The sequence below is a fragment of the Canis lupus genome, chromosome 7 (assembly GCF_048164855.1).
Source record: "Canis lupus baileyi chromosome 7, mCanLup2.hap1, whole genome shotgun sequence".
NCBI classification, from domain to species: Eukaryota; Metazoa; Chordata; class Mammalia; order Carnivora; family Canidae; genus Canis; species Canis lupus.
In genome coordinates this window covers 8,387,312-8,845,795 of record NC_132844.1, presented here as the reverse complement: position 1 = coordinate 8,845,795, position 458,484 = coordinate 8,387,312, and the positions used below count along the sequence as shown (strand labels likewise).

General features: G+C 41.7%; 4 protein-coding genes and 5 long non-coding RNA genes across 19 annotated transcripts; 5 read left to right on the top strand and 4 right to left on the bottom strand.

Moving 5' to 3' along the window:
* Positions 1 to 31,593: 31,593 nt before the first annotated feature.
* Positions 31,594 to 184,374, top strand: LOC140636369 (beta/gamma crystallin domain-containing protein 1-like; the record flags this gene model as incomplete). The annotated part of the gene is made up of 3 exons (XM_072831611.1): positions 31,594 to 31,871; positions 115,020 to 115,158; positions 183,811 to 184,374. Coding segments are annotated over exons 1-3 (969 nt in total), but the record flags the coding sequence as incomplete, so codon positions are not given.
* Positions 184,375 to 184,587: 213 nt separating this feature from the next.
* CRYBG1 (crystallin beta-gamma domain containing 1) lies at positions 184,588 to 232,378 on the top strand. Its single transcript, XM_072831903.1, has 20 exons — positions 184,588 to 185,186; positions 190,110 to 192,393; positions 195,226 to 195,273; positions 195,359 to 195,477; positions 197,167 to 197,332; positions 199,926 to 200,065; positions 206,092 to 206,218; positions 208,735 to 208,770; positions 209,761 to 209,915; positions 210,769 to 210,895; positions 210,989 to 211,134; positions 217,924 to 218,050; positions 218,255 to 218,287; positions 219,286 to 219,398; positions 221,156 to 221,285; positions 224,408 to 224,547; positions 226,096 to 226,219; positions 226,482 to 226,640; positions 228,236 to 228,398; positions 230,839 to 232,378. The coding sequence occupies exons 1-20, from the start codon at positions 184,603 to 184,605 to the stop codon at positions 230,925 to 230,927; spliced, it is 5,010 nt and encodes a 1,669-aa protein (XP_072688004.1). The 5' UTR covers positions 184,588 to 184,602; the 3' UTR covers positions 230,928 to 232,378.
* A 1,282-nt stretch (positions 232,379 to 233,660) lies between these two features.
* On the bottom strand, positions 233,661 to 279,227 carry RTN4IP1 (reticulon 4 interacting protein 1). 7 transcript variants are annotated; one of them, XM_072831913.1, is made up of 10 exons: positions 279,089 to 279,226; positions 278,394 to 278,694; positions 271,876 to 272,027; positions 271,007 to 271,075; positions 269,986 to 270,110; positions 258,380 to 258,428; positions 251,666 to 251,802; positions 246,763 to 246,959; positions 242,893 to 242,985; positions 233,661 to 233,788 (listed from the first exon to the last, which is right to left on the bottom strand). In XM_072831913.1, the coding sequence occupies exons 1-9, from the start codon at positions 279,158 to 279,160 to the stop codon at positions 242,921 to 242,923; spliced, it is 1,167 nt and encodes a 388-aa protein (XP_072688014.1). In that variant the 5' UTR covers positions 279,161 to 279,226; the 3' UTR covers positions 233,661 to 233,788; positions 242,893 to 242,920. The 7 variants fall into 7 exon arrangements, with proteins under 7 accessions (XP_072688014.1, XP_072688009.1, XP_072688010.1 ...); XM_072831908.1 differs by having other exon boundaries at positions 246,776 to 246,959; positions 279,089 to 279,224; XM_072831909.1 differs by having other exon boundaries at positions 246,776 to 246,959; positions 279,098 to 279,126.
* QRSL1 (glutaminyl-tRNA amidotransferase subunit QRSL1) lies at positions 279,188 to 311,843 on the top strand. Of its 3 annotated transcripts, XM_072831907.1 has the most exons (12): positions 279,216 to 279,344; positions 281,203 to 281,310; positions 287,780 to 287,939; positions 288,342 to 288,440; positions 289,671 to 289,767; positions 294,145 to 294,321; positions 297,644 to 297,819; positions 297,909 to 298,021; positions 299,817 to 300,009; positions 300,534 to 300,651; positions 306,460 to 306,665; positions 309,802 to 311,843. In XM_072831907.1, the coding sequence occupies exons 4-12, from the start codon at positions 288,431 to 288,433 to the stop codon at positions 310,020 to 310,022; spliced, it is 1,311 nt and encodes a 436-aa protein (XP_072688008.1). In that variant the 5' UTR covers positions 279,216 to 279,344; positions 281,203 to 281,310; positions 287,780 to 287,939; positions 288,342 to 288,430; the 3' UTR covers positions 310,023 to 311,843. The 3 variants fall into 3 exon arrangements, with proteins under 3 accessions (XP_072688005.1, XP_072688007.1, XP_072688008.1); XM_072831904.1 differs by lacking the exon at positions 281,203 to 281,310 and having other exon boundaries at positions 279,188 to 279,344; XM_072831906.1 differs by lacking the exons at positions 281,203 to 281,310; positions 294,145 to 294,321 and having other exon boundaries at positions 279,188 to 279,344.
* A 15,127-nt stretch (positions 311,844 to 326,970) lies between these two features.
* LOC140636566 (uncharacterized) lies at positions 326,971 to 331,310 on the top strand. Its single transcript, XR_012033766.1, has 3 exons — positions 326,971 to 327,494; positions 329,461 to 329,507; positions 330,596 to 331,310. It is a non-coding gene; the product is annotated as an uncharacterized lncRNA (long non-coding RNA).
* Positions 331,311 to 374,799: 43,489 nt separating this feature from the next.
* Positions 374,800 to 383,558, bottom strand: LOC140636561 (uncharacterized). Of its 3 annotated transcripts, none has more exons than XR_012033763.1 (4): positions 383,448 to 383,539; positions 379,377 to 379,605; positions 378,555 to 378,843; positions 374,800 to 375,519 (listed from the first exon to the last, which is right to left on the bottom strand). It is a non-coding gene; the product is annotated as an uncharacterized lncRNA (long non-coding RNA). The 3 variants fall into 3 exon arrangements; XR_012033764.1 differs by having other exon boundaries at positions 379,385 to 379,605; XR_012033762.1 differs by lacking the exon at positions 379,377 to 379,605 and having other exon boundaries at positions 383,448 to 383,558.
* On the top strand, positions 383,556 to 385,173 carry LOC140636560 (uncharacterized). The gene is made up of 2 exons (XR_012033761.1): positions 383,556 to 383,875; positions 384,804 to 385,173. It is a non-coding gene; the product is annotated as an uncharacterized lncRNA (long non-coding RNA).
* Positions 383,998 to 396,620, bottom strand: LOC140636562 (uncharacterized). Its single transcript, XR_012033765.1, has 3 exons — positions 396,317 to 396,620; positions 384,515 to 384,671; positions 383,998 to 384,270 (listed from the first exon to the last, which is right to left on the bottom strand). It is a non-coding gene; the product is annotated as an uncharacterized lncRNA (long non-coding RNA).
* A 34,865-nt stretch (positions 396,621 to 431,485) lies between these two features.
* On the bottom strand, positions 431,486 to 432,995 carry LOC140636225 (uncharacterized). Its single transcript, XR_012033520.1, has 3 exons — positions 432,803 to 432,995; positions 432,280 to 432,344; positions 431,486 to 432,189 (listed from the first exon to the last, which is right to left on the bottom strand). It is a non-coding gene; the product is annotated as an uncharacterized lncRNA (long non-coding RNA).
* Positions 432,996 to 458,484: the final 25,489 nt, after the last annotated feature.

The window sequence follows — 458,484 nt, the reverse complement described above, 5'->3', positions numbered from 1 at the left end:
GAGTAGACAGTTTGAAAAGTACCGAGACGCTGCCCCCGTAGGGCTTGACCGCAGCATCCCTTTCCCGGCTTCCCAGGAGAATGTTAATCCGAGATGTTGATTTTCTTTTTTTTTGTTTTGTTTTTAATAATAATAAATTTATTTTTTATTGGTGTTCAATTTGCCAACATACAGAATAACACCCAGTGCTCGCCCTCAGTGCCCGCCACCCAGTCACCCCCACCCCCCGCCCTCCTCCCCTTCCACCACCCCTAGTTCGTTTCCCAGAGTTAGGAGTCTTCCATGTCAGATGTTGGTTTTCAAAGTGTTTTCTCGTCTGTTTTCGCGTTTGAGCTTCTCAACTTTTGTCAGACCCACGGCAGGGATTAGTGGCCGCATTCAGCAGAAGGAGAGACTGACTGCACGTGAGCAGGGAAGCCCTACTCCTCCAACCACCAGGGCACACCTGTATCTTTCTGTTGGTGGAAACAAGAGCAATTATCTAAAAAAAAAAAAAAAAAAAAAAAGAGCAATTATCTTTAATTTAAGGCTTGCTCCCAAAGCCCTGTTGGAATTGCATCTATTCGTAAGGCTTAACTGGGCAATCGACATCTTTCTCTTAAATATGCAGGCCCTGCAACATGGTTCTGTACGTGCTGGGGACAGACTGTGCTGGGATTCAAAATAGGTTCCCGACCATTGGAAACTTTAAGGAAATCCTAATAGTAGCCACAGGATCCTCTTAAAGCGATGAAACTTCTTGTAGATGGACTAGCCCAGGGATTTTCAAAGGATGAGTCATGACCCCTTGGTGGTCACCAGGTCGAGTCAGGGGATCTGACTGGCATAAAGTAGAGAATTGGGGCATACTTCCCACTTTAAGGGTAGATGTTGTTTCTCGAAATTTGTACTTCGGAATGCATGTGGATAGGAATGTGAAATACATTTCTTGGTGTGGATAGCAGTCCAACAAGTCTGAGATGCCATAGTCTGGTCCGCTCTACCTACCCAATGAAGAAATCCCCCCAAGAGTCGGCCATTGGCCTTTATTTTTAAGAATTTTTGGAATTAGGGTGCCCCACTGTGTGAACCAGACTAATCTCATCTAGGATGAATGGGCCATGAGGAGCACCCTGTGACCTGAAGCCTTCTGGAGCACATCCTCCACACATATATTCTCTCTTTTTGTTTGCTCACTCTGCGCAGGTCTTACCAGAGATGGGGTCTTGCAGCTACTCAAAACACACTTCTGTCGGTTAAGTCCTCTTTTTTTTTTTTTATGAAAGTCTTTTTTTTTTTTTAAGATTTATTTATTTATTTATGATAGACATAGAGAGAGAGAGGCAGAGACACAGAAGGAGGGAGAAGCAGGCTCCATGCCGGGAGCCCGACGTGGGACCCGATCCCGGGACTCCAGGATCCCGCCCTGGGCCAAAGGCAGGTGCTAAACCGCTGAGCCATCCAGGAATCCCCTGGTAAGTCCTCTTAATACATCATTCTCATTAGGCTGAGCCTGTGGCCTTTTTCCTTTGGTCTTAGGACTCCTTCAGCCTTTGGAGGTCATCTGCCTATACCTCCCTTTGGCAGAACACTCGCCTTCCCAGTGGTAGCCAAAGCCATATGGAATTGACTCAAATATATTCAAAATATTAGATGGACTTATGGGTGGACAGAGGAATGGGTGGATGGACAAATATGTGATAATGCATAAAATGCTAATAGAATCTGGGTGGTGAGTATAGAGGCATTCGCTGTAAGATTCTTTCAACCTTTGCTATATGTTTGAAGATTTGCTTAATAAAATGTTGGGGGGGGGATTAGGAGAAACCCAGTAGGAAGAAAGTTATTACATTGAGCTAAAATACAGCTTCCTATATCTTTTAAGAACTGACCCTATTTTCTTCCCTTCTCCCCTTGTCCTTTCCCAATTATGTGACTTCAACCTACAATAGGAGGATCTAACCCCTGTTCTGATAGACAGCACTGCACATATGAAAAAAATAGCTCTCATGCTCCATAACTCACGTGGGGCCAACGACTGTCAGTTCTCTCAGCCAATGACGTACCAATGGTCCAGTTCTCAGTGTCCCTATTAAAAAGCTGTATTCTTTCCCATCTCATGATCATGCTCCTTGAGCAAAATTTTGAAATTAAGAGGGATCCTCCATTTGTTCTCTATCATTTCTCCTTGTTAACATTATGTCTTATCTCTCAGTCAGTGGCACTATAGCTCTCAAATTCTTGTTCTAGGAAGGTAACTTTGAAAGAGCTCTTTTTAACTGACCATTTCCCCCAAGCCTCAACTCATTCTGGGTTATTCTCAGGCAGCCATTTGAGTTGTGTGAACTTGCTTATAAAGTTCCTCCGAAAAAATAAAATAAAATAAAATAAAGTTCCTCCGAAATTCTGGATTCAAAGGAGAGACTCCAGACAAGTCTCTGTTAATAACATGCTTTCTTCTCTCCTCACTATCATAGTCTATACTTGTAAAGTCTGGTTCTTATTCTTGCATGTCTTAGAGCTCATAAGACTCACAGCTCCCACGGTTTTCTTTGCTCTGAATTTACTTAAATTGGCTTTCCTGGGAATCCCTGGGTGGCTCAGTGGTTTGGCGCCTGCCTTCAGCCCAGGGCGTGATCCTGGAGCCCCGGGATCGAATCCCACGTCAGGCTCCCTGCATGGAGCCTGCTTCTTCCACTGCCTGTGTACCTGCCTCTCTCTCTCCTCTGTGTCTTTCCTGAATAAATAAATAAAATCTTTTTTAAAAATTGGCTTTCCTAAACTCTAAGATGTCTCTATTATCCCCGTGAACTCTAATATGCCATTACTTCCAGACCCAAAGGTCTCATCTACTCTCTTTTCTCCTCCAATCTGATAGTTACGGAGGATGGATTAGTTAAGCCAAACTTGATTCTTCCGCTTCAGCTCTAGCTCTTCTGTGCCCCAACCATTAAACCTGTCTCCCCAACATCCCTCACTTCTGGTTGGTTTCATTCTGCAGTTTATAGACATGCTGACGTGTGCTCTCATCCTATTAAAATCCTTCAGCACATTTTTCTTAAGCTATTAGGATAGCCTCTTAACTGATCTTCCTACTCCAGCCTTTGCTCCATCTATATTGGACTTTGATTTCAACCAGTATAGTCATCTCCACTTATCCACAGAGGATATGGTCCAAGAGCCCCCCACTGTGGATGCCTGAAACCATAGACAGTGTACCAAACCTCTATATATACTATATTTTTTCCTATACATCATACCTATGATAAGGTTTCATTTACAAATTAGGCACCATAAGAGATTAACAACAATAGTAGAACAATTATAACAATATACTATAATAAAAGTTATATAAACGTGGTCACTTTCAAAATATTGTGGTGCACTCACCCATCTCATGATGATGTGAAATAATAAAATGCCCACATGATGTGATGAAGTGGGGTGAATGACACAGGCAAGGTGATGTAATATAGGATGTATTGACCTCATTCCTGACAATGTATCAGAAGGAAAATCATCTACTCCCAGACCTCAACTGACCACTGGTAACTGAAACTGCAAAAAGTGAAACCATGGGTAAGGGAGCACCAGCATGCAATATTATGCACTCTAACCATGTCACTCTGATACCTAGACCTTTAACAATTCCTTCTGGGAAAATTCCTCGTTTATCCACATGATTACTTGGTCCCTCCCTCTCCCAGTACTCCCTGTTTCGCACTTCAAACTTTAACAGTGTCAAGCATTTTGCACTTCTGAGCACCCAGACTATGCCGTGCTTCTGTGCCATGGATCCCTCTGTCCTGTTGCCTGAAATGCTCCCCTTCACCACACCCTTCTTCCCTGAAATGTTATCGCCCACATCCCTTCTTCCCCATTTGGCATACACCACTCGGTACCCAAGACTCAGTTCAGGTATTAGAAAGTTTTCCCTGATCCACCCACTCTGGGTTAGGTGCTCTCCATGGTTTCCTCAATCTTTTTTTCAATCCTCGGTGCCAGTCAGGCATTCAATAAATGTTTGCTGAAATAAACTAACCTGAGCATGAGTTTTCTTCCATGATTTCCATCACTCTCAGGACCTAATTCTTCCTCATAGTGTAGAGTTTAAGCAGGGAGCAGTGATTTCCTTTATTACTTTATCAATTTCAAAATTAGTAGGAAGGAGGGCAGCCCCGGTGGTGCAGTGGTTTGGTGCTGCCTGCAGCCTGAGGTGTGATCCTGGAGACCCGGGATCGAGTCCCACATTGGGCTTCCTGCATGGAGCCTGCTTCTCCCTCTGCCTGTGTCTTTGCCTCTCTCTCGCTCTCTCTGAATGAATAAATAAATAAATCTTTTTAAAAAAATTAGTAGGAAGGAAAGTTGAAAGGGATCAAGGTAAAGTGCTGTTAGCAGAGTGCATATCCCCCAGTCACCCAGCAGTAAGGGTCTTCACCACTACTCATCCTGTCTCTATGCCAGTTTTCTGATCTGTAAGGGGGAAACATGCCGCTGCTTCTTCCATCTAGCTGCACGCTCTCTAGTGTATTCCCAGATCACAATCATATTTCTGTTCTTCTGTTCTTTTATCCTTATTCAAACAACTCCTCTCAAATGATGCTAGAATGAAAACTTCTAGAAAGCAGGTATGAAGTCCTACATGTGCTAGAGGCTGGAACTGGATGACTGGGATGATGCTAGAATGTACTCTCACCTACTTTGGCATACACACTGTAACACTATGCATGTGTTAGGTTAAGCTTCAGTTCTAATTGCCCAAACTGGGAATTCATGCTCCAAAGGTGGTCAGGTACCAACATCAGAAAGATCATACTCCAGAAGCAGCTGTCACAAGGATGTCTGTAATCACTATGTTTATCCACACCACATGCTTTGATAGCCTAGTGAATGTCAGAGATGGGTTTTTATTTTGGCTTGCTCAAAAGTACAATAAATGTTAGAAATGGGATCTCATTTATGAAATTGGCAGTACTTAAAGATTTCCAGATTGACTAAAATATTTTATAGAGATTCTTGACACTCCTGCATGAACAGAGTGTAGAAATCCATGAAGCCTGCAGCTTGATCTCTACATTTTCTTATGTCTTCTATAAAAGTTATAGAATTCAGCCTCAGGAATGGTATCACACCTACCTTAAGAGAGAACCTTTCTTGTAAGGAGATATGAGAGCAACTTAAAAGGGCAAAGGTTGGGGTATCATCAACCCTATAAAGCAGGTTATATGAACTGTTTTGTTTAATAAATGTCCACATGTACCCAGAAATTTGGTCTAAGACTGGCTTCCATTATAATCTCACATCCGGATTATGGGAAAGTAATTAATCCTTACCCTCCTCAGTTTCTTTGGTGGCTATGGTTATCCATGGAAAACACCTAAGACTTATACATGATCAAATGAGTCTTGGTCAGTTAACAAGAGTGGCAGATATATTCTCTGATTCCCTTAAAGTATTTTTAAGACTCTAAAAACAAATTTGATGCTAACAGTTTTCATAAAACAATTTGGATTTTTGGCTTATCCTGGAATCTGATGACTGTAGGCCCACATTGCCACTTGGCAACCATGAGCTGGAGGGGTCAGCAGCTGCCCCCTTTTAGGCTAGGCATGCCCTCCCCATTTTGCCATTGTCCCCACACTCTCACTGATTTGGACATCAGATTACCTACCCAGACCAGAGGAATTGGAGCTTAACACTCCTGTATAACTCTTCATATTTCTAAGGCACTGCCTACCTCAGTTTTTTGCACATAGATATTACTGTTGTTGAGTAAGAGATCAAAAAACCAGTCCCAAAGTGTTATACTGGAGAATTTAACAAACATTTAAGTGTGATTATGATCACATTAATGGTTTTAAGATTTTACTTTTAAGTAATTCTAAAGACACATGCTGAAAGTTGGGTTATGTATCTGTGTGTGTGTGTGTGTGTGTGTGTGTGTGTGTGAGAGAGAGAGAGAGAGAGAGAGAGAGTATGCTTTTCTCTCATGAAGTGAGAGAACATTTGGAAGATCCAAATATTATTTCAGGACTTGCAGTGATCAATAATCATAGGAATTCCATTTGTATCTATTCAGTTGACATCCTAAAAATCTATCCAGGAGCTGAATAAAATAGACTCTCTTAGATACCAATAGCCTTTCCTATATTGTGTCAAGTCTTCATTCAACTATTTCTTGAACCCACATTGTTATGTGCTTGGGAAAATGAAAACAACTCTTAAGCAACATCAAAGGAACCCCCAAATCTAAATACATGCATGAAAATGTATTTTAAAATTACAATTTGGGACAGTTTTCTTATGACTGCTCTGTCAACTATAAGTATCATAGGGGCACCTGGGTGGCTCAGTGGGTTACGTGTCTGCCTTTGGCTCAGGTCTTGATCTCAGGGTCTTGGGATCCAGCCCCATATCCAGCTCTATGCTCAGTTAGTTGGGAGTCTGCTTCTGCCTCCCTTCTACCCCTCCCTTGCCTCATGTGCAAGTGTAGACAAGCTTAGGCTCTCTTTCTCTCACACACTCTTTCAAATGAATAAATAAAATATTTTTAAAAACCCACTATGAGTACCATATATAATTCTATCACCATTACAGATAAAATGCAGGTTTCTATTGTAAATACTGTATTATAAGACTATTGGATTCTGATTACTCAGAATGTGTATTTGTCTACACATATGGCTTCTGTAGCCATGAATTAAAGCAATATACCAAATATTCCTTGAAGAATATATATGGGCAGCCCGGGTGGCTCAGAGGTTTAGCACCTGCCTTCAGCCTAGGGCGTGATCCTGGAGACCCAGGATCGAGTCCCACGTCGGGCTCCCTGCATGAAGCCTGCTTCTCCCTCTGCCTGTGTCTCTGCCTCTCTCTCTCTCTGTGTCTCATGAATAAATAAATAAACTCTTTTTAAAAAAGAATATATATGTATATACATTCATATTCTTATATATTTGTATTATAATTTTTTACTCGTATAAACTAATCTTATTCCAAAAAAAATCTTCGAATTAGATTATTTGGCTCTTCCCATATGAAACTTTTTTTTTTTTTTTTAAGATTTATTTATTTGGGAGAGAGAGCAGCAGGGAGGGACTGAGGGAGAGGGAGAGAGAAACTCCAAGCAGACTCTGTGCAGACAATGTAGCCCCACGCAGGGCTCCATCTCATGACTCTGGGATCACAATCTGAGCCCAAACCGAGAGTCAATGATCCCCCAACTGACTGTACCACCGAGGTGCCCCCCCCAGATGAAACTTTTTGTATAGAAAGTTCTTATTAATAACTGGGACAAGTAGATCAAGTGGTTTTTTAAAATCTTATTTTTCAGCGAGTACAGAAGGAAAAATAGTCTGAGAAGAGTATAATTTAAGGGAAAGTTAGAAAAAAAAAAAAAAAACACAACCTGATGCTTCAGACCCCAAAATAAATCCTTGCAATAACACATTGTTGTCACCAGGGGTCACAAACAACCTGATGTAAAGCTCAGAGCTCCTTAGCCACTAGGGCCAATCATGAGCACCCTCAATGATGTTACCGGGTTACCCAGGAAACCTCAGATTAGCTCAAGAGATCTTGTGAAATCCTAAAACCATTCTCACAACAAAGTTATTTTCATTTGGAAAAAAACCAGCTTATAAACTTTGTCAGTCCTAACAAAAACTCTTTCACATCTGTTCCCTCTCCTTCATATTCTATTTGTTATTGGATCATAAGCTAGTATAGAAAAGCACAGTCACAGACATAAGCTCATAGATCCCATATCCTACACCTATTGCCTGTGTGGCCACAGACAAAATTATTTAACCAGTACTGGCTGCATAATTTGCTATGTCTGGTGCAAAATGAAAATGAGGGCCCCTTGTTTTAAAAAAAGAATTACAATGGGATCCCTGGGTGGCGCAGCGGTTTAGCGCCTGCCTTTGGCCCAGGGCGCGATCCTGGAGACCCAGGATCGAGTCCCACGTCAGGCTCCCGGTGCATGGAGCCTGCTTCTCCCTCTGCCTGTGTCTCTGCCTCTCCTTCTGCCTGTGTCTCTGCCTCTCTCTCTCTCTGTGTGACTATCATAAATAAATAAAAATTTAAAAAAAAAAAAAAAAAAAAAAGAATTACAAGGTAGCAGCAGCAGATGGTTAAGCCAAGGGATGTGCAATTGAAGGGGTCACACACCCAAAAACCTGGCGCTTATGTAACTTCTCAAAGCTTCCACTTCTCCATTTTCCTTGCTGTGAAATGAGGATAATGATAGCACCTGCCTCATAGATTCATTGTGAAGATTAAGTAGGATGATGCACATAAAACATTTGCTACAGTGCTTGGCACAGAGTGAGCTCTCAGTAGATGGGAGCTGTTGTTTTTATGTCCTTCGTCGGACATGATACCTCCCTTTCTCCTGGCCAACCCATCTTACAATCCACTGCCAGAGCCATCTTCTTTAGTATAGTTCTAATTATGCCCCTGCCTTATTTATTTTTATTTTTATTTTTACAAAAAACAAATCCTTGCTGCCGATAGATTTAAATCCAGATTTCTCAGTCTAACCCCAATCCTGCTTTCCAGCTTCATCACCTGTCTGGCTCCCTGGTTTCTCTCTATTCTCTCTGTGCCTTTGCTTATCCAACTTTAAAGAGCAGGCAATATATCTTTTTTTAAAATAATTGACTTTATTTTTTTAGAGGAGTTTTAAGTCACGGTAAAATTTAGCAGGAAGTCCAGAGTGTTCCTATATATATGTATATATTCCCTGTCTACACACACACAACCTCTTCCTTATCGATAGATAGCCCACATTCTAATGATATATTTGTTAGAATTGGTGAACCTACATTGACACATCATTATCACCTAAAGTCCATAAATCACATTGTAGTACACTTTTCGTGTTGTTTATCCTATAGTTTGGGCCAAATTTATAATGACATGTGCCCACCATTACAGTATCATACAGAGTGGTTTTACTGCCCTAAAAATCTTCTATGCTCCAACTATTCACCCCTCCTGCCTCTCAACCCTCGGCAACCACTGATCCTTTTTTCCTCCATAATTTTTCCTTTTCCAGAAAGTCATACAGTTGAAATCATAAAGCATGTAGCCTTTCCAGATTGACTTCTTTCATTTAGTGACATGCAGTTAGGTTTCCCTCGAGTCTTTTCAGGTGCCTTGTTTTCTAAAATAAAATTTAAAATTTTTAAATGTAAGTCCTATTTACTAGACAAAACAGAATATTCAGATGGTTTCTCCTTTTTACTTTAAAATGCGATTAAGGGCAGCCCGGGTGGCTCAGCGGTTTAGTGCCATCTTTGGCCCAGGGTGTGATCCTGGGGTCCCGGGATCAAGTCCCACGTCAGGCTCCCTGCATGGAGCCTGCTTCTCCCTCTGCCTCTGTCTCTGTGTATGTGTCTCATGAATAAATAAAATATTTTTAAAAATGTAATTAAAATTTAATACAGATGTATCAACAACTATTGTGCTGGGGAGCGTTCTGGGGGATAATTTGCCCACAACCTTGTCAAAATTACCATCCCAGAAATGTTCCTAAAGACTCTCTAAATTTTAGGGACACGCAGTGTGGTTTAAAACACCTAATTTGTTTTTTTGTTTTGTTTTGTTTTGTTTTGTTTTTTAAATAAAGATATTCAGGTTTACCTAAAAAAAAAAAAAGTTTGTTTTAGCTTCAGTGCTGTTTTTTTTTTCTTTTTTTTTTTTTTAACCCATTTTATAATCATTACCTTTTGGCATTCACCTCCCAAATCCAATGGCAGAACCAGCCCATACCTTCCTCCTTTATCTTTCTCCATTACCTTTCTCAGAGTTTCTAAGATCCACCTATTACCTTGGACTTTAAAGACTGGCATGGATTAGGAGCCTGAAAGCTAAGGGAAAAGCATAGGTACTTTGGGAAAGGGATAAAGAATGATCAAAAACAGGGACAAAGTAATCATGTCCTGCTACAGTGTTGTGATCCTATTTTCTTCTGCAAATATAAGATACTATATGTCAAGAAGTTAGAAACATTAGCATGTATCCACTATTTGGTTAGTTAGTTGACATACATTGAGTATGCTACGAGCTGGGTACAATTCTACAACATTTTTCTATTATTCTAACCCGAGACTCAAGACTCGTACAATTTGGGAAGTCCTCTTTAGTAAGCACACAAACTCACAAATAATTTACAAATATGAAGTCAGATGATTTCCGAAAGCGTTCATGCAAGTGTAGGACTCTGAAAGTTTAGCTTCACGGTAAATCAGCTTTGTGTCTAACCATTGAGACTGAAGTTCAGAGGTAGGCTTCAGGGAGCTTGACACTTCACCTGTCTCAGGTATCCAAGACTGCTTCTGGCGCATGATGTAAGCGTCTCCCTAGAAAAACTGTTCACCTCAGTTGCATTGCCATTAGAACAAAGGGCAAAGTTCAACAGGAATCTTTCACACTGCCTGCCACCCATTTCCACACACCATTTATGCATCCTTTTCTATTCACTGCTTATCCTGGGCAGATTTTCTAACATTCTTTTCATCCACTAACCGTAACATGACATTTCTATGTTCCTGAATGACAGATTCAGATAAGGCATCATTTTCTCCCCCCACAACCCTTTCCCAGCAATTTATAAAATGATTAGTGTTCTCACAGAATAATGTGTTCATTCATTTAGTAGGCTTTTATGTGCACAGCTGTGCAAGGTACTCAGGATACTAAGATGCATCGGACATAATTTCTTCCTCAAAGAACTCCCATTCCAGTGTGGCAGAGAATGGAAAGCAAACAAATGGCCATAACAGTCACTAATAGGCTGTAACAGAACTATTTGCAACTGTCACTGGGACCTAGCTTCAAGGACAAACCAGTAGCAATGTATAAAAGGAATCTTGGAGGATAGATAGGATACAACAGGTAAACAAGGAAGGACAGGACTTTTAAGCCAGGGGTTCTTTTTTTTTTAATAATAAATTTATTTTTTATTTTTTATTGTAAGCCAGGGGTTCTTTTTTTTTTTTTTTTTTTTTTTTTTAAGCCAGGGGTTCTTAACCAAGAGGTCCACCGTTCAAATTCAGGGGTTTGAAGAATTTGTATGGGAAGATAATTACATCTTTATTTTCACTAACCTCCTCCCTTTGAAATTTAGAATTTCCTCCAATCATAAATATAGGCCAAAACTGGCGGAGTATTAGCAATACTTGTAACTTGTCACTGATGGAAACATAGGGAGAGTCAACTGACATTGCAGTTGACTCATATTCTTGAAATAATGTTCACATGTATCACTACTTTGAAATTAGGTATTAGGAATTAGGTATTATTAAGTAGGTATTAGGCCCACTGTATCATTTATTGCATTAATAAAGAAACATTCTATAACACAAAGTTGCTTTGGGGATATTTGCATAATTTTACATGACTGTAATCAGGTATCTTTGTAATAATACATATGTTTGTGCATTTTAATGCATTTTTCTGAGAAAGATTCCATAGACTTCACCAGACTAAGGGATCTACTGCAAAAATAAGAATAAATAAATAAGATTAAGAATCCATGTTCTAGGCAAAGGAAACAGAAGAGGCAGCAAGTGTAAATGAGGAGGACTTGTTCAAGATTTCTATTACCAGTGCTGTCTTTTCTTCCTCCTGACTCTAAATTCTTTCCACTTGTCTCCTCTTACTCACTTACTGACACTACCCTGGCTTGGGGCCCCTGTCCATCTGACCTTCCTCCAATCCATTTCCCACACTTCCACCAGAACATTCTCTATCAAATGCTACAGGGAAGGAAAATTTTTTCCTTTCTAGTTCTCCAGCTGGACTAAAATTTACATGAGGAAAATTAACAGGAGGAAAAAACCAAAGTCTCATTATGTATGCATGGAGATTAAATCATGAAGTTGAAAAAAATAAATAAATAAATCATGAAGTTGAGACCTAAAGAAATGACCACGCAGACAATTCTTACACTTTTTTTTTTGACAAAGAAACAATAAATTAATGAGGCATTGACAGGATAAAGAAAACAGGTGTTTGGGGGTTTCAATAAATAGGAATTCTAACTAGAGTTTGGGCTTAGGTGGTAGATTAGCAAAAAAGTGACAAGGTTGGTTTCTGTAGCTTTCTTTGAGTCTCCTACCTCTGGTGACAAGGCTGTCTTTTTACTTCTTGGCACGGAGAGCATATGTTTTATATGGAAGATTTCCTGCTTTCAAGGAGGGCAGAGGAGGGTCTGAGTGTCCCTGAACTAGTTGCCTCCCAGGTAACTTCAAATCAAAATAATCAGTGCGCTATTATGGTACATTTTGGGTGGCCTGCCCTCAACCCCTACAATGTTAATAATATGCCACTGTTATTCAGGTTGAAGAGGATAAGGAGAACCCAACCTGCTTGACCTTTATTTGTGGCTTTCTATGGGCCCCAAGGCACCTCTGTGGAACCAGTGGGATCCCTGAGACAGATCTGAAAACCCCTGGCCTGAAAGAGCACATGTGGCTTTGAACACCCTCTATGGATGGTTCAACACCTCTCCATCTTCATCTCCTACCATGTGTTCTTGGGCTCTGTCCTCCAGCCTCCCTGAAACACTTTTCATGCTTCAAAAATGTCCTGTCCCTTTCGTCTCTGGGGCTACAAGCAAGCTATTTCCTCTGCCTGGGACACTACCCACTGCTCCTTTTTCCTGATTAATTCTGACTTACTTGCTAGGTATCTCTTCTTTTGGGAAGTCTCTACTCCCTTGGGAATGGCCAGAGTACACCTCCTATGTGCTGCCCTAATATTCTGTATTTACCTTCATTTTATCATTGTTTATTTTATTTTATTTTAAATTTAAATCCAATTTATCAACATATAGTATAATACCCAGTGCTCATCCCATCAAGTGCCCTCCTTAGTGCCCATCCCCCAGTCACCCCTTTCCCCCTATTATTAAGTATTAATAGACTCTTCACAAGTGTGTGTTTCACAAAATACTTCACTCTCTTTTCTGGTTGGCACCGAGCCTTTACTTGCTGTTCAATTCCCCGCACAGTGCCTGACAGGTAGTGGGCATTTGGAGGCTCACTATTTACTGGTGAGATGAATAAGTGAATGAAGCCAAAATCATTGTGGGAGGTTTATCAGGGCAAGCCTTGGAAACCAAGATAAGGAATTTGGGTTTTATCCTGTGGACTAGAATTTTTCAAATTGTAAATTATGACCTATTAGTAGATTATGAGGTCAATTTAGTGGTTTGCAGTACTTGTTTTTGTGTGGAATCGATTTTCTAGAACAGAATACAATAGCATAAAACAGAAGAAGCATAAAACAGAAGATATCAGAGTGCATCACAAGTAGCAAGAGTAAATTTTTCTCATAAAACTTCTACTTCAGATATGTATATTGTGCATATACATGCATCTCCTATGTAAGTATGTGTGCATTGTGTTGTGATGTAGAATTTATTTTTTCCTGTGAACCTTCCTTCAGGAGGGTTCTGAAGCTCCTGCTGTAACCACAGAGGAGCCATTGAAGGGTCTCAATTAAGGACATGATATGATCAGAGCTGTGATTTGGAAGCTTCCTCAAACCACAACATGAAGGGTATTTTGACAGAGATGCATCTGGAGGCAATGGGAGCAAATGACTACTTCTCAGTCAACTGAGAAACGATGAAAAAGATAGCGGTGGGATGGGAAGGAGAAATAGTTACTGATTAGATGGAGAGTGTGGGGCTGGGGGGCTGGGATTTTAGTTAATGTTCACACCAGATGGCATACAAAACAGAGCTTGCTGAGAAGAATCCTTGTGGAAATTTCTGGTAACATCTAAAGAGATCTATAATTTGAAAGAGAAGTCCAGACTGAAGGCATTTTTTTTAGTGAATCATTTATCACTTGTGTTAGTCTGGATCCTGCCCGAAGCAGATGCCAAAGTGATATTAAACTTGCAAAGATGCTATTAGGAGAAATTTCTATGATAGAAAATGAGGAGGGGGACAGGGAGGGTTGGGAGGGCCATCAGTCAGCTAGTGCAGCCTAAGGAAGGTGCAGCAAGGAATATCGAAGAATCCTCAACCCAAAGTCATCTATCAGAGGAGCGGGTGTCTCCCAGGATCAGGACTGCCTTAGAGTCTGGGCCACACTTTCTCATTGGCCTTGGCCACAAGCAGCATGTGAGAAACGTGGATTTCAGAGTCCACCCTGGGCCCTTGGTCAACTACTTTCACTCACACATAAAGTTCCTTGAGGTGTATTCTCCTGGCCGCCACTACACTTCAGTGAACAAATACTGTTGTTTAATGCATATACATCAGTGTAAATACAAGTTCAATTTTGTACCTGCGCTCTCAGTCAAGAAATTCTGGGGGTGCCCGGGGCAGCTTAGTCAGTTAAGCATCCAACTCGTGGTTTCAGCTCAGGTTGTGATCTCATGGGTCACGAGACTGCACCCTGAGTTGGCCCCACAATCAACAGGAGCCCCTCCCTCAACTCATGCGCTTGCACTCTCTCTGTCTCTCAGCTAAATAAATAAATAAATAAATAAATAAATAAATAAATAAATAAATAAATAAATCTAAAAAAAAAATAGAAGGAAGGCTTTCTGAAGGGCTTTGTCCTTCCTGGTGACAATTTCAGACCACTCCTCTTCCCTTTTCGATTTCTCTTTCATTCCTGGCACTCATTTACTAGGTATTTAGGAATTAATAGTTAAACCTGTTCATCATGAATTGCTTTGACCTTACTTTTGTTACCTACATATCATAGCCTGATATTCACTTAGAAAGCAGAATGTTGTTTTGTGAGCTAATGCTTTCTCCTCTACTTACCTTTGGGCAACTCTCTTCTGCTACTACTCCTTGCCCACTTATTCCTAGACTAAGTCAAATTCCTATCCTGTCCTTCTGATTTGGGCATAATCTCATCTGGGTATGGAGTCAGTGATGGGAAGAAGGGAAGATTAAGGAGAGGCACAGCATGAGGTTAAGAATCCCAAGCCAGTTGAAAGTCTAACCCTCAGCACCTGAGAATGTAACATTATTTGGAGATAAGGTCTTTAAAGATATGATTACGTTAAAATGAGTTCTTTAGGGTGGGCCTTAATTCACTATGACTGGTATCCTTATTAGTAGAGAAGAGTAGGACACAGACACATGGATGACATGTGAGTATCCAATGAGAAGGCAGCCATGAGAGACCTTGGATAGAACTGACCTGCTGACCCCTTGATCTTGAAAAAACAATCAAACGAACAAGCAAAAACTGGAATTAGAGCCTTACTATCAATTAGCTGTGTAACTGAAGGCAAGTTATTTAACTTTTCCAAGCTTCATTCCTCTTACCTGTAAAAGAAGAACAACAATAATTGCCATCTCCATAGGACTGCTGTAAGTAATAAGTGGAATATACAAACATGTAACACATAGCATGGTGCCTGGCATATAGTAAGCACTCAATAAAGATTAACTATAATAATTATTAATATCGTTACTTTTACCTCACTGCTTTTAAATTGTCTCACCTGTTATTTTAATGCTCTTTTAAAAAAAAAAATGTAGGGCAGCCCTGGTGGCGCAGCGGTTTAGCGCCGCCTGTGGCCCAGGGCCTGATCTTGGAGACCCAGGATCAAGTCCCACGTCTCCCTGCATGGAGCCTGCTTCTCCCTCTGCCTGTGTCTCTGCCTCTCTCTCTCTCTCTGGGTCTCTGTGAATAAATAAATAAATTCTTTAAAAATAATAATAAAATAAAATAATAAAAAAAATGTAAAGTAATCTCTACACCCAACAAGGGGCTTGAACTCACAACCCTGAGATCAAGAGTAGCACACTCCCTACACTGAACCAGCCAGGTGCCCCTCTCTCACCTGTTTTTCTGTCAAATTATTAATTATAATTAAAACTTTCCTAAAATATTTCCTATTCGCCAAATCTCACATAGAATAGTTACTGGTTTGCTTTATTTCTGTTTGGGGGAGTCTTTGGGGGGGCATTTTTATAGTCTGTATAATTTGCAAATGGCAGAAAACTCAACCAAGATAAAGGCGTATTGGTTTTCACATTAGAGACCTAAAGGTAGGTAGCGAGGGCTAGGGTAGTGGTCCATGGTGGTATCGTTGTCCCAGGATGCTTCTATCTTCCTGCCCCACCTTCCTTTGGGCCATATAAGATGGATTTGGCTTCTTTGGCATAACATCCACATCAGGAGAAAAGAAGAAAAGAAGATGAACAGGATGGAAGTGTGAGACTTTCTCCTCTTAAATGTTTACTATTTTATTTAAGGAGGCAAACCCACCCCAGGGGCATGTACCTTTATCTCATTGGCCAGATGGTGTCAGATGGATGCCCCTGGTGGGAAGAGAGACTGGAATATCAAGTATTTTTAGTTGGGCACACTTCTTACTTCATATATAATCTGGGTAATGTTTTAAAGAAGGGAAAATGGATATTGGAGTGGAAAATTAACTATGTCTGCTACATGATCTCAGTTAATTCTACTTTTTTTAGAAAAATATTTTATTTATTTATTTGTTTATTTAGGGGAGCAGAGGGGAGTAGGGGGAGAGAGAATCTCAAGCAGACTCCACAGACTCCACACTGAGTGCAGAGCCCAACTCGTGGCTTGACTTCATGACCTGAGATCATGACCTGAATTGAAATTGAGTCAGATGCTTAACTGAGCCACCCAGGCACCTCATCACATAATTCTACTTTTTAAAAATGACAATCTGGAGTGTCTAGCTGGCTCAGTAGGAGAAGTGTGTGACTCTTGATCTTAGAGTTATGAGTTCAAGCCCCATGTTGGAGACAGAGATTACTTAAAAAAAAAAATCTTATAAAAAAGTGACAATCTGTTTCAGACCTGATACCATGGGTTTGAATCTAGAATTCAATAACTTGGGTATTGGGTACATTATAGCCAATGTCAATTCAGTGAGAGAAAAATCAATGACACTGATATTCACATTGAATTGACTATTTCATTTAGACAGAACAATTAGCCCACATTGATATAGATTGCTCTGGATACTAAATATAGAAACTCACGGCCTAGCTTGTCTCACATATAAATTACAACTATCAAGTTAAGCAGCATTTGAATCTGATTGCTTAAACAATTAAGCTACTATTATTATGCTATTACTATAGTGTACAAACTTATATTCTGAATTCTGAGTAGGGAAACCAACCTATACAGTCCATTGCTTATGTATTATCTATATTTTACTCACCTGCCTCAAATCCTTTTTCAGAACGTGGAAAATATGAATTAAAAATCCAGAAATACATAGTTCATGCAAGTTAGTAAGCATTGCAAACAAGAAAAAAAAATTATTTCCATTTCTTCATATAATAATTATATCCTCTCTTGCAATGTCCTCACTCACCTGGAAGAATTATCTAATGATCTTGATTTATTATGGAAGGACAGTGGTTAACTTGTGTGGTATGTAGATCTATCTTGTCTTAGTTGCAGGATGGGATCTCATCTAAGCAATTTGAATGTTTCAATAAATAAGGTATAGGTGTTGTCCTGACTAGTTATTTAGGCCACAATAGGAAGAAAGGAGGAGGAGGAGTGGACTAAGGTGCAGCCAAGGAGTAGGGGAAAATAAAATGTATTCATTGTATTCATTAGATTAGTAAGCTAATGATAAAAGAATAAAAACTTACATCAAAGCAGCAACTTCTTTATTTTTTCCTCAAACCATTGGCTATTTATTAGTCTTCTGTGTTAAATTCCTAAAGGATATTTTGGGTCCTACATAGCACTTAGCAGTGCCCTGAGCTATGCTTACTGACTGACTGAGGATGCATATATTAAAATCCCAGTGTTAGCTCTCAATTTTCAGTAAATTCCCTTTATAGTCAAAATGAATTATTTGAATTAAGGCCATTATCTTAAAGATATAACTATAAGGTTGGATGACCTTTTTATTTTTTATTTTTTATTTTTTGGATGACCTTTTTAAACAAACATAATGGAATATAAAAAATTGAAACTCCAAAAGACAACATACTTGTTGAACAATATGAAATTGCTCAGAGCATCAACAAAACTCTTTTGCAATTGTCTTTTTTTAAAAGATTTATTTATTTATTCATTCATTTATTTATTTATGATAGACATAGAGAGAGAGAGAGGCAGAGACACAGGAGGAGGGAAAAGCAGGCTCCATGCTGGGAGCCTGACGTGGGACTCAATCCCAGGACTCCAGGATCGTGCCCTGGGCCAAAGGCAGGCGCCAAACCCCTGAGCCCCAGGGATCCCTTGCAATTGCCTTTAAAACAAGTTAAAGAAATGCACAAGAAAAACAATTCATATTATTTTATAAATACAGCTAATTTTTATACTCTCCCCTCTGGAAAAAACAAAAAAACAAGAAACACCAACCTACTTGGACCATCTACATTATTCACCATTTTTGGCTTTAGATAACTCATTTGTGTTAAAAAAAAATTTGTCTTTGGAGGAAAATTTGCCATCATTAAATGTACTGAAATAAAGATGATGTATGATCATTCTAACACATTAAATCTCCATATTGAGAAACTAAATTCTGTACCCAGGCCTTATTTATGTAGTGAGTACTGTTTATAATTAACTAATAACCCTCATTCTCTAGGCATTCTTAAGTTTGTTCAAGCTTTAATATTAAATATACAAATTAAGGAGAGAATGTGTCTCCTAGGATTCAAAGTCGGTTAATGGCAGTGATGTTTGTAGCATAACCAGACACCATAGAGGTTGGGTTGGATGTAGATTTCAGAATAACTAAATTTTGTGACCACAAACAAACATCTAGGTACAAAAACATGTGTTGAATATGGATATATAATTAGCTCAAAGCAACATATTTGGCTTTATCGGTCCACTCTGATAAAATATAATAGATTTAAAGGCGTTTGCAAAAGAGTTTTGTTGATGCTCTGAGTAATTACATTATTGTTTGACAAGTGTGTAGCTTTCCAGGGTTTCAAAAACTTTGAGGAAGGACAATGTATTTTATATTCCATGTTTTAAGGATTGTTAGCTTATATCTTTCTAAAACAGACTAGGGGGATCCCTGGGTGGCGCAGCGGTTTGGCGCCTGCCTTTGGCCCAGGGCGCAATCCTGGAGACCCGGGATCGAATCCCACGTCGGGCTCCCGGTGCATGGAGCCTGCTTCTCCCTCTGCCTGTGTCTCTGCCTCTCTCTCTCTCTGTGACTATCATAAGCAAATAAAAATTAAAAAAAATAAAAATAAAAAAAAATAAAACAGACTAGGATTTAGCTGTTAACTAATTAATTAGTTGTTTCCTACAGCTTGAGGCTGACTTCATGCAAGGGTGTGATAAAGGTGGCTCTGACTCTTTGGCTGACCTCTGGCTTCTGCTGCTTTTTCAGTTCTGCAACTCTTGGTAGAGAGGGTTTTGGAAATCAGGAAGACCAGAGGAGAACCAGGGTCTAGTTACAGCTACCATCTTGTCAGAACTCTAAATAAAGCCATAATGCAGATAATCATTTTATCGGTGAAACTTCATGAGAAGCCACACGAGGACAGAAAATATCTGGGTGTGACATGTCAGGCAGGCACCAACTCCTAAATTTTATCCTAGAGTATTTCTAGATACAAGTGACTAATGGAGTCCTTAATTTTAAAATGAAGTTAAAACTCAGACCAAGCAAGTATTTACGGCCGTATCAATGAACCAAAAATGTACTCGCCTTAATCCTGTGTAAAAGGAAAGTGTAATTTGACATAACATTTATCTTGCAATTTCATTTACTATATTCTTGGTATTTTCTAAAGGTTCACTTTAATTTCCTCTTGTTGTCACAGCATTAGGGTCTTTTCATTATGTAACAAAATGGGAAATTCAATGCTGAACAAATGGAGTACCATAATTAATAATGGCATACCGAGTACTTGAATCATGAGATTTAGAGTTGACAGATCTTGGGTGGTGTCCAAGCTCTGCCACCTATAGTGTAACCCCACCTAAATTACTCAATTGCACTTTGCCTTAGTTTTCTTCCTTCTAAAATAAGAATGGTAAATATGAATACCTAAAAAAGTAGCTAGGAGGATTAAACAATATATGTAAAAGGGACATAAGAGGATGTTTAGGGTGATGGAAATTCTCTGTGTCATGATCGTGATGATAGTTACACAACTAAATACAGTTGTTAAAATTTACAGAATTAGGGATGCCTGGATGGCTCTTTGGTTGAGCGTCTGTCTGCCTTTGGTTCAGGTTGTGATCCCAGGGTCCTGGGATCTAGTCCTGCATTGGGCTTCCCCGCAGGGAGCCTACTTCTCTCTCTGCCTCTCTCTGTGTCTCTCATGAATAAATAAATAAATAAAATCTTTAAAAAATAAATTAAATTAAAATTTGCAGAACTATACGCCAGAAAGGTAGGAATTTTACTGAATGTCAGGTATGCTTCAATAAATCTGACTTTTAAAAATAAAATAATAAAAACTTAAAATGCACGTAAAGTATTTACCACAGTGTTTGACACTTAGGAAGTTTTTAGTAAATGATTGCTTTATGGGGCCTTATTGAAATTATGAAAAATTAATTCTTCCATGGCCATAGAAATAAGTTCTCTCCATAGTTACTAGATTCTTTCATGTTGGTGTACTGAATTGGAGATGAAATCCAATATTCCTCATGTTTCTCTTCCGCTCTCTAAATGTTAAAGGAAAGCAAAAAAGGAAGAGTGAAATTGAACAGTTGAATGTTCTCATTTAACAAGGATCCTGTATAATCCCACTGGGGGTCCCTTCAATGGCATGCAGAGACACATAGAAAAGATCCTGGTATTTCCCCAACTTAAACGCTTTGTCCATTCATTCACTCCCCAAATACTTATTGGGAAATATGCATACATCAAGGACTTGCTAGATTCTGGGAATACATTTGGGATTAGAGGGAAACAATCCTCCCCCCCACCTCGTGAAACAATCTTATGAGAGAAGCAGACTTCAACCAGAGAATTACCAAATTAATATCAAGTCACAGAAATAAATGTAAAAAGTCATCTGACTTGGAAACATTCACACCAAAGAATAGCTGACTGAGATTCAGCAGAGATGAGAATAAACAAAGAATTTTCTTTTTCAAACCAAGGTATTGGACAGAATCATGAAAGAGATAATCCAAGTGCTAGGGAACTTCTTTTTCAGTTTTGAGTTCAAATCATATGGTCTATAGACTCTTGAGGATATTTACTATGGATTTATATTAGATGATGGTATTATATCAATGTTACATTTTCTGAGTGTGGCAATTATATTATGGTTCTGTAGAAGATTATCCCTGTATCTAGGAAACACACTGAAGGATTTATGGGTAAAGCATCTTGATGTCAGCATATTATTTCCAAATAATGCAACAAAACAAATGTTGAATTACATATAAAAGAGAGAGAGAGAAAAATAATTAAAAGTGGCAAATTTTTAATAATTGGCGAGCCAGAGTGAAAGGGTGTTCACTGTATTTTTCTCTCTCTCTCCCTTCCTCTTTCCCTTCCACTTCCATTTCCATTCCTTTGTGCTATTTTGTCATATCTTTTACTTTTAAATATGCCATAAACTTCTCAGTACATCGCTAATATTTTTACTCTAAACAGTCAACTCTCTTTTAAAATTTTTAAAAAGAGGGCAGCCCCGGTGGCGCAGCGGTTTAGCACTGCCTGCAGCCTGGGGTATGATCCTGGAGATCCAGGATCGAGTCCCACATCGGGCTCCTTGCATGGAGCCTGCTTCTCCCTCTGCCTGTGTCTCTGTCTCTGTCTCTCTCTCTCTCTGTGTCTCTCATGAATAAATACATGAAATCTTAAAAAAAACAAAAAACTTTCCTTTAAAAAAAAAGATTTAAAATTTTTAAAAAGATTTTATTTATTGACAGAGAGACAGAGTGCAAGCAGAGGAGTAGCAGAGGGAGAGGGAGAAGCAGGCTCTCCACCCAACAGAGTCCGATGTGGGGCTCAGTGTGAGGCTCGGTCCCAGGACCCCAGGATCATGACCTGAGCCGAAGGTAGATGCTCAACCACTGAGCCACCCAGGTGCCCTAAGATTTTTTAAATGAGAATGAAAGGCCTTTTGTAGATACCTAAATATTTATCATTTCTAGTACTTTTTCATGCTTTCATATAGATCCAAGTGCTGTCTGATATCATTTCCTTTAGCTGAAGAACTTCTTTTAATATTTTTATTTTTTATAATGCAGGTCTACTGGGGATGTATTTTCTCAGTTTGTTTTTCTCTAAATGTATCTTCATTTTCAAAGAATATTTTTATTGGATAAAAAAAGTCCTAGGTGGATTTTCTTTTCCTTTTTGCACCTTTTTTAAAAAATGAGTTTTATTTATTTGACAGAGAATGACAGCGAGCACACACAAGCAGGCAGAGAAGAAGGGAGAGGGAGAAGCAGGCTCCCCACTGAGCATGGAGCCCAGTGTGGTACTTGATTCCAGGGCCCTGGGATCATGACCTGAGCCAAAGGCAGATGCTTAACCAACTCAGCCACTCAGGCACCCCTCTTTCTGTATTTTATTTTTCTTTCTGCACTTTAAAGACATTCTCTTGTCTTCTGACTTGCCAACAAATTGTATTCACTTTTTTTTTTTTGTATTCACTTTTATTTCTGTTTCCCATGCACAATGTATTTATTGTGTTTTTGTTACTGGTGTTTTCCTGACTGCTTTCAAATTATCCTATTTATCCCTGGTCTTCAGAAAATGTATTATGATGTGGTTTTCTTTGTGTGTATTCCACTTGAGATTCACTAAGCTTTCTGGATCTGTGGATTTATAATTTTTTAAATTTGGAAAAATATTGCCTTGTTTTCTTCAAATTTGTTTCTCAATCTCCTCCCCCACGCACCCTCCCCTGCCCCCACTCTGAAACTGCAATAACACCTTCACAGACCACTTGATATTATCCCAGAGTTCACCAAGGCTTTTCTCCCCCTCCCTCCTTTTTACCTCTTCCTCTTTTCTTTTCTCCCTTCCATCCTTCCTTTCTTCTTTTATTTTTCTTTTATACAGAAACTATCTGGAGACTTTCTATTGCTATCTCTTCAAGTTCACTGATTATTTCCTCTGCAGTGAATCATCTACTGTTAATCACATCCAGTGACATTTTTTGTTTGTTTTTTAATTTTGAATATGACATTTTTTCACCTTTAAACATTTTGTTTGCTTCTTCTCTGTATTGTCCTTTTCTTTCATTATGTTCATGTTTTCCTTTAAATTTTTGGGCATATTTATAATAATTGTTTCAAGTCCTTGTCTATTATTTCCATCATCTCTTTCATTTCTGGATGATTTTCTATTGATCGAATTTCCCCCTGCTTACTTACCTATTTCTTTATCTGTGTAGTAATTTTTATTGGATATGGAGCATTTTAAATTGTACTTTGTTGAGTGCTAATTTTTTTATTGAAGTAGAAGTGGCATACAATATTATATTTTCAGATGTACAACATAGTCATTCAACAATTATATATATTACAAAATGATCACCATCATAAGTGTAGTTATCATCTATCACCATACAAAGTTATTATAATATTATTGACTATATTCCCTGTGCTATAATTTCATCCCCATGATTGACTGATTGATTAATTTTTTAAAAGATTTTATTTATTTATTCATGAGAGACACACAGAGAGAGAGAGGCAGAGACACAGGCAGAGGGAGAAGGCTCCATTCAGGAAGCCCAATGTGGGACTTGATCCCAGGACCCTGGGTACCACGACATGAGCCAAAGGCAGACGCTCAACCACTGAGCCACGCAATTGCCCTGTTTTGTTTTTTAAAGTCCACATATAAGTAAAATTATATGGTATTTATTTTTCTCTGACTTGTCTCACTTAGCATAATACCTTCTAGGTCCAGCCATGTTGTCGCAAATAGCAAGATTTCATTCCTTTTTATGGACTAAAGAATATTCCAGTGTGTGTATATACCACATATTCTTTGTCCATTCATCTATTGATGGACACAGGTTACTTCCATATTTTGGCCTTTGTAAATAATGCTGCAATAAACATAAAGGTGTATATATTTTTTCAAATTAGTGTTTTCATTTTCTTCAGGTAAATACCCAATAGAGGAATTGCTGGATTGTATGGTATTTCTATTTATAATATTTTGAGGCATTTCTGTATTGTTTTCCATAGTGGCTACACCAATTTACATTTCCATCAACAGCGCATGAGGGTTGCCTTTTCTGTTGACTGCTAAATTTTGTTTTCTTCTTCCAAAGAGTTTCAGATTTTTTTTCCTGGGATGTGGCTAAGTTACTTATAGGTCAGTCTTCCTGCAAAGAGTGTTGGGCTTTGGGGTCCCTGAGTGGCTCAGCAGTTGAGCATCTGCCTTCGGCTCAGGTCGTGGTCCTGGGGTCCTGGAATCCAGTCCCACATCAGGCTCCCCACAGGGAGCCTGCTTCTCCCTCTGCCTATGTCTCTGCCTCTCTCTGTGTATCTCTCATGAATAAATAAAATCTTTAGAAAAAAAAAAAAAGGATTGTTGGGCTTTGTCTTGTTAAATTACTTGTGGATCAGTGTGATGCTTTTAGGCTTGTTTTTAAGCTGCTTCTTTTTTTTTTTTTTTTTTTTTTTTTTTAGAGTGGATTCTCAGTAGACTTCGCTTTGAATGAGGTATAGCCCTTCTATCATCTCTATTGAATACCTAGGTATTCAATGAGGACTCATCACTTTGGCTTGTTAGAATTTGAACATCTCCCAGTCCTGTGTGAGCTCTGGAAATTATTCAGCTGATTGGTTGTTATTTGCTTTTTGCCCACTTTGTGGAATTTCATCTTATACATGCATAGATTAGTATTGAGCAACAAATTCAAGGGATTCCCTAAGCATATTTCTTGATTTTTTTTTCTGTCCAACAGTTGTTTCTACAATTCTCTGCTCCACAAAAACCAGCCACTTTAGCCTCCTTAAAATTCAACCTCTGCCTCTCAACTGAGTAAAAACTGCTTTGCACCTCTTAGGAACATTCACCTTCTGAGGCCTTCCAGAAAGCGCCTCCAGCCAGAAAGCAAGGTCAATTGTAGTGCTTACCTCATTTGTTTTCTTCTCATGGATCATAGTCCTACACTAGCCATTGCCCCAGTATCTGCATACAGTATATTTTTTTTTCATTTATTTTGTTCTGGCTGCTAGCTGTTTATGGTGAAGGGTCAGTCCTGTTCAAGTTACTACATTATGGTCAGAAGAAAAATTTCCTTCATTGTTCTATTTTGAGATTTTTCTATATGTGTGATATTTTTCAAAATAAAACATTTTGGTGGGGGGGGCAGTAGCGGAGTACGTAGCTAAGGATGGAGGATCCTAGTAGCGGAAATTCTCATTTTGGTGGTTTTGGTATCTAGTTGACCCCCATGTCTGAAGGTTCCAGGCCACAAGAAAAGACCCTAGACTCAAAAGAAATTGAAAGTAAGCTCAGGTCCTCCAGGATCTCAATTTCTCCACTCAATCCTTCTGGAACTGAGTGATGGGGAGAAGGCAAGAAGAATTGGTTCCTGGTCTTACTGCATCCCTTTTTTTTTTTTTTTTTAATAACACTTAATACATCATCTCATAGAAACAGTTTTACAAACGGTAGTAGAAGATCCGTGGGCAAACCCACACAGTCAGCACTGTTAATGAGGGAATTATGTTCTATGGCTTTGCATTACAATAAGGTATTTGGGCTCTGCCAGATGTTAAATTAACTCCTGTGGGCTAGTCTATGAAGTGGCCCTCTAACTAAATCTGTTTCTGAGAAAATTTATTCCAAATTTCAAATAACTAACTTACAAAGTATAGCTCATTTGTACTTGGAAACTTCATGACTATGACTTGACCTAAATAGTAGTTGAAGGGAACAGATCTTAATCCTCTAGTATCTGGTTAACTTTCTATTATTTATTGCTGTGTGACAAATTGCCCCAAAATTACATGGCTTAATTGAACACTATCTTTCTGATATAGTACAAGTGAACTATAAAAATGGTTGATATTAAGGCCAGTTTGCGCATTCCCTGTTGCATCTATCTAAAGGATTTTTAAGTAGATTTTAATTCATGTAGTTCGGGTAAACACTTTACAAACTGCTTTGGGCTAAGGTGCATTTTATTATTAAGTAGTTTGACTATAATTGAATCTTTATGTGGTAGTTTAGGATTTTCCCACTGCTTCCATTCATTGTACATCTGTGAGGTTAAAATAAAATGGTGATTGCAACTGAGTTGGCTGTTTATTGGCCTAATGCCAGGTTGCTGTTTTTTTTTTTTTCTCTCTCTCTCTAACAAATATTTTTAGACAAAAAAACACTAGTGACTTAAAGCAACATTTAGTTGGCTCATGATTCTGTTGGACAGTTTTAGTCTGGGACAACCTCTACTACTCTCTGATAGTCTCTGATCTGTCAGGGACCAGTTGGTGATTTAACTAGGGGCTGACTAGTCCCAGATGGTCTCAACTCATATTTGTGATGACTATCTATACCTGTTGGCTGGGGCTGATGGGGGTGACTCGGCCACACACCTCTCATCATCTAGCAGGCTAATCTAGTCATTAGCAGCAAGATTCCAAGAGAAGCAAGGAGGAAAGCCCCATGTGCAAGCTGTTTTCGAGTGCTGCTTGCATTATTTGTGCTAATGTTTCTGGCCAACCCAGGTTTACGGAGTGAGAAAATAGACTCTGCTTCTTTATGGAAAGAGTGGAGAGTTGTGGGTATTTTTACAATCTACCACAATATTAACTTAAATTCAGATAGAAAGTGTAATAGAAGGCTAGAGAAAGAAAAAAAATCACTGTAGGTTAGAAGGAGTTGGCCTCTTGGAGGATGAGGAGAGATTGGAAATGGACCTCAGATTGCTGATAGAGGGAGGGGAGTGCAAGGGGCATTATAAGATAGAGGACCCTACTCTATCCATCTATTAAAATCTTAAAGATAGAAATCACATGACCTTGCCAAGGGGATACACTCTGTACCAGATATCCTCCTACCTCTTCAAGTTAGTGTTACTTAAATGTTAGCATTACTCAGAGTTTTGTCCTTGCTCCACCTTTACCCTTATTCTACACATTTGCCTTGGGTGATCTTATTCAATTCATGGCATGGTCTCCCACCAATTCAATGACATGTAGCTCTGACCTGGAACCTCCAGAACCGTATTTTTCAATGGATTCTTAGAAATCTCTGCTTATATAGCCTCTAAACACTTTAGCCTCAATATGCTCAAAACCAAACTTATTTTTCACTTGTTTTGCTGTTTTTATTTTTAAAGATTTATTTATCCATTCATGAGAGACACAGAGAGGCAGAGACACCGGCAGAGAGAGAAGCAGGCTCCACGCAGAGAGCCCAACGAGGGACTCGTGAGGGACTCGATCCCAGGACTCCAGGATCACATCTTGGGCTGAAGGCGGCGCTAAACCGCTGAGCCACCCGGGCTGCCCCTGTTATGCTGTTTTTAGCTAATGGTTTCACCTCCATCCATTTACCTAACCTGGAAACCTAATTTCGTAGTCATCCTTGATTGCTTCTCCTTCTTCATTTGCCATAATTCCTAATAGCTCCATCTCCTACATATATTTTATAACCATACCCTCCTCTCGATTCCCACCCCCCTGCTTTGGTATGGGCTCCCATCTTTCTCACCTGACCTCTTACAGCAACCTCTTAATGGGTCTTCCTCAAAGAGTAGGGTAACCCTACTAGTTTCTCCCTATTCCATTCCATTCAGGATGCATCTTATAAAACACAAGTCTGTTTATGTCATTCCTCTACTGAAAAATGTAACCTCAGCCCCTATTGCCTACAAAGTAATTCCTTAAAAGCATGGTGTATGAAGCACTTAGCAATCTGGCCCCACCTGATTTTACCATCATCATCTCCTGCCACTCTGCCCCACCCCATCCTCCTTCTCTCCAGTCTCACTTAACTTCTCACTATTTCTCACCAACAACGCAAGCCCTTTCATAATCCTGGGACTTGGCCCATGTTGTTTACCCTTCCTGGATGGCCAGCCCTCTCTTCTCCATCTGGCAAATTCTTACTCATTAGCATAGCTGATTAACCTGTCACTTCCTTGGCTGATGACTTCCCTGAGCCATACAGAGTTAGTCACTTCTGTGTTCTCATAGTCTTTTGCTCTGTGCTATGGCAGTGACCATCTTTCATGCTTTTGGGGGCCTAGACCAAATTTTATGTGCTATGGGGTGTGCTGTGTTTGGCAAGTTTTTAGTCCATTTGAATTCCATCTCTCTGAGGTAAAACCACATTTCCCCTGCAGCTAGGAAGCTGTTAAATGACCCAGGCTCCCCCAATCAGATGTGCCTTCATAAAACTCTTCTTTTAGAAAGGAGCAGTATGTGTATAAGTGGGGGTGAGGTGAAGGCTGATCTTGCATCAAGAGTAATTAAAACAGACCTTTGATTCTTGGGGCAGCAGTAGCAGCACTGCCTGTGTGAAGTCCCTAGTGCTGAGAGGTGAGAGTGGAATTGCCAGACCACTTCTTTGGGGGTGGCTGGACATGTTTAGATTTCAGAGTCTGGCTCTCTGGCTCTGTGGCATATTCTATGAGCCACCTAAATGCTGTGATAAATTAATTTATTGCCCAAACAAGCCTAAGTAGATCTGTTTTTGCAATGACTGAAAAATAGTGAAACACCTTGGTTAGAACACTTACCAAGTTTTATTGTACAAGGTGTAAATAATTTGATGAAGTTGTATTATATTTATATATTATATATATTATATTTAGGTGGCCTGTTTCCCTCATTAGATTCATCACAAGTACTGTATGTTATGCTCCTATGTAGAACTCTGATTTTTTTATATAATATAAAATATAATATATTGTTTATATAATTCATCTAAAAATATATATTGAATGCCTACTCTGTGCCATGCACTGTGCTGGTCACTGGGGATATAATAGTGAAAAAGACACACATGATCTTTGCATTTATAAAATATACAGTCTAAAAGATCTCTGCCTGAAACATTCTAGGTATTCAATTAAGTTAGTATACTAATGTATCTGGTTAATTATTTCAACTAATGGACATTTATGTGCTAAAAATATAAAAATAGATAAGAAATGTTCTTAAGTTTCTCTCAGGCTGATGTGGGACACAGATATGTAAATACATAACATCCATGCAACGTGAACAGTGTGATACCTGAAATATGTTCCAGATTCACTGGTGGCTTAAAGGGAGTGGGTGGCAAGAGGAATTCTGCTTGGAGGAGTCAAGAATGAAAGACTGAATTTCTGAACTTGTAAATATTTGAGTAAATGTGCATAAAACTTCCTCTTTTTCCCTCTTCCTTTTCCCCCTCTGCTTCTCTTTTCTTCCTCTTTGCTTCTCTTCCCCATTCCTTGCTGTTCCCCCTGCCCTTTAAGGGTCAACTCAAGGGCCATTTTTATAATAAATCTTTACTAACGGCTCCTTTTCCTTCCTCGCAAACTCCCAGGCTGGGGTAGTAGTTTCCAAACTCCCATAATGCTTTGTACATTCCTGTACTAATTCTCTTCCCTTTTAATGTATATTATCTATGTATCTGTCAGTCATGCCCAACCCCTGCCACATCAGGGCTGGGCACATAATCAGCATACAAGAAATTCAACAAATGTTTCTTGAGGAAAATATAAATTAAAATTGCAATAAGAAATAAAATTGCAATGAGATACCACTACATCCTCATCAGAATGGCCAAAATAAAAAGGATTGATAATATCAAGTGTTGATGGGCAGCGCGGGTGGCTCAGCGGTTTAGCACCGCCCCCAACCCAGAGTGTGATCCTGGAGACCTGGGATGGAGTCCTACATCGGGCTCCCTGCATGGAGCCTGCTTCTCCCTCTGCCTGTGTCTCTGCCTCTCTCGCTCTCTGTGTCTCATGAATATATAAATAAAATCTTTAAAAAATATATCGAGTGTTGGTGAAGATGTAGAAAAATTGGAGACTCCAAACATTGCTGAAAGGAGTATAAACTGACACAACCATTTTGGGAAATTACTTGGCAAAATTCGCTGAAGCTGAACATAGGCAAATGCTATTACCCAGAGGCTGAAGTCTTGAGTATATATCCAAAAGAAATAAATGTGTATGTCTAAGAAGGTTCATATCAGCTTTATTCTTTTTTTTTTTTAAACAATTTTTATTAAGTAAACTCTATCCCCCTACATGGGACTTGAACTCATGACCCTGGGATCAAGAGTTGTATGCTCTACTGACTGAGCCAGCTGGGTACCCTCAGCTTTATTCTTTATTTAAAATAGTCCCAAACTGGAAACAACCTAAATGTCCAACCAGAGATTGGCTAAAGTAATTGTGGTATATTCATATCACAGCATAGCGTACAATATTTTTTACTCAAAATTAAAAAACTGCTACATTGTAAGACGATAGACGATTCTTGTAGACTAATATTGAGTAAAAGAAAGTGGACACAAGAAAAGCACATATGGTGATTCCACTTATATGAACTTCCAAAAGAAGCCAATTTAATCTCTGGTGATAAAGCTCAGAATAATGGTTATCTCTTATAGAAGGGGGAGATAAGTCACTAGAAGAGGATAGAAGAGAGATTTCTGAAGTTTGGGAAATACTCTGTATTTTTATAATGGATGGTATATTTAAAAGCCACACATGCAGAAGGATTTTCTGGAACAACGTTAACTGCCTTTCATTAAAACCATTTTATACCGGCAACCACATAAATGTTTAAATATGTAAACATTTGAGTTATATACTTATGACCTGTGCATTTGACTTACTGTGTGTAGGCTAGACCGCATAACACTGTAAGTATGAAAAATTAAATAAAAATAAAAGTTCCTTGAATGAATGAGTGAATGGATACATGAATTGGGTCATTAAAGAGAAAAGAATGTATTGCAGTATAAGAGGGACTTGAAATGCACTTAATTCTTGGCTCTTGAGCTCTTTCTACTCCAATAATGCCCCCAAATAATTACTCATCTACTTCCTTTGCTTAAATATTAGTTGCTTTTGCTATTTAATCACAACTGTGAGGTTAAGGAAAGAAAGTCTTTAACAGTAAAGGAGATAATGAGAACCTCGGGACTGGCATTTAATTCACCGCGAGGGACCTATTAAAAGCCCTTTGGGAACTGGGGGGGGGGAATGCCTAATCCCTTCTGTTTTTTTTATCCTTTTGCACGTTATGAGCCGCAGATACAAAGGAATTATTTAGCCCCTGGAGGAGAGGAGTTTTGCCAGAAGGAAGGGGGGCCTCCCAGATGGGACATGGCCCAGCCCACCCGAAGGCCAGGTGGCCCCGCCGCGGGGTGCGCCCCTGCCGCCCTCCTGGCGGGGCTCACGGGGAAGCCCCTCCCCGTGCCCGCCCGACCCGGGCCCACACGCCGCCCGCGCCCCGCAGGCCCCAGGCGCCGCCGCCGCCGCCACCGCCCAGCCCCGGCTCCGAGACGCAGTGCCCGGGGCGCCCGGCAGGGGTCGGGCCGGGCCCCGGGGGCGTGGCGGCGGCACCTGGGGCGCGGGGCGCGCGCCTCCCCTGGCTCGCCCCGGGGCCAACCTGGCCGCGTGCGGACCCGGGGCCGTGCTGCTCGCCCGGCGGCCAGGGGGCGGGGACCGACGGCGCCCGGGGGGCGGGCGAGCGGGCGCCCGGGATGTTCCTTCGCGGCGGCCGGGCGGCGGCGGAGCAGGAGCGGGAGCGGGAGCAGGAGCGGGAGCAGGAGCAGGAGCGGGAGGAGGCGCGCGGGGAGATGCCGCTGCCGCCGGCTCGGGGCGACCGCGCGGAGCCCGCGCCGTCCAGGGCCCCCAAGAAGCCCACCGCCTTCCGCATCTGGCGCTCCAGGAGGAAGCAGCGGCCTCCGCCGCCGGCCTGCGGGGTGTTCGTCCCGCACCCGCCGCCGGCGCCCCCCTGCGCGCCCAGGTAAGCCGCGGCCCCCGCCCCCCCCCGCCCCCCAGCCGCGCCGACCCCGGGCGCCCCGGCGGCGAGGGCCCGTCTCTCCCGGCGCCCAGAGGGGGCGCAGCGCGGCCTCAGGTTCCGCGGGGCTTCGGCGGCGTCGGCGGCGTCGGCCCGGGCCCCGCACCTGGGAACGTGCGCCCACCTGTGTGGCTCGTGCTCCGACCCCCGTCCACACCCTGCAGCCGCGAGGGAGCGGGACGCCTAGCGGGGATTCTTGCCAGAACGAATGGCAGGGACGCCATCTACCTTGGGGTCATACTTTTTAAAGATTTTATTTATTTATTTATTCATGAGAGACACACAGAGAGAGAGAGAGAGAGACACAGGCAGAGGGAGAAGCAGGCTCCATGCAGGGAACCATGTGGGACTCGATCCCCGACCCGATCCGGGACTCGATTCGAGACTCGATCCCAGGACTTGATCCCAGTATTCGATACGGGACCCGATCCCAGGATCCGATCCCAGGATTCGATCTGGGACACGATCCGAGACTCGATCCCAGGACTCAACCCGGGACCCATCCGGGACTCCATCCTAGGACTCGATCCGGGACCGATTCGAGACTCGATCCCAGGACTCGATCCGGACCCAATCCCAGGATTCGATTCGGGACTCGATCCTGGGACTAGATCCCGGGCCTCCAGGACCACGCCCAGGGCAGAAGGCAGGCGCTCAACCGCTGAGCCCCCCGGGGAGCCCCCGTACAATGGTTTTGATGGCGGTGCCTTTGCTGTGAAGACCTCCACTCCCCCAGGCCTCCGCTGACCTCACGGGATCCGAAGGAAGCAGCGAGCGGCAGGCTTGCTTACCCCCATCTTACGGGTGGAGAACCTGAAACCAAAAGGTGAATGGCTTGTCCCCGACGGGAATGGGCGTCAGACCAGGGCAGCCCCGGGCAGCCCCTGGTTGTTCAAAATGCGATTGCCACTGCGCTCCTTAAATTTTGATCGAAACTTTGTATTATTCAATTATACTACCTGAATGGATACATCCATTGAACACTGATCAATTTGAAGTACCCATATATTTATGTGGTTTGGAGGTATAGGACATTTTTTATGAAGGGCAGTTGGCAATATCCAGTAAATCCTGCTGCGTGTATTTTTAAACCACACCCTATGAACTATGAGGGCCAGAATAAAATAGTGAAAAAATCTGCATTTTAGATGGATTTCCCTTTTATTTCCAAGAGAGTCTTAATTCTGCAATATGTTTTCATTCGCTTAGTAAAATTTTATTGGGCACCTTCGCTAAGTGCTGGGATTTTAAAGAACAATGAGCATGGTCCCCGAGATCAAAGAATTCTTACTTTCTTGAGGAGACCAACAAGTACACAGTGGGATGAATCCTGTGATAGAAGTTAGCACAGGGGCGCCTGGGGGGCTCAGTGGTTGAGGGTCTGCCTCTGGCTCAGGTTGTGATGCGGGGGTCCTGGGGTGAGTCCCACCTCCGGCTCCCTGCAGGGAGCTCTGCCTAGGTCTCTGCCCCTCTCTCTGTATCTCTTATGAATAAATAAATAAAATCTTTAAAAAGAGAGAGAGAGAAAAAAAAAGAAGTTAGCACAGAGGAGGGGATCCAGGGAAGCTTCCAGGAGGAGGAATGCTGAAGTAGTTTAATCAGAAAAGGAGAGGAGTCAACAACTTCCCGGTTGAGATTGCACTACGAGCATCACCAACACTGGGGAGAGCATGGTACATCCTGAGAAGCACAAGTGGTTCAGGATGGTCCAAGTATGTTTGAGGGGATGGGAGAGGAGTGCTAAGAAAGAAGGCTTTTTATTTTTTCTCATATTTTTTTTTTATCAACCCTGGTAATAATTGGTTGTAATAGAACATACTTTTATCTATTGAAAGACTTACTGTGCTTAGTCACCAATTGAAATTTCTTCTTCCTCCTCCTCCTCCTCCTCCTCCTCCTTCTTCTTCATGATTTATCCATTTATTTTAGAGAGGGGGGACACAGAGAGCGTGAGTGGGGGAAGGGGCAGAGAGAGAGAAGCAGATTCCCCACTGAGTGCGGAACCGCCCTCATGGGGCTCCATCCCACCACCTCAAGATCAAGACCTGAGCCAAAATCTAATCCGATGCTTAACTGAGCCACCCAGGTGCCCCCAACTGAAATGTCTTTTAAAAAATGTTACTTAATAATGATGTACCCATCATTGAAGTATTTTTCCTATTACCTCCATAAATAATTTAAACCCTTCTTTGATGTTTTTTTTAATCCGACTTACCCCCATCATTTCCTGTCTATCAAAATGTAATCATACACAGTTATAGGCGGTATATCCAAATCCAAGGACATTTTAGACTAAAAACAGGAGCTTTTGCTTCTCTCCTCCAGTGTCTTGTTGCTCAGTCTTGAAGCACTCTATTCTTTCCTTCGGAATTGTGATGAACTTTGTACTAACACATGTTCTGAAAACTAAACATACAGGTCTGCCTTTGGGATGTTTTCCCAGTTAGATCATCTTCCTAAATATTTTGTTTACTTCTGAGTGAGTGTACCTGTTTCTAGTCTAAAGAGTGTGGCTACAGCACACTTAGGTGTCTGGTCCATCTTGACCAGTGTGGCTCTCTGGAGCCGACTGACCATGTCCAATCACCTCTGTCCAGGACTTGGGCTGGTGGAGCTAGGCAAAATGCACAGCACTCCCTGTGGCCTTTGTGTCTGTGTGAGGAGCGGACAGTCAGTGGCCACATGTTTTTGCTGGCCGTACATGATTAATATTATGGGCTTTTAGAGCAAGCAAAAATGAATTTCTATCCTGGCTGTGTGACCTTGGGCAAGTTACTCTACCTTTCTGGGTCTCCGTTTCTTCATTTCAAAAATGGGAAAAACAGTGACACTGACTCTGTAGAGCTGTTGAGAGTCTCAAATGATTATGTTTTTTTTTTTATTGTTTATGTTTTAAATGTAAAACTTGTATCAGACTTTTGGGCACAAAGTAGGAACTTAGTAAGTATGAAATCATCATCATCATGGTAAATGCAAAGATCTAATGGAAGAAACAGAAAAAAAAATAGGGTTGGAAGGGGGGGAAATGCTTCTCTTCCTTGAAGAGCTTACTACTCCAATGATGGTTTATTTATTTTTAAAGATTTTATTTATATATTCATGGGAGACATGGAGAGAGAGGGGCAGAGACACAGGCAGAGGGAGAAGCAGGCTCCTCGCAGGAAGCCTGATGTGGGACTTGATCCCAGATCCCAGGATCCCGTCCTGAGCCAAAGGCAGATGCTCAACCGCTGAGCCACTCAGGCATCCCGCCAATGATGGTTTAAAGTTTATTGAGGTCAGATTTCTGTATTCTGCAAATATTTGCAACTTTTAGTGTAGATGTTCTAAAAATCAATGATGGTCATTCTCTTTATGTAAAATTGAACACAGCTGCCTCTCTTCCTAAAATTCACCCTTGTGGTTTTTTTTTTTTTTTTTTTTTTTTTTTTTTTTTTTTTTTTTTTTTTTTTTTTTTTTATTTTTTTTTTTTTTTTTTTTTTTTTTTTTTTTTACCCTTGTGGTTTTTTTTCAGCTTCGTCTTGGTAAACATGTTATTAATGTTATTTTTTTTTTTAATGGAAATAGGGCTGTTCCCTCCTCAGCAGCCCATCTCCTGTCTTGTCCGTTATTCTCTTGCCATCAGGGAGCCCAGTGGAGAGGACATGGATTGGGCATGGTGAGCTGTGGCCCGACTTTTCTTAGGCGAGCATTCGTGGCACTCGTTTATGACGTTTTGAATGATACTCCATTTTTTAAATAGTTTGCTCGGGAGCATGGATTCTCTATCTGGGTTTAAATCCCTGTTCGTTGAATTACTGTGACAGCTGTGTCATCCTGGGCAAGTTATTAACCTTTTTGTGTCTCGGTTTTCTCATCCATAAAAGGGGCATAATAAGAGTCATTATAAAAATAAACAAGTTAATGCTTTTTGAGTGCTCGAATAGCGATGGGCACATTGTCAGCGCTAGTAAATGGGAGATTGTTTCCCTTTTTCCTCACTGGTATCTTGCTTACACCTCCTTTTCAGTAATAATTTCGTGTGTTTATTTTCTGCTACGTGATGGAAATGGTGCTTTCTTTTCTACATTTCCTTATTTAGCTCTTAGCTAAAAGTCAGTGCAGTGAAGTGAAAGTTATTACGCTCAAACTAAACTGAACCCCAAACCTAGAGAGCGAGCATTAATGCTCTCTGCCAGAGAGCCAAACTCAAGCGGTGGGGAGCCTCATAATCCCCTGAAAATCAGCAGACCTCATTTTCTTTGGAGGAAAAAATGTAGCCAGTGCCGGAGGGCAGAGCATCCTCACTGGGTAGACAGAGACCTACCTTCAGGTCTGGGTTTGTAGGCTCAAGTTTCTGGACTGTACACAGTCCTGTATTTCTATACTTCAATGGACCTTTCCTTTCTCTGAACAGAAAACAACTTACTCCCTGTTTATTTCACTAGAATATTGTGAGGATAAACTGCTGCTTTATTGCTTTAGAAAAAGAACAGTTATTTAAAATGTTATTTGAAAGCATGCTGGATCTGTAGAGTGTTAGTCTTCATGACTTAACATTGATTCTAGTTTTCAGTCTTTTATGGTTGGTTTAGTGTTTAGGACGTTCAACAGGTTGAATTATTTTCTAGCATAAGGGACATAGCTAGATAAGTCTAGTTTGGTTTGGTTTAATCTAATGTCACATCTAAACTATTAGCACCGGGTTATCTTTCTTATTAAGCTTATGCCAAAGGAAAGAGTTTGAAAATTTAGCTTTTATATCAGTACTGATAAATGAGGAATTTAAATCTGAGCTCTGTCATTTACTAGCTGTGTGCTCCTAACTGAAGTTACTTCAGTTTAATGATCTGCAACCCACCTCTAAGCCTTGTTTTTGAGACGTTTAAATATATATTTAAAACAACTAGCGTTGTGCCTGGGAGACAGCAGATGCCCAATAAATAGGGTCTCCAAGGTCAGGCTGCAGGGAAAAAGGCATAGACGGTGGTGTTGGACAAGCTCAGTTTCAAATCTGCCTCTGCCATTTGGCTCCAAGTGTCCTTAAGCCTCAGCTTCCTCCCCTGTAGATGGAGATGCCAGCACTTCCCTCTTGGGGCTCTAGGAGGATTAGATATCACATTTGTAAAACACCTGGTGCAGAGCCTCACCCAAAGCAGATGCTGGGTAGATGAAAGGTGGTGGAAGCAGGAGTGACAGGAGCCGTGATAGCTGTGGTTCTTGTCTGATGGCAATGGTGGCAGCTTTAATAGATATGCTTTCACATCGTAAGTGGAGTCAAACAACTTCAGGGGCCCGGAAGTTGTAACCAGGTCTGTGAAGACCTGAAGTACCTGTGAGAATCTGGATATGCCTGTTAGTCTATAAAAGAGTGGCCCTTTATGCATTCGGTGACTTAAAAGTCTTCATACATATGACTGGGGAAGGGAGAGGTAAACTTTATACTTGGAGTTAGAGAAGTTTCTCCTGAAGTGACTTTGGAGTCTGAGTTCAGTGGAGGCTGATCCTTTGCTGTTTCTCTGTCACCGTATCACCATGCACCCCCCCTTTCTACATTTTCTGTAATGATCTTCTTAGTCTGGATACAAGAGATATACACACTCTTGGAGACCTTTAGAACTTCTGGGCTCAGGTTCACTTCTTTTTTCTTCATCTTCTTCTTTTTTTTTTAAATTTATTTATTCATTTTAGAGAGAGCATGAAAGCACAGGGGGCAGGAGCAGAGAGAGAGAGAGAGAGAATGAGCTCCAGGCAGACTCCACGCTGGTCACAGAGCCCAATGCAGGGCTCGATCTCACAACCCCAAGATCATGACCTCGAGATCAAAACCCAAACTGAAACCAAGAGTAGATGCTCAACTGACTGCACCAGCCAGGTGCCCCTTCTTTTTTCTTCTTTAGCTTTTAATTATAAATCTTATTCGTAAGAGACAGTAAATCACTGCTTTACTGTTCACCCATGATTAAAGCAATGCAGCAAAAATATTAGATATTGAAATTTACTTTCTGACTCCCAGTGTTCTTTCAAAATGTCCATTGAACACTTCTCTGTCTTAGAGTTGACTTAATGGGTTGGTTATGATTCAGGAATGTCCATGCAGGAAAAAAAGTGATTTATTCACTTAGAAAAATTGTTTCTGGTAAGACCATTTAAATCTTGAAGTGTATGTATTTCTATTTACCTTGAATATTTTATAAAATAATTGCTTAGTGTCCATTTCATGTTGTATTTACTGTACAGAAGATTTTAGAGATCTTGTTCATGAAACGGAATGCAATCTGACCTATAGAATCATTTGGATTCTATAGGAATCCTATATATAGGATTAATGATAGATTATCGTATGGCACAAATTCCTTTCTGTATCATTTTACTGAAATGTTTATCAATCAAGTTTTAGAGAAGTTTCTTGTGATCAACAAACACAGAGCACTTGTGCTCACTTCAGCAGCACATATACTAAAAACACAGAGCATTTATTCTGTGTTAGGCACTGGGAAATAAAACAGTGAAATCAGAGATGATCCCTGCTCCTAAGAAACTTGCACATTAGTGGAGCGTGGAGCAAACAGGTAAAAATGAATAAAGTTGCATATGATGCATGAAGTGTAGAAATAGAAGATTTAATCAAATGTACTGAGGTCAGTAGAAGGATTATCTTGAAGAAGCAGAATTTTTTTTCTCTGATGAAGAAGTTTTACCATAATGAATAATTAATGAGAAATTTTCTTCTCTGATATAAAGACCATCAAAGGCTCCAAACCTTCTTGAGGTTATAATCATCTTAAACTATATCCAGTGCTCACGGAAACTTTTATCTGTGCAGTGACACTTAAATCAAAGAGAATCATGTATTTGGGATTATGCCTAAATAATTTTCTGCAGTTTCTTAAAATATCTAGAGCCCAAGACCATATTATTTCAGCTCTTCTGTCATATTTTGACACCTAGGAAGAAAGATTGGGCTTGGAATGTGACATACTCATTTCAAAACCTTGGCTGAAATTTTAAGTAAACATGTTGACATTCTAAAATTATAGGCTGAAAATAAGTGGTTCTTAACATTCTTTAAATAGGTTTACAAATCCAGAGAGCTTACTTGTGTCTACTCAATCTTTGTGAAAAGATTCTGAAGTCTCTTTCAAAGAGTCCAGCATTGCCTATCTTCTCAAAGCAAGGTGATCTTCCTTAAAAACAACTTATCTTTATTTTCATACTAAATTGTCTGGCACAGGGGCAACCCTGGTGGCGCAGCGGTTTAGCGCTGCCTGCAGCCCAGGGCGTGATCCTGGAGACCCTGGATGGAGTCCCACATCGGGCTCCCTGCATGGAGCCTGCTTCTCTCTCTGCCTGTGTCTCTGCCTCTCTCTCTCTCTCTCTGTGTGTCTCTATGAATAAATAAATAAAATATTTAAAAAAATAAAAAATAAATAAATTGCCTGGCACATCTCACAGGTGTCTTTCCATACATTCAACTGCAGAAAAATGAATTCTCAGCTTTTACCCAAGATAGAATTGAAATATGAATTCAAAATCTTGTCCCAAAGCAAGTTTTTAAGATAAACTGTGTATAAATGTCTGATACTTGTGGGGTTTGGTAAGAAAAAGCCAGTCAATTGAGTTTTATTAGCTCATTTGTAGCTCCCTTAAAATACAGTTGCATTGGGCTGACTCAAATGCCTCATAAAAATACCTCTAAGGATTCAGATTTATGAGAAGTCTTCATTCTAGAGATGAGCACTTGTTTAGTGCTGTCTTTACAGCACTGAACATCTCGTGGATGGCCCTGATCAATGGAAAGGAAGCAAGGACAGAGACCCTTCATAATAAGGGAGCATTTTGACAAAGTGCCAGGAGACCCAAGGACACACAAGTGACTCAGAGAATCCAGAGTCCATTGTGGTGTCCCTAGTTTCTCTCATCAACAAGTTATAGAGAAGATGAGTGTAGGCTGAACCTGTAGCTAACCCAGAAAAATGAGCACAGAATAAACAAGTGCCTTTTGTTTTTTACCTTCCCATGATGGCAACTGAACAAGTAAAAGTAAGTTGCTCTTAAGCTTGGCAAGTTATTCTGTGGTGAAGAAAGTTGGCTGATGTCTGTATTTATTATTGTTATGTGCCATTTCAAACCAGCCATCCTGAGTCTCGTCTATTAGAAATTACGGTTATGGCATCCTGAAGTTAATATCAACAGCTTGTAGAAGAGATTTGTCCAACTGGTACACCACATGTAATATACCTTCTATTTTTTTTTTCCAAATTAGTTAATAGGGAGTAGCATAAACTTCTAATAGTTCTTTGGATTCTCTAGTTGGATGGTTCTTTATCTTGTGATTGGGGTCAAGAGATGAATAAGGTCAGAAGGGATGAGAGGAAGCATTTGGTTTAGAATAACAACTTCAGACCAGGTGAAAACACTGTCTTCTGTTAAGATTTGATGGAAAGTTGCAGTTTATTTAACATACTTGATAAGTATCAGACACTGTTCTAAGTGCTTTACAAATATTAACTCACTGCAATGAATTCATAACATCCCTGGGAGGTAGGGACGATTATTATCCCCATTTTGAGGAAAAATGAGGCACAGTGGGAAATGGTAATTTAGCCATTGTCACAGAGCCCATAAGGTCAGGGGCTGGTAGTCTTGAGTCCCGTGGTTAATCACTGCAAACTGAAATCACTGTAGTTAATGCTGCTTTCTTTATATTCCTACAATGAGCATATTTAAGCCTTCAGTTTCACAATGAGAAATTATAAAATATATAGGAAATCAAGTTAATTTTTGGCATTAGACAATTTTTGTGTTAAGTAGTGGAGAGAAAAATATGTAAATTCATAGAAATGTAAATACATTAAAATTTTGGAAGAAAAAAATTTTAAGCAGAAATTCTTTTTTTTTTTAAGATTTTATTTATTTATTCATGAGAGACACAGAGAGGGGCAGAGACACAGGCAGAGGGAGAAGCAGGCTCCCTGCAGGGAGCCTGATGTGGGATTCGATCCCAGGACCCTGGGAATATGCCCTGGGCTAAAGGCAGACTCTCAACCACTGAGCCACCCAGGTGTCCCTAAAGCAGAAATTCTTAAGTGTATGTAATGCAAAAGTAATGTGTTTAGATCCTGTGTTTGGGGCATCTGCCCAAACTTTGTCAGGAAACAGCATAATCAAACCGTGGGCCTGGTTTGTATACCCTCCTTCCTCTCCTAAAGTCTTGGCAGCAGACGGCACGACAGGTTGCCCTTAGAATTTAGAGTTGCTGCCCAGGCTAAATGGAAATATCAGAATTCTTCAAGCAGAGCTGCTGGGAGCAGTTCTAACACTAGGTCTCTAAGAAGTCCTGCTGCTTAAATCCTTTGGTTTTACTTCCTGATTCATTATTGAGGAGTCCCTGACGTTGAATACACATTTTACCCGATGTTGGCCTTACACTCCAAGGATTCTAAACCATTACTGACATTTTATCCCACTTGAGACTCATAATGACTCTGTGCAGAAAGACCATGCCCTCATTTTATAGATGAGGAGATTGAAGTTCAAAGAATGAAATGCAGTTGAAGGAAGTAGTGCTAAAACAGGTTTTCTGATTTCTGGGCAGCTATTCTTTTTAGGTTCTCTTGGATTATAGACTGTGCCTCCCTGTTCCTGGCCTAGACCTACCTTTGACGGGAGCCCAGGTGATTCATCTAACTTCCTGGTGACTATTCCCCTGGAAATCTTCCCCCCATTTCATAAGCCAACAACTATGAGATTGATCACAAGATTGAGTTATTAGCTAATTAGCCGGTGTATACACTATACTCTGGTTACTGATATATCTAATACTTTCAGAGTTTCTTCTATAATTAGTATTTTACCTACTGCCCCCCACCAAAAAAAACCCCACCCCACTAAAAATAACTGAATTCGTGTTTAAAAAAATTGTTTTTAAATTTAATTTTATTTAATGTCAATTAATTAACATATAGCATATTTTCAGTTTCAGAGGGCAAAAAAGTGTTAAACTTGCACAGCTGTATTTTATAACAACAAAACGTCTGTTTGAAACTACAGGGTCTATCCATACTGTACTCATGCAAGAACTCCCTTTACGGGGCTTGACGTAATGCTGCTGCTATGACACATCACGTACCTTATTTATAATTTGTCATTTAAATGTTTTGGTAATACTGATGGATTCGTTAATATCCTGTGAAAGCACAGCTTGATTATTTTTGCATCTGCTATTTGGAAAAGATATGACAGTCTATGGTCATACCACCCTGAACATGCCTGGTCTTGTCTGAGAAAGATATGACAGTCGAAGCAAACTGTTGACATTCGTGTTGAAATACAGTACCTCCTTTATCATGAATGCCATGTGCAAACCTAAGAACTGGCCCCTTCCAAGCTTGTGCAGTGGAGGCTCCCCCAGTGCCAACTATTCTTGGCTCTACCACCTTGCAAATGTTGGCTTGCTTCTCCACTGTTGAGCTCCCACAATCTGAGAGGTTGTTATTGTCTGCAAAACAACACCATGGTAGTTGCTTCAAGGTGGGATTACAAAATTATTCTCTTTTGGTATTAGCTACCCAAAACAATTTTGTCTGGAAGAGATTCAATTATTGATCAGAAGTCCCTTAGTGGAGCACAGTTTGGATTGAAACAAGAGCATTTATATTCCTGTGTGTGTCAGTAAACATGCTTAAACAAGCTAGTGTAAAACTAGGTTTGGGGTTTTTTTTTCAAGATAAAAGGAAACTACGACTGAATGGCATTTGCTCAAGTTTTGACTTTTACCAATTTGCATTTTGTGATTGTCCCAATTTCATCCTATGAGAAGTTTCAACTATTTTGACCAGGAAATCCTAGTAACTGGTACATTGCTGGCAATTAGTTGTACCCTTCCTTGTTATTTTGTTAAAAGCTTTTTTTTTTTTTTTTTTTTTTAATATACCCATAAGGGGACAACCAGCCCTAGATCTAGGTGATAACTGCTGAAGATGCATTGGGTCCTTCATCACCCTGTGCTTTCTTCCTACAGAGAAGCCCCTCAGGAACTTATGCATTGACTTCCTCACTTAGGACAGGTTTCCTGGTCATTTTTTTTTCTATGTGTAATCAGACCCTGCTTACAAATCCACAAATTTACAAAGCTAGCTGATGAGACGCAAAAGGGAGTACCAGTTTTTGTCTAAATGTCAGTCAGTAAATGATCAACAAACAGCAAGTTGATTTTGAGCTTTCTACATTTATTTGTTTGTTTATTTATTGCAGGGCCAAAGAGGGGGCATGTTTTTTGAGGAAGATGAGTGTGGCCTGGGGGAGTGGGCAAGGAGAATTCTTTTCAGCCACCGAATTCCCTACCTCTCTTTTTTTTTTTTTCCTACCTCTCTTGTCAGTAAACACAAGAAAACTTCTGTCAAAAATAAATAAGACAAAAGGCACTAATGAATTGAGTACCTATTATGTGACAGCTGCTTTCATATTCGATGTATCTCATTTTATCTTCATAATAGCTCTAAGTAGGTATGGTAACTCCCATATTTATAATTGAGAAAACAGAATCTGATAGTGTTAGTAAATGACAGAGCAGTATTTGAACCCAGGTCTCTCTAACTCCAAAGCTGGCAATATTTTCACCAAACCATGAGAAAACTTAACGCTCACCAAATGAGTAGTTGAAGGTGTGCATGTGTATGGTAGCTAGTTAGCTAAAGAATGGAAGTAGCCAATACAGATATAGTTACCTATTGCTCTCAGAGCTGTCATTCTTTCAAAAACCAGGAGAAAGGGGCACCTGAGTGGTTGGTTAAGGGTCTGACTCTTGATTTCAGCTCAGGTCATGATCTCAGGTTGTGAGATGGAGCCCTGCATTAGGCTCTGCACCCGCTGAGCATGGCGTCCACTTGGAATTCTCTTTCTTTCTCTCCCTTTGCCCCTTCCCCCCACTCTCCCTCTCCTGCTTCAGCATGCGCGCGCGCACACACACTCTCTCTCTCTCTCTCAACAAAGAAACAAACACATGAAAACAGAAAAGAAGCATTCTCCTTGAAATGTTTGCCCCAGGATAGAGAAGGGGAATTTCGAAGAATGAAGACTTCATACATTTTGGGAAGTCAGTGGGGCACCCTTGTTTTTCCTGGGAACCCTTGAGTTGAGATATTCGGCCAAGAACCAGTGACTCAATACCTGTAGTGTTAACTAAACTTGTTGTTCCTGATTTCCAATCTCTTCCACAAGCCAGAGTCTTACTACCTATTGCTGGCATGATTCACAGAGTATGTAAAGAAATCTGAGATGCAAATGTTGAGGATTTTTTCACTCCTCATAAAAGTTAATCACAGCACTAAAAGAGGAAAGAAGCTGCTGATGACCCAAACTCCAAATTTATGGGAGATACTCTTGGCTTAAAAGACATAGATCTAGAGGGTTTGAAGTAAAAGAATTATGAAAATCCTCTAAATACTTTGTCTTTATAGGAAATAGTAAGTTTGTCATCAGTGCGCATTTCTCTGAAAATTGAGTATTATTTTAACATTTATGTATTTGAAGGATTAAAAAAAATTACATTTCAGAAAGCTCATTAATTTCTATGAGGATTATTGAATGCCCAGAACTAACTCACAGTAGGTCATAAAATAGAATAAATTTCTTTTTCCATTATGCTAGACTAAAAGCATGCTCTGGCATAAATTACTATAGTCATTAGTACTACTCAATTTCTAGAGTACAGCTGAAAATTTACTACTTTATCTTAAACCACAGTTCTGCTTATTGGAGACTTTCTCTAATTTTAAAAACAATTACTCAGTGATAATGGTATTTGAAGCATCAGGTTTGCTCCTTTCGTTTGTGACTCAAGTAACTTAGCAGATGTTACCTCTCTCAAAAGCAGTCTTGATGTATGTCTTTAGCGACTGTGTCTTTCACACTCAGGAAGGTAAGTAAATGTGAGTGTGAAACTGCACCAGTGTAATTCATTTTATTTATTAAACAACATTATGGATACCTGCTGTGTGGGAGGCCTGGTGCTGTGGGCTAGCAAACCAGTTCAATCTCTCTTCGTGGGAACTGAGTCTCACTTTCCTGTCTTTTAGAGAAGCTGCAATATTTACCATTAAAATAATAAAAAGTTTCCACATTTACTGTTATAATAAGGATGAAGAGAAAATATTCAGAGGTAAATGAAAAGGCTGAGAGATATAGGAGGTTCAACCTCAGAGAGGTTGGAAAATTTATAATCCTTGAGAGCTCTCAACACTGTCACCGATATACTGGTTAGGGCACATAAAATCTCTAAATTGACGGTTATATTTATATTTGTACACACATACATTCTAACACTAAAATACTTTATTTATACAGATGGCCCCTAACTTACCATGAACAGTTCAACTTATGATTTTTCAATTTTATCATGGTGCAAAAGTGATGCTCATTCAGCAGGAACTTTATTTCAGGTTTTGAATTTACATCTTTTCTGGGCTAGCAGTATGGGTGTGATGTCAGCATCTCTCATGATGCTGGGCAGCTGTAGTCTCCCCGTCAGCCACATGCTCACAACCCATACACTTACAACCGTTCTGTTTTTCACTTTCAATACAGTATTCCATAAATTACATGACACATTCAACACTTGGTTATAAAATAGGCTTTCTGTTGTTAGATGACTTTGGTTAATGTAAGGATTCTGAGCACGTTTAAGGTAGGCTAGGCTAAGCTATGATGTTCGGTAGGTTATGTTTATTAAATGCATTTCTGATGTGATATCTTCAACTTATCATGGGTTTATCAGGACATTACCCCATCACAAATTGAGGAAGGTCTGAATCTGTATTCTGTGCTGGATTGCCTACTTGTTAAATTCAGCATGGGTTTACAACATCCAGCAAAGCAGGGATGAGAGAGAGAAAATAAATCCAGAATATGCCAGGAGATGAATGCTATTTCAAGATATTTAAATTTTGTTTTAAGATTTAGAATTTGTTCTTATATTACATGATATATTGGGGTGGAGAAGGCACAATTTTTTAAGTGATTTGAGTGATTATAAGACAGACCTCTCTATATATGGGGGAAATGGGACAGCATGATTTGAAATATGGAAAATAATGGATAAACGTGCCCAATTTTATTCTCATGTCCTTCCCATGCATTAGATTTCAGGTTCCAAAGTATCACTTTGTCTTCCCTGAAGAGGTTTGATTGGTTGATGCCACTTTTATTTTTATCTTATTTTATTTTTGAAAAATATTTTAAAGATTTATTTATTTATTATATATATATATATATAGAGAGAGAGAGAGAGAGAGAATGAATGGGGGGAGGGATGGGGAATGGCAGGCGGGAGAGAGAGAGAGAAAGAATCTCCAGCAGACTGAGTGAGGAACCCCCATGTGGGGCTAGATCCCACAACCCTGAGATTGTGATCTGAGCCAAAATGAAGAGTCAGACCAACTGAGCCACCCAGGTGCCCCTGATGCCACTTTTAAAATGTCCTGTCCAGTTCTATAGGAGTGGTCAGACCAGTGAACATTCCAAGGGACTGTTCTTTTGTAATAGAGATTCTCATTTAATTGATTGATATAGTAGTCTATAGTTGCCTTAGCTATTTTGGCAGCTTTACCATATAGTTATAATAATCCATAATCTCACTATCTGTGAATAATGCTATTAATATTCTGTTCTTTTTCTGTGCATATTTTCATATAGATAATATCACAAAGGCAGCAATTTAGACGCCTTTATTTTTCACTGAGCATTATCATTAGCATTTTCTCACCTCATTAAGGTATGTAAAATTTTTTTTTACCTTGATGGACATTTAGGTTCTTTCTCATTTTTCTCTTTTATGAGTAATACTTCAGTGAACAGCCCAGTGGGCAACCTCAGCCTCTGGATATTCTGTTTGCCCTTCCAGAGCCACTCTTCACCCTCCTCGGTGCTCCTCAGAGCTGTGTTTAGAACCTTCATGGACCAAGCTCTCTTGCCCTCTGGTTTCTAGTTTGGTTCAGGTCATGGGAGACTTTAGAGGAGCAGGAGCAGGAGCTTATGCAGGAGCAGGAGCAGGAGTGTGCTGGAGGGTTCCATCTGCCATTGAAGGCTAGAGCCTCTGACGGGTGGACCTCTTTCACAGCTCAGACCTTGCCAGTTCCAGCATGCCCTCCCTCCCTCACCCCTGCATTGGGGGAGGGGGGTTGTAGGCTTCTAACTGTGGAAAGCCCTGACTGCTCCACTCTTCCTATGATACCCTCTGACCTGCCCATATCCTGTAAACTGTCGGTTCTTGAAACACGTCTCAGTCACCTCTTTTGTGTGTGCCATCTGTGCCCTGCCGGGTTTCCCCCTGATGGTCAGTCAGCTAAATCTAAGTGGTGTGCTCTTTGTATTTTGTTTTGTGCTCGAGTCCTCATCCTGCAGAAGTGTCGGGTAAAAGGCCATTCAGAATTGGGTAGGGGAGTTAAGTTAGGTCAGGTCTGAGCTAGTCTTAGGGAAGCATGGCCATGGATTGAATTAGAGTTCTCTCATGGAGATATAAACAAATTGCTGTTGGAACAGAGAGAAGGGAGCAATAAACTCTTCTGTGCAGCTGTGCAGGACACCTGTGCTTCAAAGATAGGGAGGATACCCTTGCTGCCAAATGTTCCCAGTTTTGTTTCATTTGGGAATTATTCGTTCAGTCATTTCATTGCTCTTCTCATTGTGGCTAACCTCTTGTCCTGTTCTTGGAAGTTTGCATATTCATATGTACCAGCCCTCCAGATCCACTTATATGTATATTCTTTCATCTACATATTTGCTCAGAACCTCTTCCTTATAGAAAGCACAATCAGGATTTTGTGAGCTGAATGGTTACTACCATGTTTTGGGCATTCCTCGATATGTGACTGATAACTTTCTCTTAGTCTTTAAATGAAAAATAAAAAGCTCATAGCGAATACTTAACCTCATTCACTTTTGCTTCAGTTCTAGGTATCAAAGTCCATGGTTTTCCAGAATAAGTGCCAAAGTAGTCAAAGCAACTAGGAGTTGTTTTCTACTTCACAGGCCATTTAAATCGAATGATAATGTTTTCTATGTTTACTGGGTCATCACTGACAGGATCTCTGACTGATGGAGCATGGAGGCTTATCCAAGGACTCACTCGATTGCCCAAAAGGCCTAGCCCTTGTTGTGTTTTTATTTATTTATTTTTATTTATTTATTTTAAAAAAGACTTATTTATTTATTCATGAGAGACAGAGAGAGAGAGAGAGGCAGAGACATTGGCAGAGGGAGAAGCAGACTCCTCACAGGGAGCCCAATGTGGGACTCGATCCCAGAACTCTGGGATCACACCCTGAGCCGAGGGCAGATGCTCAACCACTGAGCCACCCAGGCATCCGTCTTGTTTTGTTTTTAAATAAATTTTATCTGTTTTAGGAAATGTTTTCGTTGATCTGATTTTCAGATTGTATTTCTTATAATGTGAATTACTATGAGTATATTCTACTGCAGGTATAAAATGAGGATAATTCACTTAAAATGGGGGCACCCGGGTGGCTTGGTCAGTTAAGCATCGGCGTTCAGCTCAGGTCATGATCCTGGGGTCCTGGGATCAAGTCCCAACTAGTGCTCCCTGCTCAGTGAGGAGCCTGCTTCTCCCTCTGCCTCCTCCCATCCCCCCTGCTCGTGTGTACCCTCTCTCTTTCTCTGTCAAATAAATAAATTCTTTAACAAAATTCACTTAAAATTTAACATATAAAATTCTCACCAATTACCAAATAGCAGAAAAGAAAAAATGAAAATGAAAACCTACCAGTAATAGAAATGAGAGAGCTTGGGTTTTAATCCTGGATTTCTCAGTTACAAATTAGGTGACTTTGGGCAAATCATCTAAGCTGTTTATGTCTTAGGGTCCTGATCAACAAAACAGGGATGATACCAACCTGCCTGGCCCCTGACCAAGCCATCCAGAGGCTCCTTTGAATGAATGTGAAAGAGCAGTGAGAACCATCACCCCTTGACTCAGCTCATCCTCTCACTGCTTTTTTTCTGGGTGCCTGGCATGGCACATTTCTTTTCTCTCTTCCTGTGGTCTTTTCAGATTTTCTCTCTACCTGTGGTCTTTTCAGAAGGGAGTAGATACATGGCAATATTTGCTTTTCCTCGTCTTTTTTCCACCTTAATCTCGTCTCTGTGCATACCTCCTTATCTCCAGAATTCTGGTCTGAAACCTGGTCTGGGGCCCCCTCATCCATGTCCCTGCACAAAGCAGTGGGTTAAAAGAGAGAGGTTCTGTGGGTCCTGTTGCTTCTGCTTTGCATCGCCCCCTCTTCCTGGCTTTCTTCCCCACCTGCCTGAGTCTTTGCTACCTTAAATGTCTGTGGGAATTGTTTAGCTAGATAGACACACCCATATTTCCTCCCAGCCCATGCCACCAGGTTGCCTTCTCTTAAAGATGCCACTTATTTCATAGAAGAAGCTCCTACAAGCTTCCCAGAGAATTCAGGGAGGTAGTTAGGTTTGATTGTCTCCATTTTGCAGATTAAGCAATCGAGGCATTAGGTTGATTAATGAGAGGACTATATCCCAGGAATCTTGAATTTTAGCCAACAGTCTTTCCATTGTAACACCACACTACAGAATAGATAGAAATTGAAAAAAAAAAAAGTTTTGTAGTTTTCTTGGTTTATTGCAGTGTCCTTTATTCTTCTTCCCTTTTTAAAAAAAAAAAATAACATGGGCAATGTTAATGAAGTAAAATGACATGGAAGTAGAAGAGGAAATTGAGAAGTATTTATTTGGTAAGTAGAGTAAGATATTGATGTATTCTAGTTAAAGATCACACTACTATGAATATTAAAGTTTTAATATATTTCTAAGAAAATTCTATATGTAAAAAAAAAAGCAGATTTTTGCCAGTGGTGTCCGACTATTGAATTATCAAGTTTGACTCTTAGCTACTTTATGCTTTTTTGAGAGACAGTTGTCTTTAGGGCATTTCAGTGTTTGGAGTTTGATAACCAAAGACACTGTCCAGACTTGTATGACTTTGGTGGAGCAAAACCCCAGCATCTGTTACCCCACCAGACACCTTTCCCATCAGAGCTACTCATGTTCAGGTCCTAACATGCACACACCTTTCAGTTTTATCTCTGAAGTGGAAATTTTAGTAGCACTGAGCACAATTTAGGAATTGCATATTTAGGAAATTTAAATATTGAACAATTAAAAAAATATTTCTGGAGTAATTTGCTTTTGGAACTTGTGATTTGAAGGAGTCTCTGATTTAATGCTCAAGAGTTTCTGGTGCCCCAAAGCCAAGGTTTGGGCATGGACAGGAACCCAAAGTAGCTACAGTCTAAGCTCCCTGAGGCATCAAAGCTTGGCGATAGATCAGAGGGCTGAGGGACTAGCCACCGAACTGGGTGGTTTATTAGCACAGAGAGGAAAGTGTGAGCAGGTGATATAACGGTTTCTATCAGAGAGTCATAACCTTTTGGGATTTTTGTACCAATAATATAGATGACTTCAGAAAAGAATGTTGCTAATAACCATTTGGGGGAAAGAGCTAAACCAGAAATCTGAAGACTTGGATCTCTATTAATTAGCTGGGTTAACTGAGTAAAATCACTTGACCTCCCTAGGGCTTAGATTCCTCATTTATAGTAGGAAGGATGATTTGGACTTCTGTCATAAGATTTGATCTTGTTCAACTCCTCTGAATCACAAATTTGAGTTTATAAGTTTTCTAGCAAAGTTGGTCAAGGTGTAAGTACAATAAACAGTAGTGTCTAATACATATGGAAACTGAACTAGTTCTAATGCTAAGTAGTTCTTTCTACCCTTTTCAGTGGGAGTGTCTGTTGGTGAAAAGTAGAAAGCCATCAAGGTCTCAGGGAAGGTTGGCAGAGTTAGAGTTTTTAAACCCCCTCTGAGTAGAAACCTTGCTCCACTTGGACAATTGCAGAAGACAAAAGAAGAAAACTGTAAGAGTTATTTGGTTTAGATGTATACATGCTGTTTTGAATAATCTCTTAAGATTTATTCATATATGTCTTTATGTTTGATTATCATTTTACTAATTCAGCCTAGGATCATAAAATTTAAACTGAGTGTGCAGACGCTCCTATTTTGCAGCCTAGAGAGCCTTATTAATGAGGAATATTTAAGGGGAAAAGAAGATGTAGAAAAAGATGCCTGGGGACGCCAGGGTGGCTCAGTAGTTGAGGTCTGCCTTCAGCTCAGGGTGTGATCCCAGAGTCCCTGGATCGAGTCCCACATCAGGCTTTTCACAGGGAGTCTGCATCTCCCTCTGCCTGTGCCTCTGCCTCTCTGTGTCTCTCATGAATAAATAGTCTTTTTTTTTTTTTTTAAAAAAGATGTCTGGCTTCTCTGTAGTCATAATGTAGCTTTGATTTAAAAAATTAGCATATCGGTTTCTTTACAGGTTGGAAGCACAGTGTCTTCAGCCCTTAGCTTGTGGCCACAATATCTAAATTCTCCTAGTTCAGACATTCTCTGATTGTGTTACCTTAGGTAAATCATTTTACCTCTTTGGAGCTCAGTTCCCCTCAAATATGAAAAATAAGTGGAGGGGTGAAATGATATTTATCAATATCTTTCCAGTTTTTATATTCTATTTGGCTAGAAGTTCTAATTTGCTACTGGGGAGGTTGAAGGACGTGAACAAAGACAAATGTTATATCCAATAGTTACATATCAGCCAATCCTGTTAACCACATTTAGTGTGGGGACCTGGCTGGCCCAGTCAATAGAGCATGTGACTGTTGATCTCAGCTCAGGGTGGTGAGTTCAAGCCCCACGTTGGGAATAGAGTTTACTTTTTTAAAAGACAAACCATATCCAGTAAAAGACTGTTTTAGTGAGAGAGATGACACCCCTGTCTTAGGTGGGTTCCCCCAGAAGCAGACTCTATGACAAGGATTCAAGTACACATGGAAGTTAGGAAATACTTGTAGGGCATGAGGAAGTGAGCAGGTAAGGGAAGCCAGCCAGTAAAGGGCTAATTATCATGCCAGTTTCCACTGTGGTTTTTTTTTTTTTTTATTTATGATAGTCACACACAGAGAGAGAGAGAGAGAGAGGCAGAGACACAGGAGGAGGGAGAAGCAGGCTCCATGCACTGGGAACCCGACGTGGGATTCGATCCCGGGTCTCCAGGATCGCGCCCTGGGCCAAAGGCAGGCGCTAAACCGCTGCGCCACCCAGGGATCCCTCCACTGTGGTTTAATGGAGGTTAGTCCCCATGGGAAATTCTGCACGTCACTGTAGGAGTCAGAGCTATTCCATCCCTAGGGGAGAGGCGTAGGGGTGGTATTAGAACCCTTAGTTTAGACAGTCATGGGTTGAGGGCTGCTCGCAGAGGCCACTGTTCCCCTGGCCTTTCCTGCCTCTGACAGTGTGGGCTCCTGCTGGCCAGGAAGCCCCCACATAGTTGGAAGTTCAGCAGTCCCAGGCTACCATGTCCTGAGCAGATATGGACAGCGTGGTGCTAGTATAATCTGGTTACAGCAGTACTGCCAGAGCAGTACATCCAAACAACTGCACTGTGGTGCACCAACTAAAGGTAGATATGCATTCACTTTGAGAAGGAAACACCACGAAGGGACCCAGAAGCAGAGCCCCAGGAAGCAATGAGCAGTCTTCAGCTGCAGCAACTTGCTGTCTATCTCTAAACACAGGTGGCATGTAGCAGCCAGGGAGGGGCGGGCTCCTGAGTACCTGTTAGCCTTAGCTCTGGGAGGCAGGCCATGGACATTGCAAAAAAAAGGCATGTTGACAGTACACGTGCAGTCAATGTAGTCAAAATTGCAGGCTTAATTGCTGGCCATATCTAGGGCATAGCACTTTAAAGGGAGTAGCAGCCATGACGACTTTGTGTTTGTGATGAAAAAGGTGATACTCCAGGAAGAGTATGGTTGTGTTTTGTAGAAATTCTTTTTATAGAGAAAACAAATTCTCTGATGTATTATGAAAACATGTTAGCAGATGCAGAATTTTCTATCAGTGTCTCTGTAGAATCAGACCAGCTGTCAGCAGCATCCTTGATGGATTTTGAAATGTCTGAGGTTTGAAACAGAATGTTTGGTGTGAGCACTGAAGTTTTGTTCCTTCAGGGTCACACAATGTTCTATGCAAACTCTACTGTTTGTACGTGAAGTTGGCTTCTAACAATCAATCTTTCTATGTATTGCTGTCTATACGTAGAACATATATCTACACGGTGGAAAACATATACTAAAAATATAGCAATATTTCTGTTAGAAATATAACTTTATTTTTAATGTTTCATAATAATTTAGACTTTACTTTTAATATTTATGCCACAATTAAAAGCTTAGTGTTTAGAAATAGTTTTTGTGCTACTGGTATGCAGAAGCTAGCAGAAGACCTTTAATAATTTGTATACTTGTGATTATTACAAAAAGGTATTATTAACAATAATATTACCTGGTGAATCATTGTTCTTGAGTTAGCCATATTGCAAAAGAAAATTATAGTTAAGGCACCATGACTATATTGCTATTAAGTAATCCACTTACTACAAAATTGTTGATATCCAGGAAGGCTAATGGGAAATCCTGCTATCATTTTCTTTTGTCTCCATGTCCATGAAAGGTAGATGGACTCTTTAGGTAATTTTTGAGGGAAGGGATGTTGAAAATTCAACTTGACCTAATCATGGAACAAAAATTTTATGGACCTTTGAAAGAAGAGGTCTAGTGTTTCTCAAAATGTGTTGCTTAAATATCCAAACTGCCTGGAGAAAAAAAAAAACAGATTTCTGTCCCCACCTCCAGAAGTGGAAATTTAGTAGGTTTTGAGTAGGGCCTAGGAGTCTGCTTTTTAACTAATCTCTTAAATTTTTTTTTTAATTTTTATTTATTTATGATAGTCACAGAGAGAGAGAGAGGCACAGAGACACAGGCAGAGGGAGAAGCAGGCTCCATGCACCGGGAGCCCGATGTGGGATTCGATCCCGGGTCTCCAGGATCGCGCCCTGGGCCAAAGGCAGGCGCCAAACCGCTGCGCCACCCAGGGATCCCCTAATCTCTTATTAAGGTCATTAATTGAGAATCACAGGTCTAGCCCAATGGGAATTAGGATTCAGAAATCTCAAAAGAGAGTCTTCCCAAAGGCATCCAGCTGCCTGGTGGTCGAGCTGGGGTGAAACCCAGGTCTCTTGAGTTTAAAGTTCATTTCTTTACATTATGTTTATAATTTTTATTTATTTTATTATTTTATTTTATTATTATTTTTAAATTTATTTATTCATGAGAGACAGAGAGGCAGAGACGTAGGAAGAGGGAGAAGCAGGCTCCCCATGGGGAGCCCGATGTGAGACTTAATCCCAGGACTGTGGGACCTCGACCTGAGCCAAAGTCAGATGCTCAACCACTGAACCACCCAGGTGCCCCTGTTTATAATTTTTTAAAAATAGAGATGCCGGGTGGCTCAGTGGTTGGGTGCCTGTCTTCAGTTCAGGTCGTGATCTCGGGCTCGAGTCCCACATTGGGCTCCCTGCATGGAGCCTGCTTCTCCCTCTGCCTATGTCTCTGCCTCTGTCCCTCACTCTGTGTCTTTAATGAATAAATAAATAAATCTTTAAAAAAATAAACAATAAAAAATATTTGAACCCATATCCCAAATGTATCCTTTGCATAAGTAATGACAGTCATTTACTACAGAACCAAATATACCAGATGTGTAAAGTCTCAAACCTTTTATATATGTAAATATGTAAATGAAATTTGTGCAGACTAGAATAATAAGAATAGTTTTGGGAAGCTGGGCATTATGTCCAGAAAAACAAACATACATGACACAATAAATGAAAAGTTCTAGTATGAATGGATTTCTAATAAATCTCTGATATAAATATACCTTATAATTTGTCATACATATTTTTCCTCTGATCACTTCTTCATTTCCACATCTATTGCTCATATTTGGCAAATCTGTCACAGATAACTTCCTCCTGCCATTCTTCATATTCAGTCTTCTATGTGTTCCAACCAGCGAAGACACTGCTTAGAGCCAGATAGTTGATGACTGTATGAGCTGGTGAGTTTGCATAATTAGTGCTTGGGACTAGTAAAGCCATAATTGTGGTTCTCATTTCTGTTTGTGGCTGGCCAACTTTGCACAAAGAAAAAAAAAAGATACTTCCTTGTTCATCAGGAGCACTTCAGGAAGGCAGGTCTTCCTGAAGACGTGTAGTGCCGACTATGCAGGAACCAGGTGACAGCTTAGCTCAGCACACACACCACCTCTAGGAGGAGGCAACCTGCAGGGCACTTCCTGCTGATGGTGGGTGGTTAGTGTCACCTTCGTCTAAGATGGGAAAAAGCAGTTTAAACTCTGACTTGAAATAAGTCTACAGAGACTCCTCTGTGACCCACTGACTCTTTAGGAGCTGCCATAGGGCACCTGGGCCCTCCTTAGAAAAAGACCATTGGGATAGGGTTGATTTTGAGTTTGATTAAAGTAAAAAATAGAATTTGGAAACAGTAGCTTTACATTTGCCTCCCCTCTTCCTTTTCCTTCTTATTCTTATAACTTTATCTTAATCCAGCAAAGATTTCAGGAGGCTTACCAGAGGGCATAAAACACGCCAAAGTAGTATGATTTGCAAATACAGTAAAACAACAAAGAAAAGACAGTTGGAACCTAAGAAATGAGAGAGAAGCTAAACCTGCTGATCATAACGACTTTCCCACTAGTATGACTGCATCTCAAATCTAGCACTAACTTCTCTAATACTCTCAAGAAAACAAGAAATGGTCTAGGTCACTCAGTGCAGTCTTTAAGATAAACAGAGACCCATCAGGAGAGTTATAATGCTTCGTTGTACTCAGATCAGAATTTTCTCTGGGACACCTTTATGAAGAGAACTCTGTGCTCTCAGGAACAGTGTTTGACAATTTCTTAAAATAGACTCAACAACAAATTCCTTGGGGGTGTTTTTTATAGTCCCTAATATTGACTTGGAATATAATTCAGTTGAGACTGTTTTGCAGGGGGCCAATACGGTGCAATCTAGGAATTAATATGCAAGTGAATAAAATGGCAATATGAAGTTGTAGGGATTTAAAGAATTCATTGAACTTTCATTTTTTATTTTTTTTATAATAAATTTATTTTTTATTGGTGTTCAATTTGCCAACATACAGAATAACACCCAGTGCTCATCCCGTCAAGTGCCCCCTCAGTACCCGCCACCCAGTCACTCCCACCCCCTGCCCTCCTCCCCTTCCACCACCCCTAGTTCGTTTCCCAGAGTTAGGAGTCTTTATGTTCTGTCTCCCTTTCTGATATTTCAAAGTTTTCACAAATAGTGAGGTTAATTATCACTAGAACTGCAAAATGCTTTGAACTCTAAATGGGAAGAAATGTTTTGATGTAAATACCAGGGATAAATGAGGAAGGAAAAAGGCTGAGGAGACAGACTCGTAACCTGCTTCTCACGGGCAAAAGAGATGGAAAAGGTTCCCCTTCCTTCATGGGGCCTGGAGCATAGAGTGAATGTAACTGTCCCCTGTTGTCACAGCTGACCCCTATAGACGCCCTTCTTTCCTCTCATCCCTAGCACTCATTCGTAGCATCCCCTTTTACTCTGAAAGGATCCTTGTTTGGATGGTAAGTTATAAGGTCACCCCACCATGAACCTGGCTGTTCACTATGAATGCCTTTTCTAAGTTTAAAACTCAAGCTTTTTCTGTCATGTTGGTAGAGTGGTAAGTTACATGCACTTCTTTCCTGTGTATATTAAAAAATTGCCCTAGAAGTCTGAAGAACACTTTGTGGATATTCTTGCTGTCTCCATCTTTGCACCTCCAAATACTTCTGGGTCCTGAACTATCTTGGAGCTAATGCAAGAGCATTGTGTGTGTTTGCGCTTCACTTAATTGTGAAGAAGGGAGAGGAGATTGAGCTCTTTTTCTCTACCTACCCCTTCTCTTCAGCCCAGCCCCGGACCTCGGTATTCTTCATGAATTGTTGGCGATTGTTTAATTGAATTGCTTCTCTCTCTGTGTCTGTTATTAGCAATTCAGGAGCAAAGGCTCTTATGGTTTAAAACTATGTTGAGTATATAATTTAATATGTATTAAAAAGTTTCATTGTAAGCAATATCCTCTTAAAGTAAGGGGTGGAAGGGAATATACTTCATGGAGGGAATACAATATGGAGGGAATATATTTCAGTTCTATAGTAGAATAGTCATTTCCGGTGTCAACCATCAGTGTCCAGAGAAAAGTACCATTTGGTATATGGTTTTGTGAATTATGCTTTTCACTTTATAGTTCAGACTGGCAAGTTTATTTCTCAACTCATTTCTCTTTATGTATTCTCTTGACAATCAGAATAAGATGCCACCATATAAGAAATAGTATTGGGGTTGTAGCCATCTTGTAAAAATACTAGCTTTATATCATAGAGGTGGCTAGCTAGGGGAAAAATCCGTCCTCTTGACAGTTTTATCCATTTGAAAAAACACAGAATTCTTTATTATGATAGCTAGGAATATTTAGTACCACTAAACTTTTCTTTTTAGTACTACTAAACTTTTAAGAAAGAAAATATCTAAGCAGAAAAGTAAACAGTGGCATAAAATTGGTACCAATTTCATCAATTTCTAAATTGCCAGCGTTTAGTTTGTGTTTCTGCTCACCGATTTATCCTAGCTCAGTACTCAAGTGGCACTTGGACTTGAAATTCCTTTCCCCAAGTTCCCCTTCATAGTTTCATCTGTAACTTTTATAATTTTAAAAATCTCTTCCACTTTTTTAGGTAAAAATTTGCTTTGTTGCTGTACAATTTGTGTGTGTTTGATTACTATGGGAGGAGTAATAGCTTCGTATACTTATTGGCTATATATTTGTGTTTCTTCCTTTGTGGAATGTCCTTTGCCCATTTTAATATTGGTGTGTTTGTGTTTTCTTATTGATTTGTTGGAGCTCTGGAATAAAACTAAAGTGGGCAGAGAGTGTTAGTTGGCAATATGCTTTTTCTTATGATGGTAAATAGAACTACTTTTTTTTTTTTTTTTCAAAATCCAGGTCTATATGGCAAACTGAAATTTAGTAGGGTTTCAAATTTTTTCAAAATTGATCTATTCTTTCAAAAATATACTATGAAATAAACTGACCAATTGCTTCAAAATTTAAAGCATCCTGGTAAAACAAATCTTTTTTTTTTTTTTTAGTTTGTCTTCTGAAGTCCTATTTTAGAAAATAGTTGTTATTTACCTCTGTTTCAGAAGTATGAGTTTTCTTTTCTTTTCTTTTAGATTTATTTACTTATTTATTTTAGAGAGAGAGAGCACACAGGGAGGGGCAGAGGGAGAGGGAGAGAGGCAGGCTCTCCACTGAGCACAGAGCTAGATGCAGAGCTACATCTCACAAACCTGAGATCCTGACCTGAGAGCCAAAATCAAGAGCCAGGCGCTTAACTGACTGAGCCACCCAGGTGTCCAGAAGTGTGAGTTTTCTTTCTTGAGCAGGAATTTGAAGTAAGTTTATGCAATATATATTAGCTGGATATTTTTGTGTGTGAAAGAGATGATTGAGACTTTTCTGACATTTACTTGTTGAATATATACAACATAAAAGCATATTTTGTCACTTTTACATTTTTTACATGATTTTCTAGTCTAATTGACTCCTATAATGATAGGTAAGTTTCTGTGGCATTGTGATATTTTGGGTTTTTTAAGCTGCTATAACTTTTCATTAATGTGAATATTGGCTCTATTTTATAATAGCTATGAAAATAAATTAGGTGCTCATTCTTTTGGCAGAAGATACATTTTTGAGTAAAACTTTGAGCAAATTGTTTATGTCTGCAATTGATTTTAATAATCAATTAATCAATAATCCCTGGGCCTAGGGAAATAGTTTCATTAATTTTATCCATGAAGTTGGTTATTGTTCAAGGACAAATAGAATTAAGATGAATCACCTGTAGGATGGACCTGTAAAGAAAACTGTGTTCCGCTCACACCTACCAAAGAACAAATGTTCTACTGTTTGGAAATGCTGGGTTTTGGGGACTTGGTAACAAAGCAGAAAATATTATTTTATTATTATTATTATTATTATTATTATAATAGAAATTACCATAGGTTCTTCAGTGCCTCCTTATTAAATCAGAGTCTGATCATCTCACCTTTACCCCACCCTCCCCTTGTCTCTCCTCCTTTACCTTCCTCTCTTCTTCCCTCTTTTCATTTCTAATTGTAGTATAGTATACATAGAGCAAAGTACAAAAATATTAAGTACACAGCTCAATTAATTTTTATATACGCATACACCATGTGACCATAACCCAGATAATACAGAATACGGTCACCCCAGAAAGCTTTCTTGTGCACTATCCTTACCACCTCCCCCATCATAAATAACTATTATTCTGACCTATCTTTCATTATGGGCTAATTTTACTGTTTATATTTTCCTATCATTGGAATTATATGGTGTATACCTGGCTTCTTTCACACAGTATTATGTCTATGAGAGTCGTCCATATTTTGCAAAACAGTGGCTTATTGCTGTGTAATATTCTATTATGCAACTGTGTCATAGTTTATTTTATACACTCTGTTGTCACTAGACCTTTGGATTGTTTCCAGTTTTTCCCTATTGTGAATAAAGTTTCTGTGAATATCCTCACATACGTCTTTTGGTGAACATAAATATGTACTCATTTCTGTAGGGTATACACAGAATTTGAATTGCTGAGACATATGGCAAACATATGCTTCATTTAATGGATACTTCCAAATTATTTTCCAAAGTGACCTTACCCATTTACACTCCCATTAGCAGTGTTAGAGGTCTGGTTGCTCATCAGTCCTTCTAATTTTAGCCATTTTTGTGTGCACTGGTAGGTTGATAGTGTACCTCACTGTGGCTTGAATTTATCTTTCCCTAATAACTAATGTTGTTGAACACCTTTTCATAAACTTTTGGCTATTTGATATCCTTTTTTGGTGAAGTGACTGTTTAAGTGTCTTACCCATTTTAGAAAATGGACTTTCTTCTTTACAAATATTTGATTTATTTATGCACATTCTTATATATATATAACTATATACTTTTATAATGTAAAGAATGCATATACATAAGGAATGCATATGCACATATACAAATAGGGCATAAATGTCCTGTGATTTCTGTGATTTCTCAGTTTGTAGCTTCTCTATTCTCTTGATAGTGTCTTTTATTTTTTAAAAATTTTTAAAGATTTATTTATTTGAGAGGCCGGTAAAGGGGGAGGGAGTTAAGGGGAAGAATCTCAGGCAGACTCCCCACTGAGCATGGAGCCTCATGTGGGGCTTGATCACATAACCCATGAGATCATGACCCTAGCCGAAATCACAACTTGGACGCTTAACTGCTTAACCAACTGAGACACCCAGGCACTCCTTGATAGTGTTTATTAAATTACAGAACTTCTCAATTCTAATAAGGTCTTCTATAGCCCTTTTATGTTCCTCTTTTGGAAATCTTTGCCTATAATGTAATGGACATTTAATACATACATACATACATACATATATAATGTGTGTGTATATATATATATATATATTTTAAATATATATATATATTTAAAGATTTTATTTATTTATTCATGAGAGACACAGAGAGAGAGGCAGAGACATAGGCAGAGGGAGAAGCAGGCTCTTTGCAGGGAGCCGGATGGGGCACTCCATCACCAGTCCCAGGATCATGCCCTGAGCTGAAGGCAGACACTCAACGGCTGAGCCCTACATTTTTTTAGATGTGTCCCTATTTTTTTTTTGGTGTCCCTATTTTATTTTTTTAGAGAGAGAGTGAGCGAGTATGGTGGGGGACAGAGGCACACAGGAGCAGAGAGAGAAGGAGAGAGAGAATCTTAAGCAGGCTCCATGCCCAGAGTGGAGCCCAGTGTGGGACTGGATCCCACAACCCTGAGATCGTAGACTGAACCGAAATCAAGATTCTGACACTTAGCCGATTGAGCCATACAGATCCCCAGATACTTAATAAGTATTTAATAGATGAATAAACTATGGAAACAAGTTCATTGTGAAGCTCACACTTTACAAGAAGTATTTCACGGTGCCATTTAGTTCTATCTGTAGTGTTGTAGCTGTGTTATGTATGTTTTCTCTCCAGTCTTCCTTCATGGAAGGAACTAAGTTCTGTAGGGTACTGATTGCCATTTCCCTCCATCTCCAAGCCACTGCCAAGTAGGAATGTCTCTTGCCCATGCCAGAAGGAAAACTGACAAGTCTGGGTAAAGGGCTGTGTGCTAATGCACAGCTGGAAAAGAGCAAGTGTTTCCTTCTCCCATATTGATGAGTCACCTGAGTCTACCTGGCTCCTGACTGAGCCGCCAGTGCCCTCCATACGTCAGCACTCTATACTTGGGTGTCTTCTGAAAATGTTATCTTTCTTCCCTTCTCTTATCCAGTCTTTCCAGAAACACCTTTACTGGGAACTTCTGTCTAATGTCTGCTGAAATGTTAGGGATCGGAGAGACTTCCTACACATGATCGTAGAGAAATCAAAATAAAGGACTCCATGGTCAGATGAGCTAGAACTGACCATATCCCAGCTCTGTGGTCTGGGAGGACCAACAAGATGAAAATCAGGAGACGTGGAGGAACTGGTTCTAAGCTGCAAAAGACAGAGGATCCCCATTTTAGTCCTTGCTCGATCATAGTAAGTGAAAGAAAATAGTCAAGGAAAACCACATATTTAATAATTCCTTGTATGTGAAATATCTGGACTAGGCAAATCTATAGATCTATAGGGATTCAACACTTCTATACATCACCCAGTGATCACCACAGCTAGTGCACTCCTTAATCCCCATCACCTATTTCACCCACCGCCACTTCTCTCTAGTAACCATCAGTTTGTTCTCAATAGTTAAGAGTCTGTTTTGAGGTTGTCTCTCTCTTTTCTTTTGCTTGTTTGTTTTATTCCTTAAATTCCACAAGTGAGTGAAATCATACGGTATTTGTCTTTCTCTGACAGGCTTATTTCACTTAGCACAATACTCTGTAGGTCTATTCGTGTTGCTGCAAATGGCAAAATTTCATTCTTTTTTATGACAAGTAATATTCCAGTTTATATTTATACTACATCTTCCTTATCTATTCATCAATTGATGGGCACTGGAGCTGCTTCCATAATTTGGCTGTTGTAGATAATGCTGCTATAAACATAGGGGTGCATGTAGCCCTTTGAATTAGTATTTTTGTATCCTTGGGTAAATACCTAGTAGTGCAATTGCTGGATCATATGGTAGTCCTATTTTTAACTTTTTGAGGAGCCTCCACATAGTTTTCCACAGTGGCTGCACCAGTTTGCATTCCCATCAACAGTGCAAGAGGGGTTCCCCTTTCTCTACAACCTTGCCAACACCTGTTGTTTCTTGTGTTGTTGGTTTTTAGCATTCTGACAGGTTAATAACCTCTTTTAAAAAAAATTGTTGTAGGGCAGCCCTGGTGGTTCAGCAGTCTAGCGCCGCCTTCAGCCCAGGGCTTGATCCTGGAGACCTGGGATCGAGTCCCATGTCGGGCTCCCTGCGTGGAGCCTGCTTCTCCCTCTGCCTGTGTCTCTGCTTCTCTCTCTCTGTGTCTCTCATGAATAAATAAATAAAAATCTTAAAAAAATAAATAAAAATAAAAAAATTGTTTTAAATTAGCTATGCAGAGTAATTCCAGCCCTGAAAACTCTGAGTAGCTGAAGTTTCTATAGTATTTATGAAAAATGATTGTTATAATTGTCATCCTTTTATATGCTGAACACTAGTGGTAGGAGATACTCCCCCTCCTTTTTTTTTTTATCATTGACTAGCTTGCTTATATTTACTGCTAGGACTTCTATAGTGCTCTATAATAATTTAATGACTGAATTTTTTGTTTAAACCACATCTATAATCTTTAGGTATCAGGGCAGCAAAGTCTCTGTACTAGAATCTTGGGTGTTGTTTCAGTTCTAGAATATGCTGATAGTGTCTAAATTGCTGATGTTGGTCCAGCTCCTCCGAGTTCTGAGAGAGAGCCCAGCAGAGCTGTGGTCCTTTGTCTAGAAGGCAAAACCTGGTGACATGGAATGATGCTGCCTGAGGGGTGCAAGAAAAATGTCTGAAATGCTCTAAAGTCGTTTTAATTGGGGCAAGTAGCATCCACCTGTGTGCATCTGTGCAGCCTCACCTTTAAGATATTATAACAGTAACACACCGGTGTGTAAGCAGGTGCTGTCCAGAGCCCTCTGAGTGTCCCCCCCTGCACCCCACTCCCTTGACCCTCCCTGAATTGGCACTGCAGTGGGGACTTTCAGTGCCTGAGCCCTGCAAGGATTGGCAGGGATTGCTTGGTGCCCAGTCTGTACCTGGCCTAAATGTTTCGAGTGTTACCACTGCTGTCAGACCTAAAGATTTATCATTCTTTGTTGACCACCTACTTATTACATTTGTGTATAGTAAAACTGTATCTCTTTACGCTGCTCCTCTGTTTCCTCTTCCTTTTTGTGTTTTCTTGTCTATCGAGTGTTAGATTACTGATCAAAAGCATTTTTATCAGCATTTGAGTAGAAGTGTAGCTAGCTGGTCAATATCGGGTTTTAGAACTGCCTGAAATAGTCTCTAATCCATACGAATAAAATTCATCCAGGCCACAGAGCCTTACGTACACTTGATTCAGCTTCCCTGACATCATATTTTGTTGACATCTCTGAACACAGCGTGTTAATAAGTGTCTCTAACATTGTTTAACCTTCTCATTGTCCTCTTTACTGTCATGTTTTCCACAGATTCTGAAGGAACATTTCCCCCTTTTTTTTCCTGCCTTTCTTACACATACAGAACAGCATCTTTACCCTCATGGGGTTTTGGTAACCATTAAGCATTTACTAAATGCCTATGTTTTCTGTGTCTTTCCATTTCTATTCATCACAGATAATCGAAAACATATTGGTAAACACTTTTCCTTTTAAGCCTCCAAACTTCCCTTATGTTTTTATAAGATTATCTTTTTAAGATTTTATTTATTTGTGAGAGACACAGAGAGAGGCAGAGACACAGGCAGAGGGAGAAGCAGGCTCTCTGCGGGGAGCCCGTTGTGGGACTCGATCTCAGGACCCCGGGGTCACGCACTGGGCCAAAGGCAGACACTCAGCCACTGAGCCTCCCAGGTGCCCTTCTTATAAGATTATCTTAAAGTTGTTATCAAGGGATTTTTTTTTTTTTAAGGGGCTAAATTCTAGGAAAATGGATGTCAACACCTTGATTTCATTCCTGGCATTGTTAAGCCCTCTATCCAGCAAAAAGAAATAAAGTGATTTTAAGTTGTTTCCAAAATATAAGCTTGTTTTTGAAAGCAAAGCAATTTCTAACAAGTTAAGTTTGTTTCATAATAGTGCTTCCAAGTTGAATGAAACATGTGATTTCTGCTTATGAATGTTAAGTTTAAAAGCAAACATTGTTTCAAAAAAACTTGACAGGCTTTATCTTTCAAAGAAGAAAAAACACAAAGAGTATCCCTTCATCGGAAGTGCAGTGCCTTAGGGAGCTTATAGCATTAGTGTGTTAAATACATACAGCAAGAATTGATACCAATCACATTTCGAAGTGTTCTTTCTAAAAATATTTGCACTTTAAAGGAAAAGTGTAGAAGCACTTGAGATCTAGCTAAACTCTTTTTTTTAAAATTTTTTTTAAGCTAAACTCTTAAATATAGCTCAGTATATACCTGATGATTTATAAAGAACAATTTAAGGAAAAATCAACTTCTGAAAGGGTAAACCTAAAACGTTTCTTTCCTGGAGTTATTTTTGCTGCAGATATTAAAAATTATTACTCATTATTTTATCATACTTTTACTAGAGCCTTAAATATGGAATCTCCTTTGAAATTATGGGTATGTTGTGAAGTTCCAAAGAGTGCTAATACACACCCATGCCTTTCTTTAAAACTTTTTTCTTTTAAATTATTCAATATGCATTTCACACACACACAGTAGTTTGCTAACAATTTGCCATTCTATGTCTCCTATTCTTTTATTTTATTTTTTTATTTTTTAAAGATTTTTATTTATTCATTCATGAGAGATACACAAGGAGAGAGAGAGAGAGAGAGAGAGGCAGAGAGAGAAGCAGGCTCCACGCAGGGAGCCTGATGTGGGACTTGATCCCGGGACTCCAGGATCACACCCCAGGCCAAAGGCAGGCACTAAACCGCTGAGCCACCCAGGGATCCCCTCTTATTCTTTTTTTAAATAAAAAATTAATACAAATATGTTGTGGAGTTTTTGTTTTTTTTGTTTTTTTTTTTTGAGGGAGGGTGAGGCAGAGAAGCCCAGCACCGAGCCCATGAGTGGCTGGATCCCACAACCATGAGATCACAACCTGAGCTGAAATCAGGAGTCCAATGTTTAAGCAACTGAGCCACCCCCCACGCACCCCACCTTAGATATGTTTTAAGACTCCCCCATGCAATCCATTTCCCTCCCTGTTTTTCTAGCTGTTACTATTAAACTGAGGTCAATGTGTATCCTTTCCACTCATGTTTTAATGCTTTTATTGCATGTGTATGTGCCCATAAGTGATATATATTATTGTTTTAAAATTTTTAAGTTTACATAAATAGTATCATATTGCTTTTATCTATCCTTTTACAACCTGCTTTTTAAAATAGTCATTATTGGGACACCTAGGTGGCTCAGTGGTTGAGCATCTGCCTTCGACTCAGGGCATGATCCTGGGGTCCTGGGATCGAGTCCTCCATCGGGCTCCCCACAGAGAGCCTGCTTCTGCCTCTGCCTGTGTCTCTGCCTCTGTTGTGTCTCTCATAAATAAATAAATAAAATCTTAAAAAAATAATAAAAATAAAATACTCAATATCATGGTTTTAAAAATTTATCTCTGATGATATAAGAAGATCTAGTCTATTTAAATAGGATAGAGATTTACATTTTATACAGTACTTTATTTATCCCATCCCTTATTGATGGACATTTTAGTTTTTTCAGTTTTTGTAATTTTTCACCATTAAGGTGAAAAGACCACCCTATTTGGGTGCAAACACTGAATGAATTCATAAGTTCAGTGGGAAGTAAACAGCACATCACAATCCTTCCACATTTAAACATCAAGTAACATGTGTGTGTTTGACTTAACCAACTTCTAGTAAAGGAGAATTCTACAACTTTGCCAGAATATGTAATTTCAGTTCCAGCATTTCAAGAAGGACCCGTTCATCCTCTCTGGTCAGAAAAACCAGCACCTAAAATCTTTGGCGTGCCACTTCTTAGCATGGATCAGCGGAAAGGTCAAGTTTAAGGGGTTGCCTCTCAATCAAATATGCAAACAACCTGACAGTGAGCACCCTTGTCTAGACTTACTAGGTAATAGAATATGAGAATTTTTAACCTTACTAGAAAGTATGAAATTATTCTCCAATGTAGATTTGTCAAAAGGTGTGAGTTCCCACCTTTCATAGCCTCACCAACATTTGGTATTATCCAACTCTTAAAATTTTGCCCATCTGATGGATGCAAAATGTTATCAGAGTATATATAGTTGTTGTTTTTTATTTAAGATTTTTTTACTTGGAAATATTTTCAAACTTAGGGAAAAATTGGAAAAATAGTACAAAGAACTTTCAGATACCCTTTGTCCAGATTCACCAATTGTTAACATTTTGCCTCACTTATTTATTTATTTTATTTATTTATTATTTTTCTCTATATACATATCTTTCTGAATCCCTTCATATTAAACTGTATGTCATATGTGCTCTTATACCTAAATATTTCAATGTCTATGTTCTAAGAATAAGAACATCTCCTATATCATTCAAGTACAAAGATCCACTTTAGGAAAATTAACTGGACATACAATACTTTTTATCTAATCTACCACTCATAGTTTTGTCCACTGACTAATCATGTCCTTTGTATCATTTTTCTCCCCCATCCAAGATCCATTCCAAGCCCATGTATGGCATTTGATTGTCACATCTTTAGTCTCTTTTAACCTTGATCAGTTCCTCAGCCTTTCTTTATTTTAAAGGATATAGTCTTCATGTTTTAGTAGAATGTTCTTCATTCTGGGTTGTAGTGTAATGTAATCTACATTCTCCTGATTAGTAGTAATGTTGAAGTCTTTTACTATGTGTGTTGGTTATATAAACTTCCTTTTCTGTGAAGTAATTATTCTTTGCCCATTTTTCTTCTGAGTTGTCCTTATTAAGTTCTTTCTATATTCTGAATACTAATCCTTTACTTGATAGATGTATTATAAATAGCCACTCTCCAACTGTGGCATTTTTGTGGTTATTGCTTAACATTTTTCTTTTGGAAATTTTTTTATTGTTTAAACTCTTTAATGATTCCTTATGTAATGTAGAAGTTTACAGTTTTTTGTTAAAGTATAATTAACATACAATGTTGTATTAATTTCTGATGTACAACATAATGATTCAACAATTCTATATACTACTCAGTTTTCACTAAGATTTGCTCTTTTTTTAAAAGATGTATTTATTTGAGAGAGAGTGTGTATGTGTGAGCAAGTGGGAGGAGGGGCAGAAGGTGAGGGAGAGGGAAAGAATCTCAAGCAGATTCCTCACTGAGCCTGGAGCTCACCACAGGGCTCCATCCCATGACCCTGAGATCATGACCTGATCCAAAATCAAGAGTCGGATGCTTAACCAACTGAGCCACCCAAGGCACCCCTAAAGTTTACATTTTTAAGTGTAATGACATTTATCAGTATCTCCTGGTGAGATTTCTTTTTTACTCTTCCCTTCAATTACCTGGGCTATTTTTTGGCCTTTTTCTGTTCCATTATAAATTTAGGATTGATTTTGTAAGTTTGTTGAAAAGATCTAATGGCATCTCTATTAGAAAAGCAGTGGATTTATAGACTAATTGGGAGGAAAATCGACCTCTTTATAATCTGAATTATTCTCATCCATAATTATATCTCTTCATTATCTTAAATCTTGACTCATGTCCTTTAGGAAATAATATAATTTTATTCTTGAAGAATTTGACTGTCTGTTCTTTGAATATCATGGTATCTTTAGTATTTGTTGTAGTGAATAGGATTTAATTTTTTTTTTAGATTTTCTAATGATAATTTTTGGTATACAGAAACGCTGATTGTTATACATTGATCTTCAATGTAACAATCTTGATAAACTCTCTTATTTCTAATAGTTTGTAGATTGCCTTGGATTTTCATAGGCAATCATTTACTCTGTGCATAATACAACCACATAGTTTTTCTCCTTTAATCTATTACTCTCCTATGTTGTATTAATAGTAGCATTGAATGTCTAATTATATGTTAAACTAGGCTGAAGTTCCTGGGGTAAATTCTTCCTGGTGAATATATATTTTATTTTTCAGACATTGAACAATTCATTTTGCTAATATTTTATTTAGCATTTTTTATGACTACACCTATAGTTGAGGTGGGCCCATAATTTTCCTTTATTTTATAACCCGTTCCGGCTTTGGATATCAAGAATATATAAGACTCATAAAGTTAATTGGTGAGATTTCCTTCTTTCTCCATTCTCTGGGACAGTTTATGTAAGAAGGGTTATAAGAAGGAAAATAACCTGAAATTTTAGTAAAGGTTACTTTATTTATTTATTTATTTATTTATTTTATTTTTTTTAGTAAAGGTTACTTAATATAAAAATATCAGGGCCTAGTAACTTTTGAGTAATCTTCATAATATTGTTTAAATTTCCCTAACTTAGTAAGACTTTAATCAATGTCTGCTCATCTTAAATCAGTTTTGGTAATTTATATAGTTTTATGAAAGTTTCCATTCTCTTGAAATTTCCAAATGTATTAAAGTAATATTTTCATGGTATAAAAACCCATTTCTGTTTCTGTAGACAGGTTTTTGTCTTTAAGATGTTTTTAGTTTTCTTTTTCCTCTCAACTATTTGTTTGTTTCTATTTCATTAATATCCGACTTATCTTTATAGTCACTTTCTTCTCGTTTGAGTTTATGCTAGTCTTTTTCTAGCCTCTAAAGTGAATGCTTAATTAATTAATTTTTGGTCTTCATTTTTTTCATATATATATATATATTAGATGCCAGGGTCCCAGTGCCAGCATGTACATTTACTGCTTTTGGTTTGATCACTTTCTTTATTTCTGATCTCAAGGTACTTCTTTTTCTCTTTCTTTTCTTTTCTTTTCTTTTCTTTTTCTTTTTCTTTTTCTTTTTCTTTTTCTTTTTCTTTTCTTTTTTTTTTTTTTTTGGTGCTCTTTTGAATTCTAATCTATTAAATTTTATTTCACATTTCTTTTTTAAAAAAATATTTTATATATATATATATATATATATATATATATATTTATTTATTTATTTATCCATGAGAGACACACACAGAAAGAGAGGCAAAGACACAGGCAGAGGGAGAAGCAGGCTCTATGCAGGGAGCCCAATGTGGGACTCGATCCTGGGACTTTAGGCTCACGCCCTAAGCTGAAGGCAGGCGCTTAACTGCTGAGCCACCCAGGTGTCCCTTTATTTCACATTTCTATGAGTTTATACTGAAAATGTGTCAACATTGTGACACTCTTTCAGTGTGAACATTGAATGAACTCCTAAATTTAAACATCATAATTTTTCCATATTTAAACATCAAGTTAGCTACAATATTATCATCTATGTGTATGACTTCACCGACCTCTAGCAAAGGAGGATTCTACAACTTCTGAATATATAATTTCATTTCCAGCATACCTACCAGAACATTTATCCTCTTTGACAACTTTAGCACAAGAGTCAGAAAAACCAGCACCTAAAATCTGTGACATGCTACTCTTAGCATGGGTGAGTGGAAAGGTCAGGTTTAATGGTATTGCCTCTTGACCAAATGTGCAGATTGTGGGCTTACTAATACCCTGTTCTGCCAGAAAAACAAGACCTCAGACAAACATACACTATTTGAATGCTGACATTTTTGACTGATTGCATCATGGTATTTAAAGACATTCTCACTAAAGTTGCTGTGGTATTACATGAAATCAAATATTTAAAAGCTATGTTTTTTCAAATGACTTTCATCTTGATTCACTTAAATATGAGTGTGACTATAGATTCAAAGAAGACTTGGAATCATTGATTCAGAAATTGCCTCAAATTAGACACATCAAGTTAGAATTTAGGAGCTCTAAGCATTTGGGTACTTTAGATGAGCTCAAGTCAATTATGCAACATAATCCTTTTTATAATGTTCAGCTTTGAGTCCCTCATCTCTGATAAAGGAAAGGGTGTGACCAGGGAACACAGAGTTCAGGAGTGAGGGCATTATGCCCAGACCCAGATGGTTTGGGGTCAGTGGAAGGCTATAGCCATACTAGCCTCTATTAAATCAGTGGGGTGTATCACCACTAACTCCTTGACCACCACTAATCTCTTTAACTGGAACATTTCTAGCAGAGAATTAACTTAGAGATAAATCGTAATAGTCACTTCCTCCCTGTATAATTCCAGGAAGCTCCATGTTTTAACCCTTTTCTGTCATAAACATGGGAATTTGAGCCACAGTATCTCTGTGTCCATCTTTGAAGCCAAAGCTTCAAAGCTTCAACATGGCCTCATGTTCCCTAGCAATTAGTATCATCATGAGAGGTAATCATCTGGCAGCTTATCTAAGTACCAAAATTCTAAGTCTCATTGAACACAATTTACTGTGTTCAATACTCATTGAACAATTTATACACAATTGTTTTTCATTTTTTTCTCCAGGAAGTTTTGAAGTACAACATGTAGATCAAACCTTTACCCATCTTCCCTACTTTTAAAGGTTGTCAGGCATATGAAACTGAGAGAACAGCATAAGAGCAACAACAAGCCAACAACCAGTGGATTCAGAAGCCATTTCAGCAATTGATGGCAAAAAATCAATCTATAAAATATACAGGAAGTACAATCTTTTGAGTACTGAAATGCCTCTAAATATTCAAAAGCTCTATTGGGTGACCTTTTTTTTTTTTTTGGCCGCTAAGCTGTCCTGAACTCATTTATTCATTTTCCTATCCTACTTCTCAATTGCTAGAATGTTATATCAGAGTGCTACCTCTTCTATGAAATCACCCTAGTTTCTTCCAGGCAAAATTGACCCCTTCCTTCTTGTTTCATATTTTCTGTATCCCTCTGCCACAAATCCTATGTTTTTTTGTTTTGTTTTGTTTTGTTTTGTTTTGCGGTTGTCTGTTTACACACCTGTTTCTCTCTATCAGAGTCTAAGCTCCTTAAAGACTAGTGCTACCCCCTTTTCCCTAGCACCAGCATAATATATGGCACCTTGGACATATAAAGATTTATTGGATGAATAAATAAGGAGCTCATCTTAGTATTTTTTACCTGGCTTCTATTGCAAACTACAGTTCACCTTTCATTGACCCTTGTCAGTGAGGAAGTTTGGCTAGAGAGGCTGTCTATTTTGTATGGTAGAAGCATCCAACAAGTGTATATGAATACATAAAGTACCCAATTTCATTCCAAATGGAGTCTCTGTGTTAAAAAAAAAAAAAAAAAAAGGAAGCCTGATGCGTCACCTTACCACTTCCTGTCAAAATCTCTTCACCTCAGAAAAACCTTTTGGTCAGCACTTTGACAGTTTTGTATGTAGAAAATCCTGACATGAATCAGTAGATCAAACATTGCAGTCAATTTTCACAATCTGCTTTAAAGGAACTTTAGTTTTTCGCCCTCTGCCTAAATTGTAATTCGTCACATGCTTTAGTTTGCCCTTCTAATTTTCTAGATCAAAAAATAACTCATCACTCTCATAACTTGTTTGGTGCCCTTGTTGCCTATGAGTCATTGAATTTCAGGAAATTAAAAAGTTCAGTTTCATGTCTTTGTTGGAAAGTTTTAAACTTGTTGAGAGCATCCATTTGAATAACTTTTTGGATGTAAAATATAGACATGGTAAAAATTTTAAAGACCATCTGGGCCCAAGGAAGTAAGCTTTAAGTATTCTCTTATGGTTTAGAAGGAATTTTCTGTGTGATAAATTCAGCTTGGGTTTTCCAGATCTGTCCTTTAAAATACAATATTAATTAAATATGTACCTGCACAATATAGCAGACATTACCAGATCTTACTTGAGGCGATGCCCTTTTTTCTTTCCTTTTTTATTTTAGTGTAATTGTGCTTGTGTTTCCTCCATCTCTTATTTTCTTTATTGGGTTCTAGCAATGGATGGGGAAAATATTTCAGAAGAGGAATAGAAACAGGTGCAGCAGGAGAAGCTTGATCACAAGTTGAGGGCAGAATATTTTTAGGTAGTCATGGAAAGATTTGCCTTGGTGTTGGAAAAAACTGAATGACTTTAGCAGAGCCCTTTAAAAGTAGTCTCTATAAATATGCAATAAATATAGAACACAGAATAAACCCCAATAAGTGCCAGGCACTGTGTGAAGAACCAGAAGTGGAAATAGAAAACATGAATATGCTACAATTCCTGCTTCCATGGACCTCACAATCAAGTGGGATAGACAGACACTGAGCAACTATCTGCAATGCCATGTGAGAATTACAACACCTGTAGGGTTTATTAGGACACAGGGGGATGTGATCGGTTTTTTGAAGGAAAATCAAAGGTTTCACAAAGGAGGCATGTAAGCTAAATCTCAAAGAGAAGCAAGCTTTACTGGGTAGAGAAGGGTGAGGGGAAGAGCATTTGAAGCAAAGAAAACAAAGTGACCAGAATAAATGCATGGTTGTTCTTTTTTTGCTAGCTAGTTGAGATATGGGTCCTGCTGCTGCACTCTGATTGAGGATTGCCTACCAGGCACTGCTTTTCCTCTTCCAAGCTCCTACATCATCTAATGACCTTCTGTGTAATTAGGTTTCAGATAAAAAGAGGTATGAAGGATCATTTTTTTTCTTTATATAAAATGTAAAATTGTAAGGATCCCCTAACCTCTTTTCTACCTGCAGAGCAAATAATAGAGTTGGATTAATTTGTAGCAAGTGATTCTTAAGTTACTCTTAACTTAGGAATGTTTTGGACTTGTATTTTATATGTGCTATTTACTGTGAAAAGAGTTTAGACTCCAGTTTGCTTCCCTTTAATAGGAAATTAGATTCTGAGAATTTTTAGTCATATTTTCTACCACTAATGATATCATTATTCTCTGGTCTTCTGAATAAGTCTCTGAAACTTAGGATCTTTCAGTGAACGGTGGGAGCATGTTAGGGAAGGGGACTCTGATGCCCTTGATCTAGGACCTGAGGAAGAAGTGATCCCTAGTTCAACAGTATGTGGGATGGGGTAGGGAGAAGGGGGAGAAGACTGTGAGCTATATGATGACCATGCCCACTGGTAGCAAGGAGCGGGCTGCATTCAAGTCCTGGCATGTAAGCTCTGTGAGGGCGAGAAACTTCTCTGTGCTATCTCCTGTGCCTAGAACATTGTCTGACACATGACAGGTTTTGACCTGAAAAATGCTGAAAGGGGAATCGAAAAGATCCCAATGTTGCTGGGACATAGGGAGCAAGGGATTGCATGGAATAAAGTGATTCTGAGAGCTATCAGGACCTGTAGCTCACCTTGAAGATGATGGGCTTTGTCCCTGGTGGTGGGACACCATTAAAGGATTTTTAGCTTGTTGAATCACTATACTGTACACCTGAACCTAACATTGTATGTCAGCTATACTTCAATAATGAAACTCAAAAAAAAAAAAAAACTAAACTAAAAAAAAGGATTTTAAGCAAGGGAATGACATGACAGGATTTGCTATACTTTGTTGAGCAGTGCTTCCTAGTAGATCATGACCAATGGTGAGAAACACATTTTGCATTAGCCTAATAAAACACATATACACACACACAAATAATTTTTAGTGAACAGTGCTTAGCCTTACCAAGTGTAATGTGTTACATTATTTTCTGTTCTATTCTTAAAAAGTAGTGGCCAAAGCAGTATAACTTGCGGGTCATAAGTATAGTTTGAAAAACACTCCTATGCGGAGTGGGTGCTACTCCTATAATGATGGAGGCTATGTGCATAAAATTATAGAAACAAACAAGTTCAGGTGATCTAAGAAAGGTTGAATCATGCTAGCTTAAAAGCAACATGCAAAACAGAAATCTGGAGAGAGGGTAGTTCCAGAGGAACTCAGACTGTCAAATGTGGGAAGGAGTTTAGGAGTCACAGAATCCCAGATGAAAAGCATCAACGTAGAGTAAACTTGCTCCAGGGCACATGGGGTACTATTGGAGGAGGACTAGTGCCAGGATTTCTCCCACATCTGCGATCTTCCCATGATTCCCTTCAGGCTCCCCATCAGTACTTTTCACAAGTGTGAGGTACTGTGATATTATCACCAGTCTGTAAGTCTGGAAGCCGGAGCCTAAGGAGGTTACATGACTTCAGTGAGGTTAGATGTCTATGGGGGGGACAGGGCAAGGCTGGACTGCAGGCTTCCTTATCTCTGGCCTGGTGGTCTTTCCATCACACCTCATACATGCGCGGGAAGAAAGAAGCCAAGATATGAAGTGACAGGCAGCATTGTGGCAGGTGTATGTCTCCGTGCTGGAACTGTGAAAGTTCTCCTGCTAATACTAATCGGTCTGGATTAAAATTTTATTTTATTTTATTTTATTTTATTTTATTTTTTTTTTGGATTAAAATTTTAAACTGAGGTATACGAACTGTTTCTCAGAAATGTAGGAGCCTAATTTGTTAATTTTAGAATAGCTAAAATTAACAAGTCAGGAAAGGACAGATGTGGTGAAGATGCAGAGAAAGGGGAACGAACTCTCTACCCTGCTGGTGGGAATGCAAGCTCGTGCAGCCACTCTGGAAAACAGTATGGAGGGTCCTCAAAAAGTTAAAAATAGAGCTGTCCTATGACTCAGTGATTGCCCAAAGATACAAATCCGAAGGGGCACCTGCGCCCGAATGTTTATAGTGGCAATGTCCACAATAGCCAACTATGGAAAGGACCAAGATGTCCTTCGATAGATGAATGGATAAAGAAGATATGATACATATGGAATGTTAGTCAGCCACCAGAAAGGATGAAATCTTACCATTTACATCAACATGGATGGAACTGGAGGGTATTATGCTGAATGAAATAAGTGATTTAGAAAAAAGACTATTTTTTTTTAATTTTTTTATTTATTTATGATAGTCACACAGAGAGAGAGAGAGGCAGAGACATAGGCAGAGGGAGAAGCAGGCTCCATGCACCGGGAGCCTGACGTGGGATTCGATCCCGGGTCTCCAGGATCGAGCCCTGGGCCAAAGGCAGGCGCTAAACCGCTGCGCCACCCAGGGATCCCTAGAAAAAAGACTATTATGTTTTCACTTATATGAGGACTATAAGAAACAGTGCAGAGGATCATAGGGAAAGGGAGGGAAAAATGGAATGGAAGAAATCAGAGACGGAAACAAACCATGAGTGACTCTTAACTATGGGAAAGAAACTGAGGTTTGCTAAAGGGGAGGTGGGGGGCGGATGGGGTAACTGGGGGATGGGCATTAAGGAGGGCTTGTGATGTAATGAGCACTGAGTGTTCTATGCAACTGATGAATCCCTGAACTCTACATTGGAAACTAATGATGTTGGTTAATTGAATTAAAAAAAAAAAAGAAGAAATGTAGGAACATAATAGCTCATCTATTTCAGGAAAAGAATAACTACATCTGAACATCCAAATCTTAGTCGCATAATATCTTCATTGATATCGTGGCTCAAAGAGTGGGGGAGCAAATCAGGAAACATATTCATCATAAAAATACTTATTGTAGAAAACCCCTGGGAGATTTTCATCTTAAGAACCAGGAAGATGATAGATAAAATGTAGTTAATAAGTAATCTGTGTAAATGAGAAAGCATTTGTGTATGTGGATGTGAAATAATAAAGTCAGTGTGAAATACATTTTCTACCAAAGCTGCTGTGTTTCTAGAGGAAACTGTCTTTTTGAACTGTCACAGGGCACCTGGGGCCATAACAAAATGCTCAACCGCTATTGACCTATTTTGACCGGGGAGTTGTTTCTGAAATGAGCTTGTCTGGGGCAGAAGTTGATTTCCAATGGAGTCCTGTGTGTGCCCCCGCCTGTGGAGGTGAACCCAAGAGGCAGTTTAGCATTTGCCTGCAGGTTTCATAAGGACTCAATAATTTTGATGTTTAGTGTAGTTTCTTCACGCAGAGCTACTGTCACCACGTATCTATAGACACAGGCTTAGGGTCTTTGTGTATAAGTTGTTTTTGAATGATTTTTTTTTTTGTCCTACGTTTTCTTCACATCTTGTCATCAGGCCTGCTGGTAACATTCTTCTAGTCCTTATATACAGAAAGGCCAGTTTTCGGCACTTGTACCGGTGTGGGAAGCCTCGTTAACCTTCCTCACTATGAGGATAGGGGCCTTCATACCCAACTTGGTGCTGGCATTAAAGACTCGGTTGCAAGGAGATTATTTTGGCCCCAATACTCCCTCTTCCCCTACTGCAGGCAGCGTTGTGCTGCTTATGCTGATGGTTTGGGTTTCCTCTTCCTTTTTGATACCTTAAAATTTTCTGTCTTTTGAGTAAGATTATGTATTTTAAATAATTCATTTTAATTTATCCAGACTCCATATAATTTGGAATAGGAGGAGAATAGCTTCTTAATCATCTCAACTAAAGTCCTATTACTTTAAATTTTGATTTTGTCAGAAAAAAAAGCATGTTACTAGATTATTGTTTATCCCACACATTTATGGATTGCTGTGGATTGTTACCAAAGGGTGTGGTGATCGTTTTTGCTAGGCTAGAGTGTCTAGAATGGTTTGCTACTGACAGGAACTAAAGAACTTAAACCCTGTTCTTATGATTAGGGATATCTGTCTTTGTTTACGTCAGCCTAACATAAATTGGGAAATTTTAGAGCAAAGAAAATAAGACAAACATTATTATCCTCTATTTTCACCTTCAGCTCTGAACTTGATGGGTCTCCAGATTTCAGTGTGTATTATGTGTGGCAAAGTTCTTACCAGTGGACACATGAAGCCAGCAAGTTGAAGAGGTGCCTTATATCTGTCCATCTAAGAGTAAATTAGACCTTTTGTGTCACTCATGACTTTTTCAGTTGCAAGAACAGAAATCTAGCTCAAATTCTGAAAAACAAACAAAACAAAAAGCAAAAAAGAACTATTGATTCACACACGTGAAGAGCCCAAGGTGGTCCGGCCGTAGAAATAGCTGGTTTCAGAGGCTGAAGTCATACCCTCCTTACCAGGCTCTGTCTTCCTCTATGAGGGCAACATTCTTAGGTAACCATGCTCCCACCCCCTACCATGAAGAGGCCCCCTTTGCTTGGGCTTATATTTATATTTCCTCCCAGCAAAAAGAGAACGTCCTTTTCTATCTGTTCAAACAAAAGATTTGCACTTGTATCTCATTGCCTGGTTTGAGTTATGCCTCCAGGCTTGTGAAGCCAGTATGCTCCATCCTCCTGGTCACAGCAGTCATGCCTATGCCCAGGGTTGGCATAGTCCTAGCAGAGCCACACAGTCAGAGTGGGGTTGGGTGATTCCCTCAAGAGTAATCAATGTCCTGTAACTGGGGGGAAAAAAAAAAACACCATGAATTTCTGGGTCAGCAAAAATAAATAGGTGCCCACTATAGACCAAGCAGATCTTCTTCATGAAAAGAACGTGAATTATTAAAGGATTCAACTTTATCAAAATTTGGCTTCACTCCATCGCAAAAGCCTTATCTAAAGGCATTATGAAAGTTCACATGGCACTCTGGGGTAAAACAAGCAACACTCAGAGAGACTCTGGTGACACTGTGCAGTCATAAGATTTATAGGCTGGTTTGGGGTTTGTTGCAGAGAAAGAAAACTATAATATAATATGGCAGAGACATCTCTTTCAACCCACATGATTTAAAAAATGAAAGAGGATTTATAATCCCTTCCTTTCTGATAGAAGGAACATCAGTGACACAGACCTGAGCAAAGATGACCTCACCAACTTGAGGACAAAAGAATGCAAATCCATTCAACCGGCTGAATTTTGAAGAAATCCTGATCTCTTTTTCCACATAAATTTGCCTTTGACCCAGCATACTGAGAAATGAGAGCGCTGATTCTACCTCTTTCTCCAACCTATATGAGTGCAGGAAGCAGTTCTTTCTGCCCATTGGGTCCTATCCCCGTGCTTTAAAATAAAACCACCATTTTGCACCAAAACAAAACAAAACAAAACAAAACAAAAAAACCCCAAAACCAAAACCAAAAACCCCACCCAACCTATAGTGTCCAGGTTTTCTGCTGTGGTTACCATTAATATGCAAAGTGAAACTGATGGAATGTCAAAGACCATCTCATGATTTCAACTTCTTATTCCAGTTAAATAACATCAAGCTCCTCATTAAAATATTAGTTTATCCATTTTAGATGAACTTACTCGTTTTCAGGAAATAGCCACTGCTTTTTTGCAGAAAAATAGATGACATAATTCTGCATAAAAAATCTTTAGAAACCTGTTTATATAAGAGTAATCTCCAGAGCTCCTTCTCCAGCTTTGCCCTCAAGATTGAATGGGGGTGGGAGGGAAGGTTGAAGGAAGAGGAGCAAAAATCTTTTCTATTAGCTTTCTATTTGACTGTCTTCTCTTAGCCTTTGTATATGGCAGGCATTCAGATGCTGGCTGTTTCTCTCTTGGGTTTTTTTGTTTGTTTGTTTGTTTGTTTGTTTTTTGATTCCTTGCAGACCCCTACAGGTGTTTTCACTGCTTCGTTCCCTGATATAGACAATGATGCAGTTGCTCTCTTAGCATTCCTTTTCTGAACTCTGCCCAGAGCTTACCCCACAGCCTTTTATTGTCAGGTTCCCTTTGCCAGAATAGGCAGGCCTCCAATGCTACCTTTCTCAGCTTCACTATTAGAGGGACTCCAGTTCCTCAGTTTTCAGGGTTCTTCCCACAAGAAGCCAGCAGTGCCCTCTGGGTCCATGTACATCCCCAAACTCCAGAGCATATTGACCAGACCCTTTTAAGAATGCTTCTCCCATAGACCCATAGCAGCTCCAGGACCCAAATCCCATAGTGCAATAAACATTTATCAGAGGAGGAAGTACTGTTTTTCCTTCCTGCAGGGCACTCCTAACTTCTGTTTTTGGTTTTCTTGGGGCTTCACTCCCTTGGTTTGCTGCAGTAGGGGGAGAAGCACTCTCTCTTCCCCTCCATGAAGGACTGGAAGGACACCCAAGCATAAGCTTTACTTTGATGATATTCTTCAGTCTCCACTCAGATATCTAGTCTTGTTTTATATAAGCCTGAGGTAAAAGATGGGGGTTGATAGTTGCTAGACTGGTTCTGCTGTGTTTTAGTGAGTCTGGCTCAGGGTTTTTCTGATACCTTTCTTCAGAATGTGTTGCCCATTGTTCTCAAATGTGGGACTTCAGCTGGAATTTTGAGAAAAGGAGGAAACTTATAAATATTTAAATAAATGAATGTTTATCTCAGAGTGATTTAGAAGAGCAAAAAACTTGAACCATCAAGTATGTCCTTCAATCAAGGGTTTATGAAACAAATAATGATATTCATTAAGCACATGTGTTTATGGGCATAGAAAGATACTCATGATGCACTAAAGTAAGTTAAAAAGAACCATATGTAGAGTCTGATGACAATTTGGTTGAAAAACATATTTGACTCTGTGTGTGCATGTGTGTATGAGCACACACTTAAAAATCTTTATAATGGTTTTCTCTCAGTGTGGGATTATGAGAACTTCCATTTCCAGCTTATTTCTGTTTATTTTTTTCTTTCAGTTTTATTGATATAGTTAAATACAACACTGTATAAGTTTAAGAAATATAGCATAGGGACGCCTGAGTGGCTCAGTGTTTAAGCATCTGCCTTCAGCCCAGGGCGTGATCCTGGAGTCCCGGGATTGAATCTCATATCGGGCTCCCTGCGTGGAGCCTGCTTCCCCTCTGCCTATGTCTCTGCCTCCCTCTCTCTCTCTCTCTCTATCTCTCTGTGTCTCATGAATAAATAAATAAAATCTTTTTAAAAAAAGAAATACAGCATAATGACTTAAAACATTGCAAATTGATTTCTCTAATAAATTTAGTTAACATCCGTCATCTCATATGGATACAAAAAGAAAAAAAAAGTGTTTTTTTCTTGTGATGAGAACATTTAGGATCTACTCTCTTAGCAACTTCCAAATATGCCCTAGAGCAGTGTTAACTACAGCCATCGTGTTGTAGGTTACATCTCCAGTACTTATGATTTCTCTCATAACTGGAAGTTTGTACCTTTTGACCATCTGCCTCCAAGTCCCCCTCCTCCCCACCGCACCCCCTTGCCTCTAGTAACCACAAATCTGATCTCTTTTTCTATTAGTTTGGTTTTTTTCTCTGCTTTTAGATTCCATATGTACTATGTTTCTTGAACTGTTTTATATTAGGCATGCTTCACTTTAACAGAGAAAAAAAGCAATAATGAAATTTACATTTTTAAAAACACACAAAAATTTTTTTAACATAAAAAATACTATTTTAGGAAAAGGGCTACAGGGATGCCTGGGTAGCTCAGTCAGTTAAACGTCTTTGGCTCAGATCATGATCCCAGAGTCCCAGGATGGAGCCCCATGTCTCCCCGCCTCCCTGCATTGGGCTTCCTGCTCAGTGGGGAGTCTGCTCCTCCCTCTTCCTCTGCCCTCCCCATCCAGTGTTCTCTCTCTTGCTCACTTTCCCAAATAAATGAATAAAACCTTTAAAAAAAAAAATAAAGGAAAAGAAAAGGGCTACAAGCTGGCCACTGAGTCATTGAGAAGTGAGGAAGAGAATGCGGCAGCAGAACGGGAACCAGGGCGAGTCAGGAGAGGCATCCGGGTATAAAACACTCCCCTGGCTCCCAGGGTGGTGAAAGTGGCCTTTGAGCAGCTGCCTCCTTACAGTCTGCACCCCAGATGCCCCTCTTGCCTCACCCTGGTTCTAGCCCGGGATGTTGGAAAGAAATCCCAAAGAGCAAAAAATGTGGGAGGTACTGCTCTATCCCTCAGACTAGCACTTAAGGACATGTGTGTCTCCCAAAGTCTAACTTCTTTAAAGATAATCAAAGGCTCTTAGCCTCTCTCTGCTTTTTTATCTTCCATCAGTGGTGGAGGGATGAACTGAAAAGTAGTCTTATTAGTTCTTTACCAGTAACAACTCAAATTTCATTCTAAAGTCCTTTTCCGCATCCACTTTTGTTTCATCCTGCACAGCCTCACTTCCAGTGGACTGCTGTTTTCCAACCCGTTAACTGCCAAGATGACAAGAGTTTGGCAGTGACCGGGGCCTTCGATTATGGATTCAGTAGACATTAACTGCATGTATACAGTAAGCATGGTACTATGAGGGAGATAAAGGACTAAGAATTAACATAAACTCTTGCAAGGTTTAAAGTGACAAGGTGGTTACACTGGAAATTTCAGCACAGAAACGTTACTCAACTAGCTCAAAAGATGGCTTTTAGCAAGCTCAACTCTGATTTATTATCGAAAATCCCAACACAGGAAAAAAAATTCTCTGAGCAGCAAATATAGCTGTTTTGAAGTTTCTAATCCTTTTTTCTGTACAGGATGCTAAAGCCATCCCTAAGGCCAGACCATATCAATTTAGCATTATGTCTACGAAGGCACTGATCTAAAAACCTTGGCTCTCCCATTTACCCTGCAGTTCTTTCTAAGTCTGTAAGATCAGAAACCTTTAACATCAGCTCATAACAAGAGATGAGACCATACAGAAATCTCCCAGCCAGCTCAGGCTGTATAGTGTAATAATTTTGTACATTTTTAAAAGATATTATTTATTAGAGCGAGATAGAGTGTGCAGGGGCAGTGGGAGAGGGAGAAGCAGACTCCCCACTGAGCAGAGAGCCTGGCATGGGGCTCAATCCCAGGACCCTGGGATCGTGACCTGAGCCGAAGGCAGATGCTTAACCGACAGAGCCACTGGCACCCTGATTTTGTGCATTTCCATGATTCCAAATATTAAAGGAAAAGGTGAATTACATTCAGCATACTCTGAGTGCAAAGAAGCACCTACTTCATCTGGCAAAAATTGCTGTCAAAAACCATTACATTTTTTGATAAGCATCCATCCTTCAGTACTTTCACTTATGGGGAAAGCGTCCTTTGCTGATAATGCCAAATACCAGAGGGGTTAGGGTGAGAGGAGGATGTGCTGACAGCAGTGAGGAGGAGAGTGAGAGCCACAGACACCTGCAGAAAGGGGGAGGTCTCCGAGGAGGCTTCCTGGAATCCTGAGAAGTCTTCAGGGCTGGTGGACCTGTGCTGGGCCAGAGGCAAGAAGCCACCAACTTGGGAAAGCCGAGAGAGTCCACACGCCCAGGAAGGCAGGAGTGAGGTAGCCTGGAGGCCAAGGATGGTGAGCATCACAGATGATCGTCACTAGCCAGGCCTTGAGGTAGAAGATCTCCAATTCGGGAGGTAAAAATGCCGTGGAAAATAAGAGTCCTGTATCAGCATGCCAACGGTTGCTGCAACGGTTGATGCAGTTGATGGGATACGGGTAGTGGGAGCATAGAGAGGTAGAAAATGATTTTAGGGTTTCAACTTTGAGCAATGAAGTTCCCCTTGCCATGCCCTTAATGGAACCTGATGTGAAGTCATTTTTGGCCATGGGGGATATGGGGCGATGGAAGCTGTACCTTGTCATACGTGATGAGCTCCATCCGGCAGACATGCACACCCGTGGACGTGCTGTTCCACAGCAGGCTGGTCCCTGCTTGCCTGTAGGACCACTGGAGCTGAGGCTGAGACGGTGGGGCTGCCAGCCTTCAGAAGAGGCCCTCCACAGCAGAGGGCTGTGCACGGCATGTCCTTTGGACCCTACCTCAGATGTGACTCCTTGTCTTGTCCTATTGGTCTGTGCACTTGGATCCCAACATTTCTTCAGTTTCAAGGTTCTGCTCTCACCCTGACACCCTAGATTCAGCTCGCTTTCAATATTCTAGGCCTCGATGTCAGTTTCTGGGTTTTGTGATGTCTCCTCCTTAGAACTAGTGACTCCCTCCCATACCCCCCTGCAACCCATATGTACACACTTCCTCTAGGGCCCCACAACCCCTTTGCACTTAGTCTCCATATGCTTGTCTCCTTTAGATGGCACACTCTTGGGGATGGGAACCATGGTTTCGAATCTCTTGGCACCCAGTATATTTCCTGGCACCAGAGGATTTCAGTGAATGTTTGTTGAGTGACAGAATGGCTGAACGGCATCTGACTTAAGTGCATACCCTGTTCCCATGTTCACTCTTCATCTCTCCGTAGCCACTTCTCAGAGGGGATCCTGCAGGATGACACAGAACAGAGAGTGGGCTCAGCATGTCAGTGAGTGGAGAATGAAGACGAGGAAGCCAGAGGGCCTCGAGGAACTCATTTTGGAGGTGGGAAGTACAAGTGGGGCGAGAGCCTGAAAATCAGAGCTCATCAGCAGAAGAGGACCAGGAGCTGGACCCACAGCATCCTGAGGGCCATGGGAGGAAAGAATTTTGAGGATGAAGTCAATAAGTGCAGCGAATTCAGGAAGAATAAAGACTGAGCAAAGGCACTGAATTTAATGATTAAGAGAATGTTGGGAGCACTTGAGAGGTGGATTTCCGTAGACTGATAGGGCCTAGTGAGAGGCTAAAGTGTGAATAGTCTGAGGAAACAAGGCAGTAAGTAGAAATGATGCATTTTACAAGTTTGGTAATGAAAGAAAGACAAGGAAGACTTTGAAGTGTAATAGTCAGATTCTTCTGTTTTTGGTAGGGAAGAAAAAAAAAAAACAAGAAGCCTGGTGACTGAGACATTTTATTAACTATATTTGTTGTTAACTATATTTCTTCCTTTTAAAAAGAACATCTTCTTGGGGCACCAGGATGGCTCAGTCAGTTAAGTGTCCAATTCTTAATTTCAACTCAGGTCAGGATCTCAGAATTGTGGGCGTGGAGCCTCCTTAAAATTCCTTCTCTCCCTCTGCCCCTCCCCCTCAATCAATCAATCAATCATGTTCTTATTTGTCAAATTGTATAAATGCAGGAAAATGAAAAACAAAACATTCTTCAGGGATAATCACTGAACCATTTTCAGCATTTTGGTAGATTTTATTCTCTAGCTTGTCTCCCCTATGCATATGATGTCTTAAACTTTTGAAAAAGTATTAGAATTATACTATATGTTTGTGTATATGTTTTTGTATATATGTACAAAGTACAATGCTCTTCATTTTTCACTTAAAATATACTTTTAAAAAATTTTTTTTCACTTAAAATATATTATGGGGCAGCCCTAGTGGCGCAGCGGTTTAGCGCCGCCTGCAGCCTAGGGTGTGATCTGGAGACCCTGGATCGAGTCCCACGTCAGGCTCTCTGCATGGAGCCTGCTTCTCCCTCTGCCTGTGTCTCTGCCTCTCTCTCTCTCTGTCTCTATGAATAAATAAGTAAAATCTTTAAAAATAAATAAAAAAAATAAAAATAAAAAATATATTATGAAAAATGTCCACATGATTGTTCCTCAAAAAAAAAAAAAAAAAAAGTTAACAGCTGCAAATTATTTCATTTTGTGCAGAACTGACATATGGCCGTTGCCTGGCAGTGAAGTCTACTGGTCAACTTCCGTTTGAATTGATTAGCTATCTGTTTTAATTAGTTGACATCTAACTGGTTGTCAAATAATTGAAGTATTATCCCTGACTATGTGAGTAGATTATATCTACTTCTATACTATAAGGTATAATAGCTTAACCAAATCCAAATTTTAAAAAAATCATAGGACTTTTCTTATTTCAGCATGATACTCATTTCTCCTATTTCCAAGTGGGATATGACTTGAGAAAACTGATATCTCATATTTCACATTTTTAAGAAGTTAGGTAGATTTTGTACAAGTGTCTTCATGGTTTGGCCCTTAATTAGCTGTCCTATCAACATTATTTTTATTAGTCTTTCACACTGTATTTTTCTGAATTCAAAATTGTAGTAGCCTTTTAAAAATCATTCTCCTTTTTCCAGATAATCATGCTCTTTGGGGTGCCTGGGTGGCTCAGTCAGTTAAATGTCTAACTCTTGATTTTGGCTCAGGTCATGATCTCAGGATTGCAAGATCAAGCCTTTTGTTAGGGCCCACTTAATAGTCTCTCTCTCCCTTTCTCTCTGCCCCTCCCACTTGTGTGGTCTCTCTCTTTAAAAAAAAAAAAAAAGATGATCATACTCCTTTTTTCTTGCTATTCTGACCTATTCCATTTCTTTCCTACCCTGCCTCCCCATTTTTAAATAATGTGGAAGTTTAGAATTCCCTTAGGAGCACTAATTCCTTATTGAAAGGATATGTTAAATATTATTTGGGGAACATGGGCAAATAAAATTGTTCACGTGGCAAGAGTTTAGTAGCTAGATTCTTGTTTTGTTTTGTTTTCAGGAATGAAAAGCATATTATTTCAGTCCTCATTCTACCACTGTAACTTGGGACAATTCATGCATGTCTTCGTTTACTATCTATTCCATAATGTTTGTTACATAAACTATTTCGGATGATAAAAGATGGCCTCAAGTGGTTCCTTTCAAGTTATTGAACTGAATCAACAGCTAAATAAAGAAATGATAATCCTATCAACAAGCACAGAAATTAGGTGCCTAAAACGAATGCCACTCACAATATTCCCCTTTTCAGGCGCTCCATTTCAGAAAAGGATGTTATAGGGTAAGGGAGGCGAAGAGCTGGTGCCTTTGAAAGGCCTTCAGAAGTGGATGGTGGCTAGTATACTCTAAAGTGAGTTGTTCCTGTAGCTAAGCTCAACAGACTCCTGTAGGCTACCAGACTCCCACCTGGTTATTTGCTGCTCTGATGCAGTCCTTGATGTGTGGAAAGAATGCTCTGAACTGCCCCCAAGATCTTCCCCTATATCTTCGTCAGTTTGGGTGCATCATCAAACTCTCTCTGGGGTGCCCCTCAGAGCAAATCCCGGATTTCCCCCAAGGACATTACCTTTCCCCTGTGCCTCTCGGGTATTGGATGTCTGTTCTCTCTCAGTTCTTACTCTCACTGGGGAAGGAGGTGTTTTCCTGCTCCTCCTTGCTCTTTCCACACCGTGGCTCCGCCCGCCTCCTCAGCCCCATGGTGGCGCACACCCTCAAGCTCTCCTTGCCAGTCCTCCTGCTCGCCCCCACTCATCCAGTAAAGATCCAAACACCTGAGTCATCCCCTTTGCTGGCACTGTTCCTGGCATGGCTCTGGGCAATTTCAGTATCCATGTAGATGGCCCATCCTTGCACCATCGCCTCTCAGTTGGCTGGCCTTGTCACCTCCACCATGCCCACTATTACTCCCTAGGCCGTGTTATTACCAGCAATTTCACCACCTCCAAAAATCTCAGTTTATCCCACACCCTGCCTTCACCTTCTACCACTGTCTAGCATCCCACCTCACTCCCTCCAGGAAAGAGTTTTGGTCTATTAAAATCACCCCTTTGCATCTAACCCCAGACACCTTGCCCTCAGCCCATGAGAAAAACCCAATATTGACAAAATACAGTTCTCTAACTAAACACTTTTTCTAACTGAAAGCAACTAGCGAAAAACTCACAACTGTGCTGACTGCTTTCAGATCATGATGACATATACTGGATAAGCCCCGGTGTTGACCCAGAAAGCCTGTTTCTTCCATCCTTCATTCTCCCATATCATTGATGCACCCCAGACCTTCAAACCCCACTGCCCACTCAGCTGGTAACTTTGCTTCTCATTTGAAGAAAGTAGGACCAGTCATGTAGAAATACCACAACCTCCTACCACGAATTTATCTTCATTGGTACCCATATCCTCAACTTTTCCCTTGACACTGTGGATGTCAAACTTCTATCTAAAAGCCAAGCCGGGATCCCTGGGTGGCGCAGCGGTTTAGCGCCTGCCTTTGGACCAGGGCGCGATCCTGGAGACCCAGGATCGAATCCCACATCGGGCTCCCGGCATGGAGCCTGCTTCTCCCTCTGCCTATGTCTCTGCCTCTCTCTCTCTCTCTCTCTCTCTCTCTCTCTCTCTCTCTCTGTGTGACTATCATAAATAAATAAAAATTAAAAAAAAAAAAAAAAAAAAAAAGCCAAGCCTTCCCCCTGGGCTCTTGATCCCATCTTTTCTTACCTACTTTAGGAGTTTGGTCCATGACCATCTCTCTCCCTCCCATTCATTATTCCTCCTCTCTTTCTATGGTGTTGTTCCTATCTGCATGCAAACATACTGTAATACTGTCTATCTTAAAAACACATACATTTTCTGTGACCCTATATCCACCCTCATTTCTCTGATCCCCTTCAACAGAAAAACCCTACAAAATAGTTTATGCCTGCTATCTCCACTTCCTTTTCTCCCACTTTCTTTCCCTTGAAGCCCACTCCAATTAAGCTCCTCTGAAGCACTGTGAGGCTCTTGGTCTCTAAGAGGTGCCTAATCAATAGCACTATTCTACTTTCTTGCCTGGATTCTGTACAGATTAGGAGATCTCAGACCTCCTGACTTGGGCAGAGAGCCTCCCCTGCAGAAGCAGGGAATACTTGCTCCCTGTAAGCAACCAGCTCCCAAGCGGAGGAGGGGTGAAGCAAGTGTCCCAGTTAATTCTGTCCCAATTGGAGAAGTCACTCTCTCCACAGAGATGGAGTGAGGAAAGGAGTGCAGAGGCACCAGGAGCCACACTAACTGAATTCCTTCCACATGGGAGGAAACATCAGATTTAGGTGCTACCATGCTGCCAAATTCAACAATCAAATTGTAGACCTCCTTTGAATCAACTTATCAGCCTCCTTTTGTACACCTCCAGGCTTCCTTCTTATTTAGATAAGTTATTTTTATACCTAATTTCTTGAGAGTTTTTATCATGAAAGGATGTTAAACTTTATCAAATGCCTTTTTCTGCATCTATTGAGATGATCGTATGATTTCTTTCTTTCCTTCTATTAGTGTGGCGTATTGTATTTATGTTAATTTGTGTATGTTGAACAATCCTTGCATCTCAGGGATAAATCCACATGATCTTTTTAAGGTTGTTATTGAATTCAGTTTTCTAATATTTTTTGAGAGTTTTTACATCAATATTCATCAGGGATATTGGCCTGTAGTTTTGTTTTCTTGTGGTGTCCTTATCTGGCCTTAATATTAGGATAATGCTGACTTTGTAAAATAAGTTTGAGACTGTTCCTTCCTCTTCTTATTTTTTTGGAAGAGTTTGAGAAGGATCGATGTTAATTATTTAAATGTTTCGTAGAATTCACCAATGAAACCATCTGATCCTGGACTTTTCTTTGTTGAGAGGTTTTTGATTGCTATTTTAATCTCCTTACTCATTATTACTCTGTTCAAATTTTTTATATCTTCATGATTCAGTATGTTTCTGGGAATTCATCCATTTTTTTCCTGGATTATCCAATTTATTGGCACATCATTGTTCATAGTAATCTCTTACAGTCCTTTGTATTTCTTTGGTATCAATTATAATGTCTCTTCTTTTTTTCTTAGTCTAACTAAAGAGTTATCGGTTCTTTTTTTGAAAGTTTTTATTTATTTATTCGCTTAAGTAATCTCTGCATCTAACATGAACCTCAAACTCATGACCCTGAGAGCAAGAGTTGCACAGTCTTCAAACCTGGGCGGGCCAGGTGCCCCCTAGCTAAAGAGTTATCAGTGTTGTTTATCTTTCCAGAAAACAAAACAAAACAAACACTCATAATTTCATTGATCTTTTGTACTGTTATTCTGGTCTCTATTTCAGTTATATCTGCTCTGATCTTTGTTATTTCCTTACTTTTGCTATCTTTGGGTTTAATTTGTTCTTCTTTTCCTAGTTCCTTGAGGTGTGAAGTCCTTTATTTGTGATTTCTTTTTCTTAATGTAAGCACTTGTTACTATAAACTTACATCTTAGAACTGCTTTAACTGCATCCTGTAAGTTTTGATATGTTGTTTCTCCATTATTGTTAGTCTCTAGATACTGTTTGATTTCCCTTTTGATTTCTTCTTTGACCATTTGATTATTAGGAGTGTGTTGTTTGATTCACATTTGTGAATTTTTCTATTTTCCTCCTGTTACTGTTTTCTAGTTTCATACCATTGTGGACAGAGAAGATACTTGGTTTTACTTCTGTCTTTTCACATTTGCTAAGGCTTATTTTGTGATCTAATATATGTCCTATCCTAGAGGATGTTCTTATGTACTTGAAAAGATGTGTATTCCGAGAAAGATAAATATCATATGATTTTACTCAGATGTGGAATTTAAGAAACAAAACAGATGATCATAGGGGAAGGGAAGAAAAAATAAGATAAGATGAAGTCACAGAGGGAGACATACCATAGTAGACTCTTAACTATAGGAAATGGACTGAGGGTCACTGGAGGGGAGGTGGGTGGGAGCACGGGGTAACTGGGTGGTGGGCATTGAGCAGTGCCGTTGATGTAATGAGCACTGAGTGTTAAATGCAACTGATGAATCACTAAATTCTATCTCTGAAACTAATAATACACTATGTATTAGCTAAATTGAATTTAAATTTTAAAAAATTTTAAAAAGAATGTGTATTCTGCTACCGTTGGGTGGAATGTTCTACATCTGTCTGTTAGATCCATTTGGTCTAAGATAGCATTCAAGTCCAGTGTTTCTCTGTCAGTTTTCTGTCAGGATAATCTATCCATTGCTGAAAGTGGGATATTAAAGTCCCCTACTATTAAAGTCCCCTACTATATTGTTGTGTATTTCTCCCTTCAGATCTATTAGTATTTGCTTAATATATTTAGGTACCCTGTGGTCATCACTTTACCTTCTTATTCCACTTCGTTTTTCTTTGTGGAAATCATCAATACATGGTAATAATTGATACCAGCCTGTTTTTTCTCCTATGTCTCTCTCATTCAAAATGTAAGCCCTGAAGGTATCTTATTCACTGTGGTAAGTCACTCAAAATTATTTTTGTAGATTGAATTAATGAGTCTATCTATTGAATTGCAAGCGTATACTATAATCAATCGGTCTGGAAATTAAATGTCTACACTATTCTGGGTTTTGATGTGTCTGTTTAAATAAACAACATGATATGTAATAATTTTACAGTTTATTTTCTCTGGAAAGCTAGTACACTCATGTAATACATGGTACAATGTTCCTGTAAGGCAGGAGATCTTATAATAATTAAACTTTGTAATAAGTTTCACAGTTTACAAAATGCTATCACAAGTAGCATCTCATTTAAATCATATAACAATTCTGTAGCATGTCATGTAATTATCTTTATTTTACAGGTCAATAATCTAAAAATCAGACGGATTAAAGGTCTCGCCCATGGTGATACAGCTAGATGTAGCAGAGATGGTATTTTAATTAAGGGCCCCTGATACCAAATCAGATTTTCCTTTCACTCTAAGGATGTAGAGACACACAGATGTTGGGTAGAAAGCAAGCCTGTCAGTTCTTCAGTTCATTGTCCTTCCCACACATCAAAGCCTCATCCTAGATTCTTGTGCAATTTGTTTGGCAAAGCTGAGAGGCTGTGAAGATTCTTTGTGGAAGTAACAGATCAGATGGTTTAAGGCTTCTCCAACTTTTTATCAGATAAACAAGAGTATCCTTTTCCTCGGTCTTTTGTAAAGGGAAGTTGCTCACCGAGGCTCTAGAAGCAACTCAAACTAGCCATTCACTTGGTTTTAGAACAACTCTTTTTTATGGCGTTTTAGACTTTGAAGTAGAAAACTGTTTTGTGGAGCAGGCAGGTTGATAACCTGGAAAATTAATACTTGGGCAAAATGATGTTCCCTTCCTTTCCTTCCATTTTTCTGCCTCTGTGTGCAATATATCACCATCTACAGCCTTGCTAATTGAAGGTATTCAGTATGTGCCCTCTCTGAATAATGAAAAGTTGGCATTTATTTGTATGGAGGAGAGTGTATGTGTTTGAAAGAGGGGAAAACAGGTGGGATAGGCAAGACTAGGTAAAGTAGGAAGCAAATGAAATGCCAGAGTTAACAGGAGGGCTGGTCAGGGTAAATCACCAGAATCAGAGAGTTGTGCCTCAGTTCACTCTTTTATATAACAAGCAATCTTGTGGGAAATATAAGATAAACTAACAAAAGGACTGATGTCCCTACTGTATATGGGAAATTTTCCTATATCCTCCCAGAATCACGTAGCGTGAATCTGACCAAATCCCATACTTGTAATGCAAGAGGATGCTGAACTGCATGAAAAATACTTTGAGTCACTTTTTTAAGACCAAAATATGGCTTTATTATTAGCTGTAATTACTGTGGGACATATTCTTCTCTGAACCTAAAAGTCTCTGAATAATGAAACTATTTTATGGTTAAAGGTGGAGGCTATTGAGTACAGTAGATAGTTAAATAACTTTCAAGTCAGGCTGGCCTGGTTCAGAGCCCAGCCTCACAACTTCCTAGCACTGTAACTTTTGGCAAATTGCTTAATCTCTTTGAGACTCAGTTTCCTCATGTGTATAAAATGCAGTAATAACGCCTTTCTCACAGGTTTGTTGTAAGGACTAAATGAGAAAATAGATGTAAAGCACTTAGCACAGTGCTTGGGATATAGCAATCACCCAATAAAAAGTAGTTATTGCTATTATACTACAATTATTTCAAGTTCTTAGTACTGCTGGGTTGATTATTTGTCTTTTCCTGCTGCTCTATTCAGTTAAAATAAGATAAAAATGTGTGTACTATATATATATATATATATATATATATATATATATATATATATATAGTATAACATGTATATTACTGTTAAAAAAAACCCTCCCTGAATCTTTCTACCCTTTCTAAAGTATATCTATTCAAATTTCAGTCTCCACCTAATGAATTCTTAGAACAACTGAGTTTTCTGTGATTTCCGTAAGAAAAGACAGACCATAACATTTTTTAAAAATAGATTTTAGCAGAAGGCTACGTGACTTTAGCCTGTTTCAGGTATTGATTGCTGCATAACAGCTATCCTGACCTGAACTAACAATCATTTTCTTGCCTCTGATGACTGGAATTTGGGCAGGACATGTGGGATCAACTTGTCTCTCTCTTTGGGATGTGTACTGAAGCTAGAACTTCTGAGGTGGCTTCTGCGGGCACACGCCTGACAGCTCAGCTAAAACAGCCGGGCACCGGCAAGAACAGTTCTCCTGGGGCCTGCGTCCTGGGCCTCAGTTCTTGCTGTTGGTCAAGTGCCAAGGTCCTCCCCCGCAATCCCCTCCCCCATGTGGCCTCTCCCCAGGGTAGCTGCACCTCTGATGAGGCAGCTCAAAAGGAAAAAAGAACTCCACCCTGGGATGTCAGAGCAGCATGCGGTCCCATGAGGAGAGAAATTGCTGGGGCCGCCTTTGCAGACGAGCTCCCACGGCCTCGTAAGCATGTGTCCATCCAGCCCGCTGCCACTTAGTCTCCCAATCTCTGCTTTGGAATAAACCTCCCTCTAAATAGTCTACAACCTTCTGCAGTGACGTATAAACACATTCTTAAGTGGACACTTTATTTATTTATTTACTTATTTTAAAGATTTTATTTATTTATTCATGAGAGACCCAGACAGAGGCAGAGACACAGGCAGAGGGAAAAGCAGGCTCCCTGCGGGGAGCCCGATGCGGGACTCTATCCTAGGACCTCGGGATCATGACCTGAGCCGAAGGCAGACGCTCAACCACTGAGCCACCCAGGTGCCCCCATTGCTGTCTTCTTGATGCCTCTTCTCTCTGGAAGCTCTTTGAGAGTGAAATATTCAAATAAACATAGTCCCTTAATTGTACCTCATCACCTAGACTGCTTAGGAGATGAGTCACTGCTAATTCAAAAGGAGCTCTTCTCCCTTACTTTGACTTCCATTAACGTTTTCTGTCAGATTTTGTGCACTTCTATTTTATTTTTTTTCTAAATTTTTTATTTACTTATTCATGAGAGACAGAGACAGAGAGAGAGGTAGAAACATAGGCAGAAACATAGACAGAGGGAGAAGCAGGCTCCATGCAGGAAGACTGATGTGGGACTCAATAAGACTCCGGGATCACGCCCCAAGCCAAAGGCAGACACTCAACCACTGAGCCACCCAGGCATCCCTGTGCACTTCTATTTTAAATAGAGGGAGGTCCATCAAGACAAACCACACAACTGTGTTTCTAATACTTTGTAATACCAGGGCACCTGCTAGCTCAGTTGGTTGAGCATCTGACTCTTGGTTTTGGCTCAGGTCATGATCTTAGGGTTATAGGATTGAGCCCCCAAATTAGGCTTCACACTCAGCAGGGAGTCTGCTTGAGATTCTCTTCCTCCTTCTCCCTCTGCACCACTCCGCCCCCATGTGCTCATTCTCTCTCTCAAATAAATAAATCTTTAAAACAATAAAATACTTTGTAATCAATTGGTTTGATAGGTTGAAGAAACACATATTGTACTTTAAGCTCCTTCTTTATGCCTTTCCTACACAATAATTGAGTGCCTTTTACATGAATTCAGTATAAAACAAGCTGGTGGAGCACAGAGAGGAAGGGTACCCAATACCTACCCTCCAGGGAGCTAAGTTCTCAGGGTAATCAGGAGTCATTGGAGGGCTTGACCAATCGAGGCTCAAGAGTGTAATACTCTAATTCCAATATAGAAATTATTCTTGTAAGTGTACCCTGGGTTCTGAACCAATGGGAAAAATGGAATTCTCTGGGAGACTTCTGGAAATGGATGCCACACAGTACGCCTCAACCTGTTACTCACATGGCTCCTGATTTGGCCTTTGAGGTCTTTCCACTGAACTCCTGGGCTCTGCACATTCTCTGCAGAACATCCTAATTCTTCACAGAGATAACTAGATGCTGTTTTCTACTCTTATGCTAGTATTTTCTCTTCTTCTCTTTACAGAAAATGTCTCCTACTTTAAACTTACAAGTCAAGGTTGCTGTGAGGATTAAAGATTAACACATAAAAAGTACTACTTTTCAAATGACAAAGTGCTACACAAATGTAAAGTTTTTTTTTTAAGATTTTATTTATTTATTCATGAGAGACACAGAGAGCGAAGCAGAGACACAGGCAGAGGGAGGGAACCAGATGTAGGACTCGATCCCAGGACCCTGGGATCATGCCCCCAAGCCAAAGGCAGATGCTCAACTACTGAGCCACCCATGCATCCCCGAATGCAAAGATTGTTGATACCATTCAACTGTCTGGAAGCCGAAACTGGTCTGAGATGCTTGAGGTCTAGTTTGGTAGAGTCTGTTGCAACTTTGGGAGTTTAGTTATTGACAAGTTCTGGTAGGTGTTCAGTCCTCCTAGTGTAAAGGTTGTGTCGTTTCCATGTACCCACACACAGTCTCAGTCATTTCAATCTTTGACTAATGTCACTATGGCAACAGAGTGGCATGCTTGAGAGCTGCTTTCAGGGCTGACGGTTTTTATAGTATAGAGAAAAGTCTCTGATTTGCTTGAAGTACATGATATTTATATTGCGTCCTGTGCTAGATCTAATTCATGGTCCATTTCGAGTACAGATGGCTTTTAAAAATCAGAATCCAAATAAATAAATAAATAAATAAATAAACAAACAAACAAATAAATAAATAAAATAAAAATCAGAAACCACAATATCTAAGTGGTAGTGGAGGTAAGCATATTCATTTTCTATTGCTGTATGAGAAATACCCCCAAGTTTAGGGGCTTAAAACAAATATTTATCATTTCTCAGTTTGAACAAGTCAAGAATTCAGAAGCAGGTTAGCTGGGTGGCTCCAGGTCACAGTCTCTGTAAGGTGGCAATCAAGCTGTCAACCAGGGCTGCAGTCATACGAAGGGTTGACTGGGGCTGGAGGATCCATGTCCAGACTTACTCTTTTTTTTTTTTTTTTTTAAGATTTTATTTATTCATGAGAGACACAGAGAGAGGCAGAGACACAGGCAGAGGGAAGCAGGCTCTCTGCAGGGAACCCGATGTGAGACTCGATCCTGAGACTCCGGGATCATGCCCTGAGCTGAAGGCAGACGTTCAACCACTGAGCTTCCCCGCATCCCTCCAGACTTACTCTTGTGACTGTTGTCAGGAAGCCTCGGGTCTCCCTGGTGACTGGTTGAGTTTCTTTGCCGCGTGGGCCTCTCTACAGGATGACACTGAAGCTGGATTTTCCCAAAGCAAGTGGTGAGAAGAGACAGAGAAAGAGAAACTGTAGTGTTATGACCTAGTCTCAGAAGTGAGATATCATCACTTGTGTGTGAGAGGAAACTATATAAAGGCATAGATACCAGGAGGAGAGGATACTGGGAAACATCCTGGAGGACGTTCTATTTGTCCTCACCTATGCTTTATTTCTTTAAAGTAAGATTTAAAAAGGTAAATATATATATATATATATATATATATATATATATATATGCATATATATTTTAGTAGCCAAGTAAATAAATCAAAGATTTATTCAGATTTAGATCTAAATATAAAGTTGTGGGTGAATTTTTCCTATCTTTGAATTTATCCAGACTTTGGTAAACCTGAGCTTGTGTTATAATTATCTGATAATATCTATTAGAGTTTTAGAAGTGCTTATTCCTCTTTAATGATAGTTATAAATGTTCAAAAAGGAGACACCTGCCAAGCAAGCTTGTAGGAGTTTATAATCCAAAATTGGGGTCAGAAAATTTTGTCTGAAAAGGACCAGAGAATAAATATTTTAGATACTGCCAACCATCCAGTGTCTGTTGCAGCTGTTTAGTTCTGTCATTGTAGCAGCAAATCAGCCATAGAGACTTCTGTATTATACTTACTATGTAGTTGTTCCAATAAAACTTTATTTACAAAAACAAGTTGAGGGCCAGATTTGGCCTAGAGGCTTGGTAACCCTGGATCTAAAAGGAAACTGTAGAATACTAAATCAGAAGCTTTTATCTAGAATCAGCATAAAAGATAAAAGATTTGGACTGAGTCTAAGATGGTGGAGGAGTGGGAGACCTTATTTTTGTCTGGTCCCAAGAATTCAGCTAGATAGTTGTTAAATCATTCTGATCAACTGTGAACTCAACCAGAGGTCTAAGAAAAAAAAAATAGCTGCAACTCTACAAATAGAAAAGCGACCACTTTCTGCAAGGTAGGAGATGTGGAGAAGTGAGTCTGGGGCGATATACAGGAAGATAAAACACAGGGGGCATGGGGTGGCGGAGGGACCCTCCATCAGCCGGGTCCCAGAAAGTGATATAGCGGCAGAGTGCAGAACCAGAGCTTTCAGAAATCTGTTCTGGTGAGAGACGTCCCTTACCTGAAAGGTGCTCAGGTGTTGAAGCAGGAGTGGCATTCTAGGTGGGACAGTGTGGTCTCAGGATCCTTGGGGTCACAGGGAGCCTGAGTGTCACAGAGTTCCCAGGCATCAGAGCGGGAAAGCTGGCTGCATCAGCAAGCCCAGCAGTGGGCTCTCAGCTCGGGGTTGCCATAAACCATGAACTGCAGCACAGTTGGTGCAACTGCTTTCCATGCAGAGGCCCAACAAATGGCAGAACCAACGAGAACCCCCTTCCTCCCCAGGGAGGAGCAGCACAGGAGCATGCCACAGGAGTCTGCAGGGTTTGGAGACTCAAAAAGGTCACGTGCCTGAGACAGAAACACTCGGTCACAGGCTGGGTGAGCACAGAATACAGAGGGAGACCAGGGAGACCGGAGTGACTGACTGCTTCTCCCCGAGGGCGCGCTGAGGAGGGGGGCCCCAGCTTTGGGCACTGGGGCTGGAGGTGGGGAGGCTGCCATTTTCATTCTCATCCTTGCAAGATGCATGGAAACCTTCAGGGAACAGAAGCCACAGAGAGCAACCTGGAGCAGATTACTGAGCCTGGTCCCCTGGCAAGGGAGGTGCAATTCTGCCCGGTCAATGACACCTGAGAACCAGCACAACAGGCCCCGCCCCCAAATCAGCAAGAACATCCAGCCAAGATCAAGTTCACTGATCGCTGAGAAATGCAAAACTCCAGTGCTAGGGGAATACAGCTACAGAATTCCTGGGGGTTTCCCCCGTGATTCTTTAGTCTTTCAATTGTAATTTTTTTCTCTTTCCTTTTTCAACTAATTTTGTGTTTTATCAACTCTTCTTTTAAAAACTTTTTTTTAATTTTCTTTTTTACATTCTATCCTTTCATTGTATTTAATTTTATTTTTGTGTATATGTAAGTTTTTCTTTCTTCACAATTTTGGGGATGCAGTTTCTTCTAACAGACCAAAATACACCCAGAATCTAGTGGATGGCTATTCTCTTCACTTGTCTGATCATATTTGCTTTTTTTTTTTTCTTCTTTTTTTTCTATTAAAGTCTTTTTAAATTTTCATCTTTACAGTTACATTCTATCCTTTCAATGTGTTTAATTTTATTTTCATATATGTATGTTTTTTTCTTACCTTACAATTTTGAGATATAGTTTCTTCTAACTGAGCAAAATACACTTAGAATAGTGTATTGCTCTGTTTTTGTTCATCTGTTTATATTCCTTTCTTCGTCTTTTAATTTTCATCTTTACAGTTACATTCTATCCTTTCATTGTATTTAATTTTTTTGTACATATATAAATTTTTCTTTTGTTACGCTTTTGGGATCTAGTTTTCTAACAAGTGGACCAAAATACACACAGAATCCAGTGTATTGCTCTATTTTGTTCACCTGTCTGATTATATTCTCTCTCTCTCTCTCTCTCTCTCTCTCTCTCTCACGGGCGGGGGGGGGGGATGTTTCAGGTCTCTTCTGATTTGTTTAAATGTGTATTTCTCTGGAGTCATTGTTTCCACTTTAGTATTTTGCTCTCTCGTTGATCTGTTCTTCTGTGGGCAGAATAACAAGATGGAAAAACTCACCTCAAAAAAGAAAACAAGAGGCAGTACTGACTGCCAGGGACATAATCAGTATGGACATAAGTAAGATGGCAGAACTAGAGTTCAGAATAATGATTATAAAGATACAACCTGGGCTTGAAAAAAAGCATAGAAGACACTAGAGAATCCCCTTCTGGAGAAATAAAGGAGCAAAAACCTAATCAAGTTGAAATCAAAAAGGCTATTAATGAGATGAAATAAAAAATGGAGTCTCTAATTGCTAGGATAAATGAGGCAGAAAGAATTAGTAAAATAGAAGATGGAGATGAGAATATAGAAGCTGAGAAAAAGATTGATAATCAACTCCTTATCACGAGGAGAGAATTTGAGAGATAAGTGATATCATAAGCAAAACAATATTAGAATAATAGAGATCCCAGAAGAAGAGGAAAGTGAGAGAGGTGGGTAGAAGGTATATTGGAGCAAATTATAGCAGAGGACTTCCCTAATCTGAGGAAGGAAACAGGCATCCAAGTCCAGGAGGCACATAGAACCCCCCTCAAAAATCAATAAAAATAGGTCAATATCCCAACATATAATAGTGAAGCTTGCAAATCTCAGAAGCAAAGAGAAAGTCCTGAAAGCAGCTCAGGACAAGACGTCCATAACCTATGAAAGTAGAAACATTAGACTGGCAGTAGACCTATTCACAGAGACGTGGCAGGCCAGAAAGACTGACATGATATATTCAGGGTGGTAAGTGAGAAAAATATGCAGCCAAGAATACTTTATCCAATTGGGCTGTCATTCAAAACAGAAGGAGAGATAAAAAGTTTCTAGGACAAAGCTAAAAGAATTTGTGATCCACCAAACCATCCCTACAAAAAATATTAAAAGGAATATTTAAGTGAAGAGAGAGCCCAAAAGTAACATAGACCAGAGAGGAACAGAGGAAATATACAGAAACAGTGACTTTACATGTAATACAATGGCACAAAATTCATCTCTTCCAGTAGTTACTCTGAATGTAACTGGGCTAAATGCTCCAATCAAAAGACACAGGGTTATCAGATTGGATTAAAAAAAAAAAAAAAAAAAAGCAAGACCCATCGATATGCTGTCTGCAAGAGACTGATTTTAGACCCAAAGACACCTTCAGATTGAAAGTGAGGGGGCAGAAAACCATCTATCATGCTCATGGACATTAAAAGAAAGCTGGGGTGGCTATCTTTATATCTGACAAATTAGATTTTATTTTTTTATTTTTTGACAAATTAGATTTTAAACCAAAGACTGTAATAAGAGATGAGGAAGGACATTATATCATAATTAAAGGGTCTATTCAACAAGAAGATCTAACAATTGTAAATATTTATGCCCCTAACATGGGAGCAGCCAATTATATAAGCCAATGAATAGCAAAATTAAAGAAACACATCAATAATAATACAATAATAGTAGAGGACTTTAACACCCCACTCACAGCAATGGACAGATCATCAAGCAGAAGATCAACAAGGAAACAAGGGCTTTGAATGACACACTAGACCACACGGACTTCACAGATATATTCAGAAGATTCCATCCTCAAGCAACAGAATACACATTCTTCTCTAGTGCACATGGAACATTCTCCAGAATAGATCACATACTGGGTCACAAATCAGGTCTCAACCAGTACCAAAGATTGGGATCATTCCCTGCATATTTTCAGACCACAGTGCTTTGACGCTGGAACTCAATCACAAGCAGAAATTTGGAAAGAACTCAAATACTTGGGCTAAAAGAGCATCCTACTAAGGAAGAATAGATCAACCAGGAAATTAAGAATTTTAAAAATTCATGGAAAGAAATGAAAATACAACTGTTCAAAACCTTTGGGATACAGCAAAGGTGGTTCTAAGAGGGAAATAAATAGCAATACAAGCCTTCGTCAAGAAACAATAAAGGTCTCAAATACACAACCTAACCTTCCACCTAAAGGAGCTGGAGAGAGAACAGCAAATCAAGCCTAAACCCAGCAGAAGAACAAATAATAAAGATTAGACCAGAAATCAGTGAAACTACATAAGACTGATGAGTCCCTGACTTCTACCCCTGAAACCAAAAATACATTATATGTTAATCGAGTTTAAGTTAAAAAAAAAAAATAAAAGATTTACTTTTCTCTACCGGTTTCATTTTATGGGTTTACTGATTTGTTCTATAAAATGTACGTAGATAATAAAAAGGAGCTACAGGAGGTATAAAAAGATACCGAACACTGATTTATGAAACAGTGAATGGAATCAGGATACCCTTTGGTTATTTGCACCCTATCCCCTGTTGACGTGGGATAAATGATTCTGAAATCATGCACAGTAAGAAACAAGACAGAATCATTCTCTTGCCAACCTCTGTGTTCTCCTGTCCCCCACCCCAGTCTAGCTGCCAATCCTGCAGAATTACCTTTCAATGGTTGCTTTTTAATTCTCTGACAGACGTCAAAACAGATGTTGATTGCCTTAAACAGAGTGAGGTGTCCTGCAAGTATTTTTTTTCCTTGCAAATTTTTAAAACAAGTAGTGTCTTGGAAAATATCCAAGAAGAAATATATGACTCTCATGAGATAATTGACAATAACCTGGGGTGTTCCAAGATCTAGGCTGGGAATTCTTGGCCTAAGGAATTGGGAAAAATAAATTGAAACTGGCAGGTAGAATCTGTGCATTAATATTTTATTAGATTATGTTGAAAGGTCTGTTCCATCATCTGGGTTTTACCTTCTGCTACTGCCACTCAAAATCCTTATTATTTAGTCTTCCCTGAGGAGCCTATTAGGAGTTTTACAGCTTTTTTTGTTAATTTTTTTTCATTATAAGAAAATGTATAACAGTTGTGGAAAATACAGAAAAGGGATATAAATTATTCATAATCCAACTAGCTGGAAATGACCACTATTAAGATTTTAGGGTAGCCCAGGTGGCTCAGTGGTTTAGCGCTGCTTTCAGCCCAGGGTGTGATTCTGGAGTCCTATGATCACGTCCCACGTCAGGCTCCCTGCAGGGAGCCTGCTTCTCCCTCTGCCTGTGTCTCTGCCTCTCTCTCTCTCTCTGTGTGTCTCTCATGAATAAAATAAATAAAATCTTAAAAAAAATTTTTTAGTGTATTTCCTTTCCATACATTCTTGGATATTTAACATTGTTGATATACAAATTTTTTAAAGATTTTATTTATTTATTCATGGGAGACACGGAGAGAGAGGCAGAGACACAGGCAGTGGGAGAAGCAGGCTCCATGCAGGAAGCCCCATGTGGGACTCGATCCCAGGACTCCAGGATCACACCCAGAGCTGAAGGCAGATGCTCAACTGCTGAGCCACCCAGGTATCCCAATATACAATTCTTTATCCTATTTTTCAACTTGCCATTTTATCACAGGCTTTACCCAATGACCTAAAGGAAAAATGGCACTCTATAATATGAATGTTTCATAACTTAGTAAATCATTACCCGAATTAGTTGAGTTGCTTGAAAATTTTGTTATCATTAATAACATTTCCATAAACATCTTTGTAAATAACTCTTTGAAGACTTTTTTGAATATTTCCTTACAAACATCCTGTATAGAATCACAGGGTATTAATAGGTATATTAACATTTTAAAATCTCTTGATAAATACTAATAAATTGCTTACTGAAAGGCTATAGCGATTAATATATCCCCCAGTAGTATATAAAAGCTTTCAGCGTTATTAATTTTAAAATTGTATCTATCGTTACTTTAATTCATATATTTTGGTTACTAATGAGGTTCGGAAAATGTATCCATTAACCTTTTCTTTCTTCCTTTAAAAATTATTCATTTCCCTTGCATATTTTACTAGGTTTGCTAATATTTTTCTTATATATTTCTATGATTTCTTTATCCAATATGGCTCTAAGAAATTGGTGGATATTTTTGTTGAAAATATTTTCTTGGCTTGTTACTGCCTTTAAAAAAACACATGTGGGGCAGCCCAGGTGGCTGAGCAGTTTAGCGCCGCCTTTAGCCCAGGGCCTGATCCTGGAGACCTGGGATCGAGTCCCACGTCGGGCTCCCTGAGTGGAGCCTGCTTCTCCCTCTGCCTGTGTCTCTGCCTCTCTCTCTCTCTCTCTCATTAATAAAAATAAAATAGAATCTTTAAAAAAAAAAAAAAAAAAAAAAAACCACGGGACTGCCTAGGTGGCTCAGTTGGTTAAGCATCTGCCTTTGGCTCAGATCATGATCCCAGGGTCCTGGGATTGAGCCCCACATCTGGCTCCCTGCTCAGTGGGGAGTCTGCTTCTCCCTCTCCCTCTGCTGCTGCTCATGTGCGCTCTCTCTCTCTCTCAATCTCTCTCTCTCTCTGTCTCTCTGTCAAAAAAAAAAAATAAATTTAAAAATCTTTCAAAACTAAAGTAGTAATGAAAAGTTAAAATTTTTGCCTCGTAAAATTTTTGCCCGGCAGTATTTTTCTTTTTTTGATTTCTTCCATTGCTTTTAATCTTTTTTTTTTAAAGATTTATTTATTTATGATAGACAGAGAGAGAGAGAGAGAGAGAGAGAGAGGAAGAGGAGGGAGAAGCAGGCTCCTTGCAGGGAGCCTGACATGGGACTGGATTCCAGGTCTCCAGGATCAGGCCTTGGGCTGAGCCACCCAGGGATTCCCCCCATTGCTTTTAATCTTAAGAAATTGTTCCCATCCTGTATTATCTTCTATCCTGCCTTATTAGGACTTCCAACTTCTTAGTGATTCGATGTTTTTACATTTAATTCTTTTAGCCACCTGGAATTAACTTTGATATATGGCATGACTTTGCCAGCATCTAAAGGAATGCATGGTATAGACACATCCAATCCTCTTTAACTCAGAGAGTCCTCCTTAGGTCTCCCATTGTTCTTGGCTTTACTTCAGGGATTCTGATTATCCAAAATAGCATTTCTGATCTTAGGACTTTTGGCATCTTTGGAGTGCCCTGGGTGGCAGTGTGCATGCATTCTTTGCATTTCTCTTTCTTCCCTCCACAAGGCTTAGTGAAACGCTCCACTCAGACTAGCCTGGGCCCATACCTCTTTGGAGGAGGCTGGCACATGCTGGGTTTCATTTAAAAGGTACTCAGAAGGCTCACTTCCCTAAAAAATGTCTTCTCTGAGTTTTTATTGATGCCAGAAATACGTGCAATTTCTTCTCTTTGCCTTAAACACTGGCATCTCCTAGAAGACTTTTTAAAAAAAAAATGCACATTCCCCTCAGCAGAGTAGCATAGTGTATGAGTCTCCTGTGGCCGCCAGACCAAAGTACCACCAAGTTGTGACTGGAAGCAACAGAAACGTGTTCCCTCCCCGTTCTGGAGGCTAGAAGTGCATCCTCTCTCTGACGGCTCCAAGGAAGATCCTTCCCTGCCTTTTCCTAGTTTCTGGTTGCTGTCAGCAATCCCTTTGTTGGTGGCAGCTGGGTCCCTCCAGTCCCTGCCAACACTGTCCCATAGCCTCCTCTGTATCTTCGTGTGGCTGAGTCTTTTTGTCCAGGTATCCCTCTTCTTATAAGGGCACCAGTCATTGGATTAGGACCAGCTGAATCCAGTGTGACTCCATCTGAATTTAACTAATTACATCTGCAAAGACCCTATTTCACATAAGGCCACATTCTGAGGCTCTAGGGCACTGCAAATTTGGGGGGGGAATGTTATTCACCCCAGTGCACACAGTAAGTGAATAGTTCTCTCCCATTATTTAGTTTTATTAGATCAACAGTTTTCTGTTTAATAATTGATATGGAACCACAGGAAACTCCTGGGATCCATGGTGAGGAGGCAAAGGGAAAAAAGAGAGAAACAATGTCAGATTCCACCCCTGTGCCTATGGCCAGTCCTATATCCAGATAAATAGTAAATCAATATGTGTTTTGCTTTCTCAGGAACTTGTTTGGCGCTGAAGTGGAGAATCCAAGTGTTTAGTTAGGTTGATCACTGTCTTCCTTGTCTATTAGTGACTTATATAAACTAGTTGATGGGTAAGCGAAAGGATAAAATGAGTAATCCAGGGGTGCCTGGGTGGCTCAGTCAAGTTAAGCTTCTGGCTTCAGCTCAGGTCATGATCTCAGGGCCCTGAGATCCAGCCCCGCATCAGGCTCCGTGCTCAGACTCTGCCTCTCCCCTAACCCATACTCTTTCTTTCTCTCTCAAAGAAATAAATAAAATTTTTGAAAAAATGAGTAATCCATTGGAATGATAAGGTGATGATTCTATGTTGAATCTTTTGGGTTTTCAAAAAATACATTATATAAATTAATAATTTCAGTTATATGATTTTCTCATATTTGAAGTCTAATGACGGTTATAACCACTAAATTTGTGAGGGCGATAAAATACTTCATTTTGACTATTTCCCAAATAGAGGGAAACTCTATGATTCTTTTTTTTTTTTCCTTAAAGATGTTATTTACTTATTCATGAGTAACACACAGAGAGAGGCAGAGACATAGGCAGAGGGAGAACCAGTCTCCCTGGGGAGAGTCTGATGCAGGACTTGATCCCAGGACCCTGAGATCAAGACCTGAGCTGAAGGCAGATGCTCAACCACTGAGCCATCCAGGTGCCCCAAGATTCTATTATTTTAAAGGGAAGAAAGGATGACAGATTGGGGAATTAATTTTGCTAATAACATCATTTTGATTATTTTTAGTAAATAGCAATTGTAGATGCTGGGAAAATGCCAGTAGCCTTTTTCTTCCATTATAACTAATACGGCAAATAAAAAACCCTAATGAAAATTTTGTATCTACTCTTTAATTTTATGAATTGCTCATTTTTGAGAAATCTGTGATATATCACACTATTATCTCGTTTATAAAACACAAGTTTATTTCCTTTTTGAAATATTGGCAATATTTAAATTTTTTAAATTAAAGGCAGTGAAGAACATGAATATAGCTGTTCTTTCTGTTCTCTTGTGCCTGATATCCACAAATATTGTGAAAGTTCCTACTTTTGTGTTAGGTGCAGAAATAAAAATCTCCTATGTGCACACAGCTTGTTGAATCACAAATCCTCTACCTGATGAGTTGACACTCCCTAATTTAAAATTCTATTAAACAAAACAAATACTTTCTTGGAGTAGAATGCTTTGTGGTTTAGTGACTCAACTCTTTCTTGGTGCTAGAAGCCTGGGTTCTCAATCAGTGCCGCAAGAAAAAACTTGTTTTATATCATCCCTGATCAAAAAAAAAAAAAAAAAAAAAAAAGGTAGGGGGTGGCCTGGCTGGCACAGTCAGTTGAGCATCCAACTCTTGGTTTCGACTTGGATGGTGACCTCAGGGACCTGGGATTGAACCGGGCACTGGGCTCTGCACTGGGCGGGGAGCCTGGTTGAGATTCTCTCTCTCTCTCTGTCTCTCTCTCTTTCTCTCTCTCAAATAAGCAAAAGAATCCTTTAAAAAAAAAAAAGCGTTTATTTTATACCTACCAAGTAACTGAGTAGAGGTTATCGGGATACATGTCGATATGGTTCTTACCTCCTAAGAAGCCCATAATTGGACTGAAGAAATAATGTATGTTTGTAGAATACCCAATATGAACATTAACAAATAATGCTAGGTTGGACCTTATTTGACTGTTTTTGACCTATAAAAATGTCACTTCATAGCACTCAGCCTGAAATTCACAACTAGCTCCTATTACTCACCTGAACCCTGCATGGCCTTTAGTTTAGTCCTTTATGTCTGAAGAGCTGTTGCGCACAAAGGCCAGTCCTGAGCCTGGTACCTCAGTGCTCAGCCTAGGATGTGTGGGGCCAGCGGTGTCAATGCAAGAATTCTGTAATTCATATTACCATTCTTTTTTTTCTTTGTTCTTTTTTTTCTCTTTCTTTCTTTCTTTCTTTCTTTCTTTCTTTCTTTCTTTCTTTCTTTCTTTCTTTTTATTTTTTTTGCTAGGGTGTATGTACTATTTTATCTACATGAAATTGACTTTTCATGTAGCTTATCCAGGAGTCAAATTACCATTTATAATATTGTACTTACAAGATAATAAGTCAGTTACCTTAAAAAAAAGTTTTGGAGCACAACCCTTTGGTCAGTTGGGATTTCCTTTAGTTTATACTAAAGGAAGAGAAACACAAGGTTCATTATAATCAGTAGTGTACTGGAGGGAAATGCATTTTGAAATTAGACTTAATAGAATTTGATAGCCAGAGATTCCTAAAAGGAAAGGGGAAAGAATTAGTAGGAGACCTGAGCAAAGGATAAATAATGAAGCCAGTTGCGCATAAGAGAAGAACAAACAAATCCCTCTGACCACAACTGAAGGAAGAATGGGGTTGAGCGGCCGTAGAGTACCCCTTAGTGGAGAATTTGGAGCTTGTTTCTAGCATCTGTGTAAGGACAAATTTATTAAGCTGGGTGAAGAGTAATGATAACCTCTTACACCTTAGAGGATTTCAGTTATGGGAGCCAAGAGTATAACTATCAATCTCTTCTCAGATTCAGCTTCTCATTGTCGTCAGTCAGCAAATCGGTATTTCTAATGTGTCCATAATATGTTTTGCATGATTACTTCCTGTTGGAAAGGATTTTTAATTAGAGTTTCCTTTTGTAACATTAGCACCAGTTAAAGATACTAATTGAACTCATCATTACGTAAATGATGACAATTCTAGTCACTACTGAAGGACATATCTAGGAGGCCCTTAAGCAACTCTGGTAAAGTTTACTTACCTGGTACAGGTGGATGAGGGAAGCCAAAGATGTAATTCAAACAATTAGGCACTAATTACTGATCATTTTACATTAATCATTGAACAACCGCCAGGTATTTGGAAATTGAGGAAGTCAAACATGATGAGATTGACAGTTGAAATTAGAAACTAATGTAGAAACTAACATCTGTAGGAATTATCTTGAAAAAAGTTAAAAAGAAAAAAGACCCATTCTTTTATCTTAAAATAATTTTGTTAGTTTCATCTTATCATCAAAGGGCATTTACTATAAGCACCGTATTGTGTGTGAAAATGTTTTATATGTCTTACAAGGACCATTCAAAGACTCAATCCTGGGCAGCCCCAGTGGCTCAGCGGTTTAGCGCCGCCTTCAGCCCAGGGCAAGATACTGGGGACCCGGGATTGAGTCCCACATCGGGCTCCCTGCATGGAGCCTGCTTGTGTCTCTGCCTCTCTCTCTCTGTGTCTCTCATGAATAAATAAATAAAATCTTTATATAAAGAAAGACTCAATCCTTACTTCTAGATTTATAAGATTTATAGACCACTGTATAGTAACAATAGATTGAATAGAGCCTTTAAATCTCTGAATTCTAGCTGTGAGAATTTTGAGAGTACCTGATTTGTAAGAAAAGTGGTTATCTGTGAGTTCAGGAAATACAATAAATGCTAAAAATTTTTGATACAAGGAACAATTACACAATTTATCTTGAAACTTTTTGCTTCTTAAATTGCTATAGAGGAATAACATTTGCAGCAGTGCAATTATTAGTAAAGGTCAAGTTTGGTGAAGATAATTCTTTGAGGGCCCAGAAGGACCAACTTAGGCAGACAAGTTTGGTGCCAGTTCTTTAGGGACCCTAGAGTTTCATAGACTCTTACTAATTGTGGTCGGCACCAAGGTCATTTTGGATTATTGAGCTAAGGTGTGGCAAAGGTAAACAAAGGAAGCAGATGATACGTATTAAAGGTGCTATAAAGTCAACTTCAAAGTGTGCGATGTCACCATAGCCTTATGGAAAATAACGACAGACCAGCCTAGCTGCAACTACTGTGGTTAGGAAGAGGTGCTTTTGAACCAAAGCTTCATACAGATGTTATTTGAAATAGTCATAAACAGTACAGGCTCTGCAAGCAGCTGCTATAGTCATGAGTCAAACCATCTTTGCAGAAAGGGCTTTGTATTCACCCACCCAGTAAACCCTAACCGAACATCTGTGATGTGACAGGTGTGGTTATATGCCATGACAGAAACAGAGAGAATCATACATACGAGTTCCGAAAGGAACGTACTCTCTGAGATAAAAAAAGAACTTACTCCGCGAGAGTAAAAGCCATCAATGATTATAATGAAAGTACAATATAGCAAAACTGTCTTGAATGCTGGACTATTCTGTACCCAGTGCCGAACCATCTAATGGTTTTCAAATAAAAGAAAATATTAGAAAGACCAATGTGTTTATAATGTTAGAGTGGGTTAGAGGATGCAGAAGACTAGGTCGCAGAGGATAGCTGGAAAATGCTCTAAATTGAAAAGATCATGAAGTTTGGGACTGGGATCATGGTCAGTTGAATGGACGACGGTAGATGGACGTCATTCTGGTGAGGTGCAAGCAACACATTTCATGTATTTATACGCCATCACTGCTTCCTCCAAAGGATTTACAGTTTATATTGAATTAACAATGTAAAAGTAAGGGTCAAAAAACGAAAACAGTAATAATGTGATAAGACCAGAGAGACAATTACTTAAGAAGTATACATTCACAAAGTTCTGTAGCGTAACTAAAATTGATTCATAATCAGATACACAGTCCACATTGTCTGAAAGACAGCAGGTGAGGAAAAGAAAAGCTTTTTTTTTTTTTTTTTGGCACTAAACAATGAGAGACATTTCTCTTTTCAGGCCCTGTTGAGAGACTATTAGGTAAAATGGTGGCTAACACCTTTCTCAGCTTCCCTGCAATGTGTCCAACAAAGAGTTTTCATGTGGCTGCGTCTTTAGGGTCTTTTAAAGCAAACTCAGGTGTGATGACAAAGGGCTCCTTGACCAGTGATCAGAGGTGGGGCGATGAAGCAAGAGAACCCAGGGATGACTCCCCAGGTTGCCCTGGTGATTCAGGGTTGGTTTTCTACACTTGTACCTATAATCATTTTTTGCCAGGCTTCTTGCTCCTTGCCTGCCTCTGGGTAATCTAATCACCACCAGCTTTGTTTTGTGTTGCAAAGGATAGCAATTTTAAAAACTCTCTCTTGCATTATTAATTTGTTATTTATGAGCCTAGGAAGGTCATTAGATAGTCTTTCTTTGGGGATTAGATATGCCATCAAAAGAAAAGCTACATTTGCTCTTCTCTGCCATTAGATTATAGGAACTCGAATAGCCTTAAAAGAAAATACCAGCAATCTAGAAAATCTCTTTCTTTTATATTTTAACAACTAAACGTGTTGGACTTGAGTGTGATAAAGAGAAGTTGAAAAAAATACTGTGACCTTTGGCTCCTCTAAGTGAGTGAATGTGCAGCTGTGTGCCAAACATGAGTCTCCTGCTGAAACTGAGCCCCTCCTTAAGACACAGACCTCAGTTTGTCAGTTCTCCTGGGGTTTGGGACCGTTATTGCGCAGGTTATTTTGGTTCCCTGTCCTCTGTGCTCTTGCCCAGAATGAGATCCTTCCTTCCTCTGTGAACACCAACCAGTAAGAAAGCCAAACTTTGTAGAGCTCAGCCTGGTTCTGGATGGGCTTCAGAGTTTCTTGACCATGAAGAGTGATCCCAGATGATGAAAATTTACATATTATTCCGAGAGAGCTTGATTCTTTTTTTTTAAGATTATTTATTTATTTATTTATTTATTTATTTATTTATTTATTTATGAGAGACAGAGAGAGGCAGAGACACAGGCAGAGGGAGAAGCAGGCTCCATGCAGGGAGCCCAATGCAGGACTTGATCCCTGGCCTCCAGGATCACACCCTGGAACTGAAGGCGGTGCTAAACTGCTGGGCCACCAGGGCTGCCCAGATAGCTTGATTCTATTCTGAGATAGCTTGATTAAGTTTCACAGACTCTGTAGTACCCAAAGCCTAAATTTCACAGAATGGAATTGTTATGGCAAAGGTCTCCAGGCTTCGTTGGAGAAATGATCTGCATTCCAGTGGGATGTGAGGGACACTTGGACATTCTGCTCCAGACAGCAGATTGGAGATGGTCCCAAACCGTTATGGTACTATTTAAAATATTGAGGGGGTGGGCCTGGGTCGCTCAGCGATTGAGCGTCTGCCTTTGGCTCAGGGTGTGATCCCAGGGTCCTGGGATCTAGTCCCGCATTGGACTTATGGGGAGCCTGCTTCTCCCTCGGCCTGTGTCTCTGCCTCTCTCTCTCTCTCTCTCATGAATAAATAAATAAAATCTTTTAAAAATAAATAAAAAATAAAACATTGAGGGGCCCAGGATTATGGAGGCTGATTGGACCAGAGAGTGTTACTTTTTATAGAAACACTTGAAAATATAAAGTAAAATAAAATAAAATAAAGGATGAGTAGATTGATGATCTTGTGCAACCAGTAGATGGCAGAGTTTCTGTGTTAAAAGCTACTACCGTTTGCTGGTGCTCAGTACTTCTGTGAATGTCAGAGTATTCTTTATATAGCTAAAACTCTGAGAATGTTTTAGATTTTTAAAACTTGAATGAATATAGAAAATTATATTTATATCTCCATCCCACTGTGATCATGAAACTCATCTGCGGAGAACTTGAAATTAGTCTCTGACCTGGGGAGTCAGGTGGGTTTCTGTACCCCCATCTCTGCCATTCTTGTTTCTATATTATTTCACGGTTGAGCCTGATAAATATGCTAGCTCAAAGTAACATCTACATGATACCCAGTAAGCTGTTAGCAAGAAATGTTAACTGACATTCATATACACAATTAAAATAACTGGTATTTACTGAGCACCTACTATGTGTCAGTACTAAGCTAATAAGCATTAGTTGATTCTTTTATGAGCATTAGCTAATTTAATTAATTTAATTCAATTCTCACGACTATCTGGTTATCATCCCTATCTTGTAGATGAGGGAGCTGAGGCTTAAAAAAATTATGTAACTTGCCAAGATCACATAACTAATGGCTAGGCTGGTAGGGCTTGAAATCTGAGTGCACACCACAGCTATACTCCATTTCCTTTTTAAAAAAAAATTATTTATTCGAGAGAGAGAGAGAGAGAGAGAGGCAGAGACACAGGCAGAGGGAGAAGCAGGCTCCATGCAGGGAGCCTGATGCAGGACTCCGTCCAGGGACTCCAGGGTCACACCCTGGGCTGAAGGCGGTGCTAAACCCAGAGCCACCCAGGGATTCCCCCCACATTCCATTTCCTATTCAGCTGAGAAAAATAGAAGTCTGAATACTTTGCTTCTGAAAGAAAAACCCATTCTGTACATCTAAAACCCTTGGTTTCCAAGTAAATATACATGCTTGTTTGTTTTCTGGAGATAGGACAGATTTACATGGCTCTATGGTGACACTGTCATCGTTTGCCCCTTTGTGAGCCTCGGCATAGAAGTCAGACTTCCAGTTCCATTCTCATGACTAATCAGCAGGGCCCATAGTTCTGTCAGCCTCATGGTTTCTCAGAACCATTGTCTCTTCAAATCTGCAGTGAGGGGACTGCACCAGGTCATCTCTAGGGCCTTTTCAAGTCTAGAATGTTCTGCTGGTGTGTGTCCATAATAATAGAGAGCTACCATTTAGCAGTTGCAGCAAAAACAAAACAAAACTAAAACAAAACTACACAATTATTAGTTAGTGAATTAAAAGTTTTCTCTCTTTCTTCATGGCCAGGAAACTTATGTAGCTATACAACTACTGCCTTGATTCAGAAGTGTGGTTCTAGGGCAGCCCGGGTGGCTCAGTGGTTTAGTGCCCCCTTCGGCCTGGGGTGTGATCCGGGAGACCTGGGGTCGAGGCCCACATGGGGCTCCCGGCATGGAGCCTGCTTCTCCCTCTGCCTGTGTCTCTGCCTCTCTCTCTCTCTCTCTCTCTGTGTCTCTTATGAATAAATAAATAAAATCTTACAAAAAAAAAAGTGTGGTTCTAATAGCCGGGGTTTTGAGCTCTCATGAGGAAATCATTCAGTGCAGCTGGAAGTCCCTTGAGTAACTTTGAAATCACAGCTCCAAGGCTTACTGGAACACACTGAGTTCTTTCAGCAGACAATAGATGGCAGCACAGCATCAATTTGTACGCTGTAGTTAAACCGAAACTTTACCTAGTGTCCCATTTTATTTTGCATGAACATTATCTCTGAAGCAAGAATTATTAGATAAAAGGGGGGCCTGGTTGGCTCAGTTGTTAGAGCATGGCGACTCTTGATCTCGAGGTCATGAGTGCAAGCTCCATGTTGGGCATAGAGCCTCCTTAAAAAAAAAGAATTATCAGACAACGAAACTCATTTAATTGGCTTGATATAAGGCTACGTGTATTAGAATGCTTGAGGAACAACTTGATGAAGTAGACCAAATTAGGAAAACTTGAACCAGGTTTATAGGAAGCAAATGAGGTTTATGCTTCAAGAGCCACTCCCAAGCCTTTGGGAGAGGTCCCAACGTTAAAAATTGTGAAAATGTAAAATAACTTGTTTTCTTTTTCTTAAAGAGGGTCCTCCAAATTATATAAGCTTCAAGCCACACAAAGCTTGGATTTGTCTGGAAATAGCCTTGTGGCTTTTAACTTAGGAAAAGGTAGACAATCTTGCCATTATTAATTTTCTACCAGCTTAATCTCCAGGGAAAAGGGCAATCTGGTTTTTAAAACCAAGCCAAATAAAATGGAAACAGGGAGAGTTACTGGATGAGCTGGCAAATATTCCACTTATTTATGAGTCTGAGTAAAGTGAATGACCTAATGCTGAAACTCTTTTCATTTCTGGCAACATATATGCCAAAATAAGGAAAGTACAGATTGTAATTAGCAAATTAATAAATCTCCTCCGCTAAAACTCCAGATCAGTATGGCAGTGTTTGGGGGGATTTCATTTTATTTTGTCTTACTTTTTTCTTAAGCCAAGAGATATTGTCCTTAATAAGAGACCAGTAGTGACTATTCACAAAGAAAACTGTACTTCCATTTACAAATCTTAACTTTCTCACCAGGGAGCCAAGCTCAGCCTTTCTTATGATTACCTGTAGCCTACTCAGGATTTAAACGAAAATTTACCCTTAGGAAAAGAAAAATTAGCAACCTTTCCAATTGGCCTTTCCCGTTGCACACACCACTTACTAAGGTTAGCTTGTAGGCCAGGGAGATTTATCATGTCTCACTCCTTGTATAACTATTTTTCAGAATTAATAGTGCCCCCTTAAGGAGCTCCTATGTCCACTAGGCCTTAATACCCTTGAGGGCAGGGAGTGGGTTTGTTGGTCTTATGTACTTTGACAGATGACACAGAGAGATGTCAAAATGCTTGCTGAAAGAATGAAGCTAGATGTTGTTAAAGAGTCACTGTATGGCCTAGGGATCCTCCAGCACGATTCTGGGTCTATTATTTCTGTGTAATAAATTGTGAAGACTGGTTTCAGCAGACAAACTTGCATAATAAGTTTGCTATGAATACAAGTTCCGTGTCTGACACTCTAGAGAGGAACTAGAAATGCTCCTGGGGTGACCTGAGCATCTAGAGTTGGGTGAGAGACTGTCCTGAAGTTGGGCTCTACTTGTGAAACCCTCCCAGCCCACATATCCCGTGGCCTTCTCTAGCTCCTTGATTGAGTCCTGGAGCCAAGTTTGAAATAATGGCACCTGTAACCAGGTACACAGCCATTCTGCCTGTATCTGGGTCAAGAGGGAAGAGAAGTAAGCCAACACGTCATCAGCCTCCTGCCCTCAAGGGAAGGTGAGAGGTTATTGGCTGTACTACAAACACTCAGAATTTCCTGCTTCAGAATATGGATGGAGCAAGCACCACTTCTGGACTATCTATAGTATTCCTCCCTCTATAGTATTCCTCCCCTTCCTCTGGCCATTGAAAAACTGAACCTACCTTCTATTTCTTCTGCAAATTATTAAACCTTGGATTTTTAGTTCTCTTTCCACTTCATTAACATTCTTCACTCAAAGACATTATCCGACTTCAGTATCTTTATTCCAGCCTTAATTCCATGGTTAAGAAATATATCAACCCTTGTATCACTTAGGATGCTCAATTGCAGGTAACCTAACTCAAAATGGCTTAAAGAATAGAGCATTTATAAAAAATAAAAAATATAAAAAATAAAAAAGAATAGAGCATTTATTATGTACCATAGTGAGAACTCTAGAACTAGGGCAGGTCTAGGATTTGTTAATCCAGTTGCTCAACAATATATTTGAAGACTCGAACTCTCATATTTCTGTCCCCTTTCTGCTCCATCTATTCTCCTTTGGCTAATGCCACTCATGGTTCTAAAGTGGCTGTCACATTCATCATATGCAGACATGACACTGGCTTGCAGGGTAGAACTAGTTTTGTTTTGTTTTGTTTTAAAGATTTTATTTATTTATTCATGAGAGACACAGACAGAGAGAGGCAGAGACACAGGCAGAGGGAGAAGCAGGCTCCATGCAGGGAGCCTGACGTGGGACTCGACCCTGGGTCTCTAGGATCACACCCTGGGCTGAAGGCAATGCTAAACCGCTGAGCCACCCGGGCTGCCCAAGAACTAGTTTTTTCTGTAAACCTTCTTTTAAGAGAAAGACCTTCCACTGATTCCTTCAGCAGACCCCCTCACATCTCATTTGCACAAGATAACTCAGGCAAAGTACAAATCCTTTAGAGAGACAGACCTAAATCAATCGGGTAATATTAGCAAGAGAGATGTATAGGCCTATACACCAGTTACTGGTGAGGGGAACAGGACACCAGGAATAGACCAGTTACAATCAACTACTGAGCCAGAAGTGAGTGGCTTCCTCTGAGGCATGTGGAGGATGGATATCTGAACAAAATCAGGGTTATTAGTGAATTAAAAGTATGTGGTGGTGGTGAGGTGTCTGGGAGTTTGAATAAAGGAAATGGTTTTGGGTAGGAAACCACCAGGGTGTGCAAAAACACTCTGCCTTCATTGCTTTGCATTTCTTTGGACTCTAATAGATATTAATCCTGGAATGAATCCTGTTCCCTGGCATAGCCTAGATCCCTCTCCTAATGGATTTATTACTTTATTTCCAATGTTCAAGAAATTTACAAATGACTTTTTCTCTTCTCTTAAGAGCAATGACAGCAGAGAAACCAAGAAATCATAAAATGAAGTTGGATTGCCCACCCCTATCTATAAATATCTATAAATCTACCTATCTAGCTCGGATTTTGTTTTCTGCAAGAGGTTTAAAAGAATTCTGTTGACCACATGGTGAGGTCCTCATGGTTTATTCCTAAATGTGTGTGACACTGCCAAATTATCTACAATCCTATGTAGGCTTTGAAAAATGATTCCTCATTTTGGCTAATTGGAAATATACAGACAGAAATGTACCGTTGGGTTTCTTGAGTTTCCAGAGTTCTTAATAGGTTTTTGACATAACCGTTTCCATTCTTTACAGAGCTTTGGAGGTAGTGGTTGGAGGTCATGTGGCTCCAGATTGCCAGACATTTGCACTGCATCGTGAGGAATCCCAGCTCCTTGACACTACCAGTGCGATACCTGGCCCTTTTCCTATGGAACCTGGAATGTTTAAAAAGGTAATGCTTCATCTCCAATATTTGGCTCCCAGGATAAATACTTTAATGAATTAAAATATGGTAAGATAACCCTTGTCTGAAAAACACACACTTAAAAATGTAAATTTTAAAAAAGACATTATATATCAAAGCACCATGATAATAAATAATGAGTCTCAAGGGATGAGTGTGAATCTTTGCTCTATGCTGCCTTTAGATGTTCTTCCTCATTGTCATGGGTGCCTTTTGCCTACCTTTTTTCTTTTTTCACACAGACTGCATTTTAACTCAAAGGCATGCAAAGTAAAATAGGACATCAATATTTGGAATTCCCATAAAAAGCACTTATATTACTTCCTACTGCAAGGATTTTAGAGTTGTTATTATATCAGCAGTTACTCCTTAATATCTAGATGTCTGTCTAGAAAGTTCTGATTTGATTGTATTGTCTTAAAAAAAAGAGCTTCCGCCGAGGTGGGAGATAGAGAAGTGGATGCATGTTACCCATATTCATTCATTCATAAAAGAATATTACTCACGTTCTTGTCTGCAGCAAGAAATACAATGATGCCTTTAGTCATGGTGTGAGAGCTCGTGTAGCTGCCAGGCTTTGAAGGTTGTATAATACATTTCTTGTTACAACCTATTACTTTTTTTTTTTTTATTTATGATAGTCACAGAGAGAGAGAGAGAGGCAGAGACACAGGCAGAGGGAGAAGCAGGCTCCATGCACCGGGAGCCCGATGTGGGATTCAATCCCGGGTCTCCAGGATCGCGCCCTGGGCCAAAGGCAGGCGCCAAACCGCTGCGCCACCCAGGGATCCCTACAACCTATTACTATAAGAAATCCTCTCCCACCAAAAAAAAATTTGCCTTGGTAATGCTATATCCAAAAAGTTAATTATTGGGACACCTGGGTGGGCTCAGTGGTTGAGCGTCTGTCTGACTTTGGCTCAGGGCGTGATCCTGAGGTCCCAGGATCGAGTCCCACAGGGGGCTCTCTCAACGGAGCCTGCTTCTCTTCCCTCTTCCTATGTCTCTGCCTCTCTCTGTATATCTGTCATGAATAAATAAATAAAATCTAAAAAAAAAAAAGTTAATTATTAGTGCAAGATGAAAAGTTCTGGAGATGGGATGCACAACAATGTGAATATACTTAATGCTCCTGAACTGTATACTTAAAAGGACTAAGATGGTAAATTTTATCTTATGTGTATTTTATCACAATTTGGAATAAAAAAATTAATTATCTAGTGATGAAAGCAGTAAAGAAAAAAAAGGACATGATGAGATTGTTAGTTCATATTTTATATTTTATTAGAACATGATAAAAGTGGGTAGGGAAATTCAATAGAGAAGCTTTGTAACTCAAAACAGCATAATATCAATCAAAGTGCCAGAAATATAAAATTAACTTTTGTAAAACATTGAAGTAAGAATCAAATTTAAATTTCAAAAGTTAAATAAGCTGGCTTTCTGTATTTTATGCTTATATTCAGGCTAATTTCACATTTTAGCCTTCTATCTTTATAATAGTTTATAACTGTAAATTAAACCTAATAAATCCAGTCACTGGTCCTAGCTAGAGTTTCAGGTTGTTTACTACATTTGTCTTTTAATAACTTAAAATAAAAATAATTTTGTCAGTATCAAGCCATTAACTATCCCACGATGTTAACTCAAGTCCAGGAGAAAATGGGTGGCAACATTCAGTGTTGGGCACAAAACAAACCCCCTGAGAGCGATGACCAAGAAGGGTGTATGGGAAGGGCCCTTCTCCCAGATTCACAGCCCAAAGACAGGCCTATCTTCTTCCTGGTGATGGTATGCCACGTAGACATGGTCTCTCCACCCTTGCTTGTTCTCCCAGGGTGCAGTCAGGGAGCCCCGGACACTGGGGAGCCGATGGGGAGAGGCCCCCAGGCCAACGCAGAGCGTTCAGTACTGGGAGGGTGGGCAGGGACAGGGAGGCTTGCTGCCAGAAACAGGTGAACTGGGAACCCGGGGTAGCAGGGAGCCAGAGCAGATAGAGAAAGGCAAGAAGGTGAAGGAGGAAGCAAGCAGAAACCGTCATTCTGGCTACACTGTCTCTGAGTGTCACCTGAGGTGGGGTCAGCCAGGCACCGCCTGTGACTCTACTCTTATCACACCTTCCCCCTAAGCAATGGCCAAATACCCACAACAGGAAGGTTTGGCGCTAAAGTCCACTTCTGGGTCTGCCTATTGTCTCTCTTCCTCACTCTCTGCCTCTCTCCCTCCATCTCCTTGCCCCCTCTCCCCCTCCACCATCCCTCTTTCTTATTCCTGCTCTCTCTGGGCTCTGGCTCTCTTGGTCTTTCTCATCTACATATTCTACTAGGCCTGGACAAAAGGAACAGACTTTCTCTTTCCTGCTGATGTGTTCTCAACTTTGTCACTTGAGATCATGGCTGAGAAGAGTTAAGTGGATTATTCTTAAAAAGTGCAAGACATCCCCCCACACTGACCTGGCCAGTCTCATTAAGAAACAAAAGTTAACTCCACTTAGATTCTGGGTGGTCCATACCTACTGTGAGTGCCTGTGTGCCAGGGCACTTCTCACACTTACCAAAGTACCCTGCTCTTAGTCTGCTCTGCAATGAGCCTGGTCACTTCCTTCGAGAATCAGCACATTTATTAGGCTGGGACATCAGGACTGCCCTTGGCATCTTCCCCAGGCAGAAGGCCATAAATTCTTCTTAAGATTCTTAAGTTGACCTAGCCCTCTTGGTTATATGTATTTATTCAAATGAGTGTTTTAATTTCTATTTGCATTAAAGTTAAGCAAATTGCCTTTCCCCAAACAGCCAGAATCTATTCATTCTCTTTATTTGTTCTGTACATTTTATTATTGCATTTGTTTATTTAACATGCTGTTAAAATTCCTTAGACATTCTTTAGAGATGACAATACTATATTAAATCCTTCAATTAATATAAGATGACATTTACTATACCTGCTTGTGTAAACGGAAATATGGATTTATAATTACAAAGACAGTATCACCTCTCAAATGCATATATACATCAGGTAGAGAAAAAAGCTATAACAAAAATCAAAATAGAATATTACTAGAATTCAAATCTTAGTTGGGAAAAATCACCAGGGATTTTATATTTATTTACAGAACAATCTTTCCTTTAAATGACCACATTAAAAAAATAATAATAATAAATGACCACATAAAATCTTTAGTGCATTTGAAAGCAGAAGATATGTTTATGTAAAATGTTTATATTTCTAACAAACCATTTTTTCGTGTTAGAGAAAAGCATAAGGAAGTGGTATCATTAAATGAAAACATATATTCTGTATATAAGTGACAATCATGTTGAGTCATTCTTTGCATATAAGAGAGAATTTACATTGTAGGTTCTTAAGTGTTTTGTTATATTTATGTACTTACATTTATCATGTCATATTTTCTGCTTACTTCATTTCATAAGTGAAGATGTCTTAATTCCACTACATGGAAGTATTTCTGGGACATGAAAGAACACTCTTTATTAAATTAAAGCATTTCTTTAAAAACAAGTAGAACAAGATACTGAGCAATGTAATGTTAATTAAAATCAGTATCTTCAAAGAAAGCAATTACCTTAATGAGAATTTCTATGATTTCTAGTACAAAAATCATTTAATCCCTTTTCAGTCATACTCACTTATTTTGATCTAGAAAATTCTATGTGACTATAGTGATTATAAGTAAAATTTTAATCATTTTGGAAACAAGTTCAAACAAGTAAAATGGAATAAACAGGTATAGTAATTATTTGATTAATTCAAGCGAAAAACTATTGTACTTTAACCATTTGGATGCTCTCATTCTTGATGACCTGGATAAAGCCTCTATTTCCCATTATCTTTAAGTGTGTTTGCATGTGTACTTTTTTTTTTTAAAGATAGATTTATTTATTTATTTATTTATTTATTTATTTATTTATTTATTTATTTATTTATGACAGAGAGAGAAGCAGAGTGTGTCACAGGCAGAGGGAGAAGCAGGCTCCATGCCGGGAGCCCGACGTGGGACTCGATTCCAGGACTCCAGGATCACACCCTGGGCCAAAGGCAGGTGCTAAACCGCTGTGCCACCCAGGGATCCCGCATGTGTACTTTTTAAAAGAAAAAATAAGGGATCCCTGGATGGCTCAGCAGTTTAGCACCGCCTTTAGCCCAGGGTGTAATCCTAGAGACCCGGGATCGAGTCCCACATCAGGCTCCCTGCATGGAGCCTGGTTCTCCCTCTGCCTATGTCTCTGTCTCTGTCTCTCTCTCTCATGAATAAATAAATAAAATCTTTAAAAAAAAAAGAAAAAGGGATCCCTGGGTGGCGCAGTGGTTTGGTGCCTGCCTTTGGCCCAGGGCGCAATCCTGGAGACCCGGGATCAAATCCCACGTCGGGCTCCCGGTGCATGGAGCCTGCTTCTCCCTCTGCCTATGTCTCTGCCTCTCTCTCTCTGTGACTATCATAAATAAATAAAAATTAAAAAAAAAAAAAAAAAAAAAAAGAAAAAAGAAAAAATAAGCCCCTGACCCCCTCAAAAAAAGAGGGTAACTATAATCTATAGAGGAGAATCGGTGTTTTTCCTTCAGAAGTCACTTGTATAGATTTTAATCTTGTTGATGTTTCTCTGCCCCATCATTCAGGAAACACATGTGAATCTCTGATCTCACTCTTTGAGATTGGAATGCTCCCAAATCATTGAAACAGACAGGTATCTGCTTTAGTCTCAGCTATCTCAGAGATGGTTCTACCACAATCATTTTTGACAGCTTTTATTGCCTAACTCATCTTAAAATGGTTAAGGTGGAGCATCTTCCAGTTTCCAGCCTGGTTATTCTAGTTTAGTCAAAAAGTGTAACAATCCAATTTAACAAGCATTGGTTATGGTAGAAAAGAAAAAGCCATTTTCTAACATTTTCATTTCCATGCTGGTTCACCACTTTGAGAGGTGATGCCCCATTTTCCTGTCTACCCCATTATTTCTCTTCTCTCTCTCTCTCTCTCTCTCTCTCTCTAGCTGCTCCACATGGGTCCACTGATGTTTCTCTGAATGCTCAACTCCCAGCCTTACTTCATTTCTTAGGCCAGACCAAGTTCAAAATATGAATACTCAAGACCTCAGACTTGTTCACTCCACTCCCATCCTGCTTTATCCCACAGAACATTGTATTGTGTCTTGTCCACTTTTGGGTTAGCCTAAGACACAGTATGTAAACATTGATCACTGGGCTCTCACATTTTGTCTCGAGACACCCCAGCTGCTAATCTTACCAAGGACAGTTCTAATATCATCATGCAAAAAGTAGGACCTTCCAAATCCTAAAGTCTAACTTCCAACCCTCACCCTGAGACATTTACTAAGGTTAGACCATCTCTATCATGATTTAAAGGACTTACAAGTATTATCCATCCATTCCAACGCTACATTTCACCTTCCTATTGGCACTTAACCTAAAATCACCTGTTCCATCGGTGTTGTGAATAGAAACTGCTGAGCCCTTGGGCCTTCCTTGTCCTAAATGTCTGCTATCATCACCAGCCAGATCTTACTATCATTCCATCCCACCTTGACCTGGGACCAGTCATATCCGCGCAGGTAGGTCTACTGCCCAGCTTCAATCTCTTACCCTTACCAGACCATCTTAAGAGTCTCTCTGTGTTCTATCAGTACTGATCTAAAAATTTAGATATACTGTTAGAAAACAAAATTAAAGATAGAGAACGATGTGTATAGCATATTACATTTTGTGCAAAAGTTAGGAGATTAGAAATTAATGTCTTTGTAGGTTCATTAAGAAAATATAAAAGGTCAGGGGTCACCTGGGTGGCTCAGTTAGGCGTCTGCCTTCAGCTCAGGTCATGATCCCAGGGGCCTGGAATCAAGTCCCACATTGAGCTCCCTGCTTAGCAAGGAGTCTGCTTCTCCCTCTCCCTCTGCCTCTGTCCCTCCCTACAACTGTGCTCTCTCGGGAACACTCTCTCTCTCCCCCTCTCTCAAATTAATAAATAAATAATCTTAAAAAATATAGAAGGATAGAAGTAAAACTAATTACCTGTGTTAGGGGTGGGGGGAATGAGCAGATAGGGGACATGTTCAGGAGAGACTTCTTGCTGTATACTTACTTTCTCATATTTTGAATTTTGAGCTATGTGAAGGTGTTACGTATTCAAAAAAATTTTAAGCAGAGGAATGAATAGGTATGATTTAACTTATGTGATTAAAGTTAAATTACAGTGGTTTAGGTATACATGTAATTTTTATGATTCTCTGATTTGTTGTAATCTGAGGGACTACTGTCTGAGGGACTGTCTGAGGAACTACTGTTCCCACATGTCCTTAGTGGGTCATTCTACTCCCTTTGCAGATATTTCTTTCCATGCCTACCAAGTCTTTCCACGTTTTGTCTACTCGTCCTTTAGGGTCTTACTCAAACAGCTCTTCCTTTGTGATGTCGGCCTCAGAAAAGTTGTTTATTTTCCTCATTATTGCTGCCATTTACCTTGGACGTCATACCCCAAACTCAGCACTCACCATACCATACTAATTTTACAAGTCTCCTTCTTTACTGGACTAGGAGGCCCCAAGGACCAGACTGTATTCATGTGGCTGGAACATTAGCTACGCATTTTGCATGAATGAAATGTTGTATATTTACCATAAACAGCAATAGAAAAACAATGCTATTGCGAAGGTGCCGCATGTCAGTTAGTTCTAGTACAAATTTCATTTTTACTTAAGCTTTCAAAAGTAGAGCAGGAAAGCTCACCAAACACATGTGTTATATGTACATAAATAGGCCACATGTGGGCAGCAGAAAGAGAATGTGGCCATTTCCAGAGCATGCCTCCACCTTCTCCTTCAGCACTTGTGCTGTGGAGTTGCAAAGATCAAGGTTGAGCTGGGTGGCATAGAAAGCACTTCTTTGTCTCTGAAAAAGCCTGGTATTATTGGGTGCAGCTGGAGCTGCCTTTACCACATAGATTTCATAGCTTGGCCATTCTATAGGCTAGAGAATGTTGCTTTGTATCCTAAGTAAGGCATTACAAACAGCAGGATATGGTATACCAGCTGTTCTTCTCGCCAGAGTTAAATGTGGGGCCTTATATGAAAAAAATCGATTGCCTATGTATAGCTAGCTTTGGAAAAATCAGGGTATCTCTGTGGTACCACGCATTTGAAGGTATCATGGTCACCAGGATGCAGCAGGAAATAGTGAGTAGTTTGTTTTTCTTTTACGTCAAATATATGTGTTGTCTTCCTTTGAGGTAATGACTGTGGATGCTGTTTGTTCACATATATAAAAATAAACATATAAATATATATTAGCCAGTCCATTTCCTGTCCTAATCCAAACTAGAAGGCTTTGACTGTGATAGGCAGGTAGGGTTTTCAGGGCTTTTAAAAAATGTGATAATATATCTATTTTTCTTCTAAAGATTATATCTGCTTGGTGCAAAAACTTTCTGATAGTCTGAAACATACAAGACAAAGACTTAAATTCTCTCATCACCTCTGAAGTTAGCTAGTTTGGTGTGCATCTTTTCAGAATTTTTTCTTAGGCATTTATGTAAACAGAGTTAGTCCATTTGTGCTTTTCCTACCAAAAGAGATCATACACTGCATATAAGTCTCTAACTTGTTTTTTAACTTATCAACCTTTATGATCATCTTTTCTTTTTTTTTTTAATTTTTATTTATTTATGATAGTCACAGAGAGAGAAAGAGAGAGGGGCAGAGACATAGGCAGAGGGAGAAGCAGGCTCCATGCACCGGGAGCCCGATGTGAGATTCGATCCCGGGTCTCCAGGATCGCACCCTGGGCCAAAGGCAGGCGCCAAACCGCTGCGCCACCCAGGGATCCCTATGATCATCTTTTCAAGCTAGTACTATAAATATGCCTTTGAATTGCTACAGAGTATTTCATATGTGTAACAGAATATAATATTACATAATAGGTATACTGTTATATAGTTTACCAATCTTTATTTTTGGACATTTAAGTTATTGCCACTTTTTTTAAAAGTAAATTCTACCCCCAATATGGGGCTCAAACTCATGACCCTGAGATCAAAAGTTGCACGCTCTATTGACTAAGCCAACCAGGCACACAAACCTCCACTTTCTTACTTCTAACAACAAAACTGTTTCTATGGGATTTTTTGGTTAGTATTTGTGTGTTATAAATTCCCTCGTAACAGAATTACTGAGTTAAAACACACTTATTTCTAAATGTTAAAGATGATAATATCTTTATTATCAAATTGCCCATAAAAAGTTTTTATCAATCTAAGCTCCCAACCAAAGTGAATGAATGTGCCTATTCTTCTACCACTTTATAAATGTTATATATAATCAGTCTTCTTCTTTTGCCCATCTGTTGGCATCTCATTGTTTAAATTTGCAGTTCTTCAATTAAAAAAGAGGTTGAGCTCTTTTTTTGCTTATTGTCCATTTCTATTTCTTTGGTGAATTATCTTTTCATGCTCTTTGATCATTTTTGTATTGGATTGGTTATCCTGCTGAAGATATTGTGATAAATAATCATTGGTATCCAGAATTGATAAAAATTGTGTTCTTGTATGGGGCATTTTAATCTTTGTGTATCTTCTTCTTTTTCAACAATGTAGTGTTCTGTCATCCAACCAGGATTTAAATTTGTTGCGTTTGTGGGGGTGGGGGTTTTGTGTGGGAGGAGCTATTAAATGGTGAAAAACCAAAATGCCTTTCTGCCCTTATTGGAGAGGGGCTATCAGGATTGGGACTTCTGAAATATTTTCTGGTCACACATGCAATGGAATTAAATGAAGGTCTCAGAAGAGTAACTGAAATACCCTTTCCTTTCATTCATTCTAGTTCTGCTTCTGTATATCTTTCAGTCTCTGTGCAATTAAATTTCTTGCACTTGCTATTTAAAGTATTGAATTGTCTCAGACTCAAAGCATAGAGGACTGAAAACATTTAAATTAATGTTCTCTGGGATTCTGTTTTCAGCTCTAGTCAAGACAAATCCATTTCCTTCAAGAATATTGGGTGGTTAAAAAAAAAAAAAAAAAAAAAAAGAATACTGGGTGGTGACCAGTATGTGCAGCTTGCTGTAAGGAATCACTAATGATTGTAAAGCCTGGGGCATATACAAAGCTCTGCATAAGTACTAATTACTATTATTGGTCTCTGACATCCTTAAATTTTAAGCTGAATTCCTACCACCTAATGCAGTACAGGGGGAAATTAAAGCTCTTGTGACATCATCCCCATAATAAAGAGGAGTCCCTGGCCAGTGATGCTCATTTGTTTTCGTGAGGACATTTAGAGAGGATCATATCATCATTTTGACTGAAGAGATGAAAAATTGGGGATTTATCTTCTTTTGAATCGATGAAGAGTCTTTCCCTAATCATAGTAGGTCAAAAATCCTTCATTGGGGATCCCTTCTTTTGCTAAGAACAAAGGCTTCTGGCTGCACTCTGAACCCATTTGGGCCAGTTGGAACCATCTGTGGCTGCGTATGTAGCTCTGGACTCCACTTCTCTGCTCCACTTCTGCAATACTTATTATTCTCTCCTGAGGAAAATCTGAAGACTGGTCCCATCCAGAGCCTCGATGGGGGGTCGGACCTGCTGCGGCTGTGGCTGTGGCAGGTGCAATGCATGTGCCACTACTCGGAGCACGAGTATTGAGTATCGGAATAGGTGGCCTGACTCCCGGAGTAGATGTGAAAACTCCAGAAACAGGGACTATGATCGGGATCTTGAGGTAAGTCCTTGCTGAGGGAATCCTTCTGAGTCACTGATTTGTGCGGTGTCTCTTTAATAATGTTTGAGTATGAAGTCTGTGATTGTGAATCAGTATCTATTACTGTTATGCAGGACTAATGCCATTCTAGGCTCATATATTTGCAAGTATCCTGGGTACTATTCATTAATATATTCACTTAGATAACTTTTTATTTATCTTAGGGTTGAACAGCGGTTGGTTAGAGCTTAACCAGCAAAGGAAATGCCTGTGAAGGTAGCTCCTGCTGGGTACTGTTCTCTGAGACTTAGTCCTCTCTCTCCTCTAGCCTTTTCAGAACTTCAGTGCCGGGAAAGCAGCAAGCTACCTTATCTTCTCTCAAAGGCCACTTTCCTTTGGATTGGGTTCATTTGCAGTATGCCAAGTTCTTATTTGAATCAGATATTAATAAATCTCATAAAGGTGCTTTGAGAAGTGCAAGGATTAGCTTAAGATTCCAGATTAACATCTCAGAATTGCTTTTTATGTACCTGATTTGACAGGAGATGTCTTAAGATTGAAAGGTCAGTCAAGGTCAACCCTGATCTTACTCATTATGCCCAGTTCCTGTTTGTAAAAGCCAGTGTGTTGTTTTAGTATTAAATCTTTTGTGCTACTTTGTAAGATGTGGGGTGGCCATCACCGCCAACCTGAGCTCTCCTTTGATGCTTATTTATCCTTCTCTTGTTCACCTACAATATTATATATTTGCTTTGTTTTCACATGATGGCTTTGAAGCTTTTGGAATGGAATGCGTGGAATGTGTATGTCAGACTAGTTTTTGTGATGTGCCCTAAGAAAAGCATGCCCTGGACACTTCTGATCTATTGTGTTTCTTCAGGGTACTGATTATAGTATAACCCATAATTTAATGAAGTAGGTAATAGCTTTAAATATATATATGCATATGCGTTTGTATGATATATATATATGTATGTATATATATGTATTTTTGTGTGTTCCACACAGTACTTTTGAAGAACATTTAATGCTGAAGTGACAGTTGAAAGTAGAGTAAAACATTTGAAGTTGGCAGTTTGCTGACCACATCCGTCAGATGGACCCTTATAGCTCTTCCTTATTTTAAGACAAGAGGCAAGGGACTAGTATATTAATTATTCTGTGTTTATGCCCATGATGATTGATTTGACTATCATTTCTTCTTAGTAAAGCTTTGACTTCTCTCTGTCATTTCACCTGATGACTTTCTCTTCTGGAAGCATCAAATACCACATATAGAGAGAGAAAAAAATTCACTATGCATAGATTTGTGTCCTTTGCTAATTATTGATTCATTATCAGCTACCAGGGGATATTTTTAATGACTTCTCACCAGCAACACGGAAGAAAATGTTCAGAGGGGGAAACAAAGATTGATGACTGGAGGACAAACAGACAGCCCTAACTGAAATGCTTAGAGCATTTGGGTACTATGTCATTTGGAGAGATCTCTGCGATTATGACACATGCAGCCTAAAAAAGAAAAAAGAAAGAAAGGAAGAAAAAGAATCTCTCCAAGGAAACCTGCATCATCTCAGGAAACATTGGACCATCTAATTGAATTCCCTGCAGATTTTGAATGAAGGTCTTAGAAACCTGAACGGGCTATTCGCCAAGATGGTCCCAATAACAACCCTAAATAATGAGTTTTTCACCCATTTGGTTGTTTTATTAGATTATTTTTTAAAAGATTTTATTTATTTATTCATAGAGACACAGAGAAAGAGAGAGAGGCAGAGACACAGGCAGAGGGAGAAGCAGGCCCCATGTAGGGAGCCCGACGTGGGACTCGATCCCGGGTCTCCAGGATCATACTCCAGGCTGCAGGCAGCACTAAACCGCTGCACCAGGGGGGCTACCCGTTTTATTAGAATCATAAAATGAAGAATGACTAACTTAGAAAATGAGGGACGTTGGGACTGTTTGGCATGGATGCTAAAACTCCCCTTAAGCCTCTCCCCGCTTGTGATGCTATCATTCACACCAGCACAGAGGACTTAGCCTTTGGATTCTCTCATAAATTTTGCCTAAAATAGCTAGTCAGAATGTTAGAATACTTGTAGGTTTTAGCAATTAAGTGAAGTTCCACCAAAAAGTATATGTTAATTCAAAATGCTGAATTTTTTCGGGACGCCTGGGTGGTTCAGCAGTTGAGCATCTGCCTTCGGCCCAGGGCGTGATCCTGGAGACCCAGGATCGAGTCCCACATCGGGCTCCCTGCATGGAGCCTGCTTCTCCCTCTGCCTATGTCTCTGCCTCTCTCTCTTTGTCTCTCATGAATAAATAAATAAAATCTTTAAAATAATTGCTGAATTTTTTCAGGTATTTTATAAAATGGCAATACATGTTATAACAATGACAAAGACCCATTAAAAACCCCTCTTTGATTTTTTTTTTCCTCTTTGATTTTCTGCTTTAAACCTGTAATAGTCTGAACTGGCTACGGCAATCTATTAAGTATCTGTGATTGCGAAAAATTATGCCTGACCAACATCTGTCCATCTCTAAAACTGATTAAAGAGTATCTCATTTGTGATGTTTCCCTACATTCTCAGCCGATATCATCTGACATCTCCCATGTTCTCAAGGAATTCCGTAATATCCCAAGTGATTTTCTCCATATTATTATTCAGAAGCCTATGTCTTCATCACTAGCATTCTCTAGGGCAGGACATTCCCATCTCATTGACACCTCATGCGGTACCTGACATTTAGAAGACACTCAACACATGGAAATGCAATGACTCGAAAAGTGAACTAGACAGCCTTGAATGTGGCTGAGAGACCAGAGCTCTGACTTGGGCCCTTCTTTAGACCAGCCACGTTAGCTTTGGTAGGTTATTTACCCTGCCCGGGTCCCAGCTTTTATATTTGTAAATTAGAAGATGGGAGCTGGATTAGCTAGTGCTCTGTGGAACCCTAGGGATGCCCTAAGGTGCCTCAGAGGCTGTGACAGGGAGAAAGGGCTGGATGGAAAAGTGGATGGGAGAGGAACTGAGGCTTCATGCCAGGTCCTCACTAGGAAGCTCACTTCTCTGTTCTCTACATATGCCTGAATCCCTGTGCAATTTCTTTTGCATTAAATGTTCTTCTGCTGGAAAAAAAAAAATCACGATAACAACTTGAGACTAGATTACATATAATGTTCCTCCACCTCCAGTGTCTTTTTATGTAAAAATTGTATTAACTCATCTCATTATCATGGCTTTTTCTTTCTTTTTTTATTTTTAAGATTTTATTTATTTATTCATGAGAGACATAGAGAGAGAGGCAGAGACACAGGCAGAGGGAGAAGCAGGCTCCATTCAGGGAGCCCACCATGGGCCATGGGACTTCTGGGGCTCCAGGATCATGCCCTGGGCCAAAGGCGGTGCTAAACCGCTGAGCCACCCGGACTGCCCGGACTGCCCGCCCGTCATGGCCTTTTCAAAGAAATTTTACATCACATTGCTCTCATTAGCTCCTTATTTGTATGCACCCCCGACACACACACAAGTCTTCTCTGCCCTGTATTTTACCTAGCAGACTTGTCTGTTACATCTTATAGTTATGTTTTAAACCTGAAATTAGCTGATTGTCCCTACTGAACTTTCTTTAGTTTGTACAATTGCTCTTACATTTAATGAATTATTTTGAGTTTTATTCCAATCTCTATGAGCAAAATAGTGACCATGAATATCTCGTTTCACCTACAAATCAGGTAAAGGCATTCTCAATTTACTTCCTTCTGGTCATTTAAAAAGTCAGTGAATAAAATGATATCCATGTTGGAATTGGGTGGGGGGGCAATAGTTGAATAACTGATAGTTTGAGTAAAATGATAGTTTGACCTTTCTGGGCTGCTATGAGTTGCTATGAGTTCTGATCTTGCTATGAGTTGTCTTCTCTGCCTTCACTGTTGTTTGTTGGTTTGGTTTTGTTTTTTTAAAGTAAGCTCTAGACCCAGTGTGGGGCTTGAACTCCTATCCTTCTGAGATCAAGAGTTGTATGCTCCACCAACTGAACCAGCCAGGCACCTCTCTACTTAATTAAAAAAATATATATTTGAGATATCAAATATTTTCAAGTTTGTGAGTAAATATTCATTGGTGGTCATCCAAAGTACTAAACGGAGCATCATATATTTTCACAGCATAAATAGTAATGAAGGAATTACTAGGTAGATTACAGGAGAGAAGGAAACAAGCACTAGAAGGTCAAAGTATACAAAATAAGGAAAGAGACTCAATACCCATGTACTCAGCATTCATTCAAAGCTCACTAAAAGTCCCTAGTGCTTCTGCAATTTTAGTGCTAACATTCTACCAGTGGCTTAAGCTTTGTTCCTTATGTTTGGTACATGTGCTATTTATTTATTCATTTCATGCTTGTTAATGAGGTACCTTGGGAGTTTCTCCTTTCAGTGAAAAATGGAAGGAAATGAAAGGGGAATTGTTGGGAGTACACTGACTAACTCAGTCACACAAATTGCCAACAACTTACCCTAAAATAAGCCTAAGAGGAATGACAAGCAAATTTTATTTAAGACTAAAAAATAAGCAGTATATCAGTTACATTTGGTACCATGTTCTATCTTACAATTCGGAAAGGCATCAGAATCAGGGTGGTAGTTGAACTCATGAGAAGATAAATCAAAGTACCATATGTTTGGTTAGAGAGAATGGTACAGAGAGGAATCTTAGGAAGTTGAACTTTCTTTAAGAATAAATATGGGGTGGAGGGGGCGAGGGAATGCCTGGGTGGCTCAGGGGTTGAGCATCTGCCTTTGGCTCAGAGCATAATCCCAGAGTTCCAGGATCAAGTCCCACATCGGGTTCCCTGCATGGAGCCTGCTTCTCCCTCTACCTGTGTCTCTGCCTCTCCCTCTCTGTCTCTGTCTCTCTCTGTCTTTCATGAATAAATAAATAAAATCTTAAAAAATAAAAAGAATAAATGTGAGGGGAGGGGTGGCACCTGGGTGGCTCAGTCAGTTAAGCATCTGCCTTTGGCTCAGGTCTTAATTCCAGGGTCCTGGGATTGAGTCCCATTCAGGCTCCCTGCTTGGTGGGGAGCCTGCTTCTCCCTCTCCCTTTGCTGCTCCCCCTGCTTGTGAGCCCTCTCTCTCTGTGTCAAATAATAAATAAAATCTTAAAAAAAAAAAAAAGAATTAATGTAGGTAGCGGTCCAATCTTTAAATACAGACAGAGGAAGTGTTGTAAGTCCTTGAGCAAAGAAGCATTCATGATGAATGAAATATTTCAGAGGTAGTGTCACTGATATTCTTGGTGTGATGGAAAGGTGGGGTTTAGGGAAATAAAAAACTTATCATAGAGGGGGACTAGAGTCTCAGAAATTGCCCAAAACACGTTAAAACAGTATGGGTTTGTATTAAGGTAGAAACTTCTACCTGAATGGGCTGAGGTCAAGAAATTTGTTGATAGATTATATATAGGAACAAAAGTGGATGGAATAAAAAGATTCTAAGGTTTTTAGTTTAGGAGGCTTTTAAAAAATAATGTTTCTGGTGGCAAGTGAAATTCTTCAGAAAGGAAGACTGCTTGCAAAAAAAAATCAATTTATTCTTTTTAGAAAATATCGATTGAAGTAGTAACTTGAAAACCAGGTAGAAAGTTTTAGAGTAACAGAACAAACAGTATAAAGAAATAGCCATGAAATACCATCAGACCAAATTAGAGACTGAAAATTTTCCATGTTTCTTGTTTTCTTTCTTTCTTTTCTTTCTCTCTCTTCTTTTTCTTTCTTTCTTTCTTTCTCCCTTCCTTTCTTTTGTAAATTGACATCAAAACTCACTTGGCAGCAAAATCTGACCTGAATTCTTTTTTTTTTTTGACCTGAATTCTTATGAGGCCATTTATTGTCTTTAATTATCCCAGTTAGCACGAATTGTCATACGTTTTTGCTGTAGATATTAATGTATTATGGTATATATGCATATCATCTTTCCCAAATCTGAAGATTTTTACTTTTAAAATACTTCCAGCCCCAGTAATTATGTATTATATTATATCATATATATTGTATTATATAATAATAATCATAAGGGACTATGGTCCTGTAGTAAGTTTAGAGAAAGAGTGCCAGTGAGGGACTTTACAGAATCCTACATAACTGAGAGTTGTCTCTAAGTGTTGAATAAATGAGAGATTTAATGAATGTTTAACCTGAAAAAGAGAAACATAAAGCTCACACAAGGAGAAAGTAAAAGAGGGAAGTCAAGAAGTAGGTAAGTTGAAGCAGATAAAGGATTTGGAAAAGAAAAAAAAAAGGATATGAAGGATATGGTTAAATTTGTGCAATTCTTTTTTTTTTAAATTTATTTATTTATGATAGTCACAGAGAGAGAGAGAGAGGCAGAGACACAGGCAGAGGGAGAAGCAGGCTCCATGCACTGGGAGCCCGACGTGGGATTCGATCCCAGGTCTCCAGGATCGCGCCCTGGGCCAAAGGCAGGCGCCAAACCGCTGCGCCACCCAGGGATCCCCAAATTTGTGCAATTCTTGAAGGTTACAGGAGTCTAGAGACCTGGGCACTGGGAACTAGAGAGGGAGGCTGAGGTTCATTTACTGGTTGAAGGAGAGGCAAAGCCCAGAAGGGGGAATGTTAGAGATGGCCAGTAGCAGCCCAGAGGGCAGGGCTGCCCGCTAAGATCAGACAAGCTAGGCTCTAGTTTTAGAAGCAGAGAAGAGGATAAAGGAGAAGAGAATACTAAAAATGTTTCAGAACTAAGGAATCCTTCTGGGGGCGCAAACTGGTTAAGTAACATAGATCTTCGGACAGGTGGAGGGGACAAGCTTTGGAGGGGAGCAGAGATACATCTTTCCAAACTAAGAAAGTATCCAAATGTAAGGTTGACACAAGAAGAAATTCATACAGGGAGCTTCTACTTTTCTTTGCAGAGAAAGAAATAAAGTTACTACCCCCAAAAATGGGTCTGGGGAAGAACTGATGATTGAGAAGAGGGTGGTTTGGGAGTGTGGAGAAGAGTAAGGAGTAGCCACCAACTAAAGTAAGACAGGAAGTCAACAGGGAACCAATGGCTGGCCTAAAGGCCAGGATGAGTTAAACACCGTAACTCTACAGTCCACCTGTGTGCAAAGGACTGTTGGGCCATGGTTGTCTTGTTGTTCAATGCCGTCTGACATTTCCCAAACCACAAGAATGAGATCTCTTTTCCTTCTCCCAGTAGACATGTAGATGCACACAACATGATCCTTTGTCATTAGTTTTCCCCAAAACAATGAGCGAGTAGTAACCAGAGGACTATGATCATAACTGCAACAGTCTCCTCATGGGTCCCCCTGGCTCTGGCTCTTGTACTCTTTCCCCTACACATCTCTCTGCACAGAGCAGCAGAGTCATCTTCTAAAGGCATGAATCAGATCCTACCACTTCTTTGCAACTCTCCAATGGCTTCTCATCACACTTAGAAAAGAAATCTCCAGTTTCCATGTGGCCTTATGGGCCTTGCGTGAACTGCCTCCTGCCCCTGCCTAACTCAGACTCTCCTCCCTGCTGTGCCCCAGCCACACCAGAGCAGTACCTTGGCATACAGGACTCTTTCCTGCCTTGAGATGTTGACTCTCCTCACTCAGTTGGCCCGGAATGCACTTCCCCCAGTCCTCATGGGACTGATTCTTCCTTCTCCTTTATACCTTAGCTTAAATGTTACCTCTGCACAAAGGCCATTCAGTTATGATCACCTCAACCTACATGAATTATCTGCAGAGTGCTAGTACTATATATTTTCCTGCTCATTTCTTTACTCATTTATTGTCTTTCTTCCTCACAATGTAAACTCCATGAAACAAAGATTTTTGTCTCTTGTTCACTGTCGTATCCCCATTCCTAGCACAATGGCAGGTATATACTAGGTGCTCAATAAGTGATGAATGAATGAATAAATTTTTCTACCTTTTTCAACTTAATTTCCATCGTTATTTTTTTCTCAATGTGTGCTTAATACTTAGTAGGTATTATACAATCCAATTTTCTTAATTTGATTTGCTTTATTAATTTTAGTTTGACACAGTAAGTACAGCACATTGTTTCTCTTTTCTACAGTTCTGCAACCGTTGGGATTATCATGCCTGTGATGTTTCCTAGGGAGCTGAGTCCAAAACCTGTTTTGTTCCCTTGTGACACAACCTTCTCATTTTCTGCCCCAATTAATAGCATTAAAAGGGAAAAAAATCTTTCTTTGTAGCCATTTCATACGCAGAAAGTCAATGTTTTGTCAGGAACCAGTTTGGCAACAAACAGCTTTGGCAACTCTGCCTCAAGGCCTCCAGAGTCTACCCTACACAAGGACAGTAAGCCCTGGCCTGTGCTGGAAGTGGGGGAGTGGGTGCAGCCCCTCTGCAAGAGCACTCAGGCTGCCAGGCTAGTCCTGGACTTCTCCTTAGTGACAGGGAGCTTCCCTTTGGCCCTGAGATGATGGTGTAGCCTCTCTCTCCCGTCTGTCCAGCCACAGCCTGGTAAACACAATGCTCTGTGATACACCCAGAGAAATTGAACTGACTGCTAGGTAAAGAGTTAAATAAGAAATAAAAATGAGGTAATTCTGCATTATTGCAAAGATGAGTCTAGGAGCAGGAAACCAAAAAGCAAGTATATCATCATAAAAATGAAATAGGGTGGATCTCTCTCCTTAGACCACCTTTCTCAAAGTGATTGATGCAGTTTTGCTGGGTTCTCACACAGTATAATTAATATGTGTCACTCCTAAAGGGACATATTACCTGCCTGTACCATGAAGCCTCTTTATATTTAGCACTGTGCAATTATTAATTAGCTCATGCATGAGTCCCTGAGTTAGTGTCATTATCTCTGCTTTGCAAACAAGGAAAAGCAAGGGTGTTGGTGCCTAGACTCCAAACAGTGTGTTGCTGGGTACAGTGAAGAATGTTGGAGGGGTCCCTGGGTGGCTCAGTTGCTTAAGCATCTGACTTTGGCTCAGGTATTTCGAAATCCTGGGATTGAGCCCAGGGGCTCACGCTCAGAAGGGAGTCTGCTTGACTCTCCCCTCTCCCTTCCCCCCACAACTTATGCTCACTCTCTCTCTCTTTCAAATAAATAAATTAAATCTTTTTAAAAAAAGAATCTTGGAATTCCTCATTCTCAGACTGAATTTGGGTTTCCTGAACTGTGGAATCAATGTACTGGATTATTGAAGACGGCCAAATGGAAATGCTCCAAATACATGTTGTTCTTGCAGTATTTTGGCTTCACCCTTGTGCTTTTCCACATGAAAGGACACTGCTCTCTCTGCTTGGCATCACTGGAAGCTGGATGCAAGGGACTGGCAAGAAAGGAGGAGTGAGGGGTGATGACATGGAAGGGAAATGTATCGTATGATTTCTGGTCTTTATTTTTATTTTTTATTTTTTATTTTTTTTTATTTCTGGTCTTTAGAGAGAAGTTACCTGAACTAAGCTTCTGGAGGATGTCCATGAAGTCTGAAAGATAGGTTGCTCATCACAGAGCAAGGCTAATCTGATGCAAATTGGCCTCCCCTTCCAGAGTGTTTCTGGTAAATCCTACAAGCAAAGAACAGACAAATCTTATCCTTAAAGGAAGTATCCCAGGATCAGAATGATAGAACATAAATGTGTGGATCTTCTTTGCAGACATTTCATAGGTACCTGCCTTGTCTGTCAATAGGTAACGCTAGCCTGGTTTCTGCCTTCAAACTTCTATGGGATCATGCCCATTTTAGTCTTCTCTATAAATTATTTGAAGGACCCCAGAAACATCTGCACCAGATCAGTAAAGAAGTACCTGGGGCTTCATTTCTGGAACATCACATCCCAAGAGTCCTCCTAGGGGAGTGCTGGGCATGATCTCTTGAATGCAAGTTACTCTCCTAAGAAGTCGACAGTGCTGACAGCCTGGTGACTCATGGGTTGTGAGGGGTGTGGCTCAGCTGGAAGTAAAGAGGCAGCCTCTGGCCTATTTCAGTTCTCCAAGCCTCCCCCCTCCCAAAACATGTTTCCTCCCTATTGTGCCCTGCTTATGCCAGGCACTCAAAAAAGAAAAAGAGCCCTGTTTATTTGCAGGCCGTGAACAAAAAGGATAGAACAAAATTAGATAATAAGATAGATAAAAAAAAGATAGAATCTTTCACCCCCTATTTATGATCTTTGGTCTGATTTAGGGAGAGAGTTTAATAGTAAGTATCAAAACTTTTTTTTTTTTTTTTTAAATGAAGCAAGCTTTATTCCCAATGTGGGGCTTGAACTCATGACTCCAAGATCACAAGTCCCAAACTCTGCCAGCCAGGTGCCCTCCCCCCTCCAATTTCTTTCAACAGATTGGGCTGACCAATAAAAAGCTCACTGATTCAGGATATTTTAAAGCAAACATATTTACTCTGAACATTAGGCATTATATTACAAAAGCTCCTCTTTTGTAGGGATATAAAAATAACATAGTAATCCATGAAAATTTTTGTGAACATAAGCTGAAACCTGCTTTACATTTTTCATCAGAAATGGAATTTGAAAAAAATATTCCATATATTTTTTCCTTCACAGAATTATTAGGGTAAGAACAGATTTTGTTGAATTTTTGTTTCTTTTTGAGTTAAATCTGAGACTCTCATGAACACTAAATATATGTGTTTGTGAAAATATAAATTACTTAAATATCTCAGGGAATTGGATGGGTTTTTTAATTTTTTTTTTAATTTTTTAAGATTTTTATATATTTACTCATGAGAGACACAGAGAGAGAGAGAGGCAGAGACACAGGCAGAGGGAGAAGCAGGCTCCACACAGGGAGCCCGATGTGGGACTTGATCCTGGGTCTCTAGGATCAGGCCTTGGACTGAAGGCGGCACCAAACCGCTGAGCCACCCGGGCTGCCCAGAATTGGATGTTTAGAGCTGAGTTTCAACACTTAGCTATCTGGAACCTTGGAGAATATGTTGTTCTAGGCAGCTGACTTTTACAGATGATTTAGTGTCTATCTTTGTAGGTTAGAAACTTAGAAAATTTTACTGATTTGAATAAAAACTGTCTAAAGATATGCTTACTTATTTTTGTTTTTCTCTTAAACAAAACATGCTAAACATTATTTAGCTTTTCCTTGATTAAGCGTAATTATTATGAATAACAGCTTTTTAATGAAAATACAGTAGTGTTCTCAGAGTTAATTTAAGTGTGTGTTCTATCTGCAATTCCAGTAAATTATCATTTGTGTATTTTATTTTTTTTTCATTTGTGTATTTTATACAGTTTTTTCTAGAAGTTCCCTTCTTGTTACCTGTAATTTCTTACTTTTGTCACTGCGTACTTTAAAAAAAGTCTTTTAAAATGTTTGAAGTGTTTCAATTAGTTTATGTTTGGAAATTAGCTAAATACTAAAATGTAGTATAAAGGAATAATAAATGGGCTTCTCCAACCTTACCTATTCTTATTAACAAAAGTTTTTCTTGTTATGTAAATTTAAAAACATACTCAAAAGTAAGAGAATAGCATAATGGATCACCACATCATCCTACTTCCATTTACACATCACTCAGTTTCAACAATTACCATTCTCTGGGTAATCCTGTTCCTTCTATACCTCCCCTATTCTCCATCCCCACAGCTGGATTAAAAGCCAGTCCCAAAATCAGTATGAATCCCAACACCATGTTTAGCTTAATACAGATACGGATGGTTACATATAGGAATATTTAGATATATATATCAGTTACTATACATCTTTGTTTCCTTGCTCTGTCCAGCACAGAGGGCCTAGAATCAATACTTCAGTAGCAACAAACATACCTAGAAGCCAGATCTGGGTTTCTAATACCATTCTCCAATTACATGTACCAGGACTCCTTAGAAAAATGGCTGATTGTAGGACTGGAGCCCAAAATATGCAAGATAAACCTGGAGTATCTTGTGGTGCCAGAATGTAAAATGTCTCCCCACAAACACACACACACACCCCCACAGATAGAGGTATATCAAAAGGACATAGGGGCCAGCTGAAAGAGCTCCAGTTGCCAAAACTGGAACAATTAGAGCCACAAAATATAAATAAGTATTGCATTAGAACTCAGAGTATAGAATAAATATCTCTGAGTCCACATTCAGGGGTGTTAGATAGAAAGAAATGATTGAATATATAAGTAAAAGAGAGAGAAGAGATAAGTCTCCCATGGAGAAGATTGGTTTTATCCTCATGATGTCCCTTAACGCTTGCCTCCATCCCCAGTACTTAGCAGTAAATAATAAACCAATGCTTAGAACTTGATTAGATTAATTTTGCAGGAATATTTCACAGCTGATGCTTTACATACTATTGAGTTGTTTCACAAATATTCTTTTTCTATGCTATATTTATTGGCATCAGCATCCTGATCCATCCTTTGCAAAACCTTTCGCCTAACAGAAAGATCCCCAGTTGGGATCTTTGTAAAACAACTTTCTGGGATGCCTGGATGGCTCAGTGGTTGAGCATCTGCCTTTGGCTCTGGGCGTGATCCTGGAGTCCTTAGATGAGTCCCACATGGGGCTCCCCGTAGGAAGCCTACTTCTCCCTCTGCCTGTGTCTCTGCCTCTTTCTGTGTCTCTCATGAATAAATAAATTTTAAAAATAAATAAAACAACTTTCCCACATCAACTTATTCTGAAAAACAGTTCATAAGAAAGGCAGGATAAATGCTTGATTTTTTCCCCTCCTTTATTTACCAGTTTTCAGATAAAGTTTTGTTGCTTTTTAGAAACTTCCAAATGTGGCCAGTTGGTTGTCTGTTGTCTGTGCTGTGATTGCAACTGTGTAGGGAAAATAAAAAGTGAAAAACACTGATTTATTAGGCTTATAAAACACCGGTGGACTTTTTTATCTATAAAAGTATATATTTGTAATATTGTTAAGCAAGTCAATTCCAGAAGAGGGAAGTAGCAGGAAGAGACTTCCATTTCCAGCACCGGTGATTGGCACTGGCAGATATAAGGCCCAAGCAAGAGAGAAGAAAGGAAATAAAAACAGGTGATATATGAAGCAGAAGTGACTAAAAAATGAACAGAAAGGTGGAGGGGATGAACACTGGAGAGATGTCATTGGCAAATATTGTGCGCTCTGGTCATGTTTAACTGCTGCCCTCTGTTTTGCCATCTCTTTCCTGAATTCTTTCTGTAACTTGAAGGCTAACTATTAATGAGCAGAATAAGATTGAATCCTGTTTCTTGACTTTTTTCTTTTACTTATATGGTACATTAGATGATCTTCCGGACATGTGATTTCAAAACATGTGTTGGTCTGTTGTAATCATGGGCACCAACCATGAAGTGGACTTGTCCTACATACACTGAGATGAACATGTATCTGCTTATTCACTGAGGAAGCCAATTCATTAGGAGTTTACATATGATTATATCTTTATAAGAAGAGCTTAGAAAAGATAAAGAATATGGTTACATTTGCCAAACTACACCATGACTCAGAAGCTAATTTGGAGGATTGGAAAAAGCAGAAGGATCTGTCTTGCTGTTCATCAAGTAATGTATCTGTGATCATTTTTTTAAAAAATGGTATGTTCCTATATTACCAATTGTGACTGTGACCTTTGCCAATTAGTTTTTTTTTTTTTTTTTTAACGATTTTTTAAATGTATTTGAGAGAGAGCAAGAACACAAGCAGAAGGGAAGGGCAGAGGGAGAAGCAAGACTCCTTGCTGAACAGGGAGCCAGATTCAGGGACTTGACCCCAGGACCCTGAGATCATCAACCTAAGCCAAAGGCAGCTGGTTTACCCCTTAACCAACTGAGCCAGCTAGGCACCCCAGCCAATGAGTTTTTAGTATAAGCCATCTTATTGTTAAACTATTGGTGTGTTACTAGGAGTAATTATAGTATATAATAATTATACGAGGAATAATGTGCAAATTTTTTTTTTAAGATTTTTATTTATTTATTTATTCATGAGAGAGAGAGAGAGAGAGAGAGAGAGAGGCAGAGGGAAAAGCAGGCCTATGCAGGGAGTCTGATGTGGGACTCAATTCCAGGTCTCTAAGATCACACCCTGGGCTGAAGGCGGCACTAAACCGCTGGGTCACCAGAGCTGCCCTAATGTGCAAATTTTTATAATTTTACTATGTATTTCTCTTTTTATGGACTTATACATTTAAGAAGATAAAACTAAAAAAAATTAACTGATTTTTTTTTAATGTCACAAGGGTTCTTTTTATTTGGTATTTTGAATGAAGAAAAAATTCTGAATGAATTTATCTTAAGAAGTAAAAAGAAAGAGTAGATTCAGCATCTCTGCTTGACCTGGGCAAGAGGCCTCTCTTTAAAAAGGATCCTTCTTTGCCTATCCCTGAGGGCAGACCCTGCTGCCAGGGTGTGTGTCCCCAGGTCTAAGAGGTGGCAGGGAGTGTGCTCCAAGCTTAGAGGTGTACATTGTCCGCTGGCAGACGTGGGAGGCCACTGGTGGTGTAGAATGGAGGCAGAGGAGGGAAGAGGAAGAGGAAAACCTGGGCTTGAGGTCACTTAAAAGGTGTATTTTTTTTTTTTTTAAGATTTTTAAAACTTTACTTATTCATGAGAGACAGAGAGAGAGGCAGAGACACAGGCAGAGGGAGAAGCAGGCTCCATGCAGGGAGCCCGACATGGGACTCGATCCCGGGTCTCCAGGAGCAGGCCCTCGGCTGAAGGTGGCGCTAAACCGCTGAGCCCCCCCGCCCCCCCGGGGCTGCCCAAAGGTGTATTTTTAAAAACAAGACATTAGAATATGCTTTATCTAATAGTTTGTTAGCTTCGCTTATAACTTTAAAACATGTAAATTTATAGCATGTGACCTTCCATTTATATTCTTATTCCCCTTTTACCACTGATGTTGGGGGGCAAACTTGGGTGGGTTTTTACAACAAAACAAAAAAGATTGAGTTCCTCTGTTCTTTTTATGTATTTCTTTAAAGGTTTTATATAGTCATTTGACAGAGAGAGAGAGCACAAGCAGAGGGGGAGAGGGAAAAGCAGACTTCTTGATAAGCAGGGAGCCCAATGCAGGGCTCGATCCCAGGACCCTGAGATCATGACCCGAGCCGAAGGCAGAAGCTTAACCAACTGAGCCACCCAGGCACCCAAGCTCCTCTGTTCTTATGTTCTGAATTCTCTTAACCTATTACTAAATGCTGTAACAGCTTATCTTCAAATTGATTCATCGACTTTTTAGGTAAAAGGTTCTACCTAACGATATATATCCCATAGCTTTTAGGTTTTTAGATAAGTATATAAAATCACCCCAAACGTTTTATTTTTTAAAATATTTTATTTCTATATGTTGGCAAATTGAACACCAATAAAAAATAAATTTATAAAAATTTAAATAAATAAGTAATAATAAAAAATATATTTTATTTGTTTTTTCATGAGAGACACACAGAAAGAGAGGCAGAGACACAGGCAGAGGGAGAAGCAGGCTCCCTGAGGGGAGCCCAGTGTGGGACTCGATCCTAGGACCCCGGGATCACGCCCCGAGCTGAAGGCAGATGCTCAACCGCTGAGCCACCCAGCCATCCCACCCCAAATGTTTTAAATTGCCATCTCTTCAAGAAGAATATTGGGGGAGAAGGAAGAAAACAGAAAAGCCACCAAAAAAAAAAAAAATCAGCTCTCAATACTTGGTTCTTTATATGTTTAAGGCATAGAGGAAATGTTTTTAGTCTAAAAAAATGTTCCCTGCTCTAAAAGAGCTTATAAACTGGATGGGAAAGCAAAAGGAATCTGCGAAATCAGTGTTACCGGTAATAAGTGCTTTCAGAGAAGGATTTCAGGAAGCCTGGGTCACAGGGAGGCCTCCAGGCTGGGCCTTGCCTCGTGACTCAGAATCGGATAGGCACAGATAGATGAGGTGATATCCTGGGAGGGAAAAGCCACATGGGCAAAGGTACGGAGACAGGTGAGCACCACCTATGTTTGGGAAACTGGGGACATACTAATTTGGTCAGAATGGATGAATTGTGTAGGTTCACAAAGACGGGTGGATTTGATATAGAGTGCTGTCTGTTTAGGGTTCTGGAAGTTGGGGTTCTACCCTGAAGAGAGTAGTCACTGAGGGTTTCTGAGATACAGATGATGGGATGAAATCCATGATTTGGGAAGAATGAACAAATGGCTGTGTTCAGAGGGACTGGCAGAGGGAGACAAAGGGCAGTCGGACCATGGCGGTCCTTGGCTCATGGACTAGAGAAGAAGCCAAGAGGCTGGCATTTTGAAAAGAGGCCTGTGTTCTTTCACAGAACTTAAAACATTTCCTGATGGTTTTCAGAGATATTTCCAACAATTTCCAATGGGAACAAATGATTGGTGATGGGCTATAATGGAACAATACAAAATGAGCACCCATGTATGTAGGATACTCCCCACACTCGTATCTCATGTCCTTCTCGTGTTCTCTTATGTTTACCCATCTGCTTCTCTAAAGGAAGAAAAGGTAAGAACCACCTCACTTGTGTTTCAAGCAAATCAAGGATATTCCCAAAATTCAACAGTGGAAAATAATTATGTAAACCTTGTCTGTACAGAGCATAGGAAAGTGTCTTTGGCCCCAAGTAATGAGAACATGTTACTTTTTTATATCAAAATGTCACAAGGCACCTAGGTGGCTGTCGGTCAAGCATCTGAATTAGACTCCGGTCACGGTCTCAGGGTCATGGGATCAAGCCCTGAGACAGGCTCAGTGAGGAGTCTGCTTGAGATTCTGTTTCCCTCTCTCTCTCTCCCCCCCTGCCCTCCCCCTGCTCACACTCTCGCTTTCTCGCTCAAATAAATAAGTAAAATCTTTAAGAAATAAATTTTGTTTTTCAAATGTCAAATGGGGTGGGGCAAGCATCATGGTAAAGCAGAGAAAGATATTGGACCCTGGGAAGTCTGTGAGCTTGTTCTCATGATGTTCCTTCTACCGAATGGCTCTAGGTCCTGGGGCAATTCATGTGTCCTTCTTGGACAGCTTCACTTACGGAGATTAAATTCTATAAACTCCAAGGCCCTTTCCAACTCTAATGTTCTGTAATTTTATAAGTTAGATCTCGCACCAAAAGAACATTTCATAAAATGGATTTCTAATGCACTTTGAGTTGGACTCTCTGGTCAAGTTTCCTGGTGGCTATGACACCAAAGAATGACTCAGCTATGAATTTATCTATGATTAATTTGTGGGAAACTTGACATGGAGATTGTTTGCTTTCTTTTTTATTTATTTATTTATTTATTTAATTTATTATTTTTTTAAAGATTTATTTATTTTTTTCATGAGAGACACAGAGAGAGAGGCAGACACTCAAGCAGAGGGAGAAGCAGGCTCTCTGCAGGGAGCCCAATATGGGACTCAATCTGGGATCGCAGGATATGCCTGAGCTGAAGGCAGACACTCAACTGCTGAGCCACCCAGGCATCCCTGGAGATTTTTTTAAATGCTGATTGTGTGTCAAGGTTATTAGCTCCGTCAGTATGTGAAATTATATCCCCCCCCCCCACCACACTGAATCACTATTAAAAATAGGTTAGCTTATAGATGTAATTAATTAAATGGATAATATTCCTTCTATGAACTTTTCAGGGACTGCCCATGAGGGACAAGAAGTGAGGACAGTTCTCTATGTAGAGCCACAACTACCTTTGTAAAAGCTGAGAGACAGTGTTGGTGAATTGATTAAAAGCATACATCCTGGGGCCACCTAGGTGGCTCAGTTGCATAATCATCCAACTCTTGATTTTGGCTCAAGTTCTGATCTCAGGGTCATGAGATTGAGCCCCACATCAGGCTCTACACTCAGTGGGGACTCTGCTTGAGATTCTCTCTCTCCCTCTCCCTTTGACCTTTCCCCTGTCCTGCCATGCTGTCTCCCTCTCTTTAAAATAAATGAATAAATCTTAAAAAAAAAAAAAAGCATACATTCTGGAGTCAGTTCAACTTGGGTTCAAATCCAAGCTCTGCCCTTCAAAGCTGTATGACCTTAGACTAGTTACTAGTTTTATGCTTTAATTTACCAAATCTGCCTCATTGGATTATGGAGATGAAGCAAGGTTGTTACATGTAAAGTGCTTAAATCCCACCCAGCACAAGTAAATTTGGTGAAGTAGTACAATTATATTTGGTAAAGTATATTATCATTATCATTATTATTAGACAAGGCAAAATTTTACTTTATTAATTTTTTAAGATTTTATTTATTTCAGAGAGAGAGTACATGCACGAGAGGGCAGGAGGGACAGAGGCAAAGGGAGAAGCAGACTCCCTGCTGAGCAGGGAGCCCTATATCAGGCTTGATATGGGGCTTTTTTCTAGGACCCCAGGATCATGATCTGAGCTGAAGACAGATGCTTAACTGACTGAGTCACCCAGGCGCCCCAATATTTTGTTTTTTTTAATTTTTCTTTAGTCAAAAAACTACTTTTTTTTTTTTTAAATGATGATGAGTGTACTTTTAATCCCCATCATCCTTTTCAGCCATCCCCCCCAACATCTCTGGCAACTATCAGTTTGTTCTCTGTAGTTAAGAGTCTATTTCTTGGTTTCTCTCTCTCTCTCTCTCTTTCTCTCTTTCTCTCTCTCTCTTTCTTTTTTCCCCTTTGTTTGTTTCTTAAATTCCACATGTGGGTGAGATCATATGATATTTGTCTTTTCTGACTGACTTATTTCACTTAGCATTATACTCTTTAGCTCTATCCATGTTGTTGCAAATGGCAAGATTTCCTTCTTTTTGTGGCTGAGTAATTTTTATATATATATAATATAATATTAGTATATTAGTACATACAATATATATATATAAATATATACCACATCTTATTTATCCATTCATCTATTGATGGACACTTGAGCTGCTTCCATAACTTGGTTATTGTTGATAATGTTGCTATTAACATCGGGGTGCATGTATCCTTTTGAATTAGTGTTTTTGTGTTCTTTGGGTAAGTTCCCAGTAGTACAATTACTGGATTGAAGGGTAGTTCTATTTTTAATTTTTTGAGGAACCTCCGCACTGTCTTCCTCAGTGGCTGTACTTAGTTTGCATTCCCACCAACAGTGTAAGAGGGTTCCTTTTTCTCCACATCTTCCCCAACACTTACTGTTTCTTGAGTTTTTGATTTTAGTCATTCTGACAGGTGTGAGGTGATATCTCATTGTCATTCTGATTTGCATTTCCTGATGATGAGTAACGTTAAGCATCATTTCATGTGTCTGCTGGCCTCCTGTATATCTTCTTTGGAGAAATGTCTGTTTATGTCTTCTGCCCCAATTTTTATTTATTTTATTTTATTTTTTTAAGATTTTTATTTATTCATGAGAGACATAGAGAGAGAGGCAGAGACACAGGCAGAGGGAGAAGCAGGCTCCATGCAGGGAGCTCGATGTGGGACTTGATCCCGGGACTTCAGGATCATGCTCTGGGTCAAAGGCAGGCACCAAACCGCTGAGCCACCCAGGCACCCCTTCTGCCCCAATTTTTAATTGAATTATTTGTTTTATGGGTGTTGAGTTGTATCAGTTCTTTATATATTTTGAACACCAATCCTTTATCGGATATGTCATTTGCAAATACCTTCTCCCATTCAATAGGTTGCTTTTTAGTTTTATTGATTGTTTCCTTTGCTGGGCAGACATCTTTTATTTTGATGTAGTCCCAATAGTTTATTTCTGCTTTTGTTTCCCCCACCGCAGGAGACATATCTAGAAAAATGTTGCCATGGCTGATGTCAGAGAAATTGCTGCCTGTGTTCTCCTCAAGGATTTTTATGGTTTCAGGTCTCATATTTAGGCCTTTAATCCATTTTGAGTTCATTTTTGTGTATGGTGAAAGAAAGTGGTCCAGATACATTCTTTTCCATATAGCTGTCCAGTTTTCCCAACACCATTTGTTGAAGAGACTGTCTTTTCCCTCATTGGTTATTCCTTCTTCCTTTTTTGAAGATAATTTGACCATATAATTGTGAGTTTATTTCTGGGTTTTCTATTCTATTCTGTTGATCTATGTGTCTATTTTTATGCCAATACATACTGCTTTAATCAATACTGCTTTGTAATATAACTTGAAAATTGGAATTGTGATACCTCTTATTTTTCTTTTTCAAGATTGTTTTGGCTATTTGAGGTCTTTTGTGGTTCCATACACATTTTAGGATTGTTTGTTTGTTCTAGTTCTGTGAAAACTACTGTTTGTACTTTGATAGGAATTATATTAAATCTGTAGATTGCTTTGGGTAGTATGGACGTATTAACATTATTTGTTCTTCCAACCTATGAGCATGGAATGTCCTTCCACTTCTTTGAGTTCTCTTGAATTTCTTTCATCAATATTTTCTATTTTTCAGAGTACAAATCTTTCACCCAGCTCTTTGGTTAAGTTTATTCCTAGATATTTTATTGTTTTGGTGCAATTGTTAATGGGATTTTTTTCTTGATTTCTTTCTGCTGCTTCATTATTAGTGTATAAGAATGCAACAGATTCCTGGACATTTATTCTGTATCCTGTGACTTTCCTGAATCCACTTAACAGTTTTAGTCGTTTTCATATTATCTGCAAATAGTGAGTTTTATTTCTTCGTTACCAATTTGAATGCCTTTTATTTCTTTTTGTTGTCTGATTGCTGTGACTAGGACTACCAGTACTATGTTGAATAAAAGTGGTGAGACTGGACATCCTTGTCTTGTTTCTGATCTTCGGGGAAAAGCTCTCAGTTTTTGTACCACTGAATATGATGTTGGCTGTGGGTTTTTCATATAAGACCTTTTTTATGTTGAGGTATGTTCCCTCTAGACCTACTTTGCAGAGGGTTTTTATCATGAACGAATGTTGTACTTTGTTGAATGCTTTTTCTGCATGTATTGAAATGATCATATGGTTTTTACCTTTTCACTTATTTATGTGACCTATCACATTGTTTTACAAATATTGAACCACGCTTGCATGCCAGGAATAAATCCCACTTGATTGTGATGTATGATATTTTTTATGTATTGTTGGATTCAGTTTGCTAATATTTTGCAACAAGACAATATTTTAAAAGATATTTATTTAGGAAGACACTCTGGCATGTACAGCTATAGGCATGATTATGTGGACCTACATCTCTTCTTCAAAATCAGTTCAGCCACTTTGGTGACTTTTTGGTATTAGTCCTATTATAATATCAGAGCCACAAAAATGACATTGTTCTGGTCATTGTTTCATCCTATTTGCCTTTTACTAGTGACGAATCTTTCTTGTCTGTATGGGGTACATGCTTACTTTCAAAGAGGTATGTTTTATAGTACAGAAAGAGAAGGTTTAGAAGCCAGAGTGAAAAAAGGAAGCGAGTTTCTTGTGGCTTTATGCTTTCAACAGATAATGAATATTCATTTAAAACATGTTTAGTTGGAAAAAAATAAATGTGTTTACTAAGGGACAGTTCTTTGTGCTTCAAGCAACTGAAATTCTAAGTTCAGCTGAAGCAATTGAGTCAAGGTTTCAAAGACTAGTCCCGTTTAGCTGACTTTGTTTTAGATAACCAAATGAGGTGGTCTTCAACTCATAGTGAGTTATCTCAGGCTATCTCAAATTAAACGTCATTTATTTGAGTTGTAGAAAATTCCTAGCAAAAGCTCTGACTCTTCATCACCCCTGATGATCTAAGCTGCAACCAAATAACCAGAAAAGAAGAAGGAGGGATGTTGACAATGGGTCTTCTGTGGCCTCATCCTTGCCTCTGACTCTTGATCCATTGGTGAATGGTTTTCTGCCAAAGTTTTCTGGAAGTTTCTCTCTGTTCCTCAGCTGAGAAGGAACCTTTTTTTTTTTTTTTTTTATGGGCTCATCAGAAATGGGTGTGAAGGGTTTTTTTTGTTTTTGTTTTTTTTCCTATCTGAAAGATCTCAAGCCATGAAAAGGTCTTTTCATTCTGCCTTCAGCTGATTCAGAGCAGGCACTGGACCGTTTGGAAGGGGTGTGCCAAAGCACCAGTTCCTTCCCCTTAGGGCAAGAGAAACTCCACAGAGTTCCTGTCCCAATACAAAGGAGAAGGGCACAGCAATTTTCCCTGGCGGGGAGCCTGACAGCAGCACAAGTGCTAGCTAGGCCTGTGGCCCTGAGCTGGGATGTGGCTGTCCACTGTGTGAGCAAGCTGCTGAGGGACATTGATGGTCTCCACTCCTGCTCCCTCATAGGTTTAGAAAATTTTAGATAACCCTTTGAATGCTGCCTTCCTAGGTTAGATCTGCACACCATGAAGGAGGGCCTCAGTAATGAGGGCGCACAAAAATGAAAAAAAGAAAATAATGAGTGTGTACGTGTTTTCCTTTATGTGAAGTTTAGATATATTTTATCTCTCCTTCTAAACCTAAATTCCAATTATGTTTGAAACCAAATAATGCCAGTAAAACTGTGATTTGGGCTGAGGCTGATGACAGCTATAATCTCAAGACAGATGCACACGCTGAACTGTGAAATCTTGTGCTAAAAGTAATTGCCATGTGAGGCAGTGCCCGAAGGTCTGGGTAGTGCCTCTCTCTCGGGCCTGCTAAGGGTTCAGCATTTGGCAGAGCACAAATCAATGGGCACATCAAATGTATTTTCTAACCCAAACCTACCACTTTTATAGGACCCATGTAACCTCCACCTATCTTCTACTCTGAATACTGATCATAGCCTTACTTTAGAACCACTTGTGGCCAAGGAGACCATGTCTTTGCCAGCTTACAGCTAAAGGAGGCTTTTTCTAATCAGTTTGCACCTCTAATTAGACATCAACACATGACAAGAGAAGCCTTGCCTGGTAATACTTGATGCTCAATAAGTGTTTGAATGAATGAGTGAACACAATCCTCATGGGCTTTAACATCAAGAGCGTATGAATTGAAAATCATTCCCGCCTATTAAACATGCGTATCCATGGTGCTTTGTACATATTCTGTGATTGCACGTTCATTCTCTTCTTCCCATTTTCAAGAAGCAAGAAGGCAGCACAGTCGTTGCTGTAACCCATTGCACAGTTTTTACTATGTTCTATGTGGATCTCATACCTTCTTCCCTTATAATCTAGAAAGTATTTCTTCTATCATTTGTGTGTTTCTCATGTCCAGATCACCCCCTCCAGCTGGACCCCCACCTCAGTGCAACCTCCTATATTTTGAGGAGGGCTGCTTACCTGAGTGCCATTTGGGTGGAGCTCAGTATATGCAGGTAGGGAACAATCTTATTCTTTGTCATCACTGTCCCTTCAAACACATTCTATGGACTATTTTTTTCACCCCCTGGATTTATCACTCATTCTTAGAAAATTAAAAAATAGGGCAGCCCCGGTGGCACAGCGGTTTAGCACTGCCTGCAGCCCAGGGTGTGATCCTGGAGACCCAGGATTGAGTCCCATGTCAGGCTCCCTGCATGGAGCCTGCTTCTCTCTCTGCCTGTGTCTCTGCCTCTCTCTCTCTCCCTATGAATAAATAAATAAAATATTAAAAAAATAATAATAATAAAAAGAAAATTAAAAAACATATATTTAAGTGATTAAAATGTGCAGCCCAAGGTAGTAAGTAAAACTCTAAATTGCATTCAAGTGAACATTTCCCCCCCTTGCCCAGCATTTGGGTGGGCTTAGGTGGGCACTTGCAGTGAGGGAGAGGCACAGTCATTTCTGTTCTGTTCCCCACCCCCCACCCCCATCCCCAGTTTTGCCCTTTTTCTCTTTAATCCCAGATCACACTGCTCACTCTTTGTGGGATAGGCTCAGGAGGAGTTGGGATTTGGTGGGAAAGGGGCATTATGTTGAAGGTGTTCTTTGGATTAAGAGTATATTTATAGGGATCCCCGGGTGGCTCAGCAGTTTGGCATCTGCCTTCAGCCCAGGGCATGATCCTGGGGACCCGGGATCGAGTCCCACGTCAGGCTCCCTGCATGGAGCCTGCTTCTCCCTCTACCTGTGTCTCTGCCTCCCTCTCTCTCGCTCTCTCTCTCTTGCTCTTGCTCTCGCTCTCGCTCTGTGTCTCTCATGAATAAATAAATAAAATCTTAAAAAAAAAAAAAGAGTATATTTATAGCTGCTTCTTTCTCTCCAGCTTTTGTGGTTTTCTCTGGGGCTCTTCTGTTGGACGTATATCTTACTGTGATTCCCAGGATGGCTAATGCCTTGGCCTGACTTTTCATAGACCCTCAACCCGCAGGCATCGAGTCTACTCCAGAACAACCCTATTAGAGTCTACTATCCCTCCTTCCCAACCTCCACCCTCTTGGGCAGTCTCTTCTAAAACTTCCTGGTCAGCTTTCTCCAGCAAGGCCCACATCTGTTCCATGGAAAATTCTCTCAATTCTTTGGCCCTCATCATCAGATCACCAGAGTATCAATGCCCTCCTCTTTCTCTTTGCCTCAGTCCAATAATCTTAGCCCTCTGCCTTTAGACTTTCCAAGCATGAGTCAGACATTTGTCCTGTGTCCCCCAACCTTCAAGAGGCACGCACAAAACTACATTTGTCCCCCCAAGGTTCTCTCACTAGGTTTGAGGGAAGGGAAAAGACCTGTGGTCTCTCTTCCATGAGGAAAATGAGAGTGGGGAAGAAAAAATCAGCTTCCTCCAAGTATAATCTCTTTTATTGCTTCTTTAACTTCAAAGGCTTTTATACTGACTTTGAGGCATCACGCCCTGCAAGTCCTGGCATAGGTGGTCTAGCACCTCACTTTGGAATGTGCAGGTACTTGGCCCCTATGGGTTTTTTTTCTCAGATTTGCAGGCTTAGCAGAAACTGAGCAGAAAGCATTCCATTTTAACATCCTGTTACATATGTATATTTAGATATTTTTACAACCCTTGCTCATTATCTTCTGTTTTGATTTGGATAAATTGCATAACAGTAATAGCAAATTCTTACATAGCATAGCATTTATTATACACAGGCACTGTTCAGTCTTTTTTTTCCTTCAATTTTTTTTAGCAGTATTCACATTTTTATTGAGAGGTATAAAGTATATTGGTCACTGTTGTTATTTTCATATGCAAATAGAAGAGTTCAGAAGTATAAAGACTTGTATTTAGGGCAGCCTGGGTGGCTCAGCAGTTTAATGCTGCTTTCAGCCCAGGGCCTGATCCTCAAGGTCTGGGATCGAGTCCCATATCAGGCTCCCTGCATGGGGCCTATGTCTCTGTCTCTGTCTCTGTCTCTGTCTCTCTGTGTTTCTCATGAATAAATAAAATCTTTAAAAAAAAAAACCCAACAATTTGTATTTGACTTTTTAGTCAAGATAATCTACCATCAAATTACTCATATCCAGGCTTCTGTGGGTCTCGAATTTTCTTCCCTTTGGATAAGGATGTAGTGGGAATCCCAGTTGCTGAAAACATATTTACTTAAAAAAAATCAATTTAGTAAAGTTTCTTAGTCTAAGTTTCTTTTTTTTTTTTTTTTTTTTTTTTTTAGTCTAAGTTTCTTAAGGATTTCTGGATTTTGGATTCTGTTCTTGAGGAGGTCAGGATCTTCCTGAGGCTTGGGTTCTCAAATATTCTACTACTCAGGGGTGGCTCAGTAGGCAAACAACTCTTCATCTCAGCTCAGTTCTTGATCTTGGGGTATTGAGTTCAAGCCCTGCACTGGGCCTCCATGCTGGGCATGGAGCCTACTTAAAAAATTCTTATAGTCATCAAAAGTAGAATCCTTTATTTTCTGTATTGTGACTCCAATGATAGTTTATTCATTTTCAGGTTTGTTTGGTTTTGTTTTTTTCCAATTTAGGATGAATTATATTACCAGTTTATTCTGAAAGGCTGTAACTCAGGAATAACCAGATGGAAGCGGTACATAGGGCAAGGTCTGGGAAAAGAGCACAGAGCTTCCAAGTCCTCCCTGAGCATGCCTCTCTCCCAGTCCCCCACATGTTCACCAACACAGAAGCTCTCTTTAATCTTTACAACAACTCTCTGAGCTAGACACAATTATTATTCCTATTTTTCCAGATGAGAACACTGCAAAATAGAGGTCTCTCAACTTGCTGGAGATCAGTCACTAGCAAGTGTCAGAGCTGAGATTTGAACCCATGTAGTGAAGCTGACCACCATGTTATGCAGCTTCACATGCTATGGTTGTGGTAGGAGCATCCCTTCTGGAGTCAGGCAGACCTGGTTTGGATTTCAATTCTACTTGCCATGTGACTTTATCTCTAGTTTATCTAGTTTATCTGTTTTTCTTATCTCTAGTTTCTTCCTCTGAAAATGAGGGTAAATGCATTTGGCCTTTTTGCATTCATGTGGCTTGCATCCGGTAGGATTTGGCCCTTTCTATTCCTTCTCTACTCTTCTTTTTCCATGATGTTAGCTGAAGACAGTCTCTTCTCACCAGATGTTCCAAGTCCTATAAGATCCATCCAGCTTGAAGATATTAAGTCCTGCTCTAACTTAGCAAGCATCCTGAAGTGGTATTTCTGCTTTATTTAATGTGTGGTCCTCTCTTTAAGGAAGAAGGGAAGGTCCTGCATAGATATTTATATATTTCTGGTCAAAGTCAGCTCTTGATTTAAGTTTCTCAGTTGTATCTCCCTTTTCAAAGTAGTCCTGAAGCTTTTGCACGAGCATGAGAGCTTGCATGGTCTCATGAGGGGAAAGATTTCAGCAGGATAGTAGTTCGGCCAGTAGCCTGGCTGTAAGCAAGATTGTACACGGGGTCCCCCGTGGTACTGGGACCTTGGCACAGGGGGTGCTGTGGTACAGTTATGAGGAGAAAAATCTACATTTCCACCTTTCATCTTCTTTAGCATGTAAAAGTGGCACCATGAGTTTTGTTATCAAATAGACCTGAATTCCAACCCCATTTACATCACTTAATAACTTTGCGAGACTGGTCAACTAGTCAATTCAGCCTTGCTGATCTTCAGATTTCTCATTTTTAAAATGACAATAATATTTACCTCTTGGGGGTAGTTGTGGGCATTAAGTATGATCAGAGCTCCAGAGAAATTTAGAGAGGCCTAGATCACTTTCATTTTAGAAACTCCTAATACATTAAAGCAACAACAACAATAGAAATGAACAAACATCAAAAGTAGGTATTAAGAATAATATGTTCTAAATGCTTACTTTTAACAAATTAATATTCTTAGCACACCACAAATATAATTATGTGATTTACAAGATAAGGACCTGTCCTAAAACACATCAGTCTATATTTCGCAAGATGTCGTTTTTATATTTTTTTAAGACGTAATTTAATAAAAGACAAAAGCTGTTGCCATTGTCTCAATGTACCTGAGTCTTTAACATCATTTAGAAATACAGTACAAGTTTGTATCTGAAGCCCATCAAGAATGAGAGGCCTGGGTTGTGTGCTCTCCCCCAGCCCTTGGGGGGAAGCCCCCGGCTTTGCTGTATAGCTCCTGGTTCAGAGGAGGCACCCATGGACCTTAATTCCCATCCTCCCCTCGTTCCATTCCCCTTTCTATGGTTACTGGAACAACAGTGAAAAGGACTCCCATGGGACTTTAGTTGATTTGGTCTTAGCATTGTTCCAGAGCCCCATAACAGATTTTTATGGTTTTTATTAAGTTTCCTTAGGGTGGTGCAATAAGGAGACTAGAAATAGTCTCACTTCATAATTGCTCATCTTCATTTTTAAGTTGAGAAATTATCCACATACTATAAAATTCATACTTTTAAAGTATACCATGGTTCTATGGCATTTCATGTATTTCCAAGGTTGTACAACCATAACCACTAATTCCAGAACATTTTCATCACTGCAAAAAGAAATTCCAGGTCACTCCCCACCCTCTCTTTCCCCCAGTCCCTGGTAGCCATACTTTCTGTCCTCTGCGGATTTGCCCATTCTAGACATATGATATAAATGGAACCATGTACTATGTGTCTGGCTTCTTTCACTTTGCCTAATGTTTCAAGGTTCTTCCGTGTCATAGCACGTGTCAGTACTTCATTCCCTTTTATTGCCCAACAATATTCTCTTATATGGATATGCCATGTTTTATTTATCTATTTACCAGTTGATGTACATTTGGTTCCTTTCTACTTTTTGGCTATTAGGAATAGTGCTGCTTTAAACACTGGTGTGCAAATTTTTGTATGGATATATGTTTTTTTTTTTTTTTTTTTTAAAGACAGTCTCTTTATTTATTTATTTTTTTTTAAATTTTTATTTATTTATGATAGGCACACAGTGAGAGAGAGAGAGGCAGAGACACAGGCAGAGGGAGAAGCAGGCTCCATGCACCGGGAGCCCGACGTGGGATTCGATCCCGGGTCTCCAGGATCGCTCCCTGGGCCAGAGGCAGGCGCCAAACCGCTGCGCCACCCAGGGATCCCTGGATATATGTTTTTGATTCTCTGTATGGATGTATGTTTTTGATTCAACTAAGGGTGAAATTAAATTGCTGGGTCATACGTTTAACATTTTGGGAAACTACCAAACTGCTTTCCAGAGTGGCTGCAATTTTACAGTCCCACCAGCAATGTACTAGGGTTCTAGCTTATTCATATCTTCACCAATGCTTAGTGTCATCATTTTGATTATAAACGTTGTAGTGGGGTGAAGTAACATCTCATTGTGGTTTTATTTTATTTTATTATTTTTTTAATTTTTATTTATTTATGATAGTCACAGAGAGAGAGAGAGAGACAGAGACAGAGACAGAGACACAGGCAGAGGGAGAAGCAGGCTCCATGCACCGGGAGCCCGACGTGGGATTCGATCCCGGGTCTCCAGGATCGTGCCCTGGGCCAAAGGCAGGCGCTAAACCGCTGCGCCACCCAGGGATCCCTCATTGTGGTTTTGATTTGAGTTTTTCTAATGACTAGTGATATTCAGCATCTTTTCATGTGCTTATTGTATATCTTCTTTGAATATACAAATGTTTAGTCAAGTGCTTTGCTCACTTTTAAATTGAGTTATTTGCATTTTATTGTTAAGTTGTAAAAGTTCTGGATTCTAGACCTCTGTCACATGATAGGATTTCCAGGTATTTTCTCCCATTTTGTGGGAGTTATCTTTTCATTTTCTTGATAGTCTTCCTAGAAGCACAAACATTTTATGATGAAGTCCAATTTATCTTTTTAAAAAAAGTTTTTGGTTGCTAGTGCTTTACATGTTATGAGAAACTATTGCCAAATTCATTTACAAAGATTTGTGCCTATGTTTTCTCCTGAGAGTTCTATGGTTTTTGCTTTTAAATTTAGGATTTTGATCCATTTTTAGTTGTATTTTGTGTATGGAGTGAGGTAGGAGTCATCACCACCCCACCCACTTCTTTTCTGCTAGAAATACAGTCTGTTTGCCCAGTGGCATGATGCCAAAGAAGACATTGTTGCAGAACTGATGACCAAGACTTAAGAGAAGTATAAAGCTCATAAGGCCTTAGGGGCTCTGGTTCTGATTAGGTACAGTATGGCAGGCCATAAGAGGCCCCGGCTGACACTGTGACCAAGCTAGGCTTGCTCACTGCAGCAATGGAGTTATCAAGACAATTTGGATATCAAAGAGAAATGTGGGTGCTACAATGAGAGCCAAAGCTCAGCTTAGAAGAACTCTGTCAGTCTGACAAACTAAATTTATGAAGAGAATAATTAGCAAACCTTACCAGCTGGTAATTCCACTCACCAGCCAGTAGAATTAAATCATGACTTGTCTGTCTACAATACACCAGGCTGGTGTCCATGGTGATGAGGCCTCCAACACTTCCTTTCTCTAATCTCATCTGCATCTCCTTAGGAAACAGCAAGAGGCAGAGGCACAGTTTACTCGTGTCCCTATAGACTACTTTGCCTTCCGCACTGGAGAACCTCCATTTGTCTCTCCAGCTCACTCTCCACTCCTCTTTACCCTGCTCTGTGTCTGGCTTTGGCCTTTTGGCTTCTATTGGGTTCAATCAAAGGGAGTCCAGACCACTTTCTTATATCGTACACAAAAATAAATTCAAAATGGATGAAAGACCTAAATGTGAGACAGGACACCATTAAAATCCTAGAGGAGAACACAAGTAGTAACCTCTTTTACATCAGTTGTAGCAACTTCTTACTAGATACTTCTAGTATCTGCTCCCTCCTGTTACTAGCCCTGGAGTAAGACATTGCTCTTGGGGGCTATCCTCCCCCAGTGTACACCTTTGTCCTTTTATTAGACTCATCAAGTCATCCTACTTTTCCTATACTTTCCTTCTTGCAGACCTGACTCATACGCCTTCTCTCCCAGTCAGGCATTTATGTGTTGAACAGGCCAGACTCTAAGCCTTTCACTTTAGAACAAATCTGTGAAATGCGTTTATTCACTCAGCAAATGTCTTTGAAGTACCTATTATGTGTGTGAGATGCCTATTACGAGCCAGCTCTTTAGAGACTAGAGATTTAGGGTGAATGAGATCATAAAATCCCTGCTCTTGAGGAGCTTACATTCTGACAGGGAGACAGACAGTAATATACATTATATGGATTGCTAGTGATAAGTGCTGTGTGAAAATAACGCAGGTGATGGAAGTAGAAATGATAGTAGGGGATACTATTTTAGGTGGGATGTGTGGTTAAAGAGAGCCTCTCTGAAAGGACTTGAATTAATGAAGAATGCCTCTGTGGCTATCTGGAAGAAGGGCGTTCCAGAAGAAGGGCATGCACAAAGATCCTTTGTGCGGGATTCTGGAGTGGCGAAGAGACCACGGGGCTGGAGAGAAGCAAATGGGGCAGAGTCTAGGCAAAGGCAGGCAAGGCCAGGTCTTGCCAGGGTTTGGGAGCCATTGTAAGAACATGGAATTTCTTTCTCAGTGTAATGGAAGCCAGTGGAGGATTGGGGTGGTGGGGTGGCAGGGAGGAGTGACAGGATAGAACATTTATTTAAAAGACTCACCATTCAGTGTGACAGGGAGAAAGGGTCCCTAAATAGCACTGTCAGAGGGTAAAAATAATATAATCCCATAACAAATTTGATGTCCTTTATTCAAGAGAAAACAATCCAGGGATTGGGGGGAGTACAGTGCCTCACAAGCACCGAGCACTCTTCACAAGGGATTTTGGGTGAAACCAAGTTGTATACAGTGAGTTATACAGAGAAGCAACACAGACACAGGGCATGATTGGATAGGAAGGTGGGATTTCCCTCTAAGGCCAGGAGGTCCTATTTCCTAGGGTAAGGTCAGTTAGCTAAAGATGAGTTGGAGGATTGTGATTGGCGCGTGTTAGCTCTCCTTGACAGGTGTTTCCTGTAAATGCAGGCAGACTTAGGTTTAAATGTGTGATGTGGGTTGCCTCTATTTTGTGGATCCCCATGTACAAATAACCATTATCAGCAACTAGCTTGACCTCTTCCTGTGTGGACTCAGCCACATCCCCTAATATGTTCCAGAAGGCTGAGAGTCTCACCTATACAAATGAATATGACATGGTCTCGATGGCATGGGAGCATACCAAGAGGCAAGGTGGCTGGATACCCCCAAGAGATAGCAAAAAACTACATTGGAAGTAGAGGTGGAGATTTAAAAAGAGAAAGATAAGCAATAAGGTTGTGAGAGAAGACAAGAGGGAACCCAGAGAAACAGAGAGGGTCATGGTAGAGCGGTGTTGTGGAAGCTGATATAAAGAGAGGTGGTTAAGAACATGTGATTTGGAGCCCAGCAGCCTTGGATTTGAAACTGGGCACCGCTGATTAGTTCTACGCCCTTGGACAAGTTATATACCCTCTCGGAACTTGTTTCCTCACTGGAAAATGGGGACAGTAACAAGTACTTCTTCAGATTCAGTGAGTTATGAATATAAAGTGCTTAACAAATTGTAGGGGGCATAGTTAGCCTTATGGTCAAAGCTCATAAAAATATAACACAAATATTTGCTATATAGTGTCCCTCGAGACTTCTAACCAAAGGAGGGCACCAGTTCTTTAACATTCAAATAAAAAGATGGAAGTCCTATTCCACATGCTACACAAAGCCTACATCCTCCTTACCCTTTGCCCACCATTGTGGCTCTGATCCTTCTCTGGGTGACCACTCTCTCTTTCACCTCTCCGCCCATGGTTCCTTGTGCCACAAGTCAGCCAATTCATGGAACCCAGGCCCCTTCTTCTTGGTTTCCCCAAAGCATCATGATCTCACCCAGTAACATACAGCAAACTTTTCCTAAGGGCTTTGCACAGTACGGTTAACAACTAAAAACCACATATCAGTCATTGGTGTCATTTCCTCAGCCATTCCACATACTGGGAATGTCTCATTGGCCTTTTAACTTTAAGTTCTAACCTCCTCTCACTATTTCTCGAGGCCAGTCTTAAGTCCCAAAAATTCTCATTATTTTTTTTTCATGAAGGTCTGTACTTCCTACTCTGAACCTATTTTTTTGGATACATAGATATTTTAAAATTTCTTTTTTTAAAAAAGATTTTATTTATTTATTCATGAGAGACACACAGAGAGAGGCAGAGACAGAGGCAGAGGGAAGAGAAGGCTCCATGCAAGGAGCCAGATGCAGAACTCGATCCCAGGACCCCAGGATCACGACCCAAGCCAAAGGCAGATGCTCAACCACTGAGCCACCCAGATATCCCAATATTTTAAAATTTCTCTGCTAAACCAAAGGTTATCTTATTTTAGATATCTATCTACTAAAATGCACATATTTTGAAATTATCTTCTTTTTTGCATAATCAAATTTTTAGGTAGGCGTCTCTTAGATGGGGAGAGCAGTACAAATGTATGGATTGTGCTGCTACATGTCAGCCCTCCATTCCCTGCAGAAATAGACACAGTTAGTGTTTTGTTGCAAAGAGCGGAAATTTCCTGTTAGTAAACAGGTCACCTGGATATTACAGGGGAAAACAGCCATAGTGTTTACTGAATAGAAAAAGTGGGTGGCAGGGAGATAACAGTATCAACATCTGGAAAGCAGAAGTGGGAGGGGGAAGCAAAGAGTCTGTACCGAGAGAATAGTCCACTTTTCAACCCAGAATGAGAGCCCAACACTTGCTACCTTTGTTGACATACAAATGTGCTTCTCCTGATCCCTTTGTTGGGGGGTGGGGGTGGGGAGAAATTTTCCTCTGTCCAAACTGGATAAAGAATAAAACTTACATGAGACAGATTAACAGGAGAAAAATCTGATTTAATCTTGTACGTACACGGTCTCCACACAGACGTGATATTCCAAAGACAGTTAGGCAACATGAGGTATGTATGTCATTTTGAACTAAGAGAAGAGGGTAGAGGTTCGGGACTTCAAGGGAAGGAATACAATTCATAGGAAGATGAAAACGGGTAAATGGGTTTTTAAAAAAGATTTATTTATTTATTTTAGTGTGTGTGTGTGTGTGTGTGCACGCGTACACACATGGGAGAGGGAGAGAGAATCGCAAGTAGACTCCGTGCTGAGCACAGAACCCCACATGAGGCTCAATCTCATGACCCTGAGATCACGATCTGAGCTGAAACTGAGGGTCAAATGCTTAACTGACTGAGCCACCCAGGCGCCCCAAGAGTAAATGTTTAATAAACAAATGTTTGCTGGGCCCCATAGTTTCAATGGGAATTTTAACGGACTTTACCCCTGCCCCCCACTTCATATGCAGGTGTAGTTATTTATGTGATCGCTCTGTCCAAATTCTTTTTAGGCAGTTCAGGGAAGGTCGGAGTTTCTTCATGCATCTTTTGGGCCTTGATTGTTTTCAGCTGAAAATAATCTACACGCCATGGTGGCTTGTCTTGGGAAGCCCTGCCCTTGGCTTCCACACCTTCCTGACTGCCTACTGGCCACCACATAAAGCCCCAGGCAGCCCCTATGGGAACCCTGTCTCAGCCAGAGAGTTCCACCAGCACCTCCCAAAATAGACATTGTACTTTTCCATCTCTGCTTTGCTCATGCTCTTCCTTTTGCCTGGGATGTTGTTCCGCCCCATTTCTACCTAACAAAACTATTCAAACCCTGGCCTGTGCCACCACTTTCATGAAGCCTTCCCCGATTGTTCTCTCCCTCCCCATTGCTAACTCTTCATTGCTACAACTAATATAAACACATGCTACTTTATTTTCTCCTCACTTAAATACCTATGTTATGGTCCCCAGTGGATTAAAGTTCCTCAAATGCATGAATTCTTACACCTTTTTTTTTTTTTTCAAATCCATGGCAAAAATGTACTCCAGTGCCTAGTGTATGAAAAGTGGCCAATAAATATTTATTGAATATTGAATTAGTTTTCTGTTGCTGCATGACAAATTATTAAAAATTTAGCAGCTGAAAGCTATATATATTTTGTTATCTCAGTTTCTATGGGTCAGTAGTCTGGACAAGGCTTAGCTGGGTTCTCGGCTTAGGGTCTGACAACCTACAATCAAGGTATCACCTGGGGCTGCAGGTTCATCTTAGGATCAGTCCTCTCCCAGGCTCCTGTGGTTGCTGGGAGAATCCGTTTCCTTGCAGATATAGAACCCGTAGGCAGCTTGCTTTTTTTGAGGCCATCAGAAGAGAATCTCTGATGCTTCAAATTTCTGACCTATGAATGCTCTTTCAAAGAGCTCACCTGATTGGGTCAACTAAAGCCAACTCATTAGGGAACTTAATTAAATCTGCAGTCTCTTTGCCTTTACTTCATAATATAGGTGACATCCGATATGCTGGAGTAGCATCTGTCATATTCACAGGTCTTGCCCACACTCAGAGGGAGAGTACACAGGGAGTGTACACCAGGGCTGGGAACTTGGGGAGTCATCTGGGGTTCTTCCTACCACAAATACCTGGAGGAGGGCAATGGTCTTAATAGAGTATTTTTTATTTGACTGTGTCACAAGACACCAAATTGCTTCCAAATAGTAGGAAAAACTTTAAATTAATTACTATTTTAGATTTAAAGGTCTTTAAGTAATGTCTATGATAGAAGACTATCATATTTTTTGGTATGTTGGAAATGAAAACAATAATTATTTTGAATCATTTTAGTTTGCTTGTAGTCCGTGTTATTCAGAGTTGGTTTCAGTTCATATTGTTCAGTCTGGAAACACACAGAATTACTCTATGTATGTGACAGAGCTAAATTTGTTAATTAATAGCTGGGCAAACAGACTAAATGTTTGCCTAAAAAATACATAGATGGAGGAACATGTGAAGAACTGTGGGAAGGTTCTGTCGGCTGTGGAGACACTAATTCCTCCAGCAGGGCACAAAAAGTACAGGAGGGCCCTAGTCTAACGGGCTCACATTATAGTGTCATTTTCTTCCCAGAATCCTACCGAGGTTTCAAATTCAAATGTATCTACTAAGTGGCTTTTCTTAGTACAGCCAGGAGAATCCCTAGTTCATCCTGGCATGTGTGAAGGAAACTAACTGTTTCCCCCCTAGGAGTGTGAGTTTAGGGGGAGAGGGCAACAACTGGGACATGCCCATCTTTAAGTCAGGTTTGTGCCTGGCCTGAGGTTTGTTAAAGGAATAGGGACACAGAGAAAAAAAAATCTATGGTTCAGTTTATGAAAGGAACATCTCACCAGGAAAGAGGAACTAGTCAAAATAGAATGCAATGGATTGGGTAGATTAAAAAAAGAGGATGGCAATTTAAAGATGTGTTGGGGAGAAAGATTTCCTCTGCCTTTCAAAGGTCCTTCTAGCTGGACTTAGAATCAACATGACATGAGACAGATTATCAGGAGAAAACCAAATTTAATAGTGTACATACGAGGAATGCACAGACATGAAGGCCAAAGATAGTGAGGCCATGACCTGCTTATATGAGCTAAGGAGAGGGACAGAGTTGGGGGGACAAAGGAGAGAAAGGCCATTAACAGGGAAGTGAAAAGAGATGTTTGGAAAACAAAGGCTACCTGTTATGCATATAAGTTTCTTAGGAAAAGAGGAGTCTCTGTTAATAGCTCTCTTCCTGGTACAGGCTCTTCTTTTCAATATAAATTTAGGCCTTTGAGGACCAAGAAAAGAGCTTTTCCTGAATCTTCTGGGTTTTGATTACTTTTAACTCGAAATAGTGTTCATGCCAAAGTGGCCCATCTTGGGACGGCCTGCCCTTGGTCCCTACAGATGATTTTTGGGAAGAATTTTGAAGTTGAAATATCAACGTTTTGCACTGGGAACATTTGTTGGCCCTGTGAACGTATGTTTTATATTTATTCAGATGCACATTGTCTGTGACTAGTAGTTGAAATATGTTTATAGGAATGCTTTCCAATGTGATAGAGACGGGCAGGGCCAACAAATGTGGGAGGGAAATCAGCATTGGCAATTTTGCTTTCTTTTGCACCGGGCCCCACCTCTGTGCTCTGCAGCAACCTAGTCATAGTGTCAGGCACAGGAACTTTTTACCCTATTCCTGCCTTCGTGCTCCAGAATACAGATTCACATTGGCAGGAAAAGAATGAGCGAGCATGGGAGGAAAGTCTCCAAAGCTGAAATGACCCCTGGGGAATTTGGCTGAGGGAAGGGTGGGGGGAAGGTGTGCCAAATTCTCATGTCTTTGCCCTCACCTGTGAAAAGTCCTGTTGCTTGTGCTGAGCACTGGGCCAGTTTTCAATTTGTACTTTAAGAAAATGGGTACTAATGAGGGGTGCCTGGTTAGGCATCTAACTCTTGATTTCAGCTCAGGTCATGATCTCAGGGTCCTGGGATCAAACCCCAGGTTGGGCTCTGCTTTCAGTGGGGAGTCTGTTCTAGGATTCTCTCTCTCCTCTCCTCTTCTTCCCCCCCTTCCTTTCCCTTTGTCCCTTGTGCTGCTGCTCTCTCCCTCTCTCTCAAATAAATAAATAAATCTTTAAAAATGTGTACTGATGAAATAGTACAATACCCTGAGTGAGGCTGAAAAGTAAATAAAACGGGCAACTCTTCCTCTCATCCCTGTATGATGTTAATTTAATGACATCTCCTCCTGCGAGAGGATTTCATTGGTTTGTTTAAAAACAAAACTACAGGCTTGCTATTTTTATTTCATTCATTATGATAATCACAAAGCATAACCTTTTTTTCAAACAAAATGATGAAATACCCACAAGTCGTGGCAGAGTAGTTATTACTTATGCTTATTAACGAACTTCTCACTACAAAGGTGGCTCTGCATGAGCCACTGTGGAGAGGCTGCATGCAGTGCTGACTCCTGATCAAAAACTATAAAATGCTGATGGTGGCTGAAGACAGATAAACGTGTCCTTTGTCCGTTTTACAGGGAGTAATAGCACTTATTGCCTGATAGTAGAGCCAGTGATGCCAATTAGAAACTGTCACTTGTATTTTTCCTACCAATTGTGATCTACCATGTGATGGATTTTAGGAGTCAGGTAGAGTATAAATGTATAGCTTTGAGAATGAAGATAGATTCTCTACATGGTTGGTGGACATTTCCACTTGGAAATATTAATTGACCCCTAGCCCTAGCCCTCTGATGGAGCTCCCCAGTGTTTTCCTAGGCCTCGAAACTGCCTCGTGGAGTTCTTTGGGCTCATCTCTCACTTTCAGGGGCTACTTTCCCTCCGTCCTTTCTTTTCTTTTCTCTCTTTCCACAATTGGTGGTCACTTCAGCCTCCTCGCATGTAGCACTGCTATCTCCAGGTCTCTGTCCACTTGGGCCCACCAACAGCTGCCATGTTCTTTATCCTCCATCACTGTTTTGAATCATGTCAGTCCCCTGCCCAGAAACCTATGAAGAGCTCCTATTTCCCACAACATCACACCTACACTTCCTGGCTTGCTTTCAAGGCCCTCCTCAAACTCGATTGATTGGACTTACTCAACTTTCCACTTACTTATTTCACTGACAATCATGCCGAGCCCCGAGCCCCCGTATGCCCATTGTCACCTCACTGCCTTCCTTCAGGCTGTTCCCCTTGCCTAGAATGCCATTCCTCGATCCTTGCCTCGTTAAATTAGGTCCTTCCTGCACTTTTCTGGTACACCTCACTGATCTCTTCCTCTTTGAACTCTTAAAGCATTACAAATGTCTCTTCTGTGCATTATAGCATTTAATTATATGCCTGCCTTCACACTGGTGGTTGTTTTATAGACAAGTCTATAAGCTTCTAGAAGTCAAAATAAGACTTACAGTCCCGATCCTTCACACAGTTGAGTATGTGGTAGGTACTATAAAGAAAAGATTGTTTCATAGTGTCTCTATCCAGGTCGATACAAGTAGAATAACTCTTATTTTGAGACTGTGTTGTCAAGTATATGTATAGCCAGGGACCAGATAAATGTTTTTGATATAAATGATTGCTACAGAGTTGACTAATATTACATTAGAAGGTTTTTATCTGTTACCAGCCATAATTCTTCTTTAGAAAGATAGAAAGGATCAGTGACCTGGGTGGCTCAGTTGGTTAAGTGTTGGACTCTTAATTTCAGCTCCGGTCACAATCTCAAGGTCATGAGTTGGAGCCATGCATCAGGCTCCACACCAAGCGTGGAGCCTGCTTAAGATGATCTCTCTCCCTCCCCCTTTATTGCCCCCCCCCCATTCATATCTCTCCCTAAAAAAAAAAAGACAGAAAGGAAGAAAGAAAAAGAAGCCCAAGGCTGGGATACATGACTTTTAAGTATTATTCAATAAAACACTACTTTTTCTACATGGACCATTCATAATGGTTGCTATCATCATATGCTCGCTGCATCCTTTATGTACTTCTAAACAATATTGCCTTGCACTGTCTTCACACATCTGTCCTCCCTCCTTCTCTTTTCCCCAAACCGTGAGTTCCTTGATGGCAGAGAGTATGTCTTTTAATTCCTGAATCTACAGAAACTGACAAAGAGCTGGTAATCAATAAATGCTTGTTGAATGAATAAGTGAATTATAAGAGTCTTCACATAACCATGAGTGTGACATTATTTAAATACAGTTATGGTTACCAAATGACCATTGAGTCTTTTCATAAATAAACATATATATGTGTATATATATATATTTTTAAGTTTTAATTAATTAATTAATGTTTAAGTTTTAATTTCTTTATTTATTTTAAGTAATCTCTACATTCAATGTGGGGCTCGAACTTACAACCCCAAGATCAAATGCCAGCCAGATGCCCCAAACATCTTTATTTTTTTTTAACATCTTTATTTTTAAGTGATACTTTAGATAACATTTTTTTTAATTCTTTGGAGAATTTAACTTCCAATATTTTCAAAATTTATCTTTTTTTTTTTTTTTTTAATTTATGATAGTCACACAGAGAGAGAGAGAGAGAAAGAGGCAAAGACACAGGCAGAGGGAGAAGCAGGCTCCATGCACCGGGAGCCCAACGTGGGATTTGATCCCCGGTCTCCAGGATCGCGCCCTGGGCCAAAGGCACGCACCAAACTGCTGTGCCACCCAGGGATCCCCAAAATTTATCTTTTTTTACATCGAAAATTATACAGGAAATTACAGCTGAGTTTAGACTAAGAGAAAGTGGATTGTTCTTGCCAAGCCTAGAGAAATTTGTAATATATTTTTTATTTTTAAAAAAGATTTTATTCATTTATTTGGGAGACAGAGAGAGTGGGGAAGGGGTGGATGGGAAGAGGGAGAGGGAGAAGCGACTCCCATCGAGCGAGTGGGGAGCCCAAAACAGCACTCAATTCCAAGGACCCCAAGATCATGACCTGAGCTGAAAACAGACACCCAACCAACTGAGCCACCCAGGCACCCCTGTAATATATTTTTAAAATAGGTGTAGCTATCTACTTCTTACAACCTTTCTTAAGGGTAGTACTCTTACTCAAAAGCAAAAAAAAAAAAAAAAAAAAAAAAAAAATCACCTGATTTTAAAAATGGGCAAAGGACTTGAGTAGACATTTCCCCAGAGAAGAGGTACAAATGGCCAAACATATGAAAAGATGCTCAGTAGCCCTTGTCATTAGGGAAATGCAAATGCAAACCACAGAGAGATACCACGTCTCCCACGTTGGGATGGCCACTATCAAAAAAGCCAAAAAATAACAAATGTTAGTGAAGATGTGGACTTGTGCACTGTTGGTGGGAATGTAAAATGGTGCAGCTGCTGTGGAAAATGCAGGTTCCTTAAAAAATTAAAAATTTTAAATTAAAAAAAATACATTAAATTAAAGATATGATCCAAAAATCCTGGTTCTGGATATATAGATCCAGAAGAATTGAAGGCAGGATCTTGAAGAGAGGTTTGCACACCCGTGTTCATTGCAACCTTATTCACAATAGCCACGAGGTGGAAGGAATGCACATATTCATTAATAGATGAATGGAAAAGAAACTGTGGTACATACATAGAATGGAATAGTATTCAACTTTAAAAAGAAGGAAATCATGTCATATGTTACAACATGGACAAACCTTGAAGACATTCTGAGCCAAGTGAGATAAGCCAGTCCGATAAGACAAATACTATAAGTTTCCACTTATATGAGGTATCTAAAGTAGTCTAACTTATAAAGACAGAAAGGAAAAAACTGGTTTCTGGGGGCTAGGGGGAGAGGAACTGGGGAGCTGTTCAACAGGTATAGAGTTTCAGTTTTGCAAAATGAAAAAGTTCTAGAAATCTGTGGTACAACAAGGTGAATATACTTAACACTACTGAACTGTACACTTAAAAATGGTTAAGATGGTAATTTTTATGTTGTGTGCTTTTAACCATAACTTAAAATAAAATCTAAAATAAAAAATATATATATATATTAAAAATAGCACCTCACACTCATACATACCATCATCAGTACATGCTTGCTTATTGACCTAAGCCAGTAGATACTTAATAAATGTTTCCAATACTAATGGTTATGATGAAAAACATAGGAGAGCATTTCTTTTTCTGATTTACAGCACCTAATAATAAAGACTTAGGAGGTCTAATAGTAGTGTGACTACTGTTCCATGGAAGGATGGAATTTGTTATCAAGTACTGAAAACTTCTGATCAGATTCGTGCAAACTATTGGAGCAAATGTTATGGTAATTTATAGGTATTGAATTATTTGCATTGATGAATGTATGTGTCATTTGTGTTTTCATAAAATAGATGTAATTTTGGCCTTTTTTTTTTGGCCTTTTCTATCATGTTGCATGCTTACATTTTTTTGTAATGCTACATGGTATGTGGCTTACGGGATATAATTTGTATCTTTTAAAATAATAATAATAATAATAACATATCTCTTTTCAAAAGCATACATAAATAAGAGCTGGAATCAATGTAAGACATAACAAAAACCCAACGTTAGAGAAAATTGCCCTTGGTCACCAGAAAAAGAAAACCAAAACTAAGGTATCCTTGCTCTCGCAGCTTCCTATCTCCTGCAGCCAGGTTTTCCACATAACTTAACGCATGCAGGGCTACTTTCCCCAAACTACCTACGACTTCTTCTGTTGGCTTTTCAGCAGTTTGGGTTCAGTGTCACACCCAAAAAAGGGCGCACCTCTTTAACCCTTTCAACTCTTGAATCAAACACACCCTTATTAAATATGCTTTTCACGTAAACAGTCAGCATCTGTCATTCAGCTCTGGCTCTGGCAGAGAGCGGCAGTGCCCGACGGTGAGCTGGTGAGGGTGAGCCAGGGGAGGCTGGGAGGAGGACGAGACCAAGCTAGCGTGGGAAGGAAGAAGATTGACATTGGTGATGCCCGCCGCACAACTACATGTCCCTTCCCATATCCGCCCGGCGTTTCCATAGAAAGCAAAAATAAGGAGCAACATCATGGTAAGCAACTAACTCAAGTTTTGTTATCTCTTCATTGACTAGGACTTTGTTTTTAATTTATAGAGTATTATTATTATTATTTTTTTATGGAGTAGTATTATTAATGACATCAATTAGCTTCACAATGGGTTTATTGTCTGGAACTGGCAAATTCTCTGGGCTCAAAAATCTGTAAGCCATTGTGAGTAGAAGAGATCCAGTGGGAGGCTGAGTATCTTGAGGTTGAAATGAAAATGCCTCTTATGGGATCTACTGGGTCTGCCTTTTCCTAGGCTCTTGAAAATGTTGCAGGTCATCATCGACAAGCTACTCTCGTTAAACACATTTGAGTTAGTTCCATCAGCAGCTCTAACAATGCCAAGTTTATAGAGCTGTTGTTAACTCTGTTCATGGGTTCTTTCCCCTGCTCCGCCCCTTTCCCAAATTTCAAAGGGGAACTGCTGTCCAGCCCCTCTGAAGACACTGGTTGGGAAACATTAGGCAGAGAGTAAGGACGGATTTTTCGTTTTCTTCATGGCAGATGATGGTAGAAACTCTATTACAGTCTTTTAAAATGTAGGTTACCTCTCAAATGTGTTCTCCAGTGGGTGTCGGCTGCCGCTCTTACCAGCCTTGTCCCCACAACGAGCTATTATGTGTTGCACATACTTTCCCCAAATGAGATTTTATTAGGACACGGAAATTTATGGGACAGAGTTGGCTTCATCCAACCCCATCACTCGAGAAATCCTATGGCTTAAAATAAGTTATGAGAAAAAAAAGCAATCTTGCAAACTTTTAAGAAAAAGCAGTTTATGTAATGTCTATTAGACTTTGCTTCACTAGTTTGATCATGGAGGCATAAATATAAGGCCCCGAGTAAGTGTTGGCCATTATCGCTGTTTTCTTTGTTAACATTGCACGTGTGCCCCCATCTTTTCATAAGCTAGACACATGCTGAATAAGTACACTGCAAATGTCCTTACCCTAAGATACGAGCTCCTAATCTTCCTCTCGAAGTCTTAACAGAATAAGTACCTGTGTTTTATAAGAAACGCCTTTCAAAAATGATTTATCAGATTAAAAAAAAAAAAGAAAGAAAGAAAAAGAAACCTCTTGGCTAAACACCAATATGACTAGGAACCTTCCGGAAGCATTTTAAGTTGAGTAAGTGGAATTTCTGATATTTTGGTCAACCACCTTATGAAGATAATTGTAAATATCTAAAAAATGTACTCAGCAGATGAATTTAAGCATAGCCTACATACCTTGGTGAGTGAGCGTTGGGGTGGGGTGGGGGAGAGCTGGGAGAGGAAGTGTATTGGCCAGGCTGATGGTCCTGAAGGTTTCTCCCTTAGGTTTCTCTGATACGAGATAAAGGTCCACGGGAGACACTGCAGATACTACTGGTGTCCTGGCTAGTAAGACCACATTTTCATTTTAATTCAAATGTTGAAATGGGCAGGAACCTGCTGCCTGTGTCTCCAGGCATAATCAGGATTAGGGCAGTGCTCAACCTAGGTGCACAGACTTGTCCTTCTCAAGCCTGTACAGGCGTAGTGTTTGCAAAACGCAATCCAAACGTGCAAGCCGAGGCAGAGAGAAGGCATCCAGGGCTCACGCTGCCTGCCAGGAACAGAGTGGTGAGAGGTGATGAAATGCTTTACTTTTCAAACTGACGGAGCAGCCCCTTTCTCATGGACTTCCCATCGCCAGCGTGCACACGGTCCCAATCCCTGAAGGAGACCAAGTCTATGGAGGGAGTGAGGAATAAGAGCAAGTTCCGTGGGAGCAGAAATCAGAGGGGTCTTTCTGGGAATAGAAAAATATCCAAAGTGGAAAAAGATAGCAAACACTGAATGAAAACTCATCATTTTATAGGCTCTGGCGAGTTCAAGTACGAACTCCTCCCCAATTTGGTAATTCTGATGCTGTTTTCTGGGCTCCCCTGGGGCTGCTCCAGTCAGCCCCATCCAGCCCGGACTCCTGGGTCTTCACTACCCACTGCCAGTCCTCCACTTGCTCCTCCTCCTCACCTTCCTTAGCAGCACACTTTGCTTCTCAGCTCTTTCTCTAAGTGACCTTCCTAGTTTATCCCAGATTTTGTTTTAGGGTGTGTGTGTATGTGTGTGTGTGTGTGTGTGTGTGTGAGAGAGAGAGAGAGAGAGAGAGAGAGAGAGAGAGCTGCAGGCCCAAGAGAGAGTCAAATGCAGCCAAAAGGAACAGAGTAGGAAATGGAAGGAGAGAAAAAGCATTGTTAGGCATCTTCTGGTCCCACAAGCTACAGGTGACCTTGAACAAATCACTTTCCACACCCCAGTGAGATGACAATTAGCACCTCACCAGACTGTTATCAGGTACCTGGCACATGGTAGGTTCTTAAATAATGTTAACTGAAATAAGTCACAAAGCATAAGTTATAAAATATGTTCGGTGCCATTAGAAACCAAAGAAATGCATGTTTACCTAGCGATTGTAAAATACAGCGCACAGCAGAAAATGTACAAAATATAAATGTAGGGTATAATGAATAATTATAAAACAAGCGCCTGTAAAACTAAGCACAGGTGAGGAAGTAGCACATTGTTGCCCTGTCTTAGGTCTCCTGTGGGCCTCTCTGGTCATACCTCCCTCCTCTCCCTCACTGCCAGGCCCAGTACTAGGGTGAGGGGAGTCAGGCGCTTGCCTCAGGAGCAAAGTTTAAGGGGTGCCAGAGAAATTCAACAGTCAAGGGGCGCCTGGGTGGTGCAGTCAGTTAACTGTCCAACTCTTGGTTTTAGCTTAGGTCGTGATCCTAGGACCATGGGATCGAGCCCTTCATCGGGCTCTGTGCTCAGTGTGGAATCTGCTTAAGATTCTCTCTCCTTCTCCCTCTGCGCACCCCCCTGCTCTCTCTTTCTCTCTCTCAAATAAAAATAAATCTTTAAAAATAACCCTCAACAAGTAATATTTTATTTTTGTTTTATTTTTTATTTTTAAAATTTATTCATAGAGATGCAGAGAGAGAGAGAGAGAGGCAGAAACACAGACAGAGGGAGAAGCAGGCTCCATGCAGAGAGCCTGACATGGGACTCGATCCGGGGTCTCCAAGATCATGCCCTGGGCTGCAGGCGGGGCTAAACCGCTGCACCACCGGGGCTGCCCAACAAGTAATATTTTAATGCAATATTTTATTATAATGTTTTGAAAAATAAGTTAATACAAAAAAATGCATGATGAATAAAATATCAAAATTTTATTTTATTTATTTATAAGATTTTATTTATTTATTCATGAGACACAGAGAGAGAGAGAGAGAGAGAGGCAGAGACACAGGCAGAGAGAGAAGCATGCTCTATGCAGGGAGCCCAATGTGGGACTCAATCCTGGGACCCTGGGATCACAACCTGAGCCAAAGGCAGACGCTCAACCTCTGAGCCACCCAGGTGTCCCAAAATAGCCAAATTCTAAATATAGAATCTCTACCATAAGCAGTAACCACTCATTTAACTGTTATAATCATCACATCTCTGGTTTTTCTGCGGTTTACCACCTATGAATATATCCCAAGACAATGCAAATCAGTTTTCCCATTCTTGACTTTCATATAAATGGAATTATGTACTGTGTTCTCATCTGTGTCTGGATTCTTGTGATCAACTTATATTTATAAAATTCATCCATTGGTTGTGTGCAATTATGTTCACTCATTTACATTGCTGTATTCTATTATAATGAATGAACCACAATTAACTTATTCATTTTACCATTGATGAGGCCTGGGACTGTTTCTCGTTGGGGGCTATTACAAGCAATGCCGCTACGAACATTCTTATGCTTGTTCTGGAACAATGTTCATGAACTTCTGGAGAACAGTAGTTCCCAAAGTGAGGTCTGGGGATCTTTGGAGGTTCCCAAGATCTTCTGGGGGAGGCCACAGTGTCAAAACTATTTTCATAACAAAGCTGAGACATTGTCTGCCTTTCAGTCTCTTGCTCTCATGAGTGTACGGTGGAGATCCAGAGGCAACATGATGTGCAGGGATGTCTTGTTCTGCTGGCTGATAGAAAATGTCCTGAGTGTTGTTGGACTTTATTACTCAGCTTTAATTTCTGACCTGATAAGTGTTGCTAGAGATAACCTATATATTTATATAAACAAAGGCTCTTGGGGTCCTTAAATTTCGGAGTGTCAAGAGGTTCTGAAGTCAAAATTCTGAGAACTGCTGCTCTAGGGAGTGTACTGAAGAGGAATTGCTTGTTCACAGGGCAGACCTATCTTCAAATCTATCAGATAATGTCACAGTGTTTTCCAAAGCAGTAACACCAATTTTTTAAGATTTTATTTATTTAGTCATGAGAGACACAGAGAGAGGGAGAGAGGGGCAGAGACACAGGCAGAGGGAGAAGCAGGCTCCATCAGGGAGCCCCATGTGGGACTCGATCCCAGGTCTCCAGGATCAGGCCCTGGACTGAAGGTAGCGCTAAACCGCTGAGCCACCCGGGCTGCCCCAGTAACACCGATTTACATTCCACTCACCAGTATATAAGAGTTCTTATTGCTCCACAACCTCTCTTATATTTGGAAATGATCATTCTCTATCATTATTTTCCAATCTGAATGGTGTGTAAGGATAACTCATTGTGGTTTTTCTTTTTCATTCCCTTGATTTCTAATTAGGAATATATCCTACAGAAATAATAAAGAATATGTGGCAAGATATGCTTTCTGCAGACTGTAGTGCTTTGAAAATAACACTAAATTATTAACATTAGTACAATGTACTAATGTTACATTACACTAGTTATAGTGTAGTGTTATAGTGTACATTAACACTAAATGTACTACAATCCCCACTAACTGTGGGGATTGTAGTACATTAACATGATGGGATTCAATGTAGCCATTAAAAATTTATTTTAGAAGTATATTTATTAACATGAATTCAGTGAAGAACAATATGTCAAAAAGCTAATATCAAATGATATTGTATAATGCCCTGGAAAAAAAGCCAGGAAGAAAAAAAAACAATAATAGTGATATCCTGGGATGAAAAAATTACGGCTCCTTTATATTTTCTTCATTGCACTTGGTTGTATATCCTGACTTTCAAATATGAATATGTATTTATTTTTTTTATTTTTTTTATTTTTTAAGGTTTCCTTTTCCATCCATCTCTTCTCCAGAGACGGCGCTAGATGTTTTACAAACATTTCAGTTGATCCTCCAAAAGTCCAGAGGATGAGCATTTCAGAAACTGCATTTGGGGAGGAATCATTTGAGAACGGGGCTGAGGCTAGGCACAGGCCTTTGCTGTTGTTTGAGGGTGGTTCACTGAGGGCTTCAGAAACAAGTCATTGCCCCCAAACGGCTTAGCATCCCAAGATGCACTGTTGTCTGGCTCTCAGTTGTTGATGGGTGGGTGAGTAAGGGATCTCTCGAAAATATGGTTGATGTCTTCACTTGACAAATATTTGAGTGCCTACTGGTACCATGCATTGAGAAAGGGTTAGGGACACAGTGGTGAGCAAAGCTACATTATTGTGCTCATACAACTTAAGTTCCATAAAGAAAGACTGATAATAAAGCATACAAATAATATGAAACAGAGGTGCCTGGGTGGCTCAGTCGATTAAATGTTTGCTTTCGGCTCTGGTCATGATCCTGGGGTCCCGGGATCGTGCCCCATGTAGGGCTCCAGCGGGGACCCTGCCTCTCCCTCTGCCTCTGCCCTTCCTCCCACTTGTGCTCTTTCTGTCTCTCTCTCAAATAAATAAATAAAATAAAATAACAAATCAATATGAAGCACAGTTCAAGTAATGATAAGTGCCATGAAGAAAAAGAAAGGAGGATAAGGTTATAGAAAGTGAGGTTCTGGGGGCAGCCCCGGTGGCGCAGCGGTTTAGCGCCGCCTGCAGCCCAGGGCGTGATCCTGGAGACCCTGGATCGAGTCCCACATCGGGCTCTCTGTATGATGCCTGCTTCTCCCTCTGCCTGTGTCTCTGCCTCTCTCTCTCTCTGACTCTATGAATAAATAAATAAAATAAAAAAATATTAAAAAAATATTAAAAAAAAAAAGAAAGTGAGGTTCTATTTTACATTGCATGACCCAATGGTGTCCTCTCTACCTAGTGGCATATCTTCTATACATTATGACCTGGAGGAAAAAAGCTCTAAAGAGAAAGGGGTAGACATCTGTTTGTTCGCTTTATTCTGCTCATGACACATTGAAGGCGAGCACTCAGAAGCAACGAACGATACTCCAAGTTCTGCAGACACGCTAACGCGTTTAGAAATTACAGTTGATACGGCTGTTCTCATCTCCACCTCACCAACTGAGAGTCATAAAGTAATCTTATTATTTACTCAGTTTCTACAATTTCAACTTGGGCCATGAAACATCAGACTATCCATTATGCCGGCCACCACTGTCTTCGGTCACTTTGGGCTTTTCAAAGCATGTTCATGTGTATCATTTCATGTGGATTTCTCAATAATCCTGTATGACAGATGAGGACTTTTTTGAGAGGGTGAATGATTTGATCCCTATATGGTAATATTCCTGAGTTCTTTTCATGAAAGCATGCACTGTGCTTCTTAATTTGGAGCATATTGCCAGCAAGTCAGTAATTCTCACTAGAAATTATGGAAAAACTGAGAAATTTGGGGGGGGATATATGTACATGAATTGAAAGATAAACATTGTACCATTTTCTAGAAATACCTCCATTATTTTCCGCCATACTTTTCAAGGTGGTTAAACTAACCTTAAGCCTCAAGGTCACTAGAAGTCTCAGAGACAGCGTAGGTGCATAGGGCTGTGTTGGAGAGGCTTCGTTCTTGATGGAACTGCCAGCTCCAAGTTCCTTCTCTCTTCCTCCTCCCTCACCTTCCAGTGGGCTTGACCACTAGCTGTGCCTGGTGGGGGGAGCCAGGCATGCTGCCACAGGCCTCTCCGGGGCTGCTTCCCACTCTTCTTCCTAATTCATTCCCTATCTTCTTCATCACATCATTTATATATGGGTGACCTAACTGGAGGTTATTCCTTGGGATTTGAGTACTTGGATTCTGAGACTCAATAAGAGTTTTCTAGTGTTTAAAGGACTTTTTTTTTTTTTAAGATTTTATTTATTGGAGAGAGAAAGAGCAGGGCGGGGGGTGGGGATAGAGGGAGAGGGAGAAGCAGGCTCTCCGTTGAGCAGGGAGCCCAATGTGGGGCTCGATCCCAGGACCCTGACATCATGACCTGATCCAAAGTCAGACGTTTAACTGACTGAGCCACCCATGGACCCCAGATGTTTTTTTTTTTTTTAATTGAGGTAAAATTAGTACCTATGGTATAAGTTTCAGGTATGCATTACAATTTCCTATGTACATATGCTGCAAAGTGACTGCCACCGTAACTCTAGTTACTGCAGGGCACCTTACAGTTGTGACCTTTCACCCAGTTAGCTCACCCCCACCCCCCCCCTTCCCCTCTGGTAACCACCAACCTAGTCTCTGTATAGATGTCCTTATTCTTGACCTTTAACACGAGCTATTGTGCGAGTCCTTCTTTTTCAAGTGCATAAAGAACATGTTTTTTTTAGTTCTGGGTCAATAAAAAAGGAACTAATTTGACTACTTCACAAGGACATATTTCCATTTTCCCATCTGGCTAAGCTTCTTCACTCCAATTAGGAACTAACTAGTTGGTGTTTTGATTATGCTAATTGAGATACACATAGAGTCCAGGAGGTGGTAAGAAATACTGTGCTATAAATTTCAAATTCCGTAGTCTCCTCCTAGTTACACGTTGTGCATAGGGGGAAAAAATTAGGATTAACCAAATTAGGATTAACTATCTCTACTATAAAGCAAATCAATTCAGTGTGATAGTTCTCTTCACCTTTGGGAGAAAAAGAAAAAGTTGGTCAAACTCTGATCAATTTACACACAGAGAAACATCGTGAGTTATTTGTGTCCTGTAATCGGGCACACAGTGTCAGTGAGGATCCCGGCCCAGAGATCAGAGCACCGGGAGAATTGAGGAAAATACTGAGGGACTATTTACAAACTGTGGGAAAGGTGTTAAGGAAACCTAGAGAAGTGAAAGAAGCTTAAGCTTCCCAGCCCTTTGCTCACGTGGCCTCTTCCAAAATCCTGTCCCTTAATCTGTAATCCAGAATTTGGGGTTCTTTGTCTTAAAGAAACCTCTCAAAATTTGTCCTGCCCCACAGAACCTGATTCTACCCCAAGCAGAGGAGAGTCAAGCACTCCCCTGCAGGCACCAGTTGAGAGCCTTCCCACCCTAGGCCTGACTGCGCAAGAGGAGGAAGCAGTTCAGTCATTGGGAACTGCAGAGAAGTATGGCTGCAGGGAAGGCTCCCTGACAGAGGCCACAGGGTCACACTCGGTCACACCTGGCCACACCCAACCCAGAGCACAACGAGGGGGGTGGGGGGTAAAAACACCTGAGCGCACCCCAGTCCCTCTGTTTTATGTCCCATCAGTGTCTTACACTGGCTGAACCAAACCAAAGCCAAAGGGTAAGGGGGTCAGTTTCCATATTCCAGCATAGTCAAGGGCTTGGGGCACAGACAAGGGTGAGGAAGGGTGGACAGACAGAAATATCCACTGTTTACAGAGTTGTCTGATTCTAAAGACAGCAGCACTCCGTGATAAGTGAGAGCTTATCTGCTGCTGACTGGATCATGTCCATTTTTGTATTGCAAAGCAGTACAGGTTTAACGTACTACATGCAGTCAGACATTCCTCAAGTGGTGTACAAATCATATTCTAGTAAATAAAATCTTATTTTTCTATGATATAACCTCAAATGGGAAAAATTACTAAACTAATTTTTTTATTTTTATTTTTAAAATATTTTATTTATTTATTTGACACAGAAAGAGAGAGAGAGAGAGCACAAGCAGGGGGAGCAGCAGAGAGAGCAGGAGAAGCAGGCTGGGCAGGGAGCTCCATGTGGGGACCCTGAGATCATGACCTAGGCCAGAGGCAGATGCTCAACCGACTGAGCCCCTCAGGTGCCCCTAAACTTTTAGAAAGCCTGACTTGTGTCTTAGGAAAATTACTTAGATTCTTGGGGTTATGATTTGCCTCTTTAAGGAAAGGAGAAAATTCTAATACAAAGCAGACTCTCAAGAATGATTAGTGGAACGAATGAATTAAACAATCCTGCAATTTAAACATTCTATGATTTTATCTTCCTTTCTGGTTGATCAAGTGTCTGTGGCTTTAAACAATTAGGTTTCACTCTGCTTCTGTCAAACACTGAATATCCTAAGATCACTTATTTTTTGTTTCTTTGTTTTTAAATATTTTATTTATTAGAGAGAAAGAAAATGAGCAGTGGGGGAGGGGCAGAAGGAGAGGGAGGAGTAGACTCCCCTGCTGAGCAGAGAGCCTGACAATGGGGCTGAATCCCAGGACCCTGGAATCATGACCTGAGCTGAAGGCAGATGCTTAACCAGCTGAGCCACCCAGGCGCCCGCTGAGGTCAATTTTTACCTGGAACCAGGAGTCTACTTTTCAAAAGAAACTTTTTGCTTCTTCATCAAACCCTCTGGAAGAGCAAAACATACTTTTGGAATAATGAACATTTAATTATTTTATTAATGATGGTTTTCATATTCAATAATGCCTCTATTTCAGGACACTGTTGAAAGTCAAAAAAAAACAAGCTGTCACTTCCTTGACCCAGTAGTATACCTATGATTTTATACAATGGGATGTGATCATTGTGTAGCTTGAAGCTAGAAAGGAAAACAAACAGAGACACCTGGGTGGCTCAGTGGGTTGAGTATTCAACTCATGACTTTGGCTCAGGTCATGATCTCAGGGTCTCCGAGATCAAGCCCTAATTTGGGCTCTGTGCTCAGCAGGGATTCTGCTTGAGACTCTTTCTCTCCTTCTCCCTCCTACCCTCGCCCCCCACCACTTGTGTGGGTATTCTCTCTCTCTCTCTCTCTTTAAAATAAATAAACAAATTGATCTTTAAAAAAAAGAGAGAAACCAAACATATTGTGGTGGAAAGTAGAGAAGTACATATCACCTGAAGTTGAATGGAAGGAGAAGAGATCAAGAACAACATGGAGAACAAGAATGAGCCACAGAGACAGGGTGGGGTGGGCACTGGGAGTGCTGACATCCTGGAAACAGCGCAGGGCAAGTAAGTGTCCCTCCCGAGAGACAGGGGAGCCTGACAGCCAAGAGAGGCTCTGAAAGCCTAATGTAAAATATATTTTTTAAATATTTTATTTATTTATTCATATTCATGAGAGAGGCAGAGACACAGGCAGAGGGAGAAGCAGGCTCCATGCAGGGACCCTGAGGAGGGACTCGATCTCGACCTGAGCCCAAGGCAGATGCTCAACCACTGAGCCACCTGGTGCCCCCACTAATGTAAAGTATTATTCATTGCACCGTATGAAGTCATACTGTAGATCAAAAATGGTTGATTTCACATGTCTTTCGGCCAAAGGCCTGCTTGTTACTAACCATATTATAGTCTGTGGGTTGTTTAGTGCGAAGCCGTGGTCTTCACTCATTGTAACAGCCCGGGAAGAAAGCATTATCACAGCACAAATGGAATAACCGAGGCCCATAGTTCTGTCTCCAGAATCAGTAAGAGGTAGTACTTTATATTTAGCACGCTCTGCGAGAGGGAACTGTATAACATTTAAAGAAACATTTATTTAAAAGGTTAAAATGAAAAGCTTGAGTGCTCAATAGGTCAAAGTGTATTTATGTGAACATTTCTTCTTTTACATTTTGTGTATTTCTTTTTTTTTTTTTTTAAGATTTTATTTATTTATTCATGAGAGACACCGGGAGAGAGAGAGAAGCAGAGACACAGGCAGAGGGAGAAGCAGGCTCCATGCAGGGAGCCTGACGTGGGACTCGATCCCGGGTCTCCAGGATCACACCCTGGGCTGAAGGCGGCGCCAAACTGCTGAGCCACCCGGGCTGCCCCATTTTATGTATTTGTGTGTGTGTGTGTGTGTGTGTGTGTGTGTGTGTGTGTGTGTTTGGGGTGGGCCATATTTATTAGCACAAGCAATACGGGAAAGAAGAACACAAAATGAGGGATAGAGAGGAGAGTAGGTAATTTGAAATGCCTCTTCCAACCTCGGTCTGTAGTATCGGGATCCATCTCTGGATCCTCCCTTAGATGTACCTTCTGGGGTCCTGGGGCTGGGATGATAATTTGCTGCATACACATACAGTGGCAAAATGCGATTTTACTTTTCACTCTAAAAGTCTTTAGCATTGTGCAGCCCCAGTGGCTCAGCGGTTTAGCACCGCCTTCAACCCAGGGTGGGATCCTGGAGACCCGGGATCGAGTCCCGCATCGGGCTCCCTGCATGGAGCCTGCTTCTCCTTCTGCCTGTGTCTCTGCCTTTCTCTCTCTGTGTCTCTCATGAATAAATAAAATCTTTAAAAAATAATAATAATAAATAAATAAAATCTAAAAAAAAAGTCTTTAGCATAAACCTCCTGGAAGTTGTAAGAAAAGAGTAATATCTCCTCATGAAAGTCGTTCTTGCTTTTTGTGTGTTTCTCTCTCTTGCATCCTGACGCTACATCAGACTGTCCCTGACTGTTTCTCTCTTTTTTCTCCCCACTCCCCGTCCCCATTCTCCATCTTTATTCTTTAGCTGTCATGTGTTTCAAAAGCATTTCTCTCTTATCGAACAGAATTTTCTAGCCCTTGCCCTTACTTTTTAAAACTGATGGGTGGGGCACCTGGCTGGCTCCATGGGTGGAGTGTGGGACTCCTGATCTCTGGGTCATGAGTTCAAGCCTCAGGTTGGGTGTGGAACCTCCTTAAAAAAAAAAAAAAAAAAAAAGTTGAAGGGTTTTTGAAAGTTGAAGTAGCTTAAATCTCTATATTTTTTAAGCCACACAACTAAAATGATTTTTTTAAAAACCTATGCAGAAAACAAAGTTCCCCCCAATGCAAACACATATGCACCTGTGTTGAGAGCCGGAGGTATTATCAAAGTAACCTGCCATCCTATCATTTACAATAATGTCCATGAGACTCCTTCCTCATCATGGCTAAACTGAAGGAGCTACTTTAAGGCATTTTTTTCCCCCAGAAATCAAAGTGAGTGCTTAGGGAATCACAGGTATTCCAAAAAAGAGTCACTTGTGTACATCAACGACCATGCTTTAGTAGGAGGCACAGGTGAGTACATGTTAAAAGATCTTGACCTGCTTTCTCGAGTCAGATTTGGGCGGGTAGCCAGCAGTCACCCTGAAGAAAATGCAAGTTTGTCTACCAGCAGCTACATTGCCCTGCAGAGTCCTCACTTGGGCAGAACAGAGCTGCAAGTTCTTGGCCACACTAAGTCCTGTGCAAAAAAAAAAAAAAGATTTCTAGTCTGTTTTGGTTTTGTTTAGACCTAATCCTGTTTCTCCTTATCTCCAAGAGCGTTGGAAGGGAGAAGGGATGTTGCAAATTCTAGTAGCAGCAAATGCTTCTTGTCCACCTCCCCTTGTAAGTCCCCGTGCTAAGTGTTCGGAAAGCAAGAGAAGCCGGTTTTCCTGCTCCTAACGGACTTATATTCCACTGGGCAACAAAAAGGTGGGAAACACGTGAAAGACTTATTTTGAAACAGTATGTTAATTACATTTTCATGTAATATGCTCAACATATTTTTCTTCAACCTCCAAACCTGACTTCGGGTAAAGTGCTTCTAAATTTAAAGCAATGACTTCAGTAGGCAATTAGGCAGTTTGAGGGGTGGGGAAGTCTGGGGCCTGAGATGTCCAGACATTTTCCTACGCTAACAGTTTGTAAATTGTAAATTAACAATTTATCCTGTATTTCCTGACCTTTCACCCCCCACTAGTTGAGAAGATCGCAGAGATCTCTGAAATTGTGTGCAACAGTACAAGGCGACTTGTACTAAGTGGCAGCTGCTCAGAGCAGGTGTTGCTGCACCGAGGTTGGGAATCACAACACGGCTCCGCAGCCACTGTGCCTGGGCCTCTACTCGCCCCTGGAGCTTGGATGGGCTTGTCCTCGACGCCTGCACACGCCCCTCACGAGCTCCATTTGACATTAGCCCACAAGAGCTCTCTAGAACAAGCCCTAGCACACAAGCCACGGACCATCTCTGAGGTAGTCCTGTTGTGGACTGCACCCCTCCCAATCAGGCAGGGGTGACAGGAGGATTCGAATGCAGGTTCTGCGCAGTGAGGTGTGCAGGCTGCCTTAAATAAGGCGGGCACAGAGTACGTGGGAAAGGGCTAAGTGGGAAGGAGGCGGCGTTGGGCTTGCAGTGCTCCCTGAGATCTGTGAACACCCAGCCCAAGAACTCCCCACCTTCTGACTGGGAGAGCCCGGGGAGGGGCCTGGGAGAGCAGGAAAAAGACTGATTGGCCCTCTGGCCTCTTTGCAAAACACTCCCCTTCCCAATGGACAGTGGGTAGGTGCTGGGTCCCCTCCTACCATTAGCACTCCCCGTGCGAAGGCTCCTAAGTAAGAAGGTCCCTACTCTGTGGACAACTCACTGGCCATCTAGTTTTTCATTTTCCACCTGCCACGCTCATTCTTCCTCCCTAAACACTTGGAAAGAAAAATCCCTGGCTGAGAAGAAATGCGCGTCCTATTTTAAGAAGGAGTGTTTCTCAAAGATAGGACTGGGAACTGTAGTTCAGATGAACGGAGCGCCTTGCCTAGAGATACGCTGGCGATGCTGGCGATGCTAGGGACCTGGCTCCTGGGGGAGGCTGCATTTTTTGTAAATGAGGACCTAGCTCTTAAAATGTACTCGGGGCTCCCATTGTCTAAGAACTATGAAATGTGCATCTGAGCCAGATGGATTGTTTCTCAGGGGTTGTTTTCTTTTTTTTTTTTTTAATTTTTTTATTTATTTATGATAGTCACACACAGAGAGAGGCAGAGACACAGGCAGAGGGAGAAGCAGGCTCCATGCACCGGGAGCCCGACGTGGGATTTGATCCCGGGTCTCCAGGATCGCGCCCTGGGCCAAAGGCAGGCGCCAAACCACTGTGCCACCCAGGGATCCCGGTTGTTTTCTTTTTAAACCAACTTGATTAAGATATAATTTATATGTAACAAATTGGACCTATTTCAAGTATACAGTTTGATGATTTTTGAAAGATAGGTACATGTGTGTGACTATCACCACAATTAAGATATAGAACGTGGCCATTACCCCCCAAGTACCTTGGCGCCTCTTTCCGGTCACACTGCACCCCTCCCCACCCCCTCCCTACCCTCAGGCAACCACTGACCTACTTTCTGTGATTATATATTAGATTGGTATTGTCTAGAATAACATATAAATAGAACCATACAGTCCGGAACCTTTTGAGTCTGGCTTCTTTCACTTAGCACAACATTTTTAAAGATTTCTCTGCGTCATTACACGCATCAGAAGTTCAGTCCTTTTTATCGTGGAGTAGTACTCTGTTGTATGGATGTACCACGGTGTGTTTCACCATTCACCCTTGATGGACATCTGAGTTGTTTGCAGTTTTTGACAGTTGTGAATGAAACTGCTGTGAACATTCATTGTAAACAAGCAAAACCCTGCAAGTCTAGGAAGCTGAGTACACAGAACAGTAGCCTGACAGGTGATAAGCTGCTGCCCTTCTCAGGGGAGGAGGAGTCAAGTGGTTGATGAGGCCCAGCTACCAAGAGCAATCGGTTTTGTGAAAAGCAGCTACAGCCAAAAATGAAAAAAATGCCAGCACTGAGCAGAGAGGAGCGCTGACCAGGCACCCTTCAACCCCATGGGAACAATGGGCTGCACCATGAGGGGCAGGACAGAGCGATACACTTAGCGGTTTTCCTTTGACATGGGCTAAAACTGAGCCAACAGACTCAAACCTTTTTTTCCGGGCACTTCTTTAGAGTATGTGTGAAAGCCTGTCCAGGCAGTGGAGACACAGTGCTGAGTTTGTCTCCGGAGTTAGAAAAACTACTGGCTGTGCAACCTTGGCCAGAGCTAAGAAACCTTGGCAAATGGGCAGTTAAAAGAGCACCTCCCTCAGGGGCTGTTGGGAAGCTTAGATGGGATTCTATGTAAATCTCTTTGCAAGGGTCTAGCACCTTAAGGGCTGAGTAAGCATGAATTATGTTTAAAAATCATGTAATACCTTTGACTTAGAGTTAAGAATCCAAGTATATTCCTTGGGCAGTTGGAATGTTTATTTTTCTTCCTAAGTTGCACAAGGAATTCTTCTTATATTCTTTATATAACTGTTGTAGGATTGAATTATTAATCAAAATCTGTTAGACTTTAGAAGCGTTCCAGTTCAGTCACAAAAGCTCCCAGTGGCTGCAACACCTAGCTAGTTCCCAAGCTCCCTCCAGGTGCTCCTCAAACCCAAAGGGTCACTCAGGGCTGGTCAGTAAATGTGATTCATGAGCACTTCTCAGGAGCCGATTCCGGGGGTGTAGGGCCTGCTACAGTCTCTTCCTCTGGGCTGACTCTATCTCAGGGGTGCCCCCCACCCCACGTCCTCAAAGGGTCCCCGCGGTGGAGCTGAAGGAGCTCCGGGTGGAGGCTGAGGACTTGGGTGTGATCTTGTGGCTGTTGCCCGCCTCCCACCTCACCCCTTGGTCCCTCCGCTGCCCTGGCTCCCTCCCCTCCTTCCTGCCCGGGGTGACCCCACCTGGCTAGGCTGTCGCGGAGTTACCCTGCTGGAGCTGCCTCAACCAAGGCTTGGTGGCCCGTGCACTTCCAGGCCCGTCCTGCCCGAGGCCCGCGGCGGGATGCCCCGCAAAGCTAACGCAGCTGCTCGTAGGTGTGACTCGGGAATCTCTCTAAACAGCTAATATTGTAAAAAAAAAAAAAAAAAAAAAAAAACCAAAAAACTGCCCTGAAGGCTCGCCCTCCTTTAGGAAAGGCGCCCACTGGCAGGTCTGCTTCCATGGGGACGTTCGAGCGCCCCGCGCTTCGGGCGCGCCAGGTGCGGGCCGTTGGGCTCCAGGCTACGGAACAGGTGCACGTTTTCCCCCTTCCCGGACCCTTCCCACGGGGTGGGGGGGATGCTGCCGGGGCTCCCCCCTGAAGGCCTGCGGGACTGTGAGGCCCCCTCCGCCCCCGCCGAGGTCGCTCCGGGGCGCTGGGCGCCCCCCGGACCGGAGGGGAGGATGCCCCCTGCCCCCAGGTACTCCCGGGTGTGCGCTCCTAGGACCTCCGCACGGGGTCGAGGCCTCTCGGGTGAGCCCCCCCCCCCCCGCAGCAGCCGGATCGCGGGGGGCCGGGGGGGGGCATCGGGCGTCCCCGGAGCTTCTCCCATTGGGGGAGCGCAGGCCCGCCCAGGTGCTGGAGCCCTGGGTTTCTTAAGAGTTTTCATTTGCAGTTCTGTTGGACCCAGGTGGCTTCTTTTTGTTCTAGAAAAGACCACCGGAGCTTTTTACTCGTTTTCCTTTCTTCCTACAAAAAGAAAGGGCGGTTTTTTCAAAACAAAGCAAAACTCCCCTTTCTTTTTCTTTTTTTCTTTTTTTTTTAAACTCCCCTTTCAGATACTTTGGGGGCACCTGGGTGGCTCAGTCGGGCTGAGCGGCTGACTTGGGCTCAGGATCTGGGGGCCGGAGATGGGCCCAGTGTGGGGGCTCCGTGCTCAGCGGGGAGCCCGCTTGCCCCTCTGTGTCTCTGCCGCCCCCACCGCCCCCCTCACCCCCATGCCTTCTCTCTCTCTCTGTCTCTAAAATAAAATCTTTAAGATACTCTCGTGTGTTTACTGCTGCCGTGTAGTCACGCGTGGCTGTTTTGAAATTGCATCTTTATTGAAGGAGGCAAAAAGCAAAAGCTGGGGCGACCTGGGAACTGTTGAGTTTGTAGGCCTGAGTATTTGGACCTTCTGATTTTCCCTTTAAAACACAAGGATTCGGGCAGCCCGGGTGGCTCAGCAGTTTAGCACTGCCTTCAGCCCAAGGCCTGATCCTGGGGACCCAGGATCGAGTCCCACGTCAGGGTCCCTGCATGGAGGCTGCTTCTCCCTCTGCCTGTGTCTCTGCCTCTCTCTCTCTCTCTCTCTCTCTCTGTGTGTGTCTCTCATGAATAAATAAATAAAAATCTTTAAAATAATAAAACACAAGGATTCTAGTTGCAGGAAATGTTATCCCAAGTAGCGCCAAGCATAGACGGGGCTTAAGAAAAAATGTGACAATCCGAGTTTATTTTGTTGGAGTGCATGTAGCACATGCAAAAACCACAGGTCTCTAATTTTCCAGGTGGGCTGGTCGCTACCATTTTGGCTTGTCCTTCTGCCACGTGCTTACTCCTAAAGGGGGGGTGGGGGGTGGGAAACGCAGATTCTCATCGTTTCTCTCCCCCCCACCCCCAACCCCTTTTGTTTTCCAGTCCAGGGCGCAACCACCCGAGGAAAACAGACGCAAGCCGGTGTTGGGGAAGCTCGGCACCCTGTTCGCGGCCGGCCGGAGGAGGTCCGGCAGAAGCGGGGTGGAGAGCCCCTCCGGCTCCCACGCCAAAGCCGCGTCTCCCAAGGATGGGACCTCTTCCAAACCCCCGGAAAGAGAGAGTGACAAGAGCCAACCTCAGGGCAGCCAGCCGAAGCAAAGGGACCCGGGCGAGGAGGCTCCCCCGCAGGAGAGGCCCCCGGCGCGGGAGCCCGGGGGGCCCTCGGACAGCCGCGTGCGCGCTGCGCCCCCCGACGCCGGGCGGGCCCCGTGCGCCAGCGGACGCGGGGCGGCGGGGCCGCGGGGCCCGGGGCGTGATGCGCCCCAGTTAGAGCCTCGGGAGGCAGAGGGAGGGTCCGTCCCAGGGGCCGCCAAGCAGCTGCCCTCCCCGCTCGAGAGTCCCTCCGGGCAGGGGCGCGCGGAGGCGCGGGCGGGCGGTCCCGGGGAGGGCGCCCCCCGCGGCGCTGGCGGCGAGCAGGAGGCCGCCCCGGGCGCCGGGGCTGCGGCGGGGGCGCCCCCCGGGTGTGCGGAGGCGGGCGGGGGCCCCGGGGCGGCGGCGGGGGCGGCGGCGGACGGCGGAGCGGGGCCCCGGCGCGGCCCCGGAGAGCGCGCGCGGCCCACGGCGCTGACCCTGGTCGTCTCCCCGGGCGCGGGCGAGGGCGCGGGCGAGGGCGAGGGCGAGGGCGCGGGCGAGGGCGCGGCCCCCGGGCCGGAGGACTGCGGCGACCCCGACGACATGGAGAGGAGGTCGTGCGGCCGCCGGGCCGGCAGGCGGCGGAGGTCGCAGAGGTCCGCCGAGTCCCCGGGGCCCGACGCGGCGCCGCCCGACAGCGCGGGCGGGGACGGCCCGGGGAGCGGCTGCGAGCGGGCGCCCGACGCGGCGGGGAGCGGGGACTCCCCGGCGGGCCCCGACCCGGGCGTTGCCGCGGCGGCGGGCGCGGAGGCCAAGGCCGGCCCCGGGGCCAGGGGGCAGCCCCGCGGGGAGGCGGAGCGCGGCCCGGCGCCCCCCCCGCCGCCGCCCGCCGCGTCCCCGGCCAAGAGGAGGGGCCGGAGCCGAGGCCCCGAGGCCGCGCCCGCCGGGGAGCCCCCCGAGGACCGCGCGGACGGGGCGGCCCGGGGCGGGCCCCGCGAGCTCACGGTCAAGAGCGCGACGCTGCTGCCCGAGATCAGGCCCGAGCACAAGAGGGGCCTGGCCCCGGGCCACCCCGACGGCCGAGGCAGAGAGCCGGGCCGGCCGGCCGCTGCTCCCGACGCCGACGGAGGGAAGCCCAGGAACCATCTCGGCGCCGGCAGGTCCACGGTGACCACGAAGGTGACCCTGTAAGTGGGGGCGGGGGGGCGGGGGCCGTCCTCAGGTGCGGGGGGGCTGGGGCTGTCCGCAGGTGCGGGGGGGTGCTGGGAGGGCTGGGGGGGCTGGGGCTGTCCACAGCTGTGCAGGGGTCTGCTGGTGGAGCTCTGGCCGATGTGCGGGGGACGGGGGTCTGGGGGGCGCGGGGGTCTCTGCATTCGGGGCAGATGGGTCTGTGCACGAATTTTCCCCCTCCACACCGTAACTAAGACAGTGAAGCGCTGGTTAGCACAGGTTTAAGAAGAGGACACTTTGGGAAGCCCAGTCGGGTTGCTCATTCCTGTTCTGATAGAATATTCAGTTTGGTGGATGTAAAAATCTCCCGAGACTCAATGTTTACTCGATTGAAAGAAGACCCCTTAGCCTGATGTGAGCTAATCCTTTTTTTTTTTTTTTTTTTTTTTAAGATTTTATTTATTCATGAGAGACCCAGAGAGAGAGGCAGAGAGACAGGGGCAGAGGGAGAAGCAGGCTCCCCGCAGGGAGCGAGCCCGAGGCCAGACTCAATCCTGGGATCCGGTGATCACAACCTGAGCCAAAGGCCCATGCCCACCCCCTGGGCCACCCAGGTGCCTCCTGGGCTAGTTCTTTTATTCAAAATGCACCCCCGCATTCCTGGGTAGGGCATTCTGTGCTGCAAATTTGGAAACCGGGAGCAAACCGGCTTACGTTCAGTGTGACCCTGGAGCTTTGACACCTGTGAGTCTAAGAGAACTCACAGAACTTTTTCTGGAACTCAGTGTGGCTTAAACATCCCCCCCCACCCCCATTTCTCTCCTTAGAATGTTAGGGAAGTTAGTGATATTTTTGCTCCCAGGTTGAAAAGTAATTCTTAGTTATTCAAATGAAGAAAAAGCAGTGTCCTGGGGGGGGAGGGGTGTTGTTAAATGAAAGGATACCATGCGTTGGAAGAATCAAGCTCAACAGGCTGACTACCTACTGTTAAATTCATTGATTTTTTTTTTTCCAAATATTTATTGAGTGACTTCTGTGCATGGATGGTATTGGGCCAGGAGCTCTGAGGGGAAACTCGCAGTGTGACTCAGTGTTTTGTCCTTGAGGAGTTTCTGGCCCATTCTGGCTTGCCAGATGCAGACAGATGCTACAGGAGGTGATGGCCCAGGGAACTGCTCGCTGGGTTGTGAGCTGTAAAGGCTGGGGAAGTGCAAAGTAGGAGAAGTCAGTTGGCTTTTTGGAGGTGAGCTTGGGCTGGGGTGCTCAACGTGGTTTGGGAAGGTGGCTGGGGTAAGGAGGGGCCCCTGTAAAGCCCCAGACCCTCTCCCCTTCCCACAGGCTCACTGCCCCACCTCCCAGGGAGCGTCTGTGAAACATGAGCATCTAAACTGCCCAAGTCGAAAAAATAAAATAAAAATAAAAATATAAACTGCCCAAGTTGTTCCTACATTTATTCCTTATTGAAAGAGCCAGGATTTTCACAGCATTTTGATCTTTAAACCAAACGGTTTCATTCTCTCTGAATTCTTGGAGAAGTAAGGCTCTAGAGTAGGAGGTCTGTTTGGTAAACACGTGAGGGAGAACCTGCTTAATGAGTAATGTGAGCTACCTCACCAGCTGCCAATCTGGAGACCTTTGATAAAGTCAGCTATTTATTCTGTAACGGCTGTGTCAGAGGAGTAATCGGAGTGGGTGATGCCCATTATTTGTAGAAGGCCAGTGTGACTGCACACTCAGACCTCCTAAGTGTGAGCTTAGAGAAATGTTACTGCGGAGCTGTTTAAGGACGCCCTTACCTGCCTTACCTGCCTTCCAATCGGAGAACGCCAGTGGAAAAACCAGAAATGTTGCAAGGAGTAGGGTAAACAGACCTGGGGAGCGATCCTGCAACGAAACTCTGCACGTCCTGTTTTCTGTGAACTAAACCACGTCTTCTTCTCTGTGCCCATCACTTTCTACCTAAAATTTCTCCTCGGCAAGGCATTTGGCTTGATTGTGCTTTCCACCAGGCCTCACGCTTGGTGAATTGGCAGTCTGTGGAAATGGGAAAACTAATTCCTTCTAGTCTTTTTCTGTTTGATGGATTTCCTTTCCGGTTTTTTTCCTCTGATGGTATTTTAAGAAGGAACGTTACCGATTATTTTTAAAAAGCAATTTGCATCTGAAGTTTTAGTGTAAATTATTTTGTATTCCCTGAAGAAGGACTGTGCAGCAGCAAGTTTCTCGATGCTGTTAGAAAAATTATGTCTTCAGTTCTGTTCCAGGTGTTGAATGTTGAGATTAGCAATGGTATGTTTAGAATAAGGAGAATTTTCCTCTCCTAGCCACAGCTTTTAAGACATCAGATGATTTTCCCTTCTCCCATTATAATAAAGGCATTACACAAAGCATGAATTAGAGAAGCCTTCCTTTTAATCGGTATGAGCTAGGTTAATTGTAGTGACTCTTGGTAGCAGAACTTAATAGCACAGAAAGTTTGGTTGTAAAACATATTTTGATCTCGGCGTAAATCTTTAATGTGCAGATGTGTTTCCTGTCCTTAAGGTAGCTTGTTGGCTAACCTGTAGTGTTTTCCATTGACATCATAAGATATACTTTGATGTTTGACTGTTCCTTGAGCTGATTAGTGAGATTTTTTTTTTTTTTTTTTTTAAGATTTGATTTATTCATGAGAGACACAGAGAGAAAGGGAGGCAGAGACACAGGCAGAGGGAGAAGCAGGTTCCATGCAGGGAGCCTGATGCGGGACTCGATCCCGGGACCCTGGGATCACACCCTGGGTCGAAGGCAGACGCTAAACCCCTGAGCCGCCCAGGGATCCCCTGAGAATTTTTTAAAATGTGTATTTACTGGCATGTGAACATCTTTCATTAACTGATGGCATTTGTAAGCTCTCCATTTCGACTCCACTGGTTTTAGAATTCAGTCTTCAAGGTAGTGTGTGTATGTTAATTTTCCTTTTAAATTTAAGATATGGGCCCACCATGAGGGAGCCTAGCTATTTTGTGGAGCTATTGGAGAGAGCAGTGCCTAAGAGAAATTCATGAGAGTATATGAAATTTAGTATTTAAATCAAATTCCTAAAAATAAAAATCTAAGTTCCTAATGCTATATTTTGGAAAGACTTCTCAAGTCTTTTCAGTGTTCTCATTTTATCCAGAAGGATAAGGTGTCTCACCCAAAGTCATATTGCCTGTTCCTTCAAAAAAGCCCCTCTTTCTTGAAAGCCAATGAATCCATGTGGAGGCAGCAGTGAGATTTCTGTGCTTCTCCACTTTTCATGATCAAAGTAGCCTCCAACGTTTGATCGCTTAATCTTACAGCTCTCACGATAATTCATTGACCTCTTGAATATATCAAGCTGGAAAGGACCAGATTTAGTCACTGAGGTCTGGGGAAGCAGAAGAGTAGAGTGGTCAGGAGCATAGCCTCCAAAACCACAACCCCTGGTTTCAAATCATGGCCCTGTCCCTCACTAGGTGTATGACTTCTGGCAAATTACCTGCCTTTCCTAGGCTTCAACTTCCTCGTTGTAAAAGAGAATGTTTAAACTAGTACATTAGGCAAGTACACTGTTTCTCAAGTGTGTGTCAATCAGTGATTCTTAGTGGTTATTATCTCCTCATTTTAGAAACCACTAGATGTATGGTTTAGACATTGTGTTGTGTTTAGCTTCAGAGCCCATTCTTCTAGGAAAGCTTAAAAGTGATATATACAATAGACAAGTAGAAGTGACTTTGGTCGAGAGGAGGGTGGCTGGCCCCAGCCCTCGGTCGCTCTTGGACCCTCGGTCACTGTTGGAGAGAACTCCCAAGAATTCCTTCGGCCATCACTTGGGAAAGGTGTGGTGGGGAGAGGATCATCTCTGTTCTAAACTATCGATTTGTTTGTTTTTTCTAGATAGGAAAGGTAGTGAGTCCAGTGAGTTAACTTGACCAAGCTCACACATTAGTGTAGGAGCCAGGACCAGAGCTGGCTAATGTCAAACAGAAAGAAAACAAAGATTTATGATTTCCAGTAGGCGGTAATAACCAAGAAATATTATAGCTTCTTTATAGAGCGAGGGGAGATGCCTTTTGCCCCCACCAGAAGGCAACAACACCAACAGTTGAGTAACTGATAAGTAAATTATGGTACATCCATATGATTAAACTTTTATGCAGACATTATGAAAAACTTCAAATTTTTAGTAACATGAAAATGTTAAAAATGTGAAAGATAAGATTAATTTATCTTTTTTTAAATATAAAATCTGAAACACTATGGAATGGAACAATTCCAATTTTGTTAAAAGTATTTTACCATGCATACAAAAAGAGTACACTAAAATGTTAACAGGGAGATTATTTGAGTGGTAGGAGTATGAGTGATTCTTCATTTTTATATTTTCCATATGATCTGTAGTGGACACACTTGTATAATCAGAGTAAAGTTATATGAAGGAAGATGAAGGGAATAAAATATTCAAAGAGGTAAATAACAGATAAATATTTTTATAATCTAGCCTTTTGAAATAATGCTTAAAAATTATGATAAAATAAAAATACACAGCTGCTATTTGGGGAGATCATTTACATATTCAAAATAAAGGAGTACATCAAATATATAAATTCAACCTCATGTTCTTCAAGCCCTAAGCTGTCTTCTGAATTTAGTGTCAAGCACCGTGCTCACATATTAGGTACTCGATAAACTTGCTAACCTCCCACCTCTTGACTTTCTTAGCTATATAATTTTCTCATCCATCCTACAGAAGCAAAACCTCCATTAAAAATAGTTGAGTGTACTTAGGATTGTTTTAAAATAGTCTCATAAAAAAACAAATGTTACTTACCAGAGAGATGTTGGCTTTTCATAATAATAAATGTTTCGTAGTAAATTGGTATGTTGGCTTTTCAAAACTAGGTCAATAACTTTATCTTACTGCTTTATTTTTGCAGCCCGGCCAAGCCCAAACATGTGGAACTAAATCTTAAAACTCCTAAGAATCCTGACAGTTCGGGAAACGAGCATAATCCATTTAGCCAGCCGGTTCATAAAGGAAACACTGCCAACAAAATCTCCTTATTTGAAAACAAAAGGGCCAACAGCAGTAGCCCAAGACACGCTGATGTTCGAAGTACAAGGAACCCTCCTGCCTCCTGTAATAAAACGTTTGTTGGGAGGGCGAAGCTGAATTTAGCCAAGAAAGCCAAAGAGATGGAGCAATCTGAAAAGAAAGTACTGCCAAACAGTCACCAGAATGGTATGCTGGCAAAGGAAACCTCGACAGAATCCAAAGTTACTGAGGAGGAGATCCCCCCAGCAGCCGGCAGCCCCAGTGCGGGGGGATCGGGGGGCCAGCCTCCCCAGGGCCAAGCTCCTGGCCCTCCACTTCACCCAAGTGCTAGAGCAGAAGTGCACACAGACGCCGGCTGCCCTCCCGAAGCAGTGGCCGCAGCTCTGAATCCTGTCGAGGACCACGAGGCCTCGGGAGAGGATGACTCAAAGGCCGCGGGGAGCAAAAGACTTGCGCTTGAAAACATGACTGATCCAGCACAGGACATTCCCGCCACTCTTGATACCAAAGAGCCCCCCCCAGCGGCCGCACCAAAGCCACAGGATACGTTATCTGACTCACAGCCCCCAGCTGAGTCATCTAACGGGCCTTCTCCCTCCCAGCCTGCACCCAAAGGCGCGTGTGTTCGAGCTCCCATAAGCAGTCTCCCACGAACTGATCTAAAAGCGTCAGAAAACCATAACGGCTGTGTTCTGCCCCCGCCGCATAAGAACGATGGGGCGGTGCAGCCCTCCAAGCTTGAAGGAGGAGGAGGGGCAGCAGCGAGGCCTCCTCCATCGGCAGAGCACGGCCCGGAGGCCGTGGGGCCCGAGTGCCCATCCACGGTCCTTGTCCACGTCCGGTCTTTCATGCTCCCCGTGGAGAGCACCCACGATGCAGGCGCCCAGGTCATCTCCGAGGGCCCCGAAGTCAGAGGAGCCCAGCTGCCAAGTTGTCAGAACGATCCACTCGAAGTGGTTTCTGTCGCAAGCTGTGCTCCCCCGAAAGAGGAAGGCCCGGGCCGCGAGGGCACGGCGCCCAAACCCGGCCATCGCAGCGAGGAACCCGCAGCCGAACCTGGCCCCCAAGTCACGCTTCCAGAATCCGGGGAGCACCTGCGACCCGCGACCCTGCAGGGCGACCCCAGCGCGGGCAGCCCCCCGGGCGGCGCTCCAGGGCCCCACGCGACTGCGGCGAGCAGCCCGGACAGCCCTGCCAGCCTCGGGAGCGGCCCCGCGGGGGGCGACGACAACCTGCTGGATTCTTCTTCCGACATGGAGAAGTTCACTGAAATCATCAAAAACATGGACAGCACAGCCTGTGTGCCCCAGAAGAAGAAGAAGGCCAGGGTGCCCAGCTGCCCCGCCCCTCCCTTTGTCATGCCGCCCATCCACGAGGACCACCTGGAAAAGGTGTTAGATCCCAACGTGTTCACCTGTGGCTTGGGGAAGAAAAAGGACAGCCCCCCAGAAATGTCACCGGCCCTGCACTTGATGCAGAATCTTTACACAAAATCCAACCTGAGGAGCAAACGCACGTCTACGGAGCAGAGCGTCCCCTTCGGGTTGTCGGTCCTGGACCCGGACGGGAAGGCTGAGCCTCCCACCGGCCCCGAGACCGAGGACAAAGAGAACAGAGATGTCCCAAGCGGCGGCGTGAAGAGATCGAGGCTGGAGAAAAGCGCGCTCTTCTCCAGCATGTTGCCTTCAGCACAAGACAGAGTCTTTTCTCCGTCGGTGACGTCGGTGAGCACCATGAGCACGTGCTTCGGCGCTGCCCGGAGCAGCGGTTCTCTTGCTCGGCCTCCGAGGCCCGGGGCAGAGGGCGCCCCGCCCTGCCGGGCAGACCAGGAGCGGCCCAGCCTCCCACCCGGCAGCCTCAAGGTCTTCGGCTTCGACGCGACAAATGCATCCCTCCCGGGTCTGAAAAGTCCAGGCTACATGGAGAAATACCTGCCCAGGGAGGAGACCAAAGAAGATCCGGGGTCGCGGAGCAACGGACACCTGCCCGAAGCCAAACTGTCCGAGTTTCCTAAACCGAAGACCGGCAGCGATCGCGCCGAGAGCGTCCTGAAGTCGAGCCTGCCCAACCCCGGACACAGCGACGCGGACTTCATGGGTCTCTTCAAATCCAGCCGGTTCGACCCAAACGTGTCTTTTTCTGCAATGTCATTATCAGATGCAACCGTGAGTAGCCACGCGTTACCATCTGTTGGGTGGGTTTGTAAAACAAGAGGGGAGAGGGACGGTGAGCAGTTCGTGGTGTTTTAAGTGGCCGTGCGTGCGATGGTTTCTGGCCCTCTGTCCCACTGCAGTCCCACTCTGTGTACAAAGAACTGGGGGCCAAGAAGAGAGGTACTAGGATTTCTGTCCCCAAGGCATTGCTACTCTAGTGGGGAAAATATGCTCTAAGTATCTTAAGGTGTTGTAATCTGAAAGGTGTAGGTAAGCTACCTCGTCTCTACAGACAAGGTTATTTTTTTATTTTTTTCTTACCTAGTTCTGGGTAAGAATGCTCAACGCTCTACTTAGCATTTTGAAGATTTGTAAAGCTGCTTCATTTATTCAGAAAAGCCCCACCAAGAAATCTTGTTCCTAACCCTTCTCTTACGATGTGTAAGATCCACTCTTTCTTTCCCTAAGTAACGAGGTGATTATCCCATGGAACTCGGGAAGTAATTTCTCTTTATTTGAAAGTTTCATCAGGGAAACACTTTTTCCTACAAGCTGCTGGGGGGCATAGAGAGTTTTGGTCCACCTCGGATCTTTCCTTGAATATCATAGCGAGGGCAGCGAAATAGGGTTTTGAAGGACGGTTATGATTTCTCTGTCTTCTTTTATCTGGCTTCCAGAGGTTGTTTCTTTTTAGGGAGTTTTTGGTGTGAATTTTGTGGTTTTCTGTTACGGAGCTTCATACTCAAGTGGAGGGAGGAAACTGAGGCAGGCAGAAAGTAAGTTCTAGAGGGCAGTTCCGCTAGCCCCGAAAAAAGAAGTGGACGGACCAATGTATTCCTATTGCCCACGCTGTGGACTGGGCTGTCAGGCAAGTGTAGACCATCATGCGGCACAGCGTAGTCCGTCAGAAAATACCGTGCCCTCTTCCTCATTTACACAGACACTGCAGTGTGTTTCCGTTTGTTGCGTGGGCTCTTGCTCAAGCCTAGCATAGGATATAATTTTGGAAGCTCTTTCAAAATGCACGGGTGGGTGTCCAGCAGAAGCTCAGATCCCTCTTTTCAAAACTTTTCAAACTTTTGGTCTCAAGACACCTTTGTTAATTAAAAACTACTGAGGACCCCAGAGGGCTTTGGTTTACATGGGTTATGCCTATTGAACAAATTTATTATATCAGAAATTAACACTAAGAAAAACTTAAAGCGTGAGAACACAGGAGCACGCCTTCCATTAACCATCAGAGCAATGATGTCATCAGATGTCCTGGACTGTCTGGAAAAGTCTGTTGCACGCTTGTGAGGGAGAGACTGAAAAAGGAAAATACCCTCTTCTTATCATGAGAACAGTTTTGACCTCGTTGACTTCCTGGAAGGTTCTTGGGGATCGTCCAGGGGACCTAGGACCACACTTTGAGAACCACTGCTGTAAACAAACAACACTGAATCAGCCCATAGCACTCAGAAATCATAAGATTTTTAAGTATTCCTCTCAAGCCCAGTTTCCACTGGGCTACTTGCCATTTCAGTACAGCCTTATTTTCTCTTTTTAAATCATTCTTAGATCACTTCTCTTACTTGACAGCAATCTGATGAGTCTGACAACAAAATACACAGTTTCCCTATGGAATCCCTTGAAAAATTGAGCCAAATGGAGTAAAAAGGAGAAACAAAGTGTTTTCTACTTTCTCTAGGTCTTTTTATGTTTAAATTTTTGTTGTTGTTGCTGTTTTCTTAGGTCTTGGGCTTTGTTTATTCTATAGCTATTCTGTCTTTATCATCTTACCTGAATTTTGTTTTAAATTTCAGGCCTTCAGCTTATCCACTTCTAAATAAGTGCATATATAAATAAGTAGATGCCATTTTGATTTTTAGTAATGTTTGTAGTGAGGCCTTTCTGTGGTCTTGGACATACTGTGCTATGGTTTGGTGCGAGAGTGATTAGATCAAAGGCAGTCCTTAGAATAAGCATCCTGGTCAGCATTGGAAGTAGTCCATGTTTTATAATATTTTTTTCATGTGTGATTACTGTTTTTATTATCTTACGCATTTCTGGTTCTACTGGTCTCGTCAGATGTTCTTGAAAATGATTAGGTTGGGAGCCATACAAAAATGTATTTTGTCCACCAAGAAGGGAGAATCAAGTATACAATGTGCAATGTCTGTTGTGATATATTCCATAAACACCCCTTTACTGAGACTAATACTTATTACGTGATGGTCAGATGTTACAATGAAAAGATAATATTTATAGTTTCAGACGAGGTGGGTCTATGAACACATGAAATTGATGCAGCTCCTTCTAGATCCATGATTAATACTTTATAGTTTCTCTTTACTTGACGTTATACAGAGATCATTTGACTTAAAATTTCTTTGCTGGATTCTTACTCTGTGAACTGATGTAAAAAATAGTTCCAACCCTTGGGCCCTGAAGTTTTCTAGATTAGTGGATATATTCCAGGCATTTAAACGAGGAGAAATAGAGGGGTGGCTGGGTGGCTCAGTTGGTTAAGTGTCGGACTCTTGATTTTGGCTCAGGTCACGATCTCAGGGTGGTGAGATGGAGCCCCGTATCCCTCTCTCCTCCTCTCTGTAAAAACAGACAAACAAATGAGGAGAAATTAAAATGCCACATTTAGTTAGAGGACCCAGACCACTCTTGATTTAGTACTGTAGACTCAAAGAGAGCTTTAACATAGCTTTGGCACAGATCAAGGCAGATTGTTTCAAAATCGATATACATTGTGAGGCAAATAAATATGATCTTAAAGGATCGTGAGCAGAGAAACTCCGGAGAGTATTACACAGAGTTTAATTTGTTGTGTTTTTGTTCATCTGATTACAGACGCTTAGAGGAAGTCTTACAAATAAAATCAATCCCCGACCCGGAAAGGTAAGATGATGTTCTGTTTCTAGGCCAGCTTTTATTTTGATCTGATAACGTTCAACCATGTGCTTCCACTTTTGTTTTCTTGTAGGTAGTGATCTACAGGGACCCGGATGTCTCTGAGGAGTGCATTGAAATTTTCAGTGACATTGAGGATTGCAGCTCTTGGAGCCTCTCTCCGGTGGTAATCATCAAAGTCGTCAGAGGATGGTAAGAATGGTGCTTTGGATTCCTGACTTAGAGGGTTTGTGGTTTACATTTTTAATTACCTTTTTGGTCTTCAGAAATTATTTAAAATTATGCCTTTAGTAATGGAAAGGGCAGAAAATCCTACTCTTAGTGAGTATTACCAGAAATTCATCTCTAAGAAATTACAATTTTTAACCATGCTTCTGCTTTATAGAAGTGATGCCTGTTTGTTTATGCTACAAAAGTCGGGCAAGTGCAGCAGTACAACTGTCTTTTTCCCATATATCCCCACATCACACTGGCTGGCCCTACTGAACAGCAGAGTCCATACTAACACTTCTGGTTTATGAATTTTCAGTGAGGTTGGAAAGAATTGCACGAGTCATGTTTGCAGAATTTTAAATGGTTTTTAAGAAAAGACAAATTGTGACTAGCCTAAAATTTATTTCCCAACTTTTTAGCAACTGATGGTTTTGATAAAGAACCTGGTGAAAAAATTATTTACCAGGTTGACAGCTTCTAGGAAATACACAGGAAGTTGAATTAAGAAAAGACATTAAAAAAAAAAAAGACATTTTTAATAAATCACTTATCTGGCATAAAGACTTATCTTTGATACCTTCTTTGAAATAGAGAAGGTTGGGCTTTAAACATTTGTGGTTTAGAAAATTAGTAAGGTTTTTTTTTTTTTCATTTGGTTAAATATGCAGCATCTTTCCTGTTAGGTTTTAGATATTTTAACATTTTTCTGTATCTTCAACACATTCATTACAAAAATATAATTAGCTTTGGCTCTTAAATTTGGAGACCAAAAATAACACTAAAAACAAATTTTATATAAATTTATAAATATAAATTTTCTCATATAATAGTGCTTTTTTTTCCCAACTTTTGTTAGCTTTTCTCTTAAAACCATAAGCATCTGGGCAGCCCGGGTGGCTCCCCAGTTTAGCGCTCCCTTCAGACCAGGGCCTGATCCTGGAGACCCGGGATCGAGTCCCATGTCAGGCTCCCTGCATGGAGCCTACTTGTGTCTCTGCCTCTCTCTCTCTGTGTGTCTCTCATGAATACATAAATAAAATCTTAAAAAATAGCGTAAGCATCTAAGAACAGCATTGTCATGTATTGACAGATTTTTTTTTACTGTTTCGATGTCTTTTGTTGGGAAGGATATTTTTATTTTTATTTTATTTATTTTGGGGGGGAAGGATATTTTAAAAATACTCTCCATTAACATGCATATAGTACTTTATATCAATATGTCCATTGATATGGCTCTAAAATATAGGTAAAATGCCCCCCCCAGAAGTGTTTTCTACATGTACAAGGAGAAAAAAGAATTCTAGAAAAAGTCCATTCATCTGATGTATTAGTATTTACAACTGTTCACCAACTGAGTTCTATAGAACATTAGTGGCTCTACGATGTTCGAATGGATAGCCAAAAGTTCTTTAAGATCCTGATACAGTTTTTGGATTTTCAGAGGCTTAATTATGCCCAGTAAATTAAGTCTTAGAATTTATACACTTAATTACTAGAGAATTGGCCACAGTATATATATAATAATTGGTCACAATAGAGAGAGAGAGAGAGAGGAGAAGGAGAGGGAGAGAGGACAGGGGCAGGGAAAGGCTATTAGCTAGAATATATGAATCATCAAAACCTTTCTCACCAACACCAGCTAATAGTTTCACTGTGTTTTACTCTTAGTTGGATTTTATATGAGAAACCAAATTTTGAAGGGCACTCCATCCCCTTAGAAGAAGGAGAATTGGAACTCTCTGGTCTCTGGGGTATAGAAGATATTTTGGAAGGAAACGAGGAAGCAGAGTCCACTAAGCCTGTGGTGATTGGTTCAATCAGACATGTGGTCCAGGTAGGTTATGGGAAAACCCAGGATGATTGATTTGTTTACCAAATATTTATTGAATGCCAGGGGTGATTCTTTCTTTGAGAGAAAAGTTCATTTTATGAAATAAGTGGGGAAAAATACCGATTGGCGCTCTATAGATATATTTTCTATCACTTAAGTGTTCATACACTTGAATTCAAAAAGGAACATTCTAATTGATGGGTCATTTTTTTTCATAACAAATCTTGTAGGTTAATTTCTCACTCTTGTCCCGCTTCCCCATCTCCAAATGTATTTTACTTAATAACTTGATTTAGATGAATTCTATGTGAACAGATTTTTCTTCTACTTACTTTTTTTTTGGTTGCTGTGTGTGTTCTGATTATCTTGAGTGGCTTATAGGAGCTCCATGTTGGAAAAAATAAATAATCCCCAAATAATTCAGTTGCAAGTCAACTCTGGGGTTTCGTGTGGGTTTCAGAAGAGTGGATACTTGTGGCCACCTTAGAGATTGGCTAAAATTTCTTGGTCCCTTATTTGTTGATGAGGAAATTGTGTCAATCTTTCTTTCTGGCTGTTGGGATTTGATGATTCTTTACTTTTAAAAATGTAGTTAATGGTATCTTCCAACTCGAAGATTAAAACCCTATTTGTGTAACAGAGATGGGCGTTTGGGTATAATAGGGAGATTAAGATGTTGTAAAATGAGAATGAGTAAGAGTGAGTAACAGTTTTTGGCAGAGGAAAATGCCACTTGATTCTTAAGTCAACATTTCTGAGTGACTTCAGTGATCATTGGGATTCCAAATGATTTATCTTTCAATAGTTTTAAGTAGATAATGTGATAAACCTTAAGGAAGATGTGAGGAACCTTGTTTAAAAATATCATAGTCAGTGGGATAATTTACCTGCACTTTTTATTTATTGCTCAAATAATATTGGTAATAAAGCAGTGTTTAAACATATCCCAATCCACCATCATGAGATATCCTTTCTTAATTTTTTGAAACCTCTGCTCCATCTTGGCCATAGCCCAGTCTGCTTTTTTTCTGTAGTTGTAATCATGATAATCATGATAATCTCAGGGTTGCGAGTTCAAGCCCCACGTTGGGCTCTACTACTCAAGGGAGAAACAAAACAAAAAACTGTAGTTCTCAATCCTTTTTCTCTCTCCCTACCCTTTTCCCCTGAAGATCCTTTGATCAACATCTCTCAGTGACGTGCAACTGTGTCAGATTCTGGTGGGTGGGGATTTAGATGCACTCAGGAGGAGTAGGGTAAGGAAAGTGAAGCATATTGGTAAAGAGAGGCCTCCTGTTTTGTCCAATAACCACCACCTTAATGCCATTAATGCTTTGATGTAACTACACGGTTTGGGGTTTCCAAGAAATCATTTATTTTACCTTCTTTCCATGGAACTTAATATTGCCTCCAGATGCTTTGCTATTTCAAATAATGCTGTATGTGCATTTTTGGGGTGCATTTCATTGTTTATAAATTCCTGATTTATTTGGGGTGAATTTTTCTGAACGGTGTCATGTTAAAGGATAGGGACATTTTTAATGTTTTTTGATACATTATGATTTTTTTTTTACAGATTATGTTTATGGTTGCTTGAACCATGAACACACATCACAGCATATTTAGGAAGGTCACCTTTTTAGTTCATTAAATTTATTCCTTTTGGTAATGTTTGCGAGCCTCACATAAACCAACCCGTGTGTCATTTCTTCTGTATCTCAGTTCACTTAGCTCAGCAAGATTAAAGTTCAATATATGTTCTATTAGCACTTAGGCACTGAGCCAGGAGAGGCCTTTTGAAGAGTGCTTGGTGGGCAGGATGTTCAGGGCGTGGTACACTGACCATAGTACAGAGATTTGTAAATTGTCATAAATTTCTACCATTGCTTTAACAACTTAGACCAAACCAATGTCATAGAGGTTTGGTCATAGTCAAGGAGAGTAACCACAGGGGGTTTATGGACACAAAATAGCAATTGAGGAAGGCCCCCAATGTGGCCCCTCTATGGACTATAGAGCCTCTGGACTTGGATGGTCATGTCCAAGTAAACCAGCTAAAACTCCAGTCACCAAGGAAGGCCAACAGTTTTTTCAGTGAGGATGAGGGAAATAAATATGTTCCAGAACTCTAAATAAATGCATTTCTGGGGATTTTTTGCTTGAAAGTAACACTGAGCTATATGGCTAAAGCAACATGGCTGCCCTGCAAGGCCACATAATATTGAGTCATGGGTGAAAACAGGGAAGGGATGAATGGCAGGTGCTCTGTGAAATGCATGTGTATATTTCAAATTTATTTTAAAAAAAAACTTATTTTAGTTATTTGAAAAAAAAAAAAAAAAAAGAGGGGACACCTGGTTGGCTCAGTGGTTGAGTGCCTGCCTTCGGCTCAGGCCGTGATCCTGGAGTCCCGGGATCGAGTCCTCCATCGGACCCCCTGCATGGAGCCTGCTTCTCTCTCTGCCCTCTCTCTCTCTCTGTGTCTCTCATGAATAAATAAGTAAATAAAATCTTAAAAAAAAAAGATAATGAGCTTATTGTAAAGTACATGGCATCATTTTTATTGTATATGTATACTTTTTTTTTCTTTCTTCAGGATTACAGAGTTAGTCAGATTGACTTATTTACAGAACCAGAAGGGTTAGGACTCCTAAATTCTTACTTTGATGACACTGAAGAGATGCAAGGGTTTGGTATAATGCAGAAGACTTGTTCCATTAAAGTACATTGGGGCACGTAAGTATTTCGTTTTAAATACAATATTAATGAAGCCTTTTGGTGAGTGTACTACTGGAAAGACTTAAGATACTCTGATCTGTGGTCCTACTAAGTAGTTCTTGACTAAAAGAGGTTGTTGTTGTTTCATTAAGGGCCATAAAATTCTGACTGTTTTGCATCTGTGTGACCATGATTCAGTTCTCTTATAAACAATAACGATTTCTTGGGGGAAGTGCCAGGGAGGAAAAAAACCTGCATGTTTACTGTTGGGATTTCCTTATCTCAGAGGAACCTGATTCATTCGGAGCTGAGTTACAGCTTTTACTTACCTTCATGGTAATTCAAAGGAGGTAATTCAGAGCATGTGTTCCTGATATAACAGAAGGGCTGGAGGCCAGCACACATGGTACTTTCCTTCCTTGAACATTTTCACACAATGCTGTCTAGAGCCCCTCAGATGTTGGTTTCATAAATCACAGGAAACTGCAAGAGTATTTTGAAGGAAGTGGGAATATCTCAGATAGGGGAAATTAGAACAGAGAGTGCGGGTGGCGGTCCTGGGTAAGGTAGTCTCTGAAGGGGAGCTCCCAGCCCAGATCGCGTGAAAGATACCCACTGAGATACAAGGAAAACACACTGAAGCTTCTTCTTTTTTTTTTTTTTTTTTTTGAAAATCTCCTCCTTTTAAGATTTCCGTGTGTGGAAAAAAAAAGATTTCTCTGTGTGTGTGTGTTTTCTATTAAATTCATAATATATTCAGTCATAATGTATATCATTTATAAACATATATTCAGGGAAGGCTCAAAAATTTTTGTCGATGGGATATGCATAAGATAACGCCTGTGTAATGTGTCAGATGGCAAATACTACAGGAAACGTGAGTTGGAGAGAGGAGCAGTGGTAGCGCCATTTTGGATAGGATGGTCAGGGAGGTGTCTGTTGACATTTTAAGTGGAGGCCCAGAGGAAGTGAGGGAATCAGCCTTGGGGAGGCCTGGGTGGGGAGGGTCAGGGGGCGAGTCACTGGCAGGAAGCGATTGCAAAGCCCTGCTGGGCGGGTTTGGGGAACTGTCAGGAGGTCAAGGTGGCTGGAGCAGTGAGTTGGGAGGACCGGAATGGGAGAGAGGCCTCATGTTAGGCCTTGGGAGCGATGTTAGATTACTCCACGTTACATGGGTGATCATGGGAGGATTTTGATCTAACTTGTGCTTTAGAGAGCTCACTCTGGCTACTATGGAGAAAACAGATTATAAAGAGGCAAGGGTGGAAACAAACCAGTTGAGAGGTAAGTGCAATTGTATAGGCAAGAGGTTTTAAGGGCTTAGAAGGTGCGGGTGAGAAGCGGTCAGATTCTGGATACATTTTCCTGGTAGAACTGTCAACATTTGCTGACAGACTGTATGTGAGGTGTGAGGGGCTGAGCTCTATCTAGGGTTTGGGCCCTCAGCATTTATTGGGATGGAGAAAACAGGAGTTCGATTTTAGAGAGGTGAAGTTGGACACGCCAACTGTACATTCAAGCGAGAGGACACGAAGGCGACCGGAGTTCAGGAGGGAAGCTGGAGATAGAAATCCAGGAGTCATCGGCCTGGATAAGGTATTTAAAGCCTGCTCTGCACAGATCTCAAAGGCAGTACAGGAGCTGTCTGAGCCCTGGGCATGTTTATTTTTGGCAGTTGGGAAGAAAAGGAGGAGTCTAAACAAAGAAAAGAGCTTCATCTCTTGCTGCCTTTAATTATTTTTTTCACATCAAAGAGATGTGTATATCTCATTTCTCAAAGTATTCATATTAAGTTGAGAATTACCACTCTCCTTGGAAAAGAATGAAATCGTCGTCTGCTATATGTTCATCTTGGTGCCTGGAAGGTTTCATGACTCAGGCTTGGGTTCTGTTGAAGCTTAATGAGTTACACTGAAGTAATATTTCTTACCTTTAAAGTTACTTTAACTCGTCTCACCATGGGTCGTCACAAACCTGCGGTGGTGTCCAGTTTATGATGGCTTGCATGGCAGTGGACATCTTTTTTTTCCTGGTTGTCATTTCTGTTGCCATTAGGGTAATAGAAAACTGCTTTGGATGTCAGTTCAAAGTTGGGGTCCTTGAACTTGGTTGGTCGGCTTTGGGAATGGTCACTAGTACTTTTATAGATCTGCCGGGGGAGTCTTGCTGGGTTGGGAGAATTCAAGTGATAGTAAACACCTGTGCTCACTTTGCTTCTAATGGTGCACTGGTGCCCTGAACCAGTAGAGAGAAGTCTTTGCTTGTGAGGGACTTCCTTAGATTCCATTAGGAGATTTGTTCCAGGGCCCATTTACTGTGGGTTAAACTCTTCTACACGTACACAAAATAAGGGTATGGCTTGTCAAATTCTTAACTTGGAAACAGGAGTAATTTCTAAAATTTTCTTTCAGAAATTCTTTTCTATCGAATGTAATTTTTTTTTAAACTTCTGTTTTAAGACCTGGCTAATACTATACCCATCCTCCTGGAGATGAGGGTATACCTTTTGGTGGTGGTGGTATGTGGGGGGGGGGGGGGTATATTTCTAATAAAAACAAAGAATTTTAGAACTTTAAAGGGAGCATAAAGAACATGTGTTTAAGGAAGACTGGCTTTAGTCATATTCTCGGGGTTAGGATTAGTTGTTAGCAGAACAGGTACTCGAATGCCGGTGTTCTGAAGTCAGGGGATAGTTTTAATAGCCAAATATCCTTTGATCAATTTTACTGTGAAGTATTTGATATACACAGAAGATGATATACATGTGTGAGTTATGAAGCCTGGTAGTAAGACCCATCCCCGTGGGGCCACCACCTGACTTAGGACCTCACCATTACCAGCACTGCCACAGCACCCTGCGTGGCCCAGCCTGAGCCCATCCCCCTGACTCCTCCACACGTGTAGCCTCTCTCTGGAGTTCTGTGTTATTCTCATACCCTTCTTTTATAGTTCTGTCCCTGCAATATTTTAGGTCGGCTGTCATAGGGAATATGCCACAATCTGGTTTTGTCTCTGAGTGTTTCCTGGTATCATTTAACTTGTTCCCGTATTGCCTGGATTTTCTGTATTGTATGGGTTAGGTCTAGAGGCATGATGAGATGCAGATGTGGGAAAGACCCTTCTTAAAAGTAATGCTACATATTCATGTTGCATAAAAGGTGGCATGTGCTAACCAGCTTCCCATTAACCATAACTGAGTTTGGTTGCTTGGTTAAATTGGTGCCTCTTACAACTCTCCACCCTAAAGGGACATTTTCCCCTTTGAGATTCATAGCTCCCCCTCTTTAGAATAACCTCAAAGTTGGCATATACATATTCAATCTTTTGAACATCCAGTTGGTTTCTGTAGAGAGCCAGCATTCATACGTAGCCATTTCTGGAGAGTAAGACTGAGGATCCAGCTGGAAATACTGTAGGTGTTTTTTGTTTCTTTAAGAACAAGTGAACAAGACCAATTTTTCTTGTGTGGCTAGAAGGTATTTCTAAAAGAATAATCACAAAATATTTTTTTCATAAAATATTTTTAATCAATATATGGATAACCATTGTAAACATACAAATGGCTATTATTGAAATAATAACATTTTTAACACTATTTTTTTAAAAAAGCTCATACTTTATAGTTATACTTTATACACTTTATAGTTTAATAATCATGTAGGTAAAAGCTCATTACCTAAGTACATGGGAAAATATGAGCACCTTTAGAGACTGAAATAAAACTGCCTGAAGATAGTTTCCCCCTTTCCTGCTGGCCTCATGAATAATGTAGTTTGTTGGAATAGAACTTAGGAAGAATGAATCATGCTGTGTATGAGTTTTCAGATTCCAAAGTCCACCCAACATTGATAAGTGTGGGTTTGAGCTTCCCCACAAGCCTTTCATGCTCACCCAGGACGCTGTCTTTTCCGCTGTGTCAGTTTGTGTTCACTTTTCAGACAGATCCCCCTTTACCCCAATTTACCTTCCTTCCAGAAATGTTACGTGACTAAATCACATGCTGCAAGAAAAGTGAAGTGTTCAGTAGCAGATGAATAAATGCCCTCAACTCAGACCGTAGAAGGGAAGACCTCCTGAAGGGGTCCTGTGCTCAGCGACACCTCTAGTTCTCATAAGCACTTGCTTAGGCTGCTGAGTTTACAGAAAGTTCCACCCATTTACTTGTGAGGACTCAGACTCCAAGGCCCTTGGTAGCCTAATAGCACCATTTCTGATGAAATGCCACTATTTAGTTAGGGTGTGGAGTCCATGCGTGGTGTTCCTGGGAGAGCTTTGAGCTCTCAAAACTGTGTAACGCATCCCTACCTGTCATGCCTCAGATGTAGGGAAGTTTAAAGGACCCCACTCTTAGCTCTGTTTTCTTGTGGTTTAGGGCATTGCAGTGCTTTTTTTAAAAAGATAAGTCTTTCCCCCCACCTTAATTTTTTATTGAAGTCTATGTAATAATATTTGTACAAAAAACGGTGCAGGACAAATCGTAAGCATATACCCTGAGTGAACTTTCAAAGTGTAAACATCATCTAGATCAAGAAAGAGAGCATTACAGTATCTCAGAAGCTTCCTCCTGCCATCCTCTTACCCCCCACCCCCGGTACAACTATTACCCTGACTTCTAACCATGTGGATGAATTAGTTTTGATCACCCACACATACACCACTCTGTCTGTCAACGTGTGTGTGTGTGTGTGTGTGTGTGTGTGTGTGTGTGTTGAGGGGTCTTCAGTAGGATTTCGAGCGTAAATCCCTGTATAATTAGTGAGTTTAGAGAAGCAACTGATTTATCCAAGGACGTCTTTAACAAAAACCCATCACCCAGAATGTGCATTGGGCCAAAACTGGGAACCAGAAGAAGGCAAAGAGGGAGAATCGAGCTCATTTTGCTGGTAACAAATGTGATTTACGGCCACTATCTTCTTGGCGCCGTGTTCTGGGGAAAGTGGAATTCTCCGGCTAGTACGATAGCGAAGCTACCAAGGAATGGGAGAGGAGGAGTGATCACCATCCTTGTGAACGAAGGGGGCGCGTTACTACCTCCCGTACCGGAAAAGTCCCATCTCCACCACCTCGCCTTCCCCAGAATTCTCCCCGGAACTAAGAAATTACAAGACTGCTAAAGAGGCAGTTCTAACTGGCATGATTCTCTGGTTTCCTGCTTTCTAGCACATTAAAGGAAGGTGGGGGCTGCTGGTTCTCTGACCGCAGCAGAAGTGACAGCTGACAAGCCTGATAAAAGGGTGTGGTATTGAAAAGCCGTAAAAATCAGATGCAAGAACTCGGAAAGCTTTTGGGCCTGGGAACAAGCAGCCCTCCCGCCCTGCAGAGCCCCCAGGACACCACTGTGCATTGTCACACTCCTGGTGATGATCCTAAGTCGTTGTAAAAAGCATAAATTATGTGCACTTTCTGGCATGAGAAAAACTGCTACCAAAAACCAGTTAGGAGCCTGGCTCGGGGGCAGCGGGGCTCAGCCCAGCACCTGGTACTTGCAGCTGTGTGGCCCTGGGCAACTTAGCCTCATCCGTAAAACGGGGACAGTAGTGTCCCTTCCTCATAGCACCGTTGTGTGCATTGGATCAGATTCCAGGTGACATTCCGTTTACGCTCTGGGTAGATGCTACCGGTTAGTAGTTTTGGGCCCTGTGACAAATGAATAGGTGAAACATCCGGTTCTGTGGTTACAAATGACATGTCGCCTCTTAAAACAAGGCTCGAGTTTCCTAGCCAGGGCCTCTCTACGTCCGTATGGGGCCACAGAATAGCTACTTCTCTTACTGGGAGTGATAGAGACATTTACGCTTTGAAGCAGCTAATAACAAACATTGAAGTAACTGGACAAAACCATAAGGAAACAGGTAAAAGGTCAAGAGGAGGAGGAGCAGATAATGGCCTCTTCCTCCGTGAATCTAACGTTGCTCTGGTGTCCGAGCGTAGGCGAACACGGTCCCGACACATCATCCCGTTCTTTTCCTTTCCCCTCAGTGGGGTCCTGCAGGCCCTGGAAACAAATGATGAGTCCTCTCTTTTCTCTCTTGGTTCTTATTTAGGTGGCTCATTTATGAAGAACCTGGATTTCAGGGTGTGCCTTTTGTCCTGGAACCTGGTGAATACCCCGACTTATCCTTCTGGGATACAGAAGAGGCGTATATTGGGTCCATGCGGCCTCTGAAAATGGTAAAAATGAAATCTAACACCATGTTCTGGGGGGTCTGATTCTTGGTCAGGTTGACCCTGAGAATTCACAGGCTGTGACTTCGAAGCAATAAAACCGACTCTTTTTTTAAAGAACACAGCTCTGTAGTAGCCAGAACCTTCCGCTAGACGGAAGTAATAGGAAGGATAACTTGCTGGACGCTCTAGATGAAAACCTGTGGCTAAGCCCGGGTTCTCTGCGTTCGAGGCAGTCCTGGCCTTGCAGAGCCGTGGGCAGGTGCACAAAGCTCCAGCGCAGGGGTGGTTTAGGAAGTGAAGACAGTGAAGAACTAAACCTTTATGGAAAACTCTGGAAGGATAGATGACATCCACCTTGAAGGTGATGTGACCCGGAAGGGCCATGATTAGGAGAGCTTCATGCTCAATCAAGTTGGGTCTTAGAAAGCAAGCAGGACCGTGTTAGATGGAGATGTGGGGAGGGTTCTGCGTGAACCTGGGTGCAGCTGGGGAAGGGCAGGGCAGGCTGGGCACCGGCCCAGTCGTGGCGACCAGAGGCGGGGGTGGACGGCAGCTTTGGGGGCTTTGGGGCTGGATGTCCAAACATCGTCCTCCCCAGTGTCTGCCTTAGAAAGGAGCCTGTGCTCGCCCGACCCTATCCCTGTCTTTTGTCTTATTCTTTCTACCTCTTCTTCTAAACCCGAAGCCTTGGGAGGATCCAGGCTGCACCTGTCTCGTCCTCCGCGTTGAGCATGGTGCGTGCCACATGGTAGTAGGTGCTCACTGACTACCCCGGGCACGAGTGAGGCTCTTGTCCCAAACATGTTTTTGAAATTGCACTTTGCAGTTGTCTTCTGGAGTCAGTTTGAATCAAATTAGAAAGTCATGGAGGTGATTTTTATCTTAATTTTACCCCTCCTGCCAAAGCCTGTGGTTTAGTTACCTCCGTGTTTGTGGGTCCACATGCAAAAATCATTTGCGCTATAAATGACTTTTTCATTATAAATGATTTGTTTCTAAAATTCACTTTCAAAGAACAAAGTTTAGTTTTGGGAATATATGAAAGAATTGTCCCAGCTTTTGAAGGCTGTTTGAAATAACTTACAAAACTGTGACGTTTATGGCATTGGAAAAGGATGCCTTGGAAAAGGGTGCTTAGTGGTCTCCTCCTCACCCCCAAACCACAGCGGACACCTTCCAAGACCCTCAGTGGGCTCCTGAAATCACAGATGGCACGAAACCCTGTATATACTAGGTCTTCTTCCTATAGGTATATGATAAAGTTTAATTGATAAATTAAGTTACAAATTTATTATAATTTACAAATTAGGCCAAAATTAAATTAGAGATGAATAGTAACTAATAATAATAAAAGAGAACAAGTATAACAATACACTGTAAAACTTAGTGAATGTGGGGTCTCTCAAAATATCTTCCTGTACTGTGATCGCCCTTCTTGTGATGAGGTGAGATGAGAAAGTGCCCGCCTGACAGCTGAAGTGAAGTGAGGGGCTGAGGCAACCCTAGGAACGTTGGGCTACTCCTGACCTTCTGAGTCATGTCAGGAGGAGGATGGTCTGCTTCCAGGCTGTCCTCGACCTGGGTAACAAACTGCAAAGTGAAAATGCAGATAATGGAGGAGGGGCTACTGCACTTGGTTGGTTAAGCTCTGCTTTGTTGATAAAATCAGCAACATTCCTTTATAATTACAGTTCTTTTTGGTGCATTTGAGCATCTCTGGCTACACTTTTCTAAAAGCTGTTCTATATGGGTAGAAAATAACCTCCTGACTTTCCCACTGCTGATTCTAACTCTTGCCCTGTTTGTTATTTCTGTGTAATAATACCTTTTTCTGTGACTTATTTTTAGTGAGTTTCTTTTTATTTGGTGGGGGGTGCATTTAAAAAAAACCCTAATATAAGAGTGTAGCCACTCCTCCCACAGACCCCTCCTTTGGGCTACTTTCAATTCTATCTAACAGTTCCTCTGATTACTTCAAGAGTCCTCCAGACCATATTGTGTTGTGAACTTGTGTGAACTCAACAGTTTTGTAAGCCGTGGGTTGCAAAATCAAGTACCTGCAGGGGCCAGACAGCAAACAGACCTGAGCGAGGGTGGCTGGGAGTTGGACTGAGAGAGTGGTGCAGACAGGCAAACGGGGCACAAGCCCTGGCTGGAGAATGAGCCCAGTGGAGAGGAAGTAAGTGCACAAGGGGAGGGTCGCTGCCTCTCAGAATCTTCGTCTTAAGAGGAATGAGAGAGATGCATTTTTGTAAGACATCTTCTGAGTTAAAAACAAACTACACAATGCAGCTTATTGGGTTAAAAAACAGACCTACCATGCAGATTCAGCTTATAGACCACCTCCGCTGTACACGGTCTTCCTCATTCTTCCTCTGCACCGTTGGTGACTTCAGAGCTGTTGCAACAGAAATTAAACCAGATGCACTCACGCTGGGAGGTTCACCGCCATGAGTGATATAAAATGGGAACCTGTCAATGGAGAACCGTTTTTCTTACTGTATTATTTTTCTTTTCAGGGTGGACGTAAAGTCGAATTCCCTACAGATCCAAAGGTAAACATGTATATACTTTAAATTTTATTCCCATGCCATCCCCATGAAGATCATATTTACGTGATTTTACGTAGCAACCTCCATAAAACATATCTGCAGCTAGAGGAAGTTATCCCAGCTGACACATACCATCGCTCAGACTGGAAGATGATACTTACTAATGGCACTAATAATCACTCACAGTATGTGTAGCCATGGCCTAAAAGGTTCATTGGTGTATTAAGTTTATAATTTGTGGTTGTATTTACTAATTGCGGGGCCTGCTGCTGCTTGCCAGTAAGCCAGAAAAAACTTAGTTCTCAACACAAGATCTCCCTCTCTGCTATTTCTACTTTGCACATTTATGACATTTATATTTTGTCTTTTTTTTTTTTAAGTAGGCTCCACACCCAACATGGGCCTTTAACTCATGACCCTGAGGTCAAGAGTTGAGTTGCGTGCTCTACCAACGAATCTAGTCAGGAGCCTCTGGATTTCATTTTTTTTTTTTTTAATTTTATTTATTTATTCATGAGAGACACAGAGAGAGAGGCAGAGACACAGGCAGAGGGAGAAGCACGCTGCATCCCGGGAGTCCTATGTGGGACTCGATCCCAGGACTCTAGGATCACACCCTGGGCTGAAGGCAGACACTCAACTGCTGAGCCACCCAGTAGTCCCTGGATTCCATTTTTAAGGCAATAGGGGAGTCTCTGATTCCTTAGTTTGTCCTAAGCAAAATCCTAAATATGGGTTTTCGACATTGAACAAAAACCAATTTTTTTAGACCAATTATTTATAATCTATCATTTGAACCTGTCTTTGGGCTGCACCACATCAGGAGAAAAATTCTGAGCTTTAAAGTGATAAAATACTGCTATTTAGTTAATTAAAAAAATATCAGAAAGTTTTGTGTTCTAGGATGTAGTGGTATTAAATGACTGATTTAATGTTTAGCTGTTGAGATCTTTAACTTCTTACAATTACTGGCATATCTCATCTTTATTATAGGTAGTTATTTATGAAAAGCCTTTCTTTGAAGGAAAATGTATGGAACTAGAAACAGAAATGTGTAGTTTTATCACGGAAGCAGGTGAAACAGAGGAAACGACAGATGACAGTTCATCATTTACGTCTGTGGGCTCAATGAAAGTTCTGAGAGGAATGTAAGTAGATGGGAGGAACCAGAGGGGTTTCTTTTTTATCCCTTTAGTGAAGTAGTATCACATTCCCACCCCCCCACCGCCGCCACCCAAAAACCATTACAAATAACATGGTACAGTGAATTTTAAACATGTTTTCAGCTAACTGTGACCCGGATTTCACATGGCAGTTCGAGGGGATGGTTTGGGGCCAGTCAGTTGAACAAGGCTGATAAATTAGTCCGGACTGATCATATTTACATCTTGTTTATTAATATTATGCTCCATACTATAGTGAGCTGTTAGTTTGCTATTTTTATGACATTTTATACTTTATAGATCTTACGTATTTCCTTTAGAAGTATACACTAAAAATGGTCTTGTAAATAGACAAAAATATATAATAATTACTCATTGAAGAAAGTTTATCCAGTTTTCTTTGCTGCAGTTCTTTTTTTTTTTTTTTAAAGATTTATTTATTAGAGAATGAGTGGAGGCAGGGCTTGATCCTAAGACCCTGAGATCATGACCTGAGCCAAAAATCAAGAGTCAGACACTTCACCTACCGAGCCACCCAAGCGCTCCTGCTGAAATTCTTTTGAGTCTTTCTTATTAAACATACACACACACACACACACACACACACACACACTCCCTATACTCCTTTACAGAACTTTGATGTATATTTCTTAGGTTGTTCTTTAGGGGGCCATTCTATTAGTCTCTTAAATTTCAGAAAAGAATTCCGATGGTTGTAATGCATGAATCTGTGTCTAGCTTCATAACTATTAGAAATTGTTAATAAAACTGTTAAACACATGGGAAAAATGTTAGCACTAATGTAAATTACTACTCCTTCATGTTCTTTCTGTTGCAGTTGGGTTGCTTATGAGAAGCCTGGATTTACAGGTCATCAGTATTTGCTTGAAGAAGGGGAGTACAAGGACTGGAAAGATTGGGGAGGTTACAATGGAGAACTTAAGTCTTTACGACCTATATTAGGTGTAAGTTAAAGAAAAGCTGATGGCTAATACTTGATATTTTTTGAATAATAAATGGCTAGCCTTTGAACTTTGAATTTTTTTTTTTCTTAATAGGATTTTTCAAATGCTCACATGATAATGTACAGTGAAAAAAACTTTGGATCCAAAGGTTCCAGTATTGATGTGTTAGGAATTGTTGCTAACTTAAAGGAGACCGGATATGGATTGAAGACACAGTCTATTAATGTACTGAGTGGAGTGTAAGTGAAATGACCCTGTTGGGATCTTAAACACTTTTACCTTGGGTTGTATTAAACTAATAGTGTCTCGGACACAGAGTAGACACTCAATAGATAAACATACCAACATTAAATCAGTCATTTAATACATACTGCCACAATATTTTCATAACTGCTTTTTAAAATCCTTCTCATATAATCTTTTTCTTCATGTGTAATATAATATTGCAGTAGACTTTTGGGTTTCATGATAGTAGAAACCCACAGATTTCACTTCTCTTATCATTCTGCAGAATGGAAGAGCTCCTGGATTTCTTATGATGGGAATCAAATAAAAAAATAACGATCTAACACCAGAAAACAGAGGTTAGGGTAAAGTCCCGTTCAATTTTCCTCTAGTCCTTTCAGGGGAGGAAAAATTTTCTTATACCATCAAGATTCTTCTAGCTGGTGTAAGAATTAAATTGACATAAGATAGATTACATGAGATGACAAGAGGAAAAAACCCCACCGAAGTTCATTTACATGCTCACGGAGGCCCAGTAATGAAATTGAGACCCAAAGAAATGACCAAGGCAGGCCGTTTTTATATGTTTTAGACAGAGAGACAATATATTTTTGAGGAATTGACAGGATAAAACTTGTTTGGAAGCTTCAATTAGTAAGGAATTCTAAACAGAATTTGGGCTAATGTAAATTATTAAAGGTTTGTTTTTCTGGCCTTCTCAGCTCTAAATCCCTGTTTCTGGTGATGAGGGTGTGTCTCTACCTCCAGGTACAGGGAGGGCACCTTTCACATGGGAGATTTATTTCCTGCTTTCAGGAGGACAGAGGAGGGTCTGAATGTCTTTACACAGGCTGTTTAAGCAACTTTACTTTGAAATAATCAATATGCCATTGTGGTACTTTTTGGGGTAGCCTGCCCTCAGCCCCTACATCCTACACCTGCTTCATCTTATTTCTTCACTATTATTTTGACAGAAAAATTACTGTTTCAGTGTACCTGGAGTTAGCCATTGAATGCTTTATTAATGTAAAGCTTTTATTTAAATTTATTTTATTTTATTTAATGTAAGCTTTTATTGAAAGATGATCAGTCAAGATTCTTTGGGATGCACACAACTACAAGCCAACCTAAATTGGTGTAAGTTTTAAAAAAATGGAATTTGGGATCCCTGGGTGGCGCAGCGGTTTGGCGCCTGCCTTTGGCCCAGGGCGCGATCCTGGAGACCCGGGATCGAATCCCACGTCGGGCTCCCGGTGCATGGAGTCTGCTTCTCCCTCTGCCTGTGTCTCTGCCTCTCTCTCTCTCTCTCTGTGACTATCATAAATAAATAAAAATAAAAAAAAATTAAAAAAAAAAAATGGAATTTATTGGTCTCCATAACTTAAAAGTTCTTGGAAAGATTTTGCCTCAGTCGTGGCTGGATATAGGGTGTAGACGCTGTCATTAGAACTTGCTCTCTGTCTCTTGATTGGGCTTTTCTTCTGTGCTGGCTTTGATGAAGGCAGGCTACTTCCATCTGGTGCCCTAAGGCAGCATCATCTGCCTTTTGCTCTTCTCACTGTGTCCAGTGGAAAGAGCTTCTCTTTGCCACAAAGTTTCCAAGTTTAACATTGATTCTCTCAGCTTGGGTTGTATGTACCTGCCTGAACCAAGCACCATAGTCACAGAGATGATGGTACCTGGGTTATGTGCCCAGTCCTGGAGCAGGATAGGCTCCATCCCACAGGACGATTGGGGTGAGTTGATCCCCGGAAATATCAGAAAGAATGGGGACAGATATCAGATGGGCAAAACAGGTGTCTATTAAGAGAAGTTAAACAATCGTCCTTATTATCCAGGTTGACGTCAGTTATATATAAGGGAGAGTATTCTTAAATAATTCTATGAAATTATTTGACATTGGTTCTGTTGAAAGTGTTTGATGTTAAGTTTTTTGTTTTGTTTTGTTTTGTTTTATGTCATGAGTAACCTAGGCTATTGGGATCATTCTAACCTCAATTGTATCATGTTTCACGGAGCTTCCCATAGGATCCCTGGATATCGGAGTTGTGTTTATGATGTAATATGCTTTTACTGTTAGTGATATTCACCAAATCCTTGTGTAGGTTGTTGCTTGTGGCACCATCTTGGCAGGGTGACATCTGGGACTTCTCGGTCTTCATTCTTAGCAGGAAATGCCTCCTAACTGGGTCCTGCCATGGAGCCCTAACATTTTACAATCTGCTGTAGACAAAAGATATGGTACAGCAGAAGTCATCTGAAATGTTGCCACGGCCCTCTAGTATTTGAGATTAGCTTTAAAGTTCACTATTTAGAAGGAAAATAGTGACCGACTCAGTCTCGAAAAACAGTTGTACGTTTTGGAGCTCACAGGTGTATCAGTGGCATGAGTCCGAGTCCAGTCATGCTAGCAGAGGAAGCAGAAGGAAGCCGGGTAGCGTTCCCTTAGGGCATTTATGTACATTATGCTTGTGCCCAGAGCCAGTCTTTTTTTTTTTTTTTTTAATCCAGTTTTTGTTTACTTGAAGTCAGTTTCCTTTATAAAACGTTGTTTTTATAGGTTTCGATTTTTAGTCCTTTAGCGTTGTATTTCCTGCCAGGCTTTCTCTCTGGTTATAGCAGTTGAGTTGTGGTATTGGGGGAAGTTGAAAGGAGGTGTGCACACATCACTCCCCCATCACCACCACTTCCTTTTAAATTGTGTGGTTGTAGAAGGGCTTCTGTAAACCAGAACCAGCTGCTTCCTCGCGGTTCACTGGGTTGGTTATTGGACAGATACTTACTGAGGTCTCTTATGTGCAAAGCATTGTATGGTGTCCTCACAGAGGTTACAGTATTCATATAAAACATAATCATTGCTACAAAAGACCTGGAGATTACGTGCTCCGGGAATCTACTGAGCAGAGAGAGGTTACTTTCCAGTTTGTACACGGGGAAGACTTTGGCCCAAGAGCTGGCGTGGGACCTGGTCCTTGTGGGCTGGGAGGCTGAGGTGTGCCAACACGAGGGAGGAAGACTAGCCTCTTTGTTTTTAATGGTTTCAAAGAAGAATGATTTCAATGACTTTATTCTTCTTGGTAAATAAGAATTTTACTTTGGTTCCTCACGTCTCAGGATGGAACCCGAAAACTTTTCAGGAAACCTTTTTGAGGTTCTTGTTCTGGGTGTCTCCCAGGAGGTGCACTCTCCTATCACACGGGCAATAAATTCCCCGGGCAGTCAACTCATGTTTAGCTCAGAGACCAGCCTTCGGGAAGGATGCTCATGAATCCAACTGAGGTTTCGAGAACTGGATTCCGCTTCTATTGCAACATCAGGAGACACTCCCTGTTCAGCTCTACTCATCATTTTCACGTTGTGCTATCTCGTTCAAATGGCGGAAACAGAGCTAACTTTTTTTGTTTTAAGATTAAGAACAAAAGGAAATATTTCTAGAGTCCAGCTTAAAAAATTAAAAGTGCTGTTGTTTGAATTTCTTTTTCCTTTTCCCTTCCACGGAAGGGCCAGGCTGCCCTGCCGCCCTTAAGCTCCGAGCAGTGATTGCAGCAGCCTGGGACCTGCTGGTACTTGTACTCGCTCTCTCCCCACCACCCCCATCAACCTTATAAACGAGAAGTGTTGATTCATGTGTACAGAATATGTTTAAACAAGGACAGTAAGGAATCTTTTTCTTACAAGTCTCGAGTATAAGTTATAGGTATACCCAAGAATCTCAGATCTGAGTTTTCTTTTTTTTTTTTTAACCCTCCTATTAATGGGTGATGCATCTGGGGCTGCATCTTGGAAGGAAAAGAACACTACTGTCAATTCAAGTAACATCCTAATAAGTGGTTTGTTTGTTTCAACCTCCATGAATTAGATGAGTTTATGTGGTGTTGGGTGTTTCCTTACAAGTGATTTATTTTAGTTTTATAAGGAAATAGAGCATTCTCACTTGTTAGTGATTTGAAAAAAAAGAAATCTGGATTTTTGTTAAAGGACTAAAGAAGCTGGATTAAAGCTTCCTCCCAGGCTTGCTGAACTGCCTTCTCTCCTGTGTTCCATTCCATCTCTTCCCATTCACAGCCTTTTCCCCTCCAAACCGGAAGTCAATCAAGCAAAAAAAGGCCTTTTAGCCCTCTGTTAACCCTGGACAAGTCACTCCCCACTCAGAACAAACAACAAATAATTCCATGTGATACTTCTCAGCCACCTGTAAATTCTGTAACTTATTACAGATACAGAGCCTGCCAGGAATACTTTTTTTCTGATATGACTTAACCTCTTTTTTTTTTTCTCTCTTCTCTTCTCTTTCTTCCTTCCCTTCTTTTCCTTCCTTTCTTTCATCCTGGTTTTTGTAGATACTCTTGCTGTGCAGATATTCCTCCTCACACAGTAGGATTCCATGCTCTTACTTAGTTGTCACTTCTTTTCACAAGCCAAAGGCCATGTGAGCAAAGGCAGCACACCCAGGCTCCCAGGAGCTGTATAACCTCACACGATGTCAGCACTGGGATCCTGGCCAACCTCCTTACCTATAAATGAAAATACGATCTTTCACAAAGATTAAGTGACCCCTTCAAAGTTATCTGGAAGTGAATGTCATGACCATAGCTAGAACGAGGTCTCCTAACTCCTCGCCTCACCATGCTAAAGGATAGGTCTTAAAAATTGCTAATGAGGTTCTGAAGTGGGGGAGCAGTATTTTCTGAAATGGGCTGACTGGTCTTCCAGCACTTACTCTGTTCAGATGGTCGGAAGTGCACATACAGACGTTAGCTGTTATAAGCTACTTGATCCTAGAGATTTTTGCAGTGTTCTTTTTCTCCTTGGTTGCTGTTCATTTCCTAAATACCTGTATTTGAGTTTTTGTCTAAGGTCAAGCCCCTTTGACAGTATAATCATAATCTGTTCTAGTTATGAAGTGTGTGGACTGTTTTAAGTGTGGCTCAATGGAAGAATAAATGAAAGGAAACCTGATAAGGGAAATGGCAGCCTGGGTCATGAAAGAGCATGGGGAGCCTTGGGAAACACAGTCCTGGCCCAGTCATCCTTGGTCACTAATCAGCTGTGTCACCCTGGACAAGTTATTCCCCACTCAGGAAATGCCAACAAATAATTCCTTGTGATACTTCTCAGCTGTCTGTAAATTCAAGGGCAAGGATTGTCTTTTTCATCCTTGCATGCCGAGTGCCATCTAGTTCCTGGCACATGATGAATGGCCAGGTGACGTTTGTTGAAAGAATCAATGAATTCACTTTTCTGTGTCTTAAGGTTTTCCTTTCTGTAAAATAGATTAAGTGGGGTCATAGATGTGAAAGCATTTTGGAAAGTTTTGAGTATAAATGCAGGCATATACGTATTATTCCTTTCAGCGGTGAGCAGATCAGTAGGGCAGCAGATGAACTCAGGAGGAGACGCTGAGTTAGCTCTTGAATATAACAGAAGTGAAAACCTTTTAAAGACTATCTTTGGCTAGAAAGTAGCATCACATCAATAAGTTGGTTTTGTTGATTATCCTCTGAGTGTAGGTCACTTGCGAGGCAACAAAAGAAAACATCCCAGAAGAGATTTTAGTATCTGAGTGTTTGTTCAGTTTTGCTTACTGTGCATAGACACATCACGACAGAAATCCTATTCCAAATAAAATTTTAATTACTTAGCTGTATTTTTTTGTTTGTTTTTTTTTTAATGGTAAATTTGGAGCAATTTTTTATCATGCAAATGGACGGAAGTCCACTCAGGATACGGAGACTTTTGTTTTATAATCAGCTTGGCTAAAATCGTTAATTTTTGCATAAGAAACAAAACTTATAACCCAAATAATATGATGACCTTGCAAAAAGGAGGACAATGTGTTTATAAAGGTAACCAGTTCTTGAACTTCAACCAATGTACCATATAAAAAGATGATTACATATTGATATCAAGGTAGCATAATTACTAATCATCTTTATTTTAGTGTTTCAAATAATATTTAAACTCAAGGGTAGTTCACTACTCACGTTGGCTTGAATTTCCTGCACACAGTGTTAGAGTTCTTATCTCTCTGTGTGTACATGCCAACCTGAAGAATGTGTTTTTCACTCAAAGACTGAAGTTGCCATGATTTGTAATAGAGGTATTATACTTCTGTTGTGCCTCTGATCTTTTCTTCCCTTCCAGCTTCAGCCCCTCCCCCACTCAGTGTCTCCTTTTCTCCAGTAATTCCCAATTTCTTAGAGTTTCCCAATACACCAGAGTCTGTCACATTTCTGGACCTTGGCACATGCTGTTTCCCCTTGCTGTACTTTTTCCAAAGCATTTCTTTGGTCAACTTTTTTTTCAGTGTGATTTGTTGTATAACAGAGAGGAAAAAAAAAAAAAACACACACACAAAAAAACAGAGAGGTAGTTTCTTGTAATCTTTCTGGAAAAATACAGATGTCGATAACAAAAAAAAAAAAAAAAACTCTTGCTTGCTTACTAAGAGAACTTTACAGGTACTTCTTGGAAGTCCAGATGGTTTCCTCAGAATAGAATTAGAAAGAAATACAGACAAATATCCCCCACTGGGGCTTTCTCAGGGACTAGTATTTGATAAGTGAGGACACCAAAAGGTTCAAGTAAAGATACTTTCACTTGTCACTTCGATTTGTCATACAGACAAGTCTCCAAGAGACTAATAGAGATTAGAAAAATTAAGATGGCTGATTATGAAAACAAATGGAAGTTTCTTATACATATTTACCTAAGTGGGTTGGTAATTTTATTATACATAAAAAGTACAAACTATATAAAAAAAAAGTACAAACTATAACAAGTCAGTGTTTTTGTTTCTTTAGGTGGGTAGCCTATGAGAATCCTGACTTCACGGGAGAACAATATATACTGGATAAAGGCTTCTATACCAGTTTTGAGGACTGGGGAGGCAAAAATTGTAAGATCTCTTCTGTTCAACCCATATGTTTGGTAAGGAGTTATACTTTCATATGAGAATATTTAACTGAATTCTGGATTTCCTCAATGTGGACTTCTAATTTATGTAATACATAACACGATAGAAACTGTTCTGAGATTATTTTTAACAGTAATTGCTCATGAGCTGGAAGAAAGAACTTTTTTGATATGTCCAGTCTATTCATGTCCTTCTCTCTTCCCTTTAAAAATTTTTAGGATTCTTTCACTGGCCCAAGGAGACGAAATCAGGTAACTTAAAAAATAATCTATTATAATTAGGGGCTTCTGCTGAAAAGCTGATCTTATGTGTAAAATGTGAGGCATTTGGGACATTTTGTTAGTTTTTACCCATTTTTATACCAGAGAGCATAAGGATATTTTAAAATAGATTTTGGAAAAAAATAAATAAATAAAATAAAATAAAATAAAATAAAATAAAATAAAATAAAATAATAAAATAAAATAGATTTTGGTTTCCTTTATAAATGCTTGATAGCACTTACCCATATCTAAATGTCTTATAAAATGTTATTTATATAAAGTTGAGTTTGATATCATTATACCGATCGGTTTATATTAGTAAGCTAGGATTAATATTTCAAACAATACATAGTTATTGTGATAAACAGTAAAATGAATTTTCATATTTGCTGTGTCTGCATTAGACAAACATTTTATATGGTCTCTTTTATATGGTCTCTCATGCAAGCCTTTGAGTGCTGACTGCATCAACTGAAGTGTTACATTTGTCATTTAGGCTTTTTAATGGAAGTGTTCAGAGTTCAGACAGCCCTAATTACAGAGGCACAAACACCACTGTAGCCTCCTTTATTGGCATACACAAGATTCTAATAAGTCAGCAAGTATCTTCCATTGAGAGGGAGGAAAACTATACTATGTTTCCAAAATAAAGTTTCTTGTAAATGTTAGAACTGATGAACAATTACTTTTGGCCACAATAAAGCTTTAAAATGCCTCACCGCTTGTCGCAACAGGGTGTTCTATAGAAACCGGCCTCTATTGTTGGCTTGTCCTTTGATGTCTCTGAATTAAGTAAGCCTGAATGGTGCGGCCAAAGTATTTCTAATTGATCATTAATGTAGAAATAGAAAATTAAAGGATTTATAAAATTCATAGTAGTTTATTGTAACAAGAGTTAACAGGTCATGTTTGCATCACTTCAAAGGCTGAAGGAGTTAATGTGTTCAGGAAAATAATTTCACGTGTTTCTGTTTACTTTTTCAAAGATTCAGTTGTTTTCAGAACCAGAGTTTCAAGGTCGCAGTCAAGGTTTTGAAGAAACAACAAGTCAAATTGATGATTCGTTCTCTACCAAGTCTTGCAGAGTTTTAGGAGGGAGGTAAGTAAAACAGTGGGCTGAAGGAGCCTAATTGCTGCGAAAGGTTAGAATTCACGTATCAGCAAGTATTTAGTGACACCTTTAGCTGCTTGATATTATACAAAACCACCGAACGAGACAAGGCCCTGTTAGTACTAAACTGTACTTTGCAGCATCTGAGTGCCGGACATCAGAGGGTGACATGGCATCACATCACCGGACAATGTGATTCAGACCCAGTTCTCTGCTCTCTAGCCTGTCCTGTCACCTGTACCAGGACTCTAAATAATCTCTAAGATGCCTCTCAAGGTAGATTTTTTTTTTTTTTTTTACCGGTAGATGGGAATAGGATAGGCATTCTGCATGATAGGCAGTACATGGCTGGCGTGGAGCTGGTGTGTATGTGATCAAGGAGCACGACACCCCAGAGCTGAGAGGTCTTTGTACTGTGGAGAAGGTGGGATCAGATCATGAAGGCTACCCCTGAGCGTAAGAGATGGATGCCACAGAAAACACAAGAAGGGAAAGGCAATGAGCTCGAAGTGCTGTGCTGAAAATAGTTTTACAAAAGCTTTAGAAGGAGGGGAGAGCCCAAGGTCATGGAAAGTTGGTCAGGAAAACTCTTGAAGCCATCTGTGCAGATGATGAGGAATTAAGTCTAATAATAATAATAATAATAGTAATGGTGCCTTTAATCATATAGTTCTTTATGGTCTCAACAGCACCAGCCTATCATTTAGCATTGCACAGTGGAAACTGCACTGGCTTAGCATTCAAGTGCACAGATTTACAGTAAAAGTCCAGTTTATTAGCACACACCTCCATCTCTGTCCCAGTTCCTCGTTATCCCCTGCCTGCTTCACTTATTAGTACCAGCTAGGTACTTTTGTTGTTCATTTATTGTCTGCCTCAGCTAACTAGAGTGTAAACCTGATGGTACCAAGGATTTTATCTTCTCTTCTGTCCCCAGCAATGGAAAAGTACCCGACGCACACAATTAATCCTCAGTTAGCACTTGTTGGATTAAAAGAATGAACCAAAAAACCCCATCTCTTCTAGGGAAGCATGGTAAATCACCATGTTACTGACACTGGTGAGGCCCAGAGGGGCTAAATGACTTGTCTAAGTCACTGTGGCAGGGAACCCTGGGTGGCGCAGCGGTTTAGCGCCTGCCTTTGGCCCAGGGCGCGATCCTGGAGACCCGGGATCGAGTCCCACATCGGGCTCCCGGTGCATGGAGCCTGCTTCTCCCTCTGCCTATGTCTCTGCCTCTCTCTCTCTCTCTCTCTCTGTGACTATCATAAATAAGTAAAAATTAAAAAAAAATAAAAATAAAAAGATAAGTCACTGTGGTATTTGGACTCCTGGCCCAGTACAGAGGTGCTGGAAATGAGGATAAAAGAGAGAAATTTGGGGAGGAAATCAGTAGATCCACTAGCTGTGGAGGTTGAAGGATTACTCAGAGAGGACTCAGGGGCTGAAGAATGGTGGCACCCAGGAGAGGGCCGAGGAATACTGGAAGGTATACAGGTAAAAACACGAATAATTTCATGGAGGAAGAAAAAAAATTGTTTCCCAAATGCCAAACTGACAGCTGACTTATGAATATTAATTTGCCAAAGATGGAAAACAGTAAATAGGCCTAGATATTTTTGAAGAAAGAACGGTTAGCTATACGCATTGTGCTTTATAACAGGCTACCTCTCAAAATGATGATATTCCTGAATAGGAATATTCAAATTACATATTCTACATATATGTGGTTTTTCCTATCGTAGCTGGGTTGCATATGATGGAGAAAATTTCTCTGGTAATCAGTACGTGTTGGAAGAAGGCCACTATCCTTGTCTCTCTGCAATGGGATGCCTGCCTGGAGCAACTTTCAAGTCTCTTCGTTTTATAGATGCTGTAAGTATGTCCGTGTGAATACGGTGTCACAGAGATGTGGGGCTCACACAGCTGATGGGGGCACAGGCAGGCTTCCTCAGGACTTAAAAGTCAGATGCAGAGAAAACAGTTGTAGTAGAACTTTGCTTCCTGTGATGTTTTGGCCTTTTTTTAGATCTTTTTTTTTTTTTTTCTTTAAGATTTTATTTATTTGAGAGCAAGTGAGAAGAGAGTGAGCACAGTGGGAGAGGGAGGGGAGAAGCTGACTCCCCACTGAGCAGGGAGCCTGACATGGGGCTTGATCCTAGGACCGGAGATCACGACCTGAGCCAAAAGTAGGTGCTCAACCGACTGAGCCACCCATACGCCCCTCTTTTTAGATCTTTGGCATAGAAGTTGATTTGGTTGGCTGTTTTCTCAGACTTCAGGTGTAGAGTGTTGAGTCAGCCATGGCACAGTCATCAAGGATTAGTTCAAGGTCCCTTTCCTATCTTGTTTTTTTCCATTGCATGCCCGATTCCTATTTCTATGCCTCTCTCCTTTACGGGCACCCATTCTGATGTGTATGGGATACAGCTCGGATATTCTTATTAAGTGTATTTTTTAAAAAACTATTGGCTTTTAATTTATATACAGTATGATACTATAGTTCTCATCATTATAAACCCAATACTTACATTAAAAAAATTTTAAGAGCTGCCCATTATGCTGAACGTACATCCAGTTTATTGATTCTAATTGGCTAAAGTATTCATCATCATATTTTATTTTACTTAATCCTCTCACACACACATATATCCCTGTTGACCTGTGTGAAGTCTCCTGGGGGTATGTATTTTAAAAGAGTGGATCTGGGACGCCTGGGTAGCTCAGCAGTTGACCATCTGCCTTCGGCTCAGGTCTGATTCTGAGGTCCAGGATCGAGTCCCACATCAGGCTCCTTGCAAGGAGCCTGCTTCTCCCTCTGCCTGTGTCTCATGACTAAATAAATAAAATCTAAAAAAAAAAACAAAAAAAAAAACAAAAATAAATAAGAGTGGGTCTGCTGGATTTCACGTGCATGAATTTCTCTAGGCACTGCCAAATTCCACTACTTGAGATCCTTACTAGGAGAGCATGTGGGTTCCTGGTTTCTACGTCATTACCATTACTGGGAATTCTCTCACTTTCATCAATTTGAAGAAATTGGGTTGAAAGTATGTTTCACTGTTAGTGAGACTGGTATCTCACATACGAATTAGTCACTTGGGTTTGCTGTTCAGTGAACTGCCTGTTTTATATCCTTTGCCAAGGTCTTATCTTTTGTTACAAGGTCTTGTGTCTTTTGTTGTTGTTACTGAGTCGCAGAAAGTCCTCATAGTTTTATTTTTTATTTTTTTAAAGATTTTATTTATTCATGAGAGACAAAGAGAGAGAGAGGCAGAGAGACACAGGCAGAGGGAGAAGCAGGCTCCATGCAGGGAGCCCGACGTGGGACTCGATCCTGAGTCTCCAGGATCACGCCCTGGGCTGAAGGCAGCACTAAACTGCTGAGCCACCCGGGCTGCCCCCCGTCTTGGTTTTTAAATCGCTCTGTTGTTTTAAGGACTTGCAATCACGTCTTCTCCCAGTGCGTCACATATGTGCTAATTCAGATGATAGTGTCCCTTTTTGAACAGAAACCTTTCATTTTGATGTAGCCCAAGCAATGTTCAGTAGAACAAAACATCAAGATAGAGTGCAGAGGTTCAAGTCCAGATATGTCTGTCTGTAGTTGTAGAAATACTTGTCTTTTTGTAGCTGATCTCTCATAAGAAGCCTTAAACACATGTAGTTGATGACTTGAGTTTTAAAAGTAGGAAGAGCATACAGGAGGTGGCTTTAGCTCGTCCTTCCCTGCCTGTTCAAATAACTAAAATGCTGACCTTTCTTGAGATGTGAAAATAGTAGCAGAGAAACTTGGAATGATGTGGAAGATTCATTAGCTTATAAACAATAAAATATCTAAAACGTTGATATTTAATTTGCTTAGGAGTCTAAAAGCTATCTCCAAATCTATATTTAAGTGCACGCACACACACACACACACACACACACCCCAAACACACGCACATCAGTTGTCAAGTCTTCAAATCAACTAGTACTTGGAATATATGCTCACGCCACTTTTGCTACTTATGTCGTTTCCTTATATATTTTATATAACCTCATTCTTACACGTACAAACCACCTCTATATACTCATCTGCTCTGTTTACTGCTCGACAGAAATCTTTGTACACGTCGGGGCATATCCACGTAAATGAAGCAGTAAGTTGACACACCCTAACCACAAAACTTTAAGCGACTAGGGAATTTTTGATGTATTATTTATGATCTTAGGATTATTATCATTAGAGCTTAGACTAGGGTCATAAGGGTCTGTAATTTGGAAAACAAGCATAAGCTGCCAGCTTTTTATTTTCTGAAAATCAGTGGACGTCTGTGCTCTTGTCCTCTTAAAAATGAATGATGGCTTGAACAGGGGGCTTCCACCCTGGTTTGGTTTTGTTTTCTCTCCTAACAATTATTCCTACAGGAAAGCTTGGGAACACTGTTGTCTTACAATTAAAACAACAACAAAAAAGGCATTTGAAAAATGCATACATACTTGATGGGATGAGCACTGGGTGTTATATGCTGCCAAACTGAATTTAAATAAAGTATTAAAAAAGAAAGAAAGAAAAATGTATCCAAGGGGAAGGTTCCTTGATTAGGTCATTGCCACTGTACCACTAGCCTCCAGATTGCCACTGCCCTCGCCATTTCCGAACATGGCTCCCTAGCCCCTCCTTATCCCCAATAAAAAAAATGGCAAAATTGGAAATAAATGACAAGTGTTGATGATTCAAATACCCATATTTTTGTGCCTAGGATATGTCCTCCCCGCTTTAAAACCCCATTATATTTACCTACCTTCCTATGCAGTAGAAAACTTTCCTGCCCCTCCACCCTTCGTCCCTGTTGTTTTGGAGTACAGGAACACCCGGACCTCCAGGGAAAGGCGCTTTAGGACAGGCTAAGCCTGGTCCCACCTTACAAGTTGTCCTTTAAGGAGATTATTTCTGTAGAAGTCCAAATTATTGTCAAAGCTGAGTGATAGAAACTATTTTTGTTCCTTGACAGGAATTTTCTGAACCAACAATTATTCTTTTTGAAAGAGAAGACTTCAAAGGAAAGAAGATTGAACTTAATGCAGAAGTAGTTAATCTCCGATCCCTAGGATTCAACACACAGATACGCTCTGTTCAGGTGATTGGTGGCATGTAAGTGAGTTACCTGCTTTTTATTCAATAAACTATTTGATTTTTACCAATTAGGTTTGATCATTTGTCTTTCCTGCGCTACCTTAGCAAACTGAAATAGAACCTCTTATCCCTTTATTTTCTGTAAGGGTTAATAATTATGCACCTTCATAGTATAGTTTTTCCATTGAGAAAAGCCACATGTGAGGTCACTTTCCTCTCTTCATCCAGATTTTTAATTTACTTAAGGTAAGGACTTTGTCTTAAGCTCCTCTCAAGTTCTTAGGGGAATCCTTTGCAAACTAGTGCTCAGTAAATATACTGAGCACTTTTTTTTTTTTTTTTTAAGTAAGAAAAGGAGCTGATTTTTCTTATTCCTTTGAAAGACCAAGTCCTTTGGCTTTGGAGTAGGGTTGGGATTTTCCTTGACCTAGGAATGATTAGCAGATGCTGTAGACAATGATTAAAGGTCAACGTGGGAAGATTTTTCTGAATTTTAAATAATTTCGAAATTAAGATATAAAAATGAATAAGGACTATCCATGTAATAAATATTTTTAAGAAAGCATTTTTCTTTCCCCCATAAAAACAATAGGTATAATCTACCTGTATGCATCAGGTATTGGAGGGGCCGGCCTAGTTATTTAAAAACAATTATGGGGCATCCCGGATGGCTCACCTTCTGCCCAGGGCCTGATCCTGGAGACCCGGGATCGAGTCCCATGTCGATCATGCATGGAGCCTGCCTCTCCCTCTCTCTCTCTGTGTGTCTCATGAATAAATAAATAAAATCTTTTAAAAAAAATATGGATTACTATGGTGGTAGAATTATGGGTGATTTCCACCCCCCACCCAGAAAAGTTTTATATATTTTTTTTTCCCAGAAAAGTTTTAATTAATATTTTGTTTCTATGATAAAATGTCTAAGATGATAACATTTTAGAGTTCCAGGATTAAGAGTAGAGAACATTCCTCATTGATATCATAAATCAGCCAAACAGGAAAGGTTGCTGGCTTTGCCTGCATGCCAGTGTGTGCCAGAACCCATACTTCTTCAGATGTGGACGCCAGCATCTTCAGGCAGAGAGACCAGAGTATCCTCAGCAGTTTTTTGGACTGAGGAAGATTACACTTGTTTTAAATAAACCTTTGAGTTATTTTATTTAACCCTTATGTAATACTTAGCATGTGCCACACACTAAGAATTTTACAAATAGTAACTATTTAAATAAAGTATTACAACTGAAAATGTTTTGACAAAAGCCTCACAGGAAGCATGGGGCAGCCCTGTGGAAAGGACTGCATGTCATTGCCTTATTAGAGGGAAAGACTCACCTGCTTCCATTCAGGAGTGGATCTTTGTGGCATAAATACTCATGGACCAAGAATCTCCTACTTGTCAAGAAATGAGTGCTTCAAGTGTTTTAGAAAATAAGATAGTTTCCTTTTCCACCCCAATGTATATTTAAAGAATAAAGTTCAGTGTAAGAATGGGAAGCACTCTAAAAATAATCGAGGCCAATTGTCAAATGGATATTGCCACTTACTCTGGTTTTCTTTTTTTCCCAGATGGGTTACTTATGAATATGGCAATTACAGGGGTCGACAGTTCCTACTGTCACCAGCGGAAGTCCCGAATTGGTACGAGTTCAGTGGTTGCCGCCAGATAGGTTCTCTACGACCTTTTGTTCAGGTATTTATTTTCCTTTTCCAGGCTTTGAATGCTTTTTTCTGAAATGTTTTTCTTCTTCTTTTTTTTTTTTTTTTGTAAATGTAATTCAACTTTTTAGTTTCAGTTTTAAGTATGAGATTTGGTCGCCTCCCAATCTCTGAGGGATGTCGCAATTATCCCTAGTCCAGCCTCACCTTTGATTCCTTCCCTGCTGCTGATGCTTATTCTGTGCTCCTCACAGTACTTCCTGTGTGTGACTATTGCCGGGGTCCTTGTCTTCCAGAAACGAATATATTTCAGACTTCGAAACAAAGCAACAGGCTTATTCATGTCCACCAACGGAAACTTAGAGGATCTGAAGCTCCTTAGAATACAGGTCATGGAGGATGTCGGTGCTGATGATCAGATTTGGATTTATCAAGAAGGATGCATCAAATGCAGGGTGAGCTTTTAGGATCAGATAAGGGTTTGGAATAGCATCTTTCTTGAAGAAGATGCTATTTCACAATTCCTGGAACACTTTCAGAAATAAATTAGGTTTTCCACGAAAATATTTTTTTTTAGCTGATAGAACCAGTCTAGGAACTTAAAATGGAGGAGAATCTAGTACTGATCCAAAATGGAATATTTACATTCATGCCTGATTTTTATCTGGTGATAGAAGGAAGCGTCTGTGTTATTCTCGCCTTTTCCTGAATCTTCTTAATTATAGTTTATTTCAGTAAGCCCCAGCACTGTAAGTGCAAATCACTCTTGGTTTATTTCGGAAGACCCCGCAGACTGGGGCAAAAAAAAAAAAAAGAACACCCTTTGTATAACACTTCCTAATGTTAGGAAATGTACAATTTCCTAATTGTCATACCATGTTAAATGGAAAATGGTCCATCTCCCTCTTGCATCACTCCTGCTGTACAAGACATGGTAAAGCTGCATGTAGTAAAAGACTTTATTAGAGAAGCTCACACTTCTGTTGTAGATATTCTTTTTAACTCCTTCTTGATTTTATGGGCTTGACTATTCACTCCCGATTTTTTTTTTTTTAACTTGGGGCCCCATGAGTCAGCAGATGGCCTACAGCCTGGTGGAGGGGAGCACAGCTTATTAACTGGGTCTGCTGTGCTCTGTGCTTGAGGGACAATCATTCTTTCAGTCAACAGAAGTACTGTTTAGACAGGCATAGAAGAAACAGCGGGAGAAACAAGTAACTGGACTACAGAAGCATAAAAGCAGCCAACTTCTGTCTTTGAATTATCTTAAACAATTCAAGAAAACTGCCTTTCAGCAATCCTAAGAAACATTTTAGTGATGTTACCTGTAAATTCAGTAGGTCAGTGAGAAAAAGTGTCCTAGATGATCCCTCTTTTTATCTCCTATAGAGTGTATTTTTCCTAAGCATTTTCTGTAAGCAAGATGTATTAATGCCATGTGAACCTATGGCTATCCACTGCTTATATGTAAAGGGTAGATTCACTTCAGAAAAGGACCCTTAAAATCTTTACAACACTCCACTGCATGTGTATTTTATCCTTGCTATTTTTATAGTTGGAGTGCAGGCCTTTTTAGAAATTATTTCTATAGACATTTCTCCAGAAGGAAAGACAAGAGTAAGTGGAATTTCAAGTTTTAAAATAATAAAATGCCCTTTAAGCCACTTCATTGTTATGGCAGCCTTTCAGATTAGAGATGCAGTCCCCTACCAGAAGGGGCAGGCTGATCAGAGATGGCTAGGTCAGGGAAGATCTAGCAACAGACGCAGCCTCTGATGGTGGTCATTTCTGAAAGAGACAACTAGTGTTCTAAAGGTTTCCCCGACTCACAAAGGGCAGAAATCTTACAAAGGACAAGAATGGAGAACTTTCCAGCACTCATGTCACCTGAAATGAAGGCATAAGTATTTGTTGTTTGATCCTAGTTCCTCTGGCTAAAGCTGAAATGTCTCACGTGAGGTAAATGAAGCTAACAGTTAAGACAACTTGAATAATCATGATCCCTGAATGCGTCTCCGCCTCTAAGCTGCCTTGTCTTTTCCATAAGCAGATAGCGGAAGACTGCTGCCTCACGATCGTGGGGAGCCTCGTGACCTCTGGCTCTAAACTGGGCCTAGCCCTCGACCAGAATGCCGACAGTCAGTTCTGGAGCATGAAGTCGGATGGCAGGATCTACAGCAAGCTGAAACCAAATTTAGTTTTAGATGTCAAAGGTAAGAATCGTTTCCTTCATTTTCTGTTTGTGTACGTAACAAAGATTATATATATATTTTTAAATGAGCATATTATTAATATAAGAGATCCCTTCCTGTGTGCCAGCCACTGTGCTGAACACTCTACATACATCGTATCTCCCGGGATCTTCCCAGCAACACTACCAGCCCCATGTAAGTCCCTCCTCCCCTGTCCCAATTTACAGCCCAAAAGTGAGACTCAGAGGGGCCAATCGCAGTCCTGTATCTAACTCCTGAGGTGGAATCTGGACCTAGGCTGACTAAAAATTGGTTTTATTGTAATAGTGCTAGACTAAAATCACAAAAGGCCCTGACCTCAGTGAGTCTAGTTGAGGATTCTCATGCATATGCATGTATCACCTTGTTGAACTAGAGCTTCTTGGTCTTACAAGATAGTTTCAAAAACAAAGAAATGTGACTAAATTGGAAACATCCTTTTTAAAAAAAAAAAACAACAACATGGAATCCTATTTCTTATGTAGTCAGTTTCCTGTGTCAAGGTTAAGAGGTTCCTATAATCCTTATGAACTAGTCTCTAGAGCATTCTTTTAATTCTCTCAACATGTTCTTTTTGGGTACCCACGCTTGGCTAGGCACTGGATCCCAAAGGGGAGGAAAAATACTATCTTGGCTTCAGAGAGCTTCCATACAGAAGCTCCAAGCACATCAGTACTTGACAAGGAGTATGGATGCCTGGCTTTGAGTCGTGACTGACAAGAACTGTGGAGCTCCAGGAGCTTACTCCTTAGGGCTTTAAAGCTCGAAGGACCCTTCCTCATAAAATGCATTATAAATTAGTCCAGTGCCTTTTGAGTAAGGATAGAGCTCTGTATGTTTGTGAACGCTCAGTGTATCTATGCAGGGTGGAGGCACTAGTCTCCTACTTTGGTAAACTGAATTTAGATTTCTCAGAACGTGGGCGAGTGATGCCATCTTGTGGGCATGAGGGAGTAGGACTGCACAGCCCCCATTGGTGCAAGGGAAATACAAATACCTCTCTGGTACACTTAAAGGAGACTAGGATTTTCATCAGCTACAGCCTTTGAACCCTTTGTTACCTGCTGCTGACCTTGCCCTAAGATTTATTAGATTTCTTGTAACTTAGCTCCTGGGTCTGGGGAGGGAGTTGTTTTGGCAAACATCATGTATTACTTCAGACCCCTGACATGACAGCAATAGAAACTAAAAACATCAAAAGGTTGGGATGATCTCCATCCTCCCCAAAGGCAGAAGAATGAAATCAGAGGATTTCTCTAGGACTTTCTTCTAGGCTTTCTGATTCTAAGATTATGGTATAAAGAATGAAGCAAGAAGACACTGTGATCTTAATACGTCCCCAAATCTCAATGGAATATAGTTCGTGTGTCTTACTAGACACTAGACTAGGGATTTACTGGTGGTAACTCCCCCACCCCCACCCCCCAGTACACACTTACACATAAAGGCCCAGGCACCTTGCTCTTATATTCTGTCCTACACCTAGATGTGTAGAGGCTCTAGATTATCAATGATGATAAATGGATTTCTCGTAAGAGTCGTCTAAGTTTCCTGGATAATCCTCCTGGATATTTTGTAAATGCTTAAAAGAGAAAAGAACATTTAATTTTTCTTGGCTTGAGGATGCAGTATGATTTCAATACCAGTCACACTGCCTCATATCTAGAAGAACAGATTTTTATTTCGATGGAGTCCCTGTAATATACCTTGGTGCAGAGGCTTATGCTAAGAAAGGATAAGGTATTTGAAATGCTATTTATTCTACACTGGGGGGAAAAAAATCAGATAATCTTTTCTTTAGGATACTTCCCATCAAAAGAAAAGGCCATGAGGTTGGTTTTTTGTTTTGTTTTGTTTTAAACACTCAACTAAGCATCTAGTAGACACCCTTGGAAAAAATTCTTATGTTCTGGTGAAAGGAGTTTAAATTACAGTGAAACTCAGTATCAAGTGCTATGAATCTTTATATGCCAAGTGGGTTCCCAGGATCTGGGTGTCTTTCAAACCTCCCCTTTGCCTTGATATGGCCATTTTTCATTGTTCGTGCAAAATCTGTTCCATCTACTCCTAAGCCCTGGTGTATCGCGAATCCACGATCCCATCACTGAGTGTATTTCACAATCTCTTTGTTCCTCTTCCCTTCTCTAGATTCTTCCATCATCTTCCCCACCACCCCCCTGCCCGTTTCAGACACCTAAAGAGTGGGTGTAGACTACCTTTCAATAAGACTTGAGTAGGAAAAGGAGCCCTGGGAGGTTCAGCACATCCTGTGTGGAGTTGCTGGTACCCATATGATGGGATTTTAACACAACCCAAAACTGAATCATCCTCTCAGCCCAGGGACGGGTTCCAGGGCTTTCCTCCCTGCTTTGTTTCCTCCAGGCACATTTCCTTTTTATTATTTTCCTTTTCTTTCTTTCAGGAGGTACGCACTATGACCAAAATCACATTATCCTCAACACTGTGAGCAACGAGAAGCTAACACAAGTGTGGGAAGCCATGGTCCTGTAGACCTGACTGAAGAACACAGGAGTACTTGTGTACTTATGGAGGTCTTCCAGCTGCTTCACACACACACACAACTGACAGAGAGCAAGACGAAAGCGGGCCCGCTGCTCCTTCAGAAACTCTAAATCCTCCCCTGAGTGACACTGCCATGACCAGGACTACCGTCTCATCTTTTTTCAAAAGACTGTAATAGCTTTAAACCAACAGTTTGTCCTTCTTTCATTTCCTGCCTTTCGTTTCCTTCAGTAGCTGCTTAACAGGTTGCCTCATTAGCAGCTTTTGGGTGTTTTTTAAAAAAAAACGTTATATCAGGACTATGTACATTTTAAATTATTTCCAAAGATAGCGACAGCAGAGACTAGGAATAGACTTTGGACAGGATTTGTGGGCCCACCAATCTTACACTTTAGAGGGAAGAATAAAAGCTCAAGTCTGCAAGGCAGAAGACTGGTTAGCACTGAGAAGAAATAACAATAATTTTGGTCCTTCTGTTTTCTGGAATTATTAGTTATGCTATAGAGCAAAGTGGGGAAAGGCTTCTAGAATCAATAATTTTAAGAAACTAAATAAACACAATACTATTTTCTTTGTTAGTACTAAACATTAATTTAGAAGATTTCACATCATGTCCGCTAACATTATTAGCAGGATTTGGATTATTTTAACCCACCGTGTGCTGCCCTGAAATGTCACAGTTCTTAGGGACACTGCGGGAACAGCATTACCGTGACCTGGTTTATCAGTCCATCCTCACTCCTCTACAGTTCGTTCTGAAGCCACGTCCTAGGACCCTCTGCTGGGCTCAGGCCTGCAGCCTCCTGAGGCCCGTGCGGGGCCACCTCTGCTCTGGTCGCAGGCCCCGTGGGCTCCGACAGCAGAAGGGAGCCATGTGGGAGGCTTAGGAGGATGACCGGCACTTCTCCAGAACCGAAGGAAAGGAGGCCTGAGGCAGTGCTCATTCAAATCCTAGAACTCGGGGAAGCCTAAAAATGCAGCATTTCAGTGAAAAGTGACAGAGTTTAAATGCCGACAGTACACGGGCCCACGTGGTGCTATTCAAACAGCGCATTCTGGTTTTGAACAAAACTGCTAGACCTACTTTGGATAGATTCCTCCTCTTTTTTGTCCTTATTTCATTATTCTTGTTAACACTGGTGCTCTCATCACAAGAACAAGCCTGGTTTCCTTCTTAGCTGTTCCCAGTGTGTTTCCACGGCTAAACTGTTGCTCCTCTCTGGAGGCTCGGGTAGGCAGTTGTGGTCAGGAGCTTAGCTCCGGTTTTAAAGTAATGTTTGCACATGTGCACCAGCTGCCAACAGGTCGGTCTTGCTCTCAGATGTATAGCTCTGAGTTTAGGCCTTTGTGCCCATCGCTACAGGGTTCTGGGGTCAGACATTCTACAGTCGCCTGTGTTGAATTTCTCTCTTGAATAAACTTGCTTCTGGCTAACTGTACAGAGGAGATCTGCGAGAGTCCTTGCAGTAGTAGCCCTCACATCACTTCAAAGCGAGTCAGGGGGCAGATTAGAACTGGCTGACTGATGAGGAAGAGGCAGGTTCCAGGGGTGCTGGACACTCAGTGAGAGGGTACACTCCACTTTCCCAGAGAGGACATCAGGATAAGTGAGGTCCTCCCTCAGGAGTGCTGCTCCCTCCCTCTACCACCTGGGAGCCCTCAATCGTGGAGACTGTTCAGATGGAAATCAAAAGTGGCTGTCCTGACGACGAGAGTAATGTTTTCTTTCTTCGGAAATATTTGTACTGGTGAGACCAGCAATGCCAGAGGAAGGCTCTCCTCCTACATGACCAAATGAGCGTCTAACAGGAATAAGCCAGGTAGCGAGTTACTCAGACAAGTCTAGGTCCAAAGCTCCAAGCCAGCAGTTCAGGTGCGGCAATGAGGAGGAACCCATCAGGAAAGAAACCCTACTTTGAGTGAATGAGGCCCTGTCACAGGCTACAGATTCAAAAGCTGCAGTGGGCTTACTGGTGAAATAACTAAGTGCAGGCATTTACGGGCGGAAACTGGAAAGGGCTCTCAATTTCCACCGAAAAGTCCTCAGAGAAGCAGGTTTCAATTGCTGGAAGAGGCCTAGCCCTAATGCAAAATGTAAGGCTTTTAAAAGGTTGGAAACGCTAGCATCACCTTTTACAACCAAATCACCAGCCAGACTGTATATAGGACCCTAAGAAGAGATTCAGAGCTCTGAGGGTGGCTATGACCACAGCGGAGCTAAGGAAACCTTGCTTGGCAGGATTCATCGAGCACTTCTGAAGAAGGAAGTAGCTTTAAAGGAAGCTCTTCACGCTGCCATCCACCCATATGCCAGAAGTTTTAGTATCTCACATGAATAGAGTTTGAGCTACTGGAACAGAAGAGGACACAACAATGAGAAAATCTGGTGTGAAAACAGCTTGAAGAAAACTTGGCCATCTTTACTGCAATTTATAGACAAGGCCAAGCGTGGATATTTTCATATGTCTTACTTGTGTATCCCCTCTGCTTGATTCCGAGAACTCTCAGCAAACAGGAACGATGGCTGTCGGGGAGGGTACTAGAAAGCACTCTGGGTGGGGTAATGTGCAGATGGTGGCGGTGACTATAAAATGAATCTCTGTGCTTAGTTCAGAAGATAAATTACTGCCAAAAAGGTGTCTTTTTTATACTTTTATCATGGAAATTAACGGTTACAAAGAAGTCTGGGCCCAGAGGCACTCACCAAATAAGAGCCAACAGTCACCACACTGAGTATTTATTTAAACGACATTAATTACAGTCTTTCCTCTTGCATGTCCTCTTTCTACCTTCAGGAAGGCCTCTGGAACTTGAGAAAAAGGAAAGGTTTTTTCAATAACGGGCCGAATCTGTAAAACACAAGAAGAAGTTGACTGGTAGGGAGGAAAGAGGCAGGTTTTCAAGGCAGATCCATCCATGGGGTCCTCTCTGCCCCGACCACCACGCCCAGCCGGCTGCCCTGTCTCCTCCCCACCTCACTGTAATGCACGCAGTCAGGCTGACCATCGCTCAAGTCTGTCTTCTGTCCTGTGCTGGTCCTGTCACCCACCTATGCAGAGCTCTTCCATGGCCATGACCATGCCAACCTCGGCCCTCAGCGGACTCTATGCTCTACCGAAAAGGCCTACTTATCGCTGTCTGAACGTGCTATGTCTGGGCCTCTCTGCAAACTACCGCCCTTCCAGGCCAGGTCTCACACTATACTGCCTGAGCCCCTGGTTTGCAGCATGCTCTCGGGACTGCTAGGGGACCTGGCTGGCCCTCTGCACAGACGGCCCGCTCCGGCAGCACACACGTCTCAGCCACCCTGTCGTGGAGGGTAAACACCAAAGGGGGCATCCTGAGGTTTTGCTGGATGGATCTCTGGGGCCCCCCCATAGGCATGTACCGAAGGCGTACGGGTTGTTTTTTAGAATTTGTTAAATGTCTGGCCTATCTACTCAGCCAGAGTTTGAGTACCTGTGATACAGGCCGCCTCTTTCGTACCCTGCCCCATATCCACCACTAACACTCAGTGCGACCTGAGCACAGGACAGGAGCTTAGTAAATGCCACTTAGGTGAAAACCAGTAAGATAACTGGGAAACAAGAGTCCTATGTGGGCTCTTTGGGTGTCTGGAGAACTTGTCCCAGGGTTTGCTAAGTGGCCAAGCAGCTGGTTAGAATTTTTTTTTTAAAGATTTATTTATTTATTCATGATAGAGAGAGAGGCGCAGAGAGGCGCAGAGACACAGGCAGAGGGAGAAGCAGGCTCCATGCCGGGAGCCCGACGTGGGACCCGATCCCGGGGCTCCAGGATTGCGCTCTGGGCCAAAGGCAGGCACTAAACCGCTGAGCCACCCAGGGATCCCCCAGCAGGTGGTTAGAATTTACAGGACAGCCAGCTCATAAATGCTGGAAGGCTGCTGGGTTTTTTTACTGTATCATTAATACCGCCTTTTGTTTTTTTTTTAAATATTTATTTATTTATGATAGAGAGAGAGAGACAGAGAGAAGCAGAGACACAGGCAGAGGGAGAAGCAGGCTCCCTGCAGGGAGCCCCATGTGGGACTCGATCCCAGGACCGCAGGATCACACCCTGAGCCGAAGGCAGGCGCTCAACCGCTGAGCTACCCAGGCATCCCTAATACTGCCTCTTGAATGCAGGTCCCAGTTAGTACCCTCTCTCCCAATGCAAAAAAAAAATCAGTGGAACTCTTCAAGATTGCAAGCCAACATCTGTAATTGCCCCCTGGGTATCTCAGTGGCCTGCCTCCTACAGCTCGACAGACAAGGATAAGATCAGGAGGCATGAGCCACTGCACACATCTCCCAACCCTTCTCCTTTCACAAGAGAAATGCATGTCCTTGCGGGGCTCAGAGGCACCCGATGTACCCTCCTTCCGTGTGAATTTCACAGCCCCGTCACCAGAAGAGCATCTCAGACTCCAAACATTCTCTTCTCCAAAGAGTTCAAAATTCTTCTCTACCCACAAATCACGGTGAGCTCCTGAGAGAAGTAACGACTAGCACGTATGGTCCTATGTGCCAGGCACTCTACCAAGTGCTCTATGTATTTTACCTCGTTTCATCCCCAGGAGGGAGGTACTATTATTATTTCCATTTACAGATGAGGAAGTTAAGACCCAGAGTTAAACCAGCTGCCCAATCTCCCACAACTGCTCAGTGGTAAGGCAGGATGACCCAGCCTGGCTCTGGGGTCTGTGCTCTCACCACTCCCAGCCTGAGCCTGTCTGCTGTTACTGGCTGCTTCCAACATCTACTCCTGAAATCTAAAGAGGAGGAAAGGTAGCCACGGATTATAAGGATTTATCACAATGTAGATCTTGGCTGGCCTGCCTTGTGCTGAGAGACCGTGCCAGCTGAGGACCTGTGTCCAGGCCCCCAATATGGCAGGTGATGGCACATATGCCCCCACTCCCATCTGCATCTGCGGACGACATCACTGATTATTAACCACGCTCCTCCCCAGCAAGCTAAGCATGACCTCAGAATCTTCTTTAACACTGCAGTCACAGTCACTGTGAACAGATCTGAGCTGACCTGTCAAGTGAAACCTGCCTTCTCCGGAAAATTAAAATGGAATGCACTGAGGTGGTTTCCTGCCCATCCCACAGGAAAGCTCTGAACCCATCACTCTCTTTAAAGCTCCCAGGACATTGTTTTTTGGATGGTAATTACCTGAAAAGCGATCACCTGAATGTACACTTAAAATGCAAAGTCCCTGGTCTCTGGTTAGAACAACTACCCCAGAACCTCCAGGGGGTGGGGTGGAGACCACGTATTTTCAGTAAGCCTTCCGGGTGAGTTTACTGCACACTGGTGTGGGAATCACTCCCGCCTTCTGCCTTAAACTCAAGGTCCCTGATTCATAACAGACACATATTCCCTCATCCCACAAAGATGGACCAGCTGTCTGCCTTTTAAGTGCCAGGCACGGACCGAGAGCAGATACACAACAGGCACCAAAGGGTAAGCCACGGGAAGAAAGGAGGCAATCACATCAACCTTTCAGTGAGTTTGGAACGCCGAAAATGAAAGCACCACAGCCCCGGTGTTACCAGAGGGTCAGCAAGGAACCGTGAAGCCACCTGTTCCACTCTACAACGAACTGCCCAGCTCACCTAGCTGTGTTCACATTAGAACTCTGACCGGAGACACAGATCCTGAACTGATGACACAGCCAGCCTGCAGTGACCGCACACTTTAATCTGGCTGGTCAGGCCTATTGTGGCGAATAACCCCAGAGGGCTGACTGGGCCATAATGAGTCATTCAGCTCTTCCCATAAGTGACAATGAAAAAAAAGGCTTTCGATTAACAAGCAGGCAAATGCCACTGTTGGCTGAATAGGTGACAGCAAATGGAGATTAACTGGATAATGAAACAGTGTCTACATATAGCCTCACATCAGACCCCGAATGCTTGTTTGTTACGGACAAAGAGATCAGAGTAAAAATCCAGAGAGGGGAAAGAAAGGTTACTCACAGTGAGGTGGGGACATTTATGTGATGACACTGCTATAGTCCGCCCGGCACAGGGAGCCCCGTTATAAAGCAGGTGGGCTCAGCACCACACTTCCCGCCACACAGAGGCACGGGGCTGACAGCTGACTGGGAGATGCTCATGGCAGCAGCGCTCATTCCGCTCTTGGACCCAGATTTGGGCTCTCCTGGCTGGGCCTTACCTTCTTAAACAAAGGCTATATCAAGCCAGGCCCCAGGACATGGCACCCGCTGCCTGACACCCCTTCTATGAGAACACAGGGGCAGTGGCAACCTCGGCTCCCCCGGTGCGGCCTCAGAACACTGTTGCTTCCAGCCGCAGGGCGAGCCTCCTTGCCGCTGAGGGAAGAGGAAAGAGAAAGCCTTTGCAGGAGAGCTGGTGGAGGGAGAACACCATCTATGCAAGCAGGGCAGCAGGCACAGAGGTTTCCCTCAATCCCCACTTTCCCAGCAAGAATAGCACAACGATGGAGCTCCAAAGGGAACTAAATATCTGAGCGAGGCCGCTGGATGGATCAGGAAACCAAAGTGCAAGTGGCTAAGTGCAGGAGGAGAGCTTTTAGTAGAGGAGCTAGTGCGAGGGTCCAGACTCCGACCGCATTACTGCATGGCATGGGTGTGGTCTAGGGACAGAAGTGTGAGTCGCAGGCTGTCCCCCTCCTGACCTAGACCCTCTACTTCAGCCTCTGCTGTGCACTGCACCTGCAGATCTCAGAGGGTGAGGTGTGTGGAGAGAGAGGACAGACGCAGGGAGACCTAAGGTCTCTGGGCATAAGTCCAAGTCCACACACCTGTGCTGGGCACCAGGGATCCAGGGTAGGGGCGGCAGGGATGCAGTTCCCACACTACTTCTGGGACACGTATGCCCCTGACCTCTGAGATGGGTTCAATATTCCCAGGCAGAAGGGGACTTACACTAAGGAGATAAGATGACACAAGGAAGAAGTGGGCTTTGCTTAGATTTGCTATTTCTGGAACTTCCTGGCCCCAGAAAACTCAAAGCTGGAAGACAGGTGGTAAAAAGAGGGTGGGAGAAGGATAATGGAGGGTACACTCCCAGGGAAGAAATGTGCCCATTTTGGAAAGCATCGAGGACCCTGTCCCTAGGTCCCCCTGAAAAAGGCACTCCTCCAGTCAGAAGATGAGAAGAGAAATTTGGCCAACATTTCCCCACAGAAACAAGCAGCAGCATTTGAAAAACTGCAGTAGCATCAGGGGGATGGGCTCCATGAGGTACTGGTCATATCTGGCAGGGTAACGCTCCTCTTGTAGTCCTAGGGCTTCCATCCCTAATCATTACATCCTCTCTAAGAAAGGAAAAAAATCCAGTTACAAATAAGGAGCTCAAAGCTTTAAAATGTAATTCATTGCTAAACTAAGGCCTCAGATCTCAAGAGGGGCCTGGGAAATTGCCTGCCTCAGAACTTAGTACATATTTTTCTAAAGCTGCAGCATCCCAATATGGTAACCTGGAGATGCAAGAGGCTATTTAAATTAATCAAAGGTAGGGGCGCCTGGGTGGCTCAGTCAGTTAAGCATCTGCCTTCAGTTCAGGTCATGATCCCAAGGTCCTGGGATCGAGCCCCACATCGGGCTCCCTGCAGCCTGTTCTCCTTCTCCTGCTCCCCGTTTGTGTATTCTCTCTCTCCCTGTCAACTAAATAAAACTTTTAAAAATTAGTAAGTTAATCAAAGGTAAATAAAATGAAAAATTCAGTTCCTCAGTTGGACTAGCCACATTTCAAGTGTATAACTGCCACATGTGGCCACTGGCTACCATACTGGATAGCATCTATGGAGAACATCTGAATTACTCCACAAAGTTCTAGTAGCCATCCCTGGCTCCGAAGGTAACTCGAGCTGGCCAACACATCTTTCACCCTACTAGGCAAAGCAGAGTGCTAATGGGCCCTCAGCAAATGTTTCAAATTAAAATTTAAAAGAAGTTACATAGGAACTATTCTGGTGCTGGCCAAAATAATGAAACTGAGGTCTTCTCTATATTGCTCAACCAAGAAGCTTGGCTGGTCACCTAGGATCTTAAACAGATCTGTGAATAATGTTAAGAACATGACATCAAAAGACTTGTGTAGAGATAAACATACTTGAAAAAGGAAAGGATACAAAGAAAAATCTCCCTCCCATACTTGACCCCCAGTCATCTGTTCTCTGGGACAACCAATAGGTCAAGTTTTTTTCATATCTTTTGAGATACTTTATGCATTGTGATAGGTAAAATAATGGCTCCCTGAGATGTCCACATTCTAATCCCCCAAACCCGTGAATACAAGAACCTACAGGGCAAAAGGGGCTTCGCAGACATGATTAAGTCCAGATCTTGGGATGGGCAGGATTATCCAGAGGGGCCCAAAATAATCACAGGGGTCATTAGAAGAGGGTAGCGGGATGGTCGGAGGGAGATAGGATGACGGAAGCAGATGTCAAAGTGATGCAAGACTGAAACACAAGTTATCTCTAGAAGCTAGAGAAGACCAGGGAGCCTATTCTCCCCTATAGTCTGCCCTCAGAAGAAACACAGGCCTGCTGATCCATTTTAGACTTCTGGCCCCCAGAACTATAGGACAGTAAGTTTATGTGGTTTCAAGCCACCACATCTATGGCAATTAGTTGCAGCAGCAATAGAAAACGAATACGCGCATAAACAATCAAGTACGTATATACTTTTACCCTCACAGTGTAGTCATTTTTATCAGTAGCTGATAGTCTAAAAAAATCTGCCTTCCCACCTCCTCTCGGAGGCCTGAAAGACAGTGAAAAATACAGGTAGATTTGTAGATCGAACTCAAACACCACCTATCTAAATGTTTAGATGACTATGTAAGCAAGCAGAAAACCATGAGGGCTGTATGAGGGATTTATTATTATTATTATTATTATTATTAACTATTACTGCCTCGATCTTAAAGATAGAAACAGTGGTTGAAGGAACTGTCCTAGAGGCCAAGAGACCGGACCCCTTGAGCATGTCAACCTTTTGGGGCCTCTGTCCCTTCAATGAAACACAATGTGACAGGAGGAAGGTATGGGGAGGGGAGGGGAGGACAGCAAACTAGACACGTGCTAGATTTTCCTCTTTCCAATCCTGGAGTATGCTAACCCAAAAGAGTTTCCTACGTAGTATAAAAACAAGAAATGTTTATTGTGCTCAGGAAAAAAAGTACAAAAATAACTCTAGGCATAAGGCACAATATCGGTGGCAGGTCACTACGTTCAGCGTGAAAACTACAAATCATTCTTTTCTGTCACCCTATGGACACACAGAACCTCTCTGGACTCCCTGAGAAGCTGGTAACAATGGTTGTGTCTGACAGGGACAATCTCAGTGACTGGGGGGACAGGGGTCAGAGGAAGATTTCATGAAATAACTTTTCCTATCTTTTGGATTTTGAACCTGGTAAATGTATTATATATTCAAGGGGAGCCTGGGTGGCCCAGCAGTTTAGCGCCGCCTTCAGCCCAGGTCCTGATCCTGGAGTTCTGGGATCGAGTCCCACGTCAGGCTCCCTGCAAGGAGCCTGCTTCTCCTTCTGCCTGGGTCTCTGCCTCTCTCTCTCTCTCTCTCTCTCTGTCTCTCATGAATAAATAAAATCTTAAAGAAAAAAAACAAAAAACTTAAAGGATTTCAGAAGAGCAGGTTCTCTTGGTTCATGGCTTCACACTGCCAAAAATAACTATGGCTCCTCCATCAGATACCTGCCGATTAGATTCACCAAGCACTCAGCCAAAGCTTGGAACGATCTCAATGTCCTCGTCCAATTTAGTACTCTCTACTGGCTGCGTAACAGAGGAGATGTGCTCTGTCACTTGCCCTGCCTTCCCAGCATGGACAGGCACCCTTTCACACCCATAATGAAGCAGAAGGCACATGAAGACAGCTGGCCTTATCATGGCACCCGGTGTCAGTCACAGAGCCACTTCTACAGTCCAGACTCCTTCACAGGCAGAAATGACTCCCGAGTCCAAAGAACCCTGGTCAGGAGAGAGAAAAATCAAAGGCCAAAAGAGTATCTCCTCACTCTCCGTTGTTGGAGGACACATCAAGGGCATCTTTATTTCCACCTTGTCCTCTTCTAACCGTTGTACCAGTTATCTGCCAAATTGAATAGTTACATATACACAAGTCACCTCTCTTCTCTGTTGCATAAATAGTCATTTCCAGGCAGAGAGAGAGGGAGTCACAATATTTTGAATACAAAAGAGCAATGGTAAGCACGTGGACAGCCTGGAGCCGATACCGGGATAAGCACAGCCATAATGCTTCTGGAGGATGGGGACTTCTCTAATAATGGGGCTCCAATCACATGAAAGACTATGTAAAATGATGGGCCACATGATTTAAGGAGAATTCATTTCCTTCTTCTCAGAAATAAAATAAGCATTTTATGGGGGTGTGAGAAGAACCCTATAAAGCAGCACTTACGTACAGTCGCGATAAGGCTGAGACCGTCTACCCAGTACACATTTAGAAGTCTGAGAAAGGGCACACAAACCTGAAACCACAAAATTTGGGAAAGAGCAGCAGGCCATTTTCTATCATATAGTGATATGGCTGTAACAGAATAAAAGAAAATCTAAATGCACAAAAAGCAGCCAGTAGGTCCTGAAGACATTCCTTTCCAAAATCAAAGTGGAAATATGAAATGGGCCAGCAAGGGGCAGCTGCCAGCCCATCTCAAGGGGCTCTTTCCAAGTGGCCCAGCATGAATCATGCAGTGGCAAAGCTGGCCCTACTCAATCCCTTTTCCCTGCCTATTGTAAAATGACAATGACCAGACAACTTAAGCTAAAGTCCCAGATCAGCCTCAAGCACCAAGGATGCAGGGGAATGATGGAGAGGGAAAAGCACAGAGCTGGGAATCAGGAAGTGTGTGTTCTGGTCCCACTTCTGCAAACTTGAACATGTCCCTTTCTCTCTCTGAGCCTGGTTTTTCATCTGTAAAATGAAAATCATTTTATCTATGGCCTCATGCAATCCTCCAGGGTATATAAGGGTCTCCACCCTATAATTTTATACAGCCTCTTAATAAAATCATAAATATCAGCACCACTATTTGAGTTTTCCTTCCAGGCTGTTCTTCCAGAGAAAGAATGTCAGAGCTGTTAAGACCATGCAAAAAACAAAATAAACAGTGGTAGCTAAGGAGCCTTTCAACCACCCGCCCCACCCCTGCTGCCCTGAAAGGCCTTTTGACACCCAGAAAGGGATGATCCAACTATAGGCAGCAGTCCCTTTACCACCGAGTCTGTGCAGGACAGATGCGAACCATAAGAAACACCAACCAGTCATCCCCACCAAAATCTCCATCAGTCTTCACCAACATCCTGCCCCATTGCCCTTCTCACCTCAGACATACCATCATTTGCCTTCCAAGTGTGTTACACTAGCTGGGCGACAGGAGACCTGGGGACCTGGCTCCTGGTCCAGTTCTGTTATTGCTGATATTCCACAGTATTTGTTTACCTGGCTCATCTGGAAATCTGCTTCCCTCCAGAGCAGCCTCATCCCTGGACTCTAGTGCTCCAGAGCAATTCTATTGTAAATTCACAAGTGTGTCCCTCCCTTTGTATAGAGATTACTTTTGTGGTCCCTTTTCAGGACCATTACCAAGATATTAGCAGCCTAGCTGTAAATTCCAGCTCTGCTAACCATCTAAGGGTGTTTGAGAAAATCACATAACCTCTCTGGACCTGTCTCCTTGCCTGTGAAGTAAGGGAGCTGAACCAGATGGTGTCGGCTCTTTTTCTAACATAGCAGTCTAGGTCTAGGATTCCCATGGAGACAGAACCAAAATATGGCACTTAAACTTGGCCGTGTAAAGCAGCATGTGTACTGACCACACCTGCCCTGGAGAGTTCCCACTGACTAGGCTTGGTGGGCAGGTGGTCGAGATTCCAGGAGACGCTCTAGCGATACAAAGAGCAGCACGTACCTTTCCCTCATCCACCAATTTTGCAATGTCATCTAGATACAGACCACTGGCCATGAAAAAGGCCCAGCGATAATGGACTCCTTGCCAGAAATGCTAAAAAGAAAAGAAAACACATTAAATATAGGAAAGGATAAAATCTCACTGAATGCAAATTTAGGGGAAAGTATTTTCTAGGTAACTAAGACATACATACCGATTTCCTATTCACTATGAACCAATGAGCTGTATGTCCCACACAGCCCAGTGATCGACAGACAGTGGATGCTTCATAAATTTTTAATAAATTAATGAATGAACAAAGATATATCCATGTGAACTCAGGCTTTTCTACTAAATTGTGAATGGCAAGCAAGTAAGCACAGGAAAGCTGTCCTTAAAATGAGATTCTAAAGAATCTTACTCAGTTTCTTCCCTAGGGAGAAATCAGGGGCTGAGACCTCTAGGCTTTCTCTACTAGGGTTTAAATGAAGCTCAGAGGCACCAGAGAGGAGCTTTTAAACCTAATTCAAGAATGCTTAGGGGGCAGTAAGGCACCAAAATATGATCTCAGACAAAAAAAAAATCCAATCACAGACTTCGTCCCCCTTGGCTCTAAGAGGAACAGAATGGCTTTAAGGGTAAAACAAAGTGTAAAGTTCCCTATGCATCATGGTTGGGGCTTCCCCCTACAGCTGTAACAACTCCCAAGCCACCTAATCTATTATGGGACAGTATGTCCCCAGACAAAAATAAGCAAAAATCTTCTAACCAAGAGGGTTCAAGACCACTTTGCCATACTCACTTTTAACTGTTAGTCTTTCTGTCAAAGGTAGGGTAGGCCATTACCAAAACAACAAGCATACCGAGGTTCTCCATGATACAACAACCTGCCTAACTGAACTTCCTCAGATGGGAACTATCCAGAGGTATGGGATTAGCCAGTACCAGGGGGCCTCCCTCCCTGTACCTGCCTGTCTCACAATCCCTCAGCACGCTGTAAGTTGTCAAGTGCACAAAGTGGTCAAGTGTAATGGAACTCCCCTGCTACTCTAGCTCAGGCACTTAATAGCTGTGTTATTTAGGTCAAGCTACCTCTTTCAGCCAGTTTCCTGGCCTAAAGAATGGTAATACCACTACCTTGCTCACAGGGCTGTTGGAAGGATTAAATGAGAATGAATGCAAAGTACCTGATACAAAGAAAGTATCACTCACATACATATTTATATTTTTATTATTAGATAAATATTTATCTAGTGCTGAAAGCAAACTTTATTGAGGAAAGGTTGGGGCAATACTAAATTGGAGTTTAGGATTATAGAAACACAAACAAAACCAGGCTGCTGTCTGGCAGAGCTTTGCAATGGTTGTATGAGGAATGGCTTACTGGTTTGGATGAGTGACCCTGTAATTTATTATCTAACCTGGGACAGTCCTGAGAGTTCAATGAGTCATCATTAATAATTATGCCAGGACCTCAGCTGTAAACAGAGCCAATTTCACCCTAGAATAGATGTGGGAAGATTGAGTCCCCTCAGCCCTCAGGGTAGCAAGACAGAGCCTGGGCTGGCCTAAACCTCCAGAGAGTTGCTCTTGGCCCAGAACAGCCTCAACATCTATTCAAGCACTAACAATTTTCTATGGGTGTCATAGCATGAAAGAGGCTTGGGAGAGCACTGCTCAGGGCAAAAGAAGTTAAACAAAAAAAGGGGAAAAAAAAAAAAGTACCATTTGAAGGCACTGAGGCCAGCCCAAGTTTACAGCAGGCCCACTTCATTACAATCACAAAAGACCTGTTCGTGTACTTCTCCCTAAGGCCTGGCCTCAGACAATTAAAACATTCTGGTAACTACTTAAGGTTTTAAAAAAAAGAACAGCAATGGTCAAAAATGCCATGTCTATAATTCTTTATAGCATGTTGCCCCGTAAAGTGAAACTTTCTGGTCTGCAACAGCAGAATTTTTATACTCTGCTCTAAGGGGCCTGTGTATTTTTTCCAGACCATTCCAGGAGAAAGTAAAGCAAAGCAGGCAGGAGTCTGGAGCATTACAATGAGGCTTTAACTGTGCACATTCTCAGAAAGACATCAGAAACTACTTAAAAGGTTTTCACATGAGATTACCACTATCCTCTTTCAAGTAGGAGGAAAGAGAAGATGCCTGTTCTACTCTCAGAGGACAACTCAGAAGGTTAACTTGGAAGAGGTCTCACTGAAGTACAAACTACGAAACCTTATGGAAAAGTTAAACTTAGATCTTGAAGCACTTGGAAAACCTGGGTTTTCTGAAAAGCTAAAGAAGAGACAAAGAACAGCTAAGATTCCTTTCTCCACACCAAAGCACCCTGTGGACACCGTTTCCGGTTGCCACCTGAATCAGAGGAAAACAAAGCACCACGAGCACAGGGCCCTGTTTGTTCACCTCTGGTAACAGACCTGCTTCCTAAGGACAGAGCAGTGGTCTCCACTGTCACAGCCCTCTCAGTATGTAGTCCACAAAATTCAAGAGGCTAAAGTCCTCAATTTCACCCTCAAAAAGGTCCCAAATTAATTTCTAGAATAAAAAGATGCTAAAGATAAACACTGAGCCATTGACTCCATACAAAAGGGTCAGGCGTTGGTTAGCTTGACATAATAACTCACAACCTTTTGGCCCACTAAGGAGACTTCTACCGTCTTTTTTCTGAGTTTGAAGATCTTGTCTAATTAAAAAAATAGAATTTTTTTCTTTGCCTATCACTTACATCACTTACATCATTTCAACTTCATACAGATTTCAAGCCAATGATCTAGAATCACCAAGAGTGGATAACATGAAATGATATAAGCCTGTCCCCACCATGGGGACGACAGGCTATAGTGTTAATTAAAGAGCACAAACTCAAGCCCTGCGGTCAGCCCTGCAGCTATGGCTGCAGTGTACTCGTCCTCAAGACCCACCACACACGGCCGTTGTTGGGTCGGGTGATGGGGGCTCCTTATAGCTCTGTTAACAGTGGCCACAGTGGCAGAGTCAGATATACTCAGCAAGTCTCAGAAATGCTCAACAGCTAGAGTATTTGATTCATGTGGGATGTGCAGTGTTAGGACAAGTTGATAAAATTCCAGAAAAAGCATGGCTGTTCTATTTGCCTTTGTGGTCTCACTAAAGGAAGAACACAATTTCCTCTGGGTTCCTGATATTCAAAAAAAAAAATGCCCATGGACCTCTACAGGTCAAAAGGCCCCAGTCTAGAAATCACTGGTGTGTTCCAATGTGACTACCATGAAAACAACCAGCTCTATGCTGTCTTTTTTTTTTTTTTTTTTTTTTTTTTTTTTTATGATAGTCACACAGAGAGAGAGAGAGGCAAAGACACAGGCAGAGGGAGAAGCAGGCTCCATGCACCGGGAGCCCGATGTGGGATTCGATCCCCGGTCTCCAGGATCGCGCCCTGGGCCAAAGGCAGGCGCTAAACTGCTGCGCCACCCAGGGATCCCTCTATGCTGTCTTTTTAATAAAGCTTCCGCCCTTCCATATGTGAGCCTGGTATAGGCAAGGAGAAAGCGGAGGGTCTATCAGATGGAATCAAGAAAGGTAATAATTGCTACTAATAAAGTCTAACATTTAAATAAGAGTGTTTAAGTCTTGGGCCAATTCTTTACATGGATTATCATTTAACCCTTACGACATGCAGTAAGGTAGCTGCCCTATTAGTTTCAACTTACAGGCAAAGATACTGACGTTTAGGGACATTAAGTAACTTGTAGGTGACACAGCTATTAAGTGTAGACCAGAATTGGAATCTGGTCAGTGTGTGACTCGAGTCCATACCACAGCCACCGTGCCATGCTGCCTCCAAGACAAAAGAACCTGGCTAGGTGGAAAGCAATTTCCAGAAACAGGAGGCGCTCACTTGCTCTCACTACCTTTAATGCCTTAGAACCCACGGTGACTCCGGTCTGCAGCATGCCATCCGCTATGCCCAATCGGTCCATGTTTAGGAGAAAAGGAGTCACCAAGGTCACATACGTGGCTCCTGACCATTTCTTGAGAAAATTTAGAGCCCATGTTTCAGTGGATCCACCAACATTATCAAGAATGAAATCAAACCTGGAGAGAGAGAAAAAAAAAAAATCAAATAAAACCATCCTTGTCAGTCTTTACTACGGCTCCAATCCCCCTTCATTCCCAACACCAGTTAGCCATTGGGTTTATGTCAACGACTGTTCCCAAGCCTCGCTGCACCATGCCACCCAGAAGAGATGGTTGCTCTGACAAAGGACAAGAAGGCACACCCACTCACTGACTCTGGCTTTTCTCCAAAATAGGTCAAATGTGACTAATTTTTTTTGTCATAAAATTGTATCATTTTTCCAATACTTAAAAATGACCTAAACAAGTGGCTCTCAACCGAGGGCATCTTTGGTCCGCAGGGGACACGTGAGGCAAGATTGAGAGACATTTTTAGTTGTCACTGTTGGGAGAGGTGGTGTGAAAGGGCCACTGGCACCAAGAGGCCAGGGGTGATGTTTATACCCAGAGTGCCCAGAACTGCCCCTCACAACAAAAAAATTATCTAGTCCAAAATGTCAATAGTTCAGAATACAAGCTTGCCAAGGTTGAGAAACCCTGACCTAAGCTTTATGGAAAACTGCAAAGCTACCCATTCAATATAAGTCAAAGTATTCTTTAGTGTGCTTGAATACTTGCAAGTATGAAAGGTTTTGACCAACAGAATGATTTGCTTTTATTCCCCCCATAACCGGAACTGCCAGTAGAAGCATCCTCTTCGTGTGGAATTTACTATTTTCCGGTTTCACGTACAGCATCAGGACAATGTGGAGAGAAATCAGCAATCTGCTCCGTCTTCAATTCTGTTCTAATTTGCCCCCAAACCCAGTCCCACGGTATCTACAGGAACTGACGGACTCTCCACTCCTTACATCTAATGCAAACCTGCTATCATCACCGCCCTCCCGCTTACAGGGGAGAAAACCCCAGAACGCTTTTCAATACTTTTGTAAAAGTATCTATTTAGAAAATGCATGCTTATCTGTTAAGTAAGTTAATAAATGAATTCCATCTTGGTAAATCCTTTTTTCCTTCTAAATTCATCTGGACGAAGTCAAACATCAAAGCTTCTAAAAAACAAACAAAAAACAGCTTTGGCCAAATTTGTGGATCTTGAGCCTGCCTTTCACAGAACCAAATTCAAGAAGGACAAATGAGAACTGACAGAAAGGGGAGTGACCTTATTCAAGGACTACTCTTCTTATTAGGAGAGAACAAAATTATTTTTAGGGCTTGAAGCTTCTACTTCATTCCCAAGTTTTGAACAAACATGAGGATACTGCATTTAGATAAAACTTACAGGCAACCTGGCATTACAGAAATGGCAGTGCTTGAAAGAGCCGTCCAGAGGCAGACTGTAGTCTCAGCTCTCCCACTAGCGCTTAAGTGGCACGACCCTGAACGTGAGAAAACTCCCAAGTCCCCTGTCCCTTACTTTCTCAACTATAACAGGACAGAACAGGATGGAGGGACTTCAAAGCCCCTTCCTAATGTAAAAGTCTAAAATTCAAATCTACGAAGCTGCTAAAGGAGAAATAAATGTATTCTTGGTGGATTCAGAGGCCAAACTCCAGGCAAAAGTTACAAAGATCAACTGCAACGAAAGCAGTCAAAAATAAAGTCACAGCCTGGCATCTGCAAGCTAGAGATTCCCCAGCCAGAAAAGGGCAAGCAAAAGCAGCGAGTCCACGGTGAGGGATGGAGAGGGGCAAACCATAGCGAACTTTTGGGGGCCAGCCTGAGTATACTGCAGCTTTCCATCAGCAGAGTCTCCGTTCCCTCATGACAAATTCTAGACACATATAAAACTTAAGGTAGAGGGGAATGGGTTGGCGTAGGCCTCAGTCTCGTGCTGCTATTCCTAGAAGCAGCGGAAGACATGAGAGCAACAGAAACTCTACTATCTAGAAGCCAGCTGTCAGAGACCTAGAGAGACCTAGGTGCTGATGCACAGGCAAGAAGTAGCTGACAACATCTCTCCAAGAGACAGTGCGATTCCTCAAATATATCAAGTGTGTTCCTGACATGGTGGCTTTGTATTTGCTGTTATCTTGACCTGAACAAGTGCTCTTCCCTTTGATTCCCTCAGTAATTCACTGAACAAATTTTTATTGAGCATGTATCATACGTTACTACACTGCTCCAGGTGAAGGGGATACAGCAGGGAACCAAAAACAAACAAACAAACAAACAAACAAACAAAAACACAAAAAAAAACAAAAAATTCCATTCTCCTGGCTGGCTCTGCAAACCTTCTGCTCCAGTGCCTCAGAGGCCTTCTTAAACCCCCCTTTTAATTTTTTTTAAAGATTGTATTTATTTATTCATGAGAGACAGAGGCAAAGACACAGGCAGAGGGAGGAGCAGGCTCCCCGTGAGGAGCCTGATGCAGGACTTGATCCTGGACCTCTGGGATCACACCCTGAGCCAAAGGCAGACGCTCAACCGCTGAGCCACTCAGGCATCCCCCAAACCCCTCCTTTTTAAAAAGGGCCTCCCTCGATCATTTTTCCCCTCTATTCCTGTATCAGTCTTCTTGAGAGCACTTACCACCTGAAACCTTCCTGACTAGAATGGAAGCCCCATGGGAGGGTGGTGGGGTGGGGGTGGGGGGCATTTGTCTTATTCACCACTGTATCTGTATCACGTGTCTGGAACACTGCCTGGCAGGGCTGGTGCTGCAGAGTTGAAGGAGCAGGGATTCGCTGGCTCTTGGCTGTACCACTGTTGGGGAGTGGGCACTGCTGGCTAAGAAGGGCTAGGTGGTGTCCAATAGGGCTTCCCCCTTTGTTTTTTGTTTTTAAAACCCATGAAAATATAATCGACCCATGAACAGGTTGTACTGCACAGGACCACTTATACCCAATTTTTTTTTTCAATAAACACAACACATTGAAAATGTATTTTCTCTTATGATTTTCTCAGTAACATCTTTTCTCTAGCTTACTTTATTCTAAGAGTGCAGTATATAACATACAAAATATGTGTTAACTATTATGTGTTATTTTAAGGCTTCTGGTCAACAGTAGGCTATTTAATGAAAGTAAATGTTGGGAAAGTCAGAAGTTATATGCAGATTTTCGATTACACAAAGGTCAGTGTCCCTACCCACACACCGTTCAGGGGTCAACTGTATACTTCTATTCAAAGTGGGCAAGAATAACTGGCTTCTGAAGACTAACAGAAAAAGAAAAACCTTTGAAAGAGAAGCAATAAAACATCTTTCCAAACACTCCTCTGTTGTATTCTCAGCTGCAGTTCTGTCCTGGTAGATGAAGACCAGATTAATAAGCACCCTCGCTATTTCTGCCCAAACCACAGTCAGAACCAGCAGGGTCTGAACAAATCACTGAGTCTGCTTCTGTTTGGTACATTAAACCAAACCACAACCCGGCATTCAGATGTACTGAGAACATCCACAGTACTCTGGTCACCAATATTTTCTACTGCCTTTGTTTCTCTGAAGCCCTTTTTAAGCCAAAACACTGAAAACATGTTTAGCGCTAATCGTATATTTTCATACACTGCCCTATTTGTTCCTGCGGTGACAGATGCCATCAAACAGAACATACCTTCCAATTTTGTCTTCAGACTTCTTACAAACCAACAATAAAAGTTAACTTAAAAATTAACCAAAGGCCCTTTCACGAAGATGGCACCAAAGGCGAAGAAGGAAGCCCCTGCCCCTCCCAAAGCCGAAGCCAAAGCAAAGGCCTTTGAAAGCTAAGAAAGCGGTGATGAAAGGCGTGCAAGTCACACAAAAAAAGAACCGTACGTCACCTACATTCTGACAACCCAAGACCCTGCGTCTCCCAAGGCAGCCCAAATATCCTCTAAAGAGCACCCCCAGGAGAAACAAGCTTGATCACTATGCCATCATCAAGTTCCCCCTGACTACTGAGTCAGCCATGAAGAAAATAGAAGACAACACCACACTTGTGTTCATTGTGGATGTCAAGGCCAATAAGCACCAGATCAAACAAGCTGTGAAGAAGCTCTATGACACTGATGTGGCCAAGGTCAACACCTTGATCAGACTGGGATCATCTAAACTGAGTCCAGCTGGCTATAAATCTATTGAAATTTTTTCACCATAAAAAAAAAAATTAACAAAAGACTGGGGCGCCTGGGTGACTCTTAATAGTCTGCCTTCAGCTCAGGTCATGATCCTAGGGTCCTGGGTTCAAGCCCTGCATTGGGCTCCCTGCTGAGCAGGAAGCCTGCTTCTCCCTCCCCCTCTGCCTGCCATTCCTGCCCCCCCCACCCCACCTTGTGCACATGTGCTCTCGCTCTCCTCTGTCAAATAAGTAAATTTTTTTTTCAAAGATTTTATTTATTTATTCATGAGAGACACACAGAGAGAACGAGGCAGAGACACAGGCAGAGGGAGAAGCAGGCTCCATGCAGGGAGCCTGATGTGGGACTTGATCCCGGGTCTCTAGGATCACGCCCTGGGCTGGAGGCGGCGCTAAACCGCTGAGCCACCCGGGCTGCCCAAATAAATAAATTCTTAAAAAAAATTAACAAAAGACCATGAAAGCAAAATATCTTCCTCAGTATATATATATGTCACTGTGCTGTATGAACACCTGGAATTAAAACAGAAACCACCCCAAATGACTCCTTACGGGGTATTTAAGATTCTAAGACTCCAATGTAATTACAAAGTCACCAAACTATTCAAGCCTGTATGATCATACGTCCTCGTCCCCACTTCCCAAAGTGAACACTGTTCTAATACATACGGTTTTAAAGATTTCAACTGTTCTTCCACATTTCCAGATTTGTAATCAATTACGTCATCTGCCCCAAGCTTCCTTACAAGTTCACTGGCATCCTGAGAGCAAACTGCTGTCACATGAGCATCCCATGCTTTCATTACCTGTCAAAACAAAAACAAAAACAAAAACAAAGAGGGGGGAAAGTAGAAAAACCAGCTATGGTTTTTTTTTTTTTTTTTTTTTTTAAACGCATGGCACCCTGTGTACATTTTTCAGACTTCTCTCTAGAGAACTCTAAGTGCTTCATCTTAACAAGAACTACAGGAAGCCACCTGTCAGAGACCTGGTAAAAATGATTAAAATTTATTCACCAAGAATAAAAATAGGAGGTCTTTTAAGTCTCTCTTTGAACAGCCCTTCACTTTCTTATAATTTGTGGATGAATCCAGGCCATTTGACCTGCAGAGTTTCCCACAGTCTGGGATTTCCGATTGCACACTCAGGGGGCAATTCCACATGCTGCTTCATCCCCTGTGTTTTCTGTTTCAATCTCCTTACAAGACTATGGATAGTGGCTAGCAAAATCATAGCAGGCACATAATGCGTGGTCATTGCTCTTTTGTCGTTTCTTAAATTTTATTTATTTATTTACTTACTTATTTATTTATGATAGACCGAGAGAGAGACAGGCAGAGACACAGGCAGAGGGAGAAGCCTGACGCGGGACCCGATCCCAGAACTCCAGGATCTCGCCCTGGGCCAAAGGCAGGCGCTAAACCGCTGAGCCACCCTGGTTATTGCTCTTAAGGTCTTACTAGCTGTTTAATGGTGGATGCAAAATAGTGATATTCTTTTTTCATTTAGTAGTTGGAATACTTTTAAAATTAACACCTCCCATCATATATTATTTTGCTTATTCAGGTGTACAATTCGTATAGGAAAGGCAAGACAAATAATTATTTCCCCTTTACCAGTTTATAAAATAAATTAGTTCCCCATCATTTTCCAAAAGTGACCATTAAAAAAAAAAAAATGAACTCATGGCTTTAAATGTATTTGAAGGGTTTTAATTCATTGTATTACTATACTGGAACTCAACTTGTCATATCTTTGAGTTTCTTCAAGTCGACTCCTAAGTCTCTTTGATACGACTCAAGTAGTCTGATAGTTCTCTTGCTGTTGAATGTATTCTCAGCTCATTCTTGTACATTTTGTGCCCTAGTTCTAGAATCTGCCATTTCTCCAAGAAGTCCTGCATTCTTTTAGTGAGCGATGATCTACCAAGAGGTAGCTTTACATACATAAAGTCTCTCGAGTTCATATTGATACTTCAATTCAAATTTAAGACTACAAAGCTTTTACTTAACTTCTGTCTATCCTTTCTTCCACACCTAAGATCCTGGCTGTCAGAGACACAGGGTGACAGAATTAAAATATACTATAAATAGTCATCTGTTCTATTGTATATTACACACAAAATGATCTCTGAGTAATACTAGGGTTATTATTACTACTACTGAACTGATTAAGGAAAGCATTAGAATTATCATATATGCTCTCCCAGTTCCCTCCACCCCCTTTTTAAAAAATGGTTGTGCTGCATTTACCTCATCATAGGATATGGCTGTTATACAATGTGCTCTCTTTCTAAGCTCATGGTTCTACAGATAAATTTACATTTCAACATTTACCAGCAGTCCTTAATTTGAGGTCTCTCCAGTCATTTAGCTGTCAGAAGTTCATGCTCTAGTACATTTCTCAGAAAAGGGTAAGACCGTATTCCTTAAATTCCTACAAGTTATCAACAGTTCGTATGTGACCTTTATACATGAAGGCCAGTTTTGCTGTATGTAAAATTAGTCTTCGTGTACTCTTGCTTGAGTGTCTTAAATATGTTACTCCATTCTGCACTGCACCCCCCCCCGCCCCCGCGGCTTTACAGCACTGCTGTCAAAAAATCTGATGCTAATCTAATTTTACTTCTAGTCACACGATTTTTTTTTAAGGTGTCCCAAGGATCTTTTTTTTTTTCTTTCTTAAGTAGGCTCCACTCCCAAAGTGGAGCCCAACACAGGGCTCTACCTCATGAGCCTGAGATCATAACCTGAGCTGAGATCACACAACCAATTGAGCCATTCCAGCAGCCCCTTTTTCTTAAAAGCCAGTAATTTTACTAACTAGGGTTTTCCTTGATACTGCTCAATCCAGGTCCATGTTCTTAGATAAGTGCTATGGTCATCTAGTATGTAGCTTCAAATCATTTAATTTCAGGAAAATAGAGAATCTTCTTGAATTACAGATTTTAGTATTTGTTGTATTCCCTTGTTTTGTTTTCCTCTTCAGAGACTCCTACTATCCATACATCAATCTTCTTTACTGTTTTCAAATCTGACACTTCCTCTTGAATCTGTTCTTGTTGGTTTCTTTTGTAATTAAAAATTCTTCCTATTTATATATTCTATTTCTCTTTAGGGCATTATGTGTTCTGTTTATTTGCTATTGAATTCCTTCTAGTTTAGTCTTCATTGCTAAATAATTGTGTTTGCTTTTACTTTTTTTTTTTTTTTTAAAGATTTTATTTATTTATTCATGGCAGACACAGAGAGAGAGAGAGAGAGAGGCAGAGATACAGGCAGGGGAGAAGCAGGCTCCATGCAGAGAGCCCAGCATGGGACTCGATCCTGGGTCTCCAGGATCACACCCCGGGCTAAAGGCGGCCCTAAACCACTGGGCCACCGGGGCTGCCCTGCTTTTACTTTTTTTTCCTGAATTTTTCCAGTTCCATTTTATCTCGGGTTTTTTTTTTTTCCATGTCTTGTATACTTTTAATTTTTTAAACTTGTTTTGAAATTGTAGGTTACATTTGGGGATGTCTTCTTGGTGCAGTGAGTAAAGCGTGTGAGTTCAAGACCCATATTGGGTGTGGAGCCAACTTAAAAAAAAATTAGAAATTGTAAGTCACATCTGATCTGTCTTATGGGCATGTTTTATGATGTGCTGTTACTGTCTACAGATATGTTATTCTACTCTTTATTCTCGTAATAACTTTGTATGACTTTGTATGACCTTGATAATGTCCTATTACTGTAATTTTGTTAAGATATTTTTGTTGTAAAGTATAAACACGCACAAAAAAGTGCATGGAATATAAACATATTACAAAGCAAACAGTATTCTAAGCATCACTCTAGATTAATAACTAGAACATGCACCATGTTCCTGAGCATCCTTACTTTCCCCTTCCCAAAGTTCTCTCACTCCTTTAGAAGTAATACCACCATCTGGACTAGTATGGGACCCTTTCTGCCAACTGCCTCCCTCTACCACCCGCACGCCTTTTTTTTTTTTTTTTTTTTTTAAGAGTTTAACTCTTTACGTCGGGATCCTTAAACACTACTGTTTAGTTTCACCTGTTCTTGAATGTCATTAAATGGAATGACACAGGCTCTGAATTCTTTCACTATTATTCTGCTCATGAGATTCATGTACCTCACTGTGTGCAACTATAGTCTGTTTTCATGACTATATAATATTCTGGTGTATGAATATACCACAATTTACTTGTCCATTTCACCGTTGTTAAACATTTGAGTTGTTTCCAGTAGGGGATGATATCTCTAATTCTGGTACATATCTTTTGGTAAACATGCACATTAACTGTGCATATAGGGTATATACATAAAAGTGGAACGGTTGAGTTAGCATAGGGCAATTTATAATGAGATTTAGGGAAATCATTTGGCATCATCTACTACGTGCTTGGACTAATTCATACTCTAACCAGCAGGATATGGTATTTCTCTTTTCCTTCCACCCTCTCTCCTTCTTTTCTTTTCTTCCATCTAGTTATTAATTAACTGACATTTGCTCTGTCTCTGGACTAGGCCCTGGGTGTCTAAGTCTGGGCTGTTCTAACAAAATACCCCAGACTGGGCAGTATATAAACAGAAATGAGTTTCTCACAGTTCTAGAGGCTGGAAGTCTGAGATCAAGGCATCAGCATGGTCACATTCTGTTGAGAGCGCTCTTCCTGATTCATAGCCAGTGCCTTCTGTGTCCTCAATATGGTGGAAGGGCTATGGAGTTCTGCTGGACCTCTTTCATAAGGGCATTAATGTCACTCATGAGGGATCTGTCTTCATGGCTAGTTATCTCCCAAAGGCCGTCCTCCTAATACCATCACACTGGGCATTAGGACTTGAACATATGAACTTGAGGGATACAAACATTTAGACCATAGCAGTATCTAATGGTGAATGAAAATGAAGTCAAGGGCAGCCCGAGTGGCTCAGCGGTTTAGCGCCGCCTTCAGCCCAGGGCGTGATCCTGGAGACCCGGGATTGAGTCCCATGTCAGGCACCCTGCATGGAGCCTGCTTCTCCCTCTGCCTCTGTCTCTGCCTCTCTCTGTGTCTCTCATGAATAAATAAATAAAATCTTTAAAATAAAAAAATCTTAAAATTCAAAATTTAAGCAATTTAAAAGCACACAATTCATTACATACATTCACAATGTGTGCGACCATCACCACTGTCTAATTCTAGAACATTTTCCTCATCTCAAAAATAAACCCCATACCCATTAAGCAGTCATTCCTCCTGCCTTTCGCCCCCAGCTCCTGGCTTTCTATCTCTATGGATTTGCTTCTTGTGGACAGGATATAAATGGAATCTTACAATGTGATCCTTTGTGTCCAGATTCTTTCACTTAGCATAATGTTTTGAAGGTTTATCAATGTTGTATTCACGCTTCAGAATTTCATTCTTTTTAATGGCTGAGTAATAGATCACTCTTGCATATACCACATTTTGTTCATTCATCAGTTAATAGACATTAGGGTTGCTTCTGCTCTTTGGCTACCATGAATACTGATGCTGCTATGAACATCCGTGTACCCATTTTTGCCTGAACATGCATTTTCATTTCTCTCAGGTATATACCTAGGAATGGAATTGCCATGTCAGATGGGAATCCTAGGTTTAACATTTTAAGGAACTTCCAGGTTGTTTTCCATAGCGACTGCATTTTACATTCCCACTAGTACATTCAGTTTCTCTGCATTCTGGTCAACATTGTTATTTTCCGTTTTCTTTTGCTTTTTTTAGATTTTATTTTTAAAAAGATTTATTTATTAATGAGAGACACAGAGAGAGAAGCAGAAACACAGGCAGAGGGAGAAGCAGGCTCCCTGTGGGAAGCCTGATGTGGGACTCAATCCTGGAACTCCAGGATCACGCCTAAGCCAAACGCAGATGCTCAACCCCTAAGCCACCCAGGTGTCTCCGTTTTCTTTTTTTAAATAGCCATTTTAGTAGGTGTGAAGTGATCTCTTACCATGGTTTTGATTTGCATTTCCCTAATAACTAATGATGCTGGATATCTTTCCATGGGCTTATTATCCATTTGTATATTTTCTCTGGGGAAAAAAGTCTATTCATGTCCTTGGGTAAATTTTTAATTGGGTTGTCTTTTGTTAAATTCTAAGAATTCTTACATTTTCTGGATATTATACCCTTATTAGAGAATTGATTTGCAAATATTTGCCCCCTGTGTTTTGTCTTTTTCCTTTTTTAACAGGGTCTCTTGATGTACTAAAGCTATTAATTTTCAGAAGTCCAATTTGTCGGGTTTTTGTTGTTGTTGTTTTACTTCTGTTGCTTGTGTTTTGGGTGTCATACCTAAAACTCTGTTGTCAAATCCAAAGTCATGAAGATTTACTCTTCTTTTCTTCTAAAAGTTTAATAGTTTTAGCTCTACCCAGGGTGATTTAGTTTTCACATATGATATGAAGTAGGGGGCCAACTTCATTCTTTTGCATGTGGATATCTAGCTGTTTCAGCACCATTACTTATATTAAAAAGACTACTCTTTTCCATGTTTAGTGGTCTTGCCTTCCTAGTCAAAATTCAATTGGCCACAGGTGTATGGTTTTATTTCTAGATGCTCAATTCTATTTCACTGATCTGTATGTTTATCTTTATGCCAGTATCATATTGTTTTGGTTGCTATAGTTTTGTATTGTTTTAAGATTGAGAAATGTGCATCCTCCAACTTTGTCCTTTTTAAAGACGGTCAATTCGGGTCTCTTGCAATTCCATATGCATTTTAGGATCAGCTTGTTCATTTAGGCAAAACAGGCAGTTCTCATTGATAGGATTGCACTGAATCTGTAGATCACTTTGGGGGAATACTGCCATCTTTATAGGATTTTGACCACTGCATGTCTATATACATTCTAGAAACAACTTATCCATTTCTACCAAATTGCAAATTTCTATCTGCCTGCACTACCCCTAGGCTTCCTCCCTAAAAGTTTTCCTATAGTTGCTATAGAGGATAACCACAAACTAAGTCATATATTAAACTCCTAGAAAAGTTGATGCTTTCTTCCACATTAGGAAATTTCTTCTTAGAAGAACAAGCTGAGGAGCACATAGGTGGCTCAGTGGTTGACCGTCTGCCTTTGGCTCAGGTTGTGACCCTGGGGTCCCAGGATCAAGTCCTGTATCAGGCTCCCTGCATGGAGCCTGCTTCTCCCTCTGCCTGTGTCTCTGCCTCTCTCTCTCTCTGCATCTCTCATGAATAAATAAGTAAAAAAGAAGAACAAGCTGAAATTATGATGAATTTACTGAGCCTACCTTCCTCTCAACTATTAGGAAAAAATAATTTATAATATGTTAATTTATAAATTCATGGAAATCATCTTTCTAATCCTAGATTTTAAAAAAAACTGTCTTACCTGTATGGCAAAAGTACCAACTCCGCCTGAAGCACCCAAGATTAAAACACTGCAATGCAAAAGAAATCACAATCAATGAAAATATTAAGTTAACGTAACTGGATAAATAAACAAGAGGTTTTCACCATGAAGTGGTTCAAAGATACACGATCCCAAAAGCAAATAATCATTCACTTCCTAAGATTACTCAAGGATTTTAAGTTCTCCAAGAATCTATAAATGCTTAAACATTCTATGAACTCTTTACCAAGAATACCAAATACCAAAAATACCAACATATTGCATTTTTTTTTTAAGTCACTCAGACGGTTCTTGGTAACATCTGCCTCACAATTTTTCCAGACTAAAATTACCATAGCTTTCTTTATAGGACGGAGCTTTGGGATCCTTTTTAGTGTGTTACAGTAGATTCAGTAGCTCTCTAAGAAAAATCATATTCCCAACCACATTCCTGACAAAGTGGAATAAATGTCTTTTGTTCAAACCTGTCCCGACAGGCGCATCTACTTTCATAAATGGAAATCAATCTTTTCCTCAATTTGGCTTCCTGTTAAAGCAGATGAATCTGTCCTCTCAGTACAAATAATGTTGGGCTCCAGGTTTTTCTATCTATGCTTACTGCAGCCTTCTTGTTCCTCTAGACCAAGGGTAATCAGCTTGGAGTTTATGGATGAGTTCGCATACAGGTGTGAACCCTCTGAAATTGTGAACTAATTTGAACTAATTCTAATAACATGCAAAATTTGGTGTGATTCTATAGGCATGCACTGGGGAGGAGAGGGATCCAGACTAATTTTCCCAAAGAAATATGTGACCCAAAAGAGAATCACTAGTCAAGAATCACTACTTTACACATGCTTACATTTCCTTATTGAACAGAGCCAGACCACCAGAGAATTGCCTATTTGAACTGCAGTTTCAGGTCCCTAAAAAATAATTTGTACTGAACTGCACTTTGGTGTTATGCTACCAGCCTAGAATGAGGGACGTTATCAAAAGCGTTTTGACACCACAATAGCTAAGGAGATACTGTTGAGAGAATTCTTCATTCATTTTATGAGTATGCACAGAAAAACATTTTTCTAAAGCCTACATGCTGGGAGTAGCTGAGCTTCTATTTATGTCACTATAAACTTCATAACTGCTGGTTGTGGGTCCCACTTCCCTCTCTCTTTGCCCCCATCTCAACTCTGTACCTCACTCCACTCTAGCCACACTGGCCTCCCTACTGCTCCTGAATGTGCCAGACAAGTCTTCCACTGCAGTACTCTTCAGAGATTTCTTTTGTCTGATTTGCTATTCCTCGAATATCCTCGAGGCTCTCTCCCTCACCCTGTCTGCACTCTCCATCTTACCTTATGTTCCATTTTATTGCCACTATACCATTTAACATCCTACATCGTTTTACTATTTTGGGGGTTTGGATTCCATGCCTCTCCTACCACCCTTAACATGCCAGTCCTGGGTTCCCACCATCTGGGTCCCAGCCCAAAATGACTTCCTCTCTCTCTCTGCTCCAGTTTCACCAAATTTGTGGGTCCCTCTTCAATTTGGCGACTAGAAAAGTGCAGAAGATTTTGTCACCTATCTCTAGCCAGTGCACAGAACCTCAGGACATGCATTTTGTCTACAATCTTAACCCTAGTTTCATTTTGTGTTTTTCTCCCTTACCCAAATCACAGAAGGTTTGTCACCCCTTTAATCTTAAAAGTTACTGCTAAAATCTGAGCCAGCTATTATTCCCTTTGAAATTAATACCACTAAATTTAATTAAAACAGGTCTTATAAATTGTGTTCCTTCCAGAAAAATTACTTTTAATTTTTGAAGAATTGTAAATTGCATAGAATGAGGGAAAAATTTAAAGATGAACTCCTCTAAAATCCTTTGATTTGGGGCACCTGAGTGGCTCAGCAGGTTACAGCCTCTGCCTCTGGCACAAGTTGTAATCCCAGGCCCTGGGATCATGCCATGTTGGGCTCCCTTCTCAATGGGGAGTCTGCTTCTCCCTCTGCCCCTCCTCCTGCTTGTGCTCCCTTGCTCTCAAATAAAACCTTTAAAAATAAAGATAAAAAGAAAATCCTTCAATTCATACAGTAATAGCTCAAGTGCTTACTAAATGGGGGGTGGAGGAGGTGGAGGTAGGAAGCATGAAAACTGCCTCACAGCTATATCCAAAACTTAAGTCTTCCAGGGACACCTGGGTGGCTCAGTCAGTTAAATGTCTGTCATCATCAGGTCATGGACCCGAGCTGCACTGGGCTCCATGCTGAGCAGGGCATCTGTTTCTCCCTCTGCCTTTGCCCCTTCCCCTATTCATGCTCCCCCCCCCCCTTCTTTCTCTCTTTCTCTCTCTCTCCCCACACCCTCCTCCAATAAACAAAATCTTTAAAAATTTAATTTATCCATGAAATATTCTACTCTTTCACTCTGGCCCATTCCTATTTACAGAAACATAGCAAGTCAAACACTCATTTAAATCCTTCACAATCTAATCTTTAGCTCAACTCGACTTCTCGCCATTTCCTGAACAGAACTCTCCATCTCAGCCCAAGTCCTGTACACAATGGCTCAGACCTCAGATAACTTCACTGCCTGCCCTTGAAGCCCAACTCCAGCTTTCCTGCACAACACCCCTAAGAGTGCCAAACTGGGAATCAATGCCATGTGGCATTAGCCGCGTTGTTAACTTTCACCATACACTTGCTTCCCAAGCCATTCTGGAAGCCTTCGAGGGCAGAGACCTCACATTATGCCCAGCATTGGGCATATTACCCTGGATATAGCAGATGGTGGATGTCTTCTGACTTTAAAAATCATCTGAATCATCATATCCTGCAGTCAAGATAACTGCTACTACCTCAAGTGAGGGAATCACCTAGCTATTTGTGGAAAAAAAGCCTGAAATTCATATCTACTTTTCTCCCTGGTAAGGCTGGATTAAAAGGATATAATGGCTGCTTAAGGATCCAACTGCCAGACACATCTCCAACCTTATTATTGTCAGTTCATCGTTTCCCCATAACTCTTGATCCAAAGCAGGCTTATTCCCCCAAATAATAAAGCAAAAATGTCATACAGCAGCGCTGGGCAGAAGAGGGAGTGGTTCTACAGAGGCAGCTTCAGTTCCTGATGTTGCCACTTGATGGTGCCCCAAGTGCAAAACAGGCGAGGGGCAAGCCCATTGAAGTACAGCATACAGTCAGCCAGCTCGTAAAGACCTGGAGACACGTCATTCTCAGGTCCTGCAAGCTCCATGTTTTGTGCAGATTCAACTAGAGCCCGCACTTTTCTTCAAAGAAAGTCCCCCCAAAAAGGACAGCAGGCAAAATGAATTTTCAAGCCAGCAATAGGTCGGTTAGTCCTCCGTGGTTTGAAGTCCCGTGGCTGAACTAACTATTCTTGTACTCTTCAAAGCACTTCCGACACAAAGGGAAAATAGCTGCTGTTGCTTACCCCCAGTGGCCCTCCACTGAAGTGCTCTAGAGTGGAAAGGCTTTCTACCCAGCTTGCTATAATGGTCACACTGTATATATTCAAGTTTCATTGAAGCAGAAGTCTATTTGCTAGAGTGAAGAATATTGCTTATTGTATAGAACAAGTACCCAGGAAATACTCTATTTGGAAAAAGTACTACAATTCAAAATTGCTAAGATTTTTAATCATGTTCCTCCCTTACTTCCTAAATTCACATGTGAAGCTCTTTTTGAAGGCCATGAGATTCACACTGTGGCAGATATTAAAAATATGGGAGAAAGTACGAATTGACACTGCATATGCATTCTGAAGCCTTACAATCTGATTTTCTCTGTCACTGTCCAATCTCTCAATTCTGCCTAAACTAAGGTACTAAGTCAGCGGTGGCTTCTTTTCCATGACTAAGTCACTTTTAATCCCATATCTGGGTACCTAAGTCCCTCTACAATCACATTTTCAGTATTCCAGCCTTAAGAGGCAAGGCATCGACTGCCTTGTGAATAAAAAAATATAGGAAACATACTACAAAATAGGCTGAGATCCAGAAGTAAAGAATAATCTTTCAAATTTGTATATCCTGGCCTAGCCCCAGAAAAGTGGAATGCCAGGGCTGGGGATCTAGAGACCTGGGTTCTAGTCCCAACTCTCTCACTAACGAATCTGCAGGCCTCATTTTCATCTTCTGTGAAATGATGATTACCCTAGGAGTCAGTGAAAAGGAAAAGTTGGCATTTTCAATCTTATTTAAGGTTTATATTTGCTTTCCCCATCTTTCTAACATAAAAGTATAGAACCTTCAGGATTCCCCCCAGACCACGTACTCGTGGGAGGAAAAAAGCCACATCTCAAGATTAGAGTGCCCTCTATTTAAAGTCCTAATGGCTCAAAAAGAAAGATGAGTTAAATATGGCTAACTCTTTAGAAATAGTCTTTAAAACCTAAGGATGATGCTGAAAACACCTAATTTCATTTTTTAATTTCTCACACTACTTTAAAATCTGGGGGGTGGGAGAGGTGGTGAAAGAGAGTAAAATATAACATGCTAAGTTTACTCCCTAAAGTGAGAAACTTAATCTGAACAAGTAGAATAGAACTACAAAACAAATCAACCTCACTTGGCCGAGATAGCCGGATTGGTGTGTCCCCTTCTAAGCCTCCGTAATTCATGTAGACATCCCCCAATTTGCAGAAGAGTTCATGTGTGAATTAGTTGTTTGGAACTTTAAACACATTTTCCCATGAAAACAAAGCTATTTATATATGTTGGCTCAGTGCCCAGGGTAGCCATTTATTAAGGTTTAGTTAACCCATAATGGACCAAGAACCTCATACACAGTGTAACAATGATTCCGTGGGAAATGAAACTCAGAATTTTAACCAGGAGTACTGGGAATGCATTTCCCTAAAAGGACAGGCAGCGGGAACCATACCAAATCGCCAGTTCCTTCAATCTGCTGTAGAACAGAGAGAAGAAAGGAGGACAGGAGGAAGGAGTGTTTATGATGGCAACCCTAGGATAGATAAGGGGCAAAAGGAACACAGGCAGAGAAAGATTTACCACGGAGCTGATGGGGTTCAGGATACCACACCTCAAAACATGGCACCTTGGCATACTTAATCTTTTAAGGTAAAGGCAGTTGAGAAGCAGCATGTATAGGAAGGACTCCCTGACCTTCTCCCCTGAGGCAGGTCATAAGATCCTCATATGAGAAGTGTGCTCCTATACCTGGAGGACAGGGACATCCTTATCTCCAAGACAGAGGATACAGCAAGGAATCTTAATGACTAGGCCTTGTTAAATTTCCCAGTTAACTATGCTCAGCTCATACCTTCTAATCTAGCACTTTTTTTTTTTTTTTTTTTTTAAAGACTCTTCACTCTTTATCAAACTAGCCTAAAAAACACTCGGGTTTAATCACTTCTTCAGATCTTCATTTCGTTATGAAGGTCTCAGGTCACATAAAACTTACATTAGATAAATCTGTGTGCTTTTCCCTTTTTAATCGGTCTTTTGTTACTGGGGTTCCAGGCAAGAACTTGGAAGAATAGGGGGAAACCATATTTCCTTCCCTACACGGCCAATGAAGTTTAAGATCCAAGCCCTTTAACTTACACAAGGCCCTGAGAAAAGCCACAGCAAAATATTTGTGTGGACATAGATTTCTGTAAAATTTGCAAAAGATATGCTAATGAAGGGTGGCAAAATATGCCGCCCCAAAATATACCACTTCGGCATAAGGATTATTTTGAGCTGAAGGCAGTTAAGAAGCAGCAGATATAAGAAAGCTCTGCCCCCTTCCTCTATCAGCCTAAAAGCAGGACATAAATTTATAAAGGTGCATCTCCTCTCCTGGCTATCATGAAAGACAAAGGTTAAGGTTCTAAAGTTACCTCCAGGGATTATCACTGGAAAAGGCACCCACTGAAATCTGTATAACAAATTTTACCTTGCTTTTCCCGGTAACTTCTTCACAACTGGCCTCCCCTACATGTTCCTCTCCTCTGTCTTTAGCTAAAGACAGTATTTTAGCCTGAATTGGAAGCTACCCATTTGAGTGTCTTGTTTTCTCCTGGTAGCTCATGTACATGAGGTATACATGTTAATAAACTCCTGTTTTTCTCTTGTTAATCTTTTATTACAGAAGTCTCAGCAGAGAATTCAGAATGGTAGAGGGAAAATGACTCCATTAACCACAATCAGTTAAAATTTCTGTCTCTTTCCATTTCTACACCCTCCATTATGCTTCCTCTCATGACAAGTAACACCAGATTTGGTTGAAGGGAAGCAGATTTGGAAACACATTTGCTTTGGGTTTAGCGGAAAATACTGATGTGGTTCATAGTCCTTTGAGTAAAGTTCTTGCCGGCAACCCTGGCTTAAGATTGCCTTCCAGGAATATTCCTACTTCCCACCAAAATGACACAACAAGGCATCAGGAAATTATTGTTTTATTGTGAGACGGCTAAGTATCATGGTTCCTAGCACTAGATTATGCAAATAGTAAAGGAGAAAAATGGTTAAACAAGGTTTGAGATATACAAAACCAGAAGCTTGTCCATGAAAATTCTTCCAATTACGAGACCTGTAAAAACTTACAATACGCCACACTAGTTAAGTTAATTCGTATAACAGGACCCACAAAATGGAGGCTACCCCAGTGGCCAGGCCCACGTCATAAATCTAAACCCAAGTCAGTCCGCACTACAAAGAATGCCTCGCTGTCAAGGAAATCTAACACCAATCACAACCCTCCAACTCAGCTTGGCTAGCTTACCTTAACATAGCAAACAGGCCCTGCTAGCCTTATAAGGAAATCACTGACCTCCTAGGTAATCATGCCATTTCCGTGCTGCCTCTTCTAATGCTCCATAAAACTCACTCTTGCCCAAATCCCTCAGGAAGAGTGCTCCCCTGCTTGAGGCACTGTGCTCCACAATCTGTGCATTGTTTTTCCCTTGAGTCAAGGATAGACGCATTATTACCTTGTATTAGTTTTGTCATTTGATACCACCACTGGGAAGACATCAACAAACTAGTGAAGGAGGGCTGTTGATTAAAATGCGTATTTTAGGCCTATTCACTGCATAAGAAAACCTGAAATGCCTTGAGATCTTAGAGCCCCCACGTTAAAGGAAACGTGGAAGACATTTTCCCTGGTTTGACAACCATCCTAAATTTCCTGTGACACCAACAATGAGTTGTGCTGTGGAGGGGGAGCAGAGTTTGGAAACAGTATCTGGTTTTGGCTTAAGGGGAGTGCCAGTTAGCGGATGTTCGCAATCCAGAGGACTCAGGGTGGCGGTCAGCCCATCTTGTCTGGCACCAGTTGAGCTTAAAACTCGAAGGGGGCTACTAACTGAAACTCAGCAGAGAGGCTAGGGTGAGAAACAGATCTGCAAGCTACCAGAACAGGCACAGAAGCTGGGAGCAGCTAAGAGACCTCTGGGAGACCGAGAGCCGTGACGGAGTGGACCCTGGGGCCACGGCAACAGTTCAGGGCTGGAGAAAGAGAGGATCCTCTGAAGATTACAAGAGATGGCCAAAAAGGCAGGAAAACTAAAGGAGTCTAGTATCCTGAAACCATGGAAAATACGAGTCTTAAGGAAGGGGTCTGCAGTGCCATATACTTCAGAGAGGTAAGATGCTAAGAACTGAAAAAGGTCACGTGGTTGGCCACTTAGTCAGCTATGACCTGGGGGGGGAAGGGCAGCTGCAGCTTGCAGCAAGTGGGCAGGGCTGGGTGCTAAGTTACAGCGCCCGCCCTGCAGAGCACAAGGCTTCAGAGCTCCCCCCAGAAAGCTCACTGGTAAAACACAAAGTGCCAACAAAGTTTTCTGCTATTCCTTTAACTGAGCCCTCCTGGGGCCCCAGACAAATAGGTCCCAAGGCAGAGACAAGGTTCATTTGCATCACACTGGCCAGAGCCTCCACCCTCCCTCTCCTCTTCCTCCCAGCCAAGCGAGTTTCTTCCTGCAAGCAAATTGAGGGGCTTCTTTCTTCTTCCTCTTACCCCTCTAACCACACCACGCGGTCAAGTGCAAATGAAACCCCGAGGTCCACAGAGGTGGTGGGAGCAGAGTGCAGATAAACAGGTGGGTGGTGGGGTACAGAACAGGGTGAAGGCATCTGAAGGAAGGAAGCTGTGTTATAATTACCGTCTAAGCACAGGGGTTGGGCGGGGTGGAGGTGGGGGGTAAACCCAATGGTTTCAAGCTGGAGCCTAATTCTGTAACAATTAATCAGACACCCAAATTACAATTATATGACAATTTTACTGTCATAAAGCCTAATCTCAAATAACAAACAAACAGCATTTCTAAATTCACTGCATTGAGTTTCAAGGATATACAATTTAAAAGTGAAATTTATTTTGTAGAAGAGGAATGGTTCAATTTCTAACACTTTCTAATACTTCTGTCAAACAGAGTGAAGTACAACTTTCCCAGTAAAAGATGAATTTCAGGTAGATCATGAAATATTCAAGATGTACCATGACACTACCAATAAATATAACCATCAGACTAAACCGCTTTCAAAACATATCTGGCGTAACTGCTTTTTATAACATTTCTATCATCTTGAGAGCCCCAGGTTATCTGTTTTCCAACTTAATAAATCATGAAGAAACTATGGATGGGCTACTAAGAAAAAATCATTTCATCTGACAGTTTCTAGTGATATCAAAGTGTGAGCAAAAATGATATATTATGTGACATCAGTATTTTTTTTACATCAGTATTAAGCTATCACCTTGGTTAACATGCTCAGTTATTGTAGAAATACAATTATATAACAGAAAAAGAAAAAGTAAACACATTGAACCCTCATTTTAGAAAGTTCTGTTTTAATTTCAAAACACTGTTATAAAGAAATCCTGTAAAATCTTCCAAAGTGCTTGATGGGTATTTGTGTCTTTTTGTTTAATTAACTAGTTAGGAAAACAGACTATTAGCCCTTGTTAACAGACACTGACCAGCTTTATTGCAGACTAAAACATGTCTTAATGTCAACAGTTAATAGAATAATTATGGCTTAGAGAAACCAAAATATGCTCCACCATTCACTATGAATAGTCAAACTGGAAAAAGCCACTTTGGACACTACAACCTCTGAGTTTATATATAATAAAATCCCACTTTAGTCATAATTTCTTCATGTAAAATTATTTTTTATAGTATTTTAAGGTACTCACATCTCTCATTTGATTCTCACAAATAAGGAGTTGGGAGATCTAAACTATTATTACCATCCATGTATAACCGCAGTAAACAGATTTCCTAGCACCACGGGCCAAGTTCTCACTGCTAATTGGAACAAAGGCATCCTACAGGTCAGGTGAGAATGCAGGAGATTCAGGATATGAGTGAGTGAAGCTCTTTATAATGAATTTCCCTCCAGTTTGGTTAATATGTGGCTAAATCAATGAATACATCAACTCAATACACTATATAAAGTAAAGTATAAAATTCTCCACTTCTCAAAGCTCCCCTAACAACCTACATTGTCTTCCACTCAGTACCCTGGAGGAAACTGCAAAGACTCCAGAAATGGCATGTAAAGGGCTCACCTGATGAGTCGGCAGCAGAGTGGAGAGTAGGACCTCAGGTTCTATTTCCCCAGATCCAAGTTGTCATTGCTTAAACAGAAGCTAACACAGTACCAAGGAATTACTCACAAAGCCAACAATAAAATAGGGGCACAGATCCATGTACCTGAGAAAGGACAGCTAGAGTGGTTTTCTAAATTGCTTCTTCTAGATACTAAAAACAAACATGCCTGGAGCCCTGAACTGGCAAAAGGAATGAGAGCTCTCTGACCATAGCAAAGTATGGTCACATGCAAGCATGGAAAGTGTAATATTTTTAAGGAAAAAACAAAACAATAAAGCATCAATGTCAATGCAGAGCCTACAATAATAATAAAGGTCTAAAAACCCTGAATTTTACAGGGCTATTAATGAAGACAAACCATTAGAAAAATCTATGTGGCCAGACTAATTTAAACAAAGTAGGTGACCTAAATGGTAACTTCAAAAGCTTAAAAAAATAAACAGGGCTGACCTTTAGAATAAATATTTGCTTTGAATTCTACAATAAAGGGTAGCACCTCATTAGATGAATCATCTTCACACTGCTTTCAGAAATACAGCTATTAAGCTTTCATTAAATCCAAGCCTTTATAACCCAACACATTAAGTGTAAAGTGTAAGGTTTCACAACAGTGTAGTTATCTTACCTGTGCTAATCCTTAGTAATCAAAAAACTCATTTTAATTTATTAAAAAACTGACCTCCAGATTTCTCTCCTTTATCACAATCATTAAATGGTTCTTAGTACCTAGTTTTCTCACCAAAAAGTAAAATCAGTTTTCCCTATCACACCAACTCTCTAAGATACAAGGAATATAATCTCACTGCTAATAACAGTAGCCACCATTTACTGAGTGCCCTCCGTGAGCCACAACCTGTGCTACTACTTTTACTTGTGTTATCTCCTTTATTAAAACTCAGAGAAGTGTGGGCCACCCAGCTAGAAAGCAGCAGAATCTGGATATGGACTCAAGTACACCTAAGACATTTCTATTCACTGTGCTGTTGCTAACTAAAACAGTAAAGGCCTTGAAGTACAAGAATTGACCCAAAGGATGCCAAGCAGTAGGCCTAAGAGAACTCAAGAACATTCATCAGTGTTTGGCAGTCTCTTTATATCTAGTCTTCAGAGAAATTTGCAAGTCAGAGAACAAATCCTAGCAGAGGTAGGGAAAAAAAAAAAACACAAAAAACTCCCACCAGTACTTTGACATCATTCTTTAGAAAAGGTAAAAAGGTAATCCTTAAATCTTTTAAGAATCTAACCAAAGCTATGGATCTTTTTTTAAAAAAGATTTTAAAAAATCTTTTAAAGATTTTAAAAGATTAAAAAAAATTAAAAAAATAAAAAGATTTTATTTATTTATTCAAGACAGACACACAGAGAGAGAGACAGACACAGGCAGAGGGAGAAGCAGGCTCCATGCAGGGAGCCCGACGTGGGACTCAATCCCAGGTCTCCAGGATCATACCCGGGGCTGAAGGTGGCACTAAACCACTGAGCCATCAGGGCTGCCCAGCTATGGATCTTCTTTGCAGAGATTCACATACAAAATTTTGTTTTATAAAGTTCAGACTCCTGAAATTCACCTACATGTTTCCATTTAAAAATTCCCATTTGCTTGGGCTAAGAATCAACACAATAAGGTTAAGAAAGTACAAACCCAGGGCACCTGGGTGGCTCAGTTTGTTGAGTGTCCAACTCCTGATTTCTGCTCAGCTCATGATTTCTGGCTGGTGAGATCAAGCCCCAAGTCAGGCTGCCCACTCAATGTGTAATCTGCTTGAAGATTGTCTCCCTCTCCCTCTGCCCCTCCCCGACCCTGCCCCACCCCGTCCCTGCAGTCTCAAATAGAATTAAATCTTAAAAAAAAATAAATAAATCAAGCTGACACAGGTTTTTTTGGAGATTGTTCTAAATGTTACCACAACCCTGTTCATGCAAATGATCTGAGTTTTAATATTCTTCTCATAAACCAACTGCAAAGAAATACCTTACAGAAGGAAAAAAGAGAGGTGGAGATGCCACAGTTGATACTTACCGTTTTCCTGTACAGTTCTTGTCATTCAGGCCACCAACCTTGTTTATGGCAGACCAGGCTGTGAGAGCCACATATGGCAAAGAGGCAGCTTGAGTATGAGTGAGTGATTTGGGCTTGAGAGAGACCTAAATTTGAAGACAACAGTTTACAAATAAGCAATGACCCGCAAACCTATACACAATTAAATATATTTATCTGCATAGGAATCCAACTACTTTCATAGATAAGTCTGTAACATTCCACCACGTTCAGGGTTTACTGCATACCCTACTGCAGGTTTATCCCGAAGGAATATCCTACTAATGATTCAACCTGCCTCACAGAGGTTCAGTAATATTTTATAGGCTATATTATCAGATAAAGCTGCTTAATTCTTCATAAAGAGACCACATTCAATAATCCCATTAGTTCTGACTATACCCAGAAATAAATCCAAATAAACCTTGAGCCCTCATAAACACATTCTAATTTGTTTTTGAGATCAGCTGCTTCCTTTACGCCCATTTAGTGGAAGATAATCTTTCCAGACTTTCTCTAATCTCAGTAATACCCCTTTTTCCCTTCCTGCCCTCCCTTCTGTAGCCAATTTCCTCAATGTTAACCCCTTTCTCTCTATTCAAATTGTCAGGCCACCTGACTGTATTTGATTAGACTGTTTCTAAAGTTATTTGAAACAGCTTGATACTCTCATGCTTCTGTTGATGATTAACCGGTATGCTCCATTTAGTATATTTGGTTTCAACTGCTTCTTCTGGGTAAAACTGAGAAACACAGCAGGGTTTCTAGATCTCACTCCAAATCCCTGCTCCAAGAGACAAAGAACCGCTTTGGCAGGCAGTGTAACTAAAGGACATCAAATACTTTTTTACTCTTTCAAAAGTTCCTATTCTCCTTCTTAGCTCTTTCAAAACTACCCATAAAACACAAACCCGATGTGAAAAGCAACCAGTTATTTCAGAGATATTTGTCAGTCTTTGTTTATCCTTTCTAATGGCATTTCAGCATGGAGTTGGTGAGTTACCTCATTCCCATTGACTACAACGAACTCTGACAGGGTGCCTTGTTTCCAGGGAGGAACTGCAGCCCAGACCTGAAACACACAACTTCATTAGAAACATATTTTCTGACCAAAGCACAGCATGAGGGCTTTCCCGTTACAGACCCCACCCTGTGAAAAAGCACAAGTCAGCAATACACCAAGTAAAAGAGTTATTTTCACATAATGTAAAAATGGTACTTAGTATGACTCTGGATTTATCAAGTCAAACCACACTGGAAGTAGATGCTACTAAATCCTACTGTATTTATGGACTGCTTAGAGTACCAGTAAGAGCACAGTCTCTTGGGGCTTGAATCCTGGCTCTAGTACTAACGGTGGGACCTCTTTATAGATTAGCCTCCTCATCTTGTAAACTGTGCCTAACTGTACTTACCTCATAAGAATTAAATGTGTTATTTTATGAAAAGCAACTAGAATAGTGTTAGCTATTATTATGAGCTCACTTTACTTTCTTGATATAAAAGTTCAAAGTGACAAGTGACAGGTGATTATACCCAACTAGCTATTTTAAAACCATCTAACCCATAAGGTAGAAATTGTCATTTAAAGACTTCTGCAAGAAAAAAAAAAGTCCCAATCCTACATATTTTAAAGCTTTGCAATTCTTTAGTACTAGATTTATAAAGTTTAAGTACAGTCAAGTTATTTAGGAATTGTTTGTGAAAAATGTAAAAACAGAACCAAGAAAATGAGAGTTCTAGCCAAAGTTTAATATACTTGTTGAAAAGATGGGGGGGAAAAAAAAGTCAAGGATACAGGTATATTTCCAAAAGAAGCAAAATGAAACTTGCATATTTAGAAAAAAGGAGTAGTGGCATTGCATAACTCACCTCATCTCCCGGCTTGAAGTACCTCACATCAAGTCCACATTCCATCACCACACCAGACACATCTCGACCCAGAGTCAGGGGAAATTCTTCTCCTTTGGTTTTAATATGTAAAGGATCACGTTTCATATTTAAAGCCGTAGCTCCATAACCACCTATGAAATACAATTTATCTGTTTCTTCCAAAAGAGTGAAAGGATTTAAAAACTACTACAGAGTTACATGCCAGATTCTAGATCCTCAAGACATGGATTATAAAATAATCACCCTTACAATTTTTTATCATCACAATCCAAAACACAAAAACAAGGAATGTTCTTTCCAAAGAAAATTACTTGGAGAGTTAGAACCACTCATTAAAGCTACCACTGCTCAAAATGATTTTTGAAATTCCAATTTTGAAACTGCCTTCAGAACTTTTGGTATTTCCTTTTATAGCCTTACTTTATCCTTTGAAGACAGTTTCTTTTATTCATTTGTGAACTTTTTAAACAACAAAATCATTTGGTGCCAAATCTAGGGAAGATAATGTTAAAGCATTTTGAGGTTAACAAACAGTATAAAATACTATATCCATGCCTAAATGGGTCTAGGACGAATGTTCCCCACATCTCCAAAAATGCTTCTAAAACATCTCTGAATTAAGTGCATAGATTCATGAGTAGGAAAAAAATTTGTGATTACCCCATTCTGATAAGTTAATTGCTTTATTATGCATATCTTTATTTTTTTTAAATATTTACCTAAACATTAGCTAAGTAGAGCTGAAAACATTCTTTCTTTTTGTTTTTTTTTTTAAAGATTTTATTTATTTATTCATGAGAGACACAGAGAGAGGGGCAGAGACACAGGCAGAGGGAGAAGCAGGCTCCATGCAGGCAGTCCGACATGGGACTCGATCCCGGGACTCCAGGATCACGCCCTGGGCTGAAGGCAAGAGCTAAACCGCTGAGCCACCCAGGGATTCCCCATTCTAACTTTTTTATTTCAAATTGACTATCTACAGTAACCTACAGTTTATTACAAAACTTCAACATATAAAATGACTTTTTTAAGACACAAAATTATGTTATTGCCACTTCTGCTTGACATTTTTCTGAGAACATTTCTGCTAGGTGAAGCTACAATAAGCATTCTTTCCACCTTCTAGTGTCATACACCACAATTTATGCTCCCAAATCACTAAACCACCTCATACATCTCCTTTTTCCCCCACCCATCCACCCTCAGAGGTAGCACATTAGATCTTCAGGATGTGGAGAAACCAGAAAAGGAGACTGAGAAAGGCTAACCAGGGAAGGGGCGGGTTCTGAAGGCCAAGGGAGAGGGTCATTTCAAGAAGTCAAATGCTGGGGCGCCTGGGTGGCTCAGTCAGTTAACTGTTTGACTCTTGGTTTTGGCTCAGATGTCAAGGTTGTGAGACTGAGCCCCAAGTAGGGCTCCATGCTCAATGGGGAGTTTGCTTGAGATTCTCCTCTGCCCTCTGTCCCCAGCCCCCGCTTTGAGCCATTCAACTCTCAACTAGTTTTGCTATGAAGGGGAGAACAGAAATGAAGCAGTGACTGGAGGGGCACAGGTGAGAAGGAAAGAGGATTTTTGAGTGGTTCCCCCCCCCCCCTTTAAGGGGAAAAATAACAAGTTTGTGTACTCATCAGAATGATCCAGTAGAAAGGGAAAGTGATGCTACAGGAATTTCTAAAACAGTCTCCTGAGCTGAGGAAAGGGGCTGGAATCAGGAACCTACCTGGAGGGATGGCCATGGACAGGAGTAAGGACAGTTAATCCATATTGTGGGAGGGAAGGTGAGGGTTACAGGGAGAGAGGACAGGTAGGTAGGTAGGTGGCTTACATAAGTTGTTTTTCTAATTAAAAAAAAAAAAAAAATCAAGATACACAGGAGAGAGTATTTGAGAAGTTGGGATAGTCCCAGAAAATCTAAGCTGATGGCCATCATGGCAATTACAATTTGCCATCTGGCTAGTAGCACATTTGCCACAGAAGTCATGTCTCACTTTTCCTCTTACATTCCTTTTCCATAACTAAAACACAATTAAACAATTATTCACCAAAATTCCCATGTGCTGTGGGTAAAAAAAGTGGGAATTTAGCCATTTCAAGGTGTAGCTCTGTTTCAGAGCTATAAAAAGTCTTCAGCCTTTTTGAGGTACCAAGCCTACAGGACAAGGTTGCTCAAGTTTTGGACACCCTGACATGCTAATTCATCAACCGAGTAGCCCTCACTGGTACTAGCCAGGCATGCTCCCAATCCAGAATGCAGTTGGTAGTGAGAACTTGCTTGTGGACACAAATAAATGGGGGGCCTCTGAAGCTTAACCCCACTGTAGGAGGTTGCCAGTGAAACTGACCCAGAGTTGGGAATTTGGAAAGTCCTAATCTGTCATCAGTTTCAGAGACTTTAATCCCATTTAAAGAAATCAAACATCGTTGGTATGATGCTGTTGGGTATATGGCCAATATATATATTTTTTCTATTTTAAGACTATTCATTTACTTAGTCATTTATATGGTTTATGATTCTGTGTCCATTAATAATGGCTATCTCCAGAAAAATAGCTTGGCTTCATCTTTCAGAACAGATATTTCCCTTAACAAGAATGCAAGGACCTAACTTCTTCCTACAGTTCATTATCTTCTACTCGTTATTTTATTTCCCCAAGCTACCATTTGAGATATCTTCTAAAACCACCACCCTATGTTCTCAAAAAAAGCATCCATGAGCAGTAAATATAACTTAGAAATAATATTATGCAGTTAAGTCATAAAAAACTAAGATCTCAGATCCCTGGGTGGCTCAGCGGTTTAGCGCCTGCCTTTGGCCCAGGGCATGATCCTGGAGACCCAGGATCAAGTCCCACATCAGGCTCCCTGAGTGGAGCCTGCTTCTCCCTCTGCCTGTATCTCTGCCTATCATGAATAAATAAAATCTTAAAAAAAAAAAACTTAGATCTCTCAAGAATACCATATACAAGTAAAATATATCACAATATTAGGTTGTAAAACAGCAGCCAAGAAAGTGGAGATCCTGGCACTTTCTGAAATTAATATGTACACAAAAATTGTGCATGTGCATTCAAAGAAATTAAAAGTTAACAGATCTAAAAGAAGATAAAATGTATAGATTACTCAAGGTTAAACCACCACTAACTTTAGCTTGCAATCTTAAGTTAGAATGAAAATATAAAATGATGCAAAAATAAAGACTGAATGACAACCATATATGTGGAGCACTGAAACCAGTAGTAGTTAACAGAAATGGGATCTGCCTCCAAAGGATTTACAGTCAGAGATGAACCTATGGTAAACCTACTATTTGAAGACATAGCCTATAAAAACTAAGGTACTTCACACCCCAAATAAATGAATAAAGTAAAACACTATATCCAACTAGTTGTGGCAACTCTTACTTCAGAGCAAACAAAAAGAATACAAGTGTGTATTTCATAGGACAATCATAGTAATAAAGACATTTCAATTCATCCTTAATAGAGTGTTTGGCTATAAGCACTTTAAGAGTCCAAGTTTTTCCTCAAACCCCTTCCCCCCAAAGACACGTGTAATAGCTATTCCTCACACTGTCTAGACTGGCACAGTCTAATAAAAATACTATGCAAGCCACAAACCTAATTTTATGTTTCCTAGTAGCCAATAAAAATAAATAAATAAAACAAAATTAATCTTAATATTTTACTTAATATATTACCAGGTCAATATGTAATCAATATAAATTATTATTTTTTTAAAGATTTTATTTATTTATTCATGAGAGACACACACACACACACAGTGAAGGCTGCACTAAACCACTGAGCCACCCAGGCTGCCCTCAATATAAATTATTAATGAGATGTTTTATATTCTTTTTTCTAAGTGTTCGAAATCCAGTGTGTATTTTATACTAACTGAACATCTCAATTCAAACTAGTTATGTATCAATTGCTCAACGCTCACCTGTGACTAGGGGCTACTATATTGGACAACATGGGTCTCAACATAGTCACTAAGTTAAAAGTAGCAACATTAAAAATTGGAGTCAAAAGACCTGGGGGATCCCTGGGTGGCTCAGCAGTTTAGCACCTGCCTTTGGCCCAGGGTGTGATCCTGGAGACCCAGGATCAAGTCCCACATTGGGTTCCCTGCATGGAGCCTGCTTCCCCCTCTGCCTGTGTCTCTGCCTCTCTCTTTCTTTCTGTGTGTCTCTCATGAATAAATTAAAAAAAAAAAAATCTACAAAAGACCTAAAGACCAAGAGATGCCTGGCTGGCTCAGCTGGTAGAGCACATAACCCTTGATCTCAGGGTTATGAGTTCAAGCCTTTTTTGTGTTGGGTGTAGAGATTATTTAAAAATAAAATCTTAAAAAAAAAAAAAAAAAAAAGACCTAAAGACCATGACACTGGATTTTATTTCCCTAATCCAGCAGTTCTCCAAGTTTTTACATCCCCAAGATCTTTTTGAGAAGTCTAAGAGGTCCCTTCTTTTCAACTACCTGTACGAGGCTGGATATTCTTCACTAACTTCAAATAACATTGCAATAGATTGAATACAGAAGTTCATGAAAATCCATCTGTCTTATTAAACCAGAAAACAAAGAGATAAGTGAAAGTGTAAAACAATGCTAGTCTTCCACTAATTTTTTTTTTTATTTTGGAAAATAGTTATTTTCCATTTTAAGCACTTCAAAGTAGATCCTATGATCTATCAACTACTATCTGTTTCAATGCTTCATATTTGTAGTCTCTCATTTTTATGTCATTTTAAGATTTATTTATTTGAGAGAGAGAATGCACAAGCACATGGGGGGCAAGAGGGGGAGAGAGAATCCTCAAGAAGACTACCTACTGAGCATGAAGCCAACATGAAGCTCGTTCCCAGGGCTCATCATGACCTGAGCGGAAATCAAGAGTTGGCTGCCTAACTGACTGAGTCACCCAGGCACCCCTTTAGATCATTTTATATTTCTATCCTGATTTAATTTTGTAATATTAACACCAAAGGAGTTTACGCTTTTCTAAATGAATAAAAATCTTAAGTTTTCTCTTCTAATTTCTAATAAGGTAAATATTGATAGCTATAACTCACATAAATAAAAGCCCATTGTAATTATTAAGAGGCTAAAGGGATCTTAAGACCAATAAACTTGAGAACTGCCATCCTAATCATCACACAGCTCCTGGAAAATAGAGGAGGAAAAATGAAAACACGTCAGTCTCAACTTTCATGCTTCTCCATAAATCTTATGAAATGATTCATTCTATCGATTCTAATTTTGTAATTGGCTTATAGGAACTTAGAAATGTAATTAATCATGCATAATTCACATACAGTAACTGTTATGAAGCAATCTGGTAAGAACTCTAAGTTCCACATAAGGCCTTCAAAACACAAACCTATGGTTAAATTGAACTGCATATGACAGCTTATTTATGACATGGAGATTAACCATCCCAAGGGATTTTTAAAATTTTTTCAGAAGACACGGGTGAGGAGTATTTTTGTCATTATATTCCAAAGTTCATAAATAGTAATCCTTTTTTTCAGCACTATAATAATTGCAAGATGCATATATTTTAAGGAATACAGTGCTCTCCAAATTTTGTCAATATTCCCCAGCAGAAATTAATATGGTTAACATTCCCACTTAGGATGAAGAAGCACACAGGAAAGGGGATTTTAACTGTCCAGGGCAAAATGCAACAGAGGAAATGAGGAAAGTACCTTGTCCCTATCCTGGCACCCATTCAGCTTTGTCCATTGCGCCAGTAAATAAAGTTGTGAATAGTGGGAGAGCAAAGAATTATGATGAAAATGCAAATCCTTGGGGCAGCCCCAGTGGCTCAGAGGTTTACCGCCACCTTTGGCCCAGTGTCTGATCCTGGAGACCCAGGGTCGAGTCCCGTATAGGGCTCCCTGCATGGAGCCTGCCTCTCCCTCTGCCTGTGTCTCTGCCTCTGTGTGTGTGGGTCTCTCTCATGAATAAATAACTAAGATCGTTAAGAAAAAAAAAAAAAAAAAAAGCCAACCCTGAACTGATGTGAAAACAATCATACCTCCAAAACCTGCGAGGGCCCTCAGAATATCACCAAGTTCCCAGGCGAATATACTAAAAAGCTAGCTGTGGAACCCAGATTAGCTCAAATTCCAACTTACATCTTAAAACGTAAGCAGGGAAACATTTCAAAAGGTAGATTTTGCTTACACGTTGCAGAAGACTAGGAAAGTATACCCTGAACGTGGCCGTTTCAAAAACTTGAGAAACAGTATCCGAGATCCTGTCAAAAACCTAAACGATTCCTTTGGGGGTTAAACCAACAAAGTGCAGTCCAATAACTGAACTTTACCTAAACAATTCCTTTGGGGTTAAACCAACAAAGTGCAGTCAAATAAGTGATCTTTTAAAACCGATCCTGGATGAAATTCTGAATTACACATTGGGGAAAAAAAAAAAAAAAAAAATCAAGGGGAAAAAAAAAAGTTAAGGAGGAAGGTCTTTCCAAAACTTACTTCTCATATTAACGTCTATAGGATTGACACTTGCAGCGTGAACTTTGATAATAACTTCATTCGGATAGTGTATGACAGGGATCATCATGTTCTGAGTAAACCGAAGCACCTCATTCTTCCCATATTTATCTATCACCCAAGCGGGCATGACAGTGCTCCTCGGGCAGGTGGTACTGATCTCTCTACCTGGAGGCTGTCGCGCGGCCTGGCTTCTCCAGAAGCCCGCCGCAGTGCGAGCATTTCTTCTGAGCATACAGCTCTTGAGAAATTCCATCGTGAAATTTCGGTTGGATGGCGTCTCCTAAGTAAAACGCATTTTAACAGGGCATCAAACTTGAACCCCTGACCTGGGTCAAGAACCAAACCTGCCAAACGCACGGGCCAATTCAACAAGGTTGAGGATTCAAAGAGGAAGGCCGCCTACGCGAACTGGAGCCAGGGAAGGAAGAAGACTTAAGCCATCACGCTGCTCGTCCGCATCTGATAAAGCTCCAAATAACGTTCAGGTCAGCAGTCTGCTCTTGGCCCTCCTGCCTTACACACCCTCCGCTTTGGGGTGGGGGGGGGGAGGGGGACAGAACTCTCTCCACCCCCTAGAATCCAACCCCGGCCCGACAAGAAAAATTCCGCTCAAGACCCCGACTTAAAACATCCGAGGCTCCCCGACTCCCTCCCTGCGAGACCCAAGCTCCGACCCTCCTTACGACCCTCTCTCCTCGGCCGCAGGCGTCGCTGCGCGGCGCCAGCCAATCGCGTGCAAAGATCATTCCCCGGGGCTTGCATTTCGACCAATCGAAGGGCTCGGTGTTGAAAAGCTCCGTGACGACCAAAGATGGCCGCGCCCATGTACCCCCGGCGCGAGCGGTGACCTCTCTTACTCCTCCTGGTCACCTGGGCCCTGCGGCGGCAGGCTGGGCACGAACGACCATGCTGGGCCGGACCCTCCGAGAAGTGAGTGGAGCTGGCTGCTGAGGGCCCGTGGACAAGGAGCCCCCGGGTCTGACCGCGCGTCTTGGGTCAGCGTCTCCTTTCTTGGAACTTGGGGTGAGGGGTGGCTTCAGGTCGCTGGAGTTGGGACCCCAGCCGGGGGGCCTGGCGCAGCGCGGGGCTGTGCGGCTGCCCTCAGACGCTTGCCAGGGCCTGGGTCGGACCCCCCGATGGGTGGGGTCTTAGACGGGGCTCCGCGGGGCCACGCCCGCCTGGCGCCTTCTCCCCCCGACGCTCGCTCAGGGGCTCCGCAGGTCCGTGCTTTGCAGGAACACAAACGAGTCCTTGCTTGGTTTCACCGTCCCCCCCGCCCCCCCCCCCCCCCGCGCCCTGGTGTATTCCCCAGACTCGAGCGGCCGCCAGGGTACAAGGGGTTCTCTCGCCCGGGTCTCCACAGCCGGACATCATTTTTTTTTTAAATTTTTTTTTAAATTTATTTATGATAGTCACAGAGAGAGAGAGAGAGAGAGAGGCAGAGACACAGGCAGAGGGAGAAGCAGGCTCCATGCACTGGGAGCCCGACGTGGGATTCGATCCCAGGTCTCCAGGATCGCGCCCTGGGCCAAAGGCAGGCGCCAAACCGCTGCGCCACCCAGGGATCCCAGGACATCATTTTTAAACTTGGAGGCTGATGCTTGTAAATGCCCCCCTAACCACCTCCGCCTAATTTAACCAAAGTTAAACTGACTTCTTAACCTCTCAACCTCCATCTTCAAAAAACAAACCAAACCTGACTTCTGAATTCTCGTTATTCTCTTTATTATTATTATTTAAGATTTCATTCATTCATTCACTCATTCATTCATTCATTCATCAGAGACTGGGACAGAGACAGGCAGAGACCCAGGCAGAGGGAGAAGCAGGCTCCACGCAGGGAGCCCGAAGCGGGACTCGATCCTGGGACCCCTGGGTCACCCGGGGGTCCCCCTATTCTCTCTTTAATGGCACAACTTTTACGCCCCCCCCCCCTTTTGCCCTTAACATTCTTTCTCATCTGTCATACCCAGTAACAATCACTAACTAAGCCCCGTTAATTGTGTTTTCGATTTAACACCTGGAAGTTGTTTTCTACACTTTCCTCTCTGCTGCGAGAGCTTCGCTTCAGGCCTCCTGGCCTTCTGGCCCCCTACGTCTCAACCTCGGGAACCGTCTGCAGGCCCACCCTTCTAAGAACCACGCCAGGCCCTTGTTAACACCACAGCTGTGTCCGCACTTTGGCTGCTCTGTGATTTGAGGCCCAGAGTAGATAGTTTAAACCGGAGCTCCAGGTGATTCTGCTGATAAGTAGGGGTTGAAGACCCACCCTGCCTTCTGCCTCCCTGTTGTATCCTCACCTGGGAAAGCTCCCGCCTCCCACCTTCATGTGGGGGGCCTTTCAGAGAGCTATAAATTACAATAACTTAAAATTGACAGGCATTAAATAATAGTGCTTCCCCCAAATACACTAGTATTTTACCATCTTGATATGGTTCTAGCCTCTGCTACATAGTTCTGTACAGTAAATTCCTCCACTAAAGAATCCAGTTTGTTCTTTAAAAAAAAAAACCAAAAGCTTGTTTTTATTTTTTTATTTTTTAAAATATTTAATTTATTTATTCACGAGAGACACAGAGAAAGAGAGCGGCAGAGATACAGGCGGAGGGAGAAGCAGGCTTCCTGCAGGAGCCGATGTGGGACTCGATCCCAGGCCTCCAGGATCATGCCCTGGGCTCAAGGCAGCGCTAAATCCCTGAGCCATCCGGGCTGCCCCAAAAACTTGTTTTAAAAGGAAATGCAACTTATAAAAATACAGTATTCCTTTTTCTGCCCTTTCCCCCTTCAGCACCACCTCTTTTCGTGCCACCGCTTTGTGCTGTCGTTGAATGAGCCCCTGTGAGAAACAACTTTTGCCTCAAGCGGGAGAAAACTAGTTTAGGAGAGCTGACCTACGGTACGCAAGAGGTTACCTGAGCGGGATTACTTTCACTTAATCACTCTTTTAACAAATATTTGTTGGTGCCTACTGTGTGCAAAACATTATTTGGTAGTCATTTTCCCAGCCCAAAAAACATCTCCTCTCCACTCTATTATTTTTTTTCCCACATCACTGTACTGATGTCACAAATTCTACCAATTAGAGATTAATTAATTTAGTACACGTTCTCTTTTAACTATGTAAGCATACCTTGTGGGGGGGTCAGATGATTTATTCACCCATTGTGAATTACAGTAGTTCAGTAAAATTTCTCTTCATCACACCCTAGTTAATATAATCAATTGAAAGAAAAAGGGAAAATTTGCTGGGGAGGAAATTTGGGAGAGGAGCTGGAAACTAGAGTTTTGAGGGAATGTTGGGAACCTAAGTGAGGCTTAGAGTAACCAAGGAACCCCTAGAAGGAAGCACTAAAAAGAAGTAACCTGCCAAATAGGAGGTAAAAGTCCTATTTTTAAGTGTTATACAGGTACATTCAGGAAAAAGGAGGAACCTCACTTTTACCTTCCTCTTTTGTGGTGTGATCCCAGTGTTTCTAGGAGCTAGACACCAAGATAATATTATGAATCCTAGAGTTATTAATTATATATTCAATAGGCTTGTTGGGGGTCTACCTAAGAACACTCAATTATTCTATGGGAAAACAGATTCCAAATTTTATAAACAACTCAGTTATTCATTCATTCAACTAACATTTAGTGAGCACCTCTGTGTTCCAGACACTGGGAATTAACACTGAAGACAGAAGTTCTTGCCTTCAAGAAGCCTGCATTTTTGTGGAGAAACAGGCATTACATTAGTTGGCTTTTTGTTTTTTTAGTAACTAATATAATTGCAGATAGTGTAAGTATGAAGAAAGATTAAGCAGGCCACAGTGTGAGAACTATTTGGGGGAGCTAGGTGCCTTGGAGTGGTCAGGGAAGGTTTCTCTGACTGAATATATATATAAAAGACTTTATTTATTTATTTATTCATTGGAGAGATGGAGAGAGAGAGGCAGAGGGAGAAGCAGGCTCCATGCAGAGAGCCCGACATGGGACTCGATCCTGACTAGATCCTGAAACATCCTGAGCCAAAGGCAGATGCTCAACCACTGAGCCACCCAGGGATCCCCTGACTGAATATATTGAGTAGAGACCTAGCGGATATGAAGGATGAGCCCTGGGAAGGCCTAGAATAGTATTCCAGGCAGAGGGAACAGTCAGTGCAAAGAGTCTGAAGGAAGAGAAAGCTTTATATATTCTGGAGTTGCCAGAAGGCCAGCATCCCTGGAGAGATGTGAATGAAGAGAAGAACAGTGGGAGATGCCGTTAGAGAGTTAAGTGGGAGCCAGGTCACGGAAAATTCTTTAGGCCGTGCTGAGGAGTGTGGATTTTATTCTAAGTGTAACGGGAAGCCTCTGGAATGTTGTAAGTGGATATGATCTGATTTAAAACTTAAAAGGCTCCTTCAGGCTATTCCTAAAGATATGGTCTACAGGAAAGCAAGTGAGGAAGCAGGACGATCAGTTAGAAGGCAAGAGATGATGGCAGCACAGATGGGGTGGCCATATAAGTAATGTGTAATGGGTATTGTTTTTTCAGTTAGGGTTTGCTGATGGATTGGATACAGAGTTTGAGGGAAAGAAAAGAATGAAGGAGGATGCTTAGGCTTTGGGCCTGGGCAGAAAATGGTAACACCAAGATGGGAAAGAGGGTTTTTTTTTTTTCCCCACTTTTTTTTTTTTTTTTTTGAGGTTTAATTGATATCTTAGTTGCAGGTATACTACATAATGATTTGGTATTTGTATATACCACAAAATGATCACAATAAATCTAGTTTTTCTTGATTACCATATAAAGTTACATAATGTATAATATTGTTGACTGCAGTCACCCCATGTATCCCCATGACATTTATCTTATGTCTAGAAGTTTGTATCTCTTGTACCTTCTCCCATTTTGCCCATCCCCCGGCCCCCCTCCCTGCCGGCATCTACCAGTCTGTTCTCTGCATTGATGAGTTTTACTTGTTTGGGTTTTTAGGTTCCACATACAACCAAAATCATACCATACTTGTTTTTCTCTTTCTGACTTGTTTCACCTAGTATAATATTGTCACACCCATATTGTCCACCCATATCGTCACAAATGGCAAGATTTCATTCTTTTTTATGGCTGATATTCAACTGTATATATATGACATCTTCTTTATCCATTCATCCATCAATGGACAATTGATTATTTCCATATTTTGGCTATTGTGAATAATGTTGCAGTAAACATAAGGGTACATGTACCTTTTCAAATTAGTGTTTTCTTTTTTTCAGATAGATACCCGGAAGTGGGATTGCTGAATCATATGATAGTTCTATTTTTAGTTTTTTGAGGATACACATATAGAAGAGACTCTTAGGAAGCATATTTGGAAGGAGAAAGTTATCAAGACTTCTTTTCTGGGCATGTTAATTCAGAGATGCCTGCTGAATACCCAAGTGAAGATGTCTGTTAAGCAGGTGGATATGAGTTTGGAGATGAGGAGGAAAGCAGCTAGGTATGAGGATATAAATTGGCCAGAGTATAGAAGATAATTAAAGTATGCAGCCAGATAAGAACACCCAGGGAGTTGAGCACAAAAATAAAAGAAGTCCTGAAACTTTGCAACATTTAGAGGTCAGCAACAGAAGCAGAGCCAACAAAAAAGACGTGAAGGAATGGTCAGTAAGGCAAGAGGAAAACCAGGTTTTGGTGTCCTCAAATACAAGTGAAGAAGCTTCAAGAAGAGAGTGTTCTCTTAATTGAAGGCTGCAGAGAAGTACTCCTAAGATGAGGACTGAGCAGTGACTGCTGCATTTAGGAATGCGAGGTTGCTAGTGATCCTGATGCAGTTTCTTGGAACATTGGAGACAAAAAGCACGAATGGAGTGTGTAAATGGGTATTAGTCAACTGGACACCTTTTTTTTTTTTAAGATTTTATTTATTTATTCATGATAGAGAGAGAGAGAGAGGCAGAGCGAGAAGCAGGCTCCATGCACTGGGAGCCCGACATGGGATTCGATCCCGGGTCTCCAGGATCGCGCCCTGGGCCAAAGGCAGGCGCCAAACCGCTGTGCCACCCAGGGATCCCTCAACTGGACACTTAAACCACAAGGGTGCTCCTATACCTTCAGCCTTCATCAAAATAATTTTTTTTTTAAAAGACAGTTCTTTTCCTAAGTGAACTTCTGATGTTCTCTTTAAAGTGAATAGTATAATGGTCCAGAGCATAGGCTTTGGAAACAAGAACAGGCCTTGGTAGCATCTCAGCCCTGCTTTGTGACCTCAGGCAGGAACTTTAGTTTTTTTATCTGTAAATTGGAAATAATATCAGTCCCTCATAGTGGATGTAAATAATAAATGAAATAGAAAGCATCAGTGGGTGGGGGGAGGGTGGGTGAAATAGGTGATGGGGTTTAAGGAGTGCACTTGCTGTGAGGAGCACTGAGCAATATATGGAATTGTTGAATCCTACGGTACACCTGAAACTAATAGAACACTGTATGCTAACTATACTGGAGTTAAAATTTTAAAAATAAATCTTAAAAAAAAAAAGGAATATAAAGCATCTAGAATAATGCCTAGAAATAAGTGCTATTATTGACATTAATTTTGTTAGAGGGACATTTATTAAATTACATGTATTTACAGTGATCTCTTCCCCTAGTTTCTAAGAAGAGTGGCTCCTAAGGAAGAGCTCTTATTTTTTTTTTAAATTTTTATTTATTTATGATAGTCACAGAGAGAGAGAGAGAGAGAGAGAGGCAGAGACACAGGCAGAGGGAGAAGCAGGCTCCATGCACTGGGAGCCTGACATGGGATTCGATCCCGGGTCTCCAGGATCACGCCCTGGGCCAAAGGCAGGCGCTAAACCACTGCACCACCCAGGGATCCCCTAAGAGCTCTTAATTTTTCTAAGAAAGTATATTGTTTTTCTATTGCTGCCTAACAAATTAGTATAACCTTTTGGGCTTAAGATAATCCTATTATCATCTTACAGTTTTGTGGGTCAGGAGTCCAGAAATGGAGTAGCTGAGTTCTCTGCTCACAAGAGTCTCACAAGGCTGAAATCAAGGGGTCAGCCAGGGCTGTGGTTTCATCTGAAGCTCAGAGTCATCTTTCAACCTTGTTGGTTGTTGGCAGACTCAGTTTCTTTGCGGTTGTAGGACTGAGGTCCCTGTTTTGTTTTTGCTGACTATGTGGGTGTTTGTGTAAATGAGCTGAGCGGACAGGAGGTGTAGGATAGCTAAAATTGAGGTTTCAGAGGTTATACAGATACTGGTAATGTAGTCTGGGCTGAACTGGTAACTGGGACAAGGTGAAGGAAAAGTTTGCCCAAAATGAGGTCAAGAACTGAGAGGCCAGGTGTCAGTGTACTTTACTTGAAGTCTGAAGTCAACAAGAATACTGACAGAAGCCACTCTACAGATTAAAGGGAACAAAGTGCTAAAAATCTTCAATGAATGAAAAGGAGTACTAGGGAGACAGTGGATTCATACCCCAGGGAGAGTGATATAAGCTCCTCCAAGCCCTGTACTTCAGATGAGTCGGGATTTTTAAATGAAGAGGGATGAGGAAGGCACTGAGGCATGAGGAGGATGCCTGTCTACACATTCTCTCCTCCCCCACTGGACTCTGGTCTCATGGTGGATAGAAGCTAAAACAGTCATCTCTTGAGAAAGCTGCAGGAGAAGCAGTGACCTCAAGGAGAAGCCTACCCTGCATTAGAGAAAAGAAGTGAGGGAGAATGAATTTGGTCTCTTTAATAAAACCTTTTATAGTTGATTTTGTCTTATATTCAGGTAAGACCTTCATTTTTGTCCCAGGAAAACTGCACTGTTCTGTTTCACTCACACTCCTTATGCTCAGGCCATTCTAGCTAGTGAGCATCTTTTGTTTTCATTTCTCTCTTCAATTCTCTTACTGACTTTCTCAAATCTGGATTTCCTAGAAACGGTCCTAATGAAGATCAGCACCATTTAAAACGAGTGCTCCTAGACAATCTCATTTCTTGCCCTTGTAACCACAACTGTAACTCCTTTCGTTTCTATTCTTGCACCAGCTGGCAAGTCAGAAAGCAGCCCGAGGATAGTAGGCATTAGGGGAGGCAAAGAAGGCAAGAGAGACGTAATTTTCTTGATTATTACAGTTTAGCCACGGGATAGCTCAGCTGCCCCTGCCCCTCCCTGAGTCACTCTCCCTGGCGCCCGCACTCTTTCTTCCTCTTGAGTCAGCCTTAGGGGTCTTCTCCGTGGCCCATTCACACTGCTTTTCTCCTCTAAAACCCTCAGCCCCAAGAATACCATTGCTTTGATGATTTATTCAATAGCTGAGAGCAGACGATTTGCAGAATTTCCCCTCAAATGCAAACCTCAGTTGCTTGGTGGATGTAGGACACCTGCAAATGAAGTCAACTCAGAGGACAAACTAAGCTTGTGCTAGTGCAGAGAGAAATGATCAAAGAGCACAGGTTATATATGACATTCCCTCTACCCTGTACTATGGTGTGGCTTCAGACAAATCACTAACCTCTCTGAGCTTCAGTTTCTTCATCTGTAAAATGAGGTTAATACTGTATAACTTACGTGGTTTTAAGGTTAAGTGAAGTAATGCATGTAAAGCAACAGTGTCTGGCTCTTGGTAAATAATACATAATATTCCATCACCCATCCACCTTCTCTCTCAGCTCCCATCTGATCCACCTCTGCTCATGTAATCTGCAAAGTTTTGGTGTCATCTTTAACTTGCTATTCATTGCTTTGATCTAATTAGTAAATATTACTTCCTCCAGGAAGTATTAAATAGTCATCACTTCAAGCTTGGCTTACGATAAACATATAGATTCTGGTTACTTGTGGTGTGATTTAACACTTTATTTACTAGCCTTTCTAATGCATCAAAGACAGAATTTCAGAGTTTATTTTTAGTTTGCTTGTGAACCCATATTTTATAAGCATTTCTCTCCATTTGTAGTGGCTCTTCCTTGAATTCTACAATATTCTAAGTAAGATCTCACTTAGAGCCATAAGGTCCTACAGGGCCTTGTCTAGTCTGTTTTTATCACTCTGGATTGCCTGTGTTCCAGCTAAGCCACCCTCTGCACAATCTCCCCCAACCCACGCCCCGCCCGTGCCAGGCCTCTCCTCTAGACAAGATGGTGCACCTAAACCCCTGCCCTCGGTGCAAACCTGACTTAGAAACAGCAAGTACCTCCACTCAGTTGACGACTGTCCTACTCAAGCTGATCAGTGGGTTACCCACATTCAGTACACTCCCTAGGGATAGGGTTCTGTTGGTTTTGAATCCAAGCTTCACTTCAAAATTTTAGACTTCATCGCCCTGTCTGCCCACTGAATATAATACTTGAAATTCTGCAGCCTCAGTGAAAGTTTTGGAATTGTGTGTTTTACAGGTTTCTGCAGCACTGAAACAAGGCCAAATTACTCCAACAGAGCTCTGTCAAAAATGTCTCTCCCTTATCAAGAAGACCAAGTTTCTAAATGCGTACATTACTGTATCAGAAGAGGTAGCCTTAAAGCAAGCTGAAGAATCGGAGAAAAGATACAAGAAAGGTAAATGACTGTGAATTACACTTAATTGGCATTTCCCTAGGGAAAGAATTTAATTGAATGTAGCAGTCTCCGTTTGGCAAGTGAGGCTTTAAACATAAAACATACCCTTATTTAAAGAACTTTTAAAAAATAGAAAAGAAAGAAAGAAAAAAGAAAGAAAGAAAGAAAAGAAAGAAAGAAAGAAGAAAGAAAAAAGAAAAGAACTTGCCATGAGGTATAATAAAAATAGGGTGATGGGTATGTGATGTTTTCTAATGCCCACCTGTAATAATTTCTAACATCAATTTGATTTATGAAGAAGTATCTTTACCAAAAACTAATAGTTATTGTAATAACTAGTATTAACGTTTCTTTGTATTCTGAACTGGATACAGCACCTGATCTTTTGGATTTTTACTGCAGGTCATTCACTTGGGGATTTAGATGGAATTCCTATTGCAGTAAAAGACAACTTTAGCACATCAGGCATTGAGACAACATGTGCATCAAACATGCTGAAAGGTAAAGTTTAATTGACCAGAGCACTAATAATTTTATAAAACTATTTTTTCAGTTTAAATTAAAGATAAGATACTAAAGCACCCAGGTATTCTCAGACTAATTATATCTGCAAAAGAAGTACTTAGGCTAGAATATTTTTACTATGGGCTCTTTTGGAATGCAAAATTATTCCTTAGAGGTAGGCAACCTTAATGGATGTATCCTATTTAGGATGCTTTAGAAATCCTACTTAGGAAGATTTAATGACTGACCGCCACACACACACTCAGTGCCCTCTGACACCCACTTATCAATATCACAGGACTGGTGGGCAGGGAGTGACTCTCATCGCTCCTTTCTTGAGGGTGGTGTGAGGATTTGCTTCTATTGTCTAGTTGATTTTTTTTTTTTTTTTTTTTTTTTATTTATTTATTCATCATAGTCACAGAGAGAGAGAGAGAGAGAGAGGCAGAGACAGAAGCAGGCTCCATGCACTGGGAGCCCGACGTGGGATTCGATCCCGGGTCTCTAGGATCGCGCCCTGGGCAGAAGGCAGGCGCCAAACCGCTGCGCCACCCAGGGATCCCTGTCTAGTTGATTTTTGTTTCCCAATTACTCCCATCTTTTATATCACTATACTTACCTGAGTATAGTGATGTTTAGTTTTATTCTTTGCAGTTTAGTAGGTCAAAAGGAAACCCATTTCTCAAGATTTCTGGATCCTAAAAGGAAAAAGACATGGCCAAAGCTTATCCAGAGTGCTACACACTGAAAGGAAATCTATGAGGAATATGCCCCAGGTTCTTCTGATAGGTAGATTGTTAATTGAAATACACACAGATGAAATTTTAATTGAGAATAAATATCTATTTCTTACTGGAAATAGGTAAAAAATTACTATGGGATATAGCATTACAAGTACAATGAGCAAAATAATGATGTGTTATTAGTTTCAAATGAATTGGGTGCATCTCTATCACTCAATATTGTGTAGTACTAACTTAAAAATCAGTATTTTTAGATGATAAATAATAGGGAATATGCCAACTGTCTTTGGAAAACATAACAATTAGTAGTAGAAAAAATAAAATTAACTTTTGCAAGAAAGGCCAACCTATTACTCAAATTAGGAATAATTAACACATGTCAATATGAATAGCTTAGTTGTAGTTTAAAATCTTGTTTCTTGCATGTGATTTACATGTTCACTGTTTTCTCTCCTATAGTAAGAATAACTGAAATTTTTTTCAGGTTATGTACCACCTTATAATGCTACAGTAGTTCAGAAGTTATTGGATCAGGGAGCTGTCCTGATGGGAAAAACAAATTTAGATGAGTTTGCAATGGGGTAAGTAAAATTAAAATTTTCTTCTCTTATATTTCTTTCATCATTGTCTTTAATTTCCTTAAATGTAGGTACCAAAAAAGCAGTGCGGTGATTTCTTGAGGACTCTAATGTCAGTTCTCAGTCCCTCTGTGAGAGTATATTCGATTGCTTAATGGGTATATGGTCAGATCTCATTTTGGTTTTCGTTTGCATTGCCCTGATGACTAATGATGTTAAACATCATGTGTTTATTTTGCTACCCATATATCTTCTTTGGTGAAGTTTTTATTCAAATCTTTTACCCATTATTTTTTTTCCACTTATGTTGTTTGTCTTAGTGAGCTCTAAGAGCTCTTTTATATATTCTGGATTCAAGTCCATTGTCAGGTAATTTGCAAATATTTTCTCCAGGTCTTCTTACATTCTCTGAACATTCCTTTCAAAGAGTGAAAATTCCTAATTTTAATGAATTCCATTTCATCTTTTTTCTTCTTTTATGATTAATGCTTTTTGTGTCTTTTTTTTTTTTTTTTTTTAAAGATTTTATTTATTTATTCATGATAGTCACAGAGAGAGAGAGAGAGGCAGAGACACAGGCAGAGGGAGAAGCAGGCTCCATGCACCGGGAGCCCGACGTGGGATTCGATCCCGGGTCTCCAGGATCGCGCCCTGGGCCAAAGGCAGGCGCCAAACCGCTGCGCCACCCAGGGATCCCTGCTTTTTGTGTCTTAACGAAGAAATTTTTACCCACCGAACCCATAGTCACAAAGATTTTCCTCCTAGAAGTTTTATAGTTCTTATAGTTAGACTTATGATCCATTTAAGTTAATTTTCTTGTATAAGGTGTGAATAAAGCCAAGGTTCATTTATTTGCATGTGTGTCCAATAGTTCTAGCATTTCTTGTAAGAAAAAAAATTTATTCTCTCTTCATTAAATTACCTTGGTTCCTTTGTCAAAAATCAGTTGGATATATATGTATAGGTCTCTTTCTGGATTCTGTTCTGTTCTGTGTATCTCTATTTACTTTAATAACATGATATCCTGATTCCTGTAGATTTAGAGTAAGCCTTGAAATTAGGTAGTGAGAGTCTGTTCTTTTACTTTGTTTTTCTTTTTAAAAATTATTTTACATTTGCTAGGTCCTTTGCATTCCCATATAAGTTTAGACTGAGCTTGCTGAAGGACGCCTAGGTAGCTCAGCGGTTGAGCTTCTGCCTTTGGCTCAGGGCGTGATCCCGGGGTCCAGGATCGATTCCTGCATCGGGCTTCTTGCAGGGAGTTGTTTATGTTCTATGTTTCTGCCTCTCTCTCTCTCTCTCTCTCTCTCTGTGTCTCATGACTAAATAAATAAATAAATATAACTCTTAAATAAATGAGGTTGCTGATTTCTATAAAGAAGCTTGATGAGATTTTGATTATGATTGTGTTGAATTTATAGATCAAGTTTGGAAGATTTGACATTTTAATATGTGTCTTCTGTTCCATGAATACTTTATCTATCTTTCTATTTATTTAGATTTTGTTTACTTTTTCTCAGTATTTTTACGATTTTTCTGCGTATAAATCTTATATGTAATTTGTTTGATTTATTCCCAAATATTTGTATGGTCTTTTTTTATTTTCTTTATTTGAAAGAGAGAGAGAGAGAGAGAGAGAGAGAGAGAGCAGGGGTGGGGCGGAGGGAGGGGCAGAGGGAGAGGGAGAACCAGACCACCAAGCAGGAAGCCCAGACGACTGGGGCTCTATCCCAGAATCCTGGGATCATGACCTGAGCCAAAGGCAGATGCTTAACCAACTGAGCCACCCAGGTGCCTCCTCCCCACCTCCTGCCAGGTATTTCAGTGTTTTAATGCTATATAAAATGGTATTTTTTTTCAATGTTTGTTTATTGTTGGTATATAGTATGTAGTATATTGATAGTTCTAATTGATTTTTCTATGTTGCTCTTAATATCCCATGACCTTGCTAAGTACTCTTTTATCAGTTCTAGTTTATTTTTTCAGATTCTTTATATATATATTATACATAGATGATCATGTAGTCTACAAATAAAGACTGTTATTTCTTATTTCTCTTTCTTACTGTGTTGGTTAGCACTTCAGTACAATACTGAGTAGAAGTAATAGGAGCAGATATCCTTGCCTTGTTCTTATTTTTGGGGGAAAGCATTCAGTGTTTCACCAAAAATGCTTTCTATTTTCCCTTTTATTATAACACTTGTCACATTTGTAACATTTGCTTGGTCTATGCTCTCTGTTTCATAGAAGCAGAATCTTTGACTCTTATTTATGGTGCTGTCTCTTGGTACCCAGTAAATATATGTAGAACGAATTAATCCATTGGAGTAAATTCGAACATAGGTTATTAGGACATTGCCTTGAACAGCTGATCAAAATGAACATCATCAGTGAGGGTAAGTGGACATCATGTACCACTAGATGTGATTCCTTGAGGACACACCATCACCTATACAATATTCAGCTGAGAATGTGAAACCTGAAACTAATAGCAAGAAAACAAAAGATAAGTCTGAAATGAGAAACATTTTATTAAAATATGAATATCATAAAAAGGAAAGCCTGTAAAAATATTCTAGATTAAAAGAGCCTAAGGAAAGCAAAACCTAAAACTTATAGAAGAAAACATAGGAGAAAAATCTTTGTGACCTTGAGTTAGGCAAAGATTTCTTAAATGGGAATCATAAAGTACAACCCACAAAATAAAAAGCTGATAGATTGGACTTCACTAAAATTAAGAACTTTTCTACTTTAAAATACACTATTAAGAAACGAAAAACGACCCACAGCCTAGGAGAAAATCTTTGCAAAACATGTCTCTGAGAAAGAACTGGCATCTAGTATGTATATATATCCTTACCCAACTCAAAAATAAGAAAACACCTTAATTTTTTTTAAATGGATAAAATATGTGAGCAGATATTTCATCAAAGAGGATGTAAAGTTGGCAATAAACACATGAAAATATGCTGAACATGGTTAGTCATTCAGGAAATGCAAGTTAAAATCACAAGAAGATATATACACTGTTAGAATGGCTTAAAAATGACAAAACAAGTGCTGACAAGGACCGAGCATTTGGATTTCTCATACAATGTTGGTAGGAAATGCAAACTGGTATAGCCATTTTGGAAAATAGTTTTTCAGTTTCTTTTTTTTTAAAGATTTCATTTATTTATTCATGAGAGACATAGAAAGATAGGCAGAGGAAGAAGCAGGCTTCATGCAGGGAACCCAGGGTGGGACTTGATCCCAGGACTACAGGACCACACCCTGAGCCGAAAGCAGACGCTCAACCACAGCCACCCAGGCATCCCAGTTTTTCAGTTTCTTGTTAACATCATATGATCCAGCAATCTCAGTCCTGCATATTTATCTAAGAGATGAAGACTTATATTTACACAAAAGCAATGGCTAGGGTCTTTTAGTACAATATTTTGTGGCTTTATTTATAACTGCCAAATACTGGAAATAACTCAAAGTCCATTGGCTGGGAAATGATTTAAAAAGAACAAAAAGGGCTAAAGAGACGATGATAATTAAATGCAATACTTGACTCGAGACTCAATCCTGTACTGGGAGGGGATAAAATGCTATAAAGGACATTATTTGATCAGCTGGCCAAACTGGATTACATAGATTAGATAAAAGTATTACATGGATATGAAGTGTACCGAGATTGATAACTGTACTGTGACTGCATGAGGGAAGACCCTTAGTGTTAGGAAATGCATACTGAATACATACTAAAATATTTAGGGGTAAAGGTCCATGATATACTTAATTTACCCTTAGGTGGTTCAAGAAATAAGTATTTGTATATGTTACAGACATACACAGAGCACACAAATAGTAGAACAAATTAAGTGATTTGTTGACAATAGGTGAATCTGTGTAAAGGGTATAAAGTTCTTTTCATATTATTTTTATTTGTGCAATTTACCTGTAAGATTGTAATTATTTCAAAACTTTTAAAATAAGTTATTATTCAACTTATGCTTGTCTCAAAACATCTGATTAATAGAGGGAATCCTTCAGAGGACTTCTTGTTAACTCTTTGAATGTTTATGACACTCTTCAACTGGAAGACCTTGATTTACAAGGGAAATAAATCATCATAAGCTGAATTGGATGATCAACTGGGATAAAAATCTTTTTTCTTAACAGGCTAGTTTTCTCTGCTTTCTCCCACATGATCTCACCTCCCATCCTCCACCTCCTCAACCATCTAATTAATGAAGGCTACATCTAAGCAGGCTCCTTGCCTTTTCCAATTCAAGTTCCAGTGGATTATACAGTGTTAGAAGCAAATAATCAGGAGGTGAAATTTTCATCGAAAATGAAAGTTTCATTAAGATATCTTGCTTCACTTCATCTCAGATCTGGAAGCACAGATGGTGTATTTGGACCAGTTAAAAACCCCTGGAGTTATTCAAAACAATATAAAGAAAAGACGAAGCACAAGGCCCATGGTGAGAATGAGGATTCAAATTGGCTTATAACTGGAGGAAGCTCAGGAGGGAGTGCGGCGGCAGTAGCAACGTTTACATGCTTTGCGTAAGATGCTTTTTTCTGTTTGTCCTGTAAAGCCCAACCAAATATAAATAGTCATAAACCAGGCTCAGTATCCAACAATAGAGTAGTTCATACCGTGCTATTTTTGTTTCTTTTTAGTTATTTGTGCTCGGTGGTACATCAAAATTATATCTTAAAAATACACTCAACTGTACAGTGTGTTTATTGTGTATTTTCTACATTTAACTTGAAGATAATCTTGAAACTCTCCCTCTGTAGTATCTGCTTTTCTTAAAAACATGATTTTATGGATCTTGCAGAATAAACCAGTTAGCATAATTGAATTTCATTTTTAAAATAATTTATTTGGGGGATCCCTGGGTGGCGCAGCGGTTTAGCGCCTGCCTTTGGCCCAGGGCGCGATCCTGGAGACCCGGGATCGAATCCCATATCGGGCTCCTGGTGCATGGAGCCTGCTTCTCTCTCTGCCTATGTCTCCGCCTCTCTCTCTCTCTCTCTATCATAAATAAATAAAAATTAAAAAAATAAATAAATAAAAATAAAATAATTTATTTGGGTATCTGTTCACCAACTGTACTAATATTAAAGGACTAATATACCATGGCTTTAGTTGAGTGCTGCTGAGCTGTTAATGATGGTTTATCCTTCAGCTAAATCAGGCTTTTGTTTAAAAAAAAAAGGTAAAAAAGAAAAAAAAAAAAAAGAAAAAAAAAAGAAAAAAATGCCCCTGATAATTATCAATAGGATATTTAAAATAGTGTTTTTGTACATCTGTGACTAAAAATGTATATCATTGAGTAAAGTTTTCAAGTTTGTTAGGAGCTGACTTGTTCAATTGTCCTGTTTGTATTTGGGAAGAATCCATCCATCATGCTTTATGTTTTAAGTCCCATTTGTAAAACATTTACAAAGAAGAGTAAATAAATACCACTTTTATTTATTTTCTCAGTTTCAGTATAAAATTGAATGTGTTTCTTTAGTAGTACTGTGTGTATTTTATTTCTCCTTAATTATCCGCTGAAACTAAGCTCTTTTCACAAACATTGCAACCAATAAATTATTTATATTTTTTAGAGCTATGGAGATTTAGATTCTTCAGGGGTTTTCTTGGTTTTTGTTTGGTTTTTTAGTTTCTCTGAAATCTTATTTACAAGTAAAACCATTTCATTTTATCTCTGTGGAATTTTATAGCATTGCATTAATATTAATGAGAGTTCTGACAAGTTAGGACTGCAAGATTAGGTGCTTTTTTTTCTATCCTCATCACCCTACTTAATGTTCATCTTTCTGAATGTACTTTGAGAAGATGGCATTTTGACACATAATTCCTATGGAAATATAGATTTTACTTTTACACAGCCGTCAGTGAATCCTAATAAGAAAATGTGTCCTTTTAGAAACCATGAAAGCAACAAGCTGATTTGTAGCTTATATGGACTTGGTAAGAAAGACAATCTAATTTGCATTTTCTGTAGCGCTGAAGGGCCATGTGACCAGTAGGAGCCTTGTTCAGTCCAAAGCTTTATTCTGAGTGGAGTCAAGAGAAGCACAGACAGACCCAAAGTAACTCCAGATTGAATGGGTCCCAAACTATCAAGTTCTGCCTTGTTTTTCCCCCTTTTGATTTATTTTATAATATTTTTAAAAACAAAAAGGTTCCTGGAGTATTATGCAGCCACTAAAAGGAATGAGCTGGAGTGCTTTGTAGTGTCAGGGAAAGACCTCAAAGATACACTGTTAAGTGGAAAATGAGCTGCCGAATACTATGTATAGTATGACCTGCTTTCTGTTAAAAGGAATAATTACATAGGTATATATGTTGGTTGCATGGAAATATCTGGATGAGTATATCAAAACTGATAAACAGGATTTTTAGGGAGGCAGTGATTATAAGAGAAATCTTAAAAAAATAAATAAATAAAAATTAAAAAAAATAAAATATATATATATAAGAGAAATCTCACTTTATACGTCTTATGAAATATTTTAAATTTTGTAATTGGCACATACACTTTTCTAATCAGAAAAACCTTTTTTCTCTGAAACAAAGTTTAAAAAATTTTAATTATGGTAAAACATACATAACCTAAAATTTAGCATCTTAAGCATTTTTGAGTGTACAGTTCAGTGTTAAATACATTCACATTGTTGTGCAGCCAATCTCCAGAACTTGGTTCATTTGCAGAATTGAAACTCAGTACCCTTTAAACAACAGCTTCCCATTTGCCTGTCCCCTCAGCCCCTGGCAATCACTTTTACTTTTTGTCTCTATGAACTTGAAGACTCTAGGTACATAGAGTGAAAATTATTCAGTATTTGTGCTTTTATAACTGACCTATTTCAGAATGTCCTTAAGATTAGGTTTTGGTTTTGTGTTTAATAAAAATATATACTCTATAGGTAAGTGAGCAAAGAAATGGGCACTTCATAGTTGGGTAATGCAAATACAAATAAATGTGAAAAATTATTCAAAAATGCACATTAACAAAGCTTTCTGGTTATTCAGATTAACCAGATTTTCAGAACTGCTAGTCCTCAGTGATGATAATGAAACATAAGACCAAATCTGATTCACTGCAGTTGGAAATATAAATTGGCAGAGCCTCTCTGACAAGTCATTTGACAATAAAGATTAAGAACTTACAGGCAGACCCTGTGGCTCATTAACTCTACTTCTTGGAAGCCAGCCTAAAAAATAATCAGACATATGGGCAAAGATTTATGTTTAAAGGTGTTTATTACAAAGTAATTTATTAGGCAGTTATTATCCTATTTGGCAACAACATAAATGTTTAAATAAATTAAAGTACATTTCTATCCATGATTCTAAATGAGGTAGTAGAAGGTTCTGTGTATGAATTTCTGGGGGAGGTATGTTTAGTTTATAAAAGCATACTGTAAAACTGCCATTAAAGGAAGGTATAAGGTATTTGTATGTATAGGAAGATGAGCTTTAAAATCCTGGGATCGCCAATTGATATGATGGAATATTATACATATTTTAAATTTTCAGTAATTTTGATGACCTAGCAAAAGGCTCATGATAAGCAAAAAAGAGATGGAAACGTATAATTACAGAATGACCTGAACCATGAAGAAAACTGCATTTTTTTAAAAGTCTTGAAATTAATATGCCAAAATGTTAACAGTGTTTGTCTAAGGCAGTAGAATATTTTGTTACGTCTTTACACTTTTTCTGTATTTTCAGAGTTCTCTGAAACAAGCATGTCTTACTTTAGTATAACCAGGGGGAAATAACTTTAAAATTATACACTTAACAATAGATTCCCAATATAATTGGAGAGATGTCATTCTTCTAAAGAAAATTCCATTTACATTCCAGGGCTTTAGGATCAGATACAGGAGGATCAACCAGAAATCCAGCTGCCCACTGTGGGGTTGTTGGTTTCAAACCAAGCTATGGCTTAGTTTCTCGTCATGGTCTCATTCCCCTGGTGAATTCAATGGATGTGCCAGGAATCTTAACCAGATGTGTGGATGATGCAGCAATTGTGTTGGGTATTTATATGATTCCATAGAGTTTCAAAACATTATAAATTTCACTGTAAAACAATGTGTCTGTTATTCATAAGTATTTTTCCTTACAGGTATGCTAGCTGGGCATGACCCCAAAGATTCTACCACAGTTCAAGATCCTGTTAAACCATTTACACTTCCCAGTTTGACAGATGTGAGCAAACTATGTATAGGAATCCCAAAGGTAACTCTTCCCTTTTATTACTTTACAGAAATACTATCAAGTCAAATCTCAGAAAGTAGTAAGGTTTAAATTTGGTAATCATTGTGCAGATGTAAAATACAGCAGGTGACTATAGTTAATAATACCCTATTACATATTTGAAAGTTATTAAGAGAGTATTTTTTTTTTTAAGATTTTATTTATTTATTCATGAGATACGCGGAGGGAGAAGCAGGCTCCCCATAAGAAACCCGATCTGGGACTCGATTCTGGGACTCCAGGATCACACCCTGAGCCGAAGGCAGATGCTCAACCACTGAGCCACCCAGGCATCCCAAGAGAGTAGATCTTAAATTTTTTATCACAAGGAAAAAAACCTGTAACTGTGTAAAGTGATCGATGTTAACTTAGACTTACTGTGGTGATCATTTCTTAATATATACAAATATTGAATCATATATTGAAACTATCATATTGTATGTCAGTTATACCTCAATAAAAAAATTAAATGATCATGTTAATTAGGGGTCTGTATACTTTTTCTATAAAGGGCCAGTTGGTAAATATTTTAGGCTTTGTGGGTCAGTGTCTTTATTGTAACTATTTAACTCTGCCACTGTATTGTGAAAGCAGACCATGGACCATATGTAAATGAAAGAGTGTGGCTGTGCTCTAGTAAAACTTTATTTTCAAAAATAACTAGGAAGTTGTGTCTGGCTGGTAGACCACCATCTGCTAATCCTGGATGTAACAACTGAGCTTAGGGCCATACCTTGCATAGTAAAGGCTTAATACATGACATGTTACCTTCTTTACTACTATTATTAGTATTACTACTGCATTTATTACTGTAGTAACTGAGTAATCATTTATGAAAGTAAATATGTTAAAGTACTGACCTTTAAAAAACTTTTTAAGTTTAGCAGTAAGTTTTTGGATAATTTTTTGTTGTGGGACGCTGTTCTATGCATTATAAGATGTTTAGCAGAATCGTTGGCCTTTACCCTTAGAGATAGTACCCCCACCACAGCACCACCCCGCAAACAAAAATGTCTGCAGACATTACCCAATGTCCCCTGGTTGAGAGAAGGATAAAATTGCCCCCATTGGAGACCACTGCTATAGAGAAATACTTTCTTTAAAATTTTCAGTTAAGATAATAGCTGTGCCTTCTTTTATGGATTTAAAGAGAGCACAGGTTGTAGAAAGAGACCTATTTTAGAACCCCAGATCCTCTACTTACCTGCTATGTAACTTTAGGAAAGTTACTTGTCTAGTCTCAGTATTTTTCATTAATAAAATAAAGGATAATACATGCATCATGGAATTGTTAGAAGAATTAAGTTAGGAGGCATCTGGGTGGCTCAGTCAGTTAAGCATCCAGTTCTTGATCTCAGCCCAGGTCTTGATCTCAGGGTTGTGAGTGCAAGACCCATGTTGGGCTCCAGCATGGAGCCCACTTGAAAAAAAAAAAGTTCAGTCTAAGATACCTTATAAAAAAGTTTCTGCAAAAGCATTAAGTGAGAGGACCTTTGAAAAGCATCTAGCATAATGAACATTTAACAAATATGGATTCTCCAGCCAGTTCTCTAATCTTTAATATTGTTGTATCCAGCTCACAAATAACTGGTACAGTGATAGTCATGCCATAAACACTCTTGAGTTAGTTCAGCCTTTCTAGCTACCTACTAGCAATTTAATCAGATTTTCTAATGTATTGCCAAACGTCCTAAAGTATGTATTTTTTAAGTACATAGTTTTATAAAACCATCTGTACAGATGTTCTAATTTCTGCATCTTGACTTTTTCCAATAAGGAATATCTTACACCAGAACTATCAAGTGAAGTGCAATCTCTTTGGTCCAAAGCTGCTAACCTCTTTGAGTCTGAGGGGGCCAAAGTAATTGAAGTGTCCCTGCCCCATACCAGTTACTCAATTGTCTGCTACCATGTATTGTGTACATCAGAAGTGGCATCAAATATGGCAAGATTTGATGGGCTAGAATATGGTAAGATGGCTGTGTTTGGGATTTTTAAGGTAGTTATCTTAAACATTTGGAAGTTTTACTTATTAGTGACAAAAAAATTATCCCCAGAGTGTTAATGATTTAGGCAAGTAAACCAGTGAATCCTCTTACCTTTGTCATTTAGTCTACTGTTTACACTATTCATCATAAACATCTCTGTATGTTTGGTTCCCCTATCTGAACTGTGAATATTTTACAGGAGCAGTATCTTTTCTTTGTATTCTCAATCTGTCAAATATAGTGCCTGGCATATGGTAGGAGCTCAACAGATATTTGGCTGGATGGAGATGGTGAAGGATAGATGGATGGATGAGGGCATGAACAAATGAAGTTTCCCTTTTGGTTATTTTCTTCTTTCTCCTTGATTCCTGGCAGATAAATAAAAGGAGTCACTAAGGATAGTCTTCCAGAATTTTAGTATTGGTCACAAATGTGAATCTATGCTTGCTTTTCAGTGAAAACTTTACTTCCTTTTCAAATAATGTTTACCTCTTTTTTGTTTTTAGGTCACAGGTGTGACATTGATGTGTCTACTGAAGCCATGTATGCTGCAACCAGGCGAGAAGGGTTTAATGATGTGGTGAGAGGAAGAATTCTCTCAGGAAATTTTTTCTTATTGAAAGAGTAAGTAATTAATTTAGGGGTTTCCCCATATTTGAAAACTCAAAAGTACATTAGTAGCATGTCTTTCAAGTCTTATAAGTTGAGATATTTGCTAAAGAAGCAAAATCCTTATGATTTTAATTAGAAATCATAATTAAAGTCCTGATTATAGCACTTCTAGTGTCTGGTTATTCAAATGCAAAAAAAAATTGACACTCTTGACAAATGATTAGTACAAAACTAAGTAGGAAGCCCTGAAGAATTTTAGCCTCATTAAATGTCCCCTGACTATTATTGCAACATTGGCTTATTGTTGTTAGAGACTTAAGCAGAAAGTTACGTTGGTGTATCTTGAAAAATTTAGTAAATCAACTTAGTCTTCCCCTACATTATGTATCTGTTTACTCCAAGAAAGAAATCTAAATTATTAGGACTCCTACTTAGATTGTCGTCAGTATAAGTTTATTCATCATCTTGTGAATAGGATTCATCTTGCATACCTCCAAGTCTGTCTAAGAGGACATGAGAGGTGTGAAGAGGCAAGAATGAGTGTTGTAATGAATAGCTTCATGGAGTTTTTCTACATTCCCTAAGGACAGAAAGCATTATTTTTCATCTGTGTATCCCTTCAGGACTAATACTTAGGATTACTTTTTCCCAAATTCTTTGAATAGCCATAATGAAAAACAGCATGGAGGTTCATCAAAAAATTTAAAAATAGAACTACCATATCTAATCCAGCAATCCTACTTTTCAATATATATCTAAAGGAAATGAAATCACTACCTCAGAGCATTATTCACAATAGTTGAGACATGAAAACAACCTAAGTGTCCATTATCAGATGAATGGATTAAGAAAAAAATGTGCATATATATACAATGGAATATTAACCATAAAAAAGAAGGAAAATTTGCCATATGTGACAACATAGGTGGATGCTAAAGTCATTATCCTAAATGAAATAAGTCAGAGAAAGACAAGTACTATATGATCTCACTTAGACGTGGAATCTAAAAAAGCCAAACTCAAAGAAACAGAAGGAATAGTGGTTGCCTGGGTCTAGGGGAAATACGGAGATGTTGGTCAAAGGATATAAACATGAAGTGATAAGATGAATAACTTTTAGGGATGTAATATATATCACAGCATGATTACTATAGTTAACAGTACTGTGTTATATATTTGAAAACTGCTAAGAGAGTAGATCTTAAATGTTCTCACCACAAAAATATTGTAATTATGTAAGGTGATAGATGTGTTAATTAACTCTGTGGTGGTAATCATTTCACAATATATACATATATCCAATTATATTGTACACCTTAAAGTTACACAATTTTATATGTCGATTATATTTTAGTAAAGCTGGAAAACAAAAAACCTAAAAATATTTGATTATGTATCATATTAAAAGACTCTTCTCCTGTAAATCAAAACTATAATGCAATATTACCTCACACTTGTCAGAATGGCTAAAACCAAAACATAAGAAACAACAGATATTGGTGATGTGGAGAAAAAGGAACACCCCTACAATGTTGGTAGGAATGCAAACTGGTACAGCTATTCTAGAAAACAGTATGGAGATTCCTCAAAAAGTTAAAAATAGAACTATCCAGCAGTCACACTACTAGGGATTTACCCAAAGAATACAAAAACATTAGTTCAAAAGGATACATGCATCCCTGTGTTTATAGCAGCATTATTTACAATAGCCAAGAAATGGAACCAGCCCAAGTGTCCATCAATTGATGAATGGATAAGGAAAACATAGTGTATGAATATACAGTGGAATATTACTCAGCCATAAAAAAGAGTGAAATCTTCCCATCTGCAATGACATGGATGGAACTAAGAGTATAATGCTATGTGAAAGAAGTCAGACAGAGAAAGACAAATACCATATGATTTCACTCATATGTGGAATTTACAAAACAATACAAAGGAGCAAAGGGTGGTGGGTGAGAGAGAGAGAGCCAAACCAAGAAACAAACTGCATTATAGAGAACAAACTGATGGATACCAGAGAGGAGGAGGGTGGGGGATGGTTAAATAAGTTAAATAAGTGATGAGGATTAAGAGTGTACTTGTCATGATGAGCACCAGGTGATGTGTGTAATTATTGAATGACTATATTGTATTGTACACTATATTGTACATATGGTAATTAATGGAATTAAAAACTTAAAAAATAAAAATTAAAAAAAAGTCTCTTCTATATTGACCAGTTGATTGTAATGATTTTTGGAACAGGAAAAGAAAATGAAATGTTGCCGATGGGTTTTCTAAGCAAAGACTTAGTAAGTGGAAGATGTTACATTTGCCAAATATATCTGATTAGAATCAAGTTGTATATCTCAGGGCACAAGTTAATAGACTGTATAGGTCACTGGTAACAGCATATAAAGAAACTGAAGGAGAAGAGTCTGAAAGCTTTTTCCAAGGTCAACAATTGGGGATACTGACAAAAGGAAGTGAGAATTTCTGTTGATATCCCTATTTTCTGAGTCAGGGAACGTAAAGTCAGTTTTGTTTGGAGGGAGCCAAAGGCCAACCTCTGAGCCACCCAGGAGTCCCTGAACATAATTATGTTTGAGCTACATTTAAATCTGATTTTTACTATTTGTCTTCAATTTGTCCTATCCGTTCTTTCTTTTAACCTCTTTTCATGCCACCTTTTATTTTTTCTTTAATTAATAACTTTTCTCTTAAAGAGATTTAAAACAAGAAAAAAAAAGTCATTTATTATTTTCCTAAATATTTACTATTTCTGGTGCATTTTATTATTTTGTATAGATCCAAATATCCATCTGGTGTAATTTTCTTGCTGCCTAAAGAACTTTAATATTTCTTGTAGTACAATCCTGCTGGCAATGAATTCTTTCAGCTTTTGTTTATAGGCAAAAGTCTTTCTTTATCTTTAATTTTGTTAGATATTTTCTCTGGGTATAAAATTCTAGATTGATAGTTTTTCCTCTTAATACCTTAAAGATCTTGTCTGTGTCTCCTGACTTGCATAGTTTCTGAGAAGTCTATTGTTATTCCTGTCTTTATTCTTTTGTGTATAACATCTCTTCCCTCCCACCACCACCCCCCCAGCTGATTTTAAGATTTTATCCTTTGTTTTCAGGACCTTGTCTGTTATGTGTCTTAGTGTGATTTTCTGCATATTTCTTCTTGCTTATGGATTTGTTGAGCTTCATGGATCTGTGAGTTTATAGTTCTAATCAAATTTGGAAAAGTTTTGGCCATTGTTTCTTAACAATATTTTTTCTGACCTCCTCCCTTCTGGGACTCCCTTCATATGTATGTTAATCTGCTTGATGTTGTCCCACAGCACACTGATGGCTCCCTCCTTGTTTGTTTGTTTGTTTTTCTTTCTTTTTTAGTCTTTTTCTCTGTGCCTGCTTTTGAATAGTTTCTATTACTATCTTCAGAATCACTGATCCTCTGCTGTGTCACCTGCTATTAGCCCAGTCGGTGTTGTTTTTATTTCATATTTTGTATTTTTCATTCCTGGGCAAGTAGGTCTTCTGATCTCTTCAATTTCTTTATGATATCATGTTTTCTACTATCTTCTTGAACATATGGAAGATATTTACAGTAGCTGTTTTAATGTTCTTATCTGCTTAATTCCCACATTTCTGTTGTTTCTGGATGTCTTTTGTTTGTTTTTTTAAAGATTTTATTTATTTATTCAGAGACACAGAGAGAGAGGGGCAGAGACACAGACAGAGGGAGAAGCAGGCTCCATGCAGGGAGCCCGATGTGGGACTCGATCCCAGGTCTCCAGGATCACACCCCAGGCTGCAGGCGGCGCCGAACCGCTGCGCCACCGGGGCTGCCCTCTGGATGTCTTTATATATATATAACCATAACTAGGGGGTAAAAAGTAATCAATATAAAGGCTTCCTTTTAAAAAGGCTTTTTGCGGACAAGTCCAAAAGGGCCTTTAGGTTCATTTAACTCAACTCTACTTGAAGAATTTCGCCAGATGCCTCATGTATTATGAAGTCTTTCCACTTTGGCTGTTAGGAACACACACTATGGCTAGTCCTGTATGAGCTCTTGCAATTGTTTGACTTTTCAGTGATTCTTTCCCCAACCTTGAGAATTTCTTCTTCTATGTGCATGGATCAGCACTCAGCCAAAGACCTAAGGGATCACTCTGCAGATCTCTTGAGGTCTCTTTATGCTCTTTTCTCCTCTCCAGTACTCTGCCCTGCAAATTCCAATTGTCTTTGCCTCCCTGAACTTCCAGTTTTGGTCTCTAACATCTTGAGAACTGCCCCCCCCTGAAAACTATGCTTAAGTTCCAGGAGTCTGGGCTGAGGCCTGAAACTGCCTCCAGGCATGATGCTGGGGAAATTAAATGGCTCACTTATTTGCTTCCCTTCTCTTAGAACTCCCTCTCTTGAATGCCTGTTGTGTAATATCTGAAAATGATTGCTTTATTTTGCCTAGTTTTTTAGGCAGAATAAAGCAGGGTAAATTACTATGGGTAAATACTAGGGTATATATATATGGCAGGTAAATCCCATCCCTATTGCTCTATCATTAATGGAAGCAAAAGTTCTGTTTTTGAACCATATTTAAAGTAGGAAGAAATTTAATAAAAAATTTTTGCTTCTGTTAGAATAAAATTGAGGTTTGGGAAATGCTGTTACTGACATCATTTAAAACATCAAATGTTACTGTTGTATAACTTATAGGAAATACCTGCATTTCTCTTTCTATAGACCCTGTGATTAAATGACAATAAAGACATTTGATATATCTCAGGACACCTGGGTGGCTCAGTGGTTGACCTGCCTTTGGCTCAGGTCATGATCCTGGGGGCCTGGGATGGAGTCCCACATCAGACTCACCCTCAACCGCAGGGAGCCTGTTTCTCCCTCTGCTTACATCTCTGCCTCTGTCTATGTCTCATGAATAAATAAATAAAATCTTTTTTAAAAAAGACATTTGATATTTCTGTAGGATTCTTTTAAGGTAAGAAAAGCTAGCACATTTTAATCTTTATTATATTTGGTCCTCAGTAAGACTGGAGTAGTTACGTCCATTTTTACAAGTGAGGAAATTGTATCCACTTCAGGAAGATCTAAAGCATGCTTTCTTTTTCCCTTTCTTTGCATCATTGACTTATAGTTACTTTTATAGGTGGCTAATTCCTCAATCTTTTCAGTAAAGTAAGCATCTTTTCTTGAATTTCACATTTCCATTCCTGGGGTATGCCTATCCATAAAATACAAAATTGCAAGCACTGCATACTTTCTCTAGTTTCTGTTTCCAGAGCCTGTTTCCTAGTGTCTAATTATGATGGCATATTAGAATTTTGCAAAACTTCAGAATCCTTAAAATAACGAGTTACCATTATACTACAGATGAAATAAAACATTATAATAGAAGGAGGATTAGAATAAGCCTCCAAAGACCTGGTTCTGGTCTTTCCTTTATCACTGCCAGTCTTTGTAACCTTTGGAAAGTCATTTAATTGCTTTGCACTTGATTTTTTTCACCTGAAAATAAATGGTCTGGTTAATGATACCCCTTGAAGTGGAAGATATCCACTTATTTAATGATATCACTATTATGTGATTATATGTATAGAATTGTATCAGCAGTGAATTCTGATTAAGCTCCTCATGTAAAAAATTCTAGAATAACAGCACAATTGAACAAAAATCATTTATATGTGTTGTCAGGAATCTTAGTGGTGCCTACTTTTAAGGGTCAAGAAGCTAGTCATTCTTTAACAAGCCATATGTGTGAAATTGATTCAAAGACATAAGAAAAATCCTTAAAATATCATCTATTTTTCCACAGAAACTATGAGAATTATTTCATTAAGGCTCAGAAAGTGAGACGACTCATTGCTAATGATTTTGTGAATGTTTTTAACTCTGGAGTGGATGTCTTGCTGACTCCCACCACCTTAAGAGAGGCTGTACCATACCAAGAGTTCATTAAAGAAGACAACAGAACACGAAGCGCCCAGGATGATATTTTTACACAGGCTGTAAATATGGCAGGTAAGGATCCCTCTGGCTTTTTTTCAAATTTTTAAATAGGCGCCCTGGCCTTCAACTGCGGTTCTAGCTAGATTGTTGCCTGAAGGCAACAGCTTGTTCTTCTGGAATGCTTAGGAATCTGTGTATGTATGTGCGTGTGTGGTATGTGCACATGCTTAGGCATGCATGCACTTGCAGTTACCATGCACACACATACTCAATCTACTTAATAGCATAATTTTAACTTTTATTTTGGAAATTATCAAACCTACAGAGAAGTTGAAAGAATAGTATAATGAATACCAATATGCCCTTTGCCTGGATTCATTCATTTTGCCTTATTATATGCGTTCTCCTTCCTCTCTTTCTCTGTACGTATACACACATATACACACACACACTTTTTTAACTGAATAATTTGAATGATTCAGCATCATGGTACTTCACCCCTAAATACTTCAGCATAAATCTAAAAACAATGACATTCTCCCACATAACCAAAATTCCATTATCACACCAAGGAAAACTAACCATGAATATTATAATATTGTAAATATAGCCCATATTTAAATTTTCTCAATTGTACCAAAAATGTCTTTCATAAAATTGTTTTTTCCCCTAACATGTTACATTTGTTTATGATTTTTTTAAAATTTAGAACAGTTCTCCAGTTCTCTGCTTTGAGTTTTTGTTTTTGTTTTGTTTTTTAACATCAGACTGCTTTGTAATTTGTGTTTTGGTCATCAAACATAATATAGAAAACTCGAGGAGAAGGAAAGCCTATTGTATTTCCCTATACTTTGTTTACTATGTTCATTTCTTCCCAAAATCTGAAGATTCTTTGTTTTATCATATACTTTCTATTTAAATTCCTTTAGCCATTTTTTTGAGGGTTAACCAGTTGTTAACCAGTTTTCTTAAGTTTCTTTCAAAGAATGCTTGATTTCCTTTCATGTTTAAAGATTTTGTTCACTGGATACAGGATTTTGACTTGACATTTCTTTAGCACTTAAAAAAAATGTTATGCTACTTTCTTTGGCCTGTATAGTTTCTTTCTTTCTTTCTTTTTTTTTTTTTTTTTTTGCCTATATAGTTTCTGATAAGAAATCACCCACCTTTTAAAATTTTTATTTTAATTGACAATGACTTTTTTTAAATTTAATTTTTTTATTGGAGTTCAATTTGCCAACATATAGCATATCACCCAGTGCTCATCCCGTCAAGTGCCCCCCTCAGTGCCTGTCACCCAGTCACCCCAACCCCCCTTTCCACTACCCCTTGTTCGTTTCCCAGAGTTAGGAGTCTCTCATGTTGTGGACAATGACTTTTTTGAAGAGCCTAGTGCACTTGCCCCATTGGATGTCCCATCCATATCTGGATTTGTTAGATTGCTTCCTCTTGATTGTGTTGAATCAGATATTTTTGGCAGAAATACTACATACTCTTCATGTCAGGAAACAGTTAATGTCAGTTTGTTGTACTTTCAGAAACTAAGTTGATCCCTTAGTAAAGGAAGTACTGCCAGGTATTTTCCGAGTAAAGATACATTTTTCCTTTCATCAATTATAACCAATAGATGAGGCAATACCTTGAGATTGTGTGAATATCATATTCCCCAAAAATCTTGAACCCAGTTTTAGATCTTTTGGTGCTCCTTGCCTGAATTATTTCCTAGAGAATTACAAAATGCTGATTTTTCTGTCATTCTTTCTACATATATTAGCTAGCAGTCTTCTCTAAAGACAGCTTCATTTTTTTTAATTCAACATATAATAAACAGTTACTATCATTATTGGTTTTGATGGTCAAATTGTCCTAAATTTGGTCAATAAGAGCCCTTTCAAGTTGCACATATCATTTAGCCCTATCCCTATTAATTTTTTTTTTTTAATTTTAGGTATTTATTCATGAGAAACACAGAGAGAGAAGCAGAGACATAGGCAGAGGGGGAAGCAGGCTCCCCGCAGGGAGTCCAGTGCAGGACTCCATCCACAGACCTGGGTCACGCCCTGAGCCAAAAGCAGATGCTCAGCCACTGAGCCACCCAGGCATCCCTTTACCCCTATTAATTTCTAAAAACTTCCTCATTTTATGGCATAATAAGATATCCCAGAGTCTTGTACTTTCTCTGCCCCAAACCTGGAATTAAAACTGAGCTACCATATCTTATCTAACATATTGGCAAACATTTGAAACTTCAACAAGGATCCCTGGGTGGCGCAGCGGTTTAGCGCCTGCCTTTGGCCCAGGGCACGGTCCTGGAGACCCGGGATCGAATCCCACGTCGGGCTCCCGGTGCATGGAGCCTGCTTCTCCCTCTGCCTATGTCTCTCTCTGTCTCGTCTCTGTCTCTGTCTCTCTCTCTCTCTCTGTGTGACTATCATAAATAAATTTAAAAAAAAGAAAGAAAGTTCAACAACATGCTCAGTTGGTAAGGCTGTAGGGAGAAAACGTTTTGCTGATGGGAGTTCAAAATAGTACACCTTTTTTGGAGAGGAATTTGGCAATATATAATTACATATGTATTAATCTTTTAGTGAAGCAATCCCTATTCATCTGAGAGACTTTTAATACCAAAAAACATGGGATGCCTAGGGGGCTCAGTCAGTTAAACATCCGACTCCTGATTTTGGCTCAGGTCATGATCTCATGGGTGATGTGATCAAGCCCTGTGTCCAGCTCCACGCTCCACAGGAAATCTGCTTGAAATTCTCTCCCTCTCCTCTTCCCCTGGTCACTCGCTCCCTCTCTCTCTTTCTCTCTCAAATTGTTAAAAAAAAAAAAAAAAAAGAAGGAATACATAAAACACATAGACAAGGAAATTCACCTGGGTATATTGTGAGATAGCTCAGTACTGAAAACAACCTAAATGTCCAACCATAGAAAAATGAGTGAATAAATCATGGTACAAACCACATAATGGAGTGCTATGCAGCTATAAAAATGGAATGAAGAAAGTCTCTGTGAGCTGATACACAGTGATATCCAAGATACATTGTTAAGTGAGCAAAAGGAAGGTACAAAAGCATGCATATCATACAATTTTTGTTCCTTTTTGAACCTTATCTGTCTTGTACCTACTAGCACTGGAAAGCAGAAGTCTCCTCTTCTTAGGATGGAGAATTAATCAACTAATAGTTGTCTTTCTTTTCTTCAGGATTGCCAGCAGTGAGCGTCCCTGTGGCCCTCTCAAACCAAGGATTGCCAGTAGGACTGCAGTTTATTGGACGTGCATTTCATGACCAGCAGCTTCTTACAGTTGCCAAGTGGTTTGAAAAACAAGTACAGTTTCCTGTTACTCAGCTTCAAGAACTAATGGATGATTGTTCATCAGTCTTTGAAATTGAAAAGTTAGCTTCTGTTTCTCTAAAACAGTAGTGATAAATATAGCATGCAAATTAAAATAACTTAAAGATTTTATATTCTAGAGAAGTCAGTTGATCTTGTTAAATTCCTATAATTTGGTTCATTGTCAACACAATCATTCCTTGGGATCACTTTTTAAAACGCTTGTGATATAGTTAATTAATAAGTTATCTATCAGCATTTATTAAATATCCACTAAGTGTAAAGTACAGGATTTTTCCATTAATACAAGATACATGTTCCTGAAAAATGATGCATTTGCAAAAATGTTCATTAATGGGGATCCCTGGATGGCTCAGCGGTTTAGTGTCTGCCTTCGGCCCAGGGCATGGTCTTGGAGTCCTGGGATCGAGTCCCGTGTCGGGCTTCCTGCATGGAGCCTGCTTCTCTCTTTAGGTCTCTGCCTCTCTGTGTGTGTGTGTGTCTCTCATGAATAAATAAGTAAAATCTTAAAAAAAAAAAAAAAAAAAAAAAGTTCATTAATAAGAACAGAGCTTAGAGTAAAAGTAAGCTTAGGTATAACCCTCTCAAAACTTGTACATCTTATAACCAAAGTGCTAATAAGAGCTGTAATGTGTACCTCCAGAGAGAACCTGAACAGGCAGGCAGATTGGCAATTCAATGGTGGTGGAGGCTGCCTCAGGGAATGTTAAAATGCACAAAAACAATAAATGGGAATACTTGGTTCTGAGTGCAGAACAAAAGAGTCAGAAGAGGAGCTCTGAGCCCTGGAGGAAGTGCAACCTGCTGGGGACCAGAGTCATGCAAGACTGAGGGTGTGTCTCTCTGGGGAAGAGCCCAGGTGCAGACCCTCTTTATTTCTCTAAAAATAGAGCTGCAGTGACTGAAAACTTTCTCCTTTTTTGCTAAAGGTGAAAATTTTACTTCTGCTATCCCAGAACCTCATGCCAAGGAACAGAAGAACTCCATGTTAGACTGACTTCATTTTCCTAGTTACCATTCACAGATGAACTCACTGGTATCCTAGAAACATTTGTTATAACCTAAGACCCCATATTGGACTTGAAACTTGGTAGGTAGTGGAGCATGACTTTAGTGAGAAAGTTTCAAGATATACAAGTACATCCAGTGTGAAAAACTTGTAGATAATTTGGTGAGGATGCCGAAGACAGAAAAGCCCATAGCCTCCTCCCTTACCCTAGAGTCTCTATTCCTTATGGTTTCTTTATCCCCTTAGCTTAGCTTTCTTTACAAGTGCTATTTGGGTCCCTTGAGCTCAGAGATATAAACAATCTGTATTCAATTTGGAAAAAAAATTTATGAAAATCATAGATTAACCCACTATAAGATTTCATCATTGGATTTGTCTTGGCCAGAACCCCATCATCATCCCGTGTTGATCAGGTCTTCTAATTTGGCACTTATGTTACTGATAAGTATAAGTGGGAAACTGAATTATTTTTTAATAAATTCACTTCGTTTAGTAAGGAAAAAGTCTATTCTAGTACATGAGGGGAAAATCTAAGTGGTGGAGAGCCTTCTGCAGAGCCCCTAGAATGTTGCATCATAGGAGGTTAACCTGCCTGTTACTTTTTCTTTAATTTCTCTCCTCCCAGGATCCTTCCACTCCCAAACACTCAGTTTGACAACCTTTGGATTAAATCTTTCAGGCCCACTAGTCTTTTTATAAATCTTGACTCTGAATCGCTGAAAGGAAGAAATTCATAACAGAATTGCATTATTTTATAACAAGGAAAAAACATCTTAGCTGAAGGAGCTAACATGATGTAAAAAGCAAACAAATGATAAAATCTTTGCCCCAGTCTTTTCTTAATGTGTGTATAATATGAAATAAATTTTTTTCAAAGAATATTTATGCAGTTTCTCTTACTCCTCTTATTCCTGTATCTCTGCTTGAGCTGCACTAATGATTTGAAACTGGAAATAGGGAAGTGAAACACTGAGTGTTCTCACATAATACCCAACTAGCATGAAATAATACCTAATTTGTTTTTCTTTCTTCTCCATCTTTACCCTAAATCTAGTAGATCTCATTTTACCAAATCACTGTCTGGGAATTTAAGTGGGAAATGGTTTCTGCATCTCAGCTAATTAAATCCCGAAATTGTTAGCAATTCTGAAAGGCGAAGGTGGCTACAAGTGTAAGATGAGTCTCCTGATAAGACACAGCAAAACAAAGAGAAGTTAGATTCAACAACAAAAGCATCACTAGAGCGAAAAAATGTGATGAGATCACAAAAGCTGGCACCCCCAACACCACCCAGAGCCCAGGGAGCACGTGGAAAGTCAGTGTTCCGTGTTGGCCCACAGTGTTACCAAGAAAATCACTTGAAACCAGGGAGGCAGACTGTTCTCTTTGGCTCTTTGCTACCAGGTCATCAGGAACACAGAGGATCTTGAGCCAGCTAGAAAGGAGCATGATACGGAAGAGGAGCTTCTAAAGATGACAAGGAATAGTGACTCCGATTAGGAAATCACCTGAGCCTTCTAACGCAGACAGGAAATACCTTTAGGATTTTAGACTGGAGGACTGAAGAGAAGCAATACCGGTAGGTATTGAGCACCGGTAGGTAGCGCTCAGGGATGCTGCGAATGGCGTGTCTGTCCTACCCTGCTCCAGTCAAGGGAGGGGAAGAAGCTAATGGAATTTGCACAATAGCCTCTGGTATGAACATTCACTCATTAACTACCTTTAATCTCCCTCCCTTTCCTCAAACATCTCATCATCTATACCAAGGTTAAATGGGTATGGACTGTGCAAGCCTGGGGTAAAATGTGTTCCTTGTGTTGAGAAGCACCAGAGGACAGTTTAAAGTAGGTCCTCCTCAGTTATTTCATCACTTAGGCAGTGTGTACACTCGAACACAAACCTGAAGATTTCATAAAGGCAAATAACGAGAAAAACCCAGCCAATGTTAAATAAATGTAATTAATACAGGATTTCAGGGAGTTTTTTTTTTCCATTTCTTTTTCTTTATACCTCAATGGAATATAAATCCAAAAGGATTTTAGGCAATTTATTAAAAACATTATTACAATAGTATAAAAGTAAATAGTTGAGGAAATCAGTAAAGTGAGAAAAGTAACAAAAAAAGGATAAAACGAGGAATAAGGTTTAAAATAAAAATGCTGGGCAGCCCGGGTGGGTCAGCAGTTTAGCGCTGCTTTCAGCCCAGGGTGTGATCCTCGAGACCCGGGATCGAGTCCCACATTGGGCTCCCTGCATGGAGCCTGCTTTTCCCTCTGCCTGTGTCCATGCCTCTCTCTCTCTTTGTGTGTCTCTCATGAATAAATAAACAAAATCTTAAAAAAAAAAAAAAAAAAAAAAGATGGTCGGAAAGAATGTCCTAAATGTCTCCTTCTAGGACAAGAGAAAGGAAGGAAGGGACGCCTGGGTGGCTCAGCAGTTGAGCATCTGCCTTCAGCTCAGGTCGTGATCCTGGGGTCCTGGGATTGAGTCCCACATCGGGCTCCCTGCATGAAGCCTGCTTCTCCCTCTGCTTGTATCTCTGCCTCTCTTTCTGTGTGTTTCTCATGAATAAATAAATAAAATCTTAAAAAAATAAAAGAGAGAGAGAGAGAAAGGAAGGAAGTGGACAGTGAGAAGCCAGATCAGTTTGAAGTGAAGAATAAGAAATTGAAGGTGTCCATGCTGGACAGTTTCTATTTTCTCCTTAACGTAGTAGCCAAGATACAGCTCTTAAAAAATAAAAATAAAAATAAAAGATAAAACTAAAAATGCTTCTCAAGGTATTTATATAGATGCTTAAAGCTGTGTAGTATGACACAGTGGGAAATTTTCCAGTAGATTACCTAGTGGATAAGGCCACCAGATTTAAAAATCAAATGAACTTGAGTTCAAACCCTATTATTGCTACTTATAAACTGTATACCCTGTCCACGCTTCAGTATCCTGACTTGTAACATAGAGATAATGTTCCAAGGGATGGTTGAGAGGACTAAATTTAAATGATGTACTGAAAGCTAGCATGATGCCTAATAGACTAAGCACTAAATATTTTGTAGCTCTAAGTAAATGCACGCAATTATAAATATAAGTCATTTTCTTATACAGTTGACCCTTGAGCAACACAGGATTGAACTGCGTGGGTCCACTTACATGTGAATTTTTTTAGAAGTATAGTACAGTACTGTAAACGTTTTTTCCTTATGGTTTTCTTTTTTTTTTTCTTATTTATTTTTTTTATTTATGAGAGAGAGAGAGAGAGAGAGAGAGAGGCAGAGACACAGGCAGAGGGAGAAGCAGGCTCCATGCACCGGGAGCCCGACGTGGGATTCGATCCCGGGTCTCCAGGATCGCGCCCTGGGCCAAAGGCAGGCGCTAAACCACTGTGCCACCCAGGAATCCCTCCTTATGGTTTTCTTAATAAAATTTTCTATAGCTTACTTTATTGTAAGACTACAGTATATAATACATATAACATTAAAAAATACATGTTAACTGTTTATGTTTTTGGTAAGACTTCTGGTCAACAGGAGGCTATTAGGAGTTGAGTTTTGGAGGAGTCAAGAGTTATATATGGATTTTTCAACTGCACAGGGTTCAATGCCCCATCTGCCACTATTCAAGGGTCAACTGTAGATACTATGGATACATGGTAAACTAATGACATAACCAAATAAGAATTTGCTGAAAACTTACACTAGAGACCAGTCCTATAGCTCCCCAATGATCTGATTTCCCTGAGGATGAAGTCTAAAATGTCAGGAAGAACTGATGGTCTGCATATTTCTAAAGCAATTTCCATGACCTTTTCTGATAAAGAATTGGCTAACACAGCATCCAAAGACTTGAAGGTCTTCAAAAGGCCTCTGTACACTGCCAATCAAATGAAGAGCAAGACCAACATGTTCTTTTAAGAAGGAATCCTCCCAAAATATGGCTACCACATATTCCTGGGGTGGGGGTGGGGGTAGGCTTTAGACAGAGCCAAATTCTTCCTCATAAAACTCAGCTCCATTCTGGGTGCCAGGGTGGCTCAGTCAGTTAAGCATCTGGGTTCGGCTCAGGTGACTATCTCAGGGTACTGGGATTAAGTCCTGTGTTGGGCTCTCTACCCAGCGAGGAGTCGGCTTCTCCCCTCTGTGCTCTCCTTCTTTCAAATAAATTAATTAAATTAAAAACACCTCAGTTCCATTCCGATGTATAGATAGACATACGTCACTGCAAACTATAACCTCTTCACAGCAATTAATTTAAAATAGGAAAATTTTAAGGTTGATATTACCAATGACCTGCTAGTATAGCCATCAGAGTAAAAGAAAAGTTAATGAAGTACCCATGGGGCATCTGGTAAGTATTTTCCAAGATAAATTTTTTGCAAAATGGACCTACAAAATAACATGATAGAATTGGTGTCAGATCATCTGCCAAGATGGTAATTGACAATTTTAGCAGAGTGCATTTAGCAGGACCAGTTGTCTATAGAGACTAATCATAGTATAGAATTCTTCTCTCTCTGGTTTCTATGATCGGGGTGAGGGGTGGATGCATCTAAATCATCCCAAACTGGTTTCAAGTCATTAACATACAAGCTCAAAGGAAGAGAGACTGCAATTCAGAGTTTTAAGACTTAAAATAACAAAGTAAATTCTAATACAGTATTTTACCAGAACCATTTTATAGCATGCATGTAAAAATATATAGAGCATCAAATTACATGCAAATTATTTTCTTAGCTATACCAGTCTATTTCTTCATGGAAATAGCAGGTAATTGGTGCAGAATTAAGGTGGTGCTAATGGGAAAAGAAGTGAGACATCATAAAGTGAAAATTAGAATTTAGAGCTTAACTCGATTAGAGAGTAGGAAAGAGGGAAAGAAACATTATTTTTATCCTGAGAAATGTTTACAACTAGAAGAACGATGCCATTCTTATTAAAAACAAGGATAGGGGGACGCCTGGGTGGCTCAACAGTTAAGCATCTGCCTTCGGCTCCGGGTGTGATCCCAGAGTCCCGGGATCGAGTCCCACATCGGGCTGCTTGGAGGGAGCCTGCTTCTCCCTCTGCCGCCTCTGTGTGTGTGTGTGTGTGTGTGTGTGTGTGTGTGTGTGTGTGTCTCATGAATAAATAAATAAAATCTAAAAAAAAAAAAAAAAAGAAAAGGAAAGGAGGGGGATCCCTGGGTGGCACAGCGGTTTGGCGCCTGCCTTTGGCCCAGGGCGCGATCCTGGAGACCTGGGATCGAATCCCACATCAGGCTCCCGGTGCATGGAGCCTGCTTCTCCCTCTGCCTGTGTCTCTGCCTCTCTCTCTCTGTGACTATCATGAATAAATAAATAAAATCTCAAAAAAAAAAAAAAAAAGAAAAGGAAAGGAAAAACAAAGATAGGTAGAATAATTTGTAGGGGCTAAAGATGAATTCCACAACCAAGTGGAAATACCTAATGGTGGGGGAAGAGGCAAGTAAAATGGAGTTTAGGGAGTCAAAAGGATAATAAATAGTGAAGTCTTATTTTGGGTCTCTTCTTCCCTTATGTTTTATTTTGAAAAATTTCAGATATAAAAGCAAACACCCACACATCCACCACCTATATTCTACTACTGCAATTTTACTGCATTTCCTTTATCACATATCTATCCCTCTTTTATCTCTAGTCATCCATTACTCTACCTTATTTTAAAAATGTTTATCTCAAGTGCATTTTGCCCTCAGTACTTAAGCATACCTAACATTAACTTGAGTTCAATATTTGTTTATGGGTTGTTTTTTTAGTGTAAAACTCATATGCAATGAAATGCATACATCTTTAGTATACATTCCTTGAGTTTTGACAACTGCATACACCTGTATAAGCCAACCTCCGTCAACACAGTGACCATTATTATAATTACTGTCACTCCAGAAAATGATCTCATGCCTAGTCAGTCCCTGCTCCCACCCCTGCAGAGCCAACCTTTCTTCAGATATTCTTCCTCAACACAATTTATGTATTCTAGAATTTCATGTGAATGTAATCTGCATTAAGTTACTTAAAAGATGATTAGGGGAATGTAAGATCTCCTTTTGATTGTGATCTGAACTGATTTTAAGAGGTTTGCATTTTTTTAAGTTACAAAGGTAATGTATGTCCTCTGTGGTGGTGATGAGAGAGACACACACACACACACAAAATCACTTGTAATCTCACCATCTAGATGTATGTATATGTAGATATAGATGTAGAGATGTGTTTTATTAACAAAATTGTTGTCATATTTCATAAAGCTGTGCAACCATCACCACTAGGTTCCAGAAATTTTTCATCAACCCCACCTCCATCAGCAGTCATACCCCATCCCACTCTCTTCTTAGCTCCTGGCAACCACTGTTTTCTGTCTCTATGGATTGGGTCTTTTCTGGACATTTTGCATCTATGGAATCATATAGTATGTGACCTTTTGTGTCTGGCTTCTTTTATTTAGCAAAATGTTTTCAAGGTTTATGAATATCAATATCTCATTGCTTTTTTAGGCCTAAATGATATTCCAGTGTGTAGACATATCACCTTTAGTCTGTTTATTCATCAGTTGCTGGACATCTGGACTATTTTCATTTTTGGAATGAATAATGTTGCTATAAACATTCATATACAAGTATTTGTGTGAACGGGTTTTCATTGTACTTGAATATGTCTACAGGTCATATGCTCACTCCTTTTTTTTTCCGTACTTAACTTTTTGAGGACTGCCAAACTGTTTTCCAAAGTTGCTGCGTTGTTTTACATTCCTACCAGCAAAATACAAGGGTTCCAATTTCTCTACATCTTAGCCAACACTTAGTATTATCTATCTTTTTTTATTATAGCCATTCCAGTAAGTATGAAGTGGTATCTCACTGTAGTTTTGATTTGCATTTCTCTAGTGACTAATGATATTGGATATCTTTTTATGTGCTTGCTGGACAATTATATATATTTTACATATATATTATATATTAATATATTTAATATATAATTTTATATATTATATACTTATGTGTTACAATTATATGTTTCATATTATATAATTGAGTGTCATAATTATTTAATATAATATATATTAATTATATATTATATGTCACATGTATTATATATCTACTCAATCTTTTGCTCACTTTAGAATTGGATAGTCTGTATTGCTGAATTTGAGCTTTTTTAAAAAAAATTATTTTGGATAGAAATCCCATATCAGACGTATGATTTGTTAATAACTTTTTCCATTTTGTGAGTTGCCTTTTCATGTTCTTGATGGTTTTCTTAGAAGCAGTAAAGTTTTTTATTTTGATAAAGCCTAACTTATCTATTTTTGCTTTTGTGGTTTTTGCCTTTGCTGTCATATGTCAAATGTGTCTAATAAATTTTAGTAAATGGTATGAATAAGGCATCTAACTGTAAAAAAAAAATACCAATTAGCTCAGTACCTGTCTACACTATTACTACAGTCTAAATGCTTATATATAGTTAGGTCTGATTTTGGCTCATTGTCAAAGCTTTGTTAGTTTTTCTTAAGGCGACCCCCAGAGCACCCTGAGTGCAGGATTCAAAAAATAGTGAGATCTACAGTTTTGCTTCTGCCCATGTTTGTAATAGCCACGTATCTCACACTCTTAGGCATATATTAAATGTTTATTGAATCAAACATAATTGAGCTGAAGTGAATTGAATTGGAAAACAGTTTTAGGAAGGAGAAGTATGAACTCAATCATGGAATAGCCAACATTGTGTCCCAGCACTATTCAAGTTGTTTTTCCATTTCTGCTGAGGTCATCTCTGCTCTTGCCAAAACTGCTCTTTCAACACTTTTTTTTTTTTAAGTTTTTATTTAAATTTCAGTTAGCCAACACACAATGCAATAATAGCTTCTGGTGCACAACTAAGTGATTCAACACCTTTCCAATACCATTGTGGTAATCACTAATGCTGTTTGCCAAATATTTCCTAGTTCTCTCCACTCTCAGACACTCCTGTGATTAGGTGTGACTCTGTGCCTAATTCCAGTCAATGCCTTGTGAGCAGAAGTATCATGTGTCTGGGCCAGAGTTTGCCAGGTGGGTACTCTCCAGAATTCTCTTTTCTTTCAAGCAATGTTCAAAATAGTGGCTGCTCCATCAGCCTGAGTCCCTGAGGGACTAAAGTTAGTAGAGCTCCTCTGTCAACCCGTTGGATGGGTGGCATGAACAAAATAAAAAAACTTAAAAACTTTTGTTGTTTTAAGCCATTAAAATTTGGGGTAGAAAGTCAATGAAGCATAACAGCCTGTCTGAACTAATACCCAAGTCCTTGTCCTCCTACTCTTAATTCACTGGCCTACTTTTTTTTTTTTTAAGATTTTATTTCTTTATTTATTCATGAGACACAGAGAGAGGGACAGAGACATAGGCAGAGGGAGTAGCAGACTTCCTGCAGGGAGCCTAATGTCAGACTCAATCCCAGGACCCCGGAATCATGACCTGAGCCAAAGGCAGATGCTCAACCACTGAGCCACTCAGGGGCCCCACTGGCCTACTTTTTTGAATGGGAGCTAAAGGAAGAGCTTCAGGTAGCCCATAAAGAAATTGGGCCTGAAATGACTTCACATTTTTGTCCTCATTCACTCTTCTCAGATTCATAACAACTTCAACTACATTTTTGGGTAAGCCCACCATGTGTATACAGAAGCTGTTTCAGAACCGTCCCAGTGTCCAAAAAATGAAATGCCTGGTAAATTAGCATTTCCATAAAAAGTAAAAGAAATATTTACATAGTTACTTTAAATAGGTCCTAATTTACAGAAGAAAAAAACCTAGTTTCCCATAAGGGCAAAATCTTCAACATGGCCCAGAAAGATCACTATAAAGAAATGTGACATTAATTCACCAAATTTGATACATAGTTACCATTTTCCAATCTATTCCATGGCCTTTTTTTATGCCTCTATTTAGTGAACATTTACAAAACTCTTAACACTGATGTTGTGCCCATTCTCCAAATGTATTAAACAATGAGGCCTCAGCAAAATATACATTGGTATAAACTATGAGCAATTAGTATAAACAAAATGGATGTATATAATTTGATAAATTGATCATTTGGCAAGTTGCTGTCTTGACCTGGAACTTTTATAATAATAATCCAGGTAATGCTAGGGAAAGAGAAAAGAAGTAGCATTATGTATCAAAGAGTTTCAGCACACTTTTTTTTTTTTTTTTTTTTTGCTTGACAGTGATTAATTAGAATTTCAACATTTCTAGAGGAAACAATTTAGCTAAGAGTTTCAAAGGGAATTCAAACTTATCCCATTGGCTCTGTATGGGACATAAAACCCTTGGTATAAGAGCACCTCCACTAAGAAAGGATTAGACATTTTAAGGCTTAATGAACTGCCAGTATGAAAAAATTACTAGTAAAGAAACTAGGACTACTACAGAATTAACTCAGAATTGGAATTAACTTTGAAATTAGTCTAACAGCCAAATCGTATTGCCACCATTATAGGCAGGCAACTTAACGTTTTTATTTTTGTCATGCATTATTTTTTATGAAAACCCTCACACTTTCCAAACATAAATGAAGTTTCAAAATATGCTTGTCAATACGTTGTATAAATATTTGAGCAAATGCCTATAACCGTATCTAAAGAGTAAACATTTTTAGTAAGTCAAAAGAAAAACAGTATTAAAATATTTATAGATGAGTTACTATTTTCTCAGTCTAAAATCCGTATCTCCTCTTCCATCTTTTTCTTTTTCTTTTTTTTTTCAGATTTTATTTGTTTGACACACAGAGAGAGAGACAGAGCTTGAGCAAACACGAGGTGTAGCAGCAGGCAGAGAGAGAGGGAGAAGCAGGCTCCTCACTGATCAGGGAGCTGGACGTGGCCCATCCCAGGACCGTGTGATCATGATCAGAAGGCAGACACTTAACTGACTGAGCCACCCAGGTGCCCCTCCTCTTCCATCTTTTTAAATTTGTGTATAGTTGACACACAATGTCACGTTAGTTTCAAGTATACAACATAGCCATTCCATAAGTTTGTATGTTATGTTATGCTCACCACAAGTGTAGCTACTATCTGCTATCCTGTGACCTTATTTCAATACCACTGACTCTATTCCCTATGTTGTACCTTTTATCTCTGTGACTTATTATTTCCTAACTGGAAGCCTGTATCTCCTACTCTCATTCATTCATTCATTTTGCCCATGCCCAACCCCCCTCCACTCTGGCAACCATCATTTGTTCTCTGTATTTATGGGTCTGTTTCTGCTCTTTGTTTATGTTGTTTTTTGGATTCTACATACAAGTGAAATTATATATTTATCTTTGTCTGACTTTCACTTAGCATAATGCCTTCTGAGTCCATCCATGTTGTTGCAAATGGCAAAATCTCATTCTTTTTATGAGCAAGTAATATTCCTGTGTGTGTGTGTGTGTGTGTGTGTGTACACCACATCTTTATCCATTCATTTATTGATGGACATTTAGGTTGCTTCCATATCTTGGCTATTGTAAATAATGCTGCAATAAACACAGTGGTACACATATCTTTTCAAATTAGTGTTTTCACTTTCTTTAGGGTAAATACCCAGTAGTGGAATTACTGGATTGAATGATATTTCCATTTTTAATCTCTTGAGGAATCTCCATACTGTTTTCCACAGTGGCTGTACAAACTTACATTTCCACCAAAAGTGTATGAGGCTTCCTTTTTTTCCCCACATCCTTATCAACATTTGTTATTTCTTGTCTTTTTTATTCTAGCCATCCTAACAGGTGTGAGGTGATCTCTCATCATGGTTTTGATTTGCATTAGTAATGATTAGTGATGTTGAGCATATTTTCATGTGTCTGCCATTGGTATGTCTTCTTTGGATCTTCTTTCCCCTTTTATATGATTAATTTCAACCTATTCTTTAAGAGTTGGCCTACACGTGCTCTTTCCAAAAGTCTTCTCTTGCTTGTATCTGCACATGCACACACATACACACAAACACACACACACTTAAGGTACTCTCATGCCATTGTGCCAGTCTCTTGCATATCTCTATCATAGGTTTTATTATACTAAGTTATACTTCTCTATGAGATAGTCCTATCACCATACTGCAAATTCTGAAGGCAACAAAGATATCTTAGTTATTTTGTATTCTCCAATATCTAATATTTAGAAGACAATAAATGTCTGTTGAATTAATTCATTAATATCATGAAGTCGTCAATGTTCCACTGTTTCCATAAGTCTAAAAGACAAATATAGGTAGAAGTTGTAATAAATGGAAGAAGAGAGGTAAAATTATCACTTCCTGGGATGCCTGGGTGGCTCAGCAGTTGGGCGTCTACCTTTGGCTCAGAGTCTGATCCTGGGGTCCCGGGATCGAGTCCCGCGTCAGGCTCCTTGCATGGAGTCTGCTTCTCCCTCTGTCTGTTCTCTGCCTCTTTCTCTCTCTCTCTCTCTCTCTGTGTGTCTCTCATAAATAAATAAATGAAATAAAAAAAAACTATCACTTCCAGAGTACATAATTGTATAAACAATCTCTATTTTCCACAGGTCACATGAAAAAATAAACAACCAATAAAGATCAGATAAACTCTAAAAAAATAAGAAGAACTACCCCAGAGTGATATAAATAAAACAGAATAGAAATTCGAGAAACTTACTCAAACACCTATACAATTTTTGTATGTGATAGAGGTGGAATTTCAAATCAATGGTGAACATGAATTATTCAACAAATCAGGTTAGGACTTGATAATCACCTAGAAAAAAAAACCAAATTTGTTTCCCTACTTCACCCCTTACTCCAAAATAAATTCCAAGTGTAGTAAAAATATAAACATAGAGAAAAGTATATTATAGCATTGCTCATAATAGCAAAACACTGGAAACAACTTGATTAAATAATTATGGTATATACTCTATTTAATACCATTTAAGCATTAGAAAAGAAAATTTGTAGTTCTAGTATGTTCTGATATGGATTGCAGAAGGAGTATGTGTGTAAGAAGTGTGTAGTAAGCTACCACTTATGTGGAATCTATGTGTAGAGTCTAAGCCTCTCTGGATGGGGAAGCACAAAAAATTGGTTTCCTCTAGAGAGGCAAACGAGGAGCTCTAGGACAGGGGTCAGAAGAGACTTTATTTCCACTGATGCCTCTTTTGGACTATTGACTTTTGTACAATATATATTAATCAACTCCTTTTGAAATAAATTGAATAATTGATTATAAAAACCCAAACCTAAAATTTGTAAAATTTATTAAAATATTGCATCTCTCCTACCTTCCACCACTGTCCCAAATTTCTTTTAATTACTTTTTAATGTAAGAGCTACAAAAGGTCTAAGGGCAGTAATTTCAGGCTTCAGTGCAGTATACTCTTGTCTCGAAGGTTAAAATCTAGCAAGCTGCTCCATAAGTGTAGGTACTTGTTCAGATAGAATTTTATATTATTTAAAGATCTTCTGAAAAGGGGATACTTTGGGGATGCCTGGGTGGCCCAGTGGTTGAGCGTCTGCCTTTGGCTCATGGGATCCAGGATTGAGTCCTGCATCAGGCTTCCTGCAAGGAGCCTGCTTCTCTCTGTCTGTCTCTGTGCCTCTCTCTATCTGTGTCTCTCATGAATAAATAAATAAATCTTTAAAAAAATAAAAATAAATAAAATAAAAAGGAGATACTTCGGATTACAGCAAAAGTGAAGAGCCAAAGTAGTCTGTGGTCATTCCACAATGTCAAAATAAATGGACTGAATGATGAGATGTGGAATGAATTTGGAGAATCCCAAATAAAAGGGTGTTTTATAGAGTGGAACTAAGATCTTTCCCAATGCCCCTCCCCCCCCCCAGCACTGTGGCATGTATGCCCTGTATACAACTACTGCTGGTACCACTGCTACCCTTGGGAGCCCCCTCCACCTACCCAAACACTCTGGTCCCGCTTTATTTTTATTTATTTTTTTGAAACCGGTCTCACTATAAAGTGTCTAAACTTAAACCCAGTGATCTTTAACACAATTATATCTCACTTGCCAATAGGAATGGAAACGTCTAACACCATTTGCTGTTTGACAGTTCAGACAGTTTAGATCTCTTAAAATTTAGAGTGAGCTTCTCTGGGTATTGACATGATGTTCTTCAAGCCTGAAGAAATTATCCTAGAACAAGTTTATCTGTCAAAGACAACTCTAGGAAACCCCAGGTAGGAAAAAAAAAATCTGCCATGTAACACAATTTTACATTTAACAATTCCTTTTTATCAGCAATTGTTTTTAAAATTCAAGACCATTGAAACAAAGCAAATCTATTTATAATTAAATTTATTGTCCGGTATTTATATACAGATTTTATCGGTAAAACATAGCTCCTCTGGAGGCTCAATCACCTCATCCATTAAATGGGAATAATAATATCTGCTCTACTAACAGTGGATGATTATTGTAAGAACTGAAGACGTGAAAACAACTAGAAAGATGTCAAAACAATTTCAAGTTGCTCATTATCTCTCTTGGTTAAGAAAGAGACAACTAATTCCTTCTAAATATATCAGATTTCCTTTGTCCTGTCTTTACTGCCGCTAAGGTTGTCCAGTGTCTAGCTCTGAATTGGTGATTTAGCTTTCTGTCTAGCAAGATGAAAATGTATGGATTAGATGCAAAAATGCCTTTATCATTAAAAAATTATTGAAAAAGTTTTTAGAAATATAACATTATCCTGGTGGGTAGGCAAAGCGGCATCTTTAAGAAGGGAAAGACAGGAATACCTGAGTAAATTACACAATGTGTGCAGCCTATTTCCCGGACTTTTTTTTCTAATTTTTTAAATACACAATCTGAAGTCTAATCGCTTGGCTTCCTATCACTCAAGGAGATTTTCTTTTTTACATTCCTCAATCTCATCCATACATAAAACCACACACCTCAATGATAGCACAATTTTTAGTTAGATCAAATGTTAGTGTTTACATGATTACAGGTGAGCAGCGAACGATGCTTTGACGAGAGCCACCTTCTTCAGGATGAAAGGATGTAGCCCCCAGCTGCTGGAAGTGACACCCCTCCACTGGCAGCCTGCTTGGAATTGGTTCAACTTCTGAGAGTTGCCTTTCCCACAGTCAAGACCCCTTCCCAGAGCAACTGTCCTTCAATGACTGTTCACCATGGTGGTAAAAAGGCCTTCCCTGTAACTTGGGACAAGTCTCAAGAGCCAGTTCAGCTTTGGAGCTTCCTGTGAGGTAGCTGAGGCCTTCATCATGGCCAGATTCTCCCTCCATGCAATCCTGCTTCCTTTCTTTCCCCCCTTCCCACGGGTACTGATCCCAAAAGTTCTCCCTCATAAGGCTTTTGCCTGCCCATCTCCATCTCCTCTTTCAACATTTTCTGGGTGGGATAGCTTTACCCAAAGACACACAATCTCACTCTTTAACCTGAGGTCAACTGTAAAGACCTCCCTATCCAAAAAGAATTCCTAAGGGATGCTTAAATTTCCATCATCAGCCATTTTTTTCTTTGGAGATTGGATCTTGGGTCACCTTCCAAGGAACCTAACCTTTGACAGTTGACCCAAGGAAAGATCTGAGAAAGCAAATGCCAAGGTGGGACTTTGGAGCTGGATCACCTGCCATCTGGTTGGCAGAACTGCACTGTTGGTGGAAGGGGAGCACACACGGCACAAGGTAACAATCCGATTATTAACCTTTCACTGCTGGTAACAAACACATGAGCCGGCACATTGTATCAGACACTTGAGCAATTTGGGGAAAAGAACAACTAAAATGACAATAGTGGTGGCTATTACCAGACTCATCAGGTGGTTTGGGAAAAGATAACAAGAGACTAAGAGCGATTGATGGCTTTATTTTTTTTAAGATTTTATTTATTTATTTGAGAGAGAAAGAGCAAGAGAGTCTTCACAGTAATGATTTTCTGGTCCTTCTCCCAGAGAATCCATTTCCTTGGGTAACTCTACATCGAGGAAAGGGAAAGATCTAGACGTTCTGAGGACTGTTGGACTCAGGGTCCAGGCTGACATTAATGCCCAGCGCTGGAATATCATCATGGCACCCTGCTAGAGCAGGGCCAAGGCCAGTGTCACAGATGTGGGGGTGTGACCTGTGCACCCACACAGAATTTCCCACTTAGAAGTTTCTAACTGTGGTTTAATTCTTGGTTTGATGTCCAGATGGTGCCCTTTAAAAATTCTTAATAAGTTTTTGAACAAGGGGCCTTGTACTTTCAGTTTGTGCAGGGTTGGCCTCTGTGGGGTTATATAAGGGTCCTGGTAATATATGGGGTGCTGGCTCAGGTGTGGCTTCCAGGCTATTGGGTCTGCAGACCCATCTGTAGTACTTGCCTGGTGTCTCTATGTATACTTGGGTAGATATTCCCAGGAATTGATACAACCCCCCAATGCCTCCTTGGCCTATGAGATAAGGGTTACCATAGTGAAGACAGCCAAATGGAGAGCTCTGAAACTGCCACTCCCATACACACACACACACACACACACACACAGACCCAAGATTGTAAATCAAAAGCAATTATTAAATCACAGAGGGTCTAGCAGAAATTAGTGCCACTCTTAAAACCTAAAAGAATGCAGAGGTATTAAGCAGACCTCATAAGAGTTCTATTTAATTAACCAGTCTGTCTTTTGCAAATAATAATAATAATAGTAATAATTTTAAGGGAAATAATCGACTATTTAAACAAGAAGTAGCCTTGATTACAGCTACAGTGCCCCATGTCTCCAAGCCTGGAGTCTCCAAGACTCAGCTTCTTCAAAGAAGGAACCTCTAGCAGAAGGGATACAGAATGGCCAATCTATCTCTTACACAGATTGTCAGCCAATCCTGTTTCCCACCTGGTACCTCTAGGTCCTGAGCCTTTGGAGCATTCTCTGGCCAGAATAAGCCTGCTTTTGGACTTTTGACAGAGATACGTTTAGATCTTTCTCATTCCTTAAATCTCCACAGGGGCAATTTTGTTCTGGGGGGGGGGGGGGGGCATTTGACAGTAAGTGGAAACACTTTTGGTTGTCACAACTGGGGAGGTGGCACTACTGGAATCTAGTGGGAAGAGGTGGGGCGCTGCCAAATATCCTCCAACACACAGGACAGCCTTCTACAACAAAATATTATCTGGCCCCCACGGTCAACAGTACTAAGGTTGAAAAACCTTGCCCTAAATTGTTTAGTACGAACACTGCCAGCTTCTAGTTTCTTGATGCTACTTCATTTTTTTTCTTTCATTCTCTTTGTTTTTGTGGTTTCATGCCTTTTAAAAACGCTTTACTTTCAGTTAAGAGTCATTTCTAGCAGGAGTGATAGTAAACATCATTGCTTAATTGGCACACTTAACCATAACTCACTTGGTGGAATTTTAATTTATATTTGTCAAAAATATTTCGATTTGTTTCAAGTGTTGACATAGATGAATATTCAGTGTCAAGAAGAATGTGTCACCCAAAGAGTGAAAACAGAGTCCATGTGGAATCCACTAGGAATGGACTTTGGGTCTCATGGAACATCCCCTATAGCTGTTCGAAAGGTAAGCAATTGATGTTGTTGAGTTTTTTTAATGAAAAAAAAAGAATAAAATCTGTAGTCAACGATAACTGCACATTATCAGTTGAAGTGTGTAAATACTTTTTAATCTTCATGGAGGTTAGCCAGAATTTTGTAAGAGACATTTAGCACTCCCCGATACTCCATACATTATTATTTAAACCTTACAATGCTTTTTTAGGAGTTATTGACATTTCTCATCAATAGTTCAGGGCAGTCAAGTTTGCTTACACTGAAGCTAGATACATAGGACTTACTGCATTTACTCTGACGCTTAAGACAGGAGCCCAGGAAGCCAGCAATAAGGGTGATTTTAAGGAACTAAGTGTAGGCATACAGGATGGAGATTCTGGTTTGTGCTCAGCCAGAGACTGTTCTCACGATAGGAACGAACCCCCCATTCTCTAAAAGCTCTGCGTGTCAACAGAAGCTTTTGGGCATATTAGTATATTTTGGTCTTTTATTCTGCATCCTATTTAAGGTATACCATTTGCATGAAATCCCTGACCCATTAATAAAACCACTTACTTATTTACATAGGATCAAAACTGGTTTTGCAGAGTCTAATTAGAAATGCTCTGGACTAGAAAACAACTTTAAAACACATAGTTTTATCATAGTTACATTTCCAATGGACTTTGAGAAACTAATATATGCCTATAAAGGAAAAAAAAATCTAGTTAAGTAAAAAAACTCAAAAACTGGTAACAAGAATGAGTTTTTCATACCTCTGCAAGGTAAGCTTGGTGAGTTTTTGTAGAATTAGATATAAAAACTATAAGTTAAAGTGAATTAAGGAGTTTGTAATTTTATTCTCTATGTTTTCTAACAATAATTTAAGCTTCTTCTTATTTTTAGTCAAGATTTTTTTAAAGACTTGATCAAAATTGCCCCTTTATGAAAGTTAAGTTTTTTGGTTGAAAATCATACACTATTCCCCTGACATTTCTGGATGTGTCCTTTTCCAAGAAAAGCCTCTGTGGTTCTAAAAAATACAAGAGAAATATCTCAGTAAGTATATCTTGATAAATTTGTACATTCAATATTAAATAATTGCTCAATTGTGTAAATAATTTCATTTGCTATTATTTGAAAAGAAAGGTATTTAGGTGGCCTGAAAAGAAATTGTAAGACTCAGTCATCACAGTGTTTATTATAGATAAAATGAGGCTGAAATAAATTATTTTAGTAGTTCTTAACATAAAAGCAAACAAAAACCGTATCATTTCTCTCTGATGCCATTTTCCATTCTCATACAGAAAGTAAAAACAACAGCATTTCAAATCAAATATATTGGTTGGCTAAGATTGATCAGTTTTTAACTATCAGGAAATGTCTTGCTTTTGAAAAATGAAAAAGTCTAGCTATAACTTGGAAGTGAAATATAGAGCTGCTATACACTACACCGCCACCACAATTCGGTCTTCCAGGGCTATGCCAAAGTCACCCCTTCCAGTCACTCCCATCTGAGACACAGATAGTTCATCAAATCCTAATCCAATGGCATCGATGAGCAAAGCCTATAGTCTGGTTTCTACATGTCAGAAAGAGTAGCCTTTCTGTTTGGGGGGAGAGGGGGCATCCTGGGAGAGGATTCCTAAGCAGCAAGGCCATGGCAGCAAGTTGGCAGCATCACATGACAACCCCCTCTAGCCCCTCCTGTATTCATGGCCTTGGCTTCTGATACTACCCAAGACGCTTCTCAAGACAAAAGACTAGAAATGTCCTGCATCCCAAGACTTGTGGAGAAACTGTAGTCAGCAAGCCAATTCCTTGCCCTGCATGCAAATGAAAATACTGTAATGCAACCTCCCATGGGCTTTCATTACCTACAGGACTTCTGAAAAGACTATTAGTAATTCAGTCATTGTTTTCTTGCACTGCTCCTCCCCCCCCCCCCATCCCATCAAATGACTCTGAAATCTAATTTCTTTTTCTCTAACAAACAGAGCAAGGGAAGAGTCAACTGATCTCAAGGGTGACAGAGGGAAAGCAGGTAGGGCCAAAGACCCTTGGAATGCCATCCATATTCACACCCTTGGAGCTCCCCATACAATCCCCTTACCTGTTTGTTTGCCTGTTTAAGATTTTATTTATTTATTTGACAGAGTGAGAGAGAGCATAAGCAGAGGAAGCGGCAGACAGAGGGAGAGGGAGAAGCAGACTTCCTGCTGAGCAGGGAGTCCGACCCGGGGCTCCATCCCAGGACCCTAGGGACATGACTTGAGCTGAAGGCAGAGATGCTTAACCCACTGAGCCACCCAGGCGTCCCTCCCCTTACCTGTTTATAGTCAATCCCTGTTTTCAAGAATCCTAGGAACTGGCAGAAAAAGTGGGTGAGAGGGAGAAAGGATGTCATTATTCATCCAACACACAGTATTTAGCAAACTTCAGTAGGGGAAGTAAAACTTTTCCTCTGCCCTCTTACAGTCTCTGGCTGGGCCTGAGTATTAAGTAGAAGGCAGAGTGACAGGAGAAAGGCACACAATTTAATATTTTCATATGCACAAAAGAGTCTTCCCAGGAAAATGATGACCCCAAAGCGATCAAGCCTAAGTGCTTGTACACTTGAGGTTGAGCAGAAAGTAATAGTTGTGAAAAAGTAACTAAAATGGATGGAGAGACTAAAGAAAGACAAGGATTATTTTAACAAGTCTGTTTGAACAGATTTTTCTCAGCCTCGAGTCCCCATCTCTGGTGAGAAGAATATTTCTTTCATCCTGGTATAGAGAGGGAGGGCATTTTTCATGTTTTTAGGAAGAGAAGATGTCATCGGCACACCCTTCTCACATATGCTGTTTTTCAAGGGCCCTTAACTCAAAATAATCCTCATGCCAAAGTGGTATATTTTAGGGTGACATATTCTGCTACGCTTCACCTCCATAAACAAAGAAGGTGCTGGGCACTGAACTGTATGCCTACCCCTACCCCTGCCCAGAGTCCCTATGTTCTACCTTAGAATCCGACTATATTTGGAGGTAGTGTCAATTAATTAATTTAATCTTTAGTGTCAATTAATTAATTTAATCTTTAATCATATGAGCAGGAAGCCCTGATCCAATATAATTGGCATCCTTATAAAAGGGAACAGATACCCGAGCACACACAGGGGGAGGACCACGCGAGGACACAGCAAGAGGGCAGCCATCTGCAAGCCAAGGACAGATGTCACAGAAGGACCGGACCCTGCCAGCCCACCTCCACCCCCCATCTGAGACTTGTGGCCTCCAGCACCGTGAGGAAAGGACATCTCTGTTGCTCAAGCAACTCAGTCTGTGGTATTTCATTATGGCAGGCCAAGCTGATTAATACACAAGGCGAAAGAATATCACAATAAAACATTTCCCTGAAGAACGATCCAGACCTTCCCCTTGATAAATCCCCTTAGTTCAGCAATCTCACAAAGCACAAGAAGATCTATCTAGAGAAGTTCAGTAACTGCTCAATGATTCAACTGAGAGCCTGACTATTTACAATCGATGCTGTCTTCCAAAAGGTTACGTCTCAAAGGTTCGTGTCCGACCCGTGCGTGTTCTCCCTCCCGGTCCTCTGATGATACTCTCCTGAGTCATCCCTCAGCTCCCTAATTGGTTTCTGTTTTCCAAGTGCCAGTTTTCTGATGGAAGCTGTTTACAGCCTCACCACTTTGGGCAGAGGAGGGGGCGGGAGGGAGACTGTTGACACAAGCTGTTTCTAAGAAACTCATCGCTTGTTGTCCCCTTGGTACAGTCTGTGATGGGAGAAGGGTCCAAAGGGACCGACTTAGGGAACAAAATAGAAAATTCGAAGCTGGGTGTGATTATTCATGCAACGTTGGGCAGCTATGGCCTGAGCTCCTACTCTGCACCGTGTTCTGGGCCAAGCACCGGGGGTGGAGCCCAGAATGAGCTGACATTCTAGCTAAGTGTGATGTCTTAATTAGTGGACCCAGAGACCCATGCTGCTTTCAGGTGAAGTTGTGTATATTTGTTAAAAATCCCACACTCTGAAGGGATCACAGAGAACACTGGAGAGGAGGGTGAGGAAGGGTGGGGAAGGGGTCTGATCTCCAGAGGAGCTAAGTGGCAGGTGCAGGGTGAAGAGGGGCAGGTGGTGACAGAGGGGGGCTAAAGAGGCAGCCTCTGAAGCGAAGGGGCCCCGACCTCCTCTCCTCTGTAACCTCAGGGCAAGCCCCAGCTCCGTACAGAGGCGGATGCCTCCTCTGTGGCAGAAAGCCTTGCTGTTCCTGGGCTCCCCTAGCCCCTCTAGGAGGGAGAAGTTTCCAGAAGGAAGGCCTGAGCTCTGTTTCTGGGGCAGGAGAGGGAAACACTGATGCATCCACTGCAAGCCCCACCTGAGCAACTGCAGTAAAGGCCTTCGCAGTGGCCCTCCACTAACCTCAGACCTTCCCCTTAGCACCCCCACCTCACCCCAGCCCACCCCAGCCCACCGTGGGGACAGAAAGCAGATCCCCAAACAATACCCAGGGTCAACCAAACCAAAAGCTGGTTCTTTGGGAAAATGTCCAGCTCTACCCGCATGGAAAATAATCAGCCCACAGAAAATTAAAGGTTTTACTGCTTCAGGAAACAGAGAAATAGATGGAAAAATTGAGAGGAAAAAATGCTAATGCTAAGTGATGAAGAGTGACCATGGGAATGAACTTATTAAAGACCTGACCCGGAGCCTCTGTCACTGTTGGGTTTCTGTCAGCGGGCACGCCATTTGAAAGCCTGATGCGAGTTCAGTGGATTTGACCTGATGCTGGAAGGAAGAGATTACTCAAATTCTGCAAAGATGACAGCTTCCAGGGATCCTCGTGGGGTACAGGAGCTATTCTGTTACTTCTGAGTTTGAACCTTTGAACCTTGAATTTCTTGTTGGGCTCTTCATCTGTGGCCCCGGTTGAACCAAACTTGCTGATATTCATGCCATTTTAAATCCCCTCCCCTTGAGGCTGGGCTGGTCCTGTGACCACTGGGATGGATAAAAGTATGGTGGAAATGACTTTCTGGGACTTCTTAGCCCAGCTATACTAAGAATGTCTGGAGAGTTCTGCTCTTGCATTTTGGGAGAGGGGGCTGCATTGTAAGGGGTATGACCACTCTGAGCCTAGCATGGAGAGAAGAAACCCAGGCCAGCTAGCCACACGAAGAGGCCCATAGAAAGGGGGTGCCCGGCGAGCCCCACCTCATGTGCCAGGCATATAAGCAAGCAGGCGGTCTTGGGTGGATTCCAGCCACATGGAGCCATGTGGAACAGAGATGGGCCGCTCCTGCCAAGCCCTGCCCAAACCGCAGAATTCTTGAGTAAATAAATAATTATTGTTGTTTAAACAGCTAAGTTTTGGGGTGGTTTGTGACAGTCACTGAAAACCGAGGTTTCGGTTTCTCTCTTCACAAAGTCGTTTCAGTCACTTCCTTTTAAGACTGAGGTCAAGTCATCTGCTCTGGAAACTTACCTGACAAATTATTATTATTTTTTTAAATATTTATTTTTATTTATTTATGATAGACATAGAGAGAGAGAGAGAGGCAGAGACACAGGCAGAGGGAGAAGCAGGCTCCATGCACCGGGAGCCCGACGCGGGACTCGATCCCAGGACTCCAGGATCACGCCCTGGGCCAAAGGCAGGTGCGAAACCGCTGAGCCACCCGGGGATCCCCTTACCTGACAAATTAATGCCATGTGTAGGTCACCTGATTTTAGAACTTGACATAATGTTTAGATTATATAGCCCTATGCCCGCTCTTGGTCAGTTTTATAAACTAACTTCTGAAAATGAATAATGATAACGGCTCCTGTTGAGCATCATGGACCAGGCACTGTGATTGGGAATCACACTGTCCCCATTTTACAGTTGAGGAAACTGAGACGCAGAGGTTAAATAACTTACCCAGAAGGGGCTCTGTAAAAGCACACTTCCAAATTTTATGGCTTTGGTGACATGTACTCTGAGCTTTAAATGCTAAAAAGGAAGCCGACATGGAGAGAAGAGCGTTGCACCTACACTCCAGGCAAGAGGAAGCAAGAAGGAAAGACATTAAACTAAGAGACCAAGAAACTGGATAGTACACGGGATGAGACCAGCAGCGTCATGTAGACTTGGGGATACTGACTGGGCCAGTTTTGTGCTATCTGGGTTTGTGGTGTATACGAGGGGAAAATAAGTCATGAAGCCATCGGGGGGGAAAAAAAAAGCACCACTTTGCTTTTGGAGGTTTCCCAAACCCAGTTGCATAAGGGGTGACTCTACTTTGATTGGAACACACAGGAGATGAGCCGCTGCTTCTTGCTTTTGTTTCTGTAACCAGCTTTCCCTTATCTGAACTAACTTGGATGGGTTTCCATCCTCTGTAAGGAACAGATCTCTGCCTAAGGCCCCCTCCAAAAGAGCACGGCTAGATAACCAAAGGATGCGGCCATAGAATAAGACATTTTAAAATATATTTATTGGCTATGCCATTTTCTACTCAGTGAAACATAGGTTTCCTGACAATTTTATATTAGGAGAGAAATGAAAGACCATGCCAGGAAACATGAAGTTCTCAGGAAGTAATTTGGTTATAAACATATTTCCTTAATAAGACACAATTTGATTCTAACTCTCATTACCTTTTGACAAGAACAGTAAGACACTGGTTATTTAGTAAACAGTTCATGAAGCTTTCTCAAATGTTCACAGTCCAGGAGGGACACAGCAGATGCCAGCATCCATCCTCATTGTACGGACGACGCTGAACTGGAAGGGGTTGGGGAATGTCTGAGATCACAAGGGCAGGGAGTCGGAAGCTGGCCTGGTCTTCGGGTTCCTGGCCCAGGGCTCTTTTTCCACCGTGCGCTATTCCATGCTGCCCTTCCCACTCATGTAGGCATCAAGGAGACTTCTTTCCACCTACACAGATCTCCAGGTTCCACTAGAGCCTCTCCAGAGCTAAGTGTTTTGTAGAGGTCGCTTATTATATCATGGTCAGTTAGGGAGCTCTTCAAATATAATGCTTATGATGAAGTCATTTGCTTGCAGATATTTCCTTCTATGACCCAAAGTTTCAGGACTCTGAGGAGCATTCTGGTTTTGAAGTATTTTATTGAACCTCCTTCCACCAATATTATGAAGTTCATCAACAAAGGTGACCAGGTAATCAAACTTTTTGGCACCGTGAGCAATGGCACAGCATTCAAATGGGACAACAGGGTAATCTTTATTCACTTCCCGTGGACATTCTGGAACATTAATTTGTAAGCTCACACCTGCCTTCTGCTCATAAAGTGGCAAGGTCAGTGTGCCCCTTATGCTGCCATCACCCCCCTCACGAAACCAAGAGGCTTATTCAATTTTTGTATCCCTCTGAAATGTTTTCAACTTTAAATTGCTATTGGAGGACTTGGGCTCTTGGTTAAGCGCTCACAAAATTTAAATGTGAGAAAAGTTCAAGAGGATTTCATAAGAAGGAGTGAGCCATAATGGCAGTTCAAGTGGCGCACCGACCTTCCAAGTCTAATGTGGGAAGGTCATGTGCCATTTTGCAGGGGATTTTTCCAACTTTGCTTTTCCGGTCAGGTATGCCATCCTTCCAACTCCCTTTCTTTAGCCCTGTGACTGGACCCTGCACAACTCAGGCAAATGCCAAAGAGGCTGTGGCCTGAAGGTCTGCTGGGCCTACCAGGCCTGTCAACCTGCACCCTGGAGGTTTTATTTTATTTTATTTTATTTTATTTTATTATTTTTTTTTAATTTTTTATTTATTTATGATAGTCACAGAGAGAGAGAGAGAGAGGCAGAGACACAGGCAGAGGGAGAAGCAGGCTCCATGCACCGGGAGCCTGACGTGGGATTCGATCCAGGGTCTCCAGGATCGTGCCCTGAGCCAAAGGCAGGCGCCAAACCGCTGCGCCACCCAGGGATCCCTATTTTATTTTATTTTAAAGATTTATTTATTCATTTGAGAGAGAGAGAAAGCATGAATGTGAGCAGGGAAAGGGGCCGAGGGAGAAGGAGAGCAGGAGACTCCCTGCTGAGTGCAGAGCCTGCTGCAGAGCTCAATCTCATGACCCTGAGATCATGACCTTAGCCAAAACCAAGAGTTAGATGGACACTCAACCAACTGAGCCACCAGGTGCCCCCAACTCTAGATTCTAGGTTCTGTTGCTGCCTGGCTCTTTCTCTACTAGACATGTGCAAGGAGTGGCTCAGAAGCACATAGGTTTGCATCTCATAAGGACAGAATGGTCCACTGTCCATTGAACTCGCTCCTTGGGGAAGACAGTCACACTTGACAGTCTGTGACACCACATGATGGCAGCTCACTTCTCAGCCTATTTCTCTGCTTTGTCTTTTTATGGTTTGGTCACAAATTGAAGGTAGGATATTGTCAAGACAGAAAGGTACACTTTCTCCTTTGGGGCTATTGTCAACAACAATCTAGAAAGTCTTTAGATCTGATTTGTACAAATTTGTGACAATCACCCACAGTTTAGTGTATTTGTTTGAACCGAAAAAAATAGCCTTCCTAGAAAGATCCAATCTTTATATTTACTTTTAAATAGGGGTAATGAATTGTCAATCAAGATAGCATGTCTGTGCTTTAATCTCAAGACCTCGGTTAACATCAAAATTTTCTTTTGCCACCAAAGTAAATCTTCAGAGTGAGTCCATGCCCTCATTTGTCTAACTCTCCCAGTGGGCCTCTGGGCTCCCACAAATTTGCCCCAACATTGAAAGCCAGGAACAGTGGTCAATAAATACCAGGGCTCTGTCTCTAGCATGAACCACATTCCCTAATTTTCCCCCAAACTCTTTGCTAATGCAGTTGATCTTTAGGAAACTGAGACTTTTCTTTTGTTCTCTTAAGATTTCGGAACACCTGGGTAGCTCAGGGATTGAGCCTCTGCCTTTGGCCCTTTGGATCCTGGGGTCCCAGGATCAAGTCCCACATTGGGCTTCCTGCGTGGAGCCTGCTTCTCCCTCTGCCTATGTCTCTGCCTCTCTCTCCATCTCTCATGAAGAAATAAATAAAATAAAATAAAATAATTTTTTAAAATTTCATTGACAACTCCTTTTATTGATCTCAGGGTGGTGAGTTGGAGTCCCACATTGGGTGTGGAGCCTACTTAAAAAATAAAAAATATATAGGGGCACCTGGGTGGCTCAGTTGGTTAAGCATCTGCCTTCCACTCAGGTCATGATCCCAGGATCCTGGGATCTAGGCCCAGGTCAGGCTCTCTGCTCAGTGGGGAGTTTGCTTCTCCCTCTCCCTCTGCTATTCCCCCCACTTGTGCTCTCTGGTTCTATCTCTATCTCTCTGTCAAATAAATAAATAAAATCTATTTAAAATAGATAGCCTACCTCAGAACACCATCTCATCTCCACACAAGCTTCTGAAAGTCAGATGACAAAAAAAAAAAAAAAAAAAAATTGTTCACATAGAGATTAATACAACTCTTTTTAGAGCCATGAAGGAAGGTATAACCTCTAGACCTAAGATGTCAAAGGGCTGTGCTAGGTCCATTTTTTTTTTTTTTTAACTGTGGCACAATTGGCACTTGAGGGCCAGATACTTCTTGGTTGTGGCAGCTGCCCTGTGCGATGTAGATGTGAAGTAGCATCCCTGGCTTCCACCCACTATTTGCCCGTAGCATCACACACACACAACTCAGTTTGACAACCAAAAATATATCCAGGCATTGAAAATGCCCCCTGAAGGGCAGATCGCTTGCCACTGAAATCTGCTGTGCTTGGAGTACAGAGGAAAAGGCCTACGGGACTTCTCGCATGGCTTTCACGGAACTCTGCCAAAGACGGAATCCTGGTTTCTTTGCAGTAACTCTATTCATGTAGAGTTTCGACAATAAAATTCATTGAGCATTTCCCATAAGACACACCTCTTAGGAAGTGCTTATCACACATTATTTCATTAAATCCTGAAAACAGCCCTGAATGGTAAGCACAATTGTGACTAATCCCTCCATATAAGAAGAGACTTCGGCAAGTCAAGTGACTTGCCCAAGGTCACACCGTGGATCAGCAGCAGAGATCCCTCTTGACCACCGTGCTCTACTGTCTTGTTTCTCCAGGCCATAAAATTGATAGCTTAGGATTCACAATGTTGGCAAAATCCAAACAGATTTTGTGGGTATAACGGCTTTTGAAAACTCTTCAAGTCTGTATGAGTCTGTTTCCTTTCATTTCATATGTTTTTATAAACACCAGGGGAGCAATAATCATTTGAACAGTTAAATTGAGTTACCACGGTAAAATCCACTTTTTTTTTTTCAGTCTTGAAATGACAGTGAATCATTTGCCATTCTCACTGAACTATAGTCCCTCCCTGCCCCCGCCACCCCCTTGCTCCTCTCCTACAGCTCCTCGGGCCCCATTACCTGCACTGCTATTTTTCTTTTAATTTTCCAAACAACAAGATTGTATTTTATAGTTAAGATATTACTCCAAGGGACAATAATGGGGGATTGCCACAGCCAAAATGCTCAGGAAAAAAACAGAACAACAAAACAAGCAAATCAAGAAGGGAAGAGAGTGAGAAAGGAAAACAGCACACAAATATTTTCTAGACCTCTTGATATCAAAGCTGGAAAAACCACAGTGCTTCACAAAATATCACATTCAACTGTCAGGTTAAAAGAAAAAACGTTGGAAGCACCCTTGGTGTGCCAAAGGGTAAGGGAAGCCGTGTCAGCCGGCCTTGGGAACCACACCCAGGTCAGGGCCAGGACCCTGTGGCTCAGGCTTCTGATATGGGTAGAAAGTATTAAAGAATCTCTTATTTTTTTTTAATCAGTAATCTTTCTCACCTTTCCCTGGGCACCAGGAGACCTTTTGGGTCTGATGTCCCTGAGAGGATAAGCCCTGCCTGGTATTAGTGAGTGACATTAAACACTAATTGTGAGGCCAAAGGGAGAAAGAGCCTGTGTAGGCTCGTTGCCAACTCATGATTACCTGGGAGCCTCCTGCCTCAGCGCACCTGGAGCCATATCATTATGGAATGATAATGGTATCTGGGCGCTCACCTGTGATCTCAATGAGATCAAATATTGGGAATAGCTGTGGACTGTTTACAGAACAAGATTAAAATATGAATCACATTTAAAATGTGAAAGCACCATTGTAAAAACAGTTTTAACCATGGTTTTCCCTGTTCTTTTCCCAAAGCAGGGGCCTGGTCAAGAGCCTGTAGTGGGGGAAGGTGTTAGGTACCACCTTTCCTGAAGGAAAACCACCCCGGGCCCAAGTCTTCTTGAACTTTCCTTTTACCACCTGAGACGACTGAGCACAGAATTCTATGACGGAAGAGGCATAAGAATTTTAATATGCTTCAGTTTAGGGAGGACTTAGTATTTGCCAAACTGCAAATTGCAACAGTTTGGAGATTCATCAAATCACTTTGCTAATCTGCAAACAGCAGTTTTTTGGGTTTTTTTTTTTTTTTTTTTCCAAAAGCACTTGACTCTGAGGGCAGGTCTCATTCAAAGCTTTGCAGCGTGAGAGCATATCCGGTAAGGGAGATCTCGAATTCTCCTCTCTGGAGGGAGGCATCATCTCCAAGTCCCCGTCACAGCCACATTTAGGGGCTTGAAGAAGTTTAATACCCACTTCAAGAATTTACTAATCCAGTGGTGACCAGGTCTCTCCCATACTGATCCAACAAAATCTGCTTATAAACAAGTGACACTGGGACGCCTGGGTGGCTCAGCAGTTGAGCATCTGCCTTTGGCTCAGGGTGTGATCCCAGGGTCCTGGGATCGAGTCCCATGTCGGGCTCCCTGCATGGAGCCTGCTTCTCCCTCTGCCTGTGTCTCTGCCTCTCTCTCTCTCTGTGTCTCTCATGAATAAATAAATAAGATCTTAAAAAAAAATAGTAAACAAGTCACACTTAGCCCATAACCTTCTCCACCACAGGTACAGAGAGACAAATGGGCTCAGGGCAGATTTTTCTAATGAGGGTTCTTTGAAAAAAAAGGCTCCTATAGTCAAATATTTGAGAAACGCTCCCTACTGAGGTCCTCTGGTAGATTCCCAGCGCATGTTAGCCTACACAAGAGTGAAGGTTAAACTCTGCTTAACCTGATACAGGCCACATGTATTTGACCTTGGGGCCCTCTGTAAGCCCCTCTATTAATCATTCACCGCCCTGGACCAAGTCCTTAGCCTGATGGCGACACCCTATGACTGCACTCAGCTTACTGCCGCCTAGTGTTGTGACTGTGCTGTTGCAACTGTGGACTGTGACCCGCCATCCCCAGTAGGTCCTCAACGTGTTCCTGGTGGAGATGGGAAGCACAGTTTGCAAATTAGAGAATGTTGGGGACCCAGTCACGAATGTTGGGGACCCAATCACGATGATCGCATGGCAGCTTTTATTTAGAGGAGGATCTCCCACTCTAAGTAGACTTCAACGAAATTACCGTTTAGGGACTTCCAGTTGAATCTGGTTGTGGGTCTCCTGATCACTGTGGGTGAGGTCTGTTTGTTGGCTTTGAGATGATCTTATATTCTTTTCCCTCTCTCTTCACTGGGGTTCTGTGCTATGAAGCATGACCAAAGCACCTGCCCGTGTGCACAGTGCTGTGAACTCAACCGTTCGGGCGCCTTCTTTTTTTATGTTCAAATATGAGACAGGCCACGCTGGCCCGGGCATGTGGACTCTCCCTGGGGCTCATTAATGGACTGCATTTATATATTGTTGCAAAATCATCAACACTGCGGCCTGTTAGAAACAGGTGCCGAGAGGAAATGTTTAATATTTTCCATGTGGCATGGACTCTATCAGTGTTTCCAATAAAACTGGGTCTGTTTGTACAGTTAAATCATAGGCCAAGGCTCTTCCTTTTTGCCTCAGGAGGCTGTCTGGTTGCTGGCGTGTGGCCAGCTTCGCTTTGACCTCATGTCTTCAGTGCCGCCATGCTGCTGTGCCAGCTGCTACTTCAGGGTGACAACCTAGTTCTGGTTCCCTCCACTGTCAGCTGGTCTTGACTATTTGAAAGCTACTCTTTTTTTTTTTTTTAATTTTATTTATGATAGGCACACAGTGAGAGAGAGAGAGGCAGAGGGAGAAGCAGGCTCCATGCACCGGGAGCCGGACGTGGGATTCGATCCCGGGTCTCCAGGATCGCGCCCTGGGCCAAAGGCAGGCCCCAAACCGCTGCGCCACCCAGGGATCCCGAAAGCTACTCTTTTGAATGAGCCCCTCCTTGTCACTTTAGAAACCCTGCTTCCCAACAACCATGTTTGCTGACTGTAGTAGCTGTTTTCTGCCCCCAGTGAGAATCCAGGCAACACCCCCTCCCCGCTTAGGGCCACCCATGCCGGGGGAGACGGAGTGGTGCCACTGCCTGTTCCCTCCCCGTAACCCCTAGTTCCCATCTTCTCTTTGTTTTGATTCCTATTTGTTTTCTTCCTTCACATTTAACCAATGCCGATGGGGCAACCTGGGTGGCTCAGTCAGTTAAACAACTGCCTTCAACTTAGGTCACGATCCCAGGGTTCTGGGATCGAGCCCCGGATCAGGCTCCCTGCTCAGTGAGGAGCCTGCTTCTCCCTCTCCCTCTGCTCCTCCCCCTGCTTGTGCTTTCTCTCTCTCTTTAATAAATAAATAAAATCTTAAAAAAAAAAAAAACAGCTCCAATGAAATAAACTGGATGTGAATACTTTTTAAAAAGATGTTATTATTTATTTGAAAGAGAGAGAGCATGAGTAGGGGAGGGGTAGAGGGAGAGGAAGAAGCAGGCTCCCCACTGAACGGGGACCTCTAGGCTGGGCTCCATCCCAGGACTCTAGGAACCTGAGCCGAAGTCAGATGCTTAACCAGCTGAGCCACCCAGGCGCCCTGGATGTAAATACTTCCTTAGTCGATAGGCTCTAATCATCACGTTATCAAATTCTGCACGTCCCTGCAAAGTAAGGCTCGGCTCTCTGAAGGTTTCATTTGTTCATTTTACCACTAGGTATAGACTGTTAACTGTGTACCAGACAGTTCTAGACTCTAAGGAAACAATAGCGACATAAGCCCTGTCCTGTGCTTCCATGCTTATGAGGGAAGCAGATAATAAACAAAACAAAATATATAGAACGTTAGTGGTAAGTGCTCAAGAGAGAAGGTAAAGCCTGAAGGTGGGAATGGAAGTTGTGGACCTAAGGCAGGGGTGGAGATTCAGGGGGTGGGGGGCAGGTGGCCAGGGTGGCTGCTTTCACAAGATGGGATTTGTGCAAAACCTGAGAGTAGAGGGGAGCTTCTGGGGGTGGGGGGAGGAAGCATGCGTGTCCTAGGCCAAGGGTCCAGCCAGTGTAAAGTCCCCAGGATGGGATATGCGTGGCAAGGTCTGGAGGGAGTCATAGGTCTGCCATGAAGTTTGAATGTCTACGAAGCACCTGGCGTACGCGTAGCACTTAGTAAATGGTTAGCTCTAATGATGACAGTCTCTCATCAGATGCTTGTGGTTTGATGAATGTAAACAGGTGCAACAGTTATCTGGCCAACTAGGCCCAAAGTCTCCTCCCTGGACTCAAGAGGAGTATTCAGTTATGGCCTCACAGATCTCAAAGTGTGGTCCCAGCATGCATCCCGCCAGCGTCCCTAGCTTTTCTCCTTCAGCAGAGTCATAAGGTCATTGCTCCCAGCAAAAAAAAAGAAAAACCATGCTGCTGAGCAGATTTCCCTTGACGACCACAGGCCAGTAGTTCTCAAAGTGTCCCCAGAGCAGCAGTAGCAGCAGCACCAGGAATGTGAAATGCCACGTCTCAAGCTGCACCCGCATCTACTCTGGGATTGGGCTGAGCAGTTGGTGTTTTCCCACCCGCCCCCTGCCATAATGCTGCTGTACACTGAAGTTTTAGAACTAGCAGCCAGAGGTGCTGTTCAGAAGGTGTCCTGGGTGGAGAAGGCTTCACTAGGTCACTCCAGCCACTTCCTGTGCTCTCCATGAAACCACTTCTCAGACACTTTGCTCTTGTCACTGTTATCTCTGTTTGCTGAGATGCCTGTGGCTCTCTAGGGTTGCCTGTCTCCAGGTCTCCAGAGCAAAGCCCACTGCCTCCCTAGACGGATGTCACCAAATTCTGAATGAAAATGACTCCAGCTGGACTCCGAGGGCTGCCCAGAGCACTTGTCCTGCCCTGGTTACTTCCTCTCTAGCACTGACCATTCTGAGAACTATTTCAAGTTTCGTTATAATGGAATTTAAAACAAAAACAAAACCTTTAGAAACTTTAGCTTCAGATTTGCAGACAAGATGCAGCACTTATTTCTCTCCCCACCCCAGGAAGATGTTATCTTGCTGTTTGCTGAGAATCAGATAAAGCAGGGATGCTCCAGGAACCAAGGCCACTTCCAGGAACTTTTCTGGCACTGAGTGGCAATGTGACCCAACTTTTCCATAGGAAATGGTGCGGCTGACTTGAGTATCAATCCTATTAATCCTCTACTGTAATGATGCAAGGATGAGTGGGCTGGGGGGGAAGGAGGAGGAGGAGGTGGTCTTTGAAATGTCCATTCTGTTGCTTCAGTCTGAGCACTCTGGTACCTTCTGTCGGCCTGAGCTGCTGTTCCCAAAGTTATTCCAAAACAGAATTATCTGGGGCTCTTGCTCAAAACATAGACTCGAGGGACCCTAAAACAAGTGCTTCTAATGCAGGTGGCCCTTCCCGTGTTGAGGGCTTTGCAGGAAAAATACAGCTTAAATGTCTTGACCTCACAGGAAGAGAGATTCTTTATGATTTGGGAGCCGCGGCCCTTAAGAACAATCTCCTACCATTTTCCTTTTGCCATTTCGGATAATATTTCTTCTACCTTTGTAGTCGTTAATATACCTTATCATTTTTTTCAACTCTATCATTTTTTATTTCTAATTTACTTAGAAGCTTGAGGAATGTCTGCTAAATAGTATTAAAATGATTTTTATTGTTATGACCATGTGAAGAATTCAGCTTGTTCATATACTTTGGTGATAAATTTTCTGATATGGACTCCTAGAATTCTGATATGGAATTTCTGATATTACATTCTGAGAATAAGTCCTGCATGGTCAAGAATGCTGATCTTTGAATGTATTACTAGATCCTAACTAAAAAAAAAAATGGTCAAATTGTCACATTTTTAAAACTTTACCTTTATTTTTATAAAGGTAAATAGTTTTAAAGAGCCCAATAGTTATATAACACTTACAAAATAGTTGTGCATATCTTTGCCCCTACCACCTCTCAATTCCCACTATCTAGAAGACACAACTTATAACTTTTTTTAAAAGATTTTAATTATTTATTCATGAGAGACACAAAGAGAGGGAAAGGCAGAGACACAGGCAGAGGGAGAAGCAGGCTCCATGCAGGGAGCCCGATGTGGGACTCGATCCCAGGTCTCCAGGATCACACCCTGAGATGAGGGCAGACACTCAACCACTGACCCCCCCAGGGATCCCCCACTTACAACTTTTATATCTGTTCCTTCTAGTATCTGCTTTTCTATTTCTAAATGGCATGCTTATACAGCTATTTCTTGTTATTTCAGTTTTTGGTATTGCGTAGAGACTCTTGATTACTACATAATAGGATTTGGCTTCTTTTACCCTCACACAGACACACACACACAAGCACACTCTTCTCCATACAATGTAGTTGTATCATAATTTTGTTGATTAATACTGTGTTTATGCTGTTATGACTACGTAAGTAATCTCCCCAACTAAGTCATTAAATGAACTACAATTAAATTTTCTTCCTATACAACTTTTAGCTTTTTCTAGAGTTAATAATTTTCTCACTTTCTTAATTTTCTTGGGTCCCAATTACTAATTCACACTCAAACTGTCTGATAGAATGAAAATCTCATCTCAATACTTTCAAACATCAGATATGCTATAAAATTTACCTTTTTCAAATAGAGAGCCCACCTGGAGCCTTCCGTCCTGCTCCATTGAGGCCTAAGTCATTCTCTGGGTTTGCTGTAGCGCTGTCATCTGACATCTCCCTTTTTCGTCATCTCAGAGATTTCTTGTTTCTCTCTCCTGGGGCCCATATCTTGTTTCTTGGTTAACTCTCACAATTTGAGGGAGCACACACTTCAATAGGTTTCTAAGTAAGGGTACTTGGAAGTTAAGTTTCTTAAGATCTTGAAAGTTCTAGGAAAACTTTTATTCTGCCTTCAGATTTGATGGTCTGTTTAGCTGGGTGTAGAATTCTAGACTGAAAATAAATTTTCTCTGAGAATTCAGAAGGCATTGCTTCACTCTTATCCACAGAAGAATTTTGCCATTCTCATTACTGATCCTCTGTATATGGCTTCATCTTTCACTGTTTTGTCATTGGTGTTTTGCAACTTTGTAATGATGTGCTTTGTCAGGGACTTTTTGTCCTCTGTGCTTGGCTCTGGGTAGACTCTCTCAGTCAATTCTTGGAAATTTCTTTGATAATTTTTTTTTATGTTCTCCTTTTTGGAACTCCTTATCATTAAAATATTAGAGTTCCTCAACAAATCCTTGACTTTTGTCCTTCCTTTTTCTTTTTCTTTTTCTTTCTCTTTCTCTTTCTTCTCTCTCTCTCTCTCTCTCTCTTTCTCTTTCTCTCACTTTATTAATCTATCCATCTTTCTCTGGTTTATTTTCTTGGAGATTTCATCAACTTCGTCTTCCATCTGGGGTTACTAGATAAAATACAGGATATCCAGGTAAATGTTGATTTCAAATGAACTAGAGTTGCATAGGACATAGTTACACTAAACACTTATTTGTTGTTTATCTGAAATTCAAATTAAACTGGGAGTCCTGTATTTTTATTTGCTAAATTTGATGAAACTTCTTGCAGTTCTTCTCTTGAATTATATTCCTTTTAGCTATCCTGTTTTTTTTTTTTTTTTTTCTCATTAAACTTTTGTTTTAATGGGTCTCAAAATTCTGTGACAGATTTTTGGTCAAGTTGTTTCCATTAAAGCTATCCTGTTTTTAATCTCCAAGCTCTCCTTCAATTATTCTCTCAGTATTCCCATTGAACCACTTCTTTTGTCTCTTGAATATAATATCTTCTTGTTTCTCTCTGGAGATACTAAGAGCTCTTTCAAGTTTCCTTCTTTTTTCTTTGCTTCCAAATTTCTTTTTATTTATAATCCTTTTGGTTTCTGCTTTTCATGTTAGAGTTTCTTACATGTCTGGTAATCCTTGGTTGTCTGCCCATATTTAAGAGTGATGCGCTAACTGAACCAGAATTCAGAGAATGTGGGTGGAATCTGTTGATTTGTGGGTTTCCCTCCAGCCTGTCTGCTTCACTGAGAGGTTCTAACTGTCAGTATCTTTAGGTCTCCTCTCCTAAGCTGGTCAGGTCCCCAAAGAGGAAACCTCTAATTCCCATACTGGAAGGAACAAGCATAGATACTAGCATTCTGGGAGATGAGGCACAGAAGACCAGGGACCAGGGATCCCAACTTTCTATAACTAATCCACCTTCTAATCCCCATTTTCAGTATAGTATCCTTGCTTCGGTGAGGCTGGTATCCATGAGTCCAGGGTCCCTCTGGTTCAACCTCTCAGGGCACCTTCTTCCAGGAGGCAGTAAATTGTCACTCATCCTGTGTAATGCAAGAGGGGTGACCTGGGAGCCTAACTGCTTCTTATATACTTTTTGAAAATGTATATATATTTTTTTTCTGAAAACAAGATACTATTATCCTCACCGCTGTGCATTGTTTCTCCATAGAGGTGCTTCAGCTCCCTGATGTTCCCTCATTCCAATAAGATAAGAGCTTTATGCACTGGGTGTTATTCTATATGTTGGCAAATTGAACACCAATAAAAAATAAATTTATAAAAAAAAGATAAGAGCTTTAGAATCCTTTTTCTTTCTCTCCTACCTTCTGTAGACCTTTGGAATCTTGTTTATTTCTTTCTATCTTTTCACCAGTTGCCATTTTTTTATTCAAGTTCTTACCCTCATCCCTCCTCCACCCAGACACTCTTCTTCCAGCTTCATTTTTCTCAGAATGTTTTGCTCTTTCTGATTTTCCTCTCTCTGGCTCCTGGCTCTATTTAAAGGAGAGGGTATTTTTCTGCATGGGCTCTTAAGGTCTTAGGGTATGGTGGTTTGCATGTCCCAAGTGGTGGGACTCTCACGGATGGCAGAAGGTGAAGAAATCTCAGTCCCCACAGGCTGAATTATAGATACTGCCAATACTTAGGCACCTGCAGGAACCCCCCACTCCCTGGAGACTTCCCACACTGCACCAATAGAAGGGAAGAGGCCTCAGTCCCCATTTAACTCCTCCATGGCCCCTTGGGGGTAGGAAAACCTGGTGCAGTCACACGGGGCCTATGATGAATTTAGCCCTGACAAGCCAAGTCTTCTCAGGATTTACTGCCCTCCATTCTTTACAGCCTTGGGTGTTATTCTCTAGGACCTTCCCAGTCCACTCAAAGAGAGAACCTCACAATTCTCTCTGCTTGGAACCAAAGCTGAAGGCCTCACCTGCATCCAGCCACCCATGGAAGTTAGCAGCTGTTTGGCCCCTGTGAGGAAGAAATTTTGGGTTTGGGGGTGGGAAAGATAGAAATTGCTTTTGGGTTGCCATATTCCCAGAACCCCCTTTTGGCTCCCATAAATTATTTCAAGACCATTAATCACACAGGGGGAGCCTGGATTAAAAGAGCAGAGTTGGAATGGATAGTTACAGTCTTAGTTTGTCACCTGAATACAGGCCCATTCCATTCCTGAACAACAGGCTGGTACATGTGACAGACAAACACCAACTCCTGTGGTCCAACACCACAGTTTTAGTACCACTGCATTCAGAGATAAGAGAGAGTTACTGCAGTTTCACTGTGAAAACAGGCAATCAAAATGACTCTGAATAAGTCTTTCCTAACCCGGCTTTATCTGATGTGATACCCACCTGCCATGAGGAATCACTGCCAGTCTTCCCTCAGAAAGTTTAAAGATCAAGCTGGTTCTGAAAAGGAAGATTGAGTGGGCATATTATTAACCTAAATGGAATTAGGTTTCTGTTTCGATAAAGATTCCCATTAAAGCTGAAAGCAATACAGCTACAGCAGTGCAGCTGTAACCACCCACTGCCTGTAGGAAGATGTGCTTAAATTACACCTGGCTGTGCACCCCATTATCACTTTGCAAAAGGCAGTAACCTGAGGTGGACCTCTGTGGTCACAGTGTCCTTCAGGTGACGGCCTCAAAGGAATCCTAGCTTGGATGCAATCAATACACTGAACATACATTACTCATGTATCAGCACATGATAAGAGGCTAACAATGATTAATCAATTGATTATGATAGGCTCATTTTATCCCAGAATATTTGACTTACTGAACATTTTCATTTTTGTATTTAGTTGCAGTGGAAAGATATGACAGCAGTATTTCACTCAAACTGTGTCCAGCTAAAAGGGATGAAGTCAGCATCTTTGTGTTCCTTGGCCAGCTATCACGAGGGCCTGCCACGCTGGGGCAAGCAGCAATTCAAGAGTCGCCGTCTCATTTGCCTATTTCCAGTCTGATGAAAATTTCAATTCCCCTCTTTTTAAAAGACTTAGGAAGGAGGTCACACGTTGGCAGCCCACGGGCTGCATCCAGCCCTCAGATGTGTTTTGTATGAGCAGCAAGGTTTTTGGGGAAAAAAAATGAATTCACTGTCAGCCTTTAAAATCAGAAAACTTGACATAAAAGTCTGGACTTCTAGTTTTTCTTGGAAAAAAAAAAAAAAAAAAAAGATTGGCCAGCATGGGCCCTAACAACTGGCAGGGCTGAATAGAGAGAATAGAGACTGCCCTTTTTTTGATGGTGGAAATGCTCTCCTGTTGGCCCCAAACCCAACACTTCTTATGTTATATCTAGCAACTTCTCTCATTTTTATCACTTGCTTGGCTGCTGCCTTAGGAGTACAATTCAGTAGGAAGAGCCACCAGAAGGCCATGTTTCTTGTCCCCACTGCACTGAAAAATCCTGGGAGCCTTACTACATATAAGGGAACAAGGAAGTGATGTGGTCTGCTTGAGGGCATTAGTCCAATGTTCTTCCCTGCACCTGTGATGAAGACCCTAAATGCAGGGCACAGACAAAAGTGCTTCTGTTGTTCAGAGGCAAGGAAGGGTACCAGTAGCTGAAGGGGCAGGTGGCAGGATGCCTTTCAGGCAGGGTACATCTTTGGGTCACCAGATGTGTCTAAAGGACAACTCTAAATCCCTTTTTGTTTCCCCTGTAGAGAAAGGATGCTAATCACTCCACTTCTCAGTCCCTCCACACTTGTTACTTTGGATCCAGACAAGAAGTTCCAAGAATTCCCTCAGAGTCTCCAACCTAAGTGGCTTAGAAAACCTTTCCGGATCTCAGTGCTGATAGGAGTGATGCATCTTGGATCCTGGACCCCACCTGTTTAGTGGGGGAATCCTTCTGATAAATTCAGAGATAACAAGGTCCCAGGGGCCTTCCTGTTGATTTGAATCCAACCCCTGGCTCATAAAAACAGTATCACCCAATTTAGTGGACATGGGAATCACCTGGAGATCATGTTAAAAATGTGAATTCTGGGCAGCCCCAGTGGCTCAGCGGTTTAACACCACCTTCAGCCCAGGGCGTGATCCTGGGGCCCCGGGATTGAGTCCCACATCAGGCTCCCTGCATGGAGCCTGCTTTTCCCTCTGCCTGTGTCTCTGCCTCTCTCTCTGTCTCTCTCTGTCTCTCATGAATAAATAAAATCTTTAAAAATAAATAAATAAATACATATATACATACATATATAGATACATAAATTTAAAAATGTGATTTCTGAATCAAAAGGTCTAGGGAAGAGCTGGAAACTGCATTTCTAACAAATTCCTAGGTGAGGCCAATGCTGCTGGTCCAAGGACCACACTTTTAGTAGAGAGGAGTTATAAAACACATCTTATCACTGCTCATGGCCATTTCTTGCTTTTCTCTCTAGGGATCTTGCCTGGTTTCTCTACTTCATCCTCCTCTTCTCCCCATCCATCCTTCTTAGCCGACTCTTTATTCCCACCAGGCATCTCTACCAACTCCCAGAACTACCCCATCCAAGGATAAAGAAACTCCTGCCCTTTATTCCTCAGACATGCATCTTCCTCCCTCATTTCCTCCATAGTGCCAGAAAAATAAAAGTCACCATTTATCAACAATTGTGTGCCAGCGCAGTCCCAAGTGTGTTATCCATATTATTGTTATTTTTTAAAATATTTTATTTATTTATTCATGAGAGACACAGAGAGAGAGAGAGAGAGGCAGAGACACAGGCAGAGGGAGAAGCAGGCTCCATGCCGGCAGCCTGATGTGGGACTCGATCCCCAGTCTCCAGGATCACACCCTGGGCCGCAGGGGGCACTAAACCGCTGCGCCACCAGGACTGCCCCTATCCATATCATTTAATTCTCATGACAACCTGACAACGCATGTATTATTCTTGTCATTTCAGACATTAGAAAATTGAGACTTGGGCAGTTAAACTATGTCCTCCACTAGGAAATAATGAATTGAGGTTAGAATTTGGAACTAATGCCAAAGTCTACAACCTTCATACTACATTATGCTCATATAAGCGGAAATGGTCTAGAAGTCAGCTGATAGGAGTGGATTGAGAAAAAAAGGAATGAAGTACCCCAAACATCACTCCAGTTATGCATCCTGTATGGTTCTCTGAATGCTTATTAAGCAGACGCCCTATGGAACAGCTTGACATATCAATAATAAGAGCTGATTTAAGAATGCCCAGATTAGCTGGGATGGGACAGGACTCCAAATAGCAGAGTGGTAATATTAAAAACCTAAATTTTCCAAAATGCCCAAATTGTCAATGTAACTCTTTACTAGACCTGTAACTGTACATATAAAACCTATTACCAAAGGTTCTATATATGGATAGATTCCATTCCTATCAATAACCAATCACTCAAAAAAATAAATAAATAACCAATCACTCAACTACATGGAGTCTGAAGGCGAGTGCTAAGCCTTCTATCAGTCCACATAGGGTCCTCCTTGGATATGTAGCCAGCTCCCTTTCTTTCTAGTTTCTCTATTTATTGTTATTGTTATTGTTATATTGATGTTATTATTCTCTGCCCTGTCCTTAAGATCCTACCTAAGCATCCTGGCTTCCAACCCGGGAGCCTATACTTGATCTTAAAACCATTGTATCTTTCAGATTCCTCAAACTGCAGCATCCAAAAGACAAACAAATCCTGCTTGTGTTGGCTATCTCCCTCCTCTGACTTCTTTTTCTCTCCGCACCCCCCCTCCCTGAAATCTCCTTTTAATTCCTTCCAAAAATCCCACAAGATATATGGAGAGGGGAAAAAAAGGCAAGGGGTAGAGACCAGAAAAATTCCATCTTGATATAAAAAAAAAAAAAATTAGAAGTTCTAAATTCAATGAGTGGGGAAGAGTCAGAATTTAAAAATATAGAATGACCAGGGAAATTGGGAACAGAATAGTATGGAGGGAAGGAGCCCTGGCCCAGGAGTCATGAAATTTGATTTCTAAAACCATCTTTGCCACTAACTCAGCGGTACAACCCTGGATAAGCAGCATCATTTTTCTTGACACCAGTTTTTTCTTCAAAGTGAGGGGATTAGGAGAGTCTGGCTGACTTAGTTGGTAGAGCATGTGACTCTTGAGGGCTCTTGAGTTCAAGCCCTCTGTCAGGCATGGAGCCTACTTAAAAAAAATAATTATTATAAAATAAAACAAAAATAACATGAGAGGATTGGATTGAATGATTACTAAGATCCCTTTGATCTCTACTTTTTAGTATTTTCCCTAATACCTAAAACAAAATGAAGCAGAATGTTTTTGTGAAATAATGTTGCATCTAAGCAGAAATTTAAACACAAACTAGGTTGAGTTAACGCATAAAAACAAGAAGGTAGAGAAACAATGTCAATAATGATAAATTAATAATAATGATAAAAGATCAATAAATTAAGACAAAATGGCCGATTCTATAGATTCTATAGTTTTTCTTCATAAAAAGATCTTAAATTCTCCACTAAGTGGCTACCTACTATCTATAATTATCAGTTACTTGTAAAATATGTAATTGGGACAGGCATATTCTATTCTGCAGTATATTGCCATTTTAAAAATTGTTTTCCAATAAAAGCATTGAAGTATAAAGTCAACCACCAACATTTTTACTCTAAACAATGGTAGGTAGATCAGAAATAAAATTAGGTCAACACGAATAATTTCCTTCCTGGCAGGTTATGGAATTTAACGTACATGGTATTTTCCATCTTTGAAGTTAACATGTAATTATGTTTGCTTTATGCCAACTCTTCTGCCCTCAAATGTTTCAAGCTGAAAAAGAGAAAAACAAAGTCTGCCTCTGGCTGCCTCTGGCTGCCTCTTCATACACTTACCAGGGCAGAAGGCACAATTGCTGGGGCATAGGCCCCCACTGGACTCTTGAGTGTGTGTTTTGCAGAAAGCCCTTCCCCCAGTAAAATAAGGGCAAAGATTAACGTCTTTCTGTGCTTTCCAGTCATCTACATCAGTAAAAATATACAATCCTTCTGTGCAGTCATCACTTTGCTTTGTCCCATAACCAAGAGCACCCTCCTGATCTTTCCTAAAGGGTTATTACTTATCTTCTGGGAAACACCCCTCATCACCCCAAACCATTTGTGTAGAATAATGCCTCAGCCACTCTAGTCAGGGGGTATTTTGGCCAGGAGGAACATTTTCTGTATGATGCTGTTGTTTGAAAATTCATCTCATTATCTCCCTTCTGCAGCCCCATCCTGGCCTCAGGTACCATCGGCCTCTATGCCAAAACTTCCATTTGAATATAATATTTTGATTCTTTGCCTTGGACTCCCCAGGCCTGACTTTCACTTACCTTTGAAAGAATCCTTCTTCATTCAGTAACAGTTATCACCTTGGAAAACTCAAGTAAGTCCTACCATTTTGTGCCCACCGTATTCCCAGATGAGGGAAATAAAAGGCACCAATAAGTCTGAAAGTCAGAATCCTTAAGTAGATCAATGGACAAGTCTGAGGAAACATCTTACCTCTTGTCATCCTCCATTAGCCACTAAGACCTTTTTATCTTCATCAAGAACAATTGTAAAATATAGCTGAAGATGTGGGCTGCAAATTGACCTCAGCCAATTTTAACTATTCAGTAATTATTCATTTCCTGTGGTAAATACTGGTAAATACCTGGGGTGAGAAGAGGGGTTGAGCCTCTACATCCTTTTCTTCCACCACCTTACCCCCAGGCAGTTTGTCATGATGAAAGCTAGTCTTAGGCCAATTTCTGCCGCACATGCAAACCTTCATTGGCAAGCAGACAAACCCATCATCGAACACTTCCTTTAATCTTGGTCGAGTCTACACACTCAGATACTGACAGGCATTTTACAAAAGAAGGAGGCAGACAGCTCAATATTCTGACAACAGCTAAGTTGGGCTTCCTACTGGATCAAGCACCAGAGCCTGACCACCCCACCCCCCTCCGCCACCCCATGCAGTGGAAGGAGGCAGCACAAGATGGATTTCTGGACCTGGAGCACTACTCCAATGTGTAAGCCTCATGGGCTTGCTGGAAAGGTACACTATTGCCGTGCAAGGATAGATACCCAATATAGTTTTCTATCTAAGCTCATAGCTGGAAGACTATTCATTCATCACGAACAAAGTCTTTCTTACATCACCTATGCTCACTGGCACACCCTGTGGATTAGATTTCTCTAACAATATTTGTAATGCTTATACAACCACTTGTAGATGGTGGCTTCCTAGTTTCTTTCCTTCACGTGCTATCCATGACTCCCAGAGTAAATATTAGAGTTAATTTACACATATGTGCATTGTGTTTATAATAAATTACTTTAAATTAGCAAAGAGACAACTTTCTGACGTATCCTACCTACAAATTTGACATCTAAAACCCCTCCACCACTCCTATATTGCTGGAGAAATTATGGAAATATGCAAATGAAATAATACCATTCTTTTTGAGTTTGCATCCCAGCTCCATGTCCAGCCATTACAGAAAAGATATTTGAATAGAGCACTGAGAAAGGAAGGCATGTGGGAAAAGCCAAGAGAAGAAATGACCAGGGGACCTAGGAAGTTGTTTTAGCTGAATTTAGTTGTTTCAGCAACAATGTTTACTCCCAAAATGGAGACAGATGGGGACAGGGGGTGGGGTGAGAGAGAGATGAGGGAGGGGTGCTCTTCTCCACATGGATCTTCTCTGCAAAAAAATCCCGAAATATATCCTAGAAAAGGGATTCTTTTTCTGAACTTTGTAAGGTAGACACTGAGCTTGTTAATTATGGCTCGTGGAGCTGCCTCTCAGGTACAGGACGGAGTGAAAGGGGACGTTGTGTGGATTGTCCCGTTGCCTATTTATCAAAGGAGCAAACTGAGTTCTTTACTAGAGTCATTTATCTTTGCAGACAACTTAGACCATTGTTCCCTGGGCAGGACAATGACTCACTTGATCAGTAAGTAGAACTATAAGTACAAAGAAGTTATAATATGCCTCATCCCCTTCTACTCACCACTGACATTTGCTTTGGACTCTAAGTTAATAGATTAAAAGAACAGCATAGTTTTATTTGGAACATGTTAAGTACTACTCCCTATTATTTTACTTAATTATCAGTTATCAGTATTGAGCTTCCATCAATGTGGAGAAGTAGTGGAATGGGAAAACAACAAACCAGAAAAAAAGAGACCTGGATTCTTGCCCCAGCTCTACCCCTCACTAAATGTGTGGCAGCCTGGTTTCTTCTCTGAGTTGAGACCAGACCTCTATGGTCTCTTCTGGAATACAGCATTCATTCCTTTAACAGTTATTTATTGAGCGTCTCCCACATGTGAAGCATTGTTCTAGGCTATATCCAGAGGACACAATAGAGAATTAAAAAGACACAGTTCTTAACCCATGGGACCTACATTTTAGTGGGGTACAAGAAATAATAAATAAGAAAGCATGACACAATATGTCACTCTATGTGAAAACTGCTATGGAAGGAAATGAAATGGAGTGAGGACATGGTGTTGTTTTATGTCAAGTGGTAAGGAAAAGCCTCACTAATAAGAGGGCCATTTAAGTAGAGCTGAAGGAGTAAAGGAGCTGAAGGAGTAAGTTATGTTTTTGAGGGTGAGGTGTATTCTAGTAGAGAGAACGGTAAGTGCAAAGCTCCTGAGGAAGGAATGTGCTCAACACAATCAAAGAACAGCAAGACAGCCAGTGTTGCTGGAGCAGATTGAAGAGAACAGAATGGCTGGGGGATGGGCTGGGGGGTTTGGGTTAGGGGCCATATGGGGCTTATAAGCAAGCTGGGTCTTTGGCCTATACTCTGGGGAACTTGGTCAATCGCTGGGAGACCTTTGGCTTGAGAACTATCATGTTCTAACTTATATTAAAATAGGATCTCTCTAGCTGCTAAGGTGAATGTCTAGAAGGTGATGGTGGCTTGGACCAGGTTGATAGCTGTAGAAATGGTAACAAATGGTCAGGTTCAGCATATAACTTAAGAACAGAACCAACAGAGTTATTAAGAGGAATAATAATAATAAAAAAAAAGCAAAAACAGCTCCAGGATTTTTGCAGTTGGAAGAATGCAGGATTTTTCCTGCATTTGTTTACTCGTGGTGTAGAAGAGTAGAATTAAGTTTAACCTGGGACATGTTAAGGATAAGATGCTTATTAGCCATGCAAGAGGAAGTATTAAATAGCCCATTGTATACATAAGTCTGAAATTCAAGAGAGATTTAGGATAGGCTGTGGCAGTGTCTTGCCCATTATCTATTTGACACACTTTGGAGGTCACCTTCAGCTTGGTAGTTAGGTCTCGAACCTGCTGTGGCAGACAGACTCCTAAAGCAGTCCCCACGATTCCTACTTGGTGTTCTCACTCTTGTGGAATGCCTTTCCTATAAATGTGGGACCTGTGACTTGAATAGAATAGGGGAAAGGTGGCCTGATAAATATGATTATGTGTACACGATTATGCAGTTTCATAAAACTACAGTGCCCATCTTTCTAAAGCCTTTTTTCCCTATGAAAAAGTAGGTGGTCATGTTGGGCAACCCCAAGTAGTAAATAACTGTAGGCATTTTCTAGGAACTGAGGATGGCCTCTGACCAGCAGCCAACCCAAAACTGAAGCTCTCAGTTCCACAACCACAAGGAAGTATGTGAGTAGGGAAGTAGACTGTGAGACTTTTCCTAGTTGTAGAACTGTTCTTGGCTTATGCATGAAGCAGGGCAGAAGTACTAGGGAGTTAATGTCTCCAGGAACAACCTTGAACCAGTGAGTGATGGGAGTTGGTGAACAAATACCCCAGATTCCTCATCCCTTTGTGGGACAAATCTGGAATGTGTAGTCAAAGTCCAAGAACAAACAGACCAAAGGAACAAAAGGGAGAGAGTCCAGAAACAAATGCACACTCGAATGACACTTGATTGTGACAAGGATGGCAATGAAGATAGGGAAAGAATGGTCATTTCAATAATGCTGCTGGTCAGTAAGATATTCATATGGAGATGTGCCTGGGTCTGTTAGCATCTGCCTTCAGCTCAGGTCATGATTCCAGTGTCCTGCGATCAAGCCCCACAACGGGGTCCCTGCTTACCGGGGAGTCTGCTTCTCCCTCTCCCACTCCCCCTGCTTGTGCTCTCTATGGCTGTCAAATAAATAAATAAAATTCTTTTTTTTTAAATAAAGCTATTCATATAGAAAAATGCAAAACCTGACCCCTGTGTCACACCATACTCAAAAATCAATCCCAAGTGGATTGTACACCTAATTTTGAAAGGTAAAACAATAAAGCTTTTATATGCTAATATAAGAGAATAATTTTATATCCTTGGGGGTAGGCAAAGATGTCTGAAAGCACTAACTACAAAAACTTTTTAAAAAAAGATTGACAAATGGACAACCTAAAATAAGGAATGTCTGTTCATCCAGACACCATTAAGAAAATAACCACAGAAAATAACCACAGAGAGGGAAAAATTATTTGTAGTACATATAACAAAAAGCTTGTATCCAAGCTATATAAAGACCTACAAATCAGTAAGTAAAAACTGACAACACAATAGAAAAATGGGCAAAACACTTGAGCAAGCACTTCACAAAAGGGGAAATAACCTGAAAATACGTGGAAAGGAGGATGACCTCACCAGTCATCAGGGAAGCACAAATGAGATGTTACTATACCCACCAAAAGGCTAAAGTTTAAAAAGGTGCAAAACAGTGAATATTAGGGATAATATGGAGCAATGGTTACAACTACTTAGAGAATTATTTGACAAGATCTATGAAAGCCAAACAGACACATACCCCGTAAAACAGCAATTTCACTCCAAGGTATATATGCAAGAGACATTAGTGTACTTGGTCACCAAGAAGGTGCACAAGCATGTTCATAGTAGGATTATTTGCGATAGCCAAAAAGTGAAAATAACTCACATGGCCACCAATAGTAGAATGAATAGAGTTGTTCCATTCACACAATAGAACGTTGCTCAGCACTGAAAATGAACAAATAGCATGAGCCATCGGTGAACCCACAAAAGCAGTGCTCAACAAAAGAAGCCTTTAGGGGAGAGGATGAGAAGTTGAACAAAGAAAGTCAACTCTAAGGAATTTTCTTCATTTTATATAAAACTATGAAATAGGGACAACTGGGTGGCTCAGTCACTTAAACGTTTCACTCTTGGGTTCAGCTTAGGTGGTGCCCTCAGGGTCCTGTGATAGAGCCCTGTGTTGGGCTCTGCGTGGAGTCTGCTTAAAAAATGCACTGTCCCTCTGCCCTTTGCCCTTCATGCTCATGCTCTCTCTCTAATAAATAAATAAATCTTAAAAAAAAACTGTATCTGAAACAAAAGTGAGAAGTTCCAGCATTTTTTATTCTCTGAAATGGGAACACAGGTGCTTATTATTCTTTGTACTTTCCAGAATTTAAAAAATATTTGCCCTCCTCAAAAAACAAAAGTAACCAACCTGTGGTACATGAGTAGAGACGGTAAGGATGTCCATACTAAGGCCTATTTCTCCTCTCTGCTAAAGCCTTTATTTATTTTTTAGACCACATGGTTTAATAACTAATTATTTATTATTTTGCCTCCTTGGCTAGTTGCTTCACACATACTATTTTTGCAACCAAACTAGATCGCAAATTCAGATCAAAGACTCAGTTACATTTCTTTCATATTCCTCCACGGTTCTTTGAATCAAGAAAGGTACATCTTGAAATAATCAATAAACCCCTGAGTGACTTATGGGTTGATTGGCAGGAGTGAATTTGGTGATCTCAGGCAGGACATTTACTTAACTTTCCATTTAATTTCCATTTTCCCCATTCGTACAAATTCTTTCCTGCATACCTGTATATTCATCCCTATTTCCCTAAGGCTTTACTGTACTAGGCATCACTAAATATTTATTGAACAAATAAATTAATTTTAGGGAGACTCCACATGCAAACTTGCATATTTTCCCCATCCGGCAGATGCAAGAAAATCTGTTTTATTTTTGTTTCCTTTCCTAGAATCTGAGTATCGGCAAAAAATCACCTACAGTCATAAGTCCACATTATAAAATCACCACATCAAGTCCTCAGTGAATATCTTTATCTTCGACGGGAGATACAGCTGCTCAAAGAGCAAGATCACTTTTACCGAGAACACATGGGCAAAGTATCTTGTGATTCTGCGAAATTTGCTTCGAAGCTGGCTCAATACATTCATCCTCTAATAAGTCTTGGGCTCTCCAGCCTTTCAAGATGACCACTCCTCCTTCCGTCTCAGGCCTCCAAGACCTGTCCTGCACCGAATCTGACACCTTTCCACACTTTGGAAGCCACCACACCCTATCCCTACCAGATTTTCAGTCTCCTACAAGTTCTAGCAGAATTTTATTAAAAAATACATACGTACACACACATCCATGGGCTGACAAAACCAAGGCTTGGGGTTCTCCTCAACTGTCAGGACCTACTGCATCTTCATAAACCTCAGATTCCCAAGAACCTGCTTCTTTTGTTTGGAAGGTCTGGCTCCTGCGCTGACCCTTCAGCTTCTGTGACCCCAGCTGGCATGGGTTCCTGTGGTCCTTACTGGTCTCTGGCTTCAGGCTCATGGCAGCAGCTCACACTCAATGTATTTCCCCATCTGTAGATTCCTTGGAGGTTGGGAGAGGGCCTAGAAGACTCCCCAAGTGACTTTTGGTAAAATGGACTGGATCCAGCGTCCCCCTCAACTCTCACCTTTCATGGTGCATGCCCCAAGCTCATTGTCTTCATCTAGGCTCCACGACCATGTTGACCACCCTCAGAGCTGTGCACAGAGGCCCAGGCTCACCCAGGCCCTCCCAGCCACCCCCCCACGCCACCCCAGCTTGCAGGCTTTCCCTGCAGTTCTGCTTCTGCTCCTCCGACTCTTCTACCTTAACCAGCTTCACCTGCCCACGCTCAGGCCCTCCACAGCCCTGGCTCATAGGCTCATCAGACACAGGAAGCTTGAAGCTGCATCTCTTCCACTCGTCGTTCAGCCCAGCAAAATGCCAACGCCATCATAGAAATAACACTTTAGTGTGTTATTAGTCAATTACACTTTAGCATGAACAAAAAAATGAAGTTCTGATAGGAGTATCTGAGCCCTTGGAGTCTGAGAGAGGACAACTGTGAGGGACCAGAAAGAGGAGACTTGAAGACATCAAAAAATAAAAATAGCTCCTCTGCAATTTTGCCTAAAACTTCAGAATGTTGGTGAGCAAAATAATAGAGTTTGAACAACTGAATTTACTCCTGTTGTTTGTATTGGCTCACAGTAGTGATCTGAGAAACAGCTAATCAATCATCACTGAAGTTCTTTCCCATCCACAGGTTTTTGGTTGTTTCTACGTACTTCGTCTTGACTTTCTTGGAATGTTTGTTTGGCACCTACCAGACGGCTATAATGGTACCCAGCCCAATTCCCTTCCCTAGTCGGCCTTTTATGGCTGGAGCTGGGAACCACCAGGCAGAAAGAAGACAAAGGCAGAGAGCCCTTGAGGATGTAAGCCGAACCTCCGCCGAATCTCTGGAGAAACTTGCAAGGGAGGTGGTGGCAACAGTGGGGCATTTGTCAGCCCCTTGCTGCTTTCACCTGCTCTATCCTCTGGCAGCCAGTTTCAGGCATTGTCTGGATGAGGCAAGGATGGTCAAGGGCCTGGAGAAGGAAGGCTTGTCTTGACACAAGGAGCTTCATTAATTTGGAGGAGAAACTCAAAGATCACAATGTCTTTGAAACTGGTATGTAATTGGGAAACCCCCAGAGTGGCTCAGTGGTGGAGCATCTGCCTTTGGCTCAGGTCATGACCCCGGGGTCCTGGGATCGACTCCCGCATTGGTCTTCCCATAGGGAGCCTCCTTCTCCCTCTGCCTGTGTCTTTGCCTCTCTCCGCATGTCTCTCATGAATAAATAAATACATAAAATCTTTTTTAAAAATTTAAAAATAAACAAGATGCCTCCAAGAACATGGATTCTGTGGCTCCCCCACACTTTCAAGTATCCAAGGACAATAAATACCAGTTAGTCAAGATCATATTATCCATATTCCTGCCAAAAAATGTGTAATTTGAATCTAATCACAAGGAAACAGGCAAATCCAAATCGAAGGATGTTCCACAAAACTGGCTCGGAATCCTCAAAAAATGTCATTGTCATGAAAGACAACGATAATAACAATAATAAGTCTGGGTAACTGTTCTAGATTAAAAAAGAGAGATATGACAACTAAATGCCACGTATGATCATTGACTGGATCCTGGCTCAAGAAAAATAAAAGATGCGGGACGCCTGGGTGGCTCAGTGGTTGAGCATCTGCCTTCAGCCCAGGGTGTGATCCCAGAGTCCCGGGATCGAGTCCCACGTCAGGCTCCCTGCATGGAGCCTGCTTCTCCCTCTGCCTGTGTCTCTGCCTCTTTCTGTGTCTCTCGTGAATAAATTAATAAAATCTTAAAAAAAAAAAAAAGAAAAGAAAAAGAAAAGATGCAAAGGGCATTATTAAGAATTGGGGAGATTAGAACTTGAACCAAATATTAAATAATAGCACTTCATCAATGCTAACCTTTCTGAGTTAACCTGAGTGTACCATCATTACGTAGAAGCGTATAGAGCACGGATCTCCTAGGAGACACACACTGAAGAAAACTGGAGTTTAGTTTTAGGAGGTCTGTAGCTTTCAACCTCTCTGGCCCATTTCCATCATCTGCAAAATAGGGACAATGATACGTGCTTCGCAGGGTGGTGGCGGGATTAAAGGTGAGGAGAGCGTGTGCAAGTCAGAGATGTGAGCCCTCTTCCTGGGACCCTCGCTGTTGATAAATGGAGGACGAGCAGAGAGAAATTCCTTTTCAGCCTCCTATTTTGTGCTTAGCCTCCTCTTTCAGGATTTCAAGAGTTCCCTGCTCTACTTTTCTAGCTGGAAGCTGGCCTTTAAAAGCATGTAGAGCTGGACTCTGGACTTGGCCTGGAGGCCCTAAATCCCCATCCACGCCTGTATGACAAGGGGATATTGGTTTAAGCTCTCAGGAGGACCTCTTTCTCCTTGCCTCCCTGAAATGAGATCTCTCCCTTTTTCTTCACACCCTCCTGTTTCTACATCTATAATACTAAACACTGGACTTTTGTTCAATTGTAACTCATTGTGCTCTGGGGACGTTTCTAAGGGCTTTGAGCCTGCAGCTCAGATTAAGGAAAACTAGCATGTTTGTGCACTTTGCTGATTGATATTATAAAAGACAACCATACCCTTCTGCACCACTTCTCTCAGGTGGCTCTTAGGGGCAACGGCAAGTCAGCGGGCATTGACTGAGCATCTGCTGGATAACTAGGGCTGTGCCAGTACTACCCGGTACAAAGAAATGGTGGCAAATTGTCTGCCCTCGAAGATCTTACAGGAGGAGGAGACCTAATTTACAGAAACAATGGAACAGGAAGCATCATTCACGGGGAGAGTAAATACTTTAAAATCCTGTATCGAATAGAATTATTTCCTAAAATGAGTGGCACTGCTATAGGAGTCTTGATGGAAAAAAGCCAAAGCCACCTTGAGACATGGGGAATGTTATCATAGTCACTCTTTACCCTTCAGCAGTCTGGTTGAGACTGTGGACCCCTTCCAGAATAGGTTTTTGTTTTTTTGTTTTTTGTTTTTTTTTTTTCAGAATAATACTTTAAAATACAGAATATAATCGTAAATATATAGGATTATGTATTATATATCAATTTGTTAAAACTATCAAAGTAGTTTCAAAAACTGGGGTGCCTACATGGCTCAGTTGGTTAAGTGTCTGCCCTCAGCTCAAGTCATGATCCCCAGATCCCAGGATCCCAGATCTCAATCCCAGGATTGAGCCCTAAAGTAGGCTCCCTGCTCAGCAGGGAGTCTGCTTGTCTCTCTCCCTCTGTCCCTCTCCACTGCTTGTGCACTCACTCTCTCTCTCTCTCTCAAGTAAATAAATAAATAAATAGTTAAAAAATAGGGTTTTTTAAAATTTTTATTTATTTATGATAGTCACAGAGAGAGAGAGGCAGAGACACAGGCAGAGGGAGAAGCAGGCTCCACGCACCAGGAGCCTGACGTGGGACTCGATCCTGGGCCTCCAGGATCGCACCCTGGGCCAAAGGCAGGCGCTAAACCGCTGCACCACCCAGGGATCCCTAAAAAATAGTTTTAAAAACAAATGTGTAACGTAATCAATATATGTTAATGAATTCAAGCTCTAGCAGTGGGTCTCACATCTACCAAAATTTTGAAGTAGTGATGAACATTAATGATGTTCAAGATCAGACCTAACTTGTTCATTAGTCACTGTAGGCACAGTGCCTAAGGGCCCACTGGGGCCTTAAAAATGTTTTCATTTTTTAAAGTCCAAAGAAAATATAAATTTTGGGTTGAAGAAAATGTTTTAATATATATTTATACATTTGTCCTTATAGTGATGCAGTAGCCAAGTCAATTTTCATGGAGCAAGGTACCCACAAAGGTAAAGGTACCTAGAGAAAGGTCTAAGAAAACCGTTAGGTAGCCTGGTTCAAGGTAATTTCAACAACCAAAATGTAATATGAAAGTATCCGTGCTCTCTGTTAGGACCAAGTCACGGTTTCTACTAACATTGCTGGGGCTGGTTGCCTACGTTCCTAATTGAAGGAAATACTAAATTGCAGTTAAATATGCAGTTTTCATGAACCCTGAATTCTATCCCAGGCCCCCTGGGGATCTGTGTCCCTCAGGTTAACAGTACCTGAGTCACTTAGGAAGCTGTTGCCTGTCACTGCCTGAAAACTCTAACTCAGAGAGGCTTAAACAGTAAGGAAATGCATCACCTCACCCAGTGATAAGTGCAGAGATACGGCAGGGGTTAGAATCTCAACACAGGGGCACCTGGGTGGTTCAGTGGTTGAGCATCTGCCTTTGGCTCAGGTCATGATCCCGGGGTCCTGGGATCGAGTCCCGCATCAGGCTCCCCACTAGGAGCCTGCTTCTCCCTCTACCTGTTTCTCTGCCTCTTTCTGTGTGTCTCTCATGACCAAAAAAAAAAATAAAATCTTCTAATTTTTTAAATATTTTTTAATAAAATCTTTTTAAAAAAAGAATCTCAACACAGGAGTTTTTCCACTCAGTCATCCTCAGTGTGATTGGTAGTTTCCCACCTGAGCGCATGATGGTGACCAGTTGAAGCATCCAAACATGGCAATGCCCATTAGTGAAAGAAAGGGAACAGCTTCTCAAGAGTGAGAAAAACTTTTCAGAGGTATCTGGGCAGACTTCTTCCCCTACAATTCATTGTCCACCCCAACTAGTTGTGTTCAAGGGGAAGAGACCATAATGATTGACTTAGCCAGGTAGGACTTACCTTAAGCTGGAGGCAGGTCACCATCCTCTGAGTGGGGGGACAGCTGAACCCCTGAACCGGTCTGAGGTCTTATTTGCCAGGGAGAAGGGAAACACGGATACGGGGAGGCCACAAGATTGGCCAGCTGTGGAAGGGCTGAATCTGAATCTTGACATATTTGGGCAGGTGGAGAAAGAGGGAGGTGGTTAGGGAAAGCTGTATAAACAAGAATGCAAAATAGAATGCAAAAACAAGCTTGGGGTCTGGTGTCCTGGGGGATCAGTAAGATTACAAACTGGCCTAGAATATACGACAGGAGTTCACAGCAGTGGGAGACAAAATTGAAGAGCCTGCTCCTTACGGAGAGTCTTGAAAACCAAAGAGAGTTCTAACCAAATCCAAAGGCTGAAGACAGCGACAGTAGGGTCCTCAGCAGGAACCAAATCCAAAGGCTGAAGACAGCGACAGTAGGGTCCTCAGCAGGGAAACGGTGGGTAGAGAGCAATGTTTTAAGAAAAGCCCATCTGAGTTGAGTCAGGAGCTTTAATGTTTTTAAAAGTTCAAATTCTATTTTATTCTTTTTTTGCAAGCCTGGGACACGGAACCTGGAGACGAAGCCATTTCTCTTTAAATGCGGTGTTGCCAAGCGAAGCTGGCCTGCCAGAGAATGCAACCTGTAATACAGAAGAAACTAGTACATGCGTTCCAGATTGTTCCCGTGGAATGTAGAGGCCACTTGAAATTTGCTAAATCCATGCCAAGTTCTTTTTTTTTTTTTTTTTGGCGCCCCCCTCCCCTTCAGGGAATTTGAGTTTCCCATTGGCTAGAAAAATTGTTGACTCCTAAGTCTAACAGCATCTCTGCAGGATGAGCTGGAAAGGAGCCTCTTTCTGTTCTTCCTCTCTCTTGCCTGCTTCCCCATTTGCCCCCAGCAGACGCCTTTGGCCTCTGGGCAGCCCAGAGAGAGTGGAGACCCAATTTGGAGCAGCACCGCCTGTACCACCTGCCAGAAGGCTCCGCCTCAGCCTTGGCTCTGTGGTCCACCTGGGACTTTGTCCATGGTCGAATTCAGCAGATCCTGAGACCCTCTGCGGGTGGGGACTGCCAGGGGACTGCAGGTATCTCTGCCCAAGCAATTGACTCCACAGAGCAGATTCATTTCATACTGGAAAAATCCATATGCTTCGTAATTATCGAGACTGGGGGGAAAATACTAGTTAAATCGATTGCCACATAAAATAGAATTTAAGAGCCGAGCACAGAGAAAAGGAATCTTGGGAGTTTGACTTCAGCTATTCTAAACCAGTGTTTGCGTAAATCGATCTTCCAACCCGTGCCATCTGCCCGATCCTGGCTGGGCCGCTCCAGACCCGTGTTTCAACCTTGACCTTCAATGGCTCCTACTTGCCTTCCATAAGCCTACAATGTCAGGGTACAAGGTCTTTGCAAGCGAGCCTCACTGAAATTCCCTATTCATACCCCACATGCCAGCCACACACAGCAGATGCCTTGCTGTCCCCCAAAGGCCCCGTGGTCCTCTTGGGCCTCTGCCTTCACACATGCTGTTCCTCCTGCCTGGAACACCTTCAGCTCAGCTTTCCTGCCTGGTCCACTCTGGATCGTCCTCTAGAACACGGTGCACACTCCATCCCTTTATGATATTCCTGGCTACCCTGCACGGTGAGGCTTGTCTGTGCCTTGCCATAGTCCTCACAGGCTGTGTCTGATGTTGTACTGATCTGTTTTCTCATCTTTCCAACACCAGGATTAGTGGGGATCTGGGATCTTCAGATCCCCCTGTGCTCCTGGCTCAGGTCCTTGTTATCTCTTCCAGGGACATGGGCAGATACCTTCATAGCAGGTCTAGGTGCTTCAAAACTCCTCCCATCGCCCACCCCTCTCTTCCCTGCCTCCAAAGTTGTATCTCTAAGACATTTACTTCCCCCTCTCTTCTCTTTAAAAACCTTCTGTTGCTCCTCATTGTCTAAATTCTGTGGCCACAAATGCTCAAGGCTCTTGCCAGTCTGACCCCAAATTTCTCTTCCATGGTCTTCTTCCACCATTTCAAGCCATACTGTCCATGCCACAGTCAAGGGTTCCCCAAAAGGCTCACAAATGTTTCTTCTCTACCGAGGCTCATGGCGTTTCCTCCTCCATACCCGGTAGGTAAATGACCAGTTAATTCCCTCAACTCCTAGGCCAGAATTGATCCCTCCTCTAGGACCTGGTAACTCGATCCCATTCTGCTCAGTTGCTCTATCATGGCAGGCTGAGCTCCTGACTAGAAGCCTCAGCTGCACCAGCAGGTGGCAGCTGGAATTTGCTGAGTTGTCTTTGACCTTGTGCTCTGAGCCAGAGGTGAGTCTAGGGAGCTGAAGCAGCAATGGCTACCCCCCTACACATCTCCTTCTCCTTCTCTCTCTCTCTTTCACACACACGCACGCCCACGCACCCGTGCATGCACGCACATCCCCACACCCCCACACTCACCATTGACTCACAACACACCATGATGGCCCTTTAGAAGGGGTGAGTAATCTATCCTAAGCATTGGCCAACCACTCCATTCCTCCATGTCACTGGGCCTCTGTCCTGAACCCCATCTAGTATGTCCAGCTGTGCCTCCTTGGTGCTCTATCACAAACCCTATCAGCCCCAGGGCATGGATCCACGGCAGCAGCCTTCCCAAATGCTCCTTTCTACACTGCTGTCTTAGTCCGTTGGCACTGCTATAACAAAGCATCATAGACTGAGTGGCTTATAAACAGCAGAATTTTTTTACTCCCAGTTCTAGAGGCTGGAAGTCCAAGATCATGGTGCCCACGTGATCAGATTCTGCTGAGAGCCCTCTTCTGGGTTGCAAATGGCTGTCTTCTCATTGTATCCTCACGTGACAGACAGAAGGGCCAGTGGAGCTTTCTCACGCTTCTTTTAAAGGCACTAATCCCATTCATGAGAGCCTCATCCTTATGACCTAATCACCTCCGAGAGGCCTCAAGTAGCGATCTCTAGATCTCGCTCCGCAGGGGAGAAGCTCATGTTCCTCTAGCTTCTTCCTTTTCTCTGGGTACCTTGCTTCACAGAAGAGCCCAGTGTTTCCAGCTTCCCCTGCCCTTTCAAAAATGCTGGCTGGAGCAGATGAACCCAGCACATTGCCCAGGGCCGTATCCTGGACCCTCAGCCTGCAGAGTGAAACAAGCCCCAGCCTACCCCAGGGACTCTCATGAAGCCTCTTCTAAGCACTCTCTTTAGTGGAAAGGCATTTCCCAAAATAAAATAAGCTGGGAAGTGTTGCAAAATATTATCTCTCTGTAAGTACAGCGGGCTGGTCCTACCATGCCAGAGGCATGGAGACTTCCTGACTCTATCCTCTGGGGTCATTTGCATATTTATACCCAGTGGCCCTCAACCATACAGATAGGAGATTATTGGAGCTAGTTTAGGGATCTGGATCTCCATCACTGGAAGATTACTTTTTTTTTTTCCAGTTTAGGTGAATGTCTCACTATGAGAAAGAATGCTGAGCTAGTATTACCCCTTATTTACCTCAAGGAGCCCAATAGGTGTGGTAACCAAATTGGCTTAGGAGCTGTCAACTTCCCGCTCTGCAACGTTGCAGTGAGCTTCCTCATATGCAGAGACAAGTTCACAGAGAGGCTGATGAAGCCTAAGCTTTGAGGGTCTCACTTGCCAAAGGCCTTTCCAAAGCCCTGTACCTAATTTTATATTCATAATTTCTACTCTTTTTTCCTATCTAGATTTCCCCGAATTATATAAACTTCGAGTCCCACAAATCTTAGTTTGACCCCTGCTCCCACACCACCCTTTACTGGGCATGTGTGAGGATTTCTGAAGACCCATGCCAGAGTGGAATTGCTGAGTCATTAGGTATCCATACTTAATTTGATTGGCTGGTGCCAGATAATTCTCGAACTTGTACTCCTACCAACAGCGAGACGAATCTCTATCCCTTGCCAGCACTTGGCATTACCCAGCTTTCTAACTTTGCCAAGCTAATAGCTGTAAACCTTACAACTTAATACACGCTAAAAATGTAAGGTGATCTCGACCATTACTTTAATGTGCGTTTCTCTGATTACTAATAAGCAGTTTCTTTCCTACCCTTTAAAAGCTTTGGGGTTTCGTCTTTTGTTAAGTTGTCTGTTTACATATTTAACCCATTTTTCTTTTGGCCTACTCTCTCTTCTTGTTGACTCACAGGAGTTCTTTGTATATTTTAGATGCCTTTCCTCTGTCACTTTTAGACATCGTACATCTCTTCTCCCTGTCTGTCATCCGTCTCTTAAATTCAGCTCAGCTGTGGTGTCACTTGTTGAGAGAAACCCTTAATTTTGATGTAATCAGAGCTATCGTTTTGCTTTGTGGTTTGCACTTTTAAAGTCGGGTTTGAGAAACTTTTACCCATTTCAGATTACAACACTTTTTTCCTGTTACCTTTATAGTTCTACATTTTGTATTCAGATCTCTAATCTATTGGAAATCTCCTTTGTATGTGGGGTTAGATGGGGATCCAACTTTATTTTTCTCCATTCTCCTTTTGCCTATTTACCCCCCACCATCTACTGAACAATCCTTCTTCCCCCTGTTAATCTGTGGCACCAGCTCTGTGGCAGGTGAAATTCACAGGTAAACATAGGGCCACCTGTGAGCTCTCTCCATTCCACCCCACTGGCACATTAAAAACAACTTTGTAAGCATCTCAGAATCTGTTAGGCAATTTCCCCCCTTTTTATTCTTCTGTTTCAAGACTGATTCAGCTATCTGTGGAACTTATTTTTTTCCTATACATTTTAGAATAAGTAGATCAGGTTTCAGGGCTGCCAGGCGGCTCAGTTGGTCGACCATCCACCTTTGGCTCAGGTCATGATCCCAGGGTCCTGGAATGGAGCCAGCATGGGGCTCCCGGCTCAGCGGGGAGTCTGCTTCCCCCTCTGCTCTCTGCCCCTCCCCAACTCATTCTCTCTCTCTCTCAAATAAATAAAATCTTTAAAAAAGAGCATGTGTGATTTATTTAAAAAATATGTATCAAGTTTCAGGAAAAAAAGAATTTTGATTGGGATTCCATTGAATTTATAAGTTAATCTGAAGACATTTGACATCTTTACATTTTAAGTCATGTAGTCCAACACCTAATATGTTGGGGGTGAAAAAATTGTGCGGAGGGACACCTGGGTGGCTCAGTGGTTGAGTGTTTGCCTTTGGCTCAGGGCGTGATCCCCAGGGTCCTGGAATCGAGTCCTGCATCAGGCTCCCCGCAGGGAGCCTGCCTCTCTGCCTCTGTCTCTGCCTCTCTCTCTGTGTTTCTCATGAATAAATAAATAAAATCTTTTTTAAAATTGTGAGGAGAAATTAAAATAGATATGAATAAACATCTTTGAGAGGGCCCCTAACTCTGTCCCCACCATGCCTCCTTACTTGCACCTGGGGGTTTTATTGCCCCACCTCCCCAGACTTTAAAATATTGGTCAAGGATGGAGCAGGAACAGAGGGAGCTCCTGCATGTGGGCCGGGAGCTCTGTGCGCATAGAAGAGCTGCCCCTGTCTGGCATGGCACCAGCAATGACTGAGCAAGGGGCCAAGGGAGTGTCTCCAAGACGCCTACTCTCTGGCGAGGGAAACAGAAAGCAGCCAGGTGTGCCCAACTGACCAAGCATTACAAGCATGCAGAGCCAAAGGAAATTGAGACTGGCATCAAGAGAATGCAAATATGTGGGCCTGCTGGCTGGAGACCATGGTGGGACTTGGGGCACGAATGGTGGATGCCAGCCCATGACTGTGAGGACAAGATGTGACAGCTTCTGGCTAAGTAGATGCCAGTGGAGGGGGGAGGATAGCAGAGAGCCAGAAGCTGCTCTCTGTAATGACTAGGTGCTACAGCACCCTCTCCCCCTCTGCATGGGAACTGAGATGGCCTCCAGGGAGAAGAGGGACACGGGACGGGGGAGTCCAGAAATGGACTACTTAGAGGAATCTGAATTTTTATTTTATTTTATTTATTTATTTGTGTGAGAGAGTATAAGCCAGGGAAGAGGCAGAGGGAGAGGGAGAAGCAGACTCCCCGCTGAGCAGGGAGCCAGACACGGGGCTCGATCCCAGGACCCCAGGATCAGGACCTGAGCCAACGGCAGATGCTTACCTGACTGAGCCAGCCAGTGTCCCAAGGAACCTGAATTTTCAAGCAAAGTTATCTTGAATCTATAAGTTCAGTTCTATGGAAATAAATACTTTCTTTTAAAAAAAATTTTAACCCCTGAGATGTCGAACTACGGTGGTTCTATAAAGTCCACATCCACTCTATCACTTTTAGTTTCTGCAGACTGAATTTCAGCAGTAGAAAAAAAAATCTAGGAAGGATGGGCTGGGAGAACTAAACAAATAAATATGACATAACAACAGGAAGGCAGGTAAGAAAAATCGAGGCGTATAGAAATCCAAGCTTTGTCCCTCATCTGAGTGCATTAACAGCCAACAACCAGGGCACTTCCAGGGTTCACTCCAGCTCTGAATGTCAGTGAGTACCTCGAGGGGATTCCAGAACAACCCCCCTGAGACCACGGCCCTGCTCACAAGAGCTCTTCGGTCCAGGAGACTGAACTGCAGGGTGGGGAGCTGGGCTCTGAGGCCTCCTGTCTCCAGGGTGACGTCGCTGTCCCATCGGAAGCCAGCACACTAGGGCTGGCTGGGTTCCTGCTGCCCCCGATCTCAGAGAGAATGGGCAAGCCCTGGGGTGGTCAGGTAACCTGCAGCTAGTCGGGGAGCCCTCCTTGTCCTGGCAAGAAATGGCTGTGGCTTTTAAATACCCTTCCCCATTTCTGACTAGCAATGGTCTCTAAGGAAAGGCAGATGCTGGGAAACATCTGGGGAGATACTCCTTTTTTCAGCTGTCGTGCAGCTGCAATCCTCGGGGACCTGCACCCCAAGTGCTCCAAGAGCCCTTCTCTCCTTCCCCTCACTGGCTCTAGGAAACCTGGATGGGTGGTGAAGGCTGCGTCTCCCCTGGAGAGAGCCTCGTCCCATGAGAGCCTCTGTCTCTGCTGTCCTTACTGAGGGGACCCTGTCCTGCCATGGCCCCTGGTTGTAGGCCCAGACAGCTATCTCTCTCAGCCGGGAGAACCTGCTGGACACCAATCAGCCTCCCTTATCCCCTTCAAATAGGGTGTCAGGAATTTTGACTACTTTTCCCCCATGACCCTGGGTGCCTGTGGCAGGGCCAGCTCCAGGCCTTTCTCTCCAGGTCTCTCCCTTAACCACTCTTGCTCTGAAGCTCCTGTATCATGAGAGGCATGAAATTTCTATAGGAAGCTCACGTCTTCCCAGGACTCACCCTAGGTGGGTGGCCCAACTCTTTCCACCCTGGCCCCCACCCCTGCCACATTTATCTGAGGCATCTGCTCTATACCCTGAACCCCCAGCACTCAAGTGGGGCAGGAAGCAGGGACCTCCGACCTGTATCCCTGTTCTTGTCCTGTTTGGGTACAACCCTCTAGGTAAAGATAGCTCTTACATTTCTCAAGGGCTGAAAAGAAATCAAAAGAAGATTAACATTTTGTGACACACAAAATTATATAAAATTCAAATTTCAGTGACCGTAAATAAAGTTTTATCGGAAGACAGCTGTACTCACTCGTTTACATATTGTCTGTGGCTGCTTTTGTGCTCTCACAGCAGATCCGAGTAGTTGAGATAGAGACTGTAAGGCCTGTTTTACAAAATGTAAAATATTGACCTGGCCCTTTATAGTAAACGTTTGCTGACATTGGGCCTAGAACCTCTCTCTCCCTCCCTCTCTGGATGCCCAGCCAGGGCCAGCTGTGTGTGGGGAAAGCTACCACTGCTCTCAGAATGGCGGGGACAAGCAGATGGATCAACAGCCACCACTAGACAGACAGCCGCCAGAGAGGGCCGTGGCTGTGATCATTGTTAGGGGATCAATACATGTTCCTCCTATGGTTAATAGTTTTCAATAGCTCCAAGTTAAAAATTTCCCTTCATAACCAAACTGATGCCTTTGGAAGAAAAAGTTACTGCTTTCTTATAATAAATTAACTTTCCTTCAAAGTTACAGAAGAGTGAATTGATTAATAACTTCCAAACAGGAAGATGATCTCAAGCCAGTGCTCGTTAATTTTTAGATGAAGAGAACCACAAACTTGGGTACTAAAAATATTAAGGACTGTCCAAAATCAAAAGGATTAATTCCTGTGTGTCTGTTGATCTGTTCAAGGAACTGGGTTGAGAACAAGAGTAGGAGAATTTACCGTCTTCAGGGAGATTTTGAATCTGATTAAGAATTCATATTTTTTTAAAAATAAACATTTTTAAATAAATGTTTTTAAATTAGCATTTTAAAATGTCTAGACTCTCATGGAATAGGAGAGGCTGAAGGGGTGGGACGCTAGGAATTGTGGCCATCCTTTGTTCAACTTTGAGGGCCAGACTGAAGTCATTGCAACAGAAGACAGTAATTGCATGAACCTGACTGTTCATTTGGGCTTTCAAAAATCCTTTCATTCAGTCTTCACTCACTGAGAACCTATTGCTTGCCATGTGTCATGTTGGGGTGACAAGCTACAAAGGTGCATCCCACCATCTTTGCACACACTGAGAATACAGTAAAGCTGGACAGTATTCTTGGCAGCAAGGAGCAGATTCAGGCGGGCTAGCTCAGGAGGGGGATTTTTTTTTTTTTTTTTTTGTAAAACTAAATGTGGAGCATTCATGGAGTCGGTGTTCCACAGCCAGCCAGAACCAGGCATTGAAGGGGGCAGGCTCACAGCTTCACAACACTGGGGAGCTACTCCAGCTTCTGGATACTCTGGGGCTCCATGGCAGGAGTTGGCAGGTCAGACCCACTGACCTAGCTCGATCCTCTGAGCTGCTTCTTTCCCTTGGCTTGAAACTCCTCTCTCCACCACCACCTTTGCTTGCCCATAGTTCCAATATTTTGTACTCTGGGCTCATTGTGATCCCATTGTGGCTTCACTCTTGTCGTTTCTAAGCATCCTACCGATTTTCTTCCTTGACATTTTTCTATGTGAATGCCCGAGGAAGAAACGGGGATGACCCCAGTTTTTCTGTGTGTGTGCCAGGTTATGAAATGAGTGGCTGACCAGCCTTTTGATTGGCCTACGGTTGGTGAGGTGTCCCCACCCCACCCCCTGGACCAATCAGCTCCAGGAGCGGGGTCATGTGGGGCAAAGCACAATGACTTAAAACCACTCCTTTGGGTTCCCTCCACCCCCAAGCAGGCTTACAGGGAATGACAGATAATGTGAATAACTTGTTTCCCGTGGAGAGAGACACATATAAAATTAACCCTATGCTGTGATCACACTAGGAGCCAAATACACTGGACAAGCTTGGGAAAACAAAAGAACCTATAACCAGGTTGAATTAGAGCTAGGGGAACCTCTTGCCAGCAGCGTTCATTCTCCCAGGGGGAGCCAGAAGGATAAAGTATCCAGCAGCTTCGCGCTGTGCATGGTATCCAAAGGGGTTCATGACGGCCAGGGAGGCGAGGTGGCCTGGTTCTGGGCCTTGGGTCTGCTGGGAGCCAGTGATCTCTTGTACCACGCCTGGGGTAGATTCTAATTCTACAGGGAGGGGGAACAAGAGCTGGGCAGGCTCTCCATGCTGTCCCAAGTTCAGAGCAGACACCCTAGACAGAGTTGCCCTTAATGTCATGTGTGTGCGCGTGTGTGCTTGTAGGGGAGAACACTGGTACACATTGGGGACACATTATTAGCCACAACAACACAAAGGGTCGGTGTGGCATGAATAATTTTGGACCTGCCCCTGTGACATGTCCCTGACCATTACGGAGGGGGTCAGCAGGGCTGAGAGGCTGGAGAAGGTGGGAGCCAGAGGTGTTTGTGGGGGATCAGGGCAGCCATGGTGACTTTTCAAGAACGGGAGGAAGGTGAGGAAACCTTCCTTGGTCAGTAGAACCAAAAGGTTCTGGGGCCTTCCCCTTGATCTGATAACTTCCCCTTGGACCCACAGTTACCTATAGAGCTAAGGAAGTTGTGAGAGAACCTGGATGGCAAAGTATCCCCTGTTATAACCCACAGGTGGAGGTCCACCTGGAGAGACCGGCTAGTAGACCAAATCCCCCTGAGGCTTAGTGAGAGCACGGAGGAGGGAAGGCCTGTGGGGCTAAGCTACCCTTCATTTTCCAAGAACATGGCCTCATGGGCCTTTTTAATTGCTTTTTAAATGTCTGAGTGGCTCCTATTGCTCCCATTAGTTCATCTTGACAAAACGATTCAGGTGGTTGCCCCAAGCGCTTTAGCCATCTTTACCTGCAGCCAACAGCAGAAGTTTGGCTAATTAGCACAATGAATGATAGCCGTGACTTCTGTTGGCAAAATTAGCAATCTGTTAATTAATATAAATGAGGTTAGGGCCAGGCTTTTCCTGGTGAGCCTAATGGTACTCAAGGCAGGTGGATTGGCTAAAATCTGAGGGGCACGCTCTCCTCTCACGGACGCTGAGTGTCACATTCTAGCCAGCTCTTCACGGGTCACCTTTCTGAAGTCGGAGGTGTGATTCAGACCTTGTCCTCTGTTCAGCCATGAATCCAGGCAATTCTAGATGCTTAATGTTAACTGAATCTGGTCTTTAGGATATTATCCTGTCACTGTCAAGAGAATCTTTCATGTGAAGTGTGGACGGAGCACCTAAAAGAGGCCTGGGTCTTTGCTGAGCTTACAGAACTAGCTGCTGCTAGTTCTTGCTTTTGGATCTTCTAATAAATAATGTACATGTGACAGCATTTGGTCTCAGACCTTTCATTATCAGACCCCAGAGGGGCTGTGGAGAGATTGGGGATAATCTGATCCCACCATGTTCTTGGCCAGGAGGAGGTGGCCTCAGTGATACAGAAACGGGATGTTATTGAGGCCAGATGGCACCCATTCATTCATTCATCCATTTAGCAAATACTTTTGGTACAACTTCTGTTTGCCAGGCACATGCTCCACAGTGAGGGTACAGTGTTGCATGAGGGAGACATGATCCTCTCCCTCAAGAAGCTTCCAGTCAGGAGGCAAGTAGTCAGACGAGTAATAATAGTCAGTGGTGAGACTCATGGCAGGAGAAACACAATGGCATAGGGGTATGTTGCGGACAGAAAATACAAGTCCAGGTGGTTAATGCAGCACCTTCTTTTTTTCTGGAAAAATTCAACTGCCAGAACTGACCCCACAGGCAACTGGACAAATGCCCGAGGGGGTGTGGCCTGACACTGTTACAGAGTTTGCAGCTCAAGGACATTTTTGAGGTCCCGTGGTCCTCCTCCTCCCATCAGTTTGGGGCCACATGGACACCTGGCCCCCTCCTATTTTTATCCCGGAGGGCATGAAAGTTCAAATTCACACGATGCATTTGGCAGATTTCATCCCCAGGGACCACAGCACGAAAAGGCTCAATGACTTGCCCAAGGACATTTATTGAGTCAACAGTAGAAATGGGAACAAAACTCAGTCACCTGACGCTGGGGCCAGCTCCCCTTCCCTCGGCACATCACCTCACAGGGAAAATAATCTTCTGAAGTATCAAATAGCATTGGCCTTCTGATGAGCTAGCAAGCTGAGGAGAGAATCATGAGAAAAGTGGGTGTTGAATTTCCTTTGACATAACCCCTTCAGAAAATCCAGCAGCGGAGGCAAGAAGCATGGGACTTAGGTTATAAATGAAAGCAGAAATCTTTCTAAACAGCCTTGAACAGCTGATAAACAGCCATGAGGCCTGGCTGTGAGCGTCAGCCCAAAATGAAAGCAGAGGGAAAAAAAGAATCAAATGTAGAAGATGCCAGAGTTCTCAGGCAGGCAAGAGGAGTGCTCGTGATTCATAGTTTTATGCGGGCGATGGAGTGGTCCTTTTCATCCCCCGGTTATGGGGATGGCGTGAGGTCCTTGGAAAGCACAGCTCACTGAAGGGTAGTCCCACGTGAGGCTTTGATAAGCTGACTAATGACATCTGCCCGATGACATCAAGGTTGCCTTGTTGGGACGAGAGGAAACAGTATCTGCATTTGGGAGTAGTGGATCTAGGATTCATTTCCCTCTGTGGCGAGGAAAGGAAGGCAGGACGAGCCTGGCCTGTGCGCCGTGGATCCAGGGCTCACTCACACCAAACATCTAGGAGAACTGACAAAGAATGGGCTGTTACATTTTCTTTTCTTTTCTATCTCACATTTCATTTGTAAGTAATCTCTACAGCCAATGTGGGGCTCACACCCACAACCCCCAGATCAAGAGTCGCGGGCTCCACCAATGGGAGCCAACTGGGCACCCTCGGGGTCCTACATTGTAGACTGTGAATTCTGTAAAAGGCAGCAATTGCTTACAGAATTCCATTCTAATTTTCTCTCAGTTGGAATTTCTATGAGTTTCTTAAAAGATCGTGGCTTCCCTAGGCCTCAAACCACAACTAGATGGTTTTCCCTCCGTATGGCTCTGCCCCCATGACGGTATGTTGCCCTATTTCCAGCCGCCTGGTGGCACCCAGGATTGGGTTCCTCTGGTTGGTCTTCCTTTAACAAAGCAAACAACAAAGTTGAAACAAGTTTCCTTAATATCTCTCAGTTTGAAAAAGGAGAGGAGTTTGCAAAAGAAAAGGTTTTTCTTTAAAAAAAAAAAAAAAAAGATTTTATTTATTTAGAGCATGAGAGGGGAGGTGGGGGGCAGAGGGAGAGGGAGAAGCGGACTCCCCGCTGAGCAGGGGCCCGGACCCGGGCTGGATCCCAGGACCCTGAGATCACGACCTGAGCCAAAGGCAAATGCTTAACCAACTGAGCCACCAGGTGCCCTAAAAGGATTTTCCTTTGACAGTTTAATCCACTTGTAGATTCTGTTTATTGAAACGTGTCTACAGGCTTCATTTTATTGATGCGACCAAATATAATCTATCAGCATCATGGCCTGGAACGTGTAACATCCAGACTCCCGGGAGATTTAGGATTAGAAAGCTTAGGTCTGCACAGTCCCAGTGTGCTCACGTCACTCCACATCTCTTTCTCCACCTACAAGATATACTCTGGTGCTGCCCGATGGGCTGTACTGGGAACGAGAAGAGGAGAAAGCTCACTGAAAGTTACTTTCCAGTTTTTCCCACTTTTGCCAAGGTTTGTAACGAGGGAACAAATCTCCCTTTACCTAACTATGCAAGAGGCAAATCCTACTCGTAAGAAAACAATATTCCTCTTGATAGGATAGATCCTTCAGTCCTCAGTAGGTCAGTTCTATGGAAGAATCCAGAAGCTAGTTTACAGAGAGTGGGGAAGAGTGGGCTCAGTGTGGATGGATCTCCAGGCTCGAGACTCACGGCCCTGACTGCTGACACCTTCCTGGATGCCCCCAAAGGAGATGCATCCAAAGCACAGCACCCTGTCTCCTCGCCCAGCCCCTCCACCCCTGGCCACCGAAGGTGTTCTCTGTCTCAGCAAATGCAACCCCCTTCCCTACAGTCACCCAAGCTCCAAACCGAGAAATCCTCCCTAATGTCCTTCTCGCTCACTCTGCCCACTTCCAATGACTCACTCAGTCCCTTTATTTCCGCCTCCCAGATCTCTCCGATATTTATCTACTTCTCTTCATTCCCAGCACCTGCCTTCCCTAGTCCTGCTTGCTAGCACCTCTCACCTGGATGCCGCACCAGCCTCTCATTCAGATCTCTGCCTCCGCCTTGCCCTCTACGCTTCCTATGTGCAGGGAGAGTGATCCTTCTAAACTGCAAATTGGATGCCCCCGCTTTCCTGCTAGCATCCTTCCATGGCTCCCTATTGCCTTGGAATAAGGGCAAACAAGGCTTATAAGGACCTTCTTTGTTTGAATGGGTTTATCTCTTCAGATAAAGAGTGACTTGCCACTCTTAACCTCTCCATATTCCACCCCTGCCTACGGAAACATTTGGGACCCAGACAAACTTGCCTTGCAGTCTTCTCCTCCTTCCCACAGTTTGGAACACTCCTTACATACTCTCATTCCTGCTCGCCTGACACAGTGCTATGCATCCTTCAGACCTCAGCGTAGAAGTCCTATCACTTAGGTGTTCCAACAGCATGGTCTATGTGTCCCCTGTCAAAGCTCTTGCCTCATTCACTAAATGTCTATTTATTTTTTTAAGCTATATTGGCTACCAAAAGGTATGTCCCTGATTTGACTTAGAAACGGCACAAGTAAAATGAGAGAAAGCTTATTGTTGGTTGGTTGGGGTTGGAGAGGAGGAGACGATTGACTGCAAAACAGCCAAACAAACTTTTTGGGACCATGGGAATGCTCTGCATCTTGATTGCGATTGTCAAAATGCATCAAGCTGTACGCATAAGATGAGTGAAAGTATTGTATAGAAATTATACCTCGATAAAGCAGGTTTTAAGAAAAATAAGTGTATACTCCTTGAGGGCAGGTTTATCTCATAAATCCACCATCCATAGTAAGTGCCTGCAATAAGTAATTGCTAAACGGATGGATGAATGAATGAGTTACTCTTGCCTTCCTCTACTGTTTTATACAATTGGTATAAAATTTTTTTAAATGTGTGTTTATGACAAGGATTAAGTTATGACCTATGTTGGCATCTCATAAGTGGGATTTGAATTTTCTTCAATGAAACGTGTAAACCTATGACCTGTGCATGTCCTTCAGGGAGAAAATGGTTTTAGGAAGAGCTCATGGAAAGGAGGAGGCATGACAGTGACATGAGGGGGCTGCTTTGCCTACCCTAGGTATGGAGCAGGTGAGGAATAAAAGCTTCCAGGGGATGGCTGGTGGCAGTTCTGAAGCCTGCCTACCCAGAAGCTGCCTTTCCAGAGCCCAGGCTGATCTGGGCTCTGGCTGTACCACGTTCTAAAGGCACTGATGATACCCACTTCTATGCTCAAGCTTCATGCTCCATCTTCGTCCCCAAACACTCAGGCAGCTCAGGAGAAATGGGATGAGAGCTCCTGCCCAGACCACCACGTATGTGCTTTCACACTGATGCCAAGAATCAGAAACAAGCACCTGCCTTGGCCTGAGCCAACTTTGACCAGAGCTCCAGATTGTACTTGGTTAACAGTGACCTAGACCCGGGGTTAACCCTGTTCAACTGTCCAGTGTCAGGAGCCCTTTGTGTTCATGGAGTCTGCACTTGAGTGTCTATACACTAAAAGACTAATTAGAATTGGAAAGAATCAGCTTACTTGTCGCTTCTCTTTCAGATGAGGAAACTGAGGGCAGAAAGGACGAGCGAGTTGGCTGCTCTGTGATGAGATGGAGGTGTTGGGGGGAATCAGCTCCCAGTCGTCTCTTGCCTGCCCCACAGGCCCCCTGCTTGGTCTGTTCCTTCTGGAACACTGCAGTGCCCACTGCCCTCCTCACAACCCAGCGGTGACTAACCCAGTTTGCACAGTCGGTTTCCGAGAGCACTTGGTGAATCAAAATCATGAATCTTGGGATTCAGATCTGTTCGTGGATTTTATCACTGAATGACTGAAAAGAGCCAAAAGAAAAAAGAAAGGGACTCATTTCCTGAAGATCACACAGCTCATTTGGCTGAAAGATGGGAGATCCCCCACCTCTCTGCTAATTTACGGCCTCCCTCGGAAGGTGCCTGCTTCTCCCACCTGCAGAAGCACACACACAAAATACATCAAGTCTGCTCTCTGTGTGGCTCAGCACCACCTCCTTCCCTCTTGCACACCTGGTGGAGACTGTTGAATGAATAAACAGACAACCTCATTTGTAAGTAGGTGGCTTGGAATCCAGAACACACTTTCCAAAGGAAACGACGTCATGAGAGGGTTTGGGTTTCCTGGGCCTGCCCACGAAGCTGAATTAATCTATCACACAACTGAAAGACTATATATTTTCAGTAGGAAATAAGGGAGAAAAGAAGTGCAGTTAGCATATTAGTCATAAAATAAACAACCAAAAAAAGGGGAAGAAAGAAAGAAAGAAAGAAAGAAAGAAAGAAAGAAAGAAAGAAAGAAAGAGCAAGAAACGCCTGCTGGGGCAGACCTTACCCACATACATAGCCTAGCTCCATGCAGAAGATGAAGGGGGGCAGTGTCTCTCTCTCTCTCTCTCTCTCTTAGATGAGTGATTATGCCTCGAAATTAGTGACTTCCTCTGCTAACAGCCGAGTCTCTGACAGCTGCTCAGATCAGCCAGGCATACATTACTTTCATCTTTAATAAACAGGCACTCTGAAGTCGGTGGCTGGTCTCCATGGCAACCAGATCAAGTGTTCCACTGATGTCGGGGATGGAAGGGAAGAAGGAACAGATCACTTTTGCTGAGGGCCAGAGGAAGGCAGAGTGTGGGAAACGATGGACTTATTAATACCCTCTGTTTCCTCCAAGTCCCAGCTACTCACCCGGGAGAAGGGAGAGTCCCTGCTTCTCCATTTCACCACGTACCGAGGAAGAGGGGTCCTGCTCAGTGGTATTAAAAAAAAAATCTGGAAAAGGCCAGCCTAGTGCACACCAAGGCCTCAACGGCCAAGGAGCTAAATGCAACTTGATCCAACTTATCCTTATTTACTGTGTGTGCCTGGCCCTCTGCTACCTGCTGCAGGGGTTATTTACAGGAGGAAAACACAAGGTGGGGAGAGGGGCCAGGGAACATCACGGTGACGGTGGGAAGAGGGCCGAGCAGCCCCTGCCTCCCTGGGCCTGGGACAGCTGCTGCTCGCAACACCTTTCACCCTCAAGCTCAGCCATTCTCGGGCTCTAGTGGGGGGGGGCGGGGGACGGACTAGCAGCTGGTCAGGTGGGAATCAATAGTTTGTTGATAGTTTTCTGCTGTGGCATCCACTGGGATGTTAACCCCTGAGACCCACAGCATTTCCACCTTCTCTGAGCTCTCCCTGGTGGACCAACTCGGTCTGCAGGACTGGGATCTGACCCACTTGCCTGATCCAGGCTGAGGCCCTGACATCCTGCCTTGCCCAAGCTCACCCCTTCCCTCGGGCACCCAAATCACAGTTCCGTGTCCCCAGGATTGCCGGCTCCTATGGCCCAGCAGGAGTCTGGACCCTCTAGGCTACTGACTGATGCTTGTAGAACTAAGCCCGTTCGCTGTGGGCCCCTGAAGACTGGACCTTGGACCACCAGCACCCCTTGCCCCTCCTGTTACCATCCCAAGGCCTATCAGCTTCTGGTCCCGAGGTCTGCCCTCTTCCTACAAGCCATAGCTACTGCCAAAATACCAGAAAGCTTTATTTCTGAGCCCAAGTGGATATAATAGATGTGGTGTTTGAGGTGAGTCTGGAAGGGTAGCCAGGATTTAGACAGCAGGAGAGAGAGCTTTCTCTGTCAGAACCAGGGTCCTTGATGGGAGTCATAGGTAATGGTGAACTCCCTTTATTCACATCTCAACTAATTAATGCCAACTTCCTGCCCCTGGTCAACAGGTAAGGGTGCAGGTAGTAGTGATTGGAGGAATCGAGTCCTGGCTGGGCTCCTGCGGCAAGGACAGGTACTCATTCACAGTGTTCTCCTGGAGCTGGGTTGTGTAAATACAATCAGTACCCTTTTAGAGTACTGATTAAAGTGCAACTGGACAGGCAGATTCCATGAATAGGGTTACAGCAGTCCCCCTTCCCCATGCGGCATACGTTCCAGGACCCCCAGTGGATGCCTGAAACTGCAGAGTACCAAACCCCATCTACACTGTTTTTCTCTATATATACCTGCCTATGATAAAGTTTAATTTATAAATTAGGCCCAGTAAGAGATTAACACTAACCGATAATGAAATAGGACAATGATGACAATATACCGTAATACAAGTTCTGTGAATGTGGTCTCTCTCAAAATATCTTATTGTTCTGTACTCACCCTTCTTCTTGTGATGGATGATAAAAATGCCTACATGATGAGATGAAGTGAGGTGAGAGGTGTAGACACCGGGATGTAGCATTGGGCTACTACTGAGCTAAGGACAAGATGTCAGAAGGAGGATCCTCTGCTCCCCAACCTTTGTTGGCCTCGTGGAACTGAACCAGTGGAAAGCAAACCCACAGGTAAGGGGACCTATGGTCTAAATAAAATTCACTGAACATATTCACCCATTAGTCACAAAATGGATGAGGCTGAGGAGCAGGCAAGGACAAGTCATGAAAGGCTCTTGTAGGCCACATTAAGGAACTTGGACTTTCACAGGAGCTACTATTGAGCTATTAAACCGGTTTATGCTGGGGACTCATGTGATCTCATGAAGTTTTAAGAAAACCACCATGCCATTCTAGGCACAGTGGAGAGGGTGGAAAGCTTGGGAAGTGCAAGAACGGAGTCGGGAGGCCACTCATCCCGCCCAGCTGTTCCAGGAGGGGCGAGGGGACTCAGGCTGCAGGGCTCAAGCAGAGAGGGGTCTCCTTCACTTGCACTGTCTCTGTTTTCATTTTACTTTCTGCTGGTTTCCCCCTTGTCTCCCCGGCTGTGTCTTCCCTCTGTTCTTCACGGGTGCTGCCCATACGCGCTCTCTCCTGTGCTTTTCCGTTTTCACCCTCACTTCGCATCCTCTATCCTGGCCTTTCTATTTCCTGCTTTCTGTTCTCTTCTCCATGTGGAGAGAAAGCTGCCCACAAAACCTCTCCTCCCTCAGCTTTGGAGGAAATGACCAGCAACAGGAGACAAACTCCTCTTATCTGCTGGAAACAAGTAGGCTGATTTTTCCATCCAAGGACTGGAACACCAAAGGCTATTGGCCACACCAGTGGATCAGCAGAAATGTCTATTAGTTTACTGCTCATTTCTACCCATTCAGTGTGGAATACTCTGGGAGATTCTCTTGACCCTCCCTTGACCTGAAATACCTCCTCTACTGATGCCTGAAAGCCCACCATTAAGCCAGTCATTCCTTTGTGTTAATTATTACTTTCTCCCAATGGTTTTCCTTTGAACATAAAAATACTCCTGGAAGGGGAAACACATTAGCTTCCTATTACCTTGATATAAACAAAGAGTGGAAGGGAAAAATACAAAAGTTTTTCAAACCATTCTCAACATCAACTATGGGATTGGGGTTTTTTTTGGGGGGGGGGAATTGGGGTTTAAATCTAATTCGATGGAGCACAGAATTAACAAAATGTATTTAAATTATAGAACTGTTGATGTCCATATAATCATATTATCTTTTCTTTTTATCATTTTTATTGAAGTATAACATGCACCCAATAAAGTTCACAAATTTAAGTGTACAGCTTAACGAATTTTTATGTACGTATACACCCACATACCTACCATGAGATTAAATAAATCCTGGTACTTCAGAAGGCTCTGTGTGCCTCTTCCTAGACAATATTCTCCAAAAGGTAACCACTGCTCTTATTACCATAGATTATTTCTTCCTGTTCTCAAGCTTCATATAAATGGAGTCATAGGGATTCTGGTTTCATTGGTTGAATATAAGTTTTTTGAGATTCATACATGTTGTTGCATGTATGAGTCATTCTTTTCTATTTGTGCTTGGTATTCTTTTTTTTAAATTTTTTTTGTGCTTGGTATTCTTGTATGAATATACTACAATTTCTTTATTCATTTTTCTGTTGATGGACACCTGCATTGTGTCCAGTTTCTGGCTTTTATGAATAAAGGTGCCATGAACATTCTTGTACAAGTTTTTGTGAACACTAATTTCTCTTGAATATATACCTAGAGGTAAAACTGCTAGGTCAAAGTGTAGGTATATATTTAATTTTATTAGAAACTCGAGCAGATTTCCTGAGTGATCGTACTATTTTACATGAGTTTCATTTGTATATTTGTTTTGATAACAAGAAACTGTAAGGGATAGAAAACTTAGGAGTATTTTCTATCAGTACCTGCTAAAAGAAAGCCAACCCTATGGGCTGTCACCAGTGGAGGAAAGAGCTAGTTTAGGCCAATTCAAGAGAATATTCTGGACAGACTAGACTTATAGATAACACCGCAGGCCCATGTGTGATGGTGCTTCAGGAAGGGATCTTTTTTTTTTTTTTTTTTTTTTTTAGGAAGGGATCTTATACCAGGATTCTTGGTTACAAGCAACAGGAACCAGTTTGAGCTAATAGAATCAAGTGGGAATGTACAGAAAGATATCAGGGTACTCACAGAATCGACAGGAGAGTCAAGGGCCAGGCCTAGAGATGAGCAGGAACTGAAGAGAATCTAGAAGGTCAGGAACAGGCAATTCAGACCTCAGTGTCACTCGTTCAAGGTTCTAAGTTCCAGAAGAGTCTATCTGATTGTTTGAACTTAGACCAAAGGTCCACCCTCAAGGCTGGGAGAGGTGGAATCTGGTCTCTGCAAGAACTTCCATGGTGGGGAGTAGGCCCCTGGATTTATACCCCACTAAGACTACATACACATGGAGGAGGCAATTTCCTAAAAGAAATCATAGCCATCTGGAAGGTGGAATGGATATTAAGTAGCCGAAGAAACACCACATGTTCACTACAGTCCTGTCTTCAACAGTATTACATTCACACTAGCATGTTGATACTAGAGGAGATGAAAGAAAACTGGCCTGATCCTATTGGGTAAGCAAGGAAAGGGAATTTGACAGGACTATAAAACCTAGCTGAGTTGTTAATCTGCTTTCAAATGAATTTGGATTTTTGTGGGTTTTTTTTTAAGATTTTATTTATTTATTCATGAGAGAGAGAGAGGCAGAGACACAGGCAGAGGGAGAAGTAGGTCTCATGCAGGGAGGCTGATGTGGGACTTGATTCCAGGACCCCGGGATCACGACCTGAGCCAAAGGAAGATGCTCAACCACTGAGCCACCCAGGTGCCCTCAAATGGATTTGAAATAGAAGAGATCATGTGACTCCAAATTCCCTAATTTGTCATTTTTGGCCAGTCAGAGTCACTCTCCTTGCAGTGCCATCAAACCTGAGGGAGCCCTGGGTAGGGTCGGGAGGCAGAGGGGATACTGTGGAAATGAAAGAAAGAAGATTACAGCAGAGGGATGGCACTCCTTTCTGGGTCTTCTGTTCCTCAGGCCCCACAGCTTAGTGCCCAGGGCCTGTGAGCTTCTCGGGGGCTTAAGAAGCTGTGAGATTTGAGGGGGAAAAGTTACAGGCTCCAAATTACATAAAGAAAATTGCAGATTTTACATCTGTAAATGCTCAGTTTATATTTAGGCACATTTTACTCCTCTTTGGTGATGCTCCTACCTCCAGCTCAGAGTTCCCTGGGACTTCAGCTCATTGTGCATGGCTCCAAACTACAAAGCCACCAGCAAAAGAGAGTGAGGGGGAGCAGGGGCAGGTGACCTGGCTTCTTCACAATGGGTGGCCACATCTTGATTCTCATCTAGAATCAAAGTCAGTTCTGGAAAGAAAAAAACAAAAACAAAAACTAAAGCCCTCACCTCTGAAACTAAGTTCAGAGCCTAGTTTCTGGATTCCTTCTTTATTCCTCCAGTTGTTCAATGGAATTAATCCAATGTAACTTTATATCTAGGAAAGACTGTGAAAACATCCAAGTTACATGAAATTGGGCCAGAGGTCCTCTTGAGCCTGGACTTATGAAGCACGCCTTTTCCTACAGTGGAAAGAATACTAATTTACATATCAGAAGACCCAGTATAATCGAGTTGTGTCATGAACTCACTACATGACTTTAGGCAAGTCACACCCTTTATTCTTCTTTTTCTTTTTTCTGGAATATGAAGGGAGTTAACTAGATGAGCACTGATGCTTGTTCAAGTCCCATGATCATCTTAAGCGGATTCCTAAATAAAGAAAGGACTCATGTTAGCCTTGCTGACACATCTTCCCTCGTGTGCCACAGAAGACCAAATGATATAATAAAAGCATCTCTGTTCCCCAAACCATCCCCATCTCCAATTTATGCAGCCTGTGATTAGTAGAACCTATTTTGCTGTAATCAAGTGGGGTAGTTCTAGGAAAAAATTATACCGAATTTCACTAAATGTGCCTTCATTTGGTTAACCAGACCACTAGGACTGACATACTGTACCGATTACACAATGTGAGTACCTCCAACATCCTTCCATTTCAGTGAATTGGCTTTTTAGCCATCAGGGTAGAGCCCAATATAATTTATTTTCTTTGTGGTAGTGTCAAACATGTCTAAATTAGTTAAACTACTTTAATATGAGGTTGCTTTAAGGATCAAAAATTCTTAACCGCTCCTTCCAAGGAAACATCAGCCCGCAACATGTGGACTGAATCTCCATTTTCATTTACTTTGTTTCATTTTGGATTCTTCCGAATGGCTTCATTTTTCTTGTCCCTAAACCAACTTAAATTTTGGATCTGACTAAACACTCTCATATTTGTGCTAATCTTTTGACCAAATACTTCCCTTCATTTTGCACCCCACCACTAGGCAACCTAATTGTGATCAATTACAAATTGCTGGGTGGTGAGCTCTTCATTCTGTCCATAGCAAGATAAATTACTTCCTTGCCTACACAACCTCTCCTGGAATAATATTCTTGACCTCCTCCCATTCTCTGTCCTTCTCCGAGAAGGCCATGCTGCTGATAGTCGTACATGTAATTTGAGCAGTTTGAAAAATATACAAACACATTATTAGCAGCCTGTTTAAACAGCACCTTTCCCTTAGGTGTTCATAATCCTTTAAAGTTATGGTATAATTACTCCTTCCGGCATCACTTTAAAATATACACAGCATGGCAAGAATTATATTTGTCAAGAAACATGACAGTTATGAATAGATAAAAATAATCTCCTGTGTCTCACACAACATTTTTATTTATTTATGGGATCTGTGTATTCCTTGCCTCTTTCAAAAAGGACTTGAGGCTACTTACAAACTCATATGTATACCATTACTCTAATAAAATAGGAACGAAACCAGGAAGGAAGGTAGGAAACCTATTCCAAAACATGACAAGAAACCATAAAGGAAAATGTGGCAGATTTGATTACACAGAAAGTTCTATGTTGCAAAGGTCAGCTAAAGGGTTACTACCCACAATATCAACTGTATACAAATGCCTAAAAATCAATAAAAGAGCAACCCTCAAATGTGTATTTTGTACCAAAAAACCCATGATAATTAGACCTAGAATAAGAAATACAAATAATCAAAAAATCCTATGGAAAAAAATGCTTGCATTCTAATTCCTACAGAAGGATTTTCAAATTAAAATCTAGCAGTTTGTACACAACTCGACAGCAAGAAGATAAAAAGAGTTATAACATACGCTATTATACAGCTATTTTGGTTGTTCTAAATTTTCTCCCAATGCAAAAATGCTGCAGTGAGCATCCTGGTACCTATATCTTTTAGCAAACACACAAATATTTCTAGAAGACAGGTTCCTAGAAGCAAAATTGAGTTAAAATTAATATGCATTTAAAAATGATAAATACGGGCAGCCCGGGTGGCTCAGCGGTTTAGCACCACCTGCAGCCGAGGGCGTGATCCTGGAGGCTCGGGATCGAGTCCCACGTCAGGCTCCCTGCATGGAGCCTGCTTCTCCCTCTGCCTGTGTGTCTGCCTCTCTCTCTCTCTCTCTCTCTCTCTCATGAATAAATAAATAAAATTAAAAAAAAAACTAAAAATGATAAATACTACCAAATGTTCTTCTAAAATATTCTTCCGTTTTACATTTAAATCCATAGAATATGAGTGTGCTCATTTTCCCTAAACATGCAATTACCATATGACCCAGTAATTATACTCTTGGGCATTCATCCCAGAGAAATAGAAGCCTATATTTCTATTAAAAAACTGTGCAGGAATGTTCATAACAACTTTATTCATAAATGGCTAAAAACTAGAAACAATCCAATCCAAATGTCCTTCGATGGTTGAGGGGTTAAACAAATTGTGGCACATCCCTACCATTGAATACTACTCGGCAATAAAAAGTTGATACACACAACAACTTGGATGACTCCCCAGAGTTATGCTGAATGAAAGAGCCAGTGCCAAAAGGTTGTAAACTATATGATTGCATAAATACATTTCTGAAATAACAAAAGTATAGAAATGGAGAACAGATGAGTGGTTGTTAAGAATTAGGGGTTAGGGAAGGGGCAAGAAGGAGGTGGGTGTGGGAAACCCAAGGGATCCGCATAATGATGGAGCTGCCCTGTATCTTGACTGTGATAGTACACACAGGAACCTATACAGGTGATAAAATTACTTAGAACCAACATACACTCACGCGCAGATGAGTTCAAGTGAAACCGGGCAAATCTGAATAAGCCTGATGGATTGTATCAATATTAATACCCTAGTTGTGATACCCACTGTACAATAATTTAGCAAGGTGTTACCAATGGGGAAACCCTGGAAAAAAGTACATGAGATCTCTATCATTTCTTACAACTGCATGTGAATCTACCATTATCTCCAAATAGAAAGTTTAATTTTAGAAGATATAAGGTAAATCTACATGGTATAATATAAGGTTTATGATACCTGTGGAGTGAGAAAAGTATGTGACAAAATAATAGGAACGGTATTCTGTTTGTGATAAACAAAGCCATATATCACCTTGTGTGTATATGCAAATAAATAGAAAATTTAATACTGGTTACCTCTGAAGAAGAGGATGGGAAAAGAGTTAAGTTTTGGTCTGTACACTCCTATGTTGTTGCAGTCCTTTACAACAAACATTCTGTGATTTAAGCATATCGGTGTTTGGGTTTTTTAAAAGATTTATTTATTTGAGAGAGAGGGAGAGCACATGCTCATGCGTGTGCGCAGGCTTGGGCAAGCATGGTAGGAAGGGACAGAGGGAGAGACTCTTCAAGCAGACTCCCCACTGAACACAGAGCCCGACAGGGGACTCCATCTCACAACCCTGAGATCACGTCCTGAGCTGAAACCAAGAGTTGGTAGCTTCACCAACTGAGCCACCCAGGCACCCCTAGTATTTGTTGTTTCATGGTAAGGAGAGATTAAATAAGCCAATAATGAGAGTTAGCCAACTGCCTTATAGTATGAGCAGTGTCTCCTCAAGCAAACTGGGGGCAAAGAAGTGTTCTAGGGAGATGCAGGTGTCTGAGAAGGCAGCAAAGCAAAGGACCCCCAGAGAGGAGCAGAAGGGTGTAGAAAGGGGAATAATCTGCAGTGGAATAGGACACAGAGGGGAGGATTGGGAGGGAGAGGAGTATCCTGGGAAGAGTGATGAGGAAGAAATGCAGAGACTCAAAAGTAGGAGGGAAGCTGGAAAGGGATACTTTGGGGATTTTCCAATGGAGACAGGAATAAAATATTGCTTTAGGTTTGCTATTTGGGATGGGGTATTTATCATTTGTCAGGGCGGTGGTGGCTCATGCCAGGGGCTTCTACTCAGTCCTTCTACCAACATGGGGATTCTACCAACAATTGAGGGTATCTCCTGGAACTGTACTTCTAGAATGGAGACATATTGGGCTGTAGTCTCATTGAATCCCTTGTCAGATGAATTCAAGTCAAGGCTCTGTTATCTGATCTCCATAGCCCTTAGTTAGAAAGTGGACCCAGATGGCATTCCTGGTCTAGGGATCAGCATAAGCTCAAAAAGCTGGATAATTTCCAGTACCAGTACCCAGTACCCAGTCGCCCCTAATAAATGGTCACTGGTCCCACTAGGTTTGAGAGAACCTGCAGGGTCCTTTCTAAAAGTGTTCTGGGTCTGTGAGCTGGCTTAGGTCTGGCAACTGGATAAGAGGCCATGTATTCCCACTATGGTAACCCAAGCTGGAAGGTCTCTCCCTGTATATGTGAAGAAGTGACTTAGTAAACTGCCCTTCCTGTTCATTTCTAGGAGTTTAGTGATCAGTTTGCCATTGCCACAGATCCCTGCATATGAAACACTCTATCTCTCCATCCCTGTGGTTTACTCAGGTAATTGCATCTTCCTTGTGTCTCACAGTCCCCCTGAGCCCGGGGAAGCCAATTCCATTATGATATCAGCACTGCTACCTCTGACCTTCAGAGAGACATGTCAGAGCTCTTCAATGCCTGATGCCTCCCATACCAATGATTTTTTTTTTTTTTTTTTTTTTTTTTACTGCCTTGACGAAATGCTCTTCATATCTTCATAGAGCATTTGGGTAGGTGATAGTTGAACATGTTGGAGTAATTGACTCATTCTAACATTCCCATTTCCCTGAGCCTCTAGACTCCTTCCACTCTTAGAGCCTTGCTACTCAAAGTGTAATTTGCATCACCTGGGAGCACATTAGACTTTCATCCCTATCCTAGACCTGCCAAGTCAGAATCTGCATCTTAACAAGATCCCTAGGTGATTCATAAGCACATTAAATTTTGCTTTACAGCAGTGGTTCCCAAACTTTAATGTGTGTCAAATTCATTTTTGAAAGCTCAAATTCCCAGGGCTCAGCTCCCAGTCCTGATTCTATAAATTCGGGGTGAAATTCAAGATTTCCATTTCTAACATGTTCCCAGTTGACATTGATGGTCCCAGGTGACACGGCCACCACTCTGTATCAACCATGGTTCTATATTATGAGAGCTTAAAGAATGTCAGCCTACATAACTGTAGGCCATCATAGACTTTAGGTAATTCCACAATCTTTAAAATCACTACCTTTGACAGAACAACTAAGTGCCACAGCATCTTGATCTTCCAGTGGCTTGTCCTCCACTTACTCTTCATCCCATGCTATGACCACTGATGATTTGAATGATTGAGATGCTACTGCAGAGAGTCTCAAGCAGGCTCCATGCTCAGCACAGAGCCTGACACGGAGCTTGATCTCAGGACCCCGAGATCATAATGTGAGCCGAAATCAAGAGTCACACGCTTAACCAACTGAGCCACCCAGGTGCCCCTGTCATTAGAAAGATTTCAAAATGAGTGTCTGTGTCCAGAAAGCATTATTCCTGCTCTTCAGAGACATACACCCATGCCAACTCTAATTGTCCTTCATTTTCAGTGGTGACCCTCTGTCGTGTGTGTTCTGGCTCTAAAGAACAATGCCTAACCAGCAGTATTTTCTCCATGCTCAGGACTGTCCTTGGGCTTCTTTGGGGCCAGCTGCTATTTGCTTAGTCTGGCATGATTTTTTCCTTTGTGTCCTTAGTTCCTGGTTTGCCAAACACCATGGTCTAGAAAGAATCCTCCCACCAGGGATTGCTTTAGGCCAGTGTTCTCCGGATGGTTTTCTGTGTCTGCCTCTCACCACATCTTTCGGCCTGGGCCTTAGGCTTGCCCTCCAGTGATTTCTCTGTGCTGTTCCTCCCCAGCTTCACTTCTGCTTGGGTATCCACCCTCTGCCTTTACCCATTCTCTGGACAACAGATGGGGGTATTGGGCAGCCAGGTGTCTCTAAGATCACCAGATGGGTGACAGTGTAACCAATGTCTGGTAGTAATACAAGAGAGGACATGGAACTAAACTTTCCCAATTTTTTAGTTGCACCTCGGGTGGCTAAGCAAATGCTTCAGGCATCGTTAAGTAAAACCAAGGTCAGTATATGAAGAGTAGACCTGAATTTGCCAATCTCCCCTCTCACCTTCCCAGTCTTCTCCCTTTCATTGTGGTTTTCTCACTAATACATAGAATGAGACATGTGACCTCATCTTGACAAACATCACAAGTGTTTGTTATTATTTTTCTCGGTCCCTGTGACTTATGGTCATGCACCATAGTGGCTAGGCCAGCTTATAAGGCAAATCCGTTACCTGTGAAAAATATACTTAGCAGACTCATTTCTCTACCCAGCAAGATGACTGAGAATAATCACATGAGAGCGTATTACCATTTGGATAGCTTCCATCAGAACTCTCCATGTGATTTTCAGTTCGGTGCTCTCTCTTCCATTTCATCTTGTTATTACTGTTTTGGATTTTGTTGTTGCTGTTGCGAGAGCCCTCAATAATTTCTGGATGTGTGCTGTGCGGGGATTGGCTTTATTATCGGCACTATGATTATCATCATCCATCACCTAAAAGGCTTAGAAACGGTCTCCAACAGCACGCCCTTGCTGCCTATCAGACTTCATCTTGAGGTGCTGGAGAAACGTCTGACGCTAGAGAAAGCCCCCTGGCGCAGGCCATCACACAGAGTTTCAATCAGTGGGCTCATCGGTTTGCTCTTCGGTAACACAGACAAAAATGTAATTTACTGTTGCTATGGGCGATTTACTCCTAAATTCTCGAGATCTGTAACTCCAGAACCTCCCTGATATCAGAGGCCTCTCTTAGGGCCTGGCTGGAAACTTAGCCTTAATGGTACCCTCCACATATCTGTTCTAAAATCTTACTGCTGGAGTCGAAGATAAATACATATTTCCTTAAGGGTACAACCAAAGCTGGCCGAGTCGGACTAAAGTAAGGGAATTATATTCTTTGCTTGGGGGAAGAGTTTTCTTGCTTTTGCTTTCTTCCTCTGGATATGAACAGGTCTACGCACATAGCCCTATGCCCTAGCAGCCTTCTTAAGACCCAAAGGGAAGCAACCTTAAGAGAAAACCTTTGTGGAGGAGAGCAGAACAGGAAAGGAGAGAATGTGTGTCCTTGTTGACATCACTGAGCTGCTGAATCCACCAGCCCTGAAGTCCACCCCTCCTCCAGAATCTTGTGAGATAACAAATGTCTTTATATTTAACTCAAGTTGGTACAATATGCTATTATTATTACTATTATTATTATTAGCCACGGAAAACATCCCAGGTGCTACAAGTTCTCATAGGTTCCTGCCTCATGTAACCAAGGAGGGCCCAGCAGAAATATGTGAGCCACTGGGGGTAATTTCTGTCAATCTTTTCTCCATTCCACTCACTCAACCTGATTCCTAATATGGGACTATTTGGACTTTGGGCTATCCTTCTCGTGTTTCTTCCCCACCCTACCCCATTTTCTCTAGCTCTCAGAAAGCACTATTATTCTCCATTTAAATACAACATGTCCTTCAAGCTGAATTTAAGCTACGGTCAAGTCAACCTGAGTCTTTCAAACTATGTGGGGACCCCATCTCAGGGGGGCCTGGAAGAGGAATGTCAGATCATTAGGTAGGAAAAGTGTACCCTGGAATTGTTTTCTGGAGTCAGCAAAAATGTGGGAAGAGACCTCTGGAATTTTGTCAGCATCAGTGCCTCCTCTGAATATTTGTATCCTTGCTCTAGGCCCTGTTGTATCTGTAGAAGTTCATCTGTATTTTATTTGGGGTCAAAGAAGTTCTCCTACTGGGTTGGGGTCAAAAATACTTAAATGGCTGAAACTTGAGGTTTGCTGAGATTACTGGTTTTTTATCCAATTGGAAACATTTCCAGCCAATTATTTCTTCAAATACATTTTCTACCTCACTCTGCTTCTCCTCTCTTTCTGGGACTCCACTTACATGTGTATGAGATTGCTTGATACTATCCCACAAGTTCCTGAGGCCCTGTTCTTTTTTCTTTTCATCTTTTTTCCCCTTCTCCATTTGGATAATATCCATTGACTTGTCTTCAAGGTCATTTTGTGTTTACTAATAATTTTATATTTTGTGTTCATTGTGCTATTAACTTCTAGCCAATGAGTTTTCAATTTCAGATATTGTATTTTTCAGTTCCAGGATTTCCATTTGGTTCTTTTTTAAAGTTTCTATGTCTCTTCGAAAATTTCCCCTCTCTTCACCTACCATGCTCATATTTTCTTGTTGGTTCTTTTGTTTTATAAGATTTTATTTATTGATTCATGAGAGGGAGGCAGAGACATAGGCAGAGGGATCTCACCACCCATGAGATCATGACCTGAGCTGAAACCAAGAGTCAGATGCTTAACGGACTGAACCACTCAGGCTCCCCATGGGGAGCTATATTTTAAATTTTATTTAAGTTTAATTAGATTCCAAAGGCCGCATGTACCCAGAGGATACCATATTGAACAATGTCACTGTGGAAAGTTGGTTTTAGGCATTATTAGGACTGGCCTATTTTGGCCTTGCCTTTATTCCTAGGGCATAGACTCTAGTGTTGGGAAGTAGCCCTCACTCCCACGGTGTGCCCCTCTGTGTTCCCAGTGGCATACCTCTCTGACCGAACCCTGACCTCCATCTCCCCACACAAGGCAACTGCTCTTTCAGCCTTCTGCCCTCCTTGGGGTCCTCCTGCCTCCCTCGCATGGGCACAGATCAGAAGTTAGCCAAGGATTTGTTGGAAGTCTCTATCACAGTTTGAAAGCTCTCCCTCTGAGGCTCCCTCCTTTCTGGGATTTCCCCCTCCCCAATTCCAAACTGCTGTAGAAGCCCCAAACTCCAACCTCTAAGTCTTCAGCTCAGTGGAATTGCCACTTTCTTCTTGGGCTCTGTCTCCTAGCACAATGGGAAGTGCCTAGTCCTGTCAGAGGAAACATTCCATCACCTTGAATCTCGCTCAGTGTCATCCCCTTTTTTCAGGGGTCCTATCTTCTTCAGAGATGGTTTCAGCTGCAGAACCAAACCATTGTGCTGGCTCTCCTGGACCTTAAAACAGATTTTGTTGTTATGATTTTGTCTGGGGTCCAGAATTTATCATTGTCTTTGGCAGAAAGTTTAGTCAGAGACAATTAACTCTGCCATTGTCAGAAGTCGGAACTGACCTGAAGGACCAAAATTAGACATTAAAATACTGAGTTTTGGTGGGAAAACTTGGCTATTCTTGCCTTGTACACACGCTCCCATGTCTCTTTGCATCAGAAGGGGATCGATTTTGCTGAACCAGTGCTGAAAACTGAAAATTCTCTTGAAGGAATCATACTTTGAAGCATTAGCCATCATTCATAATTTAGAACAGACAATCCTTTTCCGAAAGCAGGTTTTGACAGGGGTTAGTGAGAAAGAACAAGAAGTTCCTGGCCCATATCTGTCTTCTGACTGCAAGTGGCCAAAAACCTGCCACAATTTTGCCCGAAGCAGAAGAATTTATAGACAAGGATAGGTTAAAATTCCATAGTAGGGCTAATTCCAGGCAGAGCTGGGTTTAGGGCTCATATAGTGTCGACAGAACAGAGGTTTTCCTGCTTTTGTTTTTTTTTTTGCTTTTTGTTTTTATTCCCAGCTTTCAGACCTGCCTACCACATTGTCAGAATTAATCCCAGCTTCCTGGGACTGCAAGAGGATGGTAGCCACGTCCAGCCTGCATCCTCTCGGGTATCCAGTACAGAGGAGAAAGGGAGAGCTTATTTCCCCAAAATTCCCAGAAATAGCCATGAAAATCGTGCTGTGTCTCCTAGGTGCTGCCTGGATCACAGTGCCCATGTCTGGAACAACCGCATGGCCATGAAATAGAAAGAAATGATTGGCCTAAGCGTGGCTCACCTGTTCCACCCCACAGGCAGAAGGATGTTTCACCAGCTCCTCATAGACTGAGAGTAAGAGAGGGGTAACCCCCCCCCCAAATATCCGGGACTGAGAGTGGACGGTGGAGCAATCCCCCTGATAAATATCTGGGCTCTTATGCACTGGAAGGGCAGACACACACTGGTGCAGAAACAACAGAGGCCTACCGGGGTGGTTATTGGAAGATACAGGAACAAAGTACATGGAAGGAGTTAAAAAGTCACCAACTAGAGAGAGGTAGGGAGGCTGAAAAGGAAAAGCTTCCTCTTTTTCCCACTTAGCCCTGGGGCTCAGGGCTGCTGGAAGCAGGTGCTGTGCTGTATCATTGCTTCATGGTTGGCGCGCTTAGGGACCTGCAAAGACTGAAGTCCATGAAATTCAGATACCACAGCGGTATCTTAAAAAGGTATCAGGTGGAGAATGGCTTTTAATGTGGAATCCAGGCCTCCAATGAGAGGCTTGTTCCACTTGCTAAATCTGGTGTGGGTTAAATGCCCACTGACCTCTTGTCCCTATAGCATTTCATCACTGTGATGAATGCTTGGTAACAAACCTTCCTGTCCCCACCCTTTCTAATGGCACACAATCTCTATACCATTAGAGGTCTGAATTCTTTTTCCAGATAAATTGCCAGGCCCTCCTTCAATCTCTTCCTTTAGTGAGGGAGAAATCCAAGGAAAAAAGAAGACAATCCGTAGTGCAGCAATGCTTCCGAATGTTCGCGTGGCTTGGACAGCGCCTGACCGGCTTCCCCCACAGCTCCAAACCACCCAGCAGTCTCACCTCCCCCTACCCCGCCCCCCATCCAGAAAACCCAAGAAAACTTGGGGGAACCCCAGACACCACTGGGAAATACCTTGGGATCTCTCAATCCATTCAGTCCTCATTGGTTGCTCCTAAGCATCTTCTGACTTGCACCCCATCATTCTAAGATCGCGCCCTGAAAGCCTTCCCCCAGTAATTGAGAAAACTCCTTCCGATTTTCAAAAACGTGTGCACTTTTTAGGACCCTACAGTTTTCTACAGTAAGCACACCTCACTTTTACCACACATAGAAAAATTAAAATGAGTGTGGATATTCAAAGTTTAGAGTCCCACAAAGCTGCCCTCCCTTAGAAGTTCCCACGATAGGGACCCCTGGGTGGCTCAGCAGTTGAGTGTCTGCCTTCGGCCCAGAGTGTGACCCCAGGTCCGGGGATCGAGTCCCATGTTAGGCTCCCTGCATGGAGCCTGCTTCTCCTTCTGCCTGTGTCTCTGTCTCTCTGTCTCTAATGAATAAATAAATAAATCTTTAAAAAAGAAAAATAGAAGTTCCCACAATAACCCGTGACTGACTCTGGAGGGGTCGCTCACAGCATTTCGGCTTCTTGAGTCACTCCAGTTACATGGAATAGTAAAAAGAAAGCAAGCCTGGGACTTAATTTTAAGATGCAACCTGGCAGGTGCTTCTGGAAAGAACTCCTATCGGCTCTTTTCATACCTGTGTTCCCTTCCTGATACCTTCCTAGTCTTTCCAGGTAATCAGAGCATCCCTTGCCCCCTTTGTGAAAACGACTCAGGTCACTTCCCTCACTTCCACCTTCCTGGTGAGCTGGTCTTTGGAAGGGTAGAGATATTCTGGTTGGTTCTTCCTCGAGTCTTCCTCCTTCCTGCTCTCCCACCACCCGCTTGTGTCACTTTCTCTGTGTCCCACTGCGCCCAGGACACACCTGTCACTGACCTCATTCTCAGCTTTGTTTGTTTCCCTGCTAAGATTACTGGCCAGGTGCTGTCATCTTCGGTTTGCTGAGCCATTGCCTTGGTGCAGTGCCTGTGACCTACACTCGGGACGGGGCCGACTTCATTATTCACGACGGGCTGCAGGTCCAGTTACCAGCAAGTGGCCACCTCCCAGGCCAGACCGAAACTCGTTTAGCCAGTTCCCTTCTTTCACTGAGCTGGTCCGAGACTGACACACACGGATTGACAAAAACACTGAGGGTGTCTGTGTTCCCAGGAACAAATCCCCCCTCCACGCTCCAGAACAAGACCCGGTCTGTTGCTGGACTGTGATTCCCATTTCCTCTCCCCACTCGGCCTCCCCCCACCCCTCTCCATCCACCCCCTCAGCCCCCCACCTCCCTTGGCCACAAAGCTATGGGCCATCAAGCTTTAACGCACTGTTGAGTTGTTGATTGAAACAGGGTGTTATTTTCTGAACGTCAAACAACACATGACGCTAAAGCAGGCAGAACATAGCAGGAAAACAAATGCGTGCTGCTTGGGCACCGGATCCAAACGCACAAATGGGCTGAACTTTGAGAGCCTCTACGTTCCCCAAGAAGTCTGCGAGCATTAAAATTGATGACGGTGATTAGGTTGCCTTTCAGGGCAGCGAAATCTGTATAACCGAATCCTCCTGGGCCTAGCCATTTTCAGCCCAGGCATATTAACTTGGCTTGCTGTGAGTCTGCTTTTGTGTACACACGCACAGTATTTAACCACGAGCGCAGTGGGCCCCAAATTAAAACCATATTTTGTTAGCACCACATGTTCCAGCCTTGACAGTATTTATCAAAGGGGAAGCTGCTGGATTTATTGAAAGAAATGAACTTCACCAGCGTCTGGCAAGGCCCAACCCTGACGGGGAGCTGTGATTTTTTTTTTTTTTTTTTTTTTTTTTTTTTTACCCCGCCCATGGAGTTGGCTCAAGGCTGGTTCCTTTGCTTTGGGCGTCTCCCGTGCCTGCTTCCCAGCACCCCCGGGGGCCCGCATGGGATGGCATCAGCTCCAAAACCATTTATTCTTCAAGGCCCCCTTTGTGTTCCCTTCTTTTCTGTGAAGTCTCTGCTACCTAAACCCAAAGTGCACTGATCTCTCTAGGCTGACCCGGGGCATCTCTTGGGACCGTGGTGGAAATGTAGGCTCCCAGGCCCTACCCCAGACATCCCGAATCTGCAGTTTAGCAGGATCCCCAGGGGATTCCAGGGCACGCTGAAGTTTGACAAGCACTGCTCTACCCCCAAGTCATGTTTCTACCAGTGGCTCTCACTGAGAGTCCTGTAGGTGTTTGGGGAATGTACACAGGAGTTTGGGGTTGTCACAGTGATCACAGTGATGGGCGCTGGGGGAGCACTAGCAGGCACAGTGGCAGAGATGGTCCTGGACGGCCTGCAGCGTAGGGGACAGGCCCACGTAAGGAGGGTTTGCTTCCTATGTCACCTGGCTTTCTAAAGTGCTGCCAAGCAGCCAGGTAGGTGAAAAACCTATTTTTTCATTATCTGAGACTAGACCCTAACTCTTTTTTACATAGAGACATCAAGTATTGTTTGCACAGTTTTAATATATCACTGAGTTGTCTAGGAAGCCAACTTCTGTGAAAAGTCAGGGAAGACTGCCTTTGTTTTGTTAAGAACTTTATCTTCTTCACCATTTTGGAAACACACATTATCCACGGCAATGCCGCTCACGGAATTTCAGTCTCCAGGACATTATCTCTGCATCAGTCTGCATTTGGAGCTATCCCAATAGCTGCGATTTTATATCTGACTACTTCATTATGGTTTTGTGTTTTTTTTGGTGTAAATGTGCCCAAGCATTTATTTATATATTAAAATCCATATGATCTTATTACAATTTTCTCTTATTTTATTTCTTTTTCATATCAGAGTTAAGGAATTCATTATACGGTTGTTAAGAAATTTATATTATTCATGGATTCTATTTCATGGAAATAAAGGAACCATTTAAAACTGTTTGTTATAAAAAGAGAATGTTGGGTCTGATAGGGTTAGGAACCTTGTTTGTACATTGTTCAATTCTTCAATTGGTCCTTATTACATATTGTCTTGTAATCTCGGTTATATTTTTAAGAGATCATGCATAGTCTCCCCTACTAGATTAATATGCTTAGGGTAGGACTATGTTTTATAATCTTGGTCTTCTAATCACCACTTAATGCACCCATTGAGCATCAGGTAATTGGTCCCATGGCTATTTGAAGGACTGGTGCTCCCTGCATTCCTTTCCTCAAATGCTACTGTGTTCCTACTGGGTGCAAAGCACTGACAGCCTGGCTACAATGGCCATTAAGAAGGGGTTTGGGGCTAACTGCCTGCCTCAGGTGCTGGAGCATGTGACTCTTGATCTCAAGGTTGTAAGTTTGAGCCCCACATTAGGTGTAGCAATTACTTAAAAATAAAATCTGGGGGAAAAAATAAAAAAATAAAAATAAAATAAAATAAACACAAACATAAAATAAATAAATAAAATAAAATAAAATAAAATAAAATAAAATCAGTTGGGAGGGTACCTGGGTGGCTCAGTGGTTGAGCCTTTGGCTCAGGTCATGATCCTGGGGTCCTGGGATTGAGTCTCACATCGGGCTCCTCACAGGAAGTCTGCTTCTCCCTCTGCCTATGTCTCTACCTCTCTCTATGTGTCTGTTATGAATGAATAAATAAATGAAATCTCAAAAATAAATAAATAAATAAATAAATAAATAAATAAATAAATAAATAAATAAAATCTGGGGCACCTGAGTGGCTCAGTCAGTTAAGTGTCAGACTCATGGTTTCAGCTCAGGTCATGATCTCATGGGTGGTGAGACCAAGCCCCATGTCAGGCTTCACACCCAGCGAGGAGTCTGCTCTATGGTTCCCTCCCTCTGCTCCTCCTCCCACTCATATGTGCACTCTCTCTCTTTATAAAATAAATAAGTCTTTTAAAACATAAGTAAAATCTGAAAGAAAGGAAGGAAGGAAGAAGGGAAAGAAGGAAAGAAAAAGGGATGAGATGACAAACGAGATTTTCATGGAAAGAGGTTTTCATAGGGAACAGTTGGGTTTGGGGGAAGACTAGAGCAGTCAGTGAAAAAGATATTTCAGAAAGGGAAGCCAGGGGCTGAGATACACTTGATCTTCTACATAACTTTGTCAAAAAGACACTGCCACCATTAACTAAAACGCAAGCCCATCCAGCTGTCTTCTTGAAAAACAGACAATCCCCCAGTTCCTTTGACTGTGTACTTTGTACCATCAGGTAAGAGGCCCTCAGGTGTCTTTACCCCCTTGTCCCACAAACAGTGCTTTAACATGCTCACAAGGGAGTGTAGGCCTGGGACTCTGGGGAAGGAGACCTGTTGTGATGAAAAATGCTGGTGGGGCCTGAGCTGACCTAGAGGCAGAAGGAGGGAGGGTGGGTCAGCAGGAGAACTGATGAGGACACTAGAAAAAGAGGAAGGTGAGATGTGGCCCAGAAGAGGAGGGACCCCATGACACTAGACTTGTCTCTGCCATTGGACAAGCAGCTCAGTCTCAACCTGTGGGTGACTCAGCTTCTTCCTAATCTCCTGTCACTCACCTCAAGGTCACAAGTGCCAGTCTGAGACACATAAACAAGGCTGTGGAAATTTGTCTTTCTTCCAGCAATTAAGACACTCAGTCTTGGGGCACCTGAGTGGCTCAATAGTTGAGTGTCTGCCTTTGGTTCAGGTCATGATCTCGAGGTCATGGGGTCGAGTCCTGCATCAGGGTCCCCACAGGGAGTCTGTTTCTCCCTCTGCCTGTGTCTCTGCCCCTCTCTGTATGTCTCTCATGAATAAATAAATAAAATATTAAAAAAAAAAAAAAAAAGACAGTCTCCCCCATGAACTTGTGAGCCTCGTGAGGCACTCAAGGAGAGCAGCAAGGCAGCTGGATGATCCTTCTGTCTGGCTGCTGTGCAGGCTGTATCTGCCTCTGGGCTTAGCACCTGAGTAGGTAAGATCTGGAATGATCTCTAAGAGCAGGGGACGAACTGGGCACCAGACAGAACATCAAAGCTGGGAAGACTTTGCTCCAGCAACTTCCCTCCCAAGGTGTTTTCTTGGACCTCCTAATCACTTTTCCTGAAAAAGGAGGAGCTGAAGAGAAGCACCCTGGTCACCCGGGTTATTGAGGCTACTGAGGTTATTGAAAGGAGTTCAGAATCAAATTCTATCTATACATCTATAAACTGCATGATTCACTGAGTACCAACAGATGTGCAGACGCAGAAAGAAAAGCTCCATTAAACTAATATGAGGAAAAAAAAAAAAAAACTAATATGAGGGGGAAGGAAATTGTTCACTGAAGTCTGTAGAAGTCTTGCCTGGCCGAGCCCGGCAGGCCAGGCCTGTCATGAAGAGGTGGGCGGAAGGGCTCCTCCCCTGTTGACCCCGAGCGAATGGATGTGGCTCCCTTCCTCGGGCCCCCCCGGGACACCCCCTGCCCATCACGCCTTCAGGAAGAACTCCATTTGTGCTGAAGGAGAAAAGGGGAATGTTGCTTTTGCCTAGAAGTCACCTTAACCGAAAAGAACAGGGTCATCTAAGAATTCTGGCACTAGAAGGGACTTTTTTTTCTTTTCTTTAAAAGATTTTGATTTATTTTTTTATGAGAGACACAGAGAAAGAGAGGCAGAGACACAGGCAGAGGGAGAAGCTGGCTCCATGCAGGGAGCCTGATATGGTACTCGATCTCAGGACCCCGGGATCACGACCTGAGCCAGAGGCAGACGCTCAACTGCAGAGCCACCCAGGTGCCCCTAGAAGGGACTTTAGATCATCTAATTCACACTCATCATTTACAGGTAGGGAAACAGAGGCCTAGAAAGGAAAAGAGATTTGGACAATTACTGGCAAATTCTCAGCAGAGTCGAGTCTAAAATATAGCTGACTCCTAGGCCCACCTTTCTACCTTCCCTCTGTTTCAAGACCATTCTTTGAAACCCAGGTTCCTAGAATTCCCTGCTCAAGGGTCCTGAACCCATCTCCAGATCCTGGGGGTCTGAGTACTGAGGATGGAATAGCCCATGGCTCCACTGACCCCTCGGCCTAAGGGGACAGCCCTTCATAGAGAATTGGACAAATGGGCTGAGGTGTCTTTAATGTGTGAGATGGAGCTGGAGGTGAGCAGAGAAAGGGAACTTCAGGGAGCAGACAACTCTGGGGGGTTCAAGAATTCTGTATTTACACTCAGTATTCTGGGTCCTCTCTGAAGTTATATATTTTCAAGGCAAGAGGATAGAACACAATCTATGTTACAGTTTTTTAGCTGGATTTATAGCTTTTGAATATTTAGACAGATAGTATGTGGGTCTCTATTTGCACTCTTGCCCCAGCCTCAAATGTTGGAGGCAGGCTTTTGGAAGCACACACAGAGACTGAGTTCCTAGGGTTAGATGGCGGGGAGAGAGAGAGCGGTCTTACCCTTTGAGACATCACACCAGTGGGCTCTAACCCTCAGCCCTACACTGACAGTATAATTATCAGGCTTGCTGATTTTTATCCTTTATTCATACAAGAGAGTGTGTCCTGTTATATTACTCTTAAACAGACACATACCAAGAAATCTGCAGGTTCTTTTAAATCAAGAACTCTTTCTCATACTTTTTATGCAAATAAAGCAACCCAAAGCGTTGACAGAGACGAAAAGGAGTTTACTTGTTTCATCCATGAATTAAACCACCCCAAAGAGTTAGAGTAGATTAGGATTTAATTTCTTCACACACATATTACATTACACATGTGTTAAAAAATAAATGACGGCAAATACAGCACACCAGCCAGCCTCCCAGGGTTCCCGGATGTTCCTTAACTGGATGGTACTGTGGGAGCAGCTCCTGGGATGAGGAATTAGCCCAAACCCAGGAACCCTGAACAAAGGGCCTCCCTGGCTTTTATCCTTCCCCATCAAGAAGCACCATGTCAGTCCCCAGAGACAATTTATATCTCTGTTTCAGGCAATAATACGGCAAGTACATCTCCCAGACCTATATCCAGATTTGGGATTCTAAAATACTGACTGCACAATATTTGGGCAATCTCCCTTTTTTCTTTGCCAATGCTACATGTTAAGCAACTTCCCTCTGTCTGCTCTTATATTATTGGACCTGAGAATTTTCTTTTTGCATCCATTTAGGGGCTTTCCATGGACCAGCCTGGCTATGATCCACCACATTCTTATTTTCCAACTCTTTGCTTATGCTTTACATAAACGTGGGATACCCTAATAATTGTTTTTCAACATTCTTGAAAATTCATAGGAATGTAACATTAAGCCCAAAAGGGAAGATCAGAACTTAAAGTTATGACATTAAAAATCCCAGGGTTCTGGGGCACCTGGGTGTCTCATTCAGTTAAGTGTCCCACTCTTGATCTCAGCTCAGGTCTTGATGCCAATGTCATGAGTTCAGACCCCACAGTGGGCTCCACACTGGACATGGAGCCTCACTTAGAAAAAAAAAAGAAATCCCAGGGTTTTATTCAAAATCCTCTAGGAAGCCAATCATAATTCCAGGTAAATTAACCGGAAGAAAATCTTTATCATGTAGCAATAGACAATAGCAGGTACAAATCTTAGTCTACAGATATGTACATTTTTATTTTTCTATAACACAATTTCTATTTTAGCCTTCATTTCAGCAGGAAAGTCAAAACTTTATCTCAATCAATTCAGGGCTGTATCTTTGTTCTGGTGCACTAAGGGGTGCGTGCATGTGTGTGTGTGTGTGTGTGTGCGCGCTTTTGAGGGCCTCTAGTCTTTTTTGGGTTTTTTTGAGGTATAATTGACATACAACATTACATTAGTTTCACGTGTACAATGTATTGATTGTATGTTTTGCAAAATGATACCACAATTAGTCTAGTTAACCTCCATCAACACACATAGTTACAGAATTATTTTCTTGTGATAAGAACTTCTTAAAAAGATTTTATTTATTTATTTATTTATTTATTTATTTATTTATTTGAGAGAGCGAGCACAAGCAGTGGAAGGGCAGAGGGAGAGGGAGAGAACCTCTAACAGACTCCATGCTGAGCACAGAGGCAGACACAGGGCTCTATTCAACATCCCTGAGATCATGACCTGAGCTGAAACCAAGAGTCGGATGCTTAACCGACTGAGCCTCCCAGGTGCCCCATGATGAGAACTTTTAAGATCTACTCTTACAGTAACTTTCAAATATACAATACAGTAATATAACTATAATTGTCAAACTGTACATTACATCCCTATGACTTATTTATTTTATAAATGGAAGTTTGTACCACCTATTTCAACCCCCCCCCCCAACTCTGGCAACCACCAGTGTAGTCTCTTGTATCAATGAACGTAGCCTTTATTTTATTTTATTTTTTTAGTTCCACCTATAGATGAGCTCATGCAGTATGTGTTTTTCTGTGTCTGCTATTCATTTAGCATAATATGAGGGCCTCTAGTCATCAATCATCTGTCCACATTGGCATCTGCTGAGGCACTGTTGTCTCATCTGGCATTGGTCATTGTCCATGCACAGGGCAGCTGGGCTGGCCCTCATTTCCACCCACTAAGCCCATTAAAAGAAAAGGCTGTCTTTTCTTTCCGCCTTGGCAACATGAGAGTTGTTCTGTTGCTCCCAATCCATGCTGGGGCCTGGAGAACTTTGTGTGGCTTTATCTATAGCCCTGCCTGCCCAGGCATACCCCAGATCCATTTCTTTACAATCTTGCCACCTTCCTGGGGCTCTGCCCTAGAAGTAAGAAACAGGTCTCCCCTTCTCCATTTCAAACTCATTGATGGATTCCATCAATGGGTTCCATTCCCATGCACGTGGGGCGTAAAATCCCACTTGCAAGAATCCCTTAATGACTGTACAGTTTTACTTACCCCTAAGCCACCACCTCTACCAGAATCCCTAGGGTCTGGGGACATGGACCTTCAAAAGGAGCATCATGTACTCCCAAATCTCTGGTTTATATTGGGGTCCTTCCTTCACTGTCAGGGCTTAGACTTGAGAAACTCAAAAGCCAGCAAAATGGGTCTTTGTATGTCTGTTCTCTTTTGAGCATCCTTCACTGAGACGATGAGTATACACTAACTTTGCCCACAGCAGCAAGGAGAGGAGAGACAGGTGAGAGGGTCAGGAAAGACTATTAGGAAGAGAAAGACTATATAGTAGTTCAAAATTAATAGCCAACCATAATAATAGCAGAGTTCTAAGTGTTTGGCAGAATTCTTCTAAAATACAGACATGATTATCTGACCACTCTTTTCCCAGTCCCCCTACTGGCTCCTCATGGCCCACAGGGACGAGACAAGGTCCTCTCCATCTAAGAAAGGAGGTGCCAGAGTCATTAAACTATTTGTCTGGGAAATCTATCGTTTGCATGAGCAGAGAAAGCAAATTTTCATGTGGAACATCCAACCACTGAAGCATCAGGGCCTGGGAATAAAACTAACAAGTTTCCAGACATCCCCAAACTCTGGTTCTGACCTCTACTTGACCAAAACTTCTGACCTCATTTTGGGAAGACCTTGTTTCATTTTTAAATCAAATATCCTTGTCCCTCTTGCACTATGGTTGCTCTGGATCAACCAACAAGAACAAGAGCAACACTAAAAATACCATGAGGGCAGTTTCAATGTCAGTCTGCCTCCTCCCTTCTCCTTGCCAGAACTTGGGTTCTGTTCTCCAAGCCATGGCTTAAACACCCCCTTCAAGAAGTCTTCCTCTGCCTCTATCTCCTAATCAGACCATGGCTGGTGTGAAGAGCATAGGCCCTGTTACAGCTAAATGTGTGCATGTCGTTTTTCCTGTCTTCTATCCGTAACCTATAAACTCTCATGGAGAAAGTCTGGACCCTCCTCTCCATTCTTGGCCACACTCTGACCACTTAGCACGAAGGTCTGCACAGGAAAATTAACTATTTTTTACAGTTCGATTTCTGGGTCTCCACCCCAGCTCCTGGATAATCATTTATCAGCAAACAAATTAGTTATCAGTAAAACAGCCAAGGTTTCCAGAGTGGATCATTTGTATCTCCACTGCTGGAAGAAGCAATACAGACCTCTCTACTTGCAAAGAGGAATTTCAATTGAGGCTCATGGTCACGAACATCCCTGGTAGATCTTGCCTGAGAGTTTTGACACTTGTAACTCCTTGACCCGGAAAGATGAACCAATTTTTCTATCGATTCATCTGTTCCCCTAGGTTCCTTTAGCCTAAAGACATAAAAGGCAGACACTGAGACCCCCATAATACTGGCAACGACAACAACAAAATGCCTACAGTCTCTGGCTGAGCCTCCACAAACATAATTCCTGATAGCCAAGAACCACCTCACACCCTGCAGCATCCAGGATAGGCTCAGAGGTGGCCCAGAAGCTGTGCCTGCCTTGCTGTCCCAGGCATGGTCCTACCCAGTGCCAAAGCTGCTTCTCTCTGCCAGTGGCTGATGTTTCTGCTGATGTCCAGAGCCTGCCTCTTCTGAGGGAACTGCCCTCCCCCTGACTTGCAGGTCTAGGCCTCTGGGGGAGCAAAGTATGGAGGAAGGGTCTTGCCCTTGGCTTCCTTTGGCTGCCTCCTCCTAGGTGGGCCACTTCACAAGGCAGCCCAGACTGGTGAGGTTTGTGAGGGAGGGGACATTTTGTCACAGAGGGGCCACACCTGGTACCCCATCCCTTCAGGGGATAAGATGTCCCTAGCTAGAGATAAAGCCAGCTCTGTGTCCTTCTGGACCACAGAAGCAGCCCCTAACAGCCCTTTTGTCCCGCTCCAGCACTGGCAGGCCTTCTATGCCAGGCTACGACACACTCGCTGGACACAGAAAGCCAGTGCTCCAGGGGTATCGTCTCCAGTGGGGCAGAAGGATAGGAACTGCTGGCCTGACCACTATCCTGACCTGGAGGAGGCAGCCAAGAGGAAGGGGCCCGTAGGAAATGGCACCACGCCCCAGTGTCAGGGTGGGGGTGACTGGGAGGCCAGGAGTCAAAGGGCTGTACCACCATAGAGGCTAAAGAACTCAGAGGAACATTCTGCAAGTCCCTCTTACACCAGCCTCTGGTGCATGTGCCTCATGCCCTCTCAGCCAGGCTGCTGAGCTTCTCCTCTTCCTCTGTTCATTCTTGCTCGTGTAAAAGTCCTGACCAGTATCTCTGTGTGTCTTTCAATAAGCACCAAATCTTATCTATAGCACTCTTCAGTTCTACATTCGCTTTCAATTTGACTGTCAAAATTCTTTTCCCTGCCCTCATGGCCCTCGCCTTCCCTCCCACCCACTCCCAGGCTCTCCCCAAGGAAACCAGGAGTTGCACATCTGAGCTGCCCTTAGCAGCCACTTCTCCAAGTTTCCAGGGCCACGTGACTGTGATCTCCTATGGGGTCATTATCCAGTTCAAACACTTGACCAACCATCTGCCATAGCTGTGGCTTCCAGTCTCTCCCCATTCCTCCTGGGCAAGGGAGGCCCGGCTGGTGCAGGGCTCTGCGGTTCCTCCTTGCCATCCACAGTGAGAGAGGCTCAGCCACAGCAGAGGTAAAAGTTCCAGTGGATGGTCCCCATCTCCCTCTAGCCAAGAGGGGGTGCCCAGCAGGGACCCATTACCTAGCAGGAGGGAAAACAAGGCTAAATTGTCCCCAGAAGTTAGAAAGTCAAAGGAATAATACTAATAAGCAGGCATTGAGCTCCGAGCCCTGTGCTAACTGAATATGTTCACTGAATCACCACAATAATCTTGGATGTGAAATGCAATTACTATCCTCACAGGCTCAGAATGGCTCCATAATTCGTCCGTGATCACACAGACCACAGTGGAGAGGGGAATGGCTGCATGCATCTCCCCTCTTGTAATTTGGTAGGATGGGGCCCCAGGAACTAGACAAAAAAAAAAAAAAGGAAAAGAAAAGAAAAGAAAAGCAGGACCTGTTTGGCATAATAAAATAATGAGATCTGCTAACCTGGCCCTAAAACTCCAAGGAAGAGAACGGTTGTTGAAAAGAGAGAGGCGGCCTCCTAGGGAAGAGAGAAGAGGATTTGATACTTAGGATGACCTGTTAGAAACTTGTCTGGTGTGGGCTCTGGGGCATGTTCTTGTGCCGCGTTAGAACCATACTTCCCTTCTTGTACCCGCAGATCTTCAGTGACAGTCAGCTAGATGTGCTGACACCACTTACCGTAACATTAATTAACAGATGTAGGTGTTGCTTGGAGAACAAGAAAAGGAAGTAATGCCAGGCCTGATGGGAAGCAAGGGATGAGAGGGCAGTAGCTAAGACTGGCAGACTGGCAGGACAACATGGGATCACTCAAGAATTTGACCTGAGCAGGAGCTGGAGGGATGTAGAGAAGCCATGTGAATGTAAATGCCCCAGGAATCTTCCAACAGCCTGGAAGTTAAATTCTCTCCCTGTAATTTGGGATGGAGGCTTGAGTCATTTGATTAGGATGATAAAGAAAAGTGTGATTCCCAGAAAACTAAAGGATTTGGAAAGCCTCTGTTTTGCCTCATGCAATTCTCCCAAAGGTGTAAATAGCTCATTTTTCTCCAAGTCATTTAAGATGTCTGGAAGCAAAAGCCAGGGCCCTGACATATGCTGTGACTGGCCCTCTCTGCTCCCACAGCGTCTCTTGAACAGAGAAATCCTACCTGCCTTCCAACTCCATCCATTTCTGCACAGATGCTTGGTCAAAAGCATTCCCTGATGTGGAATTTCCAGTTCTATCTTACTCCCCACACCAGGGCAATCTAAACCTCTTTCCTTGAGAACTGCAGTGTTACAAACCCTAACTCTGAAGTCAGGCAGCCTAATTGTATGACCTCAACTTCACTGGGATTCAGTTTCGTTATTTGTAAAATGGCTGATAACAACACCCATTTCATAGGATGGGTATGAGGATTAAGTGGGGGGAAAAAAGGTGAAGTATCATATAGATAGCTTGCAAGAAAAACTCATTTTATTACTTTTATGGTTTTGCCTCACTTAAAATGGACAGAGATTGTTTTTCTTTAAATTTAGAAACTGAAGACAAATTTCAAATTAAGTTGCACTGTGCAACACATAAATATTATTAAAGTCATCACAAGAAAAGTATGTGCATTTAAAGGACTCGTAAATCCTGACAGGTTATTCTCTGTTATATCATTTCAATGTAGATTTACACTGTTAAGTAGTGTTACCCCAAACTTTGAGAACCTATTAAGTACTTTGATAGACTCAAGACATAAGAAAATAACCAACTATCATCTAGCTGTCTTCATATCTTGGCACACTATCATTACTTGGCATATTTTTAAATTAACAATGCCTATGTTATTTCTAATGATAAAAGTCAGCATGCTTGTTGTAGAACATTTTAAAATAAATAATATAAAAGAGAGAATAAAACTTGCCTATACTTCCACCATCCCGCGATGGTCACTGTTAACACTTCGAAGTATCCCGTCTTTTAAAAAATTACTCAACTAAGTAAACCCGTTTTCACTGAATATTATATAATGAAAATTTTCCATTTCATTATAGCTTTAAAACACAATGCCCATACTTGTATAATATTCCACAATACACCTATAACATAATTTACATAACCATTTTCATATCTATCTCTATATCTGTAAACACTTATAATCGAAGTATTTTTATTTTATGTGCAAAGAGTTGGCATCGTTTCTGCAGTAAGGTAATATCTTGGATCACCCATTCAAGGACGTTTAGTTTGTCCAACTTAAGGACAGGGACACTGACAGCACATGTTGACACTGTATTTCCGGGTCAGACTGTGCCAGTTTGAGCAGACGTGGCAAAAAGGAGAACCTTGGTTCTCTTTTTGCGTGCTCCTGGTGACCCATCTTGCTTTCTCCAGGGTAAGGAAGCAAAAAGCCATATAGTTGTATATTTAGATTACTTCTAATTGTTTCCAATTGTAATGCTTTTCATGCGGACAAACATCCCTCTCTGTATAATCTGTGCATGCTTCTCTGATTAGTTCCCATATTTCTGCAGATCTCATAGCAACCTATGGAGCAAATAAGATCAATGAACGATTTTGCCCAAATGATAGTAGTACAGCTTCTCCACCCCTCCCCACCATAAAGGAAAGAACTGGACATTCCACTAGTTTCTCTTGTTGTTCTTACTTGAGGTTAATATTTATACATTTTACTGAAAAAAAAAATGTCAACATGTTTGAATACAGGGTCCTGCCCCAGAACCATCTGGAGCTATTACATTGTATGTCATACATGCACCATATATTCTTACTAAAATTCCAAAATCTGACCCTCACGGTTTCAGATAAAGTGATTATTCTCAATCCTGGATCAACTGTGATGATCTGGTGAATCCTAATAAACAAACAAACAAAAACAGTGATGTTCAGGCCCAGACCTAAAGATTCTGATTCAGCAATTTCCCTGAGTTTCTTTTTTTTTTTTTTTATGTGCTTTTTATTTTGAAATAACTATAGATTCATAGGAAGTTCCAAAAAGAGTTCAGAAAGCTCTTGTGCTCCCTTAGTTTCGCTCACGGAGAATCTTGTACAGAGCCAGGACACTGACATTGGTACAATGTCACAGATTTCCCCGGTTTTACGTTTACTCAGTGTGGATATATGAGTTTTTATGCAATTCAATCTCATGTAGATTCATGTAACCACAGAACTGTTCCATCAACACAAAGATCCTGTGCTACCCCATTTTTCCCATTGCCCCATCCTTAACCCCAGTCCCCACTTATTTCTGAGTCTCACAGAGAAATCTCAGACATGTTTTCCCACTCCAGCCTGCTTGATGCTGTCACTTCCTGCAGCCCTGAGGAACGTCTGGTGCTTCCCCTTCTGCTATATCTGTCCCCAAGGCCTATGTGCCACTGTCCAAAACGCAGCCTCCAGAAGCCCCCAAAACCCACAGACCTTAGACATGCCAAATAGGACTGTGATCTGTCTCATTTACTCAGGATGCTCTCTAAGAAATAGACTGCCCAGTCTCCAGCCCTCTGCCACACTTTGCTACCTGGGTCCCAAAGCAGAACCGTATCTGCCGGAAACACACTTCTCTTACCAGTTCTGACTGCTGCTCCCTTATCTTTGGAGGTCAGATCTAAGCCCTGGGGCTGGGCTGGGCAGACACTGCCCTTCCTCTTTTTCTCTCAACCTCTGTCCCCTGGGGGGGGGCCTCTGTTCAAAGCTTCTTCCCCAGAGTTTTCAGTTCCCCTAGGTAAGTAGATGTCTATGGGGTTTGGTGCATACAGGTTCATCAAGTGCCACCAGGCCAAACAGCAGAATAACAGTTCAGGCTTGGCTGGGAGCCCCACTCCTCTCAGGATAAATGTGACAGCAGCAAAAGAAACTAAAATTGCCAACTTGACTTCGGGGACTGTCATCAGTTGAGTACATCCACAGTCTCATTCAAAAGAAAGCTGTTACTGAGTCTAGCTCTGGTCAACGTGCTTGATTGTTTACAGAGGAGAATTACGCGCTCAGTCCCCTCCCATCTAACATGAGATGTGTTCATGGTGATTAATTTGTTGACCTCAGCATTTAAGTTAGACTAGCACAGGGGAGTGGGACTTAGATAGGAGAGGACCTGACATCATCCAAAGCAGACACACGGACTCTAGAGCCTTTGTGCAGGATAGGGTAGTATGTTTTGGGTAGTACAGGAATAATTGTAAAAGCACAATGATGCTATTGTGTGTATTTGGATATTAGATGGAAGTAAAAGAAGGGTGTGTGCAGGGCGCCCGGGTGGCTCAGTGGGTTAAGCCCCGGACTCTTGATTTCAGCTCAGGTCGTGAGGGTTGTGAGGTTGGGCCCCACATGGGGCTCTGCCCTGAGCTGAGCATGGAGTCTGCTTAAGATTCTCTTCCCCTCTCCCTCTGCCCTTTCCGCTACCCTCCCATTCACTGGCTCGCACTCTCTCTCTCTCTCTCTCTCTTTAAAAAAAAAAAAAAGAAGAAGAAGAAGGAGGGTAGACCTCCTACAGCAGTGGCTTTTACACCTTGTGACCTCAGCTAAACTGGAACTAGGTTTCTAAGAATTCCCTTCCCTGTGTAGTTCCAGGTTAGCATTGACAACAAGAAATGCTTTGCATCCAATTTGGAAGGAGGAAGTGAAAGAACAGCCATATTTTTACTTCCTGAAGGAGCCTGCGGTGCAGCAGGCCCTGTGGCAGCCGGTGATCACGGTTGCTGACCTCTGGTTTGGGTTGTTAGGGTGAAGCAACACCCAGGCCGCAGCCTTCCAGCTCCCACCGGGGCTCATTTATTAGCTTCCCCGAGTCCTGGGCCAGGTGCAAGTGTAGCTCCATGGCCAAGAGCGCCAGCTTGGTCACCTGAAGTGACCTGCGGGTTGGAGCAGATGAGAGAGAGAGATGCAGGTTCCAGTTTGTCTGCAGGGCCTGGTTGTCCTTGTTCTTACCCACTCCCAGCCACTTTCCTCGCTGCCCCACACCAACCTCACGCTCAACCCTAGACATGGGGCCAGCAGTACAAAGAAACAGCCTCCCCCAGCTCACACAAGTGCAAAGGGAGGACCCGTGGCCACTTTATTCTCTGTCATTCGCAACGGTCTTGCATCTCTGATCAAACTCTGATGGGTAGCGAATGATGTATTGATTACCTCTCAGAGACGCTATAACTGACTGTACTTGGAATTTGTTGATTGATCAGAAGATCACGTTTTAACTGTATATTGATTGGAGTTGGAGTGGTGGAAAACGAGCAAGAAATAAAAATGCCCCATGGAGGTGCATGGAAATATATATGTTATCCTGGGTACTGTGGAGGCCCTTGTACCCTGACATTCAAATATCTTGCGTGTTCTTCAATCAGGAAACACTTTTACAGATGCTGAGTTATTCATTTATTTGACAAATTCTGTATTGTCTACCTCTCAGAGATGTCTGCCCACACACTATGCCCCAAATGGCCTCAAACACATAGTAGTTATGATATAAAAAAAAAATTGCTTAGGTACTTTTCTTTCTCTCATCCTAGTCTTGCCTCCAATCTTCTTTCATTTTAATTTCATCCCCAAACTCCAAACTCTGGGTTCTGAGGCTCTGACTCAGATCCCTGCCAGGGACCTCCTAAATGTCATGTTCATCCAAGGTGCAGCCTGATATTTGGACCTTGGTCTTCCTATGGACTCTTGCCTGACTTGGACTTTTAGGCCCTGGCACCTCCCATGATCTTGGCAGGAGCTTGTAGCTCCAGGTCCTCCCAAAGTCAGCTTCCACCTTTAACTACCTGGATGGTGCTTCCCAGTGAGGGGGAGGTTGTTGACATCCCAACACTGTAGTTAGAAGCCAGCAACTCAGGGGGACATAAGCCATATACAGAAATACAAAGTAAGCATCCAAGAAACTTTGAGGATAGCACAATCTCCTCCATCCAACCCAAGGTAATCAGGTGAGTCCTCTTAGATTAGGTGACATTTGTAGGACAGGTACACATTTCACATAACCCCAGCTATATTTCAAGGTCCAGGAGATGAGCTAGGAAGGTAGGAAGGGAAAAATGCTTCAGACAATGGAGAAAGCCAGAGAACTGGAGTACGAGGTTTTGCACAGTTAAAAATCAGTTACATGATTAAAATAGAGCAGAGAAAAAATTAGGAAATGCAGCCAAATTTCTATTTTCTATTTTAAAGTGAACGAGGGAAACCATAATCACCAATCATAAGCCTCCAGTTGGGTAGTCACTTAGAACTTGTCTTTCACAAACTTCTTGCTGGGTGACAAACACCTGAATAGTGAAAAAACAAAAAAACACAAACGAACACAACATATTAGTCAGTTGCCCCCAAATTGCAAACACACCATTTCTACGAGAATGAGAGAAAGGTCCCAGCTCTGCAGTTTTTCTCAGTTGCAGGAGGCACAGTGCATCTTCTGGACTCTATGAGCACTTTTGACAGGCTGAGTCGGTAAACGGTGCCCAAGAACACATTTTTTAGCCTGATAAGTAACATAAACAACTTCTCTAGTAAAACGTACAACAGGGAAAATGGGTGACTACATTTCTGTTATACATAAACACAGCACCACATCTTGCTGACAGCATATGGCAGTGGAGATTTCTCTAATTATAAGAAAAAAATCATTTTTTGAAAGAACACCAGCAAATCACCATTCCCTCTAAAAAATTATTCTGATTACATTTCTACAGGACAGGTGTGGTCCTCATAGGATTCTCCAGATAAAAGGATGAAACAGATCTGAAATATTTTGAAGCTTATCTAACAGATATTATTCTAGTCGATACGTTTGGAGTAAGTCCCCCATGTGCTCACTATTTAAATCAGCTCCAGTTAGGAAGCTTCTTATTCATGGTAATGAAACAGTTCCTCTCAGGTTCATCAGATTAATTAGAGATGAATTATGTCTAGACTTATTAGAGACCCATCCGAAAGACTGTGATCCACTGCAGGGGAGCCAAATCATGATGTTTGTGATCATAATATCATGCCTCTGAACCGACTGCAGCAAAGTAATGGAAAGCCCTGCGGTGTCTGGGTGGCTCAGTCAGTTAAGCATCCGACTCTTGATCTCAGCTCAGGTCTTGATGTCAGGGGTTGTGAGTTCAAGCCCCAAGTTAGGTATGGAGCCTAGTTGGGGGTGGGGAAGTAATGGAAAGTCCTAAAAATGGAGGAGACATAGGAGTATTTTTCATATATAACCGGTATAAAGCCAGGATCCACATGGTTCAGTCTAACAGCGGTGTGGTGGTGAAAAGAGTACAGCCCAGCACAAAAAAGGAATTTCAAAGACCCAAATGCTCTCTTTGGAAACCATGAAGGGGAGGCACATACATGGCACCCAGCAATATTCATGAATGTTCCTTCCTTCTCTGCCCATTTTACTCAGATCTGCTGTTCTCAAGCATCTCCCTCCAAGCCAGCCCCCCACACTGTGTCTTTTCTCGCTTTACTTCCCGCCTTCTATTTCCTGATTATGTACATTGATACAACCCCTCACCCAGTGATTTAAAAAAAGAATAATTTTAAAAAAAGGAATAAAATCACTTCCTTTTTAGGAGGGGAAAGAAGGGAGGAAATTGAGCAGACCATGATAGCATTATTTTCGGCTATCCGGGAAAGAGAGGAAAGCTGCAGACATTCCCACATGATAATCTTTATTCTATTGAGCACCCTCCCTGCCAGATAGAGATAAGAGAACTTAATTTATACGGAGACCAGGGGTAAGGATCCCAATTCTGAGACAGAAATGAATCCAGGACCACGTATTGATAAAAACATATCTTTCAACCATCTTTTTTGGTTGATATATTTATTATAAGATATGATAGATTTCTTTATTATAAGATTGGCTGATATATTTCTTTATTATAAGATATAAGATAGTTAATAGAAGACATTAAATAGCTTTGAAAAGTCAGGCAACATAAAGCCAGATTTAACAGGTGCACCAAATAAAAATAATGAAACAATAATTATAAATCCCGATGTGTGCCCAATTATATTTCTCAATTTTAACAGCGTGAGTAATAGGGACGTTAGGTCTCTAACGTCGGACCCAACTGATGTTAGGTCAACTGCATGTGGGTCAACTGAAACACTGTTCTCCTTCATATAAAGGCCACACCCTAACTCGAGCATGGGAAAACATCATCCAGTTCATCCCTCATAAACCCCAGGTACTATAACTCTTAGCGCCACACCGATGTTCCAATGTCTGTGAGGACAGCTTTATCATTTTTAAAGCAAAATTGTAAGGAAAATGTTGTTCTTATTCATGCCTCTGGGGTCCCAGGTAGGGACTGGAGTGGGGTGGGGACGAGTGAGCATGCTGGGCTTGTCTACCTGGACAGAAGCATCAGCATGGGCTGAGGAGAGAGGCCTAGTCACAAACCAGGGGTTGGATCCCAGGGCAAATTGCTGGAAGCCAAAAAAAAAAGTGTGGAGGGAGAGAACAGCAAGACCCTCGCAGCCTGAAGTGGCATTTCTGGTGTGCACTCAGGCAGCTTTCTTCATCTGTGCCACGTTGATGTGATCCTAAGAGCGGGCATAGCACCCGGGCCTTGTGATATGAACCGTGTCCGGCGTTTTCCCGTGTGGAGTGAGGGTGGAGCCTTCGTAAGAGGGAGAATGTTGTTTGATATGACCCGCCTGCAAATTATCTACCATTGTCCTTATTACTCACACTGTTAAAATGAAGAAACATAATTGGATCCTCTCCTCCATAAAGGCCTCCCTTACGTTCAAAGAGGGCCAGAGGCGTAGACTCTGGGAGCAAACAACACGTCCCCCGCCACCTACCCCTCCAAACAATTCAGCAAGGCCCTGTGCTTCCAGGGCCTGCAGCTCTGCCCAGCGAATACAGCGACAACGCACCCAGCCCACAGTGACAGACTTCATCCTTAACCCAACAGGGACTTTATCCCCAAGGGGGAAAGTGCTGCTGCTGCGATATAGCATCTCTAGCTCCGAGATGCTAGAACATAGTACCATAGATGAGGTGGCTTAAACAATAGAAACATTTCTTTCTCACAGTTCTGGAACCTGGAAGTTCAAGATCAAGGTGCCAGCATGGTCTAGTTCTGATGAGAACCCTCCTCCTGATGTCTGGCCACCTTGTCCCTGTGTCCTCACGTGGCAGAGAAAGAGAAAGAAGAAAGCTCTCATATCTATCCTTATAAGGGCACTAATTGCATTCATGAGGATTCCCAAAGGTCGCACCTCCTTAATACCATCATATCAGAGGTTAGGGTTTCGACATCTGGACTTGGGGAAGGGGGTACCTGCATTCGGTCCATTATAAACACACACACCATATAGGCGGAGGACACTAAAATCACACAGTGCAAATTCTCCTGATACTCAGCAACCTTCTCCGGTCACCCGCTTATCTAGGCAGGGTTCTATATGAAGGACAGGAGTTTTGGTTTTGTTTTTAATCACAGGATATCGTGCTTTGATAAAGGGGCACCGTGGACCGAAGGGAGCCTCAGCAGATCCCACTAATGACGTGAATCTGAGAAAACCACTTATCTGCCCAGGTTTTCAGTTCCCTCACCTGAAAACCCACCTTGTAGGGTTTCCATGAATGCTACATGAGTGAGTGACCATAGGAAAAGCAATTGGCCAGAAGTGGTGCCAAGTGAGAGTCGAATTGAGGAAAATGATTTGCATGGCCCTGGCAGAGGTTCTCCAAAGGTGAAAACTCAGCTTAGTGAGACAGGTGGTGGCCGGTGGAGACGAAGCAGCCCTCGGTCTTTGCAAGACCTCAGGCTCGTAGAAGCTTCTATAAGGGGACAGGCGGTCACAGGGCATCTCTCTAGGGCAGCCTGCGAGGCCAGACACTCAACGCTCGTGGAAAAGTCCCCCTGCAGAGCTCTTCTCCCGGGTTTCCCCACCTGCACCCATGAGCCCCTACATTCCCAGGGAGACAAAGAGGCAATTCTTTTTTTTTTTTTTTTTAAGATTTTATTTATTTACTCATGAGACACACACACACACAGAGAGAGAGAGAGAGAGAGAGAGAGAGAGGCAGAAGCAGGCTCCATGCAGGGAGCCCGACGTGGGACTCGATTCTGGGACTCCAGGATCACGCCCTGGGCTGAAGGCAGGCACTAAACTGCTGAGCCACCCAGGGATCCCCAAAGAGGCAATTCTAAAGCACAAAGGAGCTGCCCAACCATTCCAGAGGTTTTTTTTTGGGGGGGGGGGTGGCAGGGAGGTGGGGAGGGGCTGTGCTTCACGCAAACTTGGCTGGAACTGACTGGGAGCCAGACTGTGTGCCCTGAACAAGTTGAGAACCATTTGTCTCCAGTTTGGGTAGAGAGTGACATCATCTTCTGGCATTTTAACTATTCTATTGTTTACTTTACAAAGGCTCTTGCCATTCATTTTCTTTTCTAGCTTTGATAAAACAGGCCGATTTCCAGCCTGTATTAATTGAAACTCTTGAGTAAAGAAAGCTTATATAACCCATTGGAGAAAAACAATTCACGGCCTGCTGGAGAGAAAGCCCCAGCCTGGAAGAGCGCAGGACCAGGCCCCAGGTGGCTCCCGCCCCAGTGGTGACCAGAGGCAACCCCTGAACACGCTCCAGCCTGCACTTCCTCACCCTTGAGACGACCGGAGGCATCCTTGAGGTTCCTTTGGCTCTGACAACTCCAGGACTTGGGGACACAGGAACCACACAGCTGATTTGTCACCTGCGGTTTCTGCTCCTTCAAAGGAGAGGGGATTAGCTGCCATTTAGACACAGGAATGCAGCACTTTGATTATTTGGGTGTCTGTTTTCACAGCCATTGAAGCTGAACCTCGGAGCCAGCCGGTGAGACCTGACTGGACCTCTCCTCTCACTGGAAAAGAAGCAGGCCTGGCTGACACCCGACACCACAGAGGTGCCAGGCCCCCCACCAGACACCACTACAATTAAACCCCATCTTGTTGCTTACTGGGTGTGTGGCCTTGGTTAACCACAAACCCGCCTGAATGCCTCACTGGCAGGCCAGCTGAAAGCCGTTGCTTCTTATCCAGCCCCTAACAGACATGATTAGAAAGAGTTACTCAAAACGTTAAGATGTTACATTCCTAAAGCCCTGGCTGTGACCCAGAGGGACTCTAGGCACGATGGCTGGGCCCAGCTACTTCACTGCTAGCTGACGCTGAAGTTACCTGGTGTCCTTGGAGTGGGATGGCGTGGACAAGAGTGAGTGAAACTAAAGCTTTTTTGGCAGTTGACTTCGGTTCTCTGAGCAGGTGGCAAAGGAAGAAAGCATTTGCTTTATTTAAAAGAGCAGTAGAAGTTCAGGGAGAGAAGGAAGTGTTGTTATTCTTAATTTTTCACACTCTCCCTGACCCCAACCTCCATTCTACAAATAGCCCAGGGTACCATTTGCTGCCAGCAGAAGTATATGGATACCTCTGGAAAGCTATGAATGATTTACAAGCTGGGTCAATAATTAAGTTGCTGGGGAATGAATTCAACATACAACCGGCCTTAACTCTTTGAATTTCAGAAGACACGCTCCCAGGACTGGCAAGAGAATAATGTAATGCTTGGAAAGGAAACGCAATTATTCACCCAGATTTTAAATGCCTTGAGACAATAAAATGTGTCAATCGGTTAGTTGAGAAAAGCTGACACAAGTAGATGGTGTTTGCCATCTTGGTCTGTGATGATCTTCAGGACGGAGACACGGTTAATTGGTTGGAGTACCCAAAGCCACAGCTTCTGTGTCAGCTTGCTCTGGGGGCCAGATGAGTTTCGGTGGGCCCCTTTCCTTGGGGACCTCCTCAACGGACCTTTGACACACGGTGGCTCCAGATCATTCTTAGGGGAAAATCAACCACACATGTGCTTGGCGGAAGGGAGTTTGTTTTAGAGCAGCCTCTTCGTGCCTGGTCTATGGGGGCACAGCCCCAGCTAGGGGGTGAAGGCTAAAACCCCTGAAAGAGCCAGCGTGTGCATGTGCATATGTGTAGGCGAGAGAAGTTCAAAGAAGGGAGTCAGCCAGGCTTGGGAAGTCTTCCCGGACAGGGCAGGGCTGGATCGGGCCTCGAATGATTGGAGGGATGAGGGACAGGACACTTCCGACACAGACAATAGCTTCTTTCACACAATCATTGTAGCCACAAACCTATCCTGAGCCCAGCCTCCCGTGAGCCAGACACGGCTCCACGCTGGCGATACACCAGTGAGAGGGAGGGAGGGTGCCTGTTACGGCTGAGTCGTTTCTCCCCAGGTTCATACACTGAAGCCCAACCCCCAGCACCTCACAAAATGTGACTCTGTTTGGAGATAGACCCTTTAAAGAAGTGCTTACGTTAAAATGAGGCCATTCAGATGGGTCCTCAGGCAATCTAATCTTCTTCTAGGACGAGGAAATTTGGACAGGGAGACATCAGGGATGTGCGTGCACAGAGGCACAACCGTGAGAGGACGTGGCCAGGAGGCGGCCAAGGAGATAGGCCTCTGAAGAAGCCAGGCCTACCAACGACCTTGATCTTGGACTTCTAGTCTCCAGAACTGTAGGAAAATGCCTGTTGTTTAAGCCCCCCAGTCTCTGGTATGGCAGGCCTAGCAGACTAACATGGTGCACCCGCCCTCCTGGGGCCTGTGGGTGTTGAGGAAGTCAGACAACACACAGTTGTGCAATCAAGGCATTAGTGACAAGCGTGCCAGGTACCAGAAAGGAGAAGGACAAGGTGCTTTGTTTGGGAAGACGGAGAGAAGGAAGCCGGGCAGAGAGCACACCCCTGGGTCCTGACGCCCAGCCTCAGGGGGCAGAGAGCCACCTGCAGAGTGGCAGGGAGTGCCACGATGCCATAGTCCTTGACATGTGCAGAGATATTCATGCTCCATCTCCAAGGCAGTGTGGAGCCATTTTTGGTTTCTAGGTGAAGGAACAGCTCCAGGAGGACAGTACTTTAGGGAGATTTTCTCTGCAAGCATGTGCTGAAGGGGGAGCAGGCCTCCGGCCCGGTGAGAGGGGGTGCAGGGAGGAGGGCTGAACCCAGGTGGGAGCAGGCCGAGAGAATGGCCGAGAGAGAGAGAGAGAGAGAGAGAGAGAGAGAGAGGCTGGTGTGGAAAGCATTTTGAGAAGTGGCAGGTTTTAGTGATTGACTCTTTTTGAACGATCCTGTTCCCCGTAGTGGTCCATGAGCGATACTGCTGACCTACAGAAAGGCCCTTCATAGACCCATCTCTGGGGTCAAATGGTTGCCATGGCACCAGATTTTGTGTGAGGGGCATAAAGACCAAATGGGGAGTTCATCTCACGCCTTCTCCATCCCTGCGTCGTGGGTGGCTGAGCCCCACGCAGCTTCTCGAATCTGCGCAATGGGTGTCATCAGGACAGTGATTCGGGAAGGCGTGATTGCAGCTGGGAGACTCAGGGAGAAAGCCATACCTGGATATGATGGATGATCAAGCCATTATCCGTAAAGCCAGGTTTCAGATTTCTCTCTGAGGGTCTCCCAGCATCGTGCTGCGTTGTCACCTGTTCACAGCTGGGGTGGGCGGAGAGGGGCTGCGGGTCAAGAAATTAGGAAGTAACCAAACTTCTCATACGTAGCCCCTGGGAATGGCCACGGCTGACAGAAGCAGGCCAGCAGTCGCTTAGATCTGCCGGGAAGGAAATGAAAATATGAAAAACACCAAGGTTAAAATTCCAGACCTGCTGGCAGCGAGAGCCCGTTGGCTTGCAGGAACCACCAGATAGAGATCCGGGACCGTCAAGCGCTGGATGAAGCTTATCACTGGTGTTAAGAAGAGGGGCATCGAGCCCACAGTCAGGAAATCACGGTTCCGTGGGCCAAACCTCGCAACTACAGACAGTGGCCAAGGCCAGGGCTCACTGTGAGGCAGACAGGAGATTGTCGGCCCCCTCTTGCCATCCATCAGCAGCCCCACGGTTAATTCGAAGATCAAATTAGAGGCACTGCACTCTGAGAGACCCACACTTGCATAGTAGGTAAAAGCTGATGTAAGTACATGCAGAAATGAAACACAGCGTAAGAGAGTCCGGCAAAAAATTGTGGCGTGGCGGCTGACTCTAAATGCATTCTTGGGATACTAGAGGTGGGGGAGGGGGAGAGTATTTTTAAAGGAGAGACCATTCTAGCAAACTATTTTGTGCGTGGTTGGCAGAGCTTATTATTTTATTAGTAGTAGTACTAAAATCTCGTTTAGAACCATATGGCTTCAAGATGCTACATTTTGCCCTGGCCAGAAAAGCTGGTATTTCTTGTTTGTGATCAACGTGGTCAGCTGCCTGGGCACCTCCCAGGAGCCTGGCAAGATTGGAGAATCTTAGACCCCAACCCACACCTGAACCAGCATACACACGTGAACAGGATTCCTGGAAGCTTGCACGCACATTAGTTGTTTAAAACGCACAGCTTTAGAGCAAGTTAGGCAAAAAAAAAAAAAAAAAAAAAAAAGCTGGGAAGGTTTGGATAGCTAAGCGCTGGCTTGCTTTAAACAAGGAGTAAGAGTATAGCCAGCTCAGGGCCCACTCCCACCCATGCTATGAGAGAAGTAGCGATAGCCCCTGGGCCGCAGCAAGGGCTTGGCTTGGCTTCACCCCTGAAAGGACAATTCAGGTGCCTCTTCTCCTAGGTGTGGTCATACCTTCTTGTGTTTTATCCGTAGAAGGCCAAGGCCCATATGAATATAGATGGTGCAAAGGAAGCCTAAGCCATGTAAAGGAAAACAAATGATTTTTCCAACTACCATAAGGTAAAGTCATCTCCTAAAAATTGCTCTTGGTAGTATATGCCACCTAAGTCACTATCCTTTTGCTTAACTTTTCCAAAGAGGCTGTGCCAAGGCCATCCAAGGTCACCACTCTGCTTTCTGTATGGTTGAACAGCAACTGTTCATAGTACCCATGACTTCCACCTAGACGTGACTTGCACCAAACCAAGAAAGAGATTTTGTTCATTCAAAGATCCACTTAACCCCTGTCTCTTCTGGTCACCGTGTGACCCTGAGCAAGTCTCTTATCTCCTGAAGTGGAGACACTAACCTATAAAATGTCGAGTATTAACTATGATTAGAAGCACAGCAGCATAGCTTAGCATGACCTAATAACAGCAGCCCTCTGACCTCTGAGTCACAGACAAGGAGTCCACAGACTCTGAGCTGTATGGCCCCATGTCCTTCAGCTAGAAAGTGACAGAGTCCAGACTAGAAGATGCCAAGTCTGTCTCTCAAGAGCTCAAAAAATGCTTGCACCTGATACCAGCACCTTGGTGCCTGGAAGGCTGCTCTCCCTCCCAGTTCTGGAAACACTGCCCTGTAACTGACACCCCGCCCTTGAAGATGGAGCTTACCTGTGAGGCACATTTATAAAGGGCACTCTTCGACCATCTATGTTAGGAGAGTAATCAGTGTTCACATAATTTATCTTACTCCCCTTTGACAGCAGAAGTCATTATTGATATTTTATATTGAGACCTGGTCAATCTTTTCTCCTTTGCATCCGAATAATTTGGTCTTTCACCCCTGAAAAACCTAACCCTTCATGTCAACAAGGAAAATCTTGATATGAGTTGGTAAAGCAAACAACCCATTGACTCTCTGAACATAAAATAATGAACTTTCTCCCTCTCTCATCCCAGCCCGGATTTCCTCATCTCCCTGCTCTTTTTTCTTTTCTTTTCTTTTTTCGAGTGCAAATGAAACTGACCTTTGGGCTCCCTCCCAGGCTAGAGAATAAGGATGTCCTTAGCTTGAGTGAAACAGAGAAGGTTGAAACTGAAAGACTGAATAGATTTGAATTAAAACAACTTTCTCTCAAACAAAAGCATTTAAGAGAGTTCAGCAAAGGTGAGGCATGCTGAGAATGCTGTATTTCTTGGTATCTTCTGATTAGCTTTTAAGATCTTTAGTGGAGATGGGAGTATTGCTTGAGCAGCAACCACATTCCTGGAGAGAAGCAGGAGATTGCTGAGAGTCCCAGGCAGTAACCCCATTGGCTTACCGGCTTCTTTTGTTTCTGTAAGCCGGCTCTGTGGCTTCAGTGACATCTGGGTGACCCTACAGGCAAGATTTTGATGCATGGTTTCGGTGGCACTCAGACTCTGAGCACTTTGCATGCACTACCCTTAACTATTCATCACACATGTTTCCTGGGACAGAAACTTGTTATCCCCATTTCAGGAAGCATGAAGTTGCCGCATGCAAACATGTAGTCCTCATATCAATCCAGCATGGCACCTACTAGTATTAGCCCCATTTTGCAGATGAGGAAATTGGGGTCTAGAAAGATTTAGTAACTTTCCTAATAAGGCTCAATAAATGTTGGAACTGGAATCAAACTCAAATCTGTCTCCCTCCAGAGCCCACGTTACAACAAGAGGTAACATTTCTGTTTAATCTCAATGCTTTATTTTACATCTACATTTCCACAATTGCAAAATAGCAGAGAGAAGCAAAAATCATCCCAACAAAAATGTTGTGTGAGTTCTTAATAACCACTAGACTTCTTTATTACCATCTGGCTGGCCAAGCAGCTACCAAAACAAGTACCACAGCAGGTATCTGGCTGTTCTCAGAAGTGAGCTGCTTCAGAATAATGGTCATAATTTTTCTTTGATTTTTTTTTAATCTCTCCCCAACAATGCCACAGACTGCCACTCAATCCCTCCCATACCTCATCAAGCATTGTTAATCAATTGTACTACCCTTCCCTAGAAAAACTGGAAAGCATCTCAGGATCCTTCTCCACCATGCTTCAGACAAGTACTAGCAACCCACCAGGTAATACCTATTTGCTCCTTCCTGCCCAAGTGTGTGGCTGTGGCTGAGTACCTTCCTGTGGAGCCTATTATGGGAACGTTTACTACCCCAGTTCCAGGTAGAAGTTATAAAAGGAAAGCAAAAAGTCATCATAACACAAAAAATATTCACTAAAAGAACTAACCACTCTTCTATTTTATACCTCCTCAGTCGTCTAACCTTTTTGTGCTAGCCAGTCCCCCCGAGGTAAGAATGTTCCGTTCTCTGCCAGCCGTTTTGTAAAAGATACATGCAAAATGCAAAGAGGTGGCAAATGTTGGGAAATATGAACTTTCTGTGAAGTGGGTGAAGGTGTTATTGGCAAGCCGCTCAAATCAGACACACAAAGCCATATTAACAAATGATCTGGGAAAGCTACACCACTTAACAATTGAAGAAGAGAAAATCAGAGTGCGCTGACAGGATAGGGGCTTCAAAGGAGATCATTTAAATATCAAAGGACTGAGCTGAGACTCTTGGGAAAACTGATAAAGCCTTGGAATATTTTTGAAAAAAAAAAAAAAAAACAAACCTTGTTGGTGCATGTACTATGAAAACCAAACATAAAGCGAAGGATTGTGCCAAACTCCTGCACAAGTTTGGCAGAAAATAATTACGCCAAGAAAAAGAATCAGCACCCTAATAGTCAACCTTGAATTCATGAAGACTTTTTTGCAGGTAATTCTATACAAAATGAATCAGATCTGGTCTCACCACTCATATTAGAATTTCATATGGGGTTTGGAACTAACTGGGGGAATTTTGTTGTTGTGCTGCTGAAGGAGAAAAAAACTCTTAGTGTAAACTTTTTTTTTTACAGATGAACTAAAGTCACAGAGCAACCAAGACATGGTCCCAAGGACCCTGAGGACAGGCCGATTTCACTTTTTCTCAGTCATGTCCCTGATCTGAACCTAAATTCCTTGGTTCCCCAGATGTGATCATGGAAGTGGTGAGATTGGATCTGATTCATTTTGTCTAGAATTACCTGCAGATAAAACTTCATCAAGAATTCAAAAACAGGCTTGTGTCCCCTCTCCTGCCCCTGTCACAGATCCTAAGAGATAAGGTGTTTCTGGATGGTTCTTCCCAAAACTGAGTAGGGCGAGGAAGTGAAATTCAAATAGAACCTTCTAGGTGAGGGCTTCTGGGCAGTAATTCTGAAGGGTTAAGACTGTGGGTGCTGAGTCGGACGGAATAAAATGTGGCTCCACAGAACACACTGGCTGTGTGACCATGGGCGTGAACTCGCCTCTCTGAGATGATCTTTCGGGCAGATAATAATAGCCACCTCACAATGTGGTTGCCAGGTTTAAGCCAGGGAATGTGTGTCGGGTCTCATTCCTGCAAGTCTTGGTCCAGAGCGTTAGGGATGCCTCCCCTCCTCCCCCTCTTCTACTGCTGCCAACTTGAGGCAGAAACTGCAATGCTGAAGTCAGGAAAGAAGTGAGCAGCAGCAGAAGCATGGCCAGCCTCCCACTGACCCCACCACCCCCTAAGAGCCGTCCCGTCGGGCAGTGGCTGAGCCCTTCTGTCTACCTTGCAGGATGCTTTTCTTAGGCTCAGCTACTGTCCAGGCTGTTAAAGCAGAATCTCAAAAGTCTTGGGCTCCAAATCCCATTTCCAAATAGCCTCTGCTCTAGAGCCAACCCCCCCCCACACACACAGAGCATGACAGCAACGTCTTGAGGAGAAGGCGGGAGCTAGGCATCTAGGCCAGGTGGTCACATGCCTGCCCCGGAGACCAGGAAATAATGCACCTGGGTGAAGCCAGGTTCCAAAGCGACAGTCCGCCGTTACACACAAGCACTGCAGCTGAAGAAGAAGGTAGGTGAGGGGGTGGAGAGTGCCCATTGTTCTTTGTCGTCAGCCAAGGGGAAGGGGAGACACCAGACTATAGCATTTCACTGCCACACCAGCCTCGTCCTGGTGTCAAGAGCCCTGGTGTGTGTGCTTGGTTTTTTTCACCATCTATCAGGGTCTGTTTCATTCTTTGTAACAGTGGCTCTCAAAGTGATCCAGGGACCCCAGGGAGTGGGGCTCATGAAGTCAGAACTATATTCATAAGAACACGAAAATATTGTTTATTCTTTTCACTCTTAATCTCTCAAGCGGTGTACAGTGGAGTTTTCAGACGCTACATGATTCTCTGATGTAATCAGTGCCCTGATGATGGAATGTGTTTACTTTCTCATGTTTTTAAAATTCTCAGCTTCAGTTTTTAATACGGTTACTGTCAACGAAGGGAACCTATACAAATGAAAACTCACTGGGATCAGCACTAGCTTTTACGAGCGTAACATCCGGGTCCCAGGTACAAATACGTAGACGATGGAAAGCAGGTCCCCCTTTTCTACCCTGTTCCCCAGACCTCATGGTCCTCTCCCCAGAGGCAGGCGTGTCATCCCTTCCCTGTGATCAAAGCACATACAAATATGTGTGTGTCCCTGTGATCACCACACCAACAGCATGGCACTGCACACCTGCTCCCATCTGTCCGGCCATGGCTTTCCGTCACTGCAGGTCCATACCACAACCGACTCAACCTGGACCTTGCTGAAGGACACTCGGCTTGTCCTTTCCATCTTCTGCAACTTAACCATGTTGCGATGACTGCACCTATACAAATGTCCCCTCACCTATGGGGCAGTCTACTTCTACACCCCACACAGCATCCCAACAATGGGAAGATACCTCATTTATTTAGACAACCTGCTGCTAAAAATCAGTTAGGTGATTTTGCGTCACAAACAGGCCTGTAATGAACATCCTTTTATATAGAGCTGTTAGCATAATGTCTTGCAAAGAAATTGCTAGGTCAAAATGTATTTGAATTTTAAATTTTCATCAGTATTGTCAATTTTCCCTCCAAAGCAGTTGCACCAACCTACGTGTCTCCCAACTGTGTCTGAACGCCTCTTTCCCTGCTGCCTCCCGTATACTGTTTATTATTTTAAAAATTCTGATCCGTGACAATCTAATAGGCAAAAAATATTATCTTGCTGTTGTTTTAGTTAGCATTTATTTAATCATTCATGTGCTCAGCCATTTTTCTTTGTTTATAAATCATTTGGATTTCTTTTGTCTGCTTCTAGCTGTCCTTGCTCATTTTTCTATAGAGTTGCAGATCCTTTTCTTACTGAGTTATAAAACTTTTTAAAAGAGACATTCAGTAAATTAGCTCTCTGCCTCTGAGATTATATATATATATATATATATATATATATATATATATATATATAAAATATTTTTCTAAGTCTTATTTGTATTTTGACTTTCTTTTTGGTAATCTTTGCTCTGCAGAAATTTAAATTATTTATGTAGTCAAACTTACTAGTCTTTTCTTTTATGGCTTCCAGGTTTTGTATCTCTGCCTCAGATAGTCTGGTCCCATTGTGAGATTATTAAATTTTAAAATTTTTTCATGTTTCAAAAAAATTCTTTCATGTTTATTTCCAACACTCTTACCATTTTATTTTCTCACACCTAAGTTTATGATCCATCTGGAAGGTATTTTGGTACAAGGAGTAAGAAGTCAGCAATACACTTTTTTAACAGAATGGCTTGTTATTCAACACGAGACCATTTCTTGAATAATCCATCTTTCCTTATTGTCTTGAAGCAAATTTTGATAGGAGCTGCTATAGTTTCAAAACAGCATCAACAGTGGGCCTAGGACTTGAAGCAGCACCTGCTGCAGCAGGGGGCATGGCTCTGAACTGGAAGCCACCCTTCTAGGCAGGGTGCGTTCATGCTTAGCACTCTTTCTTCTGAAGAAGAGATGCCTCTGGGTGCCCAATGCTCCCTTTACTGGGGCCAGGGGTGGAGGGGGCTCCTCACCACCAGCCTAAGGTGGCTCCAGGCACTCTATGACTGCCAGAAATCAAACTCTTTATGAAAACATCATTTCAAAAATGAGCACAGTGAAGGACATAGAAATAGCAATATATACAACTTCATTCACAATTCTGAAGCAAAATCTTGGAATTTCCAAGGGGGATCATAAGCAGAGGTGCAGCCAGATAATACTAAAAGGTGCCCTAGGTGGAGAGCTAGAGACCTGGCCTCTTGTTCCAGCACTGGGGCAGTTGACAAGTCTTCTCCCCTCCTCTGTGCCTTCCTCTTTCTCATTTATAAAATATGGAGATCATGCTAGAAAAACCCAAGTTTCCTTCAACAGTAGCATTTAGGTTTGCAGAACTCCCTTGGAGCCTCTTTCCAAGGTTCTTTTCTTTTCTTTTCTTTTCTGTTTTCTTTCCTCTAAAGTAATCTGTACACTCAACGTGGGGCTTGAACTCACAACCCCAAAATCAAGAGCCACATGCTCCACCAAGCGAGCCAGCCAGGTGTCTGCACCAACAACAACGAGATTCCCCTGAGCCCACATGCTTATTCACGGGTTCCTTGACTTCACTTTGCCCTGGAGGCCACAGATCACAGCCCTGGCATGAAGTTTCTCCTTTATGTTATTATTCAAAAGCCTTTTCAAAATGTCTCATGAAATTAGCCATCTTCCACCTTCCAGGCTGGAAAGAAACAATAAATTAAGGTGACCACTCCAATCTTCACAAGCTTCTCTTTTTAGCCAAAAGGCTATATAACCAAGAGACTCAAGCATGAGTGCTCCCTGGAGATCATGTGACTCTTGGGAAAAAGGAAATGCTAGGTCCATCTCAGTAAGGAAAAGAGGCCACTTCTGGGGGACATTGGAAGCAGGCTGTGTGACCCAGCAAAGATTTCAGAATGTAGAGAATCCAGATTACAGTTGTTTCCATCCTGAAGCAACCAAACCCGGAAGTTCTCAAAGCAGTCATTTCACAAGAGGTTTTGGAGATATAGAGTGTGGGAAAGATTGTCGCTTTTTGTTTTTAATAATTAGGATTGTTTTGCATTTGTGTCCAGAAATGCACATTTAACACACAAGAAGCCTGGAGCCTTTCTTTCACAAGCCTAGCTAAGAGTTTATTTCAACAGTGAGCTGCGCAGTTAGAGATGGGATTACAGAGGAGGGGTAGATATTTTTAAATACTATGAATTTTGATGTGTGAGCTTCAGAGCAAGTGAGAATTCTCTTTAGACATATTCTTTAAGACTTTATATATTTTCTATTGAGGTATAATTGATATACAACCTTAGTAGGATGTTCCGTTCTTAGGATAGAGAATAAAAGAAAACAAAATGAAAAGAATCAGGGTAGGCCTACAGGCCTTGGTATTAATAACCTGATGGCATATTCTGATAGCCCGAGAAGCTTCCGGTTACCACATTTGTGGATATAACAATTCAGCGCTCAAAGACTTAATTGCTATTCACTCATATTGCACAGAACAAAAGGCCTGGGAGAGCTCATTTCCAAGGCCAGCAGTGTTTCCCTCAGGGGAGGAGATGGCATGAAGGAGACTCAGCATGAATGGAAACTTTCACTTTTTACTTTACTTTCAGGCGTCTTATTTTTTTCGAACAGATATTTATTCCCTTTAATATTTCAAAAAAAAACTTATTTATTTATTTATTTATTTATTTATTTATTTAGATTTTATTTATTTATTCATGAGAGACACACAGAGAGAGGCAAAGACACAGGCAGAGGGAGAAGCAGGTTCCCTACAGGGAGCCCAAGGGGTACTTGATCCCAGGACTCTGGGGTCCTGACCTGAGCCAAAGGCAGGTGCTCAACCACCGAGTCCCTTGAAAAACCATTTGGAAAGTGCTCATTGAGTCATTTGCCTCCATGAAACAAATGGAGATTCAGGAACACCGTGTTGGTAAGGACGGTTGGGCCAGTTCAAGAAGCTTCTGGTGTCTGCTGAAAGCCACCCCTGTGCATTTGTGCCCTCTGCACCTCTCTCCTCCTCCCCAGAGATGATTCATGAAGGGAATGCCTTTGCCCACCCGTCCTTGGGGCTGAAGTGGGAGTGGGAGGCCGGAAGGGCCTTGTGGATGGTGGGCCTGGTGGGCTGGACAGGGAGCCCCAGGGGTGAGGGAGCCAACCGGGTCAAGCGAGGTCAGAGCTGGAGACACCGCACCTTTGCTGGGATTCTCCACTTCTGTCTTAGACCAGATTCTGGAGAGGGAAACACTCTCAAGGCAGAAAACCATACCTAGTAGAGCGAGGCAGGTCCCAAGCACAGTGACCTGCCAGGGGGGCCCTGGGAACTGACTCTGGGAGGGTGAGGAGCCACCTGGCTGGCGGAGAGCTGGGCAAGCAGGAGGGCTGCCCCCACCAGGAGGCCTGAGAAGCTCAGGGCGCAGCAGGTCTCCAGCCAAGAAGGAGAAATAACGAGAAGGTTTCCAGAAGGGCCCTCGCACACAGAGCATAGAGAGAGGCTCAAGGTGAAGGGAACAAGATAAATCCGACTCCGGTGACTGGGAGACTGAGCAGTATTCTCAGGAGCCCTGCTGCTTGGCTAATGGGTGTTGGGGGTGTTTTGTTTTGTTTTGTTTTGCTTTTCAGTTCATTAAATCTCTTTGCAAAACTGTGCTAAAGTGTGCTAGTCAGGCAATTTTTCACTTCCTTGGGGGATGGGGTAGTAGAGGGGAGTGGGATTTAGGTACTTTAAGTCTTGTATCAGGGACGCCTGGGCGTCTCAGTGGTTGAGCATCTGCCTTTGGCTCAGGGTGTGAGATCAAATCTTGGGATTGAGTCTTGGGATTGGGTCTTGGGATCGAGTTCCACATCAGGCTCCCTTCATGGAGCCTGCTTCTCCCTCTGCCTTTCTCTGTGTCTCTCATGGATAAATAAATAAAATCTTTAAAAAAAAAATTCCTGTATCATTACCTAGTGCCTTTCTTCCCTTCCCCCAAATAAAAATGACATCCCCTTTGGACATGTTCAGGGGGTACATTTTGTACATACAAAGACACACTGAATTCTCCTCTGAGTTAGACTTTCCAACATTTCTGCTGCCTTGACAACCCTGCTTCTTGACTGAATCCATCTCCAGCTCCTTTCTGCTGCTTCTATCAGCTTCAGCCTCAAATCTCATCTTCAAATATTGAGCCTGGATATTTTAGAGAACTCTCTGTAACTTGATACCCAATCCCTCAGTGTCATTTGGAAACTTGAATCTGAGGTTACAACACCTCTACCTCAACAATCAGCTGGGAAACAAAGACCGGAGCAGTGAGCTCACAGCTGTTGACCTCATCAGTGTCATCAAATTGATGACACCCACCCTTTGACATGGGTTTAGGTGGCCTGTGGATTTTTAGACTTTCTCTGATGTAAATTCATGAAGTCCTTCCATAAAACCTACCTCTGATTTCTGCTGCTTATAGGAGAAAAGCAAAAGTTGAACTTGTGTTTCATCTCTCACAAACTCCCACACAACTCTTATGAGTCTGCAGGATCCTGAGTACCAACACCCTAACCAGATGGACTACCCTACCAAGGGATGATGGGAGGTGAAAGACCGAATAGTTGCTGCTTAGACCTTTCCAATTCTACCAAATTCCTAATCCCGTGTCTGCTGTCTCAATCTGCTCCACCCCATAGGAGCAACAATTAAACCATAGGCAGACTTGAACCTTAATCTAAAAACATCAGAATCAGCTTCAGTTCCCCAAACCAGCCTCATTGTAGCATCTTATCCTGGACAAATAGATGACAAAGATTTACTTACTTGCTTGCTTATCTATTTACTGCAACTCTCTCAGGAAAGTTGAGTCGATTAAAAAGTAAAAGTTACCAGATGGTAGAGATCTTAGATCTGTGCTTTGAGGAGGTAATAAGCCTTTTGAACAAACTGCACAATAAAAGACAAGGGGAAAATTCAAGGGGACTTTTGTACAGATTCTTTCTTATCATTTCATGATATGGTTTTCACATCAGATATTTAACAGCCCATCAATCTGATTATGGTACAATTAGTCCCAGTTCCAAACCTGATTAGCCACTCTGGTCCTGTTTCTTACAAAGATTAATTTTAGATTTTTCTCAATTAAGATGAAATGTCAACCAAAATGTAGTACATGAAAAGTGTTATTAACATTATCATAATAACAACTTATGCTCCCTCCGCTTTAAAGCATAGAACACATTTGCACAATGAGTGGTAGAAACCCTTCTCTTCTCAATTTTGAAGAAAAACACAAGACGCTGGAACCAAATACGAATGAAATATTCTGCCGAGAGCTTTTTGCAAATGTTGCTCTAATTCGTGCAAAATCATATTTATCTATCTCCATTTGGTGAAGTTTACCTGGTTCATGCCCACACAGTTGACAAAGATGATGTATTAAACTCCTGTAAGAAATTATAACTTTGGAAACACCCATTGGATTCCACGCTCTTCTGTTTGCACAGCCAAGCGCCCTTTATGAATTAACAATGAGATTTTACAGAACTGATTTTCCTTGGGAATTACAGGAGATATTCTATTTTTAACCAGAAGCTTAAAAAGTATGATGAGATCACTGCTTTACAGTAAGTCTGCATACGACCTCAGGAAAAGTTGTCATCAAGGGAACCAATGAAATAGCAAAGATGAGGAGCTGATGGAGGAAATCATGGCTAAGCTTCTTGACAGACAAAAGTTGCTGTTACTCCTCTTTGCCATGAAAGTCTGTGTCTGTATGATGGCTTCAGAAGAGAGAAGAAATGAGAAACTCAGCTTCTACATGATCAGCCAGGGACTAGAGAAAATCCCCAGTCACTGGCACAGAAGCTCACCTTAGCATTTATATTCTGAACCAGTTCTAGGAATGAAATCTCAAAGGCAAAGCTGGCAGTTTTATCTGATGGAAAAATGAATTAGAAACATGTTCAATTTACATTTTTGGAAATGAAGAAAAGCATCAAGAAAAAGATTAAAACCATTTTTTACACAAAAATCCAGGAGCCTAGAAATAATAACTGCTAATATTTGGGGTGTTTACCCAATATTTTTGAAAAAGAGAACTAGAACCGTGTGTGTGCATGACAGAGTGGGGGGGGCGGTGGAGTGTAATCTTCTTTAAACAATATTAGGGGGACGCCTGGGTGGCTCAGCAGTTGAGCATCTGCCTTTTGCTCAGGGCGTGATCCCCGGGTCCTGGGATCAAATCCTACATTGGGCTTCCTGCATGGAGCCTGCTTCTCCCTCTGCCTGTGTCTCTGCCTTTCTCTCTGTGTGTCTCTCATGAATAAATAAAATAAAATAAAATAAAATAAAATAAAATAAAATAAAATAAAATAAAACAATATTAGGATCTACCAGATATGAGTGTACAATTGAAGGGCTATCCCTACAGGACCAGCTGGAAGAGTCTGTTCCTTCTCTCTAACACTGATGGATGCCAGCAACCATCATGATGCTACAGGTGTAAAGATGGCCTCTACTTTTCTCTTCACAGCACAAGGCTGGTAAGATGAAGTGATTGCAAGAGTTCATCTCCAGAGGTGGAACTTCAAAGTGTGTGGAGCCCATTATCTCACAATAGAGAATCACCAGGTTTGTTATGTTCCATTGAGCCAATCCCACCTTTAAAAAGAATGGCAAGGTCTAGCCCTAAAGGGATGTGACGGTTCCCTTTGGGAACCTCTGCCACTGATGCAGGAGGAAATGGCCACACAGGGGAAAGCCTTCCTGTCTCTACTGCTAGTAGAGACCATGAATGGGAGAGAAAGGAGAACTAGACTGAGCACTGCTCACCAGGCACTGAGCCAGCCATGCTATCAACAAACATTCCCTTCAGCCCTCCAGCAATGGTATTTATTTTACTATTAATGAAACGGAGGTTCAGGGCCTAAAGTCACCAGCTAACAAGTGGCAGAGCCAAGATTTAAATCCAGATCTCTCGGGGCACCTGGGTGGCCCAGCGGTTGAACAACTGCCTTCAGCTCAGGTTGTGATCCCAGGGTCCTGGGATCAAGTCCCGCATCAGGCTTCCCACAGAGAGCCTGCTTCTCCCTCTGCCTGTGTCTCTGTCTCTCTCTCTCTTTGTGTCTCTCATGAATAAATAAATAAAATCTTAAAAAAAAAATAAATCCAGATCTCTTCATCACCGACCCTCCCCATTACTCAAAGTTCTACATCACCAGAACCAGCTCTGTCTCCTTAGTGACACACAGGATGAAAAGGTCACTCTAAGTGCCTGCAGAGCCTCAGAATCCAACATCTCATCTATCTGTTCATTCAATATCTACTAAGCACCTACGACGTGCCAGGCACTATTCTAGATGTTGGTGATATAACAGTGAACAAAAACAAAGCCCTTGTATTCGAGAATAAAGAAATTACCTATACGTGTGTATTTGTGTGTGTCTGTGTGCTTTTGGATGAATGGATAGATGATAGATAGATGATAGATAGATAGACAGACTATGTCAGTACTGATAAGAAAGAGTAAAGCATACGGGGGCAGAGAGTGACCAGAGTGGTGTTATTCATTAGTTTTCTGTGGTTGCCATAACAAGTTATCACAAACCTGATGGCTTAAAATAACAGAAACTTGTTCTCTCAGTCTGGAGGCCAGAGGCCAAAATCAACATTATTAGGAGGGCCTGCCTCCTCCAGCAACTGTCGGGGACATTCCCTTGCCTGTCTCTTCACCTCCTGGCAGCTGCCGGCATTCCACGTGGCTGCATCACACTAACCTCTGCCTACGTCTGCATGTGACCTACGTCCTCTCCTGTCTGTCCCGACTCTTCCTCTGACTTTCTCTCATAAGGACACTTGTCATTAGATTTAGGAGCCACCCAAATAATCCAGGATGATATCCTCGTCTCAAAAATCCTTAACTTTGTTGCATCTGCTAGGACCCATTTTTCCAAATAAGTTCACATTCACAGGTTCTGGGGACCAGAATGGAGACAGATACAACCTGAGGAGAGGCTACTCTTCAACCCACTATGGGTTGCTGTTACTATTTCTCGTGATGTGGTCTGGAAAGTCTCCCTATTAAAAGGACACGGGAGCAGGGACCCGAATAAGATGAGGAGCATATGGAGATACCTGGGCAAGTGGCCAGAGGGAGGAACAAGTCCGGGGGCCCTGGGTTGAGTGTGCCCTTGGCACCTCTGAGCCACAGTGAAGAAAAGGTTGTGTGGCTGGAGAAGCATGAACCTGGGGAGTGTGACGTGAGAAGAAATACATCGTGGTGAACGACCTGTTGCCCTGTCTGATGGCATAAGGTCTGTTGATAATAAGCTGTTTCCATTGTGTGGCCTACGGGAAGCCAACAGATCTAACACTTGGTGACACGACACATACAAGAACTATACGCTGCCAAGTTTCTTCAAGTATTTCATGAACTCCAGCAGAGTAAACTTTATCATCAAAAGGTTCATTCCATGGGATCCCTGGGTGGCGCAGCGGTTTGGCGCCTGCCTTTGGCCCAGGGCGCGATCCTGGAGACCCGGGATCGAATCCCACGTCGGGCTCCCGGTGCATGGAGCCTGCTTCTCCCTCTGCCTGTGTCTCTGCGCCTCTCTCTCTCTCTCTCTCTCTGTGACTATCATAAATAAATAAAAATTTAAAAAAAAAAAAAAAAAAAGACTTTAAAAAAAAAAAAAAAAAAAAAAAAAAAAAGGTTCATTCCAGCCTACCAACTATATCCCGGCTATTTTGCAAATTGACACCTCTGAAAGAGTTTCCCTGGCCCCATCCCCATCTGGGCTACATAACCCCCTCTTGTGTTTCCCTAGAACCCCGTGCACGGCTGTCCCGCACTCATCGTGATGTGCTGTGATGAGTCGCCACCAACCCCATCAGGCTGGGGTGTCTTCCAGTCCAATCTCCACACTTCTTGAGGGCAGAAAATAATTCATCTTCATATTCCCCACACATACACAGTGTCTGGCCTGCGACCACCAAGCAATTAATGCACGTCAGAAGGAACTGGATGAATGAGCCAATAGAGAGAAGATCTCATTTCTCCATTCTTGGAATACCCCCAATCACAACTCCGAAGAAACTTTTAGCCTTGGAGGGTTTAAGTTAACCTGAGCGTCAATAGACCTCAGAATACATTTAATCTTCAAACCTAAAGATTAGTAAAATAAGAGACAGAGCTTTGCTTCCTGTTATTACCATTAGTGCATTTAGAGGTGGGAGACCTTGGTTGTGGTTCATCTTTGCTGATAACTGTGGGACCACAAGGCAAATGTCTTCTCATCTTTCAGATAGAAGCCACCCCATGAGCATGAGCCCTGTGGGCCATGGGGCTTCCTCGGATAAGAGGAGGCTGGACCTGAGAGACCATAAGGCCCTTTCTCATTCCAAGAGCTCGGGGCCTCCTGCGAAGTCCTTAAAATACTTCAGAGCATTGTAATTACTCATTTAAATTCAAAACTCGCTCTTGTCTGTGTTCTCAGCCAGCTGTTGTCAACAATCCAGGCCCTTTTCGTGACAACCCACCTGAGCCTGAGAACTTCTTTCTCTGTGATTCTCACTGTGTCATTAACTTCTATGGTTCTAAGCTAAAGCCTATTTATCAAACTTTTCTGCTGAAATACCCCCAAAAGCAGAAGAGAATAAATGACTTACTATTACAAGAAAACCTGGGAGCAGTTCTAGGGACTGCTTTCCAGAGGCTAAAAAAAAATTATTTAAATTTTCTTTAGATTTTTTTTTATTATTATTTATGAGAGAGAGAGAAAGTGAGAGAGAGAAACAGAGGGAGAGGGAGAAATAAACTGGTTCGATCCCAGGACCCTGGGACCATCACCTGAGTCAAAGCCTTCACCAACTGAGCCGCCCAGGGCGGGGCTCCTAATTAATTTTTTTTTAATTTTTACTTTTTTTTTTAGATAGGTATTTTTAAATCTGCATTGAGTATCTAAAAATTCATATGAATTTTGTCCTCTATTATGTATCTGCTTGTTTAATGTTTTTCTTCCCCAACATCTCTGAGGGAAATCACTGCTCAATGCTTATTCTGGGTTGGAGGTACTAGGTGGCCCAGCACCCTGGAGCCCTGAGAGAGGCATTCCCCGGTGTGAGGAGTGAGCTGGACTTATGTCTTCCCTGACAGAAATAATGCTGCAGGAGCATCTACAGGCAGAAAAAGCTGAGAGGGTGACCAAGGCCCGATTTGTCCTCTGTTCCCTTGCCTCCACCGGGACCTACCCCTCCTCCCCCGTTCCTCATTGCTCTGGTAAACTGAAACGGGGTGGGACTTTGGCAAAGCCTGACTGAACATTAGAGAGAGTAAAAGGGAAATAAATGAGGAGAACAAGAAGTTCAGACGGGCTTGGGAGGCGCTGGGCCCATCTGCCCACAGCCGGCTCCCTCCCAGGCCTTGGGCTGCCCATTCTCAGCGGTGCTCTGAGGTCGCCTCAGTCAGACCTTCTCCTCACTGGCTCTGTCTTCTCATCTTTCAGATAGAAGCCACCCCATGAGCATCAGCTGCTCGGTCCAAGCAGGCCCGGCCTTGCAGCCTTGTGGCTGCCACTTCCTCACCAGGCTGCCTGCAGGGGGGCCGCCTTCTGATCTGCCAAGAGGCACCTTACAGTGTGGGCTGACCCTTTCTTTACAGACTGTCTTTCAAGAATTGGGGAGCTTCTAGAAAAAAGATACCTCCCGTGGATACACATCACCTCCCACCACAGAAGCTTGCTCTCTCTCTCTCTCTCTCTCTCTTAGTCTCTCAGGAAGCAGCCCTTTGGGCAGGCTGGGTTTCTGCCCCCACTGTCCCCTGCAGTCCCCTGCAGGCTTGGAGAAGGTCCCAGAAGACAATGGAGGCATGGGGTGGGGTGGGGGTGGGGGTCAGGGAGCTTCCCAGGTGGCTCTGAAATCCCCCCCACAAGGCCAGGTGTCTTGTCTGGTCACCTGCAGCAGACCTTGTTCTAGGCAAACCTGGACCAGCACTGGACGGCCCGTGGGTTTTCCCTCATTGTTATGAAACCCACTATCTCAGAAATGAAGTCTCTTTTTGCCCAGTTGTTTTTAGTCCTGCCCTAAAGCAAGCTTGCTTTGATTTCTTTCGCTTCTCACAACGTTGGCAGAAAATGCTTTTCTCGTTTGCCTCTTCTCTGAAGACTTTTATACTCTCCTGTTCCCCTTACATTTTTTTTTCTTCCTAGAATCTTCTTATCTCTTGCCACCACCACCCCCACCACCCCCCACCCCCCCGCCGCAATGCCTCCTCCAAGGGAAGAAAGCCAACTTTTCACTTTTGAGCATTAACCAAGCATCTCAGGGTCACCAATGGGCCTCCTTGGGGAGGTGCTCACTCCTTTGGGTGTGGAGGCCACAGGCTGTTTCCTGGGTAAAGATGACAGGTTTCTGGAGAAAGCCTTGAGGCCCTAGAAGTTCTTTCTAGACAGATCCCGCCCACTGTGGCCACAGATATCAGAAGTAATTTCTTCAGCATTGATCTACATAAGACTGTCAAATGCCATTTAGGATTACAAATGAAGAACGTTCCCTATACCTTACCAAACACACACCTTAAAAATGGCAAAGAGTTAATTTAGAAGTTTCTGTGACAATTTTGCCAACCATCTATGATCACAATTTATTACCACAGGTTGTGGGGTAAGTGTCCAGGATACACCACTGTGGAATAAAAATTATTTTGCACAGAAGGCAGTTGAGTTCTCGAACTCTCTTATCCGCCTAAAAGCAGAGCATCCTCAAAGAGTTCAAAAAAATTCAGCTATCATGAATCCACTGCCCAGGGCCACGGGAGGTGAGAAGTCTCCACACCACACCTAAACAGACTTGTCACAAAGCTCTCATATCAATGTGAGCCTGAGGGCTCATTCATGTCTCCAGAAGGTTCTTTATTCTCCTAGAAGTGTCCTCCCCCCTTCCCTTCCCCATTAAGATGTTATGAAACCTCAAATTTTAACCACCCCTTTGAGTCACATTTTTCTGTGAACCCCTGTATGTACGTTAATACAAATGCATGATTAAATTTTGTCTCATCTCTTGCTCATTGTGTCAGTTTAATCCACAGAACTAAGAACTAAACCTAAGAAGGAACCCTAAGAGTTTAGAGGAAAAGCTTTTTCTTTCTTGGAGCAAGGGTCTAAGATAGATTAAGAGGAGAGAACATGCTAACACCTACCTACTCTAAGATGATTAAATACTTTGCAAAGCATAAACAAGTGGAAAGTTGAAAGATGACTTGGTGTCTTTAAAATGTAAACTTTATACAAATCATGAAAATCAATGTTTTTATACTGCCCTTCAAGCTATTCCTGATACGTTACATTTTACATAATACCCCCATTAAGCTTGGCTTCTTGTTTGGAAAGCAGAACACGATAAAAAGGTTTGATTAAGGGGAGGGGGGGTAAAGCCTAGACAATGAAAATCCAGGATCTGAAAAGACTGTACAGTGTGCATTCAGAGGAGGTGCAGCCCTGTTACTTCCCACTGACAGATTATACAAATTATTGTTTAATCTGCTAATACACATGCTATTCCTTTTGATAATCATATTAATTTTGTTAAGACTTAAACTAATTGTTACTAAAAATGTACAAAAGCTTCAGACAACAAGCAAAAGGAATGAACCAAACATTTGGTTGAATCTCAACAATTCAGCAGATAGTTACTGGAAAACCTAAGTGCCCAAATTTTATTATTTATTTATTTATTTAGATTTTATCTATTTATTCATGAGAGACACAGAGAGAGAGGCAGAGACACAGGCGGAGGGAGAAGCAGGCTCCATGCAGGGAGCCCGACGTGGGACTCGATCCCAGAACTCCAGGATCACATCCTGGGCTGAAGACAGGCGCTAAACCCCTGAGCCACCCGGGCTGCCCAGTGCCCAAATTTTACATGAAACATTCCTCTCTTCTCGTAAAGTTTAAGACAAACTACAATAAAAAATATATATAATCCTTAGGAATCCATTTGCTGCAATAAAACTCTGTAAGGAAGAAAGCAGGAGAATGGTGAATTCAGGATGAAGGTGATCATGAGTTGAGAGGTGGCAGGGGATGACATGGGAGTGAGGAAACCATATGGTTAAATGGAAATTATTAGAAAGGTCTTAGCTTTTGCTCAGGATGGTGGCTTCACAGTCACTTATTGCAGTATTTGACATGACTAAAGAATCAAGGAAATACATGAAAGGGAAACAAAAAACGGAAAGGTTCAGAAATGTGTCAGAAGCAGCAGCAAGCACACTCCCAGAGAAAACAAAGGAAGCTATGAGTGAAGGGGCTGGTGTTTACGGTGATGCAAAAAGAGCCTCTTGAGTAACTTGCACTAGAGACAGAAAAGTCTTTGAAAAGCAGAGTAAAGTCTTAAGCAAAAACCCTGAAAACTATTAGTAATGGAAACCCTCAGCTTCCTCCTAGCTCACCCCAGGCTGCTCTCCCCTCAGAGCCACTAAACACAGTTCTGGGGAACCCTTTGTGCTCTGAGCTCTTAGCTTTGACCAGAGCAATCACACAAGCTGGTGAGGGCAGAGGGCTCTGGACATATACTCACCTACCTCTCCACCCTCTAGAAAACCACAGAATTCTTAAGGGCCAGAATCCAGCAGAAGAGAGACTGGAGTTTCTCTTTTTTATAAGGGAAATGAGTATAAAAACTTTGTAGGTCTAGACCCCAAATGGGAAAAAGAATTTGTTAATTCCTTATTCACAACCTCTTCCTGGGACAAAGATCCAGCTTAGATCTTCCCAAGGAAGACAGCTCTCAATCTCCAAGCAAGCGACCCCTTTAGCTCCTCCAAAGAAAAGATGCCCCCTGCCTCTCCCCAAACAGTCCACTTCCTCAGTGTCACCCTAAGGAAATTACAAATCTCACACCCCAACTTGACCTGCATATGCAGAAAGTAGGCAGGAAACAGAGGTGAAAGAGGAAATTACACCCCTTGGGGTTGCACTGAGAGACTTAGATCTCATTGCCTAATTTAGACTGTTGGAATTCCGTACCACGCCCACTGCCCCTCTCTACCAACTGAGGCGTCAACCATTGTTTCAATGAGCAGTTAGATTGAATTAATATTTCACCCCTCATTTGGACTGGCCAGTAGTGTGCTGGTAAATGTTTAGCAGCAGGCTCTATTGGGGGAAAAAAAAATCTGTAACATTTGTCCATGTCCGTGATGTACACTCCCACTATGGCTGATTTCAAGCTACCAATATGACATCACCAAATCCAGAGCTGGGAAATGATGTGCACAATGAGCTGCTGTCAGCAGGCTTCCTCATACCACTAGCTGTAATACTTTCATCATAATTGATCATTATTTTGGTATGTAGCTTTACAAGTGGCCAATATTTTACAGCCATGGCTCAGTTTCTTTGTATGTACTTATTTATTTTTAAAAAGTGGGGGATCCCTGGGTGGCGCAGTGGTTTGGCGCCTGCCTTTGGCCCAGGGCGTGATCCTGGAGACGCGGGATCGAATCCCACATCGGGCTCCCGGTGAATGGAGCCTGCTTCTCCCTCTGCCTATGTCTCTGCCTCTCTCTCTCTGTGACTATCGTAAATAAATTTTAAAAAAAATAAAAATAAAATAAATAAAATAAAATAAAAAGTGGGCTCTCAGCCCTGTGTAGAGCCCAACATGGGATTTGAATTCATGACCCTGGTGAATCTTGGCTTAAGACCTGAGCCAACATCAAGAGGCAGATGCTTAACTGACTGAGTCACCCAGGTGTACCATTACTTTGTTTTTTAAACATGGTAAAAATAAGACCCACTTCTCCAGATGGATTGTAAGAATCCAAGTGACAGGTACATAAATTTCTTGATTCACATCAGCCCTACTTCCCTTATTTCCTTTCCTTCTTCTCGCATTATGCTCTAATTCTTCTTCCTCATTGCGAAGGCATAGCCCACCAAAGACTCAAGCCCAGGGGAATATGACTTAGAGCTTCAGAGATGGAGAAGTGCTCCAGTTGACGGCAAATTGGATCGCCAAGAGGACATTTTCTTACGGAGAGATGTTAGCAGACCCTATATTAACATTGCAGTCTACACCAAAAAAAAAATGGGTCTACCTACAAAGGGCTCCATGTTTGGCATTCCCCATAGTGGTGACCATGGAGACCCTTGCAGGAATGGGCAGCAGGTCCTACCTGGTGACAGATCCTACACAGAGGGAGCAGATTCTATGATAACACTGGCACCATGCAGCATCATAAATAGAGCATAGGTTAAATTTTGTGTGGTTGCCCCATTTCCTGGGGAAGGCATTTCTGTGGGAAAGTGCATTCTCAAATCCCAACTTATTAACCCATGTTGAATCCAGCTGGGTACTATTTGGGGGATATAAATATGTAAAAATACAGTCCCTGTATTATCCTCCTGATAATACAGGAGGTTTGCAAATTCTTCCTCCTTCAATTATGAAGTTATATCTCTTTCTTTATAGCCTAGTTTCTAGAAAGAGTGGTTTTTTTACTTCACCTCACTCAGTGGCCCACACGGTTTCTCTCTATCCACTTGCCTGACAAGTTCTGGAAGAAATCACCCAAGGCTTCTGAAATAGTTTTGAAGATATGGCCACAAATTCTTTGATAATTCTCCCCTAGGGATCCCTGGGTTTAGCACCTGCCTTTGGCCCAAGACGTGATCCTGGAGTCCCAGGATCCAGTCCGGTATTGGGCTCCCTGCATGGAGCCTGTTTCTCCCTCTGCCTGTGTCTCTCCCTCTCTCTCTGTCTCTCTCTTTCTCTCTCTCTCTCTCTGTGTCTCTCATGAATATATAAATAAAATCTTTAAAAAAATAAAAAATAAATTCTCCCCTAAAGGTGTGGAGTGTAATGTCCCTTCTCTTGGCTGTGGGCTATACAGAGTGATGTGCTTCAGGTGACTAGAATATGGCACAAATGGTTGGTTATATCACTTCCAAGATTAGGTTATAAAAAGACCTCAGTTCTTGGATCACTTGCTATGGAGAAAACTATGTCTTGAGCAGTGCCTCAGGCCCACAAGGGAGGATGTAAAGCCATCAATCAATAGTCATGCAAGTGGCCACCCTGGAAGTTGAACCTCCAGCCCCAGTCGAACCTTCAGAGACTGCAGCCCTGCCTGACAACTTGACCTCAAACTCAAGAGAGACTTTAAGCTGTTTCTGGCTTTCTGACCCTCAGAAACTGTGAAATAATAAATGTTTATTGTTTTAAACTGCTAAATTTTGGAGTGATTCATTATACAGTAATGGTTAGCTAACACAGCTTTCTGAGCTCAAAGCAGAATTTTTGAGTCAAGTAAAAGATAAAAGCATAGTTGTGGGGTCTCTCCTCTAGAAAGCTGTATTAGTTGATTTTGATGAACAATTGTACTCTTTTTGAAGGTAGATGATAACTCTCAGAAGCAGATGAAGAATTGCCTCAAGTAGCTAGAAAGGATACAGCCAGGGTAGCTCATAGAATTCCTAGATCTGTAAGAATTTGGGCCCTAGGGACTAGAATCCAGGGCTCAACTCTATCAGGATATTTCATCTCTGACCACTTGTTGTTGTATCTGCTTGCTTTGGTTTCTCTTTGAGTGTTTGCCGCATTCTTTTCCTGCTACAGATAGACCAGGCTGGAGAAGATGGCCCCATGATGTCGGTCCCAATGAGGCCACATGGAGAAGTGGAAAATTCTTTCTAAAAAGAAAGGATAATGATCACATATAAATGTCATGTGTCCACCACACTGGCAGGGAGGGATGACTCAATCTCCGGCCTAATGCTATCTCCTGAACTCCAGACCCACACATCAACTGACTCCTATACATCAAGTGACTCCCAGACATCTCCAGTTGGATAGTCATTGGTCGCTGTTACCAGTTTTCCAGGGCTGCTGCAACAAAGTACCAAAACAGGGTGACTTAGAACAATAAAATTTATTGTCTCACAATTCTGGAGACCAGAAGTCCAAAATCAAGGTGTTGACAGAGCCATGTTCCAAATCTCTGAAGGTACCAGGGGAGACTCTGGTCCAGGTGTCTCTCCCTGCTTCTAGTAGCTCTCTGGCTTATGGATGCATCACCCCAATCTCTGCCTTCATCTTTATGTGATTTCTCCTTGTGCGCATGTCTGTGTCTGTGTCCACAGTACCCTTTTTTATAGGGACATAGGCATATTGGATTAAGGCCCTCCCTAATGACCTCGTCTTAACTTGATTACGTCTGCAAAGACACTATTTCCCAAAAAAAGGGCCCATTCTGATGTACTGGAGGTTAGGACTTCAATATATGAATTTCAGGGAAACGCAACTGAGTCTATAACAGGCACCGTAAGACCTCTACTAGAGAATCCATTGTCTTTGTCTATTCTTCTTTCCCTCCCTGTTCGCTAAACCAGTTCCTTTCCCCCATAGACCTTGTCCTGGCTGTACACATCACCACATGCCCTGTCGTCCGAACCAGAAATCTGGAGTCATTTTAGTCTTCTTTTTTCTTCTATATTTAATCATTCATTTAGACCTGCCAGGGCTATACCTTAAATGTCTCTTAAATAGATCCCCTCTTCTCCAATCCCAGAGACACTACTTTCGCTCAGCTTCTTAATATTTCACGTCTGAATGTTACAGACACCTCCTAAATGGTTTCTTTACCTCCACTTTGGCTCTCTGTTCGGCCTCTCCCTCGCTCTCCTCCCATCAATCCATCCAATACCCAGACACCTGCACGACCTATCAAAAATATAAAAGGTTTTCATCACTTGCGAACTTTTTCAGTAAGACCCAGTAATACCAGACAAATCACAAAATCCCTGGTAAAACCCACCAGGCCAAAACCATGGTCCCTGCTTAGCCTCATCTCCGGCCATTCTTCTCTCCAATCTTTGCCCATAATGAAGTGCTTTCCATTCTGCTAGGTTGAGCCTCTCTTCTCCCCACCATCTACCTGTCAAATGGTTCCTCATTCTTTAGGGCTCAGCTCAAGAACTTCTGAGAAGCCCTCTGTCTCACTGTTCAGGCTGTTGGAACAGAAATACCATCAACTGAGTACCTTAACCACCAACCATTGATTTCTCAACAATTCTGGAGGGTAGCCATCCAAGATCAAGGAGCCAGCAGATCTGGTATGTCTGGTGAGAACCTGCTTTCTGGATTATAGGTATTTGCCTTCTCTCTGCTTGTTCACATAAAAGACAAAGAGAGAGCACGTTCTCATAAGGACACTAATCCCACCATGAGAGCTCTACCCTCACGGCCTAATTACTTCCCCAAAGCCCATCTTCAAACACCATCACACCGAGACTAGAGTTCCCACATATGAATTTCAGGAGGCACACAAACTTTCGGTCTATACCAACTTGTGTCCCGGTGCCCTGGGCTGTCTTGCTCAGTCCCTCTCTGTTGACACCTCTAGACCAAACCCCTGCCTCTGCGCTACCTCTTCCTAGCAAAGCTGCCACCAACCACTGCCCCAAATCAGCAACTGCACCTAACAGAACTCCACTAAGTATGCAAGGTCCCTACCCTGCTTTAGGGGAGCTTCTGCGTACCCAGAGGACACCAAGAGGTCTGTCAATTGGGGTAATCACTCAGACCCTAAACCAACTCTTGGACACAGACAGGCATTGTAATATGGTGATTTATAATAAGAAGTATGTATTTGGTCTTTGTCCCCTGTTGTTTGGCACAGGGCCCCTAAAAACCTTTGGAATTCCCTAAGTGTTCAGAGCCATAAAGTGTCTTTTGTTATGTGAATAAGGTGACTTTTGGACCACATGTAAGGATGGGGCTGGTTGCCAGAAGAACCAACCATGTGGTTAGAGGGTTGGAACTTTCTGCCCCAGCTATTCGCCTTTCCTTTCCAGGGAGGGGAGAAGGGCTGCAGGTCGAATCAATTGCCAAAGCCCAATGGTTTAATCAATCATGCCTATGTGATGAAGCCTCCATAAAAACCCAAATTATAGGGTTCAGAGAGCTTCTGGGTTGGTGAGCACATGGATGTGCTGGGACAGTGGCACACCTGGAGAGGGCAGGGAAGCTCTGTGCCCCTTCCTGCATACCTTGCCCTGTTCATCTCTTCGATCTGGATGTTTCTGAGATGTATACCTTTGTAATAAACTGGTAATCTAGTAAAGAAAATGTTTCTCTGAGTTCTGTGAGCCTCTCTAGTAAATTAATCATACCCAAGGTGGAGGGGCACAGGAAACTCTGATCTTTTCAGTCAGGGGCACAGACGGCAGCTTGGGCTCATTTGGCATCTGAAGTGGGGGAAGGGACAGCCCGAGTGGCTCAGCAGTTTAGCGCCTTCAGCCCAGGGCCTGATCCTGGAGTCCTGGGATGGAGTCCCACATTGGGCTCCCTGCAGGGAGCCTGCTTCTCCCTCTGCCTATGTCTCTGCTTCTCTCTCTCTCTCTCTCTCTCTCTGTGTGTGTGTGTGTGTGTGTGTGTGATGAATAAATAAATCTTTAAAAAAAAATGAAGTGGGGATCGGGGCAGTAGTCTTATAGGACTGAGCCCTTCATCTGTGAGATCTGATGCTATCTCCAGGTAGATGCTGGAGAGTAAGTTAAGTTGTAGAACACCCAGACAGTGTCCAAAAATTGCTTGTTGGGGTAGGGAGACCATCCCCATCCCTTGCCACGCCCCTACCTTTCTGGACGCTAACTTTCAAATTGGAGTCAGAATCCTTTTAGGCATCGATCCTCTTGGGCAGCAATGGGTGAGTGCCAGATGCTGTCCAAATGAGTCCTCTCTGGCACCAGCTTGAGGACCAGCTGGCTGAGGCCCTGCCACAGGCAAGGGGAGGCTGGCAATAGGCAGGGGATGATGACTCAGCTCCCAGGGTGCTCCTGAACCTGGATAGGGCCCTGACTGAGGCCCTTAGCTGGGACCTTGCACCCTAGCTCTTCCCACCAGGCCTTCACCTACGAGCAACTACAAAACCAACCAGCTAGATGTCAGTAATGGAAGAGTTAGAATATTCAGTTCCTACTGTGTAACAATGGAGCAGCAGCCTCTCCTTTATACTTTAGGCTCCAAAGGCCAGGGACTATCTCTTCAACTTTGTAAACCCAGCACTAAACACAGGAAGGGACACCTAGAAGTGACAATACCAGTAGCTCCATCTATTTGAGCACTCACATAGATAGTGTGTATCTATGTGCCACACACTCTACTAGGAGCTTTATGTGTACTCAGCCTTTTAATTGTCATGAGAATTTTATGAGGTTAGAGCTATTAATACTCCATTGCATAGCTGGGGATACTGAGGCACAGAAATATCAAGGAATTTGCTTGAAATTACACACCTAGGAAGAGCAGACCCAGGATTTGAAACCTGGCTCTCTGGCTCCAGAATCCAGTTTTCGCCTTTAAAAAAAAAAAAAAAAAAAAAAAAAAGATTTATTTATTTGCTTATTCATTTTAGAGAGAGAAAATGAAAATGAAAAAGTGGGGGACAGGGAATAGAGGGAGAAGGAGAGAGAGAATCCTGAAGCAGACTCCCTGCTGAGTGTGGAGCCCAACATTGGGCTCTATCCTAGGACCCTGGGATCATAATCTGAGCTGAAATCAAGAGTCAGCAGCTTACCTAACTGAGCCACCCAGACATACCTACACTTTCAGCTTTTATACTCTATGGCCTATCGACTAATACTGATTAATTTTTATAAATGAAATTAAAATGGTAATTTCTTCATTTTATTTAAGTACACACAAAATCACTTTGGGGCCTCCAGGAAGGTATCGCAAGGCTGTAAGTTTTCATCTTCTAAAGTAGCTGAAATATGAAACCACTGTCTGGGCAGTTACCAGGCCATGAGTACTAAGAAGCCATAGAGAGAGAAATCTATAGTGTTTTTCACCCTTGAACCCCAAACCAAAAACCATGAGGGCAAATGCCCTGATACAAATTTGTAATGGAACCATTTCTCACATGGGCCACTGTTAGGTTGAATTATTTCCCCCCAAAGAAGATATGTTCAAATCCTAACTCTGTGTCTTAGAATGTGACCTAATTTGGAAATAGGGTCTTTATGGATGTAATTAAGTTAAAATGATGTTACTAGGGTGGGCTCTACTCTAATATGACTATGTCTATATAATAAGGAGAAATTCGGACACAGTGACAGACATGCACGCAGAGAGAACACAAGGTGAGCATAAAAGCAGAGATTGGGGCATCCACAAGCCAAGGAACACCAAAGATTACCAGTGAGCCCTCCAAAGCCAGCAGAGAGGCCTGAAACAGATCCTTCTTCACAGCTCTCAGAAGGAACCAGCCCTGCAACATCTTCATCTCAGGCTTCTAGCCTCTAGAACTGCAAGATAATACATTTCTATTTACACCACCACCCCTAAGCCAGCAGCCTAGAAAATTCATACAGCCACTTTTGGTAGATGCTTCTGGGTGATTGGAAGTTGGAATGGCATCAATGGTACATGATTCTCCTGATCAATGCAGGGAGACCAGCAAGGGGATGGAAAGCAAGAAAGGTAAGGATAAATAGTAGAGATCACCATAGGCAGAGGAGTGTTCCATACGATCTCAAGTTTGACCTACCATCTTGAAAGATGGATAAGATTAAGGTGAGCAGATCAGAGGGGATTCGGGGAGCAGGCCCCAGCATGAGCAAGAGGATGGAGAGCAAGTGTGCCTGGGGGCTCTGAAGAAGCATGGACAGTGTATGACTTAAATGAAGGGATTTGGTAGAGAAGAGCTGGTATAGCAATGACTTATAAAAAGGAAAATCTTAAAATCTGGGTGAATCCACATGCCAGAGATCAACAGCAGTGCCTATAAACAGTATTTATTCATTAAACACGTGCTTTTGGATGCTTATCGTGTTTCCAAGTGTGGGCATAATTCATGAAACCTCAAGACAATCTAAATGCTCAAGACAAACTAAGCCTTCATCTTTGATGACAGCAATAGTCAATTTGACTTTTCAATTTACTGTCAACTTGTAGTTCAACTGAGTGATTTCTTTTTTTTTTTTTCAACTGAGTGATTTCTTTAAATAGTCCCAGTACAAAACTCCCCTATGTACTTTGAACAGGAAATACGTTTTTTGTTAAAGGACCCCAAAAATGTGCATACCAAAAGTCATCTAATTTTATAAACATGCAAGTACTGAATTAGTGAATTACATATCTAATGCTATCAGAGGGTTTGGAGAGGAAATCCGTCATTTCACTAAAGCCTCCCCAAAGTCCCCCTTCTGGAAAAAAAAAAAAAAAAAAGGCATGAAACACAGTCCTCAAAAAAGATATTTGAAAAAAATCACTGGACTTCAATTCTCAATTTGGAGGCTTATTAAATTTCTTATATACTCCTTAATCTTTCTATAATTACCATCTGTTTTATTCAGTTCTTATGACTGCCCAGTTCTATTGCCAATTTAAGTAATATTTACCTTAGCTTTAGTCAATATTTGCCATTTTTAGTAAATGTTATACCAATATACTGCTTAAACATTTATTAAGCAGTTAAAATTGAGTCTTTACCTCATTTAGTATTTATCTTTGAACAGACCAGGTCCAGTACAGATAAGCACAGCAGAATTCAGAACATATATTTAGTTGGCTCGACCAAAAGTCATTGAATACTTGGCAATGTATGTGACCAAAGCAGTTGCACGAAAAGGAACCAGCCTGTACGAGAGCCAGGAAGCCTGTTTATTAGTGACGCCACCGACTCCAACCCCTGTTGGAAGAAACTAGTCAACCTTACATAAAAATTGCAGCTTAACTTTTAATTAATCTTGGCGCGTGTGCCAAGTATGTCAGTATGCCCATAGCAGTCTAATACCTTGAAGAATTCTTCATAGTCTGTGTTGCTTTTTCAGCAGGTGAAATTCTGAAAATACAGAATTTTTCCTCCAATAGCCACAATGAGTCAGCCTCTGTGCAGCCAAAGCATGCTCGTAGAGGTGGGAATAGAGAGTTATGACTTACTGCTTTGACATCAGTAAGTCCTTTGGATCCCATCAAGAAGGAAGGGATGAAGAAGACCCTCTAGTAAATAGTCTGCAGATGCGGAACCCGAGCTCACTCATCCTGCAAATATTCATGGAGCATCTACTATGTGCTACTGTGTGCCAGGCACTACACCAGGGGCTGAGGCTCTAATGTTAAACAAAACAGACTAGATTTCTGCTGCCTTGGGGGAAGCCAAAAAAATAGGCAAGTAGGAAAAAATTCAGATGTTGAACATCATAAGACATTTTAAGAAGGATAATTTGATAGAGAGTAGACTGCTGTCTCCTCTGCATCAACCATCAAAAAAGACCCCTCTAAGGTGGAGACAGCTTAGTCTGAAAGACTAGAAGGACCTAGCCATTGGAAAATCAAAAAGAGCACGCCCAGCAGAGGACACAGTCAAGCAAAGGCCCTGAGGCAGGAAAGAGTATGGCAGGCAGCTCCTGGGGGAAAAAGAAGAAAGTCAACTTTTCCCCCCAAATGTTCATGATGATCATGATTATTTAATAATTAAAAAATGCTATTTAGAGAAAATAGTTCATATCCTTTAACACTTGCAGACATCAATCTTAGTAAAATTCTGAATAAAGAAAAAAATTTAAGGCATACTGATATTCATTGCAGCATCATTAATAATCATGAAAAAAATAGAAACAACCTAAATGTTCCACACTAGCTGAGTGGTTATATAAATTGCAGCATAGGGGCACCTGGGTGGCTCAGTCGGTTAAGCATCTGCCTTCAGCTCGAGTCATGATCCCGGGGTCTTGGGATCAAGCCCCGCATTGGGCTCCCTGCTCAGTGGGGAGCCTGCTTCTCCCTCTCAGTCTGCCGGCCGCTCCCCCTGCTTGTGCTCTCTGTCCCTCCCTGTCAAATAAATAAATAATCTTTTTTAAAAAAATTGTGCCATATCCATCGTTGGGGATTACATAGTCATTAAAGTTCTCAAGAATTTTGAGATAATGCTAAATGAAAACCAGCAGAATATAAAATTGATGCTCTCAGCTACATAGGAATTTAAAAATAGGAAAAAAAAGAAAATATAAAATGCTTACAATAATCATGTTTAGGGATAGAATTATTTTCCTATCCTGAATTTTCCACACTTCCTTTAATGAAGATGAAATGCTTGTGTGATTTAAAAAAAAAGCTTAAGATTTTACATAAAATAATTCTTTGTCTCCACTCCACTTTGGCACCCTCAAAATGTTTTTTCCCTTACCATTCTTTACCCTCACCTTCACCCAAAAGAATGTGAATGCATATCCCACGGCAGTAGACATATGTATCTGTGGACATAAAATATATGTATGAGTGACCACGTAAACACCGATGAAGCACACGGTATGTAAGTCCAGGGGATGGATGCTGACTTAGAATGGCTGTGCCATCAACGCAGAGACTGCACTGAGCAGTTATCACCTGGCTAATACATGAAAGGGAAAGGCAGGCAGTGATGGATGGAGAAAAGAGATTTCAACATCTTGGAAGGCATGGAATGCCCCTGGCAGGAGGGCACAAGAGGAAAGGCAAAAATCAATCAGGAAACTCTGGGGGAGAATGCCTAGGGTTCTGAAATTCAGGACTGTAAGAGAAGAGCTGTGGATGGTGTCACAGATCAGATACCCTGGAAAACAGATTCTGAGATAGAGATTTGCAAGCAGTAATTTGTTGGCGTTGGAGGCTGAATTATGCTCCCCCAAAAAGATAAGTTGAAGACTTAATCCCCATACCTATGCATGTGACCTCATTTGGAAAAAGGATCTTTGCAGATGGAGTTGGTTGAGATGAGGTCATACTGGATTAAGGTGGGTCCCGCACCTAATGTGGCTGCTGTCCTCAGAAGAAGAGGGTGATTTGGGCGCAGACAGGGAGAGCACCATGTGACGATGAGAGCAGAGATGGGGATGATGCATCCACAGGGAGCGCCAAGGATTGCTGGCAACACCAGCAGCTAAGTAAAGGGCTTGGAAAAGATTCTCATCTGGAGCCCTGAGGAGGGAACAGGGGCCCTCCAGAAATGTGAGGAAATAAATTTCTCCTGTTGTCAGCCACCCAGTTTGCCATACTTTTTTATGGCAGCTGTAGGAAACAGAGCTGGGGAGTGCCCTAAGGAGCTGCACATGGTAGGGAGCAAGGGACGCAGGACTGCAGAGGGAAGCCTTGGACTTCGGTGCCAGTGCAGAAGTGGCCTCAGTCCCAGGGAGCTCTAGTGTTGGGAAGACCCTGCAGAAACGCCCCAAATGGAGGCAAAAGGCCTTTGTGTCTCCAGCGTACATCTGTCATTGGATCAAGGCTGACCCCAAGAAGAGTTGGAAACTTGGCTAAGGCAGCTTCCTTCTGCTGAGGCAGGTTCCAGAGAAGGGCTCAGCTGGGAGCCATCAGCCTCCAACACTACTGGCTGCTGGGGGCTGAGGGTGATAAGAGCCTCCAGCCAGAAGGAAGGACTGGCTGGAACCCCACAACACCCATTACTGGTGGCCATTTTGTCTGAGCTTGGGAAGGGTGCAGGGAGACAGAGACAAGGGGTCAGTTTCTTTAAGGATCAACTGAGTCTGGAGAGAGAACCGGGACCAGAGGAGGGGCAGAGTGAACAGAAAAGAAAACTGGGACTCTGAAAGTTTGAAGAGACTTGGGGGCCTAGGATGTGACCCCACAAGCCCATGTTGGACTCTATCCAGAAGCCACCCTTCTATAGAGTGACCCTTTCCCTCGAAGATGGAGTTCTGTATTGTCAGCTAACATCAGCCTCCCTGTGACTCAGTTTTTCCATTTGGTCAAACCAAACCTTCCTCGTTCACTCTGTTATTTACTTATTCTCAACAGACAAAAAAAAAAAAAAAAAAAAATGCTGAGTTTTATTTTCTGTCTTTTGCTCTGCAACTTTTTTTGGTATTACACACATTCTCTCCCAGCTCCCTTCCCAGACTACTGCAGAGACTCGGAGCTCCGGAGCACTGGAGGATGCATCTCCCTCCCTCCACCAGGCCACTCTTCAAACATTTGAAGACGCCTTTTACAACCTCCCTAATTTTTTTTTTTCCTCCAGGTCCAATATCCCAGGACTGGATAAATTCTATGCTCCTCTCCTGCCAACATGACTCAATTACACTCAGAGTTTTCTTGATCTTCTTGACATGACAGTCTTTCAACATGTATTCAATCATCATGGGTTTATTAAGCATCTATTTTGAGGCCAGGCACATTACTAGGTTCTGGAGATACACAAGGAATAAGGAAATTCCTGCGGCCAGAATTTATACTCTACAGGAGAAAGGAACTGGAAAAAACCCTCTGATACAACCAATGCAAAGAACGGCAGTTGAGGGAAGAAGACGAGCACAACAGATGGAGCAGTGCTGACTACATGTGAATCCCATCTCAACCACTCACTAGCTGTGTCTTTGAGTTACTTAAACCTCTAGACCTTCGTTCCTTCATTCAAAAAAGAGGGATAAAAATAAATAAATAAATAAAATTTTTAAAAAATTTTTAAAAATTAAAAAAAAAAAGAGGGATAAAAACAGTGCCTGCCTCAGAGCATTGCCACGAGGGATTAAAAGGATTAATACAAATTAAGTTCTGAAAACGGTGCCTGGCACATGACAAGGGCTCAGTGAGTTATCCACGGTTATTGCTATTGTTATTACTGTAAATTTACTGTAATAGGACTTTAAGATAACACTAATAATAACAATAACAATAGTAATACTAACTACTGAAAGAGAGACACCAAGGATGATGTTTCAGTGTGCTGCATAATCCACCAAGGAGAGGGTAGAGCCATTGACTGGGACAGGAATGCACAAAGAGGAGCAGGCCTTGGAAAAAATGTAGAGTTGATATGGGTATATCTCAGGTTTGAGGGAATAACAGAACATTCAAAAAATGTTGTCCAGAAGACAGTGGATATAAATTTCTGGATCTCGGGGGACAGGTGTAGGCAGGGTTAAAATTGTCGTAGCTTCTTGGAATCCTAACCACCCCTCCTGAACCTGCACCATGTTCTCAGCCTCTAGAAACAAGCTCCTCAGAGCTGGACACAGCCCTCCAGATGTGGTCAGACCGGCCTAGAGTGCATATATGTCAGGAATGGAGAGTATTCTTCACAGGGTCAGAGACAGCAATCACCTACAGTTGCCAGTGCTATGCTAGGTGCAGTCCTGTTCTCAGGAACTTGCTGCCACTAAATCTGCTATCCCTGAGGTGGTATAAAGCTCTATCTGTAACATAAGGGGGAAAAATGTTCTTTAGGGTTTTTTTTTTAGATCTCATTCTAATTTCCAGTAGAAGTTCCCATTCTGTTGTGTTCTAGTCAATTTGGGCTCTCCTTTCCCTGATCCTGGGGTGGTATGTAGGCTCCAGGGATTCTCCAAAGACATCCAGAAGCAGGTTCTGGAACTTTGCTGTCATCTCTGCATGCTTGGTATCTACTGAATGGTTGTCAGCCTCTCTGGTCCTCAGGTCCAGGTCCACATGGCACCTACCGAGCCATCCTTCTGTTCCTCTCCTCCAACAGGATTCTTAAAGTCTGGGATTCTTTCCTCTCTCTTCCTCCTTCCCTCCCTTGCTCCTTCTCTCCATCATTCACCACACACACACACACACACACACACACACACACTTCTCTGAGGTGGTCACAAAGAAATGCTGGGAGGCCAACTGAGGTCTGCCTAGCCTAACACCCCACAAAACCATTGCTATATGTCTTCCAAGGAAGCCTGAGCCCCAAGGAGAGGCAGGCAGTAAGGTGGCCCTTTATGAGAGACCTGTGCCATCTACTCATCAATTTCTCTCTAAAACAGGTCCCACAAATAAAAGAAATACTGCAAAATAAAAGATATCTTACTATTTCCAGATACTATCAGACCTCCCATTTCACCCCATCTCTGCCCCTTGAAGTCAAGTAGGTCTACCTGTAAGGACAGACTCCAGCCACCTTTTGATTCCCAATCTTCTCTCCATTGCCAGACTCTTGGTTCTACTAGTTCTTCATTCTGATTATTCCTGACACTCAGAAGTTGGTGTTCCTGCTCAGTCAACAGTTCTACCTCTAGTGTCTCCTGCTATTTCAGGCAGGAGAGGGAGACGATCAAAACCAGAGGCAGGTAGGAAGGTCACAGAATGTCTCTTGTAATCTAGACAAGATGCGATGAAGGCCTGAATTTAGGAAAGGCCAGTGGGTGTTCAATCCTCCTCCCTTAAAGGATGCCAAGTCCTCTTCATGGAGCTGAAAAAAAGGTATAGTGATGCAAGCAAGGCTGAGAGATTGAGGAAATCAGAAAAGCAGGAAGCAGGTGCTTGACTAGCTCAGTTGGTAGAACACACAACTCTTAATCTCAGGGTCCTGAGTTCAAGCCCACATTGCACATGGAGCCCACTTAAAAAACATTAAATTAAAATAAATATTTAATAAATGAACTAAAAAAAGATAGGTTAACAAGAGAAAAAGCACACAAACTTTATTTGCTGTTAATATCTTAATTTATGTGCCTTTGTGAGAGGCCTTAATAGAAAAGAGAGAGAGAGAGAGAGAGACCCAAAGAGGCAATTAGACCTAGGGGCTTATATACCATTTTAACAAAAGACAATAAATTTATGGAGAAATAGCAAAACAAAGGAAAATGGGTTTGGGCTTTTGAGGCAGTAAATTGTAGAAAGGTAAATATACATGGGAAACTAATAATAAGAATTATTTTAGTAAGGCTTTGTGATATTGTAATTTATAAGAAGAAATATATATTTGGTCTTCATCCTGTTTCTGGCATAGGGTTTCTAAAAACTTTAGCATTTCCTAAATGATGAGAGCTATAAAGGTGTCTTTTGTTGTGTTAATAAGGTGACCTTTATTTTTTTTTTTTTTTAATTTGAGAGAGAGAGAGGCAGAGACACAGGCAGAGGGAGAAGCAGACTCCCTGTGGGGAGCCCGATGTGGGACTTGATCCCAGGGACCTGAGCCAAAGACAGCCGCTCAACCACTGAGCCACCCAGGCATCCCAGAAAGGTGACTTTTAAAGATTTATTTATTTATATCAGAGGGAGAGGGAGAGACAGAGAGTGAAAATGAGGAAAATTTATTTATATCAGAAGACAAAGGAGAGAGAGAATCTCAAACAGACTCCCTGCTGAACACAGAACCCCACATAGGGCTCCATCTCATGATCTGAGCCAGAATCACAAGCTAGACACTTAACTCACTGAGCCACCCAGGTGTCCCAATGTGGTGACCTGTAGAAGGCATCTAAGGATGGGGGCTGGTTGCCAGGGGAGCCAACCACATGATATGAGAGTTGGCACTTTCAGTCCCTCCCCTTACCTCCTAGGAGGGGAAAACATTTAGAGACTGAGTGATCTCTAGAGATCCGTCAGTTGATCACCAATGGCCTATGACCAATGGCCAATAACCTAATCAACCATGGTGACATAATGAAGCTTCCATAAAAATGGATAGGAATTGGAAGAGTTTGAGTTTAGAATAGGTGGAGTGAGAGAGGCAGAAGGCAAGAGCTGGAATCAGGGAAGACAGGGCTTAGTGAGTATGATGCTGGCAGCATACACAGTGGGGCAGTTCTGAGTACTAGCAAGGTCCCCAATGTGGATGTGATATTGAAGAAGATGGAACTCCTCGGAAGCAGGCAGGCCCAGGACCTGGGCCCGCAGGTGTCATACAGGTTGTTCCACTTGGACACGAAAGCTGATCAAGATACTGAAGCTGCCCTTCCTGACGCAGCTGCTCCACCTCGCTGACTATGCACAGCGTATTAACCTATCCCTCCCAGCTTTTGTCATTAGAATAATCTGTGAACATTCCTTCTACCTTACTCTTGAAGTTGCTAATAGAAATCCTAACTAGGCCTGAGCCAAACATTTACCTTGAACATGCTTAGAGAGTTCCAAATATGCTTTTACAGTCATGAAGGATTTTGTTTTATATTAGTAGGAGGAAATGTCAAGATAATGTTCTGTGTATTCAGCTAACTAATCCCTCATCTCTGGTTGCTTTGCCATGATGGCTTGATCATAAGGCAGGGTAGAGTGAGAGGGTGAAGTGTTTATCTTGTGGTTTATTTTCTGGATTTTATTATGTATAGGAAAGTCATACCTCCTGGAATCTATTGAGTACGATCCTATAAATAACAGACTATACGTCTCTCAATAAATTATATCCAAAAAGGCTCTTGGACTTTCTGGCAGTGATGATTTTGCGATTGCACCTCAACCTGATGAACTCAAATTTCATATTCAAGTCTAGGACGCTAAGGAAGATGGGAGGGGTAAGGGAGGTAGCATGAGAGGGTGCTACTGGGACTCAATACACTGGGAATTGCGGGGACCCTAGAAGAATGGGGACCAATTGAGTCAGATGAGCCAGATTCTTGCATAGGCCCTGCTCCTCTTAAGCTTCTGAGAAGTGGTCAGGTCATTGATCTGGTTTCCTCTCTACTAAGTGGGGAATCACACTAGTTTATTAGGCTTGGTTTAGTAGGTTAACATGGGAATATCGACGACGAGAGGATGGATGAGAAAGTGCTCTGGAAACTCTTAGCCATTATAGATGTGTTTTGTGTTTTGTAGGGAAGACCTAGTGGGCCTGCATTTCAAACATTCAGCAAGTCTTTGTTGCTATTAACTCTTTTCCCATCTCTATGCATCATCCTTCCCATCAGCGAGATCTCTGGAACACCGAGGCTATCTGAAGAGCCGCTTGACTCTGGGTGCAGAGAAAAGCTGCTCCTGCCAACCTAACCTAAACCCAGGCCTATAGGCCCATCTCAGCACCAGGGAGCAGTGAAAACAATCTTAATGTAAAACTACCAGTAAAAAACCAGTAATTTTAAATGTCCTGAAGGCAGGCGGGGTGCAGCTTGGGAGGAGGAATTATACTTGGTCAACACAGGAAAACATCCTCATATCCTCTCAGAAAAACCCTCTCCCCAAGGCCTATCATGAATGTGCTGCTTCGCCCCCAGACCTCCCGAGGCTCCTCCTCTACTTCTGCTTCTACCTCTTACTTGCATTTTTCTTTTTTTTTTTTTTTTTTTTTTTTTTTTCTTGCATTTTTCATTCGTGTGTGGACAATTACCTGATTCCTCTCTCGCCAGGAACCCAAGCAGCCCATCGCAGCCCAGCAACTCAGCTTTGAATGTTGTTAGAGGAAATGTGAATACTTAATGTTTTTTCCGATGACATTTAATTTTCCAGGTCCTGGCTGCGTCTACCCTGAAACTATGTATGTGTGGACTTGGAGGGGTGGCAGGAGGAGAGATAAAGATCTTCAAGACTTCACCTCCCACTCTCCTTCAGCTCCTGGGGAGAGTAATAACCCAGGAGAACCACTTGCTCAGAAGGTGGAGTCCCTGGGTGGGCTGCTGGCGCCACATTATGGCCCACTTCCTCCTTCTTTTCCCAGAATAACCACTGCTCCACAAGTTTGGGTCTCCAGGCAGATAAGTGGCTGATAAATTGTTCAGTAAAAGGTAGCTGTTAAGATTACTAATAGCATGCTATATACTGTGGGGTAGTCAAGGGAAATATGACCTACTCATCTTGGAAAGGTTTAAAATCTATCAGTCCCATGTTTCTTGTGTTCTAACCCTCAAAGAACCTTAAATTTGGACAAGACCTTGGGGAAACAGAGATCTAGTCCCCTGCCTTTCAGCAGGAAAAATATCTTTAATTTGCTTATAAAGCCCTTGAGGCTCAGACAGATGGAGTCATTTTCTCAAAGTCATACATTCAGCTGGGATAAGAAACAGGTCTTCCCCCACCCAGCCTTCTGGTTCTCTCTAAGGGAACGTAAGACAATGTTCATGTGTTTTCTGTTGGGAAAGTAGCATTTGCCTTCTAAAACTGTCAAGTACAAAGTTGTGAGATTGATCGCTCTATTGTTTGGACTCCCCTTCAGATATTTGAGTCATCTCAAACTGAGGCTAAACACGAAGAGCTATGTTTCCAAACCAGTGATGACCAAGGACATAGGACAAAGTGGATGCCATCTATCCTAAGGAGTATAGATAGATATGCTGTTAAGAGGGAAGGACCAAATTTAAGCAAGCAATGTGACAACAAAGGAAGAGATTTTTGAATGTGTTCACCACACTACTTTTTTT

Coding starts and splice junctions, on each gene's coding strand:
- CRYBG1 (XM_072831903.1), top strand. CDS start 184,603: ATGGAGAGGAGGTCGTGCGGCCGCCGGGCCGGCAGGCGGCGGAGGTCG. Junction 192,394..195,225: donor TGTCATTATCAGATGCAACC/GTGAGTAGCCAC, acceptor ATCTGATTACAG/ACGCTTAGAGGAAGTCTTAC. Junction 221,286..224,407: donor CTCTTCGTTTTATAGATGCT/GTAAGTATGTCC, acceptor GTTCCTTGACAG/GAATTTTCTGAACCAACAAT.
- QRSL1 (XM_072831904.1), top strand. CDS start 279,321: ATGCTGGGCCGGACCCTCCGAGAA. Junction 288,441..289,670: donor TGCATCAAACATGCTGAAAG/GTAAAGTTTAAT, acceptor AATTTTTTTCAG/GTTATGTACCACCTTATAAT. Junction 300,652..306,459: donor AATTTTTTCTTATTGAAAGA/GTAAGTAATTAA, acceptor ATTTTTCCACAG/AAACTATGAGAATTATTTCA.
- RTN4IP1 (XM_072831908.1), bottom strand. CDS start 279,160: ATGATCTTTGCACGCGATTGGCTGGCGCCGCGCAGCGACGCCTGCGGC. Junction 251,803..258,379: donor TTGGTACTTTTGCCATACAG/GTAAGACAGTTT, acceptor TTGTTTTGACAG/GTAATGAAAGCATGGGATGC. Junction 233,789..242,892: donor AATTGGTGGATGAGGGAAAG/GTACGTGCTGCT, acceptor TGTGTTTTACAG/ATTCGGCCCGTTATTGAAAA.